We start from the raw sequence: 457,187 nt of genomic DNA, 5'->3' as shown, positions 1-457,187 counted from the left end.
TTTTGCATCAAGAGGTTTTTCATTATTATTAAAGAATTTAGCATAACATTCATTTTATGTTTTCTATAACTAATAGGAAATTGCCTATTCTATTGTCCTGCATCCGCATTAACTGACTTAAGTTTGGTTAACCCAATTTCAAATAAGTTGGTGCTATCAAATCCCCTCAGGATTAAAAAGCTTAAAGCTTTTAAAAGCGTATTATGTTTTTAAGGGGACGTTTTGGATAAAATCCCATAGCTTACTTGTTAAACGGGGATATTTTCTCTTTACGTGGACTCCTTAGAAAATATCAAAGGACTAAAATTGTAAAAGAACATTTTGGGAATTAACATAGTTTTTTGGTAGTAACTCGTTTTAGAGAAATTAAAATTTTAAAAAGCATTTTATAAAAACATTAGATAGCTTTGACATTTCCAATATCTTAAAACAATGTATTTAAAACACAAAAAAAATACTAAAATAAAAAATAAATGGTAAATTGATTTATTGACTAAAATAAATAATTGTAACACAAACTTATAAATTAAAATTTTTAAGGCTAGAGAGTTTTAGCATTTGCAGCCAGAAATGAAGTGTTCCCTTTGAGCCCTTCTAAAAGACCCCTCAAGCTAGACCAACCTATGAAGTTTGTTGATATTTCTGAGTTTTTTGTGTGTCTCCCCCTAAAAAATATCCGAAAATTCTAAAATTAAGTAAGAAACTCTGCTAATTGACAGCTTTGTGGTGCTCCCCTCCGCACCACGGAGTCCTTTGTTATTTATAGTTGTTTGCTTCTTTTTTTTATTTTGCTGGTCTCGTTCCATTGGCCGTTCTGACCATTTTGGCCATGGACATGAACTTAGTCTCGGGTTCGGGCGTCATCTTCACGCTTCAAGGCCGACACACACTTGAGATGCGCCCCCAATTCATTTTCTTTTCTTACTTAGGCTCCTCGAGCGCCGAGTTTATTGTTATTTCGGCCGTTCTGTTTTTGTTTTCTGGCAAACTTCTTGTACTGCCATCTGCGAAATGAAGCTTACCGCCCACTGGAGTGGCAATGGTCACCACTTTCTGCCTTCCCCACCCATGGTCCTGGCTATCCTGCAGGACTCGACTCGACTGGCCAGTGTCCAAGGCCCAGTTTGCCGACTGCCCCAAACTATTTGCCATGCCCCCGCTCCCATAATGAATATTTATGAAGATTTAAAAAACATTTTCTTCGCGTCTGTTGTTTTATGATTTGCAAGTGTGCCTTTCTTTTTCTTTTTCTTTTTCTTTTCCATTTCTTTTTTTCTGGATTTTTTTTGTTACTTTTGCCGGAGTGCCGTCAGCTCAATGGCGTGCAAAGTTCTCTGTTTTGCGCCCCAGTGACGAGTGCGCCGGAATGCCACCGAGATGAGCATGGTACATGGGACACGGGACATGGAGCACCGGCAAGAGGAACCACATCCCATGCAACCCACGGGCGAAATCATTCTAAATACGCACTCTGCTTTGTCGTTCGTTGTCTCAATCGCTGCAGTGAGCAAAATGGTTCAAAAAATTTATTCAAATTATGATTTTTGAATCACTAAATATTCATATTTTTGGGTACTTTTTTTGGTTATAGTAGGGCATTAAACCTTCCTTTTATTCCAATTATTTTTAGTCATTTTCAGAAAGGAGATGCCCACTTAATACGTACTTTACATACACGATTTAAGCCAATTATTGAAATAAAATGATAAGAAATTGATTTGATACACTACAGATTTTCTTAAAAATATTTGTTTTCGGTGATTAAAGAAGAATAATTAAAATTAAAACACCATTAGTTTGGTGTTGAACTTTCATAGATTGTAAAAGTTCAAGCCTTTTATTTTGCTTATAAATAAGAATTATGCACTAGCTTTATACAAAAATAAATAAGAAAACACTTTGAAATCTTAGTTAAGAAATATCTGAAAGGCACACATATAAAGTTAAAGAAATGTTTTCTATATTTACTACCATAATTTTAAATAATATAAGCTTCCCAGACTTTTGCTTTCATCGTTTCCTGCAACACTTTTTGATATGTTCTCTGTTCCTGGAACACAAAATGGTATTTTGCCATCTTTTGGTGCAGTGCCCAATGGTTTGCTGCTGCTCCTCCTGCTGCTGTTGTTTTCATTTTGTAAATGATTTCATTATGTGCTACAAACGCCCCATCGATGGCGTGGGTGTTCCACGATGTCCATCGTGATGCTGTTTCTGGTTTCCGACGGTGATGGCGATGGCGATGGCGATGGCGCTGGTCAGGGTGGACTGTTGGTGGCGTATACTTGATATTGCCAGTGCCATCGGCGGCCGGAGAGCAAGGACGAATTTGCGTCCGGCATGGCTCCTTGGTGGGAATTTATTGATAATTTAATTTGACATTTGCGGTCCCTGATTGTCATGATTGTTTTCATTTTAATCTTGTTGTTTTCCTAGCCGCTTCTTTGTGCTCTCCATTGTTTTTCTCGCTTTTCCTTGGTTTTCGTTTTTATTTGCTCTTTTATATGCATTGTGTATACGATTTTTTTTACATCGAACCTTTGGCTATTTGCATTTAGGTTTTATGCCCTTGTTTTTCCCACTTTTCAGCGGCGGCGACTCCTCATCATCAGAGACTTTGGGAAACAATATCGATGGGGCGTGCTAAAGGCATTTACATGCCGTTATGGCCCTTTAAAGGATCGCCCCGTTTAACTTTTGTTTGCCGCCCTGTGTTTTGCGTTTTGTGCTTTGTGACTTTCCCCACGCTTTGTTCAGCTTGGCACATTGCAAATTTGCATGCGAAAACAATGAAATTCATTGGTCCTTGGCTGCCCGGCCTGGCTTCGTGTCTTATTGAAATGTCCTTCGTCCTGGCAGGCCTCTCCAAATACCTTGAGCAGCGGCAGCAACAGCAGCAGCAGCAGCAGAATCTACAAAATGTAATGTCCTTAATGACATTGCCAAAGGAATTTTAATTAAACTATTTCCTGCCTGACTTGCTTGCCAGTGCTGTTGGCACTGGGCGTGGCTAAGCAGCTTCAAATGTGCACAAATATTGAAATATTTATGGAACCAGCACAAACACATGGGCTTACAGTCGAAAAAACGCCGGAGAAAGCAATGAATCTGTTCCAAACTAAATTCCAATTGTAGTTTCTTTAATGTTCAACAATATATTGAATTATATTTCATTTTTATATAAATGAAATAATATGTTTTTGGAATTATAAAATTAAAATTAAATATAATATTTAAAAATTCCATCTTATACTTTTGGATTTCAGTATAAATTAGCAGAAAATAATATATATAAAATAGGTAAAAAAAATACTTATTAAATAGAAAATGGGCAGAAAATATGTTAGGAAAAGAGAGTTATGGAGGTTTTTCCTGGTGCACCAGCAGCACATAGAGGCATCAGCAAACCGAAGCGATCCAAGGCGAAACCCAACCCAAATCTGAACCCAATACGCTGCCTGTTCTGGCCCGTAATGCAATTTTAATTTCAGCCAGCAGCACAGCAGGCAGGCAAAAGTCACGGGGAGGTCGTGTGGCATCAGCTGTGCAGCAGGATTTTGCACCAGGATCCCTGTAGTACCCTATGGCCATGCCGCCCAGGCCGCCCATGCCACCCCATAAAAAGCATCAACCACCCCCTCACCCACCCGTCCACCTTGTCGCGTTCCGTTTCCGGCAGCGCTGCCATCATTTCCGCTGCTCATTTTTGACTGACTGCTGACAAATTTGTATGTCTTCGCTTTATGTTTTCGTGTTTGTCTTGTTTGGCTGATTTGATTGTCGAAACGCTGAGCAATTTCGATTGTCATTGTCTGTTTTGGGCTATAAGCAATTCGGTGGCACGGGGCATGGGGCAATCAGCGGCAATCCGCGAAGTAACTTTAACTTGCTTAAAGAGGTGCCAAAAGCGGTGCATAAATTTTGTGGAGCATAGCCGCAAGTTTCGGCGGCAGCGAAAACTTTGCATCAATATGCAGGAGTTTTCCCCCTATTCCTGGGAAATGCAGCCATAAGGAAATTTCATTATTACCGCGCTTACACGCTAATGAAGCATGTAAAGTGTCAATGTAGTTGTGTGCGCTCCTGCGTGTACATGTGCCACCCACACATGCTCACCAAATACTCCTCGAAGCCCTTATGTACACACACATGCCCACATGGGCGTCTGAATTTGTGTACGAGTTGGGTTTCTAGTTTTATTGCAAATGTGTGTAATGAATGTAAATTAGTAAAAAGTTTTCGGGCGGCGGAGGTGAGGCGGTGGCGGCGGCGGCGGCGGCGCCAAGGAAGCGTTTGCCAAACTATCCTGCGGCTGGCAAGGATCTGCTCCTTGTGCGCGTGTGTGTGCGTTATGAATAGCATTCGAATTAGGATGTCGGGCAAGACGAACTGCAGGTGTGCGGCTGTTAATTATGAGCAACTAAGCTACCATTTTATCGAGGCACTCGGAGAAATGCATTTACGGTACTCCGCGGTCAAGAAAATAGGCCTCAAGTGATATTATATCTTGCAAAAAGTCAAGAGTAAATAAAAATCATTGTTGTAAATGAATTGTTTCTCATTACATTTTTCTTTTAATTTTAATGGTGTGCAGTATCGAATCCCAAAACTAACCTTCTAGATTTCATGGCTTGGGTACTTAATTCCCGATTAAGTCGTGGGATACCTCCATACGATTGTAATTGAAATCTCTAATAATCTACAACAAAATATGTCTTCGTAAAGAAGGTCACATTTTCCACCCATTTTCAAGTTCAATTTTTCCATAATTCCCATGTTCTTCAGAATGGGCCCCCAAAATCGAACTTCTAGACTCCATAACTTGGGAAATAAACTCTCGATTTAAACGTGGGATACCTTTTTGAAATCGTGGTTGAATTTCCTATAATTCTGCATTCAAATATATCTTTTAGAAAACGGTCACATTTTTGACCAATTTTCATGTTCGATTTTTTCGTAATTCCCATGTTTTTCGGTATGGGACCCCAAAACTGAACTTCTACACTCCATAACTTGGGAAATAAATTCTCCATTTAAACTTCTACACTCCATAACTTGGGAAATAAATTCTCCATTTAAACGTGGGATACCTTTTTGAAATTGTGGTTGAATTTCCTTTAATTCGGCATTCAAATATATTTTTTAGAAAACGGTCACATTTTTGACCAATTTTCATGTTCGATTTTTTCGTAATTCCCATGTTTTTCGGTATGGGACCCCAAAACTGAACTTCTACACTCTATAACTTGGGAAATAAATTCTCCATTTAAACGTGGGATACCTTTTTGAAATTGTGGTTGAATTTCCTATAATTCTGCATTCAAATATATCTTTTAGAAAACGCTCACATTTTTGACCCATTTTCATGTTCGATTTCTTTCGTAATTCCCATGTTTTTCGGTATGGGACCCCAAAACTGAACTTCTACACTCCATAACTTGGGTAATAAACTCTCGATTTAAACGTGGGATACCTTTTTGAAATTGTGGTTGAATTTCCTTTAATTCGGCATTCAAATATATTTTTTAGAAAACGGTCACATTTTTGACCAATTTTCATGTTCGATTTTTTCGTAATTCCCATGTTTTTCGGTATGGGACCCCAAAACTGAACTTCTACACTCCATAACTTGGGAAATAAATTCTCCATTTAAACGTGGGATACCTTTTTGAAATTGTGGTTGAATTTCCTATAATTCGGCATTCAAATATATCTTTTAGAAGAGGGTCACATTTTTGACCCATTTTCATGTTCGATTTATTACTTCCTATAATTCTGCACTCAAATATTTTTTTTAGGAGACGGTCACATTTTGACCGATTTTCATGTTAGATTTTTTGTTATGAGCTTGTAGTTGATTTTCCTTATAAACTACATTAAAATATTTTGCTTAAAAGAGGTCACATTGTTATGCCCGTAAAGCCAATGGCTTCTACCAAGGGAAACCAAAATTATTTCTATGGGAGAATTTCCATAATTTATTTGTTCCAATGAATACATAATTACACTTCAAACATCTGAATTCAAACCCATAACAAAATAGTTAAATTAATGAGCTGTCATATTTTGAGACCTTTTTCGCCGTGCAGAACCAAAGGTATTGCGCCGAAAAATAGCAAAAGCAATGACCCTCTAAGCCAATTAGTTGGCTATGCAAATTAGTCGGAGATATTCGCAAGTTTTCCAACTGTTAATTATCATTTAACTAATAACATTTAATGGCAAACACAGCTCTGCACTTTGAGGCATTAGGCGGAGCGGAGACCAGTAAAAACTTAAAACTTCTTTGGCCAACTGAAGGGCAGATGTGGAGGCTGTGGGTGGCTGGCAACCGACAGCTGCAACTTATTAGATGCGTTGTCTGGTTTATGCAAAACCAAAGGCAACATTGGCCCTTGTCCCTTGAATAGCAGCCCGGCCATCCTGCACCACTGGCCCACTATGCCGCATCCTGCACCACCCTGAACCGCCCAGCACCACCTTGTTCTATTTAAAATAAGCAAAACAAACTAACAAAATTCGTTTATCAACGCCATGCTGTCTGCAGCTCAAGGAAAGTTCAACCAAGGTGCAAAATAATTTGTTGCAATCAGCTTAGCCTGCAAGGATTCCGAGGATGCGATGCCCTTCGTCCTGCGTCCTTTCAGACCCTCCGCAACCCCGTCATCCAAAAATGGGGCTGCTGCTGCTGCTGCTGCGTTGCCTGGCCGGGCAAGTTTTCAATTTAAGTTGAATTATTATGACCTTAATTAACACGTCGTTTCATCATCAAATGCCGCACTACATCTTATGCTTTTGTTGCAGATATTTCGGCATGACGCCGGTCGCTCGGAGTCGGAGCTTTAGGACCAGGTGGATGGGACTGGCGGCGGAGGACTCCAGAACGGGATGAGGGCGTTGAGCTGCTGATTCGATTTTCTGCAGACATGCACTTTTCCCCAGCAAGGAGCTGGCAACACAGTGGGAGCACCAACCAGGAGCCCTAATCCCTGCGCCAAGTAACTGTTGCTCCGGATGGCATGGTGCTGCTCCGAACCCGAACTGAACCGCTCTGCACTGGGCTTTACTAATTTTGGTTTTAATTAAATTCAAACTATGTTGACGCTGCCGGCACTGACGACCTCCGACGAACGGCGATGGCCATGATCCCCGGCTGCCCCAACTCCCCATCACGATGAGGAGAGCGATGATGATGAGGCTGCTCCATTACTTATGTAGCTAAATTTTATGCACCTCCTAATTGAATGACCGAAATGTAAATTGAAAATGCCTGAACAGCTTAAATGGCATGGCACTTAAAGACCGTGGGCACTGGCAAGAAACATGGCTGAAACTGGCAGGGAACTCTTAAAGATTTTCCATTAACCAATAGCCTATAATCTGTGTTGTTGTGACATTAATAGATATCCCTTTAAATGCTATTTATTGGATTTTAAATTTAATTTTATCATTATCTGAGTATACCTCCCTGACTTCTTATAAATAAGTTGGATTTAGCAAAAACTTTTTAAGACAAATTTTCTTTAAGCGAACATTTGCAGTAAATGAACTTCCGCGCTTATATTATGTTTCGTCAAAATCTATGATTTATTTGTTAAGGTTCAACTATTTTGTATAAAAAAATAATTTTATAGGGTCCAACATAACAAATTTTGAAATATATATAACTACTCATAAATAGAACCCCTTAATATTTAAAATCTTCATATGAAAGTACCTGATTTTAATAAAGGTAAAACTAAAAAAATCTTTAGAAAATAAATATTTGATTAATTTCCCATAATTTTCTCTCTGTGTAAGCATACACTCGTATAAATCTCGGAATTGGCCAGCCAGAGCCGTCATCATCAGATGGCTGGCTGCCTTACACTATTTGCCTTATGATTTCTTTTTAATTTCCCAGCGGTATTTAGGGAAAAAATTTAATAATATCAAATGTGAGTACAGCGAAATGGGGGCGGGGCGGCTGGGGTCCTGTGGATGTCCTGTGGAAGCTGGACAAGTGCACGCGTACATGTGCCATGTGTATTTGTGGGCAAACATTCAACAGCGCACAACAATGCGAGGCCGCTTTCCCCGCACTTTTCCTCTGCGGCTTTCCCTTTGCGGCTGTGTGTGTGTGTGGGGAGTGTGTGTGTGTGTCTGGACTTCCGCTTGGCTAAATTTGTTTACACTTTTTTTCGCTCGCCCCTCGCTGCCCAACTCATAATTTCATTTTGAAATGTTTGCCTAAGCGACAATTTCACTCTTTTTTTGCGCTATGTTTCTGTTGTTTTTCACAGCCTGACATATGGCTCTAAGCCTGGCCCACATTATTAAAACCAGCGACCAGAGACAACCGAAAATGGGCTGTACTCCCTGAAAACCGAAGACCGAAGACCGAGCACTGGGTCCTCGGTCCATTTAACAGACTCCAGGAGGCGATGCCCGAACCTGAACCCTTGGCAGCACTCAGCACGTGATTTGCATACGCTTAGGCTGACACCCACCCAGCCCCGAGCAGCTGGCCCACACTTAATTACATGCCAAATGAAAAGTTGGCGGAGGCAAACGAAAAAATTAAGGAAACCAAAAATATAAACAGGAAAAAAGCAGGAATTAAATGTGCGTTAAATTGCCAATAAACATGGCCTGCATCTCAATGGCCTTATAATGCGAAAGGGTTCTTAAAGCGGCAAAACAATATGCCCCAAGATGTTTTCCTTGGAAAATGGGGGGTGACAACAGCAACATTTTTTCAAGAACCATAATAGGTTTAGCGATATAATAAGACTCTCAAGTTCAGAAAATAATATAGCATCGGATTGTAAACTATTAAAATTAGTATTATGTCTTGTCCCTGTCTATAAGTTGATTTTGTTGGTTATTCGGATTTATATCAATTTATTTCCCACCTATGAGTGTTGGCTAACATACAAGCTATCACACTGATCCACACTTTTTTGACAAGTAGGCGTTGACTTTTGCGCTGAAAGTTCCGGCCACCTGGCAGTACTTTTTCCATTCGCACCCGGACAGTCAGAACGAATCCAACAAAATTTCAGCTCGTTTAACTGCGTAGTGAAAAGCGAAATTTTCTTTATTTTTCCTGGTTTTCCCAGCGGAGTAACGGCCACACAATACCATCGATCCAGAAATGGAAACCATGCGCAACAGGACTGCCGCGCGTGTGAAATACACCGCTCCGCCGAAGGATTCGAATGTAAGTCGCTTGATATTGAGGACTCACCGGAAGATATTACATAATGTGAGCAACTAGACGGATGTCAGGTTCACCGAGGCTGAGAAAAAGACGATCACCGAGCTGAAGCAGCTCTACTTGGAGACCATACAGCTGGATGTTGCCCTGCAGCGCGACATTTACAACATGGAGAAAAAGTACGAGGAGAAGCATAATGTCATTTTCGAGAAGCGCAAGAAGATCCTAGAGTAAGTCATATATTGCCAAAGGAACCCATATAACTTGTACTTTCTGCAGTGAATTCAGGAAACAAAATCATGGCGACTCGGAGCAGAGTCATAGTGTTCCCAATTTTTGGTTGAGGGTGCTCAAGTCTTCGTACACAGAGTTCATTAGCAAGAAAGATGAGAAAATTTTGGAGGTGAGTACTTGGATCTATTATAATACAGATTTTAATATATTTTCTTATTATAAGAATATTTTTTAAAATTTATTTTCCTCTATATAACTACTAATAACTACCTACATCCATTTCCCATCGCAGTGCTTAAGCGACATTCGCTCCCGTCTCCATAACGATCCGGTGGTCAAGTTCGACATAGAGTTCCACTTCGACCCCAACGATTACTTCACCAACACCGTGCTGACCAAGACATACTACCTCAACTGCCTGCCGGATCCCGATGATCCACTGGCCTACGACGGCGCCGAGATCTTCAAGTGCGAGGGCTGCGAGATCAACTGGAAGCAGTCCAAGCAGACCAAGGAGAAGGGTAAGGCAATACGATCCACCATACTAGCAGCCTTATAAACCAACTCCCTGACCAGAGGGCCCAGGGGATCAGCCATCGTTCTTTGACTTCTTCTCGCCGCCACTGCTGCCGGACGACACCGAGGATCCCAACTACTGTGATGTCAATGTGAGATCATAGACTGCTCTGATCCAATCAGCCAACTAACTTATATCTTCCACAGGCCATTCTACAAAATGACTTCGAACTTGGTTTTTACCTGAAGGAGCGCGTGATCCCCAAGGCGGTGATCTTCTTCACCGGCGAGATAGCCGATTGCCAGAGCTCCAGCGAGTCCGATTCTGAGTCCGACGACTCGGAGGACGAGTCCGATGCCGAAGAGGAGCAATCCTCCAATGACGCCGACAAGTAACTGGCTTCCGGTTATCAGTTTTACACTTTCGTTCTCTTTTTTTAGTCTTTATATACATTATAATAGCTTTTTAGCGTTGTTACACCGGACACCCAAAACAAATTATTGGTCTGTCCTTACATGCTAGAGAGCTACCAAATAAGCATTTCATTATACATATAATATACCAAAATGATCGCTCGTTCTTTAATGCCTAACTGGAGGAATTTCTTTGTGGTTTGGGGATTCTTGGTTTTATACAATGCATTGAGCCTGGCGTATAGTACAAGGGCTGGATCTGTTTGGAACGTAATACTAGTGGGCTGAGCTACAGCACTCGCTTGTAGCCAGCGTTGTGGGTTCATCGGCTTGGCCATGTCGTCGTCTCTTCTTGCTAAAAAATTATAATCCAGCACGGCCTTCTTCGACTAAAAAAATGTATACAGTACAACATGATACAAACAATATAGTTAAAGGAAGAGAATCCTTTATGGGGCAGCCAGTTCCTGAGATGCGGATGGTGGAGGCGGTGGTGGTGGTGGCTGCTGGTCATTCTGCGGATTCTCTACGCTGGGCACAGCCACCGACACATCATCCTCCTCCTCTTCCTGGGAAACGTCCGCTAACGCATCCAAGTGGTTGGCCACCACTTCGCACTCCGGCTTGCTGCTCTTGAAGCGCCGCATTCCCGCAAGCGTTATGCTGGTGCCGCTCACATCGATGTAGACCAGATTGGGGGAGCACTGCACCAGATGCTCCAGAGTGTTATTTGTGATGAGATGGTAGTTGCGCAACGACAGACGCTCCAGTCTGTTGTCCGGCGAACGGTTGACATTACGAATCCACACTACGTCCGGCTGCACTGGACGCGGCGCTCGACCAAAGCTGTACATGGCCCGATCACTAACATAGTATTGAGGTGAGGAGGGCGACGTAATCGTCGGACGGTGGCGCATACGTCGATTGTGATCGCGGTCCAGTGGGTCCAGCATGTTCCAAAACATTGGATGCTGCACAACCTGATCGTAGTTGGGACGCGGATGGGAACGATGGCGACGTGTGGCACACAGCACATTCATTGTGGGGTTCATGTAGATGACCTGATCGTGTCGCGGTAGGAAACGACTAAAGGCGGGATTGTTCCCGCGCAGATGGCGGAATTGTTCCGCCGACTGCTCAATTATGGCCATCATATTACGGTGTTGGCGCTCGCGATTCTCGTTAGCCTCGGGCACATATATGTAAGCGCGAGGCGTGGGTCTGGGTTCCGGTCGGGGTTCCTGCCCGGGAGCCTCGGTACTGTCCGCATCCGCCGCTTGTGGACGAGGTGGAACATCAGCAACCACGCTTGGCAACGTAATTACCAACATAGGTGAGCGCACAGATGGACCGCCATTTTGGCCATTTCTGGGCGGCGACGCAACCTCAGATTTGTCCGACGAGGAAGCCGAGGTGCCGGACGTGGAGGATGTGTCCTCGTCCTCGGATTCTGATGGGGCTCTGATTCTTTTCCCCTGGAGGTCTTGGTTATTCGAAGTTGACTCTGCCTGCGCCGATGACTGCTCCTCCTCCTTTCTCTCGTTGCAGTTGTCCGAGTTGAACATATCGGTGCCCTCTTGTCCTTTGCCCTGCATGCAGGCCCGCAGGTGCTCCATGGCGGCACGTGATGTAGACGGCTCGTCGTCGTTAAGAACTTTTACCGCTTCTGGCTTTGACGAGACAGCCTCGTTAGTGGCGTTGCCGTTGTTGGTTTTTTCTGCGGAGGTTTGTTCGGCGGGCAGGTTTGGCGGCGACTCCAGCAGCAGTTCCTTGAGGTTTTCGATGGCGCTGAAACACTGCAGATCTGGGTTGTTGATGGGCGTCAAGCGCAGGTCTAGTGACTGAAAAATGTAGCGTATTAACACATGTTTGAACGGACTAACCAAAGGCCAACCTCTAGTTTTTGGAAACCAAAGCGGGCGGCCATGCTGCCATAGGGCACAAACTTGCAGAGCATTTGGCAGCCCTTAAGACTAAGACGACGCAGGGAAGGCAGCTTCGAAAGGCCCATTATGTAGTAGGGCTCAAACCAGGTGTTGTCCTCTATGCTGAGATCCTAATAAAGACAGTGTTAAATAACCAGAAAGCGACCTTATTTGTGTAACACACCTCTAGCTCCACTAGATGCACCTCAATGGAGTGGAATATGCTCTTGGCCATGTTGCCCACCTTGACGCTGCAATCAATCAGCTTGAGGCGCTTCAGTGAAGAGGGGAACTCAGAAATGTGTATCTAAAGAAAGATAAATAATAAGAGCATATTTAGGATATACTGGTCGCGAACTCACGTATTCGAAGTCCAGACTGACGCCCTGCAATTCGAGCACTCTAAGTTGGGTGGCAACCTTGGGAAAGACGGAGCTCAGGGTCTGCGTGAATTGGCGGCCCTCGCCAGCTACATGCTGAGAGGATGGCGGTCCGCAGATTTTAATTGTGTGCGTTTTTTCGGTGGCTCGCCCGAGGATCTCTTCGAGAATGCCCATGGGCAGCGGTCCGTTGCTGAGATCTATGCAATGATAGAAGCGATGGTCCAAAAGGAGATTCTCCAAACGAGGCGAGCAACTGGAAAATGTAGTGGGTTAATAGGGCAAAACAATAATCCCTTATGGTAAAAGATCACAGAAATCTCTATCATTCAGTTATGGGGCCTACTCATCAAAATTTGTTTTAAAAGGATTAATAATGTTAATAATACATCAAGTGACATTTGTAATCAATCAGTAGCATGTATGTATAAAAATGTTGTATCAGGCAAAAATAAATTTATCTACGATAAAATACATCACTGCCAAAAAAAAAGGTATTGTGGATGTTTGAAGATAATTCGGGGATTTCCCATGCTGCCTAGAGATTTTCGGAACTCAGCTGATCACGGCGGACTTACTGCATCATTGCCATGATGGAGAAGGTGTCCAGGTACTGAAAGATCTCGATGAGCACCTCATCGCAGAAGTCGAGCAGGTTGGGCCCCGACTCCTGGACGCACTCCTCGGGCATCTGGGGCTCCTCCGGCTCCCCGCCCGTCTTGCGCTGCTTCACCTGCGGCTCCTCCTCGGCCGGGATCTGGGGCGCCAGTGGTTGTGGGGGCGCGGCGGCCGGCTCTCGACCACAACGCTCGGTGGACGGATAGCGGCGCTTTGGCGCTGCAAGGCACGCACTGCCCACTTCGGCCTGGTCCATTGCTTCGGCTGCTGCTGCACTTTATTGCCAATTTTCTATTCTTGCAGCTTCGTTTTTTGCTAAAATGCAAGTAACCAGTGTGACCGTTTGCAGATCACGAGCTAAAACGACGGTAGGGGTGTTCGACTGTCGCGGGAAGGCACCGTCGCGTCAAGATTAAACGCGTCTACACTGCTTTTAATAACAACAGGTTTAATTTCAACTCTTCTTGAAAATTATTACGTTTTAATTCAGAGATAGCAAGAGCATTTAAACTGTCAGATTATATGTATTTATAAACTGCTGCTAGATGGCAAGGTAGCCAATTTTAATGCTACAAAAAATTAGCAAATGTAATAAACAGTGCCTAACTTCTTAGCTAAAAATTAAAAACCCAACTTTCAACTTTGTTGAACCTGAGCTGAAGGCCCTTGATAAACCTTCACTTTTAATTACTTGTTATAAATAAATTAAATACGGTGGGAATGGGCTATAATTACTCTCAAACTGAGCGCCGCAGTGTGGTCGCAGCATTGCCGAGATAAGATTTCGGCAGCGCTGCGCGACAGCCACACTGGCAAGGCAGACAAACAACAAAAACCGTTTCGACCGCTAACAAATATTTCGTCTCTCGACTTGACTCATTCCCATTCCCATTTCCATTCCGGTTGACCGTGTCGCGCCTGCAGCATGTCTGAGAAGCCGACTGTTCTGATTTTGGGTGGTAAGTGACTGGATCCCGCACTTCCGCTTATCACCGACTGCATCATCGTCCCTGCCCTATGCATTTATCTCTGTGCCCCTCAGGCTGCGGCTTCATCGGACGCAACTTGGCCACTTATCTGCTGGACAATGAACTGGCGCAGGAAATACGGCTGGCCGATAAGACCCCTCCCCAGATGGCCTGGCTGAACGAGGAGCAGGCGCGGGTCTTCGAGAGCGATCGGGTGGAGTTCTGCAGCGCCAACTTAATAAATGCCGGTAGGTAGCCCTAACACTAGGGTGGCTCGCTCTCTGAGGCTGTGATTATTGTGGTGAGATCACTGGGACCCTTTAAGATAAAACCCTCTTGATATTGCCCAAGGTTAAATGAATCATGTTGAGAAGTTAGAACTGGATATATTTCAATGTTTTCATAACCCAGGTCCCATTTTCAGACCTTATATACCTAACTTATAAAGGTGAAAGCAGTGGGTACCACTCTATCTTATAATAAATCTTCATAAATTATTCCTATTCTTATAAAAAGCGAAAAACAATCTATTCTAGTTAGATATACACTGTACTTTCCCGGAATTCCCTTGCAATCACCTTACTATCTCCTCCCGAAACGAGCCACCTTAATGCTGTTGCACCAAAACTGGTTCTGGAACGCTCCCCTTTGTTTTTCCAGCCTCTTGCAAGGCGGCCTTTGCGCCACACCCCACGACCGGAAGGGCCTGGGACATCGTGATCAACTGCGCGGCCGAGACGCGTGCCAACCAGGACGATGCCGTCTACAAGGAGGGCATCCTGAAGCTCAGCCTGAACTGCGCCAACGAGGCGGCCAACCAGCGGGTCAAACGCTACGTGGAACTCAGCTCCGGCTGCATGAACAGCAGCGAGAAGACGCCGCTCAAGGAGGACTGCAAACTGGATCCCTGGACGGGCGTGGCCAAACAGAAACTGAAGGTGGAAAAGGAACTGGCCAACATTGACGATCTCAGCTACACGGTGGTGCGTTTGCCCGTGGTCTACGGCATTGGCGATAAGCGCTATTTAAGTGAGTCTCCCTCTTCGCTGATTCCCGATAATTGATGTAATTGACAATGCCCAAACCCCACCAACCGCTCATTGCCTTCCGTTTACAGTGCCGCGCATTATAATCGCTGCCATATACAAATACCTCAACGAGACAATGAAGCTGCTGTGGAACGATGCCATGCGTTTGAATACGGTGCACGTAGCGGACGTGTGCGCGGCCATTTGGCAATTGGCTCAGAGTCCCAAGACCGCCGGCCAGATCTACAATATCTCCGATGATTCAGCATCGACGCAGGGCAGCATTAGTAATCTATTGGTGGATATTTTCGACATCAACTTGGACTTTTTCGGTCTGGTCATGTCGAATTTGGCAAAGGTGAGTTAGCTTGAACACTTGGCAATGAAGTTCCCAAAAAGAAATGTGAGGAAATTGCCTGATTACCATATAAACAGTTTCTAAGTGGATTATAGTATCTTTTTAACTGCTGCTTAGTGCAATAGTCTCCAGCTTATTAATCATTCCGCATTGTTTTTCCAGCTTTATCCCACGGACACCGTCGGCGAGATCAACGACAAGCACATGGCACCCTGGGCCGAGATTTGCCAGCGCAATGGCATCGACAACACCCCGCTGACACCCTACCTCGACGAGGAGCAGCTCCAGCACAAGCACCTCTACTTGGACAACACGAAACTGAAAGACTTTGGCTACGTGCTGCAGCATCCGAAAGTCACTCGCGAGCTGCTCATGGAGATGATCGACGACTATGTGAAACAGCAATTGTTTCCCAAATCGTTGGCTCTCTGATAGGCGGCCTCCACAGCCGAAAGATCGCACAACGTTGACACGCACTCAGATCCGGAGACATTTATAGCCTGTAGCTTGTAAGCATGTAGTTTTTTAAACGATTATTACACCTCTTCCAATTTGTATACGGATACGGGTACTCTTGTATCTCAGATTTTTTCAACAAAAGTGTACTTATAGTATTATAGACCCATATATTTTTGATACATTCCAATCGATCCAACGATTTATACGTTTTTGCGTACTAGTAGTTTGATATTGAGACAAACAATTGTATTCCATTGTGATTAGCTAAGTGGCCAACACTGATTGACAATTAAAATGCACTGGTTTAGAGTTTAGTTTTTTTTGTATATTTGATTATTTTAATGTTACGGCAACGGAGCGATCGTACGATAAACGTGACTTGACGGTACGAGACGTTGCGATACATAATTGAAAATGCAATTGCTTCACTTTGACGCTCATTAACTTAAGAATTACAGAAAATCAACAATAATAAGCTCGCAACTTGTTCAACTTAATACGAAACACGGGCGAAAGTTGGCTTTTGTTTTTTTTGTTTGTTAAAAAGAGAATTCCATTCCGGCCAGCTCCAATTGCCAAAGATATAAATTACGATTCTTGCATTTCGGTTTTTGTGACATTCTCATCTAAGACGGCGGTGCATGGAGCATTAGCAATAGTTATGCTCTTGAGTTCGATTGCTTAATTAACTAGTTAAGAGTCTGGGGGCTAATCAGCACACTCAGCGCGCACTTAGAAGGCCAGGCCGGCATCGCGGTATGTGGTGAAGATCTTCTCGATGGAGTTGACGTAGGCAGCGGTTCTGAGGTCCAGGCCGAGGTTGTACTTCATGGCCGTCTTCATGATGGCGCGGGCGGAGCGCTCCATGGTGTAGTCCAGGCCGGAGTGCACGATGTCCTTCTCGGAGGCGCCGGAGATGCGCTTCTGGAACGACTCGGAGGGGGTCACGGGGATGCGACCGCCCACACGGCCGAAGCGACGCTCCAGGGACTCCTGCACGGATTCTGCAGGAGCACAGCGAGTGGGGATACAAAGAGGACAAAGCAATTAGTCGAGAGTGCCACATGCTCAGGGGGAAAAGTACATAGATGACAATGTGTTGAGCCACCAAATAATCACATATAAGCATGGGACTTGATGGTTCCTAAAATTAGTGTGAATGTGATATAGAAATGAGTTCTGGTTGCTTGAGGATTATGCAAGAACAACAAATAAAATAGGCACGGATACAGAACCAAACTACAGAAATGTTTAAATAACGCAAGAGGTTTACATGAGGTAAAGGTATTTGATTTTTTTTTGGTTTAAGTATGGATAGGTGGAAACAAAAAGAATTAATAATTAGAATGTACCGTCATTAATGATTCTTTCAATTGACTGTTGGACTGAGGCTACATTGTTGATAGAGAAACGGAAAAAAGAAGAAGAATAAACAACGAATTACTTAGATGATACTTCAAAATTAAATTACGATCTTAGAGTCTCTTGGTGGTGGGTTTTGATTTGATTTTTTGTGTCGGTGGATAGGATCGAGAGTAAGGTAAGAGGCAAACGAAATTTGGAAGGAGGAGAAACCAGTTTAAATCAGAACCGATCTGGGAAGAGCAAGTGCTGAGAGAGCAAGCGCTATTCTGTACAGGTTTTTGATTCTCTAAATAATAGCTTAAGTAATCCGTAAACCGATCAATGAGATGGCATGATCAATGAGCCGAAAGTAGATAGAGTAGAGAGATGAGGAGCAAGAGCCTACTGTTTTTCCTGGCTAAGCCTAGGGATATTACTTACCGAGCAGATGGTAGTTGGACTCGCGCTCGTACTTGAAGGTCAGGCGACCGTACGAGACGTGGTTCAGGTTCTTCAGCCACTCGAAGAAGGAGACGGTGACACCGCCGGCGTTGATGTACAGATCGGGGATGACCAGGATGTTGCGATCGATCAGGATCTTGTCGGCAGCGGGGGTGGTGGGGCCGTTGGCAGCCTCGGCAATGATCTGGAATAGGTTGAAATCGATTAAAATACATATTAGCAAGTTGTTATATCTAATACAATATCATAAGTTATGCATTTTTAGTTCATTCTTAGATCTTTCATATTCTAGTTCTATAATAAGTTCTATAATTTAAATGATAATTAAAAGATCTAAGCTATTTTCTCATAGCACTAGAGTCCTCCCTACCTTAGCTTGGATACGGTTGGCATTCTCGCTGGTGATGACCTTCTCGACGGCGGCTGGAATGAAGATGTCACACTTCTCGAACATGAGGTTCTCGCCCTCGTAGGGCTTGGCGTTCTGGTAGCCCACGATGGTGCCGTGCTCGTTCTTGTAGTCCTCCAGCAGCTTGGGGTCAATGCCCTCGGGGTTGAACAGGGTACCGTCGTGCTCAATCACTCCGATGCAGGTGGCTCCGGCGCGGGTCAGGTAGCGGGTGGTGTGCAGACCCACGTTTCCGAATCCCTGGACGATGAAGGTCTTGCCGCCCCAGCCGGGAGTGGTGCCTAGGAATTTAAAAACATCGATGTTAATAAGCCTTTCTATAAAACATACTGCCAATGAAACACCCACCGATCTGGCTCATGTAGTTGGCCTCGTTGATGAAGTTCTCGAGGCCGTGGAAGACACCGCGACCGGTGGCCGAGACGCGTCCGTGGATGCCGCCCTGGTTGATGGGCTTGCCGGTGACACAGGCATGGGCATTGATGTCCAGGTGACCGATGGTCTTGGCATAGGTGTCGGCAATCCAGGACATCTCGCGCTCGCCAGTTCCCATGTCGGGGGCGGGCACATCGACGCCGGGTCCGATGAAGCCCTTCTTGGCCAGCTCCAGGGTGAAGCGGCGGGTGATCTTCTCCAGCTCGTGCTCGGAGTACTCCTTGGGGTTGATCTTCAGGCCGGCCTTGGCACCGCCGAAGGGCACATCCACGCAGGCACACTTGAAGGTCATCAGGGCCGAGAGGGCTTTGACCTCATCGCGTGACACATCCAATGAGAAGCGGATACCTGCAAGGGGAGAAAACAATTGCATAAGCACATTACGTATACGACAGGTGTACACTCAGAACTCGCAGCGCGACCTTGATGCAGCTTTCATTTTTGGCCTAAATCCAACAGCCGAGTCCAAAAATAGGCGACAAACTACACGAATTCCTCGCGGAAAGCAAAAGTTTTCCTCGCTGCCATGATGATACAATCTATCGCCTCTTGGCTGGGCTTTTTCCAAGCACGTGCCCCCGAAAGAAAATCATTGCATCTGGCAGACGTGGGCGTGGGGAAACCTTTCGACGGTGGCGCAACAGTCCCAAGAACAGAACCCATAAAAAAACACCTCTTATCTGTATTTGCCTGGCACATTTAGTTCTGATATCTTGAGCAAGGCGGCGATTAGATAAGCCCAAGTTTCCTGCTTGTAATTCGAATTTAATAAGCGTGTTCAATTGTAAAAACCCGAAAGAGCAAAGTGCTCGCCTTTATGGATGAATGGCATATAAATGGTGCTTTATTGCCCAGATCAAGTTCCATTTAGTGGCCTTTATATATGGAGCTAGCTGAATTAATTACTTCCCCAATTTAAACAGCGGGACGAGCCCCCAAAAACAAGACTATAAAAACTAAATTTAGCCTAGTTCATTGGATTAATTAAATGGCTGTGTTGCCAAGCCAATAGGTTTCTTAAAAAAGAACAGAATCATGGTTCGATGTTGGACACTCGAATTGAGTTCTTGGCATTATCAGCTGGGCGAATTCACTGGGGCCCGGCAACTGGAACTTATAAACAAAAATACGATGAGTACACGAATTTGCAAATTACAAATCATTATGGGGACTTTTGTTAGAGTTTACTATATCTCTAATCTCATCAAGCAAGGAATCTTTGGTTTATAATGATAAACTTTAAGATAATATAACTATTATTAGAGATTCTTGGAAAATATAGATTTTGAACTTCCTGGTACAGTTTTGGAATATGAAAGACTTATCACTCCTACTTTAGAACCACTTTTTTCGTTGGAAATCATTAGGTTTTCGGGTATCGTTGAGTCTGGGAACCCTCTTTCTCCACTTTTTCTCCTGCTTTCTGCTGAGTGAGACAAATCCGCGAATCGAGCTGAGAAATGTGCTGACTGTACCCGGTTCGCTTGACGACAGCGACGCCCTCTCTATTTGCCGAAGCCCCGGTGCTCGCCTCGCCTTGCCTTTCTTTTGTGTTTCCCATAAAAAACCAAAAAACAAAAGAACCGCAGAGGCAGAAATGAGAAATGCCAGAAGACCAGCGGCAACCGGCTTTATCAGGCGACTTGTTTTCGCCTTTTTGCCCAATAAGTATTCGAAAAACAATACAAAAAGCGAATCTATTAATGTACCTAGCCCAGCTTGCTTATACAATCCGTGCGATAACACATTTGGGGGCTCGATCATATAGCCACGTCCATGTGTCCACATTCTATATGTATGCCCCATTGGCAACAGGCGACGGCGATCTTCTCTTGCGGATAGACCAAACCGGTTGCCTCGGTCAGCTGACCAGAATTCTGCGCCATATGATTAGAACGCTGAGTGCAAAAGCTGCAAACGCTGCGAAATCTTTCTGCCAGGGGGCCTTGGGGCCTGCCAAGATCCACGAGTTGGATAGGGAGGGCGATAAGGAGCGGAAGTGACGCATCTACTATATAGAGACGCACCCCCAGCAGGGTTGGCCGAGCTGAAAAACATGCCATATAGATCCACCACTTAGCCATGGTCTATATATGGGACAGGTTTGTTTGCTTTTCGGGGGGCATAGATCCACATAACCCACTTCATTGTAACACGATTGACACCGATTTGCATTCGAAACTTCGAGTGCCACCCTCGAGGGGAGTAAATAAAATCGAAACTGGTTTGTCAGCAAGATAGTCGTCAAGCACTTGTGGGAACTGGGTAGGGAAATGCTATTTACTCGAACTAATGTGTGCAATGCGCCCCCATATCTGTAAACTACATTATAAAGTGGCGATAGGAAGGCCTTACACTATCAGTTTTGTTGAACTGTCCCCAGTTTTTCATTCGATTCCGTGTTTGCATCACTTGTAGTTGGGCAACTACAGAGCGGCCCCCTCAATTGTCTAGACAATTCAGATCAGTTCATCGACATGTGTAGAAAGATCCAATCAGTTTTGAATGGACCCCCATGCGCTGAAAATCGCCTCAGAAAAGCACAGTGGTACAGAGAATGACGCATTCATCATGCTCTCCCAGTTGTATCTTCTTTCTTTCGGCACAACGTGACCATCACGTGATCAAAAGCCGATCTGGCAGACACCCCAGGCAAATTGAAACCAGTTTTTCAGAGCCCAGCCGACGCGGTAATAAAACGAAACGAACTTCACCAGCCGGCTTTTCAGAGGCAATTTCGCCGAAATTCGAGACCGGACTCGAACGTATTTAATAGTTAACAGCCAAATGGCAGATGGATCGGCAGGAATTAGCATTAATTAGAGCATTAAACACTGACCATTGATCTAGTACCGAGCAAACAAGCAGACTAGCAACTTTTAGCACCTCCGACTGAAATAGCAGAGCCCCCTGTTTAAGGGAATCATTAACAAGGCCTAGGCTAGAGGCCAGTTGGTAACACGAGTGTTGGCAACTTTTGTTAGGCCAGCCCGAGCACATGATCGATTTCGGTCTCAAAAACAAGATCATAAAGCGCCCAGAAGCGTGGCAATAATCGTAAACAACAAATGGTATAGGGGCATAGAATTTTCGGCTGTTTTGTTTGCTATTTTTGCGCAGAGCCAAGGTCAGATAAGACTCCCCAGTCGAGTACTTTTCACTATTTTGTTGTATTTCGGCACTTGATAAGCACTGAACTGATTCTATAATTAATTATGCGAGACAAACACGATTCGGCACAGAACAAACAATTCGCTTGGCCTGACAACAGGGGGTTCCTCTTGGGTTTTTGGGGCTTTGGGGGCGTTCCTTTTTAGCCAGTACTTGACACACTGTGCCCTGTGCTGTGTTCCCATTTCAATTAGAAAGCAAAACACAAGCAAAAGTTCATTATAAATAGCACCCAGCCAAAGGAGAAACAAACGGCAGAGGAAAAGAAAGAATCGAAATGAATTTGCCAGCTCGAAAATAATAAAATGTGCGAAAACAGGCGGGCAAGGGGTGGCGGCTGTCTTGTACATCTGTTATTTTGAATGGTGGCACACTTGAAGGGTTTGCAAGTCTAAGGGAAACACGTGTCCTAACGCCTGGGCCTTATGCAATTCGGTCTAAAAACCCTAAGACACACAAAAAAAGGGGGCGGTGTCGGCCAAAACGTAAACAAAACAGGCGGCAGAACATGCGCAGAAGGAGGAAAAGGGGGCCCATGGGTCCCACACCGAGTTACATAACTCGGAAAACCAAGACACAATGCCAGAAATGCCGAAGGAAAAATCGATTTTGCAACAAGCTAGGAGGGTCGGTATGGGGGCTCCCAAATATGCCATTAAAGATGCAATATATGTGCTTTAATTAAGCTGGGTTAGGGTATTTTTAGCTTAGGGTTTATAAAAAAAAAATACAGAAGAACAAATATTATGAAGTATTTGCCTATTAGATCGTAAATTAAGGGAACTTTGACCGAAGTATTTCTTTTTATAATAAAGATGCCATTTTTCTAGAACCTTTAAAAAGAGGAGTGGGTTTTCCTATAGCTATTATTACCCAGATTTACGAGCCTTTCTCTCTACAATTTAATCTCACTGAAAATCCCAATTTTCTACTGTACTTCAGCCATAAAACTAGAAACTTTTTAGGTCACTTTTCAGGTAATCTCTCCCCCTGGAACTATGGGTAGTAAATCTCGTTTGGACACTTGCCTCCCTTGGTGGGCGTCTTGTGGGTGCTGTGCTGGGCCCGGTAGCCGGTGATCATCTCGTAGTTGCCGGCATCGCGGCGCAGGGGGAAGGCGATCTCGATGATGTGGTCGCAGGGCTGCATCAGCATGAGGATGCCCTTCACCTTCTGCTTCTTCTCGTCGCGGGTCAGCTTGCCCTTCATGTCATCGACCAGGGACTCCTCGGCGATCTGGCAGCCGCGGTGGAAGAAGTACTCGACCATGTCGAAGAAGCGCGGATCCTTGGCGGTGGGCACATCCTTGAGGCGGTCGGGAATCTGGTGCTCGGTGGCATAGCCCCGGCTGGAGTGCATCACGGCGGTGGGCAGGGCCTTGGCCAGGCTGGACAGCTCCTGCTGACGCAGGGCACCCTGGCGGGCGAGACTCTTCAGGTGATACATGCTGTGCTGCTTGCTTGCTGGACTGGGGGTTCCTCCTCTTCGTTTGCTTTCTGCTCTTCACAACCGCTCGCTTCTCGACGCCGCACCAAACTGACCGAGGAACCTGGCTAGGTATATATATATATTCTCTTCGAACTGAACGACTCTGTGGGCTCGCTCGCGAGAGGCGAAAGTTCGCCGAAAAGCTCTGCGAGTGCCCACTAGGAAACCGGGTGCTGGGTTATAAGAGGGATATGGTAAGGAACCTATAAAGAAAGGGTTCTTTACCAAAAATTAAAATAGAATTAATGGAATGTGAAAATTGATTAGCTTATATTTATAATATATTTTTCAATAAGTTACGGCAAAGGTCATAAAAAAAAGTTCTTTACCACCATTAATGGGAAGTGAAAATAATATACCTTTTTTTTCAATATTTCTCGTATTTTAGGTTTGGTGAAATTACAATGATAATCAACGTTTTTTTAAAGGAATTTTAATTTTTAATTATTTATAAATGACAAATAAGAGTAGTTAATTCTTTTGTCTGAATTCCTCCATAGCGCAATTGATAAACACTTTTGGGATCAGAACTCTGTTTTCAGCGTTATTAACACGCCATCTATAACAGCCCTCTTACTTTGGAAGATATTTAGTTATATATATACATTCTCTTCGAACTGAACGATTATAATATTTCTCTCGAGAGCCCAAAGCTCTCTGAAAAGCTCTGCGAGTGCCCACTAGGAACTAAGTTCGGTGGTGGATTATTCGTTGTCAGGCAGAGATTAGGGTGCTCTGTGTTATCGGTTTCCAGCTCACGTTTTTCTTTGACTCCAAGATTAAAAAATGATTTATTATCTTGGACTAAGTGTGGATTTCGGTTGGGGATATGATGTGTTTTTGTTATAGGCACTTTAAAATTGTAATAATAATGGTGCTATCAACAAACATTATTTTAGTTTAGTATACCATGTTCTTCAATTTGTTTTCTTTTTGGGAAAAAATTTTTTTATTTAAAAATATTATTTATTTATTCTAAACTTTGTTTCAACTTTTTTTAATTAAAATTTTATTTTTTAATTCAATAAATATTATTTTATATGATTTGCAACTCTGCACTTTTGCTTTAGACCTGTTGCGCTTTTGCTTTTGACCTTTTGTGTTTTTGCTTTTGCGCTTAGGACTTTGGGATGTTGACCTTTTGCTTTGCTTCAAAAAATATTTATTTTTTTACCGCGCAAGACTTAAGTGTAAATAATTATTATATTATGAATAATTCATTTTCCAGCTTCCATTTTAAAGAAAACACCAGGACCTTAACTTAAAACAATGAAAATCTTGCGGACTATATTTGAAGTACATAATTACATAGTTGGAAAAGAACTTAGGCGTGCATGGTGCTGTTTCGCTCGTGGTAAATGTTGCTGAGCGAGGATCGGATGAAGGCGTCTCCGCGCTCCACAAAGCCATCCAGATGGGTCCACAGGTACCAGAAGCTCAGGGAAAAGAACAGCACCTTGCTGACCCAGTCGAGGATGTACAGGCGGCGCAGGACTTTGCGGGCCTGCGGCAAGGTGGCCTCGCTCTCGCCCAGGATGTAGGTGCGCATGCCCACTATGTAGTTGCTGATGTACGTCTCCCAGTTGACCTGACCCACCGAGGTATCGAACAGGTCCTGATCCAGGGCGTTCAGCTGACTGCTCATCTCCTGGAACCGCTCGTTGCGGAACTCCCAGTCTTTCGTCGTGTAGTACTGCAGCAGCTTCAGACCCATCGACACTTTGCGTTGCACATTCAACAAGCTGGAAAAGATAATTAAAAGAATAAATTTATAAAAATCTATCACAAAAAAACATAGTGATATTATGGTTTAAAAAGAAAATATGAAAGCTTGGAGGAGTATATATACTTCCTACTTCTTGTAAAAAAATTAAATATAAGTTTAAAATACATTATAAATATACACAAATCTATTTTAAATTTACATAAATCTTCTTTAAAGTATTCCAATCTCTAGTCGCTTATGCTTCAAAATGTAGCCCCCAACTTACAAGGGCTTTTGGCCGAAGACGAGCAGCCAGAAATCGATGAAGTAGGCGGGCAGATAGTGGAAGAAGATGACGCAGAAGAGGTGGTGGTAGTAGTTCTTCTTGATGGATCCCCCCGGGTACCACAGGGCGAAGCTGAGGGGCGTTTCGTAGAAGAACCGGCGACCCGTCTCGATGCTGTCGCCCCAGGACATCAGGGCCTTGCTGGAGATGCACAGGTTGCAGAACTCCACTCCGGAGCGCTCCTTCCTCTCCTGACTGCTCTTGCCCAGCTGATAGCCGCACAGGATCATGCCGTTGATGGCCTTGTCCACGGGGATCACAGTGGAGGCGTAGTCCGGGTTGCAGTGCATCGATCGGATGACCCCGCGGGCGGCACCGATCATTAGGCCCGTGGGCCCATTGACGCCCTCGATCCAGCCGGGCAGTGGCTCGTGAATGGCGGCCGTTACTGAAACGGATTTAATAAAGCAATTAACCAGGAGGCAGCGCAAAAAGTGGACACTATGCTACCCACCGATCGAGGGCCTTGTGATGATTATGGGCAGCTTATTGTTGTATCTGCAAATTAAATCTTCCGACAGCGCCTTGCTGTAAGCGTACGTGTTCGGCAAGCCGTTCAGCAATCTGGAAATAAGTCAACGAAACTAGTTATTAGGTGCCAAGGTACGGCTGTAAAGGAGAACTAAACTCTGGGCTTTTATTGCCTAAAATTACTTGTTGTTTACTAAAAAGAAAAGTATACAAATAATTATAAGGAATGAATGTAAAAAAGAAAAAATAATGTATATGTAATATAGAACATAATATATATCATATTTAAAAAAAAAAACAGAATTTAAATTGTTAAATCTTATTAGGCAAAAAGCTTTACAATTTCTATGATTCGGATTATCGGATCATCAAATTTTTTAATCTTCCAATTAAGCATTCATTTATCAACTAATCATGGATTCATTTTATCATCGAATCCTTAAATCATCAAATCATAGAATCAACGATCCATCGAATCATCGAATTATTCAAACCAGGGATTATCGAATCAAGGTATCAATGTTATCGTTTAAAAATCGTTTTCATTGGAAAATCGTTGCGGATTATTATTATTCATTCTTTCAACTTTCATTTCTATTATTTTTTTGGGGCCAATAGCCAACCACCTACTTGGGTGTGATCTCCGCCAGGGCGGCGTCGTCCATCGTCTCCACCATTTCGATGATGGAGAAGGGGTTCTGTGGCGCCGGATAGGCCCGCTCCTCGAGCACGCTCTCGTTGCACTGGCAGTAGGAGGTGGACACGTGCACCAGGGCCTGCAGGTGGCTCATCTTCTCCGCCAGGCGGAGGACCTTCAGGGTGCCCACCACGTTCATCATGACCATGGGACGCAGCGGCTGGTCGAAGCGCACATTGGCGGCACAGTGGAACACCACCTCGACGTTGGAGGCGAGTGTGTTGGTGTCATTGGCGCTCAGGCCAAGGTCCGGCTCCAGCAGATCGCCCTTTACCACGCGCACCTTGTCCACGATGCCGGGATTCTTCTCCAGCAGCTTGCTAAAGATCTGAAAAGGCAAAAGGCAAGGCGGTCGTCCGGTTGGCCGGTCATTAGTTAAGTGTCATGGCGCTGGAATTGCAATTTGGATCCGAAACTTGCTGGCAAGAATCGCCTAATGGGCCATGTCGCTGGCTTTAGCGCCAGCTTAACGTCCAACAATTAAGAGTCATTGTAATTTTTTGGATTTTTTCTACCAATAATGATCACCTTGACTTATAAACGCCGTGGATGTGTTTGAGTGGGTCGCTTTGTGGGCTCGGCGACGCAACACACCACATCTCAGTGTCTTTCGACGGTGCGATAATTTGGTAATTTGCGGGAGTCGCGCTGGAGGTTTTCCCTTTTAACGGAGGGCAAACGACGGCACCAGTTATGGCATACCATTATAATAATATAGAATTTATACCTGAGTTCACGTGCGAGTGCGTTGCGATGCGGAGTTGTCAGGCGAACTGAGGTGGAAATTACGGCTATCGGCAAGGTGGGCAAGGTCGGCGAATACTGATCGCTTTGGATTTTGTAAGATTTTCATTGACGTTGGCCTGACTCCGAATGGAGTGATCAACCTGTGACTCATTAACTCTTATGCGCCAATTTAAAAAACATAACATTTTCGAAAAGGCAATTCCTTAGCAAAGTGTAAATGGATTCAAACGGTTTTCATTACAAATATCAAAATAAAATACGTTTTTATTCCTATACTCAAAATACGATTTATAACCACAATAAAGTGATGAAGTAACAGTAGCTATTATTCTTAGTGGTTTCCCTTGCAGGGCTGTAAATATTATTGCTAAATTTTTGGAGAGACCCCGGAAATGTAATTTTTGTGGCGTAAACTATTGATTCAACAAAATTCCAAAACCCACAATTGAAGGTTATTATTTTCCATAGGCACATGACTTATCCAAAGATTCCTAAGAATTTCGATGCACTCAATTGCAATTTATATTGGCATTAAGTATACGTCACGTGGTACTTTAGAGAATGGCTATCAAAGTAGACACTAATTAAGCTGCTGAAAGCGAGAGGGCGGGCCTTGTTTACGAGCCATAAATTATCTGATTTACAGCACTTAATAATGGAATGTATTGATTTCCGGCAGTGCGAGTTAATAGGATATACTTACCACACACTTGAAGTACTGCTCCTTGCGAACACTGGGGTCTACTCCTTTTTTGGTGCGTATTAACAGATATATGACATTCAGATCACCACAGCTTCGTAGCAGTTTCTCCACCAGAACTTTGCCCATAAATCCAGTGGCTCCGGTAATCAGGATGGTTTTGTTAGCATAAAACTTGGCGATATCGGACTCGCCGCAGTCGGCATCGCTCCTCAATATGTCCATGGCTCAGCAGCGGTCTAGAAATATTACTATATTTATTATTATATATAAAATTTGTCATTATAGGCCTTTAATTTCGCTTGCAAAATTGCCCAAAGGAAGGGTCGAGTGATGATACAACTACATATTTTCAAGATCGCGTAGTTGGCCGTTTGTTTGTCTAACCTACTCCGCGCAAGATTCTTGTTCAATGTCACCGGCGGATACTGATGAAATACGATCATGCTGAGACAAACGCCGTGTTGACCAACTGCGTGTAATTGCCGTGGCCAATTGGGATTTTCGGAGGTATCCCCAGCACCGCTGCCCACTCCCATCCCCAGCCCCAGCCCCATCCCCAGCCCCAACCACATCCCCATCATCTGTTTATGTTGGTAAATAGTGACAAGTTTAAAGACCTGTTAGCGGCCACCGTTTGTTTGTTTACGATGTGCTTGGAAAGTGCCCGTCCCGCAATGGGTTAATGCTTGGTCCATTGCTTTATTTGGATTTTTTATTTTTAGTTTTTTTCGCCTTTTAGTGTGTGCATTACAGTCTTGGGCAATGCGAGTGCGGGTGGAAGTCCAATTAGTCAGCTGGAGTTTAATTTTAGCCTCTGCATTTCACTCTGGTTTTATGACGGCACTAATTAAAGTTTCCTCTTTTTTATGAGGAAAGTGAAGCATTAATCTAATATGTAATAAAGTAAAAACCTGTGGGTTCATTAAAAGAAAATGCTTAATTGCCAAACACTTGTGGGAATTTCCTTAAAAAATTGTTTGCCCTTTTTTAAGCATTTTTTAAAAAAATAACTTATTGATTGATTACAAAATTATAACCAATAGCTCCGGTTAATTGTCTAAATTATGCAAACACAATTGTTTGCCTCAAGCTAATGAATACATTTATAAGTTATTCAGTTATTCTAGTTTTTATCTTTGCAACTTTTCTTGGGGACTTTGGTTGATTTTTATAATTTTAAAAATGTTTTATTACGTTATTATTAAGTAGTAGGTTTGATCCATGAAAGGAATTTAAAAAAAATTGCATAAATCATACATCATTTAGACATTCAAACTATGCAAAATGTGTAAATTATTTATAGTTTCCAAACGTTATATTAAAAATATGGCATCTTTATTGGTTAAAATATGTATTTTAAAAATCATAATTAATTTTAAATTAAATTAAAATATTGTTTTTTACAACAAAGCTCCTGTCAAGGATCATTTAAAACGACAATGAATACAAATAAGTACAATTTAAAAGTACTTTTTTTTATTTCTGGAAAATATATTCAAATATGCACTATTTCCCAATCTGTTTGATTTATTCACGATCCACAGAATAAATGCTTCCTTTGGCGCGTGCTTCATTTCAACGTTTTTCCTTTCGCGGGCCAAACAAAAGACTTAAGACACGAACTCGAATGCACTCGCTCTCTGCCATTCTAGCTGCATTAATTTCCATTGAATTTGTATTCCCATTGTTGGGGCTGCTCTAGTCTGAGTTGATTTTTTCCTGAACTAACACACACTACACACAGCATTTCACGCCTCCTTTTTTTCAGGCGGACGGACAAAATTCACGTAACTCGAGGCACGCAAATTATGACATTCGCACACTTTTCGTTGGCAATTGTTTGGATTGACTTTTGTTTTCCTTCGGGCCTCTTATTTTTTTTTTGTGTGTCAATTGTAAGGGCAAACACACACAATCTTGGAGCCAAAGTTCACGGCGGGATTAGGATGGCCAGCGATTATTGGACCAGGTTATTAGCACCTCCACTTTGGCTGGGAACTCACTTCTCAGGCGGTGACTGGCGAATATGTTCGAGTGTTGTTTGCGGTCGCGAATTGAATCGGTTGAAAACTCAGCGGCAACTGAATTGAAAGCGGGCAATTGGCTTGAAGTTATACTCGGCTCAAAGGAAACTCGGCTCTGCCGGCGTCGCCGCCTCGCCAGCGCCGCACAAACACAAACACTGGCTCAGTGAACGTGTGCGCCGACAGGTGTGGAAGCCTATGGCCAGGTGAGCAGTGGCTTTCCGGGTTGCACTGGCCGTAAGATGAGCTTGCCCTCAGAGCCAGGCCATAAAGCCGAAAAACACACACACCGCATCGAAGCACTCGAATTAAAGCCAATTAAACGGCACTTAAGGCTCTACAAAAGTCGAGCAAGGGCAGTGGCTAATGGAACTCCAGTCATCTCGAGCTGGAGATGGCCCAGACTGCAAGATGGCTTGGCAACCCTAGCCGGAGTCCAAAACAATATTCCCCTCGACCGCAAAAAAAAGGAGCCACGCCAACCAAGGCCAGCCACTTGAGGTGGCCCTAAAAAAACGCATGTCATCCATGGCAGCGAATCAGATGCATATGGACAGTCCTACGTCTGTAAGGGCGACAGTCCTTATACCATTTTAAGTATAGTAATGTAACAGAACTATAATCTATATAGCAATATAATGATCTATAATCTATAGACATTACCATGGACGTACTTAAAAAAATCTTAGAAAACTTGTTTAAAAATATAGTATACTATTTATAGTAAAATTGTTTAGTTTAAATCACATAAGACACTTTAGATATAATGTTTTTGTAAATATAATTCAGAAAAAAATATATTTACTATAAGTAGATTAGAAAAGACAATAACAATAAAAAATAATAATAAAATGCAATAAACTCACTTTTTTAAAAAGAGGGCAGTAATCCTTCTTTGCGAATCTCCACTGTAGCTGCATATGCACAAAGTTCAGGCAACTCATACCAGCGCATTTCCGCGCTGAAATGCATTCATGCAATTTTTGGCTGTAGAAGAGATTTTTTCCTCTCGGGGAACCTGATCCACGGCTGCAAGCGGTGATAATGGCCAGGTAAAAAAGCTGCCCCGTCAGGTGAGTTTGTTTTGGCTGTCAGGGGGAGATGGGCTGAAGGGGGACACGGGCTAGTGGACAGCCACAGGATCGCTGGGTATTTCACAATCCGGTAACAGCCGCGCAGAAGATGTCGTGATGAGACGACCTTGAAATTGTGATTCAGCAACGTCTCCGTTACGTTTTACCATTTTTTCACCGCCTGCTCTCTTGGCCTACAGGCCTTGTGGTTAATAACAGGCTTCGCAGCTCGTCTGTTGTACACTAAATTCCGAAACCATTTCCCTTTCCTTTGATGACATAATTTGTTTGGGCAGTCCAAGTCGTTGGACGCCCCTGGAGCAGCCCAATTCGTAGTTCCCCTCTAATTGGTTCTGTAAACGCGGAGAACCGAGGAAACTGTCTCGGACTCAGCATGCGAATTGCACGACTAACCGAATTTCAACTTCCCAGTTCCCAGCGGGGTTTCGTCTCTAAGCAAGCGGAAGAGATTTCGACACACGCGCCGGAGAATCCATAAAACTCCTTGGACAAAGTCTTTGATCTTTGTCATTTGCACTTTCCGTTTTCTGTGGGGAAACTGTTTTACAATCTTGGATCTCAGCTGGATCCTGTTTGGCTGCCATCTGGTCACTAACTAGCTAATATTTGCCTTTTGCACCTCTCTTGCTTACAGGCTAATAGTATTAGTATCTCGGGCTGTGAGCTTACAAGTTACTTTTAGCTATCTATTAGTATATTTAAAAATATTTCCTACTTTAAAACTGCGGAGTTACCCCTAAAAACTTCGTGTATTAACGTCAATTGTTAAAAATAAAACGCAAAATGTTTTTGTTTTTAATTAAAAATCTAAGACTAAAGTGAGAATTAAGTTAAAATATTTTTTAAATCTTATGACTCGTTGGGAAACTGGAATTTTACGAATTTGATTAGAAGAATTACGCTAGATTTGAGCAACTTTGTATTAGATTTTTCCATATTTAGAACTTAATCCTGTTTATTAAATAGTAGAAAAACATGAAAGGTGACGAAAATATTTAATGTGCTAACTAAATCTCTCACATTTTCCACATCTTGATATCAACAAAATATCTGACTCACTTCTGGCATTTTAGAACTGCCCTTTCGATTCTCTAATCACCTTCCTGAATCCCCGACTTCAACTCCCCAACATTTTTTTGACTAAACATTACCGATGAATAATCCGGCAATTATAAACAGGTTGCTTGAGTAGAAACGTATGTACCATGCATTCAATCAGTCGCGGCCATCATTATGCAATTTTTTGCAATTGATTACTCCAAGTGGGCCGGAGTTAAGAGGTGAAGCTGGAGCTGCGGATGGAATAAATGGGATTTCCACCCAATGAATCGGGTCCAATGCCATAAATCAAACATAATTGCAAATCTCGGTTGCTTTCGCGGCAACTGACTACTGAATAGCACTAAATATTTGCTATTTGTTCGAGATTCGATTAACGTCTAAGTAGAACACACTAAGGCTTGACCTGAGTCAACAAAGCAGCTGGGTATCGGGCCTAGGGGGTATACCTAGGGGGTATAAACTAGGTTTCGCAACTTTATGTATAGTATGTAGTGGTGCTAACATTTTGGAAAAGGATTTATGGCTGTGATAAATAACACTTGAAAATCGTAAAGGAATGGTATTACAATTTATACTTTCGGAAAAATAACAAGCCTTTACTGAAAATGGTAATACAATCATTTATCTGATGGATATATATAGTATAGTGCTATACTACCGACTGTTGATGTTTTTCAATTGCATCACATAAACAACTCCCAGGGGAACCAGTTGCAATCGTAGTAATGCGATTGGAAGTGCTCATATTGGCTTATCGCAGTCGTCATTTGTCGTTCTGTTGTTTACGCACATCGGCACGCAATGTTTTCCAGGTCTATGGGGCCTTTCCACACTCCCCTCACACAAGCCGCGGCGTGGGCTCGGCCATTATTTTTCCATTTAAAACAGGTCGACACCGGCTGCTGACGCAAAGTGGCAAGATATGCATTTAATTAGCTGGACTCACTCTCACCCGGGCTGGGGAAACATTCCTAAACCACTTGTATCACAATGCTTTGTACTCGTAAAAGCCGGGCGGTGCCTTGGGCTCGGATGGGTGGGATCAACACTGGTATCAGTTCCTATACCTGGGCATATGCTCTGCCCACCGCCGAACAGTATAAGATGGAATCCACTGATTGCAACTGATGAAAAATTATCCATTTATTGAAATGGAGCTGCTAAGTTTCTTTTAATTGGTGTTATTAACAGATTAAAAGGGGTACGAGGGATTTGATTGACTTCTTAATAGCAAAAATGTATTATCACACTTAATAAAATGGGACCAACCATATAGCAATAAATCATGTTAGGAACTAGGTTTGTTTTGGCACAACGCTAAACCTCCTAGAACTTTATGTTTTTATAGGTTTAGTAGTAGTGCCTAACTCTTAATAGGTACTATCAAGCTCATAAAATACACCCAAGATAATTTGTTTGATATAAAGTGGTTGACAAGTAATTATACATTTAATTGGCCGGCGATAGGATTGATACCTTTTTAAAAAGCAACAAAGCAGCAAAAGCAACTAAACAAACGGAACTAAACAAAGTATTTAAATAAATGAAATGCAATTTAAGTTTCTCTGTTACCATGGCCAATTATCTCTGTTCAGGTGAAAGGAGCAAAAGAGGTTAAATAGCTTGAAACCTTGTTGAAAATTTTCAATTAAAATTAGTCTTGGTGGCTACTTAGTTGGGGTTAAGCATTCTGGATTGCGTAAGCCAAATACGAACTACAACAATTAAGATAGATATAGTAACCCACTTATAATAAATTAATAGACAAATAGTACTTCAAATTAAACTTTTAGTATTTAATCAATTTAAAATGAATATTAAGGTCGTTGAAAATCAGAGTACTTATAGGTCCATTGAAACTAGCCAATCGAGTTTTCTTGCGCTTTTAAAAATATGATTCGGAGTAACAGCGAAGCCAGGCTTCCTTCCAGCTCCCATTAGTTTAGTAGCTTCGTCCGAAGAGCGTGTAGAACTTGGGCTTGTTGGTGCAGCCGGGGTTGATGCACTTGTCGCTGGCCGTAATGGGAGCTGGCTGGTCGAAGGGGATGCACAGCGACTTGGCGCCCATGGCCGGAGCTCCTGGCTCAGCCTCTTCGCCGCGGGCGCTGTCCGCCTTGATCTTGTCCTCGCAGCTGATCTCGCCACAAAAGGGGGCCAGCAGGATGTTCTTCTGCTCCAGGAAGCCGCAGAAGTCGGCCCAGTTGGTCACCTTTTTGGTGTGGCTATCCATATCCTGCTGCGCCTTGGCAAGCATGCTCTCATGAATTGTCTCGAGCAGCGCAGGGATCTTCTTCTCGACGTCGGCCAGCGGTATGGTGATCTTCTCGCCAGTGTCACGACGCACGGCTACCAGCTGCTGGGCCTTCAGGTCCTTGGGACCCACCTCCAGGCGCAGCGGGACTCCCTTCAGTTCCCAGTGGTTGAACTTCCAGCCGGGCGAGTAGTTGTCCCGGTAGTCACCTTCGCACTTAACTCCACCGCCCACCAAACGCTTCTCGAGCGCCTTGCAAGCATCCAACAGCTGCGCCCGCTCGTCATCCTTGGTGTTCACCGTGATGCCGCAGGGCACCACAATGGCCTGGATGCAGGCTACATGGGGGGGCAGAACCAGACCCTGGTTGTCCGCGTGCACCATGATCATCACGCCAATGGTGCGGGTGGTAAGGCCCCAGGAGTTCTGGTAAACGTACTTCTTCTGCTGCGTTTCGGGGTCCTCGTACACGATCTCGAACATCTTGGAGAAGTTCTGACCCAAGTGGTGACTGGTAGCTCCCTGAATGGCACGCCCGGAAGCCGAGATGAATGCCTCCACGGTGGTGGTGTAGTCACCGCCAGCGAACTTCTCCTTCTCGGACTTGCGGCCCTTGACCACGGGAATGGCCAGCAGGTGGGTATACACCAAAGCGTACAGATCGAGGATATCCAGGACTTCCTTATCCGCCTCCTCCTTGCCAGCGAAGGCGGTGTGTCCCTCCTGCCACAGGAACTCACGGGTGCGCAGGAAAGGCGTAGGCTGCTTGAATTCCCAGCGCTATATAAATGAATAACATAAAGTATTAGTTGAAGAAGGATTAAATCGAAAGCAACTACTTACCACAACGTTGTTCCACTGGTTGAGACGAATCGGCAGATCCCTGTAGGACTGAATCCACTTCGCGTAGGCGGGGTACATCACGGTCTCGGAGGTGGGGCGCACGGCAATAGGCTCGGCCAAATCGGAGTCGCCGGACTTGGTGACCCAGGCCACTTCCGGAGCGAAGTCCGCGATGTGCGTCTTCTCCTTCTCCAGCACAGCCTTGGACACGAAGATGGGGAAGTAGCACTCCTTGACACCCATGCGCGTAATCTCGGCATCAAACCACGTCTTAATGGCCTTCCAGATGGCGAAGGACCAGTGGCGCAGGATGTAGCAACCAGACACGTCGTAGTACTCGATCATCTCACCCTTGGTGATAACCTGCGAGTACCAGTCGGGCAGGTTCTCCTCCTTGGTGGCCTCCAGACCAAGACGGGTCTGCTTTTTCACAGCACCGGAAGCATCGGCAGCAGGCTCCTTTTTAGCCGGCTTTGCAGGCTTTGGTTGCGCCTCCTTGGGTGCCTTCATGGCCGATCCTCCTCCACCGCCGCCACCGCGACCAGCGACGGGGAAATCGGTGCCCGTGACCTCCTTGTACTTGGCCTTCAGAGCCAATAACTTGGCCACTTCTGCATCGATCACCTCCTTGGCTGCCTTGTTGCCCTTGGCCGCACGTACCTTCTCCCCTTGAGCATTGATCTCCTGGGTGAGTTCATCCTTAGCTGGCGATGCCATCTCGACGGGACTGGCTTCCTTCTTGACTACAGCGGGTTCAGCCTTAGCGTCTGGGGTCCAATCCTTGCCACTCAACGTTTTGTACTCAGCTTTGAGAGCCAGCAGAGTCTTAACCTCAGGTTCGATTACGTTCTTAGCTGCCTTCTCGGACTTCAGTTTCCTGATCTTATCGCCCTGTGCCTGAATCTTGCCCAAGACACCGGCAACGTCACTGCCTGAATCTCCACCAGTGAGATCAACAACGGCAACGGGTGCGGAAACGGGTGCCACAGTGCCTGGCTTCCACTCCTGACCGGTTAGTGATTTGTAGTCCGTTTTTAGTGCCAACAAGAGCTTAACTTCGGCATCCACAAGGGATTTCTCAGATTTCGCCGACTTTAGTTGGCGAATCTTCTCACCCTGCTGGGCGATCTTGTCCAGTAAAGTGCTTACAGCTAGGTTAGAAGCCGGTTCCGGGTTCTTCTCCTGCTTGACTTTCACAGCAGCTGCAGCTGGGGCAGGAGCTGTGGTACCTGGCTTCCAGTCACTGCCGGTGGCAGTTTTGTAATCAGCCTTCAGGCTCAACAGCGTCTTGACTGCAGCATCAACGGTGGCCTTATCGGCTTTAGCTGACTTCAGCTCGCGCACCTTATCGCCCTGGGCAGTGATTTGGCTGAGAATCTGGGCCACCGAATCGTTGGCAGCGGCAGAGGCAGCAGGTGAGGCAGCTGGAGCGGCAGTGGGAGGAACAGTGCCCGGTTTCCAATCCTGTCCGGTAATGGTTTTGTACTGAGCCTTCAGTTCGAGAAGCGTCTTTACAGCAGCGTCGATCTCCGGTTTTCCAGCCTTCTTTCCCTTCAGATCTCTGACCAAATCTCCCTGCTTAACAATGCTAGCATTGACCGAAACGGCGTCGTTGGCCGTGGTGGAAGGAGCGGAAGCAGGAGCAGCAGTTTGTCCAGGCTTCCAGTCCTTTCCTGTGGCGGATTTGTAATCAGCTTTCAGGGCGAGCAGCTTCTTCACAGCAACATCGATTTGATCCTTGGCTGCTTTCTTGGATTTCAGGTCGCGGACCAGATCGCCTTGCTGGGTAATTTGACTGTCCAATTCGGAAGCTTGGCCGGAAGACACAGGTGAGGATGCCTTTTTCTGTAAGAAAGTCATATTTTAATATTAATTGAAGGTAAAAGCTAAAGCACAGCAACGTCTTCATGTTTTTCAAAAGTTTTCTGCAACGTCAGCAAGGGCTACATGAATTATTCAGCGAGCCCCTTTTTGAATTTGTGACGTATACCTTTCGGAGGTAGACGATAACGATCCACACGATAGGTGGTTCAGCATACAACTGGTTTTTGGCCTAAGAAGAAGACTACGCCGAACCAACGCGGCACATAAATAAGAGAAAGTGAAAGAGCTTCAGTGAGCCACAGTTGAAGAGAGAAACGATTGAGGAGTTTCAAACAGCTGATATTGTAGATATGTGGGTACTCTAATAAGGCGAATATTGAATACTCTATCTTATGTTAGTTTTTAATGAATGGAGGTTCCTCAATCCTTAATCTTTACTTAAAAAAATCGACTAAAGCTTGTCCTTCAACTCACCGTCGTCTTGGCATCCGGCGCATTGATTTTCAGACCAGAGGTGGGCACATCCTTCGTGTGACCATCAGGAATGGAGAACAAAACAATGGGCGAGGGCACAGACGTGAAGCCACTGGGCGGGGCATAGGCATTGTCCACCTTAAAGAAGCCGCGCCTCTGCAACTGGATAATATCGCCCTTCTTCAACTTCTTCAGTTCAGGATCGCCCAGCATTTCCACCTCATCACGAGTCTTGTGGCCAATGAACTGCTTGAAGTCCTCGTCCTTGCCCAAAACAGCTTTGCTGATGATGTTGTCGAAGTAAACGCAGAAGGTGGGTGGATAGGCACTGGCATCGTCTTCCACAGCCAACCAGGTGAGCTTAAGGGTCTTCTTGAAGTCCTTGTTCTCCAAGTTGAGAGCAGCATCGATGGAGGTGATGTTTCCAGATGCATCCTTGTTCACCTTCTTGATCAGGATGTTGCCCCAGTTGATGAAGGTGGCGTTTTCGCCCTCCTTCAAGGCTTCGGCGTCCACGTAGTCGATGTAGATGCGGGGACCCAACAGGACGGTCTTTTTGCCTAATGATTCATCCTTGGGATGCACGGACACCTGGATCCTCTCCACCTTCGCGCCAGCCACATTAACAATAACGCGCTTCTCCTTCTCCAAGGCAGTGTAACGAGGAGCAATCGGATCGATGACCTTCTTGTTGAAAGCCCAGATCTTATCCCAGTTCATGAACACCACGGATTTGCTGCTGCCCTGGGCAATGATGAATTCCTTCAATCCCTCCACAGTCATGCCGCGACGGATGATACCGCGCACCGTTGGGAAGCGAGGATCATCCCAGCCGTCAACCAGACCGGATTCCACAAACCAGGTGAGTTTGCGTTTGGACAGCACGGTGTTGGTCATGTTCAATCGACTGTATTCCCAGATGTACGGCTTCCTGAGCTTCAAAGCATCAATGAACCAGTAGAACTGATCATCGCGATCGTGGTACTCAGTGGTGCGCAGGGTGTGGGTCACATTCTCGATAGCGTCCACAATGGGGCAGGCAAAGTCGTAGGTGGGGTACACCCTACACATGATAATCGTTACATTCCTGATGTTATGTAATTGTTTGGTTTACCCACTTGTATTTGGTTCCTGTGCGGGGATGGGGTTCGTTCTTGCAGCGATAGATGGTGGGATCACGCATGCAGCCGTTGGGCGAGGTCATGTCGATCTTGGCGCGCACGCAGTACTTTTGACCCTTCTCTGAGCCCTTGACCATCTCCTCCCACAGGGCAAGATTCTTCTCGACGGCTAAAAAAGAAAACGAGGACCACCATGAAATAATATTCTTTCATAAGTCAATCCAAAGACCAAGATAGACTCACAGTTGGAACGATTGGCAGACTCCACGCGTTGTTCGCGCTCTAGCTTCATTTGCTCCGGAGGTGTGTCATCCACATAGGCCTTGCTCTCCTTGATCAGCTGAACGCAGTAGTCGAGCATCAGGTCAAAGTAATTGGAGGTGTGCGTAAACAGGTCAGGCTTGATCTGCAGCTGTTCCAGATCGCCCAGGATGACGTTCTCAAACTCCACGGTCTCTTTGGCGGGATTGGTGTCATCGAATCGCATGATGAGCGTTCCCTGAAAGGCCAGGGCGTAGTACTGATTCAGCAGCGCCGCCTTGGCGTGGCCAATGTGCAGATAGCCGGAGGCCTCTGGCGGGAAGCGCACCACAACCTTGCCCATCTCGGCACCAGGCAGGTCCACAAACTTGCCCTCCTGCTTGCGTTCGCCGGTTTTGGCGGGCGTCTGCTCCTTGGAGGCCTGTGGGCTCCTCTTGACCTTCGCTCCTTCTGGCAGTGATTGCAAAACCTTCTGGATCAGGGGCTGGGCGGTGATGAGGTCATACCAACGCTGCACGTGCTGTGGAATGCCCTTGGCGGCGAGGAACTCATAGCGCGAGTGCATCTCGTTGAACAGCGCAAAGTCAGCGATGGTCAGCTTGTTGGCCACCAGGTAGGTTACCGGGGCAATGGACTTGTCCAGGAAGGACAGGGCCCACGAGATGTCGTCCTCGCAGGTCAGCGAGAAGGAGAGCCAGTGGTCGATCTGTGTCCTCTCGATGGCCGTCTCTCCGTACAGCTTGTAGTCCGGAGCCGCGCGGGCCAGGGCACGGAGCACATCGTTGTTGGAGTGGCAGACCAGGAGGCGATTATCGGGGAACTGCAGCGAGGTCTCCTCCTTGCTCCACACAATCTCCACGGGCACGGTGGCATTGATGAGGTGCGCCGTCGCCAGGCCACCTACATTCGAGTGAGTCAATTAATATCATGCGACACTATACGATTACCAACTGATGCAATAAAGTGGGGATCGGATGGAATGCCAGATATGTATATTGTGTACATAAATAGACCCCCGTGCGGATTTAACCTCACTAAGTGCACATCTTCCGGGAACTGAAGGTCACTGCAGCCGGCATCCTGTGGGCACTTACTTATCGGCGGATTGTTGAGGTTCGCTTTCAGCTTTATGGACATTGTCGCAGGTCGTTGGTTGCAATCTGAATTGAAATCACGAAATTTCTCGGCTTTATAAACGGCACGAGTACGGCCAGCTGCTAACGTCTACACAGTCCAATGGAGATGGCCAGAGTGAGCTGCAGTTGCCGTGCGATAGTTACCTGTGAATGGCAAACATCGCAAGCTCAGATACAGTGAAGACTGGAAAATGAACAGAAAGTGAATGAAAAATACTCGCTATAAATAAGAAGTTATTTTTCTTAAATTTTCCTAAATTGCTTCTCATTTTTATAAAAATAAAAACTAATATCATAAACATTTTATTATAGTCAATTAAACGAATTGTATGATTTAGATAAGTTTAGTTTTTTTTCGAAGTATTATAAATTGATTAAAAAGTCAACCATATACCAATCACTGTCAACCGGCTCTATCAACGTGAAACGCACTGTACTTGCTATTCCCCTTACCACGTTGACAGGTGCATTGCGAATGGCAGCTCTGCGTGAAGAAGAACTTTCTATGTGTGTTTTGTTCGGTGGCTGCATGGAAAATTAAGGTTTTTCCATATATTTTGCACAGCTAGCACACGGTAAAACTCAAACACACGGAGGAGAAGCAAAGTAAATGGTGAGACTCTAGGGAAAATAAGTGGATTGGTGATTTTCCCGGTAAAAAACGGTTTTCCATGTTGACGATGCGGCGGCTCCAGGTGTGAATGGCTGTGTGTGTGTGTTGGTGGGGTGCTCGATGACTGTGTCAGTGGAAATTGGGAGCTTCGCTGGCCAAAAAGATATGAAAAATTAATGAAAAATGCAGAAATCAATAAAGGTTCTGGACTAACGAAGGTTGTATTCCATTCCAGATGCTTTTCATGCTGCTCTTCAGCCGGCAGGGCAAACTGCGGTTACAGAAATGGTACATGGCCTATCCCGACAAGGTGAAAAAGAAGATCACCCGGGAACTGGTCACCACGATACTGGCCCGGAAGCCCAAGATGTGCTCGTTTCTGGAGTGGAAAGACTGCAAAATTGTCTACAAGAGGTGAGTAATGGGGTTGAATATTTTATGATCACTTAGGATTGTTAGAAAATGGTATAGGTAACATGTATATACCTTGTATTTAGCTTACCTGGCTAAAGAAAACCACATAGTTATACAAAATCGTGCATTTATTTTCATTTTCCAACAAGTTTACACCCTTTTTCATAAGATAACTGTGTCAAACATCAAATATAGTTGAGATACTAGCCCTGATAAAGTGATAGCTGATTAGATATGTATGTATGCCACAACAGAAAAAGGGTTCTCATTCGTTATACGACTTTATATATACATGTTATAATATTTAACCTAATTACACCCTAACCTTTCCAAGAACTATAACAAGATTTAAGCCTAACATTATTGTATGTTGCATTTTAGGTATGCCAGCCTGTATTTCTGTTGCGCCATCGAGCAGAACGACAACGAGCTGCTGACACTGGAGATCATTCATCGCTATGTGGAGCTGCTGGATAAGTACTTCGGCAGCGTAAGTTATTAGCACCACTTTGCCATAAAGACCGCAAATAGTTACACATTTTCCCTTCTCTGAACAGGTCTGCGAGCTGGATATTATCTTTAACTTTGAAAAAGCCTACTTTATCCTGGACGAGCTGCTTATTGGCGGTGAGATCCAGGAAACGTCCAAAAAGAACGTACTTAAGGCGATCGCCTCGCAGGATCTGCTCCAAGAGGTCAGTACACCCGAGACATATGATCTGTAATGCCTAAAACGGTTGTGTCACTCTCTACCTATGCCGGATATATTGTTAATTCTTTTACATATTTATTCAACTTGCTGGTTTTTAGTTTCGTTACCTCGTTAGTGTTTGTTTGCATCTATATATTTATATGCCTATCTATAACGTTTACAATGTCATACCTCATGCATATCACGGTTTTCTCTTTATACTCTACTCTACTCTTACCTACTTCTCGTTTTTGTTTCTCTAATTTGTGCATTCGAAACTAATAACAATACTACTCGTACTATAAACCGAACACCTCTAACCACTCGAAGCAAGAAGAGTTCTTTTACTCGCTGCAATAGATCCTAAGTCCAGTGTGCGTGTGTGCTTTCGCAGCAGCATTGTCATTATGTTTAAGTTCCGAATCTGATGTAAACCACCTTAGCTGGCACACACGCACTCAATTGATTTGTTTACTTGTCTTTGCATGCCGTCTTGAATTCCGAAACTTGCCTACTCGAAAGCGAATTGTGAAGTGTGAGAACATACCAGGAATTATTTGATCGCCACAGTATTGAACTTGCCATAGATGTTGCTGTGCAGTAAAACTAAAACTAAAACCTTATTTGCCATTTATAGTACAATTTTTGCTTGTGTTTAGTGACCCTGTAACGCTGTAAGTCTCCTAACCCGAAATGTAGTAAGATCTCGGTCTTAGTTGGCTAGATTATTTTGCATGACCTTTGTAGTAGAAGTACTAACTAGTAACGATGTTAAACTATACAAATTCTTGCCATACCATAAACCATATATAAATGTGTAACCCATGTACCCTCTCTCTTGTTATTATTAACGCTTACCCTACCCGCCACTGCATAAATCGATGTTAACACAACTACTACTACCACCACCAACAACCACCACAGGACTTCAATGAGTATCTCAACTAATCAATGAAAAGAAAAAAATATATACCTAGGAGAAAAGAAAACCCATCCCAAAGAACCAGTGTAAAGAACATAAAGTTATATTCCCGATCTGCGAAGAGTCTTAGTGGGAGAGTCGATAGGTCAGATCAGTCAAACCTTCGTCCAGCTGTATATATATTTGTATATTGCCCAGCTTCCATTTCCCCGCCTTCCCCGCGCTGCGCTGTGATGTTCATCCATATAATATGCATTACGTGTTTCCAAGTTGTGCCGTAAATGAAAGAAAAGCAAAACAAGATTCGAAATTGGTTTCTTTTTTGGACACATTCTACTCACACCTACACCTACTACTCGTACTACCACTACTACTTCTATCTTTCCTTCTACTCTTCTCGTTCTTATTGTTCTTATTCTCTGTACTCCAGGACGAAGCCGTTGAGGGCACTTTAAGAGACATTGGACTCCTCTAAAGAACTAGAACACCCTAGAACTTATGTAGTTGATATTACACGCACACCCAGACACAGCAAGCACACAATAACACACACACTGACACACCCCCAGCGAAATGTGTGCTGCACTTGGCACATTTGAACACTGCTCCATCCACTTCTCAACACTAGTGTGTGATTTGGCTGTTGTACAGCACTGATGCGCTGAATAAAATTAATAAATGATAAGCAAGAAGGCGCCGGGCAGCGTGAGGCTCGGAAAAGCAATAAATACCACAAGCTAAATTCTAGATAGTAACATCAGAGCATCTGGCATGTGGTTTTCCATACACACTCCTCCGTATTTCACAAACACACACACAGATAATAGATCCAGCAAAGTTCATGCAAAACAAGCCAACCTCACGTAGTTCCCTCAACCGAATTAATATTCTTCTTCCTATCTACATTATAATATCGAAAGATCATTCCAATCAATCACCAAATGGGCAATAACTAATTTAGTGGGGAATATATGCAATACTATTCTTACAATAGAAACAAGTAAGCTTTAATGTTGAAAAAATGAGAACGTTTATAATTGAAAATTGTAATAATCATCCCATAGTGGTAACCGAATAAAGTCTAGTTTATGTATATCTACAAATATATATGTTTATGTATGTGTGTTGTACGTTTTAGCCAAATTTTCTGTGTTTTGTAACTGAAAAAAAAACAAGTTAAAATAAAAAACCAAGTATTTTTCAAAAAGCAAATATTAATGTACTTGTATGCTATATGATAATGGTAAGAACTGGTGATCCTAAGTTTGATTTAGTGTAATTGTTACTTTGAATTTTGATTGTTGTCTTTGCTGTTGTCACTGACCCATTCGACTGCTCTGACCTCTTGACGCCCGCTTTGATCTACTCTCCACTGATCTGATCTCTGAACTCCACTCTCTCCAATCTGTCTATCTCCCCATCTGTCTGGCTTAGTGCACCCATTTGGTGTCCTTTTGTTGTTATTAGTTTTTCTTACGTATTACCCGTTTTCCATAGCCTATTTATGAGGGGTATCCCCCTAGTATCGATGCTTTTATTTGGTTCCCTTATATCCTGAGCGAAGTAAAGTATAGATCACGTAACTGAAGCTAAGCATTCTCCCGTTCCAGGATGAAACCCCGCAGAGTTTCTTCGACGATCATGGCCTGGGCTAAGTGGGCTCCATGACAATGAAACCCAAGAAAGACATTATCTGTATTGAAACCCTATTTAAAGTCGCCTTAAATGTATGCGTGTATCTGTATTCAACGTAACCCAAAAGTATGCCGGTTCTATTATTATTATTATTTAACCTCCTGTGTCAGCATAAAAGATTGTGTATAAAAGTGCTGTTAAACTCACTCCTAATTTCGCTTGGCAAATGCAATTTGCAAACACATTTTACTCTACAAAAGCAGCAATATCGGTTGCTCATACACATTCGTACTTGTAAAGATTAACTTAGAGATAAGCAAAGTAAAGCGAAGCGATTAATCGACGGTGTGCTCAACTCTATAGTTGTAAGTTAAAAGCCCCTATAAATATATGAAAATTGCTGTATCCAAAGTAACCCATCAAAGCTCTGTTTACTTTATACATTCTTTGCTGCAAATAAAATTCGTATTGAGTGTGAGAGTTTCTAAATTTCAGATATTTTAACCCTTGAGTTTTGGCTGGCTTTGTTGGGATAATGAATTTGCAAATGATACAATCTCCACCTCTCATCGTATTAGACCCAACGATCATTTAAGTGTTTTGCCATAATTGGAAAACAAAAAGAAGATTTGGAATCCAGGCTTTGGGTAATATCGACATACAGGAAAGATTACCTATTCTATGGAGTACCTAAAAGTAGGCAATGATTTTAAATTATTCTTGACATACTCCGCATTTTTGGGAAAAATTTATTTTTAAAAATGTTTAATATTTAGTTTAAACTAAAATGAATATATATCATGCTTTATAGAGCATTTTTTTATGATTTTGTATTTTGGCATACAATACTTTTCCTTTTTGATTATTTTTTTATTTTTACATTAATCAAATATAGAAAGATTATAATAATTATAAATTGATTAATTATAAAATTGATTATTATAAATTTTTTGTTCAGTGCCTACGCCTTCTTTACATAAATATTTTCAAATCCATAAACTGGGTAATTTTGTGATGCATAATGATGTAGATCGAAAATTCATATTCACCAATATTTTGCATCACTTGGCACCATTGGGAATAACGGTGGCTCTGTGGGCCATTTCCCTGCCCCGATCTGGCCACATTTATTTTGGGGCCAAGTTGGCAGTTCGCCGACCAACAAATTGTTGATTTCATTTTTATTGGGGGGCGGGCGAGAGAAAGCAGAGAGCGCAGAGAGAGCGATTCATCCTGCTGCCTGCTCCGCGAGAGCGCAGAGAGCCGAGCAGCCAGCTAACGGGAGCTCCCCAAAATTTCCCCCTGTTTGTTGTTGGGCTCGCACGCACACAGGAATTCGGAAGGCGCGAACTCAACACACCGCCGAGCGAGAGGCCGATATGGGTGCCCCTGCAGGCGGAAGCGAGACGCGGCGAGAGCGCCAGGCGGAGCAGCGGCGGCGGCAGCGATAAAGGCGCTGCGCTGCGAGAAAGTTGCGGACCCGTCCGCAGAGCGCACCATCGTCTTCAGCGGAGCACACACAGCAGCTAGGTGTGCTCTTCCGTACGTAACGGTTGCGGATTTTCACTGGATCCCCAATTTCCACACAGCTAGCACAGCACACAGGAAAATTCTCACACACCCGCAGGCCGCGGAAAGTGCACAAAACTCGTGGAAAACTCGCTGAAAATCCGTAAAAAGCTCGTCGCAAACCCACTTCGAACTCGGTTGAAGGTGGAAAAACTCTCATTGTGCGCTTGAAAATTTTCCATCCGGGTGGTAACGGTTTCCCTCCCCCCGCCCCCCCGCTGAAGTGCGTGGAAAAGAGATGAAAGGAAAAAAGAAAATCGAATGGAAAAGCAGCCACGGCCGCAGCAGCAGTGTGAAAATCGAATGTGCAAAATTTTGCAGCTTCAAAAATGTATGGTACACATAAAATTTCTCTCTCCAAAAGCGCGAGTGTATGTGTGCGCGTGAAAATTACGTTGTCATATGTGCGCCAGCCAAGTGATGAATTTTCCAGGCCAGGCCAGGACTCTGCCCCAGCCCCACGGGCCAGCCTTACCGAAGCAGCTCCTTCGAGTGATTAGCAATGAAATCAGGAAAGACAAGGCCACACACGCCTCAGATATCAGATACAGATACATAGTATATCTTTATATCGCATTTGGATATATACATGGGCTTGAGTGTGTGTGGTCGGTGGCAAGGAATCAAGCCGCGCCAGCGAAAGAAAGAAAGAAAAAAATTCTCTATCTATTGCGATTTGCTCATGCGGCCCGAAAAGAGCGAAGCGCGCAGCATTGGGTGGGAAAGTGGGTGGCGCTGGGTGGTGGGTGGCAGGTCCAGGGGGGGCGGCGGTGGGCGCCACCACGGCCCCAGTGGGTGCGAAGTAGGGCTGCTTTGTCTACAGTTGTAGAGTGTGTATACACAGCCTCTGAAATCTATATATCTCGCTGTTTTTTTTTTCTCTTCTTGGGCCCCCCATTAGCATCCATAATTTTCCATTTTTTTTCCCCTTTTGGTTTTCTTCCAGGCCAGTCCAAAACAAAACACAAATTTCCCATAAGAAAAGCAAAGCCGCAAAGTTTTCAGCACTCCCCCTCCCCCTTGCGTCGCCCTTGTATTCGTTGCAAAAATATTGCTCGTTGTGATTTATCCTTAAACTTGGCCACTTTCGTTCGTGGTGGAGTTGAGTTCGAGCCGTGGTGGTGTGGTGGCTTGCAGGTGGTGGGTTGTGCGCATGTCGCCAGGACATCGCCTGGTGGCCAGGATATGCGGACACGGGAAGCGGGTCCTGGACATTCCACGTCGTCAGGCTGGCTCCTCGCTGACAGTGGCGGCCCCAATAATAGGACCACTGCCAAGTCCAAGTTCAAAACTTTCGGCCCAAGTTGCCACAACAACTGGTTTTCCATCTAGTAAATACCTTCGCAAGGTGGGCGATTAGCTGTTGACTAATTCCTACCCTTTAAGGGGAGAAGAAACTTCGCTTCTTTCCCTAAGTATTTCCCTCAATCATAATAACTTCCCCTTTTATGCAGATTCTAGGTAGATTTGGGGGTTTAAGAGTTAGGATCGGTATATTTGAAAAAAGTTTTCAAAAACCAACGATAATAACAGAATATTTTACTTATATAGATGTTTTCCACATTGATTTCCCTAAGCTGAACCCAACAGAACGTAGTTCATAGCAGAACCCAGATCTTAACTGAGCTATCATCCATCTAATTTCGTGGAAAATCAATGTTCATAACTTGTTAAGCGATACACACAGCAAGCACAGACCAAGATCCTTACGCTCGAGGGCTATTATGACGACCTTAACTTTTCGTATACACACAATGGGGATTTGTGTGCTTTGCGTTAGCTATCGTTTATTGTCATCAAGTTGAAAACTTCAAGTGTCGTTACCTTTGTTTCCGTCTATTATTAGGACCTGTATGATATAATATTTGACTGGCTTGTCCTTGGCCATACCCGCTGGCAGTGGGCGGCATTGGCTTGGGTCGGGTGTTTTTCCTTGGGGGGCGGTGGTAATTGGTTCATCGCAGAACATGTTGCATACTTGAGGGCGAAGCGGCTATGGAAATTAATGGAATCGCGCTGGGGAAAACTGAAGCAATGCAGTTCGTATTTGCTCGCGCCCCGTCTCTTTCTCCAGCTCGCTGGCTGCCTCTTTCGCTGTCTCTTTTCCCCAGCCGCACACGCTGTTGATATCATATTTTTGCCACTTCTATTATTATATTGATGTCTACTACTTTTTTATGGTGCTCGCAGGAATACTGGGAACTTTTTTAGCCAACTCACCACGCATGACGCGTGCCTTCTCTCTCTCGCGCAGGCCACTCTCTCTCTTTCTCCCGCTTTCCCCGTGGAAACTCCCGCTCTTGTGGATTTTATTATCGGGAAACGTTTTCCTTTCATTTTTTTGGCTCTGCTGTTATTTTTTTTTGCTTTTTTGGGGGGTGCGGCGCCCACGTATCAGCGCAGGAAAGCGGAAAGTGGAAAAGCAAAGGAAAGAGCGAAGTCGAAGAAAAACATTTTCCGAGCTGCTGCTGCTGCTGCTGCTGCGGTCGTTCGTTTTCGGTAGTAGTAAAGTGAAGACCGCCCGCCGAGTGAAGTGTGCCTACGTGTGTGTCCGCGCCTGTGTGCAGTGGTGTTATATACAAATCATACAAATATCTATACAAAATGGCACACCAAAATGGCAGTAAATAATTAAGCAATTTTTTTGTTCAGTGCAGCGCCAGAAATTGTAAATAATTAACAGTAAAAAACAAGAAAAACTCACCACCAAAGAAAGTTACAAACGAAAACGCTTAGCCCAAAACCAAAGATGCATAAATCCAAACAAATATGATACATAGCCAATATGTATATAGAAACTAGTAACGATAAATAAGAAGTTCAAGAGCGAGGAAAACACCGATCCCGGCAAGCAAATGTCCGGATAAGGGAGCCGCTACCTGACCAATGGATGAAAATGCAGCCGTCGTCGCCGTCACTTTCGCCGTCGTCACTTTCGCATCGCTTTTGTCAGCAGCAGCAGCAGCCGCAGCAGCAGGAAAAACAGGAAAAGTCGGAAAAGCATCTGCAGGATCAGCAGCAGAAGGAGCAGTCCAAGCTGGCCGGATACTCGCCCTGCCACGCCCACGCCAATCGAACGCCCTCGGTCGGTACGGCAGCGCTGCCTCAGCCGGCGTCGACGCCCGCCCCGGCAGCAGCGGCCTAAGTTGCCCAACCGCAAGAAACCCACTTCGAAATAGCCCATCTAAGCAGCGGAAGCAGCACAAATTGCAACAGATATTGCAACTGCCCCTGCAACAGCCACAGATACTGCAGGTGTAACTGCAACAGCAACCGAAATTGCAGCTGCAACTGCAACAGCAACGCACACAAGCACAACGCATAGGGCAGCAGCACAGGCACAGGCAGAGGCACAGGCAGAGGCACACAGGGGAGCAGCATAAACCGGAAGCGGAAGGACAGGACGGACAGGAAGAGGCAGGACGGGCAGCGGACACAGGCGAACAAAATGGCGGATGGTGGGCATTCATTCGTGAAGAAGACATTTCATAAGCCAACATACTGTCACCACTGCTCGGACCTGCTCTGGGGCCTCATCCAGCAGGGATACATCTGCGAAGGTGAGTCCAGAACTAATCGTTGATAAGGTTCCATATTGGGAAGATCACAAGATATCATCATTGGAACATATCATCATTGGAAACTGAGGGGTTTTATCTATATTTTTATAATCGAATCACTATAGTCACAAAAGAATGTTAGCTTCTTAGTGAACAAGAGTTTTTTAAGTTTCTCTCTTTAAAAATACTCTAAATTATAGATAAGGATCAAGAAAGGGATCACATATATTTTGTACTGTTTTGAACATATCTAAGAAACATGATTATACATTTAGCAACAAAATGATGATAAATGATTTTACTAAATGTAATTATGTATCATTATGCTACTCTTTCCAAATTTTATTTAATGGATTTCCCTAATTTGATCAGCAGCTAGGACTCTTTGCTACTCATTCAATGCGCTAGCCTTCATCAATTCCCCTGAATTGGTGTTCATCTATCAGTTCTCGATTCAGTCGCAACGGCCGCAGTAGAAATAAGTTGTAATTAATGAGCACTAAACAGAACCGAGAAAAGCCAACACGCAAATCATCGAACATCTTCAACGCCAGCGGCAGATGTAAAAATACATTTCGTCTAGTTTTGAAAATACTTTTTAAATTGCCATAAACTTGGAATGGAAACGCGGCCGCTGATGATGCCGATGGGGAGGTTGTAAAAACAAAGACATTCGCAGGCATTACAGGAAAACAGAAGTGCAGGGAGAAAAAAGTATGGGAAACTTATCAGATATAAGGTATTCAGAACTAAAATAAAATTGGGGGATGGGATAATAATATGATATGAAAGGTGTTTGGAATAGAAGGTAATAAACTAAATAATATTTGTATTACATTGTTAAAAAATAAATATAGGGAATGGTTCTTATAATAATACGATATAAAGGGGATGATTTCTATAATAATAAGATATAATGGGTACAACAGATACAAATATAAATAATGATTGAAATCCCTCCGCATATAAAATCATATTCATAGTTAAATCAGTGGCTAATACAATTGAAAAAGCCTCTAGATATATGATACAGTAGTAGTAGTAAAGTGAATTAGTTTTTCCCCTGTGCAGCATGATCGGCCGACCCGACGTCATCGCCACATGACCAATGGGTCATCCATAGTTTTGTGCGGATGGTACAGAGCAGCATCCACACTCGCATCCCCATCGAGTGTGTAGAACAAGCCATGGCATGGTATAGGGGCGGCATCATCGGGCTATTTGCGGCCGATAAGTGTGCGCGTTTGAACTTTTCCAAATTGTGCGGCTGTTGGCCGTGTCTGCCGTGACGTGAGCGGAGCGCCAACGACGTCATAGACCGCTCCGACCCGCTGCGTACTTGGCTATACATATATGCAAGATATGTATGTGCCATTGCCATGGAAATCTATAAAACAGAGCACATTCGAGCCAAACCAAAGCGATTCGGATCGGTTCGAATCGAATCGAGGCAGGAAGAAAATCTCATTCGGATTCGGAATCGGAATCCACAGAACTGAGGCGTCTGACTCTCCCAATGGGAAGCGTGTTGGGCGCCTCGCCTCGTGATGAATCTCCGCCGCTTTTCCTCTGTTTATTTGTTTAAATCTTCTTTTTATTTCATGGGATTTGTGGCTCTGGCTGTTGCCATTAGTATAATTATCGCGAATCTCCCTTGCCATTTTATGCGGCCTCAGTGTTTATAGTTTTTGGCGAGAGTGCGCGCCTTTTGCCACTTCGCAGTTTCCTAGAGCCACCTATAGTTTTTCCAAACATTCTAACTGCCAGAATTAGCACTATTTTCACTTTGATTAGATACATTTACATCAAGATACAAACAGTTCTAACAAATGTTTTAGGTATATTTAATAAATACAAATGAATCTTCTTAATGATGAAAAGCGAAAGATACCATAAGAATATTCCCAAATTTATGGTAGATCAACAAATAAATCAGTTGATTGATCTATAGTCCATTATTTTCTCTTGAAGAATTATTTCTAATACAGAAATTTTCCCACATTTTTAAAATTTCTCGAATATTTCAAATTAGTTTGATCCCTTCAAGAACGTTAATTACTTTTGTCTGAAGGTTTATTTATAACCCTGGCTGTTTACATCTTTTGGGTCTTCTTTAGCGAAGCATGGCTTGCTGCTCTGTTTAGTTTAATGGCCAGACTGAGAGGTCATAAAAGATAAGATCTGAATGAACAAAACGAGATTCCATAGATGCACTCACTCGTTTATTCCACCATTTCGCCCGGGAATTTATGGCCCATTCCGGCAGTCAAAAAGATCCCCAAATTGCGAAGTGTTTTCTTTGCACTTGCCTATGACATTTTCAGTGCATTTTGGCACGGTGTTAATGGCGGGCAAAACATCCCATATCTATATATGCAGCATATAAGTAAATACTATGGCATCTATAGATGGTATGATGGGTGCGAAATATATGTCAAGTGACTGTTGCATACTCCCGGGGGCGTAGCTGCGCTCCTTTTGGCCGCCCATCACGTATACGCCGCGTTGGCCAAATGGAAATTGTGCAGAGGCGGCGCTGCAGCTCCGAAGTGGGCAGATGATTCAAACTGCCGTCATAATTGAGTTGCATATCTAATTGGACCCCGGACGGAGCTGGGGCTGCAGCTGCCCACGCAGTTACCCAGAAAACCAGACCAGAAATAGAGCTCAGGCTCTCTGATTCTCGAAAGTAGGTCAAATGCGAAATGCACTCTCGTACACTGTGCAAAACGCACGCACACAGCGCAGGCCGCAGGCGAACTTTCAATTGGTTTTCCAGGGGAAGCGGCGGAGCGGATTGCAGCGAGGAGCAGCAGGTGCGCAACCAAATCAAATTGGATGCATGACCTGCGGGCTGGGAGGGGGTTTGACTTGCTTTTGGATATCCACAAGCCGGTAACATCCACCCCAATGCAACCCCGAGCCACCCAAAACCCCCGGCCCCACTCTACCGCACCGATCTGCTTCCGAATCTGAATCCGAATCCGAGTGAGGTGCCCCTGCCGATAGCAACGAAGGGCTAAAAGTGCGTCATCAATGGCCGCCATGGAGAATGACGACGATGCCAGCGGAACCGAAAACCGAGCGGGGTGAGCGGTTCGGTGTTTTTGGGATGGGGATGGTGATGGGGTTGGGGTTGGGGATGGGGATGGGGTTGGGAATGGGAATGGGGATGGGGTCGATGAGTGGCGGGGGGTTTGCCTTGTTAATTGCCTCGTTGTCGACGCTGTTCATTCATAACCAAAGTGAGTGGAGAACAACGAGAGCCCCGACAAAGGGTAGCCCTTAAAAGATCCAATAACACTCTATAGCACGGTTTTTTTGGAAGCCTATTATAAAGGCCAAGGTTCCTAAGGACTTGATAGAACTAACCTGTATATTGGGAATGTGTTTAAAATAGAAAATGGGGTGTATATCTTGATACATAATAATACAAGGGTTATATTTATTATATGTATACTATGAATACTTACGAATTTATAATACTATTATATTTTATAATAATTAGTATCAGTTATGATATAGCCCCTTTTGAAGGAGTATAAGGAGTCGAAAATATGTTAGAAATAAAAATCTATTTATAATATATTAGTCTTTATATAAATATATGAGGTATGACAAAATAATCTCTATAATAATATGCATCACTACCCTTTCGATAGAGTATAACGAATATACTTTCGGGGTCGTCAGTTTGGCTGGCACATCATGCAGATCGGGTGAGGAGGTGGAGGAGAATCCCAAAGAGCGATAAAGAGGGAGGGACTGCTGACGTTGCAGGCCAGCCGGAAAAATCTCATGTCGAAAGCGCTTCCGACGTTAATGAAATCAAGCCCAGTCCGATTAAACGTCAGTTAAGCGGGGCAGAAGAAAGGGAGCATAGCTATAAGGATGGGGTTAGGGATGGAAATGCATTTAATATGACACAGAATTGTGCCACAATCCGAAAACATTTTCCTCTCTATCTCTCCTTTTGAACGCGTGTCTAAAAATATTCTGCAATTTGCAAGTGAAATAGAAACGGCATTTATTTAATTTTCATTTTAATCAGGAAAAAAGATTGCTATCAAATTGAATTTGTTTTTCTCGAATTGCCTGTCGCTGCTGTGAGTGAAAGAGGGTTGGCAAGCCGGGTTAAAAGTTCAGAGATGGTATTTATATCTTATGAAAGTTGGTAGTTTAAAAAAATAATAAATCAAAAAATGAAATTCATAAGTTTGGTTTTAGAATTTGGAAGATTTTCTTAGCTTTCTATATAATTTTGTAGAAAGGTAATATTTTATAAGAATTATTGATTAGAAAAAAAATCTTTAATCAGGGTTCTATTACTTTCATTTTTTCATGGATATAATTGAATACTCAGAAAAGATGAAAGTTTAATAAAAGAGGAAATGAAAAATACAAAAATATTCAGAGCTCAAGACTATTTTCCTTGCTTTAACCGAATTCAACACCCCCTTTTCTCGCTGTGCACGGGCACTAGGGGAATATGATTTATGCGTGTTTGATATGCGTCATCTAAATGTCGCTTTGCGAATGTGTTTATGTGTACGCTTATTTATTATTAAGTAGTCTAGCTATTTTTAATTCGGGAGTTCTTCCCCTGCCTCGGCATGCATGTATTTGGTGGGTAGTGTGTATAAGCATGCTTTGGCTACACCTCAATCGAATTGTATAACTCTCCGCTGGCAAATATCAATTTTAATTGTGCTTCCTCTTCACGCACTACGCATGTCAACTTGTGCGTATTCAATTGTCCCTAACCTCCAACTCCCTCTCCTTCTCCTTCTTCTTCCTTATCCTGTTTCTGTTTCGTCCTTCTTCGTACATACATATACATATGTATTTGTGTCTTGGTGTGTGCTTTAAATTTGGCTTTATGCTGCTTCTTCTTGCTCTTGTGCCTGTGCTTCTTCCTCTTGCTTCTCCTTTGTTATTCTTGGTTTTATTGCCTTTGGGCCAAGGGAAAGGAAAAGTAAAAGTGTGTTGAGTTTCCAAGCCAAAAATTTCCCCACGCACACACACACACAGGGAAAGCATTAAGAAAAGCATTTCGAAAATTTCCCCATGCGTTGGCATCGCTGTTTCTGTTTGTCTGCTTATGCTTATCTACACAAAAAAAAAACAGGCGCAAGGGGAATGAGGGAGAGAGGAGGAGAGAGCGAGAGAAAGCACACAAATTTGCTGGTATACATAATGCAGGCATGCAACAAAGTGGAAAATACCTAAAAAGAAGGAAGCAAGAATTTCCACCGCTGACCCACAGGGCGTATACATGCTCAGCTGTTGCTTCTGCAATTCCGCCACCCAACCACCCAGCCACCCACCGCCACCCATGGCACGTGCAACAAAACAACAACAGAGTGAAGAAGGCGAGGGCAAGCAGTCAGGCCAGAGAGAGATAGCCAGCTGGCGAACTACAGTTATGCTCTGCTGCTGTTGTTGTTGCTGCTGCAGCGGCAACTGCAGCGAGCGTCACGTTTGTCCTTCCGCCAGCTCTCTTTCGCCCTGCTTGCCTGGCACTGCTTGACGACTGCCCGCTGTTTTATTTATACAACGGGCCAAAAAACTAAAGCACATTCACGAGTTCATTCATGACGTCAGCACTGCGCCTCAGGTCAGCGGCCTAGTTTCTGCCACTCCCCCTCCGTGCAGCACAACCCAGCAGATAATTATGCATTTACATACGAACGCAGCAAGTGTTTGTTTTTGTACGCCGCCCCGACTTTTGTCTATGTGTAAATACAACTTTTACGGCGGGCTAAAAATAAACCTATGATATCTATGTTAAGTTTTGGTGCACACAAAACGCGAGCATATATATGTTAGGATGTTTGTGTAAGGAGGAGAGAGGGGGTTGCGCTAATCCGCAGAATTTGTGAAGACTTTCTTAGGATATCTTGATTTGGCTTATAGATCAGTTCAACTCTTATTATAACCTCTACTTATAATTAAATTTGTATGATTCTATTTTGTTATGATATCAGTAAATGTTAGTTCAAATTTCATATTATTAAAGTTAGGATTCAAGGAATAATGATAATATGGCGAGGGAAAATATAATATCAGAGAGCTAACTCTATATTCTTATAAGTTTTTCATTAATAAATACGTTTTTGTAACTTTCTGTTTTCTTACAGTACCTAGTTTTTAAAAACTTATAATAATATCAGGACCTATATGATATTTTTTCTTTCTGTGCAACAGGGTTTAGTTTTTAGCCAGGTACTGAGAAAAAGAGACGGTCGGAAAGTCAGCTTAGCCTCATAGAAGCGAGAGAGGGATATATGTGCAATCGGGCTTTGTGCGTGCAGTTATCCTTGCGCCGCCCCTCGACCCCCCTCCGCCCACTCCCCCGGTTCCATTACCTTGGCCACTTAGCTCAGAGCTTGCCACTTGCCTCCTCCGCCCGCCACGCCCCTCGGTTGCCCTGCGGGGAACTTCAATGAATGTCCCGTCGTCCGTGAACTCGGCAACTATGAATGGCATGCAGGCTGCCAATGACGCGGTTGCTTTGCGGCTGCACGCAGGGGCGGAGCAGGGAGGGGCCCACCAGGGGGCCCATTTGGAACACAGTTCTCCAAGGGGCCGTAAGACATCCACACTTCAAGCTATTTTTATAGTTCTTAAGGATCTGAAATAGATAAGTGATCTTATGGGGCTAAAACAAGTGTATTCTCTCATTATACTCTTGAAATGATTTATATTTATAACAGGAGGTGGTTCCGGATATTAAGTGTATGATATCATAGTTCCTATTCAACATTGACTTTCTTAAATTTAGGAGCTGGTGCTTGATTCTTAATTTTAAAGGTATTTATTTTCGGTGGAAATGGAACCTTTGCGCTATTTGGCCAAAAACCGATATTTTTCTTTGACCTTTCTTGGTGTAACTCGGTCAAAAATGGTCCGAAACCTAAAAGACACACTGTTTTGGACAGCTAACAAGCTAGATAATTGATTGCAGTCATTTTTTGGCTGATTCTAAAAACTTGAAAATTTGGATAATTTTGACTTTTTTACAAGGGGTAGCATCATCATTTTTTGCGAAAATGGGTCAAAAATAAAAATTTTTAGCTGTAAATGCCAATTGCTAGGGAATTTTATTACGAGTTCAACAAGGTGTGACACTCCAATTTTGGATCAATACTTTTGCTGTTTCGCCCAAAACACTGATATTTAAGAATAGAAAATGTAGATCTTAATTGTATAGCGAGAAACCCATTTTTCTTTTTGACCTTTTTTGGTGTAACTCGGTCAAAAATGGCCCGAAACCTAAAAGACACACTGTTTTGGACAGCTAACAAGATAGATAATTGAATTGAGTTATTTTTTAACTGATTCAAAATACGAAAAATTTTCTCAAATTTTGACTTTTTTACAAGGGGTAGCATCGTCATTTTTTGCGAAAATTTGTCAAAAATAAAATTATTAGGGTGTGAATGCCAATTCATAGGAAATTTTATTACGAGTTCAACAAGGTATAACATTCTATTTTTGGACCATTACTTCTTTTGTTTCGCCCAAAACACTGATATTTTTTTAATAGAAAATGAAAAACTTAATTTTTTGGCGAAGAACCCATTTTTTTCTTTGACCTTCTTTGAGTCACTTGGTCAAAAATTGTCCGAAACCTAAAGGCGCACTGTTATGGTCAGTTAACAAGTTAATCATCTTGATCGCATTAATATCCTGAATGGTTCAAAAAACTAAAAATTTATCGCAAGTTTAGACATTTTCATATGAAAATATGATATGCATGAAAGGGCCTGCTCCATTTAGATAAGCATTGGGTATTGTGATCCCATTGAAATAACTTCTGCACTTCTGCCGACACACCGCATAACCACACCTCTTTCTCTGCTCCTCCACTTGCAGTTTGCAACTTTATCATTCACGAACGATGTGTCAGCAGCGTGGTAACGCCCTGTTCCGGCATCGCTCCATGTATTATAAAGGTACGTACCCGCACTCTGTGCACCATTCACAACTCAGAACGAGTATAGCTGTCATGTGTCATTCCGCCCAGAATCCCGTGGCCCATTGTTGGTCCGAGCCAACTCATCACAAGAGAAAATTCTGCACAGTCTGCCGTAAGCGATTGGATGAAACGCCAGCGGTGCATTGTTTAGGTAAGTGACAGTATATGGGTCCCCCAGCCCCATGTCCCCGACACCCCCATACCCATGATAATGGGTTTCGCAGCAGTCGTGTTCCGTGTCAGTCACTTGTGTTCACCTGCGATCCATTGTTCGAACCATCATGCGCATATTGTACTGCATAGATAGACGTATTGACCCTAGAACAGAGCCATTTCTGTGTCTCTCCTGGGAAAATGGAAAATCTCTGCTTCAGATGTGTTAAAACAATTACGACTTTGGTATTTATTCCTTTTGATGAACCTATAAAATGGCATAACATACCATCTTTACAAACAATTACCTCAAAAGTATGCTATGTTTTACGTTATAAAACGTACATTACGTATACGTCAGGTTGACCCCAGTTTTTTTGCTCCTAAAATCTCTTTCCATTTGAAATCCACGTATCTAATGATGCCACTCCCCACAGTCTGCGAATATTTCGCGCATATTGAGTGCCAAGATTTTGCCGTGCCCGATTGCACCGAGAATGCCACGTATGTGCCGGGCAAGGAGCTGCTTAATGTGAAGCATCAGGTGAGTGTTATAAGCTAGTTTTACCAAGATCAGTATGATAATTCATGGCAAACCAATCCCAAAACAGCATCACTGGCGAGAGGGCAATCTTCCATCAACGTCCAAATGCGCTTACTGCAAGAAAACCTGTTGGTCCTCGGAATGTCTCACTGGTAAGTTGGTTATAATATTTGCTTAAATATAAGTTTTTATTAATTTATTTTATAATTCCTAAACCAGGCTATCGCTGCGAGTGGTGTGGCATGACGACCCATGCCGGATGTCGCATGTACCTGCCAACCGAATGTAATTTTGGTATTCTACAACCTATCTACTTACCTCCGCACTCAGTCTCGATCCCGCGCACCGAGGTGCCCATCGAGGCCATCATCGGCGTCCAGGTCAAATCGAAGACTTCGCTCGTGCGCGACTACTCGTGTCGTAAGTACATAGTCCCGCCTTGAGGGGATATTCTGGAACCCCACATAGTTGTGGTCCCCTCGAAACCAACCTCTTAATCAGCCAGATCCTACACTGAGGGGGAGTTAGTTTCTACAGAGTGCAGCAATTAGAGTTATAACTATAAGAATGGTTGATTGGTTCCATTTGAGCTGATAAAATCTGTGATATTCATAGAGGAGAAAAGGGTAATATATCAAAGCTGAGATAGAACTCATTAAACCAACGTTTTATGCCGTATCTCTTAGGCATATATAACATTTCTGTATTCCAGGGTCTTCATACGGACTAAAAAACTATTAATGTAGTTCATACTAAGACAGAAATAAAACATTTTACCAGAATTTTAAAAATTAATCTAAAGATATAGGGGTTACAACGAATGATAGAACTCCTTTTACCAGATTTAATATTATTATTAAAGATACAAGGTCTTAATATTGTTTTAGAACTATTTATATATAGTCGTAAGATCATTTTGGGACCTCTTATCTCAGTGTAGGCTGGCGCACTCACCCTCTTTAGCGATGTAGCAATACTCACACACCCCCAAAAGTTGCTATCGATGTTGTGTTGTGTGCACACTCCGATCACCAAAAAACCCCAAAAATATATATAAATGGAAAAAAATAACTCCAACGATCAGTTATCACATCGCTCCAGCTCATTCAGATCATGGCAGACCACCACCACTCTATCACTCCACCAATCCCACCGATGATTTTCCTCGATTTTCTCCCTAAACTTTTTTGATTTTTGATTTATTTTTTTGTTATCTGTTTTTTTTTCTTTTCTTTTCTCTCTTTTGGGTTTTACGGAAATGATTTTCGATTTTCGGTTGATTGATGATGTGTCTTTCTATGCAATGTGTGTGTGTTGAACCACCGGCAGCCAGTCCGGACTTGAGCTGCCCCATGCCGGGTGGCCTTAACCTGAAGGAGCTGCTCGAGCTCCACAGGCAAAGGCTCGAGCAATCGAAACAAAATTTTCTCCTTTCCACGCCGCCCACGCCCACCTCCTGTGGCTCCATCTCGCTCTGCCACTCGCCCACGCCCTCCTCGCTGACAGTGGGTGAGACGAGCAACGAGCAGGATCAGCAGGAGCCGGAGGAGGAGCCCGAGGAGGAGAACACGGAGCAGGACAGCGCCCTGCAGCTGACCACGTCCACGTCGAATGTGATCGGCAATCTGCAGAAGTCGCCCTCGGCCAACTCCTCGCTGCACCTGCTCTACACGAATCTCTTCCGGAAGCTGGGCCAGGGCAAGCGCAGGCGGAAACGGGGCTCTAGCGGCGGAGGCATCTCGCCCAGCGAGGACGAGGACGATGTGGACGGCGGTGTCTGTGATATAAGCGGTGGCGATCTTAGCGATGACTATGACCACTGTGACGTCGCCCTGCGCCGGCGATCCCTGCGCAGTCGCCAGCCCAGGGATGTCAGCGAGACGGATTACCATGGGGACGCCGAAGCGGAGGTGGATGGCGAGACGGCGCCCAGGGAGAGCTGCTACGAGACCTCCGATACGGGTGGCGAACTGACCAACACCGATGACCTCGACAGCAGCCTCAATCTGATCAGCAACCTTAGCTATAATAGTAGTAATAACAGCAACGCCTCCAATGCCCCAGGAGGAGGAGGAGGAGGAGGAGGAGGAGTTGCTAGAAGCACCATTACCACCACCACTGCCCCGGGAAAGTCCGGACACGCCTTGAGCGTCCAGGGCGGACGCCAGCAACCCAAGACTGGGGCTCTGGCCCAAATCAAGCCCAAGCCCAAGCCCATACTCATGCCCAAGCACAAGGCGCAGGGCAAGGGCGGCTCCCTCAGCTCGCCGCTGTCCAACTCCAACTCCAGCGACTGCTCCTCGGCCTCGCCGTCTGCCCCGGCCACGCTGCTGCAGCTGTCGCCGGTGGGCAGGAGCAAGTCCTTCCAGGAGTCGGCGGCCATTACGGCCGTGTCGCGCTATAAAAAGTACGGACGTGGACTTTTCCAGCGTCGACGCTCGAAGAGATCGCCCAAGAATGCGGTGGGAGCGGCGGGCGGTAAGAGCAACTACAGCTTGGACAGGCTGTCGCAGAACATCGAGATCACCATCCAGGACGAGGATGGCAATTACCAGCCGTACGACGACAACTTTCACATGCTCGCCAGGCGACTGGACGCCACCGATGTGGACGACGATGTGGGCTTCGATGATCTCTACCTGGACGACCGGCCGAGCGGGGCCAGCGATGATCTGGCCTTTGCCGGCGACATCAGCGACGGGGGGGCCAGCAGCCGGTCGCGGGCCAGTGACGCCAGCGATGGCCATGTCCTGGGCCGACTGCTCCGCCAGGTGCGGCAGGGCCTCTCCGTCGGCTGGCGCAAGCCGCGCTACCAGAAGCGCCGAGGTGACTAGCCCACAACCGTACTCCTTTCTCTTCTCTCTCTGTTTCTCTGTCTATCTTTGTCCTTGTCTCTCAGTCCCTGCTAACAGAAGGAGCCCAGGATCTGGGCTCTGGATACTGGGTTTTGGGTCTAACCACTCCGTTTTTGGTTTTGCTTTTGGTTGCCCCGTTCCGTTTTTTGTCGAACCACCCAGCCACATCCCACTAATCGCTAACCATCGAGCCACTAATCATCCGCCAGCACCATTCCGCCCCACATTGCAATGCCACTAATCATTAACTCCGACATAACAGCATGAAAAGTAAATGACTCGGAAAAATAGGTATCAGTTTATAGAAATGCATTTGAATAGTAAATGAGCAAGAGATAAGTTCCTTACTTGATGCCCATTTTTCCGAGTGTAACTGAGTATCTAACACCGTGCTAAGGCCGCTTTTGTTGCTACTAAAAATAAATGCCTGTCCCAGTGAGGATCTGGCCAGTTACTGACCCAAATTCCTGTGATCCCGCAGCACGCAGCATATCCGAGGAGTTCAGCAGCGGCGACACACCCCGTTGCAAGGACGAGGATGTGGCCAGCAAGACCGAGCCGGGACATGGACCCACCAGCAGTGGTGGCGGTGGTGCAGGAGGCGGCGGAAGCGGCGGAGCAGGAGGCTCATCCACGGCTGGTGCCTCGTCATCGGCTGCCGGCGGTTCCTCCGGCCATTATAGGCCCGACTCCGGCTCCGGCCACAAGTCGGATAAGTCGGAGAAGGATCGCGAGAAGAAGGAGAAGGAGCGCGAGGAAAAGGATATAGGTAAGTAATCCCATTGATACCATTATTTATTTTCTATAAACCCGATTCCGCCACAGAGATGATCAAGGTGTTCGATGGCAACAACTCATTCCGACGCCAGCAGTACCGGGTGATCATCGTGCAGCGCACCTACACGCTGGAGCAGCTGCTGACCACCGCCCTGCGGGCATTCCACATCACGCGCGACCCGCAGGCCTTCTACCTGACCGACCTGTACGCCCCGGCCGGCATGGAGGACACCCCCATGCTGGACCCCACGCCCGTGCTCAACCTGACCCATCTGGAGGGCAAGAGGCCGGCCATTTACCTACGGTTCCACGACCGCGACCGTGGCCATGTGCGCGTTTACCCCGGCAAGCTGCAGTGCTCTTCGCTGGAGGATCCCTACGTCAGTGTTCCTGTAGATAATAGCACAGTTATTAAGGATTTGATACGCGATGCCCTGGACAAGTTCGGGCTGCAGGACAACCAGATACAGGACTACAGGTGAGGAAATCGTACTGTGATCATATTGAACATCTTTTATAACCCACTTGGTAACCCCCACCAGGTGCTCGGAGGTGCTGCTCGATCGCGGCGTTACCGAACGCATCTTGTCGTGGAACGAAAGGCCCTGGGATATTATGAAGCAGCTGGGCAAGGACTCCATTCGCCAAATGGAGCTCATGCGGTTCTACATGCAGCACAAGCAGGATCCACATGGTCCCAACATCGCCCTGTTCGTGGGCAACCTACCCACTGGTCTCTCGCAGCGCAACTACGAGCAGATCCTCAACAAGTACGTAACGGATGAGAACAAGTTCATCAGCATTGGACCCATCTACTATGAGTATGGCTCCGTGGTGCTCACCTTCGAGGACTCCATGAAGGCGGTGGGTATTGCAGGAATATGGTAATATTATAATAGGAATCCTATTAATATGGTGGGTCTTTCTTGTAGGTTCGCGCCTTCTACAATCTCCGCGAGACCATCATAGAGGATAAAAAGCTACTGGTATTGCTACTGCCTAACATTGAGCCCAGCATGGTGCCCTCGGATGTGAGGCCACTGCTGGTCTTCGTCAATGTGAAGTCTGGAGGCTGTCAGGGATTGGAGCTGATCTCCAGCTTCAGGAAACTGCTGAATCCCTACCAGGTCTTCGATCTGGACAATGGTGGTCCTCTGCCAGGGTAGGGTCTTACCCTTAAAGATCCATATTTTACATATTATTAATCGGTGATCCCTTCCAGCTTGTATGTATTCCGACAAATAACCAACTACAAGATTCTGGTTTGCGGCGGGGATGGCACCATTGGTTGGGTGCTGCAGTGCCTGGACAATGTGGGCCAGGACTCGGAGTGCTCTAGTCCACCCTGCGCCATAGTTCCCCTAGGAACTGGTAAGTAGAGCTGAGTAGTCGTGTGCTTTAACCATTAGGAACTCCATTATAGTGTATTAGATCTGTGCAGGTCCTCAAACTTATATTAATCCATTATCTTAACCCATTCGAAACCCCGTTTAGGCAACGATTTGGCTCGCGTTTTGTGCTGGGGCTCCGGTTATACCGGCGGCGAGGATCCCCTGAATCTGCTGCGCGACGTCATCGAGGCGGAGGAGATACGGCTGGACCGCTGGACGGTTGTCTTCCATCCGGAGGACAAGCCCGAAGAGCCGGCCATGAAGGCGCCCTCGCAAACAACCGGTAAGAAGAAGAAGGCACACCAAGCACACCTATCGCAATCGCAACAAACCAATCAGCATCATCAATTACCGGCTCTGACATCGAGTGATATATCAGGTCATTTGGTGTTTTCAAAACTACGTTCGTGTGTTCTTTCTCTACGTTACATACTCGTTAACCCGTCTAGTGTCTAACCCCACAGACTCCGCTCCAGTACCCCAGTACCCCGTCCCAGTTCACCCAAAACTTTTCCTTTGTGTTGTAATTAAACTCTGTGCTTTGACTTAATCCCAATCCGGCTGTAATATTTCGCTGGTTCCTTGCAAAACCGCAATTCTGTATTCAGAACTGTACAAATGTAGATATAATAGTGCTTGAAAGCAATCAATACCACTTTTTGTATATCTCTTAGGAAAGTAATACACTGTTCTTAAAAGTATCTTTATATACTAGTATGAGACAATTTATAGCTATAACTCTTTCAATTTTAGAACTTACTTAGCGGAAAAAACGGATTATATTTGTAGTTTAAACTAACCAAGTTATAGACTATATATTATATAAATATAAATGAATTGTAATCTTTAAACCAAGCAAAGAAATGGCCACACCCCAAGACACCCCCAAAAACCTATTATTTACATAAAACCCAAGCCTAGTTTTGGTATCTGATGAGCAATGCTGTTTAGTTTCGATGTGTAAAGATATCCCTGTGAGGATTTGCATGTCCAAGACTAAGAAGAGGTAAGGTCACCACCTACTAGTCCAGACACCGAAAGGTTCTACCAGTTATATTTGGGTAAATTAAGCTGTGGATGCCATCCACCTCGATGTTGTCAGTTAAATATTTGGTGTCATGTGTCGATGTGTTAGCCAACATGAAGGTTAGCTGAATAAAACTAACTGAACTTGGTGTTCCATCCAGGTGGAGCCCAAAACGAGGATAACTCCCAGATCTTCGTGATGAACAACTACTTTGGCATTGGCATCGACGCGGACCTCTGCCTGGACTTTCACAATGCGCGCGAGGAGAATCCCAATCAGTTCAACTCGCGGCTGCGCAACAAGGGCTACTACGTGAAGATGGGCCTGCGCAAGATCGTGGGACGCAAGGCTGTCAAGGATCTGCAGAAGGAGCTGCGCCTGGAGGTCGACGGCAAGATCGTCGATCTGCCACCCGTCGATGGCATTATCATCTTGAATATTTTGAGGTGAGCTAAGGCATTTCAATCTTTAAAAAATAAACATCGGAACAACTCTGCTGTATACTGCATGTGTGGCGGCAGTAAAAAAGTTACGTCCGCCAGTTAAAAGGCCATTGTTCCATGATATGTTACCTAATAATATAATTATATTTTCCAGCTGGGGCAGCGGTGCCAATCCCTGGGGTCCTGACAAGGACGACCAGTTCTCCACGCCCAACCACTACGATGGTATGCTGGAGGTGGTCGGCGTCACGGGCGTGGTCCACTTGGGTCAAATCCAATCCGGAATTCGTACGGCTATGCGCATAGCCCAGGTAAGCATCAAAAGCTCTCCCTATCTTTCAATAGATATCAAATTAATATATGACAAATTTCTATTGTAGGGCGGTCATATCAAGATACACTTGAACACTGACATGCCCGTACAGGTGGATGGTGAGCCCTGGATCCAGAGTCCCGGCGACGTGGTCGTCCTCAAGTCGGCTCTTAAGGTAAGTCCTCCTCCTTTCGTATCCGATTCCCTGCATGTATCTGCTGTTCCTTTGTTCTATGGCATGCTTGCTTCTTAAGACTAAATTACCCTCATTTCATGTTTAAAAATACTTATGAACAACAAAATCAGCTCATGCTTAAAAGAGGGAGTGCTTTCTTACCTTATTTTGAGGACTACACCTTTGGTTTACCCCTATTTTGGTTTCATTTCAATTGTTACACCCTCCTACAGAAATAACCAAGTTAATATCCACAGAGCATACATGACAGTTTAAATTTAGATTTAAGTCATACTTGGGGCACAACAGACCGAACCGTAATTAGGACATAATATTAGGAATGCCTGTTGTTCTATTCCCTTAGAGTAATGAAGATTAACAAATATATTGACAATCGGTTAAGGTTTTTGGGATTTATTGTGGTAAATAAGATCAAGATAAGATAAAGATAGTCTTAAATAGCATTATAAAGATATAAATTATGAGGTATTACTATTATTGTGAAACATTAGATGGGGGTTATAATACCCCTACTTTTGATAAGGTTTTTGAAAAAATATCTTATCCTATTTTTAAATTTAAAATGATTTAAATACTTTAAAAACTATAACCGATTGTCAACCAACTAAAATGCAAATAACATTTTACTGCGAGTGCGTTGGATATGCGTGTTTTGTATGTTAACTTTGTAATTTGTCCCCTGGTAAATCCCGCCCGAAGTGTCGTAATTAATCAATAGAGCACACACACCACTTGAAACACCCCGAGCCACCTCCCCTAACCATGTAAAATAGCCATGTTTTTTCTGCATTTTTCATTTGTTAATGGCAGATTAAAAAAAAAAAACAAAAAAAAATATAAATATAAAAAGAAAAAGTACGAAAAAAAACTAATGAAATCGGCAAAAGGACAAACTATGTAGCGTTCTAAATTGTTTCTCTGTTTGATGTGCGTGTGCCTGTGTGTATGTCGGATTTGACAATGTGTGTGTTTTACGCTATATATCTAGGCCACCATGCTGAAGAAAACGAAGAGCAAGCGCCGTCTCACGGAGCCGCATATCTCGCCGGCGGTCCTGAGTCTCTCGGTGGCTCAGCAGGGATCGGGCTCGGGATCGGTGTCCGTCTCGGGGTCCCCGCAGTCCCTGTCGCAGCAGCAACTGCAGCAGCAGCAGCAGCAGCAGCAACAACAGCAGCAGCAGCTGGCCGAGAATGGGGAGAAGGAGGCTTCGATGGCCCTGCCTGCCGGCTTTGGCAGCACCTAGAGCTTGGCTACCGGCCTGCGATATTGGTTCTCCTGTTTCAATCCATAAAACCAGATAGACAGAATAGCCAAGATAACCCCCATAGCCCCGAGCAGATCAGATCAGAGCAGTCATAAAGGCCAAATTGTAATAGCCGCTAATCGAATATTTAGGCAAGAGCAAAACTCCAATGCGCAAGCAAATAAAACATAATCTTCCAAAAGCGAGAAATAGCATTAACAAGTCAAAAGAAACGAGAAAAAAGAGAAAGTAAACAGTAAAAACTAAAAAATAGCTGTAAATAAAAGTAAAAGTGCTGTCGAGCTCTGACTACTTTGAACCACCACCCAAGAACACACACCACCCACCAAGCCAACCAAGAACCACCCACTGCACAAGAAGAACTGTGACCACCGCTATTGAACTTGAACTTAGCTAACTGAAGCCACCACTATCCACCTCAGAACACCGTACACACACCAAACACACAAAACACACCTTACACACCACACACGCGAAACACACCACAGCGCCTAGAAGTTGTCTACAATATTTTACCATTAATTTTTATGCAATAATTTTGTATTGATTTTCCCTCTTGGAGCATCGAATTCGATCGAATTTGTGTCCATTTCTATTTCCGTTTCCGTTCCGTTCTCAATTGCAAGCTTTCGTAATCCATCATTCAGTATCGAACTATGTATAACCGAAACCATTTAGTTGATTGAGTTCCGTTGCATTTTGCCTGATTTCTCAGCTAGCTTTTGAAGCACTTATAACTCAATCTAAGCTAAGGCAAACGAAATTTATTTCCTTTACGTTAACGCTCTATTTTCTTACTCTCTTTTTCTCTCCAAAATGAAAATACACTAAAAAAAATTCACACTATACAAAAAACCAAATGCTAAAAAATGTGACTCTATGAAATCGAAACTTTTTAACTAATTAATGCACCGGACGCTTCTTTGCCTTTTCAAAATTTCCCCATATTTTATCTCTCTAAAAACCTTTGAAAATGAAAATCCAAAATGATTACCGTTGCACGCAGGCCACCATGTTGAAAAAGAACAAGCTGAAAATGAAACGCCGGAACACGGAACCCACCATGATGGTGGCCGGCTCGGCCGCCCCCCAGCTGTCCTTGGCCCTGCCGCCCAGCGTGGGCGAGGTGGGCGTGGCCGGGGAGGGCGCCGAGGGCGACGGCGGTACGAACAACACGGATTTCTGAATATGGTACAGCGAGCGTCTGATTTAACGTGCTAATTGCAGCGCAGAACCAAACTGCAGACACCCACACCCCACCCCCTCAGACACCCACCCACGATAAGCCCACCCGATCCCCCCACCCGACAGCAAAAGCAGAAGCAAAAGCAAAACCAAATCAGCAGCAAGAGCAGCATAAGAAGCAAAAGGAGCAGGAGCAGAAGCCATCTCAGCAGTCCATAGTTCACACACTAGAAACCAAAAAGAGCAGGCAACTCGAAAATCAAAAGCTGTAATCAAAATTACTTGTAAAAAGAGTAAAGTCCTGAAACCCTATTAGATCGGATTAGATGATCAGTTTAGCAGCTCAGCGAACCCGGCCGCCTTTCCACGTCTGAAATAAGTACGTTAAACTCAAACAGCTCGATCCAACACTGTCCGGCCGCAAAGACTCCAAAAACAAGATGCGTAACGGGCAGGCAGAAAACGAATCAATATTCAAGTGTTAAGCGAAAAACAATAGAGGGTATTAGAGTGTAAAGAGGAGATTTTATTCAAAAACACACACACACACACACAGCAATAGTCTGGCCAAAGTTGTATCAAATTCAAGTTCAATTATGTTCCTTCTCGTTTTGTTCCTATGTAAGCAACAGCAGAAACCGATTAGTGATACCGTTAAACAGAGAGAAGCGCAAGCAGTAGTAAAAGAAACAGGGAGAATGAAACAGAAAAACAAAGAAATGTAAAGCTAAGGCTAGAGAAAACCGAAGAAACAAAACAAAAAGTACAAAATTGTTGAAAATTGTTTGTTATAACTAAATGAAAACGCGTAAACCGAATTATGACAAAAAAGAAGAAGAAGAAAAAGAAAAGCTATTACCAAACTTGGTAAACAATGTTGCGTTCCAGCGAACCCAAGTGTTCCGAAACCAACGAGAAAAATGAAACACCCAGCCAGGTCAAGATACAAACGTACAGCAGATGCGGGAAAATTTATACGAAACTTTTTTTTATTGGTCGATCGATCGATTCGATATTGAAACTTTGGAGTGGGGAAAAAGCTGCAAATTGCATAGTTGGCTAACTACTAATTGGGACGACAAAAAATTGAAAACCACAGGCGGGCCTAGCTCGTCCTGTGCGCCATTTGAATTACAAAATGGAAAACACCTTTGGATTGTGCAATTGGTATGAATTTTCTCCGCTGCTGTGCGTCCAAGAAAAATGTGAAACCACGAGGAATAGGAAAATGCATTTTCGAGCGTAGGCAAAAATGGCATCGCAAGTATTTCACCTGCATTTGTCTAGACGATGAAACAAAGAGAAAACCAACTTATTTTGGATGTCAAATCCGCCTAGAGGAATGGATGATGAACAAAAAGAAGAGGAGAAGAGGAGGACACAAAATCCGAAAACTACAATTTCAACTTTAAAGCGCTTATAAAGAAAACAATTTTTGAAAGTTTTATAATTAATTTGACATTACGTCTTATGTGAACGACACGAGAACACACCACACCAGTACCAGGACAGTTGAGGAACTGAGGGCCAGGGAAGGGTCGAGTGCGGATCCCCCGCCTCAGCGGCTATTCGCCTGCGCACTCGGCCCATCCCTGGCACACTACACGAAGCGACGACGCGGTCCAGCTGGGTGCGGGAATAGCCGGATCCGGTTCTTCTCTAACCAGGATAAGCCCTTGCGAGCGGGACGCACCCGGCTCCGGACCCGCCGCCCACACAAGGCAACACCGAAAGATACACACGACCATGAACAGACTAGAGTTTTTCCCGCGCAAGCCATTCAGACACGCACTGCCATGGTCAAAGGTCACGGAAATCGCATGGCAGTGTACACCAAAATCCAGAATATCCAAATCCGAGCCCATTCTGCTCGCTCCGCCCCCCGGAACCGGCAACGGACCTAGGGGGTGGGGTGGCGGCAGGGCGGGGCCAACTCGGTTTGGGAGCCTAACATATATACACACACTCTTTTAAGGAATACACCACCCTTTGCGTTCGGCAAATCACCTCCGGCTGCGATTAAGGGGCTCAGTGCCAGGGGTTAATCGGAGCACACTCGACCGATTTCCGTGACATACGTCTCTGCCGTTGCAGGCAGAGATCGGAGGACGCGCCGTTCGCCACCAGCCGGGGGCTATGCAATGGATTGAACGAAACATGCGCCAGAGCCAATTTTTATATTTGACCATTAAGAAAAACCTATGATTTTGCTTTACCATTCGGAACCACTGAATCATCCCAGATTGCGTAGCCCTCGGCGACCGCCGGCGATGCGGCGTCGCCATCCGACCCATCCTCCAGGATGCCTTCCAAAATTGGCATCTACTGGATCGATTAGCCCCCAGCAAATTGAATCGCAGCCCGCAGGAGATTTGGTTTTTTATCGCCTCATTTCGTACAAAGAGAAACCGCAACATGAAAACACTGCACATCGTTTTTAACACCCTGGCGTTATGTTTTTTGAATGTATTTAAAAGAAAAAAGAAAAACAAAAAACCAAAAAACCAAATATAAGAAAAACAAAATATGGAACACACACAAACACAAATGAAAACCAAAAAATAGAATGTAAGTTTAAATAATATGCTATTCAAAGAAATCCAAAACATGATTACCCATAAAACAAAAAACAAAAAAAACGCAAAAACTAAAAATACTAATTATAGTACATACATTGATGTAGTGTTAATTGTAAGAAACCCAGAAATTGTTTCATGAATGCCAGAAAACAGAAAACCGAAAACAGAAAACCAAACTCCAAGCAGTCGTAGATGCAGATACAGTATCGAAGAGATTCAGCTGCGCAAAAGCCCGTAAATGTACAAGTAACTATTTTTCTCTATACCAAAAACCAAAGTAAAAGAAAAACAGAAAGTAAATCTCCACCATTTTTGCTCCACATTTAAGAAACAAACTCGGTGCAGGCAAAGATTGAATTTAATCGCAACAAAAAATACAGCGATCAGGGGCTCTAAACGCCGAGCGATCAAGAAATTTTTAATTGAATTGTAACAGACTACGCAAGCAAATACGGAATTTAATATTAAATGTACAATAGCGTCGCTTTAAAGTCTATAAGAACATTTTGTTGCAATGCAAGCGTGGAATCCAAAACCAAATCCGTTTGGCATTGCGACAGATTCGAATGACATCAACAACAAGAGAAACACACACAACACAGAAGATAACTGCAAAATAAATGTAACTGACATAACATATTGTGTTGATTGTATACATTTCACTTGGGGTTGGTCGGGAACGGGTCCCCGATAAGTAAGTATTCAACCGGATGTATTTATCAGCATTAGAATTTGATATTACATATTATTAAATTTATTTTACTACATTTGTAACATGGAATATTCAGTTAAATACTATATACAATACATATCACGTAAATTGGCTTAGATCGTAGGGCTAATATCGTTAGTTTTAGTTTGTTCAGAGCCACACTACATAGATAAGGTGTGCTGCCGAGCTTCCGCCTCGATGATAAGGACGAGGACCAAATGACATACAATGATTATAACGCACATGATGAGAAACACGTAGAGAATTATAAACTGCTGGCTGGTCACAAACGTCAACTATTTGTTCTGCTCCGAATCGGAGGAGGCATTCGACACGATCGGCGGGGTTGACCTGCCGTCGTACTGCTGCTGATTCACCAGCCGCTGGCGCTCCAGGTACATGGACACCTTGATGTTGCGCACTTGGTGGTTGTCAATGAGCTTCAGCAGGGCGATGACGCCGATGCCCACGGAAATGGCGAAGGAGCCCCAGGCACCAAACTGGAAAAGATCATATCAATGAAGTTATTAGTGTGCGGTGAGGGATTTATTTAATACTATAAACACATACACAACGACGTGTTAAGTACTGAATTCTATTACCAACATATCAGTTTTAAATATTACGTATACGTATTATTATCTTAAAATATTACGTATACGTATAGTCAGATGATTCAACCTTATAGAATGTCTAAAATCTATGATATTGCAAATGGCCTTTTCTAACTAAAGCCTATGATCATAAAATAGCTGGAACTACTGAGTATTATACATGCAACACCAAGTGCTGGGTATAACATAAATAATTGATTTTGAAGATGTTATCCTACCTGAGTGGTTCCCATTTCAATGTAGAATCCCGAGGTGTTGATCTTCTCGGTGTCGCCATGGATGATGTTCTGACCCGCGGAAATGGCGCAGGACGGGAATCTCTCGGTCATGCCATCGCACCAGACAATGAAGCCCAGGGTAATGAAGATGGCCGACAAGATGGACATGGCCAGCATCCAGATGCCCAGGACCACGTCAATGAACAGGGCTATAAACGAGGCCTCCTCCTTCATGCGGGCGTATCTGCAAGGCAAACAAAGAAATCATTTAGAGGTCTGTACACCTAATCCCCGCCTGCCATTCACCTGTATATCTGCACCACCGAGATGATGAGCAGGAAGAAACCAGTAATCAAGGGGAAGTTGCAGAACCCATTGGAGGCCCACTGGACATCGAACATGCCGTCCTCCTCGCGCCATTTGCCGGTGGTGAAGAGCAGGCAGTGACCACTGTGGGAAAAAGAAAATAAAGGTGTTCAATAATTGACAGGGGACTTTCCACTGCGAAAACTGCGCACTTGCTTACCAAAATTGGTCGAGGTTGATAAACAGCGGCACAACGATGCACAGCGACAGGATGAAGAGGATGACATGGCCAGCGATCTGGCTGAGCTGCAGCACATTGGCCAGGGCCATTTTGCGTGTGGAAAACAAAACAAACGAAATTCAACAATATCCCAGGCAAAACAAGGCAATGCACTTCCAGCTGTTATCGATAAACAGTGTTGCACAGCGCCTCGCTGTCGCCTGCATTGGTATGCGCTGTTATCGATATCTACGCGGTGGCCCTGACTCGCGGTTTGGCCATCTCTAGTTCGCCCTGAAACTCGTAAAAAAGTGTAAAATTTGTTTACATTGAAAAAAGGTAAATTTTAGCACTTACTGGACCCTTGCAGAGCTCTACGATTGCCAAATAAGCCAGCCAGAAGAATGGGCTGTGTGCGTGGGTGGGGCGTGGCCCTCGGTCAGCGCGCGGGTGGGGGAAAACGGTCAGGGCGAACAAAGAGCAATTAATGCGATAGGAGGTGGGGGGCTTTCTCCTCCGATTTTCCCCACTTCCCCGACTTTTCACATATAGAGGCTATTGTGAAACGAAAGGTGAAGATCAATCGGTTGGATGTGCATGGAAATCTAGTCGAGAGCACAGCCCCCACTCTCCATTCTCCACCGATCCCCCCTAATCTCCATCCGATCCATTCCAGACGCAGAAGCGGAGCAGCGGACGCAGTTCAATGAGGTGCTTATGAGCTAACTAGCAGCAGGACGGCAGCCAAGGAACACGGGGACGAGGTCTGGATCAGCAAGCAAGGAGCCAGGGGGCATCACAGGCTATAGGTTAGCGCAGACTGGTGGGCAGCAGGTGACCTAGTTTACCCAGCGCAGTAGGTGAATCCCGAGGCCTTGGAATGACTAGTACTAGTGCTAACACAACCTTCTGTTTTGCGATTTTCAGCAGAAGATTAGAGGACTGATTGGCGGCGTTTCTGTGGCAACTCCTACTGGGGCTGTTCTGTTGTGTTAATTGAACTTAGAGCATCAACGTGCACTGCCATTAGCTGTAACCTTAATATACCTATACCTAACGTAATTAGTGTACTTCAACTCACGTGGCGGAGCAGCAGAATGTCCAACTCCCACTACAACAACTACCAGCAGCAGCAGCAGCAACAGGCGCACTCCAGCAACGGGGATGCGGAGTACCAGCACCAGCAGATGGTCCACCAGCCGCAGCGGTTCTCCAATGGCCATGGCATGAAGAGCGTGGCGGTGCCGGACATGTGCCTCTTCTGCTTCGAGGTGCTCGACTGCGAGCTGAACAACATGGATGGTCCCTCGGTGCCGGTGTTCAGCAACGATGCCTACCCGCTGTTCGTCACCTGGAAGATTGGCCGCGACAAGCGTCTGCGCGGCTGCATTGGCACTTTCAGTGCCATGGAACTGCACCATGGTCTGCGCGAGTACGCGCTGACCAGCGCCTTCAAGGACTCTCGGTTTGCCCCCATTTCCAGGGATGAGCTGCCACGGCTCACTGTCTCCGTGTCGATCCTGCAGAACTTCGAGGAGGCCCAGGGCCACCTGGACTGGCAGCTAGGCGTCCATGGCATCCGCATCGAGTTCCTCACGGAACGCGGCTGCAAGCGCACGGCCACCTACTTGCCGCAGGTGGCCACCGAACAGGGTTGGGACCAGCTGCAGACCATTGACTCGCTGCTGCGCAAGGGCGGCTATCGTGCTGCCATCACCCAGGAGATGAGGAAGTCCATCAAGCTCACGCGCTACCGCTCACAGGAGATCCAGATGCACTACCGGGAGTATCGAGAGCACCAGGAGCGTCGCGCCCAGTTCGGCAAGGTGCAGTGCTAACAGATGGACCGGCCAGCGGCGAGGCGATGATCCTGGCTGAGGGCAGGCCTGCTGGCCGTCGTCCTCCTGCTGCTGCTAGCCTTTCAGTTCGGCCCAGCTTGGCGGCCGCTCGCTTAATCCGAGTTATGAGTTCTTACATCTCCGACATCAATTTTAAGACCCTCCTCCAGTTCTCCAAAAACGGGCGCGAGATGAGCGCCTTTTATTAAAAATATATACCATTTAATGCTTGATATACTTAAGCGGCAAATCCGTAAGCAATTTCGAAAGAAGCATAAACAAAAGAGAAAAGTTAATAAACGCTAGGTTCAAACCCCTTGTAATCGGATTACTTTGCTCGATGTTGTAGCCGCGGCCTTGCTGGTTTCTCTTTTAAATCAAACACACACAAACTAAACAGAACAAGCATATATATAGGGATATATATTACTGAATCAATACAATACAAAAATGCAGATATATAATTCAAGTAAAATGTTCAGCAATTATATTAATAGATTTAACAACTAAACCAATTACATTACTAATTCTAATTCTATGCGCATTAAATAAAGGTCGACCCCATCCGAGTCGCACAAGATAATGCAAAAAAATACCATCCGACTTTCCTCTCGGGGGGGATCGTGGGGCTCATGGAAGCGAAATGGAGTTTACATCTCAATGTTTTGGCATTACACGTATTCAATGTATATTGTTTATTGTTCCATTATGTTGTGCGTGTTGTTACATGGGTTTGTACTTCTAAATCTAGTCGATAATATCGATATATGTTTTGGGCTTTACGTACGGAGTAGACTCAACAGGTTGCTGAGACAAATCGGCCTCTTGGATATATTGCTACAAAAAAGCTGCGCTACGCAGCAAGGCTAATCAAGTGGTGTAACAACTAAGCTAGTAACAGAGCAAGTAAGTCTACGGCTAAAGCGGTGAGCTAGCGCTCAAATAGTATAATTACTGGCGTATGGTATAAATGTATATATTCAATATATAGTCAATAGATCGCATTGATTGCAATAAAGTGTATGAGGCCATTGGCTCACAGTAAGCTTCTCAAGAAGCAGGGCAATTGTAATAGATGGCTTTGTCTGTATGCCGCAACAAAATTGCATTCCATCGCTTTGCTGCGCAAATTTACGTCTAAATAACTTTCAATTTATATGGCAGTACGATTAAATTATTGTAGCGCCAATTTCCGAGCCGTAAATCATACAGATTTTAGCTAATTAAAGAATTTACGTATAGTTCCGTCAGCGTGTGATTCACCTCCTGGTCCATTCCATCCCAATCGAGTCTCAGTCTCAATGCTTGCACAGAAACTGCTCCAAGCACTGACACTAGGTGGCCGACAAGGCGTTCCACTCGAATCGCGGGTTCTTCGAGTGCGTCACCGGCAGGCATTCGGGCTCTACCAGCTTCCAGACGCCGTCCACCTGCTCCACCGTGGCCAGACTGCAGTAGGGGATCTTGTGGATCACCTGGCGCAGTTCGTTCGTGCTGCGTGGCACGCCGCCGGTCAGCTGGCGGGAGCAGGTGTCCAGCGTGGTGGCATGGGCGACAACCAAAATATTACCAACTGAAATGAAAAATATTACAAATGAGAGTCGTTTCCCTAAGGTGTTATTATACATCCTTACTTGTCTGCTCCAGCAGCTGCAGTATAACGTCATGGTTACGTTCGTAGAACTGCTCGGTGGACTCCTTGAGGCGAACAGTGAGGTCAGAGCCCGGCTGGACCGGTTCGTAGTCCAGATCAACGTCGTACTTGGCCTCGATTAGCTCGTTCTTATTCAGCCAGTCAGGAACGCCGCTGGGATACCAGGCCATCCACTCGAACAAGCCCGGCTCCAGCTTGATCTTGTGCTTGCCCGTCAGCTGCAGCCCCTCCAGAGCACTGGTGCATGTCTGGATGCAGCGGTACGAAGGCGAACAGTAGACATGGTCGATCTGCACTTGGGCCTCGAACAGAGCCTGTCCAATGAGGTTGGCCTGATAGACACCCACATTGGTGAGCGGCGAGTCATTTTGCCAACCCTCCGGACTGTTCTTGCGACGCGGCAGCGTTTTGGGCATGTTCAGATCCTTTCGCATGTAGTTGCCAAACTCATCGAAGCAGTAGGGAATCCATGTGCCGAACGTGAAGTCCACTCGTTCGCCATGGCGCATGATGTAGATCTTACGGTTCTTGGCGTGCGAGGCATCGAGTGAGCCAGGATGAAGCGAGTGGTCCGAGTGGACGCTTAGGGTGTCGTCCGGACGCGGCGGCTGAGCTGCTGGCGGTTCCACCAAGATCTCGTCCACCGGCTGCTTGGACACGGAAGTGGAGCAGGAAGACATGTTCGTCGTGATCTCGATAGTGGGCGTGTTCGGGTTGTGTTGATGGCTCAAGTTGTGGCTGTTAAGCAACTGCACGGAGGGGAGCTCAAGACAGGGCTTCAGCGTCTGTCGCAAATACTTCTCCACGCTCTGCTCAGATTCCTCAAAGGAGGAGCCCTCAATAATCTCGGGGTGGGCAGTGTCTGTTCAGGGATGAAAAAAATGAGTATGGAATTACTTTGGTTTTTTGAAAATGAAAAAAAAATCAAAGAAATTGATGAAGATTAATTATAATTCGTTATCAAAACGTTCGCTGATACTGATACTGATAAAATGTTTGTTTTTCTAAGAACTTGATCCATTATGGTTAAAACGTTATCAATAATTGATAGTGCAACTCACGCTGACGTTCCTCGGGCTCCGTCGATATGCTGCGTCCGTCCACAATGTCTAGATCCTCGGCAGAAGTCAGGGAGGAAGCCACGCTCTTGGAGAGCTGCACCACGCGATGCAGGGTCCAGGCGTCGGATTCGGCAGTGCGTTCGGTGTAGTTGACGGGCAGGTGACCCGTGCTTCCAGTCAACCAGGATATGCCTTCGGCCCAACCGTCACTGGAACTGTCCACCACCTCGGTGTTCAAGTAGATATAGTCGCCGATGCGGAGCTCCAGTTCATCCGTCTCGTGCGGGTTGTGTGGATAAACGACCTTCTGGACCTGCAAAAAAAACCAAAAGTGATAAGAACTCGTCTTGGACTGACTGCTAGGAGCTCTAACTTGTTTGGTGGCGAGCCGCGGATCGCGGGAATAGAGTCGCAGTTCCCAATTGGAGGCGCAGCCGGCGTCTAAGGTCTCCACGAGTGCTTTCAGTGCATTGAACTGTGCCTGCGGAAACTGGTAGGCTAGCGTCAGGTGCAGGCTCTTTACGTGTGGCTCGAGTGAGATGGCTACGGGTAGTCAGAAGCTATTAGTGGCCGATCGCTAAGCGGGACGAAAGGTTTCTGAATGGAAACGAAAGCAGTGCTGCTTATATGCGTTTGTATCTAACAGGGTGAGTCGAATTTGCGATAAGGAATCCTAAGTGGTCATTAAAAGTTATCTTTTGGGCAATACCTAGCGTCACGGGCTTATCAACTACATTTTTTTGGTTTGTGGTCAAATGATAATCAAAAACATAAGCTAACATAACAAATAAAAAGGGATATGAAGTAGTTAATTTAGTTAAACAAATTAATATGTTTTATGAGATCAACAAACAAAGCAGATTTACTTTTGGAGAGCCCTACAAATCGACCCACCTTGCTGTCTACATCTCTTACTGCAAATAACAATAAACTACAATTAGCAGCGTCATGTTGAATTTTTCCAATAAGGTGAAACAGATTAGTAAGCTATCTACCAGTGCGAGTTAGGCATGCATCGGGTGATAAGAAAGTGTGTTCCGGAGTGAGTCAGTTCTAGGATTTTATGCTAACTAATGTCTTACATCGACTGCTGCGCGGTATGCAGCGGGTGCCCGAGGAGACCGCACCGCACCAGGGGAAGCAGGCCACAATGGCGTCCAGCTGCTCATAGGTATCGCTAATGACTGTGCAGCGTAATCCAGATATCCGGGGGATTAGTGTGCAGGGAGAGAGGAGAACAAACGTAACCGTGTAAGCCACTCCGAAAAATGGAAAACCATCAACCGAATCGAATTGAATCGAACAGAACGTGAGAAAGGTAAACCAAAACAACCCAAAGAGAGTGCAACCGAACGGAAGGGAGGTTCGTACTTGAGTTGGACACCTCCTTGACGTACTGCAGGGCCAATCGTTTCAGGAAGTTGGCATCCTCCTCGGCCACAAAGAAGCCCATAAAGTTCTGGCTCATGTAGGGCTCCAGCTTCAGAGGCCGATTCAATAAGGCGCCCGTCATGTCCACCACCTGTTTGAGAGCCTTGGACAGCTGCAGGGAGCACTCATCGGGGGCCTGTATTAAAGCGATTTATTGATTAATTATAGTCAGGATAATCCTTCCTTTAGCTCACCTTAAAAAACGAGACCAGTGTTATGTGGGGCACATAGTTGTGGGCTCCATTCCAGCCGCACATTTGGCGCGACTTGGCCCAGAACTCCTCCAGCTGCTGCAGAAACGGTCCCGTGGGACAGGCATAGATGATGTACTCCCTGGGGGCACACTCGTCCAAGGTGGCATCGTTGACATGGGCCAGCAGCCAGTCCGAGGCAATCTGGACTCCTCGGTTGCCCGTGGAGGCGAGGGCTTTCTCCCTGTTCAGAGGCAAACAAGAAAAAATCAATACTCTGATTCTCTGGAGCTGTCGGCCTCTTAGTAGGTCAGCCTCCCAAGCGCGCAACCTCTATAAAAGGATGGCTTTTGGAGCAGCTGGTGACCTCCGGTAGCCAACACATAGCCAAACTCACGCCCTGTGCCTGGGAAAGCCCATTTGGAGCAATGTTTGGAGCGGAGTCAGGTGCTGCTTGGAGATGCAGATCCTCGTGGGCGTCTGACTCTTGCGCGGCGGAAGCGTGGCCATGTCGATTATAGCCTCCTCGTTGAGCCCCGGTTACCAGCTAATGGCAGCTTTCGGTTTTAGCTGGCTCTTCTACAATTTTCAGTGATAATTTCAACAAAAATAGGATACAATTCGTTAATTGGCCACCCGAAAACCGTGCGTTAACCAACACTGACTCTGGAAGATATGACAAGACAACACCTATCGATATTGCGGAAGACCAACCAATCGATAGCCCGATACTGACCAGTAGAGATGAGAGTGATTCTCCTGGCGAGACAACAACAAAATTCACTGCGTAATTAATTAAATATTTTAGTTAAATCGAGGCGCACCACAAAGAAACAGCTCGCCGAGTGTTCAATAGTGTTCAAAGTAAGTGCCAGTGCCAAAGAAGCAGAGCGCAATGCGAAAGCGCAGCTAGAAAAAGAGTGTTACGCAGCAGGCGAAAAGTGCATGGAAAATGCCATTGGAGCCCCCACATCAAACATACACACAAATACACACGAGTACACACAAAGGCCCACGCACACGGACGCAATTAGTGGTGCGCTGGTAGTGGTGGAGCACAAAAACAAGTTGTTCGTGGACCCCAAAGGGGGCGGGGAGGGGCGGTGGAGGCTATCTGTCCACCGAGAGAAAACATTTTCGCACCATTTTTTCGTGGATAGCTGCCCTCATGGAAACTCCCCCTGGCACTTGAGGATTTGGCGGAAATGGGCGTTTTCCCTGCTGGCTTTCCTGGTATTCCAGAAACCTTCTTTCGCACTGGGCGACCTCGTCTTTGTCCGCTCTCTGCGCACTTTCTCCGCTGCGCCAGCTAATGGGCAGTGATCACGCTTTATCGCCCCGATGCGGGTAGCTTCCCGCGCCCACCCCCTGCTCCTGTTATCACAGTCCAGCGATCACTCACTGTTCAGCATGACTCATTGCTTTGGTTTTTATCACCCCGCAGAGCCTAGCACCAATATTCGTCGACTAATCCGACATTGCAAGCGTTTTACAGCTGCTTGTAGCTGGCTTACACTTAAAAAAACAGTCATCCTTAAACCACGAGCAAACCACATATAAAAAACCATTATTATACCCTAGCTAAAGATTATATTATGTGTATAAATAGTCTACAACTCAGTGATCTACTTTAGCTGCTTCGTTTTGGCTAGGTTGTTTATATATTTTACAACACATTTTTTAAAAAAAGGGTTATTTTTTTATTTCATTCTGCTCTGAAATATTTAATTTTTTTAAGATTTAAGGTACATAATCTTCTGCCCACAGAAATCTGTATTAAAAACCAGCAGCCATATCTATATATACTTAGCTATATGTTTTTAAATAGGAAATTCCTTTGTCAAAATACCTTACTCCACCCGCTTAATCGAATTAAAGACAAACTGCAATGTTATTTTTAACACCCAATCAATACCTTTTGTGTCTTTCAGCGCCAAAAGTCGCAAGAGACAGTCACCCCCCGAGTAAGCCAACCCCACAAACTACATCGAAATGTCTGGCCGCAAGAAATCCCTGCTGAAAGTCATCATACTGGGCGACAGCAGTGTGGGCAAGACCTCGCTGATGAATCAGTATGTAAACAAACGCTTTTCCAACCAATACAAAGCCACGATCGGAGCCGATTTCTGCACGAAAGAGGTGGTGGTCAACGATCGAGTGGTCACAATGCAGGTAAGCACTTGCACATACCCAAAACCCCCTGTTTTCCATATACTATATCGCACTTCGATTGCAGATCTGGGACACTGCTGGTCAGGAACGCTTCCAGTCCCTTGGAGTGGCCTTCTACCGCGGAGCCGACTGCTGCGTGCTCGTCTACGATGTGACGGCGCCCAACTCGTTCAAGAATCTCGACTCCTGGCGCGACGAGTTCCTCATACAGGCCAGTCCACGCGATCCCGAGCACTTCCCCTTCGTTGTGCTGGGCAACAAGGTGGACCTGGACAACCGCCAGGTGTCCACGCGTCGGGCGCAGCAGTGGTGCCAATCCAAGAACGACATACCCTACTACGAGACGTCCGCCAAGGAGGGCATCAACGTGGAGATGGCGTTTCAGGTTATAGCCAAGAATGCGCTGGAATTGGAGGCGGAGGTTAGTAACCCATTTTAAATAGGTTCGTCACCATCAAAACTAATGTCTGAATCCCTTACAGGCTGAGGTTATCAACGATTTCCCCGATCAGATCACCTTGGGCTCGCAAAACAATCGTCCTGGCAATCCTGACAACTGTCAGTGCTAATGTAACAACAACGCAAAACGGATAATTACACAATCTATATTATTAAATAATATTTCCAACATAATATTGAACATGAGAAGCAAGCGAAAACACAAAGGACGACGGAGGAAAGTGTTCTATGATTAAGTAAAACAATTTCAGCAAAACAGCCTAGTAATTAATTAATTGATAGGATGCAAAGTTCAGATACAGATCAACATCAGCAGACTCTAAACGGGCCTCTGGCAAGGGCTTTACCAGTATACCCCAACTTCCTACGACCTAAGTAACCGACCCCGTTCAATGAATAAGTATGCTCTGTGTACTCGTAATTAATAATTCATGTTTCTGACCGACCGCCCGCCCGCCTATCTCCCTAGTACTATTTTTGCCATTGTATTAGTCAAATTTTGCACGCAACCGCTGCTGGCTTTTGCAAACAGAACAGCAACCTTGAGTATACAACATCAGAGTATCTTCAAAACAAACAAAAAACAAAAAAAATCTTGTGATTGTAAATTTAATAAAAAGATAACTTTTTTAATGTAATTAACGACATAATTTCCTGCACCATCGAATTAACTATTCGATTGTAATTGGCTCAGCTCCACGAAACTCTTTGCAAAACATTCGAGCGTGAATTTTGTTTAGTTATAACGTTACTCGATATATCCTATAATTATGAATAGTATTCCATGTAAAATTGCTCCTTGTTTTTGGTAATACATATATGTAAATTGCGTATATATGGTATGTACTTTATTCCTCTGATGAATTTCATGAGTTTTCATGCTCTTTGTCTTAATTTGAAAATTAAACAATGAACAATTTACAATAAAACTCAAATAAGCTAATTGTGTGTTTTTGTGTGGGATTTTTAGAGATTTACACCACTGTACAACAGTTGTAAGCTAGAGATGCAGGTGCAAAAAATGTATCAATTATCGATAACACGCGCTGTTCATTAACATTCTGCTGCAAAAACAGCTGCTGCTATTGTCTGTTAACCAGTGAAGTTTTCTTATTTATTGAATCCCCTTCAATGTCGCGTATTTCACCTGTGGCCCCGCCCCCTCCACCGCCGCCCATGGTGGCAAGTCCTGCGACGCCTACTGCAGCAAAAGAACCACCAGGAGTTGTCAATGTAACCACCGATGAGTGCAGTTGGGCCTGGGAGTATCCGGAGCTGCAGAAAGGATGCTATCTCAGTCGCGTCTGCCAATATGCCCCACCGCAGCACTGCCAGTACTACCCTGTAAAAAGCATTTTGCAGGTGAGTTGAGAGGTAATACAAGTTGCTGGTTTAACCTTAACTTAGGTTGGCCCCACCTGTGGTCTTACGGCCCTGAGCATGCTGCTCAATGGTCATCCACCAGCAGCTGACCTTCTCGAGGATGCCATTGCCAAGGAATACACCTTAAATGGCGAACTTTTCAGCGCTCAGTATTTGTTTGAACTCACGCGAAATCATCTGCCAGGACCTGGTGCCTGTCAGCTGCACGTGGGCCCGCTCAACTGCAGGAAAGTCAAGGAACTACTAAAGGCTGGAGGCTGCCTCATAGTGCCGTATCCTTTTTCAAATTCATATTTCCCTACTCTGTATTTAAACCTAGTTTAAGTTCGTTTTTTTTCACCACTTTTAAACCGGTTGGCGCCTAACAGCGCTTCCAAACGGTTAACAGCACACTGTTAACTGTCAGTGTTGGAAAACGCGCGCTTGTTTAGTAGTACTTTTATAAACAGGCGTTTTGGGTCTAGCAAACTATTGTTAAATTCCCCATTTATTCAATAAGTAGAAAGTGCAAATAATATAACTAAATGGCCGACGAAACGGAACAGGTATGTCACAGCCTTGAAGCAAGGAAGTTTCTAACTGCCATACTTACAGCTCAGCCAGGTGATACTGCCGGTGAAGGAACCTCTGGATCTCATCCGGTTGAGTTTGGATGAAAAAGTGTACGTAAAGATGCGCAACGAAAGGGAACTGCGAGGACGACTCCACGTAAGTTGGTTAAACCTTCTTTAGATATTCAGTAACCCTGTACAATAAACCTTTTCTCAGGCCTTCGATCAGCATCTGAACATGGTGCTGGGCGACGCGGAGGAGACGGTAACCACTGTGGAGATCGACGAGGAGACCTACGAGGAGGTCTACAAGACCGCCAAGCGCACCATTCCCATGCTCTTTGTGAGGGGCGACGGAGTCATCCTGGTTTCACCGCCCATGAGGGTTGGCTAGCGAGTCCTTCTTCGGTTTTAAGTCAATTCACCTGCATTTATACAATATGTATTTATATTGGTCAATAAAAGTCTCAAAAAAGAGAATGTCTTAATCCGCTGGGGTAATCCTAATGTTGAATGGTATACCAAATAATTTATAAATTTGGTTATCCTTAAATCAAATTTAACTTTTAACTAACCAAGTTACGATGCCGATGTAAACCATGCTCCATGCCTGAAATCCGGACACCGAGCTCATTGGGCCTTGATTGTCGGCTACCTGGTGGATCCAGAGGATCGGGTAAATGGATAACATTATGTATCTTTAAAACATCATAATCTATTAATATTTTCCCAGTATTACGTCCTGGCTCGTCATGGCAAGACCTGGAACCTGGCAGTCTGGTCACTGGACACGCTAAGCGAGAGCAACGCCAACTTGGTGGAGTTTGCGCAGCCCAAGGGCTATCCGGACAATGAATTCCTGCTGCCACCAGGCGGAATCGGCGGATCTCTGGGCCTCAACGAACGCTCCATTCTGGTCAACGGCATGCCACAACAACCGATTCATATTCACTGCCCTTAGGCATACATTTCACATACATATTCTCAATAAAGAAGACTTGACCGTTTCGTATTTAACTTTAATATATTTAATAGTACAATTATAAATTACACGCCTTACAATACTTCACTTCGCAACGCAATCAACGCACCTCAAACGCCTCACCATCTTTCAGTTCGAACGGGGGAAAACACGCAGAAGTTTCGTATTTAATCGGTTCGCAACTACTACGGGGACACGAATGCGATTTTTGGGGGGAATAGAATATAATATACAATAATGATATATCGAACTGTCTCCTGCTAGTGCCTGTTGTATATATATATGTCGATTTTTATGTATACATGTATAAATTTACGCTTTTTCAACATCCGCTTATACGACTGGGCTGCCTTGAAATTTCAAAATCACAACAATAAGAGTAGTACACATGGTTTTGTATATGGTAGATTAGATAGGTATACTATATATAGTATGTATTGTATATAATTTCACACACAGATATCGTTCTGATTTAGGTAGTACATAGACGACGGGCTTGGTTAATATTTCAAATGGGGTTTCTCAAATAGTTTTTAGCATGCTGCATAACATTTAGATACTTTTGATAGTTGGCCAGAGACGGGAGCAACAATTTTTGAGATCATGGGGCCTAATGCTCCCGATTCGCTTGGGAACTGTCGGTTGGGGAATATAGAATAAAGGGTATGTATGCTAGTCAGTGCCAACAGGCAAGAGCAACGTGTCCATAGAAATTCTTGAAACAGTAACTACAAAGTTTGGTTTTAGCTCTAGAATCTAGACCTTCTTGTTCAGGATATTTTGATACGCGTTGTTCATCTTTGACGAGTTTATAAATACTTTAAGCATATCGCATTAAACTAGTAGTGTCTGGTTGTTTTGTCTGTCTGTGTCTGATTGCGGGTCGAAAGTATGTGGTAAAGTCACAGGTTGCGTGCGGAAATGAACTTAAATGAGCGTTACAGGCTAACGGTTTATTAACTAAAAATTTACAAATACTAATTATAAATAAATTATCATTCTTTTCAGTTTTATAATATTTATTGCCGCGCAAGTGACTGGCTCCCTTGCTCCAAGCACGCTTCAGTTTGTGTGTCTGTATATCTGTGTTCCTTCTTGTTTGCGGAGTTTGGGGTTGTCCCGTGTGAGGTCGGGGGTTAAAATGACTAGGATAATTCAGCACAGGACATGGGAGTGCAGCCGATGAGCGCGATGGGAAAGTTCTTGACGTGCGTTTGCCATTGCGACGATACCTGGAAGAACTTGACTCCCGTCCACTCGGTGCCATCGATGTACACTGCAAAATGAAAGGGCTGGTTAGTGAAATCCCTTAGTAAGCGAGAGCTGGGACCTCTCACCTCGCAGTGGCACTGGATGCGATTGTTTGGGTGAGCAAATCAGACGGGCCACGCCCTCCACACATTGCTCCTTCTCGAGATCACGCTCCTTATCCTTCTTCTTGCCCAAGCGCATAACTGAAAAGGGGAGGTCAGCGAGTTAGCATTTGAGTCTTCATCTCTGGCCAGGATCCACTCACTCTGCTTCTGCTTCTTCTCCTTGGTGGCGAAACTAACAGTCAGTCCATTGAACATATCACCCATTTGCTGTGCATGCTGTGGCAGTCGCCACACCTGCAGGTTCCTAAACGTACTCTTAATGCTATTCTTGCCGCCGGCATCGCTGCCCTTGGACATGCCGCCCTTTGAGTCCTTGACATGACCATCGCCCGGCCTCACCAGTGGCCAGTAGTCCACCTGCAGTTCCACTGCCTCCGCCGCCGCCAGTGCTCCACTGAAAGTTTGCTGCTGCTGCGACGATGGCGTACTCAGCGATTCACTGGTATTCCGCTCCCGGTGCGAGGAGGCCGACGAGGGTGGCGTCTGCAATGGCGGCGAGGTACGTCCCAGGCTCTGCTGCTGGGGCGGCGAACCGGACACCACGCCATGGACATTTGGCGAGCTCTGGCTGCCAATTGGGATGGCTTGGCTTGAGGCTGATCCAGAGCCCTGTCCACTACTGGCCGCATTGGAGCCGGCTACATTCTCCTCAAGATCCAGCGAGGCCTGGGCATCGAGATAACCAATACGGACATCCTGTAAATAAAAAACATATTAGGTAACAATTTTGGTTGGACATTAAATGGATTTCTCTTACACTAACGAACGGCACAAATATCTGGCAGGAGTCCTCATCCTTGTAGTTGACCATGGCCTCGGCGATGGGTATCTGGGTGCAGGGACCTGCCGCCAGCAGATAGCGCTGGATGCGCTGCACCAGCTCGGCGATGTCCGACTTGGCCACGCCAGCGGCATCCGCCAGGTTGGTGGTCAGTGCGGTGGCATTCACAGTGGTCACCGCACTGACCGCCGCCGCTGTGGCCGCCGCCCGTTCGCACAGCTGTGTCCAGTTGTCCGAGCCGAACATGACCGCATAGGCCTGATCCATCTGGCTGAGATGTCGGGCCACGCTGCCGCAACTGCCGCCGACGGGCACCAGGTAGAAGCGCAGGTGATTGAGCCAATCCGGAGGACGCACGCCCATCAGTTCGACATAATGCCGCAGGGTGGCTCCCTGCAGCCAATCGCCGCCAATCAGCAGCACCTTCACCGTGTGCGGTGGCTTGGCGTTCGAGTTGCAACTAAGGGGAGAAAGCAAAGCCATAAATTAACAAATCAAATCTGATGATGGATGGCAACCACTTACTACTTCTGGATCTTGGCCATGAGCGCCTGCAGCACCGCCTTGACCTCGGCCGTGTTCTGCGGCACGAAGGCAGGCTTGAAGGAGTTGGCAAAGAGCGTGACCAGCTTGGCCAGCAGTGCACTGCCGCCCAGCGCCTCCGGCGGACTGATGATGGTCACCACCTCGGGAATGGAGCTGTCCTCGCCGGCGAACACGCGACTCAGCTGGTCGAGCAGCAGCTTGCGTGGCTCCACATTGGTCGGCGAGAGGCAAGTCTCCAGCATGGATCTCGGCTCGGCGCTCAGGCTCAAGGTGTGCTTCCTCTTGCCGCCTCCCGAGGCGCTGATGGCACTGGCATTGTTGCCTCCACTTGCCGTAATGCCCGGCGTATTGCTGGAAGTTCGGAACAAGCGGGATCGCTTCTCCGTCTGGGCGGGCGTTACCACGCTACCGCTTCCCAGACTGGCGGCCACCGAGCTCACTGGGGTCAACTGCTGCTGCTGCTGCTGCAGGCGCATGTAGTCCTTGTCCCGGGGGGGACTGTTCTGCGGATCGGAGTTCTGGCCATCGGTGTAGCCAGCATTGCCCTCGTTGCCGGAGCTGTCATTGCCTCCGCGATCTGTGAGGAGCACAAGAGAGAAAAGGGGAAGGTTAAAAAAAGGTTGAATGGATGAAGCTAGTTTAAGAAAGGGGCAAACACAATGGTGATCTATTGAAATGTGATAAGGAAAAAACAAGTTTTGGGCGCGAATTCTTTAGGTTTCTACTCATAGATAGATTTTTATGGATATTTTCGAAAAGCCTTGTTCTTCTTTCACATTTTTCAAAAGCCACAACCATTATGATGACCCCGGGTGGAGGAAGGGGTCTAGTGAGGAGGGACGGTGTGAAACTGGGGGCATAAGACATGCGGAGACCAAACAAGACAAGATAAACGGATTCGTGAGACGGAATGGCGGCCACAAATAGTAGGTCCCGAAATAGAACGCCCCTGCGAAGAGTGGCCCAGTCCAAGGAGTGCCCCATGTAAATAAATAATAAAGCGGACCGAAAATACAATTAAAGCTTTCCTTATTTTATGACCATGAAAGGGGGTGGGTGGGCTAAAAACGGGGAAAGTGGCCATATTTTTCCGAGGCAGAAGTTTCCGGCTCGTCGTGCTTGAATTTTCAAAGCCATGCGCCGATTAATCAAAAAACGCACGACACGTATATAAAGTGAAAGTGAAAGGAAAAAGGGGGAAAAGTGGAAAAAATTAAGGAAGGGGGAGCAAACAAATCCAAGACTTTATCAGGGGGAAAAGGGCGGGGTCTAGCTGTGATTAAGGGTGTTGTTTTCAAGGGTCTGACGTCTATGCCTGGGCTAATTGGGAAACCGCTTCAAGTGCGTCGAAGGTTCAATTGTCAGGCCACGCAGACTCACACACAATTCCACACATGTTGAGGACGTTGGCTTCCACTTTTGGGGGATGGGAGGAGGTGGAGGAGGAGGTTTATTTTAAGACCCCACAAACATGCACTTCAACCATAGGTACTAAAAACAAACGATCAATGGCATTGACGCACAAATCAAAGATTCCCCGCAATCATCCCACCCCATTTCTGGTGGCATGCAGAGGTGGTGTGGTGCAACAACACAAAATTACGAACAAGGCATACGTTTACATTTCCAGTGTACTTGTGGCGGTGTGTGGCTGTGTAACTGTATGCGTGTGTGGGCTGTGCGTGAGTGTGTGTGTGGAGCAAGTCAAGAAAATTGGGGTTACGACTCCTTGAAATATTCAAAGGCTACCCTTAATCCTGATAGGCACTTCCTTCCGAGGGAAAGGAGCTAAAAGGTATTTGGTATATATTATAAATCAAACATAAAAGCAGCAAACTTCGTGTATGTACGATAAGTTATAGAAAGAGATATATAAAAACGTATCCAAGACGTATAATCCATAAAAAAGGCAAAAGCTCACGTAGTGTTTTATTCTCGGAAAGTCAAAAGAAAACGTAATATATATTTTTTTAAACTTGTGTTTACAATTATCCCACTTCTTGATATTCTCAGGATGTCGTAAGCCCCATGCAAAAGGACTCTATAAGGCATATCTGGTTAGAAAATGTATCTGATTATTTATATACAAACTGGACACGGGATACACACAACTGTTTGTGGTCTCATTTCGGGGTGTTTGACAGGCTGGTTGTGTGGTATGCGAGAGGTGTGTGGTCGTATTTCTATAATTTTGATGCGGGGCATATTTTGGGGGTATTTTTCTTTGTTTTCATTATTTTGTACTTGATTTTGCTGTAATTTACACAGACCTGGTGTTGTTGCCGAATTGTTATTGTTTGTTAAATGAATGCATTTTTGGTTTTTGTTATTTTCAAGATTGTAAGATGAATTGGTCAATTGGTCGCTCTTATCCGACGATCGGCGCTCAGAGTTGCCTGCAAGAGAGATTTGTTCAAGCCATGCAAAATGTATCTTCTGTTCGTTTGTTTGTTGTTTTGTTCTGGAGTTTCTTGTTTAGTATATATGGTATAATTAAGTATAATTAAGCTAAGCCGTTTGGGTTCGAAAATACTCGACTTACAGCTATGAGATACAGTTGAAAGTTCAGCAAAAGCTACGAAAATACAAGTTATGGTTGCGCTGCTGCTTCGCCGGAAAAATGTTCAAGGCCACGCCCCTCGATTCAGTGGGCGGCAGTGACAGTGGCGGTCAACAGGACAATTAACTATTTGCCTCTCTGTCCCACTGCCACGCCTCCATTTTCCAGGCGGAGCAATTTGTCCTTTTTTTACTCTGTGTGTGTGTGAGTGGGTGGCGGTATGCTGTGTTGTGTGTGTGTGTGACATTCCTTTCCGCAACTTTTCTTTATTTTTCGTGTTTTTCAACCTTGACCCAAACTGTTGACAATGGAAAATCGCCGACGAGCGGACAAGCAGACAGCAATAACAAAAAAAATAATGGACAAAAATAAAACCGGCAATATAAAATAAATGTGTATAACCAAAAGAAATTTACACATTTCCGGGAAATTACTGTGTTTATTATCTCGAGGGATTTCATTTCACTGGAAAATTAATTATACGTTTGTATGTATATTAAATCTGACCTTTACTTTTAAATGATTTCAAGAGAAAATCTCTTTAAAATACCTTAAAAAAGCTAATTAAATATTTAAATTTAAATTGATTTGTGTTTCATAAAATATTAGCGAAAAGCTGGAGATCAGTGTATTAAGTATTATTCAATATAGTAACGTAGGGCAAAGGCAACGCAACGCAACGTAACGCAACGCATTAGAAAGCCAAACAGAACTCATAGAGCAAAAGTCGTTAAGTCAAAACTCCAGTTAATATAGCACATCAACAAGAACGCAAATCCCATTGGCCCGCCATGGAGGACGTCCTGCCTCCGCACTCACCAGCAGTTCCGGTTCCGGGTCCCGAGCCGCCGCCCAACAACTGGTTCAGATCGCCGCCATTTCCGGTGATGTTGTCGTGCAGCATGATCCGCGAGTTGGTGAAGAACGGACGCAGCGATGGCTTCGGCGTGGAGCCCACCGAGATGCTGTCCATGTCCGGGCCCGAGTCGTCGCCCTCGCAGCAGGAGAGCGACTCCAGCTCCTGGAAGAGGGCATCCAGATCGCGTTCGCCGCGCAGAGCGGCCGTTCCCCGGTGGCCGGACTCGCCCTCCAGCTCCTCGCTCACCTTGAACCGCTTCAACAGCGCCACGATCTTCTGCTTGAAGTTGCGCTGCTGCAGCGAAATCGTCTGAAATCGTCAAGAGATCATTGTTATTATAAGATCTACTAAATATTGCATCAACAAAACTAAAAACTAACTTAACTTCGTAAAACAGTTAGCATTTAACTAGTTCATCAGGAAATTGAAACTTTAAGATCTTGCTAATAGGATATATAAAAGAGCGTCCATGTTCTCCCTCTTAGTTGTAATATCTGAACTTTTTAGGGATGTGAGCTATAAAACCGAAGAGTTCTAACCATTAAATGAGCGTAAAACTTTGTAATAAAGTCAACCATCAACCTAACAACTAGTTCAACAGGAAATTAAATCTATAATATCTTGATTACATGGTTTTTTCCGAAAACGAGCAAATATTCCCTGCTCTTCCCGGTGTATTCCCCTATTAATACCTCTTAATGGCCCCTGGCTAAATCCAAACTGGCTTATAGGCCATTAAACAAAATCTCAAGGACTGCGACCGTGATGACGACTGGACTGAATGGCTGTTGAAATTTATGCATCGTTCTTTTTTAATTGCCCCACTCCCATCGGTATCTTTTTGTTTGTTTTATTTTTTCCCTTCCTGTGCGCTGGGGCCTGTCATTAGGCGTGTTTTTATCTACAGCAGGCCTTTAAATGATCCTGCGATAAAAAGCTAGCAACAACAGAGCAGAAAAAAAAGCAGAAGCCCATGACAATAAAAGCCGCAGGCTAATTTTACACCTGTGCTACGGATGTTGGCCAGGTGCGTTCGGGGGGGAGGGAATGGGGCAGAAGGACGAGGCAAGGCAAAAGTCCATAATTGGCCCAAACAGCTGAGCCAAGTCAAAGCCTGACGCTGTTTAAATATTTAAGCGGCAGCTTAAGAAAATTGTCTTTGTTGTGATTAGTACTCATACTTTCAGGGCAAAAACGCCATAAATAAAAAATGGATTTTATAATTATAATGGGGCTCTAGGAAGGGCAGACAGAAGGTGGGCTTTAGAAGGAAATTGAAAATAATTACAATATGGTAATGCGGTTTTTATGGTTACCCAAACATATGATCGAGTATTTTGGATACCTCTTACAGGACCTCGACCTAATCCAAACTCCAATCCATTGTCATGCGGAAGCTCTGTGGCTTTTCTATTTAGATCGCAGCCCACACACCGTCTCGCCTGCCCATCCACGGCCCCGATATAGCCCTGAGATATAGCCATAGGTTCGAAAGTATGCCACCGGGCGAATCCAAGCAAATTGAGTCGAGTAAGCGACACGCCAAGGCCGCCGCCCCAACAATTGTCAACTATTTGCCACAGAAATTCTTGGCCACCCCGTTTGGGGCATGCTCGCACAATAGCATACAAGTATCTAACCTATTCTATGTACTATAGGGATACATTTTTGATACATATTTCATTTGATTTCTTGTGTATCTTGTATCTGCCCGCGGATCTGGGTTAGCGGGAAGGAACTGACAATATTTCGCAATTGGCGAATGCCTTGACAAGAATGAGGAGGTGGCAGGAAGGTACTAACAATGTAAGACAAGGCTAAGCATAGTTCGATGAACAGTGAGGGGGCTAGACTAAATGCGAATACTGTGGAAATGCCTTATAGATTAGCTTATGCTAATTGAGAGGTTAATACTTCCTTGTTTGCAAAGGAAAAAGGAAATTATAATTATCTGGAATCTATTTTGGAGGTATCTAGTAAATATTTAAACCTTTTATCTAACTTGGCACTTAGCCTCTGATTAAAGGGTTCAAAAACAAAGCACCCCTCTACTTTGCATTTCTAGCTCTCCCCCCTTTGTTTCTCATGTAGGTATGTAATCTATATAGATAGCTAGCCACTAGGTGATATTTATTCACTTTGCATAATGAATTTTAGAGCCCCCAAACAGAAGACCCCCTGACTGCTGCTGACGTGTGGCCACGCAATTATATATCGAGCGGTAATGAAAATATACTTTTCGGTTAAGAGACGCATTTTTTTTTTTCGTTTTTTGGCTGCCGCGTGCGGAACAGCTGGGCGGGATTACACGGCGGACTCATTGACTCACCCGGCTAAACTTGGCCCGCGACGAGCTCTTGTCCTTCATCTCGAACTCGCTGTCGCTGTCGACGACCACGCCGGGATGGTGGTGCTGGATGCTGCCGGGATGGTGGCCCACTAGGGCGCAGTCCTCGATGCCGGAGCGCTGCAGCTTGTTGCGATACTTGCGCATATCATGCTTGGCCGGATGGTTGTAGTCGCGCGGATCCTTGGGATCGTAGCCACGGATCAGGCCTAGTTCGTTGGCCTCGTCGTTGAATTCGCCCGAACTGAACTCGGCCTCCTCGTCCTCGTCGGAGTACTCAGCAACGCGATCTGCGGAACCAGATTAACCATATATAAGTACGGGTGTATTTGTACGAGTATATTCGGGATAAGTAATGGCAAACTCGTATCTCGGAATGAAACTAAGATAAACGTTCTGCCTTTTGCGTTGTTATAAACGGTTTATGGCCGGTTTTATTTTATTTTTTATACAATACAAAGGGGTTAAGTGCCTGAACCGTTAAAAACCTATTTAGTTTTTAATTATTCTGGTACACACTCGCGTCTTATTGCCAATGATGTATTCATTTAGTTATACTTTTGAGAAAAATTGTATCAGCTTGTTTGAACAGTTGAGATACAATTTGACGGATTAACTTTTACTATTTAAACAGATTAACTCTTAGTTTAGTTAGGGTGAAACACAATTTCCCTTCCAAAAATACAATTATTTTCACATTACACTCCTCTTAGTATAATCAAAATTGATACAAAATTTGGGTTATGTTTTATAATATGTTATTAACCTTTTCGATAAAATATGGGGGCCTTGGTAAACGGTAAATATTTCACTCCCTTTTTACAGCTAACTGCGTTTTTCATCAATTTCAAGATTAAACCAAACGAACACCGCTTTTTCGTTGTTTTTGTTTAGTAAATTAATCACAGATAACACGGTTGACTGTCTTTTTGGCCGCTGCTGTTACTTCGGTTTGTTTTTAACTACGCCCGATTTATCTATTCATCTCCCGTAATGTTGTTATTATTATTATTATTTTGCTTTCTTTCCGCCGCCTCTTTCTCTTCTCCGAGTGCCGAGTGTGTGAACCGTCGAGCGCCTGTCAGTGAAATGAATGAACCGCTCGAAGCTCCGCACGTTTTGTGCACTTGCGATGAGTGAAAGAGAGCGCGAAAGAGGGAGCGGAGCGGGAGAGTGGGGTACTGAGCGGCCCCCTCAGCTATTAAAAAGCTAAGTATATGGTGCTTTTTGTATCCAATACTCGATAAAAAGGGGAAAAAGGGGATGTCGTTATGTAGCATAACAAAAAAAAACTTTCTCTCGATCCCAAAGGAGACACCATTCGTTATTTTAATTGCAGAATATTGAAATTACATTTGTGAATACTTTCGTCCTTATTTTAAGAACCCTTCTTATCAAAGTATTGAGCAGGCTAATTTGACCTTTAGGTCTTACTATTCTATTTATACCATAAATACCTCGATTAATCTAAAACAGGTAAATACTATGATCTTCGAAGGGAATTTGATTCGAAATGTTGTTTAGCTAACTTTAAAATCTAGCTATTTTTACTTGGCACTACCGACAGCCCTGGCGCAATGAGAGTGGGCAGAGAGCGGGCGCCCACCGCAACAACACCTGTGAGCGCAGAGAGATGAGCCACTTGCGCACCGAGAGAAATTACTCAAATCAATACGAGCCGTTCGAGGGGACAAACAAACGTGCGCATCGATATATTCCATTGTATCTGAACCCACACGCCGCCACACGTCGGCCTATCTATATGTGGGTCGTTGTTCGATATTACTGAACAAGTGTCAAAAGCTCACTGCATGGGAAGTGCTCATTAAAGATATTTTTACGCTTCGATTCGGGCAATTGAACTAAAAGTTTGGGTGGGAAATAGATGTAAGGTGTGAATAAAGGGGAAGGCCCTAGGAAATGGGATATAGGATTTACTTAGGGAACTTAATCAGCACTTCAATTATGTCTACACCGAATATTGGGCACTTAATCGATATTTTATTAATGCAGGGCACTTAAGTATCTAATGATCTAGTGTGAAAATGTGCCTTAAAATGGGAGTTTTTAAGTGAAATCTCTTAGATATTTTTCAATTTTGTTGAGTTATGGATCCGTTTACTCAAAAATAAATGTAGCCTAAATACGTTCATTGTATATAAAAGGGCTTGGGTAATAATTCTTTACGCTTCAGAGCTCTACAGCTGTACATTTACCCAGCAGTTCCTGTTGATCTAGAATTATGGAGCATGTTTTTTGATCGTGTGAACTAGTTTACTTAGAGAATTATAGAGAGCTTTTCACACACTCGCTCATATCGGACAGCTACATTGTTTGCGATAAGATTTGTGTCATCGCCTTCTGATGTCACTTGTTGCACTCCGATTCCCATTCCCATTCCGAATATCATTCCCACTCCCATGCCAAGCCGTTTCCACTTCGTTTTCGAAAACTGGCTACCACTTCCACTCCCGTTTTCAGTCCATTATAATTATGATTCCCATCTGTTTTCGTACCCAGTGCTCCCAAGGGTATATTGTTATAACCCAAAAAAATAAATTATATAAAAATAACTTTTAGATATCAACGCTTATCTATTTATTTTCCTGGTAATCGATAAAATGGGCTTAAACTTCCTGTTTTTAAATATATCACAAAATATCACAAGCCCATTTGTAAAAAAAATAGTATCTAAAAATATATTTACATTTTTTATGGTTGAATATCAACAGAAAGGTGGAGACAGTTTTCTAATGAGTCATATATGTTTATAAATAAAGTGTAACCTTTTTTAATTTTAAAGATCTTTAGTAATAAATAGGCTTGCATTTAGCAGCACTTATTAATCAGTGATCTTCAATGTAGTGTTATGATTTTATATTTCAGATATAACATATATTTATCATTAGAAAATTGCTTTTTTAAGGAATTTCCTATTTTGTATTATATGTTCGAGAATCTCCACTAACTAATTAGTTATCTTTATGTAATTTTATGGTCTTCTATAACACATATTATAGATATTTAGAAATATTTTTTCAAGAGGTATTTGAATATTCGAGGTTCTCCACTACACTGCTACTACTTTTTGTTTGTTTATTTGCTCGCATGTTGTGCTGTCGTTATCATTTAGCCAAAGCTATTCACCGGCCGGTTTCTGTTGCCTGCTGTCTGCGCGGGACTCTCTCTCGAGGGAGGAGGGTAAGAGTGGGTGTTGTGGGTGTTGGCGGTACGTCTCCGAGTTCCTCGCACACACGTATCTGTATCTGGGTATCTATCGCGTGCTGGGCGGTGCTGGTGGATGAGCTACACTCCTCCGGTCTGCGAAAGTGGGTGTAAGCGTAAGTGTGGGTGCGGAGCAAACTCCGGTTAAGTGTAACTTTTGACAGCCTCAGAGCCGTTAAGTGATAAGTACAGAGAATGATTAAAAAGCGGGCACTGCTAGGTAAACGCGGGAAAAGCCAGGGAAACAGTGTGGGATAGCTGGGAAACTGCTGCTGGCAGCGATGATTAATTGGTCCAAAGCAGAAGCTACGTTCCTTATGACTTATTGACTATTACTCTGGGCCCCCATATTTATCTTGGCCCGCTTTGCGTGCTGGTTAACTTTACAGGGAACGGGGGAAAAAAGAGAAAAAGGCTAAGAAAATAGAAGTTTCCTACTTGAGGGCAATTATTTTGTTTGTCTTGGCTTTTGCAATTACGCAGACAACTTAATGATGTCTCCCTGGCATTGTTTTCCTGTTTTCCATTCTTTCGGTTTCTATTCCTTCATAATTGCATGCAATTCTTAAACACTTTAATGACCTTTTGCCTGTCTGGGGACTTGGACTGCGTTTCCTGGAAGGCAAGTGAATGTAACGCACAAGCACTTTGGTCCAAGGAATTTCCACGAAAAGTGTTTTCCACATGGGAGCCGGGCGAACAACAAGTAAACAAAGGCCCGGAGAGAGACAATAATGGCAGACAAAGTGTTGCCAAAAGCTAGGGAAGATGTGTCGTGGGCAAAGCCCCAGATTCAGCCTCCTGGCCCACCTACCCGTACCATTGGGATTCCCATTCCCACTACCCGTTTTCACCCCCCAGCACCAGCACAACGCACTTCCAGCCCACGCTCCGCCGGTGCCACGCTGCGTATGAGTAATGAAAACCGTATTGAAAAGCGACGAGCGACATTGATTTAGTGTCTGTGCTCTCTATATCCATGCGGGAGTTCGGAAAAACCACAGCAACAGAAACAGAAAGATAGAACTGAATTTGGAAGCATTTTCCGACTGTTTGTTACTCCCTTTTGTAACATACCATATCATAAAATAAAACGTATTTAAAGGCATTTTAGTAACAATCAAAACTATTTGTAGAAGATATATTCGAAGATATAAAGTTTATAATAAACCATTTTACGACCCTTACATCCTTAACCATCTTAAAAACATAATAATCATATTATATTTATAAATATCTTACAACATTTTTAAAATGAAACATATATTATACGTGTTACCGCAAAAACACAATACACCCTTGAACCTAGAATCAAGAGTCGGGTAAACAAGCCAAGAGGAATATCGTAGAAAACTGGCACAAAAAGGCAATACATTGGTTTGACCTTGGCCAGCACACGAATCTTGTCATTAGATGACAGCCAATGGGGCGGGTAAGTGGGTGGAGGTCGCCTGAGCAGGGGCGCTGATAACAAGGGGGGAAAAGCAACAGCAGCAGCAGCAGCAGCAGCGTGGAAGTGAACAATGTGGATACTCTCGACATAATTTACGCATTTCGCCATTAACCACTCAATGGTTGGGGTGCGCAAAAAGCGGTATCTGGGGGGTGGGAGGTAGGTACATAGCACACTATATATAGGGGTGGCCGTACGGTCATTAGAGGCGCAAAACAGCCTCCCTATCACCCTACTTGGCAGCCTCCTCCCCTCCTGCCAACCTTGTCACTTCTGCACAACGTTTATCTCTGGCCCTCAAGGACAAATGACTTAATTCCTGTCGTTGTGGCAACAGCACAGAGAGAAAAGAACAGAAAAAAGCTGTCGGAGCTGTCATCAGCAGAAGCTTCATAAGAACGAGAATCCGATGAAGACGGGGCTGCAGCAGCAGCCGCAGGCTCGGCTATATCCTCTACATAAATTACAAGACCTCAGTCGAAGGGATGGGGAATCACAAGTTTTTTGATTGATTTGCCGTTGCTCTTGAGAGTTATTTATGGATTGCATTGGGCAAGAAGATAAACAAGAGAACCAAGGAATTAAGTTAAGCTGCTACCGCAGGATGATTTAAAATACAAATAAAGCACATTCTGACTCTGCATCTGCTGTATCTTTTAAACCATTCAACATAGGATATTGTTCTTACTACTTCCCATTTTGTTTGGTTTTTGCGAGCTGTTTCCACTTTCCCGCCCAAGTGTCATACCAATGAAAAATAAATGAACGAAACACTCATAGAACATTTATGAGTACTTAACCAGCAGTACATTTACATATTAATTTAAACGCTTTCCTTTAGTCCTTTGAGATTTTCGGAAACTAGGGTACTGTGTTATCAATTTGCCCAGGGTTCTTGTGTTTTTGCGTTTGCAACCCCCTCCCCCTCCCTAGCTTAAGTCCATTGTGGCGGCCAAGGAAAACTCAACATCCCGCACAGCCCGCTTGAAAACCAACCCACAAACAAGTTCCGCTGCTCTGGGATGTTCGCTGAAGGAGCGTCCGACTGCTAATGGTGCCTGGCTCGGCCTGGCACCTGCGGGAATGGACGAGGACTGGAATTCGGAGTGGGTGGGTCTGGCCGAGTGGGTGGGTGAGCGAGCTGCGAGGTGCGCCGGTCGAGGCGCATTCAACAAGCAGCGAAGCAGCCCTGCGGCAATCAGACACACACCCACCCCACACACGAAAAAAACATTCTATCACCTCCATATTGTCATCAAGATGGTCCCAAATTCGATTATATACTAAAGTGAATCAGGGTAGATGTTATAAAAAAGAAAAGCTGATACGAAAACTGAATTTTCTACTCAAAAGCTATTAAAACTAAAGATAATTCCTAGGTACTTCCCAGATAATTCCATTTTCCCCCAGTGCAGTTTGGTATTTTCTCCCGCACAAGAACCAAAACACCATCAGCAGCGTTTTTGGAGGCCGGACCGCATAAAGAGAAAATCAATACACCGAATTGAGGTTGAGGCAAAAAGGTTTTCCTCGCATTGCCCAATGCCCTCTGCTTCTGCTTTTGAATTCCATTTTTGCAAATTAGAAAGCGAGACCCAGAGTAATTTAACAGAGCTGTCTGTGTCTATATATGTTCCCAACCCTTCCTCCTCCTCCCTTCTCTTGGCCAGAACCAAGTTCATTTTGCTTGGGTTCAAGTGCTGACCCTCAATATATGGGGCTTTCTGACTGTCACTGCCAACGGAATGGATTGAGCACGGGAGCCAAATTCTCGTGCCCTGGCCCTGGCCCATTGCCAAGTGGCCAGGGAGAGGCGAACTTCTGATGGCCACCAGCAGGCCACGAGTAGGGATATCCCCAGCCCCTTTCCCAGCCAATCGCCGGGTGCGCCAAAAGTGTCCGAAACGAGTAATGACAACGGCATGATTTATGGCTAATGGAGTTTATTTACAGGCGGCCATTTGGAAGGGAAAGTAGAGTTGGGATTATTAAACCAAAAGTGGGAATACACTGTAATCATTACAGTATAATTTTGGTATTTTTATCTAGCCTTTATAATAACTGATGGTAATTTAAATAGGAATATTATAAAGAATAGTGACAAAGGCATAATTTATGGCAAATTAAGTTGATTAATTGTGGACCATTCTAAACGGAAAGTAGAGTTTGGAATTATTATACTAAAAATGGGAATAAACTATTTCAATTACAATATTATGTTGGTATATTTTGGTATTTCAATCTAGTATTTATAATTGCAGATATTTGTAATTTAAAGAGATAAATCTCGTTAGAAAATGTTAAGGTTTTCCTATCCTCTGAAAGGATAGGCAGTTTGAATACACATCCCCCTACCTTGACAGCCCCATGTAAGCGATCGGTTTGCCATTAGAAACGGCCAAAGTTTGGACCGAACGAAAATCACGTTGCAAAGATTCAATTTTGCATGTCATACATATTTCATCAGCCCGGCCGGCTTAGAGGTGAGCTTGGGGTTGACCTTTACCTTGGCCCTGGCCGCATGGCGTGAGAACACTGCAAATCTCTCTATACACGTACGTACCATCCCCCTAAAGAAGGACTCGGCTCAACAGCTTAACTACACACTTTCCGCAGGAGCAGCAGTAGCAGGACCAGGAGCACTCGGTGTCCTTTTCCATCTCATCTTAAATGGCCACTTCCCCTAGTTTGCCCTTAGGGCCGGCCAGCCAGGCCCTACACCAGATGTTGCCGATGGGAAACCGCATGGTAAATGAGTTTTCCACTCGCTCAACGCTATTTTCATAATTGAATTTCCTCTCTAGGCGTTGGAGAACTCGCTCTTTTCGGTTCGCACGCCATTCTCTTGTCAAACAGAAATAGCTGAAAAATAATTTCAATTAGATTGCCATGGATGAGGCTTCGCCTGCTGTTGCCATGTGGTGGGGGCCGCCTTTCACTGCCAGCCGTGGGGAATCTCATGGCACAGAATTCTCCATTCTCAATTCTCAATTGAGAATACCGAAATGCGTGCGCTGACGTCACTTGTAGCCACCTAACGCTGCGCCATGAGTCCCCCTTGAATTGTTTCACAAGCAATTACCATAAACATCAGCTCAAATTGGGAGCATCATCTCGATCTCGGGACAGCCACTCATCCGTCATGGCGACGAGCAGAATCTCCTGCCTCCTCCCCACTTGGGCCATTAATTGCCCAGTTTGCGTCATTAGCACTTCTCTAATCTGGACTGGGCCTGGGACTCGTGGGTCCATTTATTTGTGTTTTATGGATTTGGCAATAAATTCTTTAGCATGGTTCGGTTAAGGGAATGCTCATCGAAGTAGATATTCAAGAGAGTCTGTGACATGCAACGTGGGACAGTAAAAACGAAACTATGAACTAGGTTAAGATAAGAAAAAACATTATGATAGGTTCTTCCTAATCAGGATTCCACATATACAAAGAAAATGATTTAATTTTATCTATTTGAAAGAGTATTTATCCCTTGTGAGGGTTTGATATTGTAGGAATAGGATTTAAATTATCAATTCCATTCTTCTTCTGGTCTTAAGACCAGACTATCAGTTGTTTCAGAGACATTTTCAATTTGTTTTAACATACTTTAAAATACAATATTTTCCTATTTTCCTAATATAATTCCTCTAATAAGTCAGGCTTATCTGCCTGTATTTCAAATAGAAAATATCTTCTTCTTCCTAAAAATTCAAAATACATCGCATTTAAAGGAAATGTTTGTATTTTTTTGTCTTGGGCTTTCATATATTTTCACTTGTTTTGGAATATCACTTTCCCTTTTATCCTTGGAATATATTTATATGTCGGACTCACCTGCCAGCAGCACGCTGTTGTTGTTCTTATTGTCATGGTCAACTGGAATGGAAGAGACGCGTTCCGCTCGCAGGCAGGCGACCACCGTGCCTGGCCTGCCATTCTTTCCGGAAGCAGTGAGCTCGATGATCATGTCCATCGACTTCTGGAGCACCGCATCCATGCGGATGATGCCCTCGGCCAGCGTTTTGTAGCCCAGAATGGTGCGTGATTTGTATTTCTTGCGGCGTTGCAGCAAGATAACCAGTCTGCCGACGAGGGAAAAGGGAAATTAAACTAATGCCTGGAGGATATTCGATTTAAATCAACACCCGCCTACCTATTGCCATCTCTCTTGATAAAGTGCGGATACTGCAGACTGAAGTGCAAGTCCAGCTCGGTTTCCGTCAGGGGCACAGCCACGCCCAGTCCGCCGCCTCCGGTGCCCGCACTTCCCGGAGTGCCGAGTCCGCCACCAGCGCCAGCACCAGCACCACCTGCTCCTCCGGCCACCGACATGGGGGAGTTGCCCTGCAGCGAGGCGGAGGAGGTCAGGGCGGAGCCGTTGATGGGTATCTCGTGGCTGCGCAGTGTCCTCTTGGAGCTCTGCATCTTCACGGCCAGCGACAGCGAGGTGGTGTCACCAGGAAGCGGGGTCAGGATGGAGAGACGTGTTATTGTCAGCGAACAGAGTCTGCAAAACGGAGAAGAAAACATCCGGGATTAGTGCAAAATCGATGTGGTGAAATAGGAAAAATGTAGTTTGATTACGGCATAATCCGATGGAATTTCCACTGATACTACTAAAAGTGTTGAAAGACTTTAAAAGTAATCAGTAACATTATAATCTAACCAAAAAGGGGGGCCAAAAACCAGAGAGGAAACAATATGAAAAACCTCGTTAAATGCATTTCCAATGCACTGAACAATCGATCATCGAAATCTAGGCAACAAAAAATACAGAAAACAATTTACCGCCATGAGATTTTTCGTTGCCAGGCCTGGAAAGCGAAGCAGAAAAATCAAAAGTAAAATGCAATCAAGTAGAAAACAAAAGTTGTATAATGGAAAATGAAATAAAAGCGAATGGAAATGGAAACGGAGGAAAACACATATGTGTGTGCCTGAAAAGTGGAGAGGAAAGACATTAAAATTAAAGTTTTCTCTTGTGCGATGCGATTTTCAAAGGAAATTCTCTGTATCTCAAGCATACATTTCGAGCAAAGTCAGATGTAATGACCATTATAATCGCTTATAACTAAGCCATAAAGGAAATTGGATTTCATTTTTCGTTTTTCTTCTGCACTGTCACAAAGTATATCAGTTTTTTTTAACGTTTTTGGCAGCAGCACAAGACAAAGTCCAGACTGTAATCGCCAGTATATGAGTATAAATAATTTATTTCCTGATTAATTTCTGCCCCGTAATGCCCCCCGTGCGGAATCCGAGCCTCTTTTGTTGGAACTGCTCACTCATCTGGTCGAATCAGCGAGGATGGGCCGGGAGTTTGGATGGGGAGTTGGGTGATCTGGGAGCACGGGTGCATCGCCAACAAGATATAGTATGTGGTGCGTACGATATCCGGCTTGGCGGGGTGTGAAAGATATGCAAATGGAGCTGACTAAGCAGCCAGCCGGATGACTCGACTTTCGCGGGTCGAGGCTGCACAATGGCCCCTGACTGGAGAGCCCCCGGATGGGCGGATGCAGATGGAGGTAGAGGATGCCCAGCCATTGATTGCCGGACAATGGCACCCGCTTATTGAGTTCCCTTGACCGCCCATCAAGGCAGCACGGTAAATAATTTTGTAAGGCCCTTGATGAGCATTTAAAATGATTTCATTTGAATACCAGGCCACACAATATATCAACTTGCCAAGTAAAATACCTGCTTAATTACACCTGATTTAAATAAATGGAACTTTTGCCTGTGCAACTGCGAAATGAAAGCGCTTTCCTCACATTCCAGGCCAAGTTCGGATGCGTAGTCGTCGGCAACGCGCAATTAATTTCTTAATTAATAATTCAAAACATTCGTTTTGTTGCCCATGCAAACTTCATTAAAGGGAATTCGAAAGGGGTGCTGGAGGAGGAGGTTTGCTGGGTGACAAGACGAGGACAGCTTTTATAAGGCAAGTCGGACAGACGGTACACGCAATGCAAAGACTCCAACGACTTGTTTATGGCGTTACAGAAATAAAACGCAAATGATTTACAAATAATCAACAAGTTTATAACAATTGAATAAAGGAAAAACAGAAAAAGAGATAGTACCTCCGTTTCTTTATGCATCATTTAGTCAATGACAACATGACAAAATAATATTTGTCACAGTGAAACATATTTTATATTTATATATTGGTAATTCTAAAGGCCCCATTAATCTTTTAATAACAACATAAAAATCCCATTAGTACTAGGTACTGGCAGCGAACATATTTCCGTATTTGGACAGCGCTTCCCAAGTGTCACAAATAAATCATCAGGCTCATCACGTAGATCACTCGAAATATCAATTCTAATCGCCCCCTGTGATCAGCATTGGGAATGATTCTTTGAGTGACTAACGATGTCACCAATGTCGGTTCCCCCAGTCACATCGATCGCATCGGAACCCCCATATTACCCCTGCAGAACCAATAGCTTGCTTTCAATTTGATTTGCATGCACTTGACATCTTGCATGGCATGTTCGCATTGTTTGTTAAAAATAAGTTGACATTTTATTGTTGTTCTCGTGTAGGGTGTATTTTTAAATGTTTATAAGACATCGGGGGGCGCGTTTCGCTTGTTCTTATTCGATTTTTGCTTTGGCTTTATTGCATTTGATATTTTTGTTTTCGTCTGGGCGAAATGTCATTGACTGTTCGAGATTTGAAAGCAAACAAAGCTACGATTTCAGGTTTAAAGTTGTTGGGGGTTCTTTTTGCCCGTTTACAATGTTGGCATTACGTTTTCAACAATTACTTGGCTCGGCGTTTTTCGATTGTCATGGTTTCTTTTCTTTCTTCAACCTTTTTGTGGGCTCTGCTCATGAATGACACACGTCGAATGCTGCCGGAAAGCATTTTCGTAATTTTTTCTTGCTTTTATTCGCGTCTTTATCTCCCTGAGGGCCCGCCCCTGCCGTCATCCCGTCATCCCCCGACTATCCAATCTTTTCCCTCCAGTTCATCGTACCCAAGTCGCGAACAATGTTTTCTTTGTTGCGAAGGAGAGCTTTGATAAATGACCAATTGAGGTAGCGGACCATAGACAACGGCCCACGGACACTGGACATGAATTTGAATTATGGCCCAGGGGATTGATTGGGATAAAGCTAATCTTGCATAGAGCAAACTACAGAGCAACATCCCTTGAAAAAACACAAAACGCTCCTCAACAAATTGTCTTAATTGGCAAATCGGACCAATTACCCCGTTAAGCTCTGGACAAGCGCCCTGGTATTAATTACTTAATCATCTACTATGCGTATAAATAGTACGCGATTGCGGTCGTGTACTTGATAACGCCTCCTGCACCCATTTTTATGGCAAAAATAATAGCAAGAGGAAAAAAAATGTGGAAATTGAAACTGATTAGTGCGAATAATAAAAAAGGAGGCAAAATGAGCGAAATGGAAATGCTACATAAAAACAAATTGAGTCCGCAAATCGCCTCAATCAAAATGAAGAGTTAGGGCAAGACAGGCGGAGACGGCAGAAAAAGAGGGAAACTATGTCACTGGCTCAAGATTCCAGATGTAGAAAGAGAGGGCCTCACATCCCACTGATCTCCGCTGGTTCACAGTCTCAATGAAGGCTAAATATTTTGCTTGACACATTCGAGTGGGGCCCCAGAAATGTGAATTTATGTTGGTGAATGACACACCATTCATTGCATCAGTAACTTTACCCAAAAAAAAAAAAAGTGTGACCAAATTTCAATAAATTCTTCTTTTAGGTATACTGTGCGTGTGGCGTTAAACCTCGGCTAAGTAAATATGGTTGTTATAGGACAATGCAGTAAAAGAAAAAATAATTCCCTAAAATATTGGATAGAAAAGATATAATAACAATTTGCTAAACATAGCTTATCAAAGCGTGGGTATACTGTGCGTGTGGCGGCATGAGAAAAAGGAATACATTCCACAGAATATGACTTTTTTTAGACGATTTGAACAACAGATTTAACTTCGTAATAATCCTTTGGGTAACAAGTTAAATAATGTGTATTATTAACCATTGCGAGTGCTACAGAATGCCGTGCGTTCACTGGAGGTTATGTGGGAATGCCTGCCCTCCATATAACGCGGCGATTCCCTGCGATGCGATCAGTAAGTAGCACCTTTGACATCAATTCCGGCAATAAAACGACACTGGGCGCAAAAGCGTTGCCCCGGGTTGCGTGATCGCGTTCATCAGCCTCGGCACTCGCTCATCCTCCGCTTTGCTCGCTGAACCATTTTCCGTTTTCATTTTTGCTTTCCCGTTGATTAGCTGTTTGTGAGTTGCGAGTTGCCGTGGGGCGGCTGTTAACACCCCGGACAAATGGACGGATAGGCGGACTTATAGACAGACGAGAGACCGGCTGTAACTGGCTATTTTGCTAACATGTTAATTTGCAGTTTGGTTTCCGCTGTTAAATTTTTCCCTGGACTCGCGTGTGGCCCCTACTATCCGCTGTGTGAATGGGCCCTGGGATGACGGGATGATATGATACCATAGGCTCTGGGTGCCATGATTCACAACGATAGTCACTCGGCGGGGGCGACTCGTGGCTGGGATTGCTTAACTGGCGTATGCAAATTGCACTTTGCATTTCCTGCCGCGACGACGACAAGTGTCTGTCTTTCGCAGACAACAAAGACTTGAGCACATTCCGGATCGAGCCGATGACAAAGAGACCTGGCTGGATAGTCTCGCCCCAGCCAAGGACAGCGGACGAGATGTCAAGCTGCGAAAGAGCTCGACAAATCAGCAAATCGCTGCCACACGATTGTAACCACAAGTGGGTGAACCTACGTGGGGCCACGGGTCGAATGAGTTATACCTATGAGAGATAAGCGACTCATGGGTACAACACTGCGTATGAGTAATCATACGCAAGCAAATTATTGTTTCAAGGGAAAAGAAATTGCATCATACTAATGGAATAAAAAAAAGCGTTATCATAAGTGTATCATTAAATACAAAATAAATAATGATATTTACTATTACAAACCAAATCAAAGAAAGTACAAAATACCTTTATCCTATAACCAAAATCTAGCTCAAACTAGCTTTTTCGAGTTCATGGAACCCCTTTTGGATACTCATTAATTAGGGATTCCCAGGAAAAACGCACCCCATACCTTCTGGGCACTTCCAAAACTCAAACCCAGACTCCATCCCCCAGTCCAGCTTAATCATCTAAGCTAGTTTATGTCATTTTGTCGCGACTTATGGACAACTTTTACGGTTTCATTTGAGCGTGTTTTATTTGCCTTCCCTTATATTATACTATTCCTCCTTTTTCCACATTTCCATTTCGCTGGGGAGTCGTTTGGCTGAGTTTTAGCAAGGATTGCGAGCATGAGTCACGGACGCAGGGTCTGGTTTTGAGGCAGTGGTTAAATGAATTTAAGGCACGATACTGGCAAACCGGTTAAAACCAATGAGTAGGTGGTTGGTGGCTGGCCAAAAGCGGCAGCCCGAAGTGGCAGCTCGAAGTGGGGGCGGGGCACTGGCTCCTTGGGGGCGTTTAATTAAGGGGCTCCCAAAGTTTCCAGCCTAGGCATTACTTGGCGCCCGTCTGTCGCCGGCCTGGGTCATTGCATTATTGATCAACTGCATTTCGAATGCGTCGTTGCTAACCGAAGTTTTCCTCGGGAGAGTGCGAGCCTCACTTATGCATGCCAACACTACTTGCCACACGGCGGCCGATCGGGGTGCTTGGTTAATTTATTCAGGAATTACGCAGGCCCTGAATGACTGACAATCCGACAATCCGACAATCCGACCAAATGACAAATTGACGGGCTGACGGTCCGTGGGGCGAGACAATGCCCGGAAACGGACGGAGCCCAAACAATGGCAGCCGAATTCGGAATGTTTAATAGGAATGTTTATCGGGCACAGAACCGAGAGGCAAATTCAGCTTCAGCACTAAACGTTGCCCATTCAAATTCTAATAACCGAGTGTGTGGAATGCGAGCAATGAGTATGACATGCATTCAAATAGTACAATGGCCTGTGCATAAAATATAGTTATTTACTTAATTACTCACTATTTCATCCGTAGAAGGTCATAAAATGTTAGAACTAAATGTTATTAACAGAAAAATATATTTATTTCAAACTATGAGCTCCAGTTATTCTCATCCAGATCTTATAATATCCACCTTTAACATCATCATACTTAATACCAACATAGGATCCCATACCCTTGTATTATAAGTAATGGTTGTTAACTGGCTTATAATCAAGGAAACAAAAACCTAATTATAAACATTATGAATGAAATCATTACTCTAGTTCTGGATGAAGACCACAAACCTCTACGTAAATTTAAGATCTTATAAGAATCTGAAAATCTTCTAAAGGTAAGTGTGTGGTTTTTTATGTAAACATATTTATATACAATTTTTCCAAATAAATATGAAATAATTGCAAATACTGCTTAGAACCGGGGGTTCAGTAACCCCTTCGTAGTTAACCGACCCCGGAGAGGGTATGAAAATCGATGTAACTGCCGTTGGTAATTTGCCGCAATTATCAACTAAATGGCACTTTACGTTTGCGTTCTCCAAAGTCGCAACGGCAACATCAACAACAACAAAGGCGACGTCATATGGCTAAGGTGGGTGTGGCTCCTCAGCTTGACTCCCAAGCCCCCCCCCCGCCCATTGCACCACCCCAAAAACCTTAACCCATGTGGTGGAAAACCGCTGCAGGCCAGCAGCTGGAAAGGTTACTCCGGTTCATTCACTCCACAACCACATCGCATATGACACGAAACTTGTGGTCTATCAATTATTGAGAGGTATCACAGAAAATAGAATAAAAACAGAAATAGTTTAAGAGCCCGGGGTAGTTCTTACTTTTTTCTATACCCCTCCCCCCTTCTTGGTATAAATATTGTAAACATCGATTGGATTCCGGCGACGAGGAATGCAGTCGATGTGTCTAAACGCGGTTCGTAATTATTTTCACACCTTTTTCGCTTTTCCACTTTGAACACCTGAATCATTCATGAGTCTTTGGCCCCCGGGGGTGGCGATGTGGTGTGGATAACACCTGGATGGGTGTGCGCTTTTGGCCGATGGAAAGCGGCGGAAAATGGCCTGCACAACGCGAATGTAAGTGACCTAGGACAGGTCGGCCATTAAGGGATTACTTAGCATACAAATGCGCAAATAAATCACCATTAATTAAAGGCCAATGTTGATCTGTGGATAGGGTAACCGGTTCAGCAGATGATTAATAGCTCAAATCTCGGTGAGATACATTTGAGATTGCAATGTAATGCAGTTGTTAATTAAAACAAATGTAGGGTTAACCAAGTGTATTATATTTTCATTTTTATTCACAGCCAATTAATTCAACAATTGCTTAAACATTTACACCATTTAATGGGAGCTTGTAAACCTCCCTTAGCATAATAAAAATGCACAAGCTTTGCTTGAGATACTTTCAATTCCCAGACTCTTTTTCCCTCACTTAATTGAAAACTAAAATTTGTGCAATAAACAATTTTCAGCCCGCTTTCTGTTGCATTTTTGCTTTCAGTACTTGGCCATAAGGAAGTTCATAATAAACAACAGATTTCCTGCAGTTTTTCTCTCGTCAGCTTTATGGCAACATAATATATGCTCGTAATATAATTTGCTCAACTTGGCGATTTAACAAATCCCCACAATCTTTTCCTTTTTTTGCTTATTTTTTGGGTGTTTGGACTTGCGGCTTAATTGGTAAGGTTATGACGCGGCCTTTATGAGGTAATTAGCTGACATACAACACCATCCATATAAGATTATATACCCACTTAGGGAGTGTGTGTGGGTTGATGAGCTCCCACTTCGCTGCAAGTGACTAAGACCGCCATTGTTCGCTTCAAAATTTGTATCTTTTATTTGTTTTAGATACTTATTTGATATTTCTGCGAGCTGCCGTTCCAATTGAGCGAACGCCGGCTCTCTAAACTCTTATTTAACGAGCCATCGTGTGACACATTCCTAATATTATTCATTGTTTTTATTATTCGAACATATTCCAAGTCGTCGCACAATTCGTTAATGACCCATATATCATATGACCCGCTCAGAGTCTCAGTCTCAACTCGATTTTTCTCAATTTTTCCCTTATTTTCCTTCTGGCCCTCCCCTCGAGCATTTCTGCGGCTTCGGATTGGCTTCGACTTCATGGTTAGAAAAGCAATTTGCCAATGCCAGCAATTCGATTGATTGCATAAGGTATTGATGCCATAAGCCGATTGAATCCATCAAAAGCACTCGCCCTCGTTGCGGGATGATGTGTGTTGTCTGGGTCCCAAAGAGGGTTATAAATTTGTCCGAAACAAAAATAAACTTAAATTCTTCCCGCGTCTATTCTGGGCTCATTCAACGGTAAGAAGCTTTTATCAAAATAACTATATATTTCCACATGTTGGCTGACAAAAAGTGTGTCAAGCAGCGTCTCTAGAGTTCATAAATATTCAAGACAAATTTTATAATAAACGTAATAAATTAAACTATGCCAGCCTGACGCAAATTGAAACGCCCATTTAATGTGTTGCATATACATTTAAAATGTTTGAGTGCCTCACTGGCCCTCCGAAAATCAAACCCAAGCCAAGAAACCGCCATTAATCCCTAGGAAAATGCACAAGGTAGAGGGCCAAAAGCGATTTAGACGACAGTTTCCAAGAGTCAACGGAGAAGTGAAAGACAGGAGACAAGACACCACGTTGAGTTAATGGCCCGGCCGCACCCAGAATCGAGGAACTTAAAGTGTTCGCCGCTGGAGAGTGTAAGGCAATCCAATAAAATTAACCGACTGACACTATCCCACTGAAGGGGACAGAAAAGGCTCCTCCACTCCCTGCCCACCCAATAAATCCAAATTGGACGCTGCGTGTGGTCCGAAATCCCAGCAGGATGTGGAGGCCAACACATACAACACCTCCCAACTTGTTTGCCCGCCCATTTCTCATTTTAATTGCATTTTTCTGGCCAATATTTTAGTTTACAGTGAGTGGTACAAGTGCTACAACAGCAGTAACACTGAATTCCTTTCAGGGAAATTGAGTAATCAACTGGGGATGTTCTTTTAATTTAATTACAAGGTGCAGCGAACATCAGATACTGACATCAGAGCAAATAAATTCAAGTTATTTAGATACAATAATAGTACATATTATCCAAAACCTAACGATAAATTTATAGCAGCATTGGGTTCAATGACATTTTATTCTATATATATATCAATCTATTTATAACTATTTTACATATTGATAGCCGAAAATCGTTCGTTTCCACGGAAACCCACTGTATAACCATAAAATGAAAATTATGATCTGTTAGAGCGTGCTCGGACTTATGAATACTTTGCATTTGTTTACAGTCTGGTACAAATGTATAAATGCAAGATAGATACACAGACAGCCATCTATATGTAGGCATAATGCCACAAGATATAAACAATGGAAGCCTTTTGTTTATTTCACGTAGCCGCAGAATGAAGCATTCCTCAGATATATTCAATTTTTTAATTGGCCAAAGGCCGAAAAAAAAGTATAAGTAGGTTGGAATTCTCAACGGATTCGTTCCGACATTCCTTCGGGGCTAAATCATGGCAACTGAGGGGGCAGTGCCAATGGGAATTACCCAATTAATGAGTCAGTTTAATGGAAATATAGACCATTCTTATCATATCTACTTAAAGGGATCATTGCTAAGTAGAATTTGTCAAGGATTAACAAGGTGCTAAGCTTTCCCAGGATAAACTTCTCACTTTAACATGATTATACATTTCGTGGAAACATTCTTGACAACAAAGGGGTCTCGAAGTATTTCGACTTTCAATTATAATTTCTCGTTAACGGAAGGAGGTTACGCAAATCGGTTTAAATACTTTGTTGCCAAGTACGAGCGAAGTCAAAAGCCAAAGTTGCTCGACTCCTACGTTAAAATAAAGCTCGGGGAGAAGTCAAAACCGCAACCTCCGACCTCCCTAAACCACCCAATCCCCCTCAGAAACCACCCACAAAACTGGGGCTCGACCACAAACTGTGTCAAGTGACTCGCAGAGAAGCTGCCACTCGGCTACTTGCTACTTGCTGCTCTTAAAACCCCGGTCTCCTCTTAGCCAAAGTTCAACATTGCCAAAGTTTGCATGTTAATACGCAAACTATAAACTACTTTGCTCGTATTTATTAACGAGAATCATCTGCCGGAATTCGTGTCAAGCTGCCTCGGCTCTTTTCCCTGAAAGCCACTCAGCCACTTAAAGAGCCAACCACTCGGCCGCTCCAATTCCATAATTGTCGCAAAAGTGGCAACAAATCGTTGAAAAGATTTTCAACTTGCTTTTTTTTGGCAACGATTTTTGGCCAAAGAAAACCGAAAACGAAAATAGATATAATGAAACCTTTCACTTTCAAATTGTGGCTTTCTTCCCATGAGTCACTCAAAGCCAAAGCCAGCCAATTTTTTGCCGCTTTTGCCGGCACGAGACCGAAAAACTAGTTAAATCCAATTCGCGTTTATATGGTTAGATTGTATCTTTTGAATGACCGACCCTCACCGCGATCGATTCACACTTTCGGCTTAACCAATGTGTTTTGTATTTGCATTTTTCCTTATTCCCCTTTGGGCTAACAACTTTGGCCAACATCCGATCATACGCATACGTAATGTTAGGATGACTATGAATGGGATTACCTCATAAGGGGGCTCGTTAATGGGATAATTGAAGACCGATTTCTGGACCATAAATGATAAGCTATAATCATGTGTTAGTTGACTTTATCAGACATTTTATTCAGCCAATTGTATCTGATTTTATTTGGTTGTCTTATCTCCAACACTCCATAGTATTTCTCTTGAAATATCTTATTTACATCAGTGTCTAAAAATTAGCAGTGCATTATAATGAATTTTGATAATATCATCTTTTAGAGAAGGTAATATAAATGAACAAATCATTTAGCAGTGAATATTTAAAGAACAGATAAATATTCGTCTAAAATATTTGGTCCAACTTCGCCTATAATAAATCACATAAAATCGATACTTCCATTTTACTTGTATCTATTCATTTTGTTTAATAATTAAATAACCCCGGCTTTATCTAATCGATTACACTATCATAGCCCATCAATTGTCTTACATTCTAGATTAGGTTAGTTGCTGTTGCCCTGAATCGCACTTTGTTGGCCCTATTGTATTCAACTTTTGAATAACCCTCAAATCCTTTCCTTAATGGCACATCTCTGTGGTAACTATGTATGTATCTGGTTGGCCTGCTTTGTGCCAAAATGAAATGCTGGGTCAACAGCTTATAATGCACGGGAACAAAGGCTGGGAACTGCACACAAATCTCCCTAACATGGCCATGAAACTCTACCAGGTTGAACAACTTTCAATGTTTCATTCTCCCGGTGCCCAAAACCTGCCCCGCCAACGCCTTGCTCTGCTCTTTTCCTCTTTTCTACTTTTCTGCTTTTCTAGACGGCGTACTTTGTATGCTAATAAATTGCACTTTTATGAACAGCATTGGATGGGAGGCACTATCTACAGCTGGGTGCTCTGGGCCGTACAGTGAAACTTCTTCCACAAACTTCCAGGAATTCAGAGTTCAACCATAACATCTTGTTACTAAAATGAAGTTTTCAGAACTTGAACAAATTGAAAGCAATGGAAATAACAAGGGACTCTCTGATTTCCTTTAGTAGAACTTTGTTTATGGCTGTTACAGAAAATCCATTAATCAAATTCCAGAAAATATACGATATATTTATTTATTGCGCTTAGAAATGCCAGGTTCAGTTACATATTTGTCATAATCACAAGCACAGACAATCAAAATGAATATAGAGATTTAGTCTGTACAGCTCGAAACTGGACTTGATATTAGATAAAATATATGATATATTAAAAATCTTCAGGATACGTTTAGTTCATGGCTTTAAACACCGAAAGATACAATCTTATTGAGTCTTGCACTTGGGAAATCTTTTCTCTACCGTTTCCATAGTAACATCTCATAGATTAACAATTCCATTAAAATAGTTGTAAAGTAACTGATTTGATAGTTCTCCTTAGGGAATCTCTCCTGTACCCCAGCACATGCAGATCGAAGAGCCCAAGACGGGGTGTGCAGGTGCTGGGGATCTGGAGGCGAACGATTTATGCAGCTGACATCCGCAGCTCGTTTGGCCTGTCTGCTTTTGGCCAACGTGGAACTTGGAACTTGGGGGAGCGGAAGTTTTCGCCAACTTGTGCTCGTCGTTATTGCAGTTGCTGCCGTTCGTGTTGCCGCTGTTTGCGCTGTCGTTGTTGCTGCAACTCCACTTGGGCGCAGGTTGTGCCGGGCGAGTCAACAAACTTGACGTTGACATGCCTGGACAATGTCGTGGTACTCCAAGTTTCCACGCTTCCACGCCTTCTCCATCGCCTTCTGCAGCGCCTTCGCCTTGGAGGCAGAAGTGCACAAACAAGACCGGAGGGAGGAAAATGGGGAAAATCCAGTGCAGCCAGAAGCAGTTCGACCAACACTGGATGAGTCAACGCTCGGGCATCGGGAAAGGCTGGACAGGAGGACCGGGAGCCACCTCGCCTCACCACAAGAGCAAAAACAACAGACACCGTCTTTGTTGTCGCGGAAATGAATTTTGCTTTGTTTGGGTTCGGGCTTCCAACTGATTAAGGTTGGATATAAAACACAATGATTGACGACAGGGCTTCTACATTTTAGATCTTTCAAGGCGATATAATGGGGGTTTAAGTTGGGAAAAGTGGGAGGTGTTGCGGGAAAAATCGATGCTTTACCAGTAAAATGTAATTCTTTCAAGAACAGTATGAAATTTAGAGATTTTTGAAGGAGAAACTCGCCGCAATGACCATGTCCGAGCTGGCTAATCCCCACCTGACTTGGTCACACACATTCCCATGGAATTGAGTGGTGATGCGATGCTGTCATGGCATACATTGAATTTAATTGACTTTCCTGCTGCACTCTTCCACCGACACCGACCCTAATGACCAGGAGATTTGCCAGCTGTGGGCATTAGCACGCCACCAAGCTCAACCCAACTCAAGTCGACACTCGACTTGGCCGGGGATCGCGGCTAATGCGCTTAGAGGCGATGCCAAAGGCACCAGATGCAGGCACCCGGCAGCTCCCCACCTCCGCCGCAGTGCACTAGAGAATTTGGGTCGAGGCTCGGCTTCTGGTCCCCGGAGGGGAATCCCTCCCGCGCCCTGTAACCCAGGGGAAAAGTTCGTTTCGAGGAATTTGGGTCAAAGCGCGGCGGCAAACGCAACAGGAAATCGATTGGTTTGGGTTTCGGTTTAGGTTTTCGGCTCAATTTCGGTCTAGCCGCGGCCACAACAGTCAAGAAACTCGAGTGCTTGACCACTTTCTTTTCCCTATCTATATGGAGGTTTCTTGTTTCCCGCTTCTCCTAAGTGGCAAACTGATTGCAAAGGTTTTTCCCCCGCCCACCAGGCACTAAACTCCCACACCGACACACCTCGGAATACCTGAATCATCGGTCATGGCCAAAAGCACAGCTGCTGACTCGTCGCCGGCAATCTCGGTGATGCACAGATGGCGTTGGAAAAAGTGGAAAAGCAACTGCGACAGCAGTCGCAGCAGAATAAAGTAAATCCCATTAAAATTGCACCCAGAATCAATTTGAAAAGCTATCAGCATAAATTGGTGTACCCTATAAAAAAAAGTGGGAGCTACTGGGGTATGCACAATGGGGAGATTTTTACAGGCAATAAAAGATATATTTCTTTTTAAAACTAATGATTGTTGTAGCGCTTTATCATAATTGGTAGTAGCATAAATTGATATGAGCATTAATTGGAATCAACATGAATTGGTATACCCTATAGAAGGTAGGTAATGGGGTATATATGGTGGAGAACCTATTATATAAAATACGAAACTTGTACCATTTTCAGAGAACATCCCCTAGCTAGCATGCGATTTCCATTCAAACAAGGAGCGGAAAATTTAGTTGACATAACATTTCGTCATAAACAATAAAGGCAAAAAATATTGCCACTGAATGCAGCAAAATGGCCAACGGAAAAGAATTCAATTTGTCAAAAACACAGACTGGCGTACATAGATGCATTTGCACGTACAGCATCAGATACAGATACAAACGAAGAGATACATGTGATGTGATGATGCTCTAGATATTGTTTGGGTTTTCGGGCAACATAAAAAAAGCAACCGAGGGATGAGAAAAAAAAAGTTCAAGGCTAACTTTTCGTGGGCAACACGCGCAACAGCCAGAAAAAAAGAGAAAAAATTCAACCAACTGCTGTCGCATGTCGCGCTATAAATTCTACTTATAGATTCAGATACAAGAGCCCGCAATCCCCTCACCTTTAGCAGCTGGCACGATCGGCAGGCCACCGTAGATACAAATTGAATCTGGGAAATATGTCACAGCATCTCTTTGGCTATTTCGGTGGGATTTGAATTAATTCTGTGGTAAAAACATTGGCGCAGTTTATAATTTACACGAAAGCTATGAGGAAAACATTGCTGAATGTTTATCACAAATCCAAATACCTCAAAGCATTTCTCGCGTATTTATAAACAAAGAGCTCGACACTTAAAATACAATCAGACCTGAGAAAAAGACACAACAAAATGCAGGAAAGGAAAGAAAGAGTCGCCTAATGGGAGCGTATCATCCATCGATCAATCCATCAGCCGACCTGTTCCACTTCCACTGGGGAACATGAAAAACATGAAATTTCCTGTTGTAAAAATAAATCGAAGCCAACCGCAAATAACAAATAAAAAAGATACAAGCAACGCAGACATAAAATTAACCGAACCTATCCCAAGTGCATTTTTATTGCGTTCGCCGGCCGCAGCCAAATGAATTATTTGTAAATGGCTGAAAATGCAATTCAATTTTCAGGTAACCACGGAAACTAACAACTGCGCGAGCGAAAAAATTCCAGATAAGCGGGGTGTTGGTTAAAAGGGACAGGATTAGTGCCACTCCAATTTTATGATTTGTTTTCCTTGCCGATAAGCCAAGCAAACAATTCGGAAAATGTTTTTCGAAAAAAAGGAAAGCGGGGGGAATGTCCTTTGCTGATAAAGGCACCCCAAATAATAAAACGTGCTGAGGGTGCCTTCAGGGGAGATTACAAAAATATGAACATGGAAAGGGATCCTAATAATGATAGGAATAGTTTTTTTGAGAGTTAAATAATTGGTGGTATCCTAATGATAACCTATCTTTTATCGGAAATTATTATCGGAACTAATTAAAATGTTATAATCAGTTAAATTATCCAATCTAGAAACAGCCAATCTGCATGCATATCTCCATCTCTCTTGCACTCCCTTCGCACCTCCTATGACGAGGAGTACTTAAGATAAAAAGTGAAGTTTCCCAGACAGACAGTCTCAAAGCTAATTTAGTGGTATATGAGAGGTTTTCACCTATCTTTAAGAACCAAGCCAATTAAATTAGTACAAAAACCCCTTAGTTTTATGGGCATATTAAATGAATTGCTGCGCATAAGAGCAGATAAGGATAATGTGATTCACCTCCCTCCACCGAAATGTTAATCAGAATGGAAAAAGTTTCATTTACTCGTATCGTGTGTATCTTCCATGAAAGTAAATGAACAGCGAGGCATTTCTGCGGTGGCAAGCAACTTTTGCGCAACCCCCAGACAAATCAGGCAAATTAAAACGAGATACATACGAGCCAAGTTTGCCAAGGATAATTTGCTACGCCTCGAACTTGAATGCATTTCAGAGACCCTGACATTGCCACCACCGTCGAGTGAGCGCCCCTTTTCCTATTTCTTGTTCTGATTTGATTCGAATTTGATTGCTCTTCTGACGGGTCAAGCGGAGTGCGATGAATCAGCCGGTTCAGCCGGGTCAGCCAGTTCAGACGGGTCACGTACGTCTGGAAAAGCGCTAGGAAAACTTGCGCTAATGCCGCGTGAGCCCTAATCAAAGTCTGGATATGCTCTACGTGCCGCACGTTCGGGCGTGGATAAAATCAACATAGAGATACAATTTGCCCAGCCAGAGGGAAACAAGGAAATAGGAAATGGGACGACACATGGTGCCCGTCATATGTGACTATAAATTATATTTTACTTTCAACTGCAATTAGCCAAAATGACATTTTTAATTAGCCAAGGGGGAAAATGTATATATGAGTTTTACTGGCTTTTAGGCCCTGGTGAAAGTTTCACCTCACCACCGCCCCTTTTTATTTTTCGGTCGAAGAGTTCGAAGTTGGTGACTGAAAAATTCCCAATTTGCTTGCTTAGCTTCAGTTTCTAATTATAAGCCAGCCAAGCGGGCGCATAATTATAAACAAACAAAAAACAAAGCAAAACAAAGACGGAAAACTCAGACTCCAGCTCAAACTCAAACCCCGAAACTCAAAATGTATCCCAAAGATAAAACAGAGGCGGCAGCAGCGGTTTATGACCTTTCAACAAACAAAAACGAGCCACCAAAAAAAGTGTGAGGGGCGAAAAGATGGCCTTGGCCATCAAATATTTAGTAAATACTTTCCAGGCTGATGGTCCTTGCACAGAGAGAAAAAATACTTATAATACTTGATATCAATTTGGTTTTTATAAGGATTAATTATCCATTTCAATGTATTCTTTTTAGAATATTTTAAACGTACTTTACATTTTAGTTTCCTTCAAACTAGATTAAGTCATCTTATATATAGTTACCCTAACTGATGTATATTTTCTCACAGTTTTATAAATGGTTCTACCTTCTTTGACAGTGGGCGTTTGCCCAAGGCTTTCGACTATTTAGATTTTAATGCCCTCCGCCCTTCCACTTGACCAGTTTATCGCCTTGAGAGCTCTCAAAATACACAAAAGCGATTAAAAAGTCCGCCAAGAGGCTTGCCTAATTTCTAATTTCTGCGACGCAGTGGGGTGTCTGTCCCAATTACAGATTAATCTTTGTCCAGAGTCAACAGCTGAGCCCAGTTGGCGAAGACGAAGTCTGACTCATCCGCATGCAAATAAGCCGCTAATTCTTATCAGCCAGGCCAGAAGAACCTCAAAGAACCTCAGCAGCCCGAGATGGGCATTACTCATTTCGCTTTCGGGGTTCAGTTCGGGGTTACTGGGGCAAAGGCATGGCCCCAGACGTGTGGAGTGAAAGAAAGCCAGCAAAAACAGGCAGGCAAAACAAACGAGTTTATTTGCCAGATCGCCATCCAAAGATAGTAGCTTATGTACGCAAAGATTGCGAAAAAAATATTTTTATAATTTATGAGTTAGGATTGGTATACAATATTTCTCAGTTTACCGATGGGTATTACAGATATTACAAGTACTCAAAAAGCAATGGCATTCTATAAGGAAATAAAATATTACACCATAAAAAACCTGACAACTGTAACAGTTTACATTCATTGCGAAAACCCTTAGATCTTAAGTTACGTTCTGACATACCAAGTGCCACACACAGTTTACCCCTTCCAAGAATACAATCTGTCATAATTTCTGTGTGCCCCAAAATACTTAAAAACTGGCCGCCTTATCGCCAACATAATATTGGGTTAGGTTAGGATTTAATTGCGGTCAGACTCACTATCATGGTCAGAGATGTTTGGCATTGCTTTTATGGCGTATTTCAAAAGAAGGGTTAAGGTCGTGAACCTTTTTAATCTGTGTATTCAGGGAATTTTAGATTATTATATTTTCCTCGCCGAGCAAGGCTGGATTGCCACACTTTAAAGAGGGTCATGGAATCGATTGAATGCGCGCCCAAAAGTCAATATACTACATTCTGCACTTTAAAACTTTTTCGATTTCTTGCGCAGTGGCAAATAAATAAAAGCCCGCTTTGCCAGCGGCAACAACAAAGCCTGTTAAATAACAGTTAGCGCAGTTGCTGATTTTGTTGCTTTTGTTAACTAAAAATAGGAACAAAACAAAAGCCAATCGAACGGAAAGCCAGCACGAAAGCAAATTGGCAGCAAAATCAACAATAAGTTGTAAACAAACTGCTGATTTGTATTATCGTTTGAAAGATATCAGAATTGCATGACCTTTAAATCTAGCACTTTTGGGTTAATAATATGTATTATTATTACCTCCCTAAGGTTGCAATAGTATATGCCAGTCATGATATGACTGATGGCTATTGTGAAAGACAAAAGGCTTTTCCATAATATCATCTCTTTTTAAGAGCTGATAAGGAATTCTTAATCATAATCTAAGAAAAAGATTATGGTAATCCTATAAATGTATATTGCATTTTATCTATATTTATAAAAACCCTGGTAAAGACCCTTTTGAAGACCCTGGTTGGAAAGCCCTATATTATAGATTCTATAGGTAGGAAAAAATTGGCTCTGCCGCGGACTTGTTAAATAACAGTTACCACTCTTGTTGCTACCGCCCCAGTTGGCATTATTATGTTTGTTTTTGTTTTTTACTCTATAAATAGCGAATTGGCAAGGGGCTGACTTGTATCTACAATCCCTACGTCGCACAACGTATCTAATACATGAGTGAAATGGCAATTTGTTTACACTCACCTTGGGATGCAGTTGGGTGGCGTTCGGTCCACCTCCCAGGCGGCGAAGAGCTTCATGGGCACGGGCTTCTGGCCATTGGCTCCTCCGCCCGACAGACCGGGGATTCCTGCGGAGACTCCTCCGCCGCCGCCGCCGGACATGCCACCGCCTCCGCCGCCAGCTTGCATGGTGAGTGGGCCTCCTCCGCCGGTGCCACTGCCGCCGGTGCCGCTGATAACGGCAAATTTATCCACCAACTTAGACGACTTATCGACCATCTTCATGGTGTTTCTTAGCTGCTTTTCGAAAAGGGCCTTTTTCGCGTGTTTTCGAGGTGTTCTCTGGTCTGCTGTTTATGTGTCTATAATGCTGCACATTATTCCGATGCTAACTGGGGAATATTTCTCGAGCAAGCACATAATTTTCTGATAGTTTTCACAATTCAATATTTCGAAAGTTTGTATGAATTTCTTTTTATTTATTTTTCTTTCTTTCCTCTATTTTTTTCTTTGGGTTAACCCGCCAATATATGTACACACACACGCACGCACGTTGGGGAAGGGCGTGCCGCCGCCTTAAAAAAGAAGCAAAAATCTGTAGTATACACAGTGAAAAACGAGGGGGGTGGTTCGGTGTGGCGGGGGTGTGTGTGTGTGTGTGTTTTTCGAGAGGCGCGCTGCAACTGCACTTGCAAACGGAATCAATAGATATACCCGCGAATCTGTTGCGGATGCGGATTGGGATTCTGAGTCTAGAATCGGATTTGGCTGTGAATACGGAACGGAATCGGAATCGGAGTCGGAAGCTGCTGCTGCTCCTGCAGCTTTGGGTCGCGTCGAAAGTGCCGCGAAAGAACCGTCATGCTCCAGAGTAAAAGTGCGAATGTCGCGTTATAAATCTGGCCCCAGTTCGGCTCTCTCGCTGGTCCTCTCTCTCTGTCCCCATCTCTCGCTGGTCCCCCAACAATAACAATGTGTGCAAATGCTATGCGCGCACACAAACACCGACACACCCGCACGTCCACTCCACTCGATTTTCGCAAATCCCCACTCGTCTGTGTGAGTGCGCACTTTATGCTTGGCTCTCTCTTGCGCGCATAAACAAAAAAGAAAACGCCACGATTTTCGGGGAGCAAGCAAAAGGCGGCACTCTCTCTCTCTCGTAGGCACTCGCGCGCGGTTTCCTTGCGTTTCGATCACTTTATCATTTGATTTGATTATTATTTACGTTTGGAGCGTTCCTCATTAATTATTTATGAGCTGGGGCACGTTTTATTGGGCAAATTGTGGCGGAGCAGCGACGGCGCAGCTTCCGTTTTTAGGTGCAATGGAAGCGGTGTGACCAGAGCGGTGGCGCTGGGACATCCCAACTGGGCGGAACAGGCTAATTAAATATACCAAATTATAGGTAATCTCGATTGGAATAGAATAATCTACACTTTTTAAAGAAATCATTAAAATATTGTGTCCCTCTAAAAATAACTTTTAAAAGGTTGTAAAAGTTTGATTAACAAAATAAAACCGGGTACTTTTTTAATAATAATTTAGTATTTTCGCAGATTAGTTTCCCTCGCTGTTGACACGGTCACACTGCCAGCCATTGGGAGAAAAAAATTTACTTTGTTTACCATACGCCGGCGGCGACTTATAAACAATGGCAGATGCTTGGGACATAAAATCGCTCAAGACGAAGCGGAACACGCTCCGCGAGAAGCTGGAGAAGCGCAAGAAGGAGCGCATCGAGATCCTCTCGGACATACAGGAGGATCTCACGAACCCCAAGAAGGAACTAGGTGAGCACCGGCAATGGCAACAAGTTGGAGCCCCCTGAAACCCGTACATTCCCTCCATTTCCAGTTGAGGCTGACTTAGAGGTTCAGAAGGAAGTTCTGCAGACTCTCAGTTCCTGCTCCCTGGCCCTGCCCATCGTGTCCACGCAAGTGGTGGAGAAGATTGCCGGTAGCAGCCTGGAAATGGTCAACTTTATACTGGGCAAACTGGCCAACCAGGGCGCCATTGTCATCCGGAACGTGACCATCGGCACAGAGGCCGGCTGCGAAATCATCTCAGTGCAGCCCAAGGAGCTGAAGGAGATCCTGGAGGACACTAACGACACCTGCCAGCAAAGGGAGGAGGAGACGAAAAGGAAGTGTGCGTCTCTTACATAAATCACTCCGCTAGATCAGTCATACTAATAATTCCCCATTGTCATTACAGTGGAAGTCGAGGACGGAGAACAGCCGCAAGAGAAGACACTAAAACTCGACTCCAGTGCGGCACGCAAAGAGTCTACTAGTCTGGATGCCCCCGACGACATCATGATGCTGCTATCCATGCCCTCTACCCGCGAGAAGCAGAGCAAACAGGTGGGCGAGGAAATCCTAGAGCTGCTCACCAAGCCCACGGCCAAGGAGCGATCAGTGGCAGAAAAGTTCAAGTCCCACGGCGGAGCGCAGGTCATGGAATTTTGCTCCCACGGCACCAAGGTAGAGTGCCTCAAGGCCCAGCAAGCCACCGCCGAGATGGCGGCCAAGAAGAAACAGGAGCGAAGGGACGAAAAGGAACTTCGCCCGGATGTTGAGGCGGGCGAAAGCAGCACCGGGAAGCTGCCTAAGACAGAATCTACAGCCGAGGATGGAGAAATCATCACGGAAGTTATAAACAATTGCGAAGCCGAGTCACAGGAGTCCACCGATGGCAGTGACACCTGTAGCAGTGAGACCACAGACAAATGCACAAAGCTGCACTTCAAGAAGATCATCCAGGCGCACACGGATGAGTCCCTGGGGGATTGCAGCTTCCTGAACACCTGCTTCCACATGGCCACCTGCAAGTACGTGCACTATGAAGTGGACACACTGCCGCACATAAACACAAACAAGCCCACGGATGTGAAGACTAAGCTAAGCCTCAAACGCAGCGTAGACTCCAGTTGCACTCTGTATCCACCGCAATGGATCCAGTGCGACCTACGCTTCTTGGACATGACGGTACTGGGCAAGTTTGCTGTGGTGATGGCTGATCCTCCGTGGGATATCCACATGGAACTGCCATACGGTACAATGTCAGATGACGAAATGAGAGCTTTGGGTGTGCCAGCCCTTCAGGATGATGGCTTGATCTTCCTGTGGGTCACAGGACGAGCCATGGAACTTGGTCGTGACTGCCTGAAGCTGTGGGGCTACGAGCGAGTGGATGAACTCATCTGGGTGAAGACCAACCAACTGCAGCGGATTATTCGTACTGGGCGCACAGGTCACTGGCTGAACCATGGAAAGGAGCACTGCCTGGTGGGCATGAAGGGCAATCCCACCAACCTCAACAGGGGCCTCGACTGCGACGTGATCGTGGCGGAGGTGCGGGCCACCTCCCACAAGCCGGATGAGATATACGGCATCATCGAGCGTCTTAGCCCGGGCACCCGCAAAATCGAGCTCTTCGGTCGGCCGCACAACATCCAACCGAACTGGATAACCCTGGGTAACCAGCTGGATGGCATACGGCTGGTGGATCCCGAGCTAATCACACAGTTCCAAAAGCGATATCCAGATGGCAATTGCATGTCCCCGGCATCTGCCAATGCGGCGGCGATCAATGGAATACAAAAGTAGGATTAGCATAGTATTTTCTGTATGAATTGAGACCTCGACTATAGTAAGATAAATTATTATTAAAGCTTTTTACAAAAAAAAAAAAAGAAGATACTAATATTGCGGATTCAAAAAAAAAAAAACAATAAAGCACTATTATGTCTGCGTTTAGCAGAACATCAAAATAACTGATCACTGATATAATCATGATTAAAAAATGTATGAATTATGATCAGAAAAAACAAGCGTAAAAATAATACACTACCTTTTTTGAACATCGCTGCTTTTGTGTATCGATAAGAAAACTATCGACAAGAGTTAATATATTTATTATAAAATAACAAATGAAGTATGTTAAAACCTATAGAACTGCTTTGGGGTGTTTTATTTTTACGTTTTACCAATTGCTGTGCGCAAAGGTGCAGTTGCGGTAGAAAAAACATCGTTTTTGCAAACAAAATTTTAGTAAAAAGAAATTTTTTATGTTTTTGTCAAGAACATACGCTTAGACCAGCTTAAATCTCATTTTAATTGCATTATGGAACTTTCCTGATATCAATAATCTAGTGTCATATTGTTCAATCAATAATATTAGTAATAAAACTAAGGTGCGCGCATACTAAGGCGGTGCGGTTTATACCGCCCGGAGAAGAACTAACGCGTAGCGGCGACGGTCGACGCGGCGCGTCACCACGCGAATGCTAAAAGGAGCATTTCGAGTGTTATCGACAATCGTCGGAGCATCACATTCGGGCTGAAAACAGAGCGAGCGAGCAAAATTTTCCAAATTCATTGCGGAAATAGGGAATTCACGCGAAATGGACGAAGAAAAACTGATTCTGCTCGTACAACAGTACTCTTTTCTTTACGATGTGTCGGAATCCAAGTACAACAATACCATTGCCCGAGAAAACGCTTGGGAAGACATAGGACACATGCTAGATTGCTCAGGTATGTTGTACAGAGTTTATTGAGCCTGTTCCTCGACAAGACAGGCTTAGCAACTCTGTTATTCTCTGCACCGAATTCGAAATTAAAGGTCTTTTAAAAGCTTGCCCGCAAGCGGGTCCATAAATTCCCCGAAAGTCTGGCAAAATTCCATTTTCTGCACAATTTTCTATCTGGTTTATTCCCGCAAACAACTCCCCAGAGTTGTCACAAAACTATATATGGCTGCCAAAAAATCGTCTTTTATATATTTGAATTTCAAAAAAACTATTTAATTTTGTTGCTTATTTCAGCTAAAGAGTGTAAAACTAGATGGAAAAACCTGCGAGACTCGTACCAGAAAGCCATAAAAACTCGACGAACGAAATCTGGCAAAGCGGCGATGAAAAGGAAGCCTTGGAGATTTGAGAAGGAAATGTCTTTTATGGCAAATTTCCTAGAATCGGGAAGAGGATTGAAAAGTAACATCAAAGAGGACAATCTGGAATCGGACAATGACGACTGCATATTGCGGAACACATCAATCGCCTCGGACTCTTCGACTCCACCTACTGCTTCAGGGGTTTTGCCAGACTATCATTCTCCGAAAAAGATAAAAAGTAAAACCACTGACAAGGACGATGCTCTGCATAAATATTTTGCTGCAGTGGAAGAAGTTGTTCGCACTTTTCCGCCGCATTTTCAAATCAAAGTCAAGTCGCATATTTCTAGCATGATCCATAAAATGGAATACGAGGTTTTATCCGGAACATCCGGTTGAGGGAACGTGGATCATCCTTCTCCATGTCCTTCACAAGCTGTGCCAGATAGTCAGTAAGTTGGTGTTTCGCAAACGTGCAACATTGTATTAAGAATAATAAAATTTAAAATATAACACAACAGTCTACAACTCTGTGTCCACGATTCTGATAAAGGAAAATAGAAAAAGAGTGTGCATGCACCTTTATATGCCATTAAAGTTCGCTATATTTAAATCCACATATACAGATAGATTTATTGCTCATACTAGGGGCTTTGCGCGTATTTACAAAAGTGCGATATAACCAAAACGGCGGATTTTCTAGGTGTAGTATATATTGAATTATATAGAACCCAGTACGTCGCTATCAGCTATGCACGATATCGGTTGTTTGGTTACTCGCTTATGATGGTAACAATAACTTATTTGACTTATCAGAGAGTACATGGTTTAAGTTAGGGTTATATACGAATAGAAATGCAACGTACACAATGTGCTCGACTGGCCTGCCGCAATTCACTGTCCATAGGACACACTATTAGTCCTGCCTAATTCCTGCCAGTGTGCTGGGAGAGTGTATTTACATGTCAGGAATGAGAACATCGGCGTGTGTCCCTTTTCATTGTTTGCTTCAGTTTTCGTAACAATAAATTTGGATTTACAGTAGCAAGCAATAAATTAATTAATAAGTTACATGATTTTGTCAAACATTAACGTGTCTGTAAGTCCCTTCACCACATTCAGTGGCTTGCTCTAGCGCGAGTTGCCACCGGCAGCACTAATCGTCTTCAGCACTATGAAGCCCAGCATGGTGGCAGCGGCCACGCCCAGCCCCGCCTTCCACCACAACTTGGGATCCTCCGTCATCAGGCCAAATTGCCTCAGGTGGCTGCATGTGGAAGAGAAAGAATAGAATTAGTACGGCTGAAGCAGAGGCAAGATTTCGAGTGGTAGAACTAAGGACTACAGGATGCTGCCGCACACCACGTTAATCAAGCGGTTATGGAGGGGGATCAGTGCGCCTCATGGAAGTAAATCGGGCACCGTGGCAGATGGAACAACAACAGATAGAAGGCTGACATTAGTAACGAGTTCAGTTTGAATGGTAACACTTACGCCGACTCCCACAGCTGTACCAACCTGTGCTTGTAGAACAGTATCCAGGCCGCCTGGAAGCGCCTGCAAATCCGCGAATCCATCGACGTGCACAAACATCAAACAACACAGAAAAACAGACACCAACCATCACACAAAAAAAGAGGGGAAAAAGAGAAGATAAGAAGATAAGTAACCATTAATCCAAGATGTGGCCCAATTGTTAGATGCATTTCTAAAACTACTGCAAAGTTGTGAAATACTTTGGAGGTATTAAGAAAGTATTTCACCACTTTAAGCCAGGTGTATTAGATCACTGGAGAAGCACCCAACTGTGGATCCCAAAAGGTCTACTCACGGAAAAGCTGCCATGGTGGCCAGCTTGGTATACAGTTCTTTCTTGTTGGTCTTTAGGCTGAAAAGGTGCGGTGGCAGCAGCTTGTACTTCTCGCAGAACTCCGATGGCTGCATCAAGTAGTCCTGCCGGCGCTCGTCCATGTCGCACTTGGTGCCCACTATCATGACTGGGATCTTGCTCTCCGCGTAATACTTGATGTAGATACGGGCGACGTACTCGAAGGAGCGGGGATTGGAGGAGTCATAGACCAGGCAGGCCACGTCGCAGTTGACCTCCTGCGGCTGGAGGGGATCGAGGGCGTGCCTCACGTCGATGTCGCGCAGGATGAGGTGCTTTTCCTGGCCGTACACCTGAACTGAGTTGATGCAGTGAACCACATTGGTTTTGAACTCCTTGCCGATTAGTTTGTGCATGTCCTCCACCAGGAAGCCCCTGCACATTCCAGTCTTTCCAGATCCCTTGGGCCCAATCACATGACACTTGTACACGGACCGGCTGCTTTGGCGCTTGGCCAAATCGATGCGACGCTCGCGTGTTACGTGTATTGCCGCCAACTGACTGTCGTTCTCATGAACATTGAAACCTAAATAGGCCAGATACTCCATGGTTTTCACCACATCGATCAGTGTCATCAGGGTCCAACGGCAGAGCCATCCGTGCAGGGTGACCCAGCCAGTTGTCTCGTTAATCGGGCAGGACTTGCGAATATCCGTAGAGTAGGACCACGGCGAAGCCGGGCAAGTGCTGAAGAGCATCTTGTGCTCCTCGGGCGACAAAGCTCCGTCACCATCGCGGTCATAGCGCTCGAAAACGGCGATGAGGAACTGCTGTCCCCGGTGCGAGAGTTCTGTGCTGCTGCCAGGAGGTATTTTCAGCGGGGGCCTCAAATACTCATGGCACATCTCCAACTGGTCGTTGTAGCCAAATCGCCGCAACACCGCCCAGGTGGTCTCGTTCCTCCCTCGCTGGATGAAAAGGCAGTGTAGAAAGAGGAAGCCCTTCAGGGTGACCGCATCGTTGTAGATGCCATCGGGTACGTTCTTTTGTATGACGGCCTTCACCTCGTCCAGGATCTGGGGTTGCAGGGGAGTGTTGAAGCAACGACGCTGGAACAGATTCAGCTCGTAGTCGTTCAGCAGATTGTCTCCGTCAATGTCGCAGATCTTGAAGATGCGCACCAGCGACTTCTTGCAGGCAGATGTGAGCTGGAAAAGATATGTTGTTTGGTACCATACTAAATTTAGATCACTTATCGCAGAACCATATTGCTATTGATGACGCAAAGATTACGCCCCAAGCTATGAATCACCGTAGTCGAAGTGGAAGCACTTACCTCCTGTTCCTCCATCATGTACAGCGGTGAAGTCGGGTGCAGCACAGCCTTTTGGGCGTAGTAGAACATCTCGGAGATGTTGTGCAGCGTTTTGGCGGAGCACTCCACGCAGCTCTCGATCTCGGGGTAGTCCTCCATTATAGCCAACACGCTGTCCATGGTGGAGTACTCGATCAGGTCAATCTTGTTGCCCACCAGGACGATTGGCTTGCGAATGGGCTCCCGCTGAGCGTCGCCTTCCGCCTCGGCTTCGGCATCCCCCTCGCCATCCAGTGAGGGATTGCACTTGGCCCGGATAAGGGGCAGCCAGTGGGAGGTAATCCTGTCCAGAGTGTCGTCGTCATCCACGGCGTACACTATGCACACCACGTGCGCCTTGTTAATCTCGGCGGCCAGGGCATCCTCCGACTGCTCCACCGCCGAGAAGTCCACGATGCTGGTGGGCACCTGCTCGGGTGTTACATTCGCTGGAATGGTGATCTCCTCGGCCCGCGGAGGCACCTCCTCCGGGTACTCCTCGCTAACCAGCGACAAAATCAACGACGTCTTGCCCACTCCGACGTCGCCCACGAGCAGGATCCTCACATTCTTGCGCTGTGACGCCGTATACTGACCCATGCCGAGTGCTCTGCAAGTGGGATGTGCCGCTCCTGGTCTCCGAGTCCGCAATCGCCTGCGTTTTGGGCGAATTTCCAAGATTTTGTTATGCAAAAACGCAAAAAAAACAACCGAGAGAGAGATGGGATGGCAGTCGATGTATCAAGGTTGCGCTATCGATACTCCGCTATCGCACCCGGCTGCCAGGGCTGCCACACCGGCAAGCTCAGCTATGTTTAACCCTAAAACGCCGTCGTTTGGTTTAAATTATACAAATTTAAACAATCTGGAAATTGTGGATTCCAGTTTGTTGAATTTGATCCAGTAATTTAATTTTGACTTGGGATTGGTAGTACCTAAACTGTCTGGCAACTACATATGCTGGCAACTGGCTTTGAAAGAGAGCTGCCGTGTTAGCCTTTTGCCGCCAAAACTAGCTAGGGAGAAACTTAAGGACATTACCAACGATTTGCTAAACGAGAAAGTTCACCTAAAAAAGTCAGTGCATTAACAAACAGAACTAAGGTATTTATTAAGATATTACAAGAAAAACTTTATTGCTGATTTTGATTTGAAAATTTTTCTTAAAATATACGTAGGAAGGCGAACTTTCCGTCTTAACTTATGCCCGTTACCTCGCGCCATTCAAACTTGGCTGTTTTCTGGCTCCGCAACTATGCCCGCTAGATTTGGTAATCGATAGTTGGGCAGCACTGGCTGGGCTCCAGAGCTTAGCTTCAGTTTTCAACACCAGAGAGTTGTAAGTGCGGAGAAAAATCAGAACTCTGGGATATCAGCAAAATGAATATCAGCAGCGTCAGCTCGAAAGACAAACAATCATAGAGCCCCTCCGTTGTTTATTTGTTTTTCGTGCCGCATCAATACCCAACGCGTGCCACGGCCAGCCGAAGAGGTTCAAAGGATAACTTCCCCGTGCAACTTTTGCGGGGTGCGGGCAAGGAGAGCGGGGGGCAGGAGTGCTGGACGCGCAGACAGCGCGGAATCGATATCGATGGTACGCACCAAAAACCAGTCGTCTTCCTCCAGCGCCAGCAGCAGCAGTACCAAGTCACCCATAAAGTCAAGCGGGGGAACGGGATCCTCGGGCGGAGGAGTCGGTGGCCGCCAGTCCACGCATCGCTCGTCGAGCGCGTCCAACGTTGCGGCCGTTGTAGCCGGCGCCTCTTCTGCCGGAGGAGCAGGCTCCTCTAATCGCCGCAGTCCGGGCAGTTCGCCAGACGGCGACGACGACACCACCACCACAGATGACCTGACCCCCACTACGTGCTCCCCGCGCAGCGGCCACCATCATCAGTACGGCTACGGCTACTCGTCCTCCGTGCACAAACAGAACCTCTACGTCGTCTCGTTCCCCATAATCTTTCTGTTCAACGTTCTGCGTTCGCTGATTTATCAGCTGTTTTGTATTTTTCGCTACCTCTACGGGGCGAGCACAAAAGTTATTTACCGCCCGCACCGACGCGACTGCAACATCGAGATTGTGGTGCAGAACCCCTCCAAGGAGCAGCAGCAATCCCTGAATCCGGACCTTAACAGCGAGGGTGCTGGCCCGGAACAGCAGTTATCCAATCAGCCGCAGCGTTTCCGACCCATTCAACCGCTGGAGATGGCCGCCAATCGTCCCGGAGGTGGTTACTCACCAGGTCCCGGTGATCCTCTGCTGGCCAAGCAGAAGCATCACCATCGACGCGCCTTCGAGTACATCTCCAAGGCGCTCAAGATTGATGAGGAGAACGAAGGTGAGTGGCGGGGGCGCAGACGGGGGTGGCAGCTCCAGTTCGAGTTCGAGCACTCGATGCTCAATGAGTCATCGCCCGCTGGCTTTTGTTGTCTGTCGAGTGTGAGAATCAATAAGCCGAAACGCGCGCACAAAAGATGCCCCACATGTCGGCGGCGGCGGAGGAAACGGGGGAGTGTTTCGCCTTGATGGACACTTATGGACTGACAGTCCTTCAATCCTATGCTTTTTTTATTGGTACTTGAAGGGTATACTAGTGCGATCAAAATGTATATGTTTTCTTGTTTACTCTACCAATATATTCTTTATTTTCCATTTTAAAATGTTATTTATAATACCCATTATTAGAAAGTTTAGGAAAGCCACTATTATAAACCTTAAAAGGATATTTTAAAGTCCAATCTCACTCGAACATTCCTCCTTCATATTTCATTCCAGGTCACAAAGAGCTGGCAATTGAGCTCTACCGGAAAGGCATCAAAGAGTTGGAGGATGGCATAGCTGTCGACTGCTGGAGTGGACGTGGTGATGTCTGGGATCGGGCTCAGCGGCTGCATGACAAGATGCAGACGAACCTTTCAATGGCCCGAGACCGTCTCCACTTTCTCGGTGAGTGCCCGACCACGCTCCCCTTACCCCGGAAACTTAGTTTTTGTTTACCTCATTTTTTGTTTTTGTTTTCATTTTGCACGTTTCTCCTGCTTTTTTTGTTGTTGTCCACCTTGGTTTTGTCCACATACTCGCGTTCATCCGATGCGCAGCGCTGCGTGAGGAGGATTTGAAAATGCAGCGTCTCTCCTTGAAGGAGAAGCAGAAGGAGCAGGCTCAAAGCAGGCCCCAGAAGTCCAGGGAGCCCATGCTGGCGGGCATGACCAGCGAACCCATGAAGCTCAACAAGGTGCGCAGCAGTGGCTACGGGCCCAAGGCCACCACCAGTGCCCAGCCCACGGGTAAGTTGACCACCAGCTAAAGCGCACCCAACAAGATCCTCACCAGGCAGCGCCACAGCGATCAGTCAGTCCCTATCACCACTCACTGGGCACCCGATTTTATTACGATTTTTATTTCGATTGGCCAAATTGTAGCTTAGAATGAGTAACCTCTGCTGGATGGCACTTTTCTGATCAAGCCTACCTTGTTTCTTCCACAGCATCTGGTCGGAAGCTAACCATTGGAACCAAGCGTCCCGTCAATCTGGCCGTGGCCAACAAGTCACAAACGCTGCCGCGAAACCTTGGCTCCAAAACATCCGTGGGCGCCGTCCAAAGGCAGCCAGCCAAGACGGCTGCCACGCCTCCCGCCGTTCGGCGCCAGTTTGTAAGTATCTGGATAAATAAACAACACATATCTGTTTGCATTTTTTGGAAAGTCTGCAGCGCAGCGAAATGTTATCAAAAAATCAGCTCATTTTGTACAAATTTGGCACATTTCCGGGGGGAAGTTCCATAGGGAATATTTAGCTGTTAAATTTTTTATATAGTTTTTTATATTGTTCATTTTTAATCTGCAGTCCTCGGGTCGTAATACGCCGCCCCAGCGTTCACGAACTCCCATAAACAACAACGGACCCAGTGGCAGTGGCTCCAGCACGCCGGTGGTGAGCGTCAAAGGCGTTGAGCAGAAGCTGGTGCAGCTCATACTCGATGAGATTGTCGAGGGCGGGGCCAAAGTGGAGTGGACGGACATTGCTGGCCAGGATGTGGCCAAGCAGGCTCTTCAGGAGATGGTCATTCTGCCCTCCGTCCGGCCGGAGCTGTTTACGGGTAAGTTTGCCTTTCAAAAGCGATGAGAAACATGATTTTAACCATTACTCCGTTTCTTGTCAGGACTCCGCGCCCCAGCCAAGGGACTTCTGTTGTTCGGTCCACCCGGAAATGGCAAGACCCTGCTGGCCCGTGCCGTGGCCACCGAGTGCAGTGCCACCTTCCTGAACATTTCGGCTGCCTCGCTGACCAGCAAGTATGTAGGCGATGGCGAGAAACTGGTGAGGGCCCTGTTCGCAGTGGCCCGCCACATGCAGCCCTCCATTATTTTCATCGACGAAGTAGACTCTCTACTCTCGGAGCGCAGCAGCAGCGAACATGAGGCTTCCCGTCGCCTAAAGACCGAGTTCCTGGTGGAGTTCGATGGCCTGCCTGGTAATCCAGAGGGCGATAGAATAGTGGTGCTGGCCGCCACCAATAGACCGCAGGAATTGGACGAGGCCGCTCTGCGTCGGTTCACGAAGCGCGTTTACGTCTCACTGCCCGATGAGCAGACCCGCGAGCTGCTCCTTAACCGACTGCTGCAGAAGCAGGGCAGTCCGCTAGATACAGAGGCGTTGCGTCGCCTGGCCAAGATCACAGACGGATACTCGGGCTCCGATTTGACGGCCCTGGCCAAGGACGCCGCCCTGGAGCCCATCCGAGAGTTGAATGTGGAGCAAGTTAAGTGTCTGGACATCAGTGCCATGCGTGCGATCACAGAGCAGGATTTCCACAGCTCGTTGAAGCGCATCAGGCGCTCGGTGGCGCCGCAGAGCCTTAACTCGTACGAGAAGTGGTCGCAGGATTACGGCGATATCACCATCTAGTCTGTTCTAGCCAGCGATCCTGCCCCCTCCATCACTCCAGTCTGAAGCAGCTGTGATGTGAGTGTCAGTACGTTATTCTTAGCCGTTGCTCTAGTTTTGATCATGTGACCCATCTTCACTTCAGGTTCTATTCAATCTTTAGAATTTGAGTTTCACAAACATTGTTAGATTTGTATTAACCAGTGAATTATTCAATATGATTTGTTCCCATGCGATATCTTGTGTTTTAGCCTAAGGTTATTGTACTATGGTCGTTTTACCGCCCTGTCCATGTGGTGCGGCACCCCGTCATGCAGCAGGAGTTGCTAGAACAGTAGTTCCGCCCTGTTTTCGTTTCGTACTTGTATTCAAGGGCACATTGCTTTATAAACTAGTTTTAAGTTTTTGGAACATTCCTTGTAGTGGCGTTTCTTTCTCAAGACAGGCGGCCCAAGAAGTTCACAACTACTTCCATTGTATCCCTGAACCAATAGAGCATATTTTTGTTGTACATTGAGTGCCCATCCACAAGCTACATGTAATCTAGAAGTAAGCGTAGTCCTAAGACCGATGAGATATACTTATACACACACCAACAAAGATACATTTACCAGCGCAGAGTCGGATTTAAGTTTTAATAGTTATACTGTCTCCGTATCGTTAGTATAGTTTAGTTCCTTTGTTTCAATCGATGTACCTACGGCTATAAATACAATCGTCTCCGAATCACCTATATTATTAGTAACACTTTCAAATTGTTGTACCTAGCAGGTGCGTATGGATCTGGTGTTATCAGATCACTCAGAACATCTACACCCGCACATATGCTCGTGCTTATCGCGGTACTTTGAACCAGCTTCTACGCAGCTCGCCCACCCGGAATTTGAGTTCTATGACTAGTTACTAAACACAGATCCAAAACTACATGCATACAAAAAAATATACAACAAATAAATCTCTAGAATACGCTAAATAAAATCGATTTCAAAAGACATCAATTGCATCGTTAATTCATACCTGTATTATTGGAAAGCATTGGTTGTGCTTGAATATTTGTATTAAATCTGTAGCTTAAAATAGCAGCTGACATCACCGGGCGCATTCAAAATAAGCGAAAGTCCATGGAAAAGAAGCATTCGTGGGAACTAGTTTTGCATTTAAAGTAAGCTCCAATAGGGATCAACATGATAAAGCTTTGAAGTCCGTATGTTGAAGCAGCGCAACTCACACATATGTCATATGAAAACCAGATCCTAAACTTGTAGAACTTTTAAAGGCTTTCATTCATTTGTAGTCAAGTTGACCTTTCAATATTTAATGAATGAGCGGGATCTCTGACTCTATTTTGGATACTTTCAAACAATCTTAGTAGTTTGACCTCGTTTCACACGATTACAATCAATAAAAAAGTACTGATAACTTCCAAAATACACATTTTATGGACTTGGAATCTACCTTCAAGTTTTTTCTTACAACCTATATACAACTTAGTTCCCTGTCCTCCTTGAAAATCGTTTTCTGTTCGTTTTCTCACTTGTTTTATATATTTTTTTGTTTCTTTATTTTACATTTTACATATTTATATCGCATTTCGTTTTCCACATTGGAAATATACAATATGTATGCTCGAATTTACATTCTCTTAGTGACTAAATTTGTTTTTCCTCTTGATTTTGCATTCGGCTTGCTTGTGGCTTTCCATTCATCCTACTGACGCCTCCCTTCCCGTCTTCAGTTTTCGTTGACACATGTTCCACATAGTTACAATTACAATTTGCTTTGTCACGATTTTTTTTTTCGATTGTGTGTGCTTTTTTTTAGCTTTGTCGCGCGTAATTGCCTTTTCTCTGATCTGTTTGTTTTTGTTGAACTTCTCATTCGGTTTATTTTGTTTCCGTTTCGTTTATACGCCTATTATCTGCTTAAATTACAAATCATTAAATTATTTTAACACGTACTTAGATTGGATTAGATTGTTACAGCTACCCGCCCATCGCCCGGAGCTTTTCAGTTGATGTTGTTTCAGTTGTCGCCGGCGTGGTTCACTTGAAGTTGAGTACCACGCGCCGCCTCGACCTTCGATTTTGGGGCTCTACACCCTCGGTTCCGATTCAGCTTCCGTTTCCGTCCACCGCAGTCAGCCGCAACCGTAGCCACAACTCCTAACTAGACAACACTCACTCGTGTGCGCCTTTCTAATCTCCAGCTGCAACGCCACCGTTGATGAGGCTGCTTCTGCTGCTGCTGTTACTGCTGCCCACCGGCAGGGCCAGAAGCGGTTCCGACTTTGCTACTACCCGGTATTGTACGTAACCTAAACGTGCGTAATGCGTTTGCGATTGCAACTGCTGCAGTTGCGGCAGATGGTGCAGCAGTGGTGGTTGTGGCTGCGGCTGGGGGCGACTTCCCGGATGCTGCAAACGGCGTCGAAGCTGGCGTCACATCTCAGCTCATTGGGTCTGGTATTGTGGCATCGCAGCACTGTACATCATCTGCGGGGCAAGAGAACCGTTCGCTGCTGCGGCCGCTGAGGCTGCGGCGGCCGTTACGCCGGGCACCACAGTCCCCGGCACGCCCCATGCCACATTCGGCGGCACCATGCGGTATCCAGCAGCTGAAAATTGTATGCAAGCTGATTAAAAAACGTTAAGCGAATTCAAGGGACTGAGAAAATGCTACTTACGGACACCTCCCGCTTGCTGAGCACTGGTAGTGTAGGCGTAGGGATAGTAGCCCTGTTGCATGTACTGCGTCTGCATCTGGGTTGTGGGGTAGGCCTGGAAAACGGTGAAATGAATTAGTAAAGTTTGCTAAAAATGGCTTCCTTAATAATGAACTTAAAACTCACCGCTGGGGGATACCAGTAGCCCATCTGCTGATAGGCGTACGGATACTGCGCTGTGGCGGCTGCAATCTGCTGGGGCGTCATCATTTGGCCGGGTATCGCCGCTCCTGTGGCGGCCGCTATCTGTTGCTGCGTCATCATCTGACCGGGCATTCCCGCTCCAGCGGCAACCGCCGCATTTGCCGCTGCCACGGCTGCTACATTTGCCGAGGCTGCTGCCGCAGCGGCTGCGGCATTGAGGTTATTGGCCGAATTGTCGCCGCCGTTCTCCTTGCCCCAGAAGCACTTGACCAGGTTACCGTGAACCTCGCTGTTGTGCGTGTGCTCGATGGCGCGGGCGGCCGCCTCCTTGGTGACAAACTTGATGAACGAGAAGCCCTTGTCCTTGAAGACCCGCACGTCCTGAATGGGACCGAACTGGACAAAGTGCTTGTGCATCAGGTCGTCGCTGATGACGTTCGGCGGGAAGCCGCCGCAGTATACGGTGGTGTTGGTGGGGCTCGACTGGTTGTACACCTCCTCGAAGGTGTGGCGCTGACTGCCCTTCACGCCGGACCCATTGCCTCCTGGTCCGCCGCCCATGCCGCCTCCCTGACCACCGCCCTTCGACGGTTCGCGCGGTGGGGGAAGCTTGCGCGTGGACCAATTGGTGCGTATCGACCGCGAGCCAATCCACTGGCCGTTCATCGCCTGGATGGCGTTCTCCGCCTCCGCCTTCTTCACGAACGACACAAAGGCGTAACCCTTTGACTTCATGGTGTGCGGGTCACGCACGATGCGGCAGTTGGAGATCTCACCGAAGGGGGCGAACGCCTCGCGCAGGGTCTCCGTCTCAATCTCGGGACTGAGGTCGCCCACGAATATGTGGTGGTGCGAGCTGATGTCTGTCTTGGGCTGGTTGCTGGGACTGGTGGCCCAGTTTACCTGCAAAAAATAATATAGTTTGTTAATAGGTGGTTATAAATATTATTAAATGTAAATGACATGAAATTATAAAGATCATTTATCATTCCCCTAGCTTATCACGAATAATAGTCAACTCACCTTGATTTCCTTATCGAGGAAGAGGCGTTTGTTCATGGCGGTCAGGGCCGTGGTGGCTGCCTGGTAGTTGGAATATTCGATGAAGGCGTACGGATCGTTGCCCGGCTCGCGGATGATTTTGCAGCTCTTGACGGGGCCCATGGTGCCGAAGAGGGCGATGAGCAGGTCCTCGGAGACGGTGCTGTCCAGGTTGCCCACATACAGGGTCTTCGGCTGTGACTCGTCCATGGCTGGCGGATGGTGTCCTGGGACTGTGGCTTCGATCGGGCTCTACACTAGGCTACGTCGGCAATCTACAAGGCTCTACACTCGGACCGGAATCGCAGCAACTGCAACTGGCCGCATCAATTTCAAGTCGGAAGGGTCAATATCAAAAAATTTGCAGATGTTGTTCCTAGCTACGTACAAAATCTAAATATGTATCTGCGCTAATTAAACAGGTGTCTTTGCGGCAATCTAAACGGTGGCTAGCTGCTAACAGAGAACTCGGCTAGAAATTTCAATACTTTCGATTTGTTCTACTACTCTTCGACTCACTCTCGACTTGGCTGGTTGGTATTTGGATTACATAAACTATATATGCTGCATCTAGGTAGGTAGATCTTTAGGCTTAACGCTGAGGTTCGTCGTTTATTGCTTTGCTTCGTTACTAATCTGGCGCCTAATTGAAAATTTCGTTAAACATCTATATGTATATGTATAAATATATCTGTCCTAACTAAACGCTAATGGAGTGTTTCGGAATATACGATTTGTCGCTCTAATTATGTTAGTATAATCGGCTAACTCCGCTTCCTGGGGGCCTGGGGTGTACGGACTCGGAATCGGATTCGGGGTTCCTTGGGGTACACAGTACTGTGGGTACTTCGGAATTGCTCAATCCTTCGATTTTTTTGGGTGTTGGTTTTACAATAAATATAAATATATATATGTATATATGTGAAGTTGTTGTCCGTTCGTCCGTTCCAATATACAGGATTGTATAAATGTATAGATGAATACTTGGTTGCGGCTGCTCGTTCTTGTTCTTGTACAAAAATTAGTTGGCTATGTTGAACAGTGTGAAAGTTCGCAGGTTAAGTGTTGTTTTTGGGTTTCGAAGCTGACCCCTGGAATCGCTGCTGCTGCAAGAGAGAGGGGAGAGAGAATTTGGGTTAGTCGAGGGCTGATAACCGGAAGAGTGGGACAAGGTCTAATGGCACATGATCGGCGGGCTTTAAACCAGGCAAATGATATGGATATAAATCGACCACCCCGCCCCGCCCCCTTTCGCATGCGGGGAACAAAGAAGGCGGCAAAGCAGTGCAGGGACACGCACACACAGACGCACGCTCCCTCGCACGCACACACACAAGCACTCACCCCAGGGCGGCAGGGAGAGCGAGTGAGATGGCGCGCAAGGGGTAGGGAAAGAGACTGCGTGCTTTTATAACAAAGCGATTGGATTGACAATAGCCATTCATTCGCAACGAATTCGCGGGCCTTGCGAAATGATTTAGTTTATAATTAATAAATTTCTGTATTCAATATTCCTAGCAGTTTGGCCAAATTCTTTTTGGGCCACTCACGCACAACACTCACACATAGGCATAGGCACACCAACGCAGCGACGAATTAGAGGGCGAAAGGAAAAACGAAAATCGACTAGAAGATGAATGACCGTCGATAACAAAATGAGGAGAAAGGAAAACAGGGTGATGGAAGAGAAAGATGAGGGAAATTTGCAAAACCGGCGCATTAGATTCTTGTTCTATGCTCTTTGCGAAATGAAATCAAATTTTAATTTGCATAGCACTAAACTTGATTTTGATTATATTTGCGACAGCGACAACAGCGGCGGCGGCGCTAGAAAATGTCAGTCAAAGTCACAGAACAGAAGAGGCGAAGCGACGAGGAGAAAAGGGAATGGCGGGGTGGTTTTTTTGTTGCTCATTTGCTGCTTATTTTCTTCGTCTCTTTTCGCACACGCACACACACACACACTGGCACACACAGAGAGGCGTCTTGCGCTGGTCTTTTTGTTTGCGTTTTGCTCACATGAGTCGCCACTTTTCTTTTGCTTTTGCTTTTTTTCGGTTTTGGCTATCGAGTGTATTTAAACTAATGCCAATATACCAATACCAAGGCGATTTGAATGCGGGACTTTTCATTTGCCTTTTCAGCTTGCCGCTATACGTATGTATGTATGTATGTTCGCTTTTGTGCTGCCATCTTTTAATGCCGCTCCCCCGCCTCCAGCGGCCGCCACGCCCCCGCCCCCGCTCGACCCACCCAGCGATGCCGAAAACTGGGCTCAACATTTGTCGCCGCCGCCGCGCTATAGTTGCATTATGCTAATGCCCATTGTTCGGACGCAGACTTCGCTGCCAAAATCCGCACTCTCTTTTTCTTTAATGCGCTCTCTGTGACGTGGCTGCGGTTGTAAATTTACCGCATTTTACTTGCTCAGCACTCTTTTCGCACACTTCACTCAACGATTGGGCTTAGCCGCTACCGGTTTCTGTTTAAACTGCACAACTCCCGTTGTTTTTGAGGCAGAAGTACATGAGTTAAACGCGTCGCTAAATTTTTACCTTCGTCGTCTAAAATGCGAACTAATTAATGAGATTTTGTGTGCGAGAGCCAGGGCTGCCAACTCGCTGGAAAATAAAAACGCAATGGCGGCAAGCTGGCAAAGGCAATGAAAAGTCTGTCATTTCCGCGGCTTACTTAAGAAATTATTTTAATGAGACTATTTAATGGTGTTTAAGTGCCTTACCAGCAAAGATCACTTCATAACTTGCGAATTAAATTGATTTAAAACAAGGTTATCGAAAAGTGGCAACTCTAGGGCAGCCGATATCGCTTGCATCACCGCTTTCTCTTTCTAGCACACGCGCCGCGGCCGCAGATGCATAGCAAAGAGGAACAGAATTAACAATCGTTATCGAAAAGGGAGAAAGACAAAATGGGCATAAATATTTTTATAAACAATAAATATTTAATTTCCGAGGATTTCATAGACTACGATGAGCTATGCAGCCGGATTGAAGAGAACACAGTGAGTATCTAAGTTTGCAAAAGGAATTTCATGAGATTGCTTAATGGGATGCTCATTTACAGAACTTGCAACCTGAGGATTACTACCTGGTGAGCAATGGTAAACGTTTGGTGGGGGAACTGCCTCATGGAGATGTCCACTGCATCCTGCGCCAGGTGGGCGGAAAGGGAGGATTCGGCTCCATGCTGCGAGCCATTGGCGCCCAAATCGAAAAGACCACCAATCGCGAGGCTTGCCGGGATCTGAGCGGTCGTCGCCTGAGGGACATCAACGAGGAGAAGCGAGTGCGCGCCTGGCTGGACAAACAGGGCGAGCGCGAACGGGAAGCCGAGGAGCGGAAGAAGCGAAAGATCGAGAAACTGCTAGCTGTGCCAAAGCACGACTTCAAGGACGACAAGTACGAGGAGGCCAGGGCAAATCTCACCGAGAAGGTCAACGACGCCTTCGAGGAGGGACTCAAACAGGCGGAGGAAATCAAGGAGAAACAGGCTCAAGCGCAGGCCCAGGAAGCCTCCACCAGTGGCACCAAGCGAAAATCACCCGCCGAAGACAAAACCAAGGCCAAAAAGAAGAAAAAGGGGGCTCTTTGGATAGGCGATGACATCTCAGGATCCGATTCAGACTCTGACGACAGCGAGAAGGAGCCGGAAACACAGAAAAAGGCCATCAAAAACTAGAGAAATAGGTTAACATTTAAGTACTACTTTTTAAATTCGCAAGTTATTACAATCTGTAATTTCCAATCAATATAAAATCCCAACCCGACATGTTAATAAAATAACTTAAATGCAGACTAGCATTTAAAATTTGAAAGATTTCGATTTAATACTAAGCACTAAGAGGATTAATAAGTAGTTGTATAAATAATCTTTTTAATGACCAAAGAGAACATCACGGCGACACAAATTGCGAGGATACCCAGGCTAAGCCCCATTTCAGGTTGGTCAGCATGAACTTCAGGGCCTTGGTCCACTGCTCCTCCGAGTTAAACTGGATCCTGCAAAGAAACCATCGTTACTATTCCTGATAAAATAATTAAAAACCAAACCCACTTTATGGAATAGGAATTTCCCGTGGAGGGATCGATAATCTTGCCCTTCTCCATTTTGTAGGGCAGCAGGAACTCGGTGTCGCGCTTCTCCACCTCCTTCTGGAACTGGGTGAGGCAGTCGAGGAAGGCCACCATGGCAGCATCAAACTTGGTGTCCCAGAAGAACTTAAACCCGCCGCTGCCGTAGAGCGGTAGCTCTCGATTCTCGCCAAGCACCTCCACGTACGAATGATTTCCGAACGGCACCACGCGATACCGCTCGAAGGTGAGACCGATTTTGCGGGCCAGGGCGGAGAGCAGGAGCACTGTCTGTCCCCAGGCGGCGTTGATCTCGGACCAGTCCACGGATACAGAAGGCAACCGACCCAGCCTAAAGTTATTGATGGTGCCAAAGTGACCGGCATGCCAGATGTGGAAGGTGATGTTGAATATGTTGGTGTCGCGCAGTTTGTCCAGCTGCTGACGCGAGTAGGCGATCTGGCTCTCCAGACTGCGCTTGTCGTCCTCTGTGAGCATCAGCTCACGTCTGTGCTTGGTGTACTCGCGCCAGTAGCTCTCCTCCTGCTCGTGCAGCTCCTCCCGCTCCTGTTCCTCCTGGGCAATGGCATCGTTCAACGACTGCTCCTCCTTCTTGAGCTCTTTGAGCTCCGACAAAAGCTGCTCCTCGCTGCGCTTCAGTTCGTCCAGCTCCTTGTCCAGTGCCTCTACATTCGGCGCCTCACGCTGCTGCTCCAGCTCGTCCAGATACGCCTTGTACACATCCCATTCGTCCTCTGCGATGCGCAGTTCCCGGTCCATGATCTCCAGCATGGAGTCGGCGCACTCCTCGCACAGCGGATGATCAATTTCCGAGTTGGAGGACAGGCAGTCGAAGAGCTCCGCCTTTAGCTTGAAGGCGGCACTCATCTTCTTGTTGTCCCTGCCATCGGAGACCAGCATAAAGCCAGTGCCGTTGATCGAATCCGTGAGCCTGTAGGGCGGCACAAAGTGGTCGAAACTGCTGGCGTCCTGGGGGTCCAGAGTGTTGCCATTGTCTCTGTAGATGGGCACTGCAATGGGTGAATCATTAGAGGGGTTTCCTGGATGTTTACTACACCACCTACAAGATAACTCCGCCATGGCGTGCACGCTAATCTTCTCCAGCTGCTCGTCCAGGACGATGGGCTGCAGGCAGCGCTGGCAGGCGAAGGACACCGCCTGTTTCTCCGCCTCGCTCATTGTGCTCGCTTCTTGTTGTCCCTCGATGTGTGCAAACAATTCAATTTTCCACGGAGTGTAACAAAACACAAATAAGCCATCAGCTGTTGGCAGCTGCTGCCAGAGTTGCCACCCCGTCGATAAAAGAGAGTCGAAAAATGGCGCAGTTAATCGGACAGTAAATTGTCAGTCAACAACAGGGCAATTAAAAAAGAGAAAAAAGCGAAAAAACCTGTTTTAAACAAAAACATTGCCCAATTGTGTCCGGCCGGAGCGTGCCGCGGAGCCGCAGGCCTTGACCACCATTCCAATTCTTGGCGATAAGAGAGAACTCGAGCGGTTTCGTTTTTAGTTTGTTTTGGTAAGCAACAGAACGTTAGACGCAGCGCCGTCGTCAGAGCTGCCAGGCTAGCTAAGAAAATAGCCAAATGTGGCTATTTTTTAAGTAGACAAAAACTTTTTTTTTCATGTTAGGCTAACAAAAAAAAAACTGTAAAAAAATACTATAATATGAGAAAAACTTGTAACAAAAGGGGTTTAAAAAAAAATGTTTTTTACATGTCCACATTGTAAGATTGCAGTCCCGCTTCTAAACAAATTGCTTTCAAACACAGCTTCCAAAGTACTCAAAAAGTTGAAAAACAATATTAAAGAAAAGAAACCAAAAAACCAGTTTCATTAATAAACTGCGTCAATTAGATGATTTTTGAGCTTTGAAGATGGGAAAATGACGTATTTGGTACCCCACATCTAGGCAAAGTATTAAAGGTTAAGGACATTGACTTCCGCAATCTGCGTGTTGTGGTTTGTATGCCAAAAGCGATGATAAGCGAGGAAAGTCCAAGAAAGGAATAAGTCATAACAACATGAATAACCGAAGTAGAGAAACTGATAAAGATTCGCATTAAAACATGAACAATTCAAAAACTAAAGTTTATTGCTAGGAAACACATTGTTATTGTGATGTTTGTGGTTAAACAAATTCGAATATTCCAGTAATTTGGCAGCCCGCGCTTTGGCGTCCGTAATCTAGCTCTTAAAAGCTGGCAGCACTGGCGGTGGTCACATTGTAGCCTCTTCGCTTCTGACGACCCATGGAAAACTTTCAGTCTCTTGCAGGCATCACAGCGATACGGAAGCAACAATTGGAACATCCAGAATTCCCACTCCCCCGCACATTTGAATTGCGACATACATAGAGTGTGCCGTGTGAACCATCGAAATCCCCCCGCAGCCGAATGCCAGTCCAGTGTTTTGTTTTGCATCTGTTCCCAGTCCCTCAGCCGGAATTCTAAATTCGCGGATTTGCACCGCCCAGTCCCAGTCACTTGACAGCCCGGCCACAGCCGAATTAATCGCGCCAGATTAAACAAACAAAAACAGAAGCAGACACCGAGACCAGTTCCACATCGTGCCATTTTTATCTGGCCATAGGCATATAGGCATAGCAGACGTGATTACGTGATTAGCAGTGCCGCGGGGGCTGCGGTTTATCAATAGAATAGCAAGAGCAACAGTAACAATGGTTTCCTACTTCGTACCTCGTGGCCGCTTCCTCCTGAAGGCCGGCAATCTCAGACAGGTGGTGCAGCAGCAGCATCAGCCGACCCAGCTTCAGCTGCAGACCATCAAGGGACCCCAGCCGCAGGCTCAGAATGCCAGTCTGCCGGTGGCCCGTCACTTCCGACAGTTCTCCTCGAATTCCGCCTCCAAGGAGGCGCCCCTACATCATAGACGTCCACACCACAAGCAGCAACAACAGCCCAATCCCAGCCAGGAGTTGGCCCAGCTGCGGCGCAACATACTCTCACGCTGGACGGGCTTCCTGCTGCGCTGGGCTCCCATGGGCATCTGTGTGTTTGGCGCCATCGAGTGGCAGCTGCAGAAGCGGCGCTGCGATCAGGAGGGCCAGCCCAGGACCGCCTCCGAGCTGCAGTCGCGCATCTACTGCTCCCTGCCCCTGCGCATTATCAGCCGCTGCTGGGGCTGGCTGGCCGCTTGCTACTTGCCACCTAGTCTGCGTCCCTATGTCTACGGCTGGTACTCCAACACGTTCAACGTCAATCTGAGCGAGGCACAGTATCCGGAGTACGAGCACTACAACAGCCTGGCCGAGTTCTTCACAAGACCGCTTAGAGAGGGTGTCCGCGTCATCAATCAGGAGGCACCGCTCGTCTCGCCCGCCGACGGCAAGGTCCTGCACTTTGGCAGCGCCTCAGACTCGCTGATCGAACAGGTTAAGGGTGTCAGCTACAGCATCGAGGACTTCTTGGGCCCGCTAGAGACTGTGGAGCAGGCCAATTCCGGTGCCTCCTACGCCCAGGCACTCAAGAAGCAGAGCGATGGCTCCACCGAGCTGTACCAGTGCGTGATTTATCTGGCCCCTGGAGATTACCACCGATTCCACTCACCCACCGAATGGAAGCCGACCATCCGTCGTCATTTCTCCGGCGAACTGCTCTCCGTGAGCCCCAAAGTGGCCGGCTGGCTGCCTGGTCTGTTCTGCCTGAACGAACGTGTGCTGTACATGGGCCAGTGGAAGCATGGATTCTTCTCCTACACCGCCGTGGGTGCCACCAACGTGGGATCCGTCGAGATCTACATGGATGCCGAGCTGAAGACGAACCGTTGGACTGGCTTCAATGTCGGCAAGCATCCGCCCAGCACCTACGAGTACGATGAACTGGCTCTGAACAAGGAACCAGCTGCGCCGCCCAAAGAGTTCGGTAGAGGCGACCTGGTGGGTCAGTTCAACATGGGCAGCACCATTGTCCTGCTCTTCGAGGCGCCCAAGAACTTCAAATTCGACATTGTCGCCGGCCAGAAGATTCGCGTGGGCGAGTCCTTGGGCCACATTGCGGGGGCCAAATGAGAGAAGGAGAAGCTCCTATCACGTACCGAATCAGTGCAAAGTCCTGTCACCCATCTGTTCACATCACTCGTTGTATTAGCATTAGACGCTCGAGTCTCAGGCAAATGTATTTTGTGAACATCCTGCGAAGCTAAAACTGTGTATTGTTGCCATTTCTGTAGTTGTAAGCTATATTTTATACAATAAAACGTCGAAATATCTTTGAGAACAACAATAGCTCGTCAATTAACTCATTCCGGCACGCGCTTCTTAAGTGGCACACCGATTGTTGAGGTGGGCTGGGCGTTATCAGACGGCGTTGTGATAAGCGTTACCGGTTCGAACAGCAGTCGTTGAACCCCCCGCCACTGAGGATCAGGAGACTGCGACTGTGGGCTGCTTATCGGGCCAAATAGGCCTCCGGGGGTGGGACCAGATTCGCCTTCTTTTCCGGCTGTCAGCCGGGCTATCAGTGAACCCGAACCTGAACCACATCCATTCTGGTTAGACAAGCGCGTGCCGCTGTCGATGATGAGATGCCCAGTCGTCTATGCCTTACCCCACCCAATGTTTACTTCAGCGCCGAATCCGGGATCGCAATCCATTTCGTTTAATTGATTCAATCAAGCCCGGCCGACGGGAATCTTGTTCGTTGAACTTATCAGGCGGTGACGGGTGATTTGGTTCCAGGCCTTGACACACACACTCCACGAAGTCCGTGAGTGTTGGTAATTCGCCTGGCAACCGATTTGATTATGATCCGAGCATCTGCGTCAGCCGACATTAGGGTAATCGATGCGGGGAACTTTTGAATGTGGCGCCTATTCTAAGTCAGACAGTGTTGCCAGAAAATGTAAAATGGTTTTAAGGTTAAGGCTGGCTTGTTTATAGTGCTTAAAATTATCATAAAAAGAAAGGAAATCACATAAACAATGCATTTAAGCATTTAACTATTAATAATAGCTAACAAACGTGATATTAATTTAAATAGGTTAATTTCAAATATTGGCGCCAAATGGAATTCACCTTTCAGCTAATTCACCTCATGTGATGGTGAGTTGAGTTAAACAGCTGACAGCCGGCTTTCACTTGTTGTTGTTTGCGATTTACGTAACAATTGTTATTTGTTGTGAATTAAATCAGTAATTAACCGAATTAAAATGTTGATGAGGCAGTGTTTAATGACCCTGCGGGTCGCCAGATCCCAGATGCTGGTGCAGTCAACCGGAAAGCCCCAAAGCCACATTATGCAGCGCTTGTACAGCAGCAACCCGCCGGCAATTGGTATTGTGGACTACGATGTGGTCAAGAAACTGGCCAGTGAGCCACAGAAGCTTCTCATCGATGTCAGGGAGCCGGAGGAGCTGAGGGAGACCGGCCAAATCCCCGCCAGCATCAACATTCCCTTGGGAGTGGTTAGCCAGGAGCTGGCGGCCAGTGAGCAGCTCTTCAAATCGAAATATGGCCGGGAAAAGCCGAAACCGGATACGGAAATCATCTTCCACTGCAAGATTGGCAAGAGGAGCCTCAAGGCCGCAGAAGCTGCAGCTGCTCTGGGTTACAAGAACCTTAAAAACTACGAGGGATCCTGGCTAGATTGGGCCGAACGTGAGGGTCTGCCCAAGTAGATGATGATACCCCAGTCTAACTTTAAAAGTAAAAACATTGCATACGTTTTGGCAAGTCATAAATAACATTTATTAAATACTACTCAGTAGCATATTCTAATTTAATATATCTTAGTATTTGACCAGGAGTTTATTTGGTTATGAGATCTATGTTAGTGGAACATCTAAGTGGGATCACTAAGTGACTTAGTCCACCTCCTCGACGGTGGGCCCCTTGTAGCCGCCCGCCTGCTGTCCACAGTTGGGAGCCTGCTGGCGCCCATCTCCGCCTGCCTGCTGGTGCATCTTGGTCATGATGGGGCTGCAGAACTGAGTCAGCTCCTGCAGCTTGTGCTCGTACTCCTCCTTCTCGGCGGTGGTGTTGCCGTCCAACCACTTCACCGTCTCGCTGCAGCGCTCCAGGACACTGCTCTTGTCAGCCGCACTGATGCGATCGCCGCCCTGCTCGGCCGCCTCCTTCACACTGAACACATAGCTCTCCAACTGGTTGCGGGCGGCGATCCGCTGGCGATGACGCTCATCCTCCTCGGCGTACTTCTCCGCCTCGCTAAGCATGCGATCGATGTCCGCCTGGGAAAGACGCCCCTTGTCGTTCTTGATGGTGATGTTCTTGGCATTTCCAGTGCCCTGCTCCTTGGCGGTCACATTCAGGATACCATTAGCATCCAGGTCGAAGGTGACATCGATCTTGGGCACTCCCCTGGGAGCGGGCGGAATGCCCGTCAGGTTGAAGGTGCCCAGCACGTTGTTGTCCTTGGTGAGAGCGCGTTCGCCCTCGAACACCTGGATGGTCACCGCCGGCTGGTTGTCCGCGTAGGTGGTGAAGGTCTTAGACTGCTTGCATGGGATGCGGCTGTTGCGCTCAATCAGCTTGGTCATCACCCCGCCGGCGGTCTCAATGCCCAACGAGAGAGGGGCTACATCCACCAGGAGAACGTCCTTGATTTGACTGCTCTCGTCGCCCGACAGAATGGCCGCCTGAATGGCAGCTCCATAGGCGACAGCCTCGTCAGGATTGATGGACAAATTAAGGGTCTTGCCACCGAAGAAACTCTGCAGCAGGCTCTGAACCTTGGGAATGCGCGTTGAGCCTCCGACCAGGACGATGTCGTGGATCTGGCTCTTGTCCATCTTGGCGTCGTTGAGAGCCTTCTCCACCGGCTGCAGCGTGTTGCGGAACAGGTCACCGCACAGTTCCTCGAATCTGGCACGGCTCACCTTGGAGTAGAAGTCGTGGCCCTCGAACAGGGCGTCGATCTCCAGCGAAGCCTCTGTGCTCGAGGACAGGGTTCGCTTGGCCCGCTCGGCGGCGGTGCGAAGGCGTCGAAGAGCGCGTGGATTGGAGCGCAGATCCTTCTTGTACTTGCGCTTGAACTCCTCGGCCAAGTGGTTGACCAGCCTGTTGTCAAAGTCCTCGCCACCCAGATGGGTGTCTCCGGCGGTGGAGCGTACCTCGAAGAGGGAGCCCTCGTCTATGGTCAGAATCGAGACATCAAAGGTGCCACCGCCCAGATCGAAGATGAGCACATTGCGCTCTCCCTTGAGATTCTTGTCCAGGCCGTAGGCCAGAGCCGCCGCAGTGGGCTCGTTAATGATGCGGAGCACATTGAGGCCAGCGATGGCGCCGGCGTCCTTGGTTGCCTGGCGCTGGGAGTCGTTAAAGTAGGCGGGCACTGTGATGACCGCATCCTTGACCGTGGTGCCCAGATACGCCTCCGCAGTCTCCTTCATCTTGGTGAGCACCATCGAGCTGATCTCCTCCGGGGCGAAACGCTTCTCCTCGCCCTTGAACTCGACGTTCATCTTGGGCTTGCCGTTGTCGTTGACCACACGGAAGGGCCAGTGCTTCATGTCCTCCTGGATCTTGGGGTCGTCAAAGCGGCGGCCAATGAGGCGCTTGGCATCGAAGACCGAGTTCCTGGGATTCATGGCCACCTGGTTCTTGGCGGCGTCTCCAATCAGGCGCTCCGAGTCGGTGAAGGCCACGTAAGATGGTGTGGTGCGGTTGCCCTGGTCGTTGGCGATGATCTCAACCTTTCCATGCTGGAAGACGCCCACGCAAGAGTACGTGGTGCCCAGATCGATTCCAATGGCTGGCATTTTTGTTTGTTTTTCACGCTTTTGTGTTGGAACTTTAAAGATTATTTAACTGCGCTTTCTTGTGAAACGTGTTTTCTTTTAATTTTTATAATTTTTAGTTCGTTTTCGGGTTTCTTGTTGAAATTATTTTTCAATATTCAAATGTCACTTTTCTTTTTGTTCTCGCTTGCTTGAAGTGTTTTCACTTTGGCTGCTTGATTTCAAATGTGGCGCCTGGGAAATTTGCGCTGCTATTTATACTCAGCCGCAGGGAGGGGAATTTTCCAGATTTCCCTGCGAGAAAGGGGCAGAACATTCGAGGCATTTCGTGTGAGTGCGAGCGAGGCAACTAGTGTGCACCGGCAGGGAAATTCTGAGGAATGGAAGGAGTAGAAAGTTCAAGAACAATCGGATATGACTTTCATTTGTGTAGGGTAGGTCAGCACTCGAATCTATTCGGGCCATAAGAATAAATTCGTGGGCATCTATTTTGGGCACACTTCGTATTAATACATTAAGCCATTCATATTTTTAGATTATGTTTTCTTGCCTGATTGACGTCTGTATAAAAACACATATGCATGTATCGCTTATTTTAGTTTTCCCACGCAAAAGGCCTTATAATTAAATGCAAATTAAGCACACAGTGATTCAGACATTTTCGAACTGCTTCAGTGTGCGCGCACCTTTATGTTTTCGACCCAACAGAGTTTTATGTTGTTAAAAATGCATTTTTCGAAAATTACTTGAAAGTTTAGAATTCTTTCTAGCGGGGAGTCGTGGGTAAGTGGGTAAAAAATAGAAAGTACAAGAACAATAAGAATAATTTGAAATACTTCTGTCCCGTCTTCATGATGACAATTAATTGCTCTTATATATTTTTTATATATATAATAAAATTTATTCATTGCAGCTCATTGGAAATTGGAAATTAAATTATGGTTGGAGTCCAGACTAAAAACACTTTCTCAATTTCCCCTAGGGAAATTAATCGATATTTGCACAATCGATTTGCGATAAGCTATCGTGTCGTGTATCGTATCGATAGTTATGTTCCCACACCTTACCATCCCTAGCGTCTTATTACTTTCTAGCGAAAAAAATTAATTTCGCGCTCTTATTGTTATTACTCGTGGATTTTTGCGCAACCCGAGGTGCGAATGGCCGACGAGGAGGATGAGGTGTCCCACAGGATGGCGGCAGCGCCCGTCCGCAAGCCGGACGACGAGATGGCCTTCCTGGAGTTCATCGAAATGGAGAACTTCAAGTCCTACCGCGGCCACATAGTGGTGGGTCCTCTCAAGCAGTTCAACGCGGTGATCGGGCCGAACGGATCCGGCAAGTCCAACTTCATGGACGCCATCAGTTTCGTGATGGGCGAGAAGACGAGCAGTTTGCGAGTGAAGCGCCTCAACGACCTGATCCACGGCTCCTCCATTGGCAAGCCCATTTCGCGCAGCTGCTATGTGACGGCCAAGTTTGTGCTCAACCACGACCGCCACATGGACTTCCAGCGGGCCGTCATCAGCGGCTCCTCGGAGTACCGCATCAACGGAGAGGTACGTTCGGCCGACACCTGATTATCCCCTTGGTAGCCAACTAATCTGCTGACTCCTTTCAGAGCGTTTCGAGCAGCACATACCTGAACAAGCTGGAGAAGATTGGCATCAATGCCAAGGCCAAGAACTTTCTGGTGTTCCAGGGAGCTGTAGAGAACATAGCCATGAAGACGCCCAAGGAACGCACCGCTTTGTTTGAGGAAATTAGCGGGTAACTTAACTGAGTAGCTTTACAACTCTAGGTGGCTCTAACCTTTTTCACTTCTTGCAGATCTGGACTGCTCAAGGACGACTACAACCGCCTGAAGCAGGAAATGATTGTGGCCGAGGAGGAGACGCAGTTTACATACCAAAAGAAAAAGGGCATCGCGGCGGAACGCAAGGAGGCCAAGCACGAGAAGATGGAAGCCGATCGCTACACCCGCCTGCAAAACGAATATGTATGGGTTTCCATTCTCCTGAATGTATACATTTTGTAACCACCTTTGACTTTAACAGAACGAGAAACAAGTTGAGTATCAACTGTTTAGACTTTTCCACGTGGAGCGGGACATCCGGAAGTACACAGCCGATTTGGAGGTAAGGCAGCAGGAAGTGAAGGCAGTCGAGCAGCGGAAAGAAGCCGCCGATGAAATCCTGCGCGAAAAGAAGAAAGACGCCGGAAAGATAACTCGAGACCTGGCCAAAATCGATCAGGAGATACGCGAGTTTGAGACCCAGATGAACAAACGCCGGCCGCTGTACATCAAGGCCAAGGAGAAGGTTACCCATTGCAAGAAGAAGCTAGCTTCGCTGCAAAAGACCCTGGAGACGGCTCGCGAGGCGGACAATGCTCACCAGTCGGACATCCGAAAACTGGAAAAGCAGCTGGCCGATGTGGAGGCCCTGAAAAAGCGATTCGAGGACGAGATTGAGAACGAATCGCAGCGACGGGGCAAGAGCGTCAACATGGAGGAAGGTCTGGTGCAAGAGTACGATCGCCTGAAGCAGGAGGCGGAAGCCACAGCCACTCAGTACCGTTCCGAGCTGGACTCAGTGAATCGGGAACAGAAGTCCGAGCAGGACACACTCGACGGCGAAACCAATCGACGCGCTTCCGTAGAGGAATCCTTCAAGAAGCTCACCCTGCAGCGCGAAGAAGCTGTTAAGCGGCGAGACAAACTGATGGATCACATCAAATCCTCGCAAGCCGCGCTGGAGGAGCAGAATCGAATCAAGGACGAACTCCGCCGAGATGTTGGCACCTCTAAGGAAAAGATAGCCGAGAAGCAACGCGAGCTGGAGGACGTGCGGGATCAGCTGGGCGATGCCAAGAGCGATAAGCACGAGGATGCGCGGCGAAAAAAGAAGCAGGAGGTGGTGGAGCTGTTCAAGAAGCAGGTTCCAGGCGTGTATGACCGCATGATCAACATGTGTCAGCCCACGCACAAGCGCTACAATGTGGCCGTCACCAAAGTGCTGGGCAAGTTCATGGAAGCCATCATTGTGGACACCGAAAAGACAGCTCGACACTGTATTCAGGTTGGTTTTATTTGTTTCGCGGGGATTCCAGGTAATTAATCATTATATTTGTCCGACAGATCTTGAAGGAGCAAATGCTGGAGGTGGAAACCTTCTTGCCTTTGGACTATCTGCAAGTGAAGCCCCTAAAGGAGCGCCTCCGCAACATCAGCGATCCGCGCAATGTACGACTGGTCTTCGATGTACTCAAGTTCGAGCCGCAGGAGATCGAACGTGCCGTCCTCTTCGCCACAGGCAATGCTCTCGTCTGCGAGACTCCCGAGGATGCCATGAAGGTGGCCTATGAGATTGACCGCTCCCGTTTCGATGCTCTGGCCCTGGACGGAACCTTCTATCAGAAATCAGGTCTCATTTCTGGAGGCAGTCACGATTTGGCGCGCAAGGCCAAGCGTTGGGACGAGAAGCACATGGCCCAGCTGAAAATGCAGAAGGAACGCCTCCAAGAAGAGCTTAAGGAGCTGGTGAAGAAGTCACGCAAGCAGAGTGAGCTTGCCACTGTGGAGTCGCAGATCAAGGGCTTGGAGAACCGGCTTAAGTACAGCATGGTCGACTTGGAGTCTTCCAAGAAGTCAATTGGTCAGTATGACAGTCAGTTAAAGCAGGTGCAAACCCAGCTGGATGATTTCGGGGTAAGTTTTGTTTTAAATTTATCTTAAACTTAAATAAATCTTTTATAAATCTTAATTCGCCAGCCCAAGATCAACGAGATCGAGCGCCGCATGCAAAACCGCGAAGAGCACATCCAGGAAATCAAAGAAAACATGAACAATGTGGAGGACAAAGTGTACGCCAACTTCTGCCGCCGCCTGGGTGTGAAGAACATTCGGCAGTACGAGGAGCGGGAGCTGGTCATGCAGCAGGAGCGAGCGCGGAAGCGGGCCGAGTTCGAGCAGCAGATTGATTCCATAAACTCACAGCTGGACTTCGAGAAACAGAAGGACACGAAAAGCAAGTACTTGCGGATCGTATATGGAACCAATTTAATCAATTGACTTGCAGAGAACGTTGAGCGTTGGGAGCGCAGTGTGCAGGACGAGGAAGACGCCCTGGAGGGACTCAAAACGGCCGAGGCACGCTATCTCAAGGAAATCGACGAGGACAAGGAGAAAATGGAAAAGTTCAAGCAGGAGAAGCAATCCAAGAAGCAAGCCGTTGATGACATGGAGGAGGACATTTCCAAGGCACGACGGGATGTGGCAAACTTGGCCAAGGAAATCCACAACGTGGGCAGCCATTTATCTGCGGTGGAGTCAAAGATCGAGGCCAAGAAAAACGAACGACAGAACATACTGTTGCAAGCGAAAGTGAGTTGTGTTTATTACCTTTCAAAACTATGAATTTAATATTTTATTTTCCTGCTCATAGACCGATTGCATAGTGGTGCCATTGTTGCGCGGCTCGCTGGACGACGCAGTGCGGCAAAGTGACGCAGATGTTGCATCCACCTCTGCAGCAGCAGCAGCAGCAATGGAAAATCTGTAAGCTCTCTAATAATATTTTCCAAATTGCAGGATTTAAAATGTTTATTTTATCCCTAGCATTGAGGTGGACTATAGTTCTCTACCACGAGAGTACGCCAAGCTGAAGGATGACTCCGCATTCAAGAAGACCCACGAGTTGCTTCAGGAACTGCAAAGTAAGCTGGACGTCCTGGAGCGCATTCAGACGCCAAACATGAAGGCCATGCAGAAGCTGGATGCCGTAACGGAAAAAGTGCAATCCACCAACGAGGAGTTCGAGAATGCGCGCAAAAAGGCCAAGAAGGCCAAGGCGGCATTCGAGCGGGTCAAGAACGAGCGATCTTCTCGCTTTGTGGCCTGCTGTCAGCACATCTCGGATGCCATCGATGGCATCTACAAGAAACTGGCTCGCAACGAGGCGGCACAGGCCTACATCGGACCCGATAATCCCGAGGAACCATATCTGGATGGTATCAACTACAATTGTGTGGCGCCCGGCAAACGTTTCCAGCCCATGAACAACTTGAGTGGTGGTGAGAAAACCATCGCTGCCCTGGCCCTGCTCTTCTCCACCCACAGGTTATTAAACTTCATTTAAATGAGTCTTTAAAATTCTAATATATATTTGATTTATCTCCTTAAGCTTTCAACCAGCGCCGTTCTTTGTGCTCGACGAGATTGATGCCGCCTTGGACAACACGAACATTGGCAAAGTCGCTTCGTACATAAGGGATCACACGACCAATCTGCAGACCATCGTCATCTCCTTGAAGGAAGAGTTCTATGGCCATGCTGATGCCCTTGTGGGCATTACACCTGGGGTAGGCATTGAAGTGGTTTAGGTGCGGACACCTACTGACGTTGGTTTACTTTTCTATTTCAGGAAGGGGACTGCCTCGTATCAAATGTTTATATAATGGACTTGACAGAGTTCGAGGACACGTAAAGATCATGTTTCGGCATAGTTGTAAGCACTAGATGTTAGTTTAAAGTACAGCTCGCAATTTCCAATTAATAAAGCCAGTAAATGTGTAAAATCTCCACTGTCCATCGATGCAAAATCACATTTTATAATCAATTCATTTCGCCCACAATACTTACGCCAAAAAATGAATGGAACTACCAATTTTTTTTGAAAATAGGTTCTGCAACTTTAATAGATTCCTTTATTTTGGGCTTGCGTTGGTTGTACTGTACCGGAGAAAGTTCACGGGAGAGATAAATGTTGGCTTGTGTGAGATTGTGGTTCGAATGATGGTATATGTAAAACAACTGGGTTTTAGTTTCAATTTTTAGTTTTTCTCTTTTTTTTCTTCACGTAAAAAACTTTTTGTATTTCTTCAAGAACAAAAACAAACAATTTGATTATTCAGTTTCGGTTTGTATCATTAATTTAAAATAATCATTGCAAACAGATAGATACAGTATCGGCTAGTTAGTGTGTCAGTTTCATAGATTCATTATCTGGTGTGTTGGCTGCCGGCCGGCTATGGCGATAATCGATAAGGCTACAATACAAGGGCACGCCTGTGGGAGAGGTGGTCCAATTACAATCGTTCGGGAGATTAGGACATTGGGGTTGGTTAAAGTAATACAAAATAAACTAGAATAGATTAAGATAGCCAGATTGGAGAGAGGCTACAGTTTCAGGCAGTTGGGAGGACTTTGATTTTCTTTAATAGGGAATGCCTAATTTAAACTTTATACATACAAACTAAAATATTTATGGCGTTTCATATATACACACACTTTGTAACTCGTTTAAATACAAAGATTTGTCTCATTAGCGCTTAAATATTAATTTGCCTTTCTATGGATTTGGTGTTCGGGATCTGGGGCGGCCGAGCTAGGAGCCACTCCTCGGTCAGGTTTGGGGGTTCGATTCCGTCGGTGTTGCGATGTTCTGTTGCGTCCACGATGGTTCCTTGTGCTGGGGGCTGTCGGTGTAACTTGTGTCTGTGCTGTCGATGAACTTGTGACTGTTGCTGCTTTCACTAGCGACTTATATTATCTGTTTGTGTAATTATTGTTTTTGTTTTTCTTTTGTTTATAGTTATTCGCTGAGTTTCAGCTTTTCAATGGGCCTTTATTACTGCAAAATAAGAAAAGAATATCGGTTTTTCGATTAGTGCTTTGTGAGCTTGTCAATTCCCGCCCCCTTTGCCCAAACCATTTTCAAAATGACTAAGGAACTTGATCCTCATATAATTTTAATCACGAGCTTCCATATCTTGAATTGAATGAGTATCGACTTCGATTGAACAGATTCCCCAGCTTACGATTTCGACGCCTGGGCCTGCGTGTTGTACAGGTAGGATTGGTCTTGGATTAGTAAGGATTATCTAAATTTCACTTTTAGAAAAATATAACAAAAAATCAGCTACAAGATCTTGGTATTTTTGGTATATTTTTTAGAATTCTCCTAGGAAAGTACTATTCTGGTATTTTAGGCTTATAATGCCTTCCTCGGAAATTCATACTTACATTGAAACATATTTAAGGCTATCACAGTGTATCTTATACTCCATTGCCGTTGTTAGAGGTATATTTAATATCCTGCGTAACGTATCACGGATACGTGTTGTACTGGTCATATCAGTGGCAGTCCGGTTCCATACTGATAAGCTATCCTCCTGCAGACGAAACGAATTATGTTATTGAGTTATGATATGATACAGATATTGAGCCTGAGAAACCATGCCACATCGGGAACAATCCTTTTGTGTAATATTAATAAAAACACACTTTATTGCTTTTTTGTTTAATAATTTTTATTTCTCAATCAATATGTAAGGAAATCATTTCACACGTCTGACCAATTGGAAATGAAAAACAATAATAATAATGGTAATAAGAAACACACTTGATATTAACACAAAGGCAAATCTAAGTTCTTAATTTAAGTTTTGTTTTTCTCATTTCGATTTGGTTTCTTTGCTGGTTTTTGTTTTATTAAGTTTTCACTTTTTTTTGCTGTTACTGTGCTTTCTTCACATTTCTTTCGTCGGCTGCTGTTCCATGATTTTCTTTTTCTGCTTTTATCGTTTTTTTTTTAATTATTAATCATATATTTATTTATATATAAGACTAACACTTAGGTATAATGTTTGTGTTTCATTACTTTTCATAATTAACTAAATTGTCTAAGGAGAGAGAAAATATATGATAATATGCAATTTGTTTTTGTTACGGATTTTGTTTGTTTTTAATTAATTTCTTTTTTGTTGCTTTTGTTATTATATTATTTAAACATGTTTAACAATTATGAGTATTTGCTCAAAAACTTGACTTGAACCGCTCTTTGTAGCATTCTTAGCACGGCTTCGTTTCGTGTGGTTTGTTAGTTGAATTTTGATTTCCTTTTAAGTAGGTTTTACTGTGGTGTGTGCACACAAAACTAAATTGTTTTTATTTTTCGCCACTAAAGTTTGTCGCTCGCCTTCAATCGCTTTTAAATGGATCGTTATCTCGTATCGACTCGTTATATACGCATATATAATGTTTATAATCGGTTTACATATGTGTGTATATATAGGTGTAGCATTAATTTTGTGTGGCTGTGTCAGTGTGGTGTTTTAAACGCTTGTTAAATTGCACATTGATATTTTAATATTTTGTAAATATTAAACTTTACTTCGTTTGGTTTTCATTCTCCACTAAATTATTTGGACTATCTTCGGTATATATGTTTGTATGTATGTATAATTTATATATATGCTAATTTGTAACTATAATTAAAATATATGTATAAATATTTTTATTCATGTTAGTTCTTGACTTTCTTGGTTGTTTTTTTTTATCATACTTGGAAATATACTTTCATTATTGCTTCTTGAATATACATATGTGAATCCCGTTAAGTATTTATTTGTTCGCGTTCGTCCTTTATTTTGTTTGTGTGTAGTATCTGTGTGAGTGTCATCCTGTTTGTCTTCGCTCTCTGATCCCGAATTGGTTATCTTTTGCTTGTTATTGCCATCAGTTTTGGGTGCCGATTTCGCTGATTGCTGTCGTCTGAGTGCTGAGTAAAAATGCTTCGATATGCCTGGAATTATTGTTGCAATTGCTGCTCCCAATGCTCTCGACACATCCACCAAATATAATCATCAATCAATTCTATAACTCGCTGAAGCTACTGTGCTATCTATCCCCTTCGCTCTCCCGATCTCAAGCCTTGTGTGTGAGTGAGTCTGCTTGTGTTTCGACGGTTGCTGTCCTCTTCTAAGGGCTGCCTGCAAGTTGACGGTGGCAACCCTATGCAAGACAAAGTTGCATATGATGCTTCATATACCATTCCACTCGTTCCTTATCCACCTTCACTTTTCATTGTTTTTTTCTTTTTGAATTTTATTCAATTTTAAAGTACAATTGCACGAGTGTTTCATGTTGCACTCGTCACTAAGAATATATATATTTTTTTGTTGTTTTTCTCTGGCGGTTGTTATGGAAATTGATTTGATTTGTTACTAATTATTCATATATAGAGTTGTATATATATGCGTATGTATGTATAAATAGTCCAAATTATGTTAATATTAAAATTCTAATTTTTATTAATTGAACTTTTGCGCTTAAATTTAGCAATTCATTTGTTATCCTTTTTTCTTGGTTTTACTTTCTTTTTCATTCGTCCACGAATCAATAATGACAAAATGAAACAAATTATAGAAAAAATATATATAAGTGTCTGTATTTATTGCGGAGCCAAAACTTAAAAATATATTAGACAAAATTAAAGCTAAACATATAAATAACAAGATAACTAAATAATAGAACCTAGAAACTTCATTATTATTTCTTTATCAATAATTTCATAGGGGTTTGTTTTGAGCTTGAGGTTTGAAGAGACTCAAAATTCAATTCTTCGTATTAAATTTCTCATTTAAATTTGATTTCATTGGTGGAAAGTGGAAGAAATGCGATTCAAGTAGAAAAACTAATGTTTTCTTCTTTTATTCCCGGAAATAGTATTAATATTATAAGCTAATTTCGAAGCATCCTTCGTTATTTGCTCTCTGTCAATATTTTACAAACTTTTCGTGTTTGAGCGGAGAGGGGGACGTGCTTTTATACAAGTTTAGAAACGAACACATTCACGTATATAGATAGAATAACCATTAGTGTGTGGGTTGCCCCCCTCCCCAGGGGTATATAGATATATTGATCTGAAGAATGCTGGGTAACAAGAAGAACACCAAGGCCCAGGCTTGAGTAGGGTTGGATTAAGGCCCAAAATGTTTCCTAGACGAAGCGAAGCGCTCTTTTTATGTATACATAGATGAAGATATAGCACACACATAATAAATAACTAAAAGATCTCAAAATGTGGGGTACTACGCTTTTGCTTTTATATACGCACAACATTTACATAGAATTTGTAATTTAAATATGTATAATTTGTTTTTATATAATTAGGTATTTGGGGTAATCTAGGTCTGAAAAATCATTATACATATTCATTTTTAGTAGAAAAACGCAGTTTTATCTCGTGTATACAGCAAAGTTATTTTGTTTCTTCTTGCTTCTTCTTTCTTGCTATATTTGTTTAATTATTATAATTTAAATTTAATTCGAAAAATCTACTTAGTGAAATTTGTTACGTTGGTTAACAGTTTTGTATATTTTCCATTTTTTTTCGGTTTAATTTGCTTTAGGTTTCTTGTTTATCGATTGATTTATATATATAACATCACATTATAATAATTACTAATTAATAGATTTGCCCTCTGCTCGTTCGTCTCATTTCTTTTTATATGTTTTTTAATCATAGCATTTGCAAGATGCACAATTATGAAATTTCGTAATAAATATTAGATTTATGTTTACAATTTTTTGCGTTTTTCCAGGCTTACCGCTGACATTGCTCGACGCAAATGCCAACGGAGACCACAATAATAATTATAATGACTATTTACATGGAAAATCTAACGAATATAAATCGAACGAATCGGATTTAGCATCTGTGTGTTGAAGTGTAGGTGTTGGTAGGCCTATTCCTTCGCTTCTAAGTGGTAAATGGTAGATGGTAACATGGCAACACGTGCTGAGGGCCACAAAGGGTTAAGGGTGGGGAAATTAAATTAAGGCCAGCACTTCCACTCCACTCCACTCCACTCCTCTGCTGCCATACTGCCTCTTATTTACAGCAAATAAACTTGATGGAATTTAATTTGTGTGAACACCGAAAACGCTCCGCCACTCGTGGGTTCCATTAATTTTGGCCCAGACCAGACCATCCAGACCAAGCAGACCTTCCAGACCAGGCCTGTCTTAATTAGAGGCTCCACTCTTCGCCGCTTTAAGGCATGGGTTGAGGTCCTTTTCGGCTCTCCCTTCCTCCTGGCTACGTGACTCCCGGGCTCCTGCGCTCATTTGTATGCATTGGGCGGCTGGCTGCGTTGTGTTTTTATCTAGATCGAGAAATATACGGAAAAGTGTTAAATGATTATCAAATTGAAGCTGAAGCGGCAAATTGTTAAACTCTCTCTACGCTTCTTCCCATCGCAGCCTTTCGAACGAAAAGCTTTGCGAACACGTCCTGGCAATGGCAATGCGACAAACGAGGAGCGGAAATAAAATTTCGCATGTGCATGTGGTTAAAGTTTCGGGGGCAAGGTAGTGCACTCAGAAAAAAGGGAACTTTAAGTCGTTTACAACGTGATAGAACGGAAAAGCTAAAAAACCGTTTCCAGGGATAAAATCCATCCATCTCTGTTTTCAAAAATCAACTGACGGTGGCAACCCTATGCTAAGCAGAGTTGCATGTGGCGTTTCATCCGATTCCACTCGTTTCGTATTCACCTTCACTGTTCGATGTATTTTTTCTTAGCGAGTTTCATCTCTGATTTCTTTAGAATTACCCAAACCAGTGGACACTTATTATATTATTGGTTTGGTTTTTCCCAGGTTTCAAGATTGTAACTAACGTGAAATCTAGCAGTTATTTCCCCTGTGCATGTCGGCAAAGGAAGGTCCAGCAACAGGAAGTGGAGCACGAGCCACACTCTCACCCACTCACCACCCACCCACCATTCACACCCACCCAGAATCCTGGCCTTGCCATTGTCTCTAGTCGAAGGTCAGATGATGTTGGAACCAGCGAACCACCGAGCCCACCGACCACAAAACGACTTTAGCCTCGAATGCTTTTTGCATGCGTGTGTGCCACTCAAGTGGCTCATTATGACCAGCTGCTCACAAATACCCAGGCTCTGTGGCCCCCAACCAGGGCACATAGACACACGGACACACATTCATCGCCTACTTGAAGTGTGGCGCGTGTTAGAATTTCATTAGACCGATGGCGAACAACAAAAAACATTTTCTATTTGTTTAATTTGGCTTTAGGCAACCAAGACGAAAACGTCAGAGAAACAGAAGCGACTGTGGTCCTTGTCGTCTGGCTGATGACATCAGCTGGAATCGCGATATCCTGCGACCACCCACTGACCACCCATCGACAGCAAACATCATCCCACTCACAGAGAGTATCTGATCATTAAGCTCCCAAATCAGATAATATTCTAACGACCACCATCTTTATTTTCCCAGTGTGGAAATCGAGAAATCTGCGTCACTGCATTGGCTCGCCTGTTTTCCATCTCCCTTCTTTTTTTTGGCCCTACCCCCACACAAATGTTTAAAAATAGTCGCCAACCCACGATGTCGCCTTTCAATTGATCCCTCTGATTGTGAAGGCAAAAGGTCAGGTACAGAAACAGCATTTAACTCAATCACTTATCAATATTGCACGGGATTCTAGGAAAGCGATTCCAGGTGGTTGCACAGGTGAAATCCTGTTCGCCCACCTCAGTTTCGGCTGAGGATGCTGCAGCATTTGGTGGGCGGATTAACACGACCTTGACATTCATAACTAACTGCCATTTGATTTCGAGCTTGTGGTTAGCCGAAAACCACATTTCCGTTTGCCTCGAGACTGCGGCCAGAGTGTTTCCAGTTTAAGTTTACTTTTGGTGCTAAAGGCTCATTAGAGAAGTTTCTTGTTTCTTAATGGTGCTTGTGTGAGAATCTTGCCTTAGAAGTTAGTTAAGTTTAGGAGCTTGAAATCCGAAAAGGACTTAAACAAATTAATTTTCAAAGTAGGTATTATTTTAGAGGTATTAAAGTACCCTTTATACTGTTTTTAACATTTAATACTTTATTTATTATTGCTCGTTAATTTGCCAATTACAAATGTTTTTCTGCTCAAAGGCAGCTGTGCTTACATCAACAACATGATATTTGTAATAAATACCGCAAAAACAGGATAATTTGGTGTTGTTAGGAGGACATATAATGCCCTTGTGGGGAGGCTGTGTGGGTGGAAGTGATATACATGATTCGCTGAGAATCAATCTGAAATGTCAAAAGGCAAAGCGGGGCTGAGCTGCTGTGCCTGTGCCTGCCACTTGGCGACTAGGCCTGAAATAGCAACAGCCAGAGCAGCAAATTGAATTGAACTAGAGCCAACAAACTGGAGGAGGAGCAGGAGATGGGGAGGCTGGGGCTATAGCCGAAGCTGGCACTTAAAATCCGAGTGACGTGCCGAGCCCGACTGGGTCGTAAAAGCTAACGCAGCGCCAGACAAGACCCAGATAGATGGAACCTATATCCCTTAGCCCCACAGATTCCCCGATAGCCCCGATGGCCATCGCCAATCTCCACTGCCGCCACCGACGCGACTGACTTTGACATGACAGTTTAATTGAGGGACAGCTCCTAGAACCCAGCAACCCCACTGTAACCCAGAGACTCCCATCCCTTCTCCGAAGACAAAGGAAACACAACGCTCTCGAAAAGTATGCAAATTAGTTCGTCTCCCTGGGAGACACCAACAACCAGCGATTGGAGATTGAAGCGCAATGTTTGCCTTTTCGCCCAGATCCTTGGGGAGCTGCTTCCCAGGCCCTTGACAAAATTTAACATTTATGATTTCAATTTCACTCGGGTGAAAGCGAACAAACAGAAATCGAAAGTGCTGAGGCACACAACTAGTTTCCACATTGTATTAAAATTAATGACTGCGAGTTCTTAAATAAAAGTCATGGCAAAGTGAAGAAATAAACTGAACATTAGATAAAACCTTTTTACATATATCTTACAAGTTAACTTGACTTCAATAAATAAACGTAGGCAGTTAGTTAAACTGTCAGCCAGTGTCGTAAGGTTATAACAAAGTTTATGTTCAGCTCTGACACTTTAATTTCAATAACCTTGTGATATTTCTAGTAAAATCAGTTGCCTATTTTTAGGCATGTTCAACAAGTCACCAACAATCAGTTTCTGGAATGCCCACTTAAGTTCCAATGAAATATTTCCCAGGAAAAGAGAATCCATCCTCTCCTTCTCCATGTCTAATTTTAACTGAAATTTGTTTATGGAATTGCAAACAAAAGGGCAGATGAAAAGCTGGCCCAGAGAATAGCTTCTGTCGCGCCGGGGAAAGTTAATCGGTCAACTTCAGGCGGGCAACCGAGCAGCAAGAACAAAGGGTGTGCCAAGGGCGCAGGAGCAGGCGACAATGGTGTGAATTTTGATGGTCATCCATCAGCGAAAGGAGACAGCACTGGTTGGGGCAGGGATGGGGCAGGGATGGGCCAGGCGGAGCTGTTTGCAGCACAACATTAGGACAAACCGCAGCAGCAAATTGCCTGGGCGAGAGATGTTGGCAAAGCTGCCGGCACAGGACACGTGCTGTAGCCCATAGCCCGTAGACCAGGGCCCACTGTGCCGCTCACCTCCGAACCTCCGGCGCATGCTGGGGATTTGTGGCCTTTCAGGTGGGCGGGGGTGGGCGCTAGGGTTGAGTGGGTGTCGGCTGACTGTGTGTGTGTGGCCGGATGGTTTGTGCAGGTGGCGGCACTGGGATTCCATCACTATTTATGTGGCTCGCTTACGCAAATCCTCTGCCAGGACATCATCATCGGATCTGCGGGGGGGTCGGCTGCATGGGTAATGCAGCATGTAACTCAATCAGGGGCGTGGCAGGACACACCCACACGGCCACACATTGATTTCGCAGGCTGCGGGGGCGGAGACGAATGGATGCCTGCCTGCAAATTGAACCATCAAGGACTCCAGCAGCCAGTCCCCTTTGCAAATTGCGTCCGACAGTCAACAATGGGAAGAGGTGGCACAAGGTTGTGGGCGGGGGAGAGCAGCAAGAAGCGCAGCCTACCTATAGTTCTTTCAAATGCAAATATAAAACCAAAATACAGTCTATATATGCAGAACTCTGGTTCCCATTTCAAGATACAAAGGTATAATATTTTTCCTTTCATAACCCCAAATGATTTTTAAGACAAATTCTAACCTACTACCTTCTGTTTTCATAACAAAACCCTTTCATTTTTGGAATGCATTTAGCACCACTTACGCCTGCATATTTAAAGTCGCACACTTTGTGTGGGCCGTGCAGATAGACTGCAGCCCACATAAATGCAAATTAGAGCGGGCGGCAGGTGTGTGGTCCCCTTTTTCCTCATCGTCATCAACATAATCATGCAGATTATCGTCATCATTACACATTTCGGAATTGCAGAGAACGTGGATGGATTTACATACATTTCTTTGGGCCTGCCGTGCAGCGACAATCACATAATGGCCATAAGTGATGAGTAACACAGCATCCCCGCCCCAATCCTCCAGCACTTCCTGCTTTCTCCTCGCTTTTCCCGCTCTCCACTGCCGTTAAAATGTATTGCCTGCTTATAGGCGCGTGTGGTTAAGTGACAGCGAAGGAGTGAGGACATGGGGGTGGCAGAGTATATGGCTGGTCGGCTCTTCACTGGGTCAGCAGTGCAAACAACAAGCAAGAGGACAGCACATAGATTTGATATTGGTTTGGAAAATCCGAAAAATATATCCTCTGGCTTTAAATCAGATATTTTATAGCATACTTTTTGACACCATTTTTAAAAATCCAAAAACCTTGAATATCTTCTGTGGCTATACATATTTTTGTGTATCCTTCTCAATTACCATTCGTTTGTTTGACAATTATCATATGATATGCCTTTTGTGTATCCATTGCCTCCTTCCCTCGCAACTTGATTTTGAGTATCTGCAGCTCGGATTACCACTGTACCTTGGATGATGCTCGAGTACTTGGCCGACTTCTTGTCTGTTGGCAAAGTGGCAGAGGAGCCGAACAGGACAGCAATGCAGATAAGATGACCGGAGCAAGGACAGCGGGGATAAAAACTAACTGACAACAATGGCTCCTGTCAGTGGCACTCTCCACACTTTGCCCCTCATGGATATTGCCATCGCCCACCTTCTGTGTAAACCAATTTCAACGGTTTAACTTACAGCTTATGCCGGGGTCCTTCGTGTGTTTCGGAGTGCTTGTGTGTGGGCATTAAGCGTTTGCCCATGTTTGTTTACAATGGTTTTATGTTTGCACAAATGACGAAGTCGCCCATGACCAGTTCGGATCTGGACCTGGGGAACTGGGAGGAGACCGGGAGCTCGGGACTGTTCCCAAGTCAAGCGTCTCCTCTGGCTCTCCTAAATTTATGCATGAAAGGGAGGAGCAAGCAGTGTGTGTTTGTGACTTATTGTTATGCCGCCACTGTGCCCAATTTATGACTCGAGGTCGGAGAGACAAGCGACATTCTCGAAGCCACCCACCACAAGGCAAACACTGTGCACCCCACAATGCCCAGCCCCTCCCAAAGTTTCCCCTTAAAAATAGACAACCCGAGTGGAGGGGTTGGAATTCCCTCCTTGCTGCCTCCTCTGACTTCATTGCTTGGGATAGAACAAATTCTATGCTAAATGGAATTTACACACAGTTCGAAAAAGTATTTATTCTTAAAAGCCTGTAAAACCTTTTAGAAGAACGATTTGGTCAGAATGAATAAAATATTGAATAGTCTAATAGCAGAACTTGTAAATTTAATCATTTCTCTTTCCTTAATATTAAGGGTTATGATACCAAGCTCTGGCTGTTAACAAACCATTAACTTAACCAGACATTGAGAAATTGGCCGTTTATAATACAATACTTAACAATTTCTTTTCTGTACTAGCATTTTCTAATCTTAGTGTGTTTCTAACACCTTTTATTAAAGAAAAACTAAATGAAATTTTCAAAATCCATAGTAAAGAAATGGTTTTTACATATTCCTTTATAACCTTTTCTCTCCGTGCAGGGGCTGAAAAGTTTCATGGCTCCCCGAAACCTAGGGCACACATAAATACATGGACTTAGGCCCTGGGACTCGTTCGTTTCATCAACTCGAGCAGAACGACAAACGCACAGGGAGCGAGCGTGGCCCAAAGGATGGAGGAGGAGGCTGAAGGCAGATTGGGTGGATAGGGTAAATAGGGGAGAGATTGGGAACGAAGGCACAAGGACGAAGGCACTTGGGATTAAACTGGCAGCGACTTAACTCTGCTGCTAAAGTTGAGGATTTTGAATGCCTGATGAAGTGGCGGACGCCGAAGGAGGCGCATCCCATCTCATCTCTGCTCCAAAGCCTGAGCCGGGCTCATCCCTGTTCGCCCTCCTTCATTAAAAGCTGCCAACTTATGCGATTTGATTTAAGCTCCTACGCTGCGTGCTTTTTATATATATATTTATTTATATATATATACCAGTCGGAGGGGGATTGGGTCTAGTCCAAGTGCGTGGCTCTGCTAAATTTAACCGAGTTAAATTTAATTGCAATTTGGAGCCAACTTTTGTTGCCAACTTTCCCTTGAATCTTGCCCAGAGTTTGATTATTATGGTATTCTTCAAGTTTTATCGAGAACTTAACTTTGCATTTCACAAAGTTGGCAATTTACTGACTCACTCTTTCGCAAGCCATTATATTTAATTTAAAGTGAAAAGGCGCTTTAGTCTGCTCATAAATAAACTGGCAAGGTATGCAAATGACATAAATCGATTGCAGAGATTTTGCAGTTCTTATTAGGGATACGATATGAAGGACGACGGATGAGGAGCCCCCTGAAATATGCAGCACTAAATGTAAATTTGCTTTTTGTGCGCATTAGCACTCAGGCGGGGGGCTGTGGATGTGGACGTGGATGTGGCAGATGTGGGCTTTGTGGGTGGGCGAGTGTACGTGCGTGTAGTCAAGTGTTTGTTTGTTTAGCTTGCGACAATAAACAACAACAACAATATGGCAAAAGCGGGCTGCCAAATGAGCAGGCACAACAAAAACGCCACAGCAACCACAGGAGCTGGAAAAGCAACAGCAGCGAAGCTCCTTGTTGTCAAGTGGAGTTTAATTTATGTTCAGCCCCGAACGAACATTCAAACGCCCAAACGCCCATCGACCCCCAGGCGCCAGCCCAAGCCCCCGCTGAATCCTGGATGGCCACCACCCACCGTCACCACCTGACGCCACATTGGAGGCGCCTGCTCCAAAGTTTCGCCAGTGTGCCTTGCTTTTGGCGCTAACTTAATTTCCATTTCCAAATTTAGCACGTCTCGCTCTCTGGTTCCCCTGCCCTTTTCCCTTTTTCCAGTTCGTCCCCAGTTTTTCCTTCTTCCCCTCTCTTTGTAAGGCGAAAAACTTTGGTTTTCAATCAGGTTTTATCATAATAAAGGTCATACTCTCCCAAATCCTTCACAAATCCTTTTTCAAAAATATACATATTTATTTATAAACCAAGGACTTAACTTATTTTAGATACTTTTTATGCACCCCTTGCTAAGATTATTCGCCAGATATATTTTATATATGGTTTTCTAGATTTTTTTTTATATTTCACCTTAAAAAAAACCTATTTTTCTCCATGTAAACCTAGTCAAGTTGCGTGCTAAATGCAAGTTTCCCCTAAAAACAAAAGACCAAGATGGCGACCTATCCGCAAAACAAAAATGAAAGAAAAAGCCAATTCGGCGGTAACAAAATCCATCTCATCGAAATTAAACCAAAGGCGGGAAGAGCGAAACAAGGAGAATGTTAATCGGGAAAAAGTTTTTTTGGCGAAAAACTTTCATTAGACACTTGGCTAAGACGGAAAATTCTCGAGCTGTTTTGTTTGGCACAACCACCCACAAAACAGGGGCAGCAACAAGAAAAAAGTGACGTAATCAATGTGGGGGGAAGATCGTAAATAAGGAAATTCAAGTGCTGCGCCACCACAAAACTTAATTTTTGTGTATCCAATTAAATTTGGTTGAAGAAAATGCTGAAAAGATGGCTCAAAACAGGGAAACATGCAGACTGGAAATCTTTTAATTGAAATCTCTCACCGCCACTTTGCATAATTGCATCAAGACATCAAAGGTCAGAGTTCAAATGCGATTGTTTGTGTGGCAAAACGATCAAGTGAGTGATTAGCGTTTGGCTTCCACCGAAAATCCAGTGTCGGATTGCCGGGAATTGACGTGGTTCATTGTCCTTTTGTTGGGGCATTACACACCCGCCTTACACACAGATCCTTGACAATAGCCAGAGGGCGGGGAGCATACTGTTGTAAGCCACTGTGTGACCCATTCTAAACACAAAGGCCAATTATTTGGCTTGCAAACTGGCAAGGTGGAAATGCAGTGGGAAATTCAACAGCAGTCACGGCTCAATTACCTAGGGACAATGTGCTCAACTGCATAGAACTAAGGAGGGAAGGTGCACAGAGAGAAATAGCCAAGATAGGTGTTTTCGTATTATAATATTTCTGCATAAGCATTTTTTATTTTTCAATAAAGAAATCTATAAATTTTATGGGTTTTACCCAAAACTCATAGGGTTCAACAAGTTCGTTACTTGTTTATAATATACACCTTTATTCCCACCTCGATTCGCTCCTTTTCCGAATGGTTTGACAAGCAATTTTTCAGTTTCAGTTCGGTTTTACGATGTGTACACCCAGGCACACACAATCTGTGCCCCGAATTGGGGCCAACCCCTATTAGGGATCCGCGGGGAAGGAGGAGCCACCCCGCCTTATAGGGCCGCCTAGTCAAGTGCACATGTTAGACGCACGTATTTACAACATATTTTATTCTTTTTTCCAGCTACTCCAACGCCTTCTTTTTATTTCAGGCCAAGCTGTTGCTATTTGCGTTGCGGCGACTGTGTGTGTGCTTGCCACGCAGACATCGTCACGTATTATATAAGCACAGAACCATACACACACTCGGCTCTATGTACTGGGCAGTATTCCATGCCAGCCCAAAGAACAAAAGAGTGAATCTTTACAACGGCGTTGCGAAATAAATTCTGACCAACTGCAAATCCACAGGGAGCTGGCCAGCTGACCTCCCACTGCCGCCCTCTCGGGGGCTGGAAATGTTGACCCATCGCATTTTGCATGCAATCCGTCGATCGGGGCTAATGCAATCAAGTGGGCGTGGTCAGCAAACAGGGGGTACACAAAAAATCGATGCCCCATCACGCAGGAGAATAGTTTTTTCGTTCGCATCCACCGCAAACAAATTGAAATGCAAACTATACAAAATCGTCGCTGAAATGGCTGCCGTGGGGCGACAAAAAAAGGGGGTCAGAGTGCGGAATACGGCGCATCTAGATAGGGAATATCGAAAAACGCAGTCCGGGGAGAAATTTAACAATTGCCAGATAGTCGGATATTCCCAGCGGTATAAATTTGCATGCACCAATTTGCACAGATTTATCGAAGGATTAGGTCTAACTTATCTAGATAGTGCAAGTGCATTTGTCAACTTTAAATATTTATTAAAATGTTGTATGAATATTTAATCAATATGACAACAAATTTCCTCTTTTAGCTATTTTATAGGCTTAGAAAGATGTTTTATAATCCCTCACTGTCATCTCTACGAAGAACAATAGAAAATTTATTAGAACGAGTTTTCCGCTAGGAGTGACAAAGACATTTAAGCTGGAAAAAAAGAGAAGAAAAGTGAAAACAAACACATGACATGTATTGCAAAACTCATCTGCACGTGACGGATCCAGTGTTTGCACTGCTCTTTAATTGACTCGCTTGCTGGTCAGAAGCAGCAGAGTTGCAAGCAGAGGTGGCAACACTGGACAAACAAGAGGGAAGAAGAAGAAAAAACTTTAAAAGAAAAACTTCCTCAAAAATCCTTTCTTTTACCTTTAAAAGATAGAAAAAACAACAAACACAAAATGCTTCTTTTTAAAAACACATAAATATGTTAAATGTTTTTTTTTCAATCGCTTTACTGATTTTTTCCAGTGCTTCTTTTAACGTGGTGACAGACAGACAGACTGCGTTGAGCAATTTAAAGCACTCGTCTCGGACTTTGTAAATTATTCAACGCGAAAATTTGTCACTCAGTAAATATTCAGCAGAAGTCAAAATAGAGGTAAAAGATAGAGAAAAAAAAAAGAGAAACTAACAACGGATAGAGAGCAAACAAATAGTGGTAAATACAGTACAAAGAAAATAAAATATGAAAATTTTGACTAGAATTTAATGTAAAACAGAAATTCTATAACCCTGTGTCTAAAGATACAGGCGATTTTAAATCCAATTACTAACAAAATCTAAAGAAACCAAAACCTGACCTAAATATAGTGTTGGAAAACTCCGTAAACGAAGTGTTCAAAAGATATATATTTTTTAAGCTTACAAAAAGCGAGACTTCCTGGAAGAACTAGACTTAACAATACAAGATGAAATACTCTAAAACAATGACAAGGTCGGCACTCGCAAGTTGTCATCATTCATGAATACATCACGCGCGCCCCCATTTATGCAGCGTTTATTTACACGCCCAAGTACCCGTACACTGGCACAAAATGGGGGGCGGTAAATATTTCATGGCAACATTGCTCTGCTTTGGCCCATTTTTCACAGTTCGCAGTTCGCATTTCGCATTGTTTGCAGATGGCGCAACGGGTGCGAAAGGACCGACAGCGGGAATTATTAAAATGAGACTGCAAATATGCCGGCGTTGGCGTTAAATTGCACGAGGCAAAAACAAAAACCAGAAGCCAGCACAGAAGTTGCCATTAAGATGCGAAAGCCACCGCAAAAACGCAATCAACTGACGCCAATTGTCCGCTCCACAAAGGAATGCGAGTGAGTCAGACGAAATGCCAGAGGGATTACGCAAAACAAAGGGACAATTTCGGAAGGATAAAGTAAATGCCGGAGTTACGCATTTCAATTACTGTGTCATATAAATAAACTTTTATTTCCCGGAAAATATAAAATATGCAGTCAATCCTAAGGGCTTTGCGAGTAATTGGTGTTTTTTCCATTAAATATTCAGCTATGGTAATTATATTACATAAAGCTATTCATTCATTGCATTGACAAATACATTGAGAAAAAAACATTAAGTGAGATTTTTTAAACACATAAATAAATTACAATTTACCTCATATAAATAAGTAAATGCAGTTTATTTAATATCAGTTTTAATAATGAACATTTTGATACATATTTAATCACATATCCTTTAGAAACCCTAAGTAAGCTCTTTTTCCAGTGCATCTAGATAGCGTGACTTGCAACTAAAGAGAGACAACAAAGTATCGCATCTAGTTAAATATAATTACAATGACCAGAGTCAATTGGCGGTGGTTGCCAAAGCTTGGGAATGGCTGAACATGATTCACCGGAAAGCCACAATTAACACAGCGAAAGGCGTGAATATTTAAAAACAGTCACCCAAAAACAAAAACAAGAAAATAGCCCAAAACATGCAAAATATCAATTCATTATCAGCCGACACCGTTTGACGTCATGGCAAATTTGGCTCAATGAAGACATAAAGTCCAAACACATTGCCATTCATTGCCATCACTCAGGAACAGATGCATACGCAATCGATAAAGTGCAAAACAAACACTAACTAACAAAAGCAAAGTGCATACATTTTTAATAAATAATGGCCTGCAACTCCGATAAAATATTCATGCACCCTGAACAATGCAACAAACTACCAATTGAAATTTCACATCTTTGTTTGCCATCGCAGCTAATCTCTCGTTTTAAGCGAGACTTCCGTTTCCATTCGAAAGGCAGCAAACAAAGGAGAGCATTTTATATTCGGACTCCTTTGGAATTATAGAAAAAATGGAACATGAAAATGGGCTAAAATTTCGACCCACTTTAAAATGAAATGTTTGAAAGCAGTATGTTAGGAAATTCAACATGCAAATCGGGATTTAGGAACTGAAGTTATGGAATCAAGAAGTTCGGTTTTGGGGTCCAATTCCGGACTCCTTTGGAATTATAGAAAAAATGGAACATGAAAATGGGCTAAAATTTCGACCCACTTTAAAATGAAATATTTGAATGTAGTATGTTAGGAAATTCAACCACGAGTTCATAGAGGTATCCCACATGCAAATCGAAATTCGGGAACTCAAGTTATGGAATCAAGAAGTTCGGTTTTGGGGTCCAATTCTGGACTCCTTTGGAATTATAGAAAAAATGGAACATGAAAATGGGCTAAAATTTCCACCCACTTTAAAATGAAATATTTGAATGTAGTATGTTAGGAAATTCAACCACGAGTTCATAGAGGTATCCCACATGCAAATCGAAATTCGGGAACTCAAGTTATGCAATCAAGAAGTTCGGTTTTGGGGTCCAATTCCGGACTCCTTTGGAATTATAGAAAAAATGGAACATGAAAATGGGCTAAAATTTCCACCCACTTTAAAATGAAATATTTGAATGTAGTATGTTAGGAAATTCAACCACGAGTTCATAGAGGTATCCCACATGCAAATCGAAATTCGGGAACTCAAGTTATGGAATCAAGAAGTTCGGTTTTGGGGTCCAATTCTGGACTCCTTTGGAATTATAGAAAAAATGGAACATGAAAATGGGCTAAAATTTCCACCCACTTTAAAATGAAATATTTGAATGTAGTATGTTAGGAAATTCAACCACGAGTTCATAGAGGTATCCCACATGCAAATCGAAATTCGGGAACTCAAGTTATGCAATCAAGAAGTTCGGTTTTGGGGTCCAATTCCGGACTCCTTTGGAATTATAGAAAAAATGGAACATGAAAATGGGCTAAAATTTCCACCCACTTTAAAATGAAATATTTCAAAGCAGTATGTTAGGAAATTCAACCAAGAACTCATAGAGGTATCCCACATGCAAATCGGGATTTAGGAACTGAAGTTATGGAATCAAGAAGTTCGGTTTTGGGGTACAATTCCGGACTCCTTTGGAATTATAGAAAAAATAGAACATGAAAATGGGCTAAAATTTCGACCCACTTTAAAATGAAATGTTTGAAAGCAGTATGTTAGGAAATTCAACCAAGAACTCATAGAGGTATCCCACATGCAAATCGGGATTTAGGAACTGAAGTTATGGAATCAAGAAGTTCGGTTTTGGGGTACAATTCCGGACTCCTTTGGAATTATAGAAAAAATGGAACATGAAAATGAGCTAAAATTTCGACCCACTTTAAAATGAAATATTTGAATGTAGTATGTTAGGAAATTCAACCACGAATTTATAGAGGTATCCCACCGGCAAATCGGGATTTAGGAACTCAAGTTATGGAATCAAGAAGTTCGGTTTTGGGGTCCAATTCCCGACTCCTTTGGAATTATAGAAAAAAGTGGAACATGAAATTGAGCTAAAATTTCGACCCATTTTAAAATGAAATATTTGAAAGCAGTATGTTAGGAAATTCAACCACGACTTCAAAGAGGTATTCCACATGCAAATCGGAATTCAGGAACCCCAATGCTGTGCTGTTTTATAAAAGTTTTCATTTGTTCACTTAAATCGATAAATGCTGGTCAAAAACAATTTTACGCCTGCCAAGTAAAAAGTATTTGAATTGTTATTGTTGATTTCTCGGATATATTGATATCGTTTTTAAGAGAAAAATGTTTTTCTACCTTTTTTTGTGTATAGCAAAATATATTTGTTAGTTTAAGATTTGATTTGTCAATTAAATTTTAGGATTTCATTTTGTTGTCTTTTAAAGAAAGTTACCCAGGAGTTAAAGTTTTAGAGAAGAAATATCCATTTACCCAATGTAATGCTTATTAATACCATCGTTATTAGATTTGTTTTAAAAATAAATATCACCTCGCTAAAAGATTTTAAAACATAGCTTAATATTAAGAAACTAACATTTTATGAATAAAGTTAACAAGACATTGCGATTTCAACTACATTGAATTTTAAGTATTAGTTTTTAAAAGGCATTTATATTTTGTACCTTCATTAGCATCACTTTAACTACCCAAAGCATAATGACAAAATGTATTTATTTATTTTTTAGTGGGTCAGTGCTAGATTTCGCTATTTGTGCACTCCCAATGTTTAGCATTTGTTAAGCAAGCAAACATTTCACGCTCTTTGCCACATGCCGCCCCCATAGGTGGTGTGTTTGCGCGGAAGCGGGTGATGGTTGGGTGGTGGGCTGGTGATTTGGGTCCGCGGATGAGGTCACGTCTGGTTGCGTTGCCAGCACGCACATTTGACATGCACATATAGTGACGAGCTCAACATTCCGCTATCCCAAACGTACATACTCGATGCGAGCTGCATTCATATACATTTCCCTGTGATACTGCTGCGTGCCTTACATAACGAGTGCAGTTCCAATCGCAGTGGCTTAACCACGAGCCAGCGTCTGTTAATAACTTTTATGAATTACTATCGATTTGTTAACGCCTGCTTTTAATTGGCTTTTTCACATGCAAATCCATGTTGTTCGTTTCAATTATGATAAATAATAAATGCGAGTTAAGCCGCCTTGCCATGCGGATTTGTCCCCCAAAATCCCTAACAAGTCCTTGAAGCGCACCCAAACACTCCGTTGCAGTGGCATGTGGCATGTGTGCATGTGCTGCTGCAAAATCTTGTGGCCAACATGCCTGCCAAGCGGCTGACATGTAAGTGTCAACAGTTGAGGTTGCAGGATACCCGTTTTGATTACTCCCAAATCCCGTATACGCAGTGTGTGGCCTAGGGCGAATCCAACAAGGAAATTACCAGTTCTCCGGTCTGACACTTTACAGGTAGTTTTAATGCTTTCAAAGATTCTTGATTAAGCCAGAAAGAGGCAATGAAATGTGGTTTAGCACACAACGAAACCAAATTAAGTACTCGCCATGTGGCCAAAAAATAAATCAAAATCTTTTCCCCTGAGAAAACTGTTATTTTATGGCCATAAATAATTTCAATGGTATAATTGTTTTCAAAATGCTGTTGTCTGCATGGCAAATAAGCAAACTTTCTCGGCTGTCACAAATTATATAGGCTTGATAACAATATCTTTAGATTAAATAAAGTTATACAGGAATTTGATTTGAAATTGCTTTAAAATTATTTAAAAGCTGAGAAAATACTTGATATAAATTATTTTAGCTGACACTGGCAGGCAAATTGTATTATTAAATAGTTAACTTAGCTTATACGAACTATGGTTGCAAGGTTGCAAGCTAATTTGTGCTGAGAAATGGTGGTGTGCTCTAATGGTATATTAAACCAATCTAGAAATGCATTATTAATGTATTACCCGTCGCAGTCTCAGAAATGCAAATTGGTCTGAGGCAAATTTGGCCTGGAAAATAATAATGGCCCAGACTGTGAGGGCAACGCATACATGTAGCTTGCCTGTATGCTAAGTTAGATTGCTGTATTGATTTTTTGGCAAGAATATATTCAACAGCGAGTGCCCATCAAGCGGGCGAAAATGGGTAAGCTCAGCCAGAAATCAGTGAAATAAATGACATAAAAATCGCATTAACCCATATTTGCACTAAAAACGACAACGGCGGCAGCGAATCAAATTACATGAGCAGACAAAGGAAGGCGTCGACCTCCCTGATCCTTGTGCCTGCGTCCTTTTTCCCTGCCGCTCCTCGCTGCCCCGATATCCTTGATATCTTATCAACACAAGTCGTGCACAGAATGTAACGGAAACGGAAAGTAAATGGCAGCCATTTAAAAGGAATGGCGGCGAGCGGAAGAGAGGGCGAGAGAGAACGAGAGAGGGGAATTGAAAACTGCCCGAGTGTGCGTGCGTGTGAGGCCCGAAAAATCATTGAAAATATATGAAATGGGTTGCCTACTTATGGGCGCTCATTTAATTTGCAACCTCTCGCAGGATACGTGTGCTCGCGCGCGTGTGTGTGTGCAGGAAGGCATATGCACGTGTGTGAGTGCGCCAGGAGCAACAGACACAGGATGAGCGCGAGCCGTGCGGAAATTTGCAGCTGTCCCATAAATATAAATAATTACACAAATTAGCGAAAGTTGTTTATTTAATGAATTTTACATTGCCCGCAGGAAAATGGCGTGTCAGCCGTTTCCCGTCAAATTTCACCTGGCAGGTGATAAAAGCCTGGTTTAGATTATGACACACTTTTATTGTTGCTGCATTTTGCGATCCCATCAAACATTATTTTATCTCTTTAGTGTATTATAAATATTTTCTGAAAATGGTTGGAGTATTTCCGCAATAGGAAAATATTTTTATGTGCTTTTTGGCACACCGCTCTGCGACTAGCATCCAATTTTCGACTCCACACTGCGTGTAAATTAAATGAAAACTATGCAAATTCCAAAAGGAGAAAAGCACACACACAGCGCAGCCCAACTGAAGGTTGAACCAACAAGGACACTCCACAGAACAGCGCCGAACAGTCGGAGGCAGGAGGCAGCCCCATCTAGCATGCAGAAATGCAGAAAAGCCAAGCAATTCAGCCAAGCGATCAAATATTGTTCGGCGATATAAAAGGAACATCGAAAATTACAACCAGACAAGCAGAAAATCCATCGATTGATTCATTTTCCCCCCCAATAACATCCCTTGGCTGTTTGTCAGGCAACCCACCGAAGTTCCCCATTTGCAGTGGCTGTGTGCTGAAATTTATTAAGGTTCTTGTCTGCTGCAGTTTCCGTTGCCACTGCAGGCAGGGAGGATCTGGAGAGGATTTTATGGACATGCCAAGTGATTTTTAACGCAGTTGCAACAAGGACATCCCGCACACAGATCGGATGGCAGCTGCTGTTGCCGTTTGACAGGATGCGACACCACCAGCGGTTGCCATCGGATAGCAGATACCCAAACACACCCATCGCATAGTTTATATGGTATGGTAGCACGCCCACACATAAAGTTCTTTGAAAATAGAAACTTTCGAATGGTTTTCTCCGCTGCATTTCCCTTAAAATGTTGTCAAGCAAATGGCAATCACATTTTACGAGTTTAATTGTCAGCCAAAGTGCGAGACAAAGTTTTTCATTGCATTTTGAGAAAGTGAGAAGGTTATCACATCTTTGTAAATGCAATTCGGTTATCCATAACTACACTACACAAAATATGCATTATTATTATTAATAAATCCACAATCAAGTCCAAAACAAAGCCATAATTCTGTGGTATTAATAACTTTACAAGCTTATCCTTTACCAGACGATAAAAGCTCTCGAAGCAAAGTCGAGTCATCTCCGTCACATGTTGCACACTCTACTTCTGCCGAAAACCGAACGGAAATTAATTGATTTTGAAGCTCATCAGCAGAACGATGATCTAAAATTCTCCGAAATTAATGGAAAACCACTCTCAAAATTAATTACCGACAAATGGGCAAAGTGGCGCCTGGGGAGGGGCTGTGGAGAATGGGAGCAGGACTGACTGGCTTTTCATATTGAAATTCAAAATTGTTTCACTTGCCCGGGGAGTGCAAGGGAGACGGAGAACGATAGACAGATGGATAGAGAGGGAGGGAAAGCCCAGACCACAATGGCAAACTTTTTGCGGCCAAATGGGAGATGTCTATGTCTATCCCCTCCCGAAAATCCCCTAGAATCCCATATATCCGCCCCGTGTCTGTTGCAAAATGCTTTTTGCTGCTCATCGTCTTTTTCTTCGGTCTATGCTGCTGCTTTTTGGGCGATTTTCATGCTTTTTATATGAAAAATGCAACCGAGCAGCAAACTTTTCGTTTCTGTTCATTTTTGGTGTTCTAAGTTAGTTGGAAAATAACATTTTTTGGCCGGTTAGTGCAGCACGTGCCTGCCATATGGATAATATATATGTGTAATAATCCGCTCGGTCTGGTTCTCCTCCCCCTTTTTTTTTAGTTTTAAGTTACGTTCTGTCAAAAAACATTTGAGCCATGAAATATGGAATATCCCTTACAGGGGGAGCATTAATATAATGCAAATCGATGCAGACACGCCCCAAATATGCAAACACATACATAAACCCGCCCGCAGGCGGAAAATTTGTGTGGGAGACGAAGAAAAATTGCCAGCAAACAAAACGAGTAAATGATAAATATCCGGGGGAAAATACATGAATGGGTAGAAATAATGGCAATAGTGGGCATTAAGGGATTTTCGCATTTGTTATTCAATTAAAGCAGGAATATTAAGTAATTTTCCTAATTTTATCTTATCTAGGTCTACTTAAACTCATTATCTACACAAGTTAACTCTATCTACTGATAACCACATCTCAAAATTGTTGGCTCATGCAAGATTAAAGCTCTTTCCTTCCCAAGTTTGAAGTCTTTCAGCTGGCCAGCTTGTAATCTACTTTCATTCACAACACTTGAGCTTTCCATGATAGACCCAAAATCCTAAATCAACAATTACTCATGAACCGAGTATTTCCTACTTGGATTTCCATTTCAATTTCATTAAACTGCAAATCTTATCGGCCTGCCATTATCATTTTATTGACAAGCCCAACAAATTTACTTGTTCAGGCTCTCTAAATTGCCTGATAACTCAGCAAAGTGTGGGTACTTGATATAAACAAAAAAAATCGCAAAAAAATAAACCCAAATAAGGAATATAAATCAGTCGGGGGAAAAGGGAAATGGCTGATATGGGAAATGTCAAATTCGGGCGGGGAAACCTGGAAGATTGAGAGACAATTTATGCCAGGGCGTGGCTTTCCTCCCCAGCATCAGGTGATGGGAAAGAAATTGCCAATAAATTGGCCAGACATTAAGCCGAACACTTGGAGCCACAGGGAAAATGGGCGAAAAAAAGTTTAACAAATTTATGACTATTCATTAGGATACTTTTTGAAAAGGAAAATGCAAGAAGGGCAGAACATTTTTCATAATGAACAACAACTTCGGCGTGGAGCCTTCATTATGTCGTCCTGTGTGCGAGACGCAAATTGTTGCTAATTAGCAAACAACTTGAAACACTCACGGGGATATATCAGGACATGCCACGCCCACAGCCGGCAGGCCACAGACCACGCCCACAACTAATTGCATAGTCAAAAGCGATTGCAGGGCGAGGTCAACGTCATGGGTGTAGTGTGTAAACCCAAGAAAGCTGCCGCACACACTCTATCCACAGTATTCACCTTGGAAGGATATATGGCAGGATAAGTATACATATATATAAACACACTTAGCACAGGACTCAGCACACACACACACACACACACACACATGTGTGTGTAAGGCAAACACTGTTGCCTTGGCTGAACTCCTAAATAAATCAAAATGCTTTATCGAGACTGGAGCCCGAGACAGAAACTGCGACTATCTCAGCACGCATTCGGAGGGCGGGGGAGGAAAAAAAAAAGCAAAAGCAGCCCAAACTTGACAAATTTCCCATTTGACTTGACTAATTTGAAGATTTATTTATGCATCAGCAGACAAAGGGAAGGGAAAATCCAGAGAAACGCAAATAGATTTGGCCCTGTCGCAGTCACAAAAACGGGGCTTAAATTGTTACTGCGAGTGGGTAGTAGGGGAGCCAAAGGGACAGGTATCCTTAGCACATATCCTTAGCACATATATTATGCACAAACCTGTAACATATAATTTATGACGGGGCAGGGAAATGCCATTATGGCCAATGCCAGCTTATATTTGTATTTCATTCATCATTCATCCCATTTGTTCATTGCTTATGCAATTGTTTTTTACCGCTGCGAAAGTTAAGCCCCCCATTGTTCATTGTAAAATTGGCTTAAATTAAGTATTGATTTCATTGGCCAATCGCATCAGGGAATAGCATGAATATAGTAATCGCATTATTTCCAATCGGTTGATGCAATTAACATGCCAACTTGCGTACACATGTCGTATGCGCAATATCCGAGCAAACTCAATATTCGTTAACTCTTCAATGCAATTTAAGTTGATTAAGGGCTGGGATTGGCTATCTATTATTTAACTGTATTGTTACAAACGATTGCTGGGACTGGGATGAAAATTACTCAAGTAAACACATGGCGTATACTTAATGGGAGGAGAATTAAATATTTTTATTTGCCCGTAAAGTTTGTGATTAATTATGATTGTTATTAGACTGAAAAAACCAGAAACAACAACTGCGGCAAATGTAATTACAAGACAAATTTACAAGGAAATTCCTGGGCAGCAGGATGCTTTCCCCTCGCTTTCCCCACTCCACGGAGGCTGCCCTTTTTGACAGTTAATTTATGTGGAAAGTTACAAGTGCGCCTCGAGCGCTGAACTTTGAGTTTTTCCTTTCGCCTCGACTTGGGTCACCTTAAAAGCGAACTCACGCACACACAAAGCACACGCAGTGGCAAGCGTAAAACAAAAACAACAACCGAGTCAAAGGTCAGGCTTCTGTTTTTCCAGCAATATCTGCTAAACAAGACCGAAAAAGGAAGCCAGCAGTCCCACAAATGTAGGCAACACTTTTTTTCCCCCAACTTTTGTTCCTTCATCCGCCGAACCGAAGAAATAAGTTGGAGGAAGCACAAAAAACAATCCATATCCATGGGTTCTCAAAAATTATACGCATCTCTCAGTTTCAGTCCCGCTGTGAGATTTACGATGGGTCAGTCGGTGGGAAGTTTTATTGTTTTCCCAGCTAACCCCAATCAAAGAGGTTCGAGGCAGGATTGATTGCTTCATTAAACTGGCGCCAAGTGTGTATCGACAATGGCAGCAGCTAATCAAATTTTATATATGATCCCATAAAGCATGTCCGACATCAGCGGGCGAGGAGAGCATATTTGCTTTTTGCAAAACAAAAGTAGCAACTATGAGATGGAATATTAAGTAGTTTGGGTCAACATCAGGAATAGAAAATGGAAGTACCTTTTAAAGGATATAACAAAAAGTACTTATTTTTATAATATATAAATAAAAAAAAAAGTTAATAGGTTATGAGAAATAATAGTTCTTTTCTAAACTTCCCATTTTTAGGACCTGCTTTTATTATTTATGCAAGTTATCTGCCACCTTTAGGCAACAACTAACCCTAACAACCCCACCAGAACCCACAACTCTTTCGCTTATAAAATCCCCAATTTGTACATACCATATCTGGCTTATATGTGCCATCTATAAAATATTATGCGAGCAGAGTAAATGTAATGCAAATTGAGTTCCATTCCTTTTCCTCTTCTCATGTGGGCTCCCCTCGGCGGATGGCGGATACTCGCTAGTCAAAATATCAGCCAAGAAATCGCCTCCACTCCCTGGGAAGATGTCTTACACACTTTTCTGGTTTTCTGGCGGAGCTCTGTTGCCAGGGCAAGGTCGTCTTACTTTGCTGGATTTTTATGGCATGCACACGTCAGCAGTAAGCAACAACAACGGCAGCAAAACAGGTCTTGACTGGCGCCTTAGGAAATTTTCCTGGCCCCAAGAAAATGTATATATCTGTATGTATTTATTATTAGCTATGACTTTTGTGCGTGTGTTCATCGTGAGTCACAACAATTTTCGTAGGTCTAGGCGCAGTTATAAAAACCGAATGCGATAATTGTTAAGGAAAACCCTCCTACCCTGCTTTCCCTTTGTGGTCGGTGCGTGTGGCAGGACTAGCATAAAATGGCCAAAAGGGAGATGATGGTGGGTGGCAAAAGAAAAAGGAGCAGGAATATACAGGGGTAAACAATTTTTATTGCCCTTCCTGTATAAACGAAAGTGGCGTTGTCAGCAGCACCAGCAGAAAAAGGCATAGGCAAAAGATTTGCTTCTGACCTCAGAAAACCACTCGAATCGGTAGAAAAACTTGGAAGGAGATGGACGTAGAAGAACTAGAAAAACAAACCCATCTCAGAACGGAGAAGAAAAAGGCTAAAATCAAGTTCAGGGAACTAAAAAACCCTGACTTTATGGTCTATCATAAAGTAGCACTACGTAAAAAATATAGTGTCAGATTTGATATTTCTTTCACATTTATTGGTTGAATTTGAAATGGGAAAACAACGGTTTTCTTTTATGACAACTAGTTCTAAAAATATCTTAATAGTCGCTCGTTTCCTAGATTTATCGCTCTCCTTAAATTAAAACAAATTGCCAAAGTCAAAGTCAAGGCAAGAAATAATAAAAAAAGAGCCAAGATAATCATGATTGACATGGCAACGAGAAAGATGTCACCCCACTCTTGCCCATCCACCCAGCATTTATAACGAATGCAAATGCAATAAAAAGCTCGCAGAGATCCAGAAAATTGTTTGCACGCCAATTTAATTTATTAATTTAGCCAGGCAGCCCAAAACAGCCGCCACAAGACGAAACAATGAGGGCAGAGGCTACAAATAATACGAATAAATAGATAAGCAAATAAAGTGAGATGGGACTGAATCTCTTTGCATGTCATTTATCTTTGTGGGCCCACGTTTTTACCATTTTTTGTGATAAGTCTGTAAATTTGATTAAATGGCGTGTAGGAAAACCCGCAGGGGTTCAGATAAGTTAACTCGCTTGAAGAGGGCATATTTTTTGAATATTTTATTGAAACCTTGGAAGTGCTGCTCTGAAAATTATCAACAAAATTCCACCGAACTTAAGTAGTCTTCAGACGATTATCCACAGTCTCCAGTAAAACTCATAATATCAGCTTTTCTTATTTTCCTCGTTTTCTCCCCTTCTTTTAAACCTTCAAAGGACATAAGCGCCTCGGAATTGTGCTTTTAATGATGGCGTTGACGGCCCCAAACGACGTTTATTGTAAATGATGCACAAATGCCGCTTTGGCGGAATGGCCAACCATCTTCACCATCATCATCATCCCCATCTCCTTAGTTCCACTGCAAACCCTCCTCCAAATTTGCGCTGCACTTGGAGCAACTTTATGGCACTCTTCACAGGCCCTGAATTCCATTTGGCCCAAATTAACGTTAAGCATAAATTTTGAGCCAGCAAAACGAGTAACGAGAAACTGAAACTACGGCTAACAATAAATAAAAGCAGAAAATAAAGCTTATTTCGTTCTGCAGCTGCAGCAAGCACGATTAGCATTAACAATTCCATTAAGAGCCGAAACAGCACAGCAGCCAAAAGAAAAACAGAGTTCTCAACTCGACGACGAGCTGCTAAAGCCTTTCTTGACAGGAAAAACTCTGCACGGAAAATGAAGAAAGCGAAAAAAAATATAAAATAAAGTACTTGCTTGAAGCCTAAGGGGTTGACAACTGGGGATAAGGCCAAACAAGATGCCATGAGGAATGGAAGGCAAAGACTTTCCATGAAACTTGTTCCAGCCATTTTATAGGATTTAAGTTTTAATTAACTATTTTTGTTATAAAAATAATATGGTCATGAAAGCCACTGGAAATACCCTCAACAAAAATGAATATAAATAGGTTTTGGCACAGTTTATCACGAAAATATAAGCCATAGGGATTTAGGTTCAAGATCCCCTGCACTGCCATATATCAAGGGGTTCTCTGAACCCCTAACGAGCGAAATGAGTAAGTAGAAGGCCATTTCTAGGGGCACTTTTCTGGTAGCTGGCGACGCCTTATATCAGGCCATTTGTAAATTTACATTTGCTGTCAACTGAAAGTCATTTGGCCGCGAGAAAGCTCATAAAAATCGGGCCAGACAACAACATCACACCGTTTCAATGCCGTCATCGCCGAACATTATCAAAACTGGTGGAAACAAAATACCAACACAAACTAAGTCTAAGGTGACAGACAATAAAGAAAAAGTCGTTAAACAATTTGATATGGCCTGGCCTTGAAGAGCGGGGAACATTAACGAAATGAAGGCGGATTGGCGGAGAAACACGAGACCAGAGAGACGGCACAAACTTTTGGCCAACAAAACTTGGTCTAAACCCGGTCTATGACATAAAATTTCTCGCTTCGCTGTTTGCTTTATGATGTCTCTTTTTCTCGGCCCGAAGTAAATGCAAATTAGGGAGGAAAACAACAAGGTGGCTAGGAGATAAGCAGCAATGACAATGACTGCGACTCACCCGAAAATGAACTTCCAATTTCGAGTGAAATTCCATTATGTAATGAGCTGGGTGGCCAGAGCAGGTGGTGTGGCCAATAAACCGTGCCCGCTGGGCAAACTACACCTGAAGCGGAGGGCAGAGGCCGAGCCATGGAGCTTCCGCAGCCGAGGAGGGGAGAGTTCAACAAACTGGGTCGGCCAATGCTACTTTTCGAGCAGCATTTTGTGGATGGATGGGTAGTACGCTTTCTAAAAAAGTTACCAACTTTGTTGGTTCAAAGTTTACAAATTTCCAAATTTTCATTCTATTTAATTGATGTATGGCACAGTTGAACTTTTATTAAGCCAATTTCTACAACTCTGTAGGTATGACTCAGCTTAGCTCCTTAATGCCTCCTTTTACCAACTGGAAACCCGTTAAAAAGGCGGCTTTTATAAAGCTTTATATTATAAATACAAAGAAAATTGTGTTCCCTTAGAGCTACTTATGCAGTACCAGTAAAAACTGAACTGCTGTCATGCCATTAAATGGTTTACCTTTTCTTTTCACCAGGTAATAGCTTGTCTAGACAGTTTAAAAACTGAATTACTCAAATTACCCCACAATATCCATCGTAATCAACATATCCGGCTGATTTAATCGACGTCATAAGTGAAGGTAACTCAATACCCAAGGCAAACTTCACCCAGGATTGGACTGTGTGCGCGGCTTGGGGGATGAAGACTTAACAGGTCAATCATCCCTGGACTGCGCCATCTGCCTGCCAGCCAGCCTTCCAGTCAGCCATCAATCAATCAATCAATTGCAGTTTACACACTGACATGCAATCCACAATGCGGCATCTGCTCCAATCAAAAGGGGGGCGTGATCTATGGGTGATATTATGCCAATGCCGAGCCAACATGGCCGCTCTGGGTTTGATTAATTCCAATGGCGCTGGCACAAGAGCCGCAGCCCTCGGGCAAATAAAAAGAAATTTAGTGTCAAAAGTAATTGTGCCCAAAGGACATGGAGAGAATAAAAAAAAGGAAAGGAGAAAGGCAGAAAGCACAAATGGCAAGAGGAACAACAAAAGCGGCGAGCGCAGCAAAAATAATTACAAGTCATGAACACAGATAGCTAAAATGACGCGACGGAAAAGGCTACAAAAATTTCCGACAACGCTCATGGATCCTGCGGCGGGGAAAGCGAAGGATGCAGTGCACCCAACTCCCTCGCACTCGCACTTGTGGGCTCAACTTTTGTGTTGGCACAGAAAAAGTTTCCGAGTGTTTAGGCACTGAGAAAAAATATAAGCTAGTTATTGATTAAATTATTTTGAAATACAATAATTTTTAGAGCATCTATAACTTATCTCGCAAAAAAAATATTAAGAGCATTTTATTCTTAAAACTCTGAACTCAACATTTTTATCCTATAAATTAACTTTAAATGAATTTCCTCTTTTTTTTCTGTGCATATTTGTGTGTGGAAATTTATCTATCCTGAGGCCGTTTGGCAGCCAGAGATGTTGGGAAAACTAATTAATAGCGCATTTCATTTGGTGCCTGCCCCAAAAGGCAAGGAAACTGTGTTGCTATCCCGCTCCCTATCTGCCTCTTGCTCTTTGTTTATGACAAATAATGTTGAAATTAAATGATATGCCTGGAGCGATAAGTGAGTGTTGTGTTCTATCTACTTTTATGGGATAATGCCGGACTCCCCGGTAATCTGCAGCCAAATCCGAAGCCACATTAGTGCCGAGAGACCGGAGCAATTCAGGAAAAGGGGCGGCGAAAGGGGGTCACATCGATGTGGATACAGCCACCCAGTCATGTGATATACCGCCCAGTTAAGTGCGGGCGATTCACATAAATTGGCCAACTTAACTAGACAATCGTAGCGTGGAATAAATCCTATAAATCGATTGTTAAATTACATTAAGTTCCGAGTTGTAGCTATTTTAACAAATTTTTAAGGCCTTAAAACAACATCGGATTTTAAAATCTGTTACAATATTTTTTAATTTGATATTTATACTTTTCATTTTAGATCTAACAGAAAAAAATCCTATACATACATGGAGTATGAGTGATATTTATTAAAATAAGGGAGCAACACGTCGTATGCGTGATTCCTAGAAAATGCTTTCCAAGTTTAATTTAAAGTATGATTAAGTAAGTGGTAACCCTGTCGAACTCAAGATTAATTAAAAATTTCAATTTTGGTTAGTGGCAACCCTGTTGAAAGGTTCACACGTGTTTTCTTCCTCTTCTTTTCATGGAACCCCGCGCGTTAATTTCCATCTCTCTTTGCCACTTCGAGAGAGTCAAAAAGAACAAAAACGGTAACCAATATGAAAAAAAAAAACACGCAAAGGCAGGTTGATAAGAAAAAGAGGTGTGGGAGGATATTAGAGGATTGCGGATTAAGCCGAGGTGAGTTTTGGGCTTAAGTGGGGGAGCAGTGAGTTTTTCCCTGAGGTTACTTAGTAACATTTCTTCCCCCCGCTTGTCTATTGTGTGGGGACTTTTAGTGGTATGCCGTGTGGAAATTAACACAGTGCCACATAAAATGACAATTCAAAGGTCCAAAAAAAAGAGAGAAAAACCAGACGACGGAGAGAGCGAGTGAGCCGAAAGAGAGCGCCCTGCGCAGCGAGCGCCAAAATAACGTAGCCTAACCCAAGGGGTGCGTGTGTGTGCGCGCTAGTGTGGGTGTGTGTGCGGCTTTTGATTTGCCACAGCTGCGACGCAGGCAGCGCTGCCTGGATCTGGATCCTTGGATCCTGTGACCCTTGGGAGTTCTGCCGCCGCCGACAGCGCTGCCTGTCGCCGCGTCGCTGTTAAAAATAGCAAGCGAAATGGATTAGTTGCCGTTGCCTAAGCCCCCAAAGCGAAAGAAAGGAAGGAAGAGCAGTACAAAAAGGAAACGCAAAACGGCATAACGGAAAGCTGAAAAGAGCGAAGTGCGGCGCATGTGTGTGTGTGAGGCTTGTTTTTGCCATTTTTGTTTCACCCATTCTGGTTTTCGCTTCTTTTTACCTTTTTTCGGCCACCCGTGTTTGTGTGTTTGTTGTGTACAGTTCTGTTTGACATTGTGACCGACTGAAAATGACGACGATGATGATGCTGTTGCTACTCTCTCCCTCTTGGCCTCTCTCCTTTCCCCCTTGCACTCTCTACCCCTGCTCAGCTCACCCTTCTTCGCACATGTGTGTCATGTGAATGAATTTTACAACACGGTAACGGCATTTCAGCAGGCCCAAAGCCAAATCCTTTAAGGCCGCCTTCGAAATGAAAGTATGCAAAGCAACAATAAAATATGACGTAAGCCACAAAAACCAAAAGCTACTCTCGTTTTTTGGGGCACAGAGAAAAAAGAATTAAAAATGATATCTTCATAATATATTATCTTATAATAATGTATTTGGGCACAAAAATGAAACATTTTTTAAAGGCTAACAAACTTTTCTATTTTAAAATATTTTTTAAAAACTGTAAATTTCTTTTAATTTATTTCCCCTAATCTCCACCTTGATTTTTCTTCAGTGTACACACGCTTATGACTCCAGCTACGAAAAGACGCTGACACACACATCATGTTTTGACCACCCAACCCACTCCCACTCCATGTGGCCACCTTGTTGCTCACTTTTTTGCTGTTTTGTTGTATTTTACGCACAAAGAACTCGAAGGAAAGGCCGGAAGGAAATCGACACAGGCATGTCCCTGCTGCTGCCACGCCCCCAGGAAGGAAACGCCTTGGACAAATTGTCCCACAAGTCGGCGGAGGGCGACTAAAACCACAGCCAAGCGCACCGGGAGCAAAGAAAAAATTACTTAAAAGATAACTTTTATATAAACCGAGCAAGGAGAACGGTGCGGGAAAGTACAACGAATGCTGCTGTAAAAAATGTATGCCTTTTATGGGGATCCTTGTGGTTACGAGGATAATGAGGCGTATACGCCATGCGGGCTAAAATGGGATTTACAGCGAAGATGCAGGGCAGCAGTATGGTAGTTTCGAAAAAACCTTTTATTTTCGCCGGTAAAAAATGTTGTGAAAATTAAAAACTCCTAAGATTTTAAATCACCCAAAAATAGTGTCTAAAAGTATGAAACTGCATTCATAGTGAATTGAGAGAACAACATTTATAGCATACTTTTGAGTGCAACATTATACTTTTATATTATATATTTCTCAACCACGACCAGAATTTTTCAAAGCATTAATTATAATGTTAAATTCTTAAAAGAAAAGTCAAAACAGCAGGAAACTTGTAATACCCAAGTTCATTATTATATTTTAATCTTGTATCTCCTTCAACCACTGACCACTTGACCGCAGTTACCATACCCACCGCAATATCCTGGAAAAGCGCTCTTTAATAACACGGACGCATAAAAGCATTCCATGGTCAGTCCAAAATTGCTCGAGGGCGACTCGTAAAAGCCTTCCCCACAAGGCTGCACAGCAGGACGAGCGGCTTGTGGCGAGCTGTGCAGGACGACGACGATGATGAAACGGATATGGCTTATTGCCCGGGGATAACCACAATAATGCAGGGGAACAACAGCGCTGGGCAATTAATTAATTCTCGAGAGGAGTTTATCATATCATCCGACGAGGATGCGATTTAATATTCAAATGCAATCTAATTAGCCGCTAAAATGGCTCTCAGAAATTGCAAGCGACATTTCAAGGCCACTGGTAACCGCGGCAACGCGACATTCGCTTTTAATTGCGCTGGGCACAGGCTGAAGGTGCATGCAACAACAATGGAGACATTAACACCCGTCGCCCGAATGCAATCCGCAATTTAATTTTATTATACAATCGCAGTCGCAGCTCCCACACAACTCTTAAAGCAATATTCCCCAAAGTGCAGGGGCAAAATGTGCGCAATTCACCAAGCGGATGAATGGGATGGGAGGGCAGGGTTTCGAGGGCACCAGAGAGATGGTGGGTGTTGCATACCCAAAAGATACCAGAAAGAAATTTCCCTCGCTCGTGTCGAGGGTGGTGAGCTGTTGAAACTTTGTGGGGCAATCAAAAGATGTTAAGGGAATATAGGGGCGCCTCAGGGAGAGGGCCATGTTTTCGGGATACCCTGGAAACAGTTTTAGTGGTCAGGTTTTTAAAATTACTTATAAAAAACTGCAAAGATTTTAAATCACTTTTTAAAAAAGGTGTCTAAAAGTATGCTACAGCTAGCATAGTAAAATGCGGAAATAGAATTTTTAGCATGCTTTTTTACACTTTTGTAAAACCAATGTTTTAGTCCTCTGAATTCAAATCCATTACGTTAAATATCATATAATTTACCATTTTTTCTTAATCATATTTCGACTTCCCCACCACATCCCCTCAAATCCCTAAAGGAAACCCTGGATAGCTTCATTTAAACCCAGTAACATCATCAAAAGCGAACTCGACATTGCATTCATTCAAGAAAAAGACGTTTCCCGCAGCCAACTCACCAAAGAAAAATGAAAAAAGACAGCGGGAAAATGCAGGTGGGGTGAAAAACAACCAGGGAAAGGGCGAAAGGAGAAAGGAAGTGGGGCAATGGGTTCGCGGGGCTCGCAGCATAAGCAACTGGCGACTGCACACTGAGAGGTTATGTCAGCAATTGAATCAGCCAAAGAACCGTAAGAAATACCCATCTCCTCCTCCCTTTGCACTGTCACTCCTGCAGCTTCCTTCCCTCTGATTGCCGTTATGCGGTTTAGTTAATGTAGCTCATGTTTTTGTTGCTGTCTCCATCACTGATGTCGCCCTGCTCCTTATAACCCGCTGTGCAGCACGCAAAAAGCACAGCAAAAGCAAAAGCAACACAGCACAAGCAACAGGAACAGCAAGATAACCGCGCTGGCGAAAGCAGAGTGCAAAAGTTGAAATTACGTCAAATGAAATTAAGTGCACGCCTTGGAGTATGCAACGGAATTTTCCAGGGTTTTTCGTTTACAGCTCCCTAAGCCGGGACTTATTAAAGTCAGCTTTAAATGGGAATTGCCCGATGGTCAAATAACTTTTGAATGTTGCTTTTGACTTTCAAATCCAATTGTTGGTTTGACCACTGGAAATTTCTTCTGTTGCTGAGACCTTTTAAGGGAAACTTTAAAAATGAATTCCTTTTGGTTCAATAAATCTTAAATATTCCCTTTCACCATGGATAATTTATTTTGTTTACAACTCTTTAGGTTACTTTTTAAACTTAACTTTAATTTACCATAAAGTTAAATCCATCCACTTTCTTCATTCGTTTGATTCTAATAAAATAATATGCTTAAAATACCAAACTTCTTAAACGAACAGTGAGCATAGAGATACCTTTAAGTAAGGCAGAGTATTTCCCCTAACTTTGTTAATGGCAGAGGCATTTCTCTCTGCGGCAATCTTTCTTATTTGCTTAGGGTTAACAATGTCAGGCCCATTTGTCAGTGACTTGCAGGAGTTGATGATGCTGCCTTTGGCTGGGGTTTTTCATATCTCTCCTCTTGCCACTCTGCCAACCACCGACAGCCGACCGAGTTCCCCGGAGGGTATGGGCCACTTGGGAGCCGGGAATCCTGGCCAGCTGTGCTAGGCCACTGTTGCTCTTCCGCCCGGATAGCCAGTTATGCCATACCATTTTTTCGACATCCTGGCCTGCCTCGCTTCCGTGCTCGTCTGCATATCCTTCTGCAGATCCTCCTCTTTGACAACAGTAATTAGTCGGCGCCTTTTGCGTTGATTGCAATTCCTTCGCCGCTTTTATTCTCTTTTTGCACTTTTTTGCACTTCTCGTTCACCTGGCAACTGCGAAGATGCAAATTTCTGCACTTGCGAGAAGAATTTCGTGAACAAGTTAATTAGAGGCAGCTGAAGGTGAAAGGTGCCGCGATGCTGAAGTGGGTGGTTTGGGGCATGGCAAATGGTGCCAATCAGGGTGCAAATGAAATTATACAAAACTCGATTTTCGCCGAGGTTCGCTTTCGACTTTTAAGCTAAATATTTCGTAGATAAAACTTTAAATTATGGATTGACAATCTTTCTAAATAAGTATTAGTTCTAAAAGATAGGCCTTGATTTATTCGCACACCATTTATAACTTTCATTTGAAACTATTTAAAACACATCGGGCTAAAAGCAGAAAGCAGAAACCCATCAGATTGCACAATTAAATGGTTTCTGCTGTACAAACACGGAACACGTAACCCAACGCTAGAAGTTCATTTAATTAAAGGTAAAACTGTTCGACGCAACCATTAAATTTATGGTCTCAACCTTTTCACTCTTTCTTTTTAACTCACGCTTGGTTAACTGGCATTTCTTCGCCTTTGTGGGCCAACTTAAAAAGGAAATTGGAGATGAAGCCAAGCGCATGGAATTTAAATGTGAGAATTTCAGTTTTTCTTTTATTTCTCGCATTTTTCTGTTGGAGATACAAAAAAAAGCGCACAACAAAGGGGGGAAAATATGAAAATTCGCCAGAAGTCGGACTCAACCTTGGAAATGGGAACCGGTTTCAACCCCTTCGGTGGTTAAGGGAACACCTCAGACCCCGAAAAAGAACAGGAAAACCACCCACATCGTATTACTGGGTCAGGTTTTCCTCGAGTATTACCATTTTATTTTTTTGCCTCCGCTCGTTAACTGCCCAGCAGAACTCATTTCGTGTTGTGGGTTCTTTTTTGTCTTGCCACTGCAGCAGCATTAAATACACATATAATTTGGCAAAAAAGAGGGCAGGTGGGTGTGGTCATGAGCCAGGCGTATCTGATGTTGTTTTGGGAGTACATAAAAGTAGGCGAATGAACTCTTCCCCTCCCGAAAAAAAGGGTCAAGCCACATGTATTAAGGGACTTTTACGTCTGGATACCCTTCAGGCTAAGACCGAATCAGAGCTTAGTTGGGATTTACTTTGCTTTCTATAAATAAAGCAGATTTTTAATCATTTTCATGTTCATTTTCCATTGCCAACAAAGTTACAGAAAAAAACTGAATTGCATTAATTTTGAATAAATTTTAATGAGTTTTACAGATGCTTTAAAATTCCTCGCAATCATATTAACTGTTTTTGCCCAGCATTTTCAAAACTTTTGTCTACATTTAATTATGTTTTTGGGATTACATGCACACATTTTATAGCCCATGAAAATTTGTTGCACGACAAAACTCTAAATTAATTTTGCTAGCCCAGCAAAATCTACGCCCCCATATTCGTGTGTGTGTGCTTTTTTTGTCCAGTTTGAATCGGCCCCATGGGTCACATTGAAATCCTCCCACAAACCGGCCTAACTTGCCAACACACCTCTGGGCTGAAACTCATCCGACGTGCCATGAAATTTGTTTTCAATTAACAAATTGTTTCGAAGCGACGACAAAAAATCGATAGCTAAGCCTTTTTCCACCTCCGGCTCCTTTTATTTCCTTCTAATTTTGGCTTGGGCATAAAAATCTATGGTTTTTAGGAAAATTAATTCAACGCCAGAGATATCTTGCGTTCCTACACAAAGAGAAACAAATATTAATTCCCTTTCTGTGGAACACAATATATCTTTTTTCTGCCCATTCTCTGTTGCTACACACACAGTATACAATAACTTGAAGACTTGAAGTTTTCTTCTGTTTTTGATCTTACAAATATTCTTCTTAATATTCTCTTTCTCTAGATAAATTCTAAGCATTTCATGCGCTTCGGATGTGGGAAATGCAGGAAGCAAGATTCTGGAAGCAGGATGCAGGCTTCCCTTTACTTTGTGCATGGCAAATTCCTACATGGTCAGAGCAAGACAAGAAAAACGAAACTTTGGCCCTGCAAATCAAAAAGTTTTCAAGTTGTCGAGAGCATCTTGGCAGACAAGTTTCAACAGTTAACACGACAATGACGATTCTAAAAGAAACTTTGCACATCCGAGATGAGATAAAGTGGCACAGCTCACTCAAGTTCACAGAGATATTACATGTGCTGGATATTCATTAGGTTTCGCAAAATGACTCCTACTTGTGAATCAATAAATCAAAGCGTAGGTTGACAGCCAACAGCAAAACAAGAAACGTAGTCATAAGCCGGTAAGATTTGTGACTCACCAAAGTTAAGATACGAAAAATAAAAAAAGAGGATACAAAAACTCCCACCACATCGCAATCGAGGCGAAAAAAACGACCATTTGGATTTGGCAAGACATCAAAATAATAGATAGACAGACAAATAAATAAGTATAAATAAAAGCGGAGGGCGAGTGAGAGAATAGATAAATATATAAATTGAATTCATGACTTGCAGATACAAAACAGACACTGCAAGGGGGCGTGGCACTGCAGTGGTGTCATCAAACTCTGCGGGCAGAAAAGAAGTATAGAAGTATGGTATAGCACCCATAAATACCCTGAAAATACTACCCCTCTTTGGGTTCTTTATTCGGAACTGTATGGTATTAAAACTTTTATATGTGAAATATTTTTACATTTTTCTAGTAAGCGCTATTAAAGCATTTTTCCTGTATGATATCATATCTCAGATCCTTCCCTTTCCCAGCCCAATATACCCTTTATAGAGAGGTACCCAATGCTGCGGGCATGTCTACCACATGGGGGCTTGAGAACAAAAAGGCAAACAAAAGCTATGTGATAGAGCCCCAAACAAGGTAAAATGGCAAAGACATTGAAAAAATGGTTACATGAGAGTGCGGTGTACGGGGGGACGTCACTCAAGGGCCGAACTTTTAATTACATTCGTACGTATCAGTTGGATTCACCTTATAATGTTTATAGGGGTTACAAGAAAGGGGAGCCATAAAAACAAATTAAAGCACTGCCCACAGCTTTCTTATCTATGCCAACCGACAGACTGATAGACCATTATCAAGTGATAACAGCGATGATTCACCGGTTGCCTTTGGACAGCTCATCGTTTTTACGGCGGTTACTTCTAGTATGTTTGTACAGCCGAAATAAGCCTCCTAATTACTAATTGTGTTAGAGTGTAAATAGGCCCCAGTGTCATTATAAGTGTGGGTGGAAAGTTTTGTATTGCTGTGCAGAAAGAAGTATTAGTTTCGATTGTTATTAAAAATGAGAATGTCTAAAAGGAAATGCCTATATGAGGGAAAGACCTTGATATTTCACTGCGGATTCTTATAGCAAAAGCTGTCTATAATAGAACCCCACTTTCTATCAGTGGAGGCGCCTATGATAAATTGGAGAATCACTGGGGAGGCGCAAAAGTATAAGGTCGCTCTGGGTTACAACGATGACTCAATTCAAAGCCTACATTGTGAATCGGGGGCGGCGCGAGCCCTCTGCATGTTCGACTCACATTAGAGGGGCGATACTCGTTCAGCTCATTCAGAGCTCGCTGACAGGAAGTGTTGGGCAGAACGGAATGAAATGATACATGATAAACGGCGTATAATGTGGAGAACTTTCACAGATGGTTAATGCTTTCGAATTAAACACGCAACTGACACGATATCGTGCTCTCCCAGGGGTCATCGTTTAAAAAAAGCCACAAAAGCGACAAATGAATAGAGTACAAGAACAAATATGCCATTAAGTAGAATAAAGTAGCATCACGAACTAGAAAAGACCCATATAAAAATAAAGACTATACCGATAAGACCTTTTTTTGCAGGGAATGGTTGAAATATTTCTCGGCGAGAAATACTTAAAAATCCCTTGCAAGACATACTCAGATCTACCCCAAAAAATGACTTGATGCGAAACGTATGAGATCATCAACGACAAGATGCTTTTGTTATAAGTAACATGTATAAAAACCCAGAATGAGAAAATAAGTGCCATAACTTTGTTTGAATTCATTTGTATGACGAAGCGGCAAAAATATACGAATGAGGCACTCGAACTAGGGCCTTTGGGCAGCATCCGTAATTGATGACAAATCGAGTGCACTCACTTGAATTCACGTTCAAAAGCAATCAAATAAACTAGCTTTTAACTAGTTTAATAATGTTATTGAGGAGAAAGAGAACTTTTTGTAATTATTGTACTATAAATATTCATTATCTCGTCAATTTTCTATTCCATTTGCTTAACGAGAGTGTGTATTAATTAAACAATTTTTTTAATGACAGTAAGATGAAAAGAGCCGAACGACTGATAGAAATGAAAGCGAGGAGGAGGAGATCAAGTGGAGCACGACTTTTATATAAGAAATAGTAATTAGCATGGACTATAAGATACTGTATTTGTTTAATTATAAACAATCCTAAACATTAGTAATTGCTGAGATCGAATAACTTTTATATGATCTTTAAGGCTTGGTATATATTTTCTTTATCTGAAGGATATGAAGTAGGTTTTTTTTAATTTGACACTGATCTAAGAAGGTATATGCCCTTATAAGGAATAGACTATTGGATACTTCGTTTTTTTAATTAAAAGAAAAGCTTTTGGTATATATTTTCTTTAACCAAGTTTAAAGTTTTGATGAATATTTTTATTAAACAAGTATCTTTCTTATACAAGGATTGACTATAAGATACTTTTTTTTGTTATTATAAAGTATTGTAACCATTGGTAGATCTATAGATGATCTGTATTAAAGCCTTAACTCAGAATATTGTCATAATTAAAACAATAGACCCCTGTATCCCTAATATATCTCTTTTATCAAAGTTTTGTTACATTTTGTGGAATATTTGTGATAAACACTGATCCAAAATGGCATATGCCCAGCTTCTTATATAGGGTATGTGTGGTATAATTAGCCTTTCTTTGTTTTGCTTCGTTCGTTTGCCAAGATCTGGTTGGGCTCCCCGCTTTATCGCTGACTCTGTTTCGCACTCGAAATGTCACAACACAAAGGGCACGAATTCATTAATAGAATCGCGAGGGTTTTCAGGGGGCGAAGGGGTGGTTTTGGGGGGTGGGGACTTTCGAGGACGTGGAAACGCGACCTTCGGCGATTTTTCAATGCTGGACCCTCTGAAAGGCGACAAGCCACGAGGGAACCCTGGCGTAGAGAGAGTAATTGCGGGAAGTGCCGATAAAAAGAATGCCAAATGCTGAATGTTGAATAATTATTGCGTATTACTCACCTCAGCGCGTGGGAATGGAGCGTTGCAGCTGTTTTTCGTGTTGTTCGGTGGCTGTGGAAACTGTTTGGCCTGGAAACGGACATTGGAACGCCGGAGCCCGGACTGGAACTTCCAATCGACGCAGAGGGCGTGGCAAGGCGGAGTCGCGACTTTTATCTCGTTTTTATTTCGATTTTCTCGGGCTTTGATTGCATTTTTGTGGTTGAAATTAAATTGCAGCTTGATTGATTGACATAATACGAAGTCATTTGAATTTTTTCGCAATTTTCTCGCTTTTCTTTTGCACTAAATAACGCGGTGTGTTAACTGGGTTTTTGTTGCTGGTTTTCATTGCAGTTTTGGTGGTGGAAACGTGCTGATTGCTGTTGTTGCTGTTGTCGTTGCAGTTTTCGGTTTTCATTTGCGCTCGTTCAAAAGATCAAAAGGTGAATTAACGAATTTGGAAAAAAAAAAGTGCACATAATGCAGGTCTGACACTGGCAGGTGGTTTAATAGTAATCAAAACAGAAATCACCAAGTCGAGTGGTGCGTATTAACAAACTTGCATTACCTACTTAAAAGCGAAAGCATTTCTCCGTGTGTACATCTTAATCACAATAACTCTCAAAAACTCATACACATTACGTTTTTGTTTCGTTTTTTTTTTCCTTCTGTGTTGTTAATTAGCATAATGATTTGGAGTTGCTCTACAAAATATGCGTAGATAAGGTAGATTATGGGCCTGGATGAGCATGCTACTTGCTTGCTTGGATTCTATGTGGTTTTGTTTTCAGTGTTTTTCATAGTGAGTGCAGAAAAGTTGATGGTTTGATTTGTTGGTTAAGTTGTTTCATATTTTTACAGCCGCATGCAGGGGAATATTTTTTGGGTTATGTGTGAGGAATATATTTATATTTGATTTTGCATTCCAATTGTTAGTTTTTTGAGGGGGAGAGGAAAGAAAGGAAAAATAGGTTAATCAAGAAAGAAAAGTATTCATATGTCTCTGTGTGTGAGTGAGTGGCGTTTGTGTGAGTGTAAGAAATGAAATCATAGCTAAAATCGAAAACCATTAATTTCTATTAACTTTTCTGGCCTTTACAACCACGAAAATCGACAAAGGAAACCTGTTTTTTGGGGGGGAAGTAAAGAAAACAACAAACAAAAGCTTGCACAACAGAAAAAACTGAATAATCAACTTTGAATTTAACAGTTTGCCGATTAATTTGAGGCTGTGTATGCTATGTGATTGTGATTGAATTGTTTACCCCTTTAAAAGTCAGCATTCCATCAACTTCCTCGACTTTAGAGCTTCGGTTTCATGTGTATTTGCTTGCTTTTTTCATTTTCGAATGTCGGAGTTAGCTATTTATCTAGTTTTATATTTGTATAATATATATGCCGTGTGTTTTGTATAGTTTATATATATATTATATGCATTCAATAAATATGAACATGTTAAGTAAATAGCATTATAGTAAATAGTCAATATAGTTATTATCTCGTATAATAAACAATCTTTTATAATAAATATTCAAAAGTTAACTAGAGATTTGTTGCATCCTTCTCTTCCTCATCATCGGTGAGTGATTGAGTGTGTGTGGGTGATGGTTCTACTTTAGAGTGAGTTTTCAACAGGAGAACTAAACTAGTGAAACGAACAAAAACTAAATGCATTTTCCAAGTTTCAAAAAATCGAGGAAATCACTCTCCTCTTTTTGCTGCAAAGCATTTGCCATGAGTGTGTGTGTGTTGTGTTGTGTGAGTTTATTATAATTCTCGTTTTTTGCTTCGCATTATAACAATAATCAATAAAATTTCATGTTTTCTTTGTTTGCAATTACTTGTCCGGTAGTTTAGTGTTTCATACTCGCTCTCTTTTAGTTTTTCATATATTTTCAATTAGCAATTTGCTGTTTACAAGTACTAAATAATCTGTTAGGCTATAACTTGAGTTTCCTGGTGTACATTCGGATAGACTCTGGGGACTTGAGACTCTTGCTTACTAACCATACAAGTTCTCCTCTATATTAGCTACAATTGGTGTACTCGAGCCCTAATCTGTGTGCTTCACTGGTTGCGGTCTCTTACAGTTTAGGTTTCGATTTTGTCTTCTGCAATTTCTCTGGGTGGGTTGCGCAACAATTCTGTATGAATAGACCTATAGATCGGGTCTTGAAGATGATATCATGTGTGTAAGAGTTGTGTAGTGTGTGTGTAATGTAATTGTAAGTAATTGCATTCGAGATTTACATGAAATAACTGCTAACATATGAGGCCGCTAAGATGCCCAGCACAGTGAGGCAGATCAGTATCATGATCTTCTTTCGTCGGGCTTTACTCTGGTACTTGAGCGCCTTCTTGGTGTCCTGAGTTGCCGTCTGCACATAGTCCATAGCGTGCTCCACATGGTACTCAATGCGATCGATCATCTCGCCCTGCGACTCCACCAGCATGGCCATGTCCATGAACATGTCGTGCAGCTCCTTGATCGATGTCTCCAGCTTCATGATGTCCTGATGGCGGGCCTCGATGTCCGCCAGCGTCTGTTTGGCCTGCTGCGTCTCCATGATGATGCCCTGCGTGAACACCGACGAGTTGCCCTCCTCCAGCATCTTCTCCAGCTCATCGTCGTTCGTCGGCCTGCCGGTGATCTCCAGCTGACGCTGTATCCTTCCCTTGCAACGCTCCCGATAATCGGTCTGCGTGCGATTATACTCGGTCATCACCTCCACAAATTTTCGCGACAGCGTCGAGTGCTGCGTCTTTCGAATTCGCAGATCCGCAGATGACTTATTCTGCTGCTCCTCCTGCTCGATATTCTGCTCGATACCCTTGAGCTTGCCGCGCACCCGGTTGGCGTTCTTCTTGATGTCGGCCATCAGATCCTCCAGCTCCTGCTTGGTCTTCTCGTCCGTCTGCGGGGCGGACAGGATGGCCGAGTGCTTCTTCTTCACCTCCTCGACGTTGTCCTGCACCTTGTCGATCATACCGCGGATCTCCTCCACCTGGGCGAAGAAGTCGTCCATGTAGGAATCATGGCCGTCCACATTGACGGCCACCTCCGTCTCCTCCTCGTCGTCGGATTGGGCGGCATGGAGGGCGGCTAATCTGTCTTTAGTCATCTTTGTGTGGGGGGTTTATCCTGGTTTTAGAAAGGGGTTTTCGGGGCCTTCGTTGGGGGGGAGTTTTTTATAGTTCGTTTTATTGTTTATAGTTTTTATGGGGTTTTACTTTTCGTTGTGGCTGGGTTTCGGCTAGCTTTACGTAAGCCCTTGTTACGCGGTTTTTGCAGATTGCGTTTTTGCGATTAGCAGTTAAACGTTAACCGCGCACACACACACTTAGCACACACACAGACACGTGTAAACGCGCGCGGAGTTTTTCCGTTTTTTGCCTTTTGCAGCTTTGCCTTTTAACTTGTTTGCACGTTTTGCCACTTTTGCGAGAGACCTCTTATTGATTTTCCGCTTCGGGCTGGCAGCTCTCTCTTTTCGGTTCACTTTTAGTGTATAATTTTAACTAAACTGGCACTTTGGCTGGCGTTTTTGGTTAATATTATTATGTTTTTTTGTGTTTGTTTGTGTGTGTGTGGTGTGCTGTTATTTCGCTCACCAAGAGAGAGAGAGAGAGAGTGAGTAAGTGAGAGAGGGAGGCAATGAGAGCGCGTGGTTGCGGGCGGCGGCAGCGACGTCGACTGCGGCAGAGCACCTCTTCAATGCCAGCAGCTAAAAAGCTAAAGCTGCTGCTGAATTAATTTTTATTTTTCTTGATTTCCGTGACTCACTGGTTTTTTTGTTGTTATTAAAAATACAACGTCCATATAATTTTAATCTTTTCCCTCTCGTGTGTTGTATTTGTTTGTTTCACTTTCGCACGGCACACACACGCACGCACGCTGGGGCGATAAACGATTTTCGGCAGCAGTGGGAGAGGCGGCTACCGAAATTCTCTTAAAATGGGCAAAAAAAATCGATTTCTGCGCAAAGCTCCAATTCTGCCGTCTGCCTTTGCTGCTGCTTCTTCGTCGACGTCGTCTTTCTCTGCTTCTGCTTCAGCTTCTTGTTCGCGGGGGGTGTTACGGTGGGCGTTATTTGTTCTCTCTCCTTCTGCTTTTCGCTTGCGTTTTATTTTCGTTTGTTGCGTACGCGTCGTCGTCGGCGGCGATGAGTCAGTGTGTGTGTCTGTTGGAGAGGGACGCACGACGACCACCTCTCTCGCTCTCGCACACTGGCTGTCCGGGGTGGCACACGATTTGTTGTTGTCGTTGTCGCCTATTGTTTCACCCGCACATTCTTCGAGTTTTTTCGTAGGCAAATGTGTTGGCAATATTTTTGCTAATTTTTTGTTATCACGAAAAGTAGCAAATATTTCGCGATTTTTCCCGGCGGCTTTGAGTTTTTTCTTGTGTTTTCGATGCGGGCCGATACGAAACGCAGCACCTCGCGCGGGCAAACAATTTTCGAGTATGACCGTAGTGCGACTGGCGCACTTATACCTTCCGGCTCGCAAAAAAACCTCTCAAAATATACTGTGTTTTGCAGCAGGAAATACTAGAGCAACTCAACGAGACAGCAAAGTTCAAAACCATTGGCATTCAGCAAGAGAACTAGCGCTGAATTGGGTTGTTTGATTTAAGTTTTTCGCCTCTCAAGCAATGAAATGGTTGTTTATTACTTTTGTTATACCAATAAGTTTACTTTATAAAATTTGCACGATGAAATCTGGTTGTTAGGGACAACATTTTCAAAAGTTAAAGGTTATATTTATTGAATAAGAGGCTCATTTTTTTGAGTGTTTTAAACATTAATCGGGATTTAGCACGGTCTCGAACCAATTCCGCGCTGACAATTGGAAGAGCTCTCTCAATTTCTCTCGATTTGCATAGTAAATGTTTATGTGGGTGTAACGGCCTGTGGAATGTGGGGAGAGTGCGCTGGCGCTACTACCCTCTCTCCGTGGTATATTTCATAATGTGGTATTTTATAATTTCCAAACTTATTAGGATATTTTACATAAATATTTGTTATTTAAAAAAAAAGTCCTTTGTTATCCGAATAAATGAAATTTTACTTTTTTTTCTCTGGTCTTCCTTAATTTTTCTTAAAACCTGAACATTAAATTAATGGCAACTTATTTGTTTTATCAAGACTTTTGTTTAAACCTTTCACTTTCATTTTTATTATTTAAGCTGGCTCATTAAAATGTTGTAAACAATTGCAAGTGGTTTTTGTTTTCTCTTTTGCTCGGCATTTTCGCGTTTTCACTTTTGCTGGCAATTACCGCATAAATACCGCGAAAACGCCTGACGAAATGTGCTAAAAATGCCGGCACACCGCATCCATTACGTCAGGCCCTACAACAGCAACAACAATCAGCACGGGTTTGTTTGTGGATCCCATTCGGATTGAGAAACGTCATGCGCGAGAATTTTTATGAATGAATCGCGACCGGCACTTTTGTTTAAACGAATCGCGAGCTGAAAAGGAACTGACAAACAGGCCGCTAAATGCAATAATACACCCGTATATATGCGGCATTTATAAATAAATAAGGGAATTAAGTAATACCCAGGGCTGTGAACCCCGGCGATCACTGCGAAACGTTGCGCAACACTGGTCATTTGGGGGCAACATTTAAAAATTTCCTTCTTTTAAAAAGGAATTTTAAATCAATGCTAGAATATTCATAATTAAAATATAACAATATGTTTAATATTTAAATTACTTTAAATCTAATCAATATGAGAAAATTGTATCCCACAAATAAAGCAAAATCTCTTTTACTTGAAAGTATTTATGTTGATATTTATAATTCCTTTCAGAGATTTGAATAAATAATTATTAAAATCTATATTGCTAACTAACAATTAAGCATTTAAAATAAAATGAATTAGGTCCCAAGGTATCGCGGCATGGTTTCCCCACAAAGTCTTAGTAAAGGATCTGGAGGACTCACCGGATATTTTGTCTGTAGCACGATTCCGCATATCTCGTCGCCGACGAGGAACTGCTCGCCGAGCATCGCCATGCAGACGTTCTCCCAGGCCCGCTCGATCTTCGCCTTCCGGAGCCGTATCACCCACTGGCCGCCCTTGCTGTTCGCCGGGTCCTCCCACATGGGCTTGATGCCCTGCTTGAAGAGGCTGAGCTCCCGGAACGGCTTGAGGGCGGTGGGCCGGATGAGATGGGAGTAGAGCGACCACCACTGCTGCACGCTGGCACACCGACCGACCACGTGCAGCGACTTGCTGTAGTCGGCGGCTGCCCGCTGCGTCCCCTTGCGGGAGAACCAGAGGCAGTATGTGTGCTGCAGCCGGTTCTCGCCGGGACCCACCTCCAGTGGCGGCAACTTGTCCACGTCTATCTCGGTCTCCACATCGCTGTCGTCGCTGTCGACGATATCTGGCCAGATTTTCCTGAAACGCGCGTGCATGACACACACGGCAGAGACGGCTTTTGATTAGTATGTCAAGGGTTAGAAATCAAATTCAAAATACGGTTCACCAGTTCACCACAACGCCGCACAGCCACATCTCTCACTAATTCACTCAGTGCCGCTTTGAAATTTTCCACTCTACAAAGCAGAAAATGAAGCTGACCATTCGCACGCTGGACCAGCGCACCATTAGTCTGGAGATGGGCGACACGCAGGACGTGCGGGCTCTAAAGCAACGCCTGGGCAGCCATCCCGATGTGTCCTTGCCCGCGGAGAGCCTGCAGCTGATCTACAGTGGCCGGATCATGGAGGACGCCATGCCGCTCAGCGAGTACCGCATAGCAGAGGACAAGTTCATCGTGCTAATGGGCAAGAAGAGTGTCCAGGTGAAGCCGCCGGAGGAGCCGGTTCCGCCCACACCGCCTCTAACAGCGGCTCCCAGTGAGACGCGCACAGAGCCCGTGGCGCCTTCATCTGCTCCCGATGAGCAGCGGGTGCGCGATCTCATGGCCATGGGCTATGACGAGCAGGAGGTGCGCTCTGCCCTCCGGGCCAGCTTCAATCATCCGGAACGTGCCATCGAGTATCTGATCACTGGAATTCCTCCAGAGGCCGCAGCGGAGCATAGACTTAGTGCTCCTTCTAGCGGGCAGGCAGCTGAGGGGCTGCAGGAGCTAGTGGCGGATCCTCGCGTCGCCCGGGTGCGTGAAATGATACGTGAGAATCCCGAGCTGCTGCAGCTAATCCTCGCCAGACTGGCCGAAACCGATCCGGCTGCCTTCGAGGCCGTGCAGAACCATCAGGAGGAGTTCGCCGCCTTGCTAACAGGTGGTGACAGTGCCAGCAGTGATGACTCCCAGGCGGGGGCCACCGTGCAGGTTTCCCTGACCACCGAGGAGGCGGCCGCCGTGGAGCGACTGGAGGCACTGGGCTTTCAGCGCGTGATGGCCGTGCAGGCTTACCTGGCCTGCGACAAGGACGAGCAGCTGGCCGCCGAGATACTGTTCCGCCAGTCGGAGGAGGATCGGGATGAATAAACCGAGTGGGCGCACGTAAATGCAGCCAGAACATAACCTAACAATTGTGGCTAAGGGAAGAAGGTGACGATGCTGGCCCAGTTTTGTTGGTGGCGGAGATGGCGACCGTTCTGTGCGGGAGTGGGTGGCGGCGGCGTGTGGAGGGTGGCGGTGCGCGTGGGTGGCGGAGGTGCTCCACTTACGACTCGTACTGCTTGCTGGCTACTTTCTCCATGCTTATCCTGGCAATGCTAATCCTGACTGGGTCGCTGCTGCTGCTGCTGCTTCAACTGGTAGTGATCCTGGGCTTTGGCTGTTCCTGGTGGCGCTGCTCCTACCGCTGGAGGAGATGAACCTGTGGATCCGTGGGGTTGCACTAATAGATTCTAGATGCTGCTGCTTCTTCTGGCGCAATTCTTTTGCTCCTTGCCTGCGTGCGCGTGTGTGTGTGTGTGCCGTGTGTGTGTGTGTGTTTGTGTGGTTTTGGTGGATTCTCTTGTGGGCGAGATTTTTTGGGGCCGCCGCTTCTTGGGGGAGCGGTTCGCTACGGGTCCGCCGCTCTCTCTGGTAAACAATCGTATGTCCTGTGGCTGCTCCTTTTCGGTTTCCAGTGGGTTTGCTTGTTCCTCGGCCGTTTCGTTTTGGTTCGCTCAACTTCAGTTTGACGTTTCTTTTTGTACACAACACAACATGCGTCTGAATGGGTTCCACTTGCCATCCACCTTCCACGCGGCGCTGTCAAAATGAGGCAGTGTTGCAAAATGTACCCGAATTCTTACGTTTGCCAACACTGCAGGCAGTGCACTGACATACCCTAGGTGAGAGGGTTTATCACTTTGTTGTTCTTTTCGAGCCATTACAGAAACTATTTTTGTTTCAATAAATTCTCACAACTTAATTGGAAAATAATAAGATTTTTTAGTAGGCAAAAATATAAATATTTAATAACAAGTGTCACACACTCATCTTGAGATAACCACCCCAAAGCTTAAATTCCCAGGGTATGCACTTATCGACATTTTGCTGTCACTCTCCAAAAATCGGTTTGTTTACGTTCGCTTGCAAGCCGCTAAAAAATGGGCAAAAGTGAGAAAAAATCGAAGAAAAAGCACAAGGAAAAGCGCAAGGAGCACAAGGAGAAGCACAAGTCGAGGAAATCAAAGAAGCACAGCCGGAAAAAGGAGGAATCCCCTCCGCCAACTCCGCCACCACAGAAGCAACCCGAAAATGGTAACCAGGAGGCGCAGGAGGAGGAGGAGGAGGACTTTGCCATACCAATAGGTCCGTAAGAGCACCCCTGTGCATTTATTTAACTATACAGTTTGTGGTTTGCTGAACACCCTGCCCACTCTGCCACCCCAAAACTCAAGCACTGATGAACAGCAAATCCCATGCACCGGAGACTCCGGAGGAGTACCAGCGACGCCAGAGCCAGATCCGCAGGGAGGTGGATCCGGTCACGGGACGCGTGCGCATCATCAAGGGCGACAGCGAGGTGCTGGAGGAGATTGTGACCAAGGAGCGCCACCAGGAGATCAACAAGAAGGCCACCCGCGGCGACGGCGAGTTCTACGAGGCCAGATCCCTGGACGCCGCCAGGCGACGCAAATAGCTGATTACCAAAAAGCAATAATACTCTATCCCAATTATGTCTTGTAGTAATAATTAATAACTGTCAGTTTAATTAAACAAAGGGCTAGCTAGCGACTATATGTACACGCGAAATCCGTGGAAATTTCTTTGGTGGCGCAGCTAGTACAACTGATGGAAGAAGGTAGTGCTGCCGTCCTGCCAGGCGGGATCATCGCTGACCTTCGCCCTGCACATCGGGCAGGTCTGCTCGCGCTTGAACCAGGTCTGGACGCACTCATCACAGAAGATGTGGCCGCACTCCAGCACAATGGGTGTGTTGAAGGCGTCGTGGCAGATTGGACACAGGGCGCCCGCGGCATCCAGCTCGTCCTTGGTCGGCGGTCGCTCAGAGTCCTTGAAGAAGGGGATTTTAACAATGAAGAACTTTTGTTTTTATTGAAATACACTTACAATATTTTTCCTGAAGGTCACAATCGCTTTCTTCAGCGACTTGCCGCGCTCCACCAGCTCGAAAATCTTGGCACCCAGGTAGAGGGCGGAGAACAGTCCTCCGGACACCACCTCCAGACCCGAATAGGACTCGTACAGAAACAGGAACCACTGGGTAATGGGTGTCATCGCCCGATAGAACTGGGAAGTATACTCCACCAGCACATAGAGACGAGCCTGGGAAGCGTAAACAAAAATATTATTGGAGATTGGAGTAATGAGGTTATAAATAATAGATGCACACGTAGGCATCGAGTGACTCAGGGCTGTCTTATTTAAAATCTTAAACGTGCTTCGGGATTTCCCCCTTATTAAAGCAGCGAGTAAGCTTTCCATATTCATGAGATTTGGGTTTGCTTCTATAAGCAGATAAGTAATGATAAGAAATGTTTCACGATCAATGAATTTCATAAGAATTAAATGAAACCTAGTCATAACTCAGGATTAGCCTTAATCTGCAACTTTTTCCAAGTGCATTAATATCTTTGAATGCCATTCCAATACTAACATTTAGTTCGTGTTTTTATCGGGAATTGATCCCTCTAGTAAAGCATTACTCACCCGCACTTTGAGTCTCATCAAATGGTGCGGCAGCATGGTAATGAATATTTTAACCAGCATTGTCAGCAGCTTGATAATGAGATCGCTCACAGCTATGTAGTACAGCAGCATGCCCAGGGGTATCACCTTGAGGGCATCGTACGTGTCCTTGGAAATGGAGCCCTTAAGGGTCTCCGATAACGTTGTGGGATTGGGCGAAAACTGTTTGTCTCCCTCGGAGCTCGTTTGATAAGGCAAGAGCTCCACGTTAAAGTAATTCTTGGGCGGCGGCACTATGAGACCGAAGGGATCCGGTCGCGCGGTGGCCAGGAACAGACGCACTGCGACCACCACGGCAATAAGGCAAGCATCCCGCGCCATCACTGCGTAGTTCTTCTGGGCCAGCCGGGCCACCTGGCTGCGCACCGATCGGTTCACATTGTACATCACCGTCTGCAGCACCAGCAGATCCACAATGCCCAGCAGGTGATCGTGTATGAACTTGATGAACAGTATGAAGATCAGCGGCAGATAGCGTACAAAATGGCTGAGGATCTGCACCACCATGTCATCCGAGATGAGGTGTTCGTCTGGTGGATTATCTGGGGGCTCTTGGGGATTGCCTGCTCCTCCTCCTGCTCCGCCGCCGTTCTCCCCGTTGCCATCGCCATCGCCCAGATCCAGGCTATCATTCGGTTCGTGCTCTTCGAAGGGTATTGGATTGCTGTTTAGTCCTATGACGCTAGCATTGCGCCGTCCTCCGGTCAGGCTGTGATTGTGCCGCATCTCTCCCTCGCGCAGGGAGATGCTCCTGCCCATGGCGACAGCATCACTGGGCCCACTTGCTCCGCCACCGCGGCTGAACCGCAGGGGACTGACGGGCTCCGGCAGCGAGTTCTGCTGCTGGCTGAGCAGTATGTGCGAGTTGTCTACGGGGTTGGCGGCTGGCTGAGCTGCAGCTGCTGAGGATGACGTAGCAGCAGCAGCAGCAGCTGGATATCTGAAGTTGGAATGTGTAATGAAGGAGCGCAGTGCCTCCGTGGAGGGAGCCGTGGACAGGGAGAAGACATCGTTGAGATTGACACTCCAGAAGCCCATTTGCCGTACTCCAGCCGCAGTTCCGGGCGATGCTCCTGGCCCACCGGCTGCTCCGGCGCTCGACGGCTCCTCCAGGCTGTTGGCGCCCATGCTGCGGGACTGCTGTAGTCGTCGGTTCATCTGTGAGGTCACCCGCACCGGGGAGCTACTATTACTGGCCGGTGTGTAGGATCGCTGTCGCGCCAAAAAGGTCGACAGGATGTTGGTGTGGCGGGCATTGCCGCCGCTCAGGCTGCTGCTCCTCGCCGTGGGAACGAAGCTGTGGTCCAGGTTGATGCTGGTGTTGGCCGATCCCCCGGAGACACCACTTGCTCCTGATCCTCCTCCGCCGCCGACGCCACCTCTAGAGGTCACCGAGTATGAGGAGGCGGGCAGCAGGTAGTCGTGCTCCGCCGTGGTCGAGTCATTGTCGTCACTCTCGATGCTGATGGACACGCCCGCCGATGCCCCGCCATCCTGGTGGCCACCGCCGTCCTGAGGGCCAGCGCCACCTCCTCCTCCACCGCGATAGGGATCCTTGGGGCTGTTGTTCATTGTTCCAATCCAATCACCATTGATTGGAGCTGGCCTTTTTTCACTCAGAACCCCGAAACGTCTCCCCAAAGTTCTTGCATTTTGCACCCGTCGCCGGCTGGTCACACTAAAGTGTCGCCCACCAACGACGCGCGGTAAATATATATTTTTAAATTAAGAACCTTATATTCCCAATTTAAACATCTAATTCTACTAACAGCTGAAGATTACGCTGTCCTACACAAATAAACAAACTTTACTCAAGTATAAATCAATTGATTTCGAAGTTAAAAGAAGTTTCCTAATTAAAATAAGCTTAGATTTTGTTTAAAAATGTGTTTAAGTTCAAAATACAACAGAATTTACATACATATTAAACATACCTTAAGAAAATTATTTTATTATATAGTTACCCTACTCGCATACGGTCACACTTTGGGGTGGAACTTGTGTGGAATGTGGATTTGTTTAAGCCATTTCAGTTACTATTTTAAATATAATTTTACCATAGGCGTAAACAGGTTTCTAAGAAAGGGGGTCCATATTATCTATTGCACATAAATTAATTATTAATTAGTTTTTTTTACGTTTCTAGTCGAAAATGTGTCACCACAGTCCTGCGCACCATTGTGGATTTTATGTTACATATAATTCTCATTATTTTATTTTAATTAACAACTTTTTATAACAAAATAAAAAAATATTTTTAGCAGGGATAACAATGCTATAGTTTGCATTTATGCAACTTTGGACAGAACATTTTGTCAGCCAGGTTGGCCGAGCGGTCTAAGGCGCCAGATTTAAGCTCTGGTTCTCGTGAGAGAGCGTGGGTTCGAACCCCACACCTGGCAATGGAGATTTTTTTTATTTGTTTTTTTTTTTAATTGCATTATATTGTATTTAATTTTTATATTAATCTTTATATTAATTTCCTATATATTTATGCCTATATAACCAATTTAAAATAATTTAATTGGCGATAGCCAAGTTCTCATTGTTGCGCTTGAGTGAGAAAGAATGACGCCTTTCTACCCCATAAATTATGCAAATAACTTTCAAATTTCTTCCTTTTCCTTGCGGTGCAGTGTTGTCCACCCTCATATGTGCACTCCGCAGGCCCATTGATAAGGATAATGGAAATGGCTCAGTTACCGCTGACCAACCGCAATTAAGCTGACCCAAAGCCGTTGCCCGGCAACCCGAGGCGTCCACAACAACCAGCCGGGTTCAGGACGAGGAAACGTGGCCAAAACCACCCCTTAACCAGTCCAGGAACCACTGAAGGACCAAGGACAAGCCCTTGCAGCCCGTCAGGTCAGTTGAGTTTGTCCATGTAAACAAAGAACAACTGGAAGGTGACTAACACGTATAAAATTCAGCCAGATGCAACTAAATATTGTTCCAAATTAAATGGGTAAAGAAAATAAAACCATAAAATATAATAACATACAATAAAGGGAAGCAATATCCTATAAATATATCTAAGAATATTAAAAACTAATACGAGTATAAAAGTGAAAAAAACTATAAGTGAAGTATAGGAAATTAAAAAGGTTGTTAAAATAAGTACCATCACTCTTTTTTAAGATCTAATATGATTATGACAGTTCAAGGAACAACCCTAAAAAAATATGGTTTATAATATCATATCCGAAATGTAAACCTCTATATCATTTTCGGAACCCAAAACACAGAAGTGCTCCGTTGGTCACTTATTTTTGTGATGAAATATTAATATTACTTCAATATCATATCCCAAAAATAGTCTGCCATCAATCTATTGCGTTTTTGAAACCCAAAACAAAGAAAAGAAAAACAAAACCCGCACAAATGCAATAAATGAAGTCAAATCGGCAATTAAAATATAAATATTATTTATTATACAGTTTAGTATAGTATGGTATAGTATAGTGCATGTGCATGTGCATGTGGTGTGTGTGTGTGTGCGTGTGCGGTACATGTTTTTTAACGTGCCTAATCTTCTTAGATGGATGTTGAACCCCATTGGCGTAAACAAAAAAAAAGAAATAGTATAGAATGCAAAGTATATGCTATATAGATTTCTATATATTCCATTATTGATCAGTCTGTGTAATCTCTCTCGCTGGCGGAACGCCTGATGCCGCTGCTGAAAGCTGAAATCTGAAATCTGAGATGCTGATTCTGCGCTGCTGATGCAGTGGCTCCAGCTCCAGATCCTCCGTTCAATGAACCGGCACCGTGATGCGGGGCGATAAACTTTTGGTCGTCGTGCTGCGATTCCTACGCTGCAAAAACAGCTTCACGTTCTCGAGCGGCAGCTGGAAGTGATAGTAGGCACAATAGGGCAGGGGATCCCAGTAGGCGAAGAGCGCCTCCCGCTTGTCCAGCGCCGTGGTCGAGGTGCTCCGCTCCAGCGCCGACCAGCTCCAGTTGGGCAGCTCGTCCTCCGGCAGCCCGCGCCTGTGGATGCACTTCATCGCCCGGCACAGCAGCTGGGCATGTGACCTATTGTGGCATATGTAGGGCAGGGCCACGCCCAGTCGTGTGCCCAGGGGCACGAACTGACCCCCATGGGCGGGGCTCTTGACCAGCCGGAAGCTTATGTGTCCATTGATGGGCCTCTGGAAGCGCACCTTGGCGAAGAAGGCGCGCAGCCACAGCTCTATCTGGGCCTCGTCGTCCCGCGGCACTGGTATGAGGTTCTTGGTGTGATGCTCCACCCGACAACTTACATTGGCCACCACCCGCGAGTCCTTGACGGTGGTGCAGGTCACGTAGTGATGGTAGCCCGGCTGGTCTCGCACCACCAGCCAGGGCTGCCGCTCGCTGATCTCGTGCTGGTTGAGCTTCAACTCGGCCCTCCTATTGGGCAATATGTACTTGTGCCGCTCCAGAACGCCCTGCATGCCGGCGGCCATCAGGATGTTGCGATAGCTGCCCACAAAGCCACTCTCGTAGATCTGCTGCAGCTGCCTGGGCGCTGTGAGGACCACATGAGCCGGCAGAGCCATCTGTTGCTGCTCGCATCGCTGGAAGAGCTGCAGGCAGTCGTCCAGCTGGAGGGTCTCCTGCACGCCGGGTATAAAGCTGGCGCAGCCCAGGACCTCCAGATGCGGGCGGGCCAGGGAATCGTAGTAGGCCGGACTGGTGGCGCACACGGGTATATAGACCGAGGGTCGCTCCTTCTTCACTATGTGACACAGGGCGGCGATGTACTGATCCGGGTTACTGGCCGTGGGCCTGGGCACCACATAGAACTTGTCCACCGCCGTGGAGAACCTGGCCAGGCCGAAAAGTCCCTCGAACTCAAAGACCACCACTCGGGCGCCGGATCCATAGAAGTTCCTGGCCAAGTGGAGCGTTTGTATGGTGCTGCCGCAACTCAGGAGAATGGTCTTCTGCCGCTGCACTGCACCCAGTTCCTCCTCGCCGCTGAGCAGCCACTTGACCAGGGCAATGGGCACCCGCAGCAGTTTCCAGAAGATCCAGAGCACGGCCGACAGCCAAAAGCTGGGCGCCGCAATGGAGAGCGGTATGTAGAGCACGTATCTCAGGATGGTCAGGACCAGTCGCATCAGCAACTGCGGCCCGAAGAGCAGGACTCGTGTGCCCATATTGGGCTGTGGGGGCGTCTGTGTCTGGAACTGGCTCCTCAGCAGGCTGCCGTCCGCAGTTCGCTGGCGTCTCAGGGTGACGAAATGCTTATGCGGCGTCTGGGCATCCTTGTCCTCCTCCTCCTCCGACTGGCTGGGATGCTCGGGGATCAGGTCCAGCGAGTTGATGCGCCGGAACTTGGAGCGCGAGGCCTGGCGCAGTTGCCTGGCGTGCTCCTGGCGCAACAGCAGGTCGTCCAGGGTCTGGGACATCTTCACTCGCTCTCACTCGCGTCGCGAATTCCGTATGTGAATGCTATATTATCTCCGTATTCCGTGTTCCGATTATCGCTGCCGTGCTGCTGCTGGCAAAATCCGAACTGTGACTAAAGCGCGTTTTAAATAGGAGCTATACTTTAAACCTAGGGGATGCAGTCGCGACCAGCGTTGATAACCCAGCCCAGAGACACATGTCCATCGATTGGGATCCGCACTCGAATCCCAGCCTATACCTATGCCTGTGCACTGCTAGAAAACTTCACGAGTTATTCCTGATATGTGCCCCTGCGATTAGCTCTAATAGGGCTTTATCGCACTACTGATTAGTTAATTGCACTACTTTTATGGCCACTGGAAATAGACTTTGGCGACAGTGTTTCTTCAAGAACTTATTTATAGCCCTATCAGGTGCAGACACTACGAAACCTTAGAGTTTAAAGTACAGACATATTTCCAAGTAGTGACCTTTCATTCGATGACTGGCACTCCGTTCCGGTAGGTCAGTGCTTATTTTCTATGCTGGTGGGCTTATCAGACATAATTTTCTAGTTGCCAGGCAGGGATTTTTGCACAAAGTGTTATTAAAAAGTACCTACAAAAGATAATAATAAATAAATATTTTTAATATAATGTGATTTACTATACTTGATATATAAGGGGTACTGGAAATCTGTTTTAGGTACGTAAAATGTACCGAATCTTCAGTGTACTAAGGTTTATTAAAATATCTGCATCATATTCAATTAAATGGTACTTATGATTTAGTAAAATTGATAGGTTCTTGAAGATTTAATGTTATAAATTAGCAAATCAAAGTAGGGTTCCTGAGATTATAGAATCGCTCATTTAATATGATAATGATTTGCGTACCTTAAAATGTACCGAATCTTCAGTGAAGGATTGTACGAAGGTATGCTAAAAGATCTGAATCATGTTGAACTGAATTATTTATATGATACAGTAAAATTGATAGCTTTTTAAAGAGTCTGAGATTAAAGAATCGCTGATGTAATACGATGACGTTTTGGGCACTTAAAAATGTACCTAATCTCCAGCTAAGCATTGTACTATGGTTTGATGAAAGATCTGTTTCATACTCAATGAAATAATATTTATGATTCAATCAAACCCATTGGTTTGCAAAGATTTCATGTTATACTATAGCAAATCAAGATAAGTGGGTTCCTGAGATTGTGGAAATTCGCTGATGCAATATGATGATGAAATCTCTCAGTGTATCAGTAGAACAATGTGGATGATCAGCCGCACGGTGTGTGTGAACGCGCTCCTCCGTTCGTCGGTGATCTTTGGCGGTGGGTATAAATCATCGCCAAAGATTGAAGGTTCCAACCGAGTGGCGCCCGTTGCCAAGAGAGCAGGCGGAGCATCGGGGAAATCTTCCACCGAACCCAAGATCTCTACAGCTTCGTACGGATAGCTCCGTGCGCACTGCAATGCAGGTCCGCTGGCAGATCCAGATCTCTGGCCAATGGGACTTTGGCCCGGCACACTCACACACCCGCAAGGTATTCAATCCCATTTCTGCTGATAAGGAGCGCCACTCTGAACCCCGATAGGGGCTCCAAGAAGAGACGCGACAGGCAAACCTATGCTTGGAAATAATCTCACACCTACACACAGTATAGATGTTATGGCATCGGGCGGCGATTGCGACTGGAAACCGAAAGTGAAGCAAACAAACACCTTACTGCCGAATGCATAACCAATCTTCGGACTTTGAGAGTCTACTCAGCACACATAGTTGTCGCGATTCCGACTTCTGTTTCCACATCTGCACACGAGTCGGATGGAAGTAATAGAAACAATATGGCAGAAGCGATTCTGCGTACCTGGCACTTTGGTATCGCCCCAAGGTCGCTTTTCAGGTTCAGAACGGCGCCTGATAAGGCCGTTTCACTTTGAATATATTTAAATCAAGCGCTCGGACTTTTTTCTGGCATTTTTTTCGCAGTCGTTGAGCCATGGAAATAGCTGCCTCACCTATGTGCCGACTATTTATTCATCTGGCTTGTGGGCTGCATGAGTATGCAGTTCCCTGATCTGAACGGTGGCGATAACCCGGGAGTCCGCCATCGCAGTGGAATCGAATACAACCTGTGCCAGGAAACATTTTGACATTTGCCTGCGATCGGGGCATTACGTGGCTGTAGATAATGCAAGCAAGATTTGCACAGATTTGCAAAGTCGATGAGAAGGATGGGTGTTCAATGGAACATCTTGGTAAGATGAGGAATAATTTCCCCAAATCGAGTAAAGCTTAGGAGTCTATGAGGTGTTCCCTTAATAATGTTAAAAAAAACCAAAATGGTTTTATCATAAGGTTAACTACTTCTAGTTTATTTTATGAGTGAATATATTTTCTACGACTTAAGATTATTAAGAATATTAAGGTAGTACAATCTTTATCTTGTTACCATATTAAATATTTTTTAAATGATCTTATTGTATCTTATATTTTTTGGGAACTGAACTATTTTTTAAGTATTTGATATATTTTACAACAATTTTAGTTTTTCTTTAGTAGTTAGAGCCTAGTCTTATGTTAGTCTCTCAAATGTTTAGCATAATAACCGTATCCAAAGGACCTCTATACCATTCCTAGAACCCCATTTGTATTCACCGCAAATAAATCAAGAAAAGGGTTAATCGCATCGACGGAGTCTCCTGAGCCTTCTCAATTTATTGCCCGCTAGTTGACTTATTAAAAGCAATTGGGCATGCAGCTTGTGACCAGGGGGAAGCCACCCACCACCACCGGGTGTGGAAGTCCTCAGCGGCTATACCCCATCGATACCGCCCGATTTGACCGACCGCATTCGGAGTATGCTTCGAGACACGATTTGCATTTGTTGCTCGCTCGCACGCCAAACATAATTGTGAGCTCCTCGTTCCGTAATCAATTGTGGTTGCCGCTGGTAACCAGGAATTTGTTAATTCAATGCTTATTCCGCCCCAGAGGAAGTGGCGGTGCCCAGACGGAGCAGACCCTAATGGCGGTTAGTTCGAAAAGGGAATCCTTTCTTCCTCCTTGCGAAAAGTTGGCTGGGCGCTCAGTTGGCTTAGTTCCGCGGGCCCAGACAGTTCGATTCCTAGGAAGGATTGCCAGTTGGTTAGGCCCTCCGCCCTCTCCGTTCCGGATACCCTGATTAACTTTCCCTACCGCGCAGCGTTAGTTGCGTTAGTACTTCCGCATTCCGCAAATTTGTGTCAATTGCCACCAGGCAGGACACGCTAGGAGGCCTCGAGCCCGGGATTCCGTGATAACCTGATGAGTATTCAATTGGAGCTCAATCAGTTAACAACAGTGTCTAGTGCGCGGTCTTAATTTGGACGAGAAAATAAAGTGAAGCAAAGGAAAGTGCCCGAAAACCCAGCTAAGGGATTCAAGTGGGATATACCAGCTATATTTATTGCCAGTGCGAAGTAAGTTCTGGTAAAGATGCATATTTATAATTAGAAACTACTTAAATTTTACTACATATTTTAAACAACGTTCATTTAAAATATTTTAGTCTTTCAAAAAAACACTTTTATGCTAAGTTTCTATGATAATTTCTATAGTAAAGTTTTAGCCATAGTTGGTTTTAGTTGTTCCCCCGGTATTTATTTTAGTTTCTTTAAATTTGGGAACTTATAATACATTTAAAAAAATACAAATTCCTAAAGATTTCCTTAAAATGTTAACAAAATACGTTTTTAATAGAAGCAATATTAATTATCATTATACTTTTAATTTAAAATTTTCGATATGGGAAGTTAGTCCTTTTATAATCTTTCGATCAAAAGATACATATATCGTTTTTTTGGAACCTTTACAAATGATTTTTCTTCTTAAGCTTAGTTTACCCAATGATTGATACTCGATTTTATCTACCAAGTCCCCCTACTGCCGCCATAAACAAGAATTACGACCTCCATTCGACGGAGCCCTCGGTGATAGTAAATCAGGAACTAAAATAGAAAGTACCAGCGACCAGGAGCAGATTGCATGCCAAATCATAGTCGCACTATCAAGGATATTACTATTATATTTTTATGGTTTGCACAAACACAACTGGCAATGGGGGCTGGGAGGGATTGGGTGGATGGGTTCTTGGGGTGGCTAGCATAAGGAGCTCAAAATTAGAAGACGCATTCGTGTCAAAGGAAGTTTCAACAGCGGCGGAAATGTTGTTTATTAAAATAAATACGAGGACAAGGAAATTATTATGACTTTGGGGGAGGAGTTCGGGAGCATGGGGGTGGTAAACACAAACACTTGCTGTCCTGGTGACAGACTGTGCAATGCGTGTCGTCCGGGGCCCGAAAACAATTTCCTCAAGTGGGCCCCCGGAAAATATCATTCGAAAGTATGGACGAAGCGCAAAGAAATCCTTCCTTTCCGGCCGGGATCCTTGGATCCTTGCTGTGGGACGATAATGAAACGGGGGGCGCTGGGCTTGTTTATTTGCGAGGGAACATCACCTCGGCGCAGCTGTCATGACGACTGACTCCAGGCCCGGAACAAGTTAATAAATCAATTTGGACTAACTTATCGAGTCGCTCTGGAGCGTAGGCGAGGCGCCAAACTTTTGGCCAGAAAGTTTCCGCCTCAAAAGGTCTGTACCCTTTCTTATTTGGCGGAAGGGGTGGTTCCACTATAGGGATGTACCATAGAGCTTATTAAAGCTTACATTTTAAGAGAAACAAAATATATATAGGAAAGTTTTTTCAAAAGTAAAATAAAAATTTTCGGTATTTTAAAACATGATTTATATTATATAAATATTTAAATAAATTAGTTCACCTGTTACTGATTGTGGATAATACTTAAAGGCATAGAAGAACAACTTCTTTGAAGTCAGCAATCTTTTTTTTTAATTAGAGGGTATCACAAAGTTCTTATTCCAAACTATTCTGCGATTTCTGGCTGTTGCACGCAATGCCAACCGCAACACAGAAACTTCATCAGAGGCATCGAATCGAACCGAACTCACCCCTTTCTCCCTCCAACTCCTCCCACAGATGCAGGCGTATCGCGATAACTTCAAGCAAACGCCCTGCCCATCGGCCGTCGACCTTCAGGCGCCGGGACCAGCCCACCCACCGGCCACCGCCGCCCGGCTGCCCTTCTCGCGCAGTCAGCGTGGGCGTGACCCCTCGGCCAGTGCCGCCTCCGTGACCGCCGCCGGCGCCCTTACGCCCAGGATGATGAGCCCGGGGCCGCCTGGCGGAGCGGGCGGCGGGGGAGATCCCTCGGCCCTGCTGCGTCAGAACCAGGAGCTGCGCCAGCGGCTGGCCGACGAGTCGCACAGCTATCGCCGCCGCCTGGACACCTACAAGCAGGCGCAGCACAACCAGGCCAACCTGGTCAGCCGGCTGCAGTCGAAGATCCAGCAGTATCGCCAGCGGTGCAGCGACCTCGAGGACCGCATGCACGAGACCATCAAGCCCACGGCGGGAACGGTACCCAAGTTGACCACGGGTCCGACCTCCAGTCAGGTGCTGGTAAGTACGGAAAATTAGTTCATAATTCATTTGAAATAGATTTACATAGAGTATACCTAAAAAATGTTATACTTAAATAAACATTTTCCATAGAAAACGGCAACGTTGCGTATGAGTAATACGTTTTTTGTTAAATTTAATCTATAAAATGTATTTCCATTAAATCAATTTTGGGGTTCATAGGCTAATGAGATTGCAATAATCATTAAAATTGAATATATAAAGTTGCCAAGGGTAAACATTTGAAAATAAATAAATATGAATAACAAAGCTTCTCTTAATATAAGTCTTCTCCAATGGTACCTTCTCCTTTAGTGCTCCACTTCCCTGACCCTGGGCCAGAGCAGTTTGCCCTGCAGCTCCTCGCTGGACTCGCCGCCGCCCAGCTGCAGTCGCGACTACGTGCACGACGATGTCCTGGTCACCGGAGGAGGCGGTGGAGCAGCTGATCTGTGCCGCAAACTGGAGGAGGAGCACCAGCGCTGCGAGCAGATCCTGGCCCAGAACAGTGCCCTCCGGCAGCAGCTGGAGGAGTCGAATCGCACCAACGAGGCGCTGACCAACGACCTGCAGAAGCTGACCAACGACTGGGCCGGCCTGCGGGATGAGCTGCTGATCAAGGAGGACGAGTTCAAGGAGGAGGAGCAGGCCTTCAAGGACTACTACAACAGCGAGCACAACCGCCTGCTGAAGATGTGGCGCGAGGTGGTGGCCGTCAAGCGATCCTTCAAGGAAATGCAGACGGCCATGAAGGCGGAGGTGGCCAAGATGGGTCAGGAGATCAACTGTGTGGGCAAGGACATCAGCGGCTCCAATGCCACGGTGGCCTTTGCCCACCAGCAGGCCAAACGGGCGGCCGATGAGGAACTGCGGCAATCCCAACGCAGCAACGATGAGCTCCAGAACCAGTTGGCCACCCTGAAAGTGCAATACGAGAGTGCCCGCCACGAGATCATGGAGCGCGATCAGCGACTGCTGGAGCTGATGAATCAGCTGAAGAAGCTGGAGGATCGCTGTGCCCAGGCGGAGTCGCAGGCTGCTCTGGCCAGTCGCTATAGCGACGAGATCGAGCGACTCAATAATTCCATGCGCGAAATTGCGCAGGCCGTCGTTCAAGATGCCGAGATCGCGGATCGCGAGGCAGACGCCGAGGTCACCGGCGGGGTCATGCAGCACATGCACCTGACGCGTGACGCCGCCTCCGTGGCGGGTGGTGCCGGGGGAGGCGGTGGCGCGGGCAGCACCACTGGTGGCGGGAAATCCCCGCGCCGGAACTCAACACGCGCCTCCCAGGCCTTCGCCGAGGGCACCATCTCAGCCGTCCAGGCGGCACTCCACAAGTACCAGCTGGCCCTCCACGACATGCAGGTCAAGTTCCAGAATACCAGCGAAACCCTGCGCACCACCAAGGCCCAGTTGGAGACTAGCGAGGGAACCAAGCAGCTGCTCACCACCAAGATGCAGCAGCTCACCGAGAAGCTGGACAGCAGCAACTCCAAGCTGTCGGAGCTGCTGCAGGAGCGGGAGAGTCTGCAGCGCGGCCTGGACGATGTCCGCAGCCAGAAGCAGCAGTCCGAGATGGGCAGAGCCGATATCAATAGTGCGGTGAGTTGTATACTGTGTGTGTGCGGGCAGAGCGGCGGCTGTTGACCACTGATTTTAGCTATAGAAGGGAAGTCCTGATAAAGTATTTTATAGTTAGTACTTTTTACCCCTTAAAATAGTTAATCGTAAAAAGAATGTAATATATAACTATCTCATGGAATTCTGGGTCTGGGAATATTTTATGGAAACTCTTTGTGAAAGATTAAAGCGTCTGGTTTTTTTCCAAGTGTGGATGTCAAGGCACATTGGGGGCGGTTCGGTGATAACTCGATTAGTCTCTGTCTGAGTCTGATTACGCCGTAGATTTTGTACTATACTTATGGTGATCCCAACTCAAATCCGGGGTGAAGAGCCATGTCTGCGATGAGTTACAAATTATGGCGGCGAAGATTGCATTTGCAAGGGGCTAAGGGCATCAGCACCGGGATCTCGTATCTCCAAATGGGTTGGGAATATAAAGCTTTATAAAACAATGGCGTTCAATATTACGAAATGGGGAATAAATCAATGAAATATATATTACTTTCTTTAGTTTGAGAATCTGAGCGGTGACTATGAGAAGCTCCAGCTGAACTGTGGAAAACTACAGAAGCGCATCGATTCCATGGAGGAGGACAAGAAGGCCGTCGAGCTGGAAATCCAACGCATTCTAAAGGACAAAAACATAACCGAGTTGAATTTGAGGTAAAAGTTAAAATAACCCATTCAAAAGTACCCAGTAAGACCCTTAACATCCCAACAGATCCGAGGAAGACCGCAGCAGTCGGCTGCGGGAGGAGACCATCTCCCTTCGCGAGGAGCTCAACCGGGTGAGCCTGAACCGCGATCTTCTGGAGCAGCAGCGCATCGAGTCGGATAACCTGATCAATCTTCTGGAAAAACAAAAGTCCGATTTGGAGTACGACCTGGACAAGCTGCTGCTGGAGAAGTGTGATCTGCAGGAGAAGCACGAGAAGCTATCGAACAACAGTTGCTCCACCAGCGATGAGCTGAAGTCGGTTCAGAACTGCCTCCAGGAGACGCAGGAGGAGCGCAAGAAGCTCCGCATTCAGACCGCCGATCAGTCCAATGAAATTGGCGAGCTCAAGAAGGAACTGGCGGTGCTGGACAAGGCGCGACTCGAACTGGAGACGGACAACCTGTCCGCCGGCGAGAAGCTCAAGTGCCTGCAGCTGGAGAAGGAGAAGATCCTGCAGGACTTGGCCTGTGTCACCAGGGATCGCGGTGATATCCACAACCAGCTGACGGCCATGTGTCGAAAGAAGGAGGCCTTGAATGAGGAGCTGATGCGGACTCGCCAGCGCTTGGAACAGACCACCGAGACCAATAGTCGCCTCAACAGAAATCTGGAGGAGATGGTGAAGGATGTGGAGGAGAAGCAGGTGGTCATCGATTTGCATGAGAAGGACACGCATCGCTTGAACGAACTTCTGGCTGCTCTGCGCTCGGAAAAGGAGTCCCTGGAATCGGTGCTCTTCGACACGAATACCTCACTGGAGGCCACCGAGGAGCGCCGCAGCCAGTTGGAACGGGATCTGCAGGAGGCTTTGGTGCGCGAGGAGTCCCTAAAGAACCATGTGGCACGTCTGCAGAAGGATCTGGAGCAGTGCCAGCGCAAGGCCCAGGAGACCAAGACGCAGTTGCTCAATGCTGCCCGAGCTGCCGAGAGTGATTTCAACCAGAAGATAGCCAATCTTCAAGCTTGTGCCGAGGATGCGGCCAAACGACATGGTGAGGAAATCCTCCAGTTAAGGAATGCCCTGGAAAAGCGAATGCAGCAGGCTCTGCAAGCCCTGCAAACGGCGAAGGATGATGAGATCGAAAAGTTGCAGGAGCGATTGGCCACCCTGCAGGCCCATCTGGAGAGTCTTGTCCAGCAGCACGAGGAGGCACTGATCCGAGCGGAGAGCGAGAAGCAGCAGGCCCTGTTGATTGCCCACCGGGACAAGCAGGCGGTGGCCGAGCGGTTGGAGGCCGTGTCCCGGGATCTCAAGACAGAACAGGAGTCCCTCGATCGCAGCAGACGCGAGGCCAATGCTCGGGATGAAAAGCAACGGGCGGCGATCGCCCAGCTCAAGGACGAGATGGTGCACATGCGCACCAAGGAGGAGGAGCACAAGTGAGTGGTATTTTAGTATCTTCTAGCCTGGGATTACATTTTTTCTCCCATAGGATTAAGCTGGAGGAGTGCATCCGCAAGCAGGAGTTGCAGTTGAATAGTATTCGTGAGGAGCGCGATACCCTGTGTCGTGTGAGCGAGGAGCTGAAGATGGAGATTCGTCTAAAGGAGGACAAAATGGAGAGTACCAACAATGAGCTGCAGGATGCACTGCGAAAGACCAAAGAGGGTAAGTTTAAATGCACCAGATTCTCTCCAGAATATCCTTAACAATCCCTGCTCCAGGCGAAGGATTCATTGACAGTCTGCGCAAGGAGCTCACCGACTGTCGCCGACAACTGGCGGACAGCAACATCGAGCGGGACAAGTATTCCGGCAGCAACAAGGAGCTGCGCGACCATGTGAAGCGCGTGGAGAGCGCCAAGCGGGAACAGGCACGTGCCATCGAGGAGGCTCTTCAGAAGATTAGCAATCTGGAGGACACAAAGAACTCGCTGGAGAACGAACGCACCAGATTAAGTACCATCCTGAAGGAGACGGAAAATCACTTTACGAAAACCACCCAGGATCTGAATGCCACCAAGGCGCAGCTGCAGAAGGCCCAAGTGGAGTTTGCCCAGAAGGACGAGGGTGGCAAGGAGCTGCAGTGCAAGCTGGTGGCCGAAGTGGAGCTTAAGGAGCGGGCCCAGCAGGAGCTTTGCCAGATTAAGAAGCAGTTGTCCGACTTGGAGGCCAATCTGTGCGCCACTCGCCAGGAATTGGGCAGGGCTCGGTGTCAGAACAACCAGGAGGAGCACCGCTTCCATGCCAGGGAGCAGGAGTTGGCCCAGCGCCTGGAGGAGGGTCGTGGCAGAGAGAAGCGACTGGAGGATCAGAAGCACAACTTGGAGGTCTGCCTGGCTGATGCCACCCAGCAAATCCAGGAGTTGAAGGCTCGCTTGGGAGGGGCTGAAGGTCGTATTCGAGCCCTGGATGAGCAGTTATCCTGCGTGGAGCTGCACAAGCGGGACACCGAGCAGAAGCTCTCCTCCGTCGTCCATACGCTGCGCAGGATTGCCGGCATCCAAGTGGATGGCAGTGTGAATCTCTCTCATCGCTTGCTCAGTCCCTCGAGGAGATTCAGTCCATCACGCAGTTGCGGCGATTACGACAACAGGAGCACTTCACAGTGCCCTGATGGACCCATCGATGTGGATCCGGATCTGGTGCGGAAGGGTGTCCGCAATCTGATGCACCAAGTGGCCCAGTTGGAGCGCGAGAAGGATGACTACAAATCCCAGCTGGGAGCAGCCAAGAAGCAGCTCCAAGATGCCGCCGAGCAGCAACTGAAATGCGATGCCAAGCTGGGTAAGCTGCAGGCCATGCTGAGGAATCTTCAGGAGGAGAAGAGCAACCTGGAGACGGATCGCAAGATGAAGATCTCCGCCATCCAGGCACTGGAGAAGAAGCTCAAGCACCGCAACGATGAGTGCCAGATGTTGAGGGAACGGTTGGCACAAACGGAGATGCAACTGGCCGCCACATCTGAGGAGAATGGCCAGAACGAGGAGCGCCTGGAGAAGAGCAGACAGCAGTGCGCCAAGCTGGACAACGAGAAGCGTCAGCTGCAGGAGGAACTGGCCAAGGTGGAGGGCAGGGCCAGCAAACTGGATCTCCAGCGGGTGGCCATGGAGGGCGATCTCACCCGGTTGCAGATGGCCCTGCAGGAGAAGGACTGCAGCATCCGTCAGATGGCCGAACGCCTGGAGAACCAAAATCGTGCTATGACGCAACTGGAGGATCGTTGCACAGCCCTCAAGTCCACCGTGGATCAGCTGAAGGAACGCCTCCAAAAGTCCGCTGTAACCGAAACCCAGCTGAGGGGCGAGCTAAAGACGCTTCAGAAAGAGCTCTCCGAGCAGGGCCACTGCTCGCAGGCCAACGAGGACAAGCTGAAGCTGGTCCAGAAGTCCCTGCAGACCGCCGAGAACGAGAAGCGCATTCTCACCGAGCGCTTGGACAGCGCACAGACCAATCTCAACGAGCTGCGTCGCAGCCAGCAGGCCCAACTGGATGGGAATCAGCGCCTGCAGGAGCAAGTCACCGATCTGGAGGTTCAGCGCTCGGCTCTGGAGTCCCAGCTCCGCATTGCCAAGTGGAACCAAGAAAGCGGCGGCGACAAGGGGTTGACCAATGGCAATGGAGGTGGCAATGGCGAGGAGGAGCTTAGCAGGCAGCTAAAGTCTTCCCAGCGGGAGAAGTCGGAACTGCGCAGTAAACTGCAGACCCTACAGGTGGGTAAACAAATTTTAACAACAACAAATTTCAATCTGTAGCCAACAGTGCGTATGATTTAGGTATTGTATTACTATGAAAAATTAAGTATACGCAGTGTTGCCTGTGCTCTATATAATACTTTCTTCGCAATTTACATTGCTTCAAGTTTTTTGATATTTAATTTTTGTAAATACCTGTACATCCTTAGGACAAAGTCAAGCAGTTGGAGTGCGACCGGAAGAGCAAGTTCTCCGGCGGAAACGCCTACGATCGGGCAGAAAAGTCCAACTCCTATTACGGTGGGGCTAATGATTCCGGGGAGTTTGATTCCAATCGCTACGATGAGGGCAGAGGAAATGCCGGAACTGGAGGAGGAGGCTCCTTCAACTGTGGATTGGATCATAGTGTGATCGAGCAGGAGACCCGCGATCTGCGTCTCAAGGTGCGTCGCCTGGAGACGCTACTGGCGGAGAAGGAGTCAGAGTTGGCGCGATGCAAGGCGCGGATGAACGATAGCGCCAAGTGCGCTGATGGCTTGGACGGGGATCGCTATCGCAGTGCCCAGATGCACGCCGAGAAGCTGCTCGACGCCAGGGAACAGTCGCACAGGCAGCAAGTTCTGCGCCTGGAGAACCAGGTGGGTGGTCTTACAATATAATGATGTATTTGAAGAATATTAAGTAAATCCTATCCCTCAGATATCCATGCTTCGCGAGCAGTTGGCTCAGGAAGCCAAACGACGACAGCAGTATATTCTACGCAGCTCCAAGGCGAATCGGGAAATGCAGCACTTGAGAAGCACCCTTGGAGATTCTCTACGCAACGTGTCCCAGCACCCGGTGGATGCTCACCTCCTGGAAAGCGAGAGCAGACGGTAAGTTATATATGGTTAAATATTGTAATAAATCATATAACATATACCTTTTTCTAGCCTCGATTCGGCCGTTTCAATGAGCCTGCCTCCTTCGTCCTGCCGGGACTACGATCGCGACTAGAGCGATGTGAAGTTGAGTTTTGGTTAAACTTTATCCCGCCAAGAAGACGTAACGCTCACTGCCATTTGCATTTATTTAGAAAAGGCTTCCTGGACTGCTCCAGCCGCATCTGAGTTAATCATCGCGTGCATTTCAACTCGTTTGCCTTAGTACAATTCTAGCTGTTCATTGTCTGCTCTGTTAGACAATCGAATATAGTGCGTTCCATCCAGTCGCATTCGGGCATCCGGTAGCGATGATGATGCCATCCATACATCTCCACACAAATAACTATGCATTAAAGGGTCACGAGTTCCGATTCTCCCTGAGCGAGGGAGAACACCGAACCATATCTAACACGACAATTTACATCATTTGCATTTACATATTGGCCAGAACACCGATCTAGTCAGCACGAAACAAAGCAACTATATTTAATCCTTAGCGTATCTAAACCTATATACACTGCGGTTCGACGACTGCATGTTTTATAAAATATATATACAAGAGAAACACACTTCTAATGAACACAACTACCGATCTAAGCTCTTACTTCTTGGTGGGTTTAAGCATTTTTTCGAGGCACTGAACTACCAACTTCATGTTGGCCTTTTGGGACGACAGCTTGGCCACTTCGCCCACGATGGCGAACAAGGCTTTGGCCTTTCCTTTTTGGTATTGCTGCACTGCCTTGGCCTGGTTATTAATTGCCTGCTGGCAGAGGTTCTCAATCTCTTCTGGGCTGCAGATCTGCTGCAGGTTGTGTAGTTTAATTAGCTAGGATGAAAAATATATATTATAGTAAGTAGTTCTAAAGTTATGTATTTTGAAGATACTTACCTCACTACATTCGGTTTCGGGGTTCTTGTGGAGTAGTTCAATAAGTTGTCGTGCTGCCTGAAGGTTAATCTGCTCAGTGTGCAGACTCAGTAATATATCCTTTAAATCATCAGCTTTAATGGAGCTACATGAAGAAAAACATGAATTACATAATGCCTCAAATACATTGAATCGAAGTATAGTACCAATCTTCCACATCCAAGTTTAATTTATTGCAGTAGGTCAGCAAATCGTTGATAAGAAAGTTGTATATCACTTTCTTTGGCAATTCTGGTAAACTGCGGCTGATGCTCGTAAAATAATCCAGCAGAATGGGTTCATTCTGGAATAAAATAGGTTTCGTGTTATTGAAAGCTAAATTCACTAATAATATGGGTACCCACCACTAAAATTATGGCAGTTTCCGCATTAAGGTTGTACTGCTCCATCAAACGTTGCCTGGTGTCCTCTGGTAACTCGGGAATTTCCTCGCTCAACGCTGCCACAGAAAGCAGTTCCTCTGTTGACTTTGAGCCCGGCCTGAGGTTGACATGAAGAGGTGGTAGATTCGGCTCCGGCATGAATCTGTAATCCTGCAGCACCTCCTTGTCGCGCATGGCCACTGTTCGCCGGTTTTCTGCATCCCAGTTGCGAGTCTCATTTGTGATGACTCCACCATTGGCCACAGTTTCCAATTGTCTGTTTATTTCATAAGTAATTGCTTGTGAAATGCTGCGAACCGAGCCTATATTTTTGACTTCAGTGCGTACACCGAAGGGGTAACCTTCTTGGTGAATGGATATGTTGGCATCCACACGCAGGGCTCCCTCTAAGGAACAAAAAAAAGTAACTTTGTAGATGAAAATAGTTGTATATCAAATTACCTTCCATTTTACAGCTGCAGGTCTGAAGACGCCTAAGTATGAGCATTAGTTCCTTGACCAGCGAGGCTGCCTCTTCACCAGTTTCCAGATCTGGGGCGAAAACCAACTCCATCAGGGGCAGACCAGCGCGGTTGAGATCGACTAAGCTTCTTTTAAGATAATCGTCGTGCAGGGATTTTCCACTGTCCTGTTCCAATTGCAACTGCAATAGTTTAGCCGTCTTGTAGTATACCTTTTTCCCCGGTGTTATGACTGGGAAAGTCATTTTACCATCATTGGCCAGGGCAGCCCGCTGCTGAGTGATCTGGTAGCCATTCTGGGTAAGAAAGGTGTTTACAATAATGTTACAAGATATGATGGGTCATATTACTGGCAAATCTGCATAGAAGTAATGCTTGCGATCGAACATGGACACCTCATTCACCCGACAGCCCAGGGCCAGTGATGTCTTGATGCCGGATTCCACACATTTTCGGTTGAGCACCTGGAAACAGGCATTCAAGGTAGGGAACTCATTTTAACTGGTATTTTCCATTCTCACCGGCAACGTGCCCGGTATGGAGGCATCAAAGTAGGCCACGGAGGAGTTCAGTGGTGCTCCAAAGGCAGTGCCACTGCCGGAGAAAAGCTTAGATGCACTGGCAATCTGTGCGTGCACCTCCAAACCCACAACGCTTTTCCATTTCCTAAGAAACCCTAGTTTGAATCAAATCTATATAGTATATTTAACTTAATTACCGCTTGGGAACGTTGGCCAACTTGGGCTGCGTGGCGAGTCCTCTTATTATTGTGTAATACATTGTATTACAATAATTATAGAATTACTCTAGCCGGTGGCGCAAGAAAGTTGCGCCAAAACAGCTGATGTTGTTTTGGTTGCGGCCAGGGCTGCCGGACGTTCGGCGACGGCGTTGCCAGAACTTGCCAAATCGATTGGCTGGCGATAACAGCGCAAGAGAAATATCACAAAAAAAAAAATAACCTTTTTCATTTTCAAGACAAACATGTAAAACATGAGTTTAGCAGAGGTAAGCATTGCAATACGAACTCCACCAACCGAAACAATAGTGCGGAGGATCGAACGCAGCAGGAATTTAATGCCAAACGCCTGTTCTCCAGTTGACAGCGACCAAGACGAGAAAAAGCACACGCAGCTCTGCAAAAGACAACCACGACGACGAGCGAGTGGAGTAGAAGGAAGGACCAGGAGTGGAGTAGCAAGAGCAGGAGCAGGAGCACCTAGGGCGGGCGGAAAAATCAATTGCAGCAACGGGACCAGTCAAGGTAGCCGCCGCCGCCATGGTGATAGAAATAGAGAAGATCATCGCCGACCTGGAGTCCAACATGACGCTGGAGAACGAGGAGGCCAAGCGCAAGCTGGTGGAGTTGCTAACCCAGAGTGAGTTCTCTGATCCCAGATCCCCTTTTCCTGACCACGGTTTCCATATCACCTCATTATCCACCTTTGCAGACAAGGAGCAGTGGGTGGTGCAGTTCATGCTGGACTACTTCTTCAAAACCGGATCTCAGCGCATTCTGGAGGTGCTGGTCAAGGCCCAGGCGCCGCACGATGGCTTCATCTTTGACCGGCTGGACGACTGCCTGAAGCAGTCACAGCACCGGGTGCAGAGCCTGCAGGTGTTCTGCTTTATAGTGCGCCACCATCCCACCTGGCTGTACAAGATCGAGAAGCACCGGCTGATCAAGAGCGTGTTCAAGCTGCTGACGGTGAGTTTAAGGAGTATGTAACCGATCCTGACTCATCTTGTCTTCCCCACCACCGCCCTTCCAGCATGAGAAGGAGATTGTGCCACTGATGAGCGCCCTGCTGTGCATAATCACCCTGTTGCCCATCATACCGAATTCCGTGCCCAACTTTTTGAACGATCTCTTTGAGGTCTTCGGGCATTTGGCCTCGTGGAAGCTGCAGAACAGCGCCAAAATGCCGGACGAGAAGCTGGTTCACCTGCAGTTGGGTCTGCAGATGCTGTTCCACCGCCTGTATGGCATGTATCCCTGCAGCTTCATGGCCTACTTGGGGGAGTTCATCAAGCGAGGCAACGGGGGCGGAATCTTCCAGCACACGATCAAGCCGCTTTTGGACACGGTGCGACTGCATCCCATGTTGCTGACGGCCACGCCAGAGACGGAGGTGAACAATACGCGCTGGAAGGAGATGGAGCCGCATGACGTAGTCATGGAGTGCGCCAACCTGTCGCTGCCCGTGCTTCTGCCCGAGGCCAGCAACGAAGATGGGAGCTATGCGTATCCCATAACCCCGGGATACAGTCGTATGACCTCGAACACCTCGACTACGGACTACAGCTATCAGCTGAGGGAGTTGCAGCATTCGAGAAACGTGTACTCCCGCTTCGATTCGTCCGCCTCGGGTGGGGAGCTGGGTGCCATCTGGAGTCCGCACAACGAGATCGCCACGACGAGTAGCGCCATACCGCTGACACCGACCACATCATTTATACTGCCACTCCAGCCGGCGATGAATTCCCAGCTGATGGTGGGCATGACGGGCTCCTCGCCGCCCGAAGCTGCTGTGGAGGCCACGCCGGAAACGACGCCGCTGAAGGATGTGAGGGAGATAAAGCAGCCAGGCCGTGCGGTGAATTCGCATGCCGCGAGAGCCATCTTTGCCGTGAGCCAGCCTTCTTCACCCATGCGCAAGGACCAGCAGAGTCAGTTCAGTTTCCCGGATGTTACTCGCGAGGCGGAGGAAAGCAGTCACTCCTTTCTGGAAGTCAACAGGGTGACGACCTTCGACCGGCGTCTGCAACAGGTCATGCAGGACAGGCACAACGTTAACGCATCTTTTCCCAGCAGCATGCCGGAAATCAATTCTGAATTGTCCCTAGCCGGTGGTTCCGCCTACCCAGCTGCCACCCAGGAGGTCGCTGCCGTTTGCGGCGAGTGCAATGAGACGGACAGAAATCTGTGCAGCGTGGGAGGACTCCATATGCCCACCAGCCGATCCATGCACCAGCTGGCCAAGAAGCGCCGCAATCGTATGGCCAGTTATAGTGGCCATGACAGCTGTGCGGACAGCAGGAGCTCAGCAGCCAAGAAGGCTAACTGGAGCGTGGAGGCGGAGAACCCGATGCGACGGACAAAATCCTGCTCAGCTTTAGCGACCATGCGTCAGCAACATTTGGAGGAGAACGACGACGAGGCCGATTGTCCGGGGCAGAGGCAGAGATCGGAGAATGGAAATACGCAAAAGACTGGCAGCCGCCTGCAGAGGAGCGGTCGGATTCTGGCCATTTCGGCGCCCAAGGAGCCGGCCAGAAGCTGCGCCCACGCCTCCACCCAGACGGTGGAAGGAGTGGATAGTGCTCCGGCGCAGTACGAGAATTGGCTGATTGAACTCCTGCTGGAGTGCAAGGAGCAGCGGAACAACTACGAGAGGAGCCTTCTATATCCACAGGATTTTCTGGACGAGTACATCAAGCATGCGATTAAGGCCAATGAGACCTTCGACGCCGAGCAAGGTCAACTTATGTGCCTGCAGCTAGGGTACGAAAGCTACCGGCGGTCCATCCACGCGGAGCGCAATCGACGGCTAATGGGACGAAGCAGGGACAAGCGCAGCCTGGAAATGGAGCGGGATCGGTTGAGGGAGCAGCTAAAAAACTTCGATGCGAAGAACAAGGATCTGGCCAGTAAGATGGATCAGGCTATGCGGTTGGCCAACGAGCGCCAGAACATCCACCAGGAGGAGCTGGGCGAGATGAGGGCCAAGTACCAACACGAGCTGGAGGAGAAGAAGTGCCTGCGGCAGGCCAACGACGACCTGCAGACGCGCCTCACCAGCGAGGTGGCCCGCCATAAGGAGATGAACTACGAACTGGAATCGCTGCGGGGACAGGTCTTCAGTCTGAGCACCGAGCTGCAGCACACCCAGCAGCAGGCGGACATGGGGCTGCAATGCAAGCAGGAGCTGGCGCGTCTGGAGGCCGAGTTCATCATCATGGGCGAGGTGCAGGTGCGGTGTCGCGACCGTCTGGCCGAGATCGATAACTTCAGGGCCCGCGACGAGGAACTGCAGATGCTGCAAGAGAGCAGCCAGCTAGAACTGAAGGGTTCGTGTTTGTTTTGCTTACACTTTACGAATGTTTAACCATTCCGCATTTATTTATTTAGAACTGAGGCACAGTCTGGACGAGAAGACATCACAGCTGGAGAGCATGAAGCACAAGATCAGTGACCTGCAGGCCCAGCTGGCCAACAGCGAGAAGGCCATGACGGAGCAGAAACGACTTCTTAGCACGGTCAAGGATGAGTACGAGGAAAAGTTCAAGGTAGGGAATCTATTCTGTCGGAAATGAAATGGAGATCGAAACTCAGAGGACTCGTTATTATTTAATACCACCAAATTTACCTGTGCTTGCAGTCCGTGAACAAGAAGTATGACGTGCAGAAGAAGATTATCATGCAGATGGAGGAGAAGCTGATGATGATGATGGCACAGCCGCAGGGGATTGCAGGTCACAACACCTGCTCCCCGGACACGGACAGAACTGGTGAGTGGAGGGCAGCTTGGTCTAGCTTATGAAAATTTTGCTTATGGTTCCCACCCACAGACATTGCTTCATCCATTGAGCGCAACTCACCGCTGTCCACTTCGCTGGCCTCCAGCGAAAGTCTATCAGCCAGTCTGCGCTCCACGGAGCTGAAGAACCTGCAACAGCTGGTGGACACACCCTCGATGCCGGAAGTGCTGAGCAGCCTGGCCGCTGGCACCCAGTTCGAGGATGTGCGTCTGCCGGTGGTGGATTTGGCCTCCTCGGCCAGCACCGCTAGTGCCATCAACATCGTGCCGCACGCCTTGGACCTGCCGTCGACCTCTGGCGGCATCGGTCACACGCTTACCCACCCACATCCGCATCCGCATCTTCACCTGCAGCAGCAGCAACAGGAGCAACTGCAGCAGGAGCAGCTGACGACGCAGTTTGTAAAAAAGAACTAGCTTTCCTTCGCTAAGCAAATGTCTATTGGTAAAATCCAAACAGAAAATCAACAAAAAAAAAAGTTATTGGTTCGACATATTTTCATATTCAGTTCAAAACTGTAACTAAGGTTTAATAAATCGCTGACTCCACGCAATAATTATAAAGGTTATACAAAATATTAATGTTTGAAATTTTAACTTGTTTAGCACATTGCAATTTGTTGTAAAAAAAATGGTTTTGATACGAGGCAATAAGTAAGGCGCGCATTCACATTATAATAAACATTTAATTAAGATCAGCAAGCATAAAAGCCGAGTTTTATTTAACTTGAATAAAAAGCCACTTGAGTTATATAACAAGCGCCAAACTTTTGAATTTTATGGCCAAGAGAGCAAACAAAATCGTAAACAAACCGCGAGGCATTGCCAGCTGAGAGAAATTGAGTAGGGTGGCAACGCCACATAGAACAGCTGAGCGGAAGCAACAATAATAATAGGAAGAAGAAGCTGGAAAGCAACGCCTATAAATCAGATCATACAGAAAAAATCAGAAAACTATATAATGCTGTCCCAATACATGGAGGAGTTCGAACAGGTAGGTCCCCCCGCTATTTATCCTTCATTCATGTCTTTAATCTATCAACCACAATCCACAGGAGCCCTTTGAGGTGGGCGAGTTCATAGAACGGCTCACCTGGCGCACCAACAATGAGCTGCAGAACAGCGAAGAGTTCCATCCTGTGGCCCTGCATGATACCTTCATCCAAACCATCAAGGACCTGAAGATCCTGCAGGAGAAGCAGCAGAGCAAGTGCGAGCGGCTAGAGGAGTCGCTGCGCCAGGAGAAGGAGTCGCACGCCAAGAAGATCGCCAAGCTGCAGGAACGCCACCAAACGGCCATCGATGTGTTTGGCCAGCTGGACGAAAAGATCAACTCGGTGGCCGGCAAGATTATGCACCTGGGCGAGCAGCTGGAGAACGTGAACACCCCCCGCAGCCGTTCCGTGGAGGCGCAGAAGTTGCTCAACTTTATGTCCGAGTTTTTGGCCGCCGGACCCGTGATTGTCAACGATATTTTCGCGGATGCCACTCGACTTAGTGAAGCCGCCGATGTGATCCAGAAGCTCTATGCCATCTCGCAGGATCTGCCGACCGGGAACTTTGCCGAGTCCAAGCGGAAAATCGAAAAGAAATACGATGAAGTGGAGCGGCGGCTGATCGAAGAGTTTGCCACGGCCCAGAAGAGCGAAGACATTGAGCGCATGAAGACCTTGGCCCAGATCCTGTCCCAGTTCAAGGGCTACACCCAGTGTGTGGACGCGTACATCGAACAAAGCCAGATGCAGCCGTACAGCGGCAAAGACATCTTCATAGGCATTGTGCCTCTCTGCAAGCACCACAACGAAATCATTCAGAAGGTGTTCGCCAATCCGCAGCAGGTCATGTCCAAGTTCATACTAAACATCTATCAGCTGAAGCTGCACCAGTACGCGATGACCAAGCTGGAAGACAAGAAGGACGAGGAGAAATATCTAAGGACTCTTTATGAGTTATATTCACGGTAAGTTACTACAATGTTGTTAATAAAGAGATATAATCATTAAAATTATGATCTTACAGCACACTGAAACTGTCCACGGATCTGCAAGTCTACATGTCCACCATAGACGACGACTTGCTGCAGAAGCTAACGCAGCAGATTTTCGTGAAACACCTTGCTGGCTACGCCGAAATGGAGACCAAGTGCCTAACAGCGAAATGCTCCTCAGAGCTGGAGAAGTTTTATGCCAGCAAAAAGCACCAGAAGACGGCTACCACCAAGGGCTTTCGTCGCAACATGGAGGTGCTGATAGCCACGCGCGCAAACATCAATATTGCCGCCATCGAGGACTATGGCGGGGAGACCTTTCTGTCCGAGGAGCTGGCCATCAACATGCTGCAAGAGGCAAAGGCATCGCTCAAACGCTGCCGTCTGCTGTCCAACGAGGCCGAGCTGCCAGGCAATGCCATCAAACTCAACGATATACTGTTGCGTTTTCTAATGCACGAGCATGTAGACTACGCATTGGAACTGGGCCTGCAGGCGGTACCGCTGGCGGAGGGCAGGGTCTTTCCACAACTGTACTTCTTTGATGTGGTGCAAAAGACGAACATCATTGTTCATCTGCTTGACAAGCTGTGCCACACATCTGTAATACCCTGTGTGAGGTAAGTTTGATAAACTTTGCTTAGTTGCACTTTACTTATATTAAAGGACGTTATTCTTTCAGTAACACGCCCAAGTACTCGGACTATGTATTCAAAAAGCGTATTCTGATGGATCAGATTGAGACCAAGCTGGATCAGGGTCTGGACCGCTCCATTAGCGCTGTAATTGGCTGGGTCAAGGTGTACTTGCAATACGAACAAAAGAAGACCGACTACAAGCCGGAGACTGATGTGGATACCATTTCCTCGCCGGTGAGATATATATTTAGGTGGTAAAAGCTTTCAAAATCTATATAAATATTGCATTCTTTTCGCTAGGCCTGCCTGCAAGTCGTTCAGAATCTGCAGCCCGTCATTGTGCAGATCAAGAAATGTGTCGATGGCGAGAATCTGCAGAATGTCCTGACGGAATTCGGAACCCGACTACATAGGGTGATCTATGATCACCTCCAGACCATGCAGTTCAACACGGCTGGAGCCATGTGCGCCATCTGCGACGTGAACGAGTACCGCAAGTGCATTCGCGAGCTGGACAGTCCGCTGGTGACGCAGCTCTTTGACATTCTGCATGCATTGTGCAATCTGTTACTTGTTAAGCCACAAAACCTCCAAGAGGTTTGCACAGGTGACACTCTGGTAAGTGATAGAGCGGTGTCTTTGATTTCGACTATAGTACTTACGTTACCATTGTTTTCCACCCCCACTTCAGAATTACCTAGACAAGTCGGTGGTGCGGCAATTCATTCAGCTGCGCACTGATTTCAGGATTATCAAGAACACCAATTACCTGAAGGGCATCATTGAGTGAGGCGTGTTCAGCTGCCAGGATGAGTCACATTCCGAAACTTTCCACCTTGCGCGGTGCTGTCTGCGGATTAAATTGATATATTGAGGGGGACATTATCTAATAATAATTAATTACGGTTCGCTATGTTCTTTAACTTTCAATTAAAGTCAAGTGGCTGGTTACTTTTATCTACACATCGCCGAAGGCACTTGATTTGTTTTCCAGTATTTATAGGCGCTACTTCACACGCGTGCCCGCCACCCAACCACCCACTCCCAGGCCCACACAAGCCCCCAGCGACGTCACGGACGTCCCCTCACCAAATCTCCAGAGTGAATCGCTGGCGTTATCAGTCAGAAGCGGAGCGAAAGTCAGCGTTAGTTGCTCCGATCGGCTTCCAGTCAATAAATCAAAGTTTATTGCCTAAGCGCCCGTGGAGTATTTATTTATTTACGTTTAACCGGAGAGGGCAGGTACTCTCCCATCGAAGAGAGGCCAAGTCGTACGGCCGTATACTTTCGGTGGCACTCACTATTCCCGGTGTCAGTCACCTGTTAGCCAGCAAGCCAATCGTATCGCCAAAGAAAACGTTCCCAGCCCGTGATCCTCATTATCGAACCCCTTTTGTTATTGTTATTGACATTGGCAAGCTGTTTGCACATTTACGCGAAACGCGTTTGCCCGATATTCTAATCGAATCGCGAATCGAGATCTCAAAGATTTGATTAACAAGCCATGCAAGGCGCCTTCATGGAGTACTACCTAAAAATACTCCTGTTCATTTGCGCTGCTCAGCAAATTGCCGGTGGAACGCTCAAAACCACCCGCGATGCGGCCTACAAAAAATACCTGTCCCTAAGATCTCTGCCCTTCGAAGACTGCGGTGAGTATAGTCTAGAATCAGTTTTTCCGGTGGGTCGATCTATGAAACACAAAAATCACTTGATTTTTGCAGGGGAAAGAGAAGGTAACGAAATATTACGAGAAAATCTCTAAATTTCGAAGTTCTAAATAGGTAAAAATTTATATTCTGCCAAATATCTATCCACCTATCAATAGTGATACTCATTAGCTTCTATATTTTCATGATCGCTCCTCACCGACCATCTTCGAAAAAAGTGATCAGACCAAGTTCTATGAATTAAATCTTTTGTAGCGTCATCGAGTAGTAAGTATTTCGATGGGAAAACCATCAGAACCATTGTAAATACCATAGACGCCAATCTCACCTGACTTAAACTGCTTCCGTAAACAAAATTGCAGTCCTTAAATAAAATAGAACTGTCAAAAAGGGTATTTCCCCGAAAGATAATTATTATTTATGATATATTACCGAAATTAATCAATCGAAGACTGCTATCAGATTATAATTTGAAAATAGGTTAGGTAGTTGGAAATAACCATAGCGTAATTTTCGAATGACATCAACGAAAATGGGCTGTGTGGATTGTAAATTATTTGGTATAGTACAAAGAGATCCATTGACTCAGGCTCTTATCAAAGGTAATACCAAAATCTGATTTATGGCTGGTAATTACACACTAAATCAGTTTGTAGTCATGCAAAAAATGTTGCGAATCTATTTTTAACTCTAAGTATTTTTAGATTATTTCAGAGCATTAAAACTTCTTCAACTTTTTAACTTCAACTTAATTGTATTCCGACTTTACGATTTTTGATTAACTGTAGTATTTATGGACTGGGTGCAGTAAATCAATGATTTATGTTCTGGAATCGAAGAACTGTAAACAAAGAGATATTACGCCCTTTTGGGGGATTACCTAGAACTATTTATTGTGACGCTGATAGACAGGCGAACGCCCCTGGGGGGTGGTTATCAATTAAAGAACTTAATTAGCGGAATGGTGTAATCTAAGAACACGGTTCATTTTACAGATAGAAACTGTTTAAAGGCCTTGGGAAGTGCACTTGGTCATAGATTATGGAATACTGTGAATATGTAGGTGTACGTCTGTGTCGGTCGCAGATAACTCGGCTCAGTAGCTGAGAAAGTTTTTTATTGAATTTAAGTTCTTAATTTGTTGATAGGTTGTGCATTGGTGGCAGTAGCATGTTCAATGTCACGTACCCAATGATGGCAGTAGGATAGCATTTTTAGGATAACAATTTATATAGCTAGGATATTATATCCTAAACTAAGGTGACACCATATCTTAGCGAATATAAGGTGTTCTATATAAAATATAAATCACCATTTTTTTATAGTTTCCAATAAATACTAGTCTTAGCCATACTAGTGTTATTATATGTATATTTAACCCTAACTTTTCCACTTATTTCAGGTTCTTTGTACCAGGTCAGCTACCTGGACATCGAGAGCTGTACGTCGCTGCCTTGCTCCATGGCCCGCAACGCCACCATTAAGGTTACTGTGCGCTTCGATGATAATGGTAAATACAAATATATCAGCGCACTGATAAGGCCAGATCCTCAGAGAAAGAGACCTCTCCCCGCTTGCTGCGGGCAAAAGTCAGTCGGAAACAAAAATAGATCGAGTGCGGGCGAAGAATTTCGATCAGGTGGATGGCGGATGTTTTGGGGGGAGCAAGGTGTAGGGAGGAACCCCAGAGTATTCGGTAGTTGAACCGCCACTGCGTGCTCAAGTGATGATGGCCATAATGATTAGCACCTGTCGTAAATATAATTGATCCGCGATTGTAAATCTTCGAAATTTCACCGAATTTCCTGCTGCCACTACTACGGTTCGATGCAGTTGTTGAGATATTGACAACGATTGCAGCCCGGGGCCCCGCCCCAAAGTCGCTCCATAAATAACATAAATAAAATAATGAATGCCTAATGATATTTTGATGAATCAGCAGAAATGGAGACGAAATCGAAGCGATTGATCTCGGCACGAATCGAATAATTGGAGTACTAATTCGCGATAGGGGGCTGTAAGAAAGATTGGCAATGTATTAGGATTGGGGGGAGCATGCAAAACAGATTCTTATAATTGGATTGGAGTTGGGCCTTTGATAAACAAATCTACAACTGAGGGAGGAGCAATAGTGCACATAAGTTGGGGCTATTCTTCTTTATAATCTAATTAATAATCTATTATTTTCTTGGTTTACAGGCAATGGCGTTAGCTTTCTTAAACATGAGGTCCGATGGGTGTTCAACTACATCAAGACCCAGGCGGCCATAACTCCCGATCCTTGTGATGGGGATCATGGTTGCATAGAAAGTGCGAGCGATGGCAAGGCGTACTGGGCCAATGTCTTTGTAAATGAAACTCTTCCGGTGGTAAGTTCAGAATATATTTATAAATTGAATCTATTAAAAAATAAATAGGATCTCTAATTTTACAAAATTAAAATTCTTATGAGTTCAAAAAAAAAAATAAACTCAAAATGTATACATTTAAAAATTTCTTTTTAATATTTTATAAACACCTGAAATAATGTTTGGATTTAAGTTTTATTTAAATTCAGATTATATTTTTTTTAAATTCTGTAACTAACACAACTTTTCCCTCTGTGTTGCAGATGAAAGGCAGCATGCTGTGGGAATCCAAGGATGCAAGCGATCAGAACCTAATCTGCTTCCAGGTTCCCGTTGTAATCACAGTGTAAATGTGTAATCACGAAAATAAAGTAATTGGTGCATGCAAATCAACAGACCAGTGTGTGTGGGTGTGTGCGTGCGTGTGTGCATCCTTTAATGAAATTTTGAATGAAAATGAGGGAGGCGCGGCATCGTAGTAGTAGAAAGGGAGAGGAGAGCGAGCGAGGCGGAGGCGGAGGCAGCGGAGAGGTGGAGATCTCTGTTTTGGCACTCACACTGACCCAAAGATGCTGAGAGGAGAGGAGGGAGCGAGAGCAAGTGGAGCACAGCACAGTGGCTCAAATAAGATAAGAACAGTTTACAAATCTACAGAATAAATTACATTTTTTTATTTATGGAGTTAAAGACTTCGCGAGCAAAGGAAAAAAAGAACATTTCTTGGATTAAGTTAAGTCATTTCTGTATAAAACTTTTTAAATGCTTTTTAATTTATTAAATAAATACGAAATTAACCTGAACTGGCCCCCTGTGCCTGAAAGAATGGTGGGGAAACGGAAAAATTGGAGCCAAAGCCGTGAAGCTGAAGAATTCGCGAGGGCAAAAAGTAAGCATAAAGGTTTAAGCTACCAAAGAAAAACATAAATCTTTAGATTTAACCAGTCTTTTCTTTATTAAAGCTCTAAGCCAGAGATTAGGTTTAAGAATTTATATTTTGTTCAATAAATCCCAGATGAACCTGAAAGCACCCACTGAGCCTGAGAGAGCGGTTGGAGAAGGGGAGAATTGGAGCCCGAGCCCTGTAGTTCCGTGAATCTGAAGAATTCGCGAGGGCAAAAAGCTTTCATAATGGTTTAAGCTACCAAAGAAGAGCCTGAAATTCTTTAGATCTAATAAGTCGTTTCTTTGTTAAGGCCTTAACCCAAAGGTTGTATTTAACAAATCTTTTATATATTGTAAAAAAAATCCCAATTGAACCCGAACTTGCCCACTGTGCCTGAGAGAGCGGTGGGAGAACGGGAGAATTGGAGCCCGAGCCCTGCAGTCCGAATCCGTGGCGTTCAGTGTGTCACTCTCTCTTGGCGGCTGCAGCGCAACGGTCGCACGAAAAGAGCTCCCTCTTGAGACTCTGTTTCAGATTCAGATTCGGATTCAGTTTCGGTTTCGGTTTCGGTTTGGTTTGTTTTGTTTTGGGTTTTCGGACTGCTTTGGATCGGGCTCCAAGCTGCCAGTTCCCAGGAGCGGAAATCGGAACAGTGCGCGGCGAATTAAATAATAAAGTGGCAGCAGGCGATCAAAGAAGGCGCTCCGGCTGCGTAGGTGTACGAGATCGCAGAACGCGGATCGCGAAGTGGAGTGGAGCCAGTGCATCCGAAAGTGTTTCCATTACCGTGAGTACCCCAAAATGCGTGGCACTGCTCGCCATTTGCGCAATTCCGTCGGCGTGAATGAGTTTGCCTTCGTGCTAATTGCGGATGATATGGTATAGGGGTGCCCAAGGGGATGGCTAGGGATCCCAACGCGTAGTGCACGGGTGACATGCGTTCACATCGCTGCTCACACGGTGAAAGCTCTCTTCGCCGGACACTTGAGGTACCGGCGTTCTTTCTAAAGAACACTGAGAAATTTAATCTTCCCACGATAAGAAACACAGCTCGATAAATTCCAGAATCAAATATAAAAAGAAAATTGTGTTATAGATAGGTATTTTCATCTCCATTTTTTAATACATCGTCTTTTATACAATCTTAAACTTTAGGCCTTCCTTATGGTGGAATATGGTGTTTAACATACCACCTGAGAGATCTTAGGGATTTTTTTATAGGATTTAATTGTGTGATATGGGACCTCCCGGGGGAGCCTTCAGGCAATGCTATAATCGGAAGTACAAGCATGAATGTACATGGCAAATATCATATCGCTAAACCTTGAGCACGGCTTCGGGTTCGGAACCTGACGTAGAACCCGACACCGCCATGGACACACATCCTACCCCGTTTCGCTCCGGCTGAGCTTGAGCTTGAGCACATGCCCAGCTGGGTGCTTGAACCCCATAAATGGGCTTCCATTGGGAGCGCTTGGATTTCCTCGCGGGCTTAAATGGCACAATGTGATCCGGGGATACCGCACTTGACAACAAAAGGAACGATACCAAGTTTCTAGCGTGTGGAAGCTAGGTCATCTCCAATTAGCAAAAGGGATTCTCAGGTTTCTGGTTCATTTTAAAGTAATTTACTGGCTACAGATATGGATTTCAAGATTACAATATTAAATTATGAGTATTTAATTCATAATAATAATAAATTGATGATGAATTGTTTAGGTAATACATTTGCATGCATCGAAAACGTTGACTTCTGACGCATACTCATCACCCTTTTCTTCCATGATATTTGAGAAGGGAACTTCACGATTTCTTTAAATGCACAACCGTAAACATTCAGTTGATATTTACATTATGGATTACTGTGATTCAGCAACGATCGTGGGTAATCGTGGGACCCCTCTGCCCCAGCGAGACCATCGAACTTCTCAATTTGATCTTGCCGTTCTGGCCTGGCCCCCAAAATTAACGATGGTACCCCTCCCCTTTGGATGGTGTTTTGTTACTGGCCCTCCTCGAACGTTAACGTTTTTTATTTTATACTTCTTTTTTACAACCAATGCACTTTGGCAGTGGCAGAGGCAACAATGCGATGACGTTGCTGCTGTTGGTCAAAGTGTTAAACGATTTGCATCATATTACACACAGTTGTTGCTTCTGTTGCTGCTGCTTTGGGTTTGCTGGCCATTGTCGCCGGATTGCTATTGTACTAAGCCCCAAATGGAGGACCAAGGTGGTACTGGGGTTGGGGTATGGGAGACGGCGTGCAGATGGACACGGAGCTGCCAGGGGGGGCGAAACAAAAGCAACACTCCAGCAACAGCAGCAACCACCAACGATTTATCACAGCAACGACGTCAACGAAATCGATCCGGATCTTAGTGCCCCCCATCATCCTCATCCCCATTTCCATCTGCTGCCCTGCTTAACAACTCCCCTGTAAGTGCACTCGCAGAAATTGTGGGTCGAATGTGCCACATAACTCTACTTGACCAATCACTTCTTTTAAACTTATCCACTTTATTTTGAGGTCCGCGTTTATGTTACATACTCTTTGGTATTGTGTTATTCCTTTAATATTTTTTCTGGGACTTTAAGGATCTTAAAACTTAAGTCTCTTTTTGTTGAATTTTAGTAAATTTCTGCTTAGATATGCTGGATGACGTACGTGACGTTTTATATCCCAAGTCGCTTTCATAAAAACAATCTCAAGTTTTTTGTTCCTATAAAAGGGGCATTTCTCTGTATATTTTTTTACAGGCCAACTTTCAAGGGTACCTTTGATTATTTAATTAATTTCTCCAAGTGCAGCGAATGTGTGCTGAGCTATGCTCGCCAAGTGCCTTTTCGCCTTGGTGTGCGTGAAGCATAAAAAGTAATTTTGAATTTTTGAATCGTTAAAAGCAATTAATCGCCTCTACGCAACGGCAGCCAGCCTGGCTGCGACTCGACTGTCTCATCAGCGTCAGCCGCAGAACCCATTCATCTGGAAGAGTCGTGGCCGCGATCCTCAACCCCCAATCCCCATGCCCCATTCCCCATGCCCCGTTCCCCATATCCCATACCGCACTGCCGACGCTTTACTGCCCAATTTTGTTGCAAATTTTTCGTTCCGCGGAACTTGGTGCATTTCATCTCGTCTGCTCTTGGCGATCGTCGTCGTCGCAGTCGCCGCTTCATCTTCTTGCGTCGATCGTCGCGCACATTCATTTGTCGCTTAATGTCCCTCAGTTAGGCCGCCCCGGGCCTGCGCTCCCCGCAGCCATTCCGAGCTCCTTGGCCCCCAATCCATCGCATCCCAGTCGGAGTGGCAGTCGCAGTGCCCACAGCAGCGGTCAGCGGAAGAGGTCTAGTGAAATTGAGTTTCTAAAAACATGATCATACATCTTATGTTTTTTTAGTATCATTTATTTAAAAAATAACAGGATTCCGTCAAGAATATGGTCCTTCAATAATTATATTACTATATCTTTAGCCATAGGTAATAGTTTCCTGTAATTATTTGTTTCCATTTTCTAAAAATATGCCTATTTAAAAGAAAAGTGGGACTTAATTTTTTTAAGTAATTCTCGTTCTACTATTTTAAAATTATAGGTAAAACCTCTTTAAGCTATCTGACTTTTATATTTAAAAATCATTGCATACTTTCTAGCGAAACTATGTTGTGACAGTAAATATAACTTGATTTTGAGATTTTATTATAGGTTCGATGGATATAAAAAAAAATATATAAAAATATATAAATTTTAACTAAAAAATCTTAATAATTTGGGCATTGAAGATTTCATTTTTGAACGTTTCGCGCTATTTTGAGCTCAAAATAAATTACTCATACGTAGTGTGGCTTGCAATGTGGTCATAACGGATAGACACCATATAAGTCTCAAATTGTTGACGAAGATCATGTTTTTTTGAGAAAAGGAGACCCTAATTATATTTCTGAATTACTCCCTTAATCCCTTCCGATTGATTAGTTATATATTGCTGACCCCATCTGTGCCGAGGCATGGCATCTCCTGGCTGCCCCGCCACCGCATCGCTGCACCACTTCTCCACTCGACTGCTCCCAGAGTGTCTGTATCGCCTTGGTATGTGCGGCATCTGCTGGCTAGGCTTCTGATCTGATGAGGCTGCTGCTGCTGGTGGTGCATCTGCTTCTGCTGCCCCTGCGACTGCAATGTGGATATGGATGTGGATGTGGATGGGCCCATGGATGTGGCTTCAGATGTGGTGACATCCACTTGCAGCTCTCGCACATTCGTCGTAGTCGTATTTTTCTCAATTTTGTTTTCGCTGCCTGCACATTCACACGCAGTCGAACGGCAACAAAGACCAAAACAACAACATAAACCGACTACCATCGACCATACCATAAAACATTAGTTTCCCATTTGCGTGCTAAATACCCTACGTGGAATCGAAGCGGGCACATCGATATCGATGGCAGAGGAAAACCAGGTGAAGAGGAGTCTGCCGTGGTCCAGGCTTCCCAGAATAGCTGGTGCAAAATTAGGATGCAAAGAGCCGTCAGCATCCAGAAAGGTGCGGAGATCGGTACACTTGAAAAATATTTTAAAAGAAGGTATAGGAATACCTTCTAGGAAACCAACCTGGGAATCCTTAAAAAAATCGTACATCCTTTTAAAATGTAAAAACTTAACAGAAACTGTTAAAACAAAAATGTATTATAGAGATACAAGCGTTATAAGACCTTCAAGTGGTCAGTTCTTATCTAAGTCATCACGCCCTGAAGCTCCTTCCTGCCGAGTGTAGGGCATCAAGGAGTCAGCTCCCAATGGAGATACATAGCTCCGTCTGGCCGTCCGTCCGCTGCTCTCGTGGCACGCACTATGATGCGCGCTTTGAAGTCCTGTCAAGCACTTGAGATACATTTATGTATTTTTTTGCATTTTCATTGCCTCGACTTCGGGGTCGGGCGGCACAAATGCGAGGAATGATTAGTTAGTTGGTCATGCAAAATGGGTGAAACCGGTTTGGATCCCCACGAAATCGGGGCCAGGGGGCCAGGGAACAGGGGAGCGGGTGATCCTTTAGCATAATCAGCGGGCTGCTGTGTTGATGATCGGCACAAATTACGAACGCACGGAATGTCCAGAAACCCAAAGCTGATCACCTGACGCATGATCATTTGCAGATTGCAATCACCGATGGTCGGATCGGTTCAGATGGGCGGCATGCAAGTGGCTTTGCTGGCGCTGCTCGTTCTCCTCGGCCAGCTAACATCCAGCGCTGTGGCCACTGGATCCTCCTCCTCCTCGTCCAACCAGCGCCAAAAGGTGGCCCATTGGTTCCGGGATAGTAACGATGTTAAGGACAAGATTCTGGAGCTGCAGTGCTTGGCGAAATGTGGCGGCAGCAATCCCTTGGGTAAAGCTGGACGGGAGCAGTGCCTGGACAAGTGCATCCAGGAGCTGCTGCTGGGACCCAGAGCCGGCAGCTGTCCCAAAATTGGCCGGCAGACGCGGGCGAGGCTCTCCTGCCTGGACAACTGTCAGTACGATCATGAATGCCCCGAGGTGCAGAAGTGTTGCGCCTCCAGTTGTGGGCCCATGTGCGTGGAACCTCTGGGCGTTAGGAACAACACGCTGCTTCCTCCGATACCCAAGATCCTGTACTTTCGGAGGTCACGCGGTCATGCCGTAGATCTGAAGATTGAGTCCTCGCTGCTGGTCTACTACTTCCATGTGGAGGTGCGCTCCCACATAGGAAGGTACTTTGCGGAGAGGAAACTGGGCCCTTGGCAGTGGCAGAAGGTGGAGAAGACCATGGAGGAGAACATCGGGCACAGCAAGCAGTAGGTTCAGCTCATCTGAAAGATTTCTTGTCATCATAGAATTTTTCCTTCTTCTCCCACAGCACCTATATTTTTTTCCATATGCGACCAGGACGCTGGTATGAGGTTCGAGTGGCTGCCGTCAATGCCTTTGGCTTTCGGGGTTACTCAGAGCCCAGCGACCCCTTTCCCTCGACAGGCAGTAAGTATCTTCATATAGATTCAACCTGGAACTTTATGTAAAAACCCATTAGATCCCAAGCCACCGAAGGCGCCAAACGATTCAAAGATCATTGCCAAGCAGTTCGATGGTCGATATATGAGCGTGAAGCTGGTGTGGTGTCCCTCGAAGTCCAACCTGCCCGTGGAGAAGTACAAGATCAGTTGGTCGCTGTATGTGAACAGTGCCGAGGCGTCGATGATCACGCTGGACACCTATGTTAAGGATGTGAGTAGACCTCCTAAGAATCCCCTAATGGGTGGAAACACCTTATCCAACAGCGTGTGATGCTTTTAGACCCATCAGTTCGAGATCAAGAAACTGCTGCCCAACTCCTCGTACTACATCCAGGTGCAGGCCATCTCCTACATAGGTTCCCGTCGCCTCAAATCCGAAAAGCTGTCCATGCTCTTCAACACAACGCTACAGCCCCTGGAGCCAATCACACCGCTGCAGTGCTCCGGCAATGGGAATGGGAATAGACGACGGCACCACCACATTAGCAGCTCCAGCAGTTCATCGGAACGGGTCACGACCCCGGCGCCAGCTGGCCTCAATGAGGTTTCGCCCAATATTGCCAACCGGACAACGGCCGCCTCGTATGAAGTGGGTTTCCGGTTGAACCGGAAGTTCGGCATGATTGTGCAGATTCTGGGCTTCCAGCCGCACAAGGAGAAGTAAGTATTTATAAACAACTTGGCAACCGAATGCAGAAATATCACCCCACCGCACTTGCAGGGTCTACGAACTGTGTCCCCAGGAGACGAACTGCGAGCAGCGAGAGTTCCGCGCGATTCGCGCCAAAGTAAGTAATACCCTTGATGATGTTCTGATGGGAGCCACGAGCCACATGTCGGAATATTTCGTGCCGATTGGCCGGACCACCAGGCAAGGGCAAATCAGTGGAGCATCGTTGACCATGGGGCATTGTTTTTACAAGGCGCAATCATGTTTCCTCCTTTTGACACGAAAAACACGTCTTAACAATAGCCAGTACGTGGTCAAATGCCAATCAAAATTTTCCTCAACCAAAATGAAGGGAAATGGGTCATGGCATAGGTGTACGGCCGAGCTGCAAAGATCTTTTGATTAGTCCATCCAAACTTAATTGCCTTCCGTTTTGATTGCAGAGGGACCCTTTGGAGTTCAGCAAGCTGAAGTACAACACCACGTACGTGCTGAGGGTACCGCGATCCAGTCCGAATTCCGTGCTGGACGACTCCAGGAATGTCTTCACCTTCACCACGCCCAAGTGCGAGAACTTCCGCAAGAGATTTCCCAAGCTGCAGATCAAGTGCGGCGAATAGCCCTCGGCGTATGGGCTGAAACCCACTGCAGACCATGAGATTACACTAGATTGTAAATAATTGTATGTAAAACTTAACTTTTACTTATTGTTAGACTTAAGGACACACAACAAGAAGAAAAACAAAGATCGTTTTCTAAGTGAAGAGGTCCTTGAACTCCTGCAGATCCTGCTGATGAGTGGGTTTCTGGCTGGTGGCGCCCAATAGCTTGCAGTCTTCCAGGCGGACACCGTGCTCCAGCAGAGCTGCAATCAGTCGGGAGGTGTAGAGCACTGGCCCACCCACCAGATGCAGGAAATCGTAGTGCTTCTCTCGCCGCGTGCTGAAGAGTATTCGCTTGGACACAAAGTCTCCGTAGTTGCTGATCCGCCCCACGCAAACGTAACGCTGCAGCGATGGAGCATACACCTCGACGACTGCCCGGAGACTCTCTGCAGGGGTTAAGGCTTCTGCTGAAGCATAGACCACTCGGAAGGGTATATCCACGGCTTTGTAAAAGTCGATCGCCAGATTGAGAATGTGTTCTAGTTGGGCGTGCGCTTCCTGCGCCGTTTGGGTGGCCACAAAGCTTTGTACCGCATTCGTTTGGGTCGCCGTGTACAGACTGGGAGTGGGTCCATTTAGCCCCGCCTCCGCCCTGTTGTAACTCCGACCACAGCAGACATAACGCAGGGGCAGCACGGATGGATACACGCACAACTTGGTCATGGCGCCTAGGTAGCTCTCAAAGGAAGCTCCACCGGTCAGATAGGCGGTATTGATTTTGTTTTGTAGGTGCTCCTCCTTTACCAGATGATAGTCGCTCAGGGGCGTGGCGTTTGCCTCCAGGAGAACGCAACGCACAAAGTCAGGATTGGCGGTTTGGATGAAGTCGCCTTGATTGACGAAGTACCGGGCCAGGGATTGCATGGCGTTGATGTCAAAGTGGGCAGCCTGCTCCATCATGTAGTACCGGTTGTTGTCCACAAAGTGTATTAAATCCTGATGATCCAAGTGGGAGCCGGTCTTATGTTCTGTTTTGGGCAAGCCACTCCGATATAGCAGCTTCTGTTCCCCGCCAGTGGGACACAGGACATGCAGTCGGTTGGGCAGGTGCAGGTAGTCGTGTATGAAGTCATCCTCGATGGGATAGAGTGCCTGCTTTAGAGTCTTTAAGTCGTTGCGCAACGCTTTACCACGTTCTTTTAGCTCCTCTAGTTGCTCTGCACTGCCTCCGGATTTAGTGAGCTCCTTCAGACGCTTTGTCACCGCCTCCCGTTCCTCGGAGACCTTGGCCAACTGTGCGTGGTGCCTCTCATACTTTTCGTACTTGGCTAAAACGCTTTCCAATCGGGTGTCCAATCCCCTGCTGGCGATGCTCTGCTCCAAAGATTGGCGGTCCCTGAAGGTTCCCTTGAAGTCCAGATACGGCTGCAGGGTCACATAGTTCTCGTTTGCCTTATCGCCGGTTATGTAAAGTGCTGAGATGGTTCTGCTGCACGTTTTCCTGGCCGAAAGGCAGTTTTTTAATACATTCCGAAAGCTCAACATTTTTGTTATGTTTTTATCAAGTGCAACAACAAAATCAACCGGCAGAGTCAGCTGTTGGCGGCGTTGCCAGATCAATGTTATTTGTTAGGGGAACTCCAGTACCGGAAGTCGTTTATTTTTGTTTAACAACTATTTGGGGACTTTCCCTTTTTGACTAAATCTAATCGGTTGCTAAAAATCGATGAATAACTTATAAATGTTTACTTATTATTATCTATTTAACTAGAAACCACGGAATTTTGCTTGAACAAAAGGTATTTTCCTTTTTACCGAATCCAATAATCGCAAATTTAAAGCAGTGTATAATGTATATATAATAACTTTTACTTGTAACTTTATCATTTTTTATAAACTAGTATGCAATTTAAATAAAGTTTAATGCTGCTGCTGGTCATAAGCTATTCTCAAAGCGTCGACATAAAATGGGGGCGGTTGAAAATTGTCAATTTCATGGGATAGGAGTTCCCTCCAGCACTTTACAGGGAGTACTATGTTTTCAAAGTTTTGATCATAGGCCGGTGCAATATCCTCGACACCATGGTGCGGTTCAATGAGGTCCCTTAGGAACGGATGGAGCATTGCGTCGTCGGCGGTTATACGTCTTTCGGGAACCATTTCGAGCATTTTCTCCATCAAATCCAAGGCTTGCGGATTGGCATTTGGAAACAGTTGATAGAAGTCCTGTTTTTCGCGATAGGGATACCTTTCCAAGTATTTATGAGAATGTTCTACATGTATACCGCCGGTGAACTCCTGCGACGGCGTCCCCATTATATTCAGCAGACACTCCAGTTGATTTAAATAGCCGTTACCAGGGAATAGGGCATGACCAGTGATCATTTCCGCAAGGATACAGCCAACAGACCAAATATCGATAGCATTTGTATATGAACCCCGGAGGAAGAGCAGCTCGGGGGCCCGATACCACAAAGTTCCCACAAAATCGGACATAATCATGCTGGACAAACGAGCCAAGCCGAAGTCTAGAATCCGCACTTCGATATTTTGATTTACCGCGATATTGCTGGGCTTCAAATCGCGATGCAGGACACCGGCGCTGTGTATGTACTTCAGACCTCGCAGTATTTGGTAGAGGATAGACCTAATCTGGTAGTCGGTGATCCTGTTCGAGCGTGTAAACCTGTGCAGGTCCTCGTCCATGAGTTGAGTCACAAAGTAAACGTTCTGAAAATCGCCCCCCCTTGCGGGCGGATGGAAGACGTGCAGCAGGCTGATAACATTGCGGTGGTTCATGTGCTTCAGCAGGCGGATCTCACGGTAGGCCCCCTTGGCATCCTCCTCTCTATCGAAAGGCTGCACCAGTTTTTTCATCGCCACATCCCCAATTTGGGCGCCACGTAGCCTCACCCTGGCCACCTGGCCAAAGGAACCGAATCCGAGGGGTCTAACAATCTCGTACACGTCTGGGAACTCCCAAACGCTTTCGTTTAATTTCACTCGCGCAAATCCCGCCATTCTAAGTAAATTTGCAAGAAATGTCTTCGGAGTTCGGCAACAGAAACCATACTAAATTCGCATGTATCAACTTACCCCTTTTAATGCAGTTCTTATCAAAGAGTTCTCATAATCTTATCAGTAATAAGGTGATTCAGTTCCTTTTACAACCGGAAAATAATACATGATAAAACCGAGTGAATCAATGAACTCAATTTGGACAACTTCATGTCATTAATAAATATATATTTTTTTTAAACAAGTTTATTGTAAGCTTTACAGTACAATTTTAGTGGCAAGCCATAACAAATAGGGAAAACGTAAAAAACAAAAATATTAGTTAACTCTAGAAATAGCTACATTTGAGTACAAAAGGCACCGTTTGAACAACGTTATGTGTAAAAATAAATCGGTATAAAAAATAAACTGCCCTGTTTAATACTTTAAGTCCGTGATGGACCGCTTAGGTATCACTTGACATCCTTGAGAACCTGTGCAAACGAAGGCGGGGGCCTAAAGTTGGTGACCTCCTTGAAGATCAACTCCTTCCACTTGTCCACCGGCAGATCCATATCTTCGAAGCTGTGATCGTATGGCGGCGAGGTCTGCTCGTCGCTGGGCTCCGCATATTTCTCCAGGTATGGGTGGGCCAGTGCCTCCTCGGCCGTGATTCGCTTATCGGCATCCAGCTCCAACATTTTCTCCAGCAGATCAATGGCCAGCGGATTGGCGTTCTCGAACACCTTCTTGAAGCTGCGTCTCTTCATGGGCGGCAGTGATTGGATGTAGGAGCGTGCGCTCTCCGAGGAGATCTTCTTTAGAAAGTCGGCGGGTGGCGTGCCCAGCATTTCCATGATCAAGTTCAGCTGGTGGATATGATCGGTACCCGGAAATAAGGTGCGCCTCGTAATGAGTTCTGCCATGATGCAGCCCACAGACCAAATGTCCACCGTCTGGTTGTAGTGCATCCAATTGAGCATGATCTCAGGGGCGCGGTACCAGCGCGTGGCCACATAGCCCGTCATTTCGTTCTCTGTAGGACGCGCCAAACCAAAGTCCAGAATCCGCAGCTCGCAGTCCTCGTTGACGGCAATGTTCGAGGGCTTCAGATCGCGGTGAATCACTCCGGCGCTGTGGATGTACTTCAATCCTCGAAGTATCTGGTAGACCAGAAACTGGACGTGGTCGTCGGACAAGTGCTGCATCCGAATGATGTTATTCAAATCCGCGTCCATTAAGTGGGTGACCAGGTACACCTGCTGGAAGTTCTCCAGCGAAGCGTTGGCCGGGTGTGGGTGGAATATGTCAAGCAGGCCGATTACGTTCTCATGATCCATGTGCTTGAGCAGTCGGAGCTCCCGATACGTCCTCTTGGCGTGCACGGCGGATTGAAAGGGCCTGGCAAGCTTTTTGATGGCCACATGCATGGTGGTGCCTCGAACTAGTGCCTTGGAGACCTGTCCGTAGGCTCCCGATCCCACGGGCTGCAGGTCCTGATATATCTCGGGGATCTCCCATTCCGTCCGGTTTATGTCCAACTTGTAGAACTTCTTGGTTATGGACGCAGACATGGTTTTGCGCGTTTGGCAGGGCGTCGTCACCTATCAACGAGATATTAATCATTAAACCCAAACGATCAAAAATACCACGCTGATTACCTTTATCTCGAGGCAGCTCTGCGGCAGTTTTACGGACCTCCGTTCCACGCCCAAGAGTATCAACAACTAACTACTAGTCGCTGGCATATTTCGTATATTTGCGCTATTACTCCATTCCGATGCCGATGCGTGTTAGGAATCCGTGAATCAGATCTATAGCGTCGCGATCGGAAGCGACTCGCGAGTGCGCTACACTTCCACAATGGAACGTTTTTAGATTATTAAAGTGTGTAGCTGAAGGAACGCTTTTACGGTTGCTATTTTTAGGTTTTATATTATAAGAAAATGCTGCAATTGTGAATTAAAAATACTATCAAAACAAATACTTTCGTACAATAATTTTTCTATAAATATTCCTCTTGTATATATTTAACAATATTTATCTAATTATCTTAAAGCTTTTAAAACAAATGTACCCCATCGCCCCCAGTGTACCGCGCATAAATAAAAATAAACACACGGCGTTGCCGGATCGTCAGCTGTCAGAGTGTTGACAGTTCGATGAACACTTATCGAATGAAGATTTGAAACAGCTGTCTGTTGTTTTCTCCGCGAATTCTTCCCCCACCACCCCCTGACACAATTTCCATTGCACTTTTCTTTTGCTTAAATTGAAAAAAAAGCAGCCACAGCCCGCGCCTGCGCACTTGAACCGCCGGACTTATTAAATACTAATCTAATCGCGGCGTAAATGCAGCCTGACACATTCCGGCTCGCCAGTCGACGAACGAACGAGCGGAACGGTTAGTTTCGCACCAAAGCCGCTCCCGCTCACATCGTGATCTAGCAAACGTAAGTGCCTAATGGATCAGCCGGAGTACCTTAATTAATGAATAAATCAGCGGTGTAAAACATAAACATTACAAGGTTTAATTAGTGTTTACTAGAATTCGAATATGCAAATGCCCGGGGAAGCGGCAAGAAGTCACCTGAATGGCTGCGAACTGCGACCTTTGGAACCTGGACCTGCAAACATGAAGATTTCCCATAATCTCAGATAGCACGGAACAGTGTTAACATCGATGGCAAGTTCGGCATGGTAGGAGATCTACGGACCCAATACGATTAGATAGCCCCGGGGGTTCAAAGTGTGGCTAATAGAGTGCTAGTTTCAAGGGTTGCTTTCACTTCATCCCCCGTACTAATTTTCCTTCACATTTTTCCACGGAAAACTAACTACTCCCCAAAGGCCTACATATGTAGGAATAATTTTGGGTAGATAAAAAGCATTATCTGTAGTTATTACCCATTATAAAATGCAAAAACTTAATTAACTTCTCTTTCAGGCACAAAATGACTTCGACTCTACTGCCCGGAAACATTGTGTACGGAGGTCCTGTGACCGAACAAGAGGCCCAGGACTACAGATCCCTGGGCCAGTATGTGCTGGACAAGTACAAGAGCTTTGGCGACCAAACGGTGCTGGTTGACGCCGTCAATGGCGTGGAGTACACGGCCAGTTTCATGCACAAGTCCATTGTCCGGCTGGCCTACATCCTCCAGAAACTGGGAGTCAGGCAGAATGACGTCGTCGGATTGTCCAGCGAGAACAGCGTCAACTTTGCCATAGCCATGTTCGCCGGCTTTGCTGTTGGTGCCACTGTGGCTCCTCTCAACGTGACCTACTCGGACCGCGAGGTGGACCACGCCATCAACCTGTCCAAGCCCAAGATCATATTCGCTTCCAAGATCACCGTTGATCGGGTGGCCAAGGCGGCCAGCAAGAATAAGTTCGTCAAGGGCATCATCGCCTTCAGCGGCAGTTCCAAGAAGTTCAAGAATGTCTACGATTTTACTGAGCTGATGGACAACGACAAGTTCAAGACACAGCCGGACTTTTTGGGACCTGCAGCTAATAAGAATGAGGACGTCTCTTTGATTGTGTGCTCTTCGGGAACCACTGGACTTCCTAAGGGCGTACAGCTGACCCAGATGAACCTTCTGGCCACGCTTGACTCGCAAATGTATGTACTATAAGCCATTTACCGAAGCACAATATGAAATCATCCTCTCCAACAGCCAGCCCACCCTCATTCCCATGGAGGAAATCACCCTACTCACCGTCATTCCCTGGTTCCACGCCTTTGGCTGCCTGACGCTCATCACTACCGCGTGCCGCGGCGCCCGACTGGTGTATCTGCCCAAGTTCGAGGAGAACCTCTTCCTCTCTGCCATTGAAAAGTATCGCGTGATGATGGCCTTCATGGTGCCGCCACTGATGGTCTTCCTGGCCAAGCACCCCATCGTGGACAAGTACGATCTGTCCTCGCTGATGGTCTTGCTGTGTGGAGCAGCACCGCTGAGTCGAGAGACCGAGGATCAGATCAAGGAGCGCATTGGAGTGCCGTTCATCCGGCAGGGCTACGGTCTCAGCGAGTCCACGCTGAGTGTGTTGGTGCAGAACGACGAGTTCTGCAAGCCCGGCAGTGTGGGCGTGCTCAAGGTGGGCATCTATGCCAAGGTGGTCGATCCCGACACCGGCAAGCTGCTTGGAGCCAACCAGCGGGGCGAGCTGTGCTTCAAGGGCGACGGCATCATGAAGGGCTACATTGGCGACAGCAAGTCCACACAGACGGCCATCAAGGATGGCTGGCTGCACACCGGCGACATTGGCTACTACGATGACGATTTCGAGTTCTTCATTGTGGATCGTATTAAGGAGCTTATCAAGTACAAGGGCTACCAGGTGCCGCCCGCCGAGATTGAGGCGCTGCTACTGACCAACGACAAGATTAAGGATGCGGCGGTCATTGGCAAGCCGGACGAGGAGGCTGGAGAGCTGCCGATGGCCTTCGTTGTGAAACAGGCGAATGTGGAGCTGACCGAGAGCGAGGTGATCCAGTTTGTGAACGACAACGCCTCGCCCGCCAAACGGCTGAGGGGCGGCGTGATCTTCGTCGACGAAATCCCCAAGAACCCCAGTGGCAAGATCCTGCGTCGCATTCTGCGCGACATGCTCAAGAAGCCAAAGTCCAAGTTGTAAGAGGATCGCTCCCCTTTTGGGCGGTGTGTGTATAAAAACAATTTACTATGTGTATGTTTTATTATTGCTAAACTTTGTTTTATAAACTACCAACTGGTTGGGTTTCGATTTACTCATATTTGGCTTTTTTCTTTTGAAGTATTCGCTTAAAACTTAAATACAAATAAAAACTCTTGGAATTCGATGTCGCAGATGCTCTGTGACATCGCCGGAGCTTGGAAAATTCAACTCCGGCTTGAATTACGTAGATGTCCGAACTATCAATAACAAGTTATATATAAACAACTCTACATACACTTGTTCTCAACATGTAACAAACTTCTGTTTTTTCCCATATTGTTGTCGCTTCTATATAGACTCATTATCAATTTCGTATGGTGTATACATATATTAATATATATATTTATTTATTTGAAATATTTAACTACTCATCTGCTCTGCTTTGTAAATAGTTGTTTAACATTTTTCTTTTGTTTTTGCTTGGAAAAAGTTGTCTTCTTTTTTCGCTAAGTTGCGGCAAATTGCATATATTGGGGGTTCATTTGTGTTTCCGGTATACAAAGAGGTTTATATGTCTGTTCTCTAGCATTAGTTCACTAATTATTGTGTATGAAACCTTAAATGTAAGAGAAATGCCTTGGTTTCTATAACGGAAATATCATAGTTTGTGTAAAATCCCAAACACTGCCCATCCAGCACCTGCGTCCGCTCCGATTCTTTCGAGCGGCGTCACTCCCCGTGCCTCCTTACAGTACGTTCTTATTGTTGCAATGCTAATCGACTTGGTGCATGACTTACACTTAAATCTAGTTCGACAAATTAGATGCGTAAATTCAGTTGTTCACTTCGTTAGTTTCATTCGCTTTAACATTAGATAGTTAAACAAAACGGTGCAGTTTAAAATTAGCTCTCTCTTTCCTCTACTACTCGTTTGGTACAATTCTAGTTTCCTGCTTTTTGGCACAATCTTGACAACAAATTGGTTACTCTGATTGTCACTTGTGAACAAAACTAAATTGTGAGTGTGTGTGATGTGAGTGTATGTTAATATATTGCTAAAATTGTATTTTGATCCCTGGGACCATATAAAAGTCGAGAGACCCCAGCCACAGCAAAGGGCAATGTTAATTGCAATTGCATGGTGACTGGTGAGAATTTTTGGATACGGACCGCCGAACCCGAGATCTGCCTAAGGCGACGAAGATGATAGCAGCAGGCTCAAAGAGCCGCCACGATTAGATTCAGATTCGGTCGTGGATCACACAATTATCTCCATGCGGTTCGCCTTTCGCGTCACCTTGGGTGGGCCTTGTGCTAAGTCCGACATGCCGCCGTATTTAAATGAGAAGATGACAGTCTGTTGGCCAAAGTTTGCTTCAAACCTGCAGGGATAAAGGCGTTAGAAGTGTTTTCCCAGTTGGTACTTCATTTTTCTAAAGGCTGTAAGTGAAAGGTGTTTCTTACTCAGTGCTTATGTGTATCTCCGGCGGTTTGCCTGTGGCATTCTGTATGACCAGAAACATTTTGGTAACAATTTCAATAACATGACCCGTTTGAAACACGAAATCTCCCTTCTTTCGTCCAAATTCAGACTGAAAAATGAACAACTAATTAATATTTGATTTAATGTTTTTGATTTGACTAATATTTACCGCCTTCACGTGGAACACAGCGATGTCATCCAGGTAGGGGCTCAGAGACATTCGGTATATCTCCGATGCAGGCACTCTGTACTTAATTTGCAGCGTTCGCTGGTCCAACAGCAATAGCGATGAGGTGGACAACACCAGCAAAATGGGAACAAACTGAAATCAAGCAAACATATATTAATATATAACATTAAAATGGAATATCCCAACTCACCTTTCCGCTGGAGCGTGCTATCTTGTTGATGATGTCTGCAAAGACCACATACTGATCGTTGGTCTCGGCGCAGATCTTCTTCCACTGCTGATTGTGTCGCAGTCGCACATAGTCGCCCACAAATGGATGACCCACACTTCGTGCATAGGAGGCCTTCCGATCTTTGAATATTATGCTGGCGGTGACCTTCTCTCGCATTCGATTGCGCGCAGTTTGATCAAAGGAGTTCCTATAGATGTAGCACTTCCAACGATGATAAATGGAACGCAGTTGACGCGAGGCATCTGCGAGGAAAACCGGCGCCGCTGGCCATTCTGTGGAGAGTGGACTCAACGTATTGGGTGGCAGTCGCAGGGGAATGGTCAACAGGAACTGCCTGATCTTCCACTGACGGTAATAGCGGCCTATAACGTCGATGGCCCATTTCACCTGGCGTTTGTACTTCAAGGACCGATATTCCTCGCGGGCCTGAAGGTAAATAAATTAATTATTAATGAGGAAATAGTCAATTCTTTACAGAAATAGTAAAATAAACCATGCAATGCTTACAACACGATATAAGCTCCACAAGTGTCTACGACCAGTGAAGGGAATACCGAATCGGCACTCCTGAACATGCAGAAAATAAAAGTAAAATAAGGCTCATCATGCAAATTAATATGTTCCTTGGCTGGCTTACCCGCCACGTGCGCCACGCACTCGAAATGATCATCTGGCTGTGCCGCATGCGCTGGAAACGCTTTCTCGCATGATACATGCGGAACATTTTTTGGATGAGCACGGCCAGCTCACTGATCCGCAGGCGGCGAAACTGCTCCAGCTCATATACGGTGCGCGGACTGCGCACGAACACATTCTTGGTGCCGATCGTAAACTCCGCCGAAGGCAGTGGCAGGTTGCGAATGATCAGGGCGATGCCCTCCACCTGACTGCCGCCGTGAAAGTGAGGCCAAGTAAGGCTGTTGAGCAGCTTGTAGCGGTGAAAGAACTTGACGTGCAGCAGGTGGTAGCAGTGGCCGGTGCGACACAGGTGGACCAGCGGCATCAGCGACATGTAGCGCACCTGGTGCTGCACCAGCGCCATGTCGAACTGGTGGGGCTGCTTCCCCTCATTGGGCTTAATGCAGAAGACATAGTGGGAGCGGCGATGCTTAACGATGGCCAGCAGCGTCTGCAGTTGGGTGCGGATGTTCGAGCTTAGTGTGCTGGGCTTCTTGGTGACCTGCCGACGGGGATTTCCTTCGGGGAACAGGCTTTGCACCAGGGACAGTTTGCTCTGGTAGAAGGCAGCGCTGATATACTTTGGCAGCATGTCCGAGTTCTTCTCGAGGAACCGATGTATTGAGTAGTTCACTACGCTTGCGAAATGACGAATTCTGAAAAGACGTTAAAATTAATTAGGATAGAACTGGGACTGCGCTTAGGAACCTACTGAAATGACATGGAGTTGCTGCCGGTGGTCATGAAGTTGGGATGCCCCGCACAACATTGCTGAACTCGCGAAAGTAATGCTTCGTTACTGTTCAGATGGGACTCGTTAATTAAGCTCAGGATGCCATAGCTAGGCTTGTCTATTAGCTCGCAAATTGACTCGTTGTCGAAATAGTCAATCCGGGACCACTCCAATCCCTCGCGGATGTAGAGCTCTTGCTCTGACCGCAGTACATGATAAACAAAGTTCTGAAAAAACGATTTAATCATACATTGATTGATTTTTTTACTAATAAATTTATACTTGCCTGATGGATCTTCTCTGCGCTGTAGTTAATGGCAAACTGCTCAAAGGAGTTGTGATCCAGCACTTCGAATCCATAGAAATCCAACAAGGCCAAGTTTTTCTCGCGCTGCGTTGATTTCAGCGACTCGTTGATTTTGTTCACAAGCCACGTAAAGAGACGGCTGTAGAGAGTGCGACAAAGCGTGTTCCGGTTGATAGCTGCTTGCCTGGCATCCATTTCGCAGCCCACATCCTCTTGAGCGCTGTTCGAACTATTTGCTCGTGTTAAACAGTTGATCAAAATTTGGGCTTCTATATTGAGAAGCTGTGCTGTCTCTTGAACCTCTGAGAATTTATATTAATTAAAATGCTGTCCTTGCTAAAGCTTTTGTAACTCACCATAAACATTGGACACCTGACAACCCTCGGTTCCATCAATGTTGGTGATAGGTACGAAAATAAAGTTACCCAACTTAAGCACCACTGCAATGACCCGAAAAATTGAGCTACTTTCCTCACAGCTAAGGCCAAGGACATCCAGTGATCGCTGAATAAGTTGGGGATTTGTATTTGACAATATGTATAATATTTTAGGGAATATCCAACCTTGGTATAGTGAAAATTCATACGGTCCTCCTCCATGGCAGTTGTGTTCCGAAGCAGCTCGTACTTTTCCACGTTCCGATACAGCTTGAGCGATTCTGCCAAGATACAAATATTTTAAGTACAATTTTTAAGCGATTTAGGTATGTTTTTCATACTCAACAACTGGAGATCAGCCCCTAATAGTAACTGGTAAAATATGTGAAAATTTCGTTCTCCCATAATAGTATCCGTTATGCGGGTCTGTGGACAGAGAAAATATTATTTAAAAAACAGGAAACTTAAAAAAATTTAACTGAGGCAAACCTTTTCCAACATATCTTATGAGTAAGCACGAATTAAATAAAATTTGTTATATTTTTTACCTTATTGATTAAGGTTTTACTTACAGTGGGTTATGTGCACTCCCATTGGGTCGCCCTTAAAGTCAATTTCAATATCAAATAATTTGCCCTGAAAAGGAAGTTAAATGTTTAAAATGTAAATTAATATGCAAAGCCACAGCTTAACTCATTTAAATGTGTATTACACTCACATATCGACTGGAGTTGTTATTTTTCAAGGTGCAGGCATTGCCCATGGCCTCCAGGAACACATCCGCACAGGTGACGCACTCGCGCATCCTTTGCGTGGGCGACTTGTGGCGCCTGTGCAGCGACGAGCTGGCCGAGGGCGTGGGCGAAACGGAGCTAGGCGGCGGAGGTGGCAGATCACCCAGCACCTTACTCAGCTTGTGTGCATCGTACAGCGATATACGTTGCGTGGAACCCATGAGGGAGCTTCGATCCCGTTCCCGCTCCGGCTGGCTCTCTGACGAGTGCTGGCGCGTCAGGTTAGAGCAGCTGACGCGATGCGAATGCGTCGGCTGGGCGGTGGCTATGTTGGACAGGCGGCATGTGCTGCCTCGCAGCTCATCCCGCTCCTCCTTTTCCAGGCTCTGGGCACGGACGCACTTGCTGTGCCCGCACTGGCGACAGCCGCCATAGACAGAGGGCACAGCATATTTGGGCGAACCCTTGGCAGCCGAGGGCATGGCAGTGCAGGCGCTGACTTGGGTCTGCTGATGCTTGAAGCATGACTTGGTCGGATGCAAGTGGTGGGCATGCGATTCGAGCAGACTGCTGATATTCTCGCTGCTCTTGTGGTGCGAAAAGTCAAAGTCCACGATCTTCTCGCGCATTTGGCGCCTGCTCTGGCGTTCGATGCTTTCGTCCCGCGTCCGCGAACGCTGCGACGGTCCTGGCGAAGGACTCTGTCGTCGTGAAATAGTGGCTGACGTGTTCTCCGCCCGGTTCTTGCATATAATAAAGTTGGCAGTGCCGGAGCAGCTGCTGGAGGCGCGCCTGTGGGCGTGCGTCACCAGACCGCTGGTCGAGCTGATTGAGGACTGCTTGCGCAGGACATTCGGAGTGGCGGGGCAGTGCGAGCGGTCCTGTATATGGGTCAGAAAGTTGACGATCATTTTGAAGGTTTCCGTCTTGCCCGCTCCGCTCTCGCCGGTGAGGAGAATGCACTGGTCCTCGCTTTGATCCTTGAGCGACTGGTAGGCCAGATTGGTAAGGCCATAGCTGGGTGGACAACAGAGAGGAATATAAGAACTGGACATCATGTATACCGGTAGGAATATCTTACATGTGTGGAGGCAGCTGAAAGATGCCCTTGTCGCCATAGTTGCGGACATTGTCCAGAGAGTGCTCGGATATGTGATGATATGGATTCAGAGCCACAACAGAAGTTCCAATGTAGGTCTGCAATAGGGAATTCATGTATTGGAATGTGGACACTTTACAGGACTTGTATTACTCACATATATGTGATCGCGCTTGTAGCGCTGATGGATGTTGTTTATGAAACTATCCTCGGACAGGTTCTCCAGCAGCACCGAGTCCCAGGTGCCGATTTCCTGCTCCATGGCGATTCCCAGCTCCAATTACAACAACATGCACATGCACGGCAGTAGTGACAACAACGGCGACGGCCAGAATCGAGCTCAGCATTTGCATTTGAATACATCAACTGCGAACGGGGCCAAAACGAGAACGGGAACGGTGGCAGGGGGTGGGGGGGTTGTTAATGGCTCCAACAATTGCATAATTTATCGCGGGCCTGCTTGCATCTGGGCGAATCCGTGTTTTGATTTTCTGATTCAATTATTGATTTTCATGTGGCTGGCGAGCAACAGCCTCGAACTAGTGTTCGTGCAGCTATATCCGGCGGATAAGGTCAGGCCCTCTATACCCGTGTCTGCTGGACTCTAGACTGGCCTTTCAGGCCACCGTTTTCGCGAATTATTGCCTTTACTCGCCACGATTTGCACATTTTGTTTACCTTTTCAGAAAATACATTTTGCATCCAGTGGGAACTAGTGATGGCCCAGCCATCGATGACACATTCGATGAGGTTCCCTTGCCAGTTATCGATTACTGTACTCTTTTGAAAAGTATCGTGACTTTGCCATACAAATTTTGAACACAAATATTTAAATGTAGAATACTAGGGAGTTGTACCACAAATTTATAGAGGTAACCCACATATAAATCGGGATCAAATTATCAAAGGTATGAAAATTGGAAGGTTCCCGTTTTATCAGCCATTGGAATTACGAAAAAATCGAACATGAAAATGGGTTAAAATTTTGACCCTCTTTAATTAGAAGGATTTTAATGTAGTATAATAGAGAATTCAACCACAAAATCATAGAGATATCAACCTTTGAAATCGGGATTCAATAACCCAAGTTATGGATTTTGGAAGTGTAGTTTTGGGGTGCCCTACTTCAGTACTCTTTGGAATCACGTATAAACGAACATGAAAATGGGTTAAAATTTTGATAGTCGTTAAAAAGAAAGATTTTAATGTAGTTTAATAGAGAATTCAACCACAAATTCATAGAGATATCAACCTTTGAAATAGGGATCCAATTACCCAAGTTATGGATTTTGGAAGTGCAGTTTTGGGGTGCCGTACTTCAGTACTCTTTGGAATTTCGGAAAAATCAAACATGAAAATGAGTTAAAATTTTGACCCTTGGTAAAAAGAAAGATTTTAATGTAGTATAATAGAGAAATGAACCACAAATTCATAGAGGTATCAACCTTTGAAATCGGGATTTATTTACCCAAGTTATGGATTTTGGAAGTGCAGTTTTGGGGTGCCGTACTTCAGTACTCTTTGGAATCACGTAAAAATTGAACATGAAAATGGGTTAAAATTTTGACCCTCGGTAAAAAGAAAGATTTTAATATAATATAATAGAGAATTCAACAACAAATTCATAGGGATATCAACCTTTGAAATCGGGATTTAATTACCCAAGATATGGATTTTGGAAGTGTAGTTTTGGGGTGCCGCACTTCAGTACTCTTTGGAATCACGTAAAAATCGAACATGAAAATGGGTTAATATTTTGACCGTCGTTAAAAAGAAAGATTTTAATGTAGTATAATAGAGAATTCAACCACAAATTCATAGAGATATCAACCTTTGAAATCGGGATTTATTTACCCAAGTTATGGATTTTGGAAGTGCAGTTTTGGGGTGCCGTACTTCAGTACTCTTTGGAATTACGGAAAAATCGAACATGAAAATGGGTTAAAATTTTGATCCTCTTTAATTAGAAGGATTTTAATGTAGTATAATAGAGAATTCAACCACAAATTCATAGAGATATCAACCTTTGAAATCGGGATTCAATTACCCAAGATATGGATTTTGGAAGTGTAGTTTTGGGGTGCCGTACTTCAGTACTCTTTGGAATTACGGAAAAATCGAACATGAAAATGGGTTAAAATTTGGACCCTCGGTAAAAAGAAAGATTTTAATGTAGTATAATAGAGAAATGAACCACAAATTCATAGAGGTATCAACCTTTGAAATCGGGATCCAATTACCCAAGTTATGGATTTTGGAAGTGCAGTTTTGGGGTGCCGTACTTCAGTACTCTTTGGAATCACGTAAAAATTGAACATGAAAATGGGTTAAAATTTTGACCCTCGGTAAAAAGAAAGATTTTAATATAATATAATAGAGAATTCAACAACAAATTCATAGGGATATCAACCTTTGAAATCGGGATTTAATTACCCAAGATATGGATTTTGGAAGTGTAGTTTTGGGGTGCCGCACTTCAGTACTCTTTGGAATCACGTAAAAATCGAACATGAAAATGGGTTAATATTTTGACCGTCGTTAAAAAGAAAGATTTTAATGTAGTATAATAGAGAATTCAACCACAAATTCATAGAGATATCAACCTTTGAAATCGGGATCCATTTACCCAAGATATGGATTTTGGAAGTGTAGTTTTGGGGTGCCGTACTTCAGTACTCTTTGGAATTACGGAAAAATCGAACATGAAAATGGGTTAAAATTTGGACCCTCGGTAAAAAGAAAGATTTTAATGTAGTATAATAGAGAATTTAACCACAAATTCATAGAGATATCAACACTTTGAATCGGGATTCAATTACCCAAGTTATAGATTTTGGAAATGTAGTTTTGGGGTGCCGGACTTCAGTACCTGTTGGAATTACGGAAAAATCGAATATAAAAGTGGGCTAAAATTTTGACCGTCGGTAAAAGGAAAGATTTTAATGAAGTATAATAGAGAATTCAACCACATGTTCATAGAGGTATCCCACATAGAAATCGGGATACAATAACTCAAGTTATGGAGTCTATAGGTGCAGTTTTTGGTTTCCGTTCTGAAAGCCAAAAAATCGAACATCAAATGTTTTAAAATACAAATTTTAAGGATTATAAGTGAATTCGATTACTTTTGCCAGGGTATTGCAGGGTCGGTGTTTAACAAAGCGATTATTTTTGTAGTCGACGGATCTCCCATCCCTATTATTCGCTAAAGAATGTAAAAATGACCATGAATACCGACGAACGAAACTTTAGATCCAGCTACTACGAGAAATGCCTGATTAACAGCGTCGAGGAGAAGAAGTCGCTGAACAAGCTGCTCCAGGATGACATCCGCAACCTGAACAAGTTGAAACAGTTCTGCATGAACTACACGGTGCCCAACATACACAGGAGCTATCTGTGGGCTTTGGTCATGGGCATCCTGCCGCTCCACAAGGCGTCCACGGCCTACATTCGCGACCAGAGGCGCGAAATGTACGAGGACCTGCTGCGGGCCGTGATTGTACTCCGGTGTGCCGAACAAAAGGAAAAGGAGTTGGTCATGCACACCATGTGGCTCCTGGAGTCCAATCGGCTGTGGCACGGCAGCTCCAGTGCCAGTCTTCAGGCGGACGACATACACTTCATCGAGATTGTGCGAACCCTGCTTCAGATATTCAACGACGACGTGGAGACCTACTGGATTGCCAAGGGATTTTACAAGTACACCCGCGAGCTGAAGAAGGAGTGCGTCAAGCTGAAGGAGCAGACGCAGATTATGCTCAAACGGGAGGATCAGTCGTTGTTCAAGTGTGTTTCTAAATGGCTAGAATAATGCCTCCCAACTGATTTTTGTGCTTTTATTTTAGCCACCTGGAGGAGCTGGGCCTGTTTGATGGCAACTCAACGCTGCTGGACAACTGGTACATCACCTGCTTAGCTGGAGTCATCTGCGAGACTGTTTTAGTCAAGATCTGGGACAAAGTTTGTGGCGGCTCCCGTAAAATTGTCGTTTTCCTGTTTGTCGAACTGGCGAAGGACATTAAGTCCCTGATACTCAAGCAGAAAACCCTGCCAGACTTGAAAAGACTGATAGAAACGGTAGGCAAATAAACCAATAATTGATTAAAGCCCTGACTAATCAAAAATCCTCCTCAGGTTAAGGATCTCGATGGCGTCATTGTAAACAAGGCCATCAAATCGCTGCAAAACAACAGCAGCGAAGTCGAGTACACGCACTAAGTAAATCTACAACATTTTTATATTGGACATGTAAATAGCGAAATCAACTAAATGTATTTGAAGACCACGTCCTTCTTGTCACCCACCGTCTGCAGTTCCAGCGTCACGGGGCACTGCATCCAGTAGGAGAGCAGCTCCTCCGTGTACCCAATAAGGAAGTACATTTTGCGGGGGGTGATCGCCTGTCGGATGAGGGCCGCAATCCTAATGGTGTTGTGCTGCCGCTTGATGATGATCTCGGAGCAGACGAGGGCGTGCCAGGTGCCGGTGACGAACTTTCGAATAAACACATCCTCGATGGCAGTCTGCGACGGACGCAGGGCATCCTTCAGCGTGGCTAAAGAGAGAGCGACATGAAGAAGAATCCTTAATAAACTGTCTCCTATAACTCACATGTGTTCCACGAGTTCCAGGACTTGCGGTGGCCAATGAAATGCGGAGGATTGGCCATCTCGTAGGTGAGCGGCCTGTTCCGCTTTGTGGTTATGCGGTATCGTCCGGACTGCACGCGACAGCATACGGAGCTGGTGTGGATGCTCGACCGGCTGAGTTGCTGCACCTCGGCCGCCACCTGGGGCACCAGCTGCAGGGAGAGAGGGGCGTTTACAATTTAAATTGCCTGGATTTGTCTATTATTTAACTCACCTTTTTCAAAAAGTTCATTATTCCGGCAGAAACAATTTGCGTCCAGGAACAGCTGATGGCGTGACGTAACGGTTTGCTAGAGGTGGACAGGGGCTTACGAGTATATTCGATTATTTTTGGTTTCAAATTTACGAAAGTTGTCAATGTTGAAAACATTGCAATATAGTATATGTTATGTTAAAAAACATATATTTAATACACAAAACAATCTTTTTAAGATCATTTTCTTTTAATTCCGAATTAAAACCTGAAGGATCTCGATAACTTTGAATAAGTATCGATTTCTTATTAGTCCTAAGCTGGTAGGTGTTGGTAAATATAGCTTCCATAATATCTAATGAGCTTACAGCTAAATATTTTTGTTTATTGAAAACATGTTTCTTGTTCACATTAATGTTTGACAGCTTGAAAATTAAAATGTTAATTACTTGATTGTTGAGGATTAAAAAGTTAATTAAAAGGGATCAGCCCATCTATTAGTACCTGAAAATAGCAGAGTTTGGCTATAAAATAGCTTAATCGACATCTCTGGAGCGCTGAGCCTGCGCGCTTGGAAAATGGCTTAAACGCATCTCGAACAAAGATCGAGGATCTCCGATCGAAAGGAACTACCTGTTGGAGTGACCTCTTCCAGAAGCAACCCTGACGAAGGTCCCTTCCTGGAACTCCTGATTTTAATTCCCTTGCTGTCGAGGATTTAGAGCGCATACATTTGAAGCCATGACGCTGAACGAGAGCGACGCCACTCGCCTGGAGTTGACGCGCAACTTCCTGGAGCTGTCGCGCAATCCGGAAACCTGCACCGCCCTGCGCAGTTCCGACTGCATCCAGCTGCTGGTGCAGATCCTGCACGCCAACGACGAGGGCCTCTCCACGGCGCGGAAGTACGCCAGCCAGGCGCTGCACAACATTGTGCACAATCATCCGGAGGAGAAGGAGCGCCAGCGGGAGGTGAAGATGCTGCGCCTGCTGGACCAGATCCTCGACTATTGTAACTTCCTGCGCACCCAGCTGCAGAGCGGGGGCGAAGCCATAGCGGATGATGAGGATCGCCATCCACTGGCGGCCATGAAGCTCCTGATGAAGGCCAGCTTTGACGAGGAGCACCGCCAGACCATGTGCGAACTGGGAGCTCTCAAGGCAATACCCAATCTAGTGCACCTCGATCATGCCGTCCACGGACCTGCTGCCGGCAGGGAACAGTGCAACGCCCTCCGGAGCTACGGCCTTATGGCCCTCACGAATCTCACCTTTGGAGACGAGAACGTCCACAACAAATCCTATCTGTGCGGTCAGCGGCAGTTCATGGAGGTGGTAATTGCCCAACTGAACACGGCTCCAGATGAACTGCTTCAGGTGGGTTATCTCTTCAAACTTAATATTCGAACCTTAAAAACACAACCTAAATTCTGTAGGTCCTGGCTGGAGTGCTTCGTAATCTCTCCTGGCGCGCGGACAAGCATATGAAGACCATATTCAACGAACTGGGCACGGTGACATCCTTGGCTCGAGCAGCAATGCAAAACAAGAACGAGAACACCCTAAAGGCCATACTCTCTGCTCTCTGGAATCTTTCCGCGCACTGCAGCACCAACAAAGCGGAGTTCTGCGCAGTGGACGGAGCACTGGCCTTCTTGGTGGGAATGCTCAGCTACGAGGGTCCGAGTAAAACCCTCAAGATCATCGAAAATGCCGGTGGCATCTTGCGAAATGTATCAAGTCACATTGCAGTGTGTGAGCCATACCGCCAAATCCTGCGGCGGCACAATTGCCTGGCCATTCTGCTGCAGCAGTTGAAGTCGGAGAGCCTCACCGTGGTGAGCAACTCCTGCGGCACTTTGTGGAACCTATCGGCGCGCTGCCCCGAGGATCAGCAGTACCTTATCGATCACAATGCCATTCCCCTGCTGCGCGCTTTGATTAGCTCAAAGAACTCCATGATTGCCGAGGGCAGTGCTTCCGCTTTAAAGAATCTGGTGAATTTTAGAGCCACCCTGGAGCTGATGCCCAATGGGGATGGTGGATCCCTTCCCCTGGACAAAGAGTCTGGCCTTGGTGGCACCCTGCCTCGGAGGTTCAGCTCTCTGCGTCTCAGCTCGAATCCCACAGGATCGCTGAAAAAGGTACGACCTTCTACTGTGAGCACAACTGGTTTCCTGAACAGAAAGTGCGAGAGTCGCGAGTCCATTTACTCGGGAAAGTCTGACTCCAAATACTCAACCAAGTCGGAGGGGGCGAAGAATCCCTTTGAGATAGTTACACCGACGGAGGAGCAGCCCATCGACTATTCCATGAAATACATGGAGCATAAACCCAGTAGCAGTAAGAACTTTGAAATTGACTTGGACCAGCCCACGGATTTTAGTGCTAGATATAAGGAGAGACGATCCGTTCAGTCGGCACAGCCGGAGATAAAGACGGAGACCAATGAAATTAGGAGCAATGAGCTGCAGCTGGCCAAGTCCTCCTCGGCCACGGAGCTGCGAAATGGTCCGGGTCTAGTGGCGGTTTCAACAGCCAAGCAGAAACTGGCCACCGAAGCGGAGACGGAAACTGCAGAGCGACCGATCAACTATTGCGAGGAGGGAACCCCCGGAAGCTTTAGTCGCTTCGACTCCCTTAACAGCTTGACGGAGAAAGCGGAAAAATGTATGGCGCCGAAGACACCAACAAAACATGTAGCGCAGCTGGGACCACTGGACAGGAATACGCCACAAAACATAGACTCCGCGCTGGAAACTCCTCTTATGTTTTCCCGCCGCAGCTCAATGGACTCACTGGTAGGCGACGACGAGACCATTGCCTGCGAGGATAATGGATCCGTGATCAGCGAGTACAGCCGAATGCAGAGCGGCGTCATCTCTCCCTCGGAGCTGCCGGATTCACCAACGCAGAGCATGCCACAGTCGCCGAGGAGGGATAGAAAGATGCCCACTCAAAGTAACGCGGAGACACCTGATCGGAAGCCTGCCAATGTGTTCGAGGACAAGCTCAACAGATTCCATGTGGAGCACACGCCTGCTGCCTTCTCTTGCGCCACTAGCCTAAGTAATTTGAGCATGTTGGATGACTCCAATGCCAACGCCGTTCGAGAACAGCGTACGAATGATATTAATGGAAATGGAGATGCTCCACGTAGTTATTGTACTGAAGACACTCCGGCTCTGCTTTCCAAGGCGCCGAGCAACAGTGATCTTTCTATTCTATCCATACCTAACGATTTGAATGCCAACGAAGAGGTGCAGCCAGTGCCTGCGCCACGAGCTGATGTGCCCGGCATGGACACTCGGATGCCGGCTGAGGACGCCATCTCGAAAATGCGCTGCGGCGGCAGTGCGTTGCCCAGTTATCTGCCAGTGTCGGATGAGATGAGCAAGTACTATGTGGAGGACAGTCCCTGCACGTTTTCGGTCATCTCTGGACTTTCCCATCTAACAGTGGGATCCTGCACAGCAGGGCCGGTTTCGAAGCTTCCGCTGAGGAATCCTGAGGAGACGCAGGCCCCCAAGCTTCCTCCCAGACGCAGCGCTGTCCAGGGGGAAGCAGAGCCGCGTCTGCCGCCGAAGAAAAGTGACTCGCTGAGCTCACTCTCCATGGACTCGGACGATGACTGCAATTTACTCAGTCAGGTAAGACCAGTGATAATGGTTCACAAGAGAATGTGTATATTTCATTCACAAATTGTTTGGTTATAGTTTTACAAAGTATTGTAAGACACTTAAGAACAAGTGACTCACCGAAATACAGTTACTTCTTAGAGAATTACATCCTCCAAAATTATAAATATATTTTTCTTGATAGGCCATTGCGGCAGGAAGCTGTCGACCCCAACCGAGTGGAGCCAGTACCACGTCCAGTCTGGCCAACACCAGCACCAGCACTCTTTCCAGGACAAATGGAGATAAGAAGCAGCCGGAGGATGGTGATAAACCAAACTACAGTTCGGATGACTCGCTGGACGACGAGGACGATGATGCCAGGTCCAAGTCGCTCTTCGAGCAGTGCATTCTGAGCGGCATGCACAAGTCCAACGACGCCCTGGAGTCGGAGGGTGAGCCGCCGGGGCAGCGACAGGAGACCAGTGCCCGGGATCGGTTTGTCAGCAACCAGGTGCGCCAGATTGAGTCCATGCTAGCCGGGCGTCAGCACTAGCAGCGGATGGGAAGGTTAATTGAGAAGCGCATGCATTTGTTGTTTGGTGGCTTTTAATCTTGTCTATGCAATAATATTCTCACGGTCTCAATTTTCCTATAGTTCAGATTAAAAATTTGCACTTAAATTTAACTCTCCAACACGTGTAATATTATGTCTACCCTCTCACGGAAAAATTAAGGAAACTAATAAGGGGTGATACGAAATGGGATACAGTCGGAAATATAAATAAAAGTTGGGATCAACTGAGGTCCGTCCGGGATGCTCCTAACATGATGCTTTGATGGACTAGCGCGAGAGGCTGAAGAGCTCAGTAGAAACGTTTTCGCGCATTGCGATCCTTGAAGTAGGAGATGGCGAAGATGGCCACTGCGGCAGCCACGACCACCACAAACAGCAGGATGAAGAAGATCTTGGCATTCGACATGCCCGGCTTGGGATCCTCCTTGTGCTCACGCGGGGGCTCAAAAGTCTTGGCATTCGGTACGATATTGGTGCGCCGGATAATCTCGTCGTGCTGTGAATGAAAGAAAATGATGGTTTAATGAACAAGTAAAGTAAAGCTGGTTTTGAGTAATATAATACTCATAAAGCACTCATCTTTATCGTGTGTGCTCGAAAACATTTTTATAGCTTTTGAAAGATTAATACGATTTAAATGCATTATGAAATTGAACAATGTGTTTGACGCCTCCTGCTAAATTATAGCAAGTTTGTGCAATTAAAAACAAGTTGACTCTCATTTTAGAAGCTTGTTCCCAAGCAATAATATATACATATATAGAAACTCGACCCGGCTTTTGGGTTCCTTGCACTCTTAAGCCGATAAGCAGGCATATGAGTAATGCGTATTCCCCTTCCGAGGTTTGGCAAACACATGTGAACTTACGTTGACGTTGGAATCCAGGTCGTAGAACTTGAAGCTGTGGATGTCGTGATTATCGGACAGATCACCCGTCGTCGCAGACATGCCGAAGTGATAGCCCGTGGGAAGCTCAACGTTAGCAACCACAAAGCAGCTCTTCCACTCGTTGCGATTCTCCAGATCCGTAGATACCGAAAGAATGTCGTTCTCGTATCGGATGCTGACCAGCGTCTCGTACTCCACATTGCGGAAGCGAACTTCACAGCCGGCCAGCTGAGTGTGCGTGCCATCGCGATCGTGGTCGTAGCTCCAGCTGCCATTGTTCACCATGGCACTGAGATAAGGATGTTGGTGCTACAAAACGCAAGATTAGTAAAGGATTTTCCATAGCCCTTGGCGTTCCTACATTGTGTGGACCGTTGTGATTGCTGTAGGTGTCCAGGATGATGGCCAGCCCGGAGAAGTGGTCTTTGCTGCCAAAGACCGGTCCTGTTTGCATGCGCTCCTTGGTGTACCAAATGGCAAAGCCGTCGCCAAAGAGTTCAGAGCCCTTGCCGTGCACCTTGAAGCCCACATGAATCTCCCAGTTGCGCGTCATCACGGGCTGCGGATTAGGCACAACAGACATTAGACTCAAAAGGTCAGCGGTAGGGAACCCCGGCTTACCGAGTAATTCCAAAGGGCGCCGCTCTTGGACTGCAAATCCGTCGTCAGTCTTATGTAGTTGCTGGTCACCATTGTGTTGCCCAGGAAGTCCCAGTGTGGCAGGATCACGCCCACGCCTGCAACGGAGAGGGCCAAGCCACGTTAGAGGTACACGTACTCCGCCTTATCAGAACGCTTAATTACCCACCTTGGAATGGACGCACCAAGCTGTGCTCCCGCTTCATGTAGTCCGGCTCCCTGGGGCTATCCTCGCCGAGCACCGCTAAGGCGGCAACGAGGAGCGCCAGTAGAGCCAGGGAACAGTGTGCGAGCGACGGATTGGTCATGGCTCCCACTTGGATGAAACGGAAAACATACACGGAAAATAATATTTGCAGACTATTTTTTTTCGCCGGCCTATTAGTGGTGGGCAACTGTGAGTCACTGACTGTGATTGGCAACTATCGACTGTCTATCGATGGTTAGTCATGATTGCATTAACAGAGCGCAACTTTTGGAATGACCAATAACATAGCTCTGTTGCCAGCGTTTGGTTTTTCTTTAAAAAAAATAAATGAGAAACCAAAGATAAACTTTTAACACGGAAATTACGTCTTTATTCTCGCTAGCATAGTAATAGTCACATACTGTGACTAGCAATGCTCAGCGCCTATCGATTGTTACTCACTTGAAGTGCTGAGTTGTTATCTAAACTGCATATCGACCGTTATCAACTTTAAATATTCAATTCCTGTCTGTTACCTGGTTTTCAAAAATTGTGTTTATCAACAATCAATCAAAAATGTTTTATTAAACGGCAAATAATATATATAAAAGAAAATATTAAAAGCACATAAACTAAAACGTTTTAATGTTATATTAAAGCTTACAAGCTGGCGTCTTCTTCCTTTTAGGATAACGTCTTGCATTTTTTTAAATTAAAAAACACGTTAGTAATCTTTATTTTCAGTCGTTCGTTGATGTATTTTTTCATTTTTTTTAGAAAGAGCTGCCTTTTTCTTTTTATTTGTCAAATATCAAGAAAAACTGGACTTAAAAGTTGTAGGTAATTCAACTTTTTTATAAATTTAAATGATAGATATATTTGTGTAGATGGAATAAGTCACAAAAATAACAAATATTTTAAAGGAATTTCACAGTAATTAAGCTCTAATATCTAAGATTAAAGTAATTTTCATTTCCAATTTTGTTTTGTTAAAGATGTTCAGTATAATGGCACAATTTGCAGACTCAAGCGGAAGTGCAGCTAAGACTGCGAAATTGATGAATGCAAATTATTGTTTTGGACAGCTTGCCCCCTCACTTTGGCGCCTAATTCACGCGTCCAACCTGTTTGCATATCAATAAGTTTGCATCGGATTACAGCGCCAACAACGCACAGCCAGTTTGTCATGATGTGAGGCGTTTTTATGGCTTATTGCACACGCACATTGGCGCCTTCACGCCTCGGGTCTTTCGGCTCTCGGATCTTGCATCTTGGATCTCCAAGCTCGAATCTCGCGAGTCAAGTGGTGGAAATCGGGGCGGGAAAACCAGTTCCACAGCGCCAAGAGTTTTCCTCCTCGGCGTGCGTTTGATGCCAACTTTTCGGGGTCATTGTCAAGGTCGCTGGTCGTGAGAATATACGACAAATAAATGCAAATGCAGCAGGAACTTTGGAATGCAGCTGCAGCGGATCGGCTCAGATCGCATTGGAATTATAATCACCGATTCAAATGCACATTTGGGCACAATTAGCCGTGCTAGCGGCTAACGGTGCAAGATGTGTGTGTCACCTGTGAAAGGCGGCGGAGATTCGCGGAGGTTGCTTCCTCAACACGCCGCTAATTGGCATATAACGTGCCTAATTATATCAGTCATTTATGAAATCATTTCACTTTTCACCTCTCTCGCGGCAACTGCAACCACACAGCTGCAGTGTATCTGAGCCAGTTTCCGCCGAGATATATGTACTCTCGACTCATTCGTTCTTGTCGCCCCGCAGTATTTGACTCACGCGTGCGATCGAGATCGACTTCCTCATGGATTCGAGTGAGATATGGCGGTTATTTTGGTGACCAGCATTTCGGGGAGTGGCGGCCTTTGAAAAGCTCCCTAACGAAAGTGGCTGATAGCCATGATTAATCGCCCCTCGGGTCAGAGTTTCCCACCCAGGATGTGGCAATTATCATGGCTAGACCATCGCATCACGGTTTATTTATAGAATAGCTATGTCGAAGATAGAATCTGGCAATTAGTAGCTCGCTTAAAACCTCATTTATAAACTACGGCTATCGGCTGTCATGTGCGGACAAGTTCAGGCCCAAACAAGCCGCACTTTTCAATTCCTCAATTCCTCAAAGAGGCAATAACCTGCGGGCCAGGCCAATACAGGCCAAGTCTGAGGCCGCATGGTGATTGATAACCTGCTACCGCTGAACACTGGCTACCAAGCAAAAAGGAAAAAAGCAAAGAAAGCCAGGCCAAGCCAAAAGTACGCGCAAGGCAATTGGCTAATTGATTCAGCATAAATCAATGGCAATCAACAATTAGCCGCATTAATTGCCTCGCTTACAGCAATTGAAACTGAACTTGACCCTCTCGCCGTGGAGTGGAGTGAAGACAATGCAAAAACCGTGGAGAAGAGAACAGAACGGAAGGCCAGTAAGGCAATACCCTGGCCAAATGTTTGGGGTTCGATCGCGGGGCTAACTGGGGGATACCCTAGATTACGCTAAAAGTCAGTCTATACAGCTCACCAAAAACTAGATTTACGCACTCTTGATATTATCCTAAATAAACCATAACTTACTGAAGCCAAACTTGTTAAAAGTGATAAATTACTAGATAAAAAGGGTTGATTATATGAACTAATATATGCTCTTAATTGGTGAAACATAAATATTAATAAATAAAGTGCATTCTAAGTTGTAATAGATATTTAAAAAAAATGTTCTTAATATTAATACTCTTTTCTATATATTCTTTTAAGTTATGAAACCATTAAAATAATAAATAACTTGACAAAAAGAATGAAAACAATATAAAAAGTATCTTTAGCATAAGTTTATTGAAACTAAAATATGATGAAATACAAGTTATGTAATAGATATTTTCTATATCTTCTTTACCTTTTCCAAGATTTGCTAAATGGATAGTTAATATACTCTTTGTCTGAGAAACCCAATCCTTTAGCTGCTGCAACCCTTTGTGAAGAGTATCGGCTATTAGCCAATCGCTTCGACTTTGGCGGTTGCAGCCAGCCAAGGAGCTTTTGTGGCCAGTTGAGATGTGAACTTGAACTTGCTCCAGCCTCCCTTCCCCCTCCCCTGACTGCCGTCCCCCCTGTTTGTCGCATAAAAAGCAAAAAACATAAAAATCCAACTCGAACGCATTGCTGGCATAGCAGCAAACAAGTGTGCAAATCGTATAAGATTAAAGCTAATCAAGCATGACAGGCATTCCTCATGAATTTCGCATTTATTGCTTTTTTCTGTAAGGGCCACACACGTCAGCAAATGTCAATCGTTTAACGGACTTAATAGACTTAAAGATGCCGCCGTGTGCCACAGAGCATAGAACCCCACGCTTCCGGCTGAGAACGCGCGCATTGTGATCTTATAATTATGATTCAGATTATGCATATTTGCCACTATTAAATACTCGAGAAGCGAGCGTAACGTAAATTGTCATTCAAAATCAAGCGAATATCCAGCGAATTTCACGGTCAAGTGGAAGTGTCAGAGGCGGAAATGGCCAAACGGGGCTGTTGTAGTGGTACGTTTTTCACCTGCCTGCAAGTCAAGGTGTTGCCAGCTTTCCAATTACATATGCTAGATACACCGATTTGCATAGGCAGCAGCAGCAGCTGATCGAGGCGACCCGTTTGTGCACCCAAACCGAAGCCAAAACTGGTTACCGGAACCAAGACGATGAATATTGATTCGCTAGAAAGTTGAATTCGCCACTGCTGCACTCTGGCCACCGACATCGCACCGATTCCCTTGCAGAGAACAAACATCACGTGGCCGGGGGTGAATGCAAAGCACCATACCCCCATAGAGCACGTAGACCCAACAGTGCAAGCCAAAGAAAAAACTCACTCAAATCGCCAGCTGAAAAGCCACTCAAAACAAACGCACGGCTGCGCCGTCGACGGCGGCAGAGATCGGGCCATGCTTTATATAAAATCAACTGAGCATATCTGTTGGAATTCATTAAACGTTTTACCGCACAGGCCGACGTACAGCGGTTCGAGATCCGAGATCCGAGATCCAAAAATCCGAAAATCCAAAAGCCCGAGAGCTCCACCGTGTAAGACCCCAGCTTTTTGGAGTGCTCCGCAGTGCGCACAGCCTTTGGCTTCAGTTTTTCCTGGCTTCGCGTGCTCGTCGGTTGTCATCCATAAATAACAAAGCATAAAAAAAAACACAAGCCCATCAAAATAACGCATTACGACACTCGAAACCTAAGAATTTAGCAAGCAAACGTAAAAAACTAATGAAATACCAAACGTTTATAGAGGCTAAAAAAACCGTTTTCGTGTTAAATAAAAAGTGCCAGTGCTAAACTCTGATATAATTTAAATATTTGCTAACTAATTGCAGTTTCCCACACGCTCACACACCTTAGCGCAGCTCAATCAAACAGCAAATATGAAATTCGTAAGTATTTTTTTTGGTATTTTTTCGTTGCACTTTGTGCAGCAAGTTCGTTGCCTAAGTCTTTCGTTTTTCGCCACAATTGTCACAGCACTTTTGCAGCGGTCGCTAATGCCCCGTAATTGTTAACACGTTCGAGCCTCGTTTGAGTCTCGTTTAGGCCGCAAATGAAGTCAACTATTTCGGTTTGACAGTTGCCAAATGACTGCCGCCGCGGCATTGTTCGCTGCCCAAGAATTTTTATTTTTATTGGGCCCTGGCACTCTAATTTATGGTCCGCAGAGTCGTGTGTCAGCGGGCCATGAAAGCCAGGCCACCGCCTCAATAGATCTCCATAGATCTCTCTATCCATATAAGCCATATACCCCAGTTTATGTGCATTATTTGACCGGCGACCAGTGACCATCCGCGTTCAAGGCGCCGAAAATGTGATGGAAATTTGAATTTCGAATGCGTATGGCCAAAATATGCATAACTCAAACAAGGTTTCTCGGCATAATTCGATCTTGATAGCTGCGACTAGGAATGCTGCCCAATCTAAATATTTGATCTGAAACATTTCTTTTAATTTCCCATAAAAGTCTGTATTTCGTAATTTTGCATTTTCACTTTCGTTTGATTTTTTTGAAGAAACCGGATGGTTTTAATCATCCCATTAAAATGTTATTGCTTTAAAATGGAAAACATTCCCACTCAATTTAAAACAAAATTTCATTTCACTCGGGCAATAATTCTTTTAATAAATCTTTACTCTAAATTTAATTTTTATTATTTTCCTTATGGTATTATTAAAATTCCATACAACTTGTTAAAGAAATATTTTTACAAGCTGCTAGAGTGAAGTCACTCAAAAGTAAATATTAATATTCCAAATTTCACAACTGCTAAGTGATTTGGAGATTTCCAGCGTCTGATTAGTCACTTCAAGATCAAATAAAAGAGCTTTACTTAGTTAATTTAAATGGGCAAAGCCAAGAGGTTCATTCAACTAATTTTCATAAACGCTTGCCTTTTTTCCCATCAGATTCTGAATCATGTCCCCGTTTATGGGTCAATGAAACGCAAAATTATGGTAGTAAACGTATTTAATAAGAAGTCCAAACAGTTTCCGCCACGCAGTTTATAATCAAGTCGAGTAGCCCGCAATTACATGGGAAAACGCACGCAAAATCGCAGGCGTGCGGGCAAAAAGTCAGAAAAAACACAAAACTCTCAAGTTCACGATGAAGGCCACGGAGATCTCGGATCTGGCGGGGATTTCGGGTAGTGGGCATAGGGGATCCGGAGTGCGCAGACAGCGGGCAGACAGCTCGGACAAGAAAACGAGCCGAAAAAACGTGCTTGGGCATGCGTTTTGTAACTTAATTGAAAAGTGCGATACACACGCGCCAATGGCCAAAAGCTAAGAGCTGAAATGCCAAAGCCAAGACCAATTGATATGGCCACTCCGCTGGCCGGCTGACCAACTTCTCGGCTCCAATTGCGTGTCCCAAGCCGGCTCTTGGCCAAAAAAAAATGGGGAAAACATAAAACCAAAACCCAGATGCAGTCATGAATGAATCAAATGAACCGCAACGGTGCGTGGAAAATGGCAAGAAAAAACGAGACAAGCTCAAAATCGAACTTAAACATTATAAAAACGCAAGCGTGCAGTGCATAGGAAAATCTGGCCTGGGCTTATGCAACACTCCCCGAGCTTGGGGTGCTGAAAGGGGGCATCTATCCAGGCAAACTGGCACCCTGGGAAACCGCAATCAACGTCGCTCTCGATTAGGATTCGACCATGCACACGAACAAGATTTATTAATTGCTCCCAGACAACTCAGTTAATCGCTCCGGCTCAGCTCCAGCAGATGTCCGTCCAGATCTCAACTTACCATGCAGTATGGCTATGCCAACCTACAATGTAGCTGCCTTTTGCGTGTGGAAATTCAAATTAATTGCCATACGTACTCGTACCGTTTGATGTCGCATTTTGTGTAGTACGCTGTATTTCGGTTTTCGGATCTGGGTCTTTGGCTCCGGTCGCGCTTGGCTTCCCCCTAATGAAGATGTCACGCCGGAAAGTGCCGATTGCCCAATGACCAAGTACGGGGACGACGACAAGTCCACCAGTCCACTCCATGCATAATTACTCGTGGCGAAGCCAGGGCTTTTGCTTTTTGTTGGATCTTAGTTGGCATTTTGGCTTTAGCTTTGCGCTCTGGGTCAACAAATTCTGTATAAATATTGGTTAAATTACAAAATGTATCATTAGAGCATCAATCAAGATTTTTTAATAAGGTTTTTAAAGGATACTTACTTTTTGTATTTAAAACAATAGGAAATATTTTTTTCATAACTCTTAATTTTTTCAAGAAAACTCCTTAATATTTAATCTTTTTATAACTTCCCCATTAAAGTGGAAATATATAACTCACTAAAAATAACAATTTAAATAACCAGTTAATCTTATATTTTCACTTCAGAAGTCACTTTAAAAAATTAAATGTAACCAAGTTAAATAAATACTCGTTAATCCTTGATAAATAACTCTAAGATAGCAGCTTTTTGGAAATGTCTCAGAAACTACAGCCCAACCTCTTCCAAGGAGGCGCATTAAAGTCAGCTTTTGTGCAGCGTTGAACACTCTGGTTTCTCGACAGGAGTGGGACATTCCGATCCCGAGCAGGAGACACCGCCTCTGGGGCTCCAGGCCTTGTCATTCGATATCATCCCATCGGACTGAGCGGGCTGGACAATTTTTATTATGCTTTTCTGTCGCTGGACGGCGATTAGCGTTGGAGTTCGAATGGGATATCAGGCTCTGGGCTGTCGCAATAGCACGACTCCAGAGCGGGACTCGGATAGCCAGGTGACCGGCCAGGCAGCCGTGTGTCCATGTAGTCAGTCACTCAGTTGGCCAGTCGTCAGGTCAGTCAGTCGCCTCCACGGTGGAGTAGCCATGGCAAGTGCATGCCATATGTACACATGTCCAGTTGGTGGCTCACAAAAAAAACACTGCCCACATGCCATGGTTTTCGAGTTGCGAAAAGTATGGTATTTGTGCCTTTAGATACTCGCGCTCCATTACCATATTTATGAGGCATGTGCGTCGTCGTCGTTCGGCGCTGTGTTTGGCATTTTGTCAGACTCTAAACGATACAAATTTGCCCGACTTGCAGCTGGAAACCAGTTTGAACTTGAACCCATTTCACTGGCAGGAAAAAGGAAAATCTAGAAACCGAAGTATCACGATTCTCACGCTGCCACGACGGCTGGCGAACTGCAATTTGCACTTCCTAGCCAAATTGATGTTTAATAATTCAATTACAATTGACAATAGATTGGGCAACAATCGGCCGGGCAGCTGGCCACGAAGTCGCCGACTGACTCCATTTCCCACCTATTAAACGCAATTCAAAGTAATTTGAAGCGGCGCTTGTTGTTGGTTTTGGGTTTTCCTAGCTTTTCCTCTAGCCATGGTGGTGTTTTTTCTCTGTTTCGGGGCTGTCAGCCAGTTGCACCTACTACATCCAACACTTTGCACCGATCCAGCTTCGGACAAGCGGCGTTATTTGCGTTTTGGGGGAGCTCCCAGCTCACAGCTCCGAGCTCCCAACTCCCCAGCTTCCGTGTTGAAAGTCAGCCAAATTGTTGCTCAATCGAGCATTGACCCTCTGCCGAAAATGAGAAAAAAGCGGAAAAAAAGAAGGCGTTGTTGCTATCGCCAACAAAAGATAACAATAATAACTCGTGTTCGGGGGCCCCGAGTTCAATTGTCTCGCTCCAATCACATTCACTTTTCCATCTGCGATGCGAAAACTCCATCACCTGAAATTAATTACGCTCGAATGGACAAACGACCAGCCAGGCGAATGACAAATCGGTTAAAGTTTAAATATAAACAAGATAAATTAGCAGCTGCTCGCCTGCCACCTGGGTATCCATCAGCCTTTTAGCTTTTCCCCAGTGAGTCATGCAAATTTTCGGGGGTCTAACTTCTGAGCCAACTCGGAATCATTGAATGTGCCACCGTCTAGCAAGAAAAATAATTTATTTTAAAGCACGAATTAAAATCAAATTGAAAATATGAAGGGTGTTGGTGGAGGAAAAAGGAGTAAATACCTCTTGGAAAGTGTCTAAAGTAGAGCAGTCTCGTAAAGTAAGACTGTCGAGTAGTGAGGCTTAAACAATCCTTAGTCAAGATCTATAAACTATGATAAGTGATAACCAATAAGCAATTAATTAAGTGGAAAATTGGAAGGGGACAATGCTAAACTGGGTAATGATGGCTTTCAAATACACTTGGTATATAAATTGGGAAGATAATATCATACTAGATACAGATATTAATCTCAAACTGTAGAATTTTAAGGAATTTAACATTATAACAAACCCAAAAAATAATTTAAATGTTGTTATCCAATATTTTAGTTTCTTTAAAATTATATTTTGTTCAAGAATTTAATTTTTAGGGATGAAAGATAATAATAAACTTAATACATACCATATAACATTTTATTTGTGTAGTTCTGCAGAATTCTACAAAATAAAACGTACTTACTTAACTCATTACAAGTCGCTTTAAGTGACTTTTAGGGACCACAAATAAGGGATATTTAGTGTAGAACAGCTCTTTATAATTCAGATTAATGTACTTTAAACTGTCAAAACACAAAGCCCACTTTGCAGGTGAGACTCCTTAAGGAAAACCCAGATTACAAGTCAATTTTTATTCAATTTCAACTGCCACAAGAGTCGGCTTGCAGGGATTTGCAGGTAGTAAGCGAGTATATCTGCGGCATGACAAAGCTATTATACCCCGAATCCATGGGCTATCAGCGTTCGGGGCTAACGAGACAATGTAGCGATCGTCGTCTGTCGCCCGCGTCCGTCCAAGGTGCTCCGTGCAGCTCCATGGTGCTCCAGCTCCGAGTGGCTTAGTGATTTCTTACCTGGCTTTTTATTTGGCTTTGTATGCGCTGGCACGCTCACATGTTGCTGCACTTAATCATTGTTTGTGGGTGGGTGGATTTTATTTTCGCATGAGCCGCCGTTGGCCAACAGTGAAAAACAGCTAAAGTGGAAAAAAGGAGAAAAAGCAGCCACCGATATTTGAATTGTGTGTGTACTTTTTGTGGTGTGGTTTCTGCTGCTCCGCCAGAGTGTTTTATGGCAGTCCAAGCAGTTCCAATTACGAAATCATATCTAAGGTCATTTGTTCGGCTAATTTGTCGGAATTTCAGTGGGAGCAGGGGTGGGTCGGTGGCCCAGGAAGACCGCAGGCACTGCGCCCAATCTCACCCACTAATTAGCCCCAATTAAAAGCCACTAAATTAGCAAAAGCGATTACTTTCAATTTCGGCAGCTGTGGGGCTGTGCTCCAGAGGAATTCGCGGAATTTCAGATGCAAACTGCCGGCTGACGACATTCTGACGGCTACATGTGTGTGCAAAAAGTATATCCACCGACCCAGAGTGCATTTTCTGGCCAAGACTGAATTTTCCGGCCAGGAGTGACTGGCAGTGGCACAGTTGAGGCGGAGAATCGATACTGAAACTACTATACCCACTGGTCAAGAGTCAAGACAGATGGATCCAATTTGTTTGGCTCTGTTTTCAGAGTTTGTGTCTCATTTCCGTTTGAAGCGATTTATGTAGGAAGTCTGATAGGTTTTACATCCATTATCGAGTGAATAACACGTTTCGCGAGTCAAAAACGAATGTTTTCATTAGCCAATTGCTTAATGTTTTATTGGTAACCATTTATTCAAAAAAATTGGTTCTCAATAACATAAGCTAAATTATTTTTAACAATTTTTCTTCTAAGAAAATTAGAACAAATGGGTCTTATTCTCTTTTTCTGTGGTAATCAGTATTTTATAATATACTTCTTACTTAAAAAAGTCTGTTTAAATTTTAAATTAATTTAAAAACGTATTAAACTTACCATTAAACAACTAATTCAAACGTATGGTAAAACAATTCTTACTTTTTTAATAATTGTTTTTTGGCTTTTAAACTGCACAAAATTAATGTAGTTTCCGCAGCTTAAAGTCAAATTTATGGAGTAATGTTCGCAAATGAATTACAGACTGCTTCCACAGCCTAATCCCCTGTTAGGATCATTAGTCACTGTTCAAGTGAGCTGAAATGACAGATCTGTGGAACCAAACTCTTGCTTTCCGTCAGCTTTTCCCTTAACGATCACATGTTTGTCGCTTTTGAGAACTCTACGATCTTTTGGATCTGTGTAAAATCGATTCCTGCGCCACTGCTTCAACTTTTTGGATGTGGCAATAGAGTCTTAGTCGCAGTTTTATTTTTTCATTTTTTCTGAATGACTTACAACAAGTGGAGGCACAACAAGAACGGCGGCGGCAAACACGAGTTAATTAAAACAATTTTTTTCACAAGTCGCTGTGGCTTGTTGGCAGCTTTGCGACCGCCTTGTTTGCATATTTTGTGATTATTTTGTAGCATATTTTGGCTAATAGCAATTAGCGTTATTGTTGCAACTTGGCCCCGCAGGGATTGTTTTAGTTTTGATTTTGATCCCTCGGAAAATGCAGGCAGCCAAAAAGGCGCGGCCCATTAGGCAATTAATGAGGCCCGAAAAATAAAACGTGTGGCAATTTTTGCATATGCCTTTGCATTAGCAGGTTGCAGTCAACAGCATATGTAGGTTACACATGGTGCTTATAGGAAAATGGGTTCAGAAATTGAAAACCCGTTCCATTAAGTCAAATTTGCCCTATGATTAAAGTCAGGCTGCCAGTCAATTGACTGCCTTAGCTTAACTAAGACGTTTTCACTCGGATCGAAGACAGAGTGGATTTATGAACCAGCCAGCCAGACAATTTGCACAGCATGTGGCCCCCACTTGCACCCACCTCCACAGAGTGCATCGAGTGGCCACCGACCATTATCCATTGCCCATTAGCATCCCAGGCGATCGAGGAGATTGGGGTCAGTGGAAAAAATAATCGCAGCCGAGATTGTGATTGCTATTTAACAAATTTATCACACTTCGGCGCAGTTGTGGCGGCTCAACGTGATGTGCATTGAATAAACCGAATAGAGCGCACATTTTCCCCTGGCTTTGCTGGGCTTTCAAATTGTTCGATTCGAAAATACACGATACATAAAAGGAACCCACCTGATCGACTTAAATTTACTGCTTTTTGGGAGACACAAATCAGTTTTAAACTCAAACTTTGAATACTTCCTAGAGCCGCAATCTGTAATTAAGATTTTATTCTCCCAAACCACTTGCATTCGCAATTTAAGTGCCACATACTGGGTTGTTAAATGAACAATTAAATTTAAAACGCTCACACTTTTTAAGCCGCATGCATGTCCAATTAAAAATCGGAGAACGGACACCCAACTGATATTTAAATGTTTCGCAAAAAGGATCTGATCAAGTGATAATTAAACAAATGTTTCAAAAAATCTGTTAGCAGAATGTGAAATTTAAGATCTTATAGGTTTGGGAAAAAAATGCCCATTAATCTACTTGGAATTAAATAAAGTTAGAGTTAACTAACTAACTATCCTTTTCAATAAATCCCAAATTTGTTTTACTATAAAAGCTTTAATTTAAAATGAAATCACTAGTTAATGTAGGCATTACATTTAAATAAAATAATACACATTAGCCCTTATTATATTCTATAAATATCCTTTCACAAAATGATCTAGTTCCTTGAAAATAGAACTAAAAATGTATTAAAATCCTAGCAATTGAATTATAAAAAATAGACCACTCTTAATTTAAATTTAATTTTCTACAAACAATTTTAACTGCTTCCCCTAAAACAATTACTATTTAATTACATAAAAGTGAGCCCATGTTATGTCAGTGGTGGAACATTTCGAGAGCAATTTCCTTATAAGCAACCTCATCGAATTGGGCCATATTTGTCATAAATTCGTCATGGGCCATTGGAGCATTTGACGTGGCAAATTGCAGAGGTCTGTCGGCCATCGACCAGAACGCCGATTGAATCGGTGGCGGACTGGAACTGTTAATGGCACTCCGGCACTCCGGCAATCTGGGCACTTGGTACTTGGCTCTTTCTGGGCTTCTGGCCCGGCTTTCTGGCTCGTGCTCAAGGCGACTGCACTTGACCGGGCCGAAAGCGAGCCATGTGGCATTCTGCGTCTTGCGTTCGGTATTTAATTGTCGGCTTATGGCATTGGCACACATTTCCATGGCTTAATTGCTTTGGCCAGCGTGTAACCAGTGCAATTGGCCCGTGCATGCCGTCGGCCATATGTATAATATGTTTGCAATCCCTCCTCTTAGTAGCCAAATACTGAAATGGTAGCATTATCCTAATACCCACTATCTGTTCTCTTGCAGTTAGTCACCATCGCAGCCCTCTGCCTCTTTGTGGCCTTCGCCGCGGGTCAGCAATACTTCTTGGGCCAGTTCCCCAGCCGGGCTCGCTTCGGATTCGATCCCGTGGCGCTGGCAGGACCCTCGTCGGCCACACAGGTGCGGGATCCCCGGCAGAACAGAGGTGAGTACCTTGGAGATCCTTAGTTTTGAACAAAGATCTTCCAAAAATGCAAAAACTCCTAAAAACAGTTTTATGGTTTATCTTTTTAAAACATTTAGCTACAAAATATTCAGTTATTCATATTAGCTCTGGGTTAAAAATGTGTTTACAGATTTTAACTGTGTAATTAAATTTATTAGCAATGAAGTTGTTAATTTAAGATAGCACTTTTAACGATGCTTTAATTTTGTGAACCATCATTATTTTTAAACCGTTTTTTATTACAAGTGCTTCAGTTGGGTGCTTTAAAGTATAAGAAAATACCTGAGTGTTTGTTTAGATTATAAAATGTTAACTTGTTAAACAAACTATATTAATAGCTTTTAGAAATAATTATATCTTTTAACCAAACGACTTACAAAAATTATTAATAGGCAAGCCAAAATATAGGTTACACTGCGAGTCTTAAAAGTACTTAGCAGTGCTTTAATTTCTTAAAAATGTTTTCTAACTGCCAGCTAAAAGTATTCTTAGGTAAACAGAAATATAGATTTAAAACCATGTCCTTTTACCTATACATTTCCCCACTTTCTCCCCACTTCGTACTTGCAGGACCCGTGGTGTTCCCCCCATCCCCGCCAGACGCAGTGGACGAGTCCAGCGGCGTGGTCGTCGGCGCCTCCGGATACGGCTTTGTGCCGCCCCAGCAAAGTAATGCGAACCTCTTTAAACGCACCGTCTGAACACGCTAGATAGAGATAGCTGGCCGTACATCTCACTCACTTTCCTACACATGAACACACCCACACACTCCTAGAAGAGAAAAGCTTTATTAGTGCAATACGTAGTCGTGTCTTGTTATTTCTTTGTTATTGTTGAATAATTGCCCAGTAATTTACAGTCCACACAAAAATGTCTTTGTTCGCAGGAAAACTCGTTGGTTAGAGTAACAAATCTTCCCCACACCCAAAACCACACCGATTGCCAGTAATTAACACACACACAGCACACGAAAGCACGCACACACACACACAAATTATGCACCCCAGCACCGGAAACGGAAATGCGTCCCTCTTAGCTAATTACTGCCACCCACTAACTTGGCGCACCTCCCCACTACCCACTCCCCCTCCCCTCCTTTCCCCCTTAAAATAAACTTAACATTACTTAGTTTAATTAGCTTGAAAACCCAATGTTAATTACCAACTTATTGTTTTGTTTTGTATTTCTCTTATGATTTCTGCTTCTTTTTAATTTATGTTTCAAATTGGAATTGTATTATGATTTTATGTTTTATTTTTACCTTATTTTATTTGTAACAAACATCTAAATTTAAATTATGAATAAACCGACAAAATACTTTTAAACAAACAAAAACCACCATTAAATTGCAGCGTTTTCCGTTTTTCAAATGCACCATTTGATTTGTATTTATGTTTTCTACATGGATAAGCACTCGAATTGCTGATCAGTGATCGGTGATCACCCTGGTGGCAATTATTTTAAGCGCACATAAAACTAGCGCCTAATTAACAGCTCCCAAGCGGCTTTGAAGTGCGGCGGCGCCGCGATCGGATGGCGGGAAATGGAAATGGAAATAAAGATAGAGACTGCGACTGCAGACCAAGACGAAGACGGAACCGGGGAAACCATCGACTGTGACTTCCACTTGCAAAGCGACCTGGGCATGCTCTGCCATCTCGGTCTCCCCCTTCCCGGCCAGCTTCACACTTGGCGGAGCAGGCCGCAGGGGAACACATGTACTCGTACTCCTCCAGGCGGCTGGGGGATCGGAGTCGGGACAAAACGATGCGAATGCAAATGGGGAGATAAGCATGTTGAGGTGCCGAATCCCTTGTTTTATCTGGTTGGAATCTTTGGCAGAAAACGAAGCAAAAACGTGGTTAGACTTAAACAAAATAATGAAATTAAAAAAAAATTGGAATTGGATTTTAGAAAATTCTTCAACTCTTTAACCTATTCAAACAAAAGACTTAGGAAACGAACTTGTATTATACAAGCTAAATTTTTCAGCTGACATTTTATTAGTTTTCTAGACTTTCAAACAACAACGCCTCACATTAAGTACCAAACAAAAGACTTAGGAAACGAACTAGAACACTATTTATTGGGCAAGACTTTTATTAGTTTGCTTTTTATTATTCAGCATTAAATTTTAGTGTCAAACGACGAACTTGATTACTATTTTCAAGCTGAAATTTCATTCCTAAGTTATAAAATCTGTAAAATTTATTGATCAAACAAAAGACTTAGAAAACGAACTTGGCAAAAAAACAAGTACAGAATTTTTACTTTGATCTTTTTTTTAGATTTCTTTAAAGAAATAGTTACTTTATTAAAAATCTTATAAAGTACAAAAGATAGAGGAAAGATTCCATTTTAAGTTTTTGTAAAAGTGTGAAAAAAGGGTTAAAATCTTATAGATATAAACTAAATCAATCATAATTAACTCATAAGTACTTCTATAAAAATTTCTCTGTATGTAGTTAAGAGTCTTGAACAGTTTTCCTTTGACTAGAACCAAAAGCCCAGGCGAATCGAAGCAACCCCAGCTGGTAGGGAACATAAACAGTTTCCTTAACGATCCGAGCAGAAGCAGGTGCTGGAGCAACAATTGCTGCCTGCTATTCGCGATTCGCGGCTCCAACTCAGACCGCAAATGGTCCCGTGCCGGATTCAAAGTGGAGTACGAGCGGAATCTGGTCTGGCGAGGAATGGAATGGGGCTAGAGCCGAATCTAGAGATGAAGGTGGAGGGACGGAGCAGCCTGCGGCCAGACGAAGTCAATGATATGCGCGACTAATGCGACTTTTGCTGGCTTTTGCATTTGCCGCATGCAAAATATGTTGGCAGTTGATTTTCGCTTTTTGCGAGCGCCGCTTGCTCTGTTTTTGCATATCGATATTGAGCATGCAGAAATGGGGCAACTTTTTCCACACATCTGTATGTCCGAACCGAGCTCCCGAGGACTTCGATCCCAGGCTTATTGTACAAATGAATGGAGAGACAACATTTCACAATGGACTGGCTGGAGCGTAAAAAGCGTTAGCGGCCACGACGCTAAGTTGAGATAATTTTTACAATTTGACAATTTATGCACGATTGCTGGAGCAGCCATTGTGTAATTAACTTTGCATGCCCAAAGTTCTCTCTCCCCCAGGCCGCAGAGCCCACAAAGCCTCAGGAAAGCCAAATGGTTACGCAGTGGGATTCGGCTTCCTGATGAGGACTGCCTGCGGCTAGGAGGCCTACCAATCCGCCGCAGGCCATGGTAATGGCTATAGCAGCACCAATCTATAACTGAAGCCGCAGCGTAACAATTGCCCAAGACTGGCGTAGATTAATGGCAGCTCCCCCGCCCCATTCCCCCAGTTCTGCGCTCCACATGCCCCTGCTCCCTGCCACCCGATCCCCTCCTGATTTAGTTCCAGACATGAATTCGAGCGGCGATTGGCCTGCCCGCAGTTGGGCAATCTCCAGCCGCAGCCACCCACCACAATTACACAAAGAAAAGTTAGTCCAAACAAAGGCTTCCTTGTAGCCACAGGCTTTGGTTCTTCAAAAGGCTTACAATTATGGTTTAATTGCAGTAACTTTTTTCTTTAATAAGCTGCCATCATACAATCAATGGTTTGCTGCCAAATTGAAATAGAAAACAAAAGACTTAAGAAACGAACTTGAAAATTTCCAGAGGATAAACATATTTATGTGGCATAAACTAAAGGGCAGTGTTCAAAGAATTAATGGTACTTAATGGTACTTAATTCTTTGTAAAGGAAAATAATTGCTAAAAAATCTATTTGTTAGAATTTTTCTCCTAATATCTATGAGATGTTAACCAAGTTTATTATCTATTAGGTATTATCCAGGTTTATTATTGGATAGATAGCTTATTTCCCCAGTGTACATACCGATGGCAGTCGCAGTCGAAATGCTCAAATGTGACCGACATTCTAATCAAAGTGGCTGGGCGTTGTCAGACGAACGGACGACTCGGTGGACATCAAAGGCGCTGGAAATCGGCTAACGACTGTGACGTCGACGTCCGTGATTGCAGCGGCCACTGTGATTGACGCAGTGAGCTTTAGACCCCGTCGCGACCTTCGAGCCGTGTCATTGGGTGACGCCCACGCTTGGAATTCACCACTCGGCACCGCAGCACCACAGCTGAAACCACAATTAATACCCAATAGTAGCCCCCTCCCAGTGCACTTGCCCAATAGATATACCCAATAATCCAATATTAATCATGCCGCGTCGAGTGAGAAAACCCAATTAAAATGCTTTTGTTTGTTCGCACAGCAGCGGCGGCTGTGGCAGTGGCGGCGGCGGGGGATCCGTCGACGTACTTTAGCACCACCTTCCAGACCCCCGACACCGCCTATGCGACATACAACTTCTTCGGAAGTCCGTACACCACGCGGTTTAGGTACTTCTGAGCAGGATGGAGTGTGCAGGCCAAAGTGGAACCCCAAGTCATGTTGAGTGGTCAGTGGAGCAGGAGGAGATCGAGCACTGACCGCAGCCGGAGAACTAGGAGCAAGAGCTGGAGACTAGAAACAATTTTCTTGTAAATAAATGTGTTAACTCTTATTAACAAATCCATAGGGAGAGTGTTTTTTAACTTAAATGTGGATAAAAGATGCCCAGATTGTGTACATTTTAATACTTTTGAATGGATCTCCTAACTATTTTTAATGACACCAAAAAATAAAAATCATTTATTTTTATTTTAATACAAAAATGTTATCTATTTTCAATTTAAATGACTTTTGACTCATGCAAAAAACCTGTATAGGAAATGTGATACATTATGTAAAAATTATGCAAAGTTCATTGATTTATATTATTTGAGCGAGATCTGCTAAAAATAGTCAATAGCTTTTCGCAAGTCATTCACCGATCGCATTTTGGTGCTCCACATTTGAATTTCTAATTTCAACTGAATGAATATTTCCGTATTTGTTGGTGTCTCACGTTATGATTTCCTAAAATAAATTTGTGTAAATAAAATAAAACAAAAAAAACCAACAAGCATCTAATCATAAAGCTATTAAATTATAATTGAAACTAACAAGACATCAATGTCCGAACATTTTTTTTTGACGCTGCAATTTGGATTGGCAAACAAAAGACTTGGGAAACGAACTTGAGAGCGTGCAGCGTGCAGATCATTTGCATGGCGGCGGCCTAATTGCAACATCCCTTTGGTTTTCAGTTTTCAGCTTTCGGCTGGGAAATTGGCAGCCAATCGGCAATCGGCGATAAGGATATGTAGGGTAAGTAAGCGTTGGCCAATTTCAAGCCAGCAACTGGGCAATCGGAGCACGCACGTCTTGGGCATCGTCAGTGGCTCTGGAATGCTGCGAATTTCGCCTCGGCGGGAAATCTGTGCTGTGCAACATGACATGACAGCAGCGCCACAATTGCATGTTGCCTGCTGCTCCACTGCCATTGTATGCTAAGTTACGTATACGCCCGGGCGGCCGGGGCAAAAGACAAAAGCTGGAGCCAAAGTCAAAGCGGGCGGTGTTAATTTCCAGTGACACTGGCGATGTTGCGACCAGCGTGTCCGCCTGGTTTATATATATTTTTACTTATTTATTTATTTATTTCTATTTCTATTTCTGCGACTGTCAAAAAGCAAAAAGCCGAGCTGCACCGCGCACCAGTAAAAAGTTTACAATTCTCGGTCGGTTTCACAACAATGGGCAACGGATCATTAGCAATGGCATGATTCACAGCCGCAGTCAAAAAGCAGAAACTGAATGTGCCTTTGGAGCCGCGGAAAACGCCGCCTTTGTCATAATTTTATTTTTATTTGAAGTGCGGCCCAGGAACAGCGCCAGGCCAGCGGTGTTGATAACCTTGTTGACCACAAGAATTTCCAGCGAAACGACAGTTTGAGTGAGAGCACAGGAAAAAATTAGTTATATCAGGAAAATAAGCCTTTATTAGTTTTAAACTTGCATAAAAATGAGCCAAATTAATTAATGTGAATAAAAGCCAAACCCATTTTGTGGCATTTTGGAAAAGCATATTCTAAAAATTAAATTTAAAGATTTCGTTTTCTATCGGTTTTTTGCGCCTATAAAACTATATTAAAAAGTATGGCCTGGCATATACAAAAAATGCATGTAAAAATCGTGTAACTGCCCCAATTTGGCATATGTAAAATCAGCAAATGGATGATAAATCACATTAATATTTCTTGCTGTGTGCAAATTCATTTTATGCTCTGACACCGCGGGCAATAAATGAAAATGAAACCGTGAAAACGTATGTATATGACTGAGTGTGACAAATAAACAATCATGCAAGGCGGAGACATTACCCGGGGCCCCCGGGAACCAGTTGGGAGTAACCCCAGAGAAACACTCCCGTCTCCCGCCCATTCCACGATCCAATTTCAAAGTGTCGCCTTTTGCCAGTTCCGTGCAAAAATCACGTAGTCCAAAAGCAGTGCCAGTGGGTGACCTTCAGGTGATTTGCAAATAATGGTTTTTAGTTCAATTCCTTCTTGCAATTAGCAAATTCTATAAAGACAGCATTGGCCGGCCAAACAGTGGCGGTAATTAACATAATTCCAAATTTACTATCACTTTTAATTGCTCTGCATTTGCGACTGTTGGCCTTTCCAAACCGACCAGCAACGAGCGGTGCTCGAAAAGCAGCTATTTGTCACATATTCCAAGGCATTAGCAGTCACGGGCTTGTATGTATCTCTTGCTATAATGTTCTCGTTATAATAATGCTTTTCATTGCGGTTGCAACCGTGACACGGTTCAGATAATTGCCAAAATCAAAGAGCTTTTATAAAAGATCGGCAAGGAAGCAGCATGACTTTGATTTTCCAACACAATTATTACTTTGAAAACTAATGCTTAGTTAAAAAAGTTATTCTCCATACAAAAACTGTAGCAGAGTCAATCGATAATATTTTTATATACATTTTATAAACATTTTAAGTTTTACAAATTTCAAATAAACGCGCTATACTCCTCAGTGTGACCATCGAAATCCAACCTTGAAAAACCCTTACCCAGTTGGGGGTGGAGAAACATCGATATTAACATCAAAGCTATCGATGTTTCTGCACTCCCACTACGAATATTCTAGATTATAAGCGAATTTTTCCTACTTTTAAGCGAAACCAAACAAACTCATCATGGAGCAATGCTATAACAGAGGCTGTGGCCAACTCTTCGATCCGGCAACCAACAACGATGGTAAGCTGACCGTGGTGTAGTCAAAGCACATGTCCGATCAGAGATATCCTCTTCCAGAATCATGCCGGCACCATCCGGGCGAACCCTTCTTTCACGACGCCTACAAAGGATGGGGCTGCTGCAACAAGAAGTCGGTGGACTTCACCGAGTTCCTCAACATCAAGGGCTGCACATTGGCGAAACACTCGAACGTCAAGCCTCCAGAGCCAGAGAAGCCGGTTAAGGATGAATCGGACAAGGACGAGGTCATCGAAGTGCGTGCTCCAATCAAGGAGGCTCTGCCCCGACCGCCCATTGAAAGCCCGCTGACCGTCCTGCAACCGACTGTGGCCCCCGCCTTAAAAGCTATCGTTTTCGCAACCAAGACTCCGGTGGCGCAAAAAACCAGCGACGCCATTGAGGTGGGGACCAGCTGCAAGAACAACGGCTGCACCTACTCCTTTGCCGGGACAAGCAGCGACTTTGGCGAGTGCACCCACCATCCGGGAGTGCCCATCTTTCACGAGGGCCTGAAGTTCTGGTCCTGCTGCCAGAAACGAACCTCAGACTTTGCCCAGTTCATGGCGCAAAAGGGCTGTGCCTATGGTCAGCACAAGTGGGTGAAGGAGGTGGGTACTTTTATGAACCCAGAATCTGAGAATCAGAACTTAACCTTTGTCCTCCCCTCCAGAACGATGACAAAAAGGTTGTGCAGTGCCGGTACGACTGGCACCAGACGGCCACCAATGTGGTAGTGGCCATTTATGCCAAGAAATATGACTGGAGCCAGAGTCTAGTAGAGCTGAATCCCATTAGGCTGCATGTCAACCTGGTGTTCCCAGAGCAGGAGGACGCCCGGTTTGACCTGGACCTGGAACTGCGCGGGGTAAGTCCAACGAGACACTCTCAGAATCTTGCTAATCCTCTTGCTTTGCAGATTGTCAACGTGAGCAAAGCCTCTGCCCATATGTACGGCACAAAGGTGGAGATTACACTGCCCAAACTGGAGCCCGGCTCTTGGTCCAACCTGAATTTCCCCAACAAGAAGCTGCCCGCGGCCAAGAAGGGACAGGATGAGGAGAAGCCAAAGCAGGAGGACAGCGACGAGGAGTTCTTCGACCTGGACGACATAAAATCGGAGACCAGTTACCGTCTTTCGGAAATGAGCTTGCAGAACCAAAATAACTTAGATTAATAAACGAGTTGGCATTTAATGTTATATACAATACACGAATATGCCTTGGAGAACCATTTTACTTAATCATCGTCGTCGTCGTCTGCGCCGGGCACCCAATCCTCATCGTCATCATCATCCAAATCCAACTCGCCGAGGTCCTGGAACAGGGCCTCATCGATCTTGACATTTTCAATGTTTTCACCCGCCTCCAGGAGGAACTTGATGTCGGAATCGTTGAGCGTGGTGTCGCACATGAAGAGTTCGCGGCCGGTCTGCTTCTTGGACACATTGTTCTTCTCCCGCTTGGCCGCAATGCCGGTGCTCTCCTCGAAGTCGAGTTTCCATGTCATGAAGGACTCGACCGTCACCCGGGTGCCCTCGAACTTCTTGCGCTCCTCCTCCTCGACTTCGCGCAGCTTCTGCTCTCGCAGCTCCTCTTGGTGGAACTTGTGCTCGTCCCAGCGCTCATTCAGCCACTCCTGGGCGCTGCTCACCAGCGAGAAGATCATCTCCATGCCGAGATTCTCATCGATGGTCTTCTGCAGGTGTTCCAAGAGGCGCGTCTCGAACGAGTCCTCAAAGTTTTCTGGCTCGTCGATTTCCACCACGGGCGCCTCATCCGGATAAGTTGCTGTGTATGTGAAGACCAGTTTGCAGGACAGCCCCTTCTCGGGCTCCTCCGCATTGTACTCCTCCGTGGCAATTGGAATCTGAAATTTGTGGTGTGGCTCCGTGGCGAGAACTGGAGGAGAGGAGGGTTTAATGAGCCAGGATTTTGGGGAAGTGTCTTGATGCACTTACTCTCCATATCCCCACAGTAAATGGAGTCCAGCGCCTCGACCTCGTTGGTCTGATCTTCCTTGTAGTTGCGGCTCATTGTGCCAATTTAGTAAATTCAACAAATAAATAAGGCAAATCAGTCGCCGCTTCGCTTTGAGGTTACTGGCAGCTGATGGCCGATGCACGGTCAGACTGCTTGATGATAACGATTTGCTTGAAGTACTTTTTAAATTAAAATCAATAAATGTTAAAACTTAAGAAAATAAGTTTGCATTTATAAAAATAATAAAAAATAACGACTTAATGAGTTATAAAAGATTTTTTTAAACAAGTTAAAACTCATCATACTACATCATGCCGTTTGAACGTGCAATATACGCTTACCAAGTGTTGCCACTTGGAGTTCTCCAAGGTTGCCACATAAAAGTCCATTATTTTCAAATTTAAATTTTTTTGAAAATAGTTTATGTGATGTATTTAACATTAACATTTAATAACTTTTATTTTAAGAAAGAACAAAGAGCATTAAACTTATAATTTAACCACACATAAACATTATAAACTCTGCTTAAAATACAATTAACTAATCATCATTCATATTTTTCTTAAACTCTTAAGTAGTTGATACTGATGCTTTGTCGTCCTGCAACTTCCGTGTATAAATATAATATTTAATAAATTTACCGGTCGGGTGCGTCCAATCTATGTAAGGAATAATACAATAAAACAAGATTTAAATTTTTCTGAATAGTATTTCTTACTTGTGCACTGTAATGAGATTGCTGGCCTCAACCCTCGTGTCCTGGGGCGTTAGGAAACAATACTGACGAGACAACCACTCCAAACCCTCGCCGATCAGGATTTCCGTAATAAACTTACGGTTTACTTCGTCCTGAAATCATAGAAATGTTTTTCGATAACTTCAACACAACTAAACACGAAGAAAACTCACTGTAAACACATCGTACTCGTCAAGGAAATAGAAGGGATGATCTGAGGTGCTCCAAAGTCCTTTCAGCAAAGAAACTGTGGTAAACGAGCGTTCACCGCCTGATAAGCTTCTGGTGTTGGAAGTTTCATTTCCGCTGGGTGGAAATACATTGATCTTCCACGTCTTCTCCTTGTCACTGGTCTCAAAACTGACTTTAAACTGTCGCATGGCAAGTGCTTGCTGTAAAAAAATCAGGAAAAACATATATTAAAGGTAAATATAGATCAACAAAAAGTTAAATTTTACCTCAAACTGAAACTGAACCATGGTAAAGTAGTGATGACGCGATCTCTGGAACAGTTGCGCCCGCTGATGGTACGCCATGCGTAGCTTCTTGATCACGGAGTCGACCACGGCCAAGTGCCGGGCCTGAAGACCCAGCTCATCGCGCAGCTCTGCCAGCCCTCTCTCCACCTCTTCGGGATTGTAGTTCAGCTGCTCCACCTGCTTGATCTTCGATCTGTAGCGACTAATCAATTCTCGTATTTTCTCCTCAGACTGCGTCGTAGCCACAAACTCTCCGAATTTCTCAGCTTCCATACGAGCCTTTTCCAGTTCATTTAGCAAGGTTGTCTTCTCGCCAATCAACTTCCTTTCGAGCTGCAACGTTTTCTCCAAATTTCGTGTGTTTTCCTCGTAGTGAAGGTCCAGACTGCGAATTTTGCTCTCCACTTCGCGCGATTCGGTGTCTAGTGTGGATAGCTTGTCGTTGATTCCCTCAAGGGATCGCTTCTCTTCCGCTTCGGCCGCCTGAAGCTCCGCCTTGCGGTCTACGATTTCCTTTAGTTTTTGCAGCAGCAGTTCGCGTTCTTCCTTGCATTTCTCAATTTTTTCACCACTGTCGGACAGATGGGATTTCTAAAACCGAAACAAAATAAATTATTACTTAATGATTGGAGTCACAAAGACATGGACCTACCAGTCGATCATATTCGGGCAGCTCTTGATAGTCAAAGTTTTGCAGCTCCATTATCTGCTGCATTGCCCGCTGGTTCTTCGATTGCTGCTGACCAATCATGGCACTTTTCTTTGTAATCTCTTCGTGGGTATTTTCCAGCATCTTTCTGTGCTGCATGTAGTCTTTTTCCAAGGAAGCCTCTTTTTCCTGAAGATCACCGTGCTCCATTTCAAGCTGACGTATGCGATCATCAACGTTTATGTGAATATAACGCGCAGGATTTATTCTAGTCGAATAGACAGCATAGTTGGGCGATGGAATGTACTCCAGTCCCAGATTGGGCACTAGCACCCTGGTCAAATTAGGCGGAACATTTTCCGTATCGGATGTGAGGAACTCCGCAGTCTCTTTGGACTCCGTCACCAGAACCGTTTCGATGCGTAGCATATCTATGAGGTAGTTCATGACCACGGGGTCTTCGCAGCTGGAAATAAGGCATATAGTTCAGCTGAAGCATTTTTACACATTTAAACAATATTAACCTGATTTCATCGATCAGCACGGTGGTATTTGGCGTGGTAGGCCTCACTTTATTCCTGGAAACGTCATAAACGCGATCAGTAAACGGACTTGTGATAATGGTGGGCATGTTCCCGCCGGGGAACTTGTTCTGCAGCAACGCTCGCAGAGATTGTCGTTCCCGGTCGGAGCTAACGATGTAGGAGCGCAGGCAGGACATCAGCTGGTTCTCAATCAGGTCCCTGTACTTAGGATTGGGCGCACTGATGTACTGGCCCAGAGGTCCGCGGGGCATCCTATGCATATTGGAACCGGCATACTGAGTACGCAACGCGTGAACAACCTGTATGGCCTGCTCACCGTACACAGACAGTTTGTTGGATTTATTCCGGGACAGCGCCTCAATTTCCCTACTGATGTGTTCTGTAAAAAATCAAGATGTAACATCTCATTGAGGAAATGAGGCTTTAACTTACGCTTTGATTTATGGAGCTCGATTCGTTCATTTTTCACAGCATCTACTCTTTCCTGAACCGAACTGATCTCTCGCTTTATCTGCTGCTGCTCCTCGCGCAACCGGGCGATAATTTCTTCGCTGTCCGCCACCTGCTTCTTCAGCGCCTCCATCTTGTTGGCATGCTCCTCCCGCTGCTCCTTCACGCGATTGAAGTCGGCATGGTAATTTCCAATCAGCTTCTCGCACTCATCGTACGCGTGCTGATCCTCTCGCATGCGTCTCTCTGAGTTCACAATCTGGGCTTTGACATTGCTAATTTTTAGGAGCAGATCCTGCACGGCCCGCTTGGCAGATCTCAGCTTTTCATCCTGAGCTTTGTAGGTCGCTAAAATTTGATTTTTGGTAGCCTCAAACTCGCTCAGTTGCTGGGTCATTGTGGCTTGGGTGCTCTCTTTTTTGGACGTAGTTTGCTCCAGCTTGGTCTTTTTGTTTTCAATCAGCTTAATGGAATGTTCCAGATTGTCCAGCTGCGTCTGGTAGTTCGTGACAGCCATCCATGCCAGCTTGGTTTTGCACTGTTCCAGTTTTACCTATAAAAGGATAGCGTAGTTTAGAATAACAAATATTAAAACACTCTAGTTTTAATCCATACCTTGACATTTTCCTTGTCCTTAAGTATCAGCAGTTTTTCCTCTTCAGCCTCAACCTGCTTGGCCACCATATCCCTTTTCTTTAGAATTTATAAAGACAGAAAGTTAGAAAAACGATATGTTAGACACCAGACCATTCGCACCTTTTCAAGTTGCTCCAGATCTTGGGTGAAATGGCGTCGCTGGGCATGGCACTCGGTCAGACTGCTGGTGCAAACATCCAGTTGAGTTGCCTTCATCAGCAGTTTGTAATTCGAAGCAGGCTCTAATCTGTAAGTAATAAAAACCAGCTTAGTTGGCATTCCTTGACGGGTGTGCAGTATCGTCTTACTCTTTTAGAAACTCTCGTGCCGCCTCCTGATTCAGCACAAAAATGGGATTTTCCACGTTGATGCCAAAGCAGAGCAGCATGCGCCGGATCTCGGCCACTTTCTTGGACACGCTCCTGCCGCGAGCATCTTGAAGGTCGTAGGTGGAGGATGAGTGGCGTATTTGACGCACTACCGTGAGATGGGGTCCAAAAATGTCCGCTTTAAAGGGTCGCAGTCCGGCATTGGACAGGGTGATGGCAATGGTGGCACTAGCCTCGCCGTTTTTGATTAGCTCTGGAATGAAAGCAGAGTTATTTAATGTTTGTTTGGTGCTTTTCTAGAACCCACTTTGTATGCTGCTGGCCCTGTTGGTGGCTCTAGCACTGCTGGTGAGACCCAGCGCCAAGGCAGTGATCACGGCGCTCTTGCCACTGCCATTGTTTCCCACCAGGAAGTTGATATTGGGGCCAAACTCGATGAACAGATTGGAGTGGCACATGAAGTTGGTGAGCCGCATGGAAATCACTTTGCCACAGCGATCGAAGGCAGTCGGTATGGGCAGCTCAGACTGGGGAAAGTAAGGTCAAGATTAGTAGGGATTAAGTGGGTGGTATATGAATCCCTACCGATAGGTTGAAGGTGTTTACACGCTGCGACGTGTTGGTGCCTGTTGGCCGCGCCTGCTTCTGCGTCTGCGCGACTTGAGAGGCTGAAGTGGACGCCTGCGTAGTAGAAGCCTCCTCCAAACTCTCCTCCTCTTGTTCTTCCTCTTCGAGGTATTCGATGTATTCCGCCTCCGCCTCTGCCTCGGACTCGGTCGGTTCGAACTGCTTGCTCCTCTTGCTGCTTGGTCCCGCCGTGGAGCTATCGCTGTCCGATCCGGACGACGGCATCCGGCGAATCCTGCCCCTGCGACTTCGCTCCATTTGGTTTTGTTTCTCTGCGAAAAAAAAGCGCGGGCCGATTTGAATGTAAACAATTCAGTACTAACCAACTCCGTACTAACTTGGTTTGCCTTTGTTGGTTTAAATGGTTTAGTAAAAGCGTTGTAATGCTGATGTTTCCGATGCGAAATAAACAAAAGCGCAGTAACTTAAAGAATTTTAACAAATTTCGCCACAATAAATTGTTGTGCTCAAGCGCAGTGTGACCAGACTGCGCACATACTGAAGCGTGCAAAAAGGCATCCATTGAAGGTACAGTGAATAACCGCTTGCATAAAACGTATATCAGTATAATTTAAAGTTTTTTTAATTGGATTTTGACAAGTCTTTGCTTACAGTTAAGTAAGTATAAGTTTCATCCAGTACATAGAAGGAGCGCATATACATTACTTTATCATAGTTTTCACGACCCCTCTCCCCTTGATTACATAATAAAAAATTTATAAAAAGAAAATGTATTATTTTTTACATTTAAATTTGTTTGAGGACTTAATACCGATAGGGAGACATAATGTACAATGTGAGAGCCTACGTAAATGCTTCTTTATTAATTATAAACGAGTTACATGATTTACCCAACTACGCAATTAAAAAGTACCAGTGTAAACGGGGCCCAAAAAAAAGCACAGTTTGCCGGTGCAGTTCTAGTGAAAAGCCATACGTGGCCCTAAAAGCTTTTAATTATTTCGGTGCTTCCCCCTTAGCTAATATGTTCTGTACTTTGCTCACCACTTTTCAGTATTTCATTTGCGTCTTAGAACTATCACACGATACAAGCAGCCATGTCAAGTTCAGATGAAGATTGGTTCAACCAGGATGAGGACGAGCTGGTTCAGGGTCTGGAGAAGAAGGTCAAGTCCCTGGAGCTGAAGGAGAAAGAGAAGCACATAGATTGCATTCCCGAGGGTAGGTCCGCTGAAAAGTCAACTCATCTTGGCCCTTATAAAATGAAGTTCTCCGATTTAAGTTGGGGATTACTTGAGGCAACTGAACTTGGAGGCCTCCTCGGGCAGTGCGGGAAATGACGGTAAGGCCAACGGTCGGTTCGCCCTGACCGACTTAACAAAGGCCCTGAAAATGCCGCCCGTCGACATGTTCCTGTACTTCATGTCCGAGGAACGGGATCTCTTCGTGAACCAACTGCTGGCCAATGACAGTGTGAAGCGAGTTGGCTTATATGTGGAAGTCCTGAAGTCACTCTGTCAACTGGAGTTGGGCGGCTTTGACGAGCAGTTCCTCTCCGCCTTCAGCCGGCAGTCTGTGCTGCTGGACAAGATCAAGAACCTTCTAATGGCCAAGGCCTCTCTAGGAAAATGCGATGCGGACTCGGCCACGGTGCTAACCCACATAAAGTGGCTGCTCCTACGAGCCCATAAGCATGGAGTGCTTAGTCCCCAGGGCTACGAACTGGTGGACTTGTACAGGAAGTTGGCGTCCTCCCTTGCAAGCGACTTGGCTGAAGGTCTGGAAGCGTTTGAGGGCCACCGGTCGCATAATGTCAAGGGAAAAATTTACCCAACGCTGGACAAGTTATTAGGCAGGGAGGCGGCTAGGGAGGAGGAACCTCCTGTGCCCAACAAAGTGGTCCAATACCTGAACATGCAGCGGCAGTTACTAAGGGAAGATTTCTCCGCTCCTCTGTTGGAGTTTGTCCATCAGCTTCGCACCGGAGCAGATCCCAGTGAGCAGGAGCAACAGGGTCTTCTGTGGACCAATGTCTGTCTTACTTTAAATCCCCAGTTTGCCGAGGCTCAGCGTCACAGTCTGGTGTTCCTCAAAGTAAAATCTGCTGGTGGTTCCAATAAAAGTGGACTGGACAGCATAAAGTCAGGAGCACTCCTTTGTCTTACGACCAGTCTATGCTTTAATGATCTTATTCTAGCCTCCGTGGGCTACACCGAGCCGGAAAAACTAAAAGAGGGTTGTGTAAGTAATGTAACTACTATTCTAAAGATCCACATTTAACGTACCTTCATTATATATTTATCAGCTAAGTGTGCAGATTGTGAAGCAGTACAACATTGGCAACATCTACGACCGTCCAATGACCATGTTCCAGACGCCCGTGTTTTTTGAACCGTATCTTAGAGTCCACAACTACCTGAGCACCTGCAGCACCGAGCAGTTTCCCATGCGTCGCTATATTGTGGACGGAGTGGTAAGCGTGTTTAAAAACATCTGTGGTTTAAATATACATTATGATGATTTGATTAGATGGATATAAAACCGCCAGCCTACATTAAACCAGGAGTCAAGCTCTCCCTTAAAGGCAAGCCCTTTACGTTGGACAAACTGCCTGCGGATGTGCCTTTCAATGAGAGTCAGGGAAAAGCCTTCAAGGAGGCCCTCAGCAGGGAGTTCAGCATCATTCAAGGACCTCCCGGCACTGGTAAGACCCACCTGTCGGTGGAGTTGGTCAACAGTTTGGTACAGAACGCCAAAGTCCTGGGCACGGGTCCCATCATTGTGCTGACCTATACCAACGACTCGTTGGACAAGTTTCTGGTGAAAGTCTCGCACTATACCCAGGAAATTCTGCGCTTTGGCTGGCAATCGCGAGATCCACAAATATCCAAGTTTAATGTGCGAACCATGATCAACCCGGATCTGGTGCCACCTCGCTTGAAGCGCATTTGGTGGCTGATCAACTGTGAGTACAAGGAGAAGTTCCAGTACCTGCAAAGCCTGTACTCGGACTTTGATGGCAGCGAGGAGAGCTACCAGAAAACTCTGGCGGCTCAGGAGCAACTGCACCAGGTGGTTGAGCGGATCGACACACTGCGCATGGTTTTCCAATTCTTTCTGGCCAGGAGCAAGGATGTGCTGGCCATGACCACCACTTGCGCAGCTCGTCTCAACTTCCTGTTCCGGCTGTTGCAGTCCAAGTGCGTCGTTTTCGAGGAGGCAGCCGAGATTCAGGAAGCACACATCCTGGCCTGCCTCACGCCGCACACAGAGCACGTCATCCTTGTCGGCGACCACAAGCAGCTGCAACCCTTCACGGGCAGCACTAAGGTGCCACAGATCTCCCTGTTCGAGCGCCTCATCGTGGCCGGCATGCCGTTTTCCATGCTAAATGTGCAGTACCGCATGCGTCCCTGCATTTCGGAGCTCCTGGTGCCCGGCATTTACGATGAACTGCTCTGCTCGGAATCAGTGAAGGAATACAAAGACGTCCGCCTGATGGAAAGCAACTTGTACCTCGTGCAGCACAACGAACCGGAGCAGCGTGCCACTGATATGTCCTTCAAGAATCCCTACGAAGCTGGTGTGCTGGCAAAACTAACGCAGTTTCTTATCGAGAAGGCCAAGTACAAGCATAGCGATATTGTGATACTTTCACCTTACAATGCACAAATCGAGTGCATTAAAAACGCGGTAGATAAAATAACTATGTAAAGTAAGATTGATAAGATTGATATTGGTTCCTTTTCAGCTTCCTCGGAAGTATCGGTCGTTTGTGCAGGTGGCCAGTGTGGATAGTTTCCAAGGCCTGGAAGCCAACATTGTGCTGCTCTCGCTGGTTCGCAGCAATCCGTCTGGCCAAATAGGCTTTCTTTGTCTTCCCAATCGGGTTTGTGTGGCCCTTTCTCGCGCCCGCTGGGCCCTGTACATCATTGGGGATCTGGAGATGCTGCATAAGTCGTGCCCGAACCTTTGGAGCCCCATTGCCAAGCGTTTGGAGGAGAACTCCGCCATTGGAGATGCTTTCCCCACAGCAATAAAGTCCTGATTGGGCCACATAAATGAAATATATATATATGTACATTTGATTCTCTTTTGACTTTATTCAAATTGATGAGGGGTTTCGGTGATTGAAGATCGCCCAACGAAGGATGTGCGCCTCGTTTTGTCATCAGTTTACATGTTTATCTTGTTACACCTCGACTTTTAATGGAGTTTACAATGAGGGCCGGTCATGGAATTGGTGTGTGGGTTGAAACGTTTCCATGCAGGATGGTTCTTCGGCCATTCGGTACTTAAATATACTTCTTTACGACATTTATTTTGTATTTTTTGCTGCACGCATGTATGTACACATAGTTTATATTTATATAAGATCTCTTTAGGTCTAAATATGCACAGTAGGGTGGGTACATTTATCTTACTTTAGAATCGCAGGGGCGGAAAGTATCGTTTTGAGTCTCTCTTTTTATCCTTTTAATCATTAATGCAGTACGTTCCGCCCCTAAGAATGTTCTTTGATTCATTAACATCTACACAAATCAACCTACCCCAATGCACTCAAACAAAAGTAGACCGACCTATTTTCGAAGCTTTCTAATGTTATACATTACATGAGTCTGCGCTGCATTATCAACTAGTTAAAGGATCTATTTTACTTTGCACATCCGGAGCGATTCCGGTTCAATTTTATTGGCTGGCCAAAATAGTATCTATACACATAAATCGTATCTTGCAACTCTGTGGTTTTGTTTCTTTTTTTTTTGTAATCCTCTCAGACCCAATTTAGAAAACGGTTCGATCAGATAAATTTGCTTTTTTTCGTTTAATTTTTACACAATGTAATTTACTTTTTACTTAATGCATAATTGGTTTCCGGTACTATTTACGAACGGCTGCTAATAATTTTGCTAAACGGAATTAGCTTAGATTTACTTTTTGCTGTGTGAATGAGCGGTGTGTTTCAAGATAGAATTTAACATTTGACATATGCATATTGTATATAATGGATTTATTCGATGGTGAAAACGTGCAGTTGATAAAATCAAAACGAAAAGCGCGGAAGAGGAGTGCAGCAAGTAAATTATATTCCTTCCTATTACGATTACGATCTTAGTTAATGGGTTGCATTGGTCGGCGAGCACACTTTGCGATCCAGCGCACAAAGCGGCGGGACCTCCACAACGTCGTCAGCTTATAACTTATAGGGATCTTGAGGGGAGGATGTGATTGGTACAAGAGCTGGGAGACCGGGGGTCTAGAAATCAAAGTCGTATGTCGTATCATCTAACTAAAACTGAATTTTGTTGCGAGCAGATCGCCACGTCAGTTGGGAGCGGGATGCGGAGCGGTGACCTGTTTATTATCCGCTGTAGTTCCAGGATTGGCTGCTTTTCTTGCCGCTCCAAGAGCAGCCGTCAGACGATGGCAACCGCTATTGCTGCAGCTCCGTCCCCTGTAGCCGCCCGGGATCATAAGTGCTGCGCCGCCGCCGCCGCCCCCAGGTGCAACTAATCCGCCACCTAAACCACCTCCAACGCCGCCGCTGCCGCCATTCCCGCTCCCAGTGCCATTCCCACTTCCGTTTGCTCCCCCGCTGGCAGCCGGCGTGCGCGTGGCCGCCGGCGCCGTCGTCGTCGTCATCAGGGTTGTGCTGGTAGTGGTGCTGTTGCTGGTGGTGGGTCTGCCGCGTCGATTCTATTGCTACCGGCGATTGATCAACCCGTTGGGAGGCGCCTGTTGGCTTGCCGTGTGCATCAGCTCCAACTCCACCAGCAGCGGGAAGTGATCGGAGGGTATGTGCGGATGCGGGCACCCAACCACCTTGTTCTCGCGCAGCCAGTCATTGGAGACGGGTCCGAGCAGGCCCAGCGGCACCATGCCCGTCTTCGTGTAGAAGATGTAGTCGATGATGCCCTTGAAGTCGAACGTATAGTTGGTGTGCGGCATGATGTCCTCGTTGTAGGCGGAGGCCAGCTTGAACGAGTGCGTAAACTCGTTGGTGTCGTTCGAGAGCAGCCGCTGCAGACAGGACTTGTAGCCCATGTCCTTGAAGTCCAGATGGTCCATGGCAACGCGGCCCTTGCCGAGGAACTCCACCACGCCCGAATCGGGCAGCGAGTTGAAGTCACCGCACAGCAGCAGCTGGACGGCATTCGAGTCGTTCTTGTGACCCGGCCGGAAGCTGTGGCTCGCCTCGTCGATGATCGTCTTCAGCTCGTTGCTCAGCATCATCGTCTGGATGAGCTTGACGTCGCAGAACTCCGGGTCCCAGTGAATGTGCGCCGTGCAGACGAGCAGCGGCTGCGAGATCTGCGTCACCTCGGACATCGGCTCCCAGGCGTTCTCCTTCACCTTGAGCAGGGCGGCCAGGCCGATGTTGTCCTTGGGCATCACGCGGTTCAGCATGTTGTCGGAGCCCTCGGCATTGGCCATGGCCAGCTGGTTGAACTCGATCAGCGACTCCTTGATCAGCGTGAACCTGGTTAAGAAATACCCCAGCATTAGTTTCTCATCTAAGAGTAGGATTCGATCTGTCAACTCACTTCGAAGCCCTGAAGAATATCGCACAGCCATCGACATACTTCCGCTCCAGCTCCGACATGGTCTTGGCTCGCGACTTGGGCGAGAAGATGCCCTCGTAGCCATCGTTCTTGAGCTCTGGCAGGAAGAAGTGGTAGAACTGTTCCGTCTCGATCTCCTGCAGACTGATGATGTCCGCCGCGTAGTGCCGTATCTCGTCGATTATTGACTTTTTCCGGTACTCCCAGCAGAGGGCCCACGACGGACAGTATCCGTACATCTGCCTCGTCGCGTACTTGTCGCAGAGCACATTATAGCACATGACCGTGAAAATGCCTGAGGGTGAGGAAATGGGATCAATTAGTAAAGAAAAATGTAGATAAGTGCAGTTCCAGTTTCCTTTAATTTAAAATAGTATGTTTTTGTTATGATTGCCATTAATAAAGCGATTAATTTATTCTCTTTTCATCAAGTTTAGTTTTTAAATTATTTTTAAAGATCTTTTAAACAATAGGTATTACGGAATAAATAATCATATATTTTTAGTACATTTAACAGATTTTAGAGATTTTTTAAATAGCTGGAAAGCATTAAAAATAATTAAAAAACAAGCTTACAATCTAGTAGAATATGTTCATAATTGTTAAGCTATTTCATATTTCCAGCATTAAAAAATGAAATGAACAATTTGAAAAACAATTCAGGTAAATATCTCTAATCGACTTATAAGAGCGGCTCGCTCGCCTATCTAGGGCAACTGCAAATGGCTCGGTAATAGAAAATTCTTGCTGGCCGACTGGCGGCCATTAGGCTTTAATTACAACTTACAGGCTGGTCGCGTTTTGTTGGGCTTGGCCAGTGGCAGCCAGGGCCTCTGGGGCGGCGGATTGACGGTGACTGCAAAGAGAGAAACAGACACGGATGCACGGTTAGTTGGGCGAGTGAAAATGCCATGCCGAGTGGCGGCAAGAGATTATGAAATTAGCACCCGCGCATAAAGCGTTCCCCCGGCACACACGAGCACTCCGTATCATCGGCTACCCCACTGACACACTGCCGTGCATGTGCCCCCGTCCACGTTCTCCCCCAAGCACAACCACTCCGCCGGGTGCAAAGATTGCAAGCGGTGAAAGTGACATGCACAAGCAATCAAATTGCTTCCGCCTTTGCCTTGGGTTGCCCCACCGCTTAAGCGGCACCACCAGTCAGGCGGTGCTTTGGTTTTTGCATACATGAGAGACATGGGTTACTACTTATGGGTACCATGTATAGGGTTACCTCTTTACCTCGTAGGGATACTTTTTAATATACATTAATCTAAAATCTAACTTATCCAACTTAGATTATAAAGGTTTTAATGTTAGGTACAGTATATTTTGAAGAAAATTAAATTTTCAAAACTCAAGTACCAAGAGTTGGTTTTAAGAGAAAACTATAATATATTTATATCTTTTTACCATCTCATACATACATTAATCTATTACCATGGTAAGGGTTTACTAAAGTCGAGTACTTTATAGGATGTTTCTCTATAATACTACATTATACTGTATATAATGTACTTACGTACTTTATGAGTTATAACAACCTTTCGAAGTGTTTTCTTACCCATGTGTATATTAGTATACTAGTATATCTTAGTTAAAATCTATTACCATCTCAAGGGTGTATCTTTTAAAATCTATCTGAAGTTCATTAAGATACATCCTTTACAATAAGTACCCTTCCCATTGCTTCTGCTGTGGGAATCACTTACTGCGTGGCGGAGGAGCACTGAAGCATGGGGGGTTCCTCCACCTCAGGGGGTGGTACAGCGGGGCAAATGGGGCGAATGCGACCTGCGACGTCTGGGGCTGCTGGGTGTAGAACGTGCGTTGATGTGGCTGCTGGTAGTACGGATGGTGAGGATGATGGGGATGCTGCTGATACTGCTGATACTGCTGATACTGCTGATAGTGCGGATGGTGCTGATGATGCGGGTGGTGCGGGTGGAAGATCTTGCGAACCACACCCGCCCCGCCGTTCCTCGAGTTGGAAGCCGTGGCTGGGCCGCTGCTCATAACATCTTACCGCGGCAGGGAGAGCCACGGCTGGGGATGGAACCCGGTACTCCTCCGCTCTGCTGCTCCGGTTATGGTAATGGGAGCTGTGGAACCCAATCGCTCGCCTCCTCTCTTCGCTGTCGCTCTCAAGCCGAAAAGCTGCTGGCTGGTCTTCTGGAGATTCGCTTTGCTTTGTTTCGCAGACTCGTTGATTGTTTTTGCATTTCTCTTCTCCCTCTGGTAATTTTGTGCAAACGGCGACGCCGACTAAAAACTTTCACTTTTTAATAAATTTTGTGATTTTTTTTTTGTTCATAATTTTGTTGCTGTCTGCGCCTTGTTTTGTTTTTCGGTTGCCTCTGTGCGGGCTTGTTTCTTTCCTTTTTTTTTCCGTTTTGTATTTTTGCTGACAGCCTTTAATGACTACATTAACGCCGCTTTGATTGCATTTTAATTGTACAATTCGTTTTTAGGACCCAGCAGAGGCTGCTCGCTGCGCCTTAATTATGCAAATGGTTATTTAATTGAAATGGCACTAACACTAAGATTACAGAAGACGCCAATGAGTCACCGAAACGAGGAAGGGATGCAAAAAAGAGCAACGTAACGTGTGTGCTAGCAGTGAAATGATCGTTGTGTGCGAGGCGTAAGTATTAACTAAAATGTGGCTGGCTGTTACCAAACGTCAAACAAAAGCCTTTGACAGCGAACTCAATGCCAACTATTGTTGCTGGCGAAGAGCACCCTCAAGTGGGCCTTCTCATCGTCATGCCATCATCATCATCGTGGCCATCGATGGGTTAAAGGTGCTCGCTGCTTCGGCGGCTTTGGTTACGAAACTTTTACCCAAGTACACCCACGCAGCCACTCCACCCGACGCATGGTAAATAATTTCACCGAATTCGTGAGTGATTACCCCATGGACAGGTGTAACAAAGGGCACACTCATCGAAAGCACTTTGAAAAACAAAGCGATCAACGAAATTTTGAAAACAAATTTGTTCAGCCAACGGAGCGTGCCGTATTTTTCGGGGTTGCTGGGGGGAGATGGATGGCCTAGCGGGAAGTGTTACAGTGGAAAGTTGTACTACTTAACATACTCATGTATATAAAATGGGTTTCCTCGTAAATGGATTTATTAAATAAAGCAAGAGCCCTAAAGCAAGCAATGAACGAGCAAATGTAGATCAATTTTTCTAATATTTCCATGTATATAATTTGGGTTTCGGCAGAAATATGTTTAATAAATAAAGTATGATCCCCAAAGCAACATAAAAACAAGCTAGTTTTGATACATTTTCTAATGTTTCCATTTTCTCATCAATGTATTTATGAATTTATATATGATCCCCAAAACAACCAAGAAAAGAAAAACCTTAGATCAATTACCTAATATTTTTTATAAAATTAATATAATCTGTAGAAATTTCGCTTTCATTTTGGTTATATAACCTACCACCTTTAGTTTAAACTAAAAACTGCTGTTTAGATGCGAGCTTCCTAAGAGAATTCTCATTACCAAAATAAAAGTGAAAACGAAAACCGTTTGCTGTGTGCGAATGGTAATTGAAAGATGTTTGCTTGGTGCTCCACTTTTTGGCTGGTATCTCTGCTATAAGACGCTAATTTGTTTACTATCTGAAGATCCAGTATCTAAGATCTTCAGGGGGATATTCATTATTCCACAGTAGTACACCCAAAGCTAGTGCCATTTACAAAGACTTCCAGTTAGGAGAGCTGTGTAACTATGGTCCCCACTCATCCAAAGACTCATTACCATCTCCGATCCTTTCTTCAATCCACCCATAAGTCTCCACCGTCACACAATCAAGATTATTTACTGCCTAATGGATGCATATCAATTATGTTTACTCTCTCCTGGCACGGTAAGCTCAGAGTTGCCATTCGATGGTCCAATATTCGCCTGCCAGCCCCATGTCACGCCATGTCGTGTCGGCCTATATCTATCTATAAACCTGTACATAATCCAAGCCGCCATTACCTTTCCCCGGGATCCCTACTAGAAAGCCCTTTCTATCCGAAGTTTTCATGGTCGCTGGCTGCGCTGCATTCGAAAACAAAACCAAACGAAATGAAATACAATAGCAAACTCCAGGCGGGGGAAACAAAGAGCCACTCGCGGAGGCAAAGACAACAGACAAAAGTTCGAAAGGCAAAAACCCAAGTGAGCGTATCGAAAAAGAAAGTGAAATTCAAATTGAAATTTGGTGCGATTTGGTGCGCCAAGAGCCTGTTTGCTGTGACTGTGTGTGTGTGTTGGCCAACTCTGCGATATCGTATGCACAGCACGTTGGTTGGCCGAAACGGAGGCGCTTTTCGAGGGAATCGGTTGGGGGTGAGAGGCTATGCCGGGCTTGGAGCCGTCGCAGTGGAGTGCTCCGGTGCGGAGGCCTGCTTCGCATAGAAAACAAAAGTCAACTCGCCACTTGCCACACTTCTTCGGCGGGCACTGCAATTAGATAACTCGTTTCGTTTGCACCAGTTTTTCCTCGCTCGCTGCGATCGGCGCTGCAATTGACTGCCAATGTTCAATGGCGTTCAGCAATCGCAAGTTGCAAGTGGCAGGCTGCAGGTTGACGGTTGCTGGCTGCCAGCTTGCGACTGGTATTGCCTGTCGCGCAGCCCGACCAGTCCACCTCAGCCGCCATTCCATGCCGATGCCGCCACTTAAGACAATCTGGCATTAAAATCATAATAATGAAACACAATTTAAGGTGCACTTCGGGCAGCCAAGGCATAGATGAGGTTGAAGTGATAGCTCCAAGAGATGATAAAGTCGAGGGAAAAGCGGGTCAATATCAATTTAGCACTCGTTGTAAAATGCATTTATATGTTGAAAGCGTGGTTAATGTAATTCCCACAAATAAGTCAAGCTCTAGAATTTACATTTCGTATGGTCTATAGCACTGTCTTACATTTTGACTAATTGGTTTTATTTTTAAATCATAAAGTGTTGTCTAATCCATATAAAAATATGCTCTGGGTTGCCAAGAACTTCTTAATAAACTGCAAATTCAAGAAAGAGTCCTGTTTATGGGACTATTTCCCTTAAAGGCATCTCAGGGAGACACTCTTGCTGAACCATTTGTAATCACTATTCTTTTGGCCACAATTGTGGATTCGCTTGCACAAGTACAGATGTGCGTGTGGGAAACCAGTTGGACAGCATTTGCCGCTGCATTTCTTGCCGGGTTTCACAGATCGTGGCCGATCGCGAGCGCCATATTCAAAAGACTCCAATTGTGCTGCGTCACATGGAAAATCAATTGAAAATGTGCGCGCACAGTGATTATGCACAGGCGAGCGGATGACGAGTGGCAACAGCCGATGCAGAGGAGCACCCCATCTCCACCAGCCTCCACTGCGCCAGCGGCGGATCCAACTCCAACTCCATCAGCAGTTGGAGTCGCAGACTGGCGTGGGCTTTCTTTCATGGAGCAGCAAGGCACACTTTGGAAAACAAACTGAGGATTAGAGATAGCTTTACCTATGCCTACATATACCTATTTTAAATATGATTCCTTTATATTCCAAAATAAATGAAAACTATTTTTATTGATTTTTTAAGCACTTGAAACAGCTGAGGATTTTTGGTTGAGCTGAAACCATTTTTCCGTGGCAGGAACAAATATACACCCAATTTCTTACAGTGCAGTGGCAGCATCTTCGTAGGAGGCAGTGGCTGCCTCACGCGATCCGCCAACAATGCCGCACGCTGCTTGGTTACGTTTATTTTTCTTTCGCTGATCCACTTTTAAATCTTTGCGCGCACTCCTCGCAGTCGCAGCAAAGTCGGGTACTTTCTCTCTCCCGCAGTTGGAAAGCGGCGACGAGACAACTGCCTACTGGATACTGCCTTTCTGCCTTCTGCCTGCCGCCTGCTGACATTGACACAGCCTGTAATGGGCTCCGACCAATCCAATCCAATCCAGCCAGCCAGCCAGCCAGCCAGCCAGCCAAGCATCCGAGCAGCCAGCAACCCATCCCCGAAAGAAAACATTCAGGGCCAGGTCTCACACTCGCAAATGGGGAAATGCAGTCGATTCATAGCTTGGCAACAAAAACTAAACTATAATTAGAAATGCTTAGCTACCGCACACTAAAAACCACTCTATATTTATCGAAAGCTTAAAAAACGATTCACAACACTTGTAAAACACCATCCTTGATAATAAAATGACCTGCATCTTGTAGCCTTTCTTCTCATAGACGTGGTGCATCCTAAGCTTTAAAGAAATTGTGGCCTAGATAGTTTATATACATATGTATGACTTTTGGTATTATGTACCATTTAATATTTGGTAATAAATAATTCCTAAGCTGTAAATGCAAATGATATAAAAAGTATTTATAGCCACATGCCTTAAGCTTTCGTAAGCTGATGAAACTACAAATATTTTCTCTCAAATTTCGCCCATATCAATTCGACATTTTTGGTTAAGGCTAACCATATTATCCCAAAGGCGAAATCACTATAGTAAAATTTCACCATCCGAAGAACCTATAAATAAAAGCCTCACCAACTTTTTTCCTTCAAGAGGTAGCCCAGTTAAGCTGATGTATTGGATAAGTAAGTTTCTTTGAGAGGCATGAAGTGCTAAAATCCGTGAGGTCTTTAATTAAGAATGGCTTCTTAAATACTCAAAACGACTGTATAGAGAAATCTCCACGGTTTGTTTTGCTTTGTTTTTTTCAGCATTGCTGCCTCGCATTGACAGGTCTTAAGCAGGAAATACTTGATTTTTTTCCCAGTGCAGTGCGGCCCATTCCCTGGCCATAAAACTTTCTAACCATTTGCACTTCCTTTTACGCAACAACAACCTTGATAAGAAACGAAAATGAAACCCAAAGCGAGGTGGAAGCGGGCTGTAAGCCCACTTCCGCATTTAAGGCCATATTAAAGGCGAGACGGCCAGACGAAAACATTTCCGATCTCCGATGCATATTTATAAGAAATATGGGCCAATTATGCGAATTACTCCACGAAAATATGAATGAGAAACACGAGAGAGAGAAAAAACAAACGAATCGGCCCAACAAGCAATGAAAATAAAAACGGAAAAAGCTTCGCCATGACAAAGCACAAAATGGTATAAAAAACCGAGCAACAAAAAAAGAGTTAACATTTCGTAACCGAAATAACCGTTAACAAGCACAAAGGCGGCCAAAAAGGCGGGGCCGGACGGGGGCAGGCGGCGTCCGGCACCGGCCCCAAAAATCACCAGCTGCGTTGCTTTGGCCCCCGCCACACTATTATAATTTTTGGCACTAATATCATCATCATCAGCGCGCTTCTTCACTCCCAATTGCAGTTATAAATACCGGTTTCGCTATATAAATAAACCATTTCAGTTGTTCGGGGCCGTTTTGTCATCCTCAGCGATACAATGTGCGATGCTTAAACGGAGCGAAAGCCTGGGGTATATTGGCCAAAAGGTGGGCCATATGTGGAGCACCAGCTTACATAAATCAGTCTAGTCAAAATTATTCAGAAAAGGAAATTGTAGGAGATCCGAACTGATGGATCTTTGGTGTTTAGAAGTGGTTATGCTTTTTTGGGGGTTTGATAAACCATATAGGGTGTTTTAAAGAAACATTTAAGATATAATTCATTGTGCAGAGAAAAACGGATTAATGGGATTTAAAGTTTATTATATTATTAAATTGGCTTTTGAAGGGATATATATAACTTTAGACCCTATATTGTAGTTTTTAGTAACATTTTAGACGAAAAAATAAGAATTTATAGGTTTTATAATTTAGTATTATACATTTAACTAAAAAATTAAGATGATATATACTGTTATTTACAATGTCATTGAGATTTGTCATGACAACATGACATTTACCGTGACACAACAGTAATTGAGTGGTTTGGTATTAAAGTAAGTGAATATTCCAGGGTAACAACCAAGTCTTGAACACCCTGTACATTTTCGCTCCACTTCCTCTTCCCACATTACAATTCGCCGTGCTCCACTAAATCGGCAAACGTTGTGGGAATCGATGACGCCGCGATGCGTTTAAAATGCATTACAAAGCACAAAGTTGTCATAAAAATTAAATTAAATAAAAGCCGAAAACAAGAAAACGTTCATATAACAAAAGCGCTGGCCAGAGAGGAAAAAGATCAACCGACTTAAGCCAATTAAACGATTAGGTAACAGTTACAACAATAATGGCATGAAGCAGCAGCATCGTATGCAGCGCAGCACACACAAAAACTTCGTCATCGGCCAGAAAGTCAGCGGCAGCAGCAGCAGTGGTAACAATAAAGCTCAGACGACTCGAGTCGAGTCGAGTTATAAACCTACATAGACGGCAAAATTTGTACAACCAACGGTGGGCCACTGCCACCGCGAGTGGCAAACGGAAAAAAGCCAGAAACAGAAAAAATTAATTCATGTTGTGCCCATTTCGTGAGCGGGTACAACAAAAATAAAGATGAAGCAGAATAAGTTACAAGCAGAAGTTTAAGATGGGGCTTCAGAGACCGAAAATCGGGATGCCCTATCAGAAAGTTGGAAGTAAGATAAACCTAAGGGAGAAGTATTATTAAGTATTATCAAGGGTTAGATCCTAAACATTTTACTTTTGATTTTTAATTTACGATGGAGGTAATTACTTTATCCCTATCAGATGGTAACAAGTTAGGAAACCGTAAGGACCTTACCTATTACCCTTTAATAATGTGCCCTTACAGATTCGCAAGATCAAGATTTTCAAAGAGATATTTTAAAAACGATATAATACCAAGCGTTAGATCCTAATCAGTTCCGTTCTATACCATAAATATTCCATAAAAGTAGTTACTTTAGAAGCAGTTCTTAAGTTCCAATCGTGGTAAGGTAACCCTTTCGTAGGGCATAATAGGTTACAAATACGGCAGCAGTAAATGAAGCACAAGCCGCTCTCAAATGGCTGAAAAACCTAGGAGTTAGCACCGGCCCTTTGGCTGTTCTCCGTCCACCCCTCTTGATTTATGGGGTCCGAACCTCGATGGTGCATCTTCTTTCTCTTCCCTCGACTTTACGTCACTGACGACATTAGACCCTCCGTCATGATTTCGTCATTTGAGGCTGCAGCGACGCATTGCGTCTTAGAGTAACTATTCCTATAGTGGCAATGATGTGGATGAATGGTCAGATGAAATGAGCCCAATCGATTACTCTTTGTTCTGTGGACCATCTTATGCTACTCTTCGTTTACCAACCCAACTAGTGACCTAATCAAGCATGGTAATCCCCGAGGAGATAGGAAAAACAGCGACCTAAATAACTTGAGTTGTGTAATACTGACATACATTTTCAGTTCTGTAACTCTGGCTTTAACTACCCATAAGTGTTGTAACAAAATATATTATTATAGTAAGAAGCCCAATTAAAGTTCTTTACTAAGTAAACTTAGTTATAAATGTATTCTTCTAGCAAACCATCACTTGGCATGTCAATTTTTAGGTTCTATGCGAACTTCCCATAATATATTAATTAAGACTCCCCCGAAACTCGGAAAAGGGGAACTTGTGTGCTAATGAATTCTAGGTCTGCTTCTGCTGGCTTCTTTATCTTCGCACACAATCAGATTTACACATTGCTCAACATGAATACAAATGTACACCGCCAAATTATTCAAAAAGTGGAGCCCTTCATCTTTCTTCTTCGAGAGGCTCATGAATAGTGGGCCATAGTTTGGCTAATGGGCCAGACAAGTGGCAGCCGGCAATTGTCTGTGGAAATGCAAAGCCAAGTCAGCACGAGAACGGCTGAAAAGAAAATCAAATAGTGGTGCCAACAAAACGAGCGAGGCATCCACTTTAAGACGACCCGGCGAACGAGCAGACGGCATTAAAAGTGGGGAATAAATGTAATAATGACATTTGTGGCCGTTAGCTGGAGTTGAGTTGGATTCTTAACTGTTTGACATTTTGCGTAACCTTTTTCGTAGACATTTGGCCTTTATTCGGATTAACCGAGTTTTTCCCCCCCTTTTTTGTGGGTCTGCACAGAGGAAGTTGAGCCAGGAACTTGGGCAACGCAGACGACGATCGTGATGATGGCGATGATGAACTACCGGTGTGTGTGGCCCACTGAACTGGCCAAGTTAATTGGAAAACGAAACTTTCAATTTCATGGCGAAATGCTAATTTCTAGCCAAAGAAAAGTCAACTGGAAAAGCGGCAAGACCAATTGGTGGGGAAACTTGGGGGAGATGATGGAGGGAGAGACGGCGATACTAAGTGAAAAATCACAAAAGTAGAAAATAAAAGAATAGGATGGTACACAATCATATACCCTTTCTTAAATAAATAAATAATATATTGTTAAAAAATAATATTTTAGTAATCCTGTTTCTTATTATCTTTGATAAGTGATAAGATTTTCCATTTTTAGAATAAAAGTTGGAAACATTATATTAGTAGGTTATATTAACTAATTTCAGTTTTTGTTTTTAGGGTTCTATGTCAATTTATTTCATTTTATGTAGGTCTTTCTTAAGCCTCTATATATTTTACAACCCAAGAGCTCCTTCTGAAAGGTTATGATTTCGAAACCCCGGCAAATAGAACGACAAATTTGAAATACCCCCAGCGAGAGCAGGTGAGGAAAAACAATTAAACTTCAGGGGCCAGAAGGAAAGAGAAAAACTGGCAACTGGAAGACGCTAAGAAAGATGGCCCCGCTTCGTTGGCCAGCGGCAATATCATCTATGGCCAAGAACAACAAAGGCAACAACTACAGCAGCAACAGGCAAAAGCAAAAGCAACGCGACGCATTTATTGACGTAGCCAAAACACATTAGCCACCGCTGCTGGCCGGTGGTGCGATGGAGCGATGGAGCGATGGTTCGTTCGGTGGTGCTAGATGGCGGCTGATGGCGCAAACAGTGTTGCAAATGACCCAATTATCCACTGACCCACTCAACGCTCGTCCGTTGTCCGCTGTCCGTTGTCCGTTGTCCGCTGTCCGGGTCCGGAGTGCGGCGCAGAGACCATGGAACTGGAAGTCGAAACTTGGAGCACGGACCTCCAGAGGTTCGCCGGCCATTGTGAAAGAGGCAACCCGAAATCGGCCCTCTTTCTAGAAGCTGACTTAACAAGCAGTTGGCTTAGCCGGGCTAACTCAGAGCAGAACCCCAGCAAATGAGGCCCTAAAATGGAGACATTAATTAGCCTAATGACGGGCACAAAATGCCCAGAAATTAATTTGCCGGTTACGGTTATGACAGCGGTTTATCTTTTTTTATTTTTTTTTGCGAAAGCCGGCGTAAGCAGATTCACCCCGGTGAAAGGTTCCCGGTTCCCACTCTTCTCCGGGGCCGCTTTGGTAATTGAAATCTGTGCAGCGGCCTCTTCTAATGTTTGGAAAGTTCATTTTCGAGTGGCGGTGCAGTGCATCAGGGATCTCTGAGAGTTGGGCCCAGAAAACGCCGACTTCTGTTTGTTTTTCCCGGCTCCAAAGGCGGCTCAAACGTGCCTCATTCGATTTTCTTTGGCTATTTCAACACCTATTTTTCGGGGTTATCAAAACAGCAATCAGGTTCTTTTTGTTTGACACTTTTGTTTACACTTTTTATTGAGTTCTCGTTCGGGCTTAATCAAAATAAATAAGTTGGCCATATTGTCTGGGCTGTTTGGGTTACAAATGTGGTGCTGTGTTGTATTGATGGGTTAACTAAATAGGCTTGTTATTTGTGCAAAAACGATGCTTACGAACGAACAAAACACTACAATAATACGATGGAGGGGGCGCACAACAATACGAGCTAGTGAAAATAGAATTAATTAAATAAATTAGCTTCGAGTGGTAATTTCTATATCTGGGGAATGGTAACACAAACCGTCTGCCCGGAACCTGCCAATGGAAAATCTGTGACATTTTCCAGCGGCGGCGGCGCGCGATGCTGAGACGCGCTCTCAGCCGAACACGATTCGAGCCAAGTTAATTCAAGGAAAGCCAAGCCAAGTCGAGTCGAGCTGGAGCGGAAAACTTCAAGCAATTTCTGTGCGCGCTGCGCGTTCGTGAGTTTCTTTTAATTAAAAGAAAAATGGAGAAAAAAATAGAAATAGGCGAAAACTTTTACTCGCCAACGCCAACTGCAAACAGCTAAGCAGGTAACTAGGGCTGCTCTCGATTTTCAGATTTAGATTTTATGCTTGGCGATCTCAGTTGGAATTAATTGCGCACCCAGATCTTCTTTCGGCCATTTTATGGGCCTCAAATTGCAGACAAGTCGGAAATGTGAGTCTTAACTCGAAGATATAACATGATATGATACCGATCGGCCGTGAGTAAGCTGAATTTGAGCGTCTCAGAAGCCCGGCGAAACTCTCACTTTAGATTTATGAATATTCAATGGGGAAAAAGTGTGTTTCCAGTTCTCAAGCCACAATGCGTTTCAAAATTGTAAGGCAATTATAAGACAACCTGTTTCGAGGTTCTAAAACGCATTGTACATATGTATAACTCTGCTTTAAGAACATCGCTCTTAACCCTTAGAGATCCTTTCTGTTTGTGTTCCCCAATCTATGGATAACCTAAGCATTAATCTTATCAACTATAAAAGTTCACGTTGTAGCGCTTTACGTACTAGGTAAAAACCGAAAACCCACTAATCAGTTAACATTAAAGTAGAACCCAAAACATATTCAAAAAGATACACAACTAACATGTAGGAACGTGGCTTAAGCTCGAACATAAAAATTAACACACACGGAATATACCCTGTATAAAGCCCAGATCTTAAGGGCCCTACGGATGACGTTAATGCACAAATAACAACAACAATTAATGGTATGTATGAAGTACAAGATATACAGATATGGGGGGGTATAGTTAAAGTATCTCTAGGGTTCACATCGTATAATCTACACGATTTCTACAATTTCTTCTTCTTTTTGCGCCACAAAATCTGCATAAGAGTCGGACCCTTCCCGTAACCCCCACCCGCAGCTCCGCCGCCATCTGTGGTCTTGGCAAAAAGAAAAAGAAAAGAAAAATCTCCTAAAAAATACAGATACAGATACAGATATACAAAACGCTGCCACTGCTACTGCCGCCGCCGCCGCCGTCGCAGTGAAAGTGAAAGTTGAAGTTGAAGATGAAGTGGAAGTCGGTTTGGGATTCGGATAGTCGGATAGTCGCACTGTGTGTATGTGGTATGTACAAGGTTTCCAGTTCCCCGGTGCCTGTCTCCATAAGTTTCCATTTGCCGGGGATCTCGCAGCCAACAGCGCCCATTTGGTCAGCTCGTTGGCCTTTTGTTTTTCGCTCCAATCACAATCATGACTGCGATGATCATGATGATGTGATGATCGTCTCACATGTGCGTTATATCCATTTAATGGGTTTTCTTCTTTCTCCGCCGTCTTCGCCGGAGTTGCGCAACTTGGGTTGGGTAGAAACTCAAAAAGTGCTTTCGGAAGATTGAACATTTACATTTCCCCTATCCAAAATGGAAACCGCCCACGCATGCTCGTTATCTGGTCGTCGTCTCACGTTTCTCCAAATCGTTGCAAAATGAGGCACTCTGATTTTGATTTTCATTTTGATTAGTTTTCCACGGGCGTCGTCATAGTCGTCGTCGTCGTCACGAGATGGTGGAAAACGCTGGCTTCAGCTTACCCACCGTGCCCAGTATCAGCCTGGTGGGTGTGGCGCGGCTGTCTGGGCCCAGTTTGGCAGCTGCCACTTGGCTGTCATCGTGGCAGCCACCTCCACCTCCACCTCCTCCACTTGGCTGCCTTCCCGCACGCCACATCAGGCCCAAGCTATTGGCGCTGCTATTGTTGTTGCAATCCACGAGAAAATCCAAGGCTGTGGGCGTCGCATCCGTCAGATTCAAATGCTCAAAGTTAAAGACGAGGCCCGATCCGCAGTTGTGGCTGCCAGCGCTATCCAAGCCACTGTCGCTGGCTGCTCCCGATCCCAGGCCCGAGCCCAATCCCGATCCGGCCTGATCCGCCGCATTGCAGGTCTCGATCAGCTTGCGCGATATCTCATTCAGGCTCTCATCCAGCAGCGTCTCCGCCTGGGCGGAAATCGAGGAGGAGGCGTTGCCCAGTTTCCCGCCTCTGAAGCAATTGCCAAACAGATCGTTGGCTATGTTGATCCCACTCAGAATATCCCCATAGCCGGAATCATCGCTCAGGCATTGCGAGGGTGTGGTCACGGCACTCGGATGACTCCGCTGGGATCCGATTACGCCCACAATTTCCGCCCGACTGCTGTCGCCGGTGATGGGAGCAAACTCCTCGGTGGCCTCCTCCTGCAGAGCCGTTGAGCTGGGCAGGCTCTGGCTGCAGATGGAGCTATCGCAGGAGCTGTCCGAGTGTGTGGACGAGGTGGACGAGGAGGACTCCCTACTTCTGCCTCCTTGTTCGCTGGAGGAGGCATCGGAAAGCGATCGCCGCAGAGGGTAATCCCACAGAGACCGCAGTGGGTCACATTCCCGGCAGAAGCACACTCCGTGCGTGTGATCATGCTGCAGTATTCCCGTGGGCAGGTGATAGGATCCTGATCCTCCTGCGGCGTAGCCCTCTCCAGGATTGGTAAGCTTGGTCTGCATTTCAGACTCCATTTTGAGGAGCACTCCGTTGCCTGGCTTGCGGTCCTTTTTGCGTCGCTTCCTCGGCTTGATGATCCTGGGCAGACAGGTCTCCGCCGCCGATGAAGTGGCCTGATCCTGGCTGGCAGCATTATTGGCGGCTGTCTGCTTCTCCTGGCTGCTGAGCACCGGTGGAGCAGAGTTCTGATAGCGTAGGGCTCTAGATTTGTCCGCCATCTTGAAGCCAGCTTGACTGCTCATCGGCTGATAGGCTCCACTCCAGTTGGTGGTCACAGGATGATGCTGATGGTGTGGATGATGTGTTTGGTGGTGTTGCAGCTGCTGTTGCAGATGCTGCTTGCCATTCTGCTGAAGCAGTGGCATGCCCTGGGCATGCACAGCCAGCTGGGACATGGTGGCCCCGCCAGGTGGCCACGTTGGGCATGATTTTTGGGCGGATTTCCTCAGCAATCTCTGCCGCTGGGCGGGCGACAGGTGGCTGGAGGCATTCGAGATGAGGGGTATGCCGGCGCACTCATTGATACGCTGCTGGTTCACCACGCCATAGCCAGCGTTCTGGTTGGATTGGGAAGGAGGTGCTACCGATTGAGCTGCTGCCCAGTTGGGCGGTGGTGCCGAGGGCGGACCGTGATGCAGCCTATATCCAGGAGCTGCACCCGGCTGATGCTGCTGCTGCTGTTGCTGCTGGTTTCCCAGTGGCCAATGGCTCACCGGATGCTGATGGTAGCGCAGGGGAGCGTAGTTGGAGGCTGGTGGCAGTGATGGAGCTGTTTCTGGCGCCCTGTAGACGGCCACATGCGATCTCATGCTGTCGTTGCTGTCTTAATCCCAAACTGAATCCTGGCGGCGGATCGAGTCGATTGCACATCACTTGGCCGCTTGCTTTGGATTAATAATTATTCGGCTTGGGCCACCACCGCTCAATGGGGCATGGGCATTTTTTTTCTTCGCTTGGCCAACAGAGTCGAGTGTCGAGAGTCGAGCGATTCCACCGCAACGAAATGAAAAGCGAACGCCAAGAAACTGGGACACGGCGCGATCGCAATTACGAAATACGAAATGCACGGCGCATGCGCGACGGTCGCGAACGGGTTTCCCGCTGAGCAGGGAGAGAGACTGGAGGAGCTGTGTGGAGCAAGTGCGTCCGCCTCGTAGCCAAGCGAGCGGCAGACTGAAGTCAGCTGCTGCAGCGATCGCTGGTGAGGCCCGCCGGCTAACAGTAAAAGCCCAGTTAAGACCTGTCGCTCGCTCTCCGGCTCTTAGGTTCCACTTGGCTTGCTCTCTCTGCGTGTCGTTTAGGCCAAGTTAACATCCACTGGGAGAGAGAGAAGCTCAGCTTGGGGCTTTCGGCTTTTGCATGTCGAGGTCGTGCAGTTCTTTCGGCCCGGCCGATACGACACCGCCAATTGTTGTAATTGTTGCATTCAATTATACATTTTTAATTGATGCCCGGGCATTATGTTTTCGGCTTTAATGGGCAGCCGTGAGTTTGAACTTTAATTATGGCCGCGACAACAGGTTTTACGGCCTATCCAGGTGTGGGAAAAGGCATTAACTAGCTGTGACACCTTTGTTTATGGCGGAAAACTTTTCTTTTTAACAAAATGTATCACATTTTGTATTACAAAATAAAACAAAGGTTCCTCTTTTTATGGGGATTCACTAATAAACCTTTAAAAATGTTTTTAGTGAGTCGTTAATTATTCTTATCTACACTATCATTTCATTTTTATTGGGTTAAGCCCCAATTTAAACTAATCATTCTAATAATACCAATAAATTAGTTTTAGGATATTTGGAAAGATTACCTTTAACTTAAGGATAAGAAATCGATCCTTATTTTGTTCTGTTGAACATTAAATAAGGAACCCCTTGAGTAACCATTTCAGTTTCAGTGAGCCCCATCAGATAGTTGAAATACCCTTGAACCCGCAGTTAAATCAAAAACTTTCTCTTTTCGGAAGCCTTTTTCGCGTGCTTTCCTTTTTACCCCTACACACACGGGCACACACGGACGCACACCTAGGCAGGAGCTGCTCACGCACCTGGCACACACACTCAGGAGTATATAGAAAGATATAGGGGGACTCACATGACAAGTTGTCCAGCATGTAGGTGAGCAGTTTCTGCGTGCCGTTCGGCTCGTTGTAGATGTTCATGAACTCCTTTTGCAGCGGATTGCCCATGAGGCCGAGTATGACGAGGTGGAACAGCTTGCCGATCTCGTAAGGCAGCACGCGCAGAAAGTTGTTGTTCAGCAGCAGTTCCCTAAAAGGAGCAGAGGCGATGGAGTGGGTGAGTCAAATGCACGGGGATCATTAGGGCTAACGTTTAGACTGAGGGTTTTAATAAGCTCTACCGTTCTGCATCAGTCTATAAATCTAATCTTTATACCAATATATGCTTAAGGCGGCTGACAACTTTTAAAGTAAAGTAGTTCGAAGTACTTTACTTATAAACGTACCATACAACATAAACTTGATTTACATTTATAAAAATTTCAGTAAATATAATTTTTTATAGAATTTTAAAGGTCTTACAGAGATTTCTGATTAAGAACTCTATTTAGCACATGCTTTACTCTACACTGTAGAATATTTCGCTATAGATATGCAGAAAGACATTAATGGGACACATTTTTAGGGGGTCCTAATTGGAATATTCTTAACTTTTCCCTGCAAGACACTTTTGTAAGCCCACACCAGCACTCACCGCAGCTGGATGAGCTCGCCGAGCTCTGCGGGCAGACTCCTCAGCTTGTTGCTGGACAGATCCAGGGTTCTGAGGCTGGTCAGCATGCCGACGTCGGCGGGCAGTCGCAGCAGCTGGTTGTCGTTCAGATAGAGGGCGGTTAGGTGCTCGAACTCCCACAGTGACGGACTTATATTGCGAACGCAACCTGTACCAGGAGAGGAAGATGAATTAGTTGAGTTCTTCAAGGCATCCAAGGGATAACTCACCCGTAATCTCCAGACCACTCCAGTTCGTCTTCTTGCCAGCGGCTATATCCTCCTGCGACAGAAAGATCTGCTGCCTCCGATTGGCACTGTCGTATTTGTCTTTGTTACGAGACATTTTGTAATGATTGCCTGTTCGGTATACATCAAAGAGAATGATATTAGTGTCTGTAGGTAGGAGTTGGGGTCTGGTTAAAATCTGGATTTGTTTCAAGGAAGTTAGGGCTCATGTTAGGAGACAAAACCTCGCTTAGCAACAGAAATGTGAATGCTTTGAGTTTTAGCTTAAATGTATTTAGGAGAATTGGAATCAAATCATAACCTTTCATAATAACCGCCTGATGATAAGCGTCTCTGCAAAATATTAATAAAGTGGTTTCAATTATTATTTTGTATTAGTAAACAAAGGAGGGGTTTGGGGGCTTTTGATTTTGGGTTTACATATCATGGGCTTCAGCTGGGAGAAAAATAATAGCAGTTTTTAGAATGTAAAATCTAGATCTAAACTATTAATGATACTTTTACAAGAATTTATATGTAAATTCTGATATTCTTATTGAAATTAGACACATTTTCAAAACTTTCTTTATAATAGAAGAGTTCGAATATCCAATTTTTGTATGTTCATTTTGTATGTTTTTGATGAACTGCTATTGCTCTTCGCAAAGCTGAGGATGGTAAATTATAAATTATAATTAAATGCAAACTAAAAGGATTTTTTGCAAGCGCGCGCAAAGTGCAAGCACACACACACGGACACCAAGCACACGAACAGGCGCACACACGCACACAGGCACGCTGAACCGTTAGAAGGGAGAATGGCGTGGGCGGGCAATGCGGGAAGAAGAAGAGCGGCCGTATGGCGTATGTCGCACATTGGAGTTGGCGGGGTTTCCAGAAGCAGGAGCCGGGGTTTACCTGGATCAGTTCACTTTTCCCAGGAAGTCACCTCACTCTGGATTGTCTGGGGGGGGGGGTCTCGAATCAAATCGAATTTACTTGCTCGCTCTCTCAGCTCTTGGCCCGCAAATTACTCAATAATTTTGAAGGAACTGGAATTGGTAAGCCAACTTGTGCCCTCCGTGCGTTACACTGTGGAATTTTGGCAAGTTCGAACGTTTTTTGAGCGCTCTTAAGGCTTTTTCCTTTTTATCTAATTTTTGTTGTTTTCAGTTTTTTGGCCGATTTTTGTGTCTGTTTGTCGAAACAGAAGCGACGATTCTGCTGTTGCCCTGCTCGTTTTGGGTCGCTCTTTCTCCTGCTGCCCCTCCGCTTTCCACTTATTTATCGCGCGACTCGCTTTCATCGTCGTTCCTTGTTTTTGTATACATGGTGGCCACTCGGAGTTGCCACTCGGTTTTATCAGCGGGCGATATCACGGCAAACGCTGGCCAAATGCGTGCTCCTTTGGCCAACTCCACTGCGGCCTGGTTTTCAACCGAACAGCTAGGTAATGTTTGTTTTGTGAATATAACTACATAAATGGGATTTTAGTCAAAACAAAACAAGCGCACAACACACTCACACGCACACAAACACACACACACACAGGCAGACGGTCGTAGGGTTGAAAATGAAAACACGTAGGGATTTCGTACTGTTTGCTTTACTAGCCACTTTTTTCGGTCAACGCTCTTTGTGGTGTCAACTCGGCTTCCAACGCGATATGTTTTGTATGTTTTTCGACTCTGGCTGGGCGATTTTTTTGTGGTTTTAGCCTGCTGCTGCTATGTGTAAACTCTCGTTCTTCGCTTTCCTTCGTTTTCCATTTCTCTTTTGTGCGCTTGTTCGGCGTACGCGGAAATGCCCACTTGCTGCCTATCGGCCAATCGAAAATTTGCAATCAGGGCTGCCAACTATTGTACGGATAAAAAGCTAAGTAGATGAAAGCAAAGTCAAGGCGTGCGGATTAGGTTCTTGAATTTATAGCCATGTTAAAAATGTCAAAACTGTTCTCTTCAGGTTGTTATAGCTTTTATTACAGGTCTCTACTATTCGTTGTTGCAATCATAATGTCATTATTATTAGCTATTTTCCAGCTAAGCCACTCTGCCATCTCTAAGACTGCAATCGATCTTCACATCGAGTTTCGATAAACCAATTCTTGTTTGAGCGCGTCCACTTCAATTTAGTCATTAAATTTATAATAATTAAGGTTTAAATGCCCGAAATGGAGATGTCAGAATACCTACGCAAATACTTGGAGGACGAAGATGAAAGCATTCGCGCTCTTTGCAATGATCCCGACTGTAATGCCAAACGGATAATGTGGATGCACAACAAGACGGTAGGCAAGCATTTATTTAGACTGCCATTTGGTTCCCCATCATATATTTGTATTTCTAGCGAATAACCGAGCAGGACCTCGCACGGGAATACAGCGCGGAGGAGGTTCGCGAGCTGTGCCTGAAGACCAAGCTAAAAGTTAAGATGACACTGTACAATTGCCTCTGGGATGCAAAGAAGCGTTTCGATGCCAAAAAACGTCTGGAAAACAAGCCCGACAAGTTTATCAACGGCATGTACTTGAAAGCGGTGCGAAAGAAGATGGTTCAACCGTATCCGGAGGATTTTATCGCAAACCAAAGAGACGTGGCTAGAGCTCAGACCAAAAAGCTCAACAATCACAGGCTGGACAGATGGCATGGCAAGAAGAGTAGTATGGAATCCGCTCCAGACTGGGAGTCCCTAGAGGATCTAGATGGCCCAGAAATTCGGGAATCCGAGGACACCTTTGGTTCGACCTTCGACTCGGACGACAAGGAGGAAGAATCGCAGAAGGCTTCAATTACAGAGCCTCCGATTAAAGATGTTTTAGAAGATCAAAAGGTGGCGCTTGTCCAAGAAGATGAAGAGGAAGACCTTGAGAAGGCGCTTGAGTTGTCCTCGGAATCAGAACTGAGTGGCATTGGGGATCAGCACGAGGACCTGCCGCAGCAGCAAGCTTGCCAGCCTCAAAACGTCGACTGCCCAGCTACACAGATGGAGGAAAGCTGGGTACGTTATGGCGCTCAAATAAATTCGGAAAGCATGTCGATTGGCGAGTCAATTGACCTGGAGGACTATCCAAGCACTCAAAACTCAGAGCCGGACTACCTAACGTTCAACACCCAGGTAACCGCATCCACCCAGGAGTCCGCCAAATAGGATATAAGTTCAATGTTTAAAATCCTAGTTTTGCATTTATTGATTTTGTTAACCTTACTAAGTTTCTAAGTATAGTGACCGTAGAAAACGTGTTAAAAACATTGAATTCCTAAAAAGTTTGTAAAAACTAATAATAAAATCTTAGTAAAATAAGATGCTCAATTTAAGCTATTTACACATATCTAGGACGATCCGCAGCCGGAACTGTACACGGAGATAAACATTTGAAATGCTCGCTTTTACATAATTACGCTATGTACAATTTACATTTAGAGCTAGTTTACATGGTCCCACGGGGCGTGGCAGGGGGGCGGTGGGTGCTACGGGAAGTGGTCAAACAAGAACTGTTCCATGAACAGCGACTCCGAATGCTAGTTGGACGAGTTGTCGCCCGGCTCGCTGACAGCAATGGTCATTTTCGCCTCATCGCCACTATCCAGTTCCGCGTCCTCGTCATCCTCCTCATCCTCGCAATCATCCAGCAGTTCATCCTCGCAATCGTCGAGCTGCTCGTCGTCGTCGTCCTCTTCGGTCATCTCCTCATCCTCCTCGTCTTCCTCGTCCTCGCCGAAACTGTCGCCTCCGCCATGCGCGTCCACATTTGGCAGCTGAACGATCGTGGCCCCGCCAGGCGTCACAGTTGAGCCTGCAACCGTGGCCGCCACACTGGAGGCTCCACTTCCCGCCGTCGCCGCAGCACCGCCGCCCGGGATCTCTATCGTCACAATGCCGCCCATCGTGCTGATGCTCTTGGGCGCATTGCCACTCTTTCCCTCCTGCTTGATGCTCAGCTCGATTAGCTCCACGCCGGAGCCTCTCTTGAAGTGCGTCTTGATGTGCTTGGACAGGTGATCGCTGCGCATGAACTTCTTGTTGCACTCACGGCACTGGAACCGCTTCTCGCCCGTGTGCGTCCGTCGGTGGCGCTGCAGCTCATCAGAGCGCGTGAAGCGCTTGCCGCAAAACACCCAGGAGCACACGAAGGGCCGCTCGCCGGTGTGCCAGCGCAGGTGAGCCCTCAGATGGGAGGTCTTGCCGTACACCTTCTGGCAGCCGGGGATGTGGCAGATGTGCTGGCGCTTCTTGTCCGAGTGCTTCTCGCCATCGGTACAGTTGGGACACGTGCAGGCTACTCGTTTTAGGCGCGGTTTCGGCTCTCCAACTGCCGCTCCTCCCCCGCCACCGCCCGTTGCTCCTCCACCTGAACTCGCCACACTGATGCTCACATTCAGATTGCCCTGGGCCGGCGTTGTTATCGTCGTGGTGCCACTGTTCGTGCTCCTTATGCTGGCAGGCGCTCCCCTGGCCTGCGTGGTCACAGCCACCACTTGGCCACCAGTCGGGGCAATCGTTATCTGAGTGCTGGACGTGCTCACCACGTTGGCTTTACTTCTAACGGGCTGCTGAACGGGCGGAGCCGGGGCGTTCGGTGTATTCGTTGCTTGCTGTGGCAGGGCAGTGATCTGAATGGAGGCTGGTATACTCAGGTTGGATAGGGGGTTACCCTCCGTATGCAGGAACTTGATTTGCTGTTGTTGCGGTGCGGATGTGCTCGGCGTGGAGGCGGGGGTAGGAGGATTTGCGGTGGCGGTGATAGGTCCAAAGGTGTCCGGCGGCTCTTGCTTGATGCTGGTAATCATCTGCGTCGGACTCTGCGGCTCCTGCTTGGGCATCACCTGCACCTGGGCCTGGTTCGCCACATGGGTTTGCACCTGAGCCTGCGACATCGGCAGTTGGGTAAGCACCTGCTGGAAGTTGGCCGGCAGATTTGGCGGCAACTGGTTGGCGTGAATGATTTGCACTTGACCCAACCCGGGGATATTCTGGATGGGCAACGCCTGAAGATTGGGCAACTGCATGGGCGTGGGCACAGCGGCTGGAGCGGGCGCCGGAGCGGGAGGCGCAGCCTGTCGCAGTTGGGCGGGAATCACCGTCAGTTGTTGGCCCTGGGCATTCGTGATGGTGATGGGCTGATTGGGCGGCAGTTGACCACCCGCCGAGGCGTCACTGATGGCCTGCAGGAGCTGCTGGTGCTGGGCCTGTACCTGCTGTTGCTGCTGCTGCTGTGCCTGTTGCTGCTGTTGAGCCTGTTGTTGCTGCTGAACTTGCTGTTGCTGCTGTTGTTGTTGCTGCACTTGTTGCTGCTGCTGGTGGGGATTCTGGATATGTATGATGTTGGCATTCGGCGGCAGTTGAGGATATGGCATAGCCAGTTGCACCTGCTGAATTTGCCCGTTGGGCGTAACAATCTGGGCGATCTGTGAAAACTGAGGGATGATTTGCATCTGTGAGGCGGCGGGCATCTGCAGAGATTGCGCCTGCATCAGGTTTTGTAGCCCGCCGCCCGCCGTTGCCGCTGCCTGGACAGGCACATGAACCGTCTGATAGATGGTCTGTCCGCCGGCCGTCTGCACGGGTATTTGCACGGCCACCGTTTGCTGTTGCTGCGGTACAGCCTGCGCCGGGAACTGCACCAGTTGGGGACGCATCTGCAGTTGGCCATTCTCCAGCTTAATGGATTGCCCGCCGCCCAGCAGGTTGGACAGGTTTCCCAGCAATCCATTGGCCGCCGCCACCGAGGTGGGTATCTGCAGGTTCGTACCCGGTATGGTGATGCTGCCCGGCAGCTGGCCCGCCGTCCCACTGGTTGTTCCTCCCGCTGCACTGGCGCCGGGAGCATTCGGTCCTTGTGCCTGCTGCTGCACTGCACCCTGGTGCACTTGCTGTACCTGCTGCACTTGCTGTTGTTGCTGGATGAGATTGGTGACGGGTATTTGAATATTGGTGCCGGGTATGCTGATCAGCTGCGTTTGCTCCTGGCCCAGGCCGTTGAGCTGCTGCAGCTGGATGCAGTTGGAAGCCACCGGATTGGCTTGGACCTGCGGTGCCCGCAGGATCTGGCCGTTGGGCGTGATGAAGGCCTGCTGCCCATTAAAGTTGACCGCCTGCGCGGTGGCCATTGGGGCATTGAGGTTGGGTATAAAGATGGCCTCCTGACCATCGATGTTGACCGTTTGCATGGGCATGGGCTGAACGATCTGGAACATGTTCTGCGGCATCCCAGTGCTCTGGGCGCCACCGGCAACCGCTCCGCCGGCAAACTGAGGTGGCATCTGGTGGATGTTGATGATCTGCTGCATGGTGGGTGCCCCGGGAGCACCCTGTGCCTGGGTTTGGGGTGCTGTTGCACTTCCTCCACTTGGTGTCGCCGCCTTGGCGGAACCGCCGGCCGCCGAGGGCGTGGCTGGGGGCGCACTGGTCGCCGCACTGGCGGCACTCTTGTACTGCAGCATGGCGCTTTTAATTGAGATTTCGTCAGTCACAAGTGCTTCGAGCGAAACATGTCCCCTTTTTTCACTTGCTCAGACGCGCAACTCTGCCAAGCCGATTAGCTGGCACTCAGACGGGGGTGGCACACATGGTACAATGTTCACGGGGACGAGGGGGCCGTTGTAGGCATCCGAACACATGAATAACAAGAAACTCAGGGGAAGTCGAGCAGGGAAACGATTTAAGACAGTTTTTAGTTTCAATTTTGTTTTGACAAACACAAACGCAGAAGAAGAAGTGAGAGTGATGGGCCAGGGTTGCATGCGCCGCCTATCGATAGCCGCCAGTCGATAGCCATCGATAGGCGCACGGCGATAGCAATAACAAACCGCGAAGGAGAAGAGGAAGTAGAGATAACAAATTCTGAGAGCGTTCGGCAACAAGTCCTCCTCTAACCCATCCTTCATTGAGTTCTAATTACGTGTCACTCGGCACCAACCACTGCCCAGGATAAACAAGGACGCCGCAGGAGAGATGCAGGTGGATTCGTCCGAAGATGGTGGAGAAGTGGACGCCCTGACCCAAAAGCTGGGCGAGATGCTACTGCAGGAACTTCCGGCAAATGCGCAGCAGGGTCAGCCCGCCTTTGCGGGTGCCATTTGGTCTGGACAGCTGGAGTGGAGGAAACTGGGACAACCGGAGGGGCGAAACACGCTGCCCTTAACAATAAGCTCCAACTTTGTGGATGGCCAGCCGGAAGTGACGGCGGAGAGCTGGCCGATCAAGCTGAGAATGCAGCTCATGCCAAAACCTGTATTGGTAAATGTCGGCATATCGCTGCTTAAGGATTCAAAAATGGTTCGTTTTCGAGCGAAGCCGGGGGAATTGAGGGACTCGCTCGTCACTTTGCTTTCCGCCGGCTTTTGTGGCTGCGTCCACGTAAATCCCGCATCAAACTGCAGGATTCTCATACTGATTTACGTGCCCAGTCGCAACGATTTTTTGGGTTTTATACCCAATAATCAGATTACTTACGTCCAGCTGTTGCGGGAAGCTCTTGAACAGCTCCGGGATAACCAGAAAAAGTAGGGGCTCTTTAACGCGTTGGCCTACTTAATACGAATCTCTTCCCATTACTCGTGCCATTTTTTACAAAATGACAGAAATAAATACCTCATTGAATTTTGGGATGAATTCCCTAGTATTCCACATTTAAATATTTGGGTTAAGAGAGGGTTAACATTTTGTCTTTTAGAATGGGACCTCAAAACAGCAAACCACCGATTTTCATGTGGGATACCTCTTTGAGTTAGTGGATAAATTCCCTATTATTCTACATTTAAATATTTCGGTTAAGAGAGGGTCGACATTTTGGACCATTTTCATGTTCGATTTATCCGTAATTTCAATGGTTTTCATTGGGACCCCAAAACAGCAATTCCAGATTCCATAACTTAAGTATTTGACCACCGATTTTCATGTGGGATACCTCTTTGAATTTGTGGATGCATTCTCTATTATTCTACATTTAAATATTTCGGTTAAGAGAGGGTCGAAATTTTGACCCATTTTCATGTTGGTTTCTCTGTAATTTAAGTATTAAGTTTAAAAAAGGGTTCATTTTTTTGTTTAATACATTTGAAAGACAATTGAAAAAGGGGATCTCCAAAAACGCTATTATAAAAATGTATGAGTATCTAATCTAGCTCTTCGCATTAAATACTAGGTCGATTTTATAAATAAACTTATTTTGGGCATATTCCTTTTTTGGCCATGGATGATGATGCAGAAATAAAATACCAGTTTTACAAGCGATCAAATATGCTGAATCATCAAACAGACAATGTAACCCAACTAATCAGAGCCCCTAAGTCAAAGCGGCATTCGAATTTGGCAAACACCGATGAAAATCGGGCCATAAAGTCTGGCTCCAATTCAATATGGGAAATCCGCTTCTTAAAATTTCTCTAACAAAAACCAACTAGATATTTAAAACAAAAGAAAAATCTGTTTTTGAACTATTTATCAAGGCTTTGAGCTAGAAATTTGAACAATGTGAAAGGATTAGTTCCGGCTTTAATTTCTGAGACTAACCCATTGGAAATGGCAGTGGAGGTGTTATAAGTATGGAATGGTTAGCTTCAAGTGAGCCAAAATTGGGTAGACCGCTGCCACAATCGTCAACATGGCCTCTGGGAAATTGGTGAGTAAAATAATAATAATAATGGAACACAGTAAATGTTCTCCTCGCAGCTCTTTGTAGCTGTCTTGGTGGTCCTTATGGCGGTCAACTCGTCATCGAGTATCGTTAGTGACATCATAAGTCCCATTCTCAATAAAGTCGTGGAGGTCCTAAGTCCCAGCACCAATTCAACAGAAGACCTTTCTTCCACCGACAGAAACGGTTCGAGTTTCAAAATAAAAAACAATTCATCGAACAGTGCGGCCCTCCAGAACCTTGCTGGATGAGCAAGTAGGGGATAAGATACACAACATAATCATATCTGCCAATAAAAGGGGAATAGAGCCATCAGTTTATAGGAAAGGGAATTTATATGAAAGGGAGTTACAAACTTAATCCGTGGGACTAGCCCATTTGGCGAGGCCTTGAACACCACACATATACCGACGTTTCTTGGCTTAGGTCAGTCAGTGTGGTTTCAATCGTTCGATCGTCAACATGTCAGTTAAATTGGTGAGTAACTGGCCTATAATATATGGTATTCATGAGTTGAACTTTGCCTTTATCTTCTGCAACTACTGATCGCTACCTTCGTCGTCGCTTTGGCGGTCAGCGCCTACTCGGATCGCTTTTTCCTGGATAATGGTTTTCCTCTCCTCCTAAGAAGACCCCTGAAATTATTGTTTCCAGGCCCTAGTCTTGACCAAAGCATTCCTTCTACCAACGAGAGTGATACTCAGTCGCGCTACGAAATGAAGAATCGCACGTTGAGTGCGGCAGCCCTTAAGGGAGCTGCTGGTTAAACAATTGGTGGACCTAATTGTATACGAGAGAATGCTCAGTAATTTATTTATTAAATAGTTGTATCGAAGTTTGAAATTAGAGATTCAATTTTAGGGTTGTAAATTAGAGATGACTTCTGTGTTTATGCAACAAACTAAGATCAATAAACTAGATCAATCCTTCCCACTGGGACATCCAGACTCCCTTCGAAATCCTTACACAGCGATTTTATTTGGGGTTTTATTAGACACTACATGCTACGGCGCCCGAATGGAGCCGGCTTTAATTTGCACTCCTAGCTCTAAATGGACGAGGTGGCGTAGTCGGCCGGGAACTTAAAGATGTGCTTCCCGGTGGCCTGAACGGAGGGCAGGAGCCCGGCGTTGGGAATGATGTTCCACGAGAGGTAGAGCGAGACGTTGCGGTTGTCCTTCAGGCCGTTGCCGTCGTCCCAGAAGTAGTACTTGGTGTTCATGTTCTTGAAGTCCAGCACGGCGTTCTCGCCGCGCAGAATGATCTTGTCCCAGAGGACCACCTGGTTGAGCTTGTTCGACGGCGTCTGGTACTCGGCCGTGAGGTAGAGGAACAGCTGCTTCACGTTCCAGTTGAAGATGCCGGTGAGGTTCGTCTGCAGGTCGAAGGTCACGAAGCCCAGGTCGTGCTTCTCGCGGGAGGCCCCGTAGTCCGGCACGTTCTTCACCAGCACCCGGATCGTGTTGATGTTAGCCTCCGTCCGGTAGTTCAGGAAGACGGTGGACAGGAAGCAGCTGAAGGTGAGGCAGGCCAGGACGCTCAGCGTGTACGCCACCGTGGCGTTTCCTCGGGTCAGCACCGTGTGCATTTTGGCGAGCTTAATCCCTGCGAGAATCAAATGAATCAAATCCGGCAAATGACACGTCGTGTTGTTAGTTTGGAAAAAAGTTGCGGGGTGGCCAGATCGATGCAGCGCACCAGGGGTGGCCAAAGAGGTATATACCAGGAATGGAGTTTGTCTCGGCTAACTAACTAACAGCGCTGTTAAGATGCGCCGGCGCCTCTGCCGCTGTTCGATTTCCATGCATCTTAACAGCGCTGTTGAGTCACGAATCAAAATCACACACTACTCACTACTCATCGACATCATAGCCGCGGTCCCACCTTTTCTGTCGTAAGCAAACGTAAGTCTCTTAACAGCGCTGTTAAAATCTAAACAGAGAGATGCAAGATTTCCCCCGAAGAGGGGCAGTGTGACCGTTCGGTCACGAAAGTCACGCCGAAGTCACGCACGCAAGTCACGATTCATCGCCGCCACGGTCCCACCTTTTCCTCACATCCGGGAATAATATAATATGGCGATCCGAAAAATCCGACGAAGACGGAGAATTTGGCACTGCTGAAAAGTGATTAATTTGCCACGAATTGTGAACGGTAATTCGCGCAACTGTCGCCAAGCCGTGGACCACCGAGTGGGGCTCGCGTTGGGCCTGTTTGGCGGCCTGGAAGGGCCAGTTAAATGCGGAAAATCGCCAGCGGAATAGTGGCAAAAAATTTTCCCTCAGTCCCTCCTGCTATTTTCTGCCTTCGTCTGCGCGTGCGAGCGGGACGGCAGCAGCGGTGCGACGGCCGCGTCGGGGCATCGCGTGTGCGCGAGCGGGACGAGGCTAGCGACCAAGCGAGAAACGCATACGCCAAAGTCGAAAAGTGATTTTTTCTTCGTTCCCTCGGGCGAAGTCGAAACTGCTGCGAAAAGTTTTATAAATAAAGTACTGCAATTGCATGGGCTCGATGGTTATTAAACCAGCAGAGTGCAGGCTTCGATCTGCCCTTCGGCGGCGTCCCCCCACCGCGATTATATAAATAGTGAAGCACGTTGCCCAAGTCCTAATTGCGCATCGATTCGCCTGGCATCGGCGAATTACCAAGAAATTGGCAAATCGAAGCGGGCGAATCTGTGCGATTTAGTGTGTTTTTTGTTTCCGTTCGCACCTGAACCGTTTTCGGTGTAAAAATGTGAATCAGTGGGCAGGGGAAATGGAATGGAATGGGAGAATTAAGTGCGAACGAACGATGTACGAACGAGTGTGCGAAGGCAAAGTGAAAGAATGCGCAGCGTTGCCACTCCGCGGGCTCACTGTGTCTCTGCGTGGCTGTGTGTGTGTGTGTGTGTGCGAGGTGCCTGTGTGTGTGTGTTAGTTTCTTTGCCCATCGCATATATAAGAAAGCAATCCTCCTAACAATATCTATATAAAAATCAATATAGCCGAAGAACCTCTATTTGTTGATGTGTTTTTGTGCCCCTGCACCCCGGCCCCCTTGAAAAACACATCAACAAATGTGTTAAATTCACTCGAAGTGACATTACCCTGGGACTAGTTTGTGTTTACTCAATTGAAAAGTAGAAAAAATCTATAATCTTTTGCTCCCCTTCCCAACCATCCCCAAAGGACGCGCGAATTGAAAGTAAATCCAGAAGAAACCCCAAATAACACAACCTCCAGCGAGAGAGTAAAATGAATAATGATGCGAAAAACCATGAATGCGATGACTTGAATGTGCGCTCCACAGCGTATTTTAACCAAAAAACCACAACTACAACCACAACCAACCAGCCGAAGGCCAGCAGCAAGAACAACGCAGGCTCCTCGGGCTCAGGCTCCCAAAACAACAACAGCAACATCAGCAGCAACAACAACAACACCAGCGCCAACGCCAACGCCAATCAACAGAAGCCCAACAGACAGCTGAATCACAATCTACCACGTATCGCTGCCGCCAGACATTCGATAGCCGCCGCTCTACTGGCCAACAATAGTCTGAAGACCAGCGGGCGGAAGATCCTGTCGGCCAAGAATGAGCCACTGACGACGACCACTGCGACGGAGTCATCGGGATCAACCACTGCGCCAGCAGCACCACTACTAACCAGCAATAGCCGATTGAAAGTTAACAACACCAACAATAACACTGCCAAGATGTCTGGAACCAGTAGCAGTCAGGCCTCGGCCACGCCCACAACGCCCACGGCCGCCAGCGGTAGCAGCAGCAGCAGCGACTCAGCAACAGCAGCCACCACCACAACAACGACGAGTGGCAGCAGCAGCGGCAGCGGCAGCGGAGGCACCACGGTCATAGCCGGTGGTCCGGCGACCACCACTGGAGCAGTGAGCGCCGCCAAGTTCCGTGCCGCCGTGGCCTCGGCGCCCAGCCCAGCACTGCCTGCTCCCGCGCCTGCTACAGCAACTGCGTCCGCATCCGCATCTGCTCCTGCCCCCAGTAGTAGCTCCTCCAGCTCCTCGTCCTCGAAGAAGACCCGAGCAGCAGTGGCCGCCCTGAAGCGACAGGTGGCCTTGCAACAACAGCAACAACAACTGCAGCAGCAGCAGCAGCAGTCCGCCTCCGGTAATGCCCCCAACTTGACCAGCAAGGATTCGGCGCATTTGAAATTCGCCGCAACCACTCTGCTGATGGGCGCCGCCGCAGCTGCCGCCGATAGCAACGCTGGCGCTGCTACCGGTGGATCATCGGGTGGAGCGGGCGGATCATCTGGCTCCGGAGGAGGAGGAGGAGGAGCTGCAGCAGCCGCCGCCGCCGCCGCCAGAATGGCCATCAATCCCGCCGTGGATGTGGCCAATGCCGCCGCCGTGCTCAAGCAGAAGCTTAAGGAAGCGGCTGCCGCCGCCTCGGCCTCCGCCTCCAATCGCTCCGCCACCTCGTCCATGTCATCAACCGCCTCCTCGCTGTCCTCGTCGGCGAACCTCGTGAATGCCATCTCGGCGCTGCAGAACATCATCACGCCGGACACGGACACCGACACGGAGTTCTATCACCAGCCCGTCACCACAGACCTGTCCGAGTCGGAGGAGGAGTCTGTCTCAGAGGTGAGTGCGCCAGAAGGTCTTCCCCATGCCATGCAAAACCAGGTGGCAGTTCATCATCAAACTCTGAAAAATATATACGTGGTATTTCTGAAAAAGTCGTTGAGAAGTGGTCCTGCACGGCTTTCGTGTGGAAGCTTACTCGAAGTCTCTAGAAGTGGAACTAGTTTTTCCCCCTTGGCTAGGGAAAACGTGTAGTTTATAATCTCATCTATACGTGTAGTGCTGATAAGGTCGAGGGAGTATGTTAAGTATGGGTTATTTGACTGAAACAGAGTTTATGAAAGAACTAAAAACTCCAATTCCAAGAAAATACCTAGAATGATATGCTATCATATCAAAGCCTTAAAAAACTACTTGTTTTCGTCTAGAAGAGTCTGTAGTCTTCCTCCTAACAGGTCTTACTATTAGTTGGTTCTGAAATCCCAAATAAAAACTAAAGTACTACCCATTTTCAAATAAAATTCCTACGATTAGGCGAAAGCGGCGCCTTATCACTCGACTCATATAGTTTATCAAAGCGGCCCAGTCTGTTATCATAGCAGCTAGTTCGAGTGTTTATATCTCACAGTTGAAAGATTCGCAGTATCTCAGGTGGGAATTCGGTCTTCGGTTTTTACGTGGGGAAATACCTCGAGTGGAGGTGATCGCTCACATTTCACACACACATATGTGCGAGCACACGCTTTTGTTGTTGCAGCGAGAGTTTCGACCCTCTCATTTCTCCTCACCTTCCGGTGCGGGTGTGTGCAAGCCCTTTTCGCTTGGCTGTGTGGGTGAATGATTTATCAGCTGTTCGCCTGCTCGCTGCTTCTTCGCTTGTATGCGTAGAAATACCTTTTTCTTTGTCTAGCACACTAGCGCATTTGCCAAATGGAAATGGGCATGCTAAATGCGAAACTGAAAAGTGGAAAAGTAGTATGCCGCTGCCGCCCAATTAAAATCAAAGGTCATTGCATCGACGGCATCTTGTAATTGACCCCGTCTCTCCCACGCAAATCAGTAGTTTAATTTCCTCGCTGCTTACACATGTACATAATTTTCCTCTTTTTTTTTGGCTACTTTCGCGAATTCTCTTTTGAACAGCGTGACAAAGATGTCGGTTGGCAGTCTGGCAACTCCGCCGCTGCTGCTGCTGCCGCCTCTGCTTCTTTCTAGCTGCTGTTTTTGTTGTTGCAGCAGTGAAACGTATGGGGAAACACTTGAAAATAACAATAATAAATAAGAGCCATAATAATAATAACGCACTTTCGAGTGTAATGAACTCTGGCGAACTTATTATTGTTCTTTTTTTTTCGGTCAGCAGAGAGACAATTTGCTGATTATACTTTGCTGTGGCGTGCAAACATTTTACGGTTGATTTTCTTTTTCACAAATTTACCAACGCACACACATCTGCACAGGGCAACACGCATACCAATGCGCAGCAACGAGACAAACGAACGGCTGCTGTTGAACTCGTTCATGCTGAATTTTTGTTGTAGGTTCTCTTGGCTTCTCTTTCTACTGCCGTTTCTCCGCCTCTGCTGCTCCTCCGCTTGGTCATGTTCCTCTGTATGCTGCTTCTGTTCATTCATCAAAGGTTAAGCAGACAGCACTTGGCCTCGTGTTGCAAATGTATTTCGGCAATCTTTTTGGCATTTTCTTTTTGGTTCAATAATTTAAGGCGTGGGCGTAAACACACAAGCGCACACGCACACATGTGCAGACCTTTCGGGGCGGCGAGAGTGTGTGCGTGCCGTATTTAAATCGATGTGCGAACTGCACTCTCTGACTCATGCGGCTCTTTGAATTCCCAAGGAAAACTATTTGGTGGTTTATAGGCTTATAATCAGAGTCAACCGTGGGGGTTCGCTGGGATCTTTTGGCGCAAGGTGATATTCTTGCTAGAGGAAATCATGCATTAGCTGGTCGTGTTTTTGCTGGTTTTCACTCTCTACCTCCTTCTACTCCTTCTTCTGTGCCTCCTCTTCTGTTATCGATAATTACACTTTTGGGCCGCACTGGCAACGCCGTTTAAACGTCATTTATTTGCTGGAATTATTCAAAATTTATTATATTTTTTTTTGGCTAGCCATGCAGCTCTTGTCACATTTGAGACTCGTAAATGTTAAATTACATCAAAAAATAAAGTAGATTGGCTTAAATTTTTGTTTCAACGCATCAGAGAAGCACCGAAGAAGAGGGGAGTGATGGTCGACCGGCCACATATTCGCACGCTTTTCCAAAGCCTGACGAAAGCGATGATACGAAGTTTCCGATCCAGCGTGGACTTTCTGCTGCACTCCCTCGTCCATGTAAATCGGCCAAAGACCCTCCAGTATCAACCCTCCAGTTCAACTTGCCCCCAAACCCGAAATCTCTACTCTCCGCTTGCGTTAATTTTTATTATTTATGTACACGTTTCTTTCGTTTCTCTTTATTTGTAGATCCTATTGGCATTCTTGTGTTTAAGGCCAGATCTCCTGGTAAGTTTCTGTTTCGCGTTATAAACCCGATTCCCCAATCCGCTTTTCAAAAAACCAATTAAAAACCAAAACATAATCCCACATTAACCGAAGGCAATCGAAAGTACCTAAAGCTTCAGGCCCACCAGTTCTACTAAACCATTAATTTTTGACAAATAATTGATCGATTCTTAACCCAAAACTACTGCGCTTCCTCCTCGCACACATCATTAAACACACCTAACTCCACCACTTTGTTGCTGGCCTTAGACAACAAGAATGTGCTCTTCTGATCAACTATTAAATAGCTTCTCTAATTTGTAACTTCCAGCTTAATATAGTCGTATATTATTAGTAGGAAACTTTTTACTACTCACCCCCAAGTAAAAGATTTGAGTTTGTTGGTAGAAAACACTTAGTTTGAGTTGACAACTGTAAGAGTCTAACGAATCGAAATGTTTATTGTGTTGCAGGACGATATTCCCGAATCGGATCCGGATAGCTGCCCGCATGAGGGCGAGGTGCGCGAGGATGAGGACGAAACGGAGGAGGAGTCCGAGGACTCTGATGAGTCCGAAGGCGACGACGAGGAGGACGAAGAGGAGATAGGTAAGTCGAACAAGTTTTTTAACCCGGTAATATGATAGTAAAGCCATGACTATCCCTTCACCAGATGTGCTGCAGGACAACGATGCGGACGACGAGGAGATCGACGATGAGGACGAGGAAGAGGACGCGCCCGAAGTGAGTTCCTTCCTCATGGACGCCAACAACAAGCGCTCCAGCAATCTCACCGCCCTGCTCGAGGCCGCGGCCAACGAGAAGGCTCCTGTCCTGCGCCATGCCACCCACGCCATCGACGAGACCAAGCAGGCGCTGACCAAGATGCGCTGTGCCAACAGTCCCCGCGATAAGAAGTTAGTATTGACCTCGTGATCCGCCAAGGTCTTCTGTATAAGCTGATAATCTATTTCCTAATGCTGCAGCAGTGGCTTCTCCCGATCCCTCGTGGCCGCCTGCACGGATAACGATGTCAACACGGTGAAGCGGCTGCTCTGCAAGGGCAACGTGAACCTCAACGATGCCGCTGCCTCCACGGATGATGGCGAATCCCTGCTCTCCATGGCCTGCTCTGCGGGCTACTACGAGCTGGCTCAGGTATGTCACCAGTGACATCTTTATAATGTGGTTTGGCCCCGAATTTAAGGTTTACTATTTGAGTCTTAAGTTTTGGCGGATTGGATATTATTTTATATTTTTACTTCAAATTAATAATTAATAATAACACATATTAAAACAAGATTTAGATATTCTTTTTTAAAGTTTTACCTTTAAAAATCTTACCATATTTTTAAATTTAACGACCTTCCTAATTCACGTGCCCTTTTGCCGGTGTGGCAACACCGTGCCCATACGCTTGCCCTCTCAGCTGTTGCCTATCGATAAATACTTAGCAGCAGACAAACAATCCTGAAAGAGTCGAAAAAGACCAATAAATAGGGCATTACGTGGGCAAATTAAGTGCGTACACCTTACCAAATACTTAATCTCTAACCGCCACAGGTTCTGCTGGCCATGTCTGCCGCCCAGGTGGAGGACAAGGGGCAGAAGGACTCGACGCCGCTGATGGAAGCCGCCTCCGCGGGTCACCTGGACATCGTCAAACTGCTGCTCAACCATAACGCCGATGTGAACGCCCACTGTGCCACCGGCAACACCCCGCTCATGTTTGCCTGTGCTGGCGGTCAGGTGGACGTGGTAAAGGTGCTGCTCAAGCACGGCGCCAACGTCGAGGAGCAGAACGAGAATGGACACACGCCCCTGATGGAGGCCGCCTCCGCTGGCCATGTGGAAGTAGCCAAGGTAAGTGTACTCCTTCTGACCTCGAAAGGTGTAGATGCATACAATACTGTTTACTGTACGTAATCCAAATGATTATAATCCGAGATTTGAGAGTGGTGGCACACCCACGACCTGAATCGAGTTACTGATTGGTCTGGGCAAGATGCCAGCTCTGTGATTTAGTTTGATCTTATCTGATGCATTCGGCAGAAATGGTTTACCAACATCAAAATAATTGCCTTGCTAATTGCTAATCGGTTATCCTTGTCACCATTTAGGTGCTGCTCGAGCATGGAGCCGGCATCAACACCCACTCGAACGAGTTCAAGGAGAGCGCCCTCACACTTGCCTGCTACAAGGGTCACCTGGACATGGTGAGGTTCCTGCTGCAGGCGGGTGCCGATCAGGAGCACAAGACCGACGAAATGCATACTGCCCTGATGGAGGCTTCCATGGACGGCCATGTAGAGGTGGCCCGTCTCCTGCTCGACTCCGGTGCCCAGGTTAACATGCCCACGGATTCGTTTGAGTCGCCTCTTACGTTGGCCGCCTGCGGTGGTCACGTGGAGTTGGCCACCCTGCTGATTGAGCGAGGAGCCAACATTGAGGAGGTCAACGACGAGGGTTACACTCCGCTCATGGAGGCCGCTCGGGAAGGTCACGAGGAGATGGTAGCCCTGCTGCTCAGCAAGGGTGCAAACATCAATGCCACGACCGAAGAGACCCAGGAGACAGCCCTTACGCTGGCGTGCTGCGGTGGCTTCAGCGAGGTGGCCGCCTTCCTGATAAAGGAGGGCGCCAACCTGGAGCTGGGAGCTTCCACACCTCTCATGGAGGCCTCGCAGGAGGGACACACTGACTTGGTGCGCTTCCTGCTGAAGAACAAGGCCAATGTCCATGCAGAGACGCAGACCGGCGATACTGCTCTGACGCACGCTTGCGAGAACGGACACACGGATGCGGCCGGTGTGCTTCTGTCCTACGGAGCTGAGCTGGAGCACGAGTCCGAGGGCGGCCGAACGCCGCTGATGAAGGCCTGTCGCGCCGGACACCTGTGCACTGTGAAGTTCCTCATCCAGAAGGGCGCCAATGTCAATAAGCAGACCACCAGTAATGATCACACTGCCCTGTCGCTAGCCTGTGCCGGGGGCCATCAAGCTGTGGTGGAGCTGCTGCTAAAGAACAACGCCGACCCGTTCCACAAGCTGAAGGACAACAGCACAATGCTGATCGAGGCCTCGAAGGGTGGACACACCCGAGTGGTCGAGCTGCTCTTCCGCTACCCGAACATTTCGCCCACGGAAATGGCAGCGGCTGCGAACGCTAACCAAGCAGCCGTAGCCCCTTCCCAATCTGGCCCAAATCAGATGCGCCAAAAGATCATGAAGCAACAGCTGCAGCATCAGTTGCAGCAGCTCAACGCACCCCCTGGTTTGCACGAATTGTCGGAGGCAGCGCGAGCATCCAACCAGCAACATTTCCACCAGCAACAGTTTAGCAGTGCAGGCAACGGATCCTCCAACATCGTGGCGATGGGTACTGGAGATTTTCTAGAGCCTGGCGATCTGCAACTCACGGCTACGGCGGGAATGGGCGCTGGAGCTGGAGCCAGCACCACCGGCAGTGAGGCTGGCATGGAGGAGTATGGAGAGGTCGGAGGAATCGATCTGACCACCCTCGGCGCTCAGCAGCAGGAAGGCCTCATTGCCAAGTCGCGACTTTTCCACCTCCAGCCGGGCTTCGAGCAGCAGCAGCAGCAGCAACAACAACAGCAGCAGCAGCCACCTTCTGCCGGCCAACACCAGTTGGTGCCGTGCAAGCACTTTGACCTGGATATGGAGCACATCAATTCCCTGCAGCCACCGCAAAAGGCGCCGCCAGCTCCGCCGGTACTCTTCCACACCGTTTGCCAGCAGCCTGTTATGCAACAGCAACAACTGCAGCCAGGTCAGGCCAAGCTGAAGGGGGGCATGCTGCCAAACCGGAATCGCGTAATTAAGTCCGGCGAGGTGATAGAGTTCATCGACTGTCCACTGGATCAGCAGCAGCAAGGCGAGCAGGTGCGATCGCAGCCCTTGGGTGAGGACGGAAAGACTCCGCAATTCGCATGTGCCGGAGAGGATCCACGGCTGCAGCGCCGACGCGGCTTTATGCCGGAGCTGAAGAAGGGTGAACTGCCGCCGGAGAGCAGCAGCAGTGACCCTAACGAGCTAGCCCTCAAAGGTAAGTCCACAGCTTAGACATTTTGAGATTACGTCTTGCGTACTAAGTAATTAATCTTTACTACCTGCAACCAGGAGCCGACAACAATCAGCCCGTACCGACAGCACTGGACAATAGTGCCTGCGCCCAGATCCCAGCCGTAAGTATTTTAGACCCATCAAAAGAATGGTCTATATACAGTAACTTCATTTCATGTTTGCAGCGAAACTCTGGCGGAGCCATTACCCATTCCTCGGAAGTTCTTCAAAGCACAGCCATCAGCGACAGGCCCAAGGTGAAGGCCACCAACAAGAGCAACCGCAAGCAGGCAGCCGCAGCAGCAGCAGCTGCAGCAGCCGCGGCGGCAGCGGCAGCAGCAGCGGCCCAGCACGCACAGCAGGTGTTGCCCAACTTGCAGCAGAACCCGATGGTGTCCATCTATAACAACCTGGTGAGTGTTAGCTTACTTCTGTTAGCCTTACTAATCTTGTATTCTAAAATAAAATATATTAATTCGCATGTGATAACCCTTGTAGCACATGCAGCAGTCGCATTTGCAACTCCAGCAGCAACTGCAATTGCACCATCAGCGAGTTGCACTTGACAATGCAGCGGCTGCAGCAGCAGCGGCAGCTTCTTCCGCGAACATGGCCTACTCCAATTCCCCGGCTTCTCCTCTCGCCTCGCCCACTGGCAGCGGCAACTATGTCGATCAGCAGCAACAACAGCAGCAGCAGTCCCTGGAAGTAGCCCTGCAGCATAAGACTACCATGGATGACTTCCGTGGCATGCTGGAGACGGCGGTGAACGGCTCGAGGGGCCGTAAAGATCTGGCCCTGAACACACCCCAGTTGAACTTCTTCAAGGACGGATGGCATATGGTGGGAGTGCACAACTTCTTCGGCGATCAGCCAAAGTCGCCCACTGAGACTCCTCCGGAGATGGAGGAGACTACCATGTCCTCGCCAACCGAAGCAGATCGCCTTGGATCCGAGCCTCGGGCCGAGATGAAGAATCTGGCCACGCTCTGCTCGGCGGCAGCAGCTGCTGCTGCTGTGGCTGCGGCTAACAAGGATCAGGACGAGATCAGTTCGGAGCTTGAGAGCGAGTGCGAGGACGATGCTGAGGGTGAGGCCGGGGCAGATGGCGAGGAAAATACACTGCCTCCGGAGCCCATTGAATTGGCAGCCGCTTTGCGCGAAGATGGCATCATTGTGGAAGAAGAGGAGGATGATGAGGAGGACGATGACGACGAAGAGCAGGACACCAACAGCGGGGAGATTGATAAGCTCAACTATGATGACGAAGATGCGGAGGTGGACAACGATGGTGAAGTAGACTACATCGACGAGGATGAAGGTGGTGGCGAAGGCGAGGATGAGGAAGAGGACGGGGACGATGACGAGTTCTTCCTGGACGAACCAGACAGTGATCAAGGTGCTGGCAACAACAATAATAACAACTCAAAAAGCGGTGCCAGCTCGCTGCCTCTGAAGCAGCGCAAAATGAACACTCGGCTGGAGAACCTAATCCTCAACTCGCAGACAATGTGCGACTTCCCGCTCGAACTTACCAACTCGGAGCTCGTTCACGTCCTGCCTCAAATAAGCAATCTCAAGGCGGCGGCCAGCAGCAACGCGGCGCTGAACAGCGTGCTCCAGCAGCAGCTGGCGGCTGCCACCGCAGCAGCTGCGCACGCCAAGGCGGTTGCAGTCCACCAGAAGCAGCTGAAGCACCAAGTGGAGGGAGATCAGCAGTGCGGTAAGATTAAGGATACCGAGATTCTGGGTACTTGTTGCTTATTTGAATCGTGTAATCCTCTTCTTTCAGAAGACGATGGCGGCGCTGGCGGAAGTGAGCTCTACTCCGGCTTGGAGCACTTCGCCAACGATGGCGAAATGGAGGATATATTCCAGGCAAGTTAATTTTGAATACAATTTTTAATTGATTTTGCCCAAACAGAAGCCTAAAATAACCATATATTGCTCTATTTTTTGTTACAGGAGTTGGCCAGTAGCCTAAACTACCCAGAGCTGGCCGAGTTTAGCTTGAACCAGATGTGCAAGGGCAGGTTTGCTGGCAACTGGGCGCAATCGTCGGGCAAGTGGACCGGTCAGGAGCAGTTGGTGGGCGTGGTACGGTCGCCAGGTCTCATTAACCCAGGCGATGTTCCGCAAGATGCTCAGCGACAGGCAAATCTCGTCCTCCTCGACTATTCCATGCAGCAAAACATTCAACTCGAGCAGCGACTCCTCGATTCCGACGAAATGCACGCGCAGGTAGGTTTATTTTTAGCCATTTGCGGAGTTTCAGTTCACTTATGCATTAATTTCTTTGTTGTTCCTTTAGCAACACCAGCAAACTCCTCTTTCCTTACTCCCCTTTACCGATGAACAGCAACAGCAGCAGCAGCTTCACAATCAAGCCTTGTCCCATGCCGCCGAATTTCATCAGCACCAGCAGCTTGCTTTAGAAAAGGATCTGGAGCTAAAGCAGCAGATGGAGTCATTGCACAGCCTGCACGAGTACACCAATGCGCCGTTCATCAAGGCTGTTACTGCCCAGCGTCAACATCAGCAGCAGCCTGCCACAAACTTTGTTTACAACGTGGAGAGCGGCGACAAGAATGCCCCGCCCGTGCAGTTGCTTTTCCAGCTGCCCCCAAACATGGCCCAGCATCAAGCTCAGCAACAGGCTGTCGGAGAGCCCCTCACCGAGCAGCAGCAGCAGCAGTTGCACGCTGAGCAGGCCCATCTTTTTCAACAACGAACCGGCGTTCAGCGTCCGCCAACCCAGAGTGAACTGGAGCAGGTGGCCCAAGAGCTGCTGCTCCAACGGAGTGGCCAGGTGCCAGCCGGAACTCCCGTCGTGGGTGTCCAGGCATTGCCTCTTAAGCAGAAACACTTTAACCTGCAGGAACAGCTGCTCCTCCATCCGCCGCCGCATATGCAGGCGCCCACCTGTGTCCAGCATCAGGTAAGTAGTCGAAATTCAGGATTCAATGGATTAGAGACTTATGCCGAAACTTAAATGCATCTTCCAGGTGGCCACGCAGACGCACCCTGCTTCTGTGGTTGTGCCGCAGACCGCTGTTGGACAGTACACACAATTCGCCCTGCAGAACCCCCAGCAACAGCAGTTGCAGCAGAACGAGCTCTCCATTTGGCCGATGGGCACACCTACTTCCACGCCCAGCACCACTGTCAACGCCACCAAGTCGATGCCCGGCGGCATTGCCAAAAAGGCCATTGACAAGCAGTCGCGCAAGGATCGTCGCTGTGTGATGCGTCAAACGCCAGCCGGCAGTCAAGGTCGGTTTTCCCCTTTTATATAAACATGTTTGTACTCATCTAATTTAAATTACTGCCCTTCCGCCCGTAGTGAACACCAACCAGCATCAACAGCCCCAGGTCGCAACAGCCCAGCAGCAGGCTCAACTCCAGAACCAGTTGGCCGTCGCGAACACTGCGAGTGTGGACAAGACCATTGAGATTGATTCGGAGACGGAGTCGAACCACGACACCGCCTTGACACTGGCATGTGCCGGCGGGCACGAGGAGCTGGTCGAACTGCTGATCAATCGTGGAGCGAACATCGAGCACCGCGACAAGAAGGGATTCACGCCGCTTATCCTGGCCGCCACCGCTGGCCACGACAAGGTCGTTGACATTCTGCTCAAGCACAGCGCCGAATTGGAGGCTCAGTCAGAGCGTACCAAGGATACGCCACTGTCGCTGGCCTGTTCCGGCGGCCGCTACGAGGTGGTGGAGCTCCTGCTCAGCGTTGGTGCCAACAAGGAGCACCGCAATGTATCCGACTACACGCCACTGAGCCTGGCAGCCAGTGGGGGCTATGTGAACATCATTAAGCTGCTGCTCAGCCACGGAGCGGAGATCAACTCGCGCACGGGCAGCAAGCTGGGCATCTCCCCGCTCATGTTGGCCGCCATGAATGGTCACACGCCGGCGGTCAAGTTGCTTCTGGATCAGGGATCCGACATCAATGCTCAGATCGAGACGAATCGCAACACGGCCTTGACATTGGCCTGCTTCCAGGGCAGGCACGAGGTCGTGAGTCTCCTGCTTGACCGGCGGGCCAATGTTGAGCATCGGGCTAAGACGGGACTGACGCCGCTTATGGAGGCTGCCTCGGGTGGCTACATAGAGGTGGGTCGTGTTCTGTTGGACAAGGGAGCGGATGTGAATGCTGCTCCGGTGCCCACGTCCAGGGATACTGCCCTGACCATTGCCGCGGACAAGGGACACCAGAAGTTCGTAGAGCTCCTCCTTTCCCGTAATGCCAGTGTAGAGGTAAAGAACAAAAAGGGTAACTCCCCGCTCTGGTTGGCCGCCCATGGTGGCCACCTCAGTGTGGTGGAGCTTCTTTACGATCACAATGCTGACATTGACTCACAGGATAATAGACGCGTTTCCTGCCTGATGGCTGCCTTCCGCAAGGGTCACACTAAGATTGTGAAGTGGATGGTGCAGTACGTGTCGCAGTTCCCCTCCGACCAGGAGATGATCCGCTTCATTGGCACCATCAGTGACAAGGAGCTGATCGACAAGTGCTATGACTGTATGAAGATCCTGCGTAGCGCCAAAGAGGCCCAGGCCGTCAAGGCCAACAAGAATGCCTCGATCCTGCTGGAGGAGCTCGATCTGGAGCGGACGCGCGAAGAGAGTCGCAAGGCAGCCGCCGCCCGTCGCCGTGAGCGCAAGAAGAAGAAGAAGATGGAGAAGAAGGAGGAGAAGCGCCGCCAACAACAGGGCAACGGTGCCGGTGGTGACGATATGCAGGGCGATGACGATGATGCCACTGACAAGGATGATGATTCCGACAAGGACGACGAAGACGAGGAGGCAGCGCCGGCCACCGCTCGTGAGGAGGGCGACTCTGGCATCGATCAGGGCTCGTGCTCCAGCGGAGACACGAAAGGTGCGCGCTTGGGTGGCGGTCAATCGGCCCAGGCTGCGGATGCCTCAACCAATTCCGGGTCGAGCAACAATCAGGGAAAGAAGAGCAAGAAGCAGCCCAAGAACAAGTCGTCGGTATCGGTGGAACCTGCTCCAACACCCACTCCCCCCGTAATCACATCCACACCGAGCACCACCGTCCTCAAGGGCATCTCTGTGAAGAAGCAACCGGCAGCAGAAGCTGCTAAGCAACAACCTGCCGCACAGCAGGCTGCTCCTCTGAAGCGACAGCTGGAGGTGAAGAAGGAGGAACCTCCTGTCAAGAAGAAGGAGGAGAAGAACAGCTCCACCAGCAGCAGCAATAAGCGTGAGAAGGAGAACCTTGCGCCCAAGGAGGTGGCGCTGCCAGCCAAACAGCAGACCAGTAACTCCAGCAAACTGCAGAGCAGCGAGTCCGCAAGCAATATTAACAGTAGCAGCTCTACCAACGCCAGCAACGCCAACACCAACACCCGCAAAGAAGTGTCCAAACCAGTGTCACAAGCTGCTAGCAGCACCAGTCTGAATCCTGCCAAGCGCAGCGAGGTCGATGGCTGGAAGGAAGTGGTCCGCAAGAGCAGCACCCAGCAGACCACAGCGGTAGGAGCGAGTGGAGCCCCACTGCCGGTGACGGCTACCAGTTCAGCCACCAGCGTGCAGCATCATCCGCATCACCAGCACCACCACCTGGCCAACAGTACCAGCAACAGTTCAAGCTCCCTGGCCACGGGGACAAACTCATCGGCGACTTCGGTTCCTGAAATGACCTGCAAGAAGGTGCAGGTGCCGGTTAACGCCATCTCCAGGGTGATTGGGCGAGGCGGCAGCAACATCAACGCCATTCGCGCCACCACTGGTGCTCACATCGAGGTGGAGAAGCAGGGCAAGAACCAATCTGAGCGTTGCATAACCATTAAGGGTTTGACCGATGCCACCAAACAGGCACATATGCTCATCTTGGCACTGATCAAGGATCCCGATGTGGATATCTTGCAAATGCTGCCCAGGATCAACAGCAGCATTAAGCAGTCCTCTGGTGGCGGGGCGAATGCTCCGATGACCGTGGGTACTTGGGACAATCGCACCGCTGCCGGTGTGAATGCGTACACCTTCTCCTCGGCCGCATCTACCACCTCCACATCGTCCAGCTCGTCTGCCAGCTCCACTACACCGGCGGGAACTGCCTACAGTAATGCGCACAAGCAGCAGCAGCAGTTGCAGCCGGTGAAGGCCCCGAGTGGACGGACCTCGGCCTCTGCCAAGTCCAACGGCAGCAGCAGCAGCAGCTCTAAGGTGTCTTCTTCGAGTGGATCCGGTTCCCGCAATGGCAGAGGTGGCGGTGGCTATCTCAGCCAGCAACAGCCTGGTCGTAGCTCCGGCAGCAACTCATCGAATGGCGTGGCCAAGAGCAAGACGGAGAGCTCATCCAAGGCCCTGCCAGCAGCACAGAAGAGCAGCAGCACGGCTGTGGGTAAATCCTCGACTGTGGCTCCCGGAGCTCAGAACTTTGCAAAGGCAGCGGCCATAGCACAGTCCTCGCCCAAAAAGGCTGAGGGAGGTGTGACCTCAGCGGTTATTAGCTCTGCCGGCGGACGCAGCAGTGGTGTGGTGGCTCCATTTGGACGTGGCAAGCCTGTCGCTGGCCAAGGAGCAGCTGGAAATGCGGCATCTGCAAATGTTGCCCAGCTGGGAAGTGGAAGCGGCAGCACTAGCAACAGCAACATATTGGCTGGACCAATTGGCACCTTCAACGTGGCGGATGTGGCCGCCGTGAATGCAGCCGCTGCAGCAGGAGCAGCCGCCTCTGCCAACAGCAATGTGAAACCCATTGCACCCATTGCACCGCCCAGTAAGCGAGTGGGCTCGCCCACCCAAGCTCAACAGCAACAAGCGCAGCAGCAACCGCAACAACAACAACAGCAGCCACCACAGGCAGCACCAGTTCCTGGCCCGCAGCCACAGCAGCAAACCCAGCAACAGCAGCAACCGCAACAAGCGCCTCAGGAACAGCAGCAGCAACAACAGCAGCCACAACCACCCCAGCAACAGCAACCACAGACGGCCCAGCAAAATCTGGTGATCAACACAAACCTTCTGAACCACCTGATGGCCGCCAATGCAGCCACAGATAGCTTTAGTGCCCAGTTGGCCGCCAAGCTGTCTAGCGCCTATTCCCTGTTCAGTGACTACCAGCAGTCGCAGTGGGGCAAGCTGGGGGATCCCGGCATTGGCGGAGGAGCAGGAGCTGTTGGCGATGGTCTGCCGCAGGCGGATGCCTCCAAGGCACCAGGATACAATCGCAACATCCTCAGTTCGCCCGTGGGCAGTTCCAAGGCCTCGTCGAATCACTCAACCTCACCGCCTGTGGGTAATGTGATCCAGCAGCAGCAGCAACAACAACAGCAGCAGCAGCAGCAACAACCGCAATCCAGCCAGCAGGCTCTAAACATAATCACCAGTGGAGGACCAGTAGGAGCTACAGCAGCGCCAGCCAGATCACCAATGGTGTCCGCCAACGATGGAAATGCCGCAGTGGGCCAGCCCTCCATAAATGGAACCCAGGGACTGGGTGAATCGGCGCCCGCCCATTCGCCGGGCGTTATTAAGCCGCCCACCTCCACAGTTCCCATCCAGCGGCATGTTCCCATGCCGATCTCTGCACCGGAGTCCGGGGCACCACCCACATTCGGAGCGATTGGTTCCAATCCAGCCGGCGGTGGCAATTCAGCGGCAGCCCAAGCAGCTGCTGCTGCAGCGGCCTCTGCCATGATCGATCGCCAGCAGCAGAATATGCAAACTTTGCAAAATTTGCAGCGAATGGTGGGAGCCTCTCAGCAGCAGCAGCTCAACTACCCAATGGATCCCTCCCCGTCGACGTACATTATGGATGGAAATAGCTTGTTGCGCCTGAATCCACGCGCCTCGATCTTTCCGCAAGGCAACAAGCAGCCACCACAGCCGCCGCCGCAGGGTGCAGCGCAGTCGAACATGTTCGGAGGCAATCAAGGGAGACAGCTGCCGGGAGCGGGCGCCAGGCAGCCGGGCGGAGCAGCCGCGCAGCGTTGGTATGGCGGAGCCTTGGAGTATCCATCGTACACGGGCCGTGACATGCTGCACCTGGAGAACGGAGCCGGCGGCATGGCGGGCCTAGGCTCGCCATCTGCCATGTCGCCGAACCACGACGACATCCGCAAGATGCCGCGTCCCATTGGCACAGAGCGAGCTGCGTCCTGGAAGTTTAACAACTTCAATGTGGCCGCCTCGGCACTAAGCATGGACGATGCCCTGGCCAGCGTCCTGCCGCCTTGGGCGCACGAGCCGAAGGGTCAGCCACCAGGTCTGCAGCAGCCGCCGCCACCACCGCAGTCGCAGCAGCAGCAACAACCGCTCAACTGGTTGAAGCAGCAGCCACAGCAGCAGCAGTACAGGCCGTACAACAACGGACCCTATCCGCAGCAGCAGCAGCATGAGCCAATGAATGTAAGTTTATCCTTCAATCCGGCGTTTAACGCGGCATGCTTAAATATGTGCTATGATTTCCAGATGCCCATGGACTACCACAACATGCAGGCGCCGCCGAACATGAGCCAGCAGCAACAGCAGCACGTCAACTTGATGCCCTCATACGGCTACCAGCACTTTGTGGGCGCTCCCGGAGCGGTTGACATCGCCGCACACATGCCGGACAAGATGGAGGTGTGGGATCATCACGACAAGCACGTGAGTGTTTAATATCATGTATACAAGATTTAGATCTTGCTGTTCATCCATAAGACAAATAAGCATAAGTTTAGAAATCAAACTCATTTTATTGTAAATACCCAATATAATCGTATACTTTCCGTTCTTTCACCAGTTGCCCTGGACCAACTACACCACCAACTGGTCCAACTGATGTCCCAGCGACACTCAGAAGGAGGATCTCTTCGATACCTGTCGTTCAAGCAACTGAATCGAGCAGCTATGGCTGAGCACTCTTCCACACTACCAGGACCCAGCAGGAGCAGCCGCAGCAGCAGCAACGTCAAGATCAGTAGCAGCAGCAACGGCCACAGCGAAAGCATCCCACTGATTTGAACATGCGAAGCGAAATAATATTTATTGAATTTCTACGTTTTCTATTCGGATTCTCGGCTTCTTCTCCCCACCACTTAATCTTCTAACAACCTGGCAACTGACGTGGAAACCAACTAACAGCAAGAAGGACTTATGTGAAAATTGAAACATGGCTTTGTTCTTTAGTTTATCGATTTAAAAACTTGAATTTGGGTGATTAGTTTGTTTCGCAGGCAACTTGAAATTTAACCAGAAAGAAATCTTAGAGAAAAGCAAAATGAATGCAAAATAATGATACAGAAAAGAAAAGCGAAAAGTAAGAAGAAAAAAATGTTCGAAAGTGGCGCCCAGGTAAACTGGGTGCAATATATATTATTTATTTTTAAATGTATTGATATTTTTTGAAGAAGCATGAAGTTAGTGGTAGCTTTTTGTGTGATGAGGCAGAGGGTAAACGAAGCGAAAAGTAACTTTCATTCACACACACACAATACACATGCACTAACCCCCTCCCCGCACACGAACACACATAAACACACACCTACGCAAAAATACATTTACTTTAAGATAGAAGTCAGTCTTATGAATGGAACATTAAATTGAAATGTTTAGCGCCAGCTAAAGTACACACACAAACTTTTATTACAACACTTATACATAAATACATCTATATATATTTAATAACATTAATAAAGGCAACAAATGAATGTCGAAACTGTAAATTCTAGGCGCGCACTTTTCTATAAATCCCCCTTTCCCCAACCAAAACCGAAATGCACACCCCCAACAAGAAGCTAACGAAACCGGAAACTAGAACAAAGCTATGAAAACGCATGCATACGCTATAGATCGAAAGAAAACGAGTACGAGAGGAAATACTGCAACCGACAAAAATTACTTAACTCAACTTACCACATATGCATACCATTAACTACTCCCCCAACTTAACGATGCGTCTGGGAAGGATACCAAACCCAACCGAACGAAAGCAGCTACACGAGTGTTTGGTGTTCTTCGGCCAGCGAAATCAGGAGACAACCCCTTGGTCGATACCCCGAAAAATGTAGCTAGTAGAAATTGAAATTGCTTAAATAACTAAGTGAAACATCAAGAAATTAGTGGTCGCGTAACGTTTTAATATTCCATTTACGAGAACTAAACGATATATGATGATGATTATGATATGAAGATGACGCGACGACGAAGCGGCGCTTGCTTGCCATCTTTGATGCTTTTCCGACACTGCTCATAGACGTACATAAAATATATACCTACCTATATACTAGCGAATAGCATATATGAGATACACAGATTTTTATTTCGAAGAAAGCAAGAACCTAAACTAAACGATGATATGTAAAAACACACTTGATAAACCCCCTCCTCTTGCCTGATCCAGGCTCGCACTACCAATATGCACGAGTGAAGTCCGAGGCCGGAAACGGATCGGGCCGGGAGAAAGGTCGAAACAAAGTGGGTCGTCAAGCAATTGCTTTGTAAAATTCTAGAGGAAAACGATGCTTGAGATATAATGCTTAGAGAAACGTTAAATGAGCAGCCCACGCATAACCACACACAGAACACAAACACCCGATTACAAGTTATACTTTAAAGTTTAAACGATGATAATGATGAATATGAAAGTACGAAATAAAAGATAATATACATAAGTGAGCATGAAACTACTTTTTTTCTATTTTTCAATGTTTTAGCTGCAAGCAAATAATGTAATGAGAGTGTGGAGATGATATGAGGTTCGTTTAAGTTATTTGATACAACAAATTACGAGAAATATATGTACCACAAACACAAACAGATACATACGCCCACATACATGCCCGACAGGACCTTTATTCGAAAACCAACAAACGTTTTTGTTGACAAGCAAACAAATTAACAACCGAATAGCTGAGGACACACAGCCGTTATGAGATGATGCATCCTTGATTGAGAGACCATATAAAAAAAAAGATAAAGCAAAAGCATACTGAATAAATGTAGAATTTTTTTCAAGCGAAAGAAATTGAATTCACATAGATTTATTAATTTAAAAATTAATATAAATATACTTCAAATATGAAAAGTATGAAAACAGAATAAAGCAAACAAGAAAAACAAAAAACTACATATATTAAATACACACATACTATATGAGTATACTACGGATTATTATTACTCTTATAATTATTATTATTGTATTGAAGGAAAATATAAAAGAGAACATTAAACAGCATAAATAAAAATTACAAAAAGTGATCTTAGTTTGGGAATGGGAATAGGGGATGGTAAGGCTTTCGAAAAATGAAATATTTTAATTTAAACACAGTTCAATAAAGAATTAAAGCTGAAATAGTTTCTATTTACTTTATTTGTGATAATTTATTTGTGAACCTTTAGAAAATGTTGAACATTTTATTGTTGATCGATTAAATCAGTCAGACGAAGGGCTCAATGGTGAACTCAACCACCGAACAGGGCGTGGTGAGCTCGAAGGCCTGCAGCACTGTGGGATGCAGGACTCCGATCTTGCCAATGGCCACGTTGTCGTACATCACATTGGCACAGCGGCCAGGGAAATAGCTGGGATCTAAAAAAAAAGCAAGGAATGATTACTTCTTGAGCTGCCAAAGGCATTTTAGACCACTTACCCTCAGCAGCTTGCAGGTAATAACCCTTGGTCACATTGGCCGACCTCCAGGGCACGGAGAGCAACTGCATCACGCGATCCAGCAGGCCATGGACCACCTCAAAGCCAGCTGTCTTGTTGCAGTTCACGGCACACACCCTTCGCTCGTTGTGGGCCCCAACCTCGGTTTTCTCATCCGCCACCACCACGTCGCTGATCTCGAAGAGCTTCAGGGGCAGCGGCATCTTGCGATTGGCCACCAAAGTCTTGAGCAGGCCGGGCAACAGGGTGGTGCGCACCACCTGGAACTCCAGCGTCTTGGGATTGCCGATGTGCACGGCCGGCAAGGCCTCAATGTTCTTGTTCAACTTGCGTCCAATGTCATCCCGCGAGCAGAGCGTGAAGGTCAGCGCCTCGGTGAATCCGGCCTGGGCCACCTGCTCTCGCAGTTGTTCGGTCAGCTTGTTGAGTGGGAATTGCTTGGCTATCTGCATGAAGGCAGGCAGGGATTTCTTGATGTTATTATAGCCAAAGGCAATGGCCACATCCTCGTAGATGTCGCAGGCGTGGATCACATCGTGCCGCGTGGGCGGGATCTTCACCACCAGCGAGTCGCCGTCGACCTTGGCCTCCAGATACATGCGTGTCAGCATGTCGGCCAGCTTTTCCGCTGGCTCATCGATGCCAATGTAGGCATTGGCCCGCTTCACCGAGATCCTCTCCTCGCGCACCTCCAGTTCCGGGTAGGAGAGCATGCTGCCATCGGGTTGCACCACATCGCACGGCTCCACGGTGAACTTCTGGGCGCAGTGCTCGGAGAACAGGCACACGATGGTGTCCAGCACCACCTTGGCCTTCGTGCGATCCGTGGCCGTGCACTCGATGAACACGTTTTTGGTCTTCAGCGAGATCTTGGAATGGTCGCCGTTGATAATGGGCGGCAGCGACAGTACCACGCGGTTGGCATCGTAGATCACCGGATAAACCGGGGAGTCCCGAATGATGGGCAAGTACTGCTTCAGCTGGGCATGCGTGGCGTAGAAGTGCATCAGCTGGCTGCCAGTCATCTCCTTGGTCTGGTTAAGCGGCTTGAATTTGATCTGCTCCGGTGCGAGGGCCTCGTAGCTGAAGGGTCCCTGCAGCGTGTCCAGATCGTGGGTACCGATAGCCACCAGGGTGCGCTTGCGGCAGATGTTCTGGTGCAGCTTGTCCTGCAGATCGATGAAGCTGTTGTAGGAGGCCTGCGTGAAGGTCACGTTCCGGAGCACGGCGGCCACGGCATAGGGACGGATCTGGGCCGTCGAAGGGTCAATCTTGAGCACCTGCCTCTTGGCGGGCTCTACAAACTGGAACTTGGGGGGTTTTAGCCTGGAAAGGAAACACTTTTAAAGGGTTTCCTTAATAGCAAGTTGATCGCTTAACTCACTTTCCCTGGAACACCAGCAGGCCCGTGACCAGACCCTCTAGACACAGCAGATCGTACCGGTTGGCGGGTATGTCGATTCTGTAGATGATCTCCTCGCTGGCATTCGCCGCTGCTGCCACATCGCCCTGCTCCTTGGTCAGCATCTGCTTCTCCGTGGTCTGTGTGGATTATTTGGGAGGTATGAATAGGTATACCATCTTAGTCAAAGGAAGCACCTACCACTTCATCCAGCTCCAGTCCGAAGGCGAAGCACAGGTCCTGGAACTCATCGTCGGCTGCGAAAAAGGGGTAAACATAAGTGCACTCCGGCCGATGAAAACGTGATTACACGTGGACTCTCGAAACTCACTGTAGGTCTTGCCCAGCGCCTCGAAGAGCAGATCCCGCTTAACTCCAATGGTAGGCATGCTGAATCGATCGCTTTTTAATCCCGGGTTGGCTTTTAATTCCAAGAAAATTGATGAAATGCAAATTGGCTTATTTCCCACCGGGAGCGGAGCAGAGTTGCCAGATGATGAAATTTCGTACAACCAAAAGCTGTTACCCAGCCCTGGTTAGGAGGAAGAGAAAATTTTTGATTTCAAATTTTTTGTCATCGCTAACAGAGATGGCGGGAATTTTAAAAATATAAAATAAACATTGTCTTAATATCTTAATATCAAAATATTCCAATGAAGGATGATTGTTTTAATATAGTTAAATATTTCTATAGGTCAAATTTTATTGGAAAAAATTTTTAATTTTGTAATATCCTTGGTTTTTAGGATTTATGTAAAAGTTCATTCAAGGCTTTCTCGACGGGTTATTTATAAGGGTCGGAAATAGTTACCATTCTATAAACGAAATAAATGTACTTCAAATATTTATTTTTAAAATACTGTAAAATATATATTCAGTTATGTAAATACATCGCAGTGAACTAAATACACAATTTAAATAGTACTTCGTTAAATACTAAATACAACTTGCCGTTTCCTTTTACATCATAAGATTCACTTAATCAGAGATATATATTTGTATAGCTAAGTGTATAAGGCCCCCACAACAGTCCGGGCGCACAAAATGAGCGGTTACAGTTAAAGAAACATGGGATCGAAATCGAAATCAAATTCAAAAGCTCGACATTCATAATAGAATATAGTTATATTTACTAAAAATGTTTTATGGACGTGGTCGCTTTCAGTAAAATTTGACTGGCAAAAAACTTGGTTTGGAATTTCGTTAGTTACTGATTTTGTTTGACCTGTTGACCACCGAAACGGCAACGAGTTTGATTAATGCAGTGCCTGTTTGTTGATTTGCTCATAGGCGGCGGGGCTCTACTGTTGCTTCTGCATGGCTGCAGCTGGCCCATTCGGCTTGGCGCCCAGATTCTTGTAGGCCTTGCCCCCGTTCCGCTCCCACTCGCGGTTGAACTCGTGCTCCAGGATCTCGGCGCCGCGCTTGCGCGTCAGACCCGTCTCCTCCAGGCTCAGTTCGCACATTTGCATGTCGTCCGTGCCGGCCACCAGAAGGATTGGCGGCTTGTCCGCATGCAGTTCCATCTGGCGAGCGATCCACTGGCCATCAAAGTGGGCATACCACAGGCCGCGCTTGGCTGCGGGGGGTATTATTAGTAGTATTATATCATATTATATAATAGTTTCCTCGTAAAGGACACTCACTGTTGTCTGGCGCATTGGCTCGCATGAAGGGAATCCGGAAGTAGCGATGCTGGGCCGTCACAATCTCCTGGATGGGCTGAACCAAAGGGGGCTGCTTGAAGGCTGAAATGGGAAATATGGTTTGTAATACTTCGGTATTATTATGATCCATAACTAGCTCTACTAACCCGCTTCCATGACGCTGCGTGGGGCACGCTCGTTCTCATCCATGGTGGTGCGCTTGCGGTTCTTTGCCTTCCAGGCATGGTACACCTTCAAGCGGCGATGGAACTCCTGGCGGCAGGCCTACAAAACAATATTTACTTAGTACTTATTTTCTAAAAATTATAAAGGTCCTGAGCTCTCACCTCCAGCAGCTCAATATCACAGGACGTGTTGATAGCATCACGCAGCTCCGAGTATTTCCACTTGGACAAGTCGTACTTCTGCTTGCCCAGGGCCTGCTGTTGGGCCCGCACATTTTCCGATCTGCCACGGGAATAGTTAAATCAATTAGCACCATTTTTAAAATAAGTAAACCAATACATCAGCGCAAGCAAACAAAGTGAGTCATTGATGGCATCAAATGTTCATAGTGACAGGATACAAAAGAATCGAAAAGTCAACAACTAAAAGCCAATGGGAGTTCTCTAGTAGTAGTATTATATTACAAATGCTTTGGATTAGTGGGCATGAGCTCATTACTTTAGGTGTTAGTAGTACAAGTTAGTATGGAAGTATGATTTCAAAACCAGCACCAACTCACTTATTCAAGTACCGCGAAGCAATGTTTGACACAACTTGTGAAAAACTTGTTCAAAAATATACAGAAAGTAAGAAAGTTAAAGAAGTAAAGAATTGTTTGTCGTATTTTTTGGGTGAGTCATTGTCCAATTAGTGGTTTTTTTTTTTGGGAAAGCAAGAAAAGATTGACACAATTTACAAGAGTTGGAGACATAGGTAATTCATAAAGCGTGCTATACCTGATCAGTTTGTTGGAACCCATGGGAGACGCGTCATTGACACCACTGTGTTGTTGTGTTCGTTGGGTTGGATTGTGTGTTGGGTGGTGGTGTATTGTTGTGGATAGTGTGGAGTGGTTTCCGTGTGGGGGAAGAGGAAAAAGTCGGTGAGTTTTATAAAATATTTTTAGGCTTAACAACTAGTTCATATATGTACAAAATATATTGACAAATAAGCAAATTTAATCTGATGGATCTCAAATATTTAATCAGAATATTAAAAAAGGTTTTACTATCAAAATCATTACTGTTTTTATATTCCTGAGAATGTCATTAGTATTTAATATAATAAAAACTATTGGCATTCTCGGGCATCCCTTTAATAAATATATGTACAGTACATAGTCCCTTTTTAATCTCAAAGATATTCTTTTCCTTAGTGATTCAGACATTATAATCACATACTTGCGAATAACTGGCGGACTATCCTCCACCTGGCCGTTGGACTCGTTGGCCAGGCGCAGGGCCAACTCGTGGTCGCGGCGTTCCTGTTCGAGCTGCTGTCGGTACTTGGCATCGTCCTTGGCCTCCTTCTCCAGCTGCTCCTGCAGCGCCAAGGCGGCACGGCGATCCTCCTCCTCCTGGCGCAGCCGCTGAGCCTCGGCGGCCTTGCGTCGGGTTTCCATTTCCGCTTTGCTGTGGATTCCAATGAAGGTTATTTATAAGTTCGAGTCCCGGTTATACCAATACCCACAGTCGCTTGTTCTCGATCTCCTCCCGCTGGCGCTGCTCCTCCGCCTCCTTGGCCGCCCGCTCGGCCTCCAGAGCCTCTTGGATCTTGCGCAGACGCTCTTGCTCCTCGGCCTGCTGCTGCTCCTTGAGCTTGGTGTTCAGATCCACGGTGAGTTTGTTCATGTTGGCCATGACCACGGTGTACATCGAGTCCATTTCCCGTTGGGTGATGCGGGGATTCAGCTGTACAGAGGGAGAATACGGAATCAATAAGTTATATCTGGAGGAATACCAGTACCAATACCCACCTTGATTTTCTTGATGGCATCGTCGATCTGCCTGTAGATATCATTCACCCCACTGACAATCTCATCACGACCCATTTTCAGGCCGCTGGCTATTTCGATGGTCTTCAGGGTGTTGGTGCGGATCTTGTTGATCTTGCCGATGCCCTGGTACCGCGGACGATGCTGCTTTCGGGCCAGGAAACCTCGGGCTATGCGCTGGGCTATCAGGACGCACTTGTTGCGGTAGATGATTCGATTGCGCACTAAGGAAATACAAGTAATTATTATTCAAGAGATTGTATAGAAGAGTTTATAGGGCAACTTACGCTTGATCACGCACAGGGCTCCCAGTGCGGACTTGACCCAACGCGACCGAATCAGCCATTTCTTGACCTTTGCCACAATGGCCAGCATGTTCTCCGGATCCGAGCGCATGATGCGGTCAAACTCCACGAATTTGCCCGGTCGGAAGAAGACCTTGGTGATGCCGAACTTGAAGTCCTTGGCGCTCAGGTTGAGCGACTGGAACATGGCCTCGCAGAAGGTGCGAGCCGGCAAGGAGACCAACTCCGGCGGCAGCACCGACTTGTACATGCTGTACAGATCCGCGAAGAGGACACGCGATGGATAGCCGTGCTCCATGAGCTCCAGCACGGATATGGTGCCCGAGCACTTCAGCTGGGCCAGCGCCAGGCTGCCCTCGAACTGGCGATCGATCATCTTGCTGTTCGGCTTGATGCAGCGGATGAAGTTGGTGCCCTGGAAAAGGGAATCATCCATTACCCTCCGATTTTAATAAAAAATCCTAATACCCACATTCTGTTCCAGCTTCTCCATGAGCTCACCCAGCTGGGTCTTGAACTTGGAGCCCACGGATATGAAGTTGAGCTTGCCGCGCACCGAGGTGCTGCTGCCCGAGGGGAAGAGGGTCTGCAGCAGGGGATTGTCGCACTCCTGGACCAAACCCTCCAGCGAGGCATGCAACGCGTCGTTGTTCTTCTCGATGAACTGCTCCGTGTTGTAGCACACGGCGCCGGCAAAGTGGCGCACCAGAAAGCCCTCCTCATCCCGCAGCGTGCGGTGGGCCTTCAGGCGCGAGGATCGCGGCAAGCCCAGACGGTAGTGATTCGACCAGGACTTGTGTACCTCGGCGGTGAAGTGCGAGTACGAGGGCTTCGGCAGCTTGGACTCCTCGTCCAGCAGCGTGAAGATGCCATTCGACTTGGCCTCGATCAGTTCGATGATGTCCTGGTTGTCCGTAAACGTGATCTCCGGCACATTGAGTCCTTCCTTCTTGTAGAGCTCCTGCTCGTTCTTCAGGATATTATCGTTGAAGAACTTCTGCAGCTTCTCGTTGCAGTAGTTGATGCAGAACTGCTCGAAGGAGTTCACGGTGAAGTATTCAAAGCCGGCAATATCGAGCACACCGATGTAGAAGTTGGAGGCCTGGAAGGGAATGCTCTGGTTGATCAGGCCCACGATGCGATCGAAGAGACGACTGTAGATGGCCTTGGCCAGGGCATCCCGAGCATTGCTAGCCTCGTAGATCTTCAGAGGAACCCTGGGAGTGGATAGAGTAGGTGTGTTATTCAAGGATTACTCTTACAGCTCCCCTTAAAGGCTGATCCTTACATGATAACCGTGCCCTTGAAGCCACCTCCCTTGCTCTGCATCACCCGGGAAACCAAGGCCGTTCGGAGCTCCGTCTGGTCCACGCCCAACAGTCCACTGGTGATGGTCAGCGACTGCTCCGAAGCCTCAGACACCTGGCAGCCACCGCGCACATCGTCGGGAATCTCCTCGAAGGCAATGTTGCCCAGGTGGAGCACAGCTGCCACCAGCGAATAGATGCCCAGTTTCTCCGTATCCGACAGTCCCAGACGACCCAGAGCCTTGTCCAGGTTATGGAAGTGCTGGTAGTCATCGATTATGGGATCCTTGAGCGGACCCTTCTGCTGGTGGTTCTTGGACTTCTGCGAGCCCGGTATAAGCTGCTCCGTCTTTGCGTTGGCAAAGTACTGAGTGCACCCAGAGAGATACTGCCAAAGAAGATTTAACTATGAGAAGGAGATTGATCTAAGGATTTTAAGATCGCTTACCCTATAATCATCTGGCTTGCCCAAGCTCAGCTTGTCGCGTAGCTGCTGCGGAGCTCCTGCGAGGAGCATGTAAAAGACATGGTAGTTCCGCTCCTCGGCGCTCTGCGTGCAGATGCGACTCTTCTCCAGCAGATAGTGGGATATATAGCCACCGACCACCTGGCACTTGGCATCGTAGTGCACCTCAATGAACTTGCCAAACCGCGAGGAGTTGTTGTTCCTAGTGGTCTTGGCATTGCCAAAGGCCTCCAGCACGGGATTGGCTAGGGAAAAATATATCATATTACCATTAGGAGGTAGTCCCAACGAGGTACACTTTCAAGACCTACCATCCAATATCTTGGTCTCTATGGGTCCGGCACTGTCGTGCGAGTAGCACAGGTATTTGAGCAGGTATTTGGTGGACTCTGTCTTGCCGGCACCAGACTCGCCGGACACGATGATCGACTGCGACAGCTTGTAGACCCGCATATCTCGTATGGCCTTATCCGCTGTTGGTTGATATTGGAATCGTTAATATACTCCTATATCATTTACAGCGATGTAAACCACTCACCAATGGCAAAGACATGAGGAGGCAGTTCACCCAGGGAACGGCCATTGTACTTCTTGATGGTATCGGGTGCGTAGAGCTCCTTGATCTCGCGGTACGGATTCACGGCGATTAATATGTTGGCCACATATGTCTGGAAGAGAAGTGCTCAACTGAGTTCCATTTCGGCTGGTTCTTCTGCGTAGTAAGTACTCACGTAGATCTTGTCTTTGTAGTAACGTGTTTTCAAATTGTCCAGAAATGTGGCCTCGTTGAGTAGCATAAGTTCGCCTGAAACATAAAATCATCTGGGTTAGTAAAACGTCTGAAATTGTACGGGTTTTATGGCCCAGTCCCCCCCGACCACTTTCACCCGCGTCTCTAAAGGGTTCGGAGATCAGGTAAGCAAGCGTAGCTAACGATTGCCTCATTCCAGGGTTAAGATATACGGCATTTCACCACATCCATCGCATTTCCCTACGTGTGCGTTTCTCTCGCTCAATTTGAAGTTAATTCACTGAAAAATTTCGCTCTACATTTCTGATCTCGTCTACGTCAAAGCGATCTTATCGCCCTGATAGATAAGATGGTTTCCTACTGCAGAAAGGTATTTGTTTTATATCGTTGATATGGGGATTCAAGATCACGAACGCTCGATATGTTTATCTTTAGCCTACTTAACTCTGAAAGTGATTTCGCTTTCTAAGTTTTCCATGTAGAGAATGTAAGAAAACATTTTAACAACTTGGTCTATATGGAACTGTTATAATATATACCTGAGATGCGTAGAAATCCTACCTGGTAAGTTGAATTTAAAGGAGATTTTCAAGTTCTTTTAAAATGATATAGAAACACTTTATTTTGGTGGTTCTTTCACTTTCTGACCGCACTTATATAATACTACCGGCTAGATAAGGCCCCGAAACGGAAGCTTCGTCATATCTCTGTTATTTTCTTCGAGCAGTGGTATTCCCCGCACATAATACTCACAGTTGTCATCGTGATCCTGGGGTCCCTCGCAAGAGGAGTGGATGTCATCGAAGTGACACGTGCGCTTGGGATACTTCCGATCGGTGGGTGTAACCTCGAACTCCTTGGCGCCGATCTCCGTGATCCGGCCCTGTATGTAGCCCTCGGCGGCATCTCGCACCCACACCAGTTGGGTGTCCTCCAACATTTTGCGCACTGCAATGGGATCATTAGTTTATAAAGGTATTAGAATAGGAAGCATGAAATAGTTTAGTTTTACATTTATTATGTCAGGTAACACCGTATGGCGGGACAATATCAAAGCGAAAAATCTTATCTACCTCGTACTGCCAATGGCGAGAGAACCGAGAACAGGGAACCGAGAAACCGACCAGGAACGCTCCTCACCGGCCGAGTGTGGAAAGACAAGTGAGTGGAGCGTGGAGTGGAGCGATCGGATCGGCCGGAGAGGCTTGTGCGCGGCTCTCGTTGAGTCATTAGGGCTACCGGTGCCGGTGTTTTGTGGCCATTCTACCTGGGAGTCCCTCTCTCTGGGCTCTCTGTGTCCCATGGAACTGGTAGTACTCCTCTCTCCCTGGCTACCATTGTTCTCCAACTGCTGTCGCTGTGGCAGTTTCTGTTCTTCCTCTGCCTCCGCTCTCTTCGCCTTTCGTTGGTGTCTATTCGCTGGTTACCTTTCTTGGTCATGCACTGCCTTCTGACTCATGGGCGTAGTGTGTGTGGAGCAGTTGATAAGCCCCACAAGCACAGTCGCGGTCAAAACAAAAATAGTGATCCTAAGTCTACAAATATATAGTTTCACTCTCTTGTAATTTTTTGAGATCAAAAGATAATATTAAATTGGCTTAATTTACAAAAACAGTCGGGGTCAAAATAAAAATAATGCTCTTAAGTATTCAGACTTTATACCATGTTACTGTCTTAATTGCAAAAAAGAATAGAAGCTTTTATGATCTTGTATTTCCCAAGATAATATAATATATAAAAATAATGCTCTTGAGCCCACAACTGCCTATGTTTAAAGGTTACACCATTTCACTATCTTGATTACTATCAAGAATAGGTTTTTTTAGGATCTGATCTTTATGTCTCCCAAGATAATAACAAATTGGATCAGTTTGCATTAGTTGGCAGTTCAAATATGTGTTAGGAGTGTCTCTTATCTTATAATACACGAGTTCCCCAGTAGACAGCGGTATCTTCATTATTACAAAGAGGAACTTAAATATGTACCCATAGTCAACTCCCCTCAGGTGTGCGGCCTTGTTATACGACTTGCCAGACACCTAGCATCATTCGTTCGTATAGGTTTGTATGTAGATATTTCCAAAACCGCAAGCTCTCGTTTACAGCTAGCTCTGGAGCTATAGCTGTGGGGCTCCACATACAGCTCTGCACCTTCCCCGAGCAATATCCGATTTCGGCATCCGAGACAGTGACGTTGGGAACTATTGTTTTAGGGAGCGCGTCAAGGTGAAATCCATTTATTTTGCTCTCGCTAGGTTAATAGTGCCTGCCCTATTCCCCGATCTTTTTTCCACTCTCTAGTGCATCCAGATTTCCATGTATACTCTAGTATACTAATATATGTTCTATAGTATTCATCTGTTATTGCGACAAACTGCTGGCGAATTTTAGGGGAACTGCCGGGGGAACAATGGCTTTTCTGTTGGTTCTCGGTTCGTACACCCCATCTCCCGCATTCATCAAGATAAATTTGCCGCAAAGTGCTAAATTATTAAATGATTGTTAAGCCTTATTTTGTTTTGCCAAATGAGTCAGTTGTGTGAGAATCAAACAGAGAGATAGAGGCGAAATCAAATGATACTGAGTTACTGTCTTGGGTGTGTGGGTGTTTCTCAATAGATTTGCAGTCACAGATACGACTTAGAAAACGTTTAGTGATGACAGATGTTTACAAAACAGCTGTTTAAGATATCTTATATTTGGATGACCATCTTTTAATAACCACACAAACTCTGCCTTTCACTTTTTAGCCCATCTTGACATTTAATTTCAGGTTTATTTCCTGAAATTCAATGGTTAAAGACTCCGAAATCGATCGATTCAAAGCTAGAGAAAGATTTGGTTGTTTCTGTTCTTGCCTTGAGTATAGTTCTAAAAGGGCTGACTAAGCTCATACCCTATATGTTGACTCATGATACCTTTTAGTTAATATTTTAATTTAAATGCAAGAATTCGGGTCACGACAAACCCATTGCATTGGGAACCCATTGGGAAGTCTTATCGACCCAAAAACACTTTGTGCAGTGACTCATGTCCTCGAGTTCTTCCCCCCAAACTATTTGGCTTATGCATTTAATGAAACTTCAATCTCATGCTGATATCGAAGTGTTGTAAACAATTTATGGGCTGCAATGGATCCATCATAATTAGCCCAGTTTGTGGGAAGAAAGAAAGAAAGAAAGCGGAGCTTAACCCCGTCCATATGCTGGAAATCGCTTTATAATGTGCCCAGGCAAATTAACAACAATTACTCAGACAATTTAACATAATCTTGATTATGCAGCAAGAGCAAAAAATAATGATTGGCAGGGCGATGATGGCGGGGGCTCCCTCCATGCATATGCAAGGCGAGGTAGTCTTCCACTCCGCAATCACGGCCACGTTGTCGCCTCCTCCTGGCTCTGGGCACTCCGCTTTCTGGGCACATGTCTGGGCCACTTGAAGCTGCTGCATGGGCATGAGATGGCGGCATAAATTACAAATTGCGCAAAAAACAAGCACACACAGAGCATGCAAAAATAAGTGTATATATGTGGAGAGAAGTGTTGCCTAGGAACCGGGGGCAACTGGAGGAGGTCTAAAAAGAAGCCAGCGTTTGATGGCCGTTTATGGGGGGCAGAAGAACTGGCCCGGCTGCATTCTTGGCGACGGCCCGGCATGGAAATGCAAGCCCCGAGTCCCCAGATTCTCACTCTTTTTACACTTAAGGCGACACCAGGAAAAACGCTCTTTCCGGACTCTGAAGATTGTATCTGGGGACTGGCATTTAAAAATAAATGGCGAAGTTATGACTTAGTTAGGGTTTAATTTCTTGACAATAATAATTTGCACCCCTTAAAATTATTGCAAAATAAATATGTATAAAAACCAAGTTTTTCATAGAAACTATATTTATCATTGAAGAACCTCTTAAATTTTAAATATTTCACTAAAATTAAATTCTTATTCAGTAGATTTCATTTTTTAATTATATGTATGTTGATTTTAGATTGGTATATGTTTTACTTTAAGACTGCATATAAAGTGGTATGTTTTCATAGAAACTATATTTATTATTGAAGAACCTCTTAAATTGTTAAATATTTTACTAAAATTAAATTCTTATACTGCAGATATGATGTTTAATATTTTAAAATTTCTTTAATATATGTTGATTACAGATTGGTACATGTTTTACTTTAAGATTGCATATAAAGTGGTATGGTACACCAAAAAATAAATGTTGAAAAGGTAAATTCAGTTTTTGAAAGCATCTAAGTTATTGTCAAAGCTACTTAGCTAAGAAACAATAAAATTATAAACCCTTATTTTTAGTTTTCATTAATAATATTCGAAGTACAGGAAGACGATTTTTCCAAGTGAAGACGATGCAACCAAGTGTGGCATCAGCAAATGACTGGACGGCGGAGGAAGTGCTTCAAGGCGACATTGACAATGGACAAGAGCCGAGGCGAAGGTGTGGAAAAAATCTAGAAAACTCAGGGGCGGAGGCCCTGGAAAGGAGGGTCTGCATATGACCAAAGAACAGCCAAGTCATGTTCCGTAAGCTTATGAAATGTGAAGCCGGCGAACCGAACCTTTTGTGCTCCCTAAATGATGAAGTGCAGCCTGAATGGGCGACACCTGCTGCCGCTAACAGGCTTATTTGGTCTTGGCCAGGTCCCTCGGTGCGTATACGTAATCCGAGCACATGCAATGACCCCATGACCCCCCAACCAAGCCCAAGCCCTAACCCTAAGCCAAAACCACCTCCGAATAGCAATTAGCCAGAGGCTTAGCCCGCAGAGCAGACGCCTCTGCCTGATTTTCTTGAAAGGAATGGAGCAGACAATGTTTACTTGCGAAAATTGGTCAGAGTGGGTGTTTTTTGGCTGTGATATCATCGCTTACCCTGTGCACGGTTTCGCCCTCTTAGGCTAAAAAAATAAAAACACTGTTGCGTGCCAGAGTTTTATTATTGTAATTTTCTCCGCTTTTGGAAAAATTGCTCATGGGTCTACTGTTTGTTTTCATTAAGTTTGGGCGGGCATTCGTCATTGTCTATTCTGGAATTAATCAGATGTTGCAAAAGGTGCTAGTCACTTAGAGCATTCTCTTTGTGTTTAAATGGGTTATCTGTATATTAAATATGACTTGTAATTGTGACCGATATGCAGATGTCAATATAGATTTTAAAGCCTTTTTGAAGTAGGTGTTTATAAACCTTTATCTGCGTTATAGAATTGATCAAGTTAATCTATATACAATAATAAAAACATCAATAAAGACTTTAAAAACAGTTTAATATTTAACATTAAAGTAAATATCAATGAAACTTTATTAGAAAAATGTCAATAAATAGTTCTTAAATGCCTTTTTACCTAAGACATTATAGGAATTCAAAAGCTTTCTGCAAATTAATTGAATCAACACCCAGTAACTCTCACTAAATGCACTTTAACTACGCTTTCACACGAACCTCTCAGTTATTACCACACCCAATTAACATCGTTTATAGATCGCCAAATGGAACTCTCGAATAGAAGTCATTGCCAGCTCTTAATTGCGTCTGGCGATAAGATTGCCCTGCAATCGAGCCAAGTTAATTGAACTCACCCGTGCTGGCCGAGTGCGCCGGATTGTTATTGGCATAGAAATCCATTTCGGGCTCTCCGACTGCAGTTCCCAGTTCTCAACCTTAATGGGTTAATTGCAGTGCAATGCACTGGAGCAGAGGCTTTGGCACTCCGAAAATGAAAAAGAGTCTAAGGGGAGGACTGCGGAATAAGGGTGACGGGAGACGGGTGAGTCACCTCGGGGGTTGACTGGGTGTGAAACCGTTCGGGATGTCGCTGGCTATATGCTGATTATGCGACTACCACAAATGCTGCAGGCAGTGACAATTGATTTTCACTTTGGCGCTTTTCACTATCGATTAAACACTTTCCACTGGCCGGCCAACTTTGGCTCATCCGCGCGCTGGATTACCCAAGAGATGCAGCTTTTCACTTTTAATTGAATTTTCCCGCTTGCTTTGTAGACATTTTGAAAATTTTGCGCAAATTTCTGACCTACATTAAGAGGTAAACACTGTGGCAGATCGAAAGCAGACGCGTGTCGAGTGGGATTTATGGAGTGAATGTATCTAGGAAATTCGATGTGCTGCTGAACTTTTGACTCCAAATGTATCTGTTGTTATTGCTGCTTGCAAAGAGGAGGATGGCAATGATGATGTTTCGCCAGGACAGCTGCTGTTGCCGTGCAGTTTTCACCCAGTAACCGAGTTCTACGATTCGGGCAACCGCCCCGAAAAAAACCGATTGGGAATCACAGGAGGGCGCGACTCACGTGGCGTGGCGACTGCATCAAGCTCGCGACATGCACTGCGGATGGGATGGCCGGATTCTGGGCAGGATGGCCGACCTCCATCGCAACTCGGGGTTGCTCTGCTCTGTATCTGTGTTTATCGTATACGATATGGCCGGCTTCGTGGGCTGCGAAGTGCGCCGAATCCGCCATTACCGATGTCGGCGAGTGGGTGGCACAGTAATAATTCCAGCTGCGTGCCAGGCACATCTTTTTTGTATATTTCGTTTTATGATTTAAATGTGCTTTACTGCTTTACTGGCTTGTGCCCCAATTCGGGAGCGGGTACAAACAATGGCCCCCGAACCCAACACTTGCCTCAAGTGCGTCGGAGTCATCGGAGCCGCTCGATGTTGCACCAGGAAGCCTGGCGGCGATGCAGCGTGAATAACAACTTCCGGAATTGTCTACAGCGACAGCGGGGGCCAAGATTATAGGTCATAAAATATCAATTATAATAAAAAAACGACATTTTTCAACCAGTATCCCCCTACATCAACTACAAAAGTGCTTAGAATTATTTACATAGAATGATCATTTCTATTCCATCTCATAACAGATTATGTTTTAATAACTCTATAATGTTTGTAATATCTATAATATGATCTCTTAACAGATTATGGTATTATGATAACTACAAATATAGTTCGTATTACTTGTTACTTGGCTGAGTTTCTGATTTAATGGTCCCAACTTTAGTAGCTCTTCCTAACTCATCTCAACATTATTCTATTGCTATACTTCCTTCGCCTCAGTTGTACAATCATTGTGGCTATATTTCCTCTATAAAGAGTATCTGGAGCTATCCCGCGGCGCCTGTGTTTCACTCCAATTGGCAAATTGAGTTATTCATACGCCAGAGACGCAACAGCTGCTCGACGGGCATTCAACAAGGGGTGTTATATGGCATGTACGAGCACTAGAGGGCTGGGTTCAAGCTTTTTTAAGCTCCTCGAATTCTGGTAAACAAAGCGATTAAGATGCGAAAAAAAGCGATAAACAAATCCCTGATGGATTAGCAATTCAGTTCCGTAGAGATGCATCTGATAGCGGCATCCGAAAAGCTTTCGCAGGAGCTTTCTCTAAACAGCGGCGGAGAGAGAGTAGTTCGCTGGGCTGTGACGTGCCGCAAACAAAAACGAAAAAAATTCTAGGGCTGCGGTCGGGGGAGGAACTCACGTCCATTGTTTGCCTATCTGCTGTTCTGCAATCGCTTGATCAATACCACCAAACGAAACGAAACAAAGCGAAATGAGAGGGAAATTGGCAAAAAAGTACCCAGTGCAGCAAAGCATTCTATAAATAGGCATACGACCTAGCACTTTTTGCTTTCAGTGGAAATTCATAGACCCCGGCTCGATTTCCCCTCAAGGATACTAAAAAATTACACTATTTTTCTTTCCTTAAATCACTTTGAAATAACCTAAATAACTAGAACTAGGCAGTATTTAACATTATTATGCGTTTCTACCTTTTCGCCGCCCAAACAAAGAGATATGCATGGGTACATACCTAAGTTTGTTTATACCCCCCCACAGCCGTATAAAAGGGGCACAAAACACCCCCTTTAGTCGGCACATCCCACCGTCGCCAATGGCAGCCGTTCACTTGTATAGCTCTTTTGTCGACGATTCCACACAGTCAGGTTGGCCGAGCGGTCTAAGGCGCCAGATTTAAGCTCTGGTTCTCGAGAGAGAGCGTGGGTTCGAACCCCACACCTGACAAAAGGTATAAGTAGTTATTTTTACGTTTTTTTTTAAATAACAATATATTTATTTTTACGTGCTTTAACTGAGCGTACATGTAACTGAGCGCCCAATATTACTAGATAGTTTAGTTTTACCTTTAAAATTCTATATTCAAATGAGTTGGCTTGCTTTAAATATCATACTATACTATGTTCTTCTGCTTCCTCATGAATGGACTGCAATAAAGAAATTATACGATCAGAAGCCAGTTCAATATTTTGTAATGTTCCGATAAGCGTTACATTGCGATAAGACACTTGGCAGAATTCTTAACAGAATAAAGGTAAGAATACTGCGAGGTAAAGGTATGACTTAGGACTTTCCGTTGATATAAAAGTAGATTTATTTTTGTATTTAGTATACCACTTAAATACAGCAAATATTTAAATTTTCCTAATTAAAAAATCTATTATAACAATTTTTAAATTCTATATGGGAAATACTATGTTCTCCCCATAAAAATTCGTCTCTGAATGGAACATTTCAGATACATTGGTGCTATGGAAGTGGCGTATAATGCTGTCTTTCATGGAAAACTGTTCTACCGTTGCGAGTGACGAGGTTCAGCTTCCGGTTTGGCCAAAGGCCCCAGGGCGGTGTCCAAAAACCGAAAGCAAGCCCAACAAATGACCGTTGTTACTGCTGCCTTTTCTGAATAATTAATAATCATGTTGTTCGTTATGTGGCCATTGTTTTGGCATGTGCTTTGTTATGCATTCTGTTGCATTGCGCAATGGTCGTTGGAAAAGGGGAAAATGGAAAGCAGTTAAGGAAAAGCACACGGCGGTTAAGGGCATACCATATGGGGGTAAACCTATCGAGCTAAAATTGGTAAAGGTTATAATTAATGGAGCCAACACATTTTTTCATTTGATTTGTCTCGCGGCGAAACCTATGAGTGATGTGAGGAGATGATCTCTCGAAAGATACCGAACCCTTCAAATCAATTGAATTCAGTTGGGGAAATTTGTAACGAAATTGAGAAATAATTGGGGGATATTAAGGGTTATGGGAAGATTTTAATTCGAAACCCTATATGGTTTGTCTTTAATTTATCTCCCATAAACAGTTCACTTTATGGATGCCAAATTGATTTTCTATGGCTTGGGAAATATGTTGGTTATCCAACTCATTGTCATATCTTCTGGCTTGCTCCACTGAGACCCATTTCTTTTAAGGGTCTCTTTGAAAAAGCATATTTGTGACACTTCCCGGTCTAAGCCCAGACAAAAACACATTGGCAACGCAACAATTGCCAGCATTTCATAACGAAAAACCAGCTCGAGTGCCATTTTACCAACGTGGAAAACCAAAACATTTCGACTCGCCTGTGCCTCGCACACAAAGGAAAATTAAAACAAAGTCGAAACGAGACGACGGCGAACCACGAAAATTGTGTAATAATTGCGACACTTTCGTGGCCCACAACCCATGAAGAACCGGAGGCAATTTGAGGCCGAAAGCGCTGAGAAAGAAGCTCAGCTCAGCTCAGTTCAGCCCGAACCGTTAGTGAATCTTTTCTGCCTCTGCGAGGCACATTTCATCGGAATCCAATGAGCATTGTTGGCCAGATTGGCATTGTTTGCACCGCGCCGAGCGGCGAGAATCGATCTCCTATGATCCCATGCCATCCCAAAACCAGTTGCGTTCGCCATTCCGGCCAGTTCCTTGACCATGTGCCGATATCAATATCAAGTTCAACCAGTCAAGACGGGCTGCTCACGTGATCCAGGGGCCCAGGGAAACGGGTCCGCGAGGATGGAGGGACGCACTAACGGTGCGGCAGGTTCAGGTTCCGATTCGGAATCGCGAGTGTGCAGCGCGGGGGCCACCAAACCTCCCAATGCACTGCTACAAAACTTGGGAACCTTCAGTGCTTTTATCGGAATTTTATAGAAAAACCAAAGTCATTAAAAATGAGAGTCAGAAGGTATAAAAGGTCAGTTTGTTTTATAATAAACCGAGTTCCGAAAGGTATGGTATGACCCTCATCTATTATTTATGGTAGGTATATATTATTATATATAATAAGTAAGTCAAAAATAATCACAAACATATAATTTATGATCTTCCAAAAATATAAAAAGTATATTTCTATCATAATAAACTAAGTTACGAATGGTATGTTATCTGGCGACACCAGTTTATTATAAATGTGACGCAGATATTTTATAATTTTCAAAAATAATAACAAGCACAGATATATTATTATACTATATATATATATTATAGACAGATATCTATATCCCAAATTCATTCCCAAAAATATTCCCAAGTATAGTATATAGGTTATAACCTTGATGAATAAACAGAGTTGCAAAAGGTATATTATATGGTGACCCCACTCTATCATAGTAAATGTGACCCAGACCTATATAAATTTTAACCAAAAATCATAGCCAAAAATATTTACAAACATTTTAAGATGCTAATAAAAGCCAATATCCTTAAGTTTAGATTTTTAAAATAGAGTTTATTACAGAGTATTGATCCTCAATCAATAATATCCCCCGATAATAGAAGGCGATTTTCCCTGACTGTATCGGTTGCATGGATTTACAAGGCGTCGCTGGGCAACCAGTTGAACTTGTTTTGGCCGCAGATTTTGCAGCTGCCAGTGGCCACCAAATGGGAGCAGGGCGATGAGTCACGCCGACTAAGTAACCCAACCAAATAGCCCAAAAACGAGGGGTAAAACGGTCGGAAAGCAATTACACTTGCAACAATAGAAGCTGCAGCTGTAAATTTATGGCCCAAACGTCACAGGAACATGATTTCGGTCCGCACACACTCGAAGAGCGGGAGGCGTCGAAACGGTGACGGGGCCAGAGTTCACTGTACCGTAAAGCGTTGGCAAGCAAAGCGCTGAGCATGCGCAAAAGTCACAACCGAAACAAGTTTTCGTAGCGTTTTGTTTTTCCAATCTTTTCCCTGTTACTTGCCATCTCCTTCCGATTTTGTTTTGTTTTTAATTTTTTTTGTTATTTTTTCCTATATTTTTTTTAGTTTAGTTTTAAGTTTTCCAAGCGGGGCTGCCCCACAAATGCAGAGTCGAGTGCTTTTGGCTGCATTGCGGGTTCAACGACTCGAGATTGTATAAATAATGGGATGGGGGATTTGAGACGAAGAAATGACTGTCGATAGTTAAACGGCGAGCAAGTGGAACCAATTAATGCGGAGCGGAGCGGTCGAAAGAAATCCGAAAAAGCCGGAAAACTGCCGACAATTGAAAAGCGTTTTTTGTGAGCCAAACGGCAATTAACGCTGCCCGCTTCCTACTCCTATGGGAGATGCAATTAAAATGCAAATGCTAAGTGCCGAGAGTTCCAGACCCAGATTGAGTCTGGCTTTGGGTCTCATTTCGATTCGGAATCCCATTGCCCCTGCCATTAACCAAGACATTTCCAGACGTTGATGGATTTGTGAGATGGCATCATAACTCATTTCCTCCGACACATGTTTACAGATTTTCCATATGGTGGCGACCTGCAAGTCGTTACTTTGCACTTGGCGGATGTGTAAGTGGGGGAAAATGGGGCCCTGAGAACCATTTAAAGGCTGCTCCCCTCCACTCTGTTTATTTTGGGGTCAACATTTCGGGCTTTTGTCTCCGGGCCCTGTTAGCCAGCCTTTGTTTTTACTTGGCGGTTCGTTATCGTTTCCCATTTAATCTTATCTAACTTCTCAGCGCAATTACTTGTTTGACGGCCGCCAACCAAATTCGGGCGAAATATAATTATTTTTGTCACTGCCTTTGTAATGGGCACAATATACGCATATTTATTGGCCAGGTAACCCCCGAAAAGTGGCAAATAAAATAAACCCATCCCAAACAGTCGAGCCTCTTTCCCATCGCATAGCTTAAACTATGCAAATCTATTTTGCGAGTCTTTGTTTTTAAACGTATTCCTAATGATTACAGGGTTATAAATAGAGGGGATGTCATTAATCAAACGAAAGTAACAGTCGTTGACAAAAAAAGAGATTTATGACCCCAAAAATAGACGAATTATTACCAAACAAAAGGGTTATTTGCTAACTATAAAAATAAACTTGGTAAATGATATGTAATATTCATGTATACGGTGTTTATAATAACGTAAACCTATATTTTTTATTTTTTACTTTTTATCAACTTCAAGTAGCTGCTTATCACAGCCAAAAGCTAAGCCCTAAGCCTAGGGCTATGAGTGTGAATCACCGTGGTTGTTCGTGACATAGTCTTATCACGATATATAATACATTTCGAGCAGGAAGCTGAAACGGCACTTCCCCTACGATCCCGCCTTCATAAATATTTCAATCCGAAATTTTAGAGGCACGTGTTGCGTTGGCAAAAAGTAATACCTAAAACAAGAGGTAGGTACATAAAAAAGCCATCAAACCACGATGGTAGTGGAATACATCTTGAAATATGCTAATCGACTATCAAAACAAAAGCTGCAATTAAACCACACACTCGGCTGACTTTCTCCGCGAATCTCTGAACAATCATGGGCCGTTTCGGTGTTTCTCTTTTTGTATTATATGCAAATTGATCTAACGCATCTCGAGTCTCCAGTGGTGGCCACTCCAAAGTGGTTTGCGCCTCGTCCGAGGGCTTTTGTTTTCGAGGAGCTGCCCGAACCAGGGTTCGCTATAAGCAGCTGTCCACGGTGACAATGGGAGGGATCAGGATCGTGATCCCGAGTTCCTGCGATCCTGTCAGCCGTGTGGCGCGTGTTGAACCCCGGCGAGGGGGTGGTCGTGCCGGGCGAAAGGGGGTTGCAAGGGGCTTGAGTGACAGCTAGCACGGCGACAACAACAGGGGTATATACTCATACCTCCAGTGGACCGCAGAGGATCTGGAATAATAGGACAAACACGTAGGAGCAAGCACACCCTTAGGGGAACATAAGGTGCTATGATATGAGGGTACTTCTAAATAACTACTATATGTTTTCCCAAGGCAAGTGTTTTCACTACTATTTCATATAATAATTTTAAAAACATATATCATTATGCAAAGTAAAAAAAGAAGTAGAATTAAAATGGGTTTAACATTCTTTTCTCCTTTTGAAGGAACCCTTTCCCACCCCCCAGAAAAGCAAATACCCTCGCCACATGAAAGGGCATTGTCGAACCCGTTTAATTGGCTTTAAAGTGCTCGGAATAGGATGCGCACGTCTGCTGACATGGACACGCATGCGCAAAGGAGCGGCGTCATCCTCCTCCGCCTCCGCCTCCCTGCCTTTCCACATAAATAAACGAAATGTGCCTGGAATCGAGAAACAACTGTCGATCCAACGACACTTGCTCCCTGGACGGGGGCTCCAAGAAATGTTCGCTCATTTCCGCACTCAATTAAAATGGTCGAGACACAAATCTATCTCTGAGTTTGCTTCAAAAACCCAGCAACAGCGAAGGCGACGTTGACATGGGGCAGCATTTTGCCTGGCTCTGCCTATAAATAGCATTATTGCTCTCTGTTTTCCAGGGTTTATGTACACATGGCATGGTTGTGGGTGCGGGATGTGGACGTGAATGTGGATGTGGATGGGATGTGGTAGGAGGACAGCTGTGGGCATTGTAGGAATCGGTGGTGACATTTGCCGCTGCGACTGCGCTCTCTTTCTGTGTGATTCACGGTCACGTTTCGCCCTCGAACCTTCTGTTCCCCTAGAACAAATACTATTGAAAAGCGTAGGGTAGTACACAAATAAACTAAGATAGGGGTTATAACTATACCCTGAAAATAGGTCACTACTTAGGACCTAAGACTTTTAAATGTATTTTAAAGATATATTAAATGGGAAACAATAAATCAAAAAAGAAAAGATATAATTAAATATGATCCGTAATGATCACTAAATTCCCGAAATTCTGATACCATTTCCTTCGCTAGCTACCAAGAGTGTTTCCAGAGTCACACTACCCCCAAGTAGGGCATTATCACTTCCGCATTTGCTAATCGATTGCTGGCTTGCACCACTCACATACATATGTGGGTAACCGATTTTCGTGGGCAAGAATTCGCCAATGTCAGGTATTGCGAAAAGTGCGAGTCAACGAAAACAGCCGGAGGCCTTCACAGGTGAGCACTCACAATCCGGTGGGTTCCAATGGTCTTAGCCCCCGTAACACCCAATTCCAATCCTCTGGAGAAAGAACCACTTACCTTAGAACCGGTGCAGATCTGGCGGGGCAAGTGCTAGTGGCAAGTGGGGATGGACTCTCCGGGGACGCACACAGACATGGAGGAAGGAGCCACCCACTTGGAATCGATCTCCTCCGTGGCTTTCGATGGGGTTCTCTCGATTGACTGCCTTGCGCTTAGAATTTGGAACTTGCAATCTTTTCGAACGCGACACTTCTCCGAAAAACTGTTTTGAAACTTGAAGTATTTCCAGCTGGTGTTGTGTTTCTACGAGTTCAAGCAGCTCAGTTTCAGGCGACGACGAGCGCGATCGCGAACCGTCGCGTTGGGAAAAAAGATTCGAATGAGAAAACCCACGGAGTCCGCTGAAACCAAAAGCGCGAAAAGGACAGGGTATTTTTGTTTTCTACTTTCAAGAGACTTAGCCGCTCTCTCGCTCTCGCAGCGCTGTTTTTCGGAGAGGCGAAATCTTCTATCTCGCTTTCTTACTAAAAAAATACTAAACAAAATATCAAAATAACAAGCGGCGGGCGAACGGTCACATCGGGCACAAGCGCAACAGCTGAGTGGTAGAGATGCAACAAAAGTCGATAGTGCTCACGGTGCGGTACCATCTCTAAGCTAGTGATGTCATTGCAGTGTGACCAAAGGTTTTATTTGGCGCAAAGTTTTGAAAAGGTAGACGTTACTCTTTAAAACCATAAGTGTTTGTTTTTTCAAGATCCGAGTGTTTATATTTTTCAATTCCTAAGATCCATTTATTTTAAAGCACTCGTTAGACATTATCAGTGCAAAAATTACACGGGTAGTACTGCTAAAGGGAATTTAGGTAGAGAAGTAGTAAGTTTATTTTGAACGTTTCTCCAGAATGCAATACCTCTTAATAATTGTGTTTATCTCATTTTTAGCTGACAAACCAAGCTTTGTGCTTAGCGATCGGGACTATGCAAGTTCAACCGTCGACATGATCAAACTACTTTCAATTAGAGAGCCTCTAGCTTCAGTGCTCGACGAATATGTAGTAAAATTGAAGAAAAAACTGGACACGCTCGAGTTGTGAGTAAAATTATTTAAAATCCGCTTGCCAACAAGAATCTCCACTGATCGAGCAGTTTTGCAGTGCAATACAGAATATGCAAAGGAAACTCACACAGTTTGAAAAATAGGAAATGGGACAGAATTGTAGCGTTATAAAGTGGACTGGTAATTTGGATACACCTTTTGGTAACTGTATAAATCCCAATTCCTCCTGATTCTTTGCATTGACGTGCGGCAAGGTGGCTTGACGGTTTTCCCACATCTCCGGATCAGTCACCCCCCAAAAGGGAACCGCTTTGCTGTTCTACAACCTGAACCCCAAAACCCTGCAAAAGGACCGTTTTAATGGGTTCCAAATGGGGTAGTTTACTCAGCTAACCAGTAAGTTCCCTGACTAATTTGGTGTCTTTAGCTTTAATAGTCACCACCACCTGGATACACTCTGCTGACCAAATGTTTCGCTTGCCCTGCGCTCTGCAATATGATAACGATGGTGATTCACTTGAAGATCTTGAGGAATAAGCCGGCGGAAGAGAGAGCAGGGTGAAAGAGGTGGACCCATTGTATCGTACGATTTTCCGCTTTTGATTTTTCTTCTCATAATGGAACAGTGCCACGCTTACTAATTGAGCTCAATTGGGAGGGGTTTCTTTAGTTAGTACCCTTGGGTTTCAGGGGAATATGGATTTTTTTTAGGTCTGACAAAATCTCTAGTTATCTTCGAATGTTATATAGAATGTTTTCGCTTTTAATCGATTCTTGAAAGTATAATTATATCATTGTAAGACTACTTTTTTCGATTTTTAACATATTATATTAAATAACATTCGTTTCTTTTGATCTTGTAGTGAACGAATACTAGATATACCAAAATCTCCTGAAGAATTCGCGGTTGTGCAATTTTAAGGATTCTTATTTGTGGTGGAATTTAATTTTAGTTTATTTCATGCTTATACAATGACTGGAAAATATATTTTTTATCGAACACGAAGTAACTTAAAGTAGAGGCTCATTGTTATTTTTTTGATCTTGTAGCGAACGAATATTAGATATACCAAAATATCCTGAAGAATTCGCGGCTTTGCCATTTTCAGGGTTCTTATTTGTGGGGGAATTTAATTTTAATTTATTTCATGCTTATACAATGACTGGATAATATGGTATTTATCTAACACGAAGAAACTTAAAGTAGAGGCTCATTGTTATATTTTTTGAATACTAGATATTCAAAAATCTCCTGAAGTATTCGCGGCTTTGCCATTTTCAGGGTTCTTATTTGTGGGGGAATTTAATTTTAATTTATTTCATGCTTATACAATGACTGGATAATATGGTATTTATCTAACACGAAGAAACTTAAAGTAGAGGCTCTTTGTTATATTTTTTTTTGATCTTGTAGCGAACGAATATTAGATATACCAAAATATCCTGAAGAATTCGCGCTTGTGCAATTTTCAGGAATGGTTATTTGTATACCGTATTAATGTTGTTGAATTTAATTTTACCTTAGTTAACGATTATATAATGGCTGGAAAACAAGTTCTTTAAAGACCCGTAGTAAGTATCTTAAAGTCGGGGCCCCGAACCCCAGTGTTTCTTCGTGTTTATGTGAGATTCGCTGATTGTCTGTCGCAGCCTGAGCGCGGCTCAATCGAAAGAAAGAGGAGAGAGCCAAAGAGCTCTTGAGTGATCGCCTGATCGTCGATCGATCATACATACAATGCGGCGTTCGAGTTTCCACTTACCTGGCTGCGGAACGGCTGTGCAAATGGAAATTGGTAGAGCATTTTCGTGTAAGCGGCTGGGATCGCTGTAATTTGCTACCAACACGACTAGGGGTGGCTCTCGAAGCCAGTCACTCCCCATCCTCCCGGGCGGCGACCAGGAACCGGAGTGCTGGTATCGGCATTATCGAGGTGTTAGAGCACCACTCTCCCGCGCCTGCAGCCGGCATTTGTTTGCCCCTCTTCTTTCTTTCGCCAACATAAACACTCGGGGATACGATATATATGGTATCCGAGTACCAGAGCGGGTCGGGTACACACTCAGTCCACAGCCGTTTGTTGGCCCCGTCGGTCTGCCTGAGCTATTGCAGTGGGTTCAGTTCGGCTTCGTTGGCCCAAGGTGACGCATCGTCGAGTGCCCGGTTCTTTGTCCAGTTCCGCTCCGCCTTGTACTTCCTCTCTGGACTGCGGTGTTCTGTTCTGACCAGGCCAACACATAATATTTTTGGCAACACGTGTTGGCCGATAATTGCCGGCACAGAGTATTGTACTCGAGTTCTCTCTCCCCATTTTTTCGGGGGGAGCAAAGTACACGTCAACGGAGCAGACTGGCGAACCGAGTGGCGAAACATTCGGGTTCTGTTTCTCAGGAACCGCCGAGTGCTACGACATCACGAGATAGTGCCCAAAAGCATAGCGGTTCCGACTTAGTGATTCATTGTACCGCCGCCACTCGACGCAGTCAGCTGCTACGCGAAAAGGAATCTGAAATTTAGATTTTCCTCAGGTTGCTCGGAAAAAACATGGGCTACGATGAGGCCATCAGCCATGTGGGCGACTTCGGACGCTACCAGAAGATCATCTACTTCCTCATCTGCCTGACCTCCATTCCAGTGGCCTTTCACAAGTTCGCGGGGGTCTTCCTGCTGGCCAAGCCCGACTTTCGCTGCGAGTTGCCCTACGAGAACGGCAGTGCCACCTATGAGCTGCCCACCCACCTGTGGAACCTCTCGTTTCCCCGGGGGGAAAGGTGTGCCTACTACGACGTGGAGTACAGCGAGGAGTACCTGAATGGCAGCATTGCCAGGAGTAGCAATGAAACCAAGGCCTGTTCCCGCTACGTCTACGACCAGAGCAAGTACCTCAACAGTGCGGTGACCGAATGGAACCTGGTTTGTGGCCGCGATTTCCTGGCAGCCACCAGCGACTCCATCTTCATGCTGGGCGTGCTCCTGGGCAGCATCGTTTTTGGCCAACTGAGTGATAGGTACGGACGCAAGCCCATCCTCTTCGCCTCGCTGGTCATCCAGGTGCTGTTCGGAGTTATGGCCGGAGTGGCTCCGGAGTACATTACCTACACATTTTCCCGCCTGATGGTGGGGGCCACCACCTCGGGGGTGTTCCTGGTGGCCTATGTGGTGGCCATGGAGATGGTGGGACCCGACAAGCGCCTCTACGCCGGCATCTTCGTGATGATGTTCTTCTCCGTGGGCTTCATGCTCACAGCGGGCTTTGCCTACTTCGTCCACGACTGGAGATGGCTGCAGATTGCCCTGACCTTGCCGGGGATCATCTTCTTGTGCTACTACTGGATCATTCCGGAGTCTGCCCGCTGGCTGCTCTCCAAGGGTCGCAAGGATTGCGCCATTGCCAATATGCAAAAGGCGGCGAGATTCAACAAGGTGGAAATAAGTGACGAGGCCTTGAGTGACCTGCTGGATGAGGGAGAATCTACCGAGGAGAAGGCCAAGCAGAAGCTGGAGGATCGGGAGGATGAGGGACCACCGCCCTCCGTCTGGGATCTCTTCTGCTACCCCAACCTCCGCCGCAAGACGCTGCTCATCTTCCTGGACTGGCTGGTCACGAGTGGCGTGTACTACGGACTCTCCTGGAACACCAACAACCTGGGTGACAATGTACTCCTCAATTTCCTCATCTCGGGAGCCGTGGAGATACCAGCCTATGTATTCCTCCTCCTCACCCTCAACCGCTGGGGCAGAAGATCCATTCTGTGCGGCTGCTTGGTGCTGGCGGGAGTCAGTCTGCTGGCCACGGGCATTATTCCGGAGAAGATGAACACCCTGATTGTGACCTGCGCCATGTTGGGCAAACTGGCCATCACTGCCTCGTATGGCACCGTCTACATATTCTCCGCCGAGCAGTTCCCCACTGTGGTCAGGAATGTGGCCTTGGGAGCCGCCTCCATGGTGGCCCGCATCAGTGGTATGATGGCGCCGTACCTCAGTTTTTTGGCCACCATCTGGCGGCCACTGCCACTCCTCATCTGTGGATCCCTCTCCTTGTTGGCGGGACTACTATCTCTTCTGCTGCCGGAGACGCACAACAAGCCCATGCTGGAGACCATTGCGGATGGCGAGCGGTTCGGTAAGAAGACCAAGGGAGACGTCTACCTGGAGACGGGCCAGGAGCTGCGGCAGACCCCAGAGACGCAGCCCCTGAGGGGAGCAACTGAAGCGAATGGGCTGAAGACCAATGGCCACAAGTACTAGGCAATCTCAAGAACCGAACTCACTTCAACTTTTCCAGAGGTTACAGGGCATCTAGAACTCGGCCAGGCCAGGGGCGAGGCATTTACCTACTAAAGCATAGACCAAGTATTATATCATTTCTGTAATCTCACACGCAACCAAAAAAGAGACAAGAGAAAATAAAAGATTGGGTAGCATCAATAGATCATTACCATGCTAGCATTTAGCCCTAGGAAAGGGGTAGTTTTCACTTGGACACCCGTGACGCTGCATAATTTATTCCTAAATCTATTTAACTTTAACTTACATGTATGAAATCCCTGAACATGATTTTGAAATAAAGTCGATTTTTCCCAGAGATTAATCTATACCCCGCCTCTTTACTGACCCCTCGTAAACCCGGACGAAAAGTCACTTGAAACGTGTTTCCGTTTATGGGGTTTATTTTCGTAGCCGGCTCTTATCAGCCCCCAAAAACACGAGACTGTCGTTTGAGCAGTGGACCCGCGCCTAAATCCGGATCACGAGATTGCCAAGTGCTTATTTATGGCTGCTAAAATTGGGAATTCTCGGAATGCCAGTCATAATCGTACGATTCCTCAGGGTGACTGCATAATATTCGCATAGATACCTGCCCTTGAACTCATTTCATACGTGGCTGCTCGGAAATTGTATCTTTAGATAGTATTTACAGTGCACCGCAACATGTTCTCTGCATTTTCCAATTAATATTTTCGAACAAGCTCGCTAATGTTTGAGATAACAAATGGAAACATACTGGGTCGCAGAGAGTTGTCTACAGCAAAGAGAGTCTTATTTTATTGGAAGAGCAGTTTTTAGAAGAGTGTTCACTATCTATACGCACACACGGGTTGTACCCACACAGGGAGCACATATGCCAACATACAGACGAGGGTATAATACTAGGTTTTCCTAAAGAGATTTAGAATTCGAAAGTACTTACTTAATTTTATAATATTTAAATATAGTACTTTTTTTTACAATTTTTGATTTAAATACATAGTCAGTTATCAAAACTTGTTCATTTCCGAGCCTAAAATGATTTATTTATTTTATCAGAATTTTAATTTATTTTTGTTTGTATGTAGGAATTTTGATATAATTTGTTGCTTTGCCATATATATAAACACAAAAATACATTATGTTCTTGGAATTTATTTTGTTAAGTAAAGTAAGGGAAAAGAAAGGGAATAGACACTACATAAGATCTTAAGAATAGACATTTATCCGAAGCATAATTTTTGAGTTAATAGTTGAGCTGACTTTATTTCGACCTCAACTGCTTGCGAGATAAATGAATTTATCTGTCGCCGGCAGACAGTTTGTGATCAACCCACAATCGGTGGACTCTTTCCTTGGTCAGGAGATGTTCTTGCGATCCCTAATTGAAGTCGTTCGATGTCCGAATCAGTGAGGCAGCTGCTCATCTCCTCTCGCCCTCCCCCGTTTTCAACCCCCTTTTTGGGAAATGGGAACTATTAAACCTATTTATATTTCCCCGTTTCGATCGCTGATCAATAAACTGGTCACAGGGTGGAACGCCGCTCTACGCGCACACACTCACAGCCCCGTACCGCTCACACAGACACGCTGATAGGCGGGCGTTCTGGGTTCCCCGGAGCTCTTTGTTTTTTCTGATTTCAGTCCGAGACTGAGGCAGCTGGCGAGCGGTCGATCGCGCGCTCCGAGATCCAATCCAAGTCCGAGATTCGCTGGCTGGAGGTCAGTGGCTGCTCCTACGCAGCTGCAGCCTGGTTCCGTTTTCCAACCAGCTTCGCAGATTGTTGCACAATCGAACGGGTTCACGGGGCGCATACGCAACGCGCTGCGTTAATAAGTTGCGCATACGTCACGGTGGCGCGAATATTGAATATTGAACCGCTGGCCAGTTATCGTACGACACTCGACGGTTGACAACGCGCCAATCTCAGGTGTGACACCTGTTTGCCGCTCAACTCAGCTCCAGCCATGGGCTACGACGACGTCATCACCCACCTGGGTGAATTCGGACCGTATCAGAAACGCATTTACTACCTTCTCTGCCTGCCGGCCATCGTTTGTGCCTTCCACAAGTTGGCCGGGGTCTTCCTGCTGGCCAAGCCCGACTTTCGATGCGAGTTGCCCTACGAGAACGGCAGTGCCACCTATGAGCTGCCCACCCACCTGTGGAACCTCTCGTTTCCCCAGGGGGAAAGGTGTGCCTACTACGATGTGGAGTACAGCGAGGAGTACCTGAATGGCAGCCTTGCCAGGAGTAGCAATGAAACCAAGGCCTGTTCCCGCTACGTCTACGACCAGAGCAAGTTCCTCAACAGCGCGGTGACCGAATGGAACCTGGTTTGTGGCCGCGCTTTCCTGGCCGCCACCAGCGACTCCATCTTCATGCTGGGCGTGCTCCTGGGGAGCTTCATCTTTGGCCAGATGTCCGACAAGCTGGGGCGCAAGCCCACCTTCTTCGCCTCGCTGGTGCTGCAGGTGATCTGCGGCGTCCTAGCCGCCGTGTCGCCCGAGTACTTCAGCTACACCATCTCGCGGATGATTGTGGGAGCCACCACATCGGGCGTCTTCCTGGTGGCCTATGTGATTGCTCTCGAGATGGTGGGCTCTTCGTATCGCCTTTTTGCCGGCGTGGCCATGCAGATGTTCTTCTCCGTGGGATTTATGCTCACAGCGGGATTCGCCTACTTCATCCACGACTGGAGGTGGCTGCAGATTGCCCTTACCTTGCCGGGACTCCTCTTCATTTGCTACTACTGGATCATTCCGGAGTCTGCCCGCTGGCTTCTGCTCAAGGGGCGCCAGGAGCAGGCCTTTGTGATCATCAAGAAGGCGGCCAAGGAGAACCGAGTGCAGATTCCCAATGAGATCTACGATCAGCTGGTGGACGAGGTGGCCGAAAAGAAGAAACAAGATGAGCTGACAGCCAATCAGCCGGCGGCCACCGTCTTCGATCTCCTCCGGTTTCCCAATCTCCGCCGGAAGACCCTCCTCATTTTCTTCGATTGGTTTGTGAACAGTGGTGTCTACTATGGCCTCTCGTGGAACACGAACAACCTGGGTGGCAACCAATTGGTTAACTTTATGATCTCCGGTGCCGTCGAGATTCCCGGCTATGTGCTGCTTTTGTTCACCCTGAATCGCTGGGGTCGTCGCTCCATCTTGTGCGGAACCATGATGATAGCTGGAGTCAGCCTGCTGGCCACCATCTTTGTGCCCAGCGACATGAACTGGCTGATCATCGCCTGCGCCATGATAGGAAAGCTGGCCATAACCTCGTCGTATGGAACCATCTACATCTTCTCGGCGGAACAGTTCCCTACGGTGGTGCGGAATGTGGGTCTGGGAGCCTCCTCCATGGTAGCCCGGGTGGGTGGCATACTGGCACCCTACCTCAAGTTGCTGGGCGAGATCTGGCGACCCCTGCCGCTCATCATCTGCGGGGCTCTGTCCCTCACCGCTGGATTGCTCTCACTCCTCCTGCCGGAGACCCTCAACAAACCCATGCCGGAGACCATTGAGGATGGGGAGAACTTCGGGAAGAAGTCTGCTGCGCCACAAGAAGCCCAAGAGCTGACTGGGATGCTGAATGGAAAGTCGAGCTAATTGGCGCCCGGATTGCGAGACAGGCACTTTACTCAATCTAGACTAATGGCCTCAATTGGCTCGCGCCCTGGTCATTTCAACGAATTTAAGCATTCCGCGCACTTCCATTTCTCCGCCGATATTCCAATTCATTTCATTCTGAACCGAACTCAACTCTATTTGTTTACCTTTACAAGCGACTTAATAAAAGACTACGAAATAAAAATGGTAATTGCGACGTGTATTTTCAGTCTATTCAACTTTATGACAACTTTGTTTATTGGGGCGGGTCGCTGAGTCGCCGAGACGATTATAATTCATTATAAAATTAGGTCTAAATGGTCGCGGCTGATAAGAAAAAAGTCCTATCTCATCGGGTGCAATCTCCTAATGCACTTGCTAGCCGGAGAAAGTGGTTTTTTCCATTTGTTTCAGTTTTAAATCAGTTCTAATTATAGCTAACGAAGCGCCCTTCACATATCACTGACTATGATAAAAGTAATTACTGTCAGCGGTGTCGTTGATAAGCAAATCAAAGCGACCCACCCATATGGAAACAACCTTGTTTAGGTTCAACTCAATGAACTGATCAAGTAGATCAAGTATTTTGTAATTATAAAGAAGAATAAATAATAATAAATATATATATTAAGAATTATACACATATGGTTCCGGAATTCGTATATATTGAGAAACAAATATTTATTTAACATCTTTTAATTGTGAGCAACTTGGAAAGCTTACAGCTTACCCTAGGGATTCCCTTTATTTTGGTATGCTAATGCTATGACTTTTCAAGGAATAATTAAAACTAACGTAGTTATAAGCAGATCACCTTGAAATTTTATTTCCATTGTTTAGCATTAATGGTAGTTAATATTCAGGAAACAACAGTTATGAGTTTTATTTTTAAAAAATTACTACTTTGATTATAATCGTAATATAACCTTCAAATCCCAAAAACGATCCTATAAACAATTATTTTTATATGGTTCCATTAGACTGATTTTGATTGGACTTATCTAGAAAACCAAAAATGGGGTGATGAGGTTTGTAGGATCGTTTTTATAAAAACAGAAACGTAAAGCCCAAAAGTATACCCCACTTTTCAAGCAACGCTCTAAAACTGTGCCGAGCATGTCAAACTGTCTTAGCCTGAGTTTTCACCTTTTTTATAAATACAATTTTCGTCGTTTAAATAAAATGTCAATTAAAATTTCCCACCGGCTGTGCGGAGTGAAAACGCGGTTCAAATGGATTTGCCCTTCGGCACACAGACTCCGGAGCTGGACGTACTGATTGTGGGCGCGGGTCTCTCGGGGCTGGCCTCCGCCCTGAAGATCCTGGCCATGGAGAGCACCCTGAAGGTGCGCATCATCGAGGCGAGTGGGGTCTTGGGCGGGCAGTTGGGCCAGAACAACACCCGATTGGTGGACGCCGCCCAGCAGGATATGCTCTCCTTCCTGACCCTCATCCAGCTGTCACCGCGGCGGAGGAGGTACGACAGTGGCAGGATGCGGCGGTGCTGGGATCTGGACAGAGGACTCACCGCGCTGCCGGCCAAGTTCGAGCTGGGAAGATACATCGAGATGCTGGATCTGCGGATGTTCAAGTTCCGATCGAAACGGTTCAAGTGCGTTGAGGTAAATCGTCGTATTAAATCTGCACTAAGTTACGATCTATTCCTTAGCCTGCGGGAGCGAGTCTCCAACATGGAACAGCACATCTGCCATCATTTGTTCTTCAACAAATCCCGGAACTTCATGCTCAACCTGGTGGAAGTGGTCTGCGGAGTGCCCGCCAATGAGGTGGACTACGATGTCTTCATGTCCGTCTGCAGTTCTTGTGGAGGCCTCAAAACGCTGATCGACTTGTAAGGAAAAACAGGCCATATAATATAACAAATTTAAGGTGACTCAGGATCAGTATAGTTAGATGGTCGTATACATATGAGAAATCATTGTAATAATCTCCGATTTCCTGTGCTTATCATAATTAATTTTAGTTTTATGTAATGATTGATGAAATTGATTTCACTTAATCTACTTTTAACTCTGAGTACCAGCTGTCTTACATTGCCAGACTTTTTGTCTATATCTGATGAACATATTGCAATATTTGTGTCATAGCTTAACGAAACAAAGGTGCGATAACCGCATTAAGAATATTTAAGAGCTGGTTATTAAAAATATAGAAGTCATTTTTTGAAATTGAAACCCTTGTCAACAAACAAAATTAAAAACCGAGCACGTCTCGTAATTAGCCCACTTGGAATACTACCCCTGGGAAATGATTGATTACCCGATTTGAGATACTTATTTTTTATAGATCACGTATGTGTCACTTTCCTCAGTCACTGCAGGCCTACAATTCCCATAAATTGTTTATAGAAAACTTAGAGCCCCGGCTTTGATTGATCGGCTGGCCAAGATCTCTACATCACTGCACTTAGTTTACCCCATAGAAATTGCATTTTTCTCACCCCTGAGTTGGTTTTCATTACTGAACTTTATGAGCCCCATTAAGTTTTAATTATTCGCCTCATCCCCAGCTACTTCACCTACCCGAGCAGTTTCTACGAGGTGCCCACGCAGATGCTGATAGAGAGCATCTTGGAGCAGATGCAGTTCACCAAGATTGTGCTGAACTGCAAGGCAGTGAAAGTGGAGCACTTCAAGAACTATGTGCAGGTCATGGATAGTCTGGGGGTTGGGCACACGGCGCAGGCTGTGATCCTGGCCATACCCTGGAATAAAGTGCAGAAACTGCAGTTCGAGCCCCGCATTCCGAGGGCCTTTCTGCCCCCCATGGCCACCAAAGCTGGCAAGAATCCCCCACGCCGGCTGATCACTCAGTTCCAGCTGCGATATGCCAAATCCTTTTGGTCGGATCTGGGTTACTCCGGCAACTTTCTCAGCTCCCAGCCGCTGGTCAGTGGTCACGAGTGCCGGATGTCCACCTTCTGTGGCTACATGCTGCACTCGCCAGAGGATGGGGAGGAGGTTCTGGGGGAGGTGATGGATCTGCTGGCCAGCCACTTTGGCGAGGAGATGCGAGAGCCCCTGGAGAGCCAGTGCTCCACGGATGAGCTGAATGTGGTGCTGCACAAGCCGCAAACGAAGCCCTGGCACCGGGTCATCTGGTCCAGCTCCTCCGCGGTGGGCACCAACTATCGCAGCCTGATGGGCGGGGCGGTGCAGAGTGGCTTCCGGGCGGCGGTGAATGCGCTCTTCGTGGTCCGGCCCCAGGTGGTCAGCTGGAAGGATATGCTGGACGACAGGCCGAAGGGTGCCCAGGAGGGGGCACGCGCCTCGGGCAGAATCCGGGGACTCCTCAGCCGCCTCAATCTCTACAACGTGACATTCTACAGCCTCTTCGTGCTCGGACTCATCTGGCTGCTGAACTTCGGCTACGCCAGGTCGTCCCCGTAGGGATTGCCTAGAAATTAAAGTGCTTGTTTTCGAAGACGACCTTGTCACCCCGCCATTCGTCTGGGATCTCAGGTCGAGTGGCTCCTGGAGTGCGTCTCTAATGCCCCCAGTGAATTTAGTGAGTTTGAGCAACGCCTAGATTTCCACGAATTTGTACACAATTCCCGTCTCGTTTTGCTGGCAATCATTCACTTAAGCCTCGCCAACGCCTGACTGGCTAAATTGTGCTGTCGTTATAAGTAGGAATTATCATCTCAAAGGTTTTCACAGCTTGTGTGGGGGCTGAGGTATCGAGAGGAATTTAGTGGTGCAATTAAGTAGTTTAGCATACATTATAATATAGATCACTTTAATTTGGCCGACCTCGGGGTAAATCTTTCAATTCATATAGTTTTGGTTTTATGAAAATTAACTTAGGTTGATAGTCAGTAAGAAAAGTTCTTACTAAATATTATATGCCTTGGAATTTCACTATTTCGAGGCCTTCGCGTAAAAGTCAAGTTTACTTTGTATGGGAAAATATGTCTAGAAAATGTACAATGTTAAATGTAATTTATTTTTTAAGAAGTATTTCTTCTTCTGAGTGCCTTTTTTCTCTGAGCTGCTCCTAAATCAGGCTTGACTTCCCCTTAAATTGCCATACATCTTTTTATGACAAAGCTTATCACATTATAAAGAATTCCTGGCGATTATGCAGATGAGCTGGCTATTATTGGATTAGCACTGAGTGGATTGACCTGCAAGCAAAAGCGTGGGCCTGGATAAAATATACATATCAGAACTGCGCCAACCCATAGTTCTTGAAGTTCGGGAATAATACATATCCGTAGGAAACTGCACGTGCGCTCGCTGAACAATGAAGGCCTAATCAAAAACTAATGCGGGGTCCAACCCAGACTACCCGCAATCGAATGGCTAATGGAGGCACGCCCAAGTGCATGAACTTGCGTACATAGAGCTCTAATTGCGGATGGGCTGCTAGAATAATACCAGGTAGAGCTGGAACCGTTAGGAGGGCTGAGCTAACCCCCCGGGCGATTTTCACAGTCGAGTAGAATGCGCCTGGGAAGCGAATAAAGCCGAACAAGTTAGATTGCGATAACAAAGAGATTCATAATGGGAATATAGGGAATATGTGCCGCAGTCCCATCCCATACTATACCATCCAACCCCAACCCATGCCTTCCCACCCTTCAATGCCAATCTCTATCTTTCGCACAGGGTTAGTAGTTAAGATATTGACGTCGATCGTCGATCGTCGATCGTCGATCGACTCATTGAGCCCAATTGATCTTGGCCAGAGTTGAGGACTCTCGATGTGCGCCGATAACGCAGGTTAACCTTAATCGAATCACTTGATTCGCCCGCTGCGTAGAAATCTGGTTCTGTTTCATCCTCCCCACTCAGGGTTCTGGTTCAAGTTGGTTCCGAGCACAAAACTCTATTTCCAGATTCATTCACAAGTCCGCCGCCCAGAGAATATCAAGTTATGAGAAAGCAAATTTTCTACATTGTACACAGCAGTGCCATTGAAAAGTGCGCTCTTTCGTTTTCAAAACCCATTGCTCTTTGGGAATTTCGAATAGCACAGCTCGAAAACAAAAGTGTAAACAATACCCGACTCTCGGATATCACCGAAGCGAATGGGAAAATTGTAATGGGATTCAGAGACAGCAGAATTAAACGACCTGCTAATGTAAATATATCATGGGGCTCGGGCAGCGCGAGTGTAATGGAATGTAAGGGATTCCGAACGAGGGTACGACCGCCGCACGGCCATATGTTCAAGTGTTCGGGAGTGTATTTGAATGTTTTCATGTTGTTCGACGCATTTATAATGAGGAATTCTTCGGTGGTACTCTCTTTCGCGGGGTGCCAAAGCCGCAGCTTTCAAAAATTTGTAAGGGTTTCTTTTGGAAAGAAAAAAATAGAGAAACAAAATAAAAAAGAATAAATTTAGTCCTATTGTTTTCAAAATGTTTTCTTTAAGGATACACAGTAAGTACCCTTGAATATTCAAAAAAAATAAAATAAAAAATAAAATAAACCTTGAGCTTTCAGAATGTATTATTAGTTTTCTTTAGGGATTCATAGTAAGTCTCCCAGGTACAAAAAAAAATTGAAACTCTTGCTTTTATGTATTTTTAGTTTTCTTGAGGGATTCACAGTAAGTATACCTAAAAAAAATATCAAAAAAAAAAATATATATGGAATCATTGCTTTCAAAACGTATTATTATTTTTCTTTAGGGACTCACAGTAAGTAACCACCCCTAACATCCAATACCATTGCTCCAATCCCCAGAGATCTTTGCCATATGCAAGTGCACATAAAGTAATTTGTCAGGAAAAAATATACACCCAAATTTAAAGTCTAATAATACCCTTATACTTATTCTGGAAATTTGACAACAGCAGCTGCAGGGCAATTATTTTGTTTTGAACTTATTAAATAAGTCGAAGCATACTCGAAAAATCAGAGCTCTCCTTGGTTATTCGCAGAGTGCTCGCCCAGAATCGAATCGCTCTTCGGACGCTCTATGAATGTGTTTTTGATGTTTGGTTTTTACATTTTTGTTAATGCCTGCAGTCGAATCCAAAAAAGAATCAGCATAAATGTGCCCCGAGTACGGGGATCGGGAAGAGCCGATCGATCCCGAGCGAGTGAATCACGGCGGCGGCGGCGGCGGCGGCACTGAGGCACTGACCGAGTGCGATGTTAGTACCGCCGGCCCCATCCCCCCGCGGATCCCCCCTTGAGGCCCCCAATGCCCCGATGGAGCGGCATACAAAACGCTGCGATCGGGCGCCCGTGGGCTTAGTTTGTGAGACGCTTGCGAAGCGACAAGTAGTTGATAGAGCAGCATCGGTGAAAAGCGGAGGAAAACGCAACTGCACGCGTCGCAGCATAAGGAGAATCCCCCCCCAAAGATATTTCATTTTATTTTCATGTTTATTTTAACTTGAGGGAAATTTTTATACCCAAAACAACAGCGGAATACCAAAAACAAAAATACAGAAAAAGTACAAAAAAAAAAAAACGTGTCGCTGTCCGTCACAGCAAAGAGCTCCCATGTGCTGCATTACCAATTGAAAAAACATAAACAGAAAATAGAACCAGCCGATAGGTAAACAGCCACTGAAGCAGCCACAACAGAGCCCCGAAAATATTACGAGGGCGAAAGTGAAAGTGAAAGTACATATACCAGACGACGGGTCTTATCTCCAACGCGGGCAGTGAATGCACCCCAAGGGATCCTCGACTTAGGCTCCCAAGCTAAGATCCGAAACGTACAGCAGGGCATATACCATCGTATCACTGTTTTTGCACCAGATCAAAAATAGACTGCACAGCCAGAGGAATCCAAGTTCAGTGTCACCTCACTGCAATCTGCGAGATTCGTCTGCGTGGGGTCAGTCGTCTGCCGCACACAACATCATCCTCGAAGGCGTGATTTCGGATTCTGATCGCCGATCGCCGAGTAGCTGTGACATTGCCATTGCCAACATGACGCAATCGAAGGAGAACCCGGAGAAGAGCCGCGAGACCATCAGCGAGGAGGGCTTGAAGGATCTGCTCACCAAGCAGCTGGAAGTCGTGGGCAGCGGAGGAGCCTTTGTGTGGTAAGGGTGTGTTTGGGGATTAAGTAAAAACCAGCTTTAAAAAAGGATACAGTTATCCTGTAGAGGTTGTTATCATATATCATATTATATCATATCATATCATATCAATCAACTCATATCACATCGCACCTGTGACAGAACTAGGCTTCTTAGCAAATAAACTTTCGTAAATATTATATAATATTACTATGCCTTTAATAAATTCTACCAAATTGGATCAGCCTGTAATCTAGTTCCTAACGATCCTATTCAGATCACTGTCTCAGTGCGAAAGTGGGAATCATATTTCTGCCATAACCCGCTCGAAGTTGAGGAAGTCGCCTTTCAGCTCGGCTCGAATCACGTTCCACTTGACCCACTTCGTAGTGAACGCGGTGTGCTGGCTTTTAAAGGTTGAGTTTTTAGAAAATGTTGACATTACTCAGGGTGGTGCACTTTGCTCCCCGCAACTCAGCTTTGGCTAATTTAATTAGTTTTTCCGCCTCACTGGGCGTGAGTACAAGCTAAAACCCTATTTTAGCCACGAATCACTCGCCGCAATTAGATTCCAGAGCCTAGATCAATTAACTTTTTGCCTCAGCCCGAAGGCAAAGCTAATTGCAGAGGGCTTCCTGATTTTAATTTCAGGCGGGTCTCGAAGACTCACCCAGCGGGGCTCCAGTCGCGGGGCAACGGTCATGTGGGCGATCGCCCGGTATGGGATTTAAATATAGAATGCAAATCTGGCCTATCAGCTACAGGCGCAATGTGTGTGGTAATACGTTTCCATTGGCGATAAGGGTTGTGAATTGAAATCGGGCGATGTGGAATCGTGAAATCGTCACAAGTACCGGTTCCATTACCCAGATCGGCAGTGTAATGAATCCCATCCGATAAGCTCGCCCGCTGGAGGACGTGTGCACTCGGAGTCATTCAACTGACTCACTGGAGGAAGTCCTACACAAAAGCACCTTACGCCCGAAATTATCGAGAGTGACTTGAATTTGAATGCCGACGATCTACGTGCCTTGTGGGCGGGGGAGTCACGTGAAAAAGTCGGATATGTAAATACTGCGCACAGCGTTCCGGTTGCCCGATTTGTTTGACGATTTGCGACACAGCCCGGGCGAATCTTCAACTGCCATTAAGTGATTATGTGAGCAGCATATACGACCATAATGTATCACCCACAGAAGTACAACCTTCACAGCTTTGTTTTGATCGGCGTTATTATTTGCATTCCGACGATCAGTTAGCCAAGCGGTGTCAATGTGCCACCAATTGGAGTTGCGTGCTGTAAACAATTTGCCCGGATGCGAAGTACGAGTATATTGTATCTGAGAAAACAAAATCCCAATTAGCAGCCGAGTGAAATTTAACCAACTGGCTAATATGTTATTGTGACTATTTTATTTCTCCCCCGTCCCCAGGGCCATCTTCTTCCTGTGTGTTACCCCCAACATACTGAATGGCTTCCATGTGTCCTCCTACACACTGCTGGGCCACCTGCCCGAGGACCAGTGGTGCGGCATTGCGGAGCTGCAGGACACCAACTGGACCTTGGCCCAGAAGCGGGAGATTGCCGGAAGGGGTCTGGACTCGGGCGGTTGCACCGTGTGGGACTGGAACTACGGGAAGCTGGCCAAGATGAGCTATGAGGCGGCCCGCAATTACACCACGCACTTGAACGAGATTTCCCCGCCCGTTGAGGTCTCCTGCAAGGCCAAGGGTCGCCATGAGTTCGCCAATCCGGAAAGCACCTTCGTCTCGGACTGGGATCTCACCTGCGAGAGGAGCATCCAGCGGACCTCCGCCCAGGTTTCCATTTCGCTGGGAAAGTTCTGTGGATCCTTCTCCTTTGGCATACTGGCCGACAAGTGGGTTTATAAGATGTCCCCTTTTTTCAGATTTTATAGTAACTGATTAATTATATTATTCCTACAGATTTGGTAGGAAAACCTCCTTCACCCTGGGAGCTGTCTTCTTCGTAGTGGGCAGCTTCTTCTGCACCTTCTCGCCCTGGTACAGCCTCTTCCTGGCAGGACGTTTCGCCCTGGGAGCAGCCTCATCTGGTCTCTTTTACCCTGCCTTTACCATGAGTAAGTCTCTATGTTGTTATGATAATCTAAGTAATAACTATGGAAAATTTACTTTTAACATGTACTTGCGAACTACCTCATTACAGTGATAACTACCATTATTTGATTGGTCACAAATATTTGTTTTACTTTTCACGTATTTTTTTAGTTGTGGAGAACATCTGCTTGAAGCATCGTTCCTGGATGTCCATTGCCTTCTCAGCCTCGTATCCCGTGGGCATGATCATCCTGGCAGTGGTGGGCTACCTCATCCAACCCTGGAGGCACCTCCAACTGGCCCTCACCATTCCCTCGCTGCTGCTCATCCTAAACTGCTAGTAAGTTAAGCTAAGTTAGATTTAATTGGTTTATGGAATTAATATATATTGAAATCCCAGCCTGATGAATGAGTCACCCCGCTGGCTGATCGCCAACCAAAGATACGATCGGGTATACAAGATTCTCTTCAGGCAGCCCAGCCACTACCAAATTCAGCCCGCCGTTGCAGCCGCTTCTCCCATCGTCACCGATAAGAAGGCGGTGAGTGCAGAGTTCCATAGGAATACATAATTCTAGTTGCTAGGCAAAGAGCTAATGGAATATATATTTTACCATTGCAGCTGGAGCCGGAGGTGGGTTTCTCCTGGGGCGACAAGATCAAGAACGGTCCTCTGAAGTCCATCATAGAGCTGTACGCCAGTCCCAGTGTGCGCAAGATGATCTTTGCCTCGTACTTCATGTTCTGCGTTACCTCGCTGAGTTACTACGTGACGGGTGGGCTGTCTATAGGGAAGAGTATCCAATATATTTCGAACTAATAAATGTAATCCCTCCAGCTCTCAATGCCGCCAACCTGTCTGTGTCCAGATATCTCTACATCGTAGCCACCGGCCTGGTGGACATACCCTCCTATCTGGTCCCAGTTGTGATGCTCCGTTTCACGGGTCGCCGGCTCACCACCATGTTCCTGTTCCTCTGGACGGGCGTATCCCTGCTGCTCGTCCTCTCCGTTCCCGCAGGCAGCACCACCTGGATCGTGGCCTTCGCCATGCTGGGTCGCTTCGGCATCAGCGCCACCTACTCCGTGGTTACTCTATACACAGCCGAGCTGTATCCCACCCAGATTCGCAACTCTGCCCTGGGAACCTGCTCCACCTTCGCCCATGTGGGCTCCATCTCGGCCCCCTATGTGGTCGACTGCCTGGGAGCCCTCGGCTGGTACATTCCAACAACGATCTGCGGCTGCTGCGTTCTAGTAGCTGGCCTCCTGACCCTCACACTTCCGGAAACCGGTACGGGGAAGCTCTCCGACAAGGTGGAGAGCACACAGGCCTCCACTCCGGCAGAGCAGCCCGAGAAACAGTGAAGGAGGCGACCTCGCTTTTAGGTTAAGTTCCATGTTTACGACTTGATTTATCAGGAGCTCAGTTCATAACTCTCTAAATTATTATATTAATACCTAAAATGGGTATCACAAAAAAGCTTTACCTCAGGCTGTTTCTTGCTATTATAAATTCCTAAAATGAAAGTATCTGATTATAGCCAAAGTAATTTAAAGTGAAAATGATATTTTCCATAACAGTTAGGCTTCGCTTTTCACGACTACTTATAAAAAACAAAAGACACACGACCTGGCTGATAAATCACATCGTGGAAATGGTTATTTTAGTTAGTCTTATGTAATATTATATATACCTACAGTACTTTAGCCTAAGTTCGTTGATAGTCCGTGCTATTCCTGCATTGTTTAAGTATATATATTCTTAACTGTTTTTCTGTTTGATATCGCATAATAAATGTACTATTTATACGTGATCAGCAGAGATCTAGGACGACTGCATCAGCAGTTGGACCCAATCGTAGTAGGGTCTGGTCACTGTGTAGATGCTGGGCATTCCCTGGATGCCGCAGGTCAGTCCGTGGGACACCAGGCCGTAGATATAGTCCTTGCCCCCATAAGGACAGATCAGGGGACCGCTAGCAGATCGAAATATTTAATTAGCCATTAGGATTTATAAGTCCCACACTCATTTGTTACCCCGAATCTCCCTGACAGGAGTCCTGGTTGTTGCCCAGGGCACACACCGTATTCGCTCCGTTCTGTGGCGCCCAGATATGTCCTATGATATCCCGACACTTTTGATTGTCAATCACCCGAACTTCGGCCTCGAACAGTTTCTTTTGGCATGGACCAGCATGCTGTGTGGCTCCATAGCCAATAATGCGACAGGATTCTGGGGGATTAAAGGATTAGATATCAAGATATATTACTATGCAATCGAATTATACCATTCTGGTCTGGTTTCATTCCTTGGGGAGGCAGCTGTGCAAATTGTAGGCCATTGCTCGGAGGACTCCAGTAGCGCCGTCTCATGTAAAGCAAAGCTATATCGTTCCTGAAGTTTGATCTGCGTTCAAAAATATCAGTTGATGTGTGCTCAAGAAACACTTAAACTTCCTAAACAAATCGTTGTTCTCTCTTTGCTGAGTCAAGTTCCCCTTATTATAACTTCCAAATCTCTTTGGGGAGAGAGTATTAAACTTGACTCAACTGATTACTCACGGTTGGAAGTAAATATACTCCGCACTCTCCAGACCATATGGTTCCAGCTGCCCAATGTTTTCAATATTCTCATAGCCAATGAAGGCAGCAATATTGTGAATGTTTCTAAAAATAAAAAACAACTCAAAATGCGAATTTTTTTCAGAGCTGCAATACCAACTTCCTCCAAACGCAGTGGGCTGCGGACAGAATCCAGCGATCGCTTATCAGGCTGCCCCCGCAAAAGTGTCGATAGGAAGCTCCACTCGTGGTATTTCCCGGGATAACATCTTGCAGTGAGACCATGAAGGGATATTTACTTGTGCTGCCTTCAAATGGAGTTGGGGAGCTTTCAGTTAGTACTTCAAGATAGGCAAATAAGTAATGTACTGCCCACGGTTGACACGATGCGACCTCCGACAATGGGAACTGCCCGACAGGATTTAAGTCCAGAATTCACCAAGACGCTGAGGAGCAGCCAGCAAAACCTTTTCCAGGGGCTGAGATCTAAAGCAGCCTTCATGGTGGGGCTTTGAAAAGACACTGACATATGACCGTCAGCAGGTTGCTAATGGAGAAACAGTTACTAAGCTAATAAAAGTATAAAAAGCATTCCCATTCAGTAAAACAAAAAAAAAAGCTGTGCAAATATTTCCAATTCCAATGCGTTGGTAATTTGTTTTCAAATCTCAACGCGCCGGCGTCAGCAAGACCAGAGTACATGTAGATTCTGCGTGGTCTTTTTTGTGTGCGTAATTTGTAGTTTGTGTAGTTTTATAATGACTCACTTCTATAACTACTTTACAAAATATTATGGTTTCATTTGAAATAACGACTATTTTCTCTTTTTCGCGCCAAGTGGCAACGCTGCACTTCCGGTATATCGATAGCAAGAACAACGATTTGATATTTATCGTGGCTAGCCCATCCCTAGCCTTATCAGCTGTTTGTTGTGCGTGAAAATTCTATTTTATTTTCACGGAAAAATGCAGGATTTACGGAGAGTCGACCAGCTGCGACTACCGAATGGCGACGGCGCCGCTGCCAACGATGAGGTCAAGTCCCCGTTCCTGATCGGCGTGGCCGGCGGCACGGCCAGCGGCAAATCGACGGTCTGCAAGAAGATCATGGAGCAGCTGGGCCAGGCGGAAATGGACCACACGCAGCGCCAGGTGGTCTCCATCAGCCAGGACAGCTTCTACAGGGAGCTCACGCCTGCCGAAAAAGCCAAGGCCCAGAAGGGCCTCTTCAACTTTGACCATCCGGATGCCTTCAACGAGGAACTCATGTTCAGCACTCTACAGAACATCCTGAAGGGACACAAGGTGGAGATTCCCAGCTACGACTACCGCACCAACTCCTTGTGAGTAGCATTGCCTTTTCTGATTGAAAGGAAAGGGGCTTACTATATTATATGCAACTTATCAGCTTATTGGATCCATTGTTATAGGATCAAAGCTTAGTTACTAAGTACAGATCCTAAAAACAGCTGGAGAGCTAAGATTGAATGTTAAATGCGCCTTTTTTTTCAGTCAGCTTAATAGAAATTGCCACGACCTTTTTATAAATACAATATTCCTTTTCTCAGGGACTTTGAAAACGTGCTGGTTATCTACCCAGCCGATGTGGTCCTGTTCGAGGGCATCCTGGTCTTTTACTTTCCTAAGATACGCGACCTGTTCCACATGAAGTTGTTCGTGGACACCGACTCCGATACCAGATTGGCCAGGAGAGGTGAGTAGTGATAAATTTTCATCATTCCAAGTAATGAATTAATATTCAAACCTAATAGTGCCACGTGATATCAACGAACGTGGTCGGGACCTGGATGCCGTGCTCACCCAATACATGACCTTCGTAAAGCCCGCTTTCGAGGAATTCTGCTCGCCTGTAAGTTTCACCCATATTGAATTTTTCATAAACAGTAATTTATAAACCCTACCTTTTTCAGACGAAAAAGTTTGCTGACGTTATCATACCACGCGGCGCCGACAACACAGGTGAGGCAACAGCACCCAGACACCTGTCCACTTCAGTTTACTTTCTATGCCCACACAAAACACACTCTTACACTCTAAGCGTTTGTAGTGTTTCGTTGAGTTGGTTGCCCCCCAATAACCATAGTTATAGCAATGGTTCTTTTGTTTCTGGTTCTATTAACCCGTCTGAGGACGAGAAATTCCCGTCACATAGAATGCTTGATGTTTTCATACATTTAAGTACTATAAGCCTACTATCAACATTTCTACCCCCTCTTTGTTTCTCCTTCATCTCTGTTAATTGTAAACTCTTGCGTTATGATTTTCGGTTGTTTTCGTTTTGTTCCTGTTGTTTTATTGTATTTCTTGCAGTTGCCATTGATCTTATTGTACACCATATCGGGGAGATTCTCGCCACCACCAACAGCGCACAGCACAGCAACACAGTCAGGGTGGCGGCGTCTAGCATGAAGCGAGATCACTAAATGCAAACGCAAACTCGCTTCTGGGGCGACCACTTCCTCGTCCTAACGCCGCGTCTTCAGCTTGTACTAATTGCCAAAAACTAAAGCCCAAAAGCTAAAGAAAGAAAGAAAACCGAGGCGACAGAAATGTTCATTAATGAGCGCCGGCATCGCTTCTCATTTGGTCTTCTCATCGTAACCAATTAACGTAGCCTAAGATTGAAAAGTATCCTTAGTATCTACTCTTGCATATGTTCAACAATACATGGTAGTGTGTATGTAAGCTCGTTTCTGTTCATCAAGATAACCCAACCTGCGATTGCGATCCCAGTCTAACTCTGGTCTTACCTATATCGAAATGTTACACTTTAAAGTTATCCTTTGGTCTAACCCGGTGCCCAGCCCCGATTTGGCCTCCTTTCGAGTTAAGCACTCTACTCACCAAACCACACATGTTACACATCTAACTATTGTATCTATGTTCCAATGCCCGATACTTTGCTAATAACTTTTATCACATTCTGTACTTTGGATGCTAATATACTTTTAAGGGACTCCTTTATTAACTTTTAAAAGCTGAAATACTTTTGTATTTAAACACACTTTGTATATATTTAACTAGAAGCTACCTACCTAAAAATATGTAGGACCTTTATAGTTCTTGCTGATTTTGTATACCTATATTATCTTCTAAATGGTCTATAAATAACTCATTCCTTAATCTCGACTTTTCAAAAACTACTGTTTACTTGTTTGTAGATGTCCTTGAAACATATTCTATCTAGTAACTATCTAATTTAGAGAATGTAGTTTCGATTAACATTTATAACTAAAAAATAAACTAAATATATCCAAATAAGCAATATAGATTTCCATAACATTTTGATTTAAATTTTTAAATTCCTTCCGAGTACCGGGCATCTAAAAAGTCGGAACTTGCGACTTTAGTATTATATAATAGAGTCTCCTCTAAACACTTTAATGAAGTCTCAAATATACAAATGCAAGACAGATAATTTTGCCTAGCAAGGCGCGAAGATAAATCGGTGTTTCATTTGTAAGTACACAACCAGCAGATTGTAAAGCACACAGCTACTCGAGTCACAAGACACAATAGAGTAACAATTAACAGAAAATGCCGCCCAGCTTAGATGCGATTAGGTAATAGACCCTACTAACTAGAGCTAGAGTAAGTCCTTGGCTTAGACTAGACCGCTCGGATCGGGGCAGCTCCGGAGGAGCAGCGAGGTAAGTGGATTGTTCCACGTTGAGTTGCAATGCTTACGAAGGTGCAGCATTACGATTTGATACTACCAAATTGGCCGTCCACTAATGGCGCTCCTTCTTCCTTTCAGTGGCCATCGATCTGATTGTCCAGCACATCCGGGATTTTCTGAACAATCGATCTCGCCACGGATCCACCGGGAACATGGCGCTCTACATGAACCTGGACCTGAATGCAACGGGCGCCGGCTTCGGGGGCCCAGGTAAGGCCAGCATCCAAAAGGCTCGTCCCCACTAACCAGCCGCTGACTGGAGCGGATCATCGGGATTACTAATCACCACCCCCTGCATGCGATCGGGCCCTTGCTCTCCGCTGTGTATATATAGTCTCTTCTGTTATGCTTTGTGTTTCTCTGTGCAAGATGGAAGCGAGAGCCACCTCGGCACCTACAACGCCATCCGGAGGTTCTCCACGCTCTGCAAGGAGCTCAACATGCAGGGCAACTTCTTCTTCGAGACGAACAAGAACCTTCCGCACCACTAGAGGACGGCAATGGCCAAAGAGTTCCCGGAGCAGTACAAGACACGACGCACATAGGCGAATGTTAATGTTGTTATCAAATGTTGTACCTATAGACATGTTTTTTCAGTAAACCAGTTTGAATTTTATGCGCACTTTTCGTCGTTTTCCAGACTTCGATCTCTTGCACTTGTACATGGCGTTGATTTTGCGCACATCCCCGACGGAGAAACCTTCCCGTTGACCCATCATCCTGGACTCGGGAGTATCGCGCAGCGGCACAATCGTGGGCTCTCCATTCACGGAGAAGCTTACTTGCGGGTAGTGCGTCACGCTGGCGAAGTCGTAGTCTACGCCGAATCCTTGCAGTGAACTGTTGTGGTACCTCCAGAAGTTAGGCTTGGCGAAGGGCGCGATGTTTGCATATACTACGCGTACATAGGAATCGCGCTCATAGCGGTTATGTTCGTGATAAAAGCCCACGGCGTGCATCAGCTCGTGGAGCACAGTGCCGAATTGTATCATGCACTCGGGCGTTTGGTAATTCACCTCCTGGCGGCCACCCACACGTCCGGGGTTGCTGTAACATCCGATCCCTTTGTTTACAATCGCAATGTAATCCTTTTCCTTGATCCTGGGCCTGAAGCGCACACAGGTCCTATTGTGGTACTCCTGGAAAGCAATTAGATCGAGTAACCTGATTATAATTGATATGGCTTACTCGTACCTTAAATGCGTTATTTAGTGTCTCCAGCTCCTCGCGGGTAAAGGCACCTTCAATCTCGTAGGGCACAACGGCACCAGGCCAGTGGAACCTCTGCGGCACCAAACCATTACGAGCAAACCTGTAGCCCATTGGCATCACGATATCACCTTCGAAGTGGCTACCCAGTTCCCAAGGGTTCTTCCGGGATTCCCCATTGGGATTACCAAACGGCATGGCATCTCCCAGAGAAATGCATAACAGAACCAGGAACATGAGCATCCTCGGTATGCTTTGCGACTTTTCCACGTTGGCACAGTTTTCTACTAGTGTGGTTGCCAGCTGAACTGAGGGTCATTATACAGGTACGCCTAATATGCCTACTAATAAATTCGGTTTTTTTGTCCTCCCAGTAAATATTTAAAGAAATATTTAGATATAGTTATAAGGTTTGTATTTTTTAGAAAGTTTGATTTGAGTTGCATATGCTTAGAGCATATTTATTTAAACAGTTCTTATATTTATTCCTAAAGCGTTAAATTTTCCATGAAGATACGCATGATTTTGCGACTTTGGTGTTACAAATCGGGAGCATGTAATTTTGATCTAGACCTGGCACTTGTACATGGCGTTGATCTTTCGCACATCGCCGGCGGAGAAACCCAGCCGCTGGCCCATCTTCCTGGAATCGCAAGTGTCGCGCAAGGCCTCCATGGTGGGCAGTCCATTCCGGGTGAAGCTGGTGGCCGAGTAGTGCATCACACTGCCGTAGTCGTACTCCACGCCAAAACCTGACTCTTGACTGGAGCTGTACTTCCTGAAGTTCTTCATCTTTCCAGCCACTACGTTGTCACCTATCAGCCGGACATAGGAATCACGTTCGTGGCGGTTCTGCTCGTGGAAAAAGCCCAGGGCGTGCATCAGCTCGTGGATGGAAGTGCCGATCTTTCGGAGGCAGTTGGGCGACTGCAGATTCAACTCCTGGCGGCCGCCCAATCGACCGACAGCGCTCCAACAACCAGAGTTTTCACTTCCAATGGAGATAAAATCGTCCTCGCTGGTCCTGAGCCTAAAACGCACACAGGTCCTTGTGTGGTATTCCTGAAGGAGAGTTGTAGGCACACTAATGACTTTTCTGAATCCTCACCTGAATCGCATTATTTATTTGTCTTAACTCCTGATCCGTGAACGAACCTTCGATCACGTAGGGCACAACCCCTCCCGGCCAGCGGGAGCTCAGCTCTAAAATGCCGTTCCTGTATCTCAATGGGATCGACATATCACCTTCAAAGTAGGGACCCAATTCCTCGGGATTCGGCTGCACTTCCTCTTTGTTAGGGTCGACCAAAGCTCCAGCGGGCAAGGAATCCCCCAGGGAAATACTTAGTAGAACTGGGACAAAGAGCAACCTGGGTTTACTTCGCGACATTCCCATGCCGGCAAATTGTTCTACTGATGTGCTACCGGTATTACATAGTCTCACCTATTTATTTATAGAAGCGCGGAAGCATTCCGCGTAAGTAAGTTGGAATTTCTACAGTTAAGATTAGGCATTTTTTAATTAGTTGTTAATTATACCTGTGGTGTGTCGAAACTTATTTTTTTTACTTTAAACTCGGGAAGGCCATTACTTCATACAGAAATTCTACTATCCTATATACGAGTACTATACTGCATACTTTTAGAAACCTAAAAAGTTATTTTAAAATCCCAGGGATTAGTGTGGCCCGCGAATTAAATTACTTTTATATATTAAAATGAACTGTAAAAATAATAATATAATACAGATATTTGTTTTGAATTGATATTTATTCATATATCGTTTAACGGCCTATGGAGATATTCATGAATCAACGATTTTGGTTTTTGCAGTTGTACACATCGTTGATCTTGCGCACATCTGCGGCGGATAAATAGATAGATATGTTTGTGAAGCATGTCGAGAGGTGGTCCCTTTTTGTCTAAACCTTGCACTTGTACATGGCGTTGATCTTGCGCACATCTCCGGCGGAGAATCCTCGTCGCTGACCCATCTGGCTGGCGTCGGAGGAGGATCGCAGCGCCTTCAGTGTGGGCTGTCCATTCCGGGTGAAGCTGGTGGCCGAGTAGTGCATCACACTGCCGTAGTCGTACTCCACGCCAAAGCCGGACTGCGTTTTGGAGCTGGACTTCTCGAAGTTGGCCATCATCTCGGGCTTGATGTTGGCACTCATCACCCGGACATAGGAGTCGCGCTCGTGGCGATTCTGCTCGTGGAAAAAGCCCAGGGCGTGCATCAGCTCGTGGATGGGAGTGCCGTAGGTTCGCAGGCAGTTAGGCGACTGCAGGTTCACCTCCTGGCGGCCACCCAAGCGTCCGATGCTGCTCCAGCAGCCGGACTTGCCACTGCCTATCGAGATGTAATCCTTTTCAGTGGTCCTGGGCTTAAAACGCACACAGGTCTTGGTGTGGTACTCCTGGAAATGGTAAAATGATTTTAAAGAATATAGAAGAGTAGTATACCTTATTTTTTAATCCTTACCTTAAAGGCATGATTGATGTTTCCCAATTCCTGGCTTGTAAAGGGACCTTTTATCTCGTATGGCACTACGCCGTCCGGCCAGCGGGAACTCAGCGCCAAAATGCCATTACGGGTGCCGTTGGATCGGGCATTTCTGTAGCTCAACGGGATCAAAATGTCTCCTTCGTAGTAGGTGCCCAGCTCCTCGGGGTTCTGCGCGGAATCCTCATTGTGAGCCTCGACCAAAGCTCCTGTGGTTTCCACATCCGGATTTCCGAAAACAGTTTCGCCCAGATCCGTCAAGTCAATCATTTCCTGAGAGTCCATATCCTCCAGGGGCATGGAATCTCCCAAAGAAACGCCTAGAATAACTAGAAGCAAGAATAACCTGGGTTTGCTTTGCGACTTCTCCATTTTGGCCAACTCTCCTACTGCTGTGATTACCAACCCGGCTTACTGACATTATATAGCCCCACCTAGACCTCCAAACATGCTGTCGGCGTGTTTGTTTCGCTGTTTATGCTGGGTTCTTTTTGAAACGATAAGTCGGCGCTTTGTAGGCGCTTACATTTACATTAAGTACGCACTTGCTATCCGCGTGCTTCTTGATTTATGGACTCATTTATGCAGTCGCCTTTGTAAATGGAATGCGGATTTTTCGCAAGCCAAGATTTGCTGTTTTCTAACAAGCACTTTATTTATAGTCCAATAAATAAATTCATACACAAATTAAATTGGGTCAGATATAATCAAGTACGTTTGCTTTCTCTGGTTATTTCCAACTTACTGAAAGTGTTGTTCGTTTGTTTTTGTTTTTTAAAACTCAAAGTATTTTCCTACTTAATGTTACCGCCTTATACAAAATTTCACCACGTTTTCAAAGTTTTGAATTTCAACTCGGTTCTTGTCAATGCTTGACAGAGCAAAGACATGCGGTTTGTGTCCGTACTATGAAAAACATTGTTTTGAAAACTATAATTCAATCTGCTTTGGGAAATTAAATAAAACAAACGATCTACATTGAATTATTTGTTTACCGATGGTCAGAATGTTAGACCATTTCTACTTTCTATAGGTTATAGTATTGGAACCCAAAACTGCATTTCTAACTTTCAAACCTTGGGTAATTTTATCCCGATTCAGACGTGGGACACCTCTATGAGTTTGTGGTGGGATTTTCTATCAATCTACATTTAAATATTTCATTTTAGCGATGGTCGAAATTTTAGCCCATTCCCATGTTCTATTTTTAGGTACTTCCAGTGAGTTTCAGTACTGGAACCCAAAACTGCACTTCTAATTTTTATAACTTCGTTAATTTTATCCCGATTTAGGCGTGGGATACCTCTATGAGTTTGTGGTGGAATTTTCTAATGATCTGCATTCAAATATTTCATTTTAGCGATAGTCCAAATTTTAGCCCATTTCCATGTTCGATTTTTATATACTTCCCGTGGGTTTCAGTACTGGAACCCAAAACTGCACTTCTAATTTTCATAACTTCGTTAATTTTATCCCGATTTAGGCGTGGGATACCTCTATGAGTTTGTGGTGGAATTTTCTAATGATCTGCATTCAAATATTTCATTTTAGCGATAGTCCAAATTTTAGCCCATTTCCATGTTCGATTTTTAGGTACTTCCAGTGAGTTTCAGTACTGGAACCCAAAACTGCACTTCTAATTTTTATAACTTCGTTAATTTTATCCCGATTTAGGCGTGGGATACCTCTATGAGTTTGTGGTGGAATTTTCTAATGATCTGCATTCAAATATTTCATTTTAGCGATAGTCCAAATTTTAGCCCATTTCCATGTTCGATTTTTAGATACTTCCAGTGGGTTTTAGTACTGGAACCCAAAACTGCATTTCTAACTTTCATAACTTGGGTAAATTTATCCCGATTCAGACGTGGGATACCTCTATAAGTTTGTGGTGGGATTTTCTGTCGATCTATATTTAAATATTTTATTTTAGCGATGTTCAAAATTTTAACCCATTTTCATGTTGGATTTTTAGTTATTTCCAGTGGGTTTCAGTACTGGAACCCAAAACTGCACTTCTAATTTTTATAACTTCGTTAATTTTATCCCGATTTAGGCGTAGGATACCTCTATTAGTTTGTGGTGGAATTTTCTAATGATCTGCATTCAAATATTTCATTTTAGCGATAGTCCAAATTTTAGCCCATTTCCATGTTCGATTTTTAGATACTTCCAGTGGGTTTTAGTACTGGAACCCAAAACTGCATTTCTAACTTTCATAACTTGGGTAAATTTATCCCGATTCAGACGTGGGATACCTCTATAAGTTTGTGGTGGGATTTTCTGTCGATCTATATTTAAATATTTTATTTTAGCGATGTTCAAAATTTTAACCCATTTTCATGTTGGATTTTTAGTTATTTCCAGTGGGTTTCAGTACTGGAACCCAAAACTGCACTTCTAATTTTTATAACTTCGTTAATTTTATCCCGATTTAGGCGTAGGATACCTCTATTAGTTTGTGGTGGAATTTTCTAATGATCTGCATTCAAATATTTCATTTTAGCGATAGTCCAAATTTTAGCCCATTTTCATGTTGGATTTTTAGTTATTTCCAGTGGGTTTCAGTACTGGAACCCAAAACTGCACTTCTAATTTTCATAACTTCGTTAATTTTATCCCGATTTAGGCGTGGGATACCTCTATGAGTTTGTGGTGGAATTTTCTAATGATCTGCATTCAAATATTTCATTTTAGCGATAGTCCAAATTTTAGCCCATTTCCATGTTCGATTTTTAGATACTTCCAGTGAGTTTCAGTACTGGAACCCAAAACTGCACTTCTAATTTTCATAACTTCGTTAATTTTATCCCGATTTAGGCGTAGGATACCTCTATTAGTTTGTGGTGGAATTTTCTAATGATCTGCATTCAAATATTTCATTTTAGCGATAGTCCAAATTTTAGCCCATTTTCATGTTGGATTTTTAGTTATTTCCAGTGGGTTTCAGTACTGGAACCCAAAACTGCACTTCTAATTTTTATAACTTCGTTAATTTTATCCCGATTTAGGCGTGGGATACCTCTATGAGTTTGTGGTGGAATTTTCTAATGATCTGCATTCAAATATTTCATTTTAGCGATAGTCCAAATTTTAGCCCATTTCCATGTTCGATTTTTATATACTTCCCGTGGGTTTCAGTACTGGAACCCAAAACTGCACTTCTAATTTTCATAACTTCGTTAATTTTATCCCGATTTAGGCGTGGGATACCTCTATGAGTTTGTGGTGGAATTTTCTAATGATCTGCATTCAAATATTTCATTTTAGCGATAGTCCAAATTTTAGCCCATTTCCATGTTCGATTTTTAGATACTTCCAGTGAGTTTCAGTACTGGAACCCAAAACTGCACTTCTAATTTTCATAACTTCGTTAATTTTATCCCGATTTAGGCGTGGGATACCTCTATGAGTTTGTGGTGGAATTTTCTAATGATCTGCATTCAAATATTTCATTTTAGCGATGTTCAAAATTTTAGCCCATTCCCATGTTCTATTTTTAGGTACTTCCATTGGGTTTCAGTACTGAAACCCAAAACTGCATTTCTAACTTTCTTAACTTGGGTAATTTTATTTTCCCGATCTAGACGTGGGGTACTCCTATGAGTTACAGGTTAAATTTTCCAGGGACCGTAATCATTAGAATTTTTATATTAAAACTAAAAAAATATAAAAAAAAATGGGTCATTCAAAAACTATTAATAATATTATGTTTTAACGAAATCATAAAAATAATTAAAACATTTGATCACATATTTAGGAATAACGGGCTGATATTTATATATATTTTCTATATTTGAAATCATCGCACTTGTTCCACTGTAAGCTTGCGTGAGTCGAGTAATGTGACCACACTGGAGTCCAAAAAGAACACGGCAAATCCGCGTCATTGTAACTGGTCACACTACACTATATATAAGCGGCCGAAACGGAAATCGGCGATTCAAACGGTCGAAAATTTATCTTGCCGGTCGGACGTGTTTTTGTTGGTCGCTCCGCTCGTAACGCTTTTTTCCCCCGTTTTGGCCAATGTGTGTGCGCGCGCGTGTGTGTGTGCTGCTTGCAGTTCAAAAGGGCAGCAACAACAACAACAGCACACCTCTCTTCTAAGCCAGGTCTTCTGAGCGCGCGAGAGTGTGCTTGTGTGTGTGTGCCTGTGAGCGTGATTTAGAATCGTGGCCTGGGAAGAAATGGCAAATTAGTTGGCTCAAAGCGGAATCTCTGTGCTCAATATTCAAATTCAGGCTAGAAAGTGTCGCGTGCGAAAGTGTGCAAATAATACAACTAGCGAAAAGAGAGATAAAACTTAAAAAAAACCTGTTCTAAGCCAAGTGCCGATTGCACGCGCGCGTGTGTGTGTGTGGATGTTTGTGGGGAGCAGAGCATAAAAAAAAGGAGAGAGAAAAGGGAGAATGCAACTAACAACAACAAGCTCAATGAGTGTCATCTGAATAGAAAAATATAGTTGAAAAAGCCAAACGAAGCCCTTTCCAATACGAAACCACGATTTAAGCCAACGACTCAGCGATCATGGCTATAATCGCGAATGCGTCACCGCCACAACAGCAACAGCGGCTAACAGCAACAACAAAGGCAGCAGCAGCCACAACAACAGCGGCGTCAGCAGAAGCAACAACAACAGCTAGAAGTCGAGACCGCACGAAAAGCGCAGCTCAAATTACGTCGCATTTGCTCAAGCGCGCCATTTCAGTTTACTCGTCGTCTCAATGGATACCGCTCTTCATACTTATTTACTTAGCAACAGGTGAGAGAACGGCGAAAGGGTCAGCGGGAGAGAGCGGGCGATGCGGTACAGAACCGAGGACATTCTGTGCTCCGCAGGGAGAGAACAATAGTCGGGGACCTGGGAGCAATGTCATGTTTACATGACTCTCAAACTACAGTGGAACTCCCACGCAATGAAAAAAGAACTAAAATGTTGAAAATTGATAACAATCAGTATAAGTATCAGTTTAATGGGCTTAAATCATTTTAATCTTTGCCTAAATGGGTACGGTGATGAAATTAATTTTTTTTTTTAATATAGTCTTTTCTGTACTTTTTATAAGACTGAAGGACATCCTTTAACGCTTAAAATTTATATGTTAATCAAAAAAAAAAAAGTTGTTTAAATCGATCATTGAAAATATTTGTTAGAAATTAAAAATAGGAAATAATAAATAAAAAAAACTAAAAACCTTGATTATTAAAAAAATATTTTTTTTTCAATTGTTCTTGAAAAGTTTTCCTTAAAGAAGTTGGACTGTAAATTGGATATTTGCTGAACCGCATGCATTCTTCGGTCGGAACATAAAACATTTGCTGATGTTTCAAAAGCTCATAATCAGAAACAAGAGCAACAGGTCGCTTGTGTGTGAGTGGGGGCCATAATTGTTTTTGGGGATACTTCCAAAGGAAAAGTCATGTTGGGTAAAAGGAATTTACCTTCCCATTGATTTGGGGCATCCGAAAAACCCGCTCAACGGGTTTTCCTTCAAGAAGTGACTCATGAAGCTGGCATACCTGAGGTCTGATTGTGTTAATTATCCACTCGTTTCTTACTTTTGATGATGTGTGCTCGGTCTTATCACTCAAAAGGAATGCTTAGAAAAGTATTAGCACCGATTACGTATAGATTTATATTTAGTAATATAGACATACATTTTAGGCGCTGATAGCTAATTTTTAATAATATCACCAGTATTGTTATAGAAATAAAGAAAGCCGGAAACTACTAATTATCAGCTATGCATTTCTCGATTGAGGTATGATTTTTCGGTAATACCAGCGTATTTGTCTGCATTTTCACATCACAACTTTGCAATCTGTGCGACTTATCGCATAGTGATCATTATAATTGATTCACAACTCCTGCTGACTCATTATGTGTAATTATCTGGTACACATTGTCCGGAGCTTAGCTGGTCTGCCCCCTTTTTTCCATTGGATTGTGCAAAAACGACCTCAAAATTTTGGTTTATTTATTTACAATCCGAGCACCAACCCTCCGACCGGCCAGCCATCCGCCTGTTGTTACGCGCAATCTTATCTTTTGGCCGGAAAGTGAAGTACAACAGTTGCAAAAGCGCGGCCAACTCAACGTCAGCAATACCGCAATTCCGTTGATAGGCTGATAAAGAAAACACACTCGAAAGGGGGCCAGAGATAGGGAAAGAGTTTTCCAGCTACTAGAGTAAGGGAAAGCTCTGCAATGCACTCCGGGAACCAGTTTTAAACAGCTTCCAGATAAAAGTAAAGAATGTTTACTTAAAAAAAATTAGTAAGTTGCTACAGTTAATAATTGGCTTTGTGTTCTTTTTAAGATTTCTGATGTGAGCAACCCATAAAATGCAGGTCAGGAGAAAGGTTTTCCATCTCAGTGAGGGGAAAACTCTGATATGCATCTAAGAAACTGGTTTTTACAGCAGCTTCCATCAAAAAATTCTGTATTCCTAAACATATTCACATTCAAAGTTTTTGGGGATTTCTTTGTACAAACATAAAACATTTTCTTTGAATAAAAAGAATTTTATAGATAAGATCAGGGACTTCGGTAAGAGATTATAATAAAATGAAAATACATTTATTGATGGATTATTAGGATTTAAGGGAAACTAATAAATGGGTGCCATCCATATGGCTGTATTCATCAAATGACTTTGGTTTATGATTGACGGGGAAAACCCACGGAAGGAAAGAGACAATGAAATGGTTTCCATCTCCATATTGGGAAATCCCTAAAAGGCATCACAGCAACTGGTTTATAGCAGCTTCCATCGTAAAATCCAGACACCGACCGAGACGATCATCAGCGTCATCTTCACCTCGAGAGTGGTTTCTGTCTGGCTTTCCTTTGAATTTCCGCCCTAAACAGATATAATCCATCATTTTCAGGGGAAAAATCGCGGCGCAGGTACTCTGCGCGCAGGAAAAGTGGAGGGAAAACACAAATGAACCCAAACTACCTGCATTGCGTTAACGATAACAACACGTGACCCCGCGGGTTTATGGAAATGCGCCAGCACATAGATGGAAATCGAGAATGGAAATTGTGTGCGGGACACACCCGCGTTCTCCGGTGTCCGGTGCTTTGGCCTGGTCAAGTGTTAAAGTGCAATCGTCCGTGACATGGGCCGTGGGCCATGTTCCCTGGGCCTACGCAACCGGCCGCGACCATTGCCTGACGTTGGCCATTAGTGCAAGTCGTTAGCCAGCCCTATAAAAATAGCCAGGCTATAACTAAAAAAGAACTGATTTGCCCTAAAGGTTAGGGGGTTTTAAACACTCATTACTTTATGGGTAGAGCAACAGTAGAGGCAGATTCAAGGCGCTGGATCTCAGGACCCATTGAAGATAGAACCAGAACATTTGGTATCCAGACTCTTCTAATAGTCTCCCAAATAAAAAGCTTTTCATTTTTTGGCCTAACCTTCGTACACCAACGAAAAGGGTTAATTCGAGTCGAGTCTTTGGTAAGGTTCTTGATATTTTCTCGTGGCAACGTTGCCTGTTTTCAGCGACTGCATCGATTGGCCAGACACCTTGGGAAGTTACCAAAGTACAGAAAAACCGCGGCTATGTGAAAATAAACGAGAAAAAATGTCAAACTCAAAAGACATTGCCGCTTTCGCTTTTACTTGATATGGTTTTTGGAAAAAATTTCGATGCAAACAAATGTTTAAAATTTGTGGGCGTTGTTCAATGCTGTCTGCTGGATGGTCTTTATCGCGGTGATCACGTAGTGCCGTTTTATCTGTCGCTATTTGCATACGCAGCGCACTGCCAGCAACAACAAGATACATTGTTAGCATTGAGTCACACCAACAACGATACCATGGGCCTCAACGCACTGAAATCGGATACAAATTGCTGGGTAATTGAGGTGGGAACTTACGGAACGGATGGGTTCTAAAGGCAATTAATGGGCTCAGAATGCGTGGTTTTAATATTTGTCCGTGACAAAATTAATAGCTTGTTTTGATGGCTGGCACAAATAAAAAAGTCGCTGAACTAATTGTATGAAATGAAAGAATAATGGTATCAGACTTGTGGGTCTGGCTCCCCTTAGGGTTCATTCTACATTTGCATTCTGCTGTACCTCCTTAAAGTGCATAGTCACTTCCTCATATGATTCCGTAAATATTTTCATAATTACTCACAGCCCTTAACTTGCTTTCAAAACCTGGCCATAGTGCAACGCCCACATACTGTGGTAACGCTCCCAAAGTCTGTGTTTGCTCAGGCTGTGGGTTCCAGAGGTTCTTTGGGTTCCAGAGGTTCTGCTGCTCTTCGGGGAGACGGAACGCACCGGAAAAGATTCTCAGGCGTGTTTTCGGCTCGGTTTTGTTTTATTCAACAGTTCATTGCTTTGTGCCAGTTTGTGAACTGGTCTGGGCCGCCCCTTTTTCCAGGCCCACAGAATGTGTACAAGGGCCGCCTTGTTGGCAGCGCACAGAAAGCGGCGACAGCCACAAAACTGGTTCCCAGGCGCGCCTGCGCAGAAGCGGCTTAAAAAATGGAAAACCACGGCGCCAAGCGGGGGAGGGTGAGAGCGACTTTAATTTTGAGTGTGCTCCATTCTAGGCATTTATTTTTGGGAGTCTACTCCCTTTGGAACCATTTTGCTATTCCCAGAACCAAGATTTTAATGAATAAACGTTAACTGTTGGTACGTGAAGGCAAAGTCACACGGTGAAAAATAGATATGCCAATCCTAAGTTCTTTATAGAAAGTTTGAAAGTTGTATAAGAATTTATAGAAAACGATAAAGATCTGAATTAAATCATGAACTGATGTTTGTCTTCTAACTTTTTCATTTTTACACTGATATCAAACCTTTATTTATGCTTGGCTATCATCATTATATATATACCAATCCTTAGTTCTATACAGAAAGTATAAAAATGTATTAGAATTTTTAGAACACGAAAAAGATATGAATTAAATCATGAACTGATTTCAAGACCATCTCATTGTGTCTTCAATATCTTTGTCTTCTAAGGTTTCACATTCATTTTCACACTGATATCAAACCTTGATTTATGCTTCCCTATCATATAATTATCATTATTTATATGGAGTTCGTGCCAATTTAATTTCACGAGCTTCTTTTTTCTTTTCGTGCACCATTTGATGGGAGCAACCTGAGCGAAACCGTTGGATGTTGACGCACTCGAGTTTTTTAGTGGGTGCGGGTTTATTTTTTGTGCCCGTTAATCTGCAGCTTTCATGGGAAACGCTTATTTATAAAAACTAATTAGCTTCTGACCGCATGTATTGTTTCCATATTGTATAATAGCAGAGGATTTATTTAAATATTTAAAGATATTTCCTCACCACGATTCTCGGAAGCCCAAGCGGAAATTAGTGTGGGAACGCATCTGTATCTCAGTTTCGTTTGAATCTTTCTGCCCGCCCACAAGGTGTTGGAACAAATGATCGCTCAGAGCTAAATGTTCTTCGGGTCTAAAGTGCAGTCAGACATGAAAGAGCTGAAAGTGTGTAACTTATAGAATGGAGCGAGGGACATGGGAACTAGCTAATCTTGTGAAGAAACGCATTCAGGGAGCGCAACAAAGAAATCATTTTCAACAGGGACTTAACCACCTGAGAAGTGTTGGTTCAACCTATAGGGGGAACTAATGGTATATCAAAGAGAGTTCCTATCTTTGTTGTATCTTGGAGATATTTCTTAGACAAATACAGCGCAGATGTGGATATTTAAAGATGTTTATCAGTATGAAAGAAGGTTTTATATGATAAATTCTTTCAAAATAGAAATATTAATAGCGGAACCCAATAAATAATATCCATATATGGTGATCGGCTATTAAATACGGTTTCCCGCCTTAAATTTGTTTAATTTCCTTTACTTTAGAGTCTAAACTTAAGATAACAAACGAGAAAACTTAAGAATAGTAAACACCTAATTAAAAACCCGTTTCTATTATTTTTCCTACAATCTTTGTTCAAGATCTTCTTCATGATCATTTACGCCCGTATCATATATCTCCAGCTCTCATGTTCATTGAACATCAAGTGCAATTAAGCCCTTTCTATAGTCGCATTATCAACAAGCTATAATTAAACTTTAACCGCGACACGTTTTCACTTTTCCATCAATAGAGAAAAACGAACAGCCACCGAAAACTGAAAACGAAAACGCAGCAATTAAAGTGCAATTAAAAAATTTCGAATTTAATTAGACAAAATAAAATATGGCTGTTGTTGTTGGAGCCAACAAATTAAATACAGAAACGGAAAAAAGTAAAATCGGTCAAAAGTAATTTATGCAACTTCTGAACATCCGATAAGCAAAAAAAAAAGAAAACAACAGCAAAACAATCGAGTGCAAAATGAAATTTTTCGTGGGCGTTTTGTTACACAAAAGCAATGAAAAAAGTAAAAAGTATTTAGAGCAAAAATTAAATTCAGCCATACTAACGTGTTTTCGTGTGGGTTGCTGGCAAGTGAGGCAACATAGACACATATACACTTTTAACTGGCTTAAAGCAATTGAAGTATGACCAAAAGCAGAGAGTTGCCCGCATCCACAAAAAACAGAATAGTTGCACAGGGAAAAATATATTTTATAATTTTTTAAATAACCGAAAATTAAAACAATGATATTTATGGGAGTTAACATTTCCAGATTACTATACATCATTCTTGTATAGTATCTCTAAACTTAATTTTGATTATGTTAATAAAATAAATTCCATGTTTGATTACAAATTTTGTTCTTTGTGCATGAGGAAAGCCCAAAAAACCAAAAAACAATCTCCGGCAATCATTCAACTTAGCCGAGTTGGCAACGTGCAACCCGTTTTGTTGTGGCCAAACATTGGAACTGCAACTTGGGATAAGGGTAGGACCTCAGGGAAAAGGGGAAGGTGTACCGAATAAGAGCTCTACCAGCAAAACCATATGGGGAAAGATTAAAATATTCGTAAATCAAGCTCCATTCAAGTGAGCAACAATTTTATTAAATGGTGACATTGGCTAACGATGTAAATATCAACAGCATGCACAGCTGGCATGAAAGTATTATATTATTACATGTTGTTAGGGAATGTTGTAAAAAAAATGAGCACAGATAGTATACAATGTTTTTATATTGCAAATTAAATGTTTAATAAAGAGATTGTACAGTAGAAACATTTGAAACATTTACTTAGAATATACTATATATTTTCTGTAATACCTATTTAATATTATTTAAATTTTTTTATTAAATCTTAAATGTTGCTGCTACCATTCTGCCCTCGTCTGTGCGTAGACACTCCACGTTGGTATTGCACTTGGTGTTGCGTTTTTTGCATATGCCGCCGCTGATTAGTCATACCAACAGAATGCAGTGCAAAATTCGCAATGCAAAATGCACGGGCAAAGCCAAGCCAGAGGTAAAACCGATGCCGGGCGAGCTGAGCCAATTTGCATACATCTACTTATGTTGTGTTTTGCACTGCAGGCGAGTGTGGCAACTGGCAATGAGTTGAATGTTTTTGTTAACTGGGTCTGCCAGTGAGAGCCTCTCGTTTTGGCCAACTTGACGTGTGAGTGTGGGCGGAGCAGGAATTTGCATTGGGGTTGTACTTTCTTGGCCGCTTCCCTCTTTTTCAAGTTTTGCGCGTATTTCGCGCTCTGCTTTCGGCACAAATCACTTTTTTCCTACCACTGGTAAATAAGATGGGAAATCTGAAATGAGGGAACTTAAAATGAGTGATTATCTTGGCAGAGGATTGAAGATCCGGAGCGTTTTCTCTTTTAAATTAAAAGATTTGCCAAAGTATGGGGGCTTAACTGTTTTTGCGGAAACTCCTTCAAAACTAACAATTAACTTAATTGGTAATGGGCGAATTTTTCACCACAAAAGTAAGGTACACTATTTAATTAGCAAAAAAGAGATATTCATTTGTCTGGCTTCACTAAATGACCACAAACCTAAGACATCTCTTTGAATGTTTAGTTAAATATTTCATAATCTGGGAACTGTTGAAGTACTAAAGTCATAAGCATATTATTTTGTAAAATGTCTTAAGACTGTCAGAAAAAGAGGTACAAAAGAAATTTCCATAATACTTTAGTTTCCCTAAATTGGTTTAGGATCTCTAAGCTGTCACAATAATACTTCAAAGGTCTTGGCCATCGGCCACGCCCTGCCTAAGAACCGGCACAAAACCATCTTTGTCCCCGAAAAACTCCGAGCGAAACATCATTAAAAGCTTAAGAAGCATTTCCAGCAGAACGCTCACTTCTGACAAAAAACGAAAGAAACTATTAAACTGTTTATGCCACCGCTAAAAAGAATTCTTCAGCTCTCTGGAGCTGAATTAAACCAGAGTTGTGCAGTCCAGCTCGAAGCCAAAGTCGAGTCATTCAAGAAAAATAAATAAAAGCAAAAATAATAAACCGAAAACCGAACAAACGGCAAAAAGACATAAAAGTGAGACATAGAATTCTGGCCGGTGGCTATGATTATGAAATTTCCGTTCCATTTGCTTACGGCCAATCTGAGAAGTCCATGCTGAGATTATATAAAAGCGCATGGCCAGCCAATAATTCAGGTTCCATAGGTATTTATATGGTGGTACAGGGAAAATAATATTTATTTATAAAAATGGTTAAAAAAAATACTCTGAAGACTGTATAATTTAAAATATATTTTTGCATTTTTATGCTCACTATTAAATTATTTTCTCTTTGTAAGAGAACATTTATTGTCTTAAAAGCACAATTGACTCCCTTTAATCTCAACACTTTGTAGTTTTTTTCGGTGTACGTGTTTGTTTTTTATAGCATTTCTGCCGCTTAACTTTTGAATACTTTTCTGCATAGTTTCGTACGTGAGTATAATATAATTATGAGCTACTTGACCGGCGACTTATTTACTTGCCCACTGACTACAACTTGGCTGCCCCCTGGCCACTCCCCTTTCTCACCTGGCACACATAATCACAGAAATGACAGGCCAGGCGTACTGTCAATGCAAATAGCAAATCGCCTTTAAATGCGAAATAAAATGTTTGAGAAGACCGCTGAAAAACAGAGGCGGCAAAATCGATGGCCTCATAAAGTATTGTATTATGGTGTGCGTTGTCTTACCATCGTTCGGGTGCCGTCGAGGTCCCCCAAGCGCTTTCTAAGCCCGTGGCAGCCATGGGTCAGGGCAGCCCAAAGGGCACAGCGGACCGCCGACGGGTTCACCGGAGTTGGGAGGTGCTAAAGTGATCTCTTCTCTGTGCGGGGAGGTGCGAAAATAAGCAGACATGTGTCAACTTTATAGTTGGGAAAACATATACGTACATTTTGTTTTTGGTAACAGACCTTAACTTGGACAGTGCCATTGAAGTGACAATGGTTTTTGAAGTCTTTTGACAACATCAATTTGTTAAATCAGCATAACAAGTATAACAATTGACATGTGCATTAATATTATTAACCATAATGGTCATTTAAATGGTAAAAATATCGCAAAATCAATTAATATCACAAAGCTTCCTGACTAAAGATCATAACACACAAGGAAAACCATGATGATCAATATCACAGTAATATATTATGTAAACACCTTCCTGATTTTATAACATGAATATTTTATATTAATTGGATTAGTGTAAAAAAATACGTTTCCCTATTTTTTATTCCCATTTCCTTTCGCTAATAACACTTTCCTGTGCCGCTTTCTTTCCGTTTTGAGATTTTTGTTGGCTTTTTTCGTCTGATCCATAGACTATTGATGGAAACCAGCTTATGAACATGCAAGACGGTTTATTTTTTACCTTCATAGTGGGCTTTTTGCAAGTCTTAACGCCTTGTGCACTCCATTCGGGCCAAGAAAGCTTGTTAATTTCGCCCGGCTATCGTTTCGTTTTTGTTTTGAAAACGCTGAAGCAAACCACTCGAAGTCATGGAGTTGTGGAGTCTTCTGGTCTGCGGCTGCTGTTTTTTCTACTTTTGCTCCGGGAATTGATTCTGCGCCTTGGCGATCAGCGCAAATGAAAGTTGAAGAGATGGGGGCCTCCTAACTGATTACCATTTAAGTGGCATGTGCCATGGCAACTCGTCTAATTTGGTCAATGCTACTCGAAAGACAAAAAAACACTTTCTTAGCTGGAGAGCAATGGACAAATGCAAAATGCTGAAATAAACAGCGCTGGGAAAATGTAAGCCAAAGTAAACCAATTGGCCATTTGCCGTGTGCCAAATACGCGAAACGAGGAAGTCTACTACGGTTACAAATGCGTTGGCCAAATGCGAATGAAATGCGATTAGTTAAATGGGAGCCCGACTTGGCCCGAACCGACCTGGCCTTGTCATGCTTTAATTTCATCCATTTCACCCATCAGTCTGCTGCATTCAGCGAAAAATTACACTGGATTGCTTTAGCTTTCCGGTTTTGTTAAACTTTCATTTTGGGTTTTAGTTTTTTAGTTTTATTAGATTTTTTAGTTTATAAGATTTATAGGAGAAGTACTATTTTTAAGGATTATAAAAAAATACAGTTTTTCAATTAAGTATTATATAGATTGTGATCAATATTCTATTTAACCTTTCCCCAGACTTTTCTCTAAGTGCACGTCTTAATCCCGCTAACCCTGGCCATCTTGATCTTCTCCCGCAGATGTCGCCTCTGTGGCGGTGCCGACGAAGGAGGCGTACTTTAATGGCTCCACTTACCTCCGCCTGACCACGCCGATGCCCATTTGGGACCACTCGGCGATTAGTTTCCGCTCGTGCCGCGGCGGCGAGATCCTCGCCCAGCAGTACAACAAGAACTCCATCGTAATCTCAGTGCTCAACGACTTCCTGCAGATCTCCCTGGCGGGACCGGCGGTCCATGGGCCCAACAACCGGCTGGACGTGAAGCTGCCCTACCAACTGCTGGACAACCGCTGGCACACTCTGCAGTTCAAGTACGAGTACGGCAATCTCTACCTGCACGTGGATCGTGCGGCAAGCATATTTGGTGAGTGTCCCCAATTGGATTCCTAGCGGAAAGAGAACCCCTAGAACCTACTCAATCGGGTCAGCCGTGGAAAATCGTGAAAACGAGGCAGAGCACACGGGAGTGAATCACATCACGAGGGTTAGCCAATGCATTTGCGTCGGCTACAAGGAAGGGGAATTGGGTAATGACGAACTCATTCGAAAAATCAATTAAACAACAGTGAAGAATAGAACGTGCTGAAAGCTTAAAATGAGAGGAAATGGGTTCTCAATAGATAAACAAATAGTAATTTAATAGAATTAAGTGATTACCAGCATACAATGAATTCAGTTTGGCTGCAAAGTAGAAATAGAAAATTCGTTTTAAAGACTTAATCTATATTTAAAATGGGCTTAGCGCAGAAGGCATAATAATGGGAGTAGTATCATCAGGAATTTAGCTAGCGGAAACCAAAGAGGTCAGTTCATTGGGATAGAAATAATAGAAGTCTTTGAGAAACGACTAAGCCTATTAATACATATTTTTATTAATTTTCCCTCCAGCCAACTCCACGTACAACAGTCAGTTCCTGACGAACCAGGACATTGGCTACAAGGATGCCATCTTGATACTGGGCAACTCCTTCTCCGGCTGTCTTCTGGACGGACCAGGTCTGCAGTTCGTCAACAACTCTACAGTGCAGAATGTGGTCTTTGGCGTCTGCCCACTGACTCCAGGTCCCTGCAGCGATCACGACCTGTTCACCCGACTGCCTGACAACTTCTGCCTGAATGACCCCTGCATGGGCCATGGAACCTGCTCGTCCAGTCCCGAGGGCTACGAATGTCGGTGCACGGCCCGCTACTCGGGCAAGAATTGCCAGAAGGACAATGGATCACCGTGTGCCAAGAATCCCTGTGAGAACGGCGGCTCCTGCCTGGAGAACTCGCGCGGGGACTACCAGTGCTTCTGCGATCCCAACCACAGTGGTCAGCACTGCGAGACGGAGGTTAATATCCATCCACTCTGCCAGACCAATCCCTGCCTGAACAATGGAGCCTGCGTGGTCCTAGGGGGTAGTGGAGCGCTGGCCTGCGAGTGTCCCAAGGGATATGCTGGTGCCAGGTGCGAGGTGGACACGGATGAGTGTGCCTCGCAGCCGTGCCAGAACAACGGGAGCTGCATCGATCGGATCAATGGATTTAGCTGCGACTGCAGCGGCACCGGCTACTCGGGCGCCTTCTGCCAGACGAATGTGGATGAGTGCGACAAGAATCCTTGCCTGAATGGCGGCAGATGCTTCGATACCTATGGCTGGTACACCTGCCAGTGTCTGGATGGCTGGGGCGGTGAGATTTGCGATCGACCCATGACCTGCCAGACGCAGCAGTGCCTGAACGGAGGAACCTGTCTAGACAAGGCCATCGGCTTCCAGTGCCTCTGTCCGCCGGAATACACCGGGGAACTGTGCCAGATTGCACCCAGTTGCGCGCAGCAGTGTCCCATCGACTCGGAGTGCGTCGGCGGCAAGTGCGTGTGTAAGCCAGGCTCATCGGGTGAGTTAAAGTTCCAGTCTCTTATGGTTTAGGGGATAGCATGGGCATTGCATGACATTTACACATGATTTATTATACGCTTACTTTGGGTTTAATGGTCTTGGTTTCCTTTACATTTAATACATAACTAATTGGGAACTCTAAGCTTCCGATTTGGAGCCGCTGACTCCTCTGGAGCTGGACATACTCGACTCCACGCTGTGCCCCAGCGAAAAGAAGAAGCGCTACATATCGCCCGAGTGGCTCAAACGCAAGCGTTGTGAGCTAAAACTAAGTAGGTCCTGGGACTCGAGCAGCACAATAGCTAGCTAAAAAGAGGGTTCTGAAATGTAGTATCATCCGCTTATTACCCCGCCATCATCCACACTAACTGTATATATATTGCCCTGTTTAATCGCTATCTTATATCGTACAATGGGTGATAAACGTAGGACCCATTGGTCACTGCCTGCCTACAACAACCACACCGACACCAGAACAAGAGCCAACAACAACGACCAGAACCACAGCAATCCCTATCCCAGCTAGTCCAAACACCCTAACAACAACCACCACCACCAAGACACCACCAATAACAACGGCCCGAACAACGGTGGCAACAACGTTGGGTAGCAAAAGACCACAGCAACAACATCAGCTGCAATCCAATCCGAACACCCAACGCTCGGCCTCCCTGAGTGCATGTCCCCAAGAAAACTGCTTGAACGGCGGCACCTGCCTGGGCCACAGTGGCAATTACACCTGTACTTGTGCTAGTGGATACACAGGTTTGGCATACATATCCGCGGTCCGGGGTTGTCCTAAAAGTGTGCATGCCCATGATGAGGCTGACGATGGGGTCCACTTAAATGAGTTTTATTTGCATGCGGTTAATGGCCCTTCAAGTTGTTGGCTTCAAATGGATATTGATTGAGACTAGAGTCCTGGCTGAATCCACTTTATAGGTAGAGATATGGATATGCATTTTTGTGACATAAAAATCGAAAGCTCCTTAGTGTGGTTAAAATAAAAATAGGTCAAGTGATTGGCCAAAATAAAAATGTGATATATATGTAGTCAGGAAAGCGTTGACTCTAAAAATCTAGATAAAGCTATTTATTCTGCACTTATCTTTATTAGCTGTGCCCAGAATCTTGACTTTGATACATAGAAAGATAATATATGTTTAAGATATGAATATATTTGATAAAAATAAACCGCCATTAAACCTTTATTACTCCTCAAAAGCTATATAATTTTAATCTAATCTGAAGTAAAATTGAAAATCCCCAATGTGGAGACTCTTGTTGATATATTTTATTTTTTTATGTATATTACGGATTCACCCAAGGCTCTAGTTTAAATTGAATGTATTGTATAAGCTTTTAGTGCAACCCCAGATGAACTAACTGTATATATATGTAGAGAAGTAGATTTAGAAAAACAATTGATACTTGGTAAACACTTGAAAAAATATTAAAAATAATCATATATAGTTTCTTATAATAAAATACTTCAACTGGTTTAATGTTAAATATATAGTATATATACTAATCTGTATGAACATTCCCAGGTTACAACTGTCAAACGAGCACGGGCGATGGAGCGTCTGCCTTGGCCCTGACCCCCATCAACTGTAATGCCACCAACGGAAAGTGCCTGAATGGAGGCACCTGCTCCATGAACGGAACCCACTGCTACTGCGCCGTGGGCTTCTCCGGAGATCGTTGCGAGAAGGCCGAGAGCTGCTCCCCGCTCAACTGCCAGGAACCGATGGTATGTGTCCAGAACCAGTGCCTCTGTCCGGAGAACAAGGTGTGCAACCAGTGCGCCACCCAACCTTGTCAGAATGGAGGCGAATGCGTGGACCTTCCCAATGGGGATTACGAGTGCAAGTGCACGCGAGGATGGACTGGACGCACTTGTGGCAACGACGTGGACGAGTGCACTCTGCATCCCAAGATCTGCGGCAATGGCATCTGCAAAAACGAGAAGGGATCGTACAAATGCTATTGCACGCCCGGATTCACCGGGGTCCACTGCGATTCGGACGTGGACGAGTGCCTCAGCTTTCCCTGTCTCAACGGCGCCACGTGCCACAACAAGGTAGGTGGAGGGCAGTCGGATTCGGATCCGAATCTGCCTTTTGGTACATGAACATTTGTCTGTTACTAAAGTGTAATTAGTTGTTTTTCTTTAAATTCGGAAAGCATCGGATATTGAGACAAGTGAGTGATGGTTGTCGGTCGCAGAGGATATCCAATACTTACAAAATCGTGTTAGATTAGAAATGAGCTAGAGTTGAAAATAATCCCTTCTATATAACCTCCAGTATTTGCATTGCTCGTTGAAAATATAACATAGAAATAAGAACCCCATTCCTTATGAAATGATCTAAATTTTGTGTTTAGTTCTAGAGGAAAACCTTCTAGCTCTCATTATACATTATAGATTTACCTAATTTAAACATGTGATTACTTTAAAAACTAATATATATTACTTTCACCTAGATCAATGCCTACGAATGCGTTTGCCAGCCGGGATACGAGGGCGAGAATTGCGAAGTGGACATCGACGAGTGCGGCAGTAATCCATGCTCCAATGGATCCACCTGCATCGACAAGATCAACAACTTCACCTGCAACTGCATCCCGGGAATGACGGGTCGCATCTGTGACATCGACATAGACGACTGTGTGGGAGATCCCTGCCTGAATGGTGGCCAGTGCATCGACCAGTTGGGTGGCTTCCGCTGCGATTGCAGTGGCACCGGCTACGAGGGCGAGAATTGTGAGCTGAACATCGACGAATGCCTCTCGAATCCCTGCACGAATGGAGCCAAGTGCGTGGACAAGGTCAAGGACTACTTCTGCGATTGCCACAGGGGCTACAAGGGCAAGAATTGCGAGGAGGACATTAACGAGTGCGAGAGCAATCCCTGCCAGTACAATGGAAACTGTCTGGAGAGGTCCAACATGACGCTCTACCAGATGAGCCGGATCACGGATCTGCCCAAGGTGTTTAGCCAGCCCTTCAGCTTTGAGAATGCCAGCGGGTGAGTTATATAGGGGTTAATCCAACCCGATTCCTGGACTAATCTCATTTAACCCTTAGTTATGAGTGCGTTTGTGTGCAAGGCATTATTGGCAAGAACTGTGAGATCAACATAAACGAATGCGACAGCAATCCCTGCAGCAAACATGGAAGCTGTAATGATGGGGTAAGAGATAAGGTGAATCTAATATGAACCTTGATATACAATGTGTATTTTGTGTTTCTCTGCAGATTGGCACCTACACCTGCGAGTGCGAACCTGGATTCGAGGGCACCCACTGCGAGATCAACATAGATGAGTGCGATCGCTATAATCCTTGCCAGAGAGGAACTTGCTATGACCAGATAGACGACTACGACTGCGATTGTGATGCCAACTATGGAGGAAAGAACTGCTCCGTTCTTCTTAAGGGATGTGAGCAAAATGTAAGTCGAATGAGTACTATGCTAACAGTACAATAGATAGATCCTTATCCAATTTTTCGTTGCAGCCTTGCTTAAATGGCGGCGCCTGCTTGCCCTACCTTGTCAACGAGGTGACCCACCTGTACAACTGCACCTGCGAGAACGGTTTCCAGGGTGATAAGTGCGAGAAGACCACCACCCTTTCCATGGTGGCCACCAGTTTGATTTCGGTGACCACCGAACGAGAGGAGGGCTACGACATCAATCTGCAATTCAGGACCACTCTGCCAAATGGAGTTCTGGCCTTTGGAACCACAGGCGAGAAGAATGAGCCAGTCAGTTACATCCTGGAGCTGATCAACGGACGGTTGAATCTCCATTCCTCGCTGCTGAACAAGTGGGAGGGAGTCTTCATTGGCTCAAAGCTGAACGACAGCAACTGGCACAAGGTGTTTGTGGCCATCAACACATCGCATTTAGTGCTTTCCGCCAACGACGAGCAGGCCATCTACCCAGTGGGCTCCTACGAGACGGCCAACAACAGTCAGCCCTCGTTTCCACGCACCTATCTGGGCGGCACCATTCCCAATTTGAAATCCTATCTGCGCCACCTCACCCACCAGCCGTCGGCCTTTGTTGGCTGCATGCAGGACATCATGGTCAATGGCAAATGGATCTTTCCCGATGAACAGGATGCTAATGTAAGCTATAACAAGCTGGAGAATGTCCAGAGCGGATGTCCACGCACGGAGCAATGCAAACCGAATCCCTGCCATTCGAATGGGGAGTGCACGGATCTGTGGCACACCTTCGCCTGCCACTGTCCCAGACCCTTCTTCGGGCACACCTGTGAACATAGTAAGCATTCTGGAATGGAGTTAAATGATTCTTCTGATCCTAAAACATTTCAAATTCACCAATTTCAGACATGACTGCAGCCACCTTCGGCCACGAGAACACCACCCACTCGGCTGTTATTGTCGAGACAACAGATGTGGCCAGGCGGGCCATTCGCTCTATCCTGGACATTTCCATGTTCATCCGAACCCGCGAGCCCACTGGCCAAGTCTTCTACTTGGGAACCGATCCGCGCAAGGCACCCACTAAAAGTTAGTAGGGTTTGATCATAATTAGGAACATATTTAAACCTTTTTTTAAACTTCCACAGACATCGGCGACTCTTATGTGGCGGCCAAACTGCATGGCGGCGAGTTGCTCGTGAAGATGCAATTTAGCGGCACTCCGGAGGCCTACACAGTGGGTGGCCAGAAGCTAGACAACGGCTACAACCACCTGATCGAGGTGGTGCGCAACCAGACGCTCGTGCAGGTCAAGCTCAATGGCACCGAGTACTTCCGCAAGACGCTGTCGACGACGGGTCTGCTGGACGCACAGGTGCTCTACTTGGGCGGACCTGCACCCACACGTGAGTCCCTCCTGGGAGCAACCACGGAACCGGCCGTACCGGGAGCAGGAGTGCCCATCGAGGACACCACGGTGCCCAAGGAGGCGGACGACAGCAGGGACTACTTCAAGGGCATTATTCAGGACGTAAAGGTGAGCAATGGCTCGCTTAACCTGATTGTGGAGATGTACTCGCTGAATGTTACGGACGTCCAAGTGAATGCCAAACCACTGGGTGCCGTGACCATCGATCGCGCCTCTGTATTGCCCGGCGAGGTTTCCGATGACCTGTGCCGGAAGAATCCCTGTCGCCACAATGCAGAATGCAGGAACACATGGAACGACTACAGCTGCAAGTGTCCTAATGGCTACAAGGGCAAGGATTGCCAGGAGATCGAGTTCTGTCAACTGGTCACCTGTCCGGGCCAGAGCGTGTGCCAAAATCTGGACGATGGCTACGAATGTCTGACCAACATCACGTTTACGGGTCAGGAACGCTCCCCGCTGGCCTTCTTTTACTTCCAGGAGCCACCGCCGGAGGAGATTGTGGGTGAAGCGCCTCCCAAGCAGACCCTCAAACCGGTCATCGATATTGCCTTCCGCACTCGTGCTGGCGGAACTCTGCTGTACATCGACAATGTGGATGGATTCTTTGAGATTGGTGTGAACGGAGGTCGAGTGACCATCACCTGGAAGCTCAGTGCTCTGCATTTTGGCGAGTCCGCCCGCTTCGAGAAGGAAAACACGGATGGAGAGTGGAGTCGCATTTACCTGAGGGCACACAATGGCAAACTGGAGGGAGGCTGGAAGGGCTGGGAATCGACGGTGGATCCGGCGCCAGCCTTCTCCACGGACATTGACCAGGCGGCCTTCCAGTCCCTGATCGCCTCCAGTACCCAGGTTTTCCTGGGTGGCATGCCGGAATCTCGGCAAGCTCGAGGATCCACTTTGTCCGCCCAGCAAGGCTCTCAGTTCAAGGGCTGTGTGGGCGAGGCGAGGGTGGGTGATCTCCTTCTGCCCTACTTCTCCAATGCCGAGCTATATCCGCGCACCGAAAATGTTTCAGTGCAGCTAAAGGCCCAGTTCAGACTGAACGCCACGCGTCCCGAGGAGGGCTGCATCCTGTGTTTCCAGTCGGACTGCAAGAATGCCGGTTTCTGCCAGGCTCCATCGGATGAGTACGCCTGCACCTGCCAGGCCGGATTCGAGGGCGACGATTGCGGCACCGACATCGACGAGTGTCTGAACACGGAGTGCATGAACAATGGAACCTGCATCAACCAGGTGGCAGCCTTCTATTGCGAGTGCCAGCCAGGATTCGAGGGTCAGCACTGCGAACAGAACATTGACGAGTGTGCGGATCAGCCCTGCCACAATGGCGGCAACTGCACGGATCTGATTGCCGCGTACTTGTGCGACTGCCCGGAGGATTACACAGGTCCCCAGTGCGATGTGCTCAAGCAGATGACCTGCGAGAACGAGCCCTGCAGGAACGGATCCACATGTCAGAATGGATTTAGTGAGTATTAAGCCTTTTAATTGTAATGATTGAAGATTACTTATGCTTATATCTTATTTTCGTATAGATGCTTCGACTGGCAATAACTTTACTTGCACCTGCGTTCCCGGTTTCGAGGGTCCACTATGTGACATTCCCTTCTGCGAACTGACGCCCTGCGATAATGGTGGCCTCTGTCTGACCACTGGAGTGGTGAGTACCCTGGAATATGTTAGTATTGTTGAGTATTTACTCAAAAACATTCCTCTTTTAGGCACCCATGTGTAAGTGCAGCCTGGGTTACACGGGTCGTCTGTGCGAGCAGGACATCAACGAATGCGAATCGAATCCCTGCCAGAACGGAGGCCAGTGCAAGGATCTTGTGGGCAGGTACGAGTGTGAATGCCAAGGCACCGGGTTCGAGGGAGTACGCTGTGAAAATGACATTGACGAGTGCAGCTTGGATGGTGATTATTGCGGCGGATTGGGCCGGTGCTTCAACAAGCCCGGTTCCTTCCAGTGCATCTGTCAGAAGCCCTATTGCGGCGCCTACTGCAATTTCACGGATCCCTGCAACGCCACGGATCTCTGCTCCAATGGCGGTCGTTGTGTAGAGTCCTGTGGCGCCAAGCCGGATTACTACTGCGAGTGCACGGAGGGATTCGCGGGCAAGAACTGCACGGCACCGGTGAGTTAGAGATTACTTGTACTTTTAAACAGGAGAAAATCTAATATCGAAATGTGACCATTTCAGATCACGGCCAAGGAGGATGGACCCTCGACGACAGACATTGCCATCATTGTCATTCCCGTGGTGGTGGTGCTGCTGCTCATCGCGGGAGCCCTGCTGGGCACCTTCCTGGTGATGGCCAGGAACAAGCGGGCCACCAGGGGCACCTACAGCCCCAGCGCCCAGGAGTACTGCAACCCGAGGCTGGAAATGGACAACGTGCTGAAGCCACCGCCGGAAGAGCGACTCATTTAGTTTTCAGTTTGTGTTTTGAGCCAGAGCGACGATTAGCAAAGCAAACAAAAGATATTTTAAAATCCGCCCATATACACCTAGCTGTAGGAGTAACGCAATGTTTTGTACTAAGTTCGCCCTAGTTACGGTTTACATCTTAAGGTGCTCAAAGCAACAGCAGCAGTTCCACCTCGACTCGCCCCCGATTCCCTGCCTACGCTTTAGTTAGTTAATAATGCCCGTTGTCTATTTATTCTAGTAGTTTAGATGACAGACGTACCGCCCTATAGTCGTTATGTAGTTACGTTCAGATAGTTTAGATTCAGTATTCGATTTCTCGTATATGTAATCCTAAAGCTGCGAACAAAGTTGAGCTCCGACACCATTCACCCTTACACATTCCGCAGGGAAGCCCTTCAAATATGTATTGTACGAGTATTTTTGTAAATAGGATTGTTTGCCGACTCTTAAACTAAATTAGCTGAGCTAAAGACGATATCAACAAAAAAAAACCGAAAATCCTATATGCCTATATATACGTGAGTATATATATCAGTAAATGTGGCCTTATAACAAAAAAATGCGTAGTAACGAAAAGCAATGACAACCAGAAAGAACTTGAGAAACTATTGATTAAGTAAATCAAATAAAAGACATATTTTGCTCTAGAATTTCTAAGCGTAAACTTAAGAGACTGTACTATATAATAAATATTAAATATTTCGACTTTTTTCCAATTGATTGTCTAGTTATTTGAACCATTTTATCGTGGCACCCCTCATAAAGCAATAAAAATAAATCTCTTATTGTTTCCAATTTATAGCAACTATTGCTAAATTTATTCGTCAACTTTAGCATGACGTGTACTTTATGGTTTGGATGCAAACAAATCCGCATGAACAACAAACTTTAGTTTTGTTTATCATTTCAGTGAGAGAGCTGCCAATGACTAATAAAAAAGTTATTAATTATAAGCAATAGGATGAATGCAAATAAAAATCCAGATTAATTAGGTATACAACTGTGTGTATATAGACAGAAAAAACTCCATGCTTGCCTAATCATACAATTGAAAGGCAATGGTATCGAATAGTAGCCGATTTCCGGGAGCCCAGAGTACATTTGCTAAATATCGTTTCAACGCATAGTATATTGGATAGTTCAGCCCAAAGAGGCCACCCACTTGAACTTGCTCTGCATCTCCGGATGGTAGAAGATGCACTCCAGCTTGTTCACGCAGTTCTTGCCAAAGCGGCAGGGTTTCGGGTGATAAAAGGTGCAGCCCAACTTGGAACAGTTGGGGTAGTACTTGCACATCGTGGTCGCCGTCGTGGAGGTCACAGGAGCCGATATTGACTTGTAGTTTTGCACGGGTATGACGTGAGAGGCTGAGAACAGAGGTAGGATTTAATAAATATGTATAGGACAGATAATAGGTATTCCTTACATAGAGGAGGCGCCGTCAGTTGAACATGACTGAGATCCCTTTGACCGCTGTGGGCGTAGTTGCAGTCAATGCTCATGCAGGCCAAGTCGAACTTGCACTTGGGATGCGAGTACATGCACTTGTCCGCGAACTTGCAGTTGGGGAAGGACTTGCAAGCCGCCGTCGGATGGTAGTATTCGCAGAACTGCTTCGTGCAGTTGGGATGGTACTTGCAGCGCTCCTTGGGTTTGTTCACCTTTAGCACGGTGGAGTCCACGCTAACCGCGCTTACTAAGCAAGGTAAGAATAGTGACTTCAGTAATAGTTTAAATTTAATTTGAATAATCTACTTACATGCAGGCAGGTTGTCGTACTTCCTGTCCTCAGCACTGCGTATGGGTACTCTGCGTTTCTCCGGACCCACTGCATCGCGTTCTCGGCTGCCAGAACGTCGCTTTTTATTTGGACTCGGCTCGTCCTCGTTCTTTAGTGTGAAGCGTATGGGCGTGTGCTTGGCTTTGGTGACAGTAGAAGTGCTGTTTGTGGCGCCGTCTGAGGCTGTGGCTCCCGCTGGCGCCTCTGCTGAACTAGATCTTATGGGTTTCTCCTTGCTGGGCCCTCTCTTTTCCGCCCGCTGCTTCGGTTTGGCCGGCAGTGGGGGGGTAGTGGAGCCATCCTCAATAGGAGGAGCTTTAACCTTATTGTCCTTGTGGCCATTGGCCGAGGTTGTAGCTGACGCTGCTTGTTGGCGCTTATTGGATCTTTTCTTCGGTGAACCGTGCATTTCATCATCCTCATCGGTGTCATTCTTTATGATGATCTTCTTGATCTCTTGTGGCTGCCGGAGCACCTCGTTACGATTCAGACTCCGTGTCGCCTGCAGGGAGGGTGAGCCAGTGCTCTGTGTTGGCGATCGCGAGAAGCTCCTGTCACGATTTGATCGGCGTCGCTTGTCCCCCGTCGTGGACGTCGGCTCAGCGCTGGAGGACGACACTTGTGGAGTGGATACTGGTGAGGTGGAGCGCCTGTGTGAGCTGCTCGGCCTCTTGCGATAGGAGGAGCCTCCCTTGCCGTTGTTACCGCCCAGAGCTTTATCGCCGTTTAACGTGACCACAAACTGGGTCTTGAGCGCTCCGGAACTGGGACTGGGCTCGTCATGGGAGCTAATGTGCAAGTCCAATTCATCCACGTTCGTCAGCAGCTGCGGCACATAGGCTTCGATTGGCTCAGTCAACAAACTAGGCGTATATTCTTCCTCCACCACTTTAATCTCGGCGCGACTTTCGTTGGATCTCCGTGTACGCTTGACATCCCTCTGCGTCACATTGACCACCAATTCCCGAGTGGTGCGCCGGAAAAGTTCGTTGCTAGGTGCACTCCGCTTGCCGCGTTCCCTTTCGCGATCGCGATCCGGGGCTCGATCGCTCTTATCCGTCGATTTGCGCTTGCCCAGAGAGCTGCTGATCTTACCCACTTCTTCGGTCTCCTTCTTCGACGAAGTCTTGGCCAGAATTGTGGAGCGCTGGGCGTCGGCCACGGCTCGCAGGAGGAGGTTCTTACAGGCCTGTCGTCTGGGAGAAACCTGGGGCCTGGGCTTGATCTTGATCACGGAGTTCACCGGCTTATCGGCCATATCCTCATCGTCCGACGGTTCTGGCGGCTTGTTAACGGCCACAATTACCCGGGAACCAATGCGTTGCTTAGTGCTAGGAGCCTCGGGACTGGGCGAACGATGCTGGCGGTGATTTCGATTGGTGTCCCTCGACGTGCCGCGGCTAGTGCGCCGTTCCCGGGAGCGCTCTCGCTGACTCCGCTCCTTGCTGGCCTCGGGCTCACTGCGTCGCCGATGGGCCGGTACATAGAGCTCCTTTTGGCTGCGCTGCGATCGTTCCGCCGGCTGCTGGGACTTGGAACCTAGACGATCGTGCACGGACCTCCGCTCAGAGCGGTCTTCCTTGGATTTCTCAGTCGCCGAATCTAGTTTGGGGCTTGACTCCTCCGTCACCGCTTCCTGGCGGGAATCAGTCTCTGGCTCAGCCTCTGGACGCCTTTCTGGTGTTTTCTCGCGCCTCTTAAAAACAATGGGACTCTTGACTTTTCTTGGTGGCGCCTCCGTCTGCGGCGTCTCCTCCTCGGGCTCCTGGTCCACCGACTCGTCCTGGGCACTCAGGTTCAAAAGATCCTCGTCGTCCTCGTCGCTCTCATCCCCGATCTCGCCAATCTGACGTAAATGCTTCTTGGCGGCATGGATCTTCTTTTGGATTTCGGCCAGCTCGGCGAGATCCTTCTGCCGATTGACACCGCTGGTTGTGGAGCTGATCTCGGACACGGCGGGCAGTTCCTGCTCTTTGTTAGCCGGTGCCTCAACATTCTCGATGGATGTGCGCTTCTTCTTTTTGTGCAGTATCTCGTCTTTGGCACTGATATCGATGTCCATGGTTTTCTTGGCCTTTTCCAGTAGCTCTTCGGCGAAGACATCGGTGATGGAGGTGATGACAGGCATGGCGTCCGTGGAACTTGGCTGTGGCTCCGACATCTCTGCCCTTGTTTTCTTGTCCTTCTTGGAACCCTTTTTGTCCTTCTCCTTTTCTTTCTCCTTGGATTTGGGAGGCTCTCCTTGGCCACGAGACTTTCGCTTCTTGCTGGAAGCTAAAAATAAATGGGAGTTAATGGATAAACTACGAGGGAGAATGCATTCCTTTACCACTGGATGTGGGCAGTGTGACCTCCTGGAGCTTCTGCAGCACCTCGTGCAGCCAGGTGACGAAGAGATCGGTCTGGTCGCCGAGAAAAAGGTTCAGCTCCGCGTTCATCTGCTGTTTGGTGCGCTTGTTGGCCACCATGACCATCACATAGTCCGGCAGTTCGTCGTCTATGAAACCAGATGATCCTCCTGTTCCCAGTTCCAGCAGCTTCGCCTTGACGGCGCTCTATGTGAGGGACATAAAACATTTATTTTGGGGGTAATCCTTCTGCGGGCATTACGAGTTCATTGATTTTCCGCAGTCACTTACGCGCATCTTCTGGCCAATCTCGCTTCCCAGATTGCACTCCATGTTGGCTTGATTCGCTATCCGTTGGAGCAGTCGGTTTTCCGGGGCATTTACCTATTGGCGTCTATTTGTTGGCTAATTCTAATTTTTTTGTTACATGCGAAAATGGCAAAATCTCCCAAAAAATAATTATCGCAGCTGCTCCGATATCCATAACTAGTGGTGGGCGGTCTACATATGGGGTATTCTTACCGGAGTTCAAACTGCTTATAAGGTAGCTATTATTTTAAGGAAATTTCATAAACTTATTTTTATTTTAAAAACACGTTGTAAGAGTCAGGAAGTTTTAAATAAAAATTGTTTTAATTTTTGAAAGTAGTCCTTGCCATTCGCCCCGAGTGGGCATGTGAAGTACTTGAAGATAATCGATATACTATTGTGGCAAATTTAAAAATGAAACAATTTGTAGTTTTTGTTTTTATTGTATACAGTTTTTCATATAAACAAATGGAATCAGCGGTGTCTTTTCTTAAACCGATTTCTTGATTTTAAGAATTACCATGTAGAAAACCTAAGGAAACGCAGTAAAAATAATAATAGAAAATTAGACAGGGAAAATGCAATCAAGAACCACAAATACACCTTGTTTTGTTTATTTTTTCCATTTAAAAAGCACACATATATATACAGCTTAGATGACCGCTTTCATTCATTTTGATTAAGAACAATCAAAACAACTACTCAGAAAGTTTGGTTTTTCGGTCAGTTTAAAAGAACATTTAAAAAGGACTAGAACATCCATATGAAGTGCTTTCAAATTCAAATCAGGCCCAGTCCAACGACAATCGATAGCCAGCTCGTGAGCGCCCAGTCGCAAACTATCGAAACGCCTGCGCGACCAGTTCGGGGCGAATGGCACTCGAGTGTCACACGGGAAGAAGAAGCTGCGAAAAGAATTTTAGAAGAAAGCAACTGCAATTTTGTCATAATCGGAGCCTCAATTCGCAATGAATAATGGAAACTAGACAGCCCAGTTCCGGTGATGCGATAAGGCCAGGTGCGTACCGCCCGAGGGCGCCGCGGGCGTGCCAAAGCAGGGCCCCCGACAGGCAGCCCCCTGACTTTGTGAAATGTGTGTCTGTGCCTCTCGCCCTTCGCATACGAATGGCTGCGTTTTTTCGCCTGCGTTTGGCCAAGCGAACTGCACGGGCCCCTTTTACAAGATATTTATGCCGTTTTGGCGACTCCTGGCGAGTGCGTTTCCAACAACTTGTTGCACTAAACCCGTGAATCTCCCTATCTTGCAGAGCTGTACTTCCTCATCTCCAAGTTCCTGGCCGAGGGGCCGCTGGAGGAGACGGCCAAGGTGGGTTAAAGCAACGCTCTCGAGATCGCAATGGAATCGGAAACCAAAAAAGAGCGCAATTTCGCGACCCGCTTTGTTTACAAACATTTTTTACTAATAATTCCATCCACTTCCACATCTATTCCTCTGCTCTTACAGGTCTTGATCCGGGAACTCGAGGAGAAGAAGGTAAGTTTTGGTTTTTTTCGGGATATTTCTTTCATAGTTCCCCTGGGCTCCGCCGGGGGTGGGGGGGTAAAAAAGAAAACCGCGTTTGTTTATACGCTTTGTTTTGGTTGTTTTTGTTGTTTCTGCTGCCGGCAGCGAACGACGACGTCCGCTTGTCTCAGAGTTGGAAATCAGACTGAATTGTGGGCTTGTTGGGGCCACGGGATATAGTCATAGTCCGTCCATAAAAAGAGACAAAAAAAAAAACAAATCATAGGGATGCCCCGCGACGTCATCGGCGACGTCACGGAGTGCACTAGTGATAAGAGCCCCTCGCACAGACACACACACACACACACACACGCATATGTACACCCGTCTATATATAACGCACCTTTCGATTCCCAGGTTTTGCCGCGTCGTCTCGATTGGCTGGGGAACGAGCATGAACAGACCTTTGAGGAACTGGTGAGTGTTTTCATAATTAATCAATTAGGCTTTTAAAGTTATCGTCAAATGCCTTTTGATCGGCCTTAAGTGTTGCGTAAGTGTGTGTCTGCCTCTCGCACTCGCCCTCTCTCTTTCCTGCATGCGCCTTTGTGACGTCATCGCGGGGATAGAGAAAAAAGTTGCCTGTAAAAATTAGTTTTTTCTTTAAAAAGTAAAACATTGTAACTAACGGCATTAATCATTGTAGCTGTTAAATTAACAAATAACTAAATGTTTATTAACTTAATTAGGGGTAAAAAAAGGGGAAATTTATGAAATCTCCTTAAACGAAAGCAAAAATTCCCAAAGCCCCGGGAAAATTAACATTTTTGAAGAGCTAGCATTTTTAAACAAATGCGTTTTAATTTTAGTTATAACAATTAGTTGCAGCCAGCCGACATTTTGCTTTCGCACACAGGCACAGGGCCATGCGCACACACATGGGCGCGCAACCACCACTTTGCCTTGACTTGTGTGCGCGAGAGCAAGACAACCGTATGCACTGCGCCTATCGGTGCGATTATCGCTGCGTTTATCGATAATCGATGGAGAGACGTTAACCTTTGAATTTGAATCCGCAGGAACGAAAGTACAAGCACATTGGCGCCAACCATCTGCTCGAGATATGCGGACGCCTGGGTCCGCTGGTGGATCGCGATCTGCCGCCCAGTGTGCCGGGCATCAATTCGCTCTTGGGGACCGGGCGCCAGAACCTCCTGCGCACCAAGGACACCGTCTACTGCCATCGCTCCCTGAAGGACTACTGCACCCGCCTTCATGGAGTCTCGCTGCCCGACTCGCGCCTGACCAAGCCCACACACAACTTGGGTAAGTACTTGTGGATTACAAGTCTTGACGGATTTCAATAACTTAATTTCCCCAGACCGAGTCCTCGTTGGCCGCGAACATGGCGGAGATGTGCGCCGCAAGCTGCTTGTGCCCACCAACCTCTACAGTCGGACTAAGCTGCTTCGTCGCACCGTGGGCCACCTGTCCTCGGTGTACTGCGTGCTCTTCGACCGCACTGGGCGCTACATCATCACCGGAGCGGATGATTTACTCATCAAGATCTGGTCCGCAGCAGATGGCCGTCTGTTGGCCACTCTGCGAGGCGCCTCCTCCGAGATCACAGACATAGCCATCAACTTGGACAATACCATGCTGGCCGCCGGCTCGTTGGATCACATTCTGAGGGTGTGGGACATGCAGACCACCTCGCCCATCGCCGTCCTCTCCGCTCACACGGGCATGATAACGTCGGTGAACTTTTGTCCATCGCCGTGCAGCGATCTGAAGTATCTGGTGACCACCAGCACGGACGGATCTATCGCCTTTTGGCAGTACTCAACTCCGCGCGGGCAAAAGATCACGTTTGCCCCGAAGCCTACGCAGTATCACGAGAAGCTGCGGCCCGGACAGGCCCAGATGATGTGCACCACATTCTCGCCGGGCGGCATATTTCTGGCCGCTGGCTCTGCGGATCACCATGTTCGCGTCTACATGATGGGCGAGGACGGTCCGAAGCGGATACTGGAGACAGAGGCCTACACGGATGCAGTAGATTCGGTTCAGTGGTCGCACCGTGGCCTGAGATTCATTTCGGGCAGCAAAGATGGCACCGCACATATATGGACGTTTGAGTCGCAGCAGTGGAAGAGCGCCAAGCTGTGCATGACGGAGCGTCTGGCCAGGTGAGATACGATAGTATGCATATGGTAACACTTAGAATGACTTTGATTATATAAAATACTGAAATCTTAGATTTAAGGTATTTAAGAAGGATTTAAAAATGGCTAATGGCAAATATGTTTATGAATTGCAGCTGCCCAGAACCGGAGGAGGGAAAGAGGCTAAAGGTAACCATGGTGGCCTGGGATGCCTCGGATCGCTATGTCATCACAGCTGTTAACGATTTTACTGTGAGTATACTGCATCTTAATCTGAAAACTCCTTTCACATCTGGTTATCCCCTCGAATAGATAAAAATCTGGGACTCGAAATCAGCCAAGCTGCATCGTGTCCTGCGTGGTCACAAGGATGAGCTGTATGTGCTTGAGTCGAACCCAAGAGATGAGCATGTCCTGCTGTCCGCCGGCCACGATGGCCAGGTGTTCCTGTGGGATATTGAACAGGGCGTTTGTGTGGCCAACTTTCTGAACGACATTGATGGCCAGGGCCATGGCAGTGTGTTCGATGCCAAGTGGTCCCCGGATGGCACGATGATAGCTGCCACCGATTCCCATGGTCACATCCTGATCTTTGGTTTGGGCGTGTGCATTGAAAAGTACAAAATGGTATGTATTGATCTAAAAAGGATGTGATGTTTAAGGTGTTAAATATGTGAATTCATTTTAGCTGCCCACGGAGCTGTTTTTTCATACGGATTTCCGGCCTTTGCTAAGAGATGCACAGCACCATGTAGTGGACGAGCAGACGCAAATAATGCCGCATCTGATGCCACCGCCGTTCCTGGTTGATGCAGATGGCAACCCCCATCCGTCAAGGTTTCAGCGATTTGTCCCAGGCCGTGAGAGCTGCAGCTTGGATCAATTGATACCAAATCTCACAGTTGGTGTGGATGGCGTAGTGATCGACGATAGAGGAGCAGGCGGTGATCTAGCTGTGGCCGCCGCACCCGCTGAGGCCCCGCCCGCGGCGTTGGTCCCAGCTGCTGCTGGAGGAGCAGCGGGAGCTAACTACTCCCACATAGACCGCATGATTGCAGCCCTGGCCAATCGGCAATCGGTTAGTGCCAATGGCAACGATGCCAATCCGAGCAATGGCAACCCTACTTTTGAGCGCTTGACCAATCGTCAACTGCCGGACTCCAACGGCCGGCAATCCTCCCGTGGCAACGTCCTGGGCAGTCGTATGAGCACATCTCGCCAAGGATGGGGTGCGGCAGGTGCTGCGCCAGCTGAGGACCAAGCGGGACCGTCTCATCCACCCGCAGGGGCTGCATCAGGACTAGAACATGCAGCTGAACATGGACAGGCACAAGCGCAGCAGGCACTTCCCATAAAGTTCATCCGCCGCACCTATGTGCGTCCCATGAAGTACCCCCAGTTGCAGAACCTCAAGCAGACCATCTACGCCGCCGGCCAGTTTGAGAAACAGGAGTACAAACGCGAGATGCGTCGCCGACCGATCATGATAAACACTGCCAGTGCAGCATCTTCCCAGCAGACAGGCAATGTGGGTAGACCAAGGAATACGCGTGCCAATGGTGGCGGCGGCGGCGGCCCGAGAGCTGGAAGAAGACGTGGCGCTCAGGCTGCAGCCGGACAGCAGCAACCCGCTTACCGCACACGCGCTGTGCGAGATCAAGAGCCGGAGCGCTTCGACGAGGTCGCACCGCCGCCCGAGGAGGAGGAAGAAGATGTGTCCAGCAACTCGTCCGGCGACACCAGCTACTCGAATGTGGAGGAAAACCTAGAGGACAGCAGCGACGAGTCGGAAACCGACAGCTCGGACTACTCCGATTGGGTGGCGGATACTCCCGGCCCGAATCTGGAGCCCCCGAAGCGCTCCAAACGCAAGCCGCTATCTCGGCGACCTCGCAGTAGCGATGACAGCAGCGACGATGAGCGGGCGGGCAGAGCCAGAGGTGGACAGGTCACGGCCCGGAAGGTGGGACGCAAGACCGTTCTGTTCCCGCCCACAGATGCTAATGGAGAGATACCGGAGCTGTATCGCCCGGCTGAATGGCTGTCGGAGGTGATTCCCCGCAAGGCTCCCTACTATCCGCAGATGGGCGACGAGGTGGTCTACTTCCGGCAGGGACACGCCAAGTACTTGGACGCCGTGCGCCTAAAGAAGGTCTATAAGCTGACGCACAGCTCGGAGCCGTGGAACTTTCACAACCTGCGCGACCACGAGCTGGTCCGAGTCATAGGAATCAAGTACGAAATCCGTCCACCACGACTGTGCTGCCTGAAGCTAGCCATTATCGATGAGGAGGGCAACATGACGGGGACGACGTTCAAGATCAAGTACCACGACATGCCCGACGTCCTGGACTTTCTCGTGCTTCGTCAGACCTACGATCTTGCTGTGCAACGAAACTGGAGCATTGGCGATCGGTTTCGTTGCATGATTGTCGACGGCTGGTGGATGGGACAGATTGAATCGCGCCACGCCCTCTCCGCCGACTTCCCCGACTCCTCCTTTATGTGTTTCCGCGTGCGCTGGGACAACGGCGAGTACGAGTTCATGAGTCCCTGGGACATGGAGCCCATCGACCAGGCCAGGGTGCCGGTGGAAGTGGGAGGAGCTGTTGAGGTTCTGCCGGAGGAGATACGCGCCACACTGTACCAGCCAAAGTCGGAGGAATGGCATCGTGGAGATCGCGATGGCACCTGCAGACGCATAATCAATGGATTAGAGCAGGTGAGGATTGAATTTCTCTTTTTTTCTATTTTCAATTTATTTCTAATTCATTACTAATTGGGTTTTCCTATAGGTAATGCGTCTTTCTATAGCGGAGCATTTCCTGGCCCCCGTCGACCTGAACATTTATCCGGACTACGCTTATTTGATCGAATATCCCATCGATCTGACCACGATAAAGTCTCGCTTTGAGAACCACTTCTACCGCCGCATCACCTCAGCCCAGTTCGATGTGCGCTACCTGGCCACCAATGCGGAGCAGTACAACCGCCGGCACGCGATTATTGTCAAGCATTCTCGGATTGTCACAGACCTCTGTCTGAGGATCATCAGGTTAGAAAAGGGTTTATTATGGTAAAAAGGCGCCCCTTTCTAAATTAGATTTTATATCTTTTAGGGAACCGGATGAGATTGATGTGGCTGCTGTTTATCATCAGCTGGCAGATGTGTACCACTCCTCCGAGTCGGAGAACGAGGCAGATTCGGATGTGGTGCCGTCGACCAGCACAGGTCCAACCACTTCGGCAGCCGCAGCAGCAGCCAGGCAGAGAGTATCCTCCGCCCGACGGTGAGAATAATGATAAATAAATATAATATTATTTTTAACTAATCAATAATTTTTTTAGATCCACTCGAATTCACTCGGAAGGCGATTGGCGAGCCGATTGCCGACAACTGCTCGATCTGATGTGGTCTCGAACGGATTCGGAGCCGTTCCGCGAGCCCGTGGACACCATCGACTTCCCTGACTACCTGGAGATCATAGCCACGCCCATGGATCTACGCACCGTGAAGGAGGATCTGTTGGGCGGCAACTACGACGACCCGTTGGACTTTGCCAAGGATGTGCGATTGATTTTTCAGAACTCGAAGAACTACAACACCAACAAACGCTCGCGGGTGAGTGGAACGCAGATTTGAAGATCGGTTGCAGATCGTCATTTATTGCACTTCAAGACTGAGATCTCCATCCTCCTTCTCAGCTGTTGCCTTTTCGCTTAAGTTGCTAACCCCATCCCTCCCTCACCACTCACGTAGACACATATGCAAGCTCATCCATCTATTCTTTACGTTTCTTTTGCCTTCCGTGAACATGCCTTCAATCTCGATCTTCAAATTAACCACCCCAACTCATGACCATCAAAAATGTAAAAAACAATCTTATGAAAAATAACCCATGAAAACATTTTGATATAATGTCTAACCAAATGAATGACGATCTACGTGACTATCATCTAATGTAGGATAATCTAGCGGTAAGGTTTCTCATCTCCCAGCCCGGGTTACTAACACATTTCACCACGAAAGATTTAAAGTTTCAACAAGTAATGACTATTGTGTTTAACCATTTGTTATTTTTAGATTTACTCCATGACCCTGCGACTCTGTGCGCTCTTTGAGTCCCATATCAAGACGGTGATCACCAGCTGGAAGGCGGCCTGCAGGCGTGCTAATAAGAACAAGTCGGGCAGCAGTGGCGGCGGAGGACGTGGTGGATCCAGCAGTAGTCCAAACAAACGGACCAACAAGGAGCGCACCACGCGACGCAATCCAAAACCGACGGCCGCGGCCAGAAGATTACCACTGCCTAACTCTAGTGAGGATGAAGACGAGGATGATGACGACGACGATGATGAAGACGAGGAGGCGGAAACCACAAGAGGGCGCTCTCGTCGCCGAAATGGCGTGGCCGTCAGTGCTAGTTCGTCTGGCTCCAACCGTGTAACTTCCTCATCCGCCGCCCAGCAACGCCGAATCAAGGAGAGCAGCAGCGAGGAGGAAGAGGAGGAGGAAACCAGTGCGCAGGCCACTTCGGATGCCAGCAGCGATGAGGAGGAACGAGCCCAGTCCAATGATAGTTCGCCACAGCAGACACGCACGCGCAGGGCCAGGCAGAGGCAGCGGCTCAGCGATGACTCCAATGAACACGATTCCGAGGATAGCTACAATCCCAACGAGGAACGCAGCAGTCGCCGACGATCGGGAGCCAAGCGAACATCCAGCAATCGACAGAATAACGGGCACTCCAGCAAGCGGCGGCGGTTGAACAAGAGTCCAGCCGCAGCGGCTGTGGCTGCCGCTGGTTCACCCCGCCGAACGCGTCGCATGGCTGGTAGTTCCGCTGAGGAGGCGGCCTCCCACTCGCAGCACGACGAGAGCACCCAAGACAGCCAGGTAGGGCGCCGAAAGGGCCGCTCGGCGAACAGCAGATCCCATGCCATTGGCAATGGGCCGAGTACTAGTGCCGCAGCAGCTGCCAACTCCAGCCTGGAGAGTCCCTCGCGAAACACTCGGGCCAACGGCAGCAGAACCTCATCCCATCTGGCCGCCGAGAACGATCACAGCTACCACCTGCCAGTCCGTAACGGACGCATCATAGAATCCGATACGGACTCCCCTGTAACGAGACCGACCCGCCAGAGCACCAAGCGGGCTCTGATGGATTGGGGTCGCGGCAGCGACATCGAAGAGGAGGAGGAGGAAGAAAGCGAAGAAGCCGAAGAGGTTTGTTGTGGGTTACTATTACTTAGTGAACATTTGTTTTAATCATTTCCCCACCTTAGATCCTGCCCACACCCACAAAAGATGACGTGCCCTCTACCAGTCGAGCCGCTCTGGCTCAGGCCGCTGCTGGTTCTGTCCGTCAGCTGCGTACGAACCGCAACACCGTCGTCCGTCCAGCCCAGAGTGACGACGATGACGACGACAGTGACAACGAGCCGTTAGCCAACAATCAGCAAAGTAAGTGTATCAGAATAAGTTTATCAGAAATAAGAATGGTGACTTACCCTTCTTTTTCTTTTTTCCTTGCAGAAAATTACCAATCACCTGCAAAAGCAAGCTCAACGGCAACAACATCAGCACCTCATCCGCTCAGCCTGCGGCGTCGCTTGGCCTCGCCGCCGGAACGGAACACCCACATGACCCGTTCCCATGCCACCTCCACGACGTCCTCGGCCGCAGGCTCCCGGGCCGAACAGCAGCCGGCGGTGTCCACCCATGACCACAACTACCTGGGCAATGTCAATTCGTCAAGGGCTCCGCGACGCATTCTGTCTCGCCATCAACGAAACGCCGATGAGCTTGACACCAGTCAGGATGTGCTGGAAAACTCACGTCTGCTCTCTGCCATAGCCAATCACCGGCGACCCACCTCCACCACGAATAGCACTAGCAACAGTACCAGCAATGTGGTAACCAGACGACTGCGGGGACGAGCGAGTCAGGCGAACTCCCACGATGAGGATCATGAGGAGGAGGCGGCCGCCTCGGACGAGGGCACCGACGGCGGCTCCAGCTCCCAGAGCTACGCCGACGAGGACGAAGAGGACTCCGACTCGGAGGACAACCAGCCACTGACCAGCTACGTCTCGCCCAGCAATGGACGCACGAGGCGCAAGACGAAAACCTCCTCCTCCTCTGCGGCAACGCAAGAGCGTCCTCTGCGGCGCACCCGTCGCCCGCCATCGAATAACTCCTTCGTGAACGACGACGACGATGACTATGTGGAACCGCGCAGTCGTCGCAGCAATCGAAGTGGGAACCAGCGTGCCGGTCGAAATCAGAAGAGGCCGCGCTACAACGAGCAATCCGAGGAGGAGGAGGCGGCGGCCGGCTATTCTCACCGGAGTAAACGAGTTCGCAACGGCGATGCCCATGCCAGCTCCCAGGATCGATCGCAGGCCTCCACCGAGCGTGACGACGACGACGAGGAGGAGGAGGTCACTTCGGTGGACTCGGATGAACAACTGGTGAACGTAAGCAGCCGGGGCAGGGTGCGCAAACCATCTGCCAAGGTGCGCGGCATCTTCAAGGAGTGACCGCAGACTGTTTTATGTATAAATTAAATCTAATTGCTAAATCAAGAAACCATTGTAACATTTGCTAGCGTCTTATTTCTTATTATTGATTAATATGTAAGAGTACACACGTCACACTTGTCATTGTAACCGTCAGTGTCACCGCCACGGTCATAAACCGAAGCCCAGACCATCCCACCCCAATCCGTCACATCCCTAGTGTTCAACCCACCCACAACCATCCATCATACACAGTGGCAGAATATGTTTGATATTGTTCAAGTCTTAAGTTGACTCTTGGCATCAGCCCTACATCCTATGTGTAGGGGGCAAGGCCAAAGCAGCGTTTCATCTGTATTTCTATAATATATAGGTACTATCATACATATATATTTAAAAGGTAGCACTCGGAATCACACTTCATTTAAAATAGTTTTAGAATAAAGTATCATGAAAAAACACTGAATGTAACCTTCTGTAGTTAATCCTAAATTACGATCTCTAAGGGGGGCTGGGATGGAACTATTTGATGGAATTTTCGTAGTTCTTTACCCACTGCTCGGCCTGTTGCTTGACCTTGGCCGCCGTGGCCTCCGTGCCGTGGTTCTCCTCCAACTGCAGATACTTTTTATAGATAACTTGCATTTTGGTTGGCTTCAGTTTTTGCAGCACTGCGCGCTCAAGAACATTTCTGAAATAAAAACAGTTTGGATCCGATTATTATGAAATATTGAATTCCCTGCGGCCCCAGACTCACCTAGCTGAATCGATTTGTCCCGCCTTGATCAGCATGTCCACATACACCGACCAAATATCGATTCTCTTGGGATAGGAGGTGACCACGCCGTCTAGCAGAGTCTGGGCCATGCCATTATTATCGTTCTTCGCATAAATCTTGGCAAAGGCCACAATGCAGTGGATGTCTGAAATGGTAAATCCGAGTTTAAATACAATTCATGATTCAATTACAGACCTATAAACTTACGCTGTTGCTTTGGCAGTCCTCGCAGAGCGCGCTGGAGTAGATTGTGGACTTGGTCGGACTTTCCCATCCAGAAGTAGGCCTCGGCAGCCAGAGGCCATACCCTCAGCTCCGTCTTAAACTTGTTGAGGATTGTAGTCAGCACGGTTGAGAGACGCTCCTTCTGCTTGTTCTTCTTGAGGATTTCCACAACACTTATGTAGATTTCCAAAGGATCGTTGCAGTTCAGAGCCTCCTTGAGCACCTCATCAAAATTGTCGCTGTAGACGAGCTCCATGTTGAGCAGGGCGCTCCATATGTTCCTCAGCTCCTGGGTTTCCCGGAAGGAAATCGTCGAAATGGCTCTGCGCGCCAAGTCGCGAGCCTTCTCGATCTCCGTGCTGGACAGCAGGAAGGCGATGTACTTCAGCCAGGATATGCTGTTGTTTGGGTGGGCAAGCACTAGCCGCTCGTACTGATCAATGGACTCCAAACGCGCGTTGGGATCAGCATTGCGCTCCTCGATCTCCCGCAGTCGCTGCTCTTCCTTGACCTCCGCCTTGGCCTTCTCCTTGGCACTAAGACGTTTCTTCTTAGCTGCGCTTTGTTGGGTTTCCGCGGAATCCTCCTCATCTTCGTCGCTGGAAGCTTCCTTTGCAGGGTTCACATCGCTCTCCCAGAAACTAGAAACTCCGGGCAATCGCGCCTTGGTTTCAGTTCCATTGGTTTTTGGTGTTTCCGACTTGGCATTCTTGGCGGGAGTTTTATCCTCAAAGAATAGCTTGCCATTTTGCTTGGGTGCCTCCTTTGAAATGCCATTGGTCAAGGGCTGAGCCTTCTTTTTGCCATTGGTGAGAACTTCTGGCTCTTCAGCCTTCCGCTTGGTGGGCGTGGCCTCCGCTTTGGCTTTCTTTTTCGTCACAGTCTCCTTCTTCTGTTCCAGTGATTCTTTTACTGTTACCTTCTTCTGTTTTGGCGACTCGTCAGTTTTGGCTTTCTTGGCCTTTACGGTGGTATCCTCCGACACCGCTGTTCTTTTAACTCCTCTCCAGATGCGCCAAACAGTTTCTGGCACTGCGATGGGCAGGTTGTCGTGAATGAAGGCTATGTTGCAGAAATCTCCCTGACGCAGACCCGCACTTCCAGAGTTCTCCACATCGTTGGGGTGCAGGCGAATGGGACAGATGACCAGCGGATTCGTGCCCTTCTTCAGTGAGCACACAACCACGGACTCCAGCTTCAACAGAACTTTGGCCTTCATGCCGGCCTTGCCCATCAGATTCGTGGAGAGTTCTCCGCTTGGCGAAATGTGAGCTATATCATGCTTCTTGTTGCTGATCAGCAACACATCGCTGGAGTAGTCGATCCATAGAACTACAGCCTGGTGATTGCTGCCCGCCTCGGGAGGCTTAGCAGTTCCAGCGAGACTGGAGAGCAGCAGGGCGGAAACCTTGGATTTGCCATCCACTGTATAAACCCAGTCATGGGAAGTGGGATCGATGCCCTTGAAGACCACGTCGATCTTGTCGCCAACAGAGTATTTGGCAATAGGGGCAGAGTTTTCCTTCAGCGCTGATTTTATCTGAGCCACTTCATCCAGATAGCTATTAAGGAAAAAAGAATATTTACGTTTTTTTGGGCTAGCCAGATGGAATTGTTAACCCACCTCTCGACCAGTTTGGCAGTATCACCAAGGTCCCCGCTCCAAACGTCCGTGAGCTTGGCAGACACAGTCAGCGTTTTGGTTTCCACCTCCTTGCTAAGAACCTTCACCAGCAGCAGCTGCTCCGGCACCAGCTCCACGGGCGCATTTTTCACAGCATTCAGACGCAGCATCTTGACATGCACCTTCACCGGCTTGTTGTAGTTGCGAACGGACACCATGAGGTCCACCACCTGCTCGGTGGCATTCTTCACATAGGAACGAATTATGTCTCCCACTTGAACCGTTTGCCAATCCTTGGTGAGCTGGCCACTGAAGTAGGCCACGTCGCGCAAGCTGAAGATGTTCTGCATAATGCAGGCTGCCTCGGTGTGGGAGCCAGCGGGATGGATGCGCATGTGAGCGTGCAGCAACTCCAGATGATCCGAAAGCAAGCGAAGCGGGATTAGACCAACGTACTCCTCCACCTTGGGATTGCCGTCCTCGTCCTCTTCGTCGTCATCGGCAGCCAAGCTGATTTTTATTTCCAGTCCAGCGTCCAAGGCGTTGGTTATCTCAACGGGACAAATCTCGCCAAGCTGGAACTTGTCCTCCGGCAGAGTCAAAGTGATTTGATCCTTGGTGCGGGTCAGAATGCGGAACTTTGTGGTCTGTCCTTCGAAGAATGAACTCTGCTCCTTCAGATTCTGCCTGTGTAGGACTCCCTTGATGCCATTGCCGAACTTCACGAGCACATAGTTGTCCTCACATCGCACCACAGTGCCCGTATAGACGTTTCCAGAATGGGCGGCTGAATAATCGGTCAGTAGCTTCGTTCCCTTGCCCAAGTACTCGCTGCGATTGCTCAGGTAGCAGACTTTGCGCTCCTCACTGACCTCCAGGACGCGGCACTTCACCGACAGACCCACATCGTAGCGGACATTGGGTGCCAGATAGAGCTGCTCCAGTATTCCGTTCACCTTGCCGATCTTCACCGACCAGCCCTTGATCTTGTCGTCCTTCTTGAAAATCTTAGCCGTGACCAGGTCGCCGGCTTTAATGTCTTCCAGGCAGTAGAGCTTTTCGTTGACCACGTTGGGATCGTCGGAGCAGTAGTACAAAGACTCGATGACATCGTAGCCCAGGATGCGGACTTTGTGCTTGGTTTTTCGTCCGTATTTAGACAGCACTTCGTCCTTATCGTAGTTACCCTTAAAGTTGGACCTGATGGATCCATACGAGATGATACCCTTAAGCTTCTTGTTGAGCAGCAGTACCACTCCTCCGCTGCCCAGGCGCAGGACCTTGGCCTTTTCCACCACGGAGCCCACCTTGAGAGGCTCCTCCTCCTGCCCCTCATCATCCTGAACCTTGCCCACTTCATCTCCAGCTTTAATATCCAGATTTAGGGTTAAGTACACCAGTTTTGTGAGGGGCATCACGTATAGCACTCTGGCATTGTAGTCCTCATTCAGTTCGTAGACGTCCAGGGTGTCCAATGGGTGGGCCAGGTGGTGCTCGTTGATGTAGGCGCTGAAGGATTCGTTCATGATGCTGCCCTTCAGGCCATCCTTCAGGTGCTTGGCCACCTTGAACCTGACGATGCTGCCCGGTAGGATGTAGTCGAGATTCGTCTCGTTCTGGCTTTTGATTCGCAGCTGGTCCTGCTCCACCTGGACACAGGTGCAGGTGCTCTGGTGGGTGTCATGCTGAACCTTTTTGACCTTCAGGAAGGCCAGTTGGCCGACGTGAAGCGTCTGTGCTGGCTCCTCGCAGGGCACAAAGGCCTGCAGTCCCTGCACTCCGGACTCGATGACATAGCCGTGCTCCTGGATTTCCGCCACGGCGCCGGAGAATATGAATCCCTTCTTGATGCTCTTGTGCTGCAGACTGCCATGGACATCGGCGGGCTTTAAGGAAAGCAACAGGCTGATGCGGCCGGTGCTCAGCTTCTCTGTTTTGATAGCCTTGCCGTAGACAATGCGGCCCACCTGGAAGAGCTCGGCTAGATCGTGGTATTCGCTGGTGTCCCCCGACATGGCCGCCTTGGCCACACGGGTGTAGGCCTCCGAGATGTCCGCCACCAGGGTGCGGGCGAACATCCGACCGGGCAAAGCGATCTGCAGCGCTGTGGCGGTCGCCTCTTTAACCACTCCCATGACCAGCATGTCCTCCTGCAGCGTGTCCATGCTGAGCGTTTCCGCGGAGAAGGCCTCCAGTTGGTCATTTTGCTCCTCGGTTGGATCGCTCAGGAAGTTTTCTTTCACTTTTGGGGCCTTCTTCACCTTCTTCTGTGAGGCTCCAAAAACCTGTCGGACAGAAAAATATGTACACAGATCTCGGCATTTTCGATGGCCAAACCCACGATATTCGAGCTGATGTCGGCGGTTTTGGCCTCGGTGTGGACTGTCCCGCCTCGGGGGAAGCTTTTCTCGTTCGGCACCATCGGGTAGCTGTATAATTTAGCGTTTTAAACAACAAATTCCAGCAACGTGCGAACTACACGTGCTAAGCGCCGATATAGAAAATCAGTCAGCAAAATGTACTAATTAAGGTATAGAGCACCACTCAGCACCGAAGACTCCAACCAATGGGGACCTATGCCATGTTCACACAAGGGAGACTACTGTTGCGTAGCGTTCACACTTGGAGCTGCTATGTGATTTCAGCATATTATTAATTCGCCAAGCTATTTTTATTTGTTTATATAGGAAGTTCATACATTTAACATTCTTATGGTAGAAGGATCAGTGGGTAGTTTAGTTAAGATTACTTATTGAACGTCATTGCAAACCAACGAACTAACATAAATCTCACTTGTTTAATAAAATGTAAAATCTTATTCACTCACACCCATAGTAAATTATGATTGTTACTTAGACTTAAACTGAAGGCTTATAGATGTATACTTTAAGTCACCTTTTTATAAATTAATAAACAAATGAAGAGTACAAAGAGTAAATAAAATTTTAATTTCCATGGTTTGTGTCCCGACTTTTCCCATTGCAGTCACCGTGTGAACAGTCCTTAAAGTACCAATGCCGCATTTTTAACGTGCAAAGGCCCCCCATTCCGGCACACATGTGGAGCTGCATTCGATTCGAAAGCGACTCTTCAAAATGCAAACTTTACGTGAATTTACGCGTAAAACCAAGCGCGGCAACATCCTGAAGATCGTCCGGGAGCACTATCTGCGCGACGACATCGCCTGTGGCTCCGAGCTGTGCCGGCAGTGCTTTCAGAACGAGGTCTACCAGCTGGACTCGCGGCACGAGACCCAGAGCAGCCTCTTCAAGTTCCCGCACTACCTTGTGTTGGACACCAATGTGGTTCTGGACCAGATCGACGTGCTGGAGGAGGATGTGCTGCGCAACGTGATCGTCTTGACCACCGTGCTGAACGAGGTCAAGCACAAGAGCTCCTCCATCTACAAGCGGTTCAATGAGCTCGTGCACGATCGCACCAGGAACTTCTATGTGTTCGTCAACGAGCACCACAAGTGGGTTTATGAAGTTGGAAGAGTATTACCCTACAACATGTATTCCGTTCTTTCCCAGGGACACTTATGCAGATCGGGAACCCGATGAGACCGCCAACGATCGCAATGATCGGGCCATCCGAGTGGCCACTAAGTGGTATGATACCCACCTCCAAGCCTCGCAACCCTCCAAAGAGTTCGAGCGCAGTGGTAAAGCTGTTACCCGGGTTGTCCTGCTCACCGATGACGCTGGGAATCGCGCCAAAGCCGAGGCCGAGGGCATTCTAGTAGCCTCTGCCGCGGAGTATGTGAAATCCCTCGAAGATTTCCCTCTTCTGGTGGACAAACTGTCGCACAAAACGTTCGAGAACGAGAAGAAGGGTCTGCCCCAGTATCCGGCGCATCTCAGCATGAAGGAGCTGCTCGAGGGACTGCGCCAGAAGAAGCTGCTGCAGGGCGCCTTCCAGGCCTCCAGGGAGAACTACCTGGAGGGCAGCGTCAATGTGGAGCAGTATGAAAAGGGGGTAAGCTTAGGAGATCTTTATAAAATTCAACTTGTAACCATTCACATCCCTGTTTAATAGATCCTTATCCAAGGTCGCGAGTCTCTCAACCGAGCTGTGGATGGCGATTTGGTGGCCGTGGAGCTGCTGCCCGAGGAGGAGTGGTCTGCGCCCAGTGAAATCGTGCTGGAGGAGAAGAACGTCTACGCCGACGAAGTGCCCAGCGAGGAAAGGGCCGAGGATGAGAAGGACATGTTGAAGCAGGTTCGGGCCGCTGCCTCATCCGCAGAACGTACCCCCACTGGACGAATTGTTGGCATTGTGCGCCGCAAGTGGCGGCAGTACTGCGGCATCCTGCAGCCCAGTTTGATAGAGGACACCAATAGGCACATATTTGTGCCCGCCGACCGGAAGATCCCTCGCATCCGCATCGAGACAAGGCAGGCGGCCAAGCTGCAGAACCAGCGCATCATTGTGACCATCGACACTTGGCCACGAAATTCCCGCTACCCACACGGACACTTTGTGCGCTCACTGGGACCGCTTGGTGACATGGCCACCGAGAACGAGGTGATTCTGCTGGAGCACGACGTGCCGCACTGCAAATTCTCGGACGAGGTGCTCAGCTTCTTGCCGAAAATGCCCTGGACTATTACCGAGGAGGACTATGCGAAGCGTGTGGATCTGAGGGACCTCAATATCTGCTCAGTGGATCCGCCTGGCTGCACGGATATCGATGATGCCCTGCACTGCAGAGAGTTGCCCAACGGCAATCTGGAAGTGGGCGTCCACATCGCCGATGTAAGTCACTTCATTCGGCCAGGAAACGCTCTGGACAAGGAGGCAGGCGCCAGAGGAACCACTGTCTACCTGGTGGGGAAACGTATCGACATGGTGCCAGAGCTGCTCAGCTCGAACCTTTGTTCGCTGGTTGGCGGCGTCGAGCGTTTCGCTTTCTCATGCGTGTGGGAGATGGACAAGGAGGCGAATGTGCTGGCCAAACGCTTCCACAAGAGCGTCATCAAGTCCAAAAGAGCCATGACTTACGAGGAGGCGCAGGTTATTATCGACGACTCGACGCAGCAGGATGAACTAGCAAAGTCCTTGCGCAATCTTAACAAGCTGGCCAAGATACTGAAAAAACGGAGAATGGACAGTGGGTAAGTTTATCTACTGCAATCCTTTAGTTCACGAATTTCACTCAACCGTAATCTTTTAGTGCCCTGGTCCTCGCCTCGCCGGAGATTCGCTTCCAGGTGGACAGCGAGACACACGAACCGCTTGAGGTGGAGGTCAAGCAGATGCGAGAGACCAACTCCATGGTGGAGGAGTTCATGTTGCTGGCCAACATCACAGTGGCCGAGCACATAGCGAATGAGTTCTCCGAGTGCGCGGTTCTGCGTCGCCATCCCCGGCCACCGCCCACTAACTTTGATCCGCTGGTTAAGGCCGCCCGCTACCAGGGTTTCCAGGTGGACACCGAAACCGGCCTGGAGTTGGCTCACTCGCTGGACAAGTGCGTTAAGGCGGATAATCCCTACTTCAACACCATGATCCGCATCCTCACCACACGCTGCATGATGCAGGCGGTTTACTTTATCAGCGGCAGTCTGCAGAAGGAGGAGTTCTTCCACTACGGCCTGGCTGCTCCCATCTACACGCATTTCACCTCGCCCATCCGTCGTTACTCCGATATCATGGTGCACCGCCTGCTAGCCGCCTCGATTGGCGCGGATAGCACTTATGCCCAGCTGCTGGAGCGGAAGGCAAACGAGGAGATCTGCCACAACCTAAACTACCGCCACAAGATGGCTCAGTACGCGGGTCGCGCATCGGTGGCCCTCAACACGCATCTCTTCTTCCGCGGCAAGGAGGAAGATGAGGAAGGGTAAGTTAAGGAATCCCATAAGGGCACACTTTCTTATAAAACCCAAACTATCCCCAGCTATGTGCTATTTGTGCGCAAGAACGCTCTGCAAGTGCTGATCCCCAAGTACGGCCTGGAAGGCACTCTGTATCTGAAGTCCGACAAGGATGGCAAGGACGGTCTGGAGCGCACCAAGAGCGAGATCGTCTTCACCTTCAACGAGGAGGATTATACACAGCGCTGTGGCAATGTAGTGTTCCACTCGTTCGACCCAGTCACCGTTCGCCTCAGCCTGGATTCCAGCAACGTGCAGCACGAGAAGCTAATCTTCCGGCTGGTCAAGCCGTACATCAAGGGCTTCAGTGTGGAAACGACAACTGATAAAACTGATGGCCAGCCGGCAGACTCAGCCCCTCCCTCGAAGAAGACCAAGAAGGATAAGAAAAAGAAGTAATCCTTTGGATTTGTAACTAAGTTCAACTAGATTAAGCTGAAAAAATATGTAACTACAATCATTTGTACAAATGAAATATTTTTTATAATTCCACTTTCCACCGTTCCGGCTCTCCCAAACTCGGAGAATTTCGAAAGCAAACCTTTGATCGGGGCTTCTTAAAGGTTTTGGTTTTCAACTCGCGTTCTACATTCTCCAGGCCCATTGCAAAGTTTCGACTACAGTGCGACGGTTGTGCTCGATCCAAAAAAGAATAGGGGACTCGCAAGAAATATTCCTTAAGAGTCTATATTATAGACTAGGATTAAATATATACAAACTAAAACTATAAGGAATTAAAATGGAACCCGGTCCTAGTGCAGTGAATTACGAAGGCTGTAAGTCGAAAATCGTGACAGTACATAGAAAAGCAGAAGGCAACGCCAATTTTCAATGAGTAATCGCATGATTTTTACGGAATACGGATTATATATAAATCAAGAATATTGATCAAATAATAAAATATTGTGTTTTTAACAGGAATGTTTACATTATAAACAATGTCATGATTATGATAGTTGTATAATGCTTGATAAACACCTAAGAAATACTTTGTTACTTTTCAGTTCTGTCAAGGACAATGTGTAGTTTTTCCATTTGAATAATGAACTTTCCATTCGACTTTGTTGTGATTAATTAGAGTTTAGTTTTGTTTCGAAAGTGACAGCACTAAATATTAATGATACCGATTAGCCTATGCAAGACGGAGGCTTTGGGGTCCAACGGCCAGCCACAATGACGTGTGGATTCTGCTCGGCGTCTGGCTGAGCCGTATGTATATAAGTAATACATGGCCCTACAGGGTATATATAAATCAGTTGAGTGACCGCGACATTTAGAAAATTTAAAATTCAATGCGACTGAGTGGTGTGTTTGCTCTTGGTGTAAGGTGATATTGCGTGGTAGTGCTGTAAGTTAGTTTGCCAGCCTAATTTAAAGCAGCGATCAACCTAATAAACAAATCAGTGAACCCAACTAATGGTCACCTGATGCTCCACCTAGGTGAATCCGTCTGCGGCATGCCCGTGGAGGCGCACGATCCCCTGTACTTGGAGGCCTACCGCCAGAGCGTCCAGGATCCGGCGGCCTTTTGGGAGGAGCAGGCCCACCTGCTCGACTGGGATCGACCCTGGCAGAAGGTGCTGGACAACAGCAATCCGCCCTTTACCAAGTGGTATGTGGGTGGCTATCTGAATGCCTGCTACAACTCCATCGATCGGCACATTCTGGCGGGTCGCGGTGCTAAGGTGGCCCTAATCCACGACAGTCCGCTGACGGGCACGGTGCGCCGGGTTACATATCAGGAGCTGTACGATCAGATCATCCTGCTGGCCGGCGGCCTGGCCAAAATGGGCGTGGTTAAGGGCGACCGCGTGGTTATCTACATGCCCCTAATCCCAGAGACCATTATTGCCATGCTGGCGATCGTTCGCCTGGGTGCCATCCACTCGGTGGTCTTTGGTGGCTTCGCCGCTCGGGAACTCTGCTCACGGATCGAGCACGTGGAGCCGAAGTTAGTGATTGCCTCCAATGTGGGCGTTGAGCCGGGCAAGGTTGTGCCCTACCTGGACATTCTGCACTCGGCCATCAAAATGTCGCGCTGGCGGCCACCCCAGAGGAACATCATCTTCAGGCGGGACAATGTCACACCGGACACCACCAAACTGGATCCGTTGACGGATGTGCTCTGGTCGGATGTGCTGAAGATGTCGGAGGGTGAGCAGGCCATTGCCTGCGTTCCCATCGAGGCCAACGATCCGCTGTATATCCTGTATACCTCCGGCACGACGGACAAGCCCAAGGGGGTGCTCCGCACCATCGGAGGCCATCTGGTGGCCTTGATGTACACGCTGCGAACTCTCTACGGGATTGGTCCCGGCGACACCTGGTGGGCGGCCTCGGACATGGGCTGGGTGGTGGGTCACTCCTATATCTGCTACGGTCCCCTCTGTCTGGGAGCCACCAGCGTCATGTACGAGGGTAAACCGGATCGCACCCCGGACCCGGGTCAGTACTTCAGGTGAGTGGTGGATGCTCTATATTACCTACTCAGTATAAACGGAATCTATTATTCTATCCCCTCACCCGTCAGGATAATCGACCAGTATCAGGTTCGCTCGATCTTCTCGGTGCCCACCTCTTTCCGGGTGATCCGTCGTGCGGATCCGGACATCAGCTACGGACGCCAGTACTCCATGAAGTCCCTGCGCGCCATCTTCATTGCCGGCGAGCACTGCGACTACGAGACCAAGGCCTGGATCGAGAAGACCTTCAAGGTGCCGGTGCTCAACCACTGGTGGCAGACGGAGACGGGTTCCGCGGTGACCGCCACCTGCCTGGGCTTCCAGCAGAACCTCAGTCCACCCACCTACTCCACGGGCCTGCCCCTCATGGGCTACGACGGTGAGTGATGCTCCAGATGGCTGGGCTAAGTGAGGACTTAAGTCCTGGGACATCTCTCTTGCAGTCAAGATCCTGAAGCCTGATGGCACCGAAGCGCGTACTTTGGAGCTGGGCAGGATTGCCCTGAAGCTGCCCCTACCACCCGGCAATATGGCCACCCTTTATAAGAACGAGGACCTCTTCCGCAAGCTGTACTTCCAAAAGTTTCCTGTGAGTTTTTTAAATTTAAAATATATTATATCAAAATGTCATGAAGCACCTAAGATACAAGTTAAAGTACTCAGTCCTAAAGATATAATAGGAAGACGATTGAGTTACTTTAAGTATATAAAAACCATCTTTATTTTATTGAGAAAATATTTGTGGATCCAGAATATATTTTGTTAGTAATTTGTTAAAACTAGATTCCCTGAAGCGCTTTTTACATGAGAATACATTTTATATAATATAATCATATCATTATCTTATCATTTCCCAGGGCTACTACGATACCATGGATGCTGGTTACAAGGACGAGCGTGGCTACATCTTTGTGACGGCCCGCGACGATGATGTGATCAACGTGGCTGGCCATCGGTTGTCCACCTCCAGTCTGGAGGACGCCGTGCTCCGTCATCCGGACGTGGTGGACGTGGCTGTTTTTGGTGTTCCCGAGGCCACCAAAGGCCAGGTGCCGCTGTGCCTGTACATTCCGGTGGAGAACTGCAAGAAGACGGATGCCAAGCTGTCCACGGAGATCATCAAGCTGATCCGGGATGTGGTCGGACCCATCGCCGCCTTCCGCCTGATCACCTCCGTGAACAACCTGCCACGCACTCGGTCCGGAAAGACGATGCGCAAGGCCATGGCGGACTTTGCCCGGAACGAGCGCGTCATCCTCCCGGCGACCATCGACGATGCCAGCGTCTTCGTGGAGATCCGGCGGGCCTTGAACCAACTGGGCTATGCCATGTCCGCTCCGGAACCGATTGTGGCCAAGTTACTCGACTGATGGATTCTAGCAGCCCTCGACCTCCCCCAACTTTCTCCTTAGCTTGTACGACTCCCCAAGAAGATGAAAATAAAATTTAAGCAAGTTTGGCTGGGGTTTTTCCTCCGTTTATTTGCGTAGGCCGCAAAGTGGCGAAAATAATTTAAATGTTAATCGATGTGACCCCCTCGCCTGTCCAATTCCGCCTGCACTGACGCACTAGTCCATGTACTATATGTTCAACTGAAACCCAATCAGTTTATTCAAATTTTGTGCAAATTTCGCGCGACATTGTTGGGCAAAACAAGTGTATGTTTTTGTTTTAGTATGGCACACCCTGCCTCCTTCTCCTGACCACATATGGCACTGGCATTGCATTATTTGGCCTGATTTTCGCACATCAAAGATGACAGCGAATGGCATCCAGCCGTAACCCAATTAGTGGGTTCTTGGACACGGGCTCGAAGTGGGATGGTTGATCCAAAGTGCTGCATATGGCGGAATGGAACTTATTAGCTCTGGTTCTTAAGTTATCTTATTCAATTAGGGAGAGATACAAAACGTTACGGATGGTCTAAGGAAGACAAAAGTTATAGGTACAGAGGTCTTTGAACATTTACTTATAATGTTAACAATAAACTTTCACTTCTTAGAATATTTATAATAAAATAAAAGAATCAGCAGGAAGGAAAACTTAAATATGAAAGGTGTTTTTTAATATTTTCTTATAATGATAATAGGGATTTATACCGATAACATGAATATATTGAGCATAATACCTCATGATTTCGTAGTCTTTCTTGTACTTTAGTTTATTTTATAGTATTTTTAAGGGATCCTTAAAGACTTTCAATTAAATTGGAGTAGTATAATCTTGCATTTGAGTGCTCTTCCCTTTGTTCCCTCCCCCTAGCTCCATTAGTCACTCTACCGACATAAAAGGCGAACGAATTAGATTTTCTCTGGGTTAATTCGAATTTTCGCAGACTTAACCGTGTTTTTATCTGCATCCTGGCTTGGCCCTCTCCAGGCTGAGGGCCTGACGTCACAGTCGAAATTCTTGCCCAGGGTTTTTGCATGCGAAACACGCACAAATTCAAATTAATTGCAACGCTTCGCCTGCAAATCCCAGTCTCATAAACCGAAGATTACACTGCTTACGCATCCGAAAGGAGCAGAATGCACTGCCCAGGCCAAGGGCTTTAAAGTTGGGGCTTAAAGTGGATCCGTGGGCTGGAGAGTAAACGTTCGATGATGGGCATTAATATTGTAACTACCCATAAATAGGTGATGGTGGCCGGCCACTGATCATAAAGGCGGCAACTTTTACAACATAATTAAGAGCTGATAAACTTATATAATAGATAAACATATTGGGCAACTGGGGGGGGGTTCGCTTCCTTCCCCTGCCCGTCGAAAGTTTGCCAAGTGCACACATCGTGCTCTGGTCGGTGTCGGTGGCGTATGAGTGATGTTTGAGCACGCCCACCAAGTATCCTGCAAGGAGCGCAACATGTGGTCCCCCCTCCCCTGGACTCCCAGCTCCTGCGTGCATGTGTATCCCCGCCAGCCAATCACAGGCCACGGCGCCATCTGCGCTTGTCCCCGGCGGAAGTAAATAAAAGCGGATGTCCTGGCTGGACAGGACATCATTCGAGTGCTTGCGTTCAACAAGTCCAGCAAACGGAGCAGCAACTGAGCTACCCAGTGACATAAGCTATCAAGTTCATAACTCAAGTTCTCCTTTTGTGGAACCACCCGAATCTCCAAGCCCTCATCAGGTGGGTACTTGTGTCTTAAGACAGCCGACGTTTCGGAGAAAGTTAAATGATTAAAGTGAAAATATGGGTGTTCTTAGAAACGTGAAAGTTATACTAAAGTCATAAGAATCCAAGAAAACCCTTAAAAATATTACAATCTTGAACTATCTTTAAAATGAAGATAAGTACATCAGTTTAATCATTTTGAGCCGAATATTCTTTTCAAAAACTTTAAAAATCTTGCTTTGACTTATCTGTGGTAACATTTAAAAAAAAAAATATTACAATTATAAATTTCTTAAGAGTTTTTCATAGCATTTTCTTGAGATTACTCATTTCAAAAATCTTTAAATCTAAAATAAAGTGACTGCATGATAATTTTTTTAGTCAGTATTTCTTATACTTATAATATTTTGTGAATACAAATTAAAAAATGCCTTTATTTTTAATTTGAAAAATTGAAAAACAGGAACCCTTAGTTTTGTTCAATATTTAAAGACCTCCGACTGATACGCAATAGAAGGTGTCCGTTTAGAGAGCAAACACATGCATTAGATTTGCATGCGTGCACCTTAGTTGAGCTCTAAGCAAACAGCAGCCGTGTGGATCCTTGGAACGTGCCCTGCGGGCATCCCCCATTGGGCAGCGCTTCCTCCCGACTTCTGGGGTTCGCTTCCTAAGCTAAACAGATGCGCGGGCAACACGTCCGCACAGGTGTTTGCATGCCAACTGCAACACGGGGCGTATGAGTGCTGCCTCCTCCTCCATCATCGTAATCACCTTCGAGGGGCGGTGACGCAGAACAGATTGCCCTGCCTGTGCCCAGCCCATCCCGGCTAATAGAAACAAATTGCCTTTCGCGTAAATATATTAGGGTAGCATTAAGTCGCCTGCTTGGCTGCGATTCACAATGGAAACTCCGCCGCGAGGCAGAAACCAAGACAAGTACAACTCCATTTATGCATAATGCTCTGCCATGGCGACGACATCGTCATCAGCGAGTGGCAATCAGGCACGTAGCATTAAGATCGTTACACTTAATCAAAATCAGCGGGGTTGGGTGGGCGTGGGGGCTAAGACCTTTGCTGCCGATAATCTAATCAGCTCGACACACCAGCTAACGATGTCAATCATGCTTCTTTCGAAACCTTGACTTGCAGCATGTCCTTCGCTCAGTTCCTTGTCGCCTGCTGCCTGGCCATCGTCCTGCTGGCCGTGTCCAACACCGGTGCCGCCGTCCAGGGTCCTCCTCTCTGCCAGACCGGCATCGTCGAGGAGATGCCCCCGCACATCAGGAAGGTGTGCCAGGCCCTGGAGAACTCTGACCAGCTGTCGACGGCCCTCAAGTCCTACATCAACAACGAGGCATCTGGTGAGTTAGGATTTAGGTTTTAAATTCAAGTTGAGTGGTGGAAGTGGTTTCCCCTAAAGCTACAAGATCCTTTGCATTTTTCACTTTCACTCTAACATTTATAAAACTCTAAAATCTCAGCTTTGGTGGCCAACTCCGACGACCTCTTGAAGAACTACAACAAACGCACGGATGTCGACCACGTCTTCCTGCGTTTCGGCAAGCGTCGTTAAGGACCTGAGCTTGAAGGACACCAAAGAATCCATTTGATCCCGACTTGAGACCACGATACTGGACCTTGACCACAAGCGGCGGAATCGTTTCTGTTCACACAAAGCACAACACTATTTTCAGCATATTATGTAAACGTAATCAATGGAAACTCAGAACTTTACTCAATTGGAAGCTCTCTAGTTCATTAAATAGCCAATCGATGTGTCCAATGTTTCTATAAAAAAAAATCGAATACATATTTGTATATACTCAAAGACCCCCGAAACGTTCTGAAAGTTCTTCCCTTGGTTTACGTTGATTTTAGATTATCCTTTTCCCATTGGGGACTTTACTAATGATATTAAAACTTATAATACGTATTTGATACGGTTAAATAACTCACACATATTTCCCTAGCATGAAGCACTATAATTAAATAAGCAACAAAGGTTTTTGAATTCAGTCCATGTTTTCTGATATTTATGTTAATAAAGACAAACTTTTCCTCTCAATATGTGAATGCATGACAAAATGCAATTTAATCTGGTTTACATTTAAAAGGGTTTATTGGGTTAGTTTTCAGTAGAGAATTGGGAATTGGACTTATATATTTTTTTTCATTTATAGAAAAGTATTAAACAAAACTTACCTTGAGCTTTATTTAAAGGTTAATATTAAAAGTTCTGAAATTATTTAACATTTTTGCATTAAAGGAATAAAAGTCGAGGACGTTATCTTTTTACATTTTATTTTATTATGGTTTTTCACGATTACTTATACTTGAAATCTTCCTAATAAAAAACTCTTGGGAATTATTTTTTTCGCCTTGGTAAATCTTTAACTGAATATAAAAATTAGTTTCGATTTAATTTTTCTCGTTGTAAAATAATTTGCGTTAAGGGTTTTTACCGTGTTGTAATTAAAGCAGATATTATCCAAACAGGTACGAATACGGTCTTTATTCTTTCTTCTTTGATTTTTTCCCTCAAAATTTGTATGGGCTTTTCTATGTCAATTTTTTTTAATAAAAAAATGCAGTTACTGATTCTTTATTAGTTATTATTTACTGCTTAGTTCACCGTCAAAAATTAGAAAATATAGTCGGCAGACATTTAATAACGGTTATTGATTTAGTAACTTATATTGGACTTGGCTATTTTTTATTATTTAGATAGTTATTTATCTTATGGTAGGCACTTATTTTTTAAAGAAGTTTGCGAATTCTTCATCAAACTTTTTTCCCACTGTATGCTCTTGATAACCAGAAGAAATATATATTTGGTCAATAGGTTCCACAGTGCGCAGATTCTTTCGTTCCATTGGGATTTATTTTGATTTTCAATAATTTGCTTTGGCTGAAAAAGTTAAAAGTTACCATTTAATTGCATGTTTGTATTAAATTATGTTTGCCATTTTAAGGGTTTTTATTAAATCAATAAAAAACTAAACAAATAATAGAATATTGTAAATCAAATTGACACAAAAACATGAAATAATGCAGTTATCTGATTTCTATGCATATCCATAAATGCCAAAGCTTGTAAATTAAAAGATATATGCCATTTACAAATGATTTTCTTTGCCTCATACAATATTTATGCTTGCACCTAGATTTTCTGATTTTGTCAATTTTAATCGGTATTTTTTCCATTTTTTTAGAAGCTGGGTATTTCTTGTGAACTCCTTTTTTCTGTGGCAAAATTTGTTTAGGTTTTTCGAAAATATTAGTTAGCTTTAATAAACAAATAAATACGAAGTTCCAAACTAAAATTTTCTCAAGGCATTCGTTTTTGGGAATAATTGATGTATTTTGTTTTCAGTTCTTTCTTGGATCTATAGAGATTTAATTCAGTTCTTTCTTGGATCTATAGAGATTTAATCTCATTGAAATGTCATTCAGTCTTTTTAATAAATATTCGTTTTTATATATCATAGCTTTGTCTTCACAAGACTGGAATAAGGGTTTTCGAATCGTCTTAACTTTAACAAATAAAATCATTTTGTACATAAACGAAAATATATAATTAACATAAAAGTGCAACATTTAAAACAAAATATTTCATAGATTCATAATCTCTTTGGTTTCATTGTATTTTTACTTGGTCTTTTGTGTTGTTTAATTCGAGATTACCACCATTGACATATCCATTTTAGTTCGTTTCCTTCAGATTTGATAAGCGTTGTAACGCTATCATTTTGTTTAACTTTGATTTTTCATTCCTGTAAAAAAAATCTAAATGCTACTATTTATATGGTAAATGCGGCAAAAGAGCCGAACTTGGGTATATGAAGACTCAACAGCCAAAAATTTTTTTATATTTAAATTTTATCTTATGTTCAAATATAATTAAAACTACGGCGGTTCGACTGTTTCATTTTTATCGGACAATTGTCATTATATCAAATAATCAAATTATATCAAATAATTGGCGTGCTGAGTTCAACATGTTCTAAAATTTTTTATATATATTTATATTTTTTGGCTTTAACCTTAACTTACCAAAATATGTTTAAATTGTATATGGTTTTGTTTTGTTTGTACTTTCAGTGCTTTCATTTTGCAATTTTAGATAATTATCTAATTGTCAATCATTGTAAACATTCTCGATAATAATTTCGCGAC

The 457,187-nt window shown here is 45.6% G+C and overlaps 77 protein-coding genes, 2 long non-coding RNA genes and 2 other non-coding genes across 134 annotated transcripts; 43 read left to right on the top strand and 38 right to left on the bottom strand.

Annotated features, from left to right (window-relative positions):
- Positions 1–8,991: 8,991 nt before the first annotated feature.
- Positions 8,992–10,542, top strand: LOC108026396 (nucleosome assembly protein 1-like 1). The gene is made up of 6 exons (XM_017097319.3): positions 8,992–9,202; positions 9,260–9,429; positions 9,479–9,602; positions 9,726–9,954; positions 10,010–10,101; positions 10,157–10,542. The coding sequence occupies exons 1-6, from the start codon at positions 9,137–9,139 to the stop codon at positions 10,343–10,345; spliced, it is 870 nt and encodes a 289-aa protein (XP_016952808.1). The 5' UTR covers positions 8,992–9,136; the 3' UTR covers positions 10,346–10,542.
- LOC108026395 (uncharacterized) lies at positions 10,503–13,637 on the bottom strand. Its single transcript, XM_017097317.3, has 5 exons — positions 13,247–13,637; positions 12,651–12,924; positions 12,473–12,595; positions 12,258–12,419; positions 10,503–12,204 (listed from the first exon to the last, which is right to left on the bottom strand). Exons 1-5 carry the CDS (start codon positions 13,540–13,542, stop codon positions 10,813–10,815), a joined length of 2,247 nt encoding a protein of 748 aa, XP_016952806.1. The 5' UTR covers positions 13,543–13,637; the 3' UTR covers positions 10,503–10,812.
- A 442-nt stretch (positions 13,638–14,079) lies between these two features.
- Positions 14,080–16,413, top strand: LOC108026241 (uncharacterized). The gene is made up of 5 exons (XM_017097078.3): positions 14,080–14,245; positions 14,329–14,502; positions 14,915–15,283; positions 15,372–15,640; positions 15,803–16,413. The coding sequence occupies exons 1-5, from the start codon at positions 14,212–14,214 to the stop codon at positions 16,070–16,072; spliced, it is 1,116 nt and encodes a 371-aa protein (XP_016952567.1). The 5' UTR covers positions 14,080–14,211; the 3' UTR covers positions 16,073–16,413.
- Positions 16,403–23,451, bottom strand: LOC108026239 (glutamate dehydrogenase, mitochondrial). 2 transcript variants are annotated; one of them, XM_017097074.3, is made up of 6 exons: positions 22,949–23,451; positions 18,663–19,097; positions 18,276–18,595; positions 17,885–18,089; positions 17,452–17,490; positions 16,403–17,103 (listed from the first exon to the last, which is right to left on the bottom strand). In XM_017097074.3, the coding sequence occupies exons 1-6, from the start codon at positions 23,364–23,366 to the stop codon at positions 16,832–16,834; spliced, it is 1,689 nt and encodes a 562-aa protein (XP_016952563.1). In that variant the 5' UTR covers positions 23,367–23,451; the 3' UTR covers positions 16,403–16,831. The 2 variants fall into 2 exon arrangements, with proteins under 2 accessions (XP_016952563.1, XP_016952564.1); XM_017097075.3 differs by lacking the exon at positions 17,452–17,490.
- Positions 23,452–24,664: 1,213 nt separating this feature from the next.
- LOC108026240 (putative fatty acyl-CoA reductase CG5065) lies at positions 24,665–30,219 on the bottom strand. Of its 2 annotated transcripts, none has more exons than XM_017097076.3 (6): positions 30,081–30,219; positions 28,078–28,313; positions 26,561–26,955; positions 25,914–26,023; positions 25,400–25,847; positions 24,665–25,150 (listed from the first exon to the last, which is right to left on the bottom strand). In XM_017097076.3, exons 2-6 carry the CDS (start codon positions 28,297–28,299, stop codon positions 24,733–24,735), a joined length of 1,593 nt encoding a protein of 530 aa, XP_016952565.1. In that variant the 5' UTR covers positions 28,300–28,313; positions 30,081–30,219; the 3' UTR covers positions 24,665–24,732. The 2 variants fall into 2 exon arrangements, with proteins under 2 accessions (XP_016952565.1, XP_043951477.1); XM_044095542.2 differs by having other exon boundaries at positions 28,078–28,325; positions 30,081–30,165.
- A 3,813-nt stretch (positions 30,220–34,032) lies between these two features.
- Positions 34,033–40,274, bottom strand: LOC108026213 (bifunctional glutamate/proline--tRNA ligase). The gene is made up of 6 exons (XM_017097028.3): positions 40,126–40,274; positions 39,014–39,931; positions 38,768–38,939; positions 37,650–38,712; positions 35,352–37,196; positions 34,033–35,288 (listed from the first exon to the last, which is right to left on the bottom strand). Exons 1-6 carry the CDS (start codon positions 40,166–40,168, stop codon positions 34,200–34,202), a joined length of 5,130 nt encoding a protein of 1,709 aa, XP_016952517.1. The 5' UTR covers positions 40,169–40,274; the 3' UTR covers positions 34,033–34,199.
- A 352-nt stretch (positions 40,275–40,626) lies between these two features.
- On the top strand, positions 40,627–44,857 carry LOC108026367 (AP-1 complex subunit sigma-2). Of its 3 annotated transcripts, none has more exons than XM_017097285.3 (5): positions 40,627–40,780; positions 41,016–41,194; positions 41,576–41,684; positions 41,752–41,889; positions 44,418–44,857. In XM_017097285.3, exons 1-5 carry the CDS (start codon positions 40,778–40,780, stop codon positions 44,460–44,462), a joined length of 474 nt encoding a protein of 157 aa, XP_016952774.1. In that variant the 5' UTR covers positions 40,627–40,777; the 3' UTR covers positions 44,463–44,857. The 3 variants fall into 3 exon arrangements, with proteins under 3 accessions (XP_016952774.1, XP_016952775.1, XP_016952776.1); XM_017097286.3 differs by lacking the exon at positions 44,418–44,857 and adding an exon at positions 43,238–43,910; XM_017097287.3 differs by lacking the exon at positions 44,418–44,857 and adding an exon at positions 42,810–43,910.
- A 1,062-nt stretch (positions 44,858–45,919) lies between these two features.
- LOC108026151 (diacylglycerol kinase theta) lies at positions 45,920–70,916 on the top strand. Of its 6 annotated transcripts, none has more exons than XM_050889158.1 (18): positions 45,920–45,984; positions 48,664–49,571; positions 57,450–57,529; positions 57,601–57,703; positions 58,143–58,249; positions 58,317–58,401; positions 58,469–58,669; positions 59,579–61,075; positions 61,586–61,873; positions 61,930–62,359; positions 62,424–62,745; positions 62,814–63,043; positions 63,104–63,252; positions 63,376–63,651; positions 64,460–64,745; positions 64,897–65,053; positions 65,123–65,230; positions 67,522–70,916. In XM_050889158.1, exons 2-18 carry the CDS (start codon positions 49,460–49,462, stop codon positions 67,699–67,701), a joined length of 4,611 nt encoding a protein of 1,536 aa, XP_050745115.1. In that variant the 5' UTR covers positions 45,920–45,984; positions 48,664–49,459; the 3' UTR covers positions 67,702–70,916. The 6 variants fall into 6 exon arrangements, with proteins under 6 accessions (XP_050745115.1, XP_050745113.1, XP_050745114.1 ...); XM_050889156.1 differs by lacking the exon at positions 45,920–45,984 and adding an exon at positions 46,239–46,342 and having other exon boundaries at positions 66,240–70,916; XM_050889157.1 differs by lacking the exon at positions 45,920–45,984 and adding an exon at positions 46,242–46,342 and having other exon boundaries at positions 59,756–61,075; positions 66,240–70,916.
- A 94-nt stretch (positions 70,917–71,010) lies between these two features.
- LOC108026147 (transmembrane protein 179) lies at positions 71,011–72,558 on the bottom strand. The gene is made up of 4 exons (XM_017096881.3): positions 72,350–72,558; positions 72,130–72,273; positions 71,824–72,067; positions 71,011–71,491 (listed from the first exon to the last, which is right to left on the bottom strand). The coding sequence occupies exons 1-4, from the start codon at positions 72,457–72,459 to the stop codon at positions 71,288–71,290; spliced, it is 702 nt and encodes a 233-aa protein (XP_016952370.1). The 5' UTR covers positions 72,460–72,558; the 3' UTR covers positions 71,011–71,287.
- An 8-nt stretch (positions 72,559–72,566) lies between these two features.
- Positions 72,567–74,510, top strand: LOC108026146 (uncharacterized protein CG5902). 4 transcript variants are annotated; one of them, XM_017096880.3, is made up of 3 exons: positions 72,567–72,688; positions 73,026–73,205; positions 73,280–74,510. In XM_017096880.3, the coding sequence occupies exon 3, from the start codon at positions 73,447–73,449 to the stop codon at positions 74,185–74,187; it is 741 nt and encodes a 246-aa protein (XP_016952369.1). In that variant the 5' UTR covers positions 72,567–72,688; positions 73,026–73,205; positions 73,280–73,446; the 3' UTR covers positions 74,188–74,510. The 4 variants fall into 4 exon arrangements, with proteins under 4 accessions (XP_016952369.1, XP_016952367.1, XP_016952368.1 ...); XM_017096878.3 differs by having other exon boundaries at positions 73,277–74,510; XM_017096879.3 differs by having other exon boundaries at positions 73,026–73,209.
- A 70-nt stretch (positions 74,511–74,580) lies between these two features.
- Positions 74,581–79,188, bottom strand: LOC108026145 (protein UBASH3A homolog). Of its 2 annotated transcripts, XM_017096875.3 has the most exons (8): positions 78,922–79,188; positions 78,528–78,768; positions 78,274–78,469; positions 77,985–78,086; positions 77,276–77,445; positions 76,903–77,215; positions 75,822–76,703; positions 74,581–75,760 (listed from the first exon to the last, which is right to left on the bottom strand). In XM_017096875.3, the coding sequence occupies exons 1-8, from the start codon at positions 79,032–79,034 to the stop codon at positions 75,522–75,524; spliced, it is 2,256 nt and encodes a 751-aa protein (XP_016952364.1). In that variant the 5' UTR covers positions 79,035–79,188; the 3' UTR covers positions 74,581–75,521. The 2 variants fall into 2 exon arrangements, with proteins under 2 accessions (XP_016952364.1, XP_016952365.1); XM_017096876.3 differs by lacking the exon at positions 77,985–78,086.
- A 43-nt stretch (positions 79,189–79,231) lies between these two features.
- Positions 79,232–82,098, top strand: LOC108026148 (ras-related protein Rab-7a). Its single transcript, XM_017096882.3, has 4 exons — positions 79,232–79,388; positions 80,456–80,696; positions 80,761–81,117; positions 81,179–82,098. The coding sequence occupies exons 2-4, from the start codon at positions 80,517–80,519 to the stop codon at positions 81,263–81,265; spliced, it is 624 nt and encodes a 207-aa protein (XP_016952371.1). The 5' UTR covers positions 79,232–79,388; positions 80,456–80,516; the 3' UTR covers positions 81,266–82,098.
- A 128-nt stretch (positions 82,099–82,226) lies between these two features.
- Positions 82,227–84,112, top strand: LOC108026205 (UPF0692 protein CG33108). The gene is made up of 4 exons (XM_017097007.3): positions 82,227–82,517; positions 82,563–82,810; positions 83,669–83,765; positions 83,823–84,112. Exons 1-4 carry the CDS (start codon positions 82,287–82,289, stop codon positions 84,048–84,050), a joined length of 804 nt encoding a protein of 267 aa, XP_016952496.1. The 5' UTR covers positions 82,227–82,286; the 3' UTR covers positions 84,051–84,112.
- On the top strand, positions 82,932–83,569 carry LOC108026206 (U6 snRNA-associated Sm-like protein LSm3). Its single transcript, XM_017097008.3, has 3 exons — positions 82,932–83,083; positions 83,133–83,246; positions 83,307–83,569. Exons 1-3 carry the CDS (start codon positions 83,063–83,065, stop codon positions 83,481–83,483), a joined length of 312 nt encoding a protein of 103 aa, XP_016952497.1. The 5' UTR covers positions 82,932–83,062; the 3' UTR covers positions 83,484–83,569.
- An 897-nt stretch (positions 84,113–85,009) lies between the features above and the next one.
- Positions 85,010–121,120, bottom strand: LOC108026204 (phosphofurin acidic cluster sorting protein 2). Of its 4 annotated transcripts, none has more exons than XM_044091138.2 (12): positions 120,996–121,120; positions 119,790–120,342; positions 101,367–101,720; positions 101,048–101,295; positions 92,523–92,830; positions 90,154–90,502; positions 89,045–89,170; positions 86,754–87,351; positions 86,205–86,688; positions 85,588–86,143; positions 85,409–85,525; positions 85,010–85,347 (listed from the first exon to the last, which is right to left on the bottom strand). In XM_044091138.2, exons 2-12 carry the CDS (start codon positions 120,050–120,052, stop codon positions 85,217–85,219), a joined length of 3,534 nt encoding a protein of 1,177 aa, XP_043947073.1. In that variant the 5' UTR covers positions 120,053–120,342; positions 120,996–121,120; the 3' UTR covers positions 85,010–85,216. The 4 variants fall into 4 exon arrangements, with proteins under 4 accessions (XP_043947073.1, XP_043947074.1, XP_043947075.1 ...); XM_044091139.2 differs by lacking the exon at positions 120,996–121,120 and adding an exon at positions 120,482–120,898; XM_044091140.2 differs by lacking the exon at positions 89,045–89,170.
- A 231-nt stretch (positions 121,121–121,351) lies between these two features.
- LOC108026453 (N6-adenosine-methyltransferase MT-A70-like protein) lies at positions 121,352–123,623 on the top strand. The gene is made up of 3 exons (XM_017097393.3): positions 121,352–121,560; positions 121,625–121,918; positions 121,985–123,623. The coding sequence occupies exons 1-3, from the start codon at positions 121,422–121,424 to the stop codon at positions 123,376–123,378; spliced, it is 1,827 nt and encodes a 608-aa protein (XP_016952882.1). The 5' UTR covers positions 121,352–121,421; the 3' UTR covers positions 123,379–123,623.
- Positions 123,624–123,787: 164 nt separating this feature from the next.
- LOC108026062 (uncharacterized) lies at positions 123,788–125,194 on the top strand. The gene is made up of 2 exons (XM_017096757.3): positions 123,788–124,308; positions 124,599–125,194. Exons 1-2 carry the CDS (start codon positions 124,176–124,178, stop codon positions 125,063–125,065), a joined length of 600 nt encoding a protein of 199 aa, XP_016952246.1. The 5' UTR covers positions 123,788–124,175; the 3' UTR covers positions 125,066–125,194.
- A 49-nt stretch (positions 125,195–125,243) lies between these two features.
- Positions 125,244–128,778, bottom strand: LOC108026362 (mitochondrial Rho GTPase). Of its 3 annotated transcripts, none has more exons than XM_017097277.3 (4): positions 127,831–128,778; positions 126,498–127,702; positions 126,185–126,223; positions 125,244–125,933 (listed from the first exon to the last, which is right to left on the bottom strand). In XM_017097277.3, exons 1-4 carry the CDS (start codon positions 128,446–128,448, stop codon positions 125,798–125,800), a joined length of 1,998 nt encoding a protein of 665 aa, XP_016952766.1. In that variant the 5' UTR covers positions 128,449–128,778; the 3' UTR covers positions 125,244–125,797. The 3 variants fall into 3 exon arrangements, with proteins under 3 accessions (XP_016952766.1, XP_016952765.1, XP_016952767.1); XM_017097276.3 differs by having other exon boundaries at positions 126,161–126,223; positions 127,831–128,777; XM_017097278.3 differs by lacking the exon at positions 126,185–126,223.
- A 381-nt stretch (positions 128,779–129,159) lies between these two features.
- Positions 129,160–133,729, top strand: LOC108026406 (spastin). Of its 2 annotated transcripts, XM_017097331.3 has the most exons (6): positions 129,160–130,187; positions 130,625–130,795; positions 130,948–131,136; positions 131,337–131,503; positions 131,697–131,949; positions 132,013–133,729. In XM_017097331.3, the coding sequence occupies exons 1-6, from the start codon at positions 129,440–129,442 to the stop codon at positions 132,756–132,758; spliced, it is 2,274 nt and encodes a 757-aa protein (XP_016952820.1). In that variant the 5' UTR covers positions 129,160–129,439; the 3' UTR covers positions 132,759–133,729. The 2 variants fall into 2 exon arrangements, with proteins under 2 accessions (XP_016952820.1, XP_016952821.1); XM_017097332.3 differs by lacking the exon at positions 130,948–131,136.
- A 522-nt stretch (positions 133,730–134,251) lies between these two features.
- LOC108026152 (nucleolysin TIAR) lies at positions 134,252–139,270 on the bottom strand. Of its 5 annotated transcripts, none has more exons than XM_017096885.3 (5): positions 139,200–139,270; positions 136,627–137,750; positions 135,586–136,506; positions 135,421–135,514; positions 134,252–135,369 (listed from the first exon to the last, which is right to left on the bottom strand). In XM_017096885.3, exons 2-5 carry the CDS (start codon positions 136,852–136,854, stop codon positions 135,188–135,190), a joined length of 1,425 nt encoding a protein of 474 aa, XP_016952374.1. In that variant the 5' UTR covers positions 136,855–137,750; positions 139,200–139,270; the 3' UTR covers positions 134,252–135,187. The 5 variants fall into 5 exon arrangements, with proteins under 5 accessions (XP_016952374.1, XP_050745019.1, XP_043948538.1 ...); XM_050889062.1 differs by having other exon boundaries at positions 136,627–137,747; positions 139,200–139,221; XM_044092603.2 differs by having other exon boundaries at positions 139,058–139,200.
- A 225-nt stretch (positions 139,271–139,495) lies between these two features.
- Positions 139,496–140,479, top strand: LOC108026157 (replication stress response regulator SDE2). Its single transcript, XM_017096892.3, has 2 exons — positions 139,496–139,666; positions 139,729–140,479. Exons 1-2 carry the CDS (start codon positions 139,574–139,576, stop codon positions 140,341–140,343), a joined length of 708 nt encoding a protein of 235 aa, XP_016952381.1. The 5' UTR covers positions 139,496–139,573; the 3' UTR covers positions 140,344–140,479.
- LOC108026155 (beclin-1-like protein) lies at positions 140,466–142,067 on the bottom strand. 2 transcript variants are annotated; one of them, XM_017096891.3, is made up of 3 exons: positions 141,821–142,067; positions 140,719–141,766; positions 140,466–140,663 (listed from the first exon to the last, which is right to left on the bottom strand). In XM_017096891.3, the coding sequence occupies exons 1-3, from the start codon at positions 141,933–141,935 to the stop codon at positions 140,558–140,560; spliced, it is 1,269 nt and encodes a 422-aa protein (XP_016952380.1). In that variant the 5' UTR covers positions 141,936–142,067; the 3' UTR covers positions 140,466–140,557. The 2 variants fall into 2 exon arrangements, with proteins under 2 accessions (XP_016952380.1, XP_043948553.1); XM_044092618.2 differs by having other exon boundaries at positions 140,719–142,067.
- A 17-nt stretch (positions 142,068–142,084) lies between these two features.
- On the top strand, positions 142,085–145,002 carry LOC108026154 (phosphatidylserine decarboxylase proenzyme, mitochondrial). Its single transcript, XM_017096890.3, has 2 exons — positions 142,085–142,275; positions 143,024–145,002. The coding sequence occupies exon 2, from the start codon at positions 143,437–143,439 to the stop codon at positions 144,784–144,786; it is 1,350 nt and encodes a 449-aa protein (XP_016952379.1). The 5' UTR covers positions 142,085–142,275; positions 143,024–143,436; the 3' UTR covers positions 144,787–145,002.
- An 837-nt stretch (positions 145,003–145,839) lies between these two features.
- On the top strand, positions 145,840–146,498 carry LOC108026158 (rhodanese domain-containing protein CG4456). The gene has a single exon (XM_017096893.3). It carries the CDS (start codon positions 145,926–145,928, stop codon positions 146,391–146,393), a length of 468 nt encoding a protein of 155 aa, XP_016952382.1. The 5' UTR covers positions 145,840–145,925; the 3' UTR covers positions 146,394–146,498.
- Positions 146,436–148,708, bottom strand: LOC108026153 (heat shock protein 68). The gene has a single exon (XM_017096888.3). The coding sequence runs from the start codon at positions 148,491–148,493 to the stop codon at positions 146,580–146,582; it is 1,914 nt and encodes a 637-aa protein (XP_016952377.1). The 5' UTR covers positions 148,494–148,708; the 3' UTR covers positions 146,436–146,579.
- An 822-nt stretch (positions 148,709–149,530) lies between these two features.
- Positions 149,531–154,049, top strand: LOC108026355 (structural maintenance of chromosomes protein 1A). Its single transcript, XM_017097262.3, has 11 exons — positions 149,531–150,031; positions 150,094–150,242; positions 150,303–150,471; positions 150,530–151,552; positions 151,612–152,181; positions 152,245–152,500; positions 152,552–152,856; positions 152,918–153,030; positions 153,091–153,591; positions 153,656–153,833; positions 153,896–154,049. The coding sequence occupies exons 1-11, from the start codon at positions 149,633–149,635 to the stop codon at positions 153,956–153,958; spliced, it is 3,726 nt and encodes a 1,241-aa protein (XP_016952751.1). The 5' UTR covers positions 149,531–149,632; the 3' UTR covers positions 153,959–154,049.
- A 240-nt stretch (positions 154,050–154,289) lies between these two features.
- On the bottom strand, positions 154,290–203,243 carry LOC108025965 (eukaryotic translation initiation factor 4E type 2). 2 transcript variants are annotated; one of them, XM_044092064.2, is made up of 4 exons: positions 202,735–203,241; positions 201,036–201,495; positions 155,497–155,645; positions 154,290–155,104 (listed from the first exon to the last, which is right to left on the bottom strand). In XM_044092064.2, exons 1-4 carry the CDS (start codon positions 202,764–202,766, stop codon positions 155,080–155,082), a joined length of 666 nt encoding a protein of 221 aa, XP_043947999.1. In that variant the 5' UTR covers positions 202,767–203,241; the 3' UTR covers positions 154,290–155,079. The 2 variants fall into 2 exon arrangements, with proteins under 2 accessions (XP_043947999.1, XP_016952147.2); XM_017096658.3 differs by lacking the exon at positions 154,290–155,104 and adding an exon at positions 155,146–155,308 and having other exon boundaries at positions 202,735–203,243.
- LOC108026178 (syntaxin-1A) lies at positions 195,099–199,571 on the bottom strand. Its single transcript, XM_017096952.3, has 2 exons — positions 197,331–199,571; positions 195,099–195,851 (listed from the first exon to the last, which is right to left on the bottom strand). The coding sequence occupies exons 1-2, from the start codon at positions 198,200–198,202 to the stop codon at positions 195,833–195,835; spliced, it is 891 nt and encodes a 296-aa protein (XP_016952441.1). The 5' UTR covers positions 198,203–199,571; the 3' UTR covers positions 195,099–195,832.
- On the top strand, positions 201,522–202,588 carry LOC108026179 (UV excision repair protein RAD23 homolog B). Its single transcript, XM_017096953.3, has one exon. The coding sequence runs from the start codon at positions 201,668–201,670 to the stop codon at positions 202,550–202,552; it is 885 nt and encodes a 294-aa protein (XP_016952442.1). The 5' UTR covers positions 201,522–201,667; the 3' UTR covers positions 202,553–202,588.
- A 295-nt stretch (positions 203,244–203,538) lies between the features above and the next one.
- LOC108026399 (ADP-ribosylation factor-like protein 6-interacting protein 4) lies at positions 203,539–204,256 on the top strand. The gene is made up of 2 exons (XM_017097322.3): positions 203,539–203,812; positions 203,902–204,256. The coding sequence occupies exons 1-2, from the start codon at positions 203,608–203,610 to the stop codon at positions 204,141–204,143; spliced, it is 447 nt and encodes a 148-aa protein (XP_016952811.1). The 5' UTR covers positions 203,539–203,607; the 3' UTR covers positions 204,144–204,256.
- Positions 204,178–206,852, bottom strand: LOC108026398 (RING finger and transmembrane domain-containing protein 2). Its single transcript, XM_017097321.3, has 3 exons — positions 205,175–206,852; positions 204,575–204,790; positions 204,178–204,517 (listed from the first exon to the last, which is right to left on the bottom strand). Exons 1-3 carry the CDS (start codon positions 206,783–206,785, stop codon positions 204,284–204,286), a joined length of 2,061 nt encoding a protein of 686 aa, XP_016952810.1. The 5' UTR covers positions 206,786–206,852; the 3' UTR covers positions 204,178–204,283.
- A 679-nt stretch (positions 206,853–207,531) lies between these two features.
- On the top strand, positions 207,532–207,615 carry Trnal-uaa (transfer RNA leucine (anticodon UAA)). Its single transcript has one exon. It is a non-coding gene; the product is annotated as a tRNA-Leu (tRNA).
- Positions 207,616–208,062: 447 nt separating this feature from the next.
- LOC108026288 (rootletin) lies at positions 208,063–223,349 on the top strand. 2 transcript variants are annotated; one of them, XM_050888452.1, is made up of 10 exons: positions 208,063–208,078; positions 215,644–216,126; positions 216,442–217,731; positions 218,264–218,415; positions 218,474–219,850; positions 219,904–220,079; positions 220,136–222,123; positions 222,315–222,743; positions 222,805–222,980; positions 223,038–223,349. In XM_050888452.1, the coding sequence occupies exons 2-10, from the start codon at positions 215,644–215,646 to the stop codon at positions 223,099–223,101; spliced, it is 6,135 nt and encodes a 2,044-aa protein (XP_050744409.1). In that variant the 5' UTR covers positions 208,063–208,078; the 3' UTR covers positions 223,102–223,349. The 2 variants fall into 2 exon arrangements, with proteins under 2 accessions (XP_050744409.1, XP_016952643.1); XM_017097154.3 differs by lacking the exon at positions 208,063–208,078 and adding an exon at positions 213,665–214,062.
- On the bottom strand, positions 208,622–210,843 carry LOC108026435 (uncharacterized). Its single transcript, XM_017097372.3, has one exon. It carries the CDS (start codon positions 210,610–210,612, stop codon positions 208,969–208,971), a length of 1,644 nt encoding a protein of 547 aa, XP_016952861.1. The 5' UTR covers positions 210,613–210,843; the 3' UTR covers positions 208,622–208,968.
- Positions 217,804–218,382, bottom strand: LOC122817772 (uncharacterized). Its single transcript, XR_006367346.2, has 2 exons — positions 218,255–218,382; positions 217,804–218,191 (listed from the first exon to the last, which is right to left on the bottom strand). It is a non-coding gene; the product is annotated as an uncharacterized LOC122817772 (long non-coding RNA).
- A 137-nt stretch (positions 223,350–223,486) lies between the features above and the next one.
- On the bottom strand, positions 223,487–225,659 carry LOC108026289 (glutamyl-tRNA(Gln) amidotransferase subunit B, mitochondrial). Its single transcript, XM_017097155.3, has 8 exons — positions 225,522–225,659; positions 225,325–225,469; positions 225,154–225,267; positions 224,784–225,099; positions 224,304–224,728; positions 224,106–224,242; positions 223,921–224,044; positions 223,487–223,857 (listed from the first exon to the last, which is right to left on the bottom strand). Exons 1-8 carry the CDS (start codon positions 225,581–225,583, stop codon positions 223,630–223,632), a joined length of 1,551 nt encoding a protein of 516 aa, XP_016952644.1. The 5' UTR covers positions 225,584–225,659; the 3' UTR covers positions 223,487–223,629.
- Positions 225,660–225,710: 51 nt separating this feature from the next.
- LOC108026337 (hamartin) lies at positions 225,711–230,054 on the top strand. Its single transcript, XM_017097241.2, has 7 exons — positions 225,711–225,811; positions 225,903–226,182; positions 226,255–226,511; positions 226,576–228,874; positions 228,936–229,093; positions 229,186–229,315; positions 229,376–230,054. Exons 2-7 carry the CDS (start codon positions 226,083–226,085, stop codon positions 229,759–229,761), a joined length of 3,330 nt encoding a protein of 1,109 aa, XP_016952730.1. The 5' UTR covers positions 225,711–225,811; positions 225,903–226,082; the 3' UTR covers positions 229,762–230,054.
- Positions 230,055–230,244: 190 nt separating this feature from the next.
- Positions 230,245–232,932, top strand: LOC108026400 (exocyst complex component 5). Its single transcript, XM_017097323.3, has 6 exons — positions 230,245–230,338; positions 230,400–231,304; positions 231,364–231,951; positions 232,014–232,203; positions 232,270–232,587; positions 232,661–232,932. Exons 1-6 carry the CDS (start codon positions 230,306–230,308, stop codon positions 232,757–232,759), a joined length of 2,133 nt encoding a protein of 710 aa, XP_016952812.1. The 5' UTR covers positions 230,245–230,305; the 3' UTR covers positions 232,760–232,932.
- A 327-nt stretch (positions 232,933–233,259) lies between these two features.
- On the top strand, positions 233,260–236,380 carry LOC108026401 (uncharacterized). The gene is made up of 4 exons (XM_017097324.3): positions 233,260–233,621; positions 235,042–235,149; positions 235,839–236,008; positions 236,251–236,380. Exons 1-4 carry the CDS (start codon positions 233,474–233,476, stop codon positions 236,335–236,337), a joined length of 513 nt encoding a protein of 170 aa, XP_016952813.1. The 5' UTR covers positions 233,260–233,473; the 3' UTR covers positions 236,338–236,380.
- Positions 236,381–237,354: 974 nt separating this feature from the next.
- LOC108026390 (anosmin-1) lies at positions 237,355–244,335 on the top strand. The gene is made up of 7 exons (XM_017097312.3): positions 237,355–237,657; positions 242,026–242,685; positions 242,748–242,866; positions 242,919–243,112; positions 243,182–243,561; positions 243,623–243,689; positions 244,015–244,335. The coding sequence occupies exons 2-7, from the start codon at positions 242,039–242,041 to the stop codon at positions 244,189–244,191; spliced, it is 1,584 nt and encodes a 527-aa protein (XP_016952801.1). The 5' UTR covers positions 237,355–237,657; positions 242,026–242,038; the 3' UTR covers positions 244,192–244,335.
- LOC108026391 (serine--tRNA synthetase-like protein Slimp) lies at positions 244,249–245,872 on the bottom strand. The gene has a single exon (XM_017097313.3). The coding sequence runs from the start codon at positions 245,719–245,721 to the stop codon at positions 244,327–244,329; it is 1,395 nt and encodes a 464-aa protein (XP_016952802.1). The 5' UTR covers positions 245,722–245,872; the 3' UTR covers positions 244,249–244,326.
- Positions 245,873–246,024: 152 nt separating this feature from the next.
- On the bottom strand, positions 246,025–247,232 carry LOC108025966 (putative mitogen-activated protein kinase 14C). The gene has a single exon (XM_017096660.2). The coding sequence runs from the start codon at positions 247,195–247,197 to the stop codon at positions 246,097–246,099; it is 1,101 nt and encodes a 366-aa protein (XP_016952149.1). The 5' UTR covers positions 247,198–247,232; the 3' UTR covers positions 246,025–246,096.
- A 169-nt stretch (positions 247,233–247,401) lies between these two features.
- On the bottom strand, positions 247,402–249,145 carry LOC108026244 (mitogen-activated protein kinase p38a). The gene is made up of 2 exons (XM_017097085.3): positions 248,835–249,145; positions 247,402–248,777 (listed from the first exon to the last, which is right to left on the bottom strand). Exon 2 carries the CDS (start codon positions 248,745–248,747, stop codon positions 247,647–247,649), a length of 1,101 nt encoding a protein of 366 aa, XP_016952574.1. The 5' UTR covers positions 248,748–248,777; positions 248,835–249,145; the 3' UTR covers positions 247,402–247,646.
- A 231-nt stretch (positions 249,146–249,376) lies between these two features.
- LOC108026243 (uncharacterized) lies at positions 249,377–251,935 on the top strand. Its single transcript, XM_017097084.3, has 3 exons — positions 249,377–249,626; positions 250,121–250,798; positions 250,854–251,935. The coding sequence occupies exons 2-3, from the start codon at positions 250,128–250,130 to the stop codon at positions 251,815–251,817; spliced, it is 1,635 nt and encodes a 544-aa protein (XP_016952573.1). The 5' UTR covers positions 249,377–249,626; positions 250,121–250,127; the 3' UTR covers positions 251,818–251,935.
- LOC108026242 (unconventional myosin-Ia) lies at positions 251,859–258,369 on the bottom strand. Of its 5 annotated transcripts, XM_017097081.3 has the most exons (17): positions 258,329–258,369; positions 257,808–258,016; positions 257,633–257,748; positions 256,536–257,568; positions 256,390–256,453; positions 256,307–256,320; positions 256,159–256,243; positions 256,004–256,098; positions 255,797–255,944; positions 255,420–255,742; positions 255,113–255,360; positions 254,360–255,056; positions 254,230–254,289; positions 253,681–254,148; positions 253,470–253,622; positions 253,282–253,409; positions 251,859–253,199 (listed from the first exon to the last, which is right to left on the bottom strand). In XM_017097081.3, exons 2-17 carry the CDS (start codon positions 257,910–257,912, stop codon positions 253,076–253,078), a joined length of 3,861 nt encoding a protein of 1,286 aa, XP_016952570.1. In that variant the 5' UTR covers positions 257,913–258,016; positions 258,329–258,369; the 3' UTR covers positions 251,859–253,075. The 5 variants fall into 5 exon arrangements, 4 of the variants coding, with proteins under 4 accessions (XP_016952570.1, XP_050744354.1, XP_043946951.1 ...); XM_050888397.1 differs by having other exon boundaries at positions 257,808–258,369; XM_044091016.2 differs by lacking the exon at positions 254,230–254,289 and having other exon boundaries at positions 257,808–258,369.
- Positions 258,370–260,838: 2,469 nt separating this feature from the next.
- On the top strand, positions 260,839–262,263 carry LOC108026463 (TBC1 domain family member 7). The gene is made up of 4 exons (XM_050888996.1): positions 260,839–261,439; positions 261,499–261,730; positions 261,788–261,871; positions 261,935–262,263. Exons 1-3 carry the CDS (start codon positions 260,871–260,873, stop codon positions 261,869–261,871), a joined length of 885 nt encoding a protein of 294 aa, XP_050744953.1. The 5' UTR covers positions 260,839–260,870; the 3' UTR covers positions 261,935–262,263.
- LOC108026464 (28S ribosomal protein S24, mitochondrial) lies at positions 261,873–262,646 on the bottom strand. The gene is made up of 3 exons (XM_017097405.2): positions 262,517–262,646; positions 262,265–262,454; positions 261,873–262,208 (listed from the first exon to the last, which is right to left on the bottom strand). Exons 1-3 carry the CDS (start codon positions 262,532–262,534, stop codon positions 261,919–261,921), a joined length of 498 nt encoding a protein of 165 aa, XP_016952894.1. The 5' UTR covers positions 262,535–262,646; the 3' UTR covers positions 261,873–261,918.
- A 360-nt stretch (positions 262,647–263,006) lies between these two features.
- Positions 263,007–266,800, top strand: LOC108026341 (adenomatous polyposis coli homolog). The gene is made up of 3 exons (XM_017097245.3): positions 263,007–263,872; positions 263,932–266,145; positions 266,318–266,800. The coding sequence occupies exons 1-3, from the start codon at positions 263,237–263,239 to the stop codon at positions 266,666–266,668; spliced, it is 3,201 nt and encodes a 1,066-aa protein (XP_016952734.1). The 5' UTR covers positions 263,007–263,236; the 3' UTR covers positions 266,669–266,800.
- Positions 266,704–268,616, bottom strand: LOC108026342 (vesicular integral-membrane protein VIP36). The gene is made up of 5 exons (XM_017097246.3): positions 268,387–268,616; positions 268,200–268,315; positions 267,940–268,137; positions 267,558–267,887; positions 266,704–267,185 (listed from the first exon to the last, which is right to left on the bottom strand). Exons 1-5 carry the CDS (start codon positions 268,523–268,525, stop codon positions 266,979–266,981), a joined length of 990 nt encoding a protein of 329 aa, XP_016952735.1. The 5' UTR covers positions 268,526–268,616; the 3' UTR covers positions 266,704–266,978.
- A 3,774-nt stretch (positions 268,617–272,390) lies between these two features.
- On the top strand, positions 272,391–285,956 carry LOC108025967 (uncharacterized). Of its 2 annotated transcripts, none has more exons than XM_044094195.2 (5): positions 272,391–272,492; positions 272,786–272,842; positions 281,189–281,348; positions 281,940–282,038; positions 285,651–285,956. In XM_044094195.2, the coding sequence occupies exons 2-5, from the start codon at positions 272,834–272,836 to the stop codon at positions 285,785–285,787; spliced, it is 405 nt and encodes a 134-aa protein (XP_043950130.1). In that variant the 5' UTR covers positions 272,391–272,492; positions 272,786–272,833; the 3' UTR covers positions 285,788–285,956. The 2 variants fall into 2 exon arrangements, with proteins under 2 accessions (XP_043950130.1, XP_043950132.1); XM_044094197.2 differs by lacking the exon at positions 285,651–285,956 and adding an exon at positions 282,256–282,709.
- Positions 285,957–288,413: 2,457 nt separating this feature from the next.
- On the top strand, positions 288,414–289,790 carry LOC108026315 (cysteine and histidine-rich domain-containing protein morgana). Its single transcript, XM_017097202.3, has 4 exons — positions 288,414–288,577; positions 288,635–289,185; positions 289,248–289,442; positions 289,494–289,790. Exons 1-4 carry the CDS (start codon positions 288,517–288,519, stop codon positions 289,749–289,751), a joined length of 1,065 nt encoding a protein of 354 aa, XP_016952691.1. The 5' UTR covers positions 288,414–288,516; the 3' UTR covers positions 289,752–289,790.
- Positions 289,743–290,702, bottom strand: LOC108026316 (RWD domain-containing protein 1). Its single transcript, XM_017097203.3, has 2 exons — positions 290,535–290,702; positions 289,743–290,475 (listed from the first exon to the last, which is right to left on the bottom strand). Exons 1-2 carry the CDS (start codon positions 290,608–290,610, stop codon positions 289,814–289,816), a joined length of 738 nt encoding a protein of 245 aa, XP_016952692.1. The 5' UTR covers positions 290,611–290,702; the 3' UTR covers positions 289,743–289,813.
- Positions 290,703–290,996: 294 nt separating this feature from the next.
- LOC108026314 (structural maintenance of chromosomes protein 6) lies at positions 290,997–295,494 on the bottom strand. Its single transcript, XM_017097201.2, has 13 exons — positions 295,346–295,494; positions 294,966–295,279; positions 294,688–294,907; positions 294,360–294,633; positions 294,172–294,298; positions 294,031–294,108; positions 293,398–293,968; positions 292,945–293,344; positions 292,424–292,886; positions 291,751–292,362; positions 291,466–291,684; positions 291,275–291,405; positions 290,997–291,215 (listed from the first exon to the last, which is right to left on the bottom strand). Exons 2-13 carry the CDS (start codon positions 295,263–295,265, stop codon positions 291,194–291,196), a joined length of 3,417 nt encoding a protein of 1,138 aa, XP_016952690.1. The 5' UTR covers positions 295,266–295,279; positions 295,346–295,494; the 3' UTR covers positions 290,997–291,193.
- Positions 295,495–295,974: 480 nt separating this feature from the next.
- Positions 295,975–299,056, top strand: LOC108026167 (NFX1-type zinc finger-containing protein 1). Its single transcript, XM_017096922.3, has 5 exons — positions 295,975–296,189; positions 296,251–297,209; positions 297,274–297,441; positions 297,498–298,661; positions 298,720–299,056. Exons 1-5 carry the CDS (start codon positions 296,066–296,068, stop codon positions 299,014–299,016), a joined length of 2,712 nt encoding a protein of 903 aa, XP_016952411.1. The 5' UTR covers positions 295,975–296,065; the 3' UTR covers positions 299,017–299,056.
- Positions 299,057–299,774: 718 nt separating this feature from the next.
- LOC108026169 (CCR4-NOT transcription complex subunit 6-like) lies at positions 299,775–320,862 on the bottom strand. Of its 3 annotated transcripts, XM_017096924.3 has the most exons (8): positions 320,673–320,861; positions 319,397–319,428; positions 319,078–319,206; positions 318,830–319,016; positions 318,210–318,385; positions 302,319–302,387; positions 301,514–301,826; positions 299,775–301,449 (listed from the first exon to the last, which is right to left on the bottom strand). In XM_017096924.3, the coding sequence occupies exons 2-8, from the start codon at positions 319,401–319,403 to the stop codon at positions 300,672–300,674; spliced, it is 1,659 nt and encodes a 552-aa protein (XP_016952413.1). In that variant the 5' UTR covers positions 319,404–319,428; positions 320,673–320,861; the 3' UTR covers positions 299,775–300,671. The 3 variants fall into 3 exon arrangements, with proteins under 3 accessions (XP_016952413.1, XP_050744745.1, XP_016952414.3); XM_050888788.1 differs by lacking the exon at positions 319,397–319,428 and having other exon boundaries at positions 320,673–320,862; XM_017096925.3 differs by lacking the exons at positions 318,210–318,385; positions 318,830–319,016; positions 319,078–319,206; positions 319,397–319,428; positions 320,673–320,861 and adding an exon at positions 303,247–304,198.
- Positions 312,555–317,820, bottom strand: LOC108026168 (transcriptional regulator ovo). The gene has a single exon (XM_017096923.3). It carries the CDS (start codon positions 316,922–316,924, stop codon positions 315,140–315,142), a length of 1,785 nt encoding a protein of 594 aa, XP_016952412.1. The 5' UTR covers positions 316,925–317,820; the 3' UTR covers positions 312,555–315,139.
- On the top strand, positions 320,014–322,374 carry LOC108026171 (telomere-binding protein cav). Of its 3 annotated transcripts, none has more exons than XM_017096927.3 (3): positions 320,014–320,135; positions 321,230–321,361; positions 321,421–322,374. In XM_017096927.3, exons 2-3 carry the CDS (start codon positions 321,236–321,238, stop codon positions 322,219–322,221), a joined length of 927 nt encoding a protein of 308 aa, XP_016952416.1. In that variant the 5' UTR covers positions 320,014–320,135; positions 321,230–321,235; the 3' UTR covers positions 322,222–322,374. The 3 variants fall into 3 exon arrangements, with proteins under 3 accessions (XP_016952416.1, XP_016952415.1, XP_050744746.1); XM_017096926.3 differs by having other exon boundaries at positions 320,024–320,135; positions 321,103–321,361; XM_050888789.1 differs by having other exon boundaries at positions 320,034–320,524.
- Positions 322,237–325,788, bottom strand: LOC108026166 (transcription factor Sp4). Its single transcript, XM_017096921.3, has one exon. The coding sequence runs from the start codon at positions 325,512–325,514 to the stop codon at positions 322,593–322,595; it is 2,922 nt and encodes a 973-aa protein (XP_016952410.1). The 5' UTR covers positions 325,515–325,788; the 3' UTR covers positions 322,237–322,592.
- A 96-nt stretch (positions 325,789–325,884) lies between these two features.
- On the top strand, positions 325,885–328,029 carry LOC108025968 (protein PTOV1 homolog). The gene is made up of 2 exons (XM_050888790.1): positions 325,885–327,694; positions 327,745–328,029. Exon 1 carries the CDS (start codon positions 326,026–326,028, stop codon positions 326,578–326,580), a length of 555 nt encoding a protein of 184 aa, XP_050744747.1. The 5' UTR covers positions 325,885–326,025; the 3' UTR covers positions 326,581–327,694; positions 327,745–328,029.
- Positions 328,030–328,668: 639 nt separating this feature from the next.
- LOC108026019 (signal peptidase complex subunit 3) lies at positions 328,669–329,400 on the bottom strand. The gene has a single exon (XM_017096709.3). The coding sequence runs from the start codon at positions 329,295–329,297 to the stop codon at positions 328,758–328,760; it is 540 nt and encodes a 179-aa protein (XP_016952198.1). The 5' UTR covers positions 329,298–329,400; the 3' UTR covers positions 328,669–328,757.
- Positions 329,401–329,741: 341 nt separating this feature from the next.
- Positions 329,742–349,494, top strand: LOC108026134 (ankyrin repeat and KH domain-containing protein mask). 10 transcript variants are annotated; one of them, XM_050888786.1, is made up of 19 exons: positions 329,742–329,863; positions 330,880–332,313; positions 334,740–334,778; positions 335,231–335,366; positions 335,431–335,674; positions 335,744–335,915; positions 336,321–336,620; positions 336,878–338,822; positions 338,897–338,961; positions 339,025–339,252; positions 339,338–340,562; positions 340,632–340,717; positions 340,805–341,080; positions 341,151–341,777; positions 341,845–342,112; positions 342,183–343,111; positions 343,217–347,236; positions 347,300–347,476; positions 347,613–349,494. In XM_050888786.1, the coding sequence occupies exons 2-19, from the start codon at positions 330,946–330,948 to the stop codon at positions 347,649–347,651; spliced, it is 12,144 nt and encodes a 4,047-aa protein (XP_050744743.1). In that variant the 5' UTR covers positions 329,742–329,863; positions 330,880–330,945; the 3' UTR covers positions 347,652–349,494. The 10 variants fall into 10 exon arrangements, with proteins under 10 accessions (XP_050744743.1, XP_016952337.1, XP_043951508.1 ...); XM_017096848.3 differs by having other exon boundaries at positions 335,747–335,915; positions 342,183–347,236; XM_044095573.2 differs by having other exon boundaries at positions 340,635–340,717; positions 342,183–347,236.
- A 668-nt stretch (positions 349,495–350,162) lies between these two features.
- On the bottom strand, positions 350,163–352,403 carry LOC108026136 (phenylalanine--tRNA ligase beta subunit). The gene is made up of 5 exons (XM_017096858.3): positions 352,214–352,403; positions 352,084–352,139; positions 351,865–352,022; positions 350,461–351,806; positions 350,163–350,399 (listed from the first exon to the last, which is right to left on the bottom strand). The coding sequence occupies exons 1-5, from the start codon at positions 352,269–352,271 to the stop codon at positions 350,248–350,250; spliced, it is 1,770 nt and encodes a 589-aa protein (XP_016952347.1). The 5' UTR covers positions 352,272–352,403; the 3' UTR covers positions 350,163–350,247.
- A 323-nt stretch (positions 352,404–352,726) lies between these two features.
- On the bottom strand, positions 352,727–372,929 carry LOC108026282 (myosin heavy chain 95F). Of its 6 annotated transcripts, none has more exons than XM_044091413.1 (18): positions 372,607–372,929; positions 359,110–359,304; positions 358,337–358,410; positions 358,144–358,273; positions 357,917–358,078; positions 357,588–357,850; positions 357,121–357,527; positions 356,305–357,049; positions 355,815–356,247; positions 355,510–355,751; positions 355,224–355,444; positions 354,935–355,165; positions 354,491–354,535; positions 354,274–354,318; positions 353,876–353,996; positions 353,696–353,813; positions 353,529–353,630; positions 352,727–353,461 (listed from the first exon to the last, which is right to left on the bottom strand). In XM_044091413.1, exons 2-18 carry the CDS (start codon positions 359,294–359,296, stop codon positions 353,184–353,186), a joined length of 3,804 nt encoding a protein of 1,267 aa, XP_043947348.1. In that variant the 5' UTR covers positions 359,297–359,304; positions 372,607–372,929; the 3' UTR covers positions 352,727–353,183. The 6 variants fall into 6 exon arrangements, with proteins under 6 accessions (XP_043947348.1, XP_016952638.3, XP_043947339.1 ...); XM_017097149.3 differs by lacking the exon at positions 372,607–372,929 and adding an exon at positions 363,952–363,968; XM_044091404.2 differs by lacking the exon at positions 372,607–372,929 and adding an exon at positions 359,430–359,527.
- Trnal-uaa (transfer RNA leucine (anticodon UAA)) lies at positions 366,342–366,425 on the top strand. Its single transcript has one exon. It is a non-coding gene; the product is annotated as a tRNA-Leu (tRNA).
- A 2,728-nt stretch (positions 372,930–375,657) lies between the features above and the next one.
- Positions 375,658–378,200, top strand: LOC108026433 (organic cation transporter-like protein). The gene has a single exon (XM_017097369.3). It carries the CDS (start codon positions 376,151–376,153, stop codon positions 377,855–377,857), a length of 1,707 nt encoding a protein of 568 aa, XP_016952858.1. The 5' UTR covers positions 375,658–376,150; the 3' UTR covers positions 377,858–378,200.
- A 1,303-nt stretch (positions 378,201–379,503) lies between these two features.
- On the top strand, positions 379,504–381,683 carry LOC108026381 (organic cation transporter protein). Its single transcript, XM_017097301.3, has one exon. It carries the CDS (start codon positions 379,826–379,828, stop codon positions 381,458–381,460), a length of 1,635 nt encoding a protein of 544 aa, XP_016952790.1. The 5' UTR covers positions 379,504–379,825; the 3' UTR covers positions 381,461–381,683.
- Positions 381,684–382,605: 922 nt separating this feature from the next.
- LOC108026382 (uncharacterized) lies at positions 382,606–384,909 on the top strand. Its single transcript, XM_017097302.3, has 3 exons — positions 382,606–383,072; positions 383,130–383,312; positions 383,991–384,909. The coding sequence occupies exons 1-3, from the start codon at positions 382,693–382,695 to the stop codon at positions 384,868–384,870; spliced, it is 1,443 nt and encodes a 480-aa protein (XP_016952791.1). The 5' UTR covers positions 382,606–382,692; the 3' UTR covers positions 384,871–384,909.
- Positions 384,910–387,702: 2,793 nt separating this feature from the next.
- On the top strand, positions 387,703–392,365 carry LOC108026424 (organic cation transporter protein). The gene is made up of 7 exons (XM_017097356.3): positions 387,703–388,493; positions 389,903–390,349; positions 390,417–390,571; positions 390,720–390,888; positions 390,949–391,090; positions 391,171–391,324; positions 391,387–392,365. The coding sequence occupies exons 1-7, from the start codon at positions 388,378–388,380 to the stop codon at positions 391,914–391,916; spliced, it is 1,713 nt and encodes a 570-aa protein (XP_016952845.1). The 5' UTR covers positions 387,703–388,377; the 3' UTR covers positions 391,917–392,365.
- Positions 392,359–393,617, bottom strand: LOC108026425 (elastase-1). 2 transcript variants are annotated; one of them, XM_017097357.3, is made up of 6 exons: positions 393,483–393,617; positions 393,274–393,421; positions 393,114–393,218; positions 392,840–392,958; positions 392,589–392,784; positions 392,359–392,527 (listed from the first exon to the last, which is right to left on the bottom strand). In XM_017097357.3, exons 1-6 carry the CDS (start codon positions 393,613–393,615, stop codon positions 392,377–392,379), a joined length of 852 nt encoding a protein of 283 aa, XP_016952846.1. In that variant the 5' UTR covers positions 393,616–393,617; the 3' UTR covers positions 392,359–392,376. The 2 variants fall into 2 exon arrangements, with proteins under 2 accessions (XP_016952846.1, XP_043951599.1); XM_044095664.2 differs by having other exon boundaries at positions 393,486–393,617.
- A 404-nt stretch (positions 393,618–394,021) lies between these two features.
- Positions 394,022–397,428, top strand: LOC108026383 (uridine-cytidine kinase). Of its 2 annotated transcripts, XM_017097303.3 has the most exons (6): positions 394,022–394,455; positions 394,681–394,826; positions 394,885–394,982; positions 395,044–395,092; positions 396,891–397,022; positions 397,182–397,428. In XM_017097303.3, exons 1-6 carry the CDS (start codon positions 394,079–394,081, stop codon positions 397,301–397,303), a joined length of 924 nt encoding a protein of 307 aa, XP_016952792.1. In that variant the 5' UTR covers positions 394,022–394,078; the 3' UTR covers positions 397,304–397,428. The 2 variants fall into 2 exon arrangements, with proteins under 2 accessions (XP_016952792.1, XP_016952793.1); XM_017097304.3 differs by lacking the exons at positions 396,891–397,022; positions 397,182–397,428 and adding an exon at positions 395,444–396,578.
- LOC108026384 (zinc metalloproteinase nas-1-like) lies at positions 397,355–398,328 on the bottom strand. The gene is made up of 2 exons (XM_017097305.3): positions 398,007–398,328; positions 397,355–397,951 (listed from the first exon to the last, which is right to left on the bottom strand). Exons 1-2 carry the CDS (start codon positions 398,262–398,264, stop codon positions 397,406–397,408), a joined length of 804 nt encoding a protein of 267 aa, XP_016952794.1. The 5' UTR covers positions 398,265–398,328; the 3' UTR covers positions 397,355–397,405.
- Positions 398,329–398,419: 91 nt separating this feature from the next.
- LOC108025969 (zinc metalloproteinase nas-13) lies at positions 398,420–399,417 on the bottom strand. Its single transcript, XM_017096663.3, has 2 exons — positions 399,130–399,417; positions 398,420–399,083 (listed from the first exon to the last, which is right to left on the bottom strand). Exons 1-2 carry the CDS (start codon positions 399,415–399,417, stop codon positions 398,589–398,591), a joined length of 783 nt encoding a protein of 260 aa, XP_016952152.2. The 3' UTR covers positions 398,420–398,588.
- Positions 399,418–399,588: 171 nt separating this feature from the next.
- Positions 399,589–400,896, bottom strand: LOC108026112 (zinc metalloproteinase nas-1). The gene is made up of 2 exons (XM_017096812.3): positions 400,504–400,896; positions 399,589–400,438 (listed from the first exon to the last, which is right to left on the bottom strand). The coding sequence occupies exons 1-2, from the start codon at positions 400,894–400,896 to the stop codon at positions 399,944–399,946; spliced, it is 888 nt and encodes a 295-aa protein (XP_016952301.1). The 3' UTR covers positions 399,589–399,943.
- A 3,582-nt stretch (positions 400,897–404,478) lies between these two features.
- Positions 404,479–425,050, top strand: LOC108026246 (protein crumbs). 3 transcript variants are annotated; one of them, XM_017097086.3, is made up of 14 exons: positions 404,479–405,289; positions 415,148–415,492; positions 416,017–417,009; positions 417,441–417,776; positions 418,562–419,094; positions 419,499–420,043; positions 420,103–420,208; positions 420,274–420,468; positions 420,534–421,305; positions 421,374–421,556; positions 421,616–423,370; positions 423,438–423,562; positions 423,624–424,037; positions 424,104–425,050. In XM_017097086.3, exons 1-14 carry the CDS (start codon positions 405,055–405,057, stop codon positions 424,332–424,334), a joined length of 6,768 nt encoding a protein of 2,255 aa, XP_016952575.1. In that variant the 5' UTR covers positions 404,479–405,054; the 3' UTR covers positions 424,335–425,050. The 3 variants fall into 3 exon arrangements, with proteins under 3 accessions (XP_016952575.1, XP_016952576.1, XP_016952577.1); XM_017097087.3 differs by lacking the exon at positions 417,441–417,776 and adding an exon at positions 417,155–417,283; XM_017097088.3 differs by lacking the exon at positions 417,441–417,776.
- A 66-nt stretch (positions 425,051–425,116) lies between these two features.
- Positions 425,117–428,948, bottom strand: LOC108026371 (zinc finger CCCH domain-containing protein 14). Its single transcript, XM_017097291.3, has 5 exons — positions 428,754–428,948; positions 428,444–428,669; positions 426,094–428,388; positions 425,761–426,030; positions 425,117–425,701 (listed from the first exon to the last, which is right to left on the bottom strand). The coding sequence occupies exons 1-5, from the start codon at positions 428,793–428,795 to the stop codon at positions 425,475–425,477; spliced, it is 3,060 nt and encodes a 1,019-aa protein (XP_016952780.1). The 5' UTR covers positions 428,796–428,948; the 3' UTR covers positions 425,117–425,474.
- Positions 428,949–429,369: 421 nt separating this feature from the next.
- On the bottom strand, positions 429,370–430,707 carry LOC122817804 (uncharacterized). Its single transcript, XR_006367372.2, has 2 exons — positions 430,640–430,707; positions 429,370–429,676 (listed from the first exon to the last, which is right to left on the bottom strand). It is a non-coding gene; the product is annotated as an uncharacterized LOC122817804 (long non-coding RNA).
- LOC108026187 (PH-interacting protein) lies at positions 429,651–439,389 on the top strand. Its single transcript, XM_017096977.3, has 15 exons — positions 429,651–429,789; positions 430,040–430,098; positions 430,237–430,266; positions 430,654–430,713; positions 431,316–431,562; positions 431,618–432,425; positions 432,557–432,653; positions 432,714–433,028; positions 433,090–435,123; positions 435,197–435,456; positions 435,521–435,691; positions 435,750–436,023; positions 436,486–437,628; positions 437,688–437,865; positions 437,938–439,389. The coding sequence occupies exons 1-15, from the start codon at positions 429,747–429,749 to the stop codon at positions 438,942–438,944; spliced, it is 6,726 nt and encodes a 2,241-aa protein (XP_016952466.1). The 5' UTR covers positions 429,651–429,746; the 3' UTR covers positions 438,945–439,389.
- LOC108026188 (protein RRP5 homolog) lies at positions 439,191–444,061 on the bottom strand. The gene is made up of 5 exons (XM_017096978.3): positions 443,892–444,061; positions 441,551–443,835; positions 439,909–441,488; positions 439,681–439,846; positions 439,191–439,614 (listed from the first exon to the last, which is right to left on the bottom strand). Exons 1-5 carry the CDS (start codon positions 443,970–443,972, stop codon positions 439,446–439,448), a joined length of 4,281 nt encoding a protein of 1,426 aa, XP_016952467.1. The 5' UTR covers positions 443,973–444,061; the 3' UTR covers positions 439,191–439,445.
- Positions 444,062–444,590: 529 nt separating this feature from the next.
- LOC108026306 (exosome complex exonuclease RRP44) lies at positions 444,591–447,921 on the top strand. The gene is made up of 5 exons (XM_017097190.3): positions 444,591–445,025; positions 445,084–445,528; positions 445,589–446,667; positions 446,727–447,395; positions 447,453–447,921. Exons 1-5 carry the CDS (start codon positions 444,646–444,648, stop codon positions 447,826–447,828), a joined length of 2,949 nt encoding a protein of 982 aa, XP_016952679.1. The 5' UTR covers positions 444,591–444,645; the 3' UTR covers positions 447,829–447,921.
- Positions 447,922–448,053: 132 nt separating this feature from the next.
- On the top strand, positions 448,054–451,402 carry LOC108026307 (acyl-CoA synthetase short-chain family member 3, mitochondrial). The gene is made up of 5 exons (XM_017097191.3): positions 448,054–448,205; positions 448,870–449,887; positions 449,960–450,270; positions 450,335–450,480; positions 450,749–451,402. The coding sequence occupies exons 1-5, from the start codon at positions 448,169–448,171 to the stop codon at positions 451,259–451,261; spliced, it is 2,025 nt and encodes a 674-aa protein (XP_016952680.1). The 5' UTR covers positions 448,054–448,168; the 3' UTR covers positions 451,262–451,402.
- A 1,493-nt stretch (positions 451,403–452,895) lies between these two features.
- LOC108026047 (dromyosuppressin) lies at positions 452,896–455,101 on the top strand. Its single transcript, XM_017096742.3, has 3 exons — positions 452,896–453,021; positions 454,161–454,372; positions 454,493–455,101. The coding sequence occupies exons 2-3, from the start codon at positions 454,162–454,164 to the stop codon at positions 454,582–454,584; spliced, it is 303 nt and encodes a 100-aa protein (XP_016952231.1). The 5' UTR covers positions 452,896–453,021; position 454,161; the 3' UTR covers positions 454,585–455,101.
- Positions 455,102–457,187: the final 2,086 nt, after the last annotated feature.

This window comes from Drosophila biarmipes, chromosome 3R, assembly GCF_025231255.1.
Source record: "Drosophila biarmipes strain raj3 chromosome 3R, RU_DBia_V1.1, whole genome shotgun sequence".
NCBI classification, from domain to species: Eukaryota; Metazoa; Arthropoda; class Insecta; order Diptera; family Drosophilidae; genus Drosophila; species Drosophila biarmipes.
This window is presented reverse-complemented; position numbering and strand designations above follow the sequence as displayed.

Coding starts and splice junctions, on each gene's coding strand:
- LOC108026047 (XM_017096742.3), top strand. CDS start 454,162: ATGTCCTTCGCTCAGTTCCTTGTCGCCTGCTGCCTGGCCATCGTCCTG. Junction 454,373..454,492: donor CATCAACAACGAGGCATCTG/GTGAGTTAGGAT, acceptor CTAAAATCTCAG/CTTTGGTGGCCAACTCCGAC.
- LOC108026371 (XM_017097291.3), bottom strand. CDS start 428,795: ATGGAGTGCAATCTGGGAAGCGAGATTGGCCAGAAGATGCGC. Junction 426,031..426,093: donor GTACGACAACCTGCCTGCAT/GTAAGTAGATTA, acceptor TACCTTGCTTAG/TAAGCGCGGTTAGCGTGGAC. Junction 425,702..425,760: donor ACTGACGGCGCCTCCTCTAT/GTAAGGAATACC, acceptor CTCTGTTCTCAG/CCTCTCACGTCATACCCGTG.
- LOC108026152 (XM_017096885.3), bottom strand. CDS start 136,854: ATGGACGAGTCACAGCCGAAGACCCTGTATGTGGGCAACCTGGACAGC. Junction 136,507..136,626: donor TCCTCGATAAGGAAATCAAG/GTGAGTTGACTA, acceptor TATTTTTTGCAG/GTAAACTGGGCCACCAGTCC. Junction 135,515..135,585: donor GCTACTGGTATCCCCCAGCG/GTGAGTTTTAAG, acceptor ACCGTTTTCCAG/GCCTACCCCACAACCCAGAT.
- LOC108026171 (XM_017096927.3), top strand. CDS start 321,236: ATGCCCGAAATGGAGATGTCAGAATACCTACGCAAATACTTGGAGGAC. Junction 321,362..321,420: donor TGTGGATGCACAACAAGACG/GTAGGCAAGCAT, acceptor TTGTATTTCTAG/CGAATAACCGAGCAGGACCT.
- LOC108026381 (XM_017097301.3), top strand. CDS start 379,826: ATGGGCTACGACGACGTCATCACCCACCTGGGTGAATTCGGACCGTAT.
- LOC108026154 (XM_017096890.3), top strand. CDS start 143,437: ATGGTTTCCTACTTCGTACCTCGTGGCCGCTTCCTCCTGAAGGCCGGC.
- LOC108026243 (XM_017097084.3), top strand. CDS start 250,128: ATGACTTCGACTCTACTGCCCGGAAACATTGTGTACGGAGGTCCTGTG. Junction 250,799..250,853: donor GCCACGCTTGACTCGCAAAT/GTATGTACTATA, acceptor CCTCTCCAACAG/CCAGCCCACCCTCATTCCCA.
- LOC108025969 (XM_017096663.3), bottom strand. CDS start 399,417: ATGGGAATGTCGCGAAGTAAACCCAGGTTGCTCTTTGTCCCAGTTCTA. Junction 399,084..399,129: donor AAATAAATAATGCGATTCAG/GTGAGGATTCAG, acceptor ACTCTCCTTCAG/GAATACCACACAAGGACCTG.
- LOC108026367 (XM_017097285.3), top strand. Junction 41,195..41,575: donor TGCAAAATTGTCTACAAGAG/GTGAGTAATGGG, acceptor GTTGCATTTTAG/GTATGCCAGCCTGTATTTCT. Junction 41,890..44,417: donor CGCAGGATCTGCTCCAAGAG/GTCAGTACACCC, acceptor CTCCCGTTCCAG/GATGAAACCCCGCAGAGTTT.
- LOC108026342 (XM_017097246.3), bottom strand. CDS start 268,525: ATGACCAATCCGTCGCTCGCACACTGTTCCCTGGCTCTACTGGCGCTC. Junction 268,316..268,386: donor CTTGGTGCGTCCATTCCAAG/GTGGGTAATTAA, acceptor TCTCCGTTGCAG/GCGTGGGCGTGATCCTGCCA. Junction 267,888..267,939: donor ATCACAACGGTCCACACAAT/GTAGGAACGCCA, acceptor TGCGTTTTGTAG/CACCAACATCCTTATCTCAG.
- LOC108026406 (XM_017097331.3), top strand. CDS start 129,440: ATGGTACGCACCAAAAACCAGTCGTCTTCCTCCAGCGCCAGCAGCAGC. Junction 130,188..130,624: donor GATTGATGAGGAGAACGAAG/GTGAGTGGCGGG, acceptor ATTTCATTCCAG/GTCACAAAGAGCTGGCAATT. Junction 131,504..131,696: donor CCGCCGTTCGGCGCCAGTTT/GTAAGTATCTGG, acceptor TTTAATCTGCAG/TCCTCGGGTCGTAATACGCC.
- LOC108025967 (XM_044094195.2), top strand. Junction 281,349..281,939: donor GGATCCCCGGCAGAACAGAG/GTGAGTACCTTG, acceptor TCGTACTTGCAG/GACCCGTGGTGTTCCCCCCA. Junction 282,039..285,650: donor CTTTGTGCCGCCCCAGCAAA/GTAATGCGAACC, acceptor TTGTTCGCACAG/CAGCGGCGGCTGTGGCAGTG.
- LOC108026136 (XM_017096858.3), bottom strand. CDS start 352,271: ATGCCTACCATTGGAGTTAAGCGGGATCTGCTCTTCGAGGCGCTGGGC. Junction 352,023..352,083: donor GACTGGAGCTGGATGAAGTG/GTAGGTGCTTCC, acceptor TAATCCACACAG/ACCACGGAGAAGCAGATGCT. Junction 350,400..350,460: donor TTACCTGCAAGCTGCTGAGG/GTAAGTGGTCTA, acceptor CTTTTTTTTTAG/ATCCCAGCTATTTCCCTGGC.
- LOC108026288 (XM_050888452.1), top strand. CDS start 215,644: ATGCAGGCGTATCGCGATAACTTCAAGCAAACGCCCTGCCCATCGGCC. Junction 219,851..219,903: donor ACCAAGGAGGAGGAGCACAA/GTGAGTGGTATT, acceptor TTTCTCCCATAG/GATTAAGCTGGAGGAGTGCA. Junction 220,080..220,135: donor ACTGCGAAAGACCAAAGAGG/GTAAGTTTAAAT, acceptor TCCCTGCTCCAG/GCGAAGGATTCATTGACAGT.
- LOC108026382 (XM_017097302.3), top strand. CDS start 382,693: ATGGATTTGCCCTTCGGCACACAGACTCCGGAGCTGGACGTACTGATT. Junction 383,073..383,129: donor TTCCGATCGAAACGGTTCAA/GTGCGTTGAGGT, acceptor TCTATTCCTTAG/CCTGCGGGAGCGAGTCTCCA. Junction 383,313..383,990: donor CTCAAAACGCTGATCGACTT/GTAAGGAAAAAC, acceptor CCTCATCCCCAG/CTACTTCACCTACCCGAGCA.
- LOC108026151 (XM_050889156.1), top strand. CDS start 49,460: ATGGCGGATGGTGGGCATTCATTCGTGAAGAAGACATTTCATAAGCCA. Junction 57,530..57,600: donor TCGCTCCATGTATTATAAAG/GTACGTACCCGC, acceptor CATTCCGCCCAG/AATCCCGTGGCCCATTGTTG. Junction 63,253..63,375: donor CATAGTTCCCCTAGGAACTG/GTAAGTAGAGCT, acceptor AACCCCGTTTAG/GCAACGATTTGGCTCGCGTT.
- LOC108026316 (XM_017097203.3), bottom strand. CDS start 290,610: ATGAGCCGCAACTACAAGGAAGATCAGACCAACGAGGTCGAGGCGCTG. Junction 290,476..290,534: donor TTACTGTGGGGATATGGAGA/GTAAGTGCATCA, acceptor CCTCTCCTCCAG/TTCTCGCCACGGAGCCACAC.
- LOC108026307 (XM_017097191.3), top strand. CDS start 448,169: ATGGAACCCGGTCCTAGTGCAGTGAATTACGAAGGCT. Junction 450,271..450,334: donor GCCCCTCATGGGCTACGACG/GTGAGTGATGCT, acceptor TCTCTCTTGCAG/TCAAGATCCTGAAGCCTGAT. Junction 450,481..450,748: donor TGTACTTCCAAAAGTTTCCT/GTGAGTTTTTTA, acceptor ATCATTTCCCAG/GGCTACTACGATACCATGGA.
- LOC108026435 (XM_017097372.3), bottom strand. CDS start 210,612: ATGTCCCAGACCCTGGACGACCTGCTGTTGCGCCAGGAGCACGCCAGG.
- LOC108026315 (XM_017097202.3), top strand. CDS start 288,517: ATGGAGCAATGCTATAACAGAGGCTGTGGCCAACTCTTCGATCCGGCA. Junction 289,186..289,247: donor AGCACAAGTGGGTGAAGGAG/GTGGGTACTTTT, acceptor CCTCCCCTCCAG/AACGATGACAAAAAGGTTGT. Junction 289,443..289,493: donor TGGACCTGGAACTGCGCGGG/GTAAGTCCAACG, acceptor CTTGCTTTGCAG/ATTGTCAACGTGAGCAAAGC.
- LOC108026187 (XM_017096977.3), top strand. CDS start 429,747: ATGGAAACTAGACAGCCCAGTTCCGGTGATGCGATAAGGCCAG. Junction 432,654..432,713: donor CAGCTGTTAACGATTTTACT/GTGAGTATACTG, acceptor CCCCTCGAATAG/ATAAAAATCTGGGACTCGAA. Junction 437,629..437,687: donor AAAGCGAAGAAGCCGAAGAG/GTTTGTTGTGGG, acceptor TCCCCACCTTAG/ATCCTGCCCACACCCACAAA.
- LOC108026179 (XM_017096953.3), top strand. CDS start 201,668: ATGAAGCTGACCATTCGCACGCTGGACCAGCGCACCATTAGTCTGGAG.
- LOC108026112 (XM_017096812.3), bottom strand. CDS start 400,896: ATGGAGAAGTCGCAAAGCAAACCCAGGTTATTCTTGCTTCTAGTTATT. Junction 400,439..400,503: donor ACATCAATCATGCCTTTAAG/GTAAGGATTAAA, acceptor TACCATTTCCAG/GAGTACCACACCAAGACCTG.
- LOC108026400 (XM_017097323.3), top strand. CDS start 230,306: ATGCTGTCCCAATACATGGAGGAGTTCGAACAG. Junction 230,339..230,399: donor ACATGGAGGAGTTCGAACAG/GTAGGTCCCCCC, acceptor CACAATCCACAG/GAGCCCTTTGAGGTGGGCGA. Junction 232,204..232,269: donor TGGATACCATTTCCTCGCCG/GTGAGATATATA, acceptor TCTTTTCGCTAG/GCCTGCCTGCAAGTCGTTCA.
- LOC108026148 (XM_017096882.3), top strand. CDS start 80,517: ATGTCTGGCCGCAAGAAATCCCTGCTGAAAGTCATCATACTGGGCGAC. Junction 80,697..80,760: donor ATCGAGTGGTCACAATGCAG/GTAAGCACTTGC, acceptor CTTCGATTGCAG/ATCTGGGACACTGCTGGTCA. Junction 81,118..81,178: donor CGCTGGAATTGGAGGCGGAG/GTTAGTAACCCA, acceptor AATCCCTTACAG/GCTGAGGTTATCAACGATTT.
- LOC108026391 (XM_017097313.3), bottom strand. CDS start 245,721: ATGTTGAGCTTTCGGAATGTATTAAAAAACTGCCTTTCGGCCAGGAAA.
- LOC108026433 (XM_017097369.3), top strand. CDS start 376,151: ATGGGCTACGATGAGGCCATCAGCCATGTGGGCGACTTCGGACGCTAC.
- LOC108026453 (XM_017097393.3), top strand. CDS start 121,422: ATGGCAGATGCTTGGGACATAAAATCGCTCAAGACGAAGCGGAACACG. Junction 121,561..121,624: donor GAACCCCAAGAAGGAACTAG/GTGAGCACCGGC, acceptor CTCCATTTCCAG/TTGAGGCTGACTTAGAGGTT. Junction 121,919..121,984: donor GGAGGAGACGAAAAGGAAGT/GTGCGTCTCTTA, acceptor TTGTCATTACAG/TGGAAGTCGAGGACGGAGAA.
- LOC108026168 (XM_017096923.3), bottom strand. CDS start 316,924: ATGAGATCGCATGTGGCCGTCTACAGGGCGCCAGAAACAGCTCCATCA.
- LOC108026188 (XM_017096978.3), bottom strand. CDS start 443,972: ATGGTGCCGAACGAGAAAAGCTTCCCCCGAGGCGGGACAGTCCACACC. Junction 439,847..439,908: donor AGGACTGCCAAAGCAACAGC/GTAAGTTTATAG, acceptor TTACCATTTCAG/ACATCCACTGCATTGTGGCC. Junction 439,615..439,680: donor GGACAAATCGATTCAGCTAG/GTGAGTCTGGGG, acceptor TTTTTATTTCAG/AAATGTTCTTGAGCGCGCAG.
- LOC108026157 (XM_017096892.3), top strand. CDS start 139,574: ATGGGCATAAATATTTTTATAAACAATAAATATTTAATTTCCGAGGAT. Junction 139,667..139,728: donor GCCGGATTGAAGAGAACACA/GTGAGTATCTAA, acceptor GCTCATTTACAG/AACTTGCAACCTGAGGATTA.
- LOC108026383 (XM_017097303.3), top strand. CDS start 394,079: ATGCAGGATTTACGGAGAGTCGACCAGCTGCGACTACCGAATGGCGAC. Junction 394,456..394,680: donor GACTACCGCACCAACTCCTT/GTGAGTAGCATT, acceptor TCCTTTTCTCAG/GGACTTTGAAAACGTGCTGG. Junction 394,983..395,043: donor TCGAGGAATTCTGCTCGCCT/GTAAGTTTCACC, acceptor TACCTTTTTCAG/ACGAAAAAGTTTGCTGACGT.
- LOC108026241 (XM_017097078.3), top strand. CDS start 14,212: ATGTCTGAGAAGCCGACTGTTCTGATTTTGGGTG. Junction 14,503..14,914: donor CGCCAACTTAATAAATGCCG/GTAGGTAGCCCT, acceptor TTGTTTTTCCAG/CCTCTTGCAAGGCGGCCTTT. Junction 15,284..15,371: donor TGGCGATAAGCGCTATTTAA/GTGAGTCTCCCT, acceptor TTCCGTTTACAG/TGCCGCGCATTATAATCGCT.
- LOC108026464 (XM_017097405.2), bottom strand. Junction 262,209..262,264: donor CTGGAACTCGTGGAACACAT/GTGAGTTATAGG, acceptor CTCTCTCTTTAG/CCACGCTGAAGGATGCCCTG.
- LOC108026206 (XM_017097008.3), top strand. CDS start 83,063: ATGGCCGACGAAACGGAACAG. Junction 83,084..83,132: donor TGGCCGACGAAACGGAACAG/GTATGTCACAGC, acceptor CCATACTTACAG/CTCAGCCAGGTGATACTGCC. Junction 83,247..83,306: donor AACTGCGAGGACGACTCCAC/GTAAGTTGGTTA, acceptor ACCTTTTCTCAG/GCCTTCGATCAGCATCTGAA.
- LOC108026204 (XM_044091138.2), bottom strand. CDS start 120,052: ATGAAGATGGTCGATAAGTCGTCTAAGTTGGTGGATAAATTTGCCGTT. Junction 92,831..101,047: donor CAACAGCGTGCTGCTGGCAG/GTGAGTCCGACA, acceptor CTGGTTCCGCAG/ATCGCGTTGCTGAGTACTCC. Junction 86,689..86,753: donor ATGGCCAAGATCCAGAAGTA/GTAAGTGGTTGC, acceptor TTCTCCCCTTAG/TTGCAACTCGAACGCCAAGC.
- LOC108026289 (XM_017097155.3), bottom strand. CDS start 225,583: ATGTATTACACAATAATAAGAGGACTCGCCACGCAGCCCAAGTTGGCC. Junction 225,100..225,153: donor ACTTCTATGCAGATTTGCCA/GTAATATGACCC, acceptor TTTCTTACCCAG/AATGGCTACCAGATCACTCA. Junction 224,045..224,105: donor AACTTGGATGTGGAAGATTG/GTACTATACTTC, acceptor TTCTTCATGTAG/CTCCATTAAAGCTGATGATT.
- LOC108026134 (XM_044095570.2), top strand. CDS start 330,946: ATGAATAATGATGCGAAAAACCATGAATGCGATGACTTGAATGTGCGC. Junction 338,962..339,024: donor CCTGCGCCCAGATCCCAGCC/GTAAGTATTTTA, acceptor TCATGTTTGCAG/CGAAACTCTGGCGGAGCCAT. Junction 341,081..341,150: donor CCGACGAAATGCACGCGCAG/GTAGGTTTATTT, acceptor TTGTTCCTTTAG/CAACACCAGCAAACTCCTCT.
- LOC108026384 (XM_017097305.3), bottom strand. CDS start 398,264: ATGCTCATGTTCCTGGTTCTGTTATGCATTTCTCTGGGAGATGCCATG. Junction 397,952..398,006: donor CACTAAATAACGCATTTAAG/GTACGAGTAAGC, acceptor ATTGCTTTCCAG/GAGTACCACAATAGGACCTG.
- LOC108026341 (XM_017097245.3), top strand. CDS start 263,237: ATGACGCTGAACGAGAGCGACGCCACTCGCCTGGAGTTGACGCGCAAC. Junction 263,873..263,931: donor CTCCAGATGAACTGCTTCAG/GTGGGTTATCTC, acceptor TAAATTCTGTAG/GTCCTGGCTGGAGTGCTTCG. Junction 266,146..266,317: donor ACTGCAATTTACTCAGTCAG/GTAAGACCAGTG, acceptor TTTTCTTGATAG/GCCATTGCGGCAGGAAGCTG.
- LOC108026213 (XM_017097028.3), bottom strand. CDS start 40,168: ATGTCCATAAAGCTGAAAGCGAACCTCAACAATCCGCCGATAA. Junction 39,932..40,125: donor CCTCAACAATCCGCCGATAA/GTAAGTGCCCAC, acceptor ACTCGAATGTAG/GTGGCCTGGCGACGGCGCAC. Junction 37,197..37,649: donor CGCCGGATGCCAAGACGACG/GTGAGTTGAAGG, acceptor ACTTTCTTACAG/AAAAAGGCATCCTCACCTGT.
- LOC108025966 (XM_017096660.2), bottom strand. CDS start 247,197: ATGGCGGGATTTGCGCGAGTGAAATTAAACGAAAGCGTTTGGGAGTTC.
- LOC108026314 (XM_017097201.2), bottom strand. CDS start 295,265: ATGGAGCGAAGTCGCAGGGGCAGGATTCGCCGGATGCCGTCGTCCGGA. Junction 292,363..292,423: donor TGCCCGAATATGATCGACTG/GTAGGTCCATGT, acceptor TTTCGGTTTTAG/AAATCCCATCTGTCCGACAG. Junction 291,685..291,750: donor TGGTTCAGTTTCAGTTTGAG/GTAAAATTTAAC, acceptor ATTTTTTTACAG/CAAGCACTTGCCATGCGACA.
- LOC108026167 (XM_017096922.3), top strand. CDS start 296,066: ATGTCAAGTTCAGATGAAGATTGGTTCAACCAGGATGAGGACGAGCTG. Junction 297,442..297,497: donor GCTATATTGTGGACGGAGTG/GTAAGCGTGTTT, acceptor TGATTTGATTAG/ATGGATATAAAACCGCCAGC. Junction 298,662..298,719: donor TCGAGTGCATTAAAAACGCG/GTAGATAAAATA, acceptor GTTCCTTTTCAG/CTTCCTCGGAAGTATCGGTC.
- LOC108026205 (XM_017097007.3), top strand. CDS start 82,287: ATGTCGCGTATTTCACCTGTGGCCCCGCCCCCTCCACCGCCGCCCATG. Junction 82,518..82,562: donor CTGTAAAAAGCATTTTGCAG/GTGAGTTGAGAG, acceptor ACCTTAACTTAG/GTTGGCCCCACCTGTGGTCT. Junction 83,766..83,822: donor TGGTGGATCCAGAGGATCGG/GTAAATGGATAA, acceptor ATATTTTCCCAG/TATTACGTCCTGGCTCGTCA.
- LOC108026155 (XM_044092618.2), bottom strand. CDS start 141,935: ATGAGCGAGGCGGAGAAACAGGCGGTGTCCTTCGCCTGCCAGCGCTGC. Junction 140,664..140,718: donor GGAAATTCCTATTCCATAAA/GTGGGTTTGGTT, acceptor GTTTCTTTGCAG/GATCCAGTTTAACTCGGAGG.
- LOC108026244 (XM_017097085.3), bottom strand. CDS start 248,747: ATGTCTGCGTCCATAACCAAGAAGTTCTACAAGTTGGACATAAACCGG.
- LOC108026178 (XM_017096952.3), bottom strand. CDS start 198,202: ATGACTAAAGACAGATTAGCCGCCCTCCATGCCGCCCAATCCGACGAC.
- LOC108026240 (XM_017097076.3), bottom strand. CDS start 28,299: ATGGACATATTGAGGAGCGATGCCGACTGCGGCGAGTCCGATATCGCC. Junction 26,024..26,560: donor CTGGCGGAGATCACACCCAA/GTAGGTGGTTGG, acceptor ACTTATTTCCAG/ATTGCTGAACGGCTTGCCGA. Junction 25,848..25,913: donor CATCACAAGGCCCTCGATCG/GTGGGTAGCATA, acceptor AATCCGTTTCAG/TAACGGCCGCCATTCACGAG.
- LOC108026169 (XM_017096924.3), bottom strand. Junction 319,017..319,077: donor GAGTGGTCTGGAGATTACGG/GTGAGTTATCCC, acceptor CTCCTGGTACAG/GTTGCGTTCGCAATATAAGT. Junction 301,827..302,318: donor CAACAAAACGCGACCAGCCT/GTAAGTTGTAAT, acceptor CCTCACCCTCAG/GCATTTTCACGGTCATGTGC.
- LOC108026463 (XM_050888996.1), top strand. CDS start 260,871: ATGACCATGAATACCGACGAACGAAACTTTAGATCCAGCTACTACGAG. Junction 261,440..261,498: donor GAGGATCAGTCGTTGTTCAA/GTGTGTTTCTAA, acceptor CTTTTATTTTAG/CCACCTGGAGGAGCTGGGCC. Junction 261,731..261,787: donor TGAAAAGACTGATAGAAACG/GTAGGCAAATAA, acceptor AATCCTCCTCAG/GTTAAGGATCTCGATGGCGT.
- LOC108026239 (XM_017097074.3), bottom strand. CDS start 23,366: ATGTATCACCTGAAGAGTCTCGCCCGCCAGGGTGCCCTGCGTCAGCAG. Junction 18,090..18,275: donor CCAACCGTATCCAAGCTAAG/GTAGGGAGGACT, acceptor AACCTATTCCAG/ATCATTGCCGAGGCTGCCAA. Junction 17,104..17,451: donor TGAAAGAATCATTAATGACG/GTACATTCTAAT, acceptor GTGCTCCTGCAG/AATCCGTGCAGGAGTCCCTG.
- LOC108026242 (XM_050888397.1), bottom strand. CDS start 257,912: ATGGAGCAGGAAATCGGCACCTGGGACTCGGTGCTGCTGGAGAACCTG. Junction 255,361..255,419: donor GCGCAGAGAAGATCCATCAG/GCAAGTATAAAT, acceptor TCGTTTTTTCAG/AACTTTGTTTATCATGTACT. Junction 254,290..254,359: donor GTGCGTGGCGCACGTGGCGG/GTAAGCCAGCCA, acceptor CTGCATGTTCAG/GAGTGCCGATTCGGTATTCC.
- LOC108025968 (XM_050888790.1), top strand. CDS start 326,026: ATGCAGGTGGATTCGTCCGAAGATGGTGGAGAAGTGGACGCCCTGACC.
- LOC108026145 (XM_017096875.3), bottom strand. CDS start 79,034: ATGGCCACGCTTCCGCCGCGCAAGAGTCAGACGCCCACGAGGATCTGC. Junction 77,446..77,984: donor CATACCGCGCAGCAGTCGAT/GTAAGACATTAG, acceptor GACTACCCGTAG/CCATCTCACTCGAGCCACAC. Junction 75,761..75,821: donor GCAGCTGCTGGAGCAGACAA/GTAAGGATGTAT, acceptor TTTTCATTTCAG/TTGGTAATATTTTGGTTGTC.
- LOC108026166 (XM_017096921.3), bottom strand. CDS start 325,514: ATGCTGCAGTACAAGAGTGCCGCCAGTGCGGCGACCAGTGCGCCCCCA.
- LOC108026337 (XM_017097241.2), top strand. CDS start 226,083: ATGGTGATAGAAATAGAGAAGATCATCGCCGACCTGGAGTCCAACATG. Junction 226,183..226,254: donor GGTGGAGTTGCTAACCCAGA/GTGAGTTCTCTG, acceptor CCACCTTTGCAG/ACAAGGAGCAGTGGGTGGTG. Junction 228,875..228,935: donor CAGCCAGCTAGAACTGAAGG/GTTCGTGTTTGT, acceptor TTATTTATTTAG/AACTGAGGCACAGTCTGGAC.
- LOC108026399 (XM_017097322.3), top strand. CDS start 203,608: ATGGGCAAAAGTGAGAAAAAATCGAAGAAAAAGCACAAGGAAAAGCGC. Junction 203,813..203,901: donor GGACTTTGCCATACCAATAG/GTCCGTAAGAGC, acceptor CCAAAACTCAAG/CACTGATGAACAGCAAATCC.
- LOC108026396 (XM_017097319.3), top strand. CDS start 9,137: ATGGAAACCATGCGCAACAGGACTGCCGCGCGTGTGAAATACACCGCT. Junction 9,430..9,478: donor AAGCGCAAGAAGATCCTAGA/GTAAGTCATATA, acceptor TACTTTCTGCAG/TGAATTCAGGAAACAAAATC. Junction 10,102..10,156: donor CCAACTACTGTGATGTCAAT/GTGAGATCATAG, acceptor TATCTTCCACAG/GCCATTCTACAAAATGACTT.
- LOC108026424 (XM_017097356.3), top strand. CDS start 388,378: ATGACGCAATCGAAGGAGAACCCGGAGAAGAGCCGCGAGACCATCAGC. Junction 388,494..389,902: donor AGCGGAGGAGCCTTTGTGTG/GTAAGGGTGTGT, acceptor CCCCGTCCCCAG/GGCCATCTTCTTCCTGTGTG. Junction 390,889..390,948: donor CTGCTCATCCTAAACTGCTA/GTAAGTTAAGCT, acceptor TTGAAATCCCAG/CCTGATGAATGAGTCACCCC.
- LOC108026425 (XM_017097357.3), bottom strand. CDS start 393,615: ATGAAGGCTGCTTTAGATCTCAGCCCCTGGAAAAGGTTTTGCTGGCTG. Junction 393,422..393,482: donor CATCGTGTCAACCGTGGGCA/GTACATTACTTA, acceptor CTCCATTTGAAG/GCAGCACAAGTAAATATCCC. Junction 392,528..392,588: donor TCCTGTCAGGGAGATTCGGG/GTAACAAATGAG, acceptor TCGATCTGCTAG/CGGTCCCCTGATCTGTCCTT.
- LOC108026362 (XM_017097276.3), bottom strand. CDS start 128,448: ATGGGTCAGTATACGGCGTCACAGCGCAAGAATGTGAGGATCCTGCTC. Junction 127,703..127,830: donor ACATGATGGAGGAACAGGAG/GTAAGTGCTTCC, acceptor TATCTTTTCCAG/CTCACATCTGCCTGCAAGAA. Junction 126,224..126,497: donor GCCACCATGGCAGCTTTTCC/GTGAGTAGACCT, acceptor GCGGATTTGCAG/GCGCTTCCAGGCGGCCTGGA.
- LOC108026306 (XM_017097190.3), top strand. CDS start 444,646: ATGCAAACTTTACGTGAATTTACGCGTAAAACCAAGCGCGGCAACATC. Junction 445,529..445,588: donor TGGAGCAGTATGAAAAGGGG/GTAAGCTTAGGA, acceptor CCTGTTTAATAG/ATCCTTATCCAAGGTCGCGA. Junction 447,396..447,452: donor AAGGAGGAAGATGAGGAAGG/GTAAGTTAAGGA, acceptor AACTATCCCCAG/CTATGTGCTATTTGTGCGCA.
- LOC108026158 (XM_017096893.3), top strand. CDS start 145,926: ATGTTGATGAGGCAGTGTTTAATGACCCTGCGGGTCGCCAGATCCCAG.
- LOC108026401 (XM_017097324.3), top strand. CDS start 233,474: ATGCAAGGCGCCTTCATGGAGTACTACCTAAAAATACTCCTGTTCATT. Junction 235,150..235,838: donor TGTGCGCTTCGATGATAATG/GTAAATACAAAT, acceptor CTTGGTTTACAG/GCAATGGCGTTAGCTTTCTT. Junction 236,009..236,250: donor TAAATGAAACTCTTCCGGTG/GTAAGTTCAGAA, acceptor TCTGTGTTGCAG/ATGAAAGGCAGCATGCTGTG.
- LOC108026390 (XM_017097312.3), top strand. CDS start 242,039: ATGGTCGGATCGGTTCAGATGGGCGGCATGCAAGTGGCTTTGCTGGCG. Junction 243,113..243,181: donor TGGACACCTATGTTAAGGAT/GTGAGTAGACCT, acceptor TGATGCTTTTAG/ACCCATCAGTTCGAGATCAA. Junction 243,562..243,622: donor TTCCAGCCGCACAAGGAGAA/GTAAGTATTTAT, acceptor CCGCACTTGCAG/GGTCTACGAACTGTGTCCCC.
- LOC108026395 (XM_017097317.3), bottom strand. CDS start 13,542: ATGGACCAGGCCGAAGTGGGCAGTGCGTGCCTTGCAGCGCCAAAGCGC. Junction 12,596..12,650: donor TCAGTCTGGACTTCGAATAC/GTGAGTTCGCGA, acceptor ATCTTTCTTTAG/ATACACATTTCTGAGTTCCC. Junction 12,420..12,472: donor TGCATCTAGTGGAGCTAGAG/GTGTGTTACACA, acceptor TGTCTTTATTAG/GATCTCAGCATAGAGGACAA.
- LOC108026282 (XM_044091413.1), bottom strand. CDS start 359,296: ATGTTGGAGGACACCCAACTGGTGTGGGTGCGAGATGCCGCCGAGGGC. Junction 357,050..357,120: donor TTCAAGGGCACGGTTATCAT/GTAAGGATCAGC, acceptor ATCCACTCCCAG/GGTTCCTCTGAAGATCTACG. Junction 353,631..353,695: donor ACGCAGCGTCATGGAAGCGG/GTTAGTAGAGCT, acceptor TTCCCATTTCAG/CCTTCAAGCAGCCCCCTTTG.
- LOC108026147 (XM_017096881.3), bottom strand. CDS start 72,459: ATGGCCCTGGCCAATGTGCTGCAGCTCAGCCAGATCGCTGGCCATGTC. Junction 72,274..72,349: donor ATCAACCTCGACCAATTTTG/GTAAGCAAGTGC, acceptor TTTTTCCCACAG/TGGTCACTGCCTGCTCTTCA. Junction 71,492..71,823: donor TTGAAATGGGAACCACTCAG/GTAGGATAACAT, acceptor GATCTTTTCCAG/TTTGGTGCCTGGGGCTCCTT.
- LOC108026019 (XM_017096709.3), bottom strand. CDS start 329,297: ATGCACACGGTGCTGACCCGAGGAAACGCCACGGTGGCGTACACGCTG.
- LOC108026062 (XM_017096757.3), top strand. CDS start 124,176: ATGGACGAAGAAAAACTGATTCTGCTCGTACAACAGTACTCTTTTCTT. Junction 124,309..124,598: donor ACACATGCTAGATTGCTCAG/GTATGTTGTACA, acceptor TGCTTATTTCAG/CTAAAGAGTGTAAAACTAGA.
- LOC108025965 (XM_017096658.3), bottom strand. CDS start 202,766: ATGGAGAAAGTAGCCAGCAAGCAGTACGAGTC. Junction 155,646..201,035: donor TGCTACAGACAAAATATCCG/GTGAGTCCTCCA, acceptor TTTCGTCTGCAG/GAGGATAGCTTATCAGTATG. Junction 155,309..155,496: donor AGCCTTAAATATGTTTCAAT/GTAAGTATGAAT, acceptor TACAACACGCAG/GCCCAGGCGTCGAAATCGTA.
- LOC108026153 (XM_017096888.3), bottom strand. CDS start 148,493: ATGCCAGCCATTGGAATCGATCTGGGCACCACGTACTCTTGCGTGGGC.
- LOC108026246 (XM_017097086.3), top strand. CDS start 405,055: ATGGCTATAATCGCGAATGCGTCACCGCCACAACAGCAACAGCGGCTA. Junction 421,306..421,373: donor CGGGCACACCTGTGAACATA/GTAAGCATTCTG, acceptor CACCAATTTCAG/ACATGACTGCAGCCACCTTC. Junction 423,563..423,623: donor TCTGTCTGACCACTGGAGTG/GTGAGTACCCTG, acceptor TTCCTCTTTTAG/GCACCCATGTGTAAGTGCAG.
- LOC108026398 (XM_017097321.3), bottom strand. CDS start 206,785: ATGAACAACAGCCCCAAGGATCCCTATCGCGGTGGAGGAGGAGGTGGC. Junction 204,791..205,174: donor TGATGAGACTCAAAGTGCGG/GTGAGTAATGCT, acceptor TACGCTTCCCAG/GCTCGTCTCTATGTGCTGGT. Junction 204,518..204,574: donor TGACCTTCAGGAAAAATATT/GTAAGTGTATTT, acceptor CCCTTCTTCAAG/GACTCTGAGCGACCGCCGAC.
- LOC108026355 (XM_017097262.3), top strand. CDS start 149,633: ATGGCCGACGAGGAGGATGAGGTGTCCCACAGGATGGCGGCAGCGCCC. Junction 152,501..152,551: donor GAAACAGAAGGACACGAAAA/GCAAGTACTTGC, acceptor ATTGACTTGCAG/AGAACGTTGAGCGTTGGGAG. Junction 153,031..153,090: donor GCAGCAGCAATGGAAAATCT/GTAAGCTCTCTA, acceptor TTTTATCCCTAG/CATTGAGGTGGACTATAGTT.
- LOC108026146 (XM_017096880.3), top strand. CDS start 73,447: ATGTCCAACTCCCACTACAACAACTACCAGCAGCAGCAGCAGCAACAG.